Source organism: Aquila chrysaetos, chromosome 10 (genome assembly GCF_900496995.4).
Source record: "Aquila chrysaetos chrysaetos chromosome 10, bAquChr1.4, whole genome shotgun sequence".
Taxonomy (NCBI): domain Eukaryota; kingdom Metazoa; phylum Chordata; class Aves; order Accipitriformes; family Accipitridae; genus Aquila; species Aquila chrysaetos.
Genome location: NC_044013.1, coordinates 41870536 through 42315897, shown reverse-complemented (window position 1 = coordinate 42315897; position 445362 = coordinate 41870536). Strand labels below are relative to the sequence as shown.

Sequence of the window (445362 nt, the reverse complement as noted above, 5' to 3'; positions counted from 1 at the left end):
AGCAGACGGCTCCCTCGGCCGCCCCACGATCGCCCGGCGTGCCTGCTGGTGCTTCTTGCTGCCTCCAGCCCACGTTGCAGCCTCCGGTTCTTCCTCGGCATTCCTGTCCCCCGTGCGGGGGGGATGCTCGGGAGGGACGTCGGGGAAACCAGCCCTTCCTCAAGAGACGCGTGTTTTCCACTGGAAGGATGGTTTTGTTGGAGCAGGAAAGAAATGTTTGGCCGCCTTGTCAGGTCCGTAGCTCTAATTCTTCTACGGTGTTTCTGAATGTTAAAATACAACCTCTCCGCTACCAGGGCGGGCAACGTGGCTGCGCTTCTGTGGCGTAAACCAGCGTGTCGTATGCAGGTGCATGGCGAGGAACGGCAGCGTGAAGCACTGCAGGCGTCCAGTCCTGCCCCCAGACACTTGCTGAGGCCAGAAAAACAACCACAAATGAGCGAGGAAAGAGTCATAGTGGAGAAAAGTTAGTCTGGAGTTTGTTTGGGAGTTTTTTTCTACCTACCCTGTCCCCTTTACACGTCGCCCAGGTCCCGTTCCTTCCGCAGGAGACCACCAGCGTTTGGTGCCAGTATCAAGCAGGAAAATAGGGACCCCTCAGCTCCCAGGCAAAGCTGGAGTGAGCGAAACACGTCGCTCGGTGCTTGTCCCATTTTGGAGGCCCTGGGAGCGAGGGCAGAGCAGCAGATGGCACTCGAGCATAAGCTGAGCATCGCACCGCCGACAGCTGATCAGCAAGTTGGAATTATTTTTGCCTAAGCAGCGCAAGAGAAGCGTAGCTATTCAGGCTCTCAGTCCTTGAAGGAAGATGTATAATCTTGAGCCATAAGATGCATCTATAGGACCTTGATTTACATGCTTTGGATGTTCCTCTCTGCTCGCAGGTCTAGATCGTATCTCTGCTTGTGCAGATTTGTCCTTACACAGTGTCTGCACTTGAGATGATAAAGAAAAAGTGTTACTTTTCACTTGCAGAGACTGACCCCTAATTTTCTTGGATTTTTTTTTCCGTGATTGTGGCATGCCTTTCCGTACAGAGCTACCCCAGTGCACAGAAGCAAGATTTTTTTTTTTTTTTTTTAAATCAGATAATTTTTTTCCCCCTAGCCAAAATGAAGCAAGATCATTGTGCTCACACTGAAAAATGGACTTGTAGATGTGGATACTGAAAAATACAGCTCAGTGTGGTTTTTGCAAAGAGGCAACAGCCAGACAAATACAAATGAGTCAGGAAAAAATGTTCCTGTTGAGATGCTGCAAAGATAGTGCATAAAAGTGTTTTTTATTTTGTTTAATTAGCAATAAATTCAAACCTTATTTTCATATTTCCAAGCCCATTTGTATTTTAGAGACAGATCGCAACCTTAACATATATCATTCCTCTGACAGAGACAAAACCAGCACTTTCAGGAGCCTTTTGGTAGGCGAAGAATGCCATATATCACGACTGTAATCTTACTTGGTTTTTTAAGACCTGACAAAAATAATTCAAGCCTGTTCTCACCGCTGAGGGAGAAGGAAGTAAGGACTCACAGGGGCCAGGTTCTGCCTCTCCCGGTTTTCCTGAGGAGCCGGGGAGCAGCACCGTGAGCCAGGCAGGACTGCTGCCTGCCACGGGCAACGCTGCCTGCGAGTCAATTGGCACGGTGCTGCCCCAGGTAAGCAGAGGAAAAGTTGTCCTTAGAGACCCGTCGTCCAAATGAAGGCTCAGACCTTGCCGGTCTAAAGTCATGTGGAGCAAATGAAGTCAGCGGTGCTGCGCTGGCTTGTCCCGGCTGCTGCCTCAGCCCAGGATTTTAAATGCATGTTGCATATTGAACGTAACTGTGGTCATTTTTGTATTCGGAAGTATATCTTGGCACCTGATAAAAACAGTGCGATCCCAAGGCCCTCTCCTTTCCCTTTTCTTCCTCCTCCCGAAGGCAGCGAGCGCCACGTACGTCTGCCCGGACAGCCCTTGTGGGCTTTGCGTTAGCAGGCGCAGCGTGTGGCAAACGGGGGGATAAACCGTCTTGCAAAATAGGAGGTCTGGCCTTTGCGCAGATCTGAGTCAGACACTGGGAACCTGTGCCGATGTTCGTGCAGACACACATATTTGAGGGCTGCTCTTACCTCCTGTAGTGCTCTGAGCTGCGCCGCTCATCCTGAGTTTCTGGTTTTCCTCCCTTAAGTCGCCTTTGCTTAACGTCATCTCGATACCTGGTCTGTTGTGCTCCCAGTGATGCTTTTGAAGGCTCCAGGATGAGGGCTCACGGTGCGTGCTGGGCATGGCCGGGGGTGCTCCTGGTTGAAGAGCTTTGGCCCCTCTCGGTCTCGCAGGGGACGGTCCCCTTGGTGTCCCAGTGCTGTTGCTGTCACTACCCCGCAGGGCTGGCGGTTTGCAAGGGCAGCTGAGCTTTCAAGCACACGAGCCCCGACCCCAGATTCGGACGCTGCTCGTCCTCCTCTGGACCCTGGAGACTTGCCAGCGGCAGCTGAGACGGGACGAGACCCCCCCCGAGGTGCGCGGGGGCCCTGGCAGCCGCGGTCTGTGCCCGGCTCTGCTGCTCGCTCGGGTTTTGCCCTTGAGCAAGACGCCTGGGATGGGTTTGCCCAGGAACCGTGAGGAAGCACTGGTCCCCTTGTCTGCTGAACATCCCAGCCTCAGGCCCCCCCCACCCCTTGCTGAAAAAGGGGAGAGAAGACTACTTCTGTGCCCCCAGCTCTGTTGTGTGTGAGACCCATATAAATACATGGACTTGTGTTAGCAGCTTGACCTCTTGGGCAGTGTTCTTGCTCTGCGCTGAAGGGGTGCCGTCTTTCTTCCACTTGTCTGACTCCTGTGTAATAGAAGGGCTAAATGCTTATTACTTTTTTTGTAGCCTTTTCCAGTTACCAATCAAACGTGTCTGGTTTGGGGTTTTGTTTTGTTTCTTTGTTGCTGTGACTATGCAGGATGCTCTATCTCGCTGTAATTATGGTTCCATCATTGTCTTGGCATGAAAACATCTGCTGTCTGCCTGCGATCTCCACTTCTCCTATTTCTTTTGAGAATTTCATGGATCATGATGACCTTCTATTTTCCATAACATCTCATGCATCTCAGCGTACCCAGCTGTTTCTCTTGCGTTCCCCTGTCTCTCCATCTACCTCTTTTTTTCCGAACAGCATCTCCAACGCATTCAGAATTTCAGCTCATCTGCTTATCAAATCAATATCTCGCTTGCCATCTCCTCTGCGTCGCAACCACTGTAAACATAGCACCTTTGTACCTAACCGCCCGGGCTGTTTTCTCCTCTGAGCACGATTCATCTTCCAGCTCGCGTCTAACGTCTTTGTTCTTCTCATTTAACACTTTAAAGTTAATTTTCTCAGCCTTTTTATTTTGATTATGTCGTACTCTCTGGCTGTCTGGGTTTGAGGTCCGTCCGTGCCGCTGCTCCTCCCGAGCGGGCGGGCAGCGACGTGCCGCAGGATGGATGGAGGATGCTGCCATTCAAGGTGAAGTCGCTGCTGGAGACAAACTACAGCGAAGTTAGAGCACGGCGAGGAGAGGAGCTGTGCTGTGCACGGGGCCGGAGGGAGGCGGCTGGAACCGCTCAGCAGGGGCAGTGAAGGGGCTGGAGAAATAGGGGTTCGAGTACTGGTTTTGTGTGACCTTGTGTAAAGAGCGTGGGGTCCATGAGTGTGATGAACAGAGATACTTCAGTTTTTATTCCATTCTGGCACCTTTTATTACCAGGACTTCACCGGTATGCCTATTCTCTTAAAAAATATTAATAAAAAAATCAGTCCTCTCTCTGCTGCAGACAGACTAATAAAACTCTCAAGTATGACAGGACCTTAAATCTCTTTGCTTTGTTCCCCATCTGTAAAACATGCATCCCAGTTCTGCACCTCCCGCTCCCGTGTCTCACCTGCCTGCCGTGCTCCCGACGGCAGGACCCCCCATCCCGCTGCTCCTCCGTACCGCTCCTGGCACAGCGGCCACCCAGCCTGGCCCAGGGCGCTAGATGATGCTGTAGCAAAACTAATCCTGAGAATATTAAAGGCGTGTGTTTTTTCATTTATTTTATTCACCCTCAACCCATGTTCTTTATACATCTGAGCTAGGAACGTCCTATTCTTGAGAGGCTTTGCAGAATTTTGGCACCTGGACGGTGTGACTGAGAAAGTGCTCTTTATATGTTGACAGAGAAGAGGGGTGTTGGTAGAGAGCAGAAAGCAGGGTGGAGATTAATGAATCATGCAATAACTTCTTACACGAACAGAAATAATGCTGTGCATATATCATAGTTTTTTCCTCTTTCAGGAGTATAGCTGTTTATGCAGAGATGGCTTGCGTACTTTTTTATACAGATACGCATTATACGTGGGTGCTTGTATATAAGTAAGGCTGTAAAATCATAGATTAAGGGATCTGTTCATCCAAAAAGAGTTATGTGGCTGTCAGAGTGCATAATGACTACCTGATTCAGGAGGAAAAACGCTCCTACAAAGATGCAAAGCAATATGTTTGGTAAGGATTCAGCACTGTGCGTCCTTGCCCAGGCAAAGCTGCCAGAGGGTTACTGACGCTCTTGGAAAGTCCTGGCAAAACTGACCGGCTGCTCGTAGGAAGGTGTGCAATGGGAACAGTTTTATGATTTGAGGGTGGGATTTGGGTGCTCGACCCAAATGCCGAGAGGGCAGTTTAAGCAACCGCCCAAGGTCCTGCAGGAGTCTTTGCTCCTTCGTCTGATGCAAGACACTGGGTTAGGCACACCGCAGCAGGCACAGGTAGGACAAGTCCTACAAACCCCAAACTCGCTTGGGAGCCAGGTTACCTGCGCAGCATCACAACGCTTCATCATACCTTCGGTTTTGCTCTTGAACCAGCTAAACGGCTCCCGTGGGAGCGGACGCCGGCGCGGCAGGACGGCTGCGCTCGCTGGAATTACCCGTAAGCAGACGGAGCTGCAGCAGCCTTTGCGTGGAGGGATGCTGCGGTGCGGGTGGCACCGCCGGTCCTTCGGAGGCTCCGCGGGAGGTTGACATGAGCCAGCGTGTAACACGGGACGCCGGCCGGCTTGCTGGCAAACCCAGGTATCTTCCACGAAGAGAGTGCTGGAGCTGGTTTCTGCCCTCACCTCCTCCACGGCCGTCCTACCTGTTCCTTAGGCAAATCGCTTAGCCGCTCTCTGCCTCTGTTAAACGGGCGCGATGATAGCGGGCACCTTTTGCTGGTGCTTTTGTCTCTGTAAAGGGAAAAATGTTGTAGGAAAGCACGGCGGCAGCTGAGGTCCAAAACAGGGGCTCAGGTGCTGGATCGAGCATTGATCAGGAATGGGCCAAACCAAAGCAAAACAAATGGTAACCGAATAGGGAATAAACGTTACAGGAAATAATCTCCGTCACTTAATGTACTCTAGTGACTTTGAAATAATTGGCTGTTTCCTGGGCATATCCAGATGAGCTGAACAGTGTTCTCCCTGTTTCCTTTTGTATGCTTGTGATCTTTCAGAGACCCGATTGTCCACTTCTCCCTCCCCCTTTACCTCTTGGGTCCCCCCTCCCCCAAATTTCTACTGGAGTTTGTATTTTTCCCCCAACAATGTCTCTGAAGAATCACAAATGTGTAATATGTGTCCCAGTGCTTGTATTTTAATAGTGTGAAGCAAACCACATCAGCACAGGCAATTTCGCATTCAACACATTATTGCTATTTAAAGCGCAGAGGTATAAAAATGATTGGCAATCCAGCTCTCCCAGAAATCGCAGGCTGCTGCTGGCTGCCAGATTGTGATTTTTTAATATTGGCTGCTCTGTGCAGTCGTTCTCTCACCTTTGACTTGCAGATTTCCCGACGTCGAAATAGCAAAATCATTTTTGGTTGTAACAGGCACATCGCTTGCTGCTGAAAAGAAGTAATTATCATTAAATATATACATGTGTGTATATACACAGACACATCCATAGGTACAGGGCTGAGTGGCTGGTCAGTTTTTCCAGCTGAGCAACCTTCTGCATTTCCCTGGCTTTGCAAATACTTCTTACCTGAGCTTCTGGGTTTCGGAGGGGAGTGGGGGGTGGATGGGCAGGTGAGAGATTGTTTTGTCTCTCTGTTATTGTTACGGAAGAGGGAGGGCAAGCGGGCTTCATCCCGGAGATGGTGATGTATGAGGGCTTGTGATTTTCCTTTTCTCAGGGCTGTAATAGAGATCTCTCGCTGAGCCGAAAGGTGTTAGTTGTGTCAGTGCTGTTTACATAAATATGTTGCTCTGGGTTAATGTACAGTGTGATTAAAGATTAGACCTTCACGAATCTCTGTTTAAGGCAACCTTACCCTGCTTACATGTGGCAAAAAAAATAGCCGTTCTTACATGAAAGTAAGATTTCTGTCTTTACTGGAAATAATGGCTTTGGAGGTTTTTTATATATGCCATACAAAATCTAGTGAATACAACACAGGTGGGTAGTTTTTTTTTCCTGATGTTGCTTTCCGAGGCGACTACCCCATGCCCTGCCGCAGAGCGTCCTGCTCATCCTCACCTCCGCTCGAGGAGCTTTACAGGGAGAGAGAGCTGCTGCAGTCTGCTGGGGCAGATAACGGAGCTCGCGGGGCAGACCTCGTCCTTCCACGCCGCCCTCTTCCTCGCGCAGACCGACGGTAACACGGGGGGAGAGCCGGCTGCGGCGGGGTGGTCCGGGCTGGGACGCGGGCGATGCCGTGGGGAAGGCGGCAGCGTGCCTCTGGCTTTGCTGGGGTCAACGACGCGGAGCGGGAACGACAGGGCTTCTGCCTCCCTTTCCATCGCAGCAGGATCAATCCTCTGCTCTTCGCCGGGAAGATTCTCCTGAAGAGTGGTGTTGCTCCAGTCCCGGTGACTTTCCCGGGGTGCCTGCTGGGGGGGAGTCCCTGCGTCCCAGGAGCAGTTTTCTCGCTGCCCGGCGGGGATGTCTGCCGCCGGCAGAGCTGGAACGGAGCTAACTCACTTAGCACAGTGACATTAAACAGCGGCCTTTCTTTTTTCTAAAAATACCTTTTTCCTCTTGTCCCCCACAAGCGGCGGAGGAGACAGCGCGCCGAATCCGCCGGCTCCGGGGGGGGATTTACTCACCTGCTGCCAAAGCCCTGTGCCTGCCAGCGGCTCTCGGTTCCCAAACACCTCGCCGTCCCTCTCTGCGCTGGGCCATGCTTGCTGGAGCCCTTCGTGCTGCGGGTACCAGCGTTGGGACACGCAAATGGCTCCCACTTCTCACCCCGAGCTGCCTTCTCAGGGCTGGGCGAGCAATTCCCCGCTTGCCGCCGACCCGCCGCGTTGCGGTGCCGGTTGCTGTCTTAATGCTGGTTACGCTGGTCTCGTTAAACCAATTAATCGTTGGTGTGACCAGCGCTGTTGGGTGTGCGCTTTGACGCGCCGGCTGCGCTCAGGGCTCGTTTGCCGGGGACGGTGGAGCAGGCGGGGTGTGCGGCCGGGGCTCGGCGCCGAGGGCTGTGCCGGGGCCGCGGGGAGAGCCGCGAGCTCCGATCGGCTCCTGGGCTGCGAAGGGGCGATCCTGGAGAAATCTTGGTATCTTGCAAAGGTGCGGGGAGAGGAGCAAAGCCCTGGCAAAAGGCTGCCTTTGGAGGGGAGGGGAGGGTCAGCCAGGGAGAGCCGGTGGCAGCACTTTGTTACCATATTTACACTTCTATTGGCCCAACGTGAAGCATTTGGCTCTCCTCCACTTGCGGAAGGGATTAGCTACTTCATAACATCCAGACAAGATAATCTCTCCAATTTTGCCTGGAAGAAGTCCCTGACAAAGAGCTGCAAAGCTACAATAATGCCAGATGAAACAGTAATTGAGTTTGCCTTCTTATTACTTTCTCAGCTAAGTTTGTGTTGGTTTTAATTTGGGGTTTTTTTGTTGTTGTTGTTGATACAGAACAGCCAAATACTGTCCCTGTATTGATTCAAACCAGCAGCGTTATACCTATGGTAAACCACAGCGGTACAAGGAGGTGAGCAAAAAGGGGAGGGAGGAGTAACTGTAAAAAGTATTTTAAACTTCCATGCATTTTTAAAAAAGACGACTTTAAAAGAGAGAAGGCTTTGATAATTGTTACTGCCCATCACCTGCTCCTTCGAGTGACTTGTATTAACGGTGGGATTGTAATCATACTTGCGTCAAACGGATGCACAGGACTGTCACACGGGGATGCCGAAGAGGGAAGGGACGCACCGCGGTCCTCGTCCCGGTGCAGAAGCCCTTTGCTGCCCAGAGCCGCTCGGCTGCGTGGTGAGGGGTAGCCCCGGTGCAGGAAACTGGAGGAATAACGCTCAAGACAGGGAGGAAGGGAGTCGTCAAGGTAAAATGTGGCTTCCCTCATGTCTCTCAACATTTAAAAGGCAGCACCTGAAACAGAACTGAGGATTTCAGCCTCTAGACCACGGTTCCTCTCCTTCACATGGTATTTCCAGGACTTTTTTTCCAGCCCTGATGTGACAGTACAGTTAATCTGGATGGAAACTGCTCAGATATAAACTCATCATCCTGATCCACCATGTATTCAAAATATTTTGAAGGGTCCATTATGTATTAGATGGCTTTTTGTTTTATGTCAGGCTGGGTGCCATCCATCCCTGTGCCACTGTAACTCTGTGTGTGTATGGTATGCTCCGACCATGGGAAAATCAATGCAGAGAGAAATGGATTGGCACAGACATGCAAAATTCCTAGTCTTTTTCAGTCTCCAGTAACTCCCAGTGCTGGGCTGGAAATTCGGAGGAGGATGAGAAACTCTCAGGGGAAACACGGGATATTTGGACAGTTACAACCAGGGTTAAAAAACAAAGGCAGCTATCTGAAAGGGATAGGAGCAATAAGGCTTCAGGGCTTTCCCCCCTAAGGTAAGGAATTTTGTACCTCTATGGACGGCATTACTCCTGCTGAACTCCCCCCCCCCAGGACTGAGCTGTGCGGATCGGTGTCCTCATCTGCGGTGGCAGTTCCTGCATTTCCCTCTGGTTCTTCCCCCATGTGTGATGGGGGGCACCGTCTGCAATGGGTCTTAGAGATGCACTGTACTAAAATGAAAGCAAAATGGATTAAAAATCTAAGAACCTCGGAAACAACTCTCTCTCTCTAGCTTTTGGAGACATTTAGTCTGCTGGATTTATCCCTCTGGCCACCAAGGAGATGACTGAAATGCGGTAAGCCACCCCTCACTTTCATGGCAAAAAGCTTTGTGCGCTTTGCTGATCCGATAGCTACACTGATGAGCGATACACGCCGCAGGAGGAGTGCGTTTGAAGGGAAAGGTTCAGAAATTTGTCTCCAAAACAGTGTGATGGGCTGCTGTGACTAAACTTTCAGGTCGGATTTCTTCATCAGATTATATTTAAAGTAGTCTGCTGAGTAGCTTTGTTGTTGCCTGTTTACCCGGATGATGGTTTTATGAGAAATCCCACAGACACCTGGAAGCATGCGGAGAGCCCTCGGTGGTTGCAAAGCTTCCTCCGCGCAGGCGAGGAAGATGTTTCCAGCCAGAGTCACGCCGGGGTTTGCTCCCGAAGAGAGATCAGCAGCAAGAATGGGGGTCTGTCCCGTGCAGTTTGTGTTTATTTGGCGTCTTTCAAAGCAGATGCAGAACAGAGAGCAGCACTGCTGGGCTGTCGTCCCTGGACCAGCCCCACCACCGCTCGGCGCGAGCTCCAGCGACGTCTCTGCACCGGGGGAAGAGGAGCAAAGCCCTGCCAAGGGAGGAGGGATTGGGGTGATGCTCACCCTCCCCATCCGCAGTGTCCCCTCTGCCCGGGTCTGGGCTCTCCTGCCCGTGCTGCCCGCTTAGGGCTGCTCCGGAGCTGAGGCTGCGCAAGTGTCGTCGGTGGCTGGTGGGGAGCTCCCACGTCGGGGCAGACCTGCTGATGTGGAAGAGGTCAAAGTCAGACGTGACACCGGTCTCCCCCGTTCCTCTGTCCTAGACGCAGGGGCAGTCGCGAGCTTAAATGTCCCGCTGTATCCCAGCTCAAGTTGCTGGTTATTCCAGATAACAATGCTGGGAATCTTGAGAAAAAGCCTGCTGGCTTAAACATGGAAGCGGAGGCACGTGGGCTCAGACGATGCAAACTGAACTCCTCCTCGGCCCTTTGTGCGCAGCGTTTCCCACCAGCTAAGTACCACCGAAGGCTTTGAGATGATCCGTGGGAAACGCGGCCCAAGGAGTTTGGTGTCTGGGTGGGGAATCTGAGTATAAATTAACCCTCGGCTTGTAAGTTTTTCTAAATCTTGGCTTCAACCTACTTTTGGCAGCTGGGGGGAGTCTGAGGACGTTTGTGGGACTGCAATCCCTGCAATACTCGTTCTTTGGATAAACTGCAGACATAACTCATCTGGGCTGCCAGCACACACAATGTAAAAGGTGAAGAAACCTTAGGGGTGTTCCATTGGCTTCAGTTTGTTCCCAAAATCCTTTTCACCTTTTAAGTAGCATGGCACAGTAAAGCTTGTGGGGTATTCTCCAGGAATGGTTCTGCAGGCACCTGAAAACGGTACTGCCAGTTCCAGCTGCATACCCAAAAGGAAAGAAAACCAAGTTTCAAAATAAACAGCGCAAGTTTCCAGAAGTTTTCGAAAATAATAAATTAAAATGTACTGGCTGTCCTGAACATGTTCTTGCTGGTGGATGTTCGGGTGGTGAGAGGCTAACGTTATGTGACGAGTAATGCATCACTGGAGCAATGCTGCTCTGATGATGCATTACACTAATACATCATGAGAGCGACAGAGCTTTAATGATGTATTACTCCAAAATGGCCTCAGTCAGGAAGAACAAGTCCAGCAGACTCTGTCCACCCCAGCTAAGTATTGTGCAAATTTTCCAAGTTTTTTTCTTTTCCTTGAAAGAGCATCCTGATAAGAAATAGCGTGAAGAGTAGCTGCTGAGGATCCTGGTGGGCCTCTAGGCATGGTTCCAAAAGATGCGGAGATTTTGATTTGGAAAGGTGAAGCTGAAATGCTGTCAAGCACCAGCTAAGCAAATGTCACCTTCTGGAGTGCCGCCGCGCGTTTAGCCTCAGCCTCCTCAAGCAACCTTGCACCAGCTCTGCTGCAAACACGGATGCCTCGGGTCCGTGCACGGCTGGTGGCTCAGCCCAGCGAGCCCTGAACCCAGACAGCACCTGGTCCTGCAAAATCGGGCAGGCAATGTCGCATGCAGCAGATGTTTGCCAGTACCGTGTTATTCCACCAATATTTTAAGGATAACATAGGAAGCTGCCATCAATCTTGGCCTCCAAGCAAAACATGTCATCCTTATTTCCTTTCTCTGCTCGCTAATAGCCACGTATATTTTTAAAGGGATTGTCCTTTGGATTCTTTTTATTTGTTGTCTGTATCAAAGCTCTAAAGGTCACATTTTTCAAGTTCTTCCCTCAGAGCTTCAAAGACTATACATTTACTTTAAACAAAAAGAAAAGAAAAAACCCAGCAATTTTAGAAAACCACTCCACACCCAGGGACTCGGGAAAGCTCTAAATATCACCACCAAAGCTCGATGCTTCCAGCTCAGCTTAAGAGCAGTGTGATTTTGCTTAGCTATAACCAGTTTGTAAGCGTATTTACACTTATAAATTGCACATTTGTAGTTGTGCCTGTTCAAAAACAAGTTACCAAACCCAAGTGTTCAATCCCCAGTTCTTATTTCAGGCAGTTAAGTGTACAACTAACCCTGTGCCAGCCAGTTTTGAGCTACTTCAGAAAAGCTTGCACAGAAAATCCCGTGGCTGACCGGGGTTTGAATCACTTTTGCTTCAGTAAGTGCAGCTCTGCAGACCTGCCCTGAAGCTGATTCTTCAGCAACTTGGGCCGGGTCTGCGTGCTGCTGGGCTGGCGGGCAGGACGGACACGATTGGCATCAGGGGTAAATACACAGTCCTCTTTCGGTTGAATTGGTTAGGGTGTGCGTTCATCGTGCCCAGGCTGTGTTAAAAAAAAAAGTTGCACCCAATCTGGGACAACATCTGCCGAGGCACAGTCATGCGTATGCAGTGCTTTGAACTAACTTTAACTGGGCAGAGTGGATTTTGTACTGGTTTGGTTTTTTGAGGCATGGGGCTGTAGCGTTTCTGATCCAACACTGGGAGCTCTCAACCTGGCTCCCGCAATTGTAGATTAACTGATTTAAGAGGGGTTTTAGAAGTCTCCCTCTCCCGGGGTCCCGGCTCGCCCCAGCTCCAGGCTCTGCAGCCCACCTCATCACGCCGCAAGGCAAACCGCTGCGGGTGGGATGGAGGGACGTAATTTCAGGGCTGTCGCGTTCAGCCAGAACACACGGCAGGGCACCTACGCCAGTTTAATGTGGCTGCGTGCCACCTCCCGGAGGACACGCGATACCTGATGTGGCATTAAGTTAGAGGAGAGAGAGACGGTGCCCGACCCAGCCAAGAGCCTTCAGTATGAAATTAACGCATCAAAGTAATTTGAATAAGTATGAAGTGGCAGAGTGACTTTATTACAGGGTAGTGCTCCACATGTGATTGCAGCATTTCTTGATTTGGTATCTGGAGTCTGAAAACCAGGTTTGCTGTGTTGTCATCTGTGGCTCACACCGGCTTTTATACATGTTTAAGTGTGAATATTAAGCCGCCATGTGGCAGGTGGACCATGCAGGAAGAGAAATGAAGGACCCAAGATCTGGATCAGGCTCAAAAGGGCTGAGGGGAGCATTATTATAGATCTTGTCACACAAAATCTCTTTTGGAGCTTAGTTTCCTGACAAAGCCTGTTCAAATTATTTGCATCGCTTGAGCTTAATATCGATGAAAACTCCAGTTGAACTTTGGCCAAGAAGGGACGGGTATGTCAGGACCAGTTGCTTAATTATGTTTACATCTAAATTGCTGCAGTAGATCTTCACTTCCTCGAAAGTGATTTTCCTCAGCTCTTTAATTCCATAGCACAATATGAAAGACATGAATCTTCATGAAACTACTCTCTTAATGCAGCAGAGACTCCACAGTGTTTGCAGCCTTCGCTTTTTATCACAAGAAGTCCCGGGGGTGGTTCAAGGTAGGATCCTTGCCATCTCGGCTCAGCAATCACAGAAAGCCAAATAAATAAAGCAGGAAGTCGGCAAAGCCCTGATTCAGCAAAGGCACAAGCACAAGTTCAGCATTAACCTCTGCTTAAGATGATTTGGAAAAAAAAGAGTTAATCTCGTGGCTGCCCAAAAGTCAGACCAGGAATCCAGGACCTTGACAGTCAGAGCATCAGTGTTTTAAATCTAAGGGAAGAGGATGCTTAAGGACGAGCAATTTCTTAAATATGCGAAAAGAATGCTCCCTGGTATGAGGACATTTCTCGGTCATAACGCAAAGATTGTTTTTTGGTCCACGGCCAGACGTGGTGGTCTGGCATGATTTTGGCCAAGGCACTGATGCCCCGAGGGAGGGTGGCATTCGGGCAGCGGTCCGTGTGGATGGACGACGTCGTGGGGGGCCCAGCGACTCCTCCTCACTCGCATCCCCTCGCCGGGCTCCGGGCCGGGATGCTGGAGATCCCCGGGCACCACGGCGAAGGGCTGGAGAGCATCGTGGGCTGTCGGGACGGCAGCTCAGCCACGGGCTGCCAGCGCTCCCCTGCTCAGCAAGCCCTGCCATCGTCCACCCCCGGCACGAATGCGCTGACGAAGCCTCTCGGATGCGAGAAGGACCGCGCGTGATTGGTAAAGGTCAACGTGGATCAAAATACCCTCCCCGGTGAGGGGGTGCAGAGATCTGCCCGTTTCAGGTGCAGCGTTTTCACGGGGCGGCGGGTCGGAGCGGAGGATGCCCTTCTGCAGAGGTGGGTTTGCAGTTTAAACACGTGCGACGTCCCACGAGGAGGAAGCGTGATGCTCCCCGAGCCCGAAATCCGCTCGGTGCGGCGGTGCGCGGGGTTGGGCCGGCTGTCGGCGGGGCACGGCTCCCGTGAGCCCGGCGCAGCGGGCGAACTCCGGCTTCGTCTCTCCCGAGCTCTTCATGCTTATCTGATCTGCACCTCCGTAATGATGTGGTTAGAATTAAATTATGGTGGTTTAATGTAGTTACGGCTACATTTACCAGGCACATTTCTTCCTGGCATGCAATGCTGGAATTTAAGATACGGCCAGAGGCTGCATACGACTTCTTGTCTCCCAGGCTTGTTGCAGCCTTCCCACATGGTACGCCAGGCCCTGGCCAGAAAGGCAAACTTAGGAGTCCAATTCACATCTGCTGCTGGAAAGTCAGTGAATTACGTTAAAGGTAAATCCAGGCTGGGGGGACCAAGGAGCCTCGGTAACAGCCACTGCGTTCGGCGAGCGAGGCTCCTGCCTGCACAGTGCCGTGCCGTGCCGCTGTAACGGGGCCGACTGTAGCTGGGAATACAGCCCCTCGCATGGAGAGGCTCGCACAGTTGGGTCGGGGGCCTTTTTGTCCTTGCTTTTCAGCTGCAGGAAAATACCTTCAAAGGTGCGTGCACGAGCAGTTGATCTTCAGCCAATATACATTGCTAGTGTAACTATGACAATTTTATACCCATTGGAGATCTGTGCTGAGATAGTCTAAAGCTTCATGGAAACTTTCTTGCTCGCATCTCCTTTGATGTGAACTTAATGGTCATGGAATTTGCTGTATCAGCCATAAGAATTATTTGATTAACTGGAGAGAAGTAAATAAACTAGTTAACTCTCTAAAGTCTGGACAGGAAACACCAGAAATTGCTGGTTTTGCCATTTCCAGTGTGCCAGAGGTGCAGGAATGCCAAAGCTTCAACATGTGACCATTGGCCAGAGGAGCGTATGGCTCAGACGGTTAAAGGGACAAAATACTCCAGACGGAGAGTAGCGGCCACCGCAGTGCCTCTTGTCTGGGCGAGGGGACATGGCGGGACGTGTCCTGCCCGTGCTCCCGACAGCCAGGCAATTCTGAAAAATTCTTTGTTCTCACCATGAGGTCAGCCACTGAACGCAGATGCTTTGGGACGTAACTGCAGAGATGATCTGCAGAGCAATTAACCGTGCAGAATAAGTGGTTCCCGTTACCTTTTCCTTGGGCCTCATCACACGTGGTCTCCCACCCTTGAGCCTCGCCAGGTTGTGTGGTGCGTCCAGGTCTCGTAACGGGCTCCCCCGGATTGTCCCTGTTAGTGGGGATGAACGCACAGAATTGCGGGGATCCCCACCGCCTCCAGAGAGTGAGCTTTGCTTATCAACCTTTCAGGGTGTTTTCATCAATTTTGATCTGCCTGTTGGAAATTTATAGCGATGATGCCCTCTGGGGAGTGACTTGTTTTTCCTACCCCTGATGCAGCTTCAGACTTGTGAATTTTAAGTGCATATGCATACATAACTGTGTGTCTGTATTTATACAGATACTGCCAGTGCATGTTTTGCAGTAATTCTCCTTGGATGCTCTTGCTTTCTCCTGCAGTCAATTTTTTTGAATGACATGGAACTGATAATGAATGTGGTTTCAGTACCGAATGATCGGGCTGGCTCGTCTCATTCCATCTCTCCTGGTTTTGAGCAAGAATGTGAGGACTTGCTGTGTCTATTTTAGATTCCATCATGAAAGGAATAATTGAGATTGAGATTCGTAGTCACTCAATGCAGAAGGTCAGGGAATTAATGCTGTGTTACATCCAGACCATTCATTTACTGTGCCTCCTTTTTTTTTCCCTTTAACTGTCTGTAGGGGAAAACAAATGTGCCACAGAGAAGGTAACGCATCTTCAGCGCTGTGCACATTCCCAGCCTCTGATAATACACACTGTTTATCTTTATTTTGGGGGTGTTCCAGGGTAGTTTTATCATCATAATTGATTAGTGGCGACAGGGGAAAAAAAATCCAGGAGTAACAGAAAGAAATGATTCCAGTGAACCCATTGGCTCAGTTGTAGCATTGATCTACTTCTGGGAATTATTTATGGGAGAAGATTCATAGTTAATAATATTAGTTTGGACTTCAGGAACAGTTTGTCAGAGGATCTTAAAGGCCTCTGGTAACAATTAATCAGGTAGAAAGATAAGGTAAACAGCCTCGTTTTGGGAGAGGGAAGGAAACGGGATTCCTGGCATAACTCTAGCCACAAGTATTCGCGGCCCAAAAAGCGCGTCTCCCCGCAGCCCAACACCGGCAAGAGGCGGTGGCATTGCCCAGGCTCTGAGGTGCTTTCCTGGACCGGGGCCACAGAAGCAGCACGGGGATGTCCGGCTGCCGGCTGTTGCTTGCACCGGGGCTCGGCGCGGGCTGGACACCGGTGGCGGTGCCGGAGCCCCGTCCGGCGGCTGAGCCTCTGCCCGGCACGGCCAGGTACAGCGGAGCAAAGCGAGCGCCGGTCTGATGGAAGCTGCTGCCAAAACGTCCCGTCGCGAGGGGCGACGCAAGGGATAGCTCCGGTTGCTCAAATATTTCTCAGCACAGAAACGGGTGGCGGGATTGCCAGCTGCTATCAGCCAACGCGGTTGAGGAAAGGTCCTTGAAAAAAATCCTTAGCGAACCCCTCCTTCAGGTGAAGTAAAGGTGTCTGCAGGATGGGCACCTGAGCCAGATCAAGCGGGGAGAGCCGCGCAGGGACAAAACAAAACCTCTTCTTCCCCTGCCTCTTCTCCCCACTTTGTTTTTGTTTCTAACTTAATTGATCTGTATCCTGCAATCCTACCCACAGGAGAAATGACACATCTGAAAAAAGCAGGAGGATTTGTTTAAAGTGGTCTGGTTGGGTTTTTCGGTGTATATATATAGAATTGCCTGGAAGTAGTAAATAGAATTAAACACTAGTTCTGAAAAACAAGATTCTCAGGGCTGTCTGTTGATTTCAAAGCTGATGAAAACAAAGCAGGCTTTGAAATCTTTCCTCACAGAGCTTCCCCCCACCCTTATCATCTAAAAGATGGGCCTGATAATATTTGGGTTTTATTCTTCTTTTGAAACAGTTGAAAAATGCTGTTTTCTCAGTTAAGATGAAAATCCTGATGTTTTTAATAAGGTCAGTGTCATGTCTTCATTAGCAAGATGCTGAAACAACGCGATGCAGATCTGGAACTTCCACCGGGAGAAACTTCACTGTCTACCCAGAAAGTCTAGAGCCACATGGGCACGAGGTGTGAACCGGTATTGCCTCCCTAAAATTACTGGTTCTGGGGTAACCTGTTTCGGTTTAGGGACTGGCCGCCATGTTTTGAAGTAACTAACTCCCATATGTGCAGCCAAATTCAAGTGGCTTTTGTTAGTTTTTCCCTGGCAAGCTGCTGGAGCAGGGCCAGCGCCTGGTCGCGGGTACCTGCAAATCCTTTGGACGGGCAGCGTTCCGTGCTGTGTTTTGCAGTTTCGTTTCACGTGATTCAGCAGCTGGTAACAAAGAGAGGGACTGGCAACCTGGGAAGACGGGTAGAGCTCACCACTAGGAAAGGCAGGTGGATGTTAAAGGATGGGCAGCCTAAAATAAGCCAAAATAAAAAATATCTAACCCACTAAGTCTGTACTCTGTTGAAATTTTGCCTACAAATATCACAAGAAAGCTGCTGGGTGCTGTGCACTTGAAAGCCCATCCTCCGTTACGAATGCCGGGGGGGACGTAGAAAGCCTTCTCCCAGCTCTTTGGAGACGTGACCTGTATCTGGCCAACCCTCCCTGACCCCCCCCCCGACCAGTCTGAAACCACCCCCAAAGACGTCGCTTCCTTCCTCCGTGCCGTATCTTCTCCGAGACAGGGTTGGCAAAGCTTATCTCCCAGTGTGTTTCTGTAGCTTGCCGTAGACACTGGGGGTAACGCCAAAGGCAGAGATGCCTCAAGAAGACCAATTGTTTGCAATGACATATTCTGCATTTTAAATGATCTTTGATTTCCTGGCAGCTCCCCAGTGTATCGCCCCTCTGTAATGCTGTCTAAATAATGTTTGTCAGGTGAAGCCACATCTGGGTAACAGGCAGGCCAGCCCGCAGCGCACTGTTAGTCATCGGGGATTTCCGAAACCCACCGGCCGATCAATCTCAAGAACTTACTAAATGATAGATGGAATATAATATAGGTCATTATTTCTTCGCTATGCATGAAAATGAATTATTCAGTAAAGATTTAGATCCTTTTTATTATGACACTGAATTTATAGAGCATACAAAACATAAATGCAGATTTCTCCAGCACCAGATAGATGAACTCATTCTCCAGGCAGCGCGAGTTAGATGCAGCCATTCAGCATCACTGCACGGCATAGACAAGATGTCCAAACGGCTGGGGCACACGACTGCGACGTGGGCGATTAGGACCTACACCCAGCTGAGCTGCCAGCTTCCTTACTTGGCATAGTATTTCCAAAGGCCCCTAGCTGGTTCAGGAGCCCAAGATCTATTTATTTCAGGGATCAAGCTCTCAGGACCCACGCATCTTCAGTGAGATTTGGAGTCATATGTCGCTTAAGCCTTATAAACGCTTATCTTAACAAACTCTGCATCTCAGTCTCTGATCTGAAACAGAGTTGCCATATATCAAAAGGAAATCAGTGAGGCTAAAACCTGTAAATGAGAAGTAGGTGCTATATGAGCACATGGACAGATGTGGTCTGCCTGGATTCCGCTGTCTACAGAGCTACCGTCTAGAATTTGGGTTGGTTTGTATCGATAGCAGCAACTTTGCTTGTTATTGGAATAAATGCTCAAACTTTTAATTGTGCAGCTAGGGAGAATGTTACCACTGACCAGCAGTTACAGATGTCAGCTTCGCAGTTCATTAGCTACTTCTGAAAGTCTGCTGGGAGTTCAGATTTTTAGCATGAACATTAGAGGTCAGAGAGAAGGAGAGCAAAGGGCAAGCCTGCAAACTCTCCCTGGTATGGAGAAAAGGCTGGGGATTGGGGCTGGAACAGCACATTTGGAGGTGGGTGCTGTCTGCTGCCCAGGGAGCAGGACAGGGGGTCCTGGTTCGTCACCCGTGGGCTTCAGGCACTGAACGCACCCCCAGAGCGTCCCTGGTGAAGTGGGTATGGCTTTTGTTCACTGGAACACGGGGCAGTGAAGTGGTCAGTCCCTTTTGCAGGGCTACGCTGACCGCGGAGGGTTTGGGGACAGAAACACGGCAGTGCTGACCCCCCCCCCCCTCCCTCTCCATCTGCATCCAGGGCAGCAAAGCGGGGTGCCTGCCTCCTCTGTACTCGGACCGGACGGCAGGGAAACTTGTCTCCTCTGGACATAGCCCAAACTTTTTACTAATTTTACTAACTGCCTGGGCCAAATTCTGCCCTAGGTACCATTAGAATAATTTGCTCCGCAGAAAGCTGTGGTGTAATTACCAGTCACGGGTGTGTGCCGAGCGGGATGTAAGCGGAGGTGGCAGGTAGGGTAAACGCGCTCACTGGTTTTCGGTGACGTTGCAGAGGATCGCAGGCGGCTGGCCCGGGTGTGCTCTGCGGATGCAGTCGGGCAGCGGTTTGCATCGGGCCGTTTTCTAATGCTGCAGCATCTACCGCTGCCCTCCGGCACGCCGCGTTCTCGGGGAGCGGGCTCTGCTCTGGGGGCGGCAGAACTGGTTTCTGGGCACGAGGAGAGGTGCGAGGGCAGCCTCGAAGAGAGGGCAAAGCCCTGCACCCGCTCTCCTGGCTGCGCTGTCCCGGGCTTTCTCAAAATCAGTCATTAGTGGGATTTTCCTCCTGCAAACGCCATCGAATGGCCATTGCCAAAACGCCCGGAGTAAGGACCCCGGGGGGGTTCCAGCTTAACGTACATACATTAACTGCTCAGGTTTGTAAACCTGACCGAGGGCAAAAACAAACACGGTAATGGAAGGCTGGCTGAAAATGAGCTGAATTTGTAAATCTCAGCAGCGTGTGCAGGAGAAATAGCGAAAATGACTGAACAGATTGAAACCGGTCACCTGCCTGAACCCGGCCACAGCTCTGGGAAAGGCGGAAAAGAGAAAGTACCGATAAAGTCTTTCAAAAGCCATTCGACCTGTAATGTTCACTGATGCAAGGGATAACAGTGAAGATTTCATTTTAACATATAGAAATCCAAATTTTTTTTCTTGAGCTGTAATCGGGTCCGCTGAAGTTCCCTCTGTCCATCAGCAAAATCTGTCTTGCGCTTGTTCTTTCTGGAACCCCTTTAAAATTCTGCACCACGGTCAGAGACATTAAAGGGGTAATATAACCCCAGGAACCACACTCCTGACTAGTAATTTCCCGGTGATTATTACGAGAAATAGCTAAGATCTAAAGGAGGCTCAGAGGGGGGAGGAAAAGACCGCTCTTTAATCCCCCCATCCATGTATTTTGCACATCGGTGCCGCTCGCCCTGCTGGGGCAGGGCCGGGTCAGCTCCTGTCCCGGCCGGAGCAGCCGGGATGTTCCCTGCCCGCCCGGACAAGGAGCGCAGAGACCCGCGCGGGCACCTGCCATGCTGCTGAACCCGAATTCAGCACTTCTTGTCAAAACGAACCCAATAAAGGGAATTTTATCATATTTTTACAGCTGTCGGCATCAAAACATGAAGACGGCTGTTTCTCCGGTAGGCCTGACCCACCAGACCTGTGCACGTCCTCTAATTTACGCCTTGTTCATTAGTCACTGCTGGAAAGTACCTTCACACACTGCCCCCTCCCTAATAAAAAAAAATTATAATCCCTGAGCTTGAAATAGTTGGTGACCCCAAAACAGCTCTTGCAGGCATGGCCGCTGAGCCAGGAGGGCTTTGGTTAGGAGGCTCTCGGTCTCGGGCGAGCAGAGGTATTCGGAATCGTGGATGGTTCTGAAAATGTAGGGCAACACGGCTCAGTCCCGTCGGGCGGGCGGCCCGCGCTCCCGCTCAGCGCTTCTTAATTTAGGTGAAACTGATTGCTTTCACCTTATATAATTACGGCAATACTTGGCAGCCCCATCGCCGCTTCCGTCTGACGCTGCGAAGTGCGGTTCAGATGCCGAGTGTAAAATGTAGGAGCTGAGGGCAAACGCTGTCACTCGTGCTGGGCAGCGCCCGTCTGGGGCCGAAGGCTGCAGCAGCGCTGCCGGAGCCCCGGACGCGGGGGCACTGGGATGCAGGGGCACCGGGATGCGGGGGCACTGGGATGAGGGAGCCCGGGGACATGGCGGCACTGGGACGTGGGGGCACCGGGATGTGGGAGCACCGGGGTGTGGGAGCCCTGGGACGCGGGGGCACTGGGACGCGGGGGCACCGGGATGCAGGGGCACCGGGACGTGGGGGCACTGGGACGTGGGGGCACTGGGACGCGGGGGCACTGGGACGCGGGGGCACTGGGATGTGGGAGCCCTGGGATGCTGGGACACGGGGTAACTGGGCACCAGCCGCTCCCTTTGAGCAGCCCCAGCTGGCTGTAGGTTAAAGCCAGGGTGTCTGCAGGATCCGGGCTGTGCGCGGTGCCCACGCGAAGGGCAGAGCGGGTGCCGATGCCTAGGCTGGGTGACGGGATAAACGACACCTCCCGGTAATGCCCGAATTTTTCACCAGTCCCTAAAAGTGAGTTTGGTTTCCTCTGCCGGACACCCGCCTTCCCCTGCCCACGGACTCTTCCCAGACCCGGGAATTACTTATTTGACACCAGCCTGGCTTCGCCGAGGGGGAAGCAGGGCAGGGGGGGATGGCGCATTTCGCGCCACTTTGCCCTCGAGAGACGCCCCCCTCCGCCACCACCACCTCGGGGGTCTGCTCCGGCGTCGCGGACGGGCCCACGGACACGCGTGGTCGCCCGAGGCAGGCCTGCGGGGACGGACTGTCGGAGCCGTTATCGGAGCGGTGTGTTATCAGCCGGAGGATACCGGCTGCCGGGCGCGCGCGTGTTGCGTGTTGCGTGCGTGTGCGCGCGCGCCGGGCGGGCGCTGCTCGCCCGTGGGTGCTCGCTACCGTGGGGCGCGCGCGCGCTCCCGCCCGCCCGCCCGCCCGCGGCGGTGACGTCACGGCAGGGCCACGCGACGGCGGCGGGCCCCGCCCCGTGGCGCGGGGGCGGGCGGGAGGGAGGGGAGAGGGGAGGGGAAGGGGAGGCGGAGTGGAGCGGGGTTGGGGGGGGTGTGGGGGGGGGGGGGGAGAGGAGAGAGGCGGCGCGGGATGGAGGGAGGAGAGGATGGTGGCGGGGGGAGGGAGGGACGGCGCGGCGCTGAGCTAAGCCGATCCCACGTGTGACGGATCTGGCTGCTTCCCCAGCGCCTCTCCAGTGAGATCCTCCGGTAGCGGAGGGAGGAGGAGGAGGAGGAGGAGGAGGGGGGAAGGGAAGGGGAAAAGCAACCGGAGCGAACCGAACCGGAGCCGGAGCCGTAGCCCGGGGGGGGGGGGGGGCGGGTTGGGCGGGGGGGGGGGGTGTCCTCTCAGGGGCTCTCGCTCGGCGCGGCGCGGATCGCTGCGGGCTCCGCGCGGCCATGGAGGCGGACGGGAGCCAGGCTACCTCGGGGAGCCCCGGCGAGGCGCAGCACGACCCCGGGTAAGTCGGCGGGCGGCGGAGCGGCGAGGAGCGGGGCGGGGAGGTGGGGGGGGGGGGGCCGGCCGGTCGGCCGGCCCCCCCCCCCCCCCCCCCCACCTCCCGCCCCGCTCCTCGCCGCTCCGCTCCGCGCCCCTCCGCGCCGCCGTGAGGTGCCCCGTCAAAATGGCCGATCCCGCACCGGCGTTCAACTCCGCTCTCTTCTCTCCCTCCAGCAAGATGTTCATCGGCGGCCTCAGCTGGCAAACCTCACCAGGTAAGGACCGCCGCCCCCCCTCCCCGTCGCGGCTTCCACCCCCCCCCCCACCCCACCTCCCCACGCGTCCCGCCCCGCGTGGGCCGCGTCCCGCCGCGCCGGGGCCTGCCCGCGCCCCCCCCCTCCTCTTCACCCCCCCCCCTTCCCCTCCTCTGCCTCTCTGCTTCTCTCTCTCTCCGCAGACAGCCTTAGAGACTATTTTAGCAAATTCGGAGAAATTAGAGAGTGTATGGTCATGCGGGACCCCACCACCAAGCGCTCCAGGTAAAACCGCCGCCCACCCGAGTCGGGTTGACAAACTTCGCGAGTTGCCGCCGGGGCGGGTGGACCCCCGCACCCCCCCCCCCCCCCCCCCGGTCCTCAGATCCCCAAATCCCCATCCCACGCGTGTCCGGTGGGTCTCTTCGGGAGGTTTCTCCGCATCCCTCCAAGCCGGGAGGAGGAAACAAAGCGGCCGGTGGAGGCGGAGAGGTGCGGGGCCGGCCGGGTCGGGGCTGCCCGCCCTCGGAACCGGAGGCTTTGGGGAAGGAGATGGGGATGGGGGGGGGGGAGGAAACAGCGGTTTATTTTTATGACTTTTCTCTCCTTATCTCTAGTTCTCACCATCCATATCCCCCCCCCCTCCCCATCCCCTCGCTCTTTGTCTCTCGCAGAGGCTTCGGGTTCGTTACGTTCGCGGATCCGGCGAGTGTAGACAAAGTCCTGGCTCAGCCCCACCACGAGCTGGACTCCAAGACGGTAGGTCGTGCGTGGGGGGGTGTGGGGGGGCTGCCCGGCTGCCCTTCCTCTCGGTGACAGGCGACGTTACAGGGACCGTGCCCTCGCCCCGCGCTCGGCCGCAGCTGCCACTTCGGCTGGTTGTTTTTTTTTTTTTTTTTTTTTTTTTTTTTTTGCGGGGCGGTGTCAAGCTGTCATTGAACCGGGACTTTGCGTGGTTGGGTTTTTTCCTTTTTTCTGTGCTGCTTTTTTTGTTGTTTTGTTTTTTTTTCTTCTGGAGTCTGCCTCTTAACTTACAAAAAGCGGTAACTTTTTTTTTTTTTTTTAAATCCGATTTTACCCATACCGACCGATGGCTCCTCCCCCCCCAGCCTTACATTTTATCGAGCGGTGACATTGAAGAAATTGTAGAGTAAAATGCAACTTTTTTTGGGTGTTCTGCTGCAGAATGCTTTCGGCAGGGAACTTTCTACTTCTTTTGATTGATTGTTTATTTATTGGTGCGCGCGTTTCAAGGTGGGAGTGACTTACTGTCAAATCGTAAAAGCTGCTTCTAGTGTCATTTCCCAAAGTCATTTTTTGGAGAGATCCCCCTCACCTGTGATGTCAGGGCCCTTACAAAACGTATGCGTTAATTTATGGAAAGCTATGTGAGAGCTCAAGAGTAGATGTGGTAGAGAAGCACAAATCCTAATTATTTGTTGTTTCTCCAGAGCTTTTTCCTGCACTTAGTCTCCAGTGGATAACATAAGGAAAATGCGCTTGAGATTCAGCCGATCTATTTTTTTTTTTTTTTAATAAACATTACATTTGTTTTTTTGTTTTTAATAAAAAAATCCACACGTAAGTTTGCCCCTTGACCTGATACAGCATTTTCAGTATTGGGTCAAACAAAAGGTATCAAGCGTGTGTAGCTTTAGGCCCTGTTTTTTCTCCCTGCGATCAAGGCCATGCAAAAGGATGAAGTTTTGTGCCTCTTACTTAGTTGCAATTTTAAGCCTCAGCAAACCTGGAAGGGGAGCGGGGAAGGACACTGGTAGAGGTCATTATTGCTTTGGTACTGATCGGTCTGAAGGGGTTTGCGTTTTGGGAAGGGAAGGATCTTGTTGGTTTAACTGTCTGGCAGAGAGCTTCTGCTGGACGTACCGAATGTGTTCGTTGCTGTAACTGTCTTTTATAGTATGTATTCTGGATCTTAAAGGTTTTATTGTAACATGAGCATGGTGTTAGGAGGGATCCTGTCGCGGTGCTGGAACATCTTGTGTGTGCTTGTGTGTATGAGATTATAGTTAAATGAAGAATAGAAGAAGCAGTGAGCAAACATGAGCGTGGGTTTTTTTTTTTTTTAAATGTAATTTGTATGAAAACAAAAAGCCCAAAGCTCTCGTGGAAGCAGGTGGAATCTAGTGTTTTAATTCGACCTACAAATTCTGCTGGGCTTGTCTGAACACGTAGTCCATGCTTTCACATGCCTTAATAATTTGATTTTAGGTTTAATCAGATATGGTAAGATAACTGATTCAACTGTGCTCCTGAGATTAAACTCGCCAGACTTTTCATGTACAGCTGTATTCTCTATATGTTTTTCAAGATAAATTTAGATAAGAAGAACAAAGGCAAACAGTATCTTGAACGAGGGTTTAAAAAAAAAATAAATCATGGGAGGACACCCTGTCATATTTCTGACTATAATTAGGTCCTCCCCCAGCTTTTTTCCTGTATCACAGTCTAGTCCCTGCAATGTATTAATTTGCTCTTCTCTGGGGGAGGGGTGAAAAGCTTGACCAGGACAAATTTGCCTCAGTTTTGATTGTGTGATAATGATTGAATCAATCTAAATAAGAAATCGACCTTAGAACCAGTAACACAGCTTAAAAGTAAAACATAAAACTAGACAGGTTCCCTTTCAGCCATTTATTTGTAGACGTATTGTAGTAACTGTTCTTTAGTATAACATAGCATTTGACTCTGTTTCAACGTTCAGCACAGGAGGCAGATCGGTTGGGTATTGGCATGGAAACGTCGCTCTTGTTTACAGTTACGTTAAAAGCTTTGTTTAGGTAATGGCCATTCATATCAGAAATAGTATTATAGTCATTTCCTAGAGGACTTGTAGATACAGTAAGTAGAATTGTACCTAACTAACTAATTTTTTTTTTGGTAGAAGTTTGGTTTTTTTTTTTTTGGTTGTTGTTTAAATAGTTGACAGGGATATGCAAAAGGTATGGATTTGCCATGTTGATTGCTAGTGTTCATCTTCAAACGCTGATGGTGTTTATCCAAAAGGTTTTGTGAAGGAAAACTCAGTTATTTAAGAAGGGCTGTCGCTGTGGTGCAAAGAACTCCATGCTCTTTGAACTGACCTTCAAAAATGAATGTGTTGCTTTAGAGTTTAATGGCTCTTCCAACTTTTTACCAGTGGGACTCTGCAGTGATGTCCTTCTGATGGGACTGGTGTTCTTTGTTGAGAAAACTTTCACTTTTGAAGCAAATGTAGAAAAGGGCATATTTGCCTCCACCTTTGGGTATCGCAGTGGAAAATCCGTACCTGTTGTATTTCCCCAGTAGACAAATGCCTAGTCAGTGCTGAATATATTTGTAGATAATGTTAATCTCTATGAAAAGGTTAGCTTTCTAGATAAATAATTTTACTTTTTATGCTTTTTGAACAATAAAGTGGCATGTAATCGCTCATTTCTCAGGTATGTCCTAAAAAAGATACTACATTTGTATCTGCTGTAGACAAATCAGTTTATCAGTTGCACATCAAATGTTTGTGATATTTCCAATTTTGACAAATTAATTGAGTAAAACTGCTTTTTAGGAGAGGCCTGTGGTTATTTATCAGTGACAGGAATATCTGTCACCACAGGAATAACAACACTAAATGGAAACATCTCCATTCCCTAATCAGGGTTAGCTTGAGGGGGAAAAAACCCAACAAAAACCAAACCCAAACTATTAAAGAAGGCCTCTACTTCTAAATATGACTTAACACAATCAGGATTATTTTCGTCAGTTTGTTACATAGTCAAAGACGACACTGAAAGCAGTCGCAAGTTGCACAGTTAAGGTAGGATTTAGTCCTTTCAAACATCCTTTTCCAGACTCTTCATTTAGAACGTGTCTGCGTGCAGATGCCACTAAAAAACAGGTGAAATCAGCAGCACGTAGACATTTTATTGCAATCATTTTTAAAGATGACGATTTAATCTGGGTAGTTGTTTAAAAGGTATGATTTTTATTTACATCCAGCCATGCATCTGTGGTTGTATCTTTTTTTTTGTTTTTAAGTGATTTCTGAATGGTAGAGAAGAGTTGCTTTTTAAATACGACCCATGTGGAAGTTGTTTTTAAAATTGCAGAATTAGCATTTTGGAATTGCAGAGTGGACACGCTTTCTAATTTATGCAGCGCAGTGGGAGTCAATGCTGCATCTTAAAACAAGGGAGCATGGGGTAAAAAAAGATTTTTTTTTTTTTTTTTTTTTTTTTCCCTCTTCCTTTTTGCCTCTGTGGTGGCATGCTTCATTCAAGAATGCTTTAGGTAACTCCTTCATGGAAAATCTTTTTTAAGAAGTTGGTTTCTTCTGGTTTAAAATGCTTGTATGTTTCGTTTGTGTGTTACTCTACTCTCTTCCCACCCCTTCCCATAAATGCTCCTTCATAATCTTTCATTGCTCACATATATTCTTTGAGGGTGAGCAGACCAGATCAATTTGACATATTGTCATGAAGGATAATCTTGTAGTCCTTCTAATGTTTTAGTTTTAATAATTGAAACATGAATAATTTGACTTTGTTTTGCATTTCTTTTTTGTGTGGTGTTGCTAGTCAGTTGACAAAACAAAGCAGAAAAATAAAAGCAAAAGTAACCCCAAACGCAACTGAAGGAATGTGCAGGTGTCAAAAACAACAGGTTAAGATCTTGATCAGGAATGCTGGCTGTCTTTCTGTGCAACCTCCCGAGTATGCAGATAACGTTTAACACGCCGTTTTGGTTGTAGAGGCAGCAGCCAGAGACTAATACGGAGCTCCCTGAGCACCAGCGGAGATTGTTGCCCAGAAGATGATGTAGGAGGTGTACAGAAGAGATGTTTTCTTCCTCTCTTCCCGTCTCCCTCCCCCTGCCAACCCCCCCCGCCGCCCCGCCTCGACGAACCCAGACTGTGATCCATCAGTTCCAGAGTAGTTCTAGATGACCCAGTGTGCTGAATTATAAGCCTGAGAAATGAGGGATTAATAATTCAGTGATTTAAGAACAAAATAATATAAATTGACAACAAAAGCTATCTTGTTGATTTCCCCTTTCTTTTTCCTCAGATTGACCCTAAAGTTGCATTTCCCCGACGAGCACAGCCTAAGGTAAGTAGGAGGATCGATAATAGGATTTTAGGCACACAGAGAATCATTGTTGCCAGGCAGTTCAGGTTTCAAACAGGGAATTGGCAATGAAAGCTTTTAAAGCCGGAGTGCATGGCGTCTTAAGGGTATCAGCGTATGGCTGTGAAACTACAGGAGAGCTGCTTTGTGTGATATTACGTGTCTCCAGTTTAACCGTCTCCTTGCAGACTCCCGGTCAGTTGTGGCTGGCTGAAAAGCAGAGACTTCTCTAGTTCTAGTGAGAGATTGTTCCTGCATTACTTGCGTTTGTTATGCTATTTTACGCAATATGTTTTGCATGGTGTTTATGAAGAGCATTTGGATTAAGTGCAGACTTCAGGCTTGTTTTGAGCTGAGCTTTCAGTTCTGTGGTTGTGATGGATGGGAATATATCTCTGCCTTCATTGTTTGCAAATTTTCTTTTGTATAACTTCAGAGATGTGTTTGGAGACTAATAAGCATTGGATAGCAAGTTTCTGATGAAGCTCTGAACTCTTCAGGCCACGGGGTATTCTTTTGCAAGAACAGTGGAACAATGAGCTTTAAGTCTCTTAGCCGATCAGGCTGGCTGGAGAAGTGGCCTTCTTCTTCCAGGGCGCACTTGCTATCGTGCGGCCAGTTTCCACGTTGGGACAAAGACGGTGTAGTGACGTGCAGAGAAGCTTGTCTGCATGCTTACTATGAAATATCGCTGGGTGCCATTTCTTCTGGAGGAGTTGCTTATGGAATAGAGGTGGTCGTTGCTCTTTAGGCTGTGCCTAATGGAAACAACAGAACAGTTTCAAATCCAAATGTGCAGTCAGTTGTATTTGAATTTTTAAAGCCAGAGGCTGAAAGGAAACTTCTGTAATTGACTTTTTCTTTTTTTTAATTTGTTTTTGAGAGCCTGTTGGAAGAACTTAATTTAGCTGGTGTATACCACTTGTATACACTCTAATCATCTTGGGTTACTTCAGTATTCTGTTAAAAAATGGAAAGACAAGGCTGCAAAGTTGTGGATGCAAGTCAATACGGAGAAGTGGATTAAAGTTGGTGGCAGGAGACTACCTGAACAAGTTCAACCTAATGATCTTATTGTATATAGCTCCTCATGAAAGCAAGCAGTTTAATAGCATGTGGAACCATAAAGTTAAATATTGTACAAAACATGCATCTTGGAAAAACGATGTGTAATTTAAAAACCCTAGGCATATAACAGGAGACCTGCTAGTGATTTTTTTAAAACTAAAAAGAGAACAAAACCCAACAGCGTATTTGTGGAATTTTAAACCAAACTAATGTAGTCAAATGTTTAGAGGTTCTTCACTTCATAGGGCATATCTAATAACTAATTAGTGAATAAAGATGTGCCTGGTTTGCTTCTGTGCTAAGCAAAGAGTTTATAGTTTGTAGGGTTTGTGGCTTCTGGATTATGTTGTTGGACTAATGCTGTCTTGAAGATTAAATTTAAAGTTACCAGAATTTTGAAGGGTTTCATAATTTCATACTTCATCTAGTATGAAGATGATCTTGTGCTGTGACTGATGTTCCTTTCCCCCTTCCCAGTACCTTTTAAAGGCTTATTTATATTTTAAACTGTCTTCAATTACCAGTTATCTGTTTCTACAGTGTTATTTGTAAAAGTTTATAACGCTTACAATGGAGCTGTTAAGCTGTCTCATGTGATTTCTTCTATAACAATTAAAAAAACCAGGGCATGTCTTATGCCGAGGTTATTAGTGAGTTAAATTTTCGTGTTAAAGAATGCAAAATCAGGTCATTTTTACAAAGGGGATTTTGTTTTTCTCCATTTAGGTTTTGGGTTGGTTTTTTTGTTTGTGGGTTTGTTTGGTGGTGGTTTTTTTTTTTTTTTTCTTTTTTGGTAACAGACATCTTTCAAGTGTGGGGCAAATCCTGGAGCGTACGCTGGATTCCATTCTTAGCAGGAACTCGCTCTCTCTGGAGAGGTCAGCAGTGTCTGTTTCTGCATTTTACACACTTGTCCTTCCTAAAGTGTTGGGATTTCTACAGGGTACTTGAAAAAAATCTTAAGATTGAAAGGAGCCTCATTAGGAAATTGGAGAAAATCAGATGCAATAAAGAACAGATTTTTACATCAATTATGATGTAGTATTCTGGACAGCATTTCATAATCTGGACTTTTTGTTTTCTGTTTTTTAATTAGATACTGAATGAAGGTTTTGGACTTCAGTTGTTCATTTATCCCAGTTGAATAGCGAATGCTCAGCATTAAAATGTGACTGTACTTTAGTCTAATTAACTAGCTAATACTTGGGTCTGTGGAGATTAATGGCATTTAATGAAATGTCTCTGTCTCTCTCTAGGTGCAAGGGGAGATTTTGTCTTCTTTTTTTTTTTTTCTTCTCCCTGAGTAGTCTTCCTTCCCGGTATGTTTAGCAAAATGGGGCTTGGGCTTTTTTCTGTGATCTTCCTGGCAGTGACTGGGTGCTGACGTGGAAGCTGAGGTGGAAGCAAGGCTGCTGGTCCATTCCCCCTTCTTGTGCAGGCAGACCTTGTGGCAGCACTTTCCTTCATCCATCCCCTTCCTTCGGGAGCCCTTTTGACCTGCCTCAGCACGATTAACTCTTCAGTGGGCAGTGACTGTGCTGATTCTTGGGCTGCATTTGCCTCCTTTGCCAGATCACATGCTCGCTGTGGTCTGCAGGGTCATGCTCACTTATTTGTCCATGCACAATAATTTGTGCTTGTTCCTTCCCCCATTCTGATTCACTTTAATTGGCTAGTCTTCCCCTTTCAAACCATAGCCCAGTAAAATGCTTTCTTTCGAGCTTTTTAAACTGCATCTCCATGATTTGACACCTCTCTGGTGATGCAAATTGGTTACTGAGCAAGAAGTGGCAGGTTGTAACAGCAGAGCATTCTTCCCTGATTTTCTTAGAATGACCCTCGAAGAAAATCCTCAGTGATTGCCTCCAGTGGATTACGCCATGATGTGTAATCCTGCTCTCCTGAAGTCCAGGACGACTTGAAGCCATTGTTTTAGGAAACTTGCTGCAGGGGTTTAACTTGTTGAGGTTCTAGCGTATGGCTAACAGCGAGATGAAAAGAATATATGTATGCTTTCTCGCGGCTGCTGTTCCTTGATAAAAATCTCTTTCTTCCAAGTGCTGCAAGGCGCTCTGTAACAGGTGATCGTTTATAACTCTGCTGACTTAAAAATGCTTAAAAAGCAGCAGTGATGGGGGGGGGGGGGTAGTAGTTTTATACCCCCTTTTGAATACTGAAGACTACAATAATATAACTTTTTAATATACATAGCCTGTCAGTTCTGACATTACCTGCTATATTAGGTTGGAGAGACCTTATCAAATTTAGCATGTTCTTTACATGTTTTCAAATGTAAGCAATTTCCTCCCTCAACCCCTCCACCTTAGGGATTTGTTTAAAAAAAAAAAAACCCAACAAACCAAAACCATAACAAATCTGAAGAGCAAAAGGACAGCAGCCTCAGTCCATGAAGAAGCTCCTTGGCCATAAACATATCTTCGTGTGACTTAGTGGTATAGAAATTTCTATACCACTTTCTCATGCAAAGCCGCATATGAAACAGAGGCAGATAAAACTTCAGTCAAAGTTTATAGTTAGTGAGGCTACCCACTCAGTTGTATTTTGTGCTCAGGTTCCTCCAAGATGGGACCGAGGTGCCTGTTCTTCCCGGCACTTAGTACAGGGGCGTAATGCGTATGGTTGGGAATTGCTCCAGCAAGTCAACAAGCTGGAGCTACTTGTAGTAGCATTCGGTGGCATTCATTAGCATTGTGTATGTGACCTGCTGACTGTAGTCTGTATGCTTCCTCTTCAGTGGCTGTTAAATAAAAAGGGCAAGCCAACTACTACTCCTAGCTACTGGAGATGCTCCTGTAGCTCGCTGGCAGGGGCTGTGCACTGGGTGCTGGATGTCCAGCACCCTGTCTACTGATGACCCAGAGCAGAGGTAGTTGTTGTCAAGATTGCATGTCTTAAATCTGGGATCTAGTCTATGTGGGTTGGGTCCAGTATTCTGGTGACCATTTGGTCACAAAATAGCAAAAGGGCTTTATTTGGTGAGGGAAGCCTTTTATCTGATAATCAGATGGTGATGCTGAATACCAGTGTTTTTATTAGATGTATTTTATTCTAACCGAGGACAGTGCAGAACTGGTAACTGGTTCTGGCAGCTCTGTGCTCCAGTCAGTGTATCTGCAAGCTGTGGATACCTTGTCTGTGGACTAGCTGGTTTCCTGTCTGGCCGGGTGCATGGACTGTAAGAGGTGCGGTTGTGCACATCTGTTCCTCCTTCTTGTGCAAAAAACAGAGTGTCAACAACTCTCCTTTCATTTGAGTCACTGCTGGTTAAACCCATGTGAAGCTGGCTATTCCATAACAGCAAATGGAGGGCATGCCCTTTTGGAATAACACCCAGGCTAACCTGGGATATTTTTTTTAAAGCTAACCAGTGGATTTGGATGTCTGATTCCAATTAAGCTAACTGTGGGTGGGGTGTCTGTGTCCCTTGGCTGCCTGATAAGCATGAGCCAGAGTAACAGGGAGAGATTTTATTCCAAAGCAAATGATGGACCTTGAAAATCAAGAGTTCTGTTGTTTGTTTCCTCCCTTGCTTCTGCCTGTAAACTCCTCCAGGTTAGTCCCACTATTTCCCATCGTATTTTAAGTATTGCGTAGACTTTGAAGTCTTTTTCAAAAGAATGTGAACTGAACACACTAGCAGAACTCAGGATTCTTCCTTTCCTGCCACCCTTCCTTCCCCATGAGGCTGTGAAGAGCAGCAAGGTCAGATCTTTTCCCTATGACTTTTTTTTTTCTTTTTAAACTCCCCTTTATTTGCAGGTCTGGATGGAGTAAGAGAGGAAGTATTTCCTGTTCTTGGCATTGGGCATAGATGTGTACCTTAATAATACCACTGTATCTTCTGCATACAGAGTAATATGAAGTCCTTACCAGATGGTATGAGAGATTTCTTTTTATGGTCAATGGCCAGTGTTTGGGCATCTTGTTCAACGAACCTTGATGTAGATCCCTTGTCCAGGGTAAGCTGCTCCTAGAATTTGTCTCCCGCTGGCATTGAATGGTCAAATGGAAAAGTTGATGAGCCCAGGTCTTCTCAGGTAGTAGAGGGTCAGGGTTTTGAAAGCCATTATTCTTGGGCTCGGATTCCTGCTCTCCGCGATCTGTTCGAGGCAGAGCATGATTTCTGTTCTTGGATGCTGGCAGCCAGAGGAAAAAGGGGCTGTGGAAGGTGTTCTGTGGAGTGCAGTGAGTTTTTTGTCAGAAGCAAGAGCTGAGCTGGATTTTTGTAATTTTGTTGGTTTTGGAGATGTAAACGTTTATTTCTTCTCCCCAACCACTCAGGTAGCTTTCTCATGTTGTCCTTAATCCCCGAAGACTGTCTTGTACTTGTGTAAAATGTATGTATTTCCATTATCATTGCCTAAGGATGTCTTTCATGTTAAGAATAGTCCTAATGTACTTTCGTTCCCTCTGACTTAACTGCTAACTAAAAATTAAAATCGAATATCATCTAACTTGGGATTTTTTTTGTTTTTGTTTTTTTAAAGGGGTTTCTGCATTCCCTGTGCTTTTCTGTATTGTTGGATTATTTTTAATGGTGTCTAACAGATAACTTTTCTGCACCGAGACCTTGTTGCTTGGATATGCCAGAAAAGGGTCCGAAATGAGGGAGGTCAGGGAAATGGAAGGAGAGAGGCATGCTAACACCCTTGTGTGTTCCTCTCTGCTTCCAGATTGAGTACATCTCGTCTGCAAAGTGCTGAGCCTTTATCAGCCTGGGGGTAGGTCTACTAATGACTGATCTAAAACCATCAAATTCATTTATTTGTCACTGCCAGTGACAGGCCAGTTATTGCTAATGGATTCTTTTTTTAGCCTGTTGACTCTGGTGATAGTCTCATAAATGTTGTGAAATGCAAAGCATTAAGGGAACTTGTAACTTATTTTTAGAGGAGAACTACTGAAACAGGGTAACGTGGTGTGTGTAGATCAAGGTATATGTTATGTTGAGAAGGAAAAAGAACAACTCCTGTATTTCATTAAGCCATACGTAGATGTCTTTGCTGTTCCTAATAGTTATTTGACTTTTCAATTGTATTTTAGCGTTGTCTTTAAACACATTTTGGGTCATGCTATAAAGGGAGGAGAAGCTGTAAATAGAGCCAGTCATCTTAGGAAAAAATGGCTTGTTTCAGAAAATGGTTCATCTGCAGGGCCTGAATCTTCTCTGTCCCTATTGTGTGAAAGCACTTAAGCATATACTTAAGTTGGCGTAAGCATGTCGGTAAGTGCTTTGCTGAATCAGGATGGACTAAAAGCACATTATTAAATGCTTTGTTGAACTGTGAAGCCTGTAGCAGAAAAAGATTAAAAGATTACTTTGTGTATTTGACAGTACTTTGTATATGGTCAGTCCCATCACTTCTCTTTCAGAGATAGCCAGTTTCATCTCTCTCTCATTTCCCCCCCTCCACCAGAGGATCTCACTCACAAGAAAATATTAATCTGCTGTTTCCTCAAAAAAGTGATTGCAAGGTCAGTGTAGCATCTGACTTAAAAAAAAAAAAAAAAAAAAAAAAAAAAAAAAAAATCATTGTCTAAGCTTAATTTAGTCTCTAGCCATGCAATCACACGTTCTATTTGCCTTAGTCACTGGAATAATTCTGTAAACTATGTGAGTAGTGTTCAACATGGCTTAGGTTTCTAAGATATTATTGCTGTAGAAATTGTGGTTTGCTGAGTAATTTGAAAGTTAATGTGACTCTCTGTAGTCAGATCAGCATGCGGTATTAATAAGTTACTTCTAAACTTTGGCATTTTGCTGCTCTCCTGTTGAAAATATTTCCTTTATTTTTTGAGTACAGAGAAAATCTGAAGAATGTTAGGAAGTTTTTCTCCCCTGCTCAGTCATTCCTCATGCTGGGACATCTGCAGCTGGGTATATTGTTGTGACCGAGTAGGCTTAAATTAAGTATTAAGATTGTACTTTGGGAACTTGGTATTATAAGGAAGGACCCTACCCTGCTAAGACTTACGCAGTTCTACACGAGGAATAGTTTGAGAGACCTCAGCAAGCACAGTTAAATGCGGACAAGGCTTCTTAATATGTTGGTGAAGTGTAGGTGGCAAGAAGGGTGAAGGAAAAGAAGTATTGACAGCAGTAGAAAGCGTTGTTCCCTCTGCCCTTCTCTCCCCCCAGCAAAGACTTGCATTAATTTCCCATTGACTCTGATGTACAATAGGGAAGAGGTTTCAAGCTGACTGAAGGGGCAAAGGTCCAAGAAAACTACCGTAGCAAGAACTGATGCAGAGTGACAGTAATGAGGTGGCCTGGCAGGTGGGAGGGAAAATGGTGGGGTGGGGGAAAGAAACTAATATCTAGTGAATTAAGTAGTTCCCAGGGTTTGAAGTTAAGTCCTCTTGGTTTTATTTTCCTCTGTATGTGCCACACAACTGTGAGAGATGGCTGGAGCAAGGCCTCCTTGGCTGAGAATGTAGGCAGGGTCCTGGTGCAGCTCCAGTCCTCGTGGCTCGGGGCTGGGTCACTGGGAGTGCTGTTGTTGCCCAGAGGATATGAAATTCTTCTGTAGTGTCCCCAAACCTGCACTGTGCTGTTTTAATTTGTGTTTTAGTATTCCTGACTCTGAGCTCACCTTTATGTTGTTCTGTGGGTCAGTTTTGCATCAAAGAGAAGGTGAGGAGCACAAGGTGAAGAAGTGTTTTGAAAATATGATTTATTTAAAATAGGGACTGTGAAGTGCTGGCAAGACTTTCAGCTTCTTGAATGCTGGTGGAGACAGAATGCCTGCTAGATAGAGTCAGTTGAGGTTTTTATAACAATTGCTGAATAAACATTGTTCAGGAATCTTCCTAAAAGGTAATTTGGTGTGGTGTGTAAAGAGGTTGCAAGGAGGTGAGCATTTGTCCCAAGTATCTGTAAATCCCACTGGACTGAGAGGTATCGCTCAGGTCGGAGGCTTGGTTTGTGGCAATAGCTTGTCAGCTGGAAACCCTCAGCACTGGCTGAAGGTTTGCTGTGGGTTGCACTGCTGGAAAAAGGTGTTGCTGAAGGGGACACTGCTAGTGATTTTTCTGCAGTGCTTGCTGAAAGAGTGAAACTTCTGTATAATTTTCCATTTGGCCACATTATAAATCATTTATGTTCAGAGATGCCTCGGTGCTATTCCTTGCTCTGAGCCCGAGCTGCGCACAGAGCCTGATACATACACTGAGCATTTATCCTTTTGCCGAAGGTTTGCAAAGTGTTGTAAATGAGTATAAAGATGTTCATTTGCTGGTGAAATTCGTGTACTTCTGGTGGTGTATTTGGCTGACCTACAAAGCCTATAGCAGCGCTGTGTGCTCAGTGGATTGTGGAAGGGAACAGAAAACACTGAAGAGAAATCTGAAGTTAATGCTGAGATGTGAAATATGATAGGAATTTTCTGACACGTGGGGGTATCGCCCCACCTTTTGGTCCGGGGCTGCTACCGACCGTGGTGTGGGATGGTGTCATGCCGTTGCTCTCCGCCATGTCCTGAGGATCCCTGGGAGATCTCTCATGCGAGTCCCGATCGAGCCCCGCTGAGCCGACGACGGCGAAAGATGTCGGCTTCTTGCGGCTGGGGCTCCTTCTCCTCAAAATTCTCTAGTATAACGTGTCTGGGTTTTTTTTTTTTTTGATTGATGTATTTGTACTAGACAGCTCACCTACCTCCCCAGTTGCTTTCTGTAAGTCAATTCTCTAACTCCAGCCCTGAATGGGTGGCCTGCTGAATACGCAGCATACCTAACATTTGTACTCTACCCTGTTCAAATATTACTCGGTGAAAAAGCCCCTTGTAAAACCTGCTGTGATAGTGTCCCAGGACCACTGTTAGCTGGGTTTGGCCGCTGAGGAAGCACAGAGCTGCTGTCGGTAAGAGTTTGGTCTTTCTTGGCGTAGCGTGTGGGAACCCAAGTAAGGCCCTGATGGGTCTGGTACTGACGCTGCTGTTGAGCCTGGAGAGGCAAGAGTCGGTGGAAAAAAGGACAGCGGGGGATTATCCAAAGCACCTCCGTGTGGCAGAGAACACGGCTATTTCCTGACGGCCAGGTTCGGTACCACACGGTAAACGGCTGCCTCTGAAAGAGATGTTGGCAGCGTCCCTGGACGTTGGGAAGGAAGCGTGTGAAGCGAATCAGTATTGTACGCTGCCAGCTCTTTGTGCTACTTGTCTTTGAGGGGTTAAACCGAGGGTTTTTTTGTTTTTAACGACTTTTGATTGGAAAATTTATAGGGGAGGCCCTGACCGGAGTGCCGGCGCTTCGGTGCGCGGCGGAGGTTGTAACTGCCGAGTCCTGAGGTTCCCGCCGTACGCTGGCGTTTCCGAACAGTGGCGGTGAGGCGAGGCGTCGGGGAGGGGGAAGTGAGATAAGGACGCTAGGCCACAGCATGTGAAAGGTAGTTTGTGGTATGAATTATGGCTAATGCCGGTCACACGGTGGTTACAAACTAGCGTGGGGCCTGGGGGACAGTGCTTGTGTGCTGGGAGGCAGGGGGGAGACTGGCCATGGATTTAAATGGGCTCAGCGGCGCGTTGCGTTGCAGGGTCGGTCCTGGTGCCCTCAGTAACGAGAGGAGAGGAGGAAGCATGCTAAGCTGCAGGTGTCCTGGAGTCCCTTTGCCTCCAGATAAGCGTTGGCTCCTCTCTTCCCTGCAGAGCTGGGCGCTCAGCCATGCCGGACGCTCCTCCGCCCCCGTGGTCCAGCTCCTGGAAGCTGGCTTTCTCCTTTGTGCTGCAGGACCATACCCGTTTCTCTCTGTGTGGCCTGTCGTTCCTCCCTGTTGGAGCTTATAGGGATGGCTGCGGCGGTTCCTCCGTCTTATGCAGATGAGGAGTGTGTCCTGACGTGCTTCCACTGCGAAGCGAAGCGCTGGAGACGGGCTGCACTGTAATCGTGTGCCTCTGTTCCCCCTCTGCCTGCTGAGCGGGGATTTCCTGCCCTAGCTGGCCTGGGATCCTGGGGGTGGGTGGATGGTGGTGAAAAGCACCTGGAGAGAGTCTCCTGCCACAGTACCTTTGTGCTTTAAATTCCTGACTTACCTAATCCCGGGGACTGTGATCAAAGCAGCAGGTTATGCATGCGATGTGCCTGGCAATTTATGTATGAGGAGGGACTTGTGATCATCTTGTGTGATTTTTATTTTTTTTTTTTCCCCGTCTTTTTCATCTGGTCACATCCTCTGTGTCATTAATCTTCCAGATCAAATAAAATGATAGTTGAAAGTCCTCCATAGTTATGATTCCCCCAAAGTTTTGTGAGCATGGCTTTGATTTTGTTGCAGTTATTAGAAGTCAGTTTAGATTTCTGGACCTCTATTTTATAGGTATCTCCAGTGGATATTTTAGTAGGGGCATTTCTCTCTCAGTCAAGTAGGTGTATGCAATAGGAAAAGAACAAAATATAGACTAGAAAAAAATTAAAGCAATTTAGTTACCAGTCCGAAGGCTTTAATGCTAAAGAGCCATGAAGAAACTTTATTGGAACTATAATTGCAGACATAAGCAGTGATTATCTATCTTCATGCTTTTATAGTCCCCATCACTGTCATCTGAACACATGAAGCTGATGAGAGTGTGTGCCGAATGTTATTCAGCTGATGCTGTGTAATCCTGATCTCTTGCAATATGTGGAAAATAAAGTGTCAATTCATTTGAAAATGATGGGGAAAGAAAAAAAGGTGGGAGAGAACAAGTCTCCTTGCAGAAAACATAACCTTATTTCATCCAGCTTGCAGCTGAAGGAATGTGGTTGACAGGGTAAGCATCTTACATGGATGTGGTCAAAGGAAATTTTGCTGTTTCTTAATGTTCTTAGAGGTCTTCAGCAGGTGCAGTCCCTCATCTCTGGAGGGTGCCTCCCTTTGTTTCCTTGAAATGTTCTGAATTTCCTCCAGCTGAGAGAAGGACAACAGCACCTGTTTGTCTTGCATTCCTGAGAACTGGAGAGCATTGGATCAAGGTAGACAAATGGATGCTGCCAAGTGCTTCTTGGGGTGGAACAGAGATCAGAGAGCAAGTCCTGAATTGCTTGGCCTGATTATTGGTGCTGGTTATGCAGGTGAAAATGTGCTCTAGGCTGTAAAGAGGAAGAGGCAATTTGGTGGTTGTACGCAAGATTCTTTTCCTGCTGCTTGGCAGGCCTAAAGATCTGAAATTCTTAGATTAACTACCTGGTGGTTTTCGGTGAACTCGCTGGGCGCTTCAGAGGACTGCTTACATGACGTGGTGCTGCTCTGCAGATGGGGAGCTTGCACTGCTGGTACAAGCAAGTGACTAAATCTAACGTGGCATTCCTGAACTGTAATCTGGTGCCCATTTTGTAAAGAGGCTTTTATGTCTCCACTGCTCTAGGAAATGTTGAGTGAGAGACTTTCTGCTGCTTGGCAGCCAGAGTGGTAGAAGTGGTAGAAGTATATGCAGAGGTCTGGCACTTTGCATTGAGGTTAGTAATCCCAAGATAGGCACAGGCTTAGATGGTTTGAGTTTACTTGATCCAGGCCAGTGTTGCTAGGGTCTGGTTGCTGTCTTTTCTGCCCCTTGCAGTTAGTGTTTTTCAGGCAGGTGTATTCATTGCCTGAAGTCAATTTCTCATTCTCCTAGTTTTCATTGCAGTCACCTGCTCAGGGTGACGTGGGGAGTCAGTGGAAGAAATGAGACAGGAGCCAGAAGTCCTGTGACCTCCTAATAAACAATACACGAATGGTCCAGGGCTAAGGTTGGGCATTAAGAAGGTAACTGTTTTGTTGAGGATTTTTGGGTAGGGGAGGCACTTGTTGGGCAGAAAACTGGTTACATTTTTCTTTTTCCTTTTTTTTCTGAAATTTGGAGGCAAAACCCCAGCTATCTTGAAGGAGGAAAATAGGTGCAGAGGAATCCAAAACTCCTGAGACTGTTTTTATTTACTGTAGCACTGATTTAGAACCAGGTAAAAACCGCAGCTGACCATGTATGCTTTTAGTGGACTTTTCTGAATTTCTCAGTGGCGATAGTCTTTGCTTTCATTGAAGTTAGTAGGCGTTAACCACTAACTCCTGTTAGAGCAGGTCAAAGCAAAGCTCCTAAATTGCCTAAATCACTCAAGGCTATTTTAAAAACAAAACCAGAAAACTACTAGTAAAGTGCCTAGATACGTGAAGAAGTAGGTAATGCAGTTTTCAGAGATGTGTGCCTGCCCTCTTCTCTGTTTGAAGTCAAAATGACATAGTGATGTTTTGAAAGTTTCTGGTCTTCATCTTAGCGAGCTGCCAATGAAAAACTGGTTCTTGGAAAAGTTTTATTCAAAATGTAGTTGAAAGTCTGGGGGGCGTACGTTCCTGGAGACATCAGCATCCTACTTTCACAAAAGACTTATGTGCTGAAATGACTTAAACTAGTTTAAATCTGACCCTTATTCTCATCATATGGAGATGAGGTAAGTGATTGTCATCACCCTTGTTTTATGGATGTGGAAAACAGAAGCGCTGCTCACATGTTCTGTGATGCTGGAAACAGTGGGAATTGCTGGTGCCTTGGGAGAGAGTTATTCCAAACCCAATGCGGTGCTGGGGCTGCACCCGCTGTGCTGCATGTTTCCAGGTGTTGGTGAAGAGAGGAGACGTGGGGTTTGCGAAGCTGATGTCCCAGCTGTGCCACGGTCAGTGCTGTGTGAGTAACTCTGCGTTTTCTTCAGTCCCCACAAAGTGTCGAAGCTATGTGCGAAGGTTGCCTTAGTGTTGCATCATTGGAGATGGGTGTGAGTCAGTCATGAAAAGCCTCTGCAAAAGGCTTTTGTAGCTAATACTGGCTTATTAGAAACAGTTGTTGGGAATAGGCCTGGTTTCACTGGGCATTTGAAGCATCTTAAGAATGATGCTAGTGGTGCTCAAAGTCTGAGTGGGGCACAAGCAGGCGCGGGGGTAGGCTATAAAATGTTTTAAGATGGAGGGGTGAGTGCCTAGAAGAACAGACTGAATGCAGCACGCCCATCTGACATCTGCCTGGTGCTTCAAAACCTGTAGTCAGCTACTGTAGTATGGGGCAAGAAAGGGAAGCAAAGAATAGAGAGCTGCTCCCTGCCAGGGTTTGATTGATTTCTGGGGGAAGCTCTGTGTGTGTGTGTGTGCGTTTGCGTGTGTGAACACGCAGCAGCACAAAGCAGCGCTGAAGCCCAGGGCTCTATACACGAAGGTGTGCTGGTGAACTTGGGTGCCGAGGAGTTTTGCTGTCTGCGTGGTAAGGGGAGGCCGTGCGGGAGTCCGCTGGAGCCGGCGGGAGTCACTGCTCCGTGCTTCTCTCCGAGCAGTGCTTAACCTCTGTCTGCTTCCGTCGCTGTGAAATGCTGCTTTTACGGCCGTCGCCGCTGCTGTGGCTCTGAGCACGCTGCACGCACTCAGCAGCCCTCTGCCCGTGGAACAGTGCTGCCCTTCCGCACGCAGAGGACTTGCCTATATGGCACGTCTGTAGAGGAGGAAAAATTGCAGGCCGGGCTTCTGGGTCCCAAGCTGAATACCCTGAAGACCTTGCTGTCCTCCCTCGCTGCTGCAGGCTCCTCTGCCAGGCGTGCTGGAAGCTTTAATTCATGTGCTTTGGGATCCTCTGGCAGGCAGCGCTGTAGAAATGAGGAGTATCATTGTGTTTTATTGTGGCTTCTAAGAACGCAGTGTGTTTGTGCTTCGGGGAGCCCCAGGGGCTTTGTTTTTCACCAGGCCTGAGCTATTCTTCAGTAGAGCCTTCCCGGAGCGTGATCTAGTTCTGCCCATTAGGAGTGAGAGACGGGCCTGACTGATTTCTGCTCCCTGCTGCATAATAAATCTGATACTAAAATTAGTGCTGGTCTCCCTAGGCCATAATTCTTGCTGAGATTATAGAGAATTGTGTGTGCAGAGAGGAACTGTGGTTGTGCGTGTGTGCTTGGTTTTTTTTTTTTTTTTTAATAACCTTGAGTGTCCAATTTCCAGGTTTTTTACTTAACCCCCCCCATCTTTTTCCCCTCTTCCTCTCTTTTGGGAAGTGCTTAGCCTTTCTGTGTATTTTGGCTATTTAAGCCTCTGTCACTGCAGGCAGATGAGTTCCTTGGGAGCTCTTCTGAAGGTTTTGTAATTGAGTCTTTTACCACGGCGACAGGATATTATTAACCTTCAGTAAAGCAATTTATTTCATACTCCTTTGTGGGGATAAGCCTTTTTTCCCCCAGGAAAATATGTATGTGGAAAGGGTTTTATGTACAGGGGTAGCTGGACTTGCAGCAGTGATTATGATTTAAAAAAAAAATAATAATTTACATGAAAAATAGGCAGTTCTGTTTGCATCAGTTTAAAAGAAACCTTTGGTCCTGAATGACTCCCACCTCTGCCCCAGTGTTTTATTTTAAAGAACATACTTTTTGCCTATCAGTGGCTTTGAAAGGAGGTTGTATTTCATTTTAGAGCTCTGGATATTTAGCTCCCGTGAGCACTAAAACATTTTGTTTTCATCTTTGAGACGGCCTTAAAAATGAACTGAGAGCTGGAGGGAGGAGTTCCTTGCGGGGTCTCCCTCTTGGCTTGGCCTTTGCCCTGAAATCAAATGCAGACTAGTCCAGAAGTCGTTAAAGATTGGATAGCTCCTAGAATAGCAGTTTCCAGCGAACAAGCGGGAATGCTGGATAAGTGGCCAGCCTGGCTGAATAACTTGTATTTTCTATTGAGCATGGTGACAAAGGCACCGGTCTGGGATTCAGGGGATCTGGGCTGGTCTGTTACAGGCTGTCGTGTCATTGCATCTCCCTGTGCCTCAGTTTTTATTTTAAAAAGAGGATGAGAGTATTTCTTTTCCCATGTCTAGTTAGACTTTGCTTTTTATTTGAGTTGACTGTTAAACTTTAAAAAAAAAAATAAAAATCAGTGACATGCTTGTCCTGGTTTCTGTCTTACTTGAAAACTTTGCACAGTCACAAAGCCTGCTTTCTAAGGAGTTCACCATACCTTGCAGTATGAATATGTTCTTTTAGCAATTATATTAGATAAAGAAGTGGTATTATTGCCACATTATACAAGAAAGCTTGGATGAGAGTTGAAGTGCTTTGTCCAGAGCTTTACGTTTATTAACACATTTGGATCTCTTGGCGCCGTTTGTAGGCTTTAATTGCAGAGTCATCCGTTTTTCTACACTGTGCCTCTTTAGCATGCTAAACTGCTTCTGCCTTGCTATTGAAACGGGCATCCTAGAGAAAGTATTTTGGTCTGCGTGGCTTTTAGTGACCTTTGTTAGGGCTGTCCTCCAGGACCACGGTCTCCCAAGCTGATCCTTCTGCGTTCTACCACTTTCTAGTTTTCTGGATGTGTTCAGTTATTTTTATCTAAACTTTCTAGTGTTTCTGTCCCTTTTACATTAGATGGGCTTTTCCACAGGCTGTGTCAGAAAGCTGTTATTCAGACCTGAGGAGTGCTCACCTGCTTTTGCTTTGGGCGTGGGCTCCCTGTGGCAGGGGCTGCATGTCTGCTCTGCAGAGAGGGCACTGCCTGCTCGGTGGCCTGGGCTTCTAGCAGTGGTGGTGTGTGTCTGGCACGCTTCTAGGTGCCAGGAGGGAGGAAGGGCTGCTGGCCCGTTGCAGTGCCCGTGCTAGCCCTGCCATCTCCAGGGGTGGTATGACTGGAGGGCACTGGGCTCTGCTGGTGTCCCCGGTTCATGTGGGCTGAGGTTGTGCACCATGGGACAGAGTGGAGAGTAGGGCGGTGGCGGAAAGGATGGGTCCGAGCCTAGGGACGGCAGGCATACTGCTTTCTCTTGGGTGTCCTGCTGGGAGATAAACGTGTTTTCTTGGGAAAAACTGAAAGCGCTTTGTGCGTGCTGTCCTTCGGTGGTGGTGTGCGCAGGTTTGCGGAATGGACTTGCCCCTTTCTTTGAGGTTGTGGGTGTCTCTGTGTTTTGTTGGTAGCAGTGAACTGAGACTTTTAAAAACAAAGATAAATGCCGCGACCTTGCTTCTATACTGCAGTCTTCAAGCGCCATCAGTTCAGTGTGCTCCTACTGTATCTTCTGACTTGCCAAGTGCAGTGCAATCGTGCTACTGCTTCAGGGGAACAAAGGGGCTTCTCCAAAAGCACCTGTCCTGTTGATGCCCCTGTCGTGCCTGGCCTGTGCTCAGCCCCCTTGGGAAAGGGCACTTTCCCGTGCGGTCCTTCAACCTCTGCTAAAATTCAGGAGACATGTTACATGCAACAGAAGGTTTTTGTTATCCAAAGACTTTTTGGTCCCTCTGCATGCTGGTGGTGTAAAACTTTGCAGCTGGTAGATTTATTCTTAGGTCTTCAACCAGAGAATCTTTCTGTTTCAAAAATGCTTAAAGTACCTTTTTCCCCCCTCTTTTACTATAACTGTTGTTGTAAATGAGCCCCACAATCTGAAAAAAAAAAAATTTTTCTTTAAAGCTTCCCCACCAGAGATTTAATTAAAATATTGTGAAAGGCAGTCATTGAAAATGAGAAACCTTTTGAGTGGAAGGCACCCTGATTTTCCTCCGCGGAGCTTTTTGTCACCATAGAGATGAAAAGAGAAGCTCAAAATTGCACTTTCCCCTTGTGCGTTGCTACCAGGGGACGTGGCTGCAGGTAGCAGCTGTGCTAAAAGGGCCAGGGAGGACTGGGAAGGCATGGCTGGGGCTGCAGGCTTTAACTCTTTGCAGGGCATGAGTACTGGATCGGGATTTTCTTCGCTGGTGGAAGCGTTTCGTCTTAAGTTTATTATTCTGTTTTAATTTCCTGTACTTCAGGGCTGGAATTTATCTGGGCTTGCGAAGGGAAAGAACGAAGGCGCCTGTCCTTTTGTCTCGATAAAAGCATAACTAAGCAACTTTCTGCGCAGCATGGCCTGTTGGGTCTGCACCAGAGCTGTTCGGAGCGGTCTGTAAATCGTTGCATTGTTCTTGAGGTGTTTATGCAGAAAGCTGGTTAAGTAATGGGTGTTGAAATCTGACTCGGCCTTTTTAATTTTATCATGTTAGTGTATAAATCAGAACTTCTCTTGCTGTTCTGCAGCAGGGCTCAAGCTTGTCTGATTCTTACTTAAAATATCTAAATGTTGGGGCTTTTTTTGTTTGTTTTTATTTTAAAATAAATGGGTTAAAGTTTTTTTCCTTTTCTTCCAGTAACCCCTCAGGAAGCGTAGGGATTAGTAAACCAAAAATACACGCTGTGAGTGATAAAACTGCTCTGATACAGTTTCAAAGGCAGTCACACAAATTGAAGATTATTGGAGGGTACATGACACTGGGCAGTGTTATGCTTTTAATCATTTTAAAAACAAATTTTTCTCCCTAATTGTATTAAAAGAGAGTGAAGAGCAGGCTCAAGTGGATTCTTGGCATAAACATCTCAGACAAATGAAAGTAAAATGTATATTCAAGCTGTCTGCTGTTGTATATTTTACACCATACCTGTCTCTGTGCCTGATCTCAAATGGATGTAATGGTTTAATTTTAAGCTCTTTGAGCGAGACCTGTTGTGTTTAAACTTCCAGATAGAAAATGAACATAACCTGTGTAATGGCATTATTAATAGGGAGTATTACTAAATTGTAGTTTGCAAATTAATGGTTTAACTCTGAGATTACACAAGAACACAGCTGTATATTTAATGTTACAAGACAAAATTAGATCAAGTATTTAAAAACAGAAGGGTCTCATCCAAAACCAGCTGGGGACTTCCCAGGAACTTCACTAAGCTTCCTGTTCGACCTTTTCCATCCCGCAGTGCGGGTGTGGACCTGTAACACCAGCAAAGTTGCTTAGAAGTACATGTGCCCTCAGGAGTGGGCTGTTAACATCTGAGTACCCCAGATACCAATGTATTTGGAGCAAAATAATAAAGTTACTTGTTTCCATGGTGGTAGTAACTAGGGCCACCTACCTGATGGTTAGGTTCAGCTTGTGGTTATGTTCATCTTGTGCCTGACAGGCTGATCTAAGCAATGCTGTTGCACGTATGTATTTGAGTCCTTGCAAAATGATATAGTAATTTTTAAACGAGATAGTATTTGGGAGCTGGGTTTGGCTCTGATGCAATTTGCCCTTGTGCTTTCCTTGACTGTTGCTAATAAGAAGTGCTGGCCTAAATCAGTGTCTTGGAGAATCATCGATTCGCTAATTGCAGATAATCAAGTCCCTGCTCCCTGCTCATGCTGAGACCACTTTTGTTTTCTGCCATTCTGCCAGGATTCGGGCAGCATCTTCCAGCCTTTGACGTAACCAATAAAGTGGGTTTTGAGCTCGCATGTTGTTAATTCTCGGAGGTGACGAAGTTATCGGTATTCAGGCTTGATAAACAAGGAGCTATTATACCACTGACCTTTGCCGCCAAAACGAGATGCGAAGGTCAAGGCTTGGCGGTTGAGTTGGGGGAAAGGGAGGCGCTTGGAGAACTGCGGCAGCGCAGACTTTCGCAGCACTTGCCTCAAGTTAATGCAGTCCTAAGCAGTTGTCTGGCTGCGCCAGCCTGCGGAAATTATTCCGAACACATGTGGTAGTTGCTAATTATTTTATTTTTCTAAGATGTGCTTCTTTCTACTTCTGCTTTCAGTTAGGGAGGGTGTTTCTGTGTGCTGTGGATTTTGCAGATTATGCTTAAGATGAAGCAGGGGCTGATGAAAATGCCTGTGTCCTGCAGTTAGCTCAGTCAAGAGAGGTGAGGAGAGGAGGCTGCTGCTCTGCGGTGGCTTCTCCTAAGTGTCCTGTCTCATCGGCATGGCAGGTGGTGTGTGGGTGCTCTGCTCCGTGCTCTCTGCATGTGCGCTTCAGCAAAACACCCTGCGCACATTGGGCCTTTTTTTGTTCCCTAGCTGTATTGAGTCTCACCGAAGGATGTGGAAAGAGGGGCAAGGGTGATAATGGCTGGCAAGCTTTTCTGATGACTTTATGTAGAACAGCAGTTGATCCCAGACCATGCAAAGACAGGATGAAATAAGAGCCTTTCTGAGGAAGACCCCATTAGCTAGTGGGCATGCCTTCTTTTTGTAGGTGTTGGTCTTCTGGGTCATGGAGAGCAGGGCAAATCCTCTTAAACTCCCTTTGCTTTGCTTTGCTTTGCTTTGCAGGTGGAAGAACTGAGCATGTTGCCTTGGCTGAAGCGTTTTGCAAAAATAATGAGGGTTTTTCATTTTGCCCATCTGGATGGGAGCTGATGCTGTGTGCAGGGCAGTGCATGCCTCGGAGGTGGAGAAACAGGTTTGCGATTTCCAGTGCTTACTGCAGGGATTTACAAGCAGGATATAGTGTGTAAATGGCAGAGCAGAACCAACTTCAGCCCTGCACGTGTGTTCTTTGGTCGCTTGCTGCGTAAAACGTGTGTTAGCAGATCTTGCATCGGAGAAGGGAATAATGCGGCATGTGTTCGTGGTGCACAAAGAGGACGGCAGTTGCATGAGTCTGGGGAGTGCACAGGGACGCTGAGCGAGTGGTCCCCAGCCGGGGTCCCTGCTGGAGCCAGTTGTCAGCCACGCTGCCGCTTTAAAGCCAAACCAGAGGAACAGATGATCACTGGACAGCTTAGGTTACATAATCTCTTTTGGGTTTAATGTCAGGCCTCCCTGAGCCCCATCCAGTGCCAGCTTCCAATCTGGCTCGTAATACTCCTGAATGTCCTTTTAATTTTTCTCTTTATTAATAGTTCTCTTACTGTAGTGTGCTCTCTCCCTGGCTTTGTGTGGTATGCATGCCTTGGAGTTCATGCCGCTGCTCTCTGAGGTCTCCACCGCCCATGCTTCCTGCTCCTCCACCAGCCCGGGGCTTTTCACATGTGTTTTCTTTGCTAGTTCCAGAGATGTTTTTGAAAAATGTTGTGGGGAGGGAAGCAGGAGGGCTGACCAGGGACGGAGCTTGCACGATGAGTTGGCTGTTTTCATTCATGAATGAAGCTTGTGAGGCTGTGTGGGAGAATGGAGCCCCGGTTAGACAAGACCAGTGCAGTGGTGGTAAACTGATGAAGCCGATGGTGAAGGTGAGATAGGAGAGACCACAGCTGGCTGGCTCTGGCTCCACCTGGATGCAGTCCTGCTCTTTGCAACAGATCTATCAGCTGGACTGAATTTTTTCGAAATTTAGCTTGCTTATTTCTAAAAGGGCTGTTTTGTTCCTGTATTGAGTTTCTAACTTTTGGAAATAAAGTTCAGGCTCTTCACTGTTTTTTCTCTGATCACTTGGATGTAGTAAAGACCAGCAGTTCTGTGGAGACAGAGCAGCAGTGGTTTTGGATGCTAAAGGGTTGTGTGATTCAGGATGCCAGTGCTTTTTCCCTCATTCCTAACTCCATAAGTAGGTGCCTTTGCAGTTATTCTCCACTCCTGCTAGGATTGTCACTAATTTTTTGTATGTGTCCCGATGGCTGGCATTTTTCTGAAAGCCCTAGCACTGATTATGTCAATGTCAACCATTATTTTTATTTAAAAGAATAATATTATTTTAAAAATACATGCATACATATATCCATATGTTTGCAGAGGGGAGGAGGAACTGAGATGTTACTTCAGATTCAAGACTAGGAATCAATAGAAACTGCAGAATATGTGTGTTCAGAGCGGACTTGTGATTTAGCAGTAACCTCAAGCACTCAAAATACTTTTGCATTCACTGAGACAGCTTCTCTTACATTAGCTGTTGCATAACGTTCTCGTGTCAGTTAAAGCAGTTGAAAAATATTGCAGGGTAAGTATTTAATGCATTGTGAACATCAGTGCGTTGTAGTAGCTGTTTTAAAAAAAATAATAAAAACATGAAGAGCAGAGAGCAGTACACAGAGACTGGTTTCCACAAACACGTTGGTAGCATGCTGAACCAAGGTAGAGGATTCTGAGCTCTTGGTGTTTTTAATCTCCTGGGTCCTTGAGTATTTTTGCTACTTTTAAATGATGGCTTAGCTAGGAGGGAGGCAGGAGCTAGGTGAGGGGAAAAAAGGTAGGGAGACGGGCAGGACAGATATGTTTAGTTTCTTTTGCAAACACAAGCAAGTATTGCCCTTGCCACCTTGTACGCCAGTAGCTAGTACTTCCTAAACTCCGATTGTGAGTAAGTTACGAAGCAAAACCGAAAATGCCATCGTGATCTTGACTGTGAGCCAAATTGTGCAAAATCCAGTAGTGTGTCTCTATGTCTAAAAAACCCAAAATAAATCGCAAAGTGCTGGTAATACAGTCTGCTGCTGCTATTTGCTAAAGTGGTGGATTGCAGTCTATGCTCCCCAGGTGAGTAAGTCTCTAAATTGTATTTGGAGATGCTATATGGTATAGCTGGAGTACTACAGCATTATTTTGCTGTGTAACATGAAGGAGCAAGAATACAAGACTGTTGTTTTATTTTGTTTGTTTAATATATTTTTTAAATTTATGGGCTTAACATTTTGGGCTGTGTCATTTTGCTAGTAGATATGTGCAAATAGAAGTCATGACCGAGATGTGTGGGGAACGTTAATTTTATTTTGTATATAAATATATGTATGAACATACACACACATAATGGATGCCAGAATCTCTTACATATTTGTGTTTGTTCAAGTGTACAAGAAATGTGACTGACACCCCTGAAAAAGGGAGAGGGGAAAGCAAAATGAGTTATAGCTTTTGGTCCCTAAACTGCTATTTCTTACTGTATCCTGGAAGAGCCTTTGTACTAATGATGCTGAGCAATAAATAACACAGGGAAGATTAATAGCTGCCTATGGTAGCAAATTATAGTTGATTTATTGCACATAATATATACAGGTGCAGCTAATTTAATTAAACACAAGACCTTTTTAATGCTGTAAAGACATCCCTCTCTCAAAGCGAAACAGCACTGTGGTACTTCAGTAAGGCTTTAAGTGAAATAAGCGGCATTATAAGCAGAGCTCTCGTTGGTCCGATCAGCCTCTCATGTATTTGGGGGAGGGAGTATTTTTCCATAACCATTAATGCCACTTTAAGTCAACTTATGCTGTAACAAAGTCTAATTTAATATACTGATGCAAGTTATCCCATCTCTGCTTCGTCATGTAACAGCAGCTTCCATAAAACAGCATATGTAGCTTGTTATTTTCTTGGCTAACTCAAGGGTGCTGTGCAGGGGATGGCTTGACTTGCAGGGGAGGAGGGTTGGAGCTCTGATGGTACGGGATCTCACTCTGGGGATGTGAACAAATAACAGACAAGAAGTCATAGTTCCCTAGAGCCTCTCCACTTGCTAGGGGGTTGTCTTCTATTCATCCCTCATCTGAGACTGGAAAAGGGGACTGTTCGAAGAAACTCTTGTAGGAGAGCCCGCACATAGGTGTACACAGGCAGCGCTCTGGGCTAGCTTGTTTGTATGTTTGCTTTTTCTGCTTTTTTTTAAATCCCCTTCTGCTCCTTTTTTTCAAAGAAAAAAGTTGAAGTGGGTATCTCTGTGTGTGTATGTATGCATGAAAATACAACTTCAGCCTGGCTTTAAGCTGTTCCCTCTGTTCCCCGCTGTTGTAATTTTCACATGAGCAGGGGATGGTGAGCTTGCCCTGCAATGCAACCTTTCTCAGCTCATCATGATGCGGAGTTGAATGCTTTTCCCTGCATATAATGGGGAAGATGCTCTACGATACTTTGCCACCATTACTTGATTATTTGTGAAAGCGTAGAAGGCTCAAGTAGCTGATTGATTAATTTTTCTCTTTAAGTTTTTCTTCCCTCTGTTGCCTTCATTTGGAATATGTAATCAGTGAAGGAAAATGTATTAGGAATAGATGGGTATGCATATGAATGCTTAATTTTTTCTAATTCAGGCATTCATGTGGGCACATGTATCCTGATGCATGCTGTGCTAAACAAATCTCTTCCAGCACTTGCTGGAGACAGATGAGTGAGTTTGGTGTGTTTTTCTTCTTCAATACTATAGTTTCTCTGTTCTGAAGCAGTTGCTGTTCGAGCTACTCAGGGAGTATGAGGAGTGTCCATGGGCATGACTGGAGGGGGGTGTGTGTGCAAAGCTTGGTATCTCCTAGCACAAATCAAATATCTACTTGACCTTTCTATCCCTCACCAGTGGGAAGAAGTCCAGCAACTCTTTGTCGTAAATCTTTTCAGTCCGTTTGCTTTGGTCCAACACTTCAGTTACTCACAGTTAAGGCTTCCGGTTTTAGGTTTAAACAGATATTTGTTTAAAAGCTCCAGAGATACCTGTTTTGCAAATTGGCAAAATGTGCTATTTTGAATACTTTTCCAAAATAAATAGAATTCCTAAGCAAAAGGAAACAAAAACTATCTCCTATGTGTTTTCCAGGATGTGTCACAGAAAATTCCCCTAGTCTCGTATCTGGTGGTATTTGCGTGGTGCTTGCATGGGGAGAGATGTGTAAATGCAAATGGATTTTTTTTTTTATTATTTTAATAGGGTAGAAATTACGTATTTTCACATGGTTGTCATAACTTTAGCATCAGCTGATGACAGGTACCAAGTCCGACGGCCTGGTTATATGAAAGCAACGGCTTTGTCAGTTGATGTGGTGGTTCCATTGGAAAGAAAACTTCTGATTTCTTTTTTTTCTTTTTAAATTCTTTTTCTGTGTAGTCCTGTCTTTTTCTGTGCTTTCTTGATGAGGATCTCCATGCCTCAGTTTCTTATCTGTTTAATGGATAGAGTAACAATTAGTCTCACTTCTCAAGGATTCTGTTGTGAAGTGCTTTTGAGAAATCTGGGCTGAAATGTCACATTTGATAAGACTGCTTGAGAGCTTCCATAAAAACTACTTTTAATCCAAATTATGTTTGATGATAAAATATTGCAAAATGTATTGCTTCCCTCTGCCTTTTGCTTTTCTGTGTGCTCACTTTTTGTGTTAGGATGTGGAAGGGAGCTGAGAACTTGGAGCTAAAACTGGAGCATTTTTTGAAACCTGTACAGTTACTTTATACTAACTTTATGTTTTAATTTTCCATGGAAAAATTAACACTGTGTTCTAACTAGGTCCAGTATTTGCCCTTCTGTGCTGTACTAATTCTTCTTGTACTTGTAGTTCTGATTATGTTCCCTCAGCTGGTACTTCAGGAAACGTGTTCGTCTTTGAGCATGTCTGGTGACTCAGAGACGCGTCTCCTTAGCATCTGGTGAGCGTAATTGTCATTATTAATCTGCCCCATGCCAATCTGTCTTCGGAGTAGTGGTGGGAGGAAGGGAAGGTGTTGCATGACTGGGTATACATCCCTGTGCCTCGTTCTACGGAGAGATGTGACTTTAAGGTTAGCGAGAAGCCTGGGCTTGGCTGATGTTCTTCCACTTCCCATCACTGCCTCCAGTACCATCAGAAATTCGCAGTTAGTGCATGATGGACATTGTTGATTTGATGTTTTTAAATTGCGTTTAGGGCATGAATGTATGCAGAATAATTGAAATAAGAGTTTGAAGGGAAGCAGCTCCATGTGGGTGAAATACTGTAAGAGTTGTTTTTAATGTACGCTGCTACTCTTGCTGATTTGGACTGCAATGGGAAAATTTTGGTGTAAGCAGTTCCACATGCACACTGTCTCTTCAGAAACTGCGATGAGGTTTACCGGATCCCACTGGGTTTTCCTAAAAGCTGCTTAGTTTTTGTATAAGCCTGTCAGTGTCTCTTACAAAGCCACTGCATGCTGGTAAACGCACATATTATTGTGGCTCTGCTCAGTTACAAGCCAGCTTTCATGGCTCTAAAGGAAGAGTTAATTGCTAAAGTGGCTGGAATCAGTGTCCTGCCTGCGTTTGGACATTGCTAGCCAATGCGACCATATTCTAATTACGTAATGCTTCTATTTTCGATGTTGTGGGTGAGTGTGTTGTAAGTTAATATCTTGCTTTAGAGTTCAGAGTCAGAGATTCATTGGAACCAGATACAACTTGGCATTATCTCCAGAGCTTTGTGCATTTTCATTTTTAAACACAGTTGAATGAGATCTCCCACAATGAAGTCCATTCTTTTCTCTCTGGTTCACGTAAGGGTTCCACTTTCCTGTGCTCTAACCACAAGGTGGGCAATACGTTAATTTTAAAATTATCTTTTTCCTTAAGCCCAGACAGTCTCTTACAATGCCTGTTCTTACGGGAAGGCTTTAAACACTTTTTCCTGCTATCTTTAGTGCTGTAACTCTCACTTCCCAGTTCACATAATCACAGGCTTTTCCTTCATTCTCGTTGTTCATCAAACTTGACTGCCTGCTTAATGCCTTTTTCTTTTTTTTTTTTTTTTTTTTTTTTTTTTTTTTTTCCCCCCGCCATGGTGATTTTTGTCATTGCTTCCATAACAGCAATTTGTTGCCTTTGGCTTCATAATAAATTGGGGAAATTAATAGTGCATGATTGAGAGCATATACTTTAAAATAAGTTGAACTAGAAATAGATATTTTTTATTACTATTAAAAATATCTTTTTTGTCAGTCCTTTTGTTTTGAGCAAAGGGCACATTCTGCTTTAACAATTTTATCATATGTGTGCTATTGTAATTTACATAAATGAATTTTAAATACAGTTATAAGCTGTGGGAAGATGTTATTGTCTCTGCACAATGAATGTGGAGATTTATGCTGTGCATACATCTTGTGTTAGATTAACATTTGTTCCCTTGTCTCTGTTAGATAGTGTCGTGATGGAGTTTTGAAATCTTTACATAGGTACTTCTCAAGCTTGTTTAAAATAGCATTTTGAATTATTCTTCTTTCAGTCCATTCATTTCATTGTAAATATGCCTTTTTGATATTTGACTCAATTCTGATGACATTGACAGAAATAACAAAACTTCTGTTAGAAGTGAGATGGGAGCTGCTGTTAATGCCCTCCCACTCCCCAAATATAAAACAATTCCTGTTTTTGCCAAGGTTTGTGTGTGCGGAAGTCAAGTGCCTCAGCTACTCCAGTGAAGTCGGTCCAACCATGTGCTTAAACTTCTGTTGCTTTGATGGATTGGGACCTCCGTCACAGAAATTTTCTGCTGTGTTTGTCTGTCTTTTGTCCAAAGCCATCAGTGACAGAAGTTGGTTCAACTCCTGCCAGGATTATTGCAATTCTCGTCTATACTGCTTGTGACCTGAAATCAGAGAGGGTTTTCGCACAGGGAGGTGGAAGCCTTACCGTGGAAGGTGCTGGGTGTGCATACGCCTCTTTGGGGTGAAACCTCAAGGGCAATGCAGATATGCTCTGTATGTCCCAAGCGGAGGTGATGGCAGAGTTTTAAATGGAATTATAGCAGTTTGGAATGAGGATCCACTCTCTTCACACCCTTTCCAATCCTTGCTTTTCCTCCAAGGGGAAAACAACCTGCAGAAAGTCTGTTTGCAAATTCTGCAAATTCTTTTTCAAGACGAAGTGATGATCAAGTTAAGGTAGTGAAGCATACCATGAAAGAGAGGACTTCTTTTTGCTGAAGATCTGGGTTTGGACAGCATGACCACATGCACCAAAATGAGTAAGAGAACCTTTCCAAACACGTCTGGAGAGGAAAGCTAACGAACTGTAGCAAGGCTGCTTGCTGACTTGCCAAATACAAGCCTCTGGTAAATGCTCTTGTGGGGGCAGTTAGCATGCATGTTGGGGGGGGAGGAGAATAACAGTTTGACTTAAGGCTGGTGATTATGCTGTTGCAGTGGTTGAATTTCTTTCAACTGTAGTGGTGTTTTGAGTTCTGGGTACAATTACCAGCTCTGTTAGATGTCTCTTTATTTTCACAGCTTAAAAATGGCCGTTTGGGGCAGATCCACCTGAATAATGTGGCTTTCTTTCAAGGCTACCTATTGAATCCTGACTATCAAGAAATAGATTTTAATGCTTCCCTGTCAAGTAAGGGCCTGTTGCTGGGAGCTGGGCTGTGAGTGTGTGCATAGACGTGCAGAGGGGTGTGAAGGAAAGGTGCACACGCATTTTCTGTGCACCCCACAGAGGGATAGATTATTATTCTTAATTTATCATCTGCACAAGATTCCATCTGGATTATTTAAAGCAGACTTTGTTGGACAGCTGTTCAATTAATCTTAGTTTGTGTCAGAGCATCGTCTAGAGAAGGGGTGGCTTTCCAGCTGCGAGCAGCACAGGCGTGTGAACCTGGGCAGTGTCGTTTCATGTGCGTGGTGGTGGCCAGGCAGCTTTCCCGGCGGTGCATAGACCTGCTCTGCTGGGGTGCTGAGGTGCGGGGGATCTCGCTGTCCTTGTGTGCTACTGGAGCCCGTCCTGCACTGCCCGTTTTGCCACTCTGCAGGTGGGAGCATGGAAAGCAAGGTGACTCTCCCAAGGCTGCCATAGCTCACCAGCTGAGGGAGGGATCCTGAGTCCCGGTCAAATGTTCTCATCCTCTAGCCCACGATGTGGGTGTACTTAACTGCCAAAACTAGCGGCGGTGGTATTTTTTTAATGCTGCAGCTCTTGGTTTCCTGCCAGCTGGAGTCTTCCCATTGTGATTGAGAGCAATATACTTACCATAAACGTTTCCTCTTAAAATAAAAATTAAAGCAAGAAAAGCGAAAAAGCGTGGGGTTTTGCCGGAGGGCTCCGTGGAGCTGGCTGGCAGCCGGCTCCGTGCCGGTCACCTCCTTGAAGCCTTTCCCCTGGGAGCCGAGAGCCTGTGGTCTCCCGCGTGGGTTCGGGCAGCCTCCCTGACGCTGGCCACGCTCCTTGGGCCGTCACCAGTGGGGTGGGCAGCCAGGCTGGGCTGGTGGGGAGAAGGGGCCAGAGAGCCGGATCCGGCCCTGCCGCGGGGGCCAGCCGGCTCCTGCTCACAGATCGCGCCGGGCTCAGCGGGCACCGTGTCGCTCGCTCGCGCCAGCGCTGCTGTCACGGCTGGTGACGTAGGGATGGCTGGTCTGCCGAAGGGGGTGGGGGCTTTTTCTTTGTGCCTGCTTTGAGGATTTGTTTTTTCGGAGGGCGTGTGGCAGGGACACGCCGTGAGCAGTGCTCTGTTCTTCACAACCTGAATTTTCTTTGCAAGTTCCAGGGGGAAGTGCTGCCAGCTCTGCTTAGTGAGGGAGCAGTGCTATGCAAAGCCATGATTTTAGTTTTTTCAGCTGATTTGGAAGGATAGGGGACAAGGGAGAGGAAGACTATAGCTGGAAAAAGGAGAAAGCTATATAAATAATCCACGTATTTTTTGTTCTCGCTGTTACTCTGTTTAAAAAGGAGTTTACTTGTTACAGATCTGAGTAAGGACTGATTATCTGCAAAGTAAAATTTCTTCTAGGAGGTCTTGGAAATTGGAAAGGCTTGGTCTCATGGGATAGCGTGTTTTGGTTTTTTTTTTTTTTAATCTTTTTTTAGTCTTGACTGAACCAATTCTACTTCTAAAAATATATGTGAAAGTTTCAATGAGGTTTGTTGGGGCTTTTTTTGGTGGTGGTTTTTTTGTTGTTTTTTTTTTTTTTCTTCCATATTATCCAGTTGCTACAGTGAGATTTTTGCATGCTTTAAGCTTGCACTCTTGCTCTCTCTCTTTCCACTCCCGCTCTCAGTGTTGCCTTTCATGTCTGAGGAATGCCATAGTCTTGTTTTCTTACTTTTGGACTGTTATTAGCTTTTGTGGGAAAGGCATGAATGATGCTTATTGTTAGGTAAATAAAGATGCTGTGTGGTTTTCCATAGCAACATGCTCACCTGGAGGTGGTTTCAGACCTCTCTAAGGAGTCACCTATCGGGAGATGTCCTGCTATGCAAATGTGGTCAGGTTCTTCTGGTGTCCCTGTAGCCTGTCTGAAGTCACCTCAGCAGGGGAAATAATTAATTGGTGGTGCTTGAGCATTTTGTTTTAACTTCAGGTAGCTGTTACAATTTCAGAGGTTGGTGCTCTGTGACTCAGGGTGTCTGCTGCAACTCTTTATCTGGATAAGCCATTTGCTCATTGAGGACTATGAAGGAAGGCAGCTTTGACAAGAAGTTGCTAGGCCAGAGTTGCAGCCATTTACATATGACAGTGTTGATTAAGCTGCTGAAGAATAAGTGCCCTGGAACACAGGGATGTTGGTACACTGATGGTCCCTGCCTCGCCCTCCTGTAGTCATTACAAAAGCATGAGAAAAAAAAGTGTTTGAAGTCAGAAGCTTTATCTTATGAGACAATGATTGTGCCTGCCTTGCTGTAGAGGTACAGCACAGATTGGAAAGACAGAGTTGTGATTGTTGCTGAGGTGGACGCTGTGTGCAGGGCTGCTGTGAAGACTAGAATAATTGGAGGGGGTTGGATTAAAAGATGGTGGGTGCACATTTAGTGTCTGAAATTTCCAAAGCAACATGCAATCATTTAATCCTCCATTGGGAAATATCACTATCTGTTCCACAGATGTAGAAAACTAAGGCTCGGAAGCTGATAGATGGGTGACAGAGCCTGACGAGTCGGTGCTGAGGCCGTATTTAAATGAATGCTTCATCTTGAAAGCCAAGTTGTGTTAACTAGACTTCATCATGATCACTGACTTGAGCTAATCACAACTGTGGTAGGCCTACTGAAAACTGTTCAGGGGTCTCTTGTTTTCTTTTCAGATCTGTAACTGAATATGACAGCAGGACAATACTTTTAAAGTTAAATAATAGTCAAATTGAAACCAAAGACCTGCTCTCCCCTCAGAGAGGGACAGACTGGAAGTTCTGCTGCGGGAACTTGAGACCAGTGCTATGGCTGAGTTCAAACAAACCACCTTCTCTCCCTCCCCCTCATGTATAAATTCATGTTCTGTAACATTATTTGCTAAAAATTCAACGTATATAGTTGAAGCTGAAATGTACTAATCCACAGCGGAGAACGGGAAGAGTTTCTTGCGGACATGAATCAATGGGCATGGTATAGGTGCATAATATAAAACTTCAGTTGCCTTTTTGAAGCGATGAATTTTTGGTCAGAGCTGAAGGCAAAGAAGTAAGGGGTATATGATTCAGATGTCTTACTATGCTAATTAAGCATGCTATAGCCCTCTTCCCATTATCTCCTCTCAGAGAACTGCAGGAACAACAGCATACTTATCCAACACCTGATGTTTCAGTTCCCTTTTTCTTCTCTTTTTCTGTGTTCCTTTTCATGCTTTCATGGGGTCAAAAGACATTGAGATCCTTTGTGCACAGGAATCAGTGTAAAATCGGTCATGGAAACGAATGTTGAGTGCACTGGTTAGTAGGGTGGGAATCTGGAAGGAAGTTTTATCTCATTTACTCGTATTGCAGTAGTGGCGATGAGCTGCTGTTATGGACTCAGCACTGGAGGAGGAACACACACAGAACTGAAAGGTGGGCTCCTTTTCCAAAGACCTTTTGTTTTACTGACAGGATGGGAATAACTTGGGCATCCCCAGTTTGACCTTACTTTTCTGGCTGCTTGATAGCTGAGGGAATGGCTGAGCCTTGAAGTTGATGCAGAAATTCTGTTTTGCAGCCTATTTTGTCTTTGGTGTCTTTGAAGGTTCCAGCTGGTGTTTCTGGCTGGCCTCACCCATCCCTTGGGAGAAAACATTAGGTCATTCAGACTCCATTTGCAAGGGCACTGAGCAGGGTAGAAGGCAGCAGTTATTTTAAGCTTCTACTGACCAAAGCGGTGTTTTAGACAATAAAAAATACTTGTGTTCTGCTGCCCATTACCTTCAGTTGTCCAGACTCAAGATTTTATATCATCTGTATGCAAGTTACCATGCAAGAGGAAAAAATTGGACATGGGAGTATGTTTGTGCAATTCTGTATTTTTGGTAGGTATTTTTAAATCCTTGGGAAAACCTGGCTGTGACAACCATGTGAGGTAGTACAGTATATTGACATGCTTTGGTTGTGCTGAAACTTTGTGATAGTGAAAGAAGCATGTGGCATGCTCTCCCTCTCACACTGAATAGCTGCTGTAGTTTATTGTGTGTGTTAATCGTCATGTCTTTTGATTTTTTTCTTTCCTGTGTATAGCACCTCAGATTCTGGGAATTTCAGACTACTTTGCAAAGAAGACTTGACAATCAAAGATGAGCTTAAACAATAAAAAGCAGCTGTGGTCAGTGGCCAGCCTGCTGTACTGGGTATCTAACCTGTGCTCAGCTCCTTCCTTTGCAGAGTTAAGGCTTGTCATGTGTGCTCTCGGTGCCTCCAGTTCTTTCCTGTCTCTGTTTATCTTGTCTGCTCTCGTTTTGAGCTTTCTGGAGCAGGGAGTCTTGCTCTGTCTACGTGCAGTGCCTTAACAGAGTAGGGCCCTGATCTCCTCTGGACCTCTGTGGGTGCTGGCATAACATGAGTAGAATAACAGTGCTGATGAAAGTGTCCTTAAATGTCGTTTGACACGCATGCAACTCAAATTCCACTTACGCCAAAGGAAAATACTGTAGGCAATTTAATCCATAATGCAGGAAAATGGCAGGGAGTTTTAGAAATATTGCAGTAAAGAGCCGCTGGTTGCAGATGTATGGAAATGTTGGATTGAGAGAAGTTGTATGTAGTTTGCGTCACGTCTTTTTTGTTTGGTTGGTTTTTGTTTGTTTATTTGGGGGGTTTTGTTTAGGTCACCTGCTGATCTCATTTCAGGTTTAGCAGGATCTTGTTGATCCAGGAGTGGAAGTTAAGGATAGAGAAGGGAATGTTTGCAATTAGCTACTTACATGATAAACATATATATCATAGTGACTGATCTATCTATCATAATACGATTTCCATCACTTTGATATATTTGGGTGATATTGAGGGGAGAGGAAGCTTGCTTTCCCTGAAAAATGAATCTGAAGCGCATGTTAATGTTGTTTTCTGTCCTTCCAGTCTCCTCTCTGACAGAGTTTAAAGTTTGTGGGGCAAAGTAGCTTTAATGCCATCACTGTCATTCCTTTGCATCTTGAAATGTTGCTTGCAGCTGCCATCCTACAGATAAAAACTTGTTTCCTGAGCCAGCAGGACTGCTGTTGGAAAATATGATGCGTTCCCTTTTCCAGGCACTGAGAATTCCTCTTTCCCCGTGGGTGAGCTCCAAGGACGCTTTGGATACTCTGTGAGGCAGTGATTCTGGTTACGGGGCCCATGCTGCTTGCATTTGTGTAGTGCTCTTGGCGTGGCTATGTATTTCATGGAAGAGTTGTGTCTTGGGAAGAGTAGGGGCAAGTGCTTACTATTAAGAGCAATCTCCAGAAAAAGAGCACATACCAAGGCCCTCAGTGAGGGGGAAGATGCATTTTGACTTCATGAAGGAGTCCCCTGAAGTCACGCCGTATGTTGGTAATGTAAGGTAAGGGGACTTGCCTGGCTGCTGTCTGGGCTGGGGGTAGCTTGTAAGTCCCCCATTTCAGAGTTGCTAAAGGCTGCTGGCAGATTTTTTTTCAAGTGGCTGTGATTTTGGAAGCTCAACCTGTGAAGTTTCAAATGTGCCTTGATGTTCAGAAAGTTCAGAGATTCTGTGCTGTAACAGTCTGAACCCGAAGAGAGAATTTCATGTTTGGAGCATACAAAAACCCACAAACAAACAAAGTAGCAACTTCCAGACCTGCGAGCTTAGCTCGGCAGTGTTGGAGGGTGAGCTCTTGGGAGAAGGAAGGCCTGCATTGATGCTGAGATTTGCCGTTTTGTATGTATGATGTTAAACAAATAACTGCTCTTCTGCTTGCTGTTTTTTATGGCCTTTCCCTTGTTTAAGAATGGATGCTTGAACGACTTGTTTACAGATGTCCCAGCAAACCAGGATTTCAGAATATTTGCCAAAATATAAACATCAGTGACCTTGGGATTTGGAGCACTTACTCAAGGAGCCAGGAAGGACAAGGTCTCTGCTGAGATGTTGACTGTGACTGTGCATAGCAAAGTGTGCTGTAGGGAAGCGCTCTCAGAGCTCTTTGTAGCACAAGCATTAGGATCCTGCTGAACTTTTAAAGGCTGTTCTTTGATGCACAGGCTGTGCAGTCCAAAAGAGGAAGAGCTTGCTTCCTGGATCAGGAGGGGTATATTGTTAAACATGTTGCAGCATAAAGGTCATCTCTTATTAATGAAATTTGAAGAGAAGTTCTTACTGGATGGAATCTCTTGAGCTTCTTTTAATGAAATGTGAGGAGCAACTTTAGCACCTTCTTTAGATAGGATAGCTAGTGAAAATATGAAAGCTTGGTGGCAGGACCAGTGAGAACATATTTTAAGGCCTTAGTGCAAAGAGTCTCCTCTCTCTCATTCCTTCCCATCTTTAGCTACCTTAATAGTGTGTGATTGTACTCTTCTTGCTCCAACTTTGCACAGCACCAAAGTCTCAGCAACAGAGATTGTGCACTGCCAGAATATGACTTACTGCATGTGTTTGTTAATGAAGTGGAGATCCAAGTCTAACCAGCGTGAAATGGAAGAGATTGAAGTAAATCTTCCTACCTACCCCATAAAACTACTACTTTCTTTTCTGTCATGAAAACTTGGATGATGTTTCTCTTCTGTTGACTTTTACAAATTATGTCTCCATAAGCAGCAGTCTCCTCCTTTTCCATAGATAAGCCTTTGATCATTGGTTTCGCTTTGGCGCGAAGCGCCTCCGTTGCAGCAGGAGGGCGGCTGGCATGAAGAACTGATCGATACTGACTGGTTTTTTTTTTTTAAACACTTCTAGTTTCAAAGATTAAATATTGTACTAGACTTTACGATTTGAGGTCATTTTAACCTCCTACCTCTGGGCTAAGACAGCTCATCTGCCTCTCATTTTTCAGGCTTTGTTACGTATCTATTTGAAGCCATATGTAGAATAGTAAAAGCTTGTAGCTCTCTTATGGTAGCAGTTAAAAAAGGGAGGGAGCAATGTAAGTGCCACGGGCTGTTTGACAGCTAATACTCCCCCAGCTTCTGATCGGAATTCAAAGTAGGTTTACACCATTTGCCTTCCATCTTATTTTACTGCACTAGTGGTTAACCTCAGCAGGACACTCCCATATTATTATTATTTTCTTTCAGGAAAATTGCCCAAAGAAAATTAAGTTCAAGTCATATCAGGCAGATTTTTTTTTTTTTTTTTTTTTTTAGGCCCATAAGGGGAATTCCTTCTGAATGGGGCATTTGTGGGGAAGGAGGAGAGGCATAGGCCTTATTTAAAAGGGAAGTAAATCGGGAGTTCTCTCTCCTCCCACAGCCAGCCAAGACTGGGAAATGTGATGGTAAAAGAGGCTGATATTTACTCTCCTTTTCGTTTTGCACATCTTCTGATGACATTAGCCAGAGGAGATAGCTGAAGAATATTATTCTGGTGCTACTGAAGTGTGAGGTTAAGTTGTAAGCTGCCAGCCACCGAGGGTTCCCTGGCACTTAAAACTCAGGCCTTCTTTCATTTTACTTTTTCAGTAAAATAATCTGCCTACCTGAAATTCCTCCTTGTTATCTTTTCTTTCTTTGTTTCTGGTTGTTTGGTTTATCATTAAAGCAGTAGTTGTGTTTTGCTCTGGGGATGATTGTGTAGATCTGATCATGCTGCAGCTCATAAGTTTATTCACTTTGGAAAGCAACTTGGACCCTTTAGGACTAAAAGTGTGTGTGAATGAGTGGGATTTTCTGGTTTTGTGCATGTGTGTATACTTCACGTGTGTAAGTCTGTATATCTATTTTTGTACTTTTTTTAAGAAATGCATACATGATGGTTTCAAGCTTTTTTTTTAAGGGGCATTTTACAGAATGAGGTTGGTGTTGGGAGTATGATGCTGGTGTGTATGCCCTCTTTCTTTTCTGAGTGGTTTTTAGGATTCAGGTAGCAAGCTGTTGTGGATGAGTGTTACTAGCCAAACCTGGAATGCTGCACAGAGGTGCAGGTGGTTTGTATTGATACGTATTTCCATTACTCTTAAGCTGGATTCTGATTTCAGCGGTCAGGTTTCCATGTCCTGAATTGGTTTTGGTGATAGGAAATGCTTACTAGAAAAAGTGATTTGCCGTGCATTTCTCTTCCCCCTAAAAGAACATTGTCAAGAGTTGCAGGAGAAGATTAAACACTTAGTCTTGCTCTCCTAATCTGAAATGTTCTGTGAAAGCTTAATTTTAAAGAGTATGCTCCTGAACCAAATTTGCTGTTCTCCACTGGCAGTCAGTTTTGAAAGTGTATCTATAACATACACACAGGATGGTGAGGGGGAGTCAGTTTAACCTCTGCCAAGAGGAAAACACAACAGTTGGGAGAGGCACAATGTAATGATAAATATTTTATTGACATGTTCCAAACATATTGGATGTAAATTTACACACTATCTGAGATTTGTTAAGTTTCCTTGTGAATTTTTATGTTCCTGTAAATCCTGGTTCATTAATTGGCCGTAAAGTAACGAACATCTGAGCCAATCCTTTGGCAGCAAGGAAGCCTATGTTAGCTGTGATCGGTGATAATAACCCCCCTGTGAAGACAAACCCCAGCCACCCTCTGAGCAGCCCTGCTGTGTGCTCAGCTCACTCTTCTGCGCGCCTTGGGAGCTTCTGGCATGTGAGGAGGGAGTGCGTGAAAACCCGGTTGGCTTGGTTCCTCTCCGAAATGCAGGGGAGATAAAATCCACGTTTGCATAAATGAATGAAGGATGGGTCAATAGGTGTAGAGAATTGTTTTCTGTCTCTTAAAGGGGGGTAGCGGGGGTCTCCAAAGAAATTGGAAGTCACGTTTCCTGTGTAAACTTAATTTGAAAGATAATGAAACCTTTTAAACTAGTATCTTTAGGCACTGCCACCATCTTCATTCCGTTACCAGTTAGCCCTGATGTGGCTCCTGTTCCATAATTTGTGACAGGAATGGCTCTAGGTTTGTGGCAAGGCTCAGTTTTTCAGTAGCTGTGGAGAAACAAAACAGCCTGCAGCAGAAGCAGATGTTGATCCCTCTGCTCCATGTCCCCAGGTGTATGGGATTCTCATCCCCTGTGTCTCCCTCCCTAGGAACATAGCAGAAAACTTAGGGGCAGGAGGCGTTAAGAAAAAACTCACAAGGAGTGTCTGGTCGGCAAGGTGACCTTGGCTGGGCGGTTGGCTGGTAGAAACTGGTTGGCTGATTTCTGGGAAATCTCACCCTCTGACCACCAAGCCCTTGATAAAGACTGGAGACAGAATTGTCCTTCTGTGGTTCTAGAACCTCAGTGTTTGTACAAAGAGCAGAGTAGAAAAATTTTGATCGAGTCTGCAGCTTGCTGTGAATGTTGCACCTAAATGGGATTTTTATAGAGATGTGTCCTTCTGACTTTTATCAGCGTCCTCATAATTTGAAGGTTCTCCATTAGATGCGCAATAGAAGTTTTTACTCTCGCAACATTCTAAAAATGTTTTCTGCTACCTGTTCCTGGATGTTGGCTTTCTAATTGGTGATCATTAAAAATTAAAAATAAATCCAGTTTTGGATATACAATTTGGCTCCAAAAGTTTATACAGAATTTATTTCACTGCAGTTCTTCGAAAATTCCTTTGCTGGAGTATTTTGTGGCTTTTCTGAGTTTTAGTCTATCTAATTAGATTTCTGGGGCTCAGAGGACTTGGCTAACTCTGCAGTTTGGGCTCTGTCAGAGTGAGGTCTTTGATGCCATGAGGAATCCGGAGACAGTAATGATGTCTGTATTTCAGTAGTTAACTGCAGGGGTTTGCAAGAACAAGTGGTTCAGAAGCTGTGGCTTTCTATCTGAAGGTGGCCTGATTGTAGCTATGCTCTCCTAAGTTGGTTGTAACATTGGGGTGGTGGTGTGTGTGTTTGTGTTTGTTCGTTTCATAGACTTTCCGGGAGTCAAATCTTCCATTTGAATCCAAGGTTAAGGAAACAGCTCTTTAAAAATAAACAAAATAGGCTTATCTGCTTTAGTGAATCTCCTTTTTGGAGCCTCAAAATAACTGAGGCATTGCTAAATTTTTTTGAAAGATGCCTCTTTAGAAATTAAGAGCTTGGGCGTGTGAATAGATTACTGGCAGCAAGGAGGTGCCTTGAACCTGGTGCAGAACATCACCCGTTCTGTGGTATACATGTGCATGCCCATCACTGCTGCTGTTGCAGGGGTTGTTTAACCAACCCCGTCTGCAGCCACACCTTCTAAATACCAGATACACAAACTTCTGTCTCATCGCCTCAGGAGAGCACGACATGAAGGATTAAGGCTTCAGTAAGGCTTTCAAGAGGGTGCTTACAGGCTGGAACACCTGTTCTGGTTAAAATTTAGATGCTGATTTGTTAAATGTAAATTTTCTAATGTTTACTGAATTGTCACAGGAGGTAGGCAGGAAATCTGTATAAATGTGTCTCTTATCCTTCATTTAGTAGCATGTCATGCATTAGAGGTACCTAGCGATAACCCATTTGTTCATGTTGTACGTAGTTTACTCTGGAGCTTTTTTGAGCAAATGTTTTGGAGATTTCCCGTCTCCTGCACTCTTCTTGGTGACAGCAGCACTTGTCCTGCCAACTCACACTGCAGGACCCCAGTAGGACAGTCCTGTGCAAGCAGTTAGAATTGTCCTGCTGTCGTACTGCCATTTTCCTACTGGCTTAAGTGAAGTTTTAGGTGTGTGAATGTCCATGACAGTAATGGGAGAATAGACAATATTACTTTGGAAGATGTTCTTTTACCAGCTAATAACACTGACAGAAATGCTGTCAGAGTCCTGCGCTGTCGTCTTTTTACTTGCCTTTTTTTGGTTCATTTTTTTATTATTGCTTGTTAGATTAGATGTTGGATTAGAAGTTAGTGATTACAGTCTCCAGCTCTGTCTTTTGGAAGGAGGACTTTCTGGGTAATCACTGAAGAGAACAAAACAATTAAACTTTACAATAGCCATAGGAAACATTGCTTGAAGGAAACACAAGGCACCTATTATTATTTTTACCTACAACCTTGATTAGAAACACTATGCATCATACAGTGTCTTTCTCCTCTGTACCCACCTGGGATCTTATGTAGTCCTGTTGAGGATATGGGTTCATATGCTAACACCTAGGAATGTAGTTCACAGCTAGATCTATAGCTCACCAAAGAAAATTACTTTAAAAATTCTGTTGAGGAAGATAAAGGGAAAGATCAAAAGGAGCCAACCTTTTGTCGTCTCCTAACAAGCAAAACACTCCTCTCAAACGTTAGTTATGGAAATATCCCTTTTACAGAAAGAAGTGTAGTCCTCCCAGCGTTGTGTGTCTAATCTTCACTTGACCTGAACACAGGAAGTCTTTATATACGCATGGACTTTTTTTCCTCCTGCATGTGCTTTTATCTTGCCTTAGCTCACCTGGCTTGAGCCTGTCTAGTGCTATGTGCAAATGTGCCAGTGCAGATGTGATAGGACTTGAAGAGAGTTGCAAGATTAGCTGAGCAATGCTTTTTTTCTGTTATGCCATTTTAATCTTGGTTAAACCTCTTAGTCAGAGGGTGATTTCCATTTCATCTGGAGTTACGTTGGGCTTGCATGGCTCATTTCAAGCTATAGCTTGCCTCCTTAAACTTCTGATGTAACCGCTATTACTGCATTACCCCAATGGCTGTGAGGAGCCATACCTACTCCTGGGTATATAAATATTTTCTATTCTTTGCCTTCATTTGTCAGACGTTTGGGTTTGGTATGAGCACGAATGGAAAAGTTTATGCTTGTTTCAGGGGGAAGGCAACAAATGTTTATCTGAATGATCAAAGCAGAATTTATGGGGAAATACAATGGAAACTATTCCTGGCTGTTTAGAAGCTGATGTACAGGAGTAAGCCCAGAGGAAGAGAAATGAGCCTACTCGGTTCGCTTTTTCTTCTTAAGTCAGACTTCTCCTGGGCCTTTCCTGGTCCTGAACTGCAGTGTGTTTCCACTAAGCAAATGCTTTTTCTTTGCACGTGTCTAATATTTACTATGGACTTGTGATGTGCAATAAAGGGTGGTGAAAAGCAATGGCCCTACTTCTTGTGAAGTGCTACTTCAGCGGAGCCACAGAAAGTGACATTTTTATTCTAAGTTATTTTATCATCTAGTACTATTTTATTACTTTTCACTTTCCTCCTTACCTGACATGGCTGTTTGCCACTGCTGGCTCAAGGCCAGCGTGTGCTCCAGGGTCAGGTGGAAACTTGGCTTTCCTGCTCTCTCTGGGGCAGGCTGTGTCCAGTGCGATGGTTGTTCCACTGCATTCCAGGTTAATGAGCCTAAACTTGTATTCTCAGGCTTTCATTTTGCGTATCCTCCACATCTAAAGCTTGCTCTTCCTTGGATGAGGATAGCGTGCCTAGCCCACTTCACCAAGCTGTCGTCATTACAGCCAGGTTGCTTATCTTGTTAAGTTAACTCTAATGAAGTGTGACAGCCTGACGGGTTCAGGCACCGGCTACTGTAAGGGAGCTGGTTCTGTGGAAAGTAGGGGTTCAAGTATGTGCATTACATGGCTTTAGCAAATGTATTGCAACACTTTAAAATGTTACAACCAATCTAAGGGGCCTGACCTGAAGACAAAACTTGACATGGAATTGTAGCAAGCTTGCTGGTACAGCAAACCTGTAACTAAACCCGATTCTTTCAAATAGATGAATTGTATGCTGTGTTTTCCTCCTCTCATTGCATCAGGGAAGTGGTAGGTAGCTGGTAAGCGGATTCTGTGCAGCCTCACAAACAGCAGCAAGGTGCTTTGTAACCCTTTCCAGGCCAGACCTGTTTGGAATGACTTTTCATCTGCAAATGGTTATCTGTGCAAGACCTGGTGGCCTCATTCCTTGCCTTTGGCAGTCCGTGGCCTCTCCTTCAGAGGACAGTAATACCTCTTGACTTCTTGATTGAACTTGCTTATTCCTTAGGAAAACCGAGTGTGTGTGTGTAAGGCTCATTTTGTAACAAAACCCGTGAAGTGTCTTACTGCTGTTTGGTTTACTGTGAATTAGAATCCATTAACTTGAGCCAGCTTTCTTCTGTCTTGTTGATTGCTTGCCCTTGGGGCCAGAGGTGTGGGACCCTCTGCCACCAGAGTGGGCTTTAACTTATGTTTAACCTACGTTGATCTTTGTGGATATGCCAGCTACCTCTGTCTCTTTCTTGAATACTTTTTCTCCAAGATGTTAATTTTTTTCAACCTGTGGATACCAGATACACCCCTACTTGCCCTAGGCAGTAGCATTTAGGGAATACTTACTCTCTTATTCCTTGCAATGGCAGCTTCAGGCTGTTGCTGGACTGGCAAAGCCCTTCATTCTTTAGATGGAAATCAATGTAGTTAATATCATGCCAGCTAAAGCTATGCTGTTTTTTAGAGGACTGTGTGCTGGAAAATTAAAAAATTGTGGAGTTCAAACTTGTGGAGTTCAAAGGCTTCTGGTGCTTTCTTCAAATTCTCTATCCCCCTTCTTCATGCTGTTATGTTCAGAGATAGTCCTGTATAGCTTCTGAGGTCTTGCAGAACAGCATTCCTGTTGTTGTGGAGCTCGTGTAGACCATTCCCAGATGGACGTAACACTTACAAGATGCTAAATACATGAGGAGTGTTTTACAGAGTGGGAAAAATACTTAGTGATGTCTGATATTTAATGCCTTCATTGTCTTTTAATGACAACCATAGCAGGCATGTCAATGGGTAGCATCGCCTTTTGGTGTAGAAGGAGGCTGAGCTGGTGACTGAGAATTGGTAGAGGCAAGACCTGCCCTGTTTGCACCATCTGATTCTGCCAAGCGCTTTGTAGACCTACTGGTGTAGCAAGACTCTCTGCCACCCTCATCATGATCTCTTGAGTACAGCATCGTATAGCAGTCTGTTTTAGCCTGCTGAGCCAAAGGTTAGCTTGCAGCCTTTCCAAATCAATGATCGTACCATCTCGTTCCCTCCCACACTTAGCATTTTGAACAGCAGTGTCCAATTATGGCCAGGAGACGCTGCAAGAGCTTCACAGAAGGGTCATTATTTTGTCACCTAGGTGACAGTTTGTTACCCTGCCAGTTGTCTGGAGTGCAGCAAGCCACTTCACGTACAGCTGACATGGTTTAGACGCTTTTAGTGAACAAAATGGGTAGCTGTATTCTTAGTCCTTGTCTCCCAGAAAAATCAGTTTCCAACTGTTGCATCTGTGATGAGGCTGCTTTGAATTGGTGAATTTTGCAGCAGTTGTCTGCTTTGTCCCTTTTCTGCTTGAAAAAGTGACATGAAGAGGGTTGTCCTGACTTAGAAGCGCTTTTAAAAACATGAATCTTCAGAAGGCACTGGGAGATAGAAAGGTGCTGTTCCTGTTTCTCAGATAGGTAAACTGAGATGTGGCACTGTGACTTGTGCAAAACTGCCAGAGGCCATCGAGGGATCACCTCTTACACTAAAAGCAGGCTTCTGTGTTAATATAAACATATATTTATAATACCTCCCTTTAAGACAGTTCTCCAGACTGTCCACTGTGCATTTATACTGCAGGTCATGAATCTGAGCTCAGTGACTTCTCTTTGGAGATGACAAGTGTAGGTTCAGTTTTTAAATTCTTCTTTTAAGTTAGATTTTTATGATGCACCTTGGTAACTAATGCTGAAGTTTCTTCTCTGCCGTTAGCCAAGTACTAAACAACCATTCTTTGCTACTGGGGGAAGAAACTACATCTCTGCTGTGTGTCTCTTGCTCTTCTTCAGGGCTGGATTATGTGCATAACATTAAAGTCGTGTTGCACATAACATCATGTTAAGCATTTAACAACTCTCATTGCCACAGGTTGCATTTTAAAGGAATCCTCTGCTGTCTCCTCACAGGAGGAATGAGATTAAATTAAAACTCTGTTCCTTCCATTTTAAGCATGGGCTTAGGCAAGGCTGTGAGACTGGGTAAGACTTTGCCATGTCTGCTTTTCAAGAGATGCCGCTCATGCCAGCATTTAGAAAGTCTGCTAGAGTGCACCCATTCTCATGCTCTCTGCAGTGTGTGGGGGCAGAGCTCCCACTAAATGAAACCAGTGAAAGAGTAGCCACTGGGAGTAAAGCAAGCTGATAAAACTTGCCAGCTGACTTTTTTTAGTGGTCTACGCTCTGCCACCTCTTGAAGAGTTGTTTGTTAACGAAGGGAGTGCGCTATAATCCTTACAAGTCACTTAAAGCAGTGGAGGCAGTTAAAGATTAATTTTGCATGCAGTGACCTCTTTATTTTTAACTGCTTTGCCTCCTGCATCTTTAGAAATAACAAACAAATGCTCCAAACATACCAACCCCCTTGGAAGACAATGATTTCATTGTGGCTGTGAATATGACATACGTTACATAAATATTGGTGCTTATATGCCTGCTGATTCTTTGTCCTTGGATGCTGAGTCTTCCAGCCCCGCTGGTTGTGTTTTGTAAGAGCTTGGGAGGAAACACAATCAACAATTTAAGATGCTGATGTTACTGATTGGTCAAGACTGCTTTTCTAGCTTGGTCTGCTTAGCAAGGTGGGTATTTTTTTATTAACGTGATTGAACTGGTTTATCTGTTACTTCAGTTTAGCAGGCCACAGCTGTTGTTGCACTTTTATGCATTTGTCTTTGAGCTTTTAGATGTCTTTATGTTTGTTATTGCAGGATGCAAAAGAGCTTTACAAACACAGTTCAAGCCGTGTGTCATCTCTGGAAGAAAAGTAACAAAGCCTTATCCTTTTGAAGGCAGGGGGAGGTAGAGGAATGATGCACAGAGAAATCGTCCTTGTAACACACTTGTGAAATGTGTTGCATTATGCCCCTTCCTCCCACATGGCTTCTGTACATGGACAAGCAGCGTACTCCTACAGCGATGTAGTCATGCTGCTCTTTTAGCTCAAGTAATGGGGTATTGTGTTAAGGAGCTGCAAGTCCCAGTTTTCAAACCCTGCTGATGACTGGTGCTGGAGGTAGTTTTAATTTCCTGAAGACTACATATAACTCCAGTGGAGCTAAGAGTTGTTCTCTGCTTGTTTCTGTAGCTAGGCCACACTTCCTTGCAGAGAATGAAATCTAAATCTCTACATGATCTAACAGTTGTTTCCTAAAATATGAACAAAATCAAAGAATGAAGAATGTGTGTTGTTCAGAGCAGCTTGAGAAGCTGAAATATTGACTAAAGTAGCTGAGAGAAAAGAAAGTAGGGGGTTTTATGTTTTGTTTTGTTTTGTTTTGTTTCTAGATTGTTTAGTGTGTAAAATTAATCTTTGCTAGCAAAGCCTTTTAAATTAGGTCAAAGTAACTGTGTATATGTGCTCCTGTAATTGTAAGGTCACTACCCAGATACAGGCACCAGAGAGGATAATTTCTGGTACAGTATCTGACTCCTTGGATCAAAGATACTTTATAAAACTGAGATGCATGTGTAAGAGACAACTGAAGTGTAACCTGCATACAGAAGCTTGGGGGTGGGGGGAGAGCCTGGTAGACTTGTTTAACCTTTGAATGCCTCTTGGCTCAGTGGCCTTTGGATACTGCTACTTCATGGAAAAAGTTCTAAATATAGTACTCGTTTGTTGTTGAATAATGACATTAGGGGGTAGATGCTAGAGTTTCCAGCTCCTTGCAGGGCATAAGCAGTGCAGGAGTTATATACTGTAAATGAGACCATTAATGAGCATTCAGTCCAGTAATACTGCTGAACACTGACACAATTTACTTGTTGATTTATTTGGAGAATATTCTGTTGAAAGTCTGTTTGGCATAAAAAGCTCCCTAAGATGAAACCTGAGGTGCATTTTTGCCCTTGAGAGATGCTGCCTTTTCATTCCCTTTTTGCCTGGTATGTATCAGCTGCCAGGCATGGGACCTCATTGTCCATACCATACATCTACTTCTAAAGCTGAAGAGATGTTGAAGGTAAATAGAATGGGCAGGAAATGTTTTGTGGAAAGGGATCAACAAGATCATATTTCCCTAGAAGAGGGAGAGACAAAATCTAGGGAAACGTGAAGAAACTTGCCTGAGGTCACCCAGGAGGTCTGCGATGAAGCTGGGGTCTGAAAATCTTGTTTTTCAGAATCCAGTCATTTAACCAAGATGTCATCCTTTACTGGGAGTTCAAAAACTCTTTTGGTTTTAACCACCCAGTGAGTGAATCTGCTTCCTTTGTTGCTCTGTTTTCCCAGAGCTTTTACCTTAGAAGACCCTGCCATCTTGAGCAATTTCCCTGTATAATGCTTGCTTCATTGCTGTTTCATTTCACTAACTTTCACTTGAAAATCAGATGCTTCCCTATCTTTTCTTTTTACTTCCTTATACAGCTTTTCCCTGTTGCTGTAGCTCATTAAATTGTGCAGCTGTGTGTTATTTAACATCATAAAGCGTTTAGAGATATCATTCATATAAAAGGATACAAAATGAATGTGCATTGTAATTCTAGTCTCGAGGTAGCAAACTTCTATGTGGAGTTGTGACTTAACTTTTATGGCTTTGTAAAAGCTTTTACTTACTTTTTTTTATTTAGTGCTTTCCTGATCCTTAATGATTTGTGTGTAGGTAAATATATTTATAATGCAGTTATTAAGTAATCTGTATAATTATGTACATTAATATAGGTATGAAGTTGTATTGAAAATGTCAATTATTTTTCTTTCCATGAGTTCAGCAGCAGGCAACGTGCTGAACTGGATCGCTACATGCTGGCACAATTCCACCTGTATGCCCTGACCTGTGCTCAGAGGGTTCCTGTTCTGCTGAAAACTGATGCAAATAAAACCAAGCACCAAACCCATACCCTCCGGGGAGGCAGGTGTGCTAGTGCCAAGGGGCTAACCTCGGAGAAAGAGGAGAAGATGGCAAAGCTTTGTTTTTCAATTATTTGGTAATGAGAATCTTGCTGGAGTTTGGCAACACAGATTTGAAGCAGCCATGCCAGCTCTTATGTATTGTATTGTGTATTCATAACTCACGATTGAAACGTAGCTGGCTTTTTCTTTTTTCTTTTTTAAAGCAGGTTACTTAGCATTTGTGTGTCTAGGTTTTCTCTGCTGAGGCATGGAGGTCATGCATTTCCTCTCCAGGAACATGGAGAGACTCAATTGGTGTCAATCACTTACGAAGCCAGGGGTGATATGATCAGCTCTGTCTATATCTGATTTTCTGGATGTTTTTTTGTGTGTGCGCCGTTCATTGTTATGTGGGCTTTTTTGTTTGTTTGTTGTTTTTAAATTCAAATACTTATTTTGGGAACTAATTGCCAGTGTTTGTTTCTGTATTTTGGATCTGTGTCAAGGAGTTTGGTAGCTCTGCAAAGCCATTTCTGAGAGCAGGAGTGCTCATCTCGCGAGCCTCCAGGGAACACCAGGCATAGTGAGGCAGCGAGGGCTGCAGCTTACCCTTTTTCTGGGGAGCTGCAGCCTTGCTCCTGGCAGGGAGGCAAACCCTCTGCTGCCTTCAGTGGTGTTCAGGCCCTGGCGTGACGGGTGAACTTGGCCGTTTTGCTTCTTTTTAGGTACGCGTGTACAAGCTCGTGCACATTTTCAAGGGTAGTGGAAGCTGTCGATGTAGAAGTGTGTCCCACGGGGCACAGTGCTTTGCTCTTCTGGCACTGCTTTTGAACGTGTGTTTGCTTGTATTTCCATGAGAGCTGGTTTGTGGATCTTTTGCCTGACAGTGGAAACATCTTCAGCTGTGGTGTGTGGGAGATGGCTCTTCTCGACTTTGCTGTGTGCATGTGAAAGCTGTGTTGTCAGTTGTATGTCTTACAGAGTGAAAGTAGGATGCCTTTAGGAGTGTCCTCGTGTCTTGCAAAACATCTTAGTAATACCTTTTCACATACCCCCTTGAATAATCATTAAAAGCATTCTCCCCCCCCCCCCCCCCCCTTTTTTTTTTTTAAGTACCCTGGCCAAAGCAAATAGGATAAGGAATTAGAGCAAGCTGAGGCTGGTATAATATACTAAACCATGACTCTAACAGCAATTAACGCAAAGGAATGAACATTTTACAGTGCCCTGCAGTTATCCTTAGTTCTCAGTGGTAAACCGAAATAAGCCTGGTATCTGTGTACTCACTAGACTAACTGCCATTTTTATTACATTACATGGTTTATTGCCTTTTTTTTTTTTTTTTTTCCCCTTCCATTTTCAGGCTTCTCTCAGGCTACTTTCCTTCCTCCTTCATAGTGACCCCCAAAGAAGAATATTATAGTTAGTGCAGCTGATCTGTGACACAGTTGAGTTCTGGCAGTTGCACACGGTCTGTACAACTCAACGTTTGACTGTATTACTCTGCTGCCAGGATTGGAGATGGCTAAGAGAGCCTGTTCCCTTGGCAGGGGGGAAGGTGTGCTTTGCAGAGAAGTCACTGACTCAGAAGTGTCTTAAGTGCATGCCTTGCTTTAAGCTCAGGGTAGTTCTGTTAACTTTGTTGGAGCTGCTCATGTGCTTTGTCAGGTCTTCATCTCACTATGTCCCCAGTCTTTTCTCGACAAGGAAGTTGTCCCCCACTTGATATACTGTACAAATAGATCTGTTTATAGCAGCACACTGTGCCCTGTTCAGAAAGATAAGGTAGCTCTTTAATATTATTACATACATGTTCAGGTTTGGACTGGCGTAATAATTTTCATTAAGAAGCTGGCTTTCTTTGCACTTGTTAAGAAGTAAAAGCATTAATATCAGTTTAGGGTCTTTCCTGTTGAAAAGGTACTAGCTGTACCCTGTTGCTCTCCCACACTTTGTCTTGGACTCTAATTTGCAGTAAGTTTGGGGCAGAAACCATACGAATAACATGCTGGAGAGCTTGTTTTGGTTGTGGCAACCATGAAACAGATATGAGCATAGCTGTTAGTGCTTCCCAAGTCAAAGTTACCACATCTTGCCCCTAAGCTTTACCACTTGTTTGCGTGGAAAGGAGATGGGAGAGAGCCTGAGCTTTGGCAACTTGCTGCATGTGTATAATACTGGTGTATGAAGAACATCTGTGTGAAAACTTAAAGAAATATACTCTTCAGGCAAGAAAAAGAATGTGTAATGTAAGAAAACACTGTTACTTAATACATTTTTTGCTTGGAAGCTATAGTCAACACATGCTGTAATACTTCTCACTTGTGTGATACAGTAGCAGCATGACACTTCAGATTTATTACTTTTGGTTTCTCTTTAAAGAAATCCTGAATCTGGAATCAGAAGAATGCTTTTTTCTCTTAAGCTACAGAAAGGAAAATATTTCAAAATGACATAAATCAAAAATATATTAAAGGCCAACAAAACAGATGAAAACTCTTTTGGAAGATAGTCTATAATGTTTGGCAGAAGAGACTAATGTGCTGTGGTTTTTGGCTGAATTTATAAATGTGAAATACTCTAGGGTCCATCTCCTTGAAATGAGCTATTTTTATGTATTTCATCTATCTATATATATATTAAAACAGCAGCAGAGGTGACGCGTGTGTGTGTATATAATGTATGTATTAGCCTGTGTTATTTATGTTAAGTATATACGCTACATTATCGAAATTCAGTTACATTTTTATATAGAATATTTGATTACAAAATTATTTTTGTAATGCAAACACTCGCTAGGTATCTTGATCTTAGCCAACAAATTCTGTATCTTCTTGTTGACTACAGGGCTGGTATGTACATAATTTTTCATGTAGATTCATTTCTCAGATACATGTACCTGTAGATACACTTCATAACAAGTATGTTACTGTATGCGTGTGCTCAGCCTTTTTCTGATAAACTGCACCATCTAATATTTGGAAGGGTGCACCAGGGACTTGTGAGGAAAGCCAGGAGTTTTTGAGGCTTGCCTTGTGACTCGTAGCAGCCGGATGGAAGTAATCAGGCCAAGTGGATCAGAATGAGTTGGCTTTGTGTGTGTTTGCTCTTCAGTAAACTTTTTTATGACACGTTTCTTCCCCTTTTAATGCATTTTTAAATTTAGTTATGTGGTGGTGTTCTGTGTAACCAAGTCATACCACAAAGGACGTAGTGTGGGATAATCAGTTAAAGCCGCTACTTCCTCCTCTGATGCTTTGGCCTTCTGCCTCTGATTTCTAGGACGTTTCTGACATTTTAAGCAAGGGCAGTCACCCTCTAGACTATTCTAGTTTACTTTTAATCTAGGGAGGTTGTTTCAACTCAAAAATTTCTATAGCCCTTCCTCCTAGACTGGGAATCCGGTACGATCGCTGCCCCGTGATACATGCAAAATGGATACCCTTTTTCCCTTTCTCTCCCGAAATGGAGACTGTGAAGTTTTGCAGGGGAAGAGATTTGAATCCTCGTACCCTCGTTGCTTCAGTGATGCTGTCTGGCACAGTTTGCACTCCTAAACTCAACTGCGAACTTAGGGCTCAGGTCATCTTACAAAGATCTACAAATTTCCATTTTTAAAAATCTTATCTTTCCATATGGAAATGCTTGTGTGTCTGTGTATATAACAGTTCCTAAATTGTTATTGACACTGCTTAAAGTGTTTACAAAGAGAGGGTGACACTCCAAAACTATCAATTAGAAATGACTAGAGCAATGACAAAAGATGTGAAAACAGTTATCGGTTTGGTTTCCAAAATAAATCTTCAGGCTGACCCTCTGGGCATGGCTGTTGGGTTTGGAAGCGACAGCTCTGGAGAAGACGAAGCCTTCCATCTGCTGCCAGCAGAGGCTTTAAGGTATCAGCATTTCCGTGCAAACTCTGCTGGAGCCAACGAGTGTGGTAAATGAATGGACACCAAAATAGCAGAGATTTATCTTAAAACTGTTATGGTGGAACATAATCAGTGTGGTTTATACCAGCGAGGCCAGGTGCTATGTCAAGGAGGCAGCAGAGCGAAGGCTGTGATTGAGCCTACAGCCTGACCAAAAAGGACTCCCCTTTTCAGGGCTGTCAGTGCGGCATCTTCCATGATGCTCCAAGTTGTACAAAGCAATGCATTGTAAAGCTGGGCTCCAACTCTTTACATTTATTTTCCTTTCTGCTATAACTCTTTCCCTAGGTGTAATAATGCTCATAATGCTTCCGAGTTTTGCTGTTTGCAGTGGGGACGTGACAACTAAAAGCTACATGTAAACAGCTTTGTTGGCTACTTTTACTTTCCTTGCTTATATTGTACACCTTAAATGTGCTAGTTCTTTTGGCATAATGGCAAAATCGCTGCTTATGGGAACTGCCGTAGATAATACAAAAAGCTCTCTGAAAAGAGCTTTATCGGAGTACAAAGTACTTGGAATTGAAAGCCCCTAGAGGGTTGCTTTATTTTCCCCCTTCATTCAAACTTGTAGTGGTGCAGGATCGAGATACATCATGCCCTATTTTCAGCTGATTTGCATGTTAGAGAGAACGGAGTAATTGGTGTTTAACCAGAACAAAAGAGGATCTGTTCGCTAAAAGAAAAAGAATTCTTGAAGTAGACCCTAATACATATACTGCCTTTGTCTCTTCTCTCATTAAGAATTGAATAGGATGGCCTAGTAATTAGAATGTGGAAGGCATTGCTTTGGTGTTGATGCTTTTTGAGCTAATTGGTTTGAAAATTATATTTGATGTAGCTCTAAGGGATGTTGGCACAACACCTTCTTGGGACATGGACATCCTGTACTCCCATTTAACTGCAGAAATAGGCACTTTGAGGCAGGGATTTGTCTTTTTGTTTCTTTTTTTTTATTTATTAAACGCATATTTACCTTCTCAATTAAATACACAGGATGCATTGCCACATGTAAATAATTCTTCTCTCGCTCGTATGAAGACCTTGAAATGACCTTAGAAAGAGATTAGCCCCTCTTTTCCCAAACAAGTACTTAGTTCAGACCTTAGTAAAGCAGAGATTTGAGCTAAACTGGGTTTGGATTTCTGCCTTTCTGCATTTTTGGAAAGGTTTTGTTGTTGTTGCTTGTTTGGTTGGGGTTTTTTTGTTTTTGTTTTGACAAAAAGGTTAAAACAAACATAGTTTTTTGAGCAGGCTGGAATAAAAGACAGGTCTAGAAATGCGCAGGAGGCTTTCTTTGGTCAGTGTTTGTGCTCATCTTCCTCAGTCCCATCTCTGATGGTGAAGACATTAGGGACATGTTGATTGCCTCCGTAGATCCTTCCCTTGGATTCTGAAATGGGATTGCTTTAATCTGAAAACTTTGAAACTTCAGAAATGTTTTTTGGATCTCTTGAATTGCTGAGGGAGTCTTTGCTTTGGACAAGCCTACTAGATGGCCTTTTGATTTGTATCCCGTATGCATACAATGGATTTAGGGTGGGTGGAGGTACTGGGAAATTCAGAGAAGGAAGATGCATTTCTTAAACCGAGAGATAAACTTAACAGTAAAGATTCAGCTATACGGAATTTAAGTGTGTTTTATTTGATAATGCTATTATTTTGTGGTACAAATTGAAGTCGCACACCTGTTGTTGGTTCTCTGCAGAGCCATATACAATCATCTTAATAAAGTAGTATAATGTGGTAGAGTTGCTATTTTATGAGGATGAAGTGAACTTCTAAAATTTCCCCCAAGGTTTCAGTGATAAAAAGAACACTTTTTAAAATTACTTTAGGTTCTGGGGAGTATGTATTTAGGAGTGTATTTGTTATTTAAATGGATTCAGTCTTGAAATGAACAAAAGTTTCCTTTTCTTTACTTTTCAGGTATGTCTTTTCTTCCTTCTCGTGGTGGGTAGGCATGAGCATTTTCTCAGTGTTTTTGTCTGGCTGCTTACAGGTATATGTCAAGCCAATATTAAAGTTTTGATCCTGCTTTAAGATTTGTTTGTGTGTTTATTGTAGTACAACTTCAATGCCCTTTAGCATCTTAAGGCTTTATCTTTAGATACCATAGGTATCTAGATGTCTTAGATATCTTTAGATATCAGTAAGTGACACTAAAGTGTGCTGCAAGTCTTAAAATACTGCGTTAGGACTGATGGCCTTTGAGGCCTGACTGCATCTGTGTCCCAGTAAGGTCCATTGCAAGGCGTTGCTCAGAGTAATATTTTATTGGTGTCCCTTGGACCTCTGCCGCTCAGCGTTTCTGTCTGTCCGTATAGCTAGCCCCTGCTCGGGGATCAGTCTGGATGGGAGCTATCTATTAGTATAATTTTGCTAACACAGACACGGGAATGCTGGCTGCAAACCGCTTCTGCAGCACCAACCTCTTTCCTCCTCCATCTGTGCACATCAGTATGTCAGGCATCTGCCAGCTGGGCAGCAACAGATACTGAGGCTCGTTTGGGCTGAAGCGCTGTCAGTGTAAGATCCTTCCCAGCTCAATGTCTCCCTTATTGCTTGTTTAGTAAATCATTCACTTCTGGACCGTCAGCCACGGGCTTTTCAGGCTGCAGTCGAAGACTGATGGGTCTGGAGACATAGTTAGCTGTAGTCAGCTGTAGCGCACTTTCCACGCTGGGTGCAGGCAGTGGTGGTCCTGGGCCTTTGCCCCAGTTGTGTGCCCGATGTTCAGCATTCGGTACTAACGCAGGCAAGATGGAGTATTTTATTTAGCTGGGTTGTACATAAAAGCTCTTGTATTTTGCATTTATACAGTACATTGGTGGCTCAGTGTGGTTTGCTGTGCGGGCATCCCATTCCTTGTTGGCCGGTCTGGATATCCACAGTGGCACCCAAATCCTGCTCCTGGGGGCTGGGGCACCCAGCAACACCTGCAAGTGCACCCGGCTGAATTTTTTTCATAAATAGCATCTCCCTAAGATGAAGCTTGGAGAAGAAGGGTAGGAAGAGGAACTTGAAAATAAGTTGGAGGCCACAATGTTGATATTTTCTAAAACAAACTTCCATATTTTTTTTTCTTATGGTTCTCCTTATTTAAAAGTGGGCCTAAAAGACAAAAGGTTTAAAAGGGGTTAAACAAACTGAAAAAACCCACAGTGTATTTCCGTTCAGAGTTAAAACAAGATGTTGCAGATTGACTCAAAATGAAATTTTTCTTTTTTTTTTTTTCTTTCAAGTTTTGCCAACAAACTGAAAACATGTTTGTTTAATCATAGGCAAATTTATCCTCCTGTTTTTTTGGTTCTGTTTTGTTTTCAGTTTAGCCAGCAAATTGAAAAATGAAACTGTTTTGCCAGTGCTACTTCCAGTTAGGATTGCTCCAAGGAAGCCGTGTGAATCTGCCCCTTTTAGACTTTATCTAGGAACCATCAGAATTTGTTTGCTGATTAATACCTTGGAAATTATAAATTAACCATATGGAACTACTTCAATTTAAGTAACTTGTATGTTCTGATGATAGCTAATCCCCTTAAAACGTGTTTTTAATGACCAGTTTGTTTTCACCTGAGGTCATTAATGCTCTAAAAATGGCTGTTAACTGCACCAAAGACATTTTTTTTTTGCCCAAGGAGGAATGCCGCTGTGCACCATATTTAATGGTCTAATACGTTTTATTTCTGCCTTACCTTCCGGATATGCTGGCCTTTTTTAACGGTTGTGTTGGAAAAAACCTGTTTTATTTTCTGTCTGCTAATGACTGATCTTCCAGCCAGCTGGAGTGAGCAATGTGAAGTATGCAGTGCACTGAAGCAGTAGTATGAGCGTGTAATGGCTTTGGGCTCGGTGTGTGTGCCCAGCTGCGGAGGGAAGGGGTGTGCAGCCCCCCGCCTGCTCTTGCAGGTCTGCGATATTGTGAATCATAAAGTCATTAGGAATATTAAAACTTCAGACAATGGGCTGTGGTAATTCTCCTGTCTTCTTCTGCTTAATTTTTGTGCTAATTTATTGCTCCTCTATATTCCTACTTCTGTCACCTAAATGCAAATGCACTGGCAGCCTGCTTTATGGATAACACTTAAAAAATAATGGTGCAATAATGAATGGTGAATTGCAGTGGAGATCTTGCTGAAGTGCTTGCAATATCCGCATTAATTTCAAATGAATTAATTGTAGTTAATACTATTGTATTTAAAACTTGTCAGAAGCCATAACGATGATTAGGGTGTAAGTGTAAAATGTTATTTCAGAGCAGCATCAACATGTTTTAAAATAGCAATGTATGGTGTTAAAGTGTGTCTGACCTAATGGCCATCATCATCAGCTTTTGTGCTAAGCCAGTCTAGAATAGATGAATCAAAAGTATCTAATTGAGAAGAAGAGGGGCCACAAACCTATTCATTTTTTTTTCCCTGATCAAAACCAAACAGTTCTGTAGTTAAGAGCAGCAGCAGGGTGAAGGAGGGTTTTTTTCTGGCAGGGCTTTGCATCCTATTGATCTCTGGTGCTGGGCTTGCACACGCTGCAGCTAAACCTCATCTGTCACCAGTGGGTGGTTCCAGCACAGGGGAAAGTGGAAACAGACTGCATGTAGCAATGAAAGAAGCATTTCTTCAATATTTATTTCCAGTCCTTCAGAAGAAATTGATGCTATGGCAAATATATTTATTATTCAGTAGTTAATACTCTAAAGCAAAAACATCCCAGTGCCTTTCGCTTGAGTCCTTGTTGGTGATGCCTTGAGCATCTACAGCGGTTCTGTGAATTTCCCCCTTGGGAATGCATCTTTGCTGGAGAGGTAAATCGGGTGGTTGGTACCAGGTAAGCCAAGTCTTTGTGGGATGAACTGACACCGCACTGACTGAAATTACAAAGCGTGCAGCGCTGCTGGGCTTCTGGGGGGAGTTGCTGAGACTTCTTGCAGGCATATCGCACCACTCCTCCTGTGCCGCGCGAGAGGCTGAGATGTTCTTCGGCTCCCAGGAATGAGACAGAAAATTGCCTGTCTTGGTACAGGCTGGGAGCTGCGCGAAGGTGTTGAAAAGTTAACAGCACTTGGTGATTCACCCTGCAAAGTGGGTGAAAGTGGGACGTGGGCTCCGGTCTCTGCGCTTCCCACTACCCCCCTCCAGCGAGGCGGTGTGGCCCAGTTTGAGCACCTCGGGAACCGGAGGGAGAGCGCCTTACACATAAAGAAACCTGCAGTGACGCTGCAGGGAGGACGCACGGTGAAGGGGCTGATGCCGCTAGATCATCTTCCTGATTACCTTTTTAATAAGTTGTTGACGGTCGCAGCAGAAGTGCGAACCTCCTGCGCGTCAGCTCCTACCTCTGTGTCCCCGTCCCCCCCGCCAGCATCTGCTCTGCTGGCGTTGGCCCCCCTCCATAAGACCAGCCGTTGGTCCAATTGCATCTTCATTCCTGCTGCCCGCAGTGAAAGTTACAGCTGAAATCCTTCCCCAGGCATTTATTGGTGGGGGATCAGGGGTCCCTGAGGTTGGGCAGTTTAGGCAGTTAAGGTCAAAAAATAAGTCTTTTCTCTTAAAGTGAGGCAAGTGTGAATGGAATTTTATTTAGTGCTTCCCCTGGGGTAAGAGCTGTCAAAGGCTAGACCCAAGGACATGGTAGCACATGGGCAAAAGACTTCTGCTCTGCTGCAGCTTTGTGAAACCTGAAGAGTCAGAAGAGCAGGGAGACAGAGCGAGCTAACTCTGATGTTTCACAGCCACGATCTCATTCTGTGCTCCAGCCACGCCATCAGAGAGGCTCCCACAACTTCACACCTGGCTTAGAGAAACAGGCACGTAACTTCTTTCAGTTTAACCACTTGTATTTCTATTTTAGTTCTTAGTGTCTGGCTTTGAAGAGCACTACACCTGCAGTTTGTCTCCTGATAGTGGAAGGCACAGAATATAATCTAACAGATTAAGACAGCTGCATTTTGTTCATCTCAAGCATGAGTTCTGCTTGATGATTTGTAGATATCGTTTCCATCTGACACAAAGGCAGGGACTAATTCTGGCATGTGTGGGACTGATAAGATTTCAGGCCAGATCTCTTTCTTAAAAAAAAAAAAAAAAAAAAAGAAAGAAAAGAAAAACCCCTTGATGTGTTACATAGTTCAGTAATCAGTTTCCAGGTTCTTTAATTAGATCTGTGCTTTAGCTGATTTAGCTGCATGTCTCAGTACACAAATGATTTATAAAGGGGAAAAAAAAGTATGTTAATCTCCAGTGAGTGATACTCTGTGTTGAAGTTACTTTGCGCTGTTTGTATTAGATATGCTACAGTATTCAGTCTTTCCTTTAGCAAGGGATTTGACTTCATTTTTTAAAAGGAATGACGGAGCTTTACAGTTGTATTGTTAAAAGCTTTTTATTGATGTAGATTTGTATGTATGTTTACATTTATATGTAAATGTAATTATTTAGTGAAGATTAGCAGTCAATTGAGGCCCTATCTTTCTATTTTGTGTATTACTAGTCATTTGCAAATTCATTTTAGTGTAGGTCAAAAAGTATGGTTACCATTATATTTAATGCATGAAGTATTCCTGATTCACCATTTCCTTGGACAGCTCTTCTGCTGCAAATTTTATCTGATTTCTTTCAAAAGCAGCAGAGAGTTCATCATAGTCTCTCCTGTTCTTAATCCATCCCTACATGGTAGTTTGGTAGCCACTTCCTGATGAAAAAATCTGGGCTGTGGAACCTATTAAAAGCATAGATAACTCTCTGTTTAATCAATTAACTGGTAGTGGAGACATTTGGAATTAATTAGTGTGTCTGAGCTCTGAACATCCGTGTGGCATTGGTCTGCACCGCGTGGATTTATGGGGTCTGATTGCTGTTGTCTGGAGTTTCGTTGTGATCAAAGAGCAGAACTGAGCTTTTCTGTTTGCAGCACACCTTCAGTGTGTGTGTTTGTGCCATTTCCCTTCTGCGCTGAAAGGCCAAGCGACTGCTGGACTTGGTCCACACAGTGTTCCAGGAATGATCAGAACAATTCTGCTGCCTCCATCCTCCCTTCTCTGTAGTTAGAATAGAATTTGGGGCCTGAGGGTATCCTGGCTCCCTCTTGTAATTGCATCATTCCCTCTATTAACTGAAGAGAGCAGATTCTTTTTTTAATAAAAGCTTCCTCATATGCATTCTTGAGTGTTGTTTTAGTTTGCAACTACTCAAATTGGAATGCATCCAGACGCCAAGTCCTTATGTTTCCTTCATGTCCCCAAACTCTCTTATGGGTAATTTGCATTTCAGCACTGCTCAGTTGCACTTTGCTCAGTTTAAGGGAGGGAAGGTCCATGTGGTAGCGTATGCTGATTTACATATGTTGCTAGTACTAGCTAATTGAAACGTGGATGCTTTGCTTCCCTCAGGCAACCAAACCAGGATATTTTTGTTGTAATATCCTGTTGGTTTAAGGTGAGAGGTAAATCGGAGCTTGTTCTGCTTGATTTACAGCTGGAGTCTTGGTTTGAGGTTTGATGGTAAAGATCTGAGACGCTTGAAGCATGTGATCAAAAAATGGTGAGCTGAAGGGTATTACTTTAAGGGTGGTTGCAAAAACTTGGGAAAATAAACTTTGCGGTTCACTAACTGAAAATAGTAAAGGAAGGGAAGAATCAAGATTGGAGGGGGAAAGATATTGGGAGGGGAGATTAATAAATTCCAGTCTGCTGTTTCCCAGCTACCGGTTGGGAGACAGTGGAGTCCTGTCTAAACTTGGAGGATTTTTTTGTCATTTTTGCAGCTGAGCCGCACTGATGTGACTGCATCTTGCTGTGGGCCAGTGTGCATAAAAAAATGCATGCAAGCAGGGGAAATCACCGAGGCAGTGTCCAGGCAATACCAGTATAAAGCTTTTTTGCTTTGCACTGGTTTTGTACCTGCTGGAAGGTTCTTGGAATTTGTCAAATTGAGACCTGCCCAGATGAGCCAGCCCAGGTATGAGGTTTCCACTCCAGATTTGTCGTTGTGTTAGATGCAAATGTTTCCGAAGCCTCCCTCGAAAAAGTGTTCTCTGGTTACTTTTTGAATTTGGGCTCTCCCTTTCAGAGCTGGTGGGGTATCCTGGTTGCTGTTCTCCATGTGTTTTGTAGCTACAGTGTGGCCTAATGACAGAAAAGAACCTCATGCTGGAACAAAGCAAACCTCTAAACAATCCTAAAGTGGCTCTGGGTACTGCCCACAGCATCCTTCCCAAGCGCTCATGGTGGCTTTTACATGGCTGTGTTATAACTTTGGTAACAGCAAATACGCTGTTTGTGTTTTGAAACACTCTTAATTTGTGCTGTTAGGAAATGGACATAAAAATAAAATGGGACTGCAAAGAGATGTCAGATTAAATTTTGACTGTGCAGCTAGGGCTGCAGATGGTGACAGCGCAGAGCCGCGTGTTGGGTCCTTGTTAATGCTTCCCTCCCCGAGAGCTCTGGAGCGCTTCCCTTACCAAAACGCTTAGCTTGACAATGATGATGATTATTCTTATCGGTGCTGGTGAGTGAAAAGTTCCAGACAGGTGCTACGTGGAGGCTGACCCCTGTCTGCTCACAACACAAGGAGCAAGTTTCTTGCCCACAGTCCTTGTTGCATGTCAAAGCGGCAAGTTGAATGCAAGGCTCCGTGCAGCTATTACACAGTCAAAACTGCTGCTGTGGTGTGTCCAAAACCCAATGGCTTGGGTTAGGAGGGTGCTTGTGATGAGGTGAACATGTGCTTGATAACTGGATTGAGCTTTCCAGCTCATTTTAGGGTTTTGGTTTTGCATCTGTGTCTTGTTTGCTGAGTACGGAAGAGCCTTGACCAGGTCTGCTTTTAGCAGGGAGCACCTGCCTCCAAGAGGGGGAGAGCAGGCAAATACAGCAGAAAAGACTGTGCCATAGGAGCAGCGCATCGCTGATAATTGCCATGTTAGTCTCAACAAACAAACTGGATGCAATGCTGGCAGGATTTAAATACAGGATCCTCATAGCAGCAAAAAGGTTTCTGCGTGCTCTGACTCTTGAAGCTGATTTTAAAGAAAATGGGCATTTTTTTTAATCCTATTTTCCTTCCATTTTCACCCTCCTTTGATGAAAACACTTGAAACACCTTTTTAACTCTACGTTTTAAATGCTTTTTTATGGCCATGAAATATACCCTTGTGTGGTTTTCAAGTCTTTTTAATTTTTAAAAGCCCTCCTTATTGCTGCTGCATAAGGAGAAATTTTTAGATTATGGCGAGAAGCAAATGTGACATTCTGTTCCGTATTAAAAGTTAATTTAGGGCAGAACTGCAGACCAAGAAAAGTGTCTTTTCTCTTCCTATACCTCCTTGTAATGTAATTGACCCCTAATACCTCTGCAAGATCTGGCACTCAGGCTGTGGAAACTAACTGCTCAGGGGCACAGTGCTAACACAACTGAAGGAATTTGCCCAACCGGCATAAAACTTGCTATATTCAAGGATTTTAAAGCAGGCCTGTTAAAGCATGCTCTTGTCTAAAGCAAAGCTTGTGGTACCAGATTTGGGCAGCAAGTGAGATGATGTAGGTTACTTGGGAGGGCAGAGCAGAAAAGGTGTGCCGGCTGCTTTGCATGGGTCTAGAGGGGTGAGTTCGGCACCAGCCCAGAACGATTCAAAGCCTGTCCCTGGTTAGTCTTGATGTAAATGGGTACCTGGCCGTGAGGACGGGAAGAACCTCTAGGCTGCTGGCCCTGAATGCAAACCATGTTCTTTGTTACTGGGAGCTATAAAAAACTGCTATGCCCCAACTGTGCCAGTCCCCCTTGGCCACACGGGATGAGGTGTGATTTGAAAGGCATAACCTGTGCTGGTGCCAAGTCTTAGCCCTCAGTTGGTTTGTGTCCTCGTCTCTTACAGGAATACTTTGGTCTCATGCTGACTTTGGGCATAGCAGACTATTAAAATGACAAATTAATTCAGATTGTGGTCATGGAAACAAGATTTTTTCCCTAGGACAGCTCTTGTCACTGCTGAGATTGATAAAAGCCTTTGATACCATGAAGCTGGAGAGAAGAATAGGATTGTATAAACATAGAGGTAGGAGAGGTCCAGGATGGTCTTAGCCTTGTGGAAGAAAAAATACAGCTTTACCATATTCCTTGTGGTTCCCTTCCTCCCCTAGTAGCATTAACTGGAACCTCTCTCCAAGGTCTTTTTGCAAGCCCTGGGCCGAAGGAGTCACAGGCATCCTCCGTCACTCCGAGTGGTCCCTCCGTATTAGAGCTGAGCCTACAGAGGAGGCAATCGGGCTGCGTCCCTCAGCACTAAATTAGCTGTGTGGTCTTAATCAGAGGTAGCAACTGGAGGGTTGCTACTGAGACTTAATTATGCAATTGTAATTTTCTATAAAATGCATCATAAAACCTATTCATGCCTTATATTGGCTTGAAAGAGTTATTCCAGCCTCTCCAGTTGTAGAATACACGCTTTAGGAAATTGCCTAAATCTGTATTTTTCTTGGAGCAGTGCTAGTCAGCCCCACAGGTTGCTAATAAATATTTCATAACCTTCTATGAAGGATTATTAAAGTAATTTAAATATCTAAATGACTGGCTCTCCTTGGCCCAGGCAAAGCCCAGAAGCAGGCTTTGGTTCATTTCTGTGACCTCTCTTGGCGTGCCATTAGAATGCCCTAAATTGTAGACCCTACATAAACACTGACTTGATCTTTCTGGCTTTGAATTTTTTCTGCTGTCAAATCTGATTTTTTTTTTTTTTTTTTTTTTTTACATTAGTAGCTAAAATGTATTTTCATACTTCCACAACATCTACAGTGAAGGATTTAAAAATATCTAGCATGCATCAATTTAGCATGAACTCCTTCATCAGGGTTGAGGAAACGCTTTTCCCATTCTAACAGTCAGAAGGGTGGGAGGAGAAACTGGAGTTTCCACCTGCCTCAATTCTTGTGTTTTATCCCTCCCATTGATGCAACAAATAAGAAATTAGAAGGGGGAGAGAGGGAGGCTGACACAGCAATGGTAATAGCTGAGAAGATGGGCAAGCATACCATTACTTCCCTACAATTTTTTTTTTTTTGTTTTTCCCAGGGTGAACCTGCACCAATTAAATACACTTAAATCACGTTTTACCTCTGGAAGAGGCAGTGCCCCTGAGGGGTGCCTTACATTGCTGTACCATGGCAAGGCTGCCTAGGATGTCTGTAGGATTGAACCCCCTAGAGCAGAGCAGTTGCAGAAGTCATTTGTTTATTACAGTATTCAAGCACAGATCCAGAAATGAGTGCATTTTGTGATGAGCTGAGCGGTGATTGCTTGGGAGCTCTTGTCCTACGTGTTGGGTGAGGTACTTACTACTCAGCAAGGGTAGATCTGACAGCCTGGCTCCTCTTTATGGTGGGGTTACTCACAGCAGCAAGTCGTATGTTTGATGGTATTTGTAGGCTTTTAGGGCTCTTCATTCTGCTAAGTTGACATTATTGAAGTTCTATTTCCCAAACTGTGCTGTGGGTTAAAGAGAGAATGACAGCTTGATCTTTATTTGTGTGTGCAATATTTATGTATGTAAATTACTAGTATGTTTGCCTTTATCTCTGGATATAAATACAAGAGATGTATACAAATATAATGAGGAGGCACAGGAAGCTCGTTTTGTTTAAGCAAAACACAGCACATTAAGCCGTCATGCCCTGACACTTGTTTCATAGTGGAAAACAAAAAGGGAAGCATCTAGCTTTTGTTGGGAGACATGAAAGTTGCTTCTTCTTTACATATTGGGTATTATGGCTTTAGCATGCTAGAATCATTGGGGGTTTTATTATTATTATTTTTCATTTTGGTGAAGACTGAAAAAGACAAAGACTAAAAATAAAAACCCATAATTTTTGATATAACTGTGGAAACATGGTTAGTTCTAACACAGCAGGTGGCTAAGGGACTCAATCGGCAGAAACCAGCAGTGCTTTCAGTGCAATCAAAGTTAAGTGCAGAAATTTAATTAAATGGTAGCAAGGCTGGCAGAAACTTTGTAAAGCAGCAGTGCATTGTCAAATTCAACAATTATTTCAAGGAACACAATCCACAGATGGCGTCTAATTGATAAATTAAGGTTCTGGTGCCTGATTCTGCTTACATTTAAAGGTTCTCTTTTCTTAAACAAAACCTTAAAATTTTAAGGCTGCATCACTGTTCTGAAAACATAACAAGCTGCCCTGTGTTTTTTGGATTGAGAAATGCATGCTTTTCCTGTTAAAAGGAGAAGGTGTTTGTTTTATATTTTCCTTGTCCGTCTTTCATTCCAGAAAAGATGTGGTATGTTGTTGGTAGGGCATTTAATTGGAATCTTGGGTATTTAGAGCTCAGCTCCTGTGGACCTCCCTTATGTGCTGGGGCAGGTAGTCAAATAATCTCTCGCAGCTTTTAAAAGCTTTTCAGCTTGCCTGTCTATACCTTAAAGCTGTCTGTCGACTTTTGGACCTCATTATCAGCAAATGCAAATCCTTCAGAGCTTGAAATCCTGCTTTGTAAGCCCTTTCTAGCACTGGCTGGTCAACCTAGGGGACCAAGCCTGGAAGGACAGTGACTAACGTCTCATTGCCGTGGTTTTACATTTGCCCCTTTGCTTGTGTGTTGCTGAGAGCTCCCCACCGCTTTGTGTTGGTGTGAGGGAACCCAGAGCGCGTCTCCAGGGGTCCTGCAGCAGACCTGAGAAAAGCTTCCTGTGATATTCTGGACGCCTGTAGAGTTTAGTAAAACAAACAAACACACAGGCCCTGTTTTCCCCCCTTTTAAACTGAAGATATGTCATGGATATTTTGCCTCTGTGTGTTTTTGATTTCCATGTGTAAATACAGTTCACTTTCCAAGGTTTAGCATAGCACTTCAGAGAAGGGAGCAGAAAAGATTGAATCCAGCTCTTCAAATACACTTTGCATGTTGTCCTTTAATGCTGGAGAGGGTCTTTTCCTAAGCTAGTGGCACTTTCCCTCTCAAAGTAAGTGTTTTGAACAAGGATGGGAGTTGAGAGAGAAGGGGCATCAGACTACATAATAGATATATGTAGTATATATGCATATACATACCTGTATATGCAATACTCGTTTGTCCCTTGCTAAAAAAAGAAGAAAATTTTTGACCTTCCAATTTCATGCTTTCTTCTTTATTTAGGCAATTTTAGAAGATGGATGCAAGAGAGGAATGACCACTTCATTGTATATATTGTAAACCCAGGGCGCAGATTCCCTAGTTGCTCTTCTGAATGTGTTTCGTGTCTTTTTTGGCATTGCCCTTGTGGTAGTAAATTCTCCATTAGCCGGATTCTACGTGATAGAGCTGAACCCGTTCTGAGTGATGTATCTGAATCAGTGCTTCTTATTTTTGGTTACTAACAGTATACTTGAATTCAGTAACCTGACTGCTCCCTTCCCCCTTTCTCCCCTCCTGTGCCTAAATATATCCAACCAGTCAATCGGCACTGGCAGGCATCAATGGTATGGTTGTCAGACTGAGTTAGCTGTGGATAGCCTAAAGTACTGGCTTGTTTTTTGGGGGTTTGAAAATGTATTCAAATAGTGGCATCATAATTTGACTTGCAAATAAGTACAGTCTGGTAATGGGGCCCTTGTATAGAAAGAATGATGCAGCACTTTAGACAAATATCTCCTACCCATGAAGCCGATTAGAAATAATACAATACATGCTGATGTTTATGGCTACATGCTTAGTGAACAGAGACATTTTTGAATTTTTGTTAATGATGGATTTTGTAGTTTTTAATGGAACAAAGAAAAAACACTGGAAATTAAAGAAATGCTAATGCCTTCCTGGGAAACTTAGAAAACATTTGGTTTAGAGGCAAATCTGCTCTGGTCATCATTTTCTCTCTTAATTTTTTTCCCCTTATCTAGGCTTGTTGGCTGGTTGGTTGTTCAAGAGCAACACTTAAGTGAACACATTATCTTTGTTGCTGCTCCTTTCCAAACTGAAGGAACTGGCCTTTGCTGGTGACGGCATAGCTATTTCCACAGCAACCAGGCAGGATGTCACAAATTCAAAAGTGTGATTTTACATGCAGAACAGCAGCAGGAGCAGATGGATATTGGAAACAAAATCCCCACCCCCTCCCTTTGCCTTCTTATGCTTCTCTGAAAGAAATAAAAGCACTTCTCACAATGTCTTTCTGCATATCTTCCAGTATGTGGCATAACTTTCATGAATTGTTTCTGCTGTGCAGTTGAAAAGCAGCAAATGCTGGGGTGCAGCATGGTCACCATGTTTGTGGCCGCACTGCCTTGATGATGTTGGGGTGCTGGAACAAGGCATGGAGAGGAATGCTGTGCCTTTTTGTAACTTTGGGACTGCTGTAGGGAAAAAGAACTCACTTGGGAATTTGGGCTCAGATTTAGCCTGGAAATTGTTTCATTAACTTTGATAGTGGCCAAATCCTGAACTTCACAAAACAAACAAACCAACCAACCCTCACCGTAGGTATTTAGACACGTTTGGTAGCCATCTTGCATAGAAGTTTATCGTAACACCCACCCACCGTGTGGGCAAAAGCCTCAGGAACATATGCTCAGTCTGTCTTCTCAAAAAAGATAATATTGGAAACAGACTCAGAAAGGGTTTTGCTCTTAATAAAATTTGAGGTCAGGGCCTCTGGTTTGAGAAAACACAGAATTGGTTCAGTGTCCCAGTTGAAGACTTCTCTGGGCAGCTTGCAGAAGTCACTGTGGGATGGGCCCACACCAAATAAAGCTGGGGCGCAGGAGAAAACCAAACAAGTCATTCTTTGTGCTCCCTGTTGAAGCCTGTGAAATACAGGAGGAGTGAAGCCAGATGCCCACCGTTTGCTTATCACCAGGTTGTACGAGTCAGGTGGTGAGGAGCTGTAATAACGTGTTGGGACATCCTGTGCCGAAAGCCTTGCAAACTGTAAGGGGAGAGCGGTCTGTCTTTTGTGCAGAAGATTTGGTATTTCCCGGGAGTGATTGCCCCCACTTGCCTGTGGGCTAGCGCTGTGCGGGGGCTCCAGCGAGGGCAGGGGGATGCGCAGCCTGTTGGGGACCCGCATGGCACTAACCGGGTTTCCCGAGCCAAAGCCGCGGGTGGTGGGAAGCCACGGCTGGAGCTGCGGAGCACCTGCCGGGTGCACAGCCTTCTCATAGCTCCTGCGGCTGTCTCCTCGGTGGCGGACGCACCTATGTTCTGCCTCATTTTGTGCTGAAAGTTTGTTTCGGAAGTCACAGAAAAGGTCAGATCAGTTATAACAACATCAAACTAATAGGTGTGTGTACGGCTTGGTCCGAGAGACTTGAAGTGGTCTCCCAGTCTCTCTGAGTAATCTTATAATTTAACAAGTTTTCCCTCGTATCTAAGTTGCATCTGCTGTACCGCAGGTTCAGCTCGTGTTTTTCCATACCCTCAAACCCTGTGGACTTGGCGAATGGTTTGTGGTTGCTTTCTTTGTAAACATTTTCAGTCAGACTGGAAGACAGCTGACTTTGTCAAGCTTAAGGATTTCTCCTTACTGGTGACCAGTGGATAACAGATACCGCATTGCCAGTGTCACTTGGTGATCAGCAGATTCCTTCCCGAGTTGCACGACAGCACTAATGCGTCAGAGAAATACCTGCCTGGTGATGGAGTGAAGGCTGAGCACCGAGAGTGCAGCATCCGTCCCGTTGCTGACCCGTGAGTGCTGGTCCTTTGTCATGGCCACCACTGACCTTGCATTTCCTTCTCCTGTCGAAGTAACCTTGTCACTTCTTTATAAGCCTGATTGATCTTGTGGTACTGTAATACAAGTCATCAGGTTTCAGCAAGCATGCCAGACCCTTCCAAATGTCAAAGGGATGTGCCTCTGTGGACTTACCATTGAGGAGAAGCCAGGTAAACCTCCGTGATCTTCTGCCTGAGCTGATTCTTCTTGTTCCTGCAAAGCCTTGAGCAGACTCTTCCGTCAGACTTTCACTTATTAGAAAATATTTTGTGCTTGTGTATATTACAGCCACTGAAATCCTAATACAAGAAAGAAAAAAGACTTGGAAGAGTCCTGGAACCCAGATTACTTCCATAAACCTGGCCACGGGTCCTTGGAGGCTCCTTGTTGTTGTGGGAATTGTAGGCTCTGGTCTAGTGGGTTGAGGCACTCTGAAATTATGCTCAAGTTTAAAATTTCAAAGGAGTTAGGTGTCAAACTTGCACTGACTTGAATTTCAGTAGGAGCTGGGTGTCTATTTTTGTCTTGTAGCAGTAGGGTTGCAGACCAAGATCCCCTTGTATTTTTATTTTGTTATTTTACTTTGAAAACACCAGCTGTGATCCTCTATACTATTATTGGTGTGGATCACATGAAATTTTAATTAGCTTGGGTGAAGGGAAGTTCTGGTAATTGATTTAATATACAAATGCCCCTCTGCTTTCTTTGGTTTATGTGCCGGAAAGATTGTATTAGAAATTTTCTATTACAGGGAGATTTAAATGTGTTTTTAGGATTTTCTTGAAATCAAAAAGTTAAGTGCCTCTATTTAGATGAAAGGTACTATTGATATTTCACTACTTCAGATAAAAGTAGGATTTTTTTTTTTTTTTTTTCCTTAATGGAACCAGTCACTGGTGGTGGAATTTATGCAGTCGGAGGTGACTCAACAAATCCAAGTGCTCTTTGGTTCAGCCAGTCGCAAATCACAGTCCCCTTGCCATGAAAGTTGCAGCACATGTTTTATTAGAGTGGGATATAAAGCGTTTTCATCTTCTGCATGCAATAGGAATTGATAGATGTAGCATCCTGTTTGTGAAATGCAGCCTGACACTAATGTCGCAGTTGTTCCCCGCACCCGAGACCGAAGCAGGAGCACAGCTCTCCCGGTGATGTCTAGAGTGCCTGCTGAAAAGTGAACAAAGTAGGTATTAGTGCTGTCAATAATGTATCATCTGAGGTATATCCAGAATAATCGGACTGTGCTGGTGTCACTGTGGTCCTCTGTTGCTGGGTGGTTTTGCTGGTAGTTAACATATTTACCAGATTTTACGCTCAATGTCCCTAGAGGGGCAATGCACTGGGTAATAAAGCTAATCTTTGTGGTTTCTGGTAAGGTACTTTCACCATCAAATGTGGAAACTTTTGAAAGTCAGACCATTGTCAAAGGGCAAAATTGAACTGCTCTAGGAATGGACATTTCATAGCTGATACTAAAATGTAATAAAAAAACCCAGCACCAGTATTTCATATCTTTAAACCTGGAACTATTTTGTGTGTGTTGTAAAGGGCTACTGTAGCCAATGTACCTTGCTTTTTAAGAGGAGTTAGCTTTAACTATCTCCTTCATCTTTGGTGAGTTGCCCTCCTTCGGATGGTGCCCAACAAGTTGCTGCTCAGCTGTCGTCTGCGCGGAAGATCCCAAAGCTGAAATGCATTTAACCCGCAGCTGGTTGCAGAATTTAGTCATCCTCTTCCTTTTTTCCTTCTTCAAAATATTATGGGATTTTCTTTTATTGTTACTTTCCTACAAAGTTTCTTGTAAAGAATGACATTTTTTTCTTGGAAGAAAAGAAAACATCAAAAACCAAAAAAACCCCAAGCCCACAGGGCTTTGCCAGAAAGAAATTTGACCTGCTCTAGTCCATATCTTTCTATAAAGGGCCATTAATAAAGCTTCTTGTCTTCCAGAGTGCCCAGAAATTCCCTTTTGGGATTGGGAGATGTGTTGTCTTTGATGTTTTATGAGGTACAGCACTGGTCCTAGAGAGCTTTTTCACTTGGGAGATGCCCTGACAGATAATGTCAGAAGGACTTTGCTTTTTCAGGCTGGTGCTGTAGTCAGGGGGCTGCTCTCTTAAATCAGGACCTGTCAGATACAAGTTTCTATTTTAGGAAATTATCTTTTGCTTCCCCCCTCCCCTTTCCTGGTCCATCTAGTATTCATCTGCAGTCCCACTCCTTTTAGTGTCATTTCAGTCTTCCAGTTAATTGACTTGGGAGATCATGCTAATTTTTCTTGATTGGGGCTGCCACCTTTGCTTTCTCCTAATCTAGCATGCACATATTCTCTGTTCACCTGTCTCTTCAGTTCCTAAAAGTCTGTATGCATATTCCTTGTGCTTCAGAGAGAAAAACCCAGGCACGTGATAGCAGTTCCTGCAACAAGTGGTTGTGTCTCTGTGGACTGACTTTATCCTGAAGGCCAGATTTTATTTCTCAGTACAGACATTACTGTCAGCAGTAGGACTGTTCTGTTTGCCTGTTTGGAGCTTTTGGTCTTTCCTTCTACCTCTGTCCCTCATGCACTTAATTTCTGGTTTTCTTCTCTGCATTCTTTTCTTTTGTGCTTTTTAAAAAAACAATGAAAGATTAAAAAACCTTCCAAACTCTTCAGGTAACTCTATAAGAAATACGGTGACACTGATATTAATACCTGTTCTATCTGGGATAGGCTGTTAGTGCTAGAAATGATCTCTATTCTCCCCCAGTATTTTACAGATGAGCACTGAAAAGCGTCTTTATTCAGTTTGACTGTTGCTATTATGTGGCGAGGCATTCAATAAAAGTTGTGATTTATGAGATGTGTGTGGCCGTTGTTGTTTTTTGCTCTGTCATCTATCAGGGAGAGAAAAGCCAGGCCTGATAATTCTTGGCACATAGCTTTTTCAGTTAAGAATGTCAGCTGTCAGGCTGTCAAGAGAAGTTATTTCTCTGGTTTTTTTTTAAATAGGCAGAGATCCTGCTTCTTACTGTGCTACGTTGATAAGGGAGTGCTTTCTGTATTGCTGAAAAAGTGTGTCCCATGGTAAGGCCCTTAGTGTATGCCCACTTAAACTTCCAATGCTTTGTGTTTTCAATGTGTGACAGCACTTGATTGCTTAATATAAAAATGCATTCAGTTTCTTTTTTGTAGCTTTTATGTGGGTTTTTTTCCCCCCCTTTCTCTCTTACTGAATGGAATGGGTTTTTTTTTCCCTTCTCTGTGACTAGGTGTTTTAAAAGCACTCTTTTGGAGAATATGTGCACATTAGATAATCTGGTGTTGCATAAAAGCTCTTTCATATTTTGGGGGCTTCATGCATATATAAAGTAGACCTAATTGAAGACAGAGGCTGTTTGTCACAAATATGAATATAAGGATGGGGGATGGAGGGGAAGAATTATGCTAAATGCCAGGGTGCTGTTTTTTTTTTTCCTTCCTTATTAGTTATTTGCAAAAATGTATCAAAAAGTCATTTTGATGCAGTGTACAATAGTATCGCAAACTTGTGCTTTGCATCCTAAGTGCCTGGTTAGAGCACAGTTAGAAGCTGAAATCATTCCTCGATTAGTCCCTGGAGTCCTATATAAGTCTTTAACTCTCAGCATGTGGTCTGTGATTTAACAATGGATGAAGGATTGCTGAACTTGAGCTGAATATATAACCTGAAATTTTCAAACCTGCAACCCCTTTGCTTTCTCTTCTCCCCTTCTTCCTGGAGAAGATCCATCAAAATCTTGCCACAGCTGGCAGCGTATTTGCCTTCAGGGCAGAACTTTGGAGCTGGAAAGACTGGCAGCCCACGGTTCATAAAAATGGATGGCAAATCACTATCAAAAAGAGGCAAGAAAGGTGTCTGGCTGCCATGAAGTTCTTGGGTGTTGCATGAGGGCTGTAAGTTCTTTTGGAGAACAGGAGGGAATTGGTCCTGATGTACTGCTACCTTCATGTGGCTGTGGGTGCAGCTTGTGATCACCTCCTTATTTTGATGATGTTAGTCTTCATGTAAAAGGAAGACATTTCCCCTGTGTTAATTCAGTCTGGACAGCTCATTTACATACTTTATATTACTTTAAAGATACGAGGCTTCAGAGATGGGATGTAAACCTCTATGAAAGATTTTGTTGTTAACCTGTATGAACTATTTTGCTGTATGGCACCGTGTGTGTAGCTTATAGATGCTCAAGTGGTTCATAGGTTATTTCTTAGAAATATTGGAGTGGTCTTTAGCCCTGTGTCTGGCTATGCATGTCGAGGCACGGAGCTTCTAGTCTGATGTTAAAATTTCCAGTGTAGTTACAGACCTCGTGATTCCTTGGGAGGAACGAAATCTCCCACCACCCTGCAGATAGCCAGGCAGTGGCGTTCAGTTTGTGTGCAGTTTGATACTTCAAGCTGAGGTAGGTTTCTCCAGTGCCAACAGCACATCTGCCTCTTGACAGGTGACCTGCTGGCAAGGTTGTTGCTGTTTTCTTCCCAGTACCGTATCCTCTGAATATCTCTTCTCCTGCGGTATGATTTAAGCTCAAATTGCAGGAGCTAGCTCTAGAGGTCTTCAGCTCAATCCCCATGTATCAGGCAGGAGGCAGGTGTTAATGGCATTCAGATTTGGCTTGAGTCAAACTACCCAAGTGGCTGTTCATGGGAAGTTGTCCCAGCTTTTCACGTCCTGCCAGACCTGGAAATCCCGTCATCTCAGTGACTTGGCCTTTTTACGTGAGATTTTTGGCAGTGTTGTAATGATCTAGGTACTTTCAAGTCTGTAAGTGTATTGAGCTGTGATAGTCTTTGATACTGGCAGAGTTCTTATACTGGGGAAGATGAGGAAGGAGTGTATTTCCAGCCAAATGCTAATTTTCAGTAACATTATTATTATTATTAGAGACCTGTTGGTATTATAGATCAGGTAAGAATGAGTCCCTTCATCGTAGCAGGCGTTGCCCTGGGAGCCAGTAAGGCACCTATACAGCACAGCGCTGTGCTTCTGAGCCTTGGTGGGGAAGGAAGAAACCAGCAGCCCCTCTTCTTATCCTTCAGTAGGTAGGAGGCTAAGCTCGTGACCAAAATGCCACAATTCAGTGATTTCTTCGAGCTCTGCAGGTCTCGCAGCCCTAGGGAGAAAAAGAAATGACAGGACTGTCAACATGACAACAATTTTATTTTAATCTGCTATCTGAGCCAAATTTTCTGAGTGCTGGAGCAAGGGGAGCCTCGTGTTTGAGAAGAGAGGCACAGTGCAAAAATACCTGTGGTTTTGATGTCATGATTTGCAAGGAGTTCATTCTTGCTGGTCTTACCGGAGAGTGGGTGAACGCGTCTCTGAAGTGAGATGCCTGGGGTCGGGTGGGCTCAGAGCTGGAGGCGTTGCCTGGTGAGATGCTCATATCGTTTGCATGCTTGGCCGAGAGGGAGCAGAGAGTCTTTGTGAGCTCTGGCGTGGTTTGCTGGCTCTCTGCCTCCTGTCCCAGAGCCTCCACTTCCATGTCATGCATTTCTTTCCCCCAGATCCTCGCTTCGGACAGGGAGCTGTGATGGGGCCATCCTGAGGATCAATCGTACCATGGTTGCAACCTGATGAGTAGCACAGAGCTTGGCAGCGTGCCTTGCTGTGTCTGCTGGGGGGCTGAGGGTGAGCCCGAGCTTAGCTACATGTGCCTGATGTTGAGACAGGCTTAGTTCCCTCCCTCTTGCTTTTTTAAGTCCCCTGAGCCGCTGTGGCGGGTTGGCGTGCTGTAAGCCCAAGGCCGGTGGTGCGCAGTTCTGGTTATCCCAGCACAGCCCCACATAGGAGGTGAGAAATGAGCGTGAGAGTTGGCCTGTTCTGGCAGACAAAAGTCCGCCCAAACCCATCAAGGTCTTGCTTAGAGATGGTCTCGTTAAAGGCTGGGTGCTGAGTCACACTGTGTGTTCTGCCATCCAAATGCCAATGTATAAACACATCCGTTTTCGCAGAATCTCTTGCCAAGTACTCGGGTTTACAATGTTAACAGCTTTAAATAAATTCTTCCTGGAGATAACTGATTTATTAGGCTCCTACCCTTCTGAAGGCAAAGCTAGTCACAATTAACAAACAAAGCAGCATGAGGCAGTTATCATTCTGGGTAATAAATCTTTCAGTGTTGGGTACCACTTGCTAATGGGCTTTGAAAGTAAAACTATACGTCAGTCAAAGTATGCCTTCAGCCTGGGCAGGCAGCATGTGCGCAGACGATGTGCGTGCATGTAATGTAATAGCTATTAATGTGGCGCACTAATGATTTCCCAGGCATGTGTTGGAGGTGGATGATGGGTTTGCGTTTGGCAAGAGGCAGCTGTGCAGAGCAAGCCCTCGCAGCCGTGCCGAAGTCCTTACTTGCTCCGGTGCTGGTGTTTGCCGGTGCGCTGGCGGCGCGTTGGGCTGTGTTGCCCACAGTGGTTTCACGGTGTGTCTGCATGCCTTGGTCTTGGCAGGACTTGCAGGTGTAGAAAACAGTGATCTGTTTGCTTTAGTGGTGATAGTAGTAGAAGGGCAGTGGGTCATTGGTTTCCTTACTCTAATGAACAGAAGAAGTACGTTAGCTCTGGGGTTCAACGTGCTGTGGATAAATGAGCCATTTTGATTCTGCTGCCATTGTGCAACAACAACTACGTAAAGTTTGAGGATGATCAAGTTGTCCCTCATTTTTCTTTGGTTTTCCTTGGCAGCAGCTGGAGTTGGATCTACTTATTTACTCCTGGAGAAGGACTACTTTTTGCACCTAGTTCTTCAGAGGCTTTGTGCTGGAGTGTGCTGGCTGTGGGGTCCCTCTGTGTGGAGGAGGTCTGGGTCCTGCCGAGGTGGAGCAGCAGAAGCCACTGAACCTATGGGAATGAAAGCCCTTTGCAGGCAGAGTTTGCATTGGTGCCAGATGAGGCCGTTTAAGCACACTGGTGATACTGTGTTTGCCACCAGATGAGGTGTGGTTGGCACCTGAAAGCATGAGGAGTGTTGCAGGGTGGTCTTAGGAAAAAGTGTGTGTGACGGGTACTGGGAGAGCTGAAGCCTCGCTGTTACTCCCGGGTAGTTCGCACCACCAGCGCCCGGCCCTGCTGCGTGGGCTGGTGGTAATGACCTGCTTCGGAAGAGGAGCACTCTCTGAAAACGAGGTGGTTGCCATCTATTTAGTCTTCTGTCAGCTACGGAACGGTTTCTCGGTCGTGCTCTTGGGGGACTCGGAGCCTGGAAAAGAAAACAGCCGTGCACTGGGAGTGGAAGCAGGGTCTGCAGATACGCGCGCTTTCTCCTGTGCTCTCCGGGGCGTAGTGATTGCCGTTGGTCCTTACTGCTTTTGTTTTGTTTTTACTGGTAATCCTCCCCTACTCCGTTGCTACTTTTTCTCACACTTACCCCCTTTCCTGCTGCTGTGTCTTAATGCTAGCTCCTCTTTCAGCCTGGCATCCTTTTCTGGCTCTCAGTCTTGATGGTACACAGCTGAGAAATGAGCCCTCCAAGTTTGGGTCGGTAGTTATTGTTGTTCCCTGATGGCATCTTTGTTTGGATAAACAATTGGTCCGAGACCTGTTAGCATGGTTTCCAGCGTTGGGGAGATATTTCTTGCTGGGTTTGTAAAAATGATCTAAATGGATCCGACATCCTGGCTATAAAACATCTGTAACATTACACATTTAGTTATGTTACTAGAGACTTGAGTTCATTTTGATGGGTAGTATTTTATCTGCTACTTTTCCCCTTCTGAAAGCAAAGCTTTCTGTAGAGGAGGATTTATAGAAATATATTTCCAGCACAAAAAAAGTCATACACATTAAGATGTTGGAGTAAAGGAGAAATAATGTCTTTTTTTGGAGACCTTGGCTGATTTATCTCTTGCTTGGTAGTTTGGTATGACCTTCCTAGCTAGGAATAATATTTTTTTATTCTTCCTTTAATAACAATAATGTCAGTAACAATATCTTGCACTATTCCAGCATCTTCAAATCAGACTTTCAGCGGGTTAGACATTTAATGAGTGAAGCCTCACAGGCTCCATTGAGCTGTGGGGATATATTTTTGTTCTTCTTTTCATGGAAATCAAGGCACATGCACTCGATTGTGCAACGCACTCAACCTAATGAGGCTTCCACAAATGCTGTGAGTTAAAATGTATGCTTAAATGCTGAGCCCTGCAGTCTCCAGCTGAGTTTCTCCCAAGACTCTTTGATACATCAGCCCTATGGAGACTAGAATGACTTGCCCTGTGGTCAATAAGTGAGTAAACATCACACAAGGGAGACAAGCTCTTGTAGCTGTAAGGTGCTGCCTTCCTTTGGAAAAAGTATGAATGTTTTCTCTTGTCTTGCTTCCACTCTTCATTCTCGATGCTGCTCCTCGGGGGCCCTTTTATTCCTAGTCAAGGGTTATTTGATCTGCTTTAGAGCGACAACTATGTTGCTTTCATAATGGCTGGTGGGTTCCCTCCCTGGAAAGGGAAACATCTTTCTTTTGTGAGATGAAGGTGGGAGTATTGTAATTCTTGCAATTCACCAACCCATTTGTGTGGGGGAAGAGGATAAAAGAAAATGCGGCATTTCATAAAATTGTGAAAGCATTTCAACAGCTGTAATAGGCAACTGTGGACATTTTGCAAGATTTCAGTGGTCTCGCATCAGAGGAAAAGATCACCCTTGTGAAAAAGCCAAGCAGCGTGTTGCATAGACATTAGCTTGACTCAGCAGATGAAGTAAAACTTGCTCATCAGTAACTGATTGCCATGTGTATCTATATTATGTAGATGAAATTAATCAAGGCTAAGGGTTAAAGTTTTCCATTTGTTCTTTTCAGAGAAATCATCTCGAGTATGTTGGGAGGGAGGTAAATTGCTTTATACGTTTCTTTTCCCTTCCTCTGAATTTTTCTTGTTTTAGCAGAACATTATCTAGAATCTTAACAGAGAGCTCTCATCACTGATTTGACAGGGTTATCATGAAAAATTAGTTGATACTAACTTAGAAGTATTTAAATTATGTCATGCTTTCAGCACTGTAGAGGCAATAAACTTTTTTTTGGAGTGACCTCAGTGTTTGGAGTCGGAAGAATTTATAAACTCTTACAGAATATGTACTTTTCTTAGTCTCTAAATTGGACTGTGGTATTGGATTTTGTTAAACACCGTGTTAAACCTCCAAATACATTTCTTCCTTCTCCTTTTTGTAAGTGCGTGCTTAAAGAAAGGTTCATTGACAGCACCATAAAAGCTATTCTAGCTGCAGAACCACGTGCTATTGGGCATATTGACAGAGCGAGCTGCTTGCATGCTAAAAGGTATGGCTGGCTGAACAGTGTAACTGCCGGTGCGTGCTCTCCTAACTTTAGAGGTAAGCGTGGAGCAGCCAAAGAAGGAAAAGTCAGTGTTTGCCCATAGGGTGGGAGCATGTCCCCTGCAAATCGGTTGATGCCTTGCCCTGTGACAGTTTGTACAGCAGCAATGCCTACTGATGGAAGAGGCCTGTGCAGGAGCCGTATTTTGGCTCCTAGCTGACAGCCGTGTTGTGGCAATGTGACTTCATGGGCTTGGGCAACCCACCTGGTTGGTAGGCAGCAGCTCTTGGTTGAGTATGACTCTGCCTGAGCTTCCACGAGCCGCTTGGCTTGAGGTTGGCTGGTGGGAATGTCTCCCCTTGTGCCTGCAGCGCCCGGGAGTTGGTGACGCTTTGGGCAGCAACTGCAGCTGTATGCAAATACGGCAACAATCGAAGGTGCTTACTCAATTTTGCTTACTGCTTTTGCTCTTAACAGATTTATAGATTTTAATAGGGTTGATATCACTTATATCACAAAAATACCGTGAAGACTCTTGGATGAGGGTTTTGAGTCAATGGGAGCTGCAGGACCTGGAAAAATTAGGCCACTTAAGTGCCTCGGTATGGATTTTGGCATCCAACTCCAGGCACACAGCTTTTGAAGTTGTTGGCCTTTGTGACCAGCTGTCCTCTGGGGCAGGCCCTCAGCCGCTCTTAATTGTGGAAGCCCCACACAAATCTCTGCTTTCAGCAGATCTGCAACAGTGCAGCCTGTACGGGGGGGTAGCCTGCTCTTTGGTGGAAGAAAATGTCGCTCACTGCTATGTCCAGCCTCCATGCAGTGTCTGTCTTGCTGCATGCCCCTCCCAGCATTGGGAAAGCAGGGACGGCTGGTTGCCTTCTCCTTGTATTGTTCCAGATTAAAAAATTAGGACTTGGGGTATGTTTTGGGAAGCCGTTTAGGTTGGTTTCCCACTTTGATCCACTTTAGTCCACCCTGCTTCACCTGTAGAGCCTTAACTCCAAATCGACCTTGAACATGCCCTTGTAAACATGTTCTTTCACAATTTTATGTCCTGTTGGAGGACACAGATTTTCTGGCTGTATTTTGGATATGGCACATGATGTTTCTTTCGAGAAGATAGTATAATACAAACAAAGGAATTGATGAATGTTGTGATGGTCAGTTAATGCTGTGTTCCCATCAGATATTGCTGCCATGCCTTTGAATGTGAGGTCCCTGGGCAGAATGCACTCTCGGTCTCTCTCCCTCGGTGCCTGTGCAAGGTGAAGTTTTGCCAGTAGCCTGTAGATTTAGGAGCAGAGTCTTAATTGCTTCCCACTGGGACCTTTGTCCCTACATTACATGCGCGTTGCAAAAATCCCGCCCCTAGTACATAGTCACATTGGGCAGCGATCTCCATTTGTGGTCCTGAGATGTATTCTTTTAAAAATAATCATCTTCATTTAAACTTATTAATGCAGTTTTTAAGCACTGCTGAACAGTAATCAGGCAGGCATGTTAGGTAAGTTGTCTGCACTCAGCGAATGTTTAGAGTTACCTTCCTTACCGTACCGTGCATGAGAAGCTAAAGCAACTGGGGGGGATTTAAATAGATTTTCTCTCTGCTCCCCTCTTCCTGCCTCTGAACCTTGCTTCTGTGACCCATAAAAGAGTTAACTAGAGCGCAGTGGAAGGGAGCAGCCCTAAGGGATATGATATAACTGGTTATAGCGAGGCTGTGGGGCTATGATCTATTCCTGTTCTCTGGAGGGTGTGAAGTCTGGCTCTGGTGAATTTTACTGTATCTTTTGATACGAAGCTTGAAGCCAGATTTTGCTCGAAAAAATGCTGAGCTCTCACAGCTGGGGCTAATTTTCAGGAGATTGGATCTCCCATGAAGGGAGCTCTTCGTGGTGGTGCACATAAACACGTTGCTGTGCCTGGAGAGCAGGGGCTGGTTCGCAGGGTGCTGAGGGGAGGGTACGGGATGCTCCTGCCCAGACAGCAAGCCCTTCTGCTGGGGAGGGCCCCTTCCTGGGGGGATGGCTGTGGCCCATAAAGGGCTGCCTTGAATAAGGGGTATAATAATAAGTGAATAAGGGGCTGGTCCTCCCGGGGCAGGGGGAGGGCAAACGAGAGAGTTAAATTTGGTTGTAGTCAGGAGAATGACCAGGAAGGGCTCTGCTGGACCCAGGCCAAATTTGCTTGTGAAACTCCAAGGATGGCTTGGTGATTGCTGCCAATTCAATCTGTCATATAAAAATCACTTTGTGTGTTCTGCCTCCTGCCGATACCATAGTCATCGAGGGAGAAAAATAAAACACCAGCCAAAACCTGACCCTCCCAAAGTTAACAGCAAAACCAAAGACAGCCAAAAACCAGGAATACACCAGGGACTAAGTTAACAGTTTCATTTATGAATGGATTGGGAGAATACAACACATCTGTATTTTCCGCAGAAATCGAGGGAACTGATTTACCCCACTGGGAATCTCAGCCGCTTGCTTGGATTAAAGAGCTCTTTCATTCCTGCATACCTTTCTATAGCTTGAGTCGGTTCTCACAGGATGACACTAGCTTACACAGGGGTCAGGCACAAGGTATTTGCAGTGTTTAAGTCTTGCTGAAATCCTATTTTGAATACCTAAGCATGTTGTACGTGGCACATAAAGCCATGCTGCCTTTGCACAGGATTGTGTTCCTCTTACTGTGATGGAGCTTGAGAGTCTAATATTTGCTAGCTGATGGTACACAGTGCTCAGCAAAATGTCTCCATTGTTTGTCAACCGTGCCGTAGTGTTGGGGAAGGGGACGGTTCCTGGAGTGTTCTCTTATTTGGTGAATGCAGAAAGGTTGGCAGCTTTCAATAAATGTTGCCTTTTTCATCGTGGGCTTTGCATCATGTTTCGGTTTGTTTTTTAATAGCTTTTTGGAACTTGCTGTGAGGATCCCGGAGGCAAAAAAAAACCTGGAGAATTCTTGCTTATGGTTTGTGCTCTGCCAAAGAAGCCTAGCAATTTACTTAACAAGATCACTTCCCCTATTACATGAGTTATTGTTGTTTTTAATTAGAGATAATGCTGTAGTTTGAATGTACAACACAATGGGGGTATAAAATGCAGTTCAGCATATATACCAAAGATGATTTTTCCAATTATAAACCTATTTAGAAGGTGGATACGTTCGAAATGACGAAATGTCAAACTGCAGATTAGGTGAGCAAGCTGGAATACGCGTGCACCCACGCATATGTGCTATCGTACAAGAAAGAGGAAAGTGCTCTGGAAAACAGTTATATCTGCATAATTAGTTTAATCTGAAATTAATGCTAATTTCAGCAATTTGCGATGCAGATTCACTATTAGTACTCTAGTCCACTTCCACCACAATGAGAAGTTGAGGATGCAAAGCCTTAATGAATTCCACACAGACGTGCACCAGAGTTCATGCACCGGTTTCCAGGGTGTTCTTTGAGCCTCGTGTGTGTTGGTTTGCTTCAGCCTGGTTTGCTTCAGCGTCTCTCTCTGCCTCTTGCTTTTAGAGAGCAGCTGCACATTTAGAAAGCAAAGACGTTTCTAGCAAAGATGTGATGGCATGCAGATTATCCCGGCATTTCTGACTCTGCTGCCATCTACATTTGCCCAGGTCGTTTTTAACTGCACCTGCACCTTTGGATAACCCAGTTTCAAAGCACATGCATTTGTGCAACGAGACCTGCCAGTGGCACACTCGGTCTCCTCCCTGTGCTAATGGATGTAAGTGCTCATCCTCTCCAACCTCATCATCTGTGCCTCCTAAGCCAGGAGCTCTTCACTAAAGCTGGGAGGGGGAACAGCAAAAAAAGGCTGCATAAAGAACGGTAGGGAAGTGACACTTAAAACCATTACCCTAAAGTCAAATATGTAACTCCTGTGTTAAACATAGACTGGGCCTTGGCTCATCTGAAAAGAGCAGTGGATACTTGTTGCTTGAGATTTTGAAATTCTGGGAATTCTGCAAAAATATTTGATGAGCTTAAAATCCCCTTTATTCATTTTTAATAGTCATGATAATAAGACAGTTTCGGGGCGGGGCGGGGGAACACCAAGAAAGCAAAGAACAGAGTCGGTACCTGAGTATGCAAGGATATTAACGGATGCTGAACTGGAGGCTCTAACTTTGCAGAACTGCAGTTCCTTCGTTTTACCCGAGTCGGCTGGTTTTAGCTCACATACTGTATTGACATGTTTGAGTGGGACAGGATTTTTGTTTTCAGAGGCTGCATCTTCAGCCTGTTGTTTAGAGAAGATTTACCTGATATGCCCCAAACTGATCTAATTACAACCTTAACCTTGCAAAAAATGGCATAAAATCAGAAGACTTGTCTTGCTACTAAAGCAAGGTGGTTTTTCCCTGCTTCTGCATCACCTGAAGTGTTTGCTTAGTTTCAGAACACAAAGGTGAATGTATTTTTCAAAAGCCAAGCCAATAAAGAGATGGTAACCTTGAATGACTCTTCGCAGTAGTAGGCACATGTGTTTTGATTAACTGCAACACTAACACAGTATACAAACAAAGCAATTCTGCAGGTACTTACAATTAACGGACTTCATAACCAGCGTTAGATCTAACTCTCCCCTGTCAATTCCTTCTGCAGCGAGAGAGAGACACCTTCAGTATACAAAAGCTCCAAAAACATTTAATATCTACGTTTTGCAGAGCCCTGCAGTAGTGAGTGATAGATATATTATACTGCAAATTAAAAACAAAGACATGAAGCTGGAAGTATTGTGGTTTCTGAGTGACCTAGACCTCTTGGAGTCATTCATAAAACATGGATTTGTGATTGATTCACACAAATCACTTCCTATTACCCAAACACTGCCGTTTCCACCCCAGGCAAAGAGCAGATGGAGCTGCTGTCTGAGGGACCGAACCCAAAATCACTACAGGTGACTCCCTTTTGCTGTTTGTGGGAGTGCCCCCATTGTAAGCAACCTCTAGGAAGCAGATTCTAAATTTACTTGCAGGAAAAGATAAAGATCCTCAGTGACTGTCATTTGAGGGACTTCAGGCTGGGGACTCCTAGGTTTTGGGCTTTCTGTTATAATAATAAAAAAAAATTTATAATGTGGTTTTTCTTGGATAGATACAGAAATGTTTTTCTAAAATTGTAGATTTTTTTAATTTGTTTAGAGATATGCTGATTTATTCTCTGAGCCAAATGAGAAATTTTGATTTAAAAATACTCTAATTTTTAAAAGAGAAACTCTGCAGTTGGCTCAGTTCCTTGTGCCTCTGATCATTTGTCATCTTTAATGTTTACTAAACAGCACTAAGTGTACTTCATTAAATACTTTTTAACCCTTTGTTTTTCCTCCCTGAAACAAGCACAGATCTGGGGAGGTGATGGTGGAGAATATTGTATCAGATAGTAAGAACATCACTCACTGGGGTGAACCAGAAGCCCGTCGGTGTCGGTGCCCTGTCTCCTGCTGAGGGTACTTAGTGAGAAGTAAGGCGGTCTCCTCCTGTGCCCTCACAGCCGTTAGCAATGAGAGTTTTGGGCACTTTCTAGTTAATGTCAGTTTTCTCAGAACTCGTCTGTCAATGTGCCTGGTCCTGGCAATTTGATGTGCTTTAAAATCTTTTTTATTGGTGATTCAGTGGCTGATCTACACAGGTGTCCCTGGTGTAGTAAAATCCCTGAGTTAGTGAATACTTTTTTTTTTTAATGTCTTTTGAATGCTCTGTCATGTTTGGCTAACGTGTTTGCAAACCTTTGGCTGTTAGCTATTAGGCTAACAGTGTGCGCTCTGAGTCTCTGGGCTGTGGGTCCGGTGCAAAGCTCTGTTCTGCTGCCTGGCAGCCCCGTGCAGAGCAGGACCACAGTGCTCTGCGGTTTTTACCGTGGTGAAGCCTTGCCTCGTAACTCGTCTGCTTGGCTAATGAGAGAGGATTTGCAGGTTAGAGCAGGAGTTGGATGCTTCGTTTCCAGTTGGTCCGAGTCCCGCTGCAGTTATCTAATAATTGAAAACTGGTGAGGCTGTACCAGCACAGACAAGTCAGCTTGCGTACAGCAGTTTACCCGGCATTAATGTTTGAGAAAGAAATGGGGGCTTCCAGCAGAAACGGCAACTCTGATCTGCTGGGGCACCCCGGGCTGAACGCGAGCCGAGCGCGGTGCTGGCCCCGTCGCCGGCTGCGGGAAGCCCGTCGTGGCACCGTGGCGAGCGGGCTTCATTCGCTCGGCTCCGCTCTGCGCGCCCGGATCTTTACAGGGAAAAAGCTGGCTTCCAGACCTGCGCCGCTGTCGCGACCGCGGCTGCTGGTGGTCGTGGGGTCGTGTCAGACGGGGGAGGCGAGAAAGTGACTCCTGACCGAGCCCGTGGCCAGTCTGGGGGCACGTTGGTACCTCGTGCCGTGGGTGAAGGGAAAGCAACAAATTCCTCTGTTGAGGCACGTCAGCACAGGAGGAATTGCTAAGGCTACGCGTTACTTCTGTTCTTTTGCTGAGGGGAATACGTATAACAAAGCAATTGAACAGTCTCTTCAGGAAAATGTAGATTGTAAAAGCAGACTTAATTTTGTGCTTCACTTTTGTACCAAAGAGCTGATTTCTGAAACCATTTCCCAGCTCGCAACACATCTCTAGGCATTAAAATGTTGTGAATTTGCTTGTCATTACCAATATTTTCTTTGACTGAAGCTATTGAAACAAAGTAGTCTTTTTTTTCTTTAACCTTCAATCTTGCTTCTAAAAGAAGTAGCTCTCTTTTTCTTTCTTTTTTTCTTGGTCAAATATAAAAATGATGATAATTTCAAATATTGCTTTAGAATAATTGCTTTCCTCTCTCTTTTGTATGACAACAGAAGCTTGGCCTGATCTTAAATCAGATGCTGGCAGGCAGAGGGCTCTTGACAGCCCTGCAAAATCCTTTAGTTACAAGTCGGCTTTAGCCAATTCTTTATTTGTAAATGACAATTTTCTACAGAAAAATATATGCTTGGGCTTCAATTTCGGAGTCCTAGATTGCAGCCAGGAAAAAATAATTGAATTTTTACACTGTTTTTTTCCCCTCTTTTCTTCCTAACTTAAAAAAAAAAAAAAGTAGTGGAGCTCTGTAAAGCATGGTTAGGGGCCGATGGAGGGAAATATCTACCCTGGTTAATTTGAATGGCAGTGGAGACAGGAGTGATGTTTAATTTGTTCTGCACTGAGAGAATTTGGGGCTACTCCAAGCTTTTTGTTCGGCGTCTCAGTTCTGCGAAGGCTTTGCCCGCAGCCGCGCAGCATGGCTTGTCACCGTGGCTCTACTTGCGTAGCGAAGCCCGGCTGTGCCGATGCCAGTTTTGGGAGCACCGTCGCTCTCAGTGGGTCTGATGTGTGGGACGGGGTCCCGTGGCGTGGGGGGGAGCCCCTGGCGCGATGGGGGGGCCGTGCTGCCGCCGGAGTGTGGTGACCCTCCAGGCAGCCCCTAGAGAACGCGCTGGGCTGCACCTTGCGACCTTCAGTAGCTATCATAAAATGCATCTCGTCTTCAGTGGAAAAATAAAAAAAGTAGAGAAAAATCCAGGCTCTGCATTGAGCAGCTGCAGCAGTCGCGTCTCCGGCCGACTGCCCGGTGTTGTTCCCTTTGCATAGCTTCAGCGTTTGCTGGCCGTTATTTAACCAGGCGAGTCCTGGTTCTGGAGTTACGGGGCATTTTTTCCCTTCAGCCTCTGTAAGCTGGCTGCTTCAGCCAGTTTCATACAGAAAACAAACTCAGGCATTTTAATGCACAAATTTTATTAATGTGTTTGTTGGTTTCTTGAGTTAACATGCAGTGTTGACTTTAAAACATCTGTATGTGGTGGGGTAGGTTGCTAATTAGTTGCCTCCGATCGTAAGGGCATTGCCTGCTGTAAGCTGGGGCATTTCCCCTCTGTCCAAGCATACGGGGATGATGCCTGCCCCTTTGGAGCGTGCTGACAACGTTGTCCTGGATCTGCCTTGATTTAAGGTGGCCCACAAGGGTCAAGTGGTTTGGGATCGGCCCACCAAAGACACCAGCTTCCCCTGCCACCGTTGGGGTTTGCATCCCTGGGCTGGATCCTGCCCATCTTAAAGGATTATAGGTTATGGATAATGGGTTATCTGATAGTACGTTCTCTGTAGGGAGTCCAGCATCATCCCCTCACCTTGTATGGACCAAACTCGGGTGCATGTGGGTCAGCAAGAAGAGCTGGGTGCTCCGCTGGGGTCTTGGGGAATATGAAGGGGTTTCGGAAGGGCCTGATCCAGCCCCTGATGGACGGTAATACTGTGAGAATTTCAGCTGAAGCGTGGTTTGTGGCAGCTAGAGGACTGCATCGGTAGCACTTCTGTCTTTCGTCGTTTGATTATTTTTAAAGTAACTGTGCAAGTAAGTTCCTTTTAAACTGACCCATAGAAACTTAATGACACATCTCTTCTATTTGATGTAGTTACCTTTTGTCTGCCAAAGAGCATGCACTCTGTCCTTAGGAAAAAGGGGGGGGGGGGAAATGGCACATCTTTTTTGAGACAGTAGCTATAAGGATACGACACTTGGACTCCTTTTCCACTTATATTTGCATTGCGAAGCACAATAAAAATCATTTATTAAAAAAAAATATCCGGGGGCTAGAGTTGTTATTGAGTGCATTTACTCAGCCATTTCTCAAATAAAAACAAAACAAGACAAATCAAAAAAGAAGTATCTAATCAAATAGAATCTGAATTGCTTTTGTAAAGAAATATTCTCATTAACTGGGTTAGGGATGGCATCTGAAGAATATTTCTTTTTTCCACATATTGTTTGAAATAATCTGGTTAAACTGTATGCTTGTCTTGTAATTTCTTACAGATGGTCACAAGAACAAAGAAAATATTTGTAGGTGGATTATCGGCTAATACAGTAGTGGAAGATGTAAAGCAATACTTTGAACAGTTTGGCAAGGTAAGTTCCTGCCCAAGTGAGCACTACATATTTTGAATTCTTCCTTCCCCCCCCCCCCCCCCCCCCCTTTCTTTTTAAAGTGTGTTTTGAAAAACAAAAGTGCAATGAGGCCTATGCTCAAAGGAGGGCCACATTTTTTGCCTTTCAGTGTAATTTCTCAAAGCCTCTGGAATTTCTTTTCTGTTTGTTGCATGTGTATGTGTACATCATTGCCAACACTGTTTACTTTCATTAAGAAAAAAGAGTCATTGGGAGGTGAATTTGTGTATGTTCAGGAAGCATATGACCCTTAGCTGAATGATTACACAGTTGTCTTCTCTGTAAAAATCAGCCTTCTGTTTATCCCCGATTCCAGTGGCAAAAGGAGCAGATAGATGTATTTGAGAGTGCTCATTAAGTTGCGAAAATGCCTGAAGGAACCACGTGAACAACAGAGTAATATGGAAGTCACTAGAATATCCATTTAATTTCTTATTAAAAAATCCTTATGCAAGATCCTGTGGAAATATATATAGAATCCTGACATCATTTTAAAAAAAAACCAAAACCCAAACATGTTCATGCATAGAAGGAGACCTGAACCTTGCCAGAATAGTCTTTTCCATGATGGAACAGCTCAAACCCCACAGTCCAGGCTCTGGCTGGAGCTTAGTGCCACCAACTTCCATGGAGCTTCCTGGATCTCCAAGGCTTCTGGATGCTTGGTCAGGAGTCCGACGAGGTGAAGAGCTTGCAGAGCCGTCTGCTTTGAGAGCAGTTCATGGTACCACGTTCCATGGAGACTCCTGTCAGCCCCGCTATCCGTGGGGCTCCATACAGCTCGATTCCTGTCTTTTGGAGTGCGTCAATTGATGATTTAGATGCAAGATTGCATGAGGACACAGCAGGATCTCCCAAAGGAAAGCAGCTACCATTCCTTGTAGTTTAGTTTGTTTCTTTTATCTGCCCTGAAACGCCTTGGCCAGGCAGTATTTTGTTGAAGGCTGAGGAGGGGAGTTTATAAATTGTTCCTGTGCTGGATTGATAGTTGTTTTCCAAACCATTCATTTTATTTTCAATAATAATCTTCGATTCCGGCAGGATGTTTACAGCCTGCCGAGCCTTTTATTAAAGGATTACATGAGCTTTTGGATGTTTCTTCTGTAGTTACTTCTAATTGCAGAACTCTAACCTGTATTTTTGAAGTTAATAATAGTTTCAATATAAGTGCTTTGCATATTGTCTGGATGCTGTCTTAATATAGTCTTTTTAATTTCACCATCTGGTAGTTTCGTGCTTGCAACTTTACAGTCCCTGAGAATGCAGACAACTAGGCTGCGTTTTTCAGTAGTGACTAGTGATTCGGGACGCTTCAGTTCTGCTTTCATGCTCTGCCTTTCTTGAGATAGCTTAAAAGAGGTCTGGCTTTCTAAAGGCAGTTCTTTTGGAAAATCGAATACTTTTTCAAGTGTCTTAATTTTAAGACTAAAAAAATTAAGGCGCTGACAATAGTTGCACAGGTTGCGATCGAGGCTGGAACCCATTCCTCTGGCAGCAGAGCTGGGGTAGGTCCTGCTGAGGCTGTGTGGTCCAGTTGTTAAGAGCTCAGCTCCTGTAGGACTTGGGCTCACAGGGCTTGGTCCCTGTGATACCAGGTGGCCTTTTCCAGTTGCATCCCTGTTTCACACTTCCCTATTCTAGCTTGTGAAAAGGAGATGAGTTTGGTGAAGTCGGTGGCATTTTGGAGGAGAGGCTTCTTGGCTTTGTCACCGTGACTTGACCTTGTGTGCAGGCGTTCAGATTCTCTCTACTGCATTTTGCTGTTTATTAGCTGAGACAGTTTAGTTTGTGGGGTGTTTTGAGGTGGTTCTCCCCAAGGCTCTGGTTTTGAGAAGATGCAGAGCTCGTTAATGACCCTAGGAAATGGGGGCTTGTGGTCCAGCTAAATTAGATGACTCATTAATACGCTGCAGTGGTTGGGATGTTGCACTCAGAAATAATGACCCAGGATTGGCCCTGTGGGACCGTTCAGGAACTGCTTCTTTCTCCATTCTGCATCCCCACCTTTCCTTGACTTGCTCAGGTTGCAAGCTCTTTGTGGCAGGGACTGGTGATACCTCTGTGCACTGCTTAGCACACAATCCTCGTTCTCCAGTCAAGCCATTACAATGCAAACAATGCATCATGATCGATTGGCAAGGTTTGCATTTGCTTAGTGCTTTCCTAAAATAAAGAAAATTGCATTACATAATTAACATGTAGAGGAGCCGCCCATATTTGATAAGAGCATCTCAGGTGACTTGCTCTTTGAAATGCTGAGCTTACTTATTGGTGTGGAAAAAATTGCTTACCTACTGCTGTGATTCTTGAAATCCTGTTTGTACTTGCTGCAGAGAAGAGCTTTGCAACCAGGGGAGGTTGTTTTGGTAACTGGAAGTAGCTCTCAAAATACATGATGTTGTTAGAACAGCTACCAGCTTTGGGGCCAGGCGGACTCGCTCTTTTAACTGGAGTTGGCAGGAAAGGGCCTAAAGTGTTGAATTTGAAACTACGGCTTTTTGAAAAGTAAATGCCAGAACCTTTTTCTCCAATAAGAAGAAGAGTGCTTTAATAAATCCTCTTCGCTGACTTCACCAGTGAAAATGCCTGCCCGTTAGAGCACCAAAATACGTGGTAATGATAACTCCTGAGACTTTGATCGTGAAATTTCTGATAGCGATTATTTTTTCTTTCTGTAAAGCCCGGGATCTGCAGGAGTCCCAGCTTTCATTTTGCGAAGATGGGCAACCCTAGCTGCTGTAAGCTGCGGAGGAAGACTGGGAAAATTAACTGAGTGAAGCCAAAAGGCTTAACAGAACGAGCACGAAGCGGTGTAATCAACAGCCTTGTGATTGCTGAACGCTTAGAGCTGGTGATGCTGAACCCGCGCACGTCCAGTCGTGGTGGGGGTCTGGGTGCCGAGGAGGGGGCTGGCCCTGGTGGGACGCAGCCTGGCTCGGCTGGCGGTGCAGGCGGCAGGGAGCGCAGCCCAGCACCGCCAGTAAAGACGGTGTGGGCCCCAGTCCGGCAGCCCGTGGGAGGCGTATCTGGGCGAGAGAGTTTCGGGTTGAGGCTTCTCCTCCCAGTTGTTTCAGGGAACAGGATCCACAGGAGGACGTGAGGAGGCTAAGCCGGGAAGACAAAACTCCAAACTAAGCTGTAATGGTTTACAATCAGAAGGAAAAAAAAAAAAGCCATTGTCTTACTACCTAATCCTGATAGTCTAATGCAGTTGTTTCTGTGATCCTCTGTTATTTCAGTGAAAGATGTTTCAAACATTCTTGCGAACAAAATAAACTCACTGGCCATGTTAACCCATCCAGGGTCTGCAGTGTTGCCCTTGTGCTGACGTGTGAAAAGCTGGCTGTTAAGACCAAGTTTTAAAAGAATTTAAATGAGGAAGTGTTAGAAGTGAGGAGATCCAAAGGGAATCTCGGTGGGGCTGCGCTTTCCTCCCCTCTGGAGAGGCCACAAGTGCTGCCCTGAGCCGTCAGCAGGGCTGTGTCTGCGGATCCACCTGTTTTATGGCTTTCTGAAAGTGTAAGCAAAATGGTGCTGTTCGAGATCAGGACGTGCTGGAGCGTTTAAGGCTTCTGGTATCATTTAAAAAAGGAAAAAAAAAGCAACAGCCCCTTAAAGCCTCACCCAGAGGACTGTGACCAGCAGAAGAAAGCCCCCAAATGCTAAGGAATTGCACTTCTCTCAGGACGTGCATGTTCTGCACCTTTTAAGCTGCAAGCGGCTGATGATAAGGAACTTCTTAGGGTTCGCTTTTTACTAGGTAATGCTCCCTTTATAGAGCTCCTGTGAAAGTAGTGTAGTCCTTATTTTGCCACTTGCAATTATACTTCACATGGCGAACTGTGTAATTAGTTTGGAAGACTTATGCCTAGTCATTGGTTTATCCTAATCGGCTTTGGCTTTTCCCAACAACAAAGTGAGCTTATTTTCCTAAGCTGAAACAACTCTGCTCCCTTTGTTCCTCTCTTTTATTGTCTCATTCCTTTCATTCTGTTTTACTGCCAAAGTTTTGTTTCATTAGGCCTACAAGTCATTTCCAATCCAGTGGGCTGCTACAATAAGGCCTTTATAACTCAGCTGCCCTGGTTCCCATGTCCCTTCTGGTCTGGAGCCAGGACTTGCTGTTTGACATGGGATTTTAACCCTTTCGGTGCCCCAGCTGCTAGTCCCCCCCTTTGCATTGAGGCTGCCTTGGTGCAGTGCAAGCCAGGCTCGAGATGTGGGTTGGAGGGACCGCCCGACGAGCTTACGAATCCGAATGATTGCGTGTGGTCATTAATTGATACGTTCATGTGGTTGGGCTCCAGGTACACTTTTTGACCCAATTATCGAAACAGAATTCTGAGTAAAAATCTCCTTACTGAAATACTGTAATCAGTCTTGGTGGGAACAGTCCTTTGAATGAAAAGGCTACTGTGTCCTTCCAGCCCCTGTTTCCAGCACAATGGGAACAGAGTTATGTTAAAGGTATGTTTCAGTTGTCTTGAGCTATTAGATCAGCCCATATATGACTGTTCTTGTAGAATAAATCATGTTTTCTTGTGTGGGAGAGAATACATTTAAATTTATACTTTTTTGAAAAGAATGGTGATTTTTAAAGGATATGTGTGAAATAGTTTTGTGGACAAACAATATTTTTACATATTGTTATTTCAAACTGCTAGAAAAGCAGTGCTGGTGTTGGTGGCCCCAGCTGTTTTACTTCTAAAAATCTCGAAGCGGGAGCATTGGCTCTATGTTTTTTTCTTTCACTGCAATCCTAAAATGACTTTTGGGGAAGGGGGTTATGGCATTTGCTTTTTATTTTAAATTTGGAGATGAAATTGGAACAGAACAGCATGCATTAATTTTGTTTTCTGTTCTGGCTTGCCACGAGGTCCATCAGACAAATCGTAGGCATGTTTCAACTTTGCTTGGAATATGTTGTTTCCTCAAGAATGGCTTTTAAGATTTGGAAATTTTGAAACAAGGCAGGATTTCTGAATTACCTCTCTGGATCTGAAACGTTTTGTACAGTCACTTGTTATTTCCTGTGAGATGCAAAACAGACCGGTGGAATAATAATATCTAGCTTCTGATGTTGTTGGGGTTTTTTTGCTGTGAAACTGTTGAGCGTTTGAAAGCTTGTCATTTTCTCATCTCTTCCTTCTGTAGCCATGACTTACTGTCTAGTGGCAGTTCAGCAAGTGAGAGGGAGAGTAACTTCTCAAACCCTGTCTCTGCTCCAGGCACACCTTAGCAGAGCCTTAGTGCTTGCTGTCTTCCAAGAAAACCAAAGCTGAAAGCAGTGAGGCTGCTGACAGCAGAATGTGAGAATGAGAATTTCCTCCTTTGGTTGTACGGTGTCATGCATTATAACACGGATAGCAATGCAAATAATGACCAGTTTAATCTTTGAAAATATAACCTTTTGTAATAAAGTCCCTCTGCTTTCTCTGTGTAAGTGTGCCAGGAGGTGGGAGAGGGAAGGGGGTGTGATCCACACCGAGGACTTCAGCCTAATGGGGTGGTTTACATAACTTGCTTCCTACATGCTTTCCTCTCTGACAGCTGTGAAAATATAAATCAAGAAAACGTGAGAGAAAACTCCTCCTTGTTTGGCAAGGCTGTCTGAGTGTGAACGAGTTAATGCGCTGTTGCAGTATTAAGCACTCCAGTGGTTTACTTTTCCCTGAGACCTTGAGTATGGCCTCTGAAGATGTTATTACAATAGAGTTGTTAGCATGAGAAAAGGTGGTTTTCTCGCCATGGGTTCATTTTGGGCGGATTTGGAAGTCTGTGTGGAGCTGGGGCTAAGGCCAGAGTCAGGGGGTGCAAGGAATTTTCCTTGTATGAAAGTGAAAGCTTAGTTAATTTAGACTTGGCATACAGTTTGAATTGTATTGTTACATCTGTTGGACATTGATATGTAGATTTAATGGTCAATAGGATACATGGATGGTCTATTCTTAAAGTATTTGCTTTGCAGAAAAGTCATTTTTTAGTTTGACAAGTTGTTAGCCTTTCACATTTTTCAGCACTGTATTTCCAGATTCAATATTTGTGAATTGGTTACATTTTATGAAATGAAGGGACAGATTTGGACTCCTATTTACATTCTAGTCTGTAATAGCCAGAGTTCCCGAAGCATTGTAATATGCAGTAAGATAGAGAACGTGTTGGCATTTTTTTAACGGCTGCTAACCTCACTGTTCCCTTTCAAAGCAATTCTGAGCTCTAGACCTGGTGTGAAAGAGCTTGTAGCTCATTATATTCTTCTTTCTATCTAAGTTACCTGGATGTACCTTGGGAGAAGTTCTCAACTTGAATCATTGCACCCCCTTAAAACAGAACGAGCAATAGACAAATACATCATTGTTTGCAGGTTCTGATAAGTTTGGGACAATGAAAAGCACAGTTTGTGGGGGCTATTCTGTTACAGTAACATGGAACAGCACTCTGCCTTGTTCGCACTGCTGTCTCTGCCCTTTACTTGTGCTTTAAATTTGCAGTATTTTTTTATTTCCTTGTTTGAATGTTATGTCCATGGTTATTCTGAAGGATAATGAATGTTCCTTTAAATTTTTGCTTTGGCATGTGACAAAGGGATCTGCGATATAGTGGTCCCTCCCGGCCTAAAGCACTTTTTATTATTTCTTCTCCCTCACACGCGTGCTCTTTTCTTTTTTTTTTTCTTTTTTTCTTTTTAAACAAACTGAGAAACTTGATCGTTGCTTAAAAACAAGTCAGTGTTTTCATTCTGTCAATGAAAAGTTGTACAGAGGAAGTCAGTTTTTAGGTGGTCTGTAATAAGACGCATGCTTTGTGGAAGTGGTTTTGTTATAAATTAGATGTTGGTTTCTACCTGGATTTTGTGAAAAGAGGAAGTGTTAAGGCAGGATTTGTGGGCAAGAAGGCTGTATCAGAACTCAGCAGAAGATTGAAGTACAATTTTATTTCCTCTTCTACTCTGGTTAAATGAAATGGCAAGGAAGCTTTTGTGCTGTAGCACCATAACCCGTGTGAGATTAGGTAATTGTGGTGGAGAGTCGGGGCCCCGAGCATCTGTCTTCTGTTTCCCACTGTGCCACCCACTCGCTGTCTGACTTTGGGCAAGCTGTTTTATCTTGCCTTACGTTTCCTTGCCTCTCTTACTTAGTAAGCTCTGAAGGGCATGGGAGATGTAAATATGCCAACACTCATGTCACTCGCAGCCTTCATCGGTGTGGACTCGATGCAGACTGAAGAAATCACCCTGGTAGCGGTGTAAGCGGGCTAAGGCTGAGTTCGTGCTAATAGCACCTGAGCTGGTTCAGGTGTCTGTGCTCGGCAGCTGCTGCCGGGCAGGCGGTGCAGCTCTGCCGTACGTACAGCTTTGTTTAAAATGTATTTATTTCAAGACAACTCTGCTATATCCTTTGATTTTAATTCTTTTTTTTTTTTGGCATAAAGTTATGGCCCTATATTCTGTCTTTAGTAATAGTAGGGGAGCAGTGTTGACCCTGAGCTTGCAGAGTATGTCACACCGCTGGCAACCCAGGATCATACCAAGAGCCCAAATGAAATCAGTAATTAATCAGGGGCCACGTTTGGGGAGAAAAAAGTTGCAAGAAAATATTCATGTTTCCTCCTCCACTGTGTGTGTCAATGTTTGTTCGTAGTGTGTTTGTATCAGTTTTGCAACTGAGCCAAACCCATGAAAATGGCCTGTATCTTTTCTGAGACCCCAAGAAAGTCAATTTTGTTTTTCACCCGTGCTTTATTTTATACAAATGGAATGGGCTATATAAAATACCTAAAAAAAATTTAGTTAGTCACGTTTGGTAACATCTTTAAATTGTCCCTGGAGTGTTCTTGGATTCAGCCCCAGTGTGGATGAGTAGGGTTGTAGACGCAGAACTTCTCTGGAAGGAAACAGTTTGCTTTTGTTGTGCTGTGGTAGCATCTCAAAGCCCCTGTTTTGGAGCAGGGCCCATAGGGCTGGCTGCTATGCAGAAAAACAACAGCAAGGTGAACTCTGCCCCAGCAAGCTGCATCAAAAGCAAAAGATCGTGGTGTTAAACCACAGCAATAGCAGTCAGGTAAAATTTTCTGATAGATATTTCCAATATATGCTGTGAAATTGCATCAGATTCCACTTTGGCACTTGTCTTGAAGTGCAGCCTCCTGGACTCTCCAGGAAGTTATTTATAAACGCTCCTGACATCCATCAAAGTGATAACCTGCGTCCAGAACATTACTTCTGTTCTTTGAGTAGCTACAACTGAGGGTGCCAAAGCTTTGCCTTGAGAAAACTCATGTTTTAACATCGGTTCTCTAATGAAAAAATAGTAGCAGTTATTTAAAACGTTGTGTGGTGTAATTGAAGCTTGCACTATACTGCTCACAAATAGGGGGTAGGCTCATCAGCTAAAGTGAGCTAGTTAAAACATAATTGATTGGAGAGTAAGTGTTTGATCATTGTCATCGTACTACATAATAAATACACCAGCATTGAGTGATAGAATGTGAAATGTGAGGAGTTTTTAAATGCAGCTCTGAGTCTGGGCCCTTAAGAAAAGGGTTTTTAAAAGTATCCATGAGGAACTTCATATAAGTTGTTCCAAATGTGTAAAAAGAGCACACATTGCTGGAAGGAGGTGTAAGGACGTTTTTTCCACATGGAAATGAATGGCCATACTTGGTTACTCATCACCCGTTCAGCTGGCACTGCGCAGGGCACGGTGCTGGTGAGCAGAGGGGTGCCAGGCGTTCCCTCCGCTCCGTCCCCAGGAATCGGCGACCCCATGCCCAGCCCCGCGCCTGTGGAGCTCGCTGTGCTCCTGGGAATAAAGCCGTGTGCTCATCAGCCCACCTTTGAGCAGTTGTTCCAGCGTGTCTGCCTTTCACCCTGCTGTATAGTGTTAAGGAAATCCCTGGTTTGATCTGCAGCTGGATTTTTAAAAACTTATATTTTTCAGATGGAAAATTTGATTTTTAAAGTGGAGGGTTCTATGCAGAGCCTGGTAGTTCTGATTTTGTTTGTGTGCCTGTTCTTTTTATTTATTCCTATGATTTTCCATCAGGGTGCTAAAAAGCCGCAAGACTATTTTCAGTCAGTCCTAGAGGTGAAATAACCGAGCTTTGCTCACACGTGCAATATTGAGGTATGACCGGTTTAATTAAACTTATGCTAATTCTGCAGAGGTAGAATATGAAATTCATTTGACGACCATCTTACACATGTATGTCTCTCTTAGGAGAACTTAGTATTTTATTTTCTGGGGAAAAGTGTGCCTGAGCATATTTTGGTAGAAATGGAGTGGTAGTCAAGCATGGCACGTTGGTCAACATCAGTCCTGTCAATGATCATCCCGTACCGGGTAATATGTGCCAGCCCTGAGCGGGAGAGATGTGTGTAGTTGTACTCTGTGTGGTACAGTATATGTATTTATAAATATAACTTCAGAAATGGGGACAAGGGCAAAGTAGCTCAAATGAAGAGCCAATTAAGATAATCTAAGCAGAATGAGGATTAACTGCCTCTTAATCTGAAGGATACCTAAAATGCATGTGGCTAGTTTAGATCAAACAAACGTTTTTTCTTGTCAGGGACGTTCGCAAGGGGTTTGGGGTGAATAGGAATTAACAATAGTGTTTTCAACTTCTTGTCCAGGGCAAAATGTTGAAATAGTGATCCGGGCTCTTGACGGGTCCTGCTGGCAGAATATATCACAGAATATATTTCTTTGCTGTAATGTCATCACTGTGGAAGTTTGAAGAGGTAAAGAGTATGGGATATATTGTAAAGAAATGATTGCTCATATAAAAGGAGTTCACATTTTGCAGTTTTTCTTTTCACAGAAAGTTGAAAACACTAGCAAGTCTGTCAGAGAAGAAGCTGCTATGTGTTTTCTTTTTTAAGATGAGTTACAGTGCCCATCGAGACCTTTACTGCCGCTCCTAATACTGAGAAAGGCCAGTCTGAAACGAACCGGTAAGGCATATTCACATACCACCGACTGGTAGTGAAAGGGAAATTACATTTGCACCCCTGTTCCAGGACATTGATTTTAAATCTGAGCAAATACGAGTGTGTGCAGGATTCCACTTTAAGCATCTATTTATTTTAATGCTGGCATTACAAAGTGTTTTGGGTCCGTGTTGCCTGAAGGTGCTGGGCCGTAGGCTTGTTCTGGTGGTGTTTATTGGAAAAGAGGGTGTGCAGCAGACCCTGCTGTGGCGATGCTCCATTTCTGGGGAAGTTGCTGTGCGAGCGGTGACTTTTCGGGAGAAGGTCCCTCTGTTGACTCTATTACTCTGATGAGTGGTTTAGCGAGTTCAGATTGGTGCTATGTTAATTGTCAGGACTGGGAGGGTGGGAGCAGATTTCACCGGGGGCAATGGAAGAGATCCAATGAATTTCCACTCTGTTTCCCTGCTTGGCAAACCAGCACTTACTGTCACTTTGCATAAATAGGTTTATTTCAGAGGGTCAGCCATCACCACTCCCCCTCTTCCCCTCCCGGCCCACCCTCCCCTGAAGGATAGGAGGCCGACGAGCATTTAATTTCCCCAACAGCAGGTGCTTGTCATCCATCTGAAGATAGCTGCCAACATCTGGTGCAATTGCCTCAGCAAACGCAGTAACAAGGCGGCCTGCAGTTCAAACGCAGAGAGAGCATTGCCTCTTTAATGATAACAAGCTGTTGGCTTCCCCTCTGAGATGAATTCATCTCACAGATGTTTGTCTAGTTTTGGCAATCTTATCACTATAGCTTTGGTGATTATGCTCAACTGGAGACTATTACTATAAAAGAAGTTTGAACTTGTTCCATTTTTGCATTATTTATTTATTTATCCATTTATTTCTTTGCTTTCTGGATATAATTTGTATCAACAACTGTAATGTTGGTCCCATTACCCAAGTACCCTTACATTTTTTTATTGCATCTGCTGAACAGTAGCTCGCTACTTGACATTCACCACTGGCGAATGTCTTTCAGCCACGCTGACATTTTTAACATTCCCCATCAACAGCTTTGTGGTTTGAACCCTCTATTTAACACTACATTTTCTGGGATTACTTGGCGCTCACTCTGTCTGTTCTCCCTAATAACTGCAATATACTTAGTATTTCTGCAAAGCGCGGGTCGCCAAGAATATTCTGGATACTTGCGTTTGGACAGTAGCACTCTGGTGACCTTGGCAGGGGTTTGTAATGACAATGTACGACCATCTTCATTGTTATATCTTAAACATTTCCAGCCTCAGCATGATCGTACGAAACATGGAGACCTGCAGGCTGAAGACTTCAGTGCTTGTTTGCTATTGTTTGGTTTTCTAACATGCCTTTTTTTTGTTGTTGTTTTGTTTTTAAGGAGACATTTTCTCCTAAGCGTGAGGAATTTAATTCTGGTAAATAGGATTTATTTTTGGAAACATGCTTGTGAATAGGTGACTCATGCCTGAATGAAGATGTGTCACTGTTGGTGGGGACACCACGTATATAATTTCTTAGTCTATAAATAGATGTTAGTCCAAGTATTGGTGACATGGTGATGCTTTACACTGACTCATTAGCTGCAGAGTAGCTTCTGAGGAAAGTGTTCAGAGTGTCAGTCTCTCCTGCTGGAGCAATAATTTCTGCTGATGCTTAAGGAATAGACATCAGTAGCTTCGTAAAATACTGGGAGTACTTTAATTGGCACAACGGAAATCGGAATTCAAGCACATACCCATGCTGCTGTCATGGGGTATACTGGTATCGCTTCTCTCCATTGCAGAGGTGGAGAAACTGAGTTGGGGAGTTTGGGCGCTTGTCAAAGGCCAAGGGTATCACCTGCAGGGTCCTGAAATTAAGAAACTCACGTTTGGTCATTTCATGCGTACGCTCATTTCTGTCACTAAGGGAGATTTTAAGCTAAACGTTCAGGATTAGAGATCACTATGATTTTCAAATACTGCAAGTAACAGTTCCTTCTTCCCGTCACTGATGCTAAACTGGTTACATGTTGATGTTTGCTCAACGCCATTTACCCACCAACACTGCACGTATGGTTTAATGTCTGTCTTTTTTTCTGCTTCTGCTGTAGTTACAGTATTATTAAAAATCCATTAAATTTTAATGTACATCATAAAGTATGTGCTCCTGTGAGTGTGAGCACAGATAATTATTTCTGATGAATAAACCAAAAGGACAAGTATGTAAGAAGTTCATCCTGCAGCTTTCAATTTTCATTATATACATTTCCTGCAGGGGCAATCGTTGTGATGTTGCAGCTGGTTATTTCTGTGGCCTGGCTCTCCCTAGAGACAGATGATGACAATGCAAACTTGAACTAGCAGAAGTGCCAATGTTTTTGTGGGCATATTTGTAGGTAAATGGTTTACCAGGGGAGGTAACCCTCTGGAAGGTAGAGGATGTGAAGAGCACTGCAACGCAGCAGCAACTTTCTCAGAGTTTTTGTTCAGTGCTTATTGGCTTTGTGGAATCTTGGAAAGTAACCCAATTATTTCTCATTAAAATAACCCAGAAATCTAGCAACAAGCAAGGTGTCAATGCTAAAACACCACCAGGAAGCTAGGCAAGCTCTTCTTGGTTTCCAGGGCCTGAAGTAGGCAAGGGAATCATTAAAAATAATGCATTACAGTGTCCATAAAGTTTCATGCAGTATGTAATGGTCCATAGGGGCCTCACCTAGTTTTCCATATATGATACATACATAATGGCTACAGCTTCTCGTTAACTTTCCCATAACACTGAATATACTTCTCTTTAACACCCCCTTCAGGCTTCACGTTACTTGCCAAGCATTTCCTAATAAGCAGAAACTTAAATATTTATCGTGCTGGCCTCCCGTCCTCACCAGGCTAAAGAAGTTGTTGGCCTCTCTCCTGTCCATTTACTTTCCTGTTCCCGAATGCTCTGGACAAAACCCAGCTCTGGCAGAGTCCAGTCCTCTTGCTGAGAGGACTTTCCTAGGGTTCTCCTACTCTGGTTTTATTTCTTGTGTTTAAGAGCATGTCTGCACCCAGAGAATGAACCTTGGTGTAGCACATAAACTCTTGCAGGGACCTTGGTCTTAACAGCAGTTCATAGCCCTTAGCTATCCCAAACAAGAAAGCCCAGTTATTCCAGGAAGTCCTAGAGATCCCACCAAATCCTTTGTACCTGTGGCTGCTTTGCACTTGGAGGTTAGTGCTAAAACTGCTCAGGACTTGATGGATCCTCCATGGTGACTTGGTTGCTTTTTGCGCTGGAAAAACATCTTTCGGGGCTTTGCACTGCTGACAGTGAGAGTTTTAGCTGAGTTTAGACAAGTTAGTACCAAGGAAAGATGACGTTTTGAGCTGGTGTGGTCTGCCAGATGAGTCCAGGAGTAAAGAGGAGAAAGACAGAGTTATGGCTGTGCTGGGAACACAGTTTAGGAACTCAGCTTTGCGGACGTGCCACTGATTTGCTGTGTTATTTTGGTCTCATTCAGGTCCCCACCCAAAATCTGGGACTAATAGTGTGGCTGTCCTATTGCTGCCCTAACTGCAGGCTTTTCTGAGGGGGAGTGAGTGTGTCTGTGTGCAGCACCTTACCATGACCTTGATCAAAGTCATAGTGCTGCTGTGATACCAAATGATGACAAATAAATTCACCTTCATACAGTTTAGTCTAGCTGGCTTTGTTCCTTCATCCCTGATCCTCCCTGTGAAGGATTTTGTTTACTTTTCCTGAAATGGAAGAGGCCCTGTTACATAGTCCTGTTTCAAAAATAAACCTCTGAAAAGGAAAACAAAAGAGAAGGAACAAAAATCAGACGTTGTCTTATAATACAGAACAGATACTGATCTTGAGTTCAAGGCAACTTGAACCAGAGGTTTGTTTAAGCGTAACACAAATTCTACCATTTTTGGATGGTTTGAAACTCTCCTCTTCTCCCTCTGTACTTTCTGAAAACAATCAAAAAAGAGAACTGCAGTAAAATTCTAGAGGTAACATCTATTGATTTTTTTTTTCTTTTTTTTCCTTTTTTTTTTTCCCCTGCCATCCTCTTCAGTTAGATTTATGCTCTGAAGTTCTCAAAGTCAGTTAGGTGCTATGGAAAAGCTGTATGTCATTTGACCTTCTGACTGTATTTTGACTTTAAGAAAGGAAAAATACCTGGTAAGGACCAGGTTGCATCACCTCCAAGCCCAGCAACAGATTCTCGAACTAGGAGAAAGAAAAGGAGCGAAAAAGAGACAAGACTGACCCTTGCCTGCTGCCTAAGGGATCCGTAGAGCTGTAGTGGCCCACCCCATGGGGCTGGGGCTCCCTCCCCTGCGCGCTGTGCTCGTGCCCCTGCCAGCTCCACATGTTCCATTTTGGGTGTGCTGCTAAGGTCATTGAGCTTTTGTTGTATTTATTTACTTACTGGCCACTTGAAATGTCTTATTCCTGTTTGCACCTTGGAAAGCCTGCCTGTCAAAGTGGAAGCGAGCTCTCGGTAGTCGGCGACGTGGGAGTGAGCTGTGCTGGCTGTTTATGAAATCTAGATTCATTTACTTGATGGACTCTTTAGGCTGTGATGACTCCAGAGGAGCCCACCGTGTCAAAAGAAGAGAGCTGCAGAGATTAAATACCCAGCGATAGCGAAAGCAAGTGAATCAACATAAACGTTGCTCCGTCTTCGTGCTTTACCTCCCTGGAATGTGACCTTGTCTGTCGATGCTGCGGGGTCCCCAGTGCCAGCCGTGGCGGGTGTGCAGGGAAGAGCGTCCCACTGCTGCTGTGACCTTGTGTCGCTGCTCGCTGAAAGCTGCCTGTCCGCTTTCAGGGGAGAGAGAAGGGGGCTCAAGCGTTTCTTTTTCAAGCATTTCTTTTAGTGAAGAGTTCTGCTGCTTTTTGCTGCAGATTGACTGAGGATGTGTGTTGGATTTTTACTAGTAAAGCAAGAACGAGCAATTAGGATCATAGCTGAAGGAGAGACGTCCTCTCCTTTGCTGCTTTTTGTTTCAAAGCACGCTATGTAGCACATTTTACTTTCCTTTTGGTGAATCGGGGAGGCTAACGTTGCCTCACAAGGCTTCCTGGTGGCAGTGGCCAGAGTGTTAATTATAACCTCAACGTTTTCTTTGCTGAAAATGGAGCTCAAGAATACGCACGTGCGCGGCTATGACACTGCTGACTAACTGGGTCGTACGTGGGAGTGCTCGGCTCGCTGTAGTCAGTTTGGGTGGCTTCAGGCTCTCTTCCTCTGACACCACAGCTGCTGGCAGCTGGCCGATAAGGGGCGTGAGGCTTCGTGGCTTGGACTAGTTGGCAAACAAGCCTCTTGAGTGCCACTGACTTAAATACCTTAGTGGCATCAGCAGATGCATCTTTAGCAGTTTGCAGTTTGTGGTCGCGTTTCTGGAGTAAATAAGTAATAAACCTTCCCCACCCCCAAAATGGCTGAGGAGGATAAATGAAAACCTCTGTAATGCCGGAACTGTGCCTTGTTCATCAATAATTAGGATATGGGTTCCCGGTGGAAAGTAAGCTTTGTGCTTGGTTGATTCACAGGTCATACTTCCCATTCTTCCTGTTCTGTTGAAGTAGATAGGTTTATATACTATTCCTTGACCTAAAATTTTGCTCCGTAGAACATACAGAAGGTGCAATCTGAGATAATGCATCTTTTGGGACTGGAGGCTTGTTTTTGACCTCTATTTACATGATGTAAATCAAACTGGAGTAGAGTTGTGGAAATAGGACAGGCCAACTCTTGAATCAGGGGCTGTTCAGCCTTATCACGATAATAATGCTGTGCAAAAATGCTAATGCGTAGTACGGTTTTGCCATGGCCTTTGGTGATCAGGGAAGTGCTCTAAAAATAAAAGAATTGGAGGTAATTGATGATTTCAGCCAGATTGTTGGCGGATGTGAACTGGCAAAACTCGCCGAGATGAGAGGAGCCGTGCTGATTTACACCCACGGGGCGTGAATGAATGCAATCCAGACGCCAGCAGCCCTGTGGGCTGCGCTGGTTTACACGAGCTGCGAATTGGACACTTTATTTTGAACGGTGTGCGGCTCGGAAAAACATTCCCACTGAATGAAGGATCTGCCTGCGCTCTTCCATTCTTCTCTGTACTCTTGTGGCCTCCACAAGCAGGAGCTGGTAGCGAAGCATCGGTGTCAGCCCCCGCAGACATGGCAGCAGCCACACGTGGGGCCTCCCGAGCACGTGTGCTTGTTTGCTTACAGCCCAGGAAGAAATCCGTTCATTTGCTTATAGTGCTACTGAAATATTAATGCAGAACAAATCATCCGGTTTAAACCGAACATCAGACCGAGGAGAGAGAAATGGTGTGTGATGCTCTCCGTGGTTTGTAAGGGGAAATGTGCCTCCGCTGCGACTGAATCCTCCTGGCAGAGTGCCCTGTGTTGGGTGGGCAGAAGGATCTTTAGTAGCTGGGGCATCTAAGTGGTGAAAGGTTTGGTCCTTAACCCTTCCCTGGGTTCCTAGGAGCTAAGGTGAAATGGGAAAAGGAGCTTCATTCACTATTTTGTATCATTTGTGGCTGATTGGGAGGATATTTGGAAAATGTTAACTGCTCTTGGGACTTTTCAAACAGACTTTTTAAAGTAGTTATTTTTCCCAGATGGTAAATAGGAGACATCCTCAGCAGCCTGCTAGTAATAATAATACTTACATGGCACTTTACATTTTCAAAGTGCTGTCCAAGTAGCTGATCTGTCTTGTCTTTTGCAGCGATGTGTAGTTAAACTTGAAGGATATTGGCCTGAATTTGTAGCAGTTTATCAGCTGCATCTGTGGGTGAATTTACTTTTCTGCTGTTTCATGCTATGTGAGTAAACTGATTTCTCCTGTGTATCTTGACATTGATTCCAGTCTTTCATCTTGGTAGTGAAGATGATCTTTAGGCAGAACGGAGAAGAAAGATGTCTTTCTGCCTATTGCACTACAAAAAAGATGAGCACAGCTTTACAGAAAAAGGATGTTCTTTTTTTCAGCCTATATAACACATAAATGAACTTAGACCTTCTTAAAAGGAGCGTGCTTCTTTCCCATGGAATGACCTCCCTAACTCTTAGCCACACACTGGCTCAGTATGTGCTTCGCATACTCGGGTGCAGCTAATGGCAGTTAGTGTTTGGTGTTGCCTTCTAGTTGGGGTGAAACTCAGCCTTGTTCCCGCGGGACTTCTGGAGCTGCGAGATGGTTCGTTGCCTTAAACCCGCACTCTGTCAGCAAAACTGTTTTCCGTGTTTCCTTAGTTTGCGGACTGGGGCGAGGCAGGGACAGGCGGCATGCCACGAGTTGTCGAGGCAGTGGGGGCAGAGGCATTCACTGCAAATGACGGCCTGTGCCTTGTCGGTGGGGGACGGGGTGGGTCAGAAGAGGGTCCTTTCAGCCCCCAAGGAGCCGGGACGTCGTTGTGCCGTGCCCTGGTTGCCTGTTTCTGCGTGGCACGTGGACAGCCATTGCGGCTCTGCCGTGCATCTCTTATGTAATCTCTCCAAGGGTCGTCTTTACTTTAAAGGTATTTCCAAAGAACATTAGGTGCAGGCAGAGGGAACAGGTTTGCACACCTGCCTGCAATTAAGTAGTTTGTTTTTATGCTCCTTAATCTTTTATGACAGTCGCAAGGGCAGTCTGTGTAATGCGAACTTGTCGTTGAGCCAAGTGCATGATGCTCATGAATGAAATGCTCCGCACCCAGCCCTACTTCCCATTTTCTTAGCGTCTCCTGTGCTCCTGCTCCCTGCCTCTTGCAGGTGTGAGCCCAGGATGTCAAAACCGAGCAGTGCCGAGGGCTGGCATGGGCAAGAAATGGAGTGTGGAGGCACGGGTGCTAGGTGATGGCTTGTGGGAAGGGTGGAGGAAGGAGGAAAACATCCTTAATGAAAGGGGCCAGGGGAGAGAGAGCCAAGTTCCTAGAAAGAGAACCTTGCAAGGAATGCGCAGATGACATGAAAAAGTAATTAAAAGGAAAGCCCTAATGGGACGTTAGGGGGAGATGCAGCTGGAACTTGAATAAGCAAATGTAAAGAGGGAATTGAGTTTGTAAGCTTTCCTCTAAGGAACTGATGGGGAAAATACGGCAACAGCTTCTGTTGATGTAAATCAGCATCGAGTCCATTTCTGAAGAGCTCTAGCTTGTGAGTCTGGTTCATTTTATATTTGCTAGTCCTAAGAGGATGTGGCGTTTTGCAGAGGTGACATGAAGGACACTTGATTCCAAAGCAAAGGATATTGACTTCAAAAACCAAGTGAAACTGTTGGTAATGTAGTTTGCCTGGGGCAGATTGGTAGTTTGCTATAAGTAATATTAATTTAAGTGTATAATGCTTTAAATTATCTGGATAATTTAATCTATGTGATTTTAAAGAAATAATTTATCAGCTCCGATGGTGAATAAAAATAAAATAAAACAAATGAAACAAAACCCTTCAATTAATATTAGCACTTCTCTTTTACTCTGGAGAGTAATATGCAGCAGAGACATTTATTTTTAGCTGTGAAGAATTTGCATGTGTGTTTCCAGATGTATTCTTAGACTTTGTACTGCTTAAAATTCAGCTGCCACAGTATGTAGATCTGAATTTTCTTTTCCGTGGCGTTTTGTCTCTGCCACTGTGGATATCTTCCCCCCCGCCCGCTTCTTTTTTCTCTTTTTTTTTTTTTTTTTTTTCCCCCAGCAGAGGTGGTGGAGGGGGTGTGTGATGATTAAGGCAGCCGGTAAGTCTCTTAGTTTCCTCTGAACTTTACTCCCTCTGCGAGGAGTGACCTATTTAGATGAGGCCCTTTGATGCAGTTGGGGAGGTCAGGTGAGGTCAGAGCACTGGCCGTGCCAGAAATCCCACAGATGCAGGAAGCGAGGAACTTCTGGAGGATGCGGGTTGAACAGGCAGTTATTTCAGTATGTTCTTTCTCTGTGTGTGCATTTGTTCTCTTACTAAATTCCTGAAACAGAGAGGGCTGGATCCTCTGCAGTGCAGAGAACAGCTGTAATGCCTCTGCGTTTCGCAGGCGGGTGAAGAGTCCCCACAGACAGCAGTCAGAGGACGGAAAGGGCAGGGGGTGAGGACACCGCGGCAGACAGCAGCGCCGGAGCCGGATTCTCTCTGGCTCTGATACCCCGTTCGGTGGATCACTCAGCGCTTACGCAGATGCATACAAATTGCAACCCTGCCTCCCCAACTCCTCCTTCTCACACCCATCGGGTCTGTCTCCTTCCTTACAGCTTGTTATCTGAAGAAGGGGGCTACGCAGATGTGTTAAATCCTCCAGCCTTTTTAATTTCTCTAATTGTCATGTGGAAGAAAGGGAAGGAGGAAGAATGCTCCTCTCGGCTTGGTTGTCCCAAAGTAAAATCCCAGCTGAGCAGCTTAAAATAGATGGTCAGCTGGTTGTGAGGGCCGGAACTAGCCCGGAGAGCATGGCATCTGTCTCCCAGGAATGCTGCCTGGTCATCAGGCCGGATAAATTAGGACTAGTACTGGTCTGTCTTTGTGCGAGAGACAGACTGCACTGAGGATGGCGAGCTGCCCTAAACGTCAGTGTGGCAGGCTTGCTCCAGTCCTCTGACATCTGTCTGGGAATCGATAATTCGCTGATCGTGGACATCGCAGGTCTAAAACATTGATGTGCTAATGCTGTGGAGGTGCTGCTGCCTGCACTGCTGCCCTAGCAGCACTTCTTCCTCTTTGGTCTGCCCCAGGAATCTCTGACTCTGAGGCTACTTTTAATGGTACATCTAATAACTGATCCAGCTTAAAAAAGGGGGGAAAAAAAAAAAGATTATGCCTGTGATATCAGCACAATGACCAAGTCTGTATTTTACCTTCTGTGCCTCTCCTCCACACGCTGCCACCTCCCTCCCTCGGAGGCCGGGGGCTGGATCCAATGACAGCACTGCTTTTCCTCAGATGCAGCACAAAACAGATTTTTCTAGTGGCTGAATTTAATCACTTAGATGCAGAACACTGATAGACTGAATCAATTTAATTCCTATTGCTCATGACTGGGAGGGGAGAGAGGGGAGGAGGAAGGTCATAACAATTTAGCAAGCAACAACTTGGCTTAAAAACGTAACCAATATGGCAGTCTTTGGGGTTTTTTTGGCCAAGAAATATGGCAGCCTTAGGAAGTGGGAAACACTGGGCTCTGCAGGGTGGGGAGAGGTCGCTTACTGGTGTGAGTGTGAGGTCTGAAATGCTGGGGCTGCTACAGAGCTGTAGGATCACCTCCCGTCAGGAAATGAAGTTGATGCTACCCCTTCTTGGTTTTGAGGGAGCTGCTGGAAAAGGCGCCTTATCATTGGGCTGTAAACGTCTGAAATGGCACGTGGTATCTGAGTGTTTCGGTGTTGTGTATGTTTGCCTCAGAGCATCTCTGCCGAGGTGGCGAGTGCTGAGCTGCGGGGTTCTTGGATGGTGCCAGATCTCTTTGGGAGACTTCAGTTACCTGCTGCGGCACAGTCTTGCTCAAAGAATAGAAAGATTTAATTGGAAATGGAGCAGTCTGTGAGTCTTTCAAAATAAGGCCCCGCTTTTCCTAGTATCTGTTGCAATTATAGTGTACCCGTTTCATACGAAGCCCAAAACTAAGGGTTTGTTGGCAGCACTCTTGTAGTGCCTTTTCCAAGGGTGGTGGCTCTGCGGAGCATGGGCTGCGCGGCTGTCTGTCCAGCCCCACGCCTGGGATATGGCCTTTTCTGTGCCTGGTGCTTTTGGACACTATTGCAATTTCAGTGATCACAGGAGACTTAACTCCTGTGAAGAAGTCCCCAGGATTCATCCAGGTAAGATGTTGATGTTGGATTAATCTTTTACAAGCATCCCAGTCCTCCCGAGAGAAACCTTAGGTGCATCAGCCTGAGTGCCAGCCCCGGGTGGCATTTCAGAAGGATCTTTAACAATTTCTCACACAGCTCTTACCCAGGTGGGTGCTGTGGGGCGTGGGTGAGACTGTCATTTCTTCGGTGGGGGTTAATAACTCCGCAGTGATGCTGTGCCGTCCTTCGCAGGGAAACCGCCTCCCTCCCAGGGCCTCCCGAGGTGCCATCCAGCTGGAGCGGGCAAAGCAGCACAGCCCTCCATCCAACTGCTGCAGTCGCCCGGGGGCTGGCATTAGGAGCAGCCGTTGTTCTTAAGCGAGACACAGTAGTGAAGTAATAAAAGCAAACTTGGCCAGCTTGACGGCAAACTTGGTAGCCTGCCACAGCTATTGGCCCATACGCACAATGGTAAATAAAAGCTGTAGTTGAATTTCTTTCAAGTTTTATATAATATTCGTTACAATATGGAATGGAGGAGGGAATCCCTCTTACGAGTAGTTCTACCAAAAAATAAATCTGACCCTCTCTTTTATGAAGCAGGTGCGCAGCAGGGCAACGACGCTGTTACAGAGGGAGCTCTCGTGTTCGTTGCAGCCTCTCTGCTGCTGTGCGAGGCTGTCGTACCTCCAGAAATAGGCCCAGCACTGCCCTGTGCTGGGGCTTTTGCAGGCTGGTGTTCAGCGAAAAGCTTGCGGCTGAGGGGAGCCGCACAAGGACTTGGCATTAGTTACCAAAGGCAAAGCAAACTCGATATCCAGACAGTTAACGCAGAGGTGTTTGCCTGCCGGGTCTGCTCTGGTCCTGGAGCCTGGTACTGCATACACAGCTGAGCAAGGACGTAAACCATAGCAATGACAGTGGGAGCAGAATGGGAGGAAGTTTGACTGCCCTAAGTGATGGTCAACTTAAAAATAGACACGTCTATTTATAGCGTTGGCAGCAGACTGCTGTCCCCCCAGCGAGTGGTACAGCCTGTCTGCAGTTGCACCATATATATATATATATATTTATATATACACACACACATTTGTGGGCAAAGGCTGGGCAGAGAAGATGATGTGTGTGCTCAAACACATTCCTTTGCTGCAGGGGAGGCACGCTCCCTGCGGGACGGTGTGACACCGGGGGTGTTGCTCCATCGCTCTTCTCCCAGCCCCTCGCTTGTTCCTCTCGAGCACAAGCTCTTTGCAGTCAGTGACTTCTCCCTCGTCCAGCATCTCGGCAGCCGGCGCATCGCGCGTGCGGGTACCAGCGCGACCCTCCTGCCTGCCTCGGGGCCTGCGTGCACGGGGCGTGCTGCGGAGCACCTGCAACCTGAGGATGGCACGGAGGTTAGCCGCGCTGCCTCTCTAGTGTGAGCGATTTGGGTGTCTTTTTCCTTTATGCCCGTGTTTTGAAATGCCCGGCTAATGCGTGGGTGGCCTCGCGCCCTGTTGGTGCCGGCTAGGAAGGAGGTATAATGTAAATACCTGTTTAATTGCCACGTGTCGATCACAGATGAGTCCTCCAGTTTATGGACGGAGGCAACACCAGAGACCAGCGTTGGTTCAGTTGCCATTAACCAGCCTCGGAGAAGGAGGAGAGCGGGAACGGGGATTACATGCTGCGCAGAGAGGCCACGCAAATTACCACGCGTGCCCTTGCGGCCGCGTTTCTTTCCAGCGGGGCAGAGCCAAGTCTCTCCCTGAACTCCCGTTGTTTCCTTGTGGCCAGGAGGCGTTTGGCCTAGCAGCAGACCAGGACTGGGGGAAAATAAAAGCTGTCCGCAGCGGGTGACCTGGGCGTCAGCGCGAGCGCCCGTGTTAACGTGCCAGGGATTGCGAACTGTGCTCGTCTGCTGTAATAAAACCGTGGTTCTCCTCTCCTTTTCTTTGGCGGGGAAGCCAGATCGCCTCTTTGCTAGCACAGATACAGACCGGGGCAGAGATACCGATTCATTTCACGTACAGTCTGTTCTTAATTGTGAGGGGTTTTTTCCTCCCGTTTATTTTCAGCTTCTCGCTCCAAATTAAAGGGTATTTGGGAGACTTTATTCTTATGAGCTTTTGCATTCCTAAAAGAAAACCTGTGCCACTGCTTCTATTATAGACCCCCGTATATAAAAATATCTGCTCCTAGTTGAAACTTAATCTAATTAAATCTTAATTATGTGGGGTCCCAGGACAAGGTTGTGATTTTTTTATATATACATTTAAAAAAAAAAAAAAAAAGTGTGTCTAGGGACTGTTTCCTTTGAGATTGTCTGTCTAGGACTGAGGAATATTCTGTTCATTATCTGGATGTTTATAATCAGTTTAATTCTAGGACCTATCAGGCAGGGGTGATGGTTTTGGTTTTTATTTGTACAGTAACTTGCATACTCAGCTCTGACTTATAACTGGTACTTCTGCAATGGAAATAATTAGCAGAATAGTATAAGCTTTTGATAGATGGCACTTTCAGTTATAAAAGCTAGCACCCATGAGAATAGAAGTGTTTTTTAGGAGGAATTCAAATAGGGAGGATGATGCAGTACATGGGCTAAGCTTAAGTTTTCTTTCCTGTTGCAAAGTGGACAGGATGGGAGATTGTGTACAGAGAGGGCGGGAGAAGCTGTGTTCCTCCTGTATCAGAGGGTGAACTGTCGCTTTCACGGGACTGGTGTGTTTGCACCGGTGCAATACAGGTTTGCTTGCAAAGCACTCTAGCCTTTCCATCAAATGTTGACTCTCTGTCTAAATATGTTTTTTCCTAGAGGACCCTTTACCTAAATTAGACATGAAGTTTCAGTAACATTTTGTGAGGGAGCTTTTTGCACTTGAAATGAAACCAACTGGTTTTATTCCAAAGAGCATGTTGAGGGGAGATTAATGTCTTTCCATACACAATTCATATAAGGGCAGTTGTGGGTTCTTTTCGGGGTTTTTTTGGTTTGTTTTTTTTAATGGAAGAGTGATTTTATATTAATGTTTCAACTTTGGACTGCTAGTTCAGGTTTGAAAGTTGGGGCTGCTGTTTCACTCACTAGTATACACTTAAGGGTAGAATTTCTGCTTTAGTTTTCAATCTCTTGAGCTTTTGTCATTTTTTTTTATTACAACCTTATGTGTTATTTAAACACTTTTTTATTTAATCAGTTATTCTTTTAAGTGGGCTTAATTGTATAAAGATTATCACGCATAAGAGACATCTATAATTAGAAGGGGGGATTGGTGCTATTAGACAGTGTTTTAGTGAAGAAAATTATAGTGTTCATAAACTGTTTGGAGAATGGAGGCAGCATATATTAACATTCAACGAGTTTTATGTAATCCTAACAGAGGATTGACTCTTGCTCACTTGGGTGAGTTTGGGCTGCTCCAGTATTTCTTCTACAAGCTTAGTCCTCTGCTCTCTTCCTTCTCTTCCTCTGCCTTTACTCCTGGTACAGAAGTGGAAACAATTCTGTCTCTGCTTTATTGCAATGCCATGGGGCTGACTTGGAGACCTGAATGTTATGCAAGGTTTAGTCCATTAAATTAAATAGCAGGTGTGGTGCAATGCCGAATGCTCTGGAACTCAGCTCCTCGTCAGTGAAAAGCTTCCAAAATTCCCACTCTTGCTGCATTTTTGAAATCGACTAAAACATGCGAGCTCTGGTTTGGAGTTCTTGTTTATGGAAATAGTAAACGAAATCAAAATCGCTTTTCACTTTTCCTTGAAGGCAGGAATTACTTATATGGCAAACATTAATTGGCAGTTTTGTATCGGTTGGGCTTTAAAACCCTGTGCAGAGATTTGACTTTGGCTGCTCCACTGCCTCGTGCTCTCCTGCTCCTCTTGCTAAGTGCCCGGTGGCTGGTGGGGGACCTGCTGTCATTCAGATGGATGGACGTGCCCTTAGGACAGTCCAGATGATTTCCAGCTCAAAGGATTCGGCAGTGGGATGAACACAAGGTGGTTTAAAGCCTCCTGGGCTCTTTCCAGACTGAGTTCTGGGCCTGCTCTCTTGAAAAGAAAACGTCACCACTGGCCTTTTTTTCACTAGTGTCCTCCTGTTAACAGTGTGCATGTGCGAATGGACAAATAAACATACAAAGCTGTTGTGATATTCCATATGCAGGTAGGTAATTTATCAGGAAGAATTACTCTACACATCACTTGTGAGCTGCGATGAGCAGAAGATGGTGTGCGCCGCTGCTTGGCAGCCTGCCTGCAGTATGTGTATTGTTAGAATTTCTTCTTCCTCCGTCTCCTCCTCTTCCCCATTGAAATGACATGACACCAGGGGACCATTGATTTCTGCTCTCCACGTTGTTAATGAAAAATTCCTTGTTGGCTCCTAGTTCTCTAAATCCTTTGAGACAGCTGCAACAGTTTAGATACTTCAGGAGCAAACATGCCAGCCTGGGTGATGTATGACTTTCTGAACTTTCAAGGGACAAAAGGGTAGGCTTTTGTTGGCCATAAAACCTAAAGAGGCTCTTATCCATGTAATTATTACATTTTCTGTAGCCAGTCTGCTGAACATATTTTGGTAACTCAGTACACAGTTTCCATCTCATATGGCATATGAGATTTATCATGTTTCTTAATGCTTAATAATTTTATTTTGAAGTTTAGATCCAGCCAAATAAGAGCCATGAGTCTTGATGATGCTAAATAAAGCTTTCTCATACGTTTCCTAGAACTCCAAATGCGGTCCTCATTTTCTTCTCTGCTGCATATCTCTTTGCCAAGTTAAAGCCATTAATTTTGAGAGAAGGGAAGTATTATTTTAGATCACCTTGTAATGCTTTGTTACCACATTTTATGTTCCTGGACAGCACGGTAGTGGAACGCTCTCCATTTATGAAGTGCAGGGTACAGATGGCAACTCATTAAAACTTTAGTGATAATCACCCTTCCTATGGAATTACCACTTAAATCTGGTTAGTAGAGGAGGAGGAGTAGTGTCACAGAAACATGCTTCTTCTGGGTGATTTAAAAGCATATGGGATTGAGTGTTTTATGTGTGCCCCCTTGTCAGGAGTCCTCAGAGCAGATTGCCAGAATTGTTGAGCAGTTAGAGTTTAATGGAGGTACAGGAGCTTTTGCTCTTGATCCCTTTGACAGTTAAGCTGTCGTCTTCAAGTGCATTTTGAAAAAAAGTCTTTTAAATACGGCTTTTTTTGCGGAATAAATGGAGGCAAGAACAAGTATGTGAGGCAGCTGGTAAGGAGCTTTTTGGTCATTTCAAGGTTGGGAAGCGTTCTTTGGGGAGTAATGCATCATTGTTAGATGGCCTCAAAGAAAAAAAAGGTACTTGCTTGTTTGTCCTCACTTCTGCAGATGGTAAGAGGAATGGTCCCAAGGGCTCGCTGAGAGCTTGGAAGTGCCGGGGAGTTAGAAAAAATATTTGGATTCAAGTCTTAGCACTGTTACAGATTTTCTTTGGGAATTTGAGCAAGTCATTTACTTCTTCTCTGCCTCGGTTTCCCATCTGTAAAATCTGCTTGAAGCGTCACTGCCTTTATTGTAGCAAAGTATTGGAGGTATGTGCGTTAGAGATTATGAAGTATTTAAGTACGAGCAAGATTGAATATTAACTGTGGGTAGACAGAGTCTTGCAATGTATTTTGAGACTTAGAGGTGGTGAGTGTAACTGGTGAGGCCCTGATTCTCAGCGGCGGGTAGCAGTGTCTTCTCTTCCAGACAGCTGCATTCAGGCCCCATTACAGAGGGTTCAGAGTAGCATCTTGAATATAACAACAAATTTCAGCCTAGAGGTGTCTGAAAAGCTCCCCAAATAAATTGCTTTTGTTAAAAATGTCACTGTTCTCTTACAAAATAGTGTTTTAAAATGGATTTCAATGGTTTGGGATTTGCAAGCCTGGAATAGGTATTCGGGATTCCTAGGCAATGACATTTAGGCCTTTTTCTGGATAGTGTTTTTCTTTCTGTCACCTGAGCATCCTTTGTTATTTACATATTTGCTGAGAAGAGGGCTCTTCATCTCATGCTAAACTGCTTTGAGTCGGCAGATGGGACAAATGGTGCTTTCTGGCTCTCCCTGTTCTTTCCTGTCCTCTTTTTTAACAAGTGCAGTGCTCAGAAAAGCAGGGGTGAGAAGGCTGGGTGAGGTCAGCACACCTTTGCACAGCGCTATCACATTACAGCGTGGTTAGCAATTTGGCCCAATTTGAGGTAAACCAGCAAATTATCCCTTATAATAACCCAAACGATCTGCCTTGCCTGGGTAATGCAGGTACGTGAAGGGCGTGGACCTTTTTTTCCTGTTCCAAGGACTTGTGCTGAAGTGTCCCCGTGTCCCCTGTCTGCACAGCTCTGCAAAGCTGTGTTTTCATGAATTTCACTGGAGGGCAGCCAGCGGCTGAGCGGGCTGCGTTCGCTGCTTACCGCTCCTGCTGTTGGCTGCAGGTTTTTGCTGGCGTGTGTGGGGTGAGCCACCAGCCAAAATTTGGCTACTGTTTCCTCTGAGTCACATCTGTCTAGTCTTCCTAAAGCAAACAGAAAAGCTTCCCTGGTTTTGGTGCTGCAGAGCCAAGAGCTGTGTTCAAGTCTGCTCCCTGTTTCGCTCTAGCTGCTATGGTCAGACCTGTGCCTGGTAGCAGTGCTAGCCCAGAGCTTAAATTTTGCGTGCCAGGTAAGTGGTGGATGCTTGGGAGAAAAAAAAATTAAATGTTTCGAACAGTATCCTGCCTTCAATCAATTTGTATGTGGGAAAACCATGATGCAGGGTGGTACACAGCAAGATTTCTTAAATATGGACCTTCCTCCTCATTATAGCTATATTTGAAATGGTAATTGTCTATTTAGCGTACTTAAATGAATTCCTGCTTCTGTCCTTGCATCTAGCAGTCTGATGGTGGTTCAGTCTCCGCCCTGTACTCCACTGTCACTCAGCCAGTTGTTGGAGACTGGATTTAAGTGCCTTTAGGTGCTTTTTGCTTATCTTGTAGCTGCCTCATTCGTCAGCAGTCAGAGCTTCGCTGCAGCCTGAGCCCTTTCTCTGACAGCACTGACGCGACTGAGAGACAGCAGAGGTGACCAGGGCTGTACACCCTCGCTCTGGTATCGCTGCTGTAACGTACCCAGGTTTTGGAGAGGAGCTTTGGCCCCGTCCAGACCTCTCCTCTGGCCACTGTAGCACGGAGCAAGAGCAGGACATGGAGCTCTTGGGTCGGCGCTGCCCGCTGCGTGCGACGGAGGTGCTCCCCGTGCTGCTCTGGGATCAGCCTAATTGGCTTTGAGTTTAAACTTCAGCCTGTCTGCTTTGGATTTTCAAAAGGAGACTAATAACCTTTTTCTCTCAGTTCCTCTTTAACAGCTACTTGAGCTGTGGGTGACACTGAGTACATGTTTGCTGTTAGCTGTGGAGTCTGCACCAATTTCTGGCCTCTTGGGCAGCACCACTAAACCTGTGTCCCTCTGCAAATTGCAGAAGAGTTACGGTCTTGGGGGCAGTGACCTAGTGTGGGATGTGAAGTTGCACGCAGGTAGTTCGGTCTTTATCCTAGGCTTTTTTCCAGCACGTGGTGTCACTGAGGTTACACCTGGTGGTCTCTATAAAGATTTGAGCTCACAGTTTGACTTGCAGCAGACCCTCAGGTTAGGTTTGCTGGGCTGGACAGCCTTGTGCCTCGGGGCTGTACGTGTGCCGCCGTCTGCTCTCCTTGCCTGGGGTGTTTTACGTGAGTGGTCCCACTGTCTCTGAGAGAAATCCCTCTCTCCTGCAACTGCAGTCCATCAGCTCAACCTGTGCAGAGGAAGCACCATTGCTCCACTTGGTTGCTTCCTGGAAAATGGTTAACATTTCCAGACCAGTGACCGTCCTGTGGTGATGAAGACTGCAGAAGAGGAAGAGTATTCCCAGCAGCTGCTCTGTGGCCTGGTGGTTTCCATGTCAGGGAAGGAGAGGAATCTCCCTAAGAAGTCAACGAATGGGTCAGTGATCCAGGTGACAGCTTGTGTTTTGGTTTAGGGCAATGGCAAGAGCTGGAGATGGCTCTCAACAGTCACAGACCCAAAGGAGTCATGGGCTGAGCAGAGAGGAAATAACTGAGGCCCCTTTGCCACACCTGGGTAGAAAAAAGGGATTATAGTGGAGGAGAAAGTGGCCAAGAGTGATCAGAAGGGTTTCTGCAGGACACCTGCAATTTCTCATAACTATGGGAGATAAATAGAAGTAGCCAGTATTTTTTTTGGAAGTGCTTGAAAGTAACTGACCAATTCTGCTTCAACAAAATAATTTTTTCTGACTGTAGCTTCACCTCAGCTCCCCTCTGCCTACCCATACCTCACACAACCTCGCTCTTACGTTCAGCACCCTAAAATTTAAATGCATGTCATATATCTGTAAGTTCTTGAGGGACCCCGGGACTGTAAGTAGCACTGACGCGTGTTGTGTGCTCAGCATCGTATGAACTGTGATTCAAACCTAACTTTAGGTGAGGACACGGTGGGGACCTGATGGACAGGCTCATCCGATGTCTCAGAGAAGTATGGAGGTACAGAGGAGACCCGTGCACTCGCCCGGGGAGCAGTGCCTGCCTGCCCCTGCCCACCATCAGCAGCTCTCGGCTTGCAGGAGGATCTGAAACCGCAGCCCAGGAGTTGCGGGGCACTTTGGAGACACGTGTACGCTCCCCGCTTCTGCGGTTGTTGCGAGAAACCCAGGCAAAGCAGATGAATGCGGCGTTTTTTCTGCCTTGTATATTTGTATGCAGGACAGCGAAGAATAGAAGAATCCACCCTCCTGGAAGGATATCATCTTTTAAACAAGGCACATTTGAAAAAATACAATAAAATTTGCGTACATTTGTTCCAGTATAAACACACATGCTCATCAGTGGCAGATGTGGGTCTGAAGCAACACGCACGTGTGCAGCTAGGGCAGCATGATGAACGGAGCAGAGCTGCTGTTGTGTGCGCACGTTGGAAGTACTTAGTTCTGCTTTATTACCACCCCTACCCCCCCTCCAAAAAAAAAAAAAAGAAAAGAACATCTGCTAATGCATAGCTTAAAAAAAAAAAAAGCTGCAAAGGAAAGCCCACTCGCTTCACTGCAGCTGAACTCAGTGAAAAGTTCACAAAAGGGCATTGGAGCTACTCTGCGGTCAGGCTTTTGAGAGTGCTCTTGGTCACACCCTGATGTGTGTTTGTGGCACTGCACGTTTGGGTTTATATGCAGTTACAAATTGTATGTAATAATAGCAAATGCATATTAATTTTTAATAGAAATCTGTAACAGCTCATGATGCTGAAATATGGCGTCTCTGTTGACAATTGCTATTTTGGGTGGAAACAAACCCTAAGGCCTTTGCAGTGCTTCTGTGTGTTTATAAACAGTGCTGTCTGCAAAAGAGGAAATGTGTTTTTCAGCATCTCGATGCAGTAAGTAATTTTTCTCTCTGATTTAATGGAAAACTTCAAAGTTGGTTGTTTGGACTACTGATTGCAGCAGTTGTCTATTAAGTTCCCTTTTGGTCTTCTCATCTTTTAAATGCATTTCGCTACTAAGTGCACAGATACCGGGGAGTGGGAGTAATTGAAACAGAGAGCCCCCCCTGCTTTTTGTATGCTTGCTCCAGCAAAAGTTTTGCTGTGAAATAACAGTCTCAGAACGTATACAGGAACGCGCTCAGTATAGTTAGTACAAAGTTTTGTTCGATCATTCAGAAGGAAGTCCAGTTTACCTTTAATTGTTTTGTTTTGTGCATATTTCCAACAGATGCAGTTTGTTTTCTCATCGATTGCTGCCCTTGCTGGGAAGCCGCGCAGGCAGCGAGCGTTTGTGAGGAATGCGGCAGGCTGTTTGCTTACGTGTCCTAAGTCGGAGCAAGAGCTGTCTGCTTTCTCCCGACGCTTTCCCACATGGTTGGTCCTGAGCGCTAGCTTGCTTAATACTTGGCTGTTAATTGCTTTAGAAATCATCACTTTCAAGCTCTTGGTGGGGGATTTTTGGTTTTTATGTGGTTTGTTAGTGGGTAGCAAGAAGCTTTCATGTAATTGGAGTGCTTTGGTGCCAGGTGTTGGGTATTGCTTAGTGTTCCTGTTTGGTCTCGGGTACCTATACCTGCCTGTTTTAATCGCCTCCTGTGTTTGTAGCATCTTTTTCGGTGGTCCTTGCAGATTCAAAGGCATTTTTACCTCTCCCAGGAGCATGAAGAATCCTAACGGCTGTTGCTGTGGGCCTGTGGATGCATATCTCGTTCTTTTTCTGGTTACAGTAGTTTAAACCGAGAGCTAGTGAGGTCTGATGTGTGCTGGTGGGGACGTTTTGTGGGTGCAGCTGTTGGAGGAGGACAGGGGTGATGTGCTTTCAGCCACTGCAAGTGTATTGACCAAAGCCTAATAATGAAATGGATCTTTTTTAGACCAGATAATTTTTACTCGCCTTGGTACCCAGCAGCGCTCAGTGGGGCTGGGAAGGCTGGACTGCTGGGGGTGAGGATGGTAGGACACAGTGGGGAAGGGAACCTCTTTGTCAGACCCAGCAGCAAGGTAGAGTGAACAGTTTAAGGTGGCATCTCAAAACCCAGCGACTCCTCTGTAAGGTGTCTAAGCCCTCAGTGCGTGCAACAGAAGGGTCTTCTGATATAAAAGGAAAACATGTATAAATCTTTTTTTTAACATAGGCGAGCATTGGTGGTGGCTGGAGTTAGGCTGGCAGGCAGAGAAAGGGCTTGTGACCTGGCTGGCCAGGGCTGGAGCAGTCTCCATCAAGGAGCAGTCTCCATCAAGCCTTCTCATGTCGCTGTTCATTTGTCCGCAGGCGGCCATCGTAAACAGACACATGGCACGTTACTTACGCATTTGATAGTTACCTGTTCTTTTGCCCCTCTATCTTCTAGCTTTTACTTTGTTTCAATGATTTGTTCCCTTTGCCTGGAGATGAGAATTCCTCTTAGTTGTTTTTCTAGGAATTGTTTTCTCCGTCTTCCTGAAAGTCGGTCCAGAAACCGCTGGAGACCGATACCTCTAGAGAACTTGTGACTGTTTACCAGACACTTCAGTCGCTACAGCAGTTGTTGCAGGGAGTTCTTCAGTTTCTGCTGGGTCATCTGCACAAGCCCGGCTTTTATTTTTACCCTGACAAAATTCTGCGAGACTGTCCCCCAGTGCCGGGAACAGACGCCAATAGCCACGATGCTGCAGTGTTTCCCTGTGGAAGGGCTTGGATCTGGATACCACTGGCTCCTTGATTTTACTCCAGCTTTATTGGAGAGGAGGGCTAGCACATGAATACTGAATTTTTCATGGTGTCGTTGAAGGTGAAGTTTGCAAGTACCCCATATGCATGTAGCTGTGGCTGTCATTTATGAGACTATCAAGAGGGTTTGTTTTCCCAAATAACCCTCTGAATTATTCTGTGTAATTAACTCGTGAACTTATTTAAAATGATAACGGGGTAGGGAGGAGGAGAGGAACTGTTGTGGAGCTTAGTAAACCGATAGTATTGCATCACTTTTCCCCACTGATCACAAGGTCGTCTCCAACAGCTGTTCAGGCGTAATTAGCCAACCCAGACTTCATGGTCTGAACAATTGAAAAATTACAGGGGTCAATGACTCGGTGTCTTAAATTTTAATAAGTACATAAAAACAAAGTGCTGAGTTATTAAAAATTAATCCTGCTAAGCGGTTGTTTAGGCTTTTTGGAGATGCAAAGCCTGAGCATGTCCACTTGTCCACTGGGGCTGGAGAAGTGTGGGTGGTTATCTCTCTGGCCTGCGCTGCTCTCCAGCAACAGTTTAATGGGAATGTTAAGTTTGATTATTAATTTAATCAAGGTCATACTTTGTTTATGCAGAAGTAGAATGAACTGTGGCCCTCAGTAATCCTTTCTGTCCTCGCTAGCTCAGCCTTTGTAATTCCTATAAGCTGCTCATACGAGCAGAGTTGGGATATTCACACAGTCAAGTGGATATTGTGCAAGTGTTGATTATAGTGTGCGGCTCTGTCTCTTCCTAAGTACAGAAACGTTCTATTAACATGGAAGGTAAATCTGTCAGCATTAACATTATAAGCCTAATTTTTTTTTCCTCCCCTTTTGGGGCTTTGGATCCTGGTTATAAAACTTGGTTCAGAGCTTAAAGCATGGCAAGTGCGCTTTCTTCTCTTCGTGCATTCTTCAAAAAGCATTCAACCGTGGCATTTATACAAGAACAAATTTGGGAGCTTCTGGCTGCTCTGATTTTACAGCTTTGTGCGTGTGTGCCGTTCTGTGAAGCCATGAGAACTTGCTACAGAAGGCGGCGAACCCCTTCTCTGACCCACCTGGCATTGTTTTCAGAGGCAATTAAATATAAACGGCATGCAAAGTAAGGAGGATAGGTTGAGCCTGGAGGTGGGTTTTGGAATGAGATGTTTATTTCCTTAAGCTGTGTGCAGAAATTCATGAAGGAATCCAGTAAGAATATTGGCTTTTATTTAAACATAAAAGTATTGGGAAGATGCATGCTATTGGATTGCCCAAGGGATAGCTGGAAAAATTATGAGGTGCATTATACATATAATCTGAATTTTCAGAGAGCTGGAGATAGGATATTAGATCTTTTTCCTCCATCCTGGGCACAGGCCTGTGAGTTAGCCAAGGTCATTGCTGACCAGCTGTCCAGCCTGCATAACGTGACTTTTTTTATATAGCAGTTCTTAAACTTTCCTAAACAACAGCCCCAGTGAAAACTTTGGGGGCCTTTTGGCCAAACTCCCCCTCGGAGGAGGAGAGGGCTGGGGAGGACGACGTCCCGTGGCTGGGAGCCGAGGTTCACGATCCTGCTCTGCTCCCTCCCTCCCGGCGTGACCTTGAGCCGCCAACGTGCTGAAATCCACAGCCAGGAATATTAAGATTAAACTGATGCCGATTTTCGTTTTCTGTACTTCACTGGGCTGTAATTTACGGCTGTAACTCGCAGCTGAGCGGCGGCCGCGTGAGCGTGCTGGCAGCCCAGCGCGGGGGACGGCGGGGGTGAGGATGCTGCTCGCTCCTCTGTCACCCCTCATCCTCTGCAAAACGCGTCCCGCCGCACGGCAGGGTCATCGGCACGAGTGCCGGAGAGGTTGCAGGGTCCGTAGGTGCTCTGCGTTCAGGCCGGTTGATAAATAGGGCGTATAACCCGCCGGCATCAGGGTGCCTTCCCAGTGCAAGGAACCTGCAGAGAAAAACGTTCCTACTTTTGAGCAACACGGGGTGACAGCGGGGACGAGAGGTGGGTGCCTCTCCAGACGTCTTTCTCCACACGGCAAAGAAACCGTGGTGTTTTTCCCCAACCCTTTAGTAAGGACGAGAGAGCAGGAGACCGCGGGAGGTGGGGCGGGGGGGCTGTGGACCTTTCCCTCATCTGGCCGTCGTTAGCATACGGTCCTACGGGGTGATGCTGAGGGGTGATCGCATCCCTTCGGAGCTGGCTGGCGTGGACCTTCACCTTGTCCCCAGCATTACTGCTCCCCTCAGCCACCTGCACTGAGCTGCCTTAGTGACTGTCTCCCCTTTTGTAAGCAGCGAGGTGAAAGAATAGCAAGAGCCTTATTAAGATGTTTTTAGATAACATTTGCTCAGCTGCGAGCCGGCAAAAGATTTTTCAGAGTCTATTAGGCAGCCAGTGCTATTGAATCGTAAGGTTGATTTGAAAAATTGGCACCTAATGGTTTACAACTGGAATAAATTTCCGGAAATTGGACCGCGGAGAGAAACTTCTTTCTGTGTGTGTGTGTGCAGCGTGCTGGTGAGCCCGCGCCCCTGCGAGGGGCCGCTTCTCGCTTCAATCACCGCCCGGGATTTTTCCCTTCTAATTAGGGAACGCGAGGAGTTCAGATCAGCTTCTATTCATTTCTCTGTTTTGACAAAGCTGTTTGATGGGGAGAGGGTTGCTGGGGGGAGACTCTCCTCCTGGCTGGAGTCTCTTTCTCCCCTTCCCTCCTCCTGCCGCGTTTTGTAAAGGCCAAAGCCTGAGAATTCCTGAAAAATTAATGGGACCTCAATAGGTGCTTTGCATCCACTGCTCCCCCCTCTCCCGCACCCACCACGGGTCACCGCTGAAAAGTTTGCAGCATAATAGCTGCACAGCAGCTGCTCTTTTGTATGTAAATATGACCTAAAGCGGTGCGGAGAGCCCCTTGGCCACTGTCACCCCGGCAGCGTGGCTTCAGACCGACCTGCTTCGGGTCTCTGAGATGCTCCATCGAGATGCCGCAAATGTCACCGGCAGCTGTATCCCCATCCCGCTCTGTGGGTGCCACCGTCTCCTCCAGCACCGAACGTAATCACCGTGCTGCTAAATAATTTAAAGAGCTGCCTCAGAGGAGTTGGGGGTAGGGGAGAGGTCTCTGCCTTCAGAAAACATAAAGTCTCTCGTTTTAGTGTTTGAAATATTCAGAAGCATCCTAGAGGGCTCTGAACTCGTGTCTGCCTTTTTTCCATTATAGAGAAGTCCTGCGTGGTTTTCATTACTGTTATTATTATGCTATTTCCAGTTAGCCGGTGCTTGTTTCCCAGCCCGGCTTTAAAATGAAAGGTGCTGGGAAGGCTTCATTTTTAAGTTGGACCCGACTGTGTAAGTCTTTCTATTCGGTCTCCCAAGGTTTCTGACTGTACCTCTTCCACCGGGACAGAGAGACACTTGCTTCCCTGTCCAGGTTTGGTGCTTGGCTGAGAGTGCTTAAGTTAAATCTCTCTTTTCCTTGAAAACTTAAAAAGTTTCCTGTTTGCTGTAATTATTACTTGCTTCATCCAAAAAACCCCCAGAAGAACAGAAGCCCAAGCCCGAGTGCTAAGCCATGTTTACCATCTTGTGCCTCACACGTCTGGGATGGGACTATGTGGGCTATGGTCCTGCATCTCCTCGGCTTCCCAACCCTTGACCTTCTGGACTAGCAGTGAAGGTCAAAGGCCTTCCTTTTTCCCTAAGTAGGTTGGGGTTGGTTTTATTCCCTTTGTTAATATAACACCCCCCCAAAGGAAAAACACAAAATAAAGTGAGAAGTCTTCTCAATTTGGCAGTGTGTAAAGGCTTTTTAAAGCTAAACAAGAAAACCAATTATTTTTCTAACTGCTTTACTCCTTCAAATCTTTCACTGTAATGGAGATTTAGAATCCATCACTGTTTAGCTATTATTTCTGTGTAAACAGAGTCATGCCCTATTGCACCAAGCAAACAGTCAATTTTTTCCATTATACTTAGCTGCAAATAACAAGGGTACAGAATAGATGACCTGTTTTGGAGCATATTTTTCTCCACGCGTCGCTCTGCGTGCCCACGTCCCCAGAGGAGGGTGAGGAAGGGTTAAGGCATCGCCCGGGCTTTGCGTGGCCGTGCTCCTCCTGCAGGAGGGTGAGGGTGGTCCCCAGGGTGCTGCTGTCCTGCAGCCGGGGTGGCAGAACCTCCCCGGGCCACGCAGGGCTGTTCCTGCTGCCGCTGGTCAGGCAGGAGCAGCTGCGGCAGCCGGCAGGTCCGGATTCCGGGAAGGCAAACTTTGGGGAGTTAACGGCGGTGCTGGGTAATTACACCCACACTCCCCGAGCCCGAAGACGGCTCGGAGTGAGGAGCTGGACGTCCACGGGGAGCCGTCACCGCGGCTGGTTGTCTTCTGCCCTTGTCTCCGTTGGGCGGGAGCTGCTGCCGCATCCTGGTCGCTGGTCCGGGGTCAAAATGCTTTCGGATGCGGCGCAGGCAGGGGTGGGCAGGGTGCGCAAGGTGCAGGCGTCCCTTGGGAGGATTTCCCTGGCTGGCTGGGGAGCAGCTGGGACTCGGGAAGGTTATTTTTCGTTCTCGTGATAGTTGGCTGTGTCTGACTTTTATTTAAATGCAGGAGACTCTTGCAGGCGATGTGTGTGTTGTGTGAAAGCGTAGCGCGCAAATATGTAGCCAGCAGCTGTTTTTTAAAATTAAACAGACACTTGAGGTTAAAAATCCACAAGTTCAACGTTCACTTCCTTCTGTGCTATTAAGTTTGGATTACATCCAAAAACTCGATAATTTTATTTTATGTCATTGACTCTGTTTGTTTACATTTTGCATTTCATTCACATTTCACTGTTAGATTTTGCTTTCCAGCTCAGGCTTCACTACTGGGGAGTAGTGTTCGCATTGCAAGCTTTTGGGGGGGGGGGCAGTCCAAATCCCAAAACTTATTTTATTTTGTGAATATTTTTTTTAATGCATTTTAATGAAAGCAATATTTTTGGCAGCTCTGCGGGGCCGGGCAGTAACCGTCGGTGTCTGTGGTGCTCACTGTGTGCCAGTGGAGCGCTTGCTGGGCTGTGGGCAGGGTACTGGTGCAGGTGGCTCAGGTGACTCAAAGCTGCAGAGCATCCTTGTTGCAGAGGAGGATCCAGCCATCTCACAGGACCAGCTGGAAATGACAGTGAAGACTGAAATAGTGATCTGTGATAAATTAATGCAATAAAACACCATAAGGGACTCATTAAAAAAAAAATAGCTTTGGGGACTCATTAAAAAAAATAGCTTTAGGAGAAGTGTGTGAGGATGATTCGAGTATAAAGGGGTTTTTGGCTCTGCCAAATGCCCAGGTGTTTCTGGTAAAGAAAGGGAAGTGCTGATGCCTTTACACAAGACCTCAACTTGATCACCCATCATTAAGAGAAATGAATCCTAATTGGGATGTTACAGCAACGGACTATTAAGATGATTGAGGAAGAAGGGAGGAAGCTAGAAGAGTTGTTTAGTCTAGCAAAACAGAGTGGGGGTGATGCCTCTCCCTCCCTAGGTGTATCAGGGGTTACGCACCCTGCAGAGGATTATTTGACCGAGGAGCGGAGTCAACAAGAGAGCCAAAGGAAGTAAGATTGATAGATTTAGCCTGGAGGTTGAAATTAAGTTTCAAACTATTAGTAAGTGAAAGGAATAACATACTGTTGCTTAAGACAGTGAAGGACTGTAAGATACAGGATGTCCCTTCCAGCGCTGAGTTCCCATGACTTTTGCGCTTATATTTCATTCCTCTATTACAGTGTTTGACTTGCATGACTAAGAAAGGACTCTTTTTTTTTTTTTTTTTTCCTTCTCCTCTCTTTCCTTTAAAAATATTTTTTATATAGCCTGTTCCCAATTGAGGCTTTCATTTGAGAAACAAATGCTTCTGGTTAGCTTCTGTATGGAATATGTCCAGCTTTAAATCATTGCCATGAGCAAAATTCATTGACAGCAAAAAAAATAAAAACAAACATTCCCTGAGATGGGGCACTTTGTGGGCCAGTGGGAACTACTTTCTTTAAAGGAAAATAATATTTCTGTATATTTCTATATATATATAAAATAGATGTACATAGACACGCGCACATAGGCAGTCAATAACAGCCTTCGGGCTTGCCCGGAGCCGGCGGGCAGCCGAGGCTCTGAGCCGAGCTGCGGCACGCGTGGGGCCGTGGCCGTGGCCGTGGCCGTGGCCGTGCGCAGGGCACTCGCCTGCAGAGGTTGTGCAAAGCTCAGCTGGCTGCAGGGAACTGGGGAAGTACCTTTGGAAATGGGAAAATACGGGTTTGGTAACTGCGGTTCGCAGCTGTGGAAGGGGAGGAATGCCTGTCTCTCTTGATAGGCGGCTGCGAGCTGCTGTGACTGCACGGAGGGCCCCGACGGTCCCGTTCGTTCTGGTGCGGTTTGATCAGGGCAGCTGCGGAGCCGGCCGAGCTTCGAGGGACCGAGCGGTTCGGGGAAGCGGTTTTTGTTAGTTTTTTGGTGATGTGGGCTGGTGGGGTTTTTGTTTGTTTCTTCAACTGTCTTAGCTCAAGGGAGCACAGATCAAACTGGAATCTCATGGGTAGTTGTGTCCTTCTCACGCAAACCTGTTTTCCTCTTTTTTTTTTTCCTTTCGCTCCCTTTGGGCGTGGAAAGAGCTCGCTCCAGTTTCCCTTTCATGCTCCTCCCTCGGCATAACCAGGCAGCGCCTGCAACCACCGCTTTTGCTAAACAGCATCTTGTACCAGAGAAGGGGGAAGAACTTCTTATTTAACCCACCAGCCATTGTTTTCTGCTCTCACTGATCTTGAACAAAGCAGGTGCTCCAGGGGAAGAGACCCGCGCAAATCTGTCCCCTTGCAGCACCGCAGGCTGTGTGACGGCCCTGGAGAGAGGGTGCTGCCTCCCAGCCACGGCCAGGTGCGGAGGAGGTGATCCTGCGGGCAGGACTGGGATGTCCGAGGGGTGACAAGAAGTAAGGGAAGGCCGAGGAGAATCTCCTCTGGTTTGTGAATTGCAGATCTGCCAAAAGCTCAGCGCTGGACAGCTTGTCTCTGCCACTTCTCTCCTTCCTCCACCCTTTTTTTTTTTTAAATTCCAGGACAACATATTGAGGGGTTTGATTTGTTTTTGTTCTTGCTTTTGTTTTTCTAAAGCCATGAACATGTTTTAGACAAACATAATGAAACACTTTAAAAAAATAAAAGGAATGGAAATAACCTCATATGAAGTGGCAGAAAAAACCCACTATCAGCATCATCAGCTGTGCTCATGACAAGGCATACGCTATTTCAGTGTGTCAAAGACACTTAAATTTGCTTCATCTGAGAACCCCTGTGTGGAGGCAACACTGCAATGCATCCGCTTCTCGTGTTGTACAAAGAGGCTGTGATGATCTGGGTCTTGGGTTGTTTTAGTTTCTTCCAGGGTTGTTCTGGTTATGATTTTATGATTGTCTCAAATCTGCCAAGCTTTTGATACAGCATCTTAAACAGAGTTGTGTGAAAAGGAATAATTAAAAACCCAACCACCCCCCAAACCTCCCACCTCACCTTTGGTAGACTTTTTCCTTCACTAAATGATTGGAAGAATAGGGCTGTGGAGTGGAAGTTGCTTTGTCTTGCTTTGATTTCCAGTATATTAGCACCTCACCTGGTAGCAATGCTGGTTTTGGAAAACCTTGTTTGTCGGGAGATGTTTACGGGGTGGATTTTGGGCCCTTGAAAAGAGGATCATTTTCTGAACTGCCTGGAGAAGCAACTGTCTTTTATCATGGTTATTGTTTGAGAGTATTAATGAACTAAAAACCATCATGTCACAAGAATCTGTAGCGAGATGTTTATTTTTTTTTTTTAAAGGGAAGCAAAATTGTTTCTTTCCTTTTTTATTAAACAATAATATAGGTTCAGACTGTGTTCTGGTGAGTCTTTAATTGGCACAAAAGGGCAGTTTAGCTTCATCTTAAGGAAGAGTTGTCAAACAAGCTGGAATTGTTTGCCACTCAGAAACATATAGAGCTATATATGATTTGCATCCTCTTTTCAACCATTACATAGTGCAGCAAGTTACTTCATTGGCATGAAAAGAGCGTCTAATGAGGACACTTCTCCATCTCTGATGCAATCCCTGCAAGAAATAGACATCTTAACAGAAATCTAATTTCTGGGCTGGAGATGGCAGATTTAATACCCTGTGTGTTGTGTCTGCATTTAGGTGCCGGGCGAAGTAGCTGACTTTGGCAGGTAGGTGCTCCATGGAGCAAGGACATAATGAGCCAGACTGTAACGTGCTCCATATTAAATACAGCCCAGGCCTGTGGCATGTCATTCCCTTTCCCCATCCCCTGCATCTCTGAAGATTATAAACCCTCAGATCTTGTTTTGATCAGCATGGGGATGTTCTGGAGCATCTTGAATTGAATCAAAGCAGCAAGAAATTTATTTTTGCAAAGAAGCTTCTTAAATGAAAGAATTCCATTATGTAATTTTTTTTTTTTTTAAATCCATGCACTAATTCACAGTAATTCCTTTAAATTCTGCTGCTTATCTCTTGTATAACATAGTGTTTTGGACTATTACTGGACTATACTTCATGAAAATTGTTCTCTACTTCCTGAGTGTTTTCTGGGGTTCTTTTTCCTGGCTGGAGAGCTGATACCACCCTGTGCTGCAGACACTTGCATGGTTCAGTGGATGTTCAGGAAGGGTAAGTGTGGTGTTTGCATAGTAAAGGATGCATACAGGCAACCCTAGATTTACTGGTGGTGTGCAACTGACTGCTAGTGGCTGCAAAGCCTGGTGGGTCTGTGGATACTCGGCAGAGAGCCTCTGCTCTGCAGGCCTTGACACTGCTGGTCAGGAACAGGTCTTCTTTTAATGTGTGCGTTTGCTTTGTGTCTCTGCTTTGAAAATAGGCTGTGATCAACTACACAAGTCATTAAACTGGAACCCCTTTTTAAAATTCTATTTATTTGTCAAGAGAAAAGAGCACTAATAAGAAGTCTTGTGCTGCAGCAATAGGAGGTTTCCCCTCCAGGAATGGACTAAGCTCTGGGATGGGCAGAAGGAAGCTGTGAAATGGGCTGTCCTGTCCTGTCCTCCTCCCCAAAGAGAAGCGAGCGTACCAGGGAAGCTCTGCAGGCTGAACAGCACTGTCATGGGTGATAGTACAAATACCAACCTAGGCCTGTGGGTAATTGCACAAGTCTCACTCAGCCTGAAGCGTTCAGTGTAAATGCTGGCTAAAACCCTTCAGAAACCGAGGCGGCCTTCTCTGCCAAGTTGTTAATTTAACCTTTTGTTCTAATCCCTTTTGTTGCACTGATGATTTAGTAAAAGCCCAAGAAGAGGAGGGAGTGCTCTTGTTCTTTACAGGTCAGGACCGGCATTGCCACTGTTGCGTGGGAGGGAAAAGCTGAGGATGCTGGAGAGGAAAGGATGGTGGCAGAGTCGAGCGGGGACATGGCACGTCTGCGGAGGAGAGCACTGGGGAGGTGAAGAAGGGCTGTGGTTAAGTGGCCACTCCGTGACAGTCTGCTTTCCTCCACGTTGAATGGACGTGCTGGTACTTTTCAGAATAATTGCTGAGACTTCTTCGTTTTCCCAGGGATTTCTTTTCTGGTTTGGTCGGTGGAACGCAGGGCGTGCTGCAGGCCAGGCTACGGGAACCTAATTAGAGCAATGCTGTCAGCACGGGTCTGCGTTTGGGTAATTGGCACGGCGTAGATGTCGTGGGCAGCCCCTTCTGCAGCCTGCCTGGCCTTCTGCAAGCGTCGTGTGTTTCATTTGCAGTACGGCACTAGCCACCCCGTGTCCCTACGTGTGTCCTCCAGTGCGGCACTAAGCAGAGCGAAGGCTGGCAGTTAGCAGCTCCTGGAAGAAGCTATAAAACCTGAACAGTTGGCCATTTACTGCAAACAATGCACCAGCATGTCTTAACCTTTGGGTTAGCTGGTAACAGCAGAGTTCTGTCCTTTTGGTTTCATTGAAGTGCGCAGCAACCTTTTAACAGCAGAGGAGCTGCAGAGCGGCTCTTCCAGAGAGGGTGTCTGATGCCACTTATTGATTCGGGGGGAAGGGGGCACCCACTGTGAATTCAGCTTCTGCTGCTTTATAGCACAGAATTAAAACTTCCTGCCAGAAACGAAGGGCTCAATCTAAGCCCTCTCCGCCGCCACGCTCACGGCTTGCGTGTGTGTCCCCAGGCTTTGCTGTCCTCCTGGGACAGCCCCGTGCTGGGTGGGTGCTCCGTGGGCTGCGGGGCAGGGTCGTGGGGAAGGCTCCGTGGGGGAGCAGCACCTTAGTCCTGACCGCTGAGCCACGGCGCTTTCTGCTCCTGCTGTCTCCTGGTGAAAGCTGTATTAAACACTCACTGAAGTCAGCAGCCAAAAATACCCCCCCTTTAAAGGAGGCAGGTGTTTTAATACCAGTGGCTGAGAATTTTGCTTGAAAAACTTGAAGGGAAGTGATTTTGTGAAAGCTCTCGATGGTCGCGTTATGATGGTGGTACTCGGTGGGCTCTAGGCTTGTCAACGTGGGGCTTCTCTGGGTGATGGACCATCAGTGTGTCCTGCGTTGAGCGCAAACCATTAATTCAGATTTAAGCTGAACAGTGCGAGTGGGTAACGTTTGTTATTCCTACGTTGTTTTCTTAGAAAAGTAATTAAGCTAAGATCCATTTCATTTTATGGTCTTAGGAAGATGTGAAACCTTTCCTAAAGGAACTGCTTCTGTCCTGAATAACCATGGACCTTTCTGGGCAATGGTCAATGCCAGGGGGATCGGGGGCTGGTAGAGCTGGGCTGGGGGTATGGGGAGCACTGAGTGTTTTAGTGCCGGTCTCCCAGCTGTAAAACATCGAGGCGAGCTGCCAACATTGCAGGAGTATGGGGTAATGTGATTAATGTTCGTGAAGTGCTCAGAAGTGTCTGTGGCGAATGCTCTGGTCCCATTACACCACTGAATTCCTTCAACTGTTTTTTTTGCCGGCAGCGGGGTGTCTCTGACAGCCTGAGCCCGGGTTGCCGATGCCAGCAACAGTGCTGTGATGCCCGCCGCGCAATCCGGGGGGATTGGAGCGGAGTGAGGGGTTTTATTTGGATGGAGACAGCTTTTAGGTCTTGGGTTTCATTCTGTTGTTGTTATTGTTGCTTTCCAAATTCCCTTCCAATCCATCTGCTCTCCTGACATCCTTTTTATGTTGTTTGGAAGACAGGGAAGCAGTTGCATTGTGAGTGTGGTCAGGTCAAACTCCTCACTTTTATCTTTGCTCTCCTGTAGGTGATGGGTATTTGGGGAATAAAACGCTAAGAGCAGGGTTTAACAGGCCTTTGTTTGCTATTGTCCAGCTGTGCTTGAGACAGCAACAGAGATGGGGAACAATAAACAGTGAAAGGAAGTAGAGATTTTAAACAGAACTGTTTCTTTTCTTCCTATTCCGGTGTTCCTGGAATCTGACACATTTTGCTTTTTAGTCCCAACTCTATTAGTAAAAATAACGAGGTAAGGTGCATTCAGTACAGCACAGATTGTGATTTTGGCTGTTGCTTAATGTTTTTATGCATATATTTCCATCTCTGTGTTTGTGCGTTTATGGGGGGGTGGCTGTATGTATTGAAGGTGCTGAAAAAGAAGTTTGTTGCTTCTTGCGGCTGTGTGGGAAGCTGGACACCTTCCTGTCTGAGGCTTCTTTGAAAATCCTATCTCCAAGTCATGCAGCAAATGCCAAAGTCTTTACTTTTTTCTACTTGCCACTAGTTAAACCTGTGTTCAGACCCTGATGTGAAAGGTTTGCATGTTGATTTGATGTTATTTGTAAGGATATTTGCAAGAAGACTTCGCTGTCTCAGGTCACCATTTTGAATTTTTTCCCCCTAGTTTTTATCACTTTGTTTCTCCTATTTTTGTGGGCTGTTTTCTCAGTCCCTGCTCCGGCCCCTTTCTTTTCCCGTGGCAGGATGACTAATTTACACTGTTGATCAGAAAATGAAGGAACCTGGCAGAGAGCAGCGTTGTTTGGCCAGTTCTGTTATATGAGGCAGCTTTTAGTCTTGTACATATTGCACACTGAGGTAAATCTTTCCCACTTAAGCCATTCTCCACATGAGCTTCAGTTTCTTGTTTTGCTCCGCTGAGTGCTCCTGAGCATCCCCAGGCGTGAGGCAGCCGAGGGAGGCTGGGGATTGCAGCCGCTGGTTCTTGCCCCGTTTGCTCCATCTCGCATTAAAAAGCCCAGGGCTCCTGTGTAATAAAAGAAAATTCCCTCACTGTTTTTGGCCCCACCGGCCGTGCCGAACGGGAGGGCCGTGCTTTGGCTGCGCTGTGCTCTTCGGTACCGGGCACTTAGGACGAGTTTGAAGGAGGTGCAGGTGAGGCCAGGCTCTGAGGCGGGTGTGTTTGTCTCCCTCGTCCTCTCTGGGCTTCATACCCACCCCTCCTTGTGGGAAGTTATCTGAATCTCCCTTTGAAAATCTCCACCTACTTCAGAAACACTGTTTTTAATAGCCGCGCTGTTCTTAATTTTTAAACCCCGAGAGTAGCTCTCCGGTAGGAATAGAAACTGAAAAACAAAGCAATCAAAGGAAAGCTGTCCTACTCTCTGGGCATGTTTGGTTAGCGGCGTCTCAGGGGGATGGTGAATCTAGTTCTTTAAAACGATGCCTCTCCACGGTGTGAAAGGCTGGAAAGTTGCAGCCTGCAGCATCTCTCAAACTCATCTGTGGCCTGTAATGTATATCGAATGGAGATATCCGTTCTGCTGAGGAGCGTATAACAAAAATAATCTAACCTATTCCACCCAAATAAATAAGTCTGAAACTAAATCTCTCGTCGTACTGTCTTTATAAATATCTTTTAAATTGAGTATGAGTGACAAGATGCGGTTGAGTCACTAGAAGAGCATCTCTGATAGCATTGGAGAAGCCTTTTCAGATATATTTTATACCCCAATTGTCATTGCAGCCGTACGTACCCTAGCTGCCTGTGTTGCCCTTCACTGGCTGCAGGTTTTAAAATGACAATTGGTAGATTGAAGACGGTGATACTTCTGAATGCTGCTTGGCGTTTCCTTGATTGGGCCTGAATAGCCGGGAAGGGAAAAACGTCTCCCTGCAAGGGAGGGGAAGGGAAGGGTGCCGGCACCGCTCCCCGGGGTCCACCTCCCTGTGCCCCTCTTACAGGCAGCTGGGGGGGACCGGGGGGACCGACCCGCCGCGAACACGGGAACTGGCAAATCAGGCTGCACGTCCCTCGCCCTGGAGCGGGGAGTCTGTATGTGCTTATTAGATTTTCAAATGTTACTTAGCTTGATTGCAGCCTTTTTACAAAAGGAGTTAAGACGTGGATATAAAAGATAATAGAACTATAAATTGCAAGACAGGTTCTTATGAAATCAGTAAATTATCCATTTAACAGTTCTGTGTGTGCTAATTTCATGTTGCTATGGTATCTCAAAATGGAGGAGGGAGGTCAGTCTGCAAAACACGGGGCTCGCACAAAACGCGCGGATCTTTGTGGAAGACAGATAACGCATTGCACACAACCTTCAGCTGAATGATAAATTGCCTCTTTATCTAGCGTTGTCCAGGGAGATCCAAGGCAGACAACTGAAAGAGATGTTTCACACTAGCTAACGTTTTTTGGAATTAGACCAAAAATCACACATTTCAGTCTCGAAATCTGTTTAAGTATGCATTGTCTTAGTGGCATCTCTTCTCGGTCTGTCTCTGGAGATAGACAAATCACAACAGTCTGAAAGCTAACTTTTGGGGCTGCTTTCTTTCATGCTTATGTGTTACTGCTGTCTGCTATTTCTGGTGGCCTTCGAAAGCTACTTGTGGAAAATGGATTTTCTTCCAGCTACTGTTTTCAAGAAGGGGGTATTGTTTTCTCTTGGGTTTGGGGGTGTTTTGGAATAATGTATTAATGGACAGAAAAAAAATGCCGTGTTCCTGCCAATCCGTAGAAGTTTACCTATATTGCTTTATTACCCTCGGTGTGTACGGCAGCACTGGTGGCAATGGATCGCTTGTTCGGGGGGGGGCGGGATGGATGCTCGAGTGTCAGATGAAATTTTAGCCTTTCAAGCACATTAAACTTGCAGGCAAAACAGCAGGACTGTAGGGTTTGTAGGGTGGCAATAGGAAGGGATCTCTTCTAATGTTGGTTGTATCTTTTGCTTTGTGTTTGACAGCTGTTGCTGGAGGCATTTGCTGCAGGTAGATGCTCCTGTGGTCGGGGATAGCTCTTTTGTCTGTTTGCTTTTTGCAGAGCTGCTAGGGTCCATTCTCAGGGTTCTCTGTTTAATTCTCATATCGTCAGACACTTGCGTCTTCACTCCTAGGGCATTTCCGAGGCACTCGGACTGATTGTGCCTTTGTCCAGTGGCCGATAATGCTGTGCTCGGGCAGCCGAGCCACACCAGGAGAGGGCTGGCACCCCGTACAGGTGGGTGGAAGGGGCAAGTACGAAACTGGACTGTGATGTTTGCAAGGGCAAGGTCAAAAACTTTAAAATGTGACTGAGACTCAGTTTCATTGCAAAACCACCGGGTTTGGAAAGTGTGAGTCTTTGGAGCTATCTTGGGTACAGCAGCCAGGCAAGAGTTTTATAGTGTGATTGTGTCTTAACAAAAATATTGAGTGTTTCCTAGACAAATGAGACATAGGACAGAGCAAATCCACCAGGGTCATAAAATCCAATTATATTCAGTCAGAGAGACAGGACTCCAGACTGGCATCTTCCCTTTTCCTGCTGCCTCCGCACAACCTACAAGTTCCCAGGCATCTCTAAGCATGCTGAAGCAAATCTGGGAGACTTCAGTACAAATGACCAGAAGCCTGTAAGGTTGCATTACCCAGAGGGAAACAACAACTGTTCCACGACAGTGGTATCTTTTCCACTGTGCTTGGTTAATTGAGCCCACTGTGAATGTTCAGGAGCACGGGTAGCTATTCCCCCCCCCCCCCCCCCCCCCCCCAAGACACCAAATGTGGAAAATATCTGTGTGCAAATGGGGAAGTATTTGTGGTCTTTTGCACTGAATAGTCTTAAGTCTTCCTGCTGGCACACGTGCTAACTGCTGCTGCACTTCAGGTAAGAAGATAATGATCACATCATTAAGACACCACTAAAGCTGGCATTACTTGTTAGGTCAACATATCGATCTTGACATTACGCTGCAAGATTTTTTTTTTAGATAATGCCTGTCCATCCTGCCTCTTGCTCGAGGAGGAGGAAGGAAGAGGGAGAGAGGAAACACAAAACTAAAAGCAACTTGACACAGGTCTCTTCCCCAAAATAAAAGCACTTTGCTCCTTAAAAGATTTGTTCTGCTGCGAAGGCTCCTGCCTTGTTGCTGCTGATTGGATTACTGGCAGATTTCCTTTAAGTCGATAGAAATCCCAGGGGAGTTGCTGGGCTCTTGGGCGGATAATTTGGTCATTCTAAAAAAAGACTCTCCTTTAGCCTTTTGTATTTGGGTGCACAGTGCCTTCCCGGAGACAGATTCGGCCCCTCCAGCCCGCGGGTTGGAGGGATGCTGTACTGAACTGCCTTGGGGTTTGGCCCCTGTTCCCCTTGGAGACCCCACTCTGCTCCCTGGGCATGGCCAGCGGTGTGAATTAGCGCTCAGAGCTCCCCCGATTTGATAGTATCGGTTGGTTGGCATTTGTGGAGTGGAGCTGGTTTACACCCACCGCGGATCATGCCCGAAGAGCTGCAAGCGAGTGCCGTGTCTTGGCCAGTATCCTTTCAGGTGAAGCCTTGCGAGCCCCGGCGTGCTCTGGGGTCCTGCCGGACTCGGGGCGTCATCCCGCGTGGAGGTTTGTCTGCCGTGACGTCGGGCTTCGCGGCTGGTGCGCGAGCGCTGCAGGGGCTCCACGTCATGGGTGGCACAACCAGACAGGGTCTCCGCTTGCCATGGGCACCTATAGCACCTACAGGTTATTGACCATCCGCAGGTAAATGACCCGTCAGGTAGCTCCCTGAATAACCTGTCTGTCACTCTACAGCTTTCCTTTGCAGCTTGGTATACATTTGCATTGCACGTATATTCTGAGCATATTAGAAATCTTGGAAATACCCTTCCTGTCTTGCTGCAGAAAAAAAACACCTCTCACTTTTTAATAAATTTCTGCTTGTCTTGTTATCTCTTCTGTATTGAAGCTGTCCAAGCTAGTTTTTCTCATTTCACTGGGCTCTTTTTATAGCATGCCACTTAAAGGCATTTTGTAAAAATAGCAGTAATTTTGCTTTATATATGTGTGTGTGTTTTGTATCACTAAAGCTTTATTTGGTATTTTAATCTGAGCTTACTGACTGCACTTTTAAGGACTTTTAAATCAAAAGAGATAGTTCAAAAATGCATGATGTTTTTTAGTCTCTGACTTCCAGAGAAGCAGTGCTTACATCAATGCTGAGCTAGTTTAGTATCCCTCTCTAAATATATTTCATTAAGAATGGTCCATATGGTGTGTCAGGGAGAAGGGGAATGCAGAGCAGAACCTGTGTCTGCCAAAGAAAACTGTTTTGATCTAATGTTCAGCATAGTACAACTTTGAGAGAAAAAAATAAACATTGTCAGATGGGTGCTGCCAAATTTCACGATTTATCAAGAATTTCAGGCTGTTCAGTGATATTTTTTTTTTTTCTTCAGAATACTCCAGTTTCTGGAGTCTTGTGATTTACACAAGACTGTTCATTTTAATTTTTAAAACATGTTGTAGAATACAGCCTCAAAATATGGAACCAGGAAGCTCTAGCGTCAGCAGGTAAATAAAATCCTTGACTGTATTATATTTAAAATCTGGTGGCTTTTTAAGTGCATCTCCTGATTTGGAGATGGTGGGCTGTGGAACGTCAGAGTCCATGTGAAGCAGGAACCAGGAAAAAGGTAGCTTCTCTGGGGTATTAGGTATATTTTTTTTATTTTGATCATTTCCAACGTAAATCCACCTGACTTGTTCTCCTGTTTTCTTTGAGCTTCACTGCTTTTGCATGCTGCTTCTGATTTCCCAATAAAAGCAGTTAATGAGCTGTGTGGGTGCTGGCGGCAGGGACACACAGGGACATCTGTGTGCATAGGTGTGTGTGTGCTGGTGTTCCCCCGAGGGTCCTGTGGAAATACAGGAGGACAGTTGGTGTTTTGTGTTACTTTTGGCCAAACAAAATCAAATTGCTGCATCTCTGCAGCCCTTTGCATCTGCATTGATGCTCTGGACAGATGAAAGTTTGCTGTTGTCCTCAAAGCCTCAGTCCCATCTCCACACTTCCCATCCACCTTCAATGCTCATTTCTTTTAAGGTGGGACAAATTAAAATGTCAGAGTTTGAGAAATGAGCTGTTTTCCCTTCCACATACAGCCCTGCGTGAGCCCCAGCCCTTCCTGACCCTTCCTGCTTAATGGTGGTGGACACTGTGTCTTCAGGAGTAAACCCAAAATTTTCTCATGGTTTCCTTTAGTCTCATTTGAACTCATCATTAGTATTTTTTTTAACATATCCAGTGAAGTTTTCCAAGTTTGTCTAAGGTTAATTCACACCGATAAACAGAACCTTCTGTCACTAAAATGTACAGCATTTTATACCTTTTGGGCTTACTCTGGGAAATGTTTGGAAGATGCCACCTAATTAGAGTCTGGGGAGCTGAAGGAGCTGTTTTTGAATTTCTGACACTCGAGACAGATGTGGTTTTGATCCTTATGATCTCCCTGGGGACCCAATGTGTAGATCTAGAAAGTCTGCAAATCCCATCTCAAACAAGAGGAGGTCAGTGACAAATGGGAGGTGGGAGCGTGCCTGCAGAGCGGGGTGCAGGTGAGAAAGCTTCACTTCTGCTTTACTAAGGAAAGGTCTTGGAGAGCTGGCTGCCGAAAGAGGTGATCGGAGTTCTTCAGTAATTTTAAACTCTGACCCTCCTTGTTTAATTTGACCTTCGGAGCGATGAGACAGGCCTGACTCTTTAAATCAAACTGCTGTGTCTAGGACCGGGGAGTGCCAGCACCAAACCTGAGAAGATGGAGCCATTCGTAATAACTCTGTACATTGGTCCCTGAAATCAGCTTTTTTGCAATGATTTGCTGGAGAGACAGTCAATCCAGCATAACTTAAAAACTAATAGAAAATAATGTTTCATAGGTTTCAGTAATGCTAGGTTGGGAGAAGCTAACAGGGCTGTATCCCAACGGACAGCAGCTTTGGTTACTTTAACACGGTGTTTTGCAAAGCTCTGCAGAGCTCCTCACGTGGAGAGATGTAAAATCTCACTCAGGTTGTCAGTGAGCTTAACATAAAATATGGGGTCTATTTTTATGACGTTACAAAATGACCCTTTATGGTAGTTAAGTGTTCTAAGTCAGTAACAAGTAAATAACATATTTATTTCCATTACCCATATTCTCCTGGCATCAAAGTGCTGGGAAAGCCCTCAGGGGCTGACGGTGAGTGCACAGGAAGGAAAACGGTCACATTGCCTTGAGTTTTGGTAGCGTTCTGGCTAATCATTATAGAAGTTCCCCTAAAGAGTCTCCTAAGCTCTCACCAAACAGGACTGGAGGAAGGGAGTGACAAGGGGAGTTGTTGCTGAGTGTTACAGAAAAGGCCAAAGAAACAGGCACCTCTGGGACGAGGAAATACCGAGTCCTGCACGAGGTCTGTACGTCGGGGACAGTTTTACTTCTGGCCCCGATTTGTCTTCTGACCTGGAACAAGTCACTGCTTGTGTTTTCCTCCTCCCTACTTTTTTTGGTTCTGTCCGTTTTGGTTTTTTTCTTGCTGGGTTAGCTTTGAATTTACTGCATTGAAGCAGATTTTACAGGAATAAAATGGGGAAGGTTGCAGTAGAAAATGAGGAGAGTATGAGAATGAGTTGTAAGGGCCTGTGTCCTACAGCTGGAGCAGCAAGGTTAAAATCTGGCCACTTTTAGCCTGCTGTGGATTTAGCTGCGAGATCAGCACTGTAACCTTATGTAGGGAAGGGGTATAAATCTCGTTTCTTGAGGCACTTAAAACTGGGTTAGCAAAAGCATGAGCAAAACACAGTAGAGAACACTTTTGCCTCAGCCTCATGGGGGTGGGACAGATCCTTCTGCTTAAAAACATTTCCCAGCTTGCAGCCAGCACTTGAAAATGCACTATTACAAATTTGTGAATCTTTTCATTGCTTGTTTCCAGGTTATTTTTCTTTCTTCCCTTTTCTTTTCCTTTTTTTCCTTTGCCTATTTTAAGTGTTGGCTACAAAATGAATGCTCTGCTTACTACAGTCCTTTATCATGTAATGTTTTCAGCAGACACTCAAGAATTAAATATGCACAATTTCCATAATACTGATTATCCCTGTTTAAGTGCTATTTTAGAGGGTATTAATTTCTGTTGCAGTAACAGCCACAGCACTTAGCACCACCAGCCCAGTTTTCCGTCTGTGCCTGAGACTCTGGTTTGGTGCGAGCCAGGATTTGGCCTGAATTGCCCACCACCGGTTTTAGCCCCGCTGCTCGGAATGGTAATGCATTTCTGTGCTGCAGACAGCCAGGGACATCCAGGGCCAGGAGTTGGTGCTTGGTTTGAAGAAGGCTGCCTCTGTCACTTTTGATATCTTCTGGGTTTTGTATGCAGAAACACAAAGCACAATTAGAATACAGTTATATATCCTCATAGTTATTAAAGCTTGGATTAACATGACATAAAGTTTTGTCTGGGGAGCCTTTTGCTATGGCTCAGGGAACATTTTTGTGTGACAGTAATAGGCTACAGTTAATATACTTGAATGATACCAGAATCTGTGTAATAAGACAGAACAAAGGGGGTTTATTTGAAGCTGAATTACAAAGGTGGAATTATCATTGTGAACAACCCACTGAGATCGCAGCTTAATTATTGTATCTTGCATTATTTCAGCATAATAAAGTGTAGTCAGTGAAGCAAAGTTAAAAAAAATACATATACGCATCTCGGAAGGACATCTTGTCAGTCATGCGGGATTGATGTGTGGACCTGTCACCTTATTCTTAACAACAAAATCCTCTCTTTGCCCGTTTTTGCCGTTTGTTTGATTTACCGAGCCTGTTTGCCATGATTCAAGAGTCTCTTGTAACGTTTCTAGGAGAGATTCATCACTGGGACATAATCCATTCAAATAGCTTTTGGGCAAGAAATGAAAAGTGTTTGAAGCCAAGAGGTTTCAAACAAAACGTTCAAAGGCAGCTGTTGGGCCCTGTAGAGGAAGAGAAGGGAGGGCATTATTGTTCTCGAGGGCTTAGGGGAGAAAAAGGAGTGAAAAGGTGGGAGCTTCCTTTTGAATCCCGTTTTCCCGGCCGTGGGCAAGCAAGCGCATGCCGGTCTCTGCGGCGAGGTGTGATGCACAGCCTCCGCTCCCCGGCCCTTCCCTGGGATCGGTGTGCTGGGGGGGCCCTGGGGGCTCTGGGGAAGCGAGGAGAAAGGGCGCACGTCCCGTGCATTTGTGCGTGTGCCCACGCATGGGTACGAGGCAGGTGGAAATGGCAGCTTTGGAAAACTCTTGCAAATACGCGTTGTTTTGGGAAACATTTGCAAATACACGTTGTTTCGGTCAACAACCGAAAAAAATTGATGGCAAAAATAAGCCATCCTTTTTAAAAAAATAAATCAGACCAAAGCGTGAAAAGTAAGCAATGTGTTTTGCATTAAACCCAATACTATTACAGTAAACAGGGTGGCTTCTTTTGTGGGTAGAACAGGGGGGTTCGGTTAAGGTGTTTGGGTTATCTTTCTGGTTTTACCCCTGGTCAGTATGGTGAGGGGTTGAGGCAGCTTCACCTGAATGTGATCGGTCTCCCCGTGCCAGGGAAAGATGCAGTGCTTTAAGGAGGGGACTGCAGAGCACCTCGACGTCCCTTGGGAAAACATGCCACGAAAGTGCACCTTATTGCAACGATTACATCAGGTTTTTGTTGAGAGAGGATGGCATCTGTGGCCAGATGCTGTTTTAATGGCTGAAATTGTCTTTCCCTGATGACAGGGTGCTCCTGCTGAGCTTGTGCCTGTCTCTGCCTGTTCCTGACCCTGCCCGGACCCTGCCGGGGTGCCTGCCCGGCCGGGGAGACTTTGCTCGGTGGCTTTTTGGCCGTTCTCATGTGTAGGACATTATTGAACCATCTTGCATTTGTACTGAAAGTTAACTGTCTGCCTGTGCCTTGAATCCCCATTGTATGGATAATAAGGGTGGAGGAGGATCCTTTTTTTTAATTTTCATTTATAAACTGAAGAAAATTATTTCTTTTTCACAGAAATCATTTTGATGATTTAAGTAGCTGCAGGAGGTTGAATGGCTTCAACGTGGTTTTAAACAAAAAAACAAAGAAAAAAAAAAAAAAAAACCACTGCAGAAAACATTGTTTTTTCTGTAATAGGCTTTAAAAGAGTAGTAACGTAGTTCCAGAAATCTGGGTACGGTGATTATGCCTGTAATCCCCACGCTGTCCAGGGGTAATTAAAAATTGCAGCTGAACCTTGGTTTCAAATGACTGGGTGAGGCTCTGTCAAACTAATGAGAGCTTGCGTTGTTGACACGTGTAAAACTCAATTTACCCACCAATAACCGCAGTTCGTGGGCATTAAATCTCTCTCCAAACAATGTGACACTGGGGCACAGCGGGATGCGCTCGCGTTCGAGGGGCTCGGAGAGGGGCTGAGGTGTGAGAGGAGCTGTGCCGAGCCGCAGCCAGTGCCGCTAATTGCTTTCTTTTTAATATTGTATTCAGCCTTAATAGCCCGTTCTCCTGGTGGATTGCCTTTCCCAGCATTTATTACAGCATGCTTAGGAGCCAGACCGGAGAGTGGGAGGGGGTGGAGCTGAAGGGAATAAAATCAAGGTGGTACTTTAAAAATCCATCCCGACAGCCCAAACTAACGTTCCAGTCTGAGCTCCCTGATTGAGCTCAAATTAAAGGGGACCAGGCTGCAGCGAGCATCCCGAGGTCTTGAGTGATCAAAATGGCATTTCATGTCCAGTGCTCCTCATTTTGTAAAACCCTTGGGCCAGCAAGCAGGCTGGGTGGCGGGTTATCGAGGGGCGATGGGCGGCGGTGATTACCGCCAAGGGTTACTGCTAACGATGCTTTTTTGCGGTGAACAGACTTAAAAGACAACGTTCCCACAAACAGCTTTGGGCTTCTGTCTTGTCATCAAGACTTGCTGGCATATTTTAAAAGAGGTAAAGGAAGAGTCTAAACCCACGAACGACAGAAATCGGAGGTAGTGCTTCGTTGATGTTATTTCTCCTCTCTTGAAGGTGGGCGAAGTGCTGTAGTGCGAGTGATGCAGGGATGTGAACGGGGCTGTAAGTCCAAGGAAGTCTGCGCTGCCAGCTCCGGCTGTTTCAGTGCCGGGGCAGAGCTCTTGTCTTTTCAAGCAGATTGTGAAAATAAACCCAGGGACTTGTATTATCCTGTTTTTATCACTACTTTGTGACAATGGGAAAATAGCTTTTTGTTTCTGTGCATCGATGCCGTGAGCTGCTGGAGCAAGCAGCGTGTCTCTGTGCGTGTGCGAGGAGTGGTGGGGCTCTGATCCAACAGCCTTAAAAAAAAAAAAAAAAAAAAGTCATAAATCATCAGTGTAATGAGTGTCTGAGTACAGTTCTCTGAATCCCCACCTCGGCAGCAGCCTGCGCAGGAGTGAAGGACTTGGGAGCGAGCTGCGCTGGCAGAGCTGGCCTGGCTGCCTTCCTCTGTCTGCTGCGAAGCCCGGGGTTAGAGGGGGGACTTGGACCCCTGAGCTGGCAATTTGGCACCCTCCTTGAGTGCAGCAGCTTGCAATACTTGTTACAGGAAGAGTCTGGGTTGTGAGTGTTTTTTCCATAAATTAAAAAATCCCTAAATGTAGAGATATAAGCTATGTTTGATTTGGAGTGGAAGGACAAGGGAGGGGAGAGTTCTGTTTAGAAGAAATAGCCCTGGAAAAATATTCTTAAATATGCAAGTCAGTATATGAAAAGAACAATAAAAGGAAAAAGGATCTAGCAGGAAATAAAATGAAACTTTTTTTCATTACAGTCAGGGGAAACTTAGATGAGTTTTTCTTTGCTAATAAACTACACTGTTTCATTTTGCAGCTGAGCCTTTTGCTGAAGCTGACTGTGGCAATTGTTCATACTTCTTTTTTTTTTTTTTTTTCCTTAAACTCTGGGCAATAAAAAAGTCCTTCATGCATCAGGAAACATAGTAATGCAATACTTGTCTTATCTTCACACTTATTCAGCAGGTATTTACAAAAGGGCAGCAGGAAGCTCTTTAAACTCGATCCTGTTACTTTGCTCAGGATGTCTCTTAATCAGATCTGTTTACCTGTGTCCGTCCTACACTGGAATTGTACTGCAAAGGCGTCTGTTAAAAAAAAACCAACCCCTTGGTTTCTTGTGAATAGGGTTTTTCTCAATATACTCTATAACAGGCAGGGCTCTGAGCTAGTTTTTACTCTACGACTTAAGGGCACTGAATGAAAACCCATAGGTTATTACGGTCCATTTAGTGGGTAAGAAAGAGCTATGCTTTAAATGCTGTGTGTTTGTACTCTCAAATGTGATAGAGAGGTGTGTGATTAGGTTATTTCTCTGTAGGCTTTGTCACTGGGTGAACAGGAACTTCTTTTCTGCTCAGAGTAATGTGAATAACACAGGGATGCAGGGAATCGTGGTGTGCTGACCAGTGGGTCCCTTAGGTCTTGATTCCAGAAGGTGCTTAAAAGGAAAAGTGCAAATGTCATTGTTGCCTTCAGAAACCAGGTCTTGGAAGGACTTAATTGGACTTAACCGTGTGCTTGAAATTGAGCCACGCTTAATAGCAGTTCCCATTTACTAGAAGTTGTTCCCGAAATAGTAAATGAATGACTTGGAGTCCGATGTGTTGTACTTTGGTGTTCAGAGAGATAGTTTCTAATGCTCTTTCTGGCATGTGGCTTTTAATGGTCTCTTTGCATCTCGTTATTTGGCATGTTTGTTTGTAGCAAACAAACCAGCTGCTTGTGTTTTAGTGTTGCGTCAATAGGGAAAACGCTGGTTTTGGAAAGAAAAGACTTTACCCTGTGTGTAGCACACTTCATCCAAGGACCTGCAAGTGCTCCACAAATATTTGAAGCTCCTTCTCTGCTGAGAGAGGTTGTAGCCTTATTAGTTCTGGGTGTTGCTGGGTCCAGCTCCCATGTGGAGCCCCGGAGGAGGCTGGACCCTGCCCAAGCCCCGAGGGCCGGCGGGGAGCTGGAGGCAGCAGCCGCTGGCTGGGGCTGCCGGAGCCTGCTCTCTCGCTAGCATAAGCTCGCCGTCGCATGCCGCAGGCGAGAGCAGCTCCGGCAGTGGCCGACAGCCTCGATGCCCGGTGCCGGAGAGGCGGATTCAAGCTCCCAGGCTTCAGGGGGAGCAGGTGAAGGCTTCTGGCCGGGGGTGTTTGCTGCACGGTTTGTTGGTGGCCCAAAACAGTCCCTCGCATAATTTTGATGGGTTGTCACTGTGCACTTTAACACCTTTTTTTTTTTTTTTTTTTTTTTTCCAGGAAAGGCACTAATTCAGACATCCTCTGCCTGCCTGTATGGAGCGTCACGGCGAGGTGGTGGGATGGGTCGGGGGGGCTGCTGCGTGGCTCAAACAGGAGGGTGGCCCTCTCGGAGGGGTGCACGTCCAAGCCAGCTTGGGCTTTAGCTGGCTCCACAGCTGTAAAACCTGAGTTTCTTGTGTGGAAAATGCCGTGTGCCTTCCCGGCCTGGGAGCTGTGTCCTGTGGCTGCAGCAAAGCGAACAGAGATAGGCTGAGTTTGAACTGATGCTGTAATTACATTAAATGACAATGTCCCTCTTGCTGCAGCCCAGAAAGGAGGACAGATATTTAAATTTGTTGGCTTTTCAGGTGGTGGTATTGCTCAGTATGGCTAACGCCCATCAGGAGAGAGTGGGGGATACACGTCTGCTGTCCACGTGTGTGTCCATGCGTGGCCACGTGTGTTCACCAGGAACTTCCTCTCCTCGTGGAAGTGTCATGGTTCCCAAAATCTGCGCCGGCCAGGCCTAATGGGCAGCACCTCTTAAGTATTGTTTGGAAAAGAAAACAGATTGCAACTTTGCAGTGCTAATATGCAAACGAGCACTGTGAAGGGAGGAAGAATTATTTCTGCTGACGGCAGCTAATGTTCCGTGAAAGTAAAATCACAAACCGCCTTGCACCTGGCTTGCTGAAATGCTGAAGGAGCAATGTTCCTCCAGTGCCCCCGTGGTGGGATCGCCTCTGCGCTGCCGGCACGGAGGAGAGCAGCCCTTTCCCTGCCCTGCGGCACCTTTGGGGTCATTTAACTGGATGGGAGGACTCGGCCCGGGAGTCCTCTGATGGAGTAGAGAAGCCGAGATGAACTTTAGCGTTGTCGGCTCTTGTGGTTGTGCTGTGACTCTTGTGATATTTGATATGTTTAAGCTTCAGTTCGAGTCACGTGGAGTTCTCAGCATTTGCTTTCAAAAGAGCAAAAGTTCTCCTGCGTTTCAGCAGCTGAAGCTTAAACATGTAAACCCTAATGGCTCCCGTGTGAGCGCCAAAAAGAATATTTTAAAATTATTGTGAGTGCATTTAAAAAGTACGGTGTGCGTGTGTTTGTCTTATGGTTTTATCTGGTGGTAACTCCTTCAGGCAGCTAGTGAGGGGACAGGGCTGCAGCAGGACCGATGGAGCTTGGGTTCTTCATTCGTTTGTGGATCTTGCAAGAAAACACTTACCAAAAGTTACTTAGTTGTTGGGGAAATTTGTAGAAAATAGTGCATGATATGTGCATGTGTACAGGGAGACAGGATGTCTTGAATAAATAGATGGACAAGGATGCATGTGGGAGATAGATCTCCTGGTGCCAGCAGGGAACCGAAGGCAAAGATTTCCAGGATCGCGGTTGGCTCTGGCGCCACATACGGGTCACTTAAAAAGCCTGTAGCTTAATTTCCCTTCTAGTCCCACCCTCTTCCTTGTCTATTAGATGGGTAAAACACAAAGATGTTTTGAGGCAGGGTGAATTAAATGTTTGTAAGAGAGTTTGGAGGCTCTCCAGCAGATGTTTTGAACTAGATTCTGTTCTTGCCTCTCCAGCAAAGGGCGGCAGCGGGAGCTCCGTGATTTAACACTGGCTTCAGATTGAACGAGATCAGAATATGCTCCTTCTCTTGCTTTTTATGCGTACTGAAGTGTTCTTAGCTGTTGACATATATTTTAAAGTTACCAATCGCTCCCTGCCTCATACTGTAGCACGGACCAACTTTGATCACAGAAGAAATTTCTGTGGCACCAATTTCTGGCAGAAATGTAGATTGGAGTTTTATTGTAGCAGTGATGGAGGTGCTGTTCTGATTCACAAATACGTTTTGTTAACCAAATGCTACAGCTTTGTGTAAACATGTGTATCGTGTGGCATTAGATCAGTCTGCTTCCAGAAACAAGTATCGATGTCTGCTTTCTGTCCTTTGTTAGGTTAGCTTGTGCTTTTTTTTAAAGAAAGCGGCTTGTCTAGGATGGGGGATGTGACTGTGTGTGTGGCAGCAGACATCTGAAATGCTGGCGAGGAAAGAGGGGAGCAGCTCTGTCACAAGAGACGTGCCCCCAGGAGTGTGGGGTCCTCCAGCTGCTGTCCTTACCTCCTTGGGTTGTCCTTACCTCGAATCCCATCCGTGGGCAAAAACCCACCAGTGCAGGACTGGTTTAAGCTGGTGTGGCACATCCGCTGGGCTGAACGCCTGCAATGGCCTCTATGGGCACAGAGCCGGTTCACGGTGGTGCCGGCCACTGCGGGACCTGCTTGGCTGCAGGTGATCTAATACTGCAGCAAAGACGTGTTTGTCTCCCTGTCCAACAGGTAGTGGTGTGTCCCTGCCTCGCTGGGGTGTCCTGAGGTTAATTAACGTAAAAATGCTGTGGTGCTCAGATACTGCCCTTTGTGGCCAAGCCAGTGCGTGTGTTATGCTGGTGGATACAAAAAGGGTCATCATGGCAGCTCTTGCTTTACTTATATGGTATTTGTCATGTCTGCTGCCATCCAGAGATATTTCAGGCACGTAAGAGGTCCTGAACGGCAGCACTCTGGGACCTGCGCCTGTCCCCAGAGACCACCGAGGCCATGAGCGTTTGGGCACTGGGTAGTGCCACGTCTCTGCCCGTTCTCAGCAAAAGATGCTGCTCTTTGTGGTGAAATTTTGGGTGAGTTTGTGCAAATCTCCATCAATGCAGGGCTGTAAGTAGCACAGCATCTACCAAGTTGTTCTTAGCCCATCTTTTGTGGTTTGTGTGTGTTGCTAGTGACCACGTGGAGTCGAGTCTCAGGTTCTTGCTGCAGGGTGGTCGTGCGTACCCTCTGTACCCTTTATCCGTTGGGATCTCAGAGCACTGAACTGCAGCTGGATGTTTATTAGCTGCAGCACTGCTGGCCTGGGAGAAGGGCAGGAGGATCGGGGATGTCTCGCTGGCTCCTGCAAGCTCTCCGAGATGTGGTCTCGGTGTTGGCTCCTCTGACTCTCTTATTCCGTTTCAGAAATGCAGCGCTGGAACCTATTTTCCCGTCAAGCTAAGGAGACCCAGGAGACGGCTGCCTGTGCGCTGGCGGGCATAAATTGTTCTGGGCAATTAGACCTGGCTGCAGGACTTGATTGCGGAGATCAGATCCAGCCCAAGGCTTGCTTTGCTCTGGCGGAGGCAGGCTATTCTGTCTCTGTAAAAGCACAGCGAACATATACATGCCCTGCGGCCAAGGAGGGGGTAGCACTATGATGGTCTTGCTTGGCTCTCCGTGTCACTATTGTCTTCAGCTTGATTTCCATTGTGAAAGGTATCCCTGAAGTACTCGGTGTTACAGGTAACTGGGAGATGAGGGCCACCTCGTCAAGAGAGAGTAGCTGCCAGTGCCGGGATGAATGATGAGTTGTTAGTGCTGCCTCCTGGAGTGGTTTGTTCTGCATCCCTTTTTCTTGCAGGGACCCCTGTGCCTCTCTCTGGTGGTGGTCCTGGCTCACAGGTATATCGTACCTTTTGGAGAAACGTCCCTGGGAGTTTGTACAATGCCAACTATTCTCCTGGGTGGAGGTCGTTATCAACCCACGCTGACGTTACACCATCTTACTGGCCCTGGCCTTGCTTCTTTTCTTTCCTGTTTTCATTGCCTTCTCCGCTGCTGGTCCTATAGTGGCACAGCAGTCCCTAACGTTGAAGAAAGAACTGTCTTTTTTGTTTCCGAGTTGTTGGTTGGTTGGTTGGGGTTTGGATTTTTTGGTTTATTTTTTTGCAAGAACCTTGTCTTCCCAGTCGGTGGTGTTAGCTAGTGTCTGCTGGAACTCTGATGTGGACAAGGGAAGTTCTCAGCCAAGACAGCAGGTCAAAGGAAAACTCCAAGAGTCCTCATAGAGTTTATGACTTGATCTGAGCGTGGCAAAGAGCCTTGCTTTCATCAATACTTTGTATTATTAATGCCAGAGAAGGAATTCCTGAGAAATCATCTATGGCATCATTTTTAATTTGTCCTGCCGTGGAAAGCTGTTTTTTCTGGAGAGCATTAGCCATTCTTACATCCCCCTTGGTAGAGTAAGCATTGAGTAACGTGTTGGTGTTTTGCAGGAGCATTTTGAAGTCCAAGAGTAGCCACTATGCTTTTTGGCGAGCGTTTGGGATGCTCTTTGCCATGTCACGGCTGGTGAGCAAGCCCTGAGATTAACGTGATTGAATGACTGTTTTAATTTCAGCCCTGATGGAGCAAAATTAGTTACAATGATATGTGTGTGTTGAATAAAATTGTAGTTTTATTAGCTATAATTGCTGAAGAAGACTTTTTAAAGACTCGACTGCTGGGGGGAAAAATTGCTAGCACTGGAATTTGTTCTTGCACAGTATGGCATTGATTATTATCATGGTGCGTAATATGTCGGTCCTCGGTTGGTGAGTCGTCACTGCGAACCACTGGGAAGCGCTCAGCAAGGGACCTCACTGTGTGTCTCCAGCCCCCCCCGGGGAGCACTGCACAAATTGTGCCTGATCCGCAGAGGATACGAATCTCTCGCCGCGCGGCCGGGAGCCGGGGCTGCCTAGTGAAGCTGTAGCGGTTCGTGCTTTCAGCCCCGGAGGTCTCCGGTTTGCTGCCCGGCGCGTTGGCCAAGTCAGCAGCCGTCAGGGTCGAGCGCGGGAGCGGAGCCCTCGAGCGTGGTGGGCTGGTGGAACGGGGACCAGCCACGCTCCAGCTTGGGAGAACTGTGGTCCGGTGTGGTCGTCCGTGCGGGGACACGGGGCTGCAAACGCCACGGTCCGGCTGGCTGGGGCGAGGGGGGACCCAGGCTCGCAGCGAAGGCGCTTGGGCGATGGGCAAGGGTGCTGAGGGTGCCTTGGGACAGGGGAAGGAGCCGCGCTGGGAGCAGCGGGGCGTGCTTGATGGAAAGAGGGGAAAAGGTTAAAGTATTTGTTTCTTTGTTTAATTCCATTGTAATCAAACCCAGAGGCCTGGTGTGGGGGAACTATTTTTTTCTAACTGTCTGGCGTGCGATATGCATTTGTCTTAATTTATGTGGGGGGAGGTTGTAAATCTGCAGAAGCACGTTGCTGGTGCTTAGATTTCACATGCGCATTTAAAATAATAGCACCTGACAGTTTACTAGCAGCTAAGAGGTTTTTCTGCTTCAGAAAGCAAAATATTGGAGGAGTTGTGCAGTGTGTATAAATAATTTGAGGAATTAGACCAGAATATCCAGCACACTTTTCTTGGGAGAGCAGAAGAAGTGATAGACCTGTAGAGTTTATGAGTCGGGGACTGGAGCCGGGTAGAAACACAACCCAGCTGTGTGTAGCTGAATGTCATCCTTCCGTAATTTCTTTTCTCCTAGGACCCAGTCTGAATTGCCACAGTGTCTGATTACAGCGCGTTATTTCATTTGTCTGCCCTAATTCTTCTTTACCTTGAAGGGATGGAAAACGTAGTACCAAATCTGCTCGGGAGTGTTGGAAACAAACAGCCCCTCCGTTCCCGGGGGGGACACGTGGAGGGAATGCAGGAACATCTCGACCTGCTCTGGATGCGTCGGAAACTCAGGTTTTGGTTCAGGAAAATATTTCCTGGGCTGGATGAGGAGGAATGTGAGGCATAAAGACTGTTGTGTTTCCGTTCAGTATAGTTATGGTAGTTTGCCCATGGAGGTTTTACCCAATGAGTAAACTTGATTCAAATGGAAAAAAAAGAACATGGAGATGTGAAATAGTGGCTGTCGTTACTCCTGTGCATGCAGGCACCTTGTAAATGAACGTTGGCTTTACAAGCTGCACGTACGTGAACCACTTCTTGGGTTTGCCGGTCCGTGCAGACGTTGTGCGGTTGTAGAAATACAAGACTGGATGTGAAATTTTCCAGAAACCATCCTGGTTTGGTCATCTCAGCTTTCGGTGGCAGCACCGTGCTCCCATTTCTGGAGCACTGTCCTCCAGAAGCTTGCTGGATGGCTGCTGGTCTTTGCAGAGGACTCAGCCTGTTCCTTAAGGTGTGAGCGGCCCTGGGCTGGCGCCAGGTTTGATCATCTCTGGCTGCTCAGGACTGCCTCGTGGAAAGGAGAGGCGTTGAAAATCCTGAAGAGGAAAGTGGAAGGAATGAATGGAGAATATTGTGCGTTCTTGTGCCGGGCTAGATCAGTTGCATTAAATTCAGAGCCTTTCTGAGTACAATTAATAGTCATTTTATTTAGGTCACCCTGGTTTTGTTGCTTTAAATATATGCCTCCATTAAAGTGGAAGAAAATCAAATACATTTATCTCTGTGGAGCCTTTTGTGAACTGGTTGGGCATATTTTAAATAACCCTGGGAACTGTTAGGATTATTAAAGCCTTTGGCTCCTCCAGGTTTTTTTCTTTCTTCCTATTCTCCCCTATTCCTCCTTCCAGGCAGTGAGTAATGAAGTGGTATAGCCCTTCCTTTTCTCAGAGCCCCAAGTGGATTGAAAAAAAAAAAGTTAAATAAACTAAAGCCCATTAGTTAGGCTTTATATAAGAAACTGGGTCTAAATTGGATGTATATATGGGGTATGCTGGGACAGAGGACAAGTCTGTTGGGCTTAAGTGTCCGTTTGTAACTGGTATTATCTGGCAAGTCTTTTTTTCTTCTTTTTTTTATTTACCTTAAGTGCTAAGACTGTTCATTTTGTAATACACTCTCATTTGATGCCCAGAATTAGTTCAGATTAATCAGCTCCTTTAAGCCTCCATATTGAGCCATGCTCCATCTGAAAAGAGGTAAAAATTTGGGGGTTGCCAGCTGCTTTCTGAGTGTGCTGGGTGGGAGGTGGCTCTCTGCTTGGTGGCTCAGCATCTCACACTTGTGCTGGGGAAATGCAGCTCTTTGCTGGTGTGTTGTTTTTCGCCATGCCCGGAGAACATGCTTACAGGAGGCCACTTTCGTAGCTGGTAGCAGGGTTCAGCTGGCAGTGTGTGGTGGGTGATCAGCCAAGCCTTGCAGGGGCCAATTGCACTTCCAGTCCTGTCTCTAACCCTGGAGAAAACTTCCTTCTCTTTTGTAAGCAAGGTGCTAGTTGCATGTTCTGAGTTGAGACCTGGAAAACTTGCAGTTCAAGCATCTTTAAAATGCTGGGTGAGCAAGGGAGCCTCAGGTTGGAGGAGGGGGTTAACTTTTGGACATCACAGCTCCTGAATGTACTTGAGTTTCGTCTGTGGGTTGTTTTTTTGGTTTGTTTTTTTTTTTTTCCCTTCCCCTGAAATAGGGATCAATTTGCTTACTACAGGGTTTACTGCCGGTTACCTTGACTGTGTCCCTTATTTCTCCTTGATGAAAACTTGAACAAGCCACTTGTGTTTGATTCACAGAGAACCGTGAGAAACGGGCTGTGTGTGTGAGGCAGTGTGGTTTTCTCATTCTATTCAGCCCTTTGTATATTCAAATTCTTCTAGTTTCAGTTCTTGCTGTTCTGCCAGATTTCCATACCATTGATGGGTTTTCTGAATTAATAAGTTTCTTTCTCCCCCTCCCTCCCATACCCTCGCCACCTTTTTGCAACTGGTGAAAAGTTTTTCTAAGCGCGCTGCCCTCTCCATATTGATTTTCTTCTCTTGCTTGTCTAACCAGCTCTTAGATGTTTTATTTTGCAAAGCGTTAATAGAATTTTCCTTTTGCCATTGCACTTTATCTATTCAGGAGGTTTCAAGAAGTCTCATTGTGTCACCAGACTATGGAGGAAAGAGGCTATTCTTCTGTTACAATGGCTGCCCTAAAAAATAACGCAGGGTGGGGTAAACTCAGAAAGGGCAGAGACGGAGATAAAATGTTCTGACCTTAGGAAACAGAAAAGATAACCAATTAGACATTGTTGAAAGGGCACCAGCTGGCTTGAAGAACACCCCACTGATTATTTTTTCTTAGAGGCATGCTTGGTCCACGTCTGAAGCTGCAGAGCCGCTTCCCCCCTTGCAGGTTTTCAGATTTGAACTGGCAGGGCTGACCCTCTCGTAGGTAGCTGCGCGCCCGGTTCTGATCCCAGAAGTAGGTACCACTGCTCGGAGGGATGGAGCACCCACCTCCAGGGTACCTGCGCTCCTCAGGGTCCCAGCCAGCATGATGGAAAGCTCCTGGATTAGCCCATGCAGGCTGCGTTTGTTACTGCTAATAAGGATTTATTTGCATAAAAAAGATCTCTGCCAAGATCATCATTCCAGCAAAGCGGGGCCTTAGTACACATGGCACAAAACGTTGTTTGCCCAGAGGACGTGTATCTGGTGGGCGAGACAACGTGTCACGTTGTACAGGTGGGAGAGGCGACCAAAACGGCAGATCCCCCGTAGGACCAGGAACTGGACCCAGAGCCCCTCGCCCCCTCCAGTGCCGGGTCCCGTGCCAGGACCTGTCCCTCCTCTGGAGGAGCAGGACGAGGCTGTACGAGAGGTTCAAACCCACGCTGCTGCTGCTGCCGGCCACAGCTGAGCCCAAGAGAGGTTTTTGCACCCCACAGCTCAAGCTTCAGCCTGCTGCGAGACTTTGGGCTGAGACATGGCCATGCTAAAGTGAGGTTAGAGTTGCGTCATGTCTCTTCTCCCCCTAACAGCAATACAAGCAGCCTTTTTAAAGTCCCCAGTAACGTCCTTGCAGGAGGAGGTGTCATTTTGAAATGACGGCCCTTTCAGTGCGGATCCAGCCGGGAGAGCCTGTGCACAGCGGCAGCCTCCGGCTCGGGGGGACGGAGGACCTCCCTGGGCTGGTGGGATCTGTGCTGCGGTGCGTCCAAGACCTCTGGGCTCTGGTATGGGATTTGAGGCAGAGAGGTTACACTGGAAAAGTTGCATGTTAAAACTTCTGCAATGGCGATTGGCACGAGGACAAAAGGGTGGTCAGCACGCTCGCGTGGACCGAGGCGGAGGAAGCGGCGATGTTCTAGGAAACAGCATTAGGTGCGACATGTAATTTCTGGTTCCGGCGAGGCCAAGACCTGTGAGAATGAAAAATAAAGATTGCTGTGTAAACGTAACCCCAGAGCAGAGATAAGCGGTGGTGGCAGGGTGAACGGGAGCTCTGTCCTTATCTGCCTTCTGATATTACTCATACTTGTGAATTTTCTTCCTTGGAGTGAAGAAAGACAGCAGGACAAATGGCTCTGTGCTTAATGTGGTTTGGATTTTTCAGTACATCAGCATCTTTAGGTCTAATTCAAGATGGGTATCAAGGAGGCATGCTGTTCTCCTCCTCCTCAGGCCATTGCTAACATTTTGCAAACCATTTTGGCTGAAAAAGCTAAGAACAAGTTAACCAGAGACAGGTTTTTAGATGAGTTTAGGCATAGTGTAAGGTTTTGCTGCACTGTATTTTTTTGCTATATCCTGGAACATATTTTAGTCCCATAGTTAAGGAGGTTCAAGCTGTGTTTTTACCACCTTCCCAAAATACGTCTCTGCTCAGCCAAGACTGAGATTGTAATTCTGCACAGAAGTAGGCTGGATGTGTGTTCCCCCACATAAGAGGACTACAGTCAAACTGTATTCCCTGAACCATGAATTTTATCCAGACGGGAGCTTTCAAATCCTGCTGTAATTCCAGGATCACGTTGAGGCAACAAAAGCTGGCACAGCTACCGCAGGTGGTCCCACCTTCCCATAAGGTGCCACTTCTCTGCCCTCTGCAGCAGCCTGTCCCTTGCGTCAGCACAAGCGTTGGTTTAGCCATGCCGGGAAACTGATGTGGCTTAAAACTAACCTGGAAGAGAAAGTGTGGTTCATTTTAACCTGGAGCGGTTCCCCGGCTTGATCTGCTGCGCAAACATGTTGGCAGAAAGGAAGAGGTCAGCACAGAAGCTGACCCCCAACGGGCAGTTGGGGTGAAGGTAGACCCTTTGGTGGCACTGTGTAAGGTGAAGAGAGCATTGTAAATCACTTTTCCTAGAATAAATTATTTATAGAAAAGACAGAATATAAGAACATGGAACTATCATGGAACTAGCATAAAAATTACTGGGGAAAAAAACTTAAAAAAACCCCACCAAACAAGCAAAAAAACCCCACCCCAAAACTCACCCCCACAGACAACTAGTAGAGTCCTTTAAAGAATAAAAGCTTTTCTTTAAAGATCTTCTCCCTTCCCCCAATGTCTTCTGCAATTTAGCAGTGATACAGGTTTTCATCATCCCCTAGTTTACAACAGGGAATAGCAAGTCTGTAATTTCTTTCTAGAAAGATTGCCCAGGACACCGACCTGCCCCAGCTCTTGCAGCCTCTGAGCAACAGTTTAAAATGTGATAATGCTGGAAAATAAACCCCAGCACACCATCCTTCTAAAATAAGTGTAAAATTTTAGGTGTGGCTGCACAGATTAAATGGAGGTGGAATAAATCATGCAAATAGTAATGAAAGTTGAAAGCAATTTGGTTGCACTTCAATACGTTTCATCAGTCATCTCTCTTCTGAAGTGGAAATGCCAAGCCTGATGCGAATTAAACTTTCTCTCTCCTCCCTCTCCCCTCTTTCCTCTAGCTTTTCAAAAGGCCTTTTGAAAACCTTTCTTGGCTGACCAGATTTTACCCTGCTCCTACTTCTTGTAACCTCCTCATTCTCAGCCAAGACAGTGACTCTAATTTGGAAAAGTCATGGGCTTGATTTGCATCCGCAATTCCTCTCTTGGCCCTTCCTTATCTCCCTACAAAAGGGAAAAAGACTGAGAGGAGGCACAGCCAGGGACCGACGAGAGGTGGAAGAGCTCCTTAGCTATTTGGCTTTTTAGGGCAACAAAACTTCTAATGTTCCCTTTTCCGCTTTAGGATCAAATGTCAGCTAGGACGGGAGTTGAAAGCAGCAGATTTACAAAAGGAAGAGCTGACTCTGAGCAAAAGCAAGGAGATCTGATGCATCATTTGTACCCGAGCTGAGGCTGCTCCTGCCTTTGTCTCCCCTGCCCAGTTTGTCTCTTGTGTCTTTGCGAACCGTGCAGCCAGTGTGTTAAAGCATGCATCTCCCCGCTTCTGTCTTGCAGGTAGAGGACGCCATGCTTATGTTTGACAAGACGACCAACAGGCATAGAGGTAAGAGAGAACGGGAGCTCAGACATCACGTTTTGTGACAGCTTCTGCATGGTGAGCACAGCCAAAAATCAGCGTCAGCACGTTGACCCAGTGGCTAAATCCAGTGGTGCTAAATCAGCAGAGCCATTTGTGTTTGAGACGGCTCCCTCTGTCCTGCAGGTGTTGCAGAGGAAGGGCTGTTTGGCATGTAATGCTACATGTCACGTGGATTTTCTTATTAGAGATGACTTTTCTGGTCAGTCTAATGACTTATCTTTGGGAGGACCGTTCTCAGGCTCTGTGGCATCCCTGGAGACAGTCAAGCCCAGGGAGCTGGGTGTGGGGAGGCTGCAGGGAAGCAGAGGTTTTGTACCAAGGTGGCTAGCATTAAATTAAGCTGGGCATACGGCCAGTTAAGCTGAGACACCAGGAAATTAAGATGCTAAACCCCTCCACTGAGGTTTCAAGCGTTCTGGAGTTCTGAAGCTGAGGACTCCAATGATGGTAGCTCAGAATAAGCAGGATCTCCAGAAGAGGAATTTCCCTCCACATATTTCACAAGAGAGACAAGGTTTCATCACTACTTGTACAGTTCTGTGAAAATGAGCTGAGGATTATTTTCAGTGTTATGGCCGTTCCTTTCAGTGGAAATAAATGATGCTCCTCTGTCTCTCAGCGAGCAGCTCATGTTATCGCTGCAGCAGAGACGTCGAGCTCCAGGCAGAGAGCGGCCTGGCAGCCGCTCCGTTCAGCTGGGAGGGAGTAAATGTACCTGGGCTCTCACAGTTGCACCAGAAACTGCACTGGGGACAGGCTCCGAGACCCTCTTCCCTTCTCTCCGAACGAGATTGATTTTATGCCACCAGTCTCCCTGCTTTAACACGGCGTGTGCTTGGAGGCAGTGCAGGAAGCCAGCGCAGCTTGTGGCTTCTGCCCCCGTGCGACAGCGTGGACGTGTAGCCCCGAGGTTTGTCATTTGCCCTTCGCGCTACAGCCTCTTTGGGGGGGCTCTCTTGATCGGTACGGTTATTGTCTCAGCCACAAATGTGCCAGCTACTCGGGGCAGCGTATGTAGCCCGTTTGTTTAGGGAGGCTGCCAGAAGGTGTAAGGGAGCCTGTGCCCGGCCAGGCAGGGATGGGAGCCCTGGGACCAGGAGAGGGGAGCAGCCCAGAGTGCCTGGCCACCGCCGCCTCGTCTTCATCTCTGTAGCAGGGTCAGAAGACCGAACCTCCCAGCTCTGTCTGAATTATTCACTGCTCTGATATTTGCCTTAACAAGCAACTTAGTCCATGTGGATGGCAGGGTGAGTCAGGCAAACCTCCAGGATAGCATTCCCTCCCTCCAGCAGTTCCCTCCCAGGCACTGATCCCTCTCTGAAGTCAGAGATCATAGTACCCTGGAAAATTCAGCAGCAGTGAGCAAAAGACTTGCTTGGAAAGATAGGCTCTTCAGAGCCAGAGTAGGCATGCGAACAGCCAGTGCCCATCAGTTTTGTAACAGGAACCAAGCGTTCAAAACTCTTACATAGTTTGGAAGGTTCAACCCCTGACAACTTCCTTTTATATCCAGGGAGTTTTCCACCCTTCTCTTTGCAACCACCCTTAAACGGGCCATAAATACCCTTCTCCATTCAGGATCTTGGCACATTGTTTGTTGCATTTAAGAGCTGTGTTATGTGTTGCTTTTGTGCTGGGCACAAGGGCCCCACGTCCCCACTCTGAAGTGGTCTGCTGGCAGCTGAGCTCAAGGAGTACTGGGGGGCTCTGGTCCCAGCAAGGCACATACTCAGCAGATTTGGCCCCTATGAATGTGTTTCAGCGAGTCTCCTGCCTGCTTCTGTTTGTATTCCTTGTTTTCTTCTCTTAAACTCTTTCTTAACCTGGCAAGTTCACGCGGTGTGCGTCGGATAGGCTGGCAACGCATCCTGGCGTTCGTCTCCATGCCCTATCCTTTTGAGGCTTTTGCAGCCCGATTTGCAAGTCCCTGACCTGTGGTTTTGTGTCTCCACCTCGCAGAGCAGGTCTCCGCCATCCCTCTCCAAGGGCGCAGGAGGCTGGAGGCAGAGGGGACTCCACACGGACAGCTTGTCCTGGGGGACGTCAGAATGTCCTGCAGCCCATCGGCAGGGCTGGGTGGCCCCAGCAGCTGCCTCGTCCCCAGATAAGGGCTCTGCTCCAGAGACAGGGGGAGAAGGTCTGTGTTTGCTGAAATGTCCCAAATCCTGGAGTTTTGATCCCACTGAGGCTCTTGGCTGTGCCTGCGGTGAGCTCTGTTCCTGCCCACCAAACTCCCTGGTGGTCTCCTCAACAGCTTGAAGAGGCTCCACTGCCAGGGTAGGGAGGAGACTCTGCAGGGACAACAAAAATAGAGCAATGGTGTGTTAGTCCTTCCTTTGCTTCCTGCGAGCAAGACGCTCGTCTCTTCCCCGTGTACCTCAAGGTGATCCCTCCTTTGTCCCCGCCGGTGGCACTGTGCTGCTGTAAGCACTTTCCAAGGTGTGAGGGCACTGGGAAGCATTGGTGTTCGTGCTCTGCTACTGCTGAGCTCTGCTCTAACAGCTCTGGTTCGGCTTTTCTGTGCTCTTAGGGGAAGCTGGAATAGTGTGCTGGGGAGCCCTGCTCTCAGGTGTGAACCTGAGCGATAAGCCCCAGAGGATGGATTCCTCTTTAAAAAGCATCTTTCCTCTGTCTTATCTGGAGAAAACGTTCATAACTGCTGAACATTCATAACTGCTGAGGTTGAGGGCTGCAGATTTAAGGGGCACCTTAGCGGCCATGAAACCTGTTGGTTTTTTCCACAAAGTGCTTTTTCCCCACGATGTGCATTGGAAGACAAGAGGCAACAGGTCTTCCTTTTTTTCCCCAGGAATTCTGTGAATTTATTTCACTGGTTAATATTTTTTTTTCCAGCCTGTTTTTTCTACATGCAAGGTGTAAAATTTCTCTTCGCATTAGCATCCTTGGGTAAGCTCCTAGACAAGATGTAAGGGGGGAAGAACTAAGAGTCCAAAAGGACCAAAAGCAGACTGCAAATACCATTGGGTGGAGGTGATGTTACCCACATCTCCTGTACGCTCCACTGGCATCAGGCTCCGGACCCGGGTCTGTCCCCAGTTGCTTGTGCCGCCCAGGGGACAGGGTGGGCTGGAGCCCCCCTCCCCGCTCCTGGCAATACGGGACTTCTCTGGCAGTCGGGAGGGTCAGCTCTGTTTGCGAGGCTGTTTCCCAGGGAACAGGCTTACCCTTTTGCTGGGTGAAGGACAATGCTGGTTATTTGCCAGGATTAGCCAAAATTCCTGCGAGCGGGTGAGGTGCGGCCGGTGCCGAGGGGCTATGCTGCTGCGGCTGGAGCGGCTGCCAGGGAGGCATGAAAGTCTGAGCTCCGGGTCTTTACCTCTGCCAAGTACAGGTGGAAGGAAGAAACAAGTGTAAGAGGCAGAGTAAAGAGTCCTCTTCATCTTCACCCTTGAATTTATCCAGTCTTTTCTGACATTTTTCCTTCTCTGTACAGGTAGCTACCGCTAATCAGACTAATAAACTGGCTAGTGGGCTGTTGTGATGAAGAGAGTTCTGCTGCATCGATCGTTCATAAAATCACCCCAGATTTTACAAATTGTGACATTCTGATTGTGTTGGAAACATGTTTAAAATGCAGTAGCATGCAGCAACAGTGTTAATGGCAATTCTTAAAACCACTTGCGGGTTGCAATCTGTATCTTCAAATTAGCCAAGGGAAAGAGAAATGGCAGATAAAATATCCGTTGTGGTTTACTGTAGTTAGTCTATGCCTAAAATAATCAACGTAGGCGAGGGAAAGGAAAAGTATTAAAATTCACTCCCTACTGCTAGAAGGCAAGATAAGTTTCCTTGCAAGCAAATTGAGAATATTTGTTAACATAATTCTGGCACATATGTGTTACTCATGTGTGCGTATGCTGGTAGTGCGTAACTCCCCTGCACGCGCAGCACTGAACCAACATCAATGAGTTAGTGGAAATGCACAGATTTAACCAGACACAGCAAGAGGAATTTTCAAAGCCGCTCATCATTGAACAGTTTTATTAATACCTTGGGAAGGCTTGAAAACCCCACCCAAAATAAAACTTAATGCCTTGCCAATGGAGCACATAACATTTATAACATTAAAAATGTCATCAGGCTAACCATGTTGTTGCCTCTGCTGGTGTCTTTTTCTTTTTTATGTCCAGCTGTTCCTGGATGTTCTCTAAGGAAAATAAGACTCAGAGCTATTGCATTTCAGGCCTATCTGTCTAGCCATATTAAAGGCAGGCTTCAAAATCTGTGAGTATTTAGTTGAAGGAGCGGTTAATTTTTGGAGTATTGTAGGTAAAACAATCCCTAGCTTTACTGGGATGCAGTGTCTTCTTGCAAGGTTTCTCCTTCTGGCTTGGCCACTTACTTGTGATAGTGGGCGTGCAGTGAACTAGCACTTACAAGGCAAATATCTCTGGGTCAGCTTAGTTAAGATGCTGTTTCTTTTTGGAAAGGAAGTGTTGGAAATCCTCTCTTTCTGTAGCCTGCACTGTACTTTTGCACTTCTGTACAGGGAGCAAAACCACACACAAAAGTTCTCCAGGCACTCTGGAAGATTACTTTCATCACTTCGTCACTGCCTAAAATTTCATAGAGCTGAAAATTACTGGGTCAATCTTGAAAGGATTTAGTAATTGGGAAGAAAAAAAAAAGAGGGTGGTGTTATTTTGTTACCCTTGCAAGTGCAGATAAAATCTGGAGTTCAGCATTAGTTATTGATCTTTGGAGTTGGAGGGAGCCTGGCAAGATGATGATGTCCTTCTAACTTCATTATGGAAGGGAGCTCCAGAAAGCATACCAATTTACTGCCGAGCAAGTGGAGCAGCCGGAGCTGGAGGGGCAGCTGCCTTGCCCTTGGGGAGTGGGCTCAGCCCTTCCTGGGCAGTGTACATTTTGTGGAAGGGAAAATGCAGTGAAGTGGAACATCTCCTGATAAATTGGTTTGGCAACTCCCCTTTCTCCCCTTTTTTTCTGCAACAGTTAAGCATGAGGGTAGAGATGAGTCAAGAGAAGGCGGCATATTGGTTAGTTGTTGTAATGGGATGCTCTTGATTACAGCCTTAAATGCTCTCCACCAGTGTGTACTTGTTTCGTGCTTGCCTGTAGCCATCGACTGCTCCAGAAGCTGTCCACGGCGTGCATCATGACAGTCCCACGTCTTGAACTTGCAAAAAGACAAATAAAGATTTTGAGTGATTGAATCCCCCCAAGCTGTAATTGCCGATATTGAATGCAATGCTATATGTTTTTCAAAGCCATTCAGCGCTCAGAGTTGCTTTCATATCAATTAACTCTCTCGCATGGTTAGGAATGGCAGAGGGAAGCGACAGCATGGGATTTGGACTACTTTAATCTTAAAACTAAACAAAATTAAAGAAAGGCAGGCTGGCTGTGCGATACAAGCAATATTCTATGTGTTAGGGGTTAAAAAATCTCCAAAAGACAGGCATTGGTTGTGGCAGAGCTTTAAAATGACTTGATTTTTGCAGGGCTGAGCCGTCAGCCCAGCAGCTCCCTGGGGTGCTTTCCGACCAGGCTCTGCCGAGCCCCCGCAGCGCCCGGGGGCTGCCCACCCTCGAGCAGGGCACGCGGAGACTGCCGGCATCCTCGCGTGGCACCGCAGCAGCCTTCTCGCGGGGACACAGGAGCTCTGCAGCCGTGGGGAGAGCGGTGTGCCCGAGGTTTGGGTTTAATCTAAAACCGCAGAATTCAGACCGAAAAGATCTGAGCGCCTCGTGCCACCGGGACGGCACACAGGAGCGCGGGGTCTGCTGCGTCCTTCCCGCGGTCGCCGCGCTCAAGGAGGAACGTGAGGGTCGTGCTTCCTCTTTGCGCTATCCCTGCCTAGCAGATTTCAGTGCATAAAAGTAATTGTCCAGGTGGAAGCAGTTGGCGTAATGGTTGTATTTATTGGAAGAGACAGGAGTGATGTTGTTAGTGAGATACCGTCTGTGCCTCGGTGAAGGATGATGCTTTTCTTAGGAGAAAAATAGCCTTTTGTGTTCTGTCCGGCTGCCAAAACCTCAGTTTTGTAGTTGACCTCTGAAGTTATAATTGACATTTTTATAGATGAGATATAAATATAATTAAGAGTCGCTGCAATCATTTGTTTTTCACCATCTCCCTCAAGTAAGGCAAGATCATGTGCATTTAAAAATACATCCCCTGGCAGTTTTGAGTAGAGTATTTAAAATATATAGAAATGATTGCCTAATTTGGTCATTTTCAGCATAGCTTTTCTTGGCAGCAGTCTGGCGATAGTATCGAGGGTTTTGAGGACAGCTCGGAGGGAACCTTTCGTCTGCTCACGTAGTTTTGCTTTTAGAAGGATGGGGCTAAAGGGAGAGCTGCTGTTTGCCCAGGTTGGACCTGTAGGATTTTGGAAAAGCATCCACAAACACAGTGGTGGTATTTTTTTAGAGCATAAAGTGCTTTAAGGGCTTTGGATGAAAAGTGTGGCATAAGGTATAAATGGAGGCAGTATCATTGTTATTGCTTTCCTAGATGAGACACACTTTTATTCCCTTGTCAGTTGTATCACTTCATAAATGGCACTCCAGAGAGTGCAGTTGTTTTGAGGGAAGCGCTCGCTCGGCTCGGCCTCACCGCTCCTTACCTGGTGAAATTCATCCCAGGGACCTGGGGTTTGCAACACGGAGAGAGACTTTAACCCTTGGTGCATAGAGATGCAGAGTGTTTATCTTCTGCCAAAGGCACAGAGGATTGGAGGGAGGAGTAGCTGCAGACAGGGGGTTTTAGCAAATATTTGCTTCGAAACTTCACGAGGGCTGTGAAGATTCATTAGTTAATATTATTTACCATTTACAGACCTGTCAATGAAAGTGGTGATGGCTGAGCGGTAATACCGTCAGTCATACCTATCTATTTAGATTGCAGCTATGACATGTGCCATATTAATATTTTATATGTGTATGGTTTTAATATTACATCCTCACTTATAAATATTCATGTCATAAACCACATTAACGGCTGTGATGCTGAAGAGCAATATTCACACCTCTCTGCTTCACGTCGTGAGTTCACCTCCGTTCCGGGTGAAGCCAAGGTAGGAGTTGGGATGGCTGCGGCTGGTGAGACGGACCATGGGGAAGGGGCTCGTGGTTTCAGCCCCGCTCTCGGGGCCGGGTGGCCACGGCCCACCAATTTCCCATTTGGCATCAATTTAGCCCCCTTAGCCTCTGCATCGGGGGACCGTCAGCGTTAACCCCCCAGGGCCAGGGTGACAGCCGCTGCTGGGGTGGTGGCCTTTGCGTGGTGGCATGGCAGCGGCCCCAAGCTTGACAGGCTTGGTGCTGCTCCCTACTTCGGTGTTAATAAACACAAAACAAAAAGGAAAAGCTGCCAATTCTTGGATCCATCTCCCTTGTCTTTTAATTTCCTGGCCAGCGCGTATTGCTGCTGCATCAGGGCACCTTACGTGAAGTGTAAAAATAAATGCATTCAAGCCAGTATGAGCCCTGCATCCCAGTAGACTCTGTTTCAGAATAGCAAATAAGGCTCCTGGCCACGCTTTTCAAGGCGATTATTGAACGTCTCGGGTGGTTACAGTCATTCTGCCCCCAGCCTCATGCTGGATAACGCCACCTGAGGCTTGGAATAATTGCCCAGCTATGTACTGTCTGTCATACCTTATTGCTTAATTTTATACCAGTAATGAAAATTACATCCAGAGGAGGAGAAAGAGCGAACAGCTGCACTGGCCGGGACGCACCGAAGGAATAGATGTGTGCAAATGCTTACTCTAAAGAAGGGGAGAGGCTCGGCTTGCCAGTAGCACTCGGGAGATGGCTTGACATTTTTATTTTCTTGTTTAACAAACAAATGCAATAATAATAAGAAAAAAAATCCTGCCAACCTCCAGTAAAGATTGCAAACGCAGCCCAGCAATTAGTTTGGAAGTCTCCAGTTACATAATCAGACTTCAAGGTAAATATCAGCTTAAAAGTATATTGTACAGGACAGCAGGTTTGTAAAACTCATTTGTATCTTGTCCTCATAGCTAACGTGTAAACAAATTATTTAGTTCCCTCTCCCCAGAGGGAGAGCCCTACACAGCCAGACCTTTTTGACCTTCTTAATTTATCCAGCCTCCTTTCGATTAGCCCTAATCCAGGCAGTAACAAGAGGAGACGTTGGCTGAAAGGCTCAGCGCTGGGCGCTCTGCCTCCGCACCCTCTCTGACGCGGGAGGCGAGGTGAAGGCAGGCGTCCCTGATGGCCGGCGCTGGGTCACTGACAGCTCTGCAAAGTGGGTGTCAGGCACTAACAAATGCAGGAGGCAACGTCCTGCTCTCGTTCCCCTGATGGAAACGGCTGCAGGAAGGGAGGATCAGAGCCAGAGCATAAAACCTGCAGGAAGGAAGAGGCGTGCAGGAGGAAATTTAGCATTTTCTCTGGCACCTGTATACAGAAGATATTAAATAGCTTTTCAAATACCAGTTAAGCTTTCTGATATTACTGGGATGCAATAAATGATGGTTTTGCAGATCGTCAGAGGCTGATAGCCAGATGCCTAGGATGGGAAAGTAGAGAGGCAGAGAGATGGGAGATGGCAGTGTTGGTCCCGCAGAAGGTGTCTGTGTGGCGTCCAGGGCTAGACATAGGCAGGACCACAAGCAGAAAACTGGGCATTTCCTTCCCGTAGAACTGCGGTTAAGAGTCACTGTCTTAAAAAGAAAAATCTTCCCATTCACTTAGTACTGAACAGTATCAATAACTTAATGCAATTAGACTACAGTCGTATTGGAGAGTGCAAAGTAAATCAGTGGAATCTTTCCCATCTCTGACAGGTTCTTCAGGAAACGTAAAGCAAGAGTTGTGCAAATATTTAAGAACTTATTTAAAATTAGGGTAATGGTTCAGTTGTACTTGCAGAAAGTTGGTATGCGTGAGCTCTGCCAGGATCAGTGCTTGTGTTAGACAACGTAATCTTCCCAGCTGAAACTGTGTTGGGAAGACAGTGAGGTCATTTCAACACAACTTCAGTTTGCCATCTTTATTGTCACTGCTGAGCAGCCAGTTTGAGCGACAGATAAATTAACAAAAATCCTGATGATCTATGAATGGAAAGAAACCCTAAATGCCGTGAATAAGTTCTTGCTTATGAATCTACTCAGCTGATGAAACCAAAACCCTTTTGCTTCCCAGAAAGCAGGAGCGAAGTGATTAGCAGGTAGTGCTTCAAGTCTTGTGGGACTATTTGAAAATGTTAATTGAGGAAAGGCCAGAAACAGGAGGAGAACAAAATGCAACATTTACATAGACGGGCAGTCTTAATACAATGAGCAGAATTAAAATCAGCGTGGTGACCTTGAGAAAATAGGCAGCTACTCGCAGCATGCCCGTGCCCAAAAATGTGATATGAAAATATTGAGACACACCGTGCAGCTTTCACTCCCTGGTGTGTTGTTTTCTTCTCCCAGTGGATCGCTGAAAGCCGACTGGGCGAGTCCTCTCAAATAGGCATTGGGGGGGTGGGGTTTTTTGGTTGGTGTTTTTTTTTTTTTTATATCTGTGCTTTATATCTGCTGGTTTTGATAATAAAGCTTTTACTGAAGGAGGGCAGGACGTTCCCAGCAGCCTGAAGGGGCTGAGAGACCGTGAGCCAAGGCCGTTCGATGTCCCAGAAAAGGGGCTGGTTTGCCTCCCTGTGCCCAGTGCAGTCCCTGGAGTAAATCCCCTGGAGCTGCCACCTCGCTCACGCCTGGGACCCAGATGCTGCTGAAGCCTTTAATTTTACAAGGTCATTGTCATATGTAAAGCCTCCTGGTGATCCGTTTAAACAAAGAGATAACACGTCCCCTATCCCAAAAATCTCAAGATTCAGCAGAAATGCGGGTTACACAAATGATGCTGGTAGCGCAAGGGAAGGGTTTCACCCCTGAACCTCCTGTTCAAGCGGGCTCTGCCGCGGCATCTCTCCCTACTGTCCTCATCATCCCCGGCTGCGATTCTGCTTTTCTGGGCATTTATTTTTAAGTGTTGGTAATTCAGGTGGGGGATGCAGGTCCAAGCTGTAGGGCGCATCTGCGCAGGTGCATGAACGCGTGCTCCTGCCTTGCTGACCGGGGTCGGTGTGCTCGAATGTGTGGCCGACCCAGGCCCTGCTCTGTGCCTGGGGAGCAGAAATTGCTCCCGGGCTTGTTTTTGCAAGGCAGAAGCTTCGAGTCACTCTGCTGCTGAAGGAGGGCTTGGCAATGGGGTGTGTAAATGGAAACGTTTCTACCCTGCAATTAACGGTTTACAGCTCTTGCGTGGATACATTCCACCTAATCAATCCTCTTGTATTAGCAAATTAGAAGCTGTTAAAATTACTAGCTTAGATATGTGAAACGTGTGCTGCAGTAACGCCGTGTCTGGTCTCAGGGCAGGTCCCGCAGAGCCTTCCTCGCCTCCCGCTCCAGCTTTCGCCAGCCGACGGTTTACTCCTCTCCCCTCCTGCGCACCCTCGCCTGCCGACTGGTTTGACTGGGCAGGTAAGGGCAGGCGGCTGCCTCTGCCCCTTTGCTGTCTCGCTCCCTGGAGCTTTTGCAGCTCGATCCCCTGCACATCCATGATCCTCCTCTGCCTGATTTCGGCGTTGCGGCTCCAGCCCGGGGATCTCGGTGCCCCCGTGAGCCCGGCGTCCTGTGGGAGCCGTCTCACGTTCGCAGGGCTGGTCGGGCGTGTGGGAAGAGGCAGCCGTCAGTGCGGGCAGTGATTTTGCATGGGAAGCTGTCCAGGATTTCACAGATGAAAATATTCTCGCAAAATGGGCCAAGAAAGCCCGTTGCTTTTCTCTGGTTTCCCCCGATACAGCTCTGGTTTTCTGCTGTGCCGGAGCAAAGCTCTGCGGGTGTTTGGTGCTCCCAGAGAGCCCGCTGACCTCTGCGAGTGGGAGAAGGTACAAGTCATCGCAGTTCGCCGCAGCCCCAGCGTATCCGCCGGCTCTCCAGCCAGCGGGGAAGCCGTGTCCCTGCCCTGTGTCACCGTGGTGGTTTTCAGGGAGGGTTTGAGTCCTGCAGCTCCTTGCACAGAGCCCTGCAGCAGTCGGCAGCTCTTAGCTGAAGGCTCGGCTGCATCCGTGTATCCTGCATGTCAGGGGCTTTTCCACCAAAGAGCCAGAGAAAATTGGAAGCCCTGAACCGCAGTTAGAGCCAAGTTCCTGCCCTGGGAATTGAACAAATAGGAGCTGCAAGGGCAAACAGTTTGCTGCTGTAAATTGTCGTGTATCTGTTGGCTTTGATGAGCCCGTGGCAAATAGCTGCAAGCGAAGGGCAGAGAGCCCTGACTCGCACCGATGGTACGAGCTGACAGCGTTGTGCTTAGCTCCCATTTTGTTAGTAAGGACAGCACCGATCACTGGGCTGTACCTGAGCTTGGCTTTGCCCTTTGCTTTGCTGGCTCCTTCCCACTTCTTGGCCAAAAGGGCAAGGGCTGATTTCTGTAACTCTGCCTTCACCTTCCCACCGGCAGCAAGGGGAGAACAAAAGGTCTCTAAAAAGAGTGATTCTTCCACCGTTTCATCTTCCCCTTTTTTCCTCCCTTCAGCTGAGACCCTTTCAGCTCGCTTCCTCAAATATCTCGCGATCCAGAGTTTGTGGTGGTGGGCACAGCTCCCCAGGGCACGCGGGGCAATGCCGGGTGGGTTGAGTTGGACGGCACTCGCACAGGGTCCGTGCCATTTCGCATTGGTGCCCTCTTAGCTGCGCTCGATAGCGGTTTTCCCAAAACGTTAAGTTTTGACTGAAGATTTCTTTAATTAGGTTGATTAATATGTACGGGCAAGGAGTGATTTTGCTTATTCTGGATGTTTTTTGTATATCTAAGCTGAAGTAAGAACATCTGGCACTTTTTTCGCTGGATCCAATAGAATAAGTAAGTTGAAAAACAGCTTCTTTCAGAAAACTGCAGGTTAGCAGATTTGGGTTGTGGGTTTTTTTTCTTTTTAATTTGAGTGTTTTCTGGACCAGAAAGAGTACCTTCAACTAGTGTAATAATTCACAGGTTGTTCTCCATTTTAAAACACCTATCAATGCTAACAAATTCCTTAATTCTCCGCTTTGGAAGAAGACCAGGAGCGAACAGATACAATACTACTAACCCTACGCAGCCCTCCCTTGAGAGATTTCAAAGCTCTTTGCAGGCACGTAGTGAATTAAGCCTTGCGTTGTCCCAGCCAAGCCGGTAAGGTGCGGGGATCGGGGGCGCGGGGCGGTGAGCTGACTCGCCGGGTCTTTGACCAGGGCACCGTCTCTCCGTATCTGCTCTTAGTGGGACTGTCACTGGCCCCGGTGTAAGTCATTTGAGAGTTGTGTGGCTGGCTTCAGTTGGAGCTTCAGTTGGCTCTGGCGATGGAAACCACCCTCCTCGTCCATTGCTCGAGTCACACGTGAACACACGTGTTCCAACAGCACTCAAAATTAGGGCAGGATCCGAAGGGAGTAAGCAAGCCTGGCAAGAGAATACGCTTTGAGCATCGTTGTAGCAACAAATATTCCCCCGTCAGCTCACAGGAAGTTTGGATGAGCTAAAAATCACTCAAAGGTACTGGAGGCGGGTTTGGCTTTTGCGGATTTCTCTGTTTCTGCAAGCCCGTTTCCCTCCGTTTAGATCTCGGCTCTCGACGCCAGCCTGTCCCTGGAGCGGAGGGTTTGCGTCCCTGCTGCTGGCAAGCTCTGTCCTGCGTCCTGCGGGCACAAAGAAGTAAAAACATTTGTTTCCCTCCGGTCTCTGGAAGTTCCCTGCAACTGCAGGAAAACAAAAAACCAAATCAGATGACAAAAGTGTAGGATTTGTTTTCTTGCAAATGAGCAGCCCGTTCCCCCCCTCCCAGTGGTGCCACGTAGGTTTTCTCCTGGCCGTTTGGCTTGATTCCGCCGTGTCCCTCGTGGGGCAGGGGCACAGAGTGCTGGTCCTGTACCCAGCCCTGGGGTTCGGGAGGGTTCGGAAGCGGCACGAGGGTGGTGGGAGATGGAGGTGGGCTGATAACCTGCCTGGCTGCTCGGGGAAGGAGCAGCTGCGGAGGGAAGATGGGAGCAGCTGTGGGTATGAAATTAGTCATTCTATGAAGAAATGGATTTGATAAATAATAAAACAGTGGTATTAACAACAGATGCTTTCCAGGTCAGATGACTTTGATAAAAGCATCCAACAGCCGTGGGTAATGGTATGAAAAATATGTATCTATATTTATAGATCTATCTATATGAAAAGGCATATAAATAAGCACGTGTTTGTATATAGATATGTGTGTGTGTATGCTCACGTATAAATGTACCTGGCGTTTTATTTCTGTTTTAAAATGACAGCAGCGGCGGCGCTGCTCCTGTTCTTCGCAGGCTTTGAGACTTGCCGAGAAAACTTGAAGTCTGATCAATGTCTCCCGAATTTGGCGCGCTCCCTCCCCTCCTCTCCTCAGCACTGGCTCCATTTGTTTTTATATTCATCCCTTTTCATTTTGATAACTGTTGTGATTTGTAAAATACTATGCCTTATACAATGTTTCCTTTATGATGATTTAGTATGCTCTTCTTATCTTTCACCTTAAATCTTTGATAAGAGCATTTTAAAAATGAAATTGCTACCTGACACCGTCACACGCTCCTGGCTGACTGCCAGCGGGGACGGGCGCTGCCGAGGAGGAGAGAGGCGAGGAGAGAGGCTTCCAAAACCCTTCCCGAGCAGCGCGAAGAGCGCGGGAGCGGCGCTGGGTCGCAGGCGGGATGGAGGAGGCTGAGGAAGGGGAGGAAGCACGGTGGGACCGGACTCTGCCTCCTGCCGCCGGGCTCCTCTCCTCGCCAGCCCGGCCGTCGTCCTCGAACCCCGCCGGCCACGGCAGGGACCTCCCCGACCCGGTTGCGTTCGTCGTGGCGTGGCGAACGCCGTGCTTTTGCGTGGGTGGATATTTTAGCAGGGGTCCTAGCCGCGCCAACGGTCGCTGAACGTTTCCCTCTCTTTTCTCCCTGCTAAATTGCTTATTAGTCTAATTGACCGTCGTCGCCACCGCGCTGGAAGCAGAGGGAGCGCGTGGGGGAGAGGCAGGAGGGTGACTCGGCGGTGGGGTCCGGTTGTTTTCCCCTCAAAGCCGTAAAAGCGAACTTTGGGATTGTGGTGTTTTTATAGGGCGACCCAATGTTGCTTGCGAGTTTCCGGCACGTCCAAGTAATTGAAATGTTTTTGGATAACTGTTGGTTGTGCCTGCTGAATGTGATTTATCAGGGGAAGGCATCAGCAGTGGGAATATCAGTAAATAGAACTGTCTGACATGGCAGGTCATTTTTATTTTAATATAGTAGATTTAATGAACTCTTGTCTTTATAATTCATGGTACTTGCCAAATGCATCCATTTCCCCTCCATAATGACGTTAGTTACAGATCTGTCCTTCGTTAGAGGCTTTATTATGGCTGGCAAACTTAACTCTCTCCAAGTTGCAGTGATACGTTCCCAAAGTCCAAAGGGTTATCTAATAAACTGTTGCCTTTTACATTCAATACTATTAGAAATAAACGTAGCCAAAAATTTCCCTGAGTAGTTCATGCATTATTAATTATTATTATTATTATTGAATCTCTTGAAAGGTCATTTGCAAAGACCTGTGGTACGTGTTTGCCCCGCTTATTGGGGGCACATTTATCGGCTGTTACTGCCATGACACCTCTCCGGTAGTTTGTGCGTGTTCGAGTGTGTTTAGGTCAGAGCCGATAGCAGACCCCAAATCTGCTGTCAAGTGATTTAATAGCATTTGTGTCCAGCCTAACCCAATCTATCTCACCTCGCAGAGAAGAAAAAAAATAATCCTGCATCAAAATTACTGCTTTTGGAACTGTCTTGTCTCTTTTGAGTAGGAACTGGAGACAACTAGACAAGCTTCAATGAAAGCGAATAAAGAAACATTACTTTCTGAACACAATCTTCTGTTACCAGTCACTTTTCAACAGACATTCAATCAAAATGCTAATAGCGAAGGCAACAAGGGAGCGAGGTTATTGTAATACTAATTGATAGGCTGCAGGGATGGGTTTTGATAAGTGCTGTTGAAGATATATTTTTGAAATATGATTCTCTTTAATTACAATGATACTAATAAAAAATGAACAAATGATTTAATGATAGTTTTCTAGGTAATGGCTTGAAGATTTTTGTTCAAGTTATTTTGTAGGGGTTTTTTAAACCAGAAATTACGAAAATCACCTTAAAAATAAAGCCATAGTGGAAGGTAGTGACTTTATCTAGACTTGCATGGCTACTTTGCATCAAAATTAATACTGTCAAATCTGAAGTCTAGAATAAGAAATCCAGTCATTTATTTATACAATAGACTTTGCTGAAAGCCTGTAGTTGAAGCCACGTCGCATGTAGGAATGCATTTAATATCTAATGCTTACAATAATTAGGATCAATTATGCCAGCAAGGATTTTAAAATACATTTTGAGGGAGGGGAGGAATGGGCTGAGGGTTATTCACTAAGGTTTTAAAGAGCATCTGGGGTACCGGATCACGTTAATGGAGCTTATTGACATTCAGTGATGGGAAGCTCCAAACTAAGACCCGTTTTCCCGGTGGTGCAGCAGCTGATTTTCCGTGTTCTCTGATGGAAGGGAGAGCCGTGCCGATGGGGCTCCCCAGCCAGCGCCGGCCCCATCGGAGCCTCTCCCGCTCTCCGTGGGGCTGGCATCCTGCCTCCTCTGGCCCCTAGGAAACGGGAACACAAAGAGAAAGGGCAGCCTCTGTTTCAGCTAATTTTTGATGAATTAATTGATAACAAAACAAAGGAGGGTTTTTTTTTGGGGGGGGGGGTGGTGTTTGCTTTTGTTGATGCGGGTGGGGGCTCTTTCTGGGGCAGGGAAGGATGATCTCTCCTGCCTTTCAATTTGTCAAGCTCTCTCTCAAAGATCTGCCAGAGAAGAAAGGGTAATTAATAGGCTTGAAGTCATTTCCGATGTGTCAGTATTTCTGCCTTGCTTCCAAGTGATAATGTTCACTGGCTCGAGGCCTCCGGGGAGCCTTCCATCTTATTAACTTGTCTAGGAGGAACAGTGAGTGGGGACAGCTTGGGCCAGTGGGTGACATGAAATAAGGATTTGTGGTGTAGTGAGCTGTAAACACGGGGGCCGATTGAGTAAAAAGTGGAAAGGAGGGGAAAAAAAAAAAAGGAAGAAAAATGCATTAAAAAGGCCACTGGTCACAGGTACATATGATGGGGCGGCGGGGGGGGGTGCACTTTATTTAGGGCAGCCTGTACCCGACCCATAGAGCTGGACCTGCTGCCGTGCTGTGTCACCCACGGCCAACTCCGGCACGTGCCGAAGCCAGGTCCTGGTTCTGGTCGGGGAGAGGAGCCGGCAGTTGGGGCCAGCGCTGCCGCAGCTGGTTCTGTGTCAGACGGGTCGCGGCGTTATTTTATTTTAACCGGAGGTAAAAGCGGAGGTTTGGGGCTGTCTCGTGGTTTTGGTCTGTTGTCTCTGGTGCTGGCAGTCGGCCGCCTCCGTGCCTCGTGGGCTGGCACGGCTGCAGGCGGGGAGAAGAGCCCTCTCCAACGCCGGCACCTCCCGCCTCGGAGCAGCCAAGGGTTTGCAGAAGTCGCGTGTGATTTTTAGGATGCTTGACTTGAGGCGCGGAAAAGGGACCTGTTTTTCAGGAGGCCGAGGGCCGGGTCCTTCTCCTTCTCGCTTCAGTCTGTTTGCCAAGTTGCTTGGCAGTTTTCATAGCTTTTCTTAATTGCGTTTGAAAACTCAAGTGTTAAACTTAGGACGCTTATATGTGAAGACACCTTCATTCTCAGAAGAACCACAAGGATGAAGTAATCCGACATCCTGTGCAGAGCCTGAGAGGCTGGGACACGTACCGAGACTTGCACCGTACCAGGATGGAGATGTGCAGCAGAACAGGAGCGAAGTCCCCGCTGCTGCCCTGGGTGAGTGTGCAATGCTGCGCCTCGTGGCTGGCTTGCGGAGGGGAAAAAAGACCCTCTTGCTCCATGTATCTCAAAACCTGCTCTTTGGAGCTGAAGCTCTGCATCCTGGATTTCCATCCTCCTTGGTGCGTGTCATTTGGAGCTGAAGCTCTGCATCCTGGATTTCCATCCTCCTTGGTGCGTGTCGATTTTTTTTTTTTTTTTTTTTTTTTTTTTTTAATCCCGTTGTTCAGCACAAGACCAGCCTCCCGCTTCCTTCGCCTCTGTGCTGTGCCGCATGCGGGACGTCGCACGTCGCCTGCCCTGCCTGGGAAGGGAACGGGCAACTGCGCGGGCTGGGTTCGGAGGGGCACTGCCTCGTGCTGCTCCAGTTGTCCTTCAACAGCTTCAAGTCAACAGAAGCAATATTATTAGAGGAGCAGCTGTGTGAGTGTAGTTGGCAAAATAATTTTGGGGTTTTGCCCTAACTCCCCATTGTTTTATAGCTTCAAGCTCTTGCTTTGGAAGGGGATGCACAGGAGAGGAGAGATTTCTAGTCACTGCGTGTATTTGATAACTACACCTGTAATCACAGGACCGTGTCAACACAGGATTTTGTCTAATTGCTCTCCCCCCCATCCCGAGTCCTGGTGAGATTTTGTTAATTAGAATTAGAACACTTAAAAATAGAGATTATTTTTAGACTGTTTTCCCAATTATCCTGTATGATGTAGAAAGGAGGTTGGATGGGATCTCAGTTTTCCCAGGTGCAGGAAATTAACGCCCTGCCCAGTACAGGGCCTGACTCCCTCGAGGCATCCCCGTGTCCCAAACGGGTTTGTCCTTGCAGCAGAAGAGGTTCAGACCCTGTAGGGCAGCAGGCAGAGGGCTCGGCTGGGCAGTACCCGAGTGGGGTTAGCGCAGGACTGCAGGCTCTGTCAAGGCGAGAAATAAAGTGGTTATAGGTGGGTTCTGGTTTTTGGATGTGCTGAGTTGCCCGCTTGCCTTTGACTTCAGTCAAAGCTGCAAGAAACCCTGGGAAAGAGGGAGAGAGGGATGAGCGAGTCATATCCGTAAGTTCATCAGGGTAAAACAAGGAGGAGATGTCTTGGAGCGATGTTCTGTGCAGCTGAGCTGATGCGTCTTGCGCAGTGTTGAGCATCACTGCTGTTGGAGCTCTGACCTTCATGACAGATGTGGGCTTACGTAAGGGTGATGCTATATCTACATATTTAACCGTCTTTGCTTTTCTTGTTTTGTTTTTAAATTCTCCTTCATAGCAAAAGTGCACGAGTGGTTTCATTAGCTATTAAAGACAAGCACAATGGAGGCAGCGCTGGTCTCCACCGCGTACAAGCTGTTCCCTGGAGATTGTTCCCTTTTTTATTTTTTAAAGTAGCAAACCTTGGCGTTTTGGGTCACTGGGAAGGAACAGGATGTCTTTCACATATTGACAGGTTTTTTTCTTCTCTTTTCTTTTCTGATCTCACTCCTGTTTGTCAAGCTCACTTTTCATTTTCCAGAGAAATGATTATGACTAAACATCTCTGACAACCTCTTTGCAAAGTGTGAGAAGGCTACAATGAAAAAAAAAAAAAAGAGCCACCTCCAAGCTCTTCAATGATTAAGCTACTTAACTGGCAAGTTTTTCTCTTCTACTGCAGAGCGTATTTCTACACAATGGAGTTCCCCTTGCAAGCACTTATTAGGGAGGCACTAGTATAATCTAATTAAAATTTGTTTTAATATTCTGTGAAAATTAAAACTGAATCCTTCCTGTTAGAAAGAATGACCGTGCATGTATTAGTCCTCTATGTTTTGTTGTTGTTGTTAGCTTATTCAAATATTAACAGTGCCTGCATGCTCAAAATGATAGTTTGCGTCCATTAACAGAGCTTAATTCTCAAATTAAATGATGAACGATATATAGGAATAGGTGAAAGCTGGTTCCTGGGTATTTTTTTTTTTTTTTTTTTAATGCTAATGTTACTTCCTGGAGGTAAATAAGGGGAGGGGTTGCTCTGCAATATTATCACTGTGAAATTAAAATAAAGTCTCATTATTTGAGGATGGAATTTAGTGGCTGAAGGTTTACTCTTCATCTGAAGCTTCATTCTGAATTCTTCCAGCTAATTGCCTGCTGATTAGTTGAGAGACAGGCATTGCTAATGTTGGCCTTGAGCGTCACATTATCTCCTGCAAAGTCTTAGACTTGTAGCACCGAGTGGGAGACTTTGGTGGGGCGCGGGGTGTTGTTGCAAGCGGACAAGCGGACGGGGTTTTCCCCGACGCCCGTGTTCCCTGCACGGCTGGATTGGGAGCCCGGGGAGGATGATACGGCTGCGGGGACAGGACGGAGCTGCCCGGCAGAACAAGCCCCTCCATTTTCTTATTTTGCTGCCTGTCTCCTGAGCTGCTGCTGGTCCCAGCCCTGCTCGGTGCCGGCAGGAGCACACGTGCCCGATTTCGGGAGGCCTGCGCCGTGTGGAGCCGTTCTGCTCGCCGCGAGTAGGTGGCAGCAGCATTTGCACACCCTGGCTGCCTGTTTGTTTAATTCACTTTACATTTTTGCATTCATTTACAGCATTTTTTCTCTTTTTTTTCTGAGAGTTTTGAGTTCTTTCCAGTTAGAGGACCTAGATAGCCAGGGTAGATGTATTTGGTATGCGTGTGGAAATGAAGAAAGTACTGACCTCCAAGTAACAGGTAACAGCAACTTCCTTACATTTTCTGGTCAGACTTAATTCTTCTTTGGGGGAAAGTTTTCTGGGGAGAAAAAAAATATGGAACTTAAAGCTGCAATTTATTTAAAAAAAAAAAAAAAAAAAAAACAACAACCAAACCTTTTATTCTTGCACTGAAGGTGGAAAAATTAACAAAATGCCAAAAAAACCTCCATATATCTGAATGTTTTCCCCTCTTTCCCCAGCTGTCTTTCTGAACTTGGTTCGAAACATGCTGAAAATATCTCTGTTCCTGATCTATTGAAAGTTTCCATTATTGACTAGCAGAAAGGCTGCTTTTGTGTGTGTCTCGCTTGTGGGCAAAAGATAATTTTAAAAAGCACCATGTTTATCTGGAGAGAGCAGCGTAGTGAGGCAGGAGCCGCAGGCCAGCCGCGATGATGGATCGGAAACTTTCTCTGCACAGGGAGCAAAGACGGGAGGATCTGCCATGAAACGGGTTACAAAAAACCCCTCGGAGCAGGCGTGGGGCTTGGCGAAGCCCTCGGCCGATGCTGAAAGCGCTTTCACAACTCGGGCAGGGCAGCAGAACCCGGCGTGCCCCATCCCCTCGGGACCAGCGCTCTCCAGACCCCTGCTCCCTCCTCCTCCTCCTCCTCGGGGAGCCAGGCACTAATGAAGCTGTACCAGGCTGGAGGGACCCGTAAACAGTGCTCTGTAGCGATGGCAACTCGAGAAACAAGAGCCGTGCAGAGTATTTGGAAGGAGAGCCCTTATTATTGAGAGTTTAAAGGGAAGGTGCTTAAAAACGCAGAGAGGCTTGGCAGGGTAATTAGACTTGCTGCGCTCAGAGTAAACGTATGGCTTCATGGAGCATTACTGGCGTGTCTGGCCTCTCGCTAAGAAAATACAGAACCGCCGCACAAAGAGCACATCAAGCCCCGGGCTGGGATGGTGCTGACACAAGTGGGTTTTCTGCCACGAGCTCCTGGTTTACGCTCTTCCCTTATCAGCCCCCTGCGCTAGTGGTCTGCCTGCTGCCGTCAGCCGGTCTCCTAGTGTGTCTGTAGACTGTCCCTGCTGCTTTGGGGGGGAAATCTCAGTTTTTCTTGGCCAAAGATATGGTACGGATCAAAGCCTAAAACTTGCACCTGGGTCCGGGGGCAGGGAGGATCATTATGTACGGGTCTTGGGCTTAGTTTGCTGGGAGTTTGCTTCTGAGCTCAGCGTTGCTGGTGGTTTCCAAATTTTTTTTGTGGCCCACCTGCACATGTGCTGCGAGTTCCCGGTGGCTAAGTTTGGACATTTTTAAGTCAAAATGCAGCCAGTTAATGAGTTATTACGTGGTGGCTTGTGCCAAGTCCCTCGTGCCCTCATCCCTGCTGAGCTGCTTTCCTGCATCAGGCAGCCAAGAGGGAGCTCGCGTGAGGGTCTGGCTTCGGCTTTGCTGCTGGTTCGCTCGGTGCCCGTGGCAAACCTCCTCGCAGCTCCGTGCCTCAGTTTGCCCATCTGTGCTACGTGACCGGTAGCGACGCGCTCGCCTTTTGTCAACTGCCTGGAGCTCCTTAAAGGAATTTAACAGTGTGCAGGTGCCAGACAGTTAAATGAGGAGAAGCAATGTGGTGCTCAGGTGGAGGAGGCGATTTCCATCGAAAGCAAAGGACCATTGGCCTCTGCCTTTCATCTTCCAAAATGGCGCAGCGAAACGAGGGCTGGTGTGGAAATGAGGATGCCAGACTGACAGCCAAGAGACCGAAGACCTCTCTTCATCTTCCTCGCAGACCGAGTGCAGCCAGGCAGCGAGCTTCCAGCAACGTCCCGCCTTCGCCGCGACCTGCCCTCCCTGCGGAGGAGAGGGTAGCTCGGCTGCGAGGAATCCCTGTGCTTCCATTAGACAGCCTTCCTGCCCAGTCAGTCTCCAGCTCCTTTCCTCCGGCTTCTGGCGAGGTTGCCAATTACTTCCCTGCGTGGGATGTGCGTGACGCCCATTTAAAACCCAGCTTCGTGGTCTGTATTTTGCACCAGCTGCCAGCCAGCATTCGGATGGTAACTTGCTTCCGATTGCCATTGGATTCGGCTGGATTCGGGCTAACAATGATGACGGCGAAACATTCCCTTTTCTTGCAAGGGAGCATCAAGGGCTGGCAGGGAGTCCGTGCTGCCGGCCGTGCCGGGTCGGTGCATTCCTGCAGCCTCGCCGGGTGTTTGGATTGATGAGGCTGGGGGTGGCTCATGGGATTAGGTGGGGTCTGGCTGAACGGAGATAGCATCAGCTGGGCTTGGTAGATGTTGAAATAATCAAAACAATCAATAGCTTGCTTTTTTTTTTTTTTTTTTATACCGGTTCCCTTGGTCGCGCAGCTCATTGAAGGAGATGATTTTCGCAGGTTGCCTTGAGTGCGCCTGGCTGGAGCGGTAGCCGTGCAGAAACCTCCGTGGTGGCTGTGTTATTTCTGAGTCCTGTGCTCTCTGGCAAATGATGAAGTGTGCATCCTAGGATGGATGAAACATGGTGTCAGGCAGATGTCAGTCTTACCAGGCTGAAATGACAATGGCATCATGTAGTGGATCAAAACATTAAGTCTTTAAAACCATATGTTTGATGTGTCATATCACAAGAGCTTTGTATTCTTGGCGATAACAATCAGCAATGTGTTATCTGTGGTTTCTCGCTTGTATGTTTCTTACAAGCTGATGAACTTTGAGCTGGATGAGAATCAAGCGTGCTTCATTGTTAATGTCTTGATTGGGGCTGGAATAGCGTGTCTGGGGGTTGATACTGAGCAGCCGCTGTTCTGGGTGATGCTCAGCACCTCTGGTCCAGGTCCTCCCTCTAATGGTGGTGGGCACCAGGCGTTTCAGTGGTCCTGCCAGCCCTGCCCTTACTCCACAGCCAGGTAGCTGGTGTGGCCAACCCAAATAAATAAATAACGGTGAGCGTTGGTGTTTCAGAAGAGGGATGCTTCACTTCACTTGGCATTTTAATCTCTTCCAGAGCTAGGTTGGAATAAGCACTTTTTTGGTGTGTGGTGATTTATTTTGTTAAAAACTAAGGCATTATTCATAATTATGCAGTTTTATGAGAGTATACATAGCTGTATTCTTCCCGTGGTAGGCTGTGGGAGCTGGCATAATATTTAAATAAGAGCCCTGGGGAAAGGACACGCTTGCATTCAGAGCAGGGCTCGGTGCAGTTGCGGGCTCAGCCTATTGAACTAGCGTATAATTACCTCTATTCAGCACTGCCGCTCCAGTTATCAGCTGGCCGTCAGGGGGAAGGCCAGCGTTTTAAAATGACATAGATTGTTAGAGAACATCAAACTTTTTTAATACAGTTAATGATCCTCAGCTATAAATAGTCTGTTCCCATTGACTGGCAGTAAGGCTTTTGTACTGTGCCTCGCAGAGCTGCAAGGCTTTTCTTAGTTTGTTGGGTTTTCTTTTTTTCCCTCCGTATATACTGTAGGTCCTTTCATCCTGATTGCTTTACAAATACCACCCCTCCCTTTCTGGGTTGGAAGGTGAAGGTCCTGCAGAGCGGGAATTTGCCCAAGGTCACGTTGGGGGTTAGTGGATGAAGAAGGTGGGGGACGGGCAGCTCCATCCTCTGGTCATTTGAGACTCATCCTCCCCCAGGGACCAGGATGGGGATGCGGACGGGCTCCTCTGGGGCTCCCCAATTCTCCAGTGTTGCTGGATAGTCTTCTGGGAATGGCCAGCCTTTAAGTTGTTAGTAGGACAGGCAGCTTTTGTATGTGCCGTGCCCCAAAAGTTTACTTGTTATCTCTCAGGTTGAAATACAACTGTAGGTTCGTGGAGGAGGGTTTGGAGATGGGGCTTTCTGAGCTCAGTGGCTGCGTACCGCTGAGGCCAGAGCAGGAGCTGTGCTTTTCAGAGAGTTGGAGTTGGAAGTAATGAGGACTTGGTCCAAAGAAGCCCTTGTCCTGGCCATGCCCTGCTCTGACACAGTAGATCCTTGAGCAAGTGTAAATTTGCAGGGGGGAGTTGTCCGCGTGAAACCTGGCCGGTGCATTTCTCTGTGCTTGAGCTGTATCACGAGCAGTTACTATTCCCTGTGAGTGCACACAGATCCCTGTAGATTGCTTTACCCTTTACAAAATGTGATTTGAACTAGCCAAGAAGTCCGAGAGCAGCACTTAGAAGCTCCGAGTGCCGCAGATGCTCTGAGCCGGTTGCTGGAAATAGCATGTGAGACTCGGATGAGATGTCAGGCTGAGCTGTTGTGGTGGGTTTCTAGTCCTCAGCAGTGGTTGAATGTCCCAGCAAAATAACGCCAGCGAAAAAACCCTCAAACCCTGAACCGACTCCCCAACTTCCACAGTAGCGATTAAATGGCCGCATTTCCCATCACCCAGAAGTTGCGGTGAGATTCTGCCACAGCTTTGTTCTCGAGTGCCTGCAGACACAATAGGAAAAGGTCATCGCATAAACACCGCTTCTCCGAAGGCAATTTCTTTGTCTGTTTTGAAAGCCAGGAAGCAAAGGGTATTCTAATTTGAACCGCTCTGCCGGCGTGACAGTACCGGGAGTGCCTCCCACCGCACCTTTCTGGTTTCAGGCACATCTTCAGGTCAAGAGCCTTGCCCGTGCTGGAGAAGCACACTCGATCTGCGGGGTTTTGGCTGCTAATAGGTGGCATGTGTTTGCTCCCGCTGCGGGCGAGAATGGAGTCTGGTGGGCTGGGTATGAGCGCAGGCGGGGGGAAATGCAGCAGGCGGTAGCTCAAGGTCTGGGCCGGTAGCACCCAGGCTGTGAAAACACTTCAGGGAACGCTCTGGTGTGTATAATTAGTTCACCTTTTCCTTTGCCTGTGACTGCTGTTCGTGGCGCTTTTGTTTTTAGGCATAAAGATTTCAGCGTTTTCCCCAATGGTTTGAACAAAGGTTGAGCGCGTGGGGAAATCCATAAAACAATGTCACCAAAAATGCAAGGAGGAGAAGAAAGCTTTTAATAAAGTACTGCTGGGCGTATGCACCTGGGAACTGGGCTTGGATGAATTCGAACAGGAGGGAGGCTGCTGGAGAAGGTCACCTCTGAAGGTGGCAGATGAAAAAGCAGCATGGCCCGCTCTTCTCGGGGGAGCTTTGGCAGAAACCCATCAGTCCGTAGGTGTATGGTTGGCCCGTCCTCCGGCGTGTGATTCCCCGGCATCCCGGGGCTCAGCAGAGCAGCCGTCCCCAGGAAGGTGGTTGCGCTGGAATCGGGGCAGTGGGGAGCAAACTTCAAGGGAACCGTCCGCCACCGGGAATGACTTGGCTGTAGCTATGCTGAGCGGTTTGTCGTGTTGGTTAGAGGATGGCATTAAGGCACCCAGTGGTGACAAAAGCATGGTTATTTGAGGTCCGATGCTCAGCAAGGAAAGTACCTCTCCTTTGCCTCATCTGTCTGTGCACGGTCTCGAAAAGCAGCTGCAGAGGAAGGAAAGCATCCACTGTATCTGAGGAACGTTAGAAAGCATACTGAAATTGTAGACGTGATTATTAGCAAAGGGCTCTGGATTTTGTGCCTGCAATGTGCCTGTCTGAGTCTTGTTTTCCTTTTCCATTACCAGCAGATCCATTTTATAGAGCTGTTCGGCTCTGTGTGGTCCCTATTAAAAGTTTTCTTTCCCAGGGTGATTCTGCTCTTTTGTTGCATCTGGTTCTTGAACACTTTATACTGTCAAACAGCAAAACTGCTTTTGTTGATGCAGCAAAGAACAATGGGATCTCTCCAACAGTGCTCCCAAAATACGCTCTTGGCTTTTTTTTGTGCCTGGCTTCCAACAGTGGAAAAAATGATTAAGATATGTTAGGTTTACTCTGGTCACTTCAACAGGAGATTGGTAATATCAACAAACGATTCCAGTAAATGGATTAGCTCCTCTTCTCCAGCAAGGCTGAAGCGACGTGTACTTGCCCTGTCCATGCTGTTTCTGCGAGACAGCTGAAAAAGCAAAAGCATCCGCAATTTAATAGAGCGCAGATCAGGTTAGGCAAAGATGATGGCACTGGGCTTGTGTCAGGTCACTGGAGTGTGATTGCAAGCTGGTCAGACGTGCGTGGTCGCTGCTCATACAGTGCCTGCACCCGCCGTGGCCCGAAGCCTCACGCTCAGTTCCTCCAAGATGCAATTTCCCGTCCGTGCGGAGACGGGGAGCAGGGAAGACAGAAGAGGATGAGCAGAGACATAAAATCAGTTCTGCTCTGTGTGTGAATTGAGCTTTCCTTAGTGTCTCGGTACTGGCTTTGGGTTTTCCATGTGAACAGATGTCAGGGTAAGTGTGTCTGCCGTATAAAAAAATATATATGCTGTATTAAAAATTTGTAGATACGTATATTTTAATGGCCACTGTCAGCCTTTGCCCCCTGGAAATATGTAAAATTTGATGACTCCCGACTATCTGGAACTATTATTCTAAAAACAAAGCTGTTTGCCCTGTTTCAGACGAGGATTCTGGATGGATGCTGGGGCTGAGAGTGTCCGTGGTGTTGATGGGGAGATGCTGCGATGGCCACCAGCACGAGGTGGCTGGGATCCTGTGCTGCGTTCAATAACGCTAGCTAAGGGAACCTCCTTGCAAGACATTGTATATACCCTCCTCCAGCAGCAGGAAGGGCTGAGGAGTGGGTCCGGTGCATAGAGAGCTTGCAGAAATACCTGCCAGCCCAGCAGGGAGGGGGCAGAGAGCCTGAGCTCTTCTGAAGCCCCCTTTGGGGTGTGCGGGAAGGGTCCTGCGAGGCCGACAGGCAGCGGACCCCGGGGACGGCCGGGGGGCTGCTGGCCCGGGGAGGGTCGTCCCCACGGGGAGGTGGGAACAGGCGCTGGCGAAGGCATCGCATCCGCGAGTTTCGATGAGTATAAAGGCTCGCGCAGTGCGGGGCTCTGCCTCCGGTTAGGGGAGCCCGAGAGGAGGCTCAGGCGCGTGCGGCAGCAGATGCTTCCAGAAATGTCCTTTGGTTTGTAACGTTCTTAAAAAAAACAACAAAACAAAACCAACGAAAACCCCAAAACATGAGAGCGAAGTTGCGTTTAGGCTGCATTGACTTGGCAGAAGAGTACGTTTTCCAGCCTTGGGGAGCATACGGAGTTTTAATTCTGTGAGTGCATGTGCTATGTAATGTTTTTATTTATTTGTCAGTTCTTTTGGAGGGCCTTATTATGTGGTCTTTGTTTTCCTTCAGATGTAAGGTGCTTGTTACAGCCCTTTGCTCGCCTGCCTTCCACTTCTAAACAGTGCATTTCCACAGCAGGTTGCATCTGGCTTACTGGGAAAGAAAAGAGTCTATATACGGTGATTGAAGATTTCTTCTTTATATAGTGCCTTTAAAAAAAAAGTGTAGTGCCATTGAAATCAAAGTCCAGCTTTCTGCAATAAAGGGCCCAGCAAATTGACCACAGGGTCTTTCAGAGAAGTCTGTCTCCTTTTGATACAGACATTGCCAGGGAAAAAGAAAAGGGAAAAAAATAAGGTTGCCGGTGCTCGGAGAAGTAAACAGGTGAGCATTGTTCATGTGAGTCCTGAGGAGCAACCCTGCCTGCTTTGCAGACGCTGCTAATGCCGCCGATTCAATCGTATTTACGTGGTCTCGGCTCTCAACAGATTGTCACCCCACAGAGATGCCTGTGCTTTCGGCGCGGCAGAGTAATGAAACGTCACTCGGTGCGGTCGCTGACAGCCAGGGAGGAAAGCCACCCTCTGCACAGCTGCCTGGCACTTTCTTATACGTTAAAGGTGCCTTTGGGACAAGTCCCTATCAGTTAAATCTACAGGCGATTCTCAATTGTCAAGTAAAAGCTGACATGAATTTCTAAATGACGTTAATGTAATTGATGAGGGTTTCTCCCCCATATACCAACTCTAAATATATATGTAAGAAAGTGATTATCTTAATGTAATTCATCATTTGCTTGAAGTGCGTGCTAAACCTGAACCCGTTCGCTCTGATAAGCATTTATGTACTGAAGCAATTGATGTTATCTCTCTTTGCCTGTGGTCTTGAACAAAAAAGCAGACTTTGAGCGTATGTTAAAAAAGAGCGATTTCCCCCCTCTCCCCTATTTCTTCTGATCAGAGCTTTCCTGGGAACAGCACACCAGAGGGGTTTGAACTTTTTTGTTGTTCTTAACCTATGCACACAGGGGGAAAACTTGGGTATTTCAGCATTTGCAGGGATGTTTGAGGCTGTATTTTGGACCCCCTCAGCCAGACTGCAGCGTGCTGACCTCTCCTCGGTGGTGGGAGCTGGTGTCCAGGAACAGCTCAGCAAATACTTTGCTCTTTACATGTGTATCCAGAGGAACAAATGGTGCATATATTCAAAGCATCTGTCATAGTCAGACACTCTTTCTCACAGTAGTATATGTTGTTTGCTTAGGCAAATACTGATACGGTGCATGAGCAGCAGGGATGGAGTCCTGGCCAAGGATATTAATAATGTCCAAGAATGTTGTGCGCTGCCTGAAGCTATAGCCTGGAGGGGTCATACTGCACAGCTCAAAGGGATTCTTTTAACCTGAGGCTAAGCTTCTCATTTTTGCTGGTATTTCCCTTGACCCCAGTCAGTATTTACTTCAATTCCTTGAATAGTTTTTTTGTTGTTTGATGCCTAATTCTTTATTCTTTCGCATTATGATATGTAGAGTCAGCAGGGCAACGGAGAGTCCACGCTCTCCTTCCCAACCAGGGCTTGCAGCGCTTTGGGATGCAACCAGGGTGGGTAAAATATCCGTGCAGACTGCAGACTTGTAAGAAAGTGCACCGTCGAGTATTTCATCAGTTTTTGCACGCTGCAACATTTGACCTGGAGGTGAGATGCCACAGCTGTGAAAAACAGATTGATGGAGGTTGGGGACATTTTGCAGTGAGGGTCCCTCCGCGGAGGTGCAGTCTGTAGAAACGTGTCCTTGCCTGCTCGTTTACGTGAGCTTTGTGTTGGCGGTTCCCACGGCAGTTCGGAGGAGCGCCGAGCTGTTACAGGCTGTGATGGTGGGGCTGTACCAGTCTCACGCTGGCTCTCCTGTCCACCCCCCCCAGTGCAGGACCAGTGGGGAGGGGGACATCCATGCCGCAGCGCAGCTCTGCGTGGGGATCGCAGTGACAGCTGCCAGCAGCATCACCGAAGCCCGCTTTCGGAGCGTGCCCATGGTAAAGCGTGGCCTTTCGCTTTCCCATTTATCTTAGCTGGTGCTTGTGTGTTAATAAGAGGAAAGACGCCTGCGTGTTCACAGTAAAGTGTCCTTCGCTTTGCGTTACATCCTCTGTAGTTTCGGAAGGAGGACTTTATAACCTCCACTGGCAGCCGGTGAGCCCGGGGACAGCGTGTGTTTTGGGGGGGCACCCGCCTGGCACGGTGGGTCTGTCCCCCCCAGCCCTGAGCTGTCACGACGCTGCTGCAGTAACCAGGTAGGCAGGAGTCACCTTGAGCGCAGCTTCTCAACCGCTTGAAAAATTTCCCCCTGCGAAGTCAATTCTGTAGACACGTCATTTCTCTCGGGGCGCCTCTGGCAGCTGCTGCGCCCCTGAACTCTCCAGCGATGGTAATTAAATTTTGGAGGAAGGAACAAGGAGAAGGTTCTGGGTTTGGCTGGTGCGTTGGGAGAGGAGTAGTGGCGGTGGCAGGTTTTGGCTTTGTTCCTTTGCCATGGAGCTGCCTCGCGCTTCTCCTCCGCTTGCTGAAATCACGCAGAAATCCCTGTTTTTTGTCTGGAGGGACTGGTCGGCTCCAAGGACACGGGAACCGAGCAGGGTCTGCCAGGCTCGGCAGGCGCTGGCTTACCAGGGTGGTGGTGGACCGTGGCCCCTGGCCCCATCACCAAACCCGGGATGTATCCACACCGGGGGACACTGGTTTACCGGTGCCTTTGGGTGGCAGGTTATCTAGTCAAAGAGCCTGAAATGGGACCATTGCTGACAAGCGATGGGGGCAAGCTGGGGTTTTACCCCTCCCGGCCTCCCCACGAGGCACCGGCAAATGCCCCCATTGCAGGTGGGCACCCATCGTCCCCCCTCTGCCCAACCGTGGAGCAAGGGCCGGCATGGTGAGAAGGGCTCTCCTTGCCTGGGGCCATCCCAGGGACCCCAGGTACGTCTCCTCCACCTGCGCGAGCTCTGCCTCCAGCTCCGTTTCTCAGGGGTGAGGACGGGGGTGACAGCATCTTCCTCGCTCGGAGGCACGCTGAGGGTAGCAGGGCTCCGGTGTGTCCCGCTGGGAATGCGGGATAGGTAGGGGTGCAAAGCCCTTCGCAAGGTCACAGCAAGCCTTGGAGCACTGTGGATGCTCTGGTTTTCTCTTCTTTCACCACCAGCAGAGCTACTGCTGTACTGGCGTAGAAACCGTCCCATGCCTCGTGCTGTTACCAGTCTCTGTTTTTGCTGCATTTGCTAACCGCTTCCTCAAAATACAAAGGCACTTCACAGTTTTATGCTCTACTTTTGCAAAGTCGATAAATACTAAAAACTTCTGCTCCCGTGGTCAATCACAGTGATTTTTTGGAAGGGAGTGAGCTTTCCCGGGCTCTCTGTCACAGAAGAAACAACTCTGGGAAAGCATACTTCCATTTTTTTAATAATCTATTTCTATAATTGAAGGACTTCAGATTTCTTTTGTAAGAGCAAGCGCCTGCTTAAACATGGAGACAAATACAACCAATAATATGTACTTGAAATTTAATGCAAGCTAATTCATTTTGGCACAGTCCCAGATATGCTGATTAAATGGCCTGTGAAGTGCTACAATATCTTGATAATGTACATTCTACATTTGATTATATAATCAATTATGTTGCACCTAATAAAATTTAAAATTAGTGAAAAAGCTGTGAGCAGATTGTATCAGATGCAGAGTGGGTCTTGGACAGCTTTAAAGAAACTTCTGCAAGCGTACGCTGTGAAGGAGCGTGCGTGTGCGTATATGTATCTTCCAAATAGCGGTCTTTAGTAAACCGGAGACTCAGTAAAACGTTCCTGTTAATGTCGTGCCTTGATTTAAAATAAAATAAAGTGCCTACAGCTCCTGCTAGCCTAGCAGAAACTCGGGTGACCGTGCAGTCGGTGCACAGTACAGTTCGTGCACGAGTCTATCAGCCCCTGCCTCTCCCCTGACTCCTTTTGCCGGAGCCCGTTTCTCCCCGGCTTCTGGCGAGCGGCAGGCAGGGCTGGGCTCTTCCCGCACCGCGTGCTTCTTGCGTGGTTGGGGAGGAGAGGAAAATAGGGTGCAAAAAAAGTCTTCGTGCACAACTTCCCCCGTCGCTCCCTTGGTTCGCTGCCGGCAAATTTACTAAAGTTTTCTATCAAGAGATAACCCTGCACCGCATTTTTGAAACGGCTTAGATATTCTTGGCGTTAATTCTGCGGCGGCTTTAGAAGGGACGTTCTCCCCCTTGGCCAGACCCAGAGTTCAGCTCTGCATGTTGGGGTTTTCCTGCGCCCGTCAGCGGGAGCAACCTAACGGCGAGAGCATAGCCACCCTTCACCGGCTTGTCCCTGCTCAGGGAACCCGGGCGTCCGTCCCCGGCGAGGACAGCGCATCCCGGCCAGCTCCGGCAGCCTTTCGTACTCCATCATCTGCGACATCTCCGCTTGCTTCTGATTGCAGCTGCGAGCAGGGGTAGCCCCGGGATGCCGGCTCGCCCGCCCGGGGCGCCTGGTGATGATGCTCAGCGCGGCGGGGAGCTCCGGGCTGTCACCCCCGCCTCGGCCGTGCACCAGGGAGCAGCCAGGATCGTTTGGCAAGCGTTTCTCATTCCTTTCCGGGAAAGTTAGCGATTTCTGGGTGACTAGCTACAGCAGGTTAGGGAGAATTTGGCCTGGATTTTATGGCCCTCCGGTAAGAGAGGGTTGATGGGAAACAAATGCGTTATGGCCCCAGACAAGCTGTTGCTACATTTTTTGTTTCATTTTAAAGCAGCACTATCAACCAGTTGGAATATAGGCCTGGAGTATCGCGGGGAGTAATCTAATTAGTATGAAGTCAATTCACTAGTTCCTTTTGTATCTCGTGATTAAATAAGTGGGAAAATGGCTTGAAAATTAGGTGCTAGAACAACCCAATTACATTTCTGTAGCTTTTTGTATTCAATTTCATAAACAATTTTGCTCTTCGCTGGTTAATCAGTGAATGCCTTTTTCCAGTTTGAAAAGCACTTTTGAAATTATAATGCAATTAAATTGTGTGTGGATGTTCTGGCATAGCGAGTGTGAAAGCTGGGGGCCTGGCAGCCAGCCATGTTGTACCTTGACAGTAATGAGTTCCTGAGCTGGCAGCTTGCTGGTGTCATTCATAATATTGTCCACGCTGGGTTACTGTAAAACGCAGCCACCTCAACTCCTTTCCAGCCCGGGTCGCCAGGATCCGGGCGCCAGAGCCTCTCCCTCCCTCTGCACTGGGGACGATTCCTCGGCAGACCCACCGCGGCTGCGGGCGGCAGGGATCAGCCCGCAGGACCCCGCTCTGCGCTTGGCCGGCAGATCGAGATGTGTGCAAGCGCGCGGTGGGGTTGTTTGCAAAGTAGTAGAGTGGCTGCGTGCTTGCTTTGGGTTTTTTCTTTTCTTTTTTTTTTTTTCTCCTCCTTATGCGGCCTCTGTAGGGCTGAAGGAGTTGCCCTGGGGGGTGTAACTAGGGCAAGTAGGAAAATGTCCTCAATGTTTTGTCCTTCTCAGAGTCAGTGGTAGATCTGCCCTGGGCCTCGCTACCTGATAGCTCTTGGCTCGGGGAAGCGGTAGGTCCAGGGAGCTTGTCCCCACGTGAGCTCTCCCCAGGCTCCCACGCGGGCTCCGAAGCTGCTGTTTTTCTCACCAAAATCCATAAGGGCTGGGGTGTTGTTTAAGCCCCTCTCTTCACAGCCAAAATGCCGGTGGTCCACGCAGCACGGGAATCGCATGCAGCGCCAAGTGGCATCTCGTCGGATGCCAGCCGCAAACGATTTCCAAAGGCCACCAGCTCTTTGACGCCACCAGGCTGTGAAGACCACTACCTGCTACGTGCTTCTGCTGTACTGTGGCCCGTCTCGGAGTTTTTCAAAGCACGCTTTTTATTCTTGTGGGGTGTTTGTCTTGTATTCAGCCCGCTCGTGGTGAGTGGGAGCTAAATTCAGCCTCCTGGGGAGGGGCGACGGAGTCTGCGTGATCGCCACCTCCCGTGATTTACGGCTGAGCACCACAAGGGGAAAGGTAGAAAGCTGTGTTAAGAGAAAAAGAAATAATGTTAGAAATAATTACTTGCTTGGCAGGTTTTAACAAGTTCAGTAATGGTATTAGGTGCCCTTGGCTCAAGATAGTAACCTCCTCTTAAATGATCATTACCTGGCTAATAAAGACCTCAGAGCAGGTCATTACAGCTTAATTTAGACATAGCATCCTGTTTGGTTTGCACGGCATTGCCATCTTTCAAGTTGTTGAATCTATTGCCCGAGCGCCGTGGTTGGGAGTTGGGGTTTGCTTGGGCTTTTCCTCTTCCAGCAGCTTAACGAGGGACCGAGCGTTTGCTCGGTCTCGATGGCCCTTCAGCTCGGCTGCTCGCGGAGGTGGGGATGTGCCGGGCCGGGGAGAGGACGAGGGACTTCTCCAGCTTGTCGCTTCGGCTCTGCTTACGGCTCGTGGCTTTCCCGAGCATTGATTCGAGGGAGGGCAGGAAGAAGTGATGGGAACGGATGACCCCGTTCGGGAAAGCTCTTGAACACGTGTTTAATTTCACATCTTTTTCAAATCAGCGGGGTTTAAACGAAGGCTGTCGGGCTTTGCCCTGTTGATGCGTTGTTTCAGAGAAACTGTGGCTTTCAAAGTCTTTTAGGTAGTGCTCGCTCAGGCATCTCCTTCGTGTGGGGACCGTCCCCTGGCCACCCCAGGACACGCCAGGCGTGCGCACGTTTCCCTTCCCACCATCTCCCTCGGGAAGGGGAGCTGGTTTCGGAGACGAGCGACCGCGGGCAGGCAGGAAGGTGTGCGGGAGCGGGGGTCCAGCCTCGCGCCCGCCGAGCCGCCCCAGCCTCTGCTCCCTCACGGATGAGCCGTCATGCTTCCCTAACCCCATTAGCAGCAAGTTTCAAATGCAAGTAATTATAATAACCAACCCCCACCTGTTATTAATATTTTGAAGACATCTCTCTGATAAGCCCATCTTTTCAGCCAATTTCCTATTTCTACTGAAGGCAAAGCATCTTTCATCCCACTATTGTAAATCTGTTGTTAAAATGAAGAAAAGGAAATGGAAAAAAGGATCCCCCCAACAACAAAACCGTAACACCAGGCTCGGTGCTGCGCTGCCTTTGTCAGCCCTGGATAGAATTATGCATCATGAATAAAAACTGCTGTCAACATGCATTGGTTTCAAAACATTAGAGCATATGGTATGTGATTATCTGTATTGTCAAATGCAATAAAGTGAATTTGGATATAATAAAAAATGTAATATTTTAGAAATTTGGTAATAAACTGTGGAAGAATTGACAGGCAGAGAGTATTTGACGCCTGTAGGCAAACAGATAAAGATGGCAGGACTTTGCGCTGGGCAGGCAGCAGCTACTGCAGTCGCATTAGGAGCAGCTTGCTTTTCTGACGGGGGAGCCTAACCGGGTTAGCTGGACCCGGGGAGTGATGGCCCTCCGTCCCTGCCTTTGCTGCCGAGACCTGCCTTCTCGCGGCCGCTCGCTGCTGCTCCGCTTGTCCTCTGCCGCGTGGGGCTGGCGGGCAGGGGCAGGGGATGGGGACCGGGGTCCACCTCTGGCTCCCCGCGGGCAGGTCTGCGCCCTTCGGCCGCAGGAGAGGCGGCGAGTGGTGCGGGAGCGGTGATCTCCTTGGCTTGCCCCGTGGCACGGTGAGGGGCTGCGGGGCACTCGTTTGGGGGATGGAAATCAGCGTTCAGGTTTGTCGCTGGTGCTGCAGGTCTCGCTAACGAACAGACAGAAGCGTTCGCTTGAAGGACGAGGTTCCCATTCTGGTTGTAGACAGATTAATTGGATTTTAGGAGTGGTTGGGGTTTTCTTCTTTGATAGCAAAAAGAAATCTGTCAGGTTATGCCGTGCTTCCCCCACCCAGCTGCACTCCCATCGTTTTTGTACCATGGACTCGTTAGAGAGCTGGGAAGTCCATACCTGCACTGAAAGGAGCAGTGAAAAGCTGTGAGGAGCAAGGGTGGGTCTGCCCCCAAACACTAGAGGAGCTGGAGTTAAATACTGACGGAAAAGCAAACACTGCCTGAGATAACTTGCTCCTTCAGTATCTCATATTTCAGCCCGATGCTTTAATTCTCGAGCCGCTGACAAAAATGCACCCGTTGAGACATGATGTCTCCAACAGAGAGGACCTGAGTCGGGAGCAAACTTTGGGGCCTCCCGCGTAGAAAATTCAGATGCAAAAAATGCAGACGCAAGTGTATCACACGTACATGCAATTTTTCTTAGGTCATCGCTAATGCTTCTAAATGATCTGTGAATGCATTAATGGTTTCTGTTAATTAACAATGTGATAAAACTGGCATTTAGTAAGTTGCTGTGTAGCGTGCGTTTCAGTCATTATGTACTCAGCGCTTTGGTTTGATTTCAGAATGTTAATAGAATGAAATTTTAATGAAGATTTGTTGTTATGAAAAATTTATTACGAAAAGTTCAGGTACCGCTTACATTAGCACGGTCTGTGACACGTGGTGGGGTTCCCTTTCCGCAGCCGCGCAGCCCGGCACCGGTGCTCCCTGCGACCGCGAGGGCTTTGGCCAGAATTGGCATCCTGGCTCCGGCTGTGTGGCCGCTGCAAGGGGAGGCACGCGTGTCCCCCAGCCTGGAAATACTTGGTCAAAATGGGTCATTTGAGAGAGGGACAAGTCCCTGTACCCTTCATCCTCCCAACGGGGAAAATCGTTCCCCAAAACCAGTTTGGGTGGGTTTTCGCCTGTTCAGAGCGGCAGTCTGCTACGTGGCACAGCGGCTGCTCAGTCTAAGGTGCCCATTTTTTTTTTTTTTTCTTTTTGAGTGATGCTCCCTTTGTAAATGCCACGCAGTCGTGGGAGGACAGAGCAAGGAGCCTGAGCCTTGCAGCTTTCCAGAACAAAAGCAAAGGAGTATCTTGCTGGTGCCCTTTATCCAGCTGCGTGGCTGACCTCAGCTCTTTGCTCTCCTGCCGCGCTGGTATTGAAACGCTAGCACCTTGTATGGAGGTTTTTGATCTAAGGCAGTTGTCTGCTGATTTAATTTTGAGAATTTACTCTCATGTCATGGAGTATATATTGACACTTTAAACAGCAGTAATACCTGCCTGTGCCTGCCAGGAGAACCTGACTATTTTCCATACCCACCCAAGATGCACATAAACACTAAATGGATGTGCAGGCTAATCATCTGTCTTGATGAGCGTCATTCACAGAAGCACTGCTAGAGAGCCCACTTTACAGTTAAATGAGGGTAATATTTTCTATCCTAGACCATAGGTGTTAACCTTCTCTTTCCCCTTCCATCTCCTGGTGCATCCCTCTCCCGGTCTGCTTATCAGGAGGGTGAGGTGAGGTCTTGTTCTCCATGGAGCAGGAGGTACCTTCAGGTGGTACCTTCAGGTGTGGTCATCGCTCTTCCCTAACCTCCCTAACCTTACCGAAGGAGGCAAAATCTGAGCAGTGTGCGTCTCTGACTACGGCTGTGTTCTGTGAATCTGGAGAGAGTTACTTCTTTGGAAACCGAAACCTCTCCTTCCGTGTGTTTGCAGCACAGGAAATTGGAATAACAGGAAATAACAAGTTAGAATTGACAGCTTTTATCCTAGACGATCTTCAGCTTTAACGAGCTGAGTTGCAGTAAGTCAGATGAAGACTCTGAGGAAGGGACTAGAAAGTGGCAGGAGAAGAAACGTGGGACCTGGACCACAAGGAAGATTTAAGCAAGAAGGCGGTAAAGTCAGGGCGATGTTTTCAAGTCCTGGCTGTTGGGTTCTGGTGCTAACAAAAGAATGGCTTTTCCCAGAGGCAGGATTAAACCCACAGGTCCCCGTTCCCAGACTCTCAGGGTAATGACTTGAATTACCTTTGCAGACAGCAAGAAGTTAGAAACATCCGTGATTCACTGTCTGAGCAATTAAAATGTCCCAGCCCCTCCGCTCAGTTCATTCTGTTTGTCTGTAAAGATGAGATTCGGTGACAGCGATTGCAGGACTTGGTTTCATATCCCCCTTTCCGCCCCTCCCTTGCAGGTTTGCTATTATTATTATTATTATTATTATTATTATTATTTTTATAAGGTAGCTTGGCAGTCTGGGATGCGTGGTAGCTTACTAAGTAACTTTTTCCCCTCTGATTACAAGGGATGTGTGAATAAAGTAGAGCGGTATTGATTCACACCAATCTATGCATCGACTGTGTGGGAGCCACTTGCAATTCCCAGCAGCACCAGAAAGCTTTGCAACAGGGAGAAATATGACCAGGCAAGTTGAGAAAATAAATTAAACTAGTGTCAACTTTTCTTGTTTCTTCCTTCATTATTAATGGATGGAATGGGGCTCATTTATCAAGAAGAGGAAAAATTAATTGACACGGGCTTTAATGTTATTATGCCTGGCTTGTCTGGTCACATTTCTTCATTTTTAATTTTTTTTACTTTTTGAAAGGCATTTTATTACAGTTTACAAGACCAGCTGCCAAAACTATCGGTATAAACAAGAAAGCAGGTGCATAAATAATACCACAGCAGGACCGGACCTTTCTCTGTTTCAAAGCTTAAGTAACTTAAATACGGGGAGAAGAGAGGAGGCATGAAGCAAACACAAATGAGCAGATCAGGTACTGAGACCTAACACAAAAGGGGAATGCGGCCTGAACTCATATTTCCTCATTACGATGCCATGTGCTGCAGCGGGTGTCAGGCTGGATATTCCCATCCGTCAGCACAGCCGTTCGTCAGGCAGCGCCCGCCCCGGGGGCCGGTGGGACCGCAGGGACCCGGGGCCACGCTCGCACCGTGCCGGCTGGCTTGGGAGTCTGGAGCAGGACGGTGCCGTGGGAGCGTGTTACGTGCGTAAGACGAGACTGATCCTGCATTAACGAGAGCACCAGCAGGCGACCGTCGGGTTATTCTTGCCTAGCAGCAGGAGTGAGATTTAAGCAGAGCCCGCATCGCTTATTGGTATGATGTGGACCATGTAAATCTCTTCCCTTCTCCTCTCCGTGCTCTTGTCTCCTGCGCTTGGTCTTTGGGATTATTGTGCAGGCACAAAAGAGCCTCGGTGATTACTCACTTCCCAGAACCCTTTAAGGAGCTCTCCGGTGCTTTGGCGTGCTGTAAATGCAGTAAGAGGCAGTCCCAGCTGCAAAGACCCTACAGTCTAACCAGACAATACAGACACAGCTTGGGCGAAGAGGAGCGCTGCAGATGCAGATGAGATGAAGTGCCTTGCTCCTCATCCTCGGGTGGCCCCGAGACGGCCTGGGAGTTGAAACAGGCTCCTCCGAGCCTCCTTCCAGTGCCTTCACCCACCGGAGCATCTCTCCTTGGTGGCTGAAGAGCCTCTTCGCGGAGCAGCGGTGCCCGCGCGGTAGGCGGTGGTGTGCGTGCCTCCGGCGAAGGCGGTTTTGGCTCGGGTGCCGGGCTGCGAGCTGGCGATGGAGGTGCTGGCACCCCTGGCGCTGCCTTGGCCGTGGGGGACCCCGCTGCGGCAGGGGTCCCGGTCTGCCCGTGGGAGCCCTTCAGGGGCTAAGCCCAGTGTTCGTCTGGGTTTAACCTTTCTGGCGCGGGATGCAATCGCCTTGTTTTCCTTGTTTTAAAGCGTGCAGAGGCTTGAAAGAGCGAGACCTTTAACCCGGTAAGCTGCTTTCGTGTAGTTCTACTGACGGGTGACGTCCTCTGTGTGTGCAAACGCAGCTGCAATATATATCACTGTGCACGCAGATAAAACTCAGGCTGTGGAAAAGTTGCTGCCAACTAGCAAGAGAAAGTAGATATATTTCATAGCAATGGTGTCGTCAGCTCAGCTATATTTTACCGAGGTTGACATAAAACCTCTCAAGTGACGACAAAGGTGTGAAATATAGTTGGTTTGAGTGTGAAAAAAACAAAACACAGAACACAGGAGCACTGACGTTTGGTATCTTCCATAGGGCTTCTTAATATTATTTATGGCTTCTACCGATTTTTTAAAAATTATTTTTATCTTTTAATGGTTTCAGCCACTTTCTCTGAACAGTGTTTCTCTTATTTCTGGAATACCATGGCAGAAAGTGCTGCAGCTGAGCTCTGCTTTGCTGCACGGAGCCGTCCACCCACAGGCCTGGGCAGCTTTCTTGGCTGAACCAGGCTCTGGATCGAAGGAGGCTTTTCGGTGTAAGGAAGGTGTGTCGGAGGATGCGCCCTGTGCCGTCGGACGTCAAGCGTCTGGGCTGGCATCTGCAGGCTCATTGGAAAGGTTTCCAGGGGAACTTCGGCTTATTTGGATACTTGAGACTATCTTGTCTCGCGCTAAGAGAGGTATTGCGCCAGATTTTCCCTCCCCTGTGAATAATACGCTTGTATCTGGTTCCTAGCGAAAAAATCCCCTCTCGTGAGTCACTGTTAAAACAGCACCGTTCTGTCAGCCAGCTATCCCGAAAGGGATCTGGTCTGCAGCGGCACTGAGTACCTTCCACTGGTTTTACTTCAACTGAAGGCAGCTGCATCCCCTGGTGATTGACCCCCAAACATTTTAGCTTCTGATTAGCCGATGCAGATTCCTCCGTCTCCTTCCTTTGCCCAGACCGTTCCTGGTAATTAGCCGGAGCTCCGCACCCGTGCGGACGCCTGCCCTTTCCCCAAGCAGAGCAAACCCTCTCCCTTCCAGGCGCAGGCTTGCTCCCAGCCGCCGGGGCTCCGGGAGATCCTCACACATCGTTTCGGTGCCTGTCAGTGCCCATTAACCAGCAGATGAATAGAGTGAAATGACTCCTTTCTCTGAGCAGATGCTAAAGGAGGGTTTTTTCACCTGAAGGTCGTGAATACATGTCTCGGCTTCCTTTAGTAATCGCGCTTGGCTCGGAGCCTCTCGTTTGGGGGCATCTGTTTGCCTCTTACTTTATTTTTTCCCTCTTCTTTGTCTTTTCTTTTACAGAAAAGATTATTCAAATGAATATTCAGTTTTATTCATTTGAATAAAAAACCCAACCGTTTGACTCTGTTAAATGCTTATCTCTTAAATAGAGCTTGTTAGCTTCCAATAATAGCTTCATTCAGAAGGATGCGGTATAATTTCATTTTAAAATGTGTGCTCCTTGACAACCGGAATCCTATTTATGTCACCATTTTAAACAGCCTTCTTTGTTTTGTGTTAATCTTTTTCATACACTTTCCGAGAACCATTTTTTTGTTGACTCTTAGTACCTCTCAGAAGAAATAATTGTCTATTTAGTCCAGGAAGGTTTCTGAGAGTTTTGGTAATTTAAAAATGAGCATGTATTCATTATGCTAACTAATAAGGCATGCATGCTGTAATATTTTTGTGTGTGTGCAACTATTAAAAGTTGGAATCTGATATTCAAAAAGTGTAACAAAAAAAGGACCCATTACCCGTCACTTTTATGGAGTTTTTAATTCTGGAGCATATGATCTCTTGGGGATTGTTCCGTTAAGGAGCAACAGCTTCTCTTCAATAGCATCCTATGGATTTTAAGTGCCTGTATGTGGGGAGATTAAAATCCTCTGGCTGCTTCCCAATCAGTTAAAGATGTCGGTAACGGTAAAGGTAAAATATTGTGAGCCTTCAGCTACAGATCGAGCGCCCTGCGTGGGCTCTGGGCCTGAACCTGCGAGCCCCCTGCCACGGGAGCTGCCTGCCTTGCCCATCTGCCCGCTCCAGAGAGGAGGGAATAAAAGATGGTGTTGGGTTTTCTTACAGACCCAATCACGTCTGTTTTTTCTTGCCAAGCCAGCTAGACCGGCCTGTGCTAAGTGGCGTAGCTCTTCTAAAACCTGCAAATGAGTGTTGACACCTATGGATTGTTATTTTATTCTTGTTATAAAATCTGTAAATGCAGAAAGCTGGGTGGCTATCTGATTTAATCAGACAAATAATTTCTTGATAAACCTGTGTTTAAGCCATATGGAGTGGGATGAGAATGGGAAACTTGTTTCCGAGTCCAAATGTGTAATGACTGCAGTGGGCTTTCTCGCGGTGCTATGCATATTAAGGCTAATCTCTAAATTCCCTCTCTCTCCTCCATCCTGGCAGTGAGACCTGACAAAAGTTGAAAGAGAAATCCTCAACTGCAGTACTCACTAACGAGTTACTAATGATGAAGATGTTGCTGGTGCTCAAACAATTAATGACTTGTAGACCCGGACTGGCCGTCTCATTGCGCTGGGCAAAGCTAGTCCCCAGCGGTGCGCTGCTCCCAGCTCCGGTAATTGCCCAACGCAGCATGCTCCGGGATTCCTGGGATGCCGTATTCAGCCAGTTAACCACAAAAATTTTAGTTCTAACTACAGGTCTGTTTAAGGTAGATTTAAATGGAGTAATTTAGAAGGCAAATGAAAGACTTGAGTTAAGTAAAATACTTCAAGCTGCTACATGCTTTAAGTGCAAAGTAAAATAGTGTTCTGAGCATGGGGTTTGAGTCTGATGTGCTGTCGCATGATGTGTTATGCCTTGGAGGAGACCTAGAAACCATTTCTGGTGGTTTGTCCCCCAGTAAGAGGCTCCAAAGAGGGATGGGAGCATTCCCCATTGCTACATGTCCTGTGCATTCCCGAACAAGCCGTCTGGGAGCTGCTCAGACCTCACCTCAAAATGCACTTTACTGCTTCAAGTACTGTAGCCTGCAAAATGTATCTTGTACCTGTAGGTTGCCAAAACCCCGGTATAGTTTTAATATTTTCCGCTGCGCCCCATCAAAGCAAATCTAGCTTGTGTTTGAAACGATGAAGTATTGCTTTGGGATCCCAGCACAGAAACTGCCGGCTGCTGGGCGCTTGCTGGGAGCGCTGGGTCGGGCAGGGGGAGCAGGTCGGGGTGACACCACCACGGCATTCGCCGCTGCCGGAGGGGGACCAGCCTCGGCGCTGGAGGCTGCTGATTGCGGATGGGAAGTGTCAGTAGCAAAACGGGCTTGAGAGGAGGCTTCACCGCTGTATTCCCAAACAGCCGGGGGGCTGGGACGGACGGACACGCGGCCGGTGGCAGACGGGAGCTGGGTCCCGGAGTCAGCAAAGGCAAAACTGCTTTAATGCCGTGCGTGGCTGAGCAGAAGGATGCTCACTGCGCAAAACTATTCATGGAAAACAACACCGGGCAGCGCTGGTTTCCTCTCCCTCTTCCTTCCCCCGTCGCCCCAGCTGGGGATGCCCCGGCTCCGGCTCGTTTGGCTCAGAGCCTGGGGCGACGAAGACGTCGCGTGCCGTTCCACCAGCGCCGAGTCCAGCAGCGTTCAGTGCAGTTCGGGAGATGAAGTTCACCCTGTTGTTAATTTTTTAAGATTTCATTAGCTTAATCGGTGTCGATGTTGACTCATCAAGCCTTTGCCAGAAATGTAGCACATTAGATTGTTTTTTGTTTGTTAGCTTGATTTTTATTTTTTTTTAAGGAAGGAGCAGGGAACATGACTGTGTATAGCTGTGGTGGGCTGCCAGATTTCTTTAGCGTGGCCCCAGCAGAGCAAATACAGTGTACAGCTACAGGCAGGCAGCAGGCATCAAACGACCCTAAACCAGCCCAAATCCACGGCTCCTTTGAAGCAGCAGCAGAGAAGAGAGGAATGATTAGATCAGAGGCCTTAAACGTAATGGTTTCTGGGAGGCCTCAGGATGTCCTGATGAGGTATTAGAGGAAGTAATTCAGGAAGAAAGGGACAAATAACCACCTCCGGAGCCCGGCTGACCCGCGGGGCCGGCTGCATCCGCGTGGGACGGAGCTGCGGTGGCTGCGCCGCCGGCCCCGGCACGCAGCAGCGGGGATGTTTGCTGTTTGCTCAAAGTGAATGGAAACACAAGGTGCTGCTGCGTGTTTGGGGAAGCATTGGTATTTTTTTCCTCGCCGGGGGTGAATGAGGAATCATCTTCTGTCTTCCCGGATTTTTATTTTTTTGGGTCGTGTAATGAGTCAGCTCTAATGGAGAAGTCCCGTGGAATTAAACAAGAGATAAAATCAATATGGTTCCATAGAAATATAATTGGGTTTTGTAGAGATTGCTCTTAAAAACCTATAAGGTGTAAAAGAAAATACGGCCTTATTGTAGTTTCTGAGCCATCATGTAACTGGGGTGTAACTATCCATTAAATTCTGCAGGATGGATCAAAAAATCCATAAGGAGGTTTTAATTCTCCATTAAATCCTATGGAAGAGCTGGAACAGAACCGTATTAATTTTCCCCGAGACAACGCTTCTTCCCTCCATTAGTCTGTAATAAGTTCAGCAAGAGCTCCATAGACAGCAGGTGTATTTACACGTGCATATTTTTATGAAAGTTTTCCAAAGTCCCCGTGGCTAAGCGATGCTTTATTAAAATGAAATTGTTTAACTTCACTAATATTTGCCTCTCCCCCTCCCCTTTTTGTTTCCTTATTAAATAGGATTTGGCTTCGTAACTTTTGAAAATGAAGACGTGGTGGAAAAAGTCTGTGAAATTCATTTCCACGAAATCAATAATAAAATGGTAAGTTGTTTTTGTTCCGCAGCGCGTCGGTGGCAGCGAGCTCTCGCCCTTTGTCGCAGACGCGTGCGGTGCCCGGGTGGTGGCCCTTTGGGACAACCTTCTCGGTGAGGTTAATTGGGTGCCGGGCACAGCGTACCTGGGGCAGGCGTCGTGGGAACAGGAGCACGGCTTGCTTGGACCCTGCTCCTGTCCCCCTTCCAGCAGGACGGGTGTCTGTCCCCCCAGGAGCACAGGCGTTGTCTGCAGGCTCAGGCAGCCGCCCCGGAGCAGGTTTTGGTGTGGGAAGCCAAAGGGCTGACGATGGTGTGCATCGACCTGCTCAGCTTCTCGACCAGCCTTGGAGAAGCCCTCCTCCTCCCCGCCGGCTCTTGGGAAGAGCCGTGGCAGCCGCTGAACGGCTGCGTTGGGGCTTTTCAGGAGGGAAGTGGACTGGAATAGCCATTACAGACTGTGCTCCCAAAATAGCCGTTCTGGTCGAGCTCCCGAGACCTGATAACTGCTCTGACGTTGCTGCTGCCTGCTGGACCATGTCCCCCGGGAAGTCATGGCTCTCTGCCATCGAGCCGCAATCACTTTCCACCCAGGCCCTACCCAGGAGCCAGACCTGGGTGAAGTTTCTCCTAAATGACAGTCAAGTCTCAGGTTGCAGGTTGCCCTGTCAGTAAAGCCACTGAGCCAGATGAAAATGGGCATTTGTATTTCAATTGATGCAGTAACTTAGATATTTTCAACTAAAATATTCTTTCTCCCTTTGTCAAAACATCCTTTGCTTCTCAAATGTGTATTCAGATATGCATTGTATATTGGTCTGATACGTGTTCACAGACTTTAAATTCAATAATAGAGCTTTTAGTGTGGATAAGATCAAAGCAATCTCCTTGGCATATGCTGGAGGCCTGATTCAATATTTGACTTGCTAATTTTTCCCAGGGCACTGAAATAATATTCCTCATATTGTTCCTCACTGCAATATGCATCTGAAATAAAAGTAAGGGTCCCCTTGGCAAACTGAGCGGTGGGATGGCAGGGCAGGGCAGGGCTGGGGCAGTTCCCCTTGCCCTGCGGGAAGCCTCTCGTTCCATCTCAGATGGGTGCTGCAGGCTTTGCCTCTGCCCTGTCCAAGCATCTCGCCGCTTCCCAGCCGCCTCCTGCTTCTGGGGTCTCCTGCCTGCCACCAGCGATACCTCGCCTGAAATACGTGTGGGTTGGGAGGGAGGCTCGTTCCCCTGTATATAGTTACTAAATGCTGATTAATCTACACTAAATCTACACTAAAACAAAACAAAAAGAACGAACCCCATCCGCCCCCACTCCAGCATCCAAACGACAGACCCAGCAACAAATTAGAAACACTTGGAACATAAATTTAGGTAAGATTGTCAGTTGGGAGGGAAGAGCTACAGTGCCACACTCCAGGATTTTCCTACCGCTACATCTGGGTGGGTGCGTGTCATGTCATACTCCGTAGGTTTAGTTATTTCACACAAGAGGTTTTTCTCTGGAGCAGCTCAGCGCTGCCCAGTATTGCCCTGGTGAGGTGCTGGATGTAGGCTGGAAGGAGCGGCAGGGTGCTGGTGCATCCCGGCAAAGCCGGTGCCAGCAGCAGGGCAGAGCGCTTTGTTTGACGCTTCATAGTGGGATGTGCACTTGTGCGCTGTAAAAATCTTACCCAGGTGTTGGCAGACCCCTGCTAGGGGAGGAGTGGTGGGAGAGCTGTTGGGAGGATTTCTTCCCAGATGAAAGGCTGCACAGGAAGGTAACAGCAGTGCAGGGAACGTGGAGGATGGGACGGGGCGAAAACACTCGAGGAACATCACAAAGAGCAAAAGAAACAGTGTGGGCTGTTGGTGTTTTGTTATTGCGGATAATTAAAAGATATTCTTCCCGGCTCTCTGTGCCTGCCTGGGGCATGATCCGGGTGCCACGATGCTTTGAGCATTCTCTTCTTTTCACTCCTTCTACAGCACTAATTTTAAAAGCAGACTATGAGGGAGGAGATGAGACATGATCCTGTCTTGGGACTGACTCATCGTATTGCTGATGCGTCTGCAGATTAATTACGAAACCCATGGAGGGGCAGGAGAGCTTGTGCACGCGTGTGTGACAGTGAGCTGGTGCAGATGGCTGGAGGTGACACACAGCCGGCTGGGGGTCAGGGTTAGGTGCGGACATACTTTCCGCAGCACCCTCAGAGACTGACCGCTCCTGCTTCGTTTTTAAGATCTCCCCCTCTAGCGCTGAGCTGCGAAGGGGATGGGTTCTTGCATCCCCAGCTCGAGACGATGGGGTTTGCAGCTGCTCCGTGAGCTGGGACAGGGACACCCCATCCCTGTCCCCATCCCCGGGCTGCTCGGCTGGGGCATCCACGGCTCACCCTGAGCTCGCTCTTTCTGATCTCCTGAATGTTGTCATTTCCCAAGGCGTGGGGGCAAGCAAAGGGTAGCGGGGCTGCTGTTGTTCACGAGCCTATTTCTAGCCTCCCGTCTCCCTGGCAGGCTATTTTTAGCCCACCCATTCTGCTTCTGTTGCCATCCGTAAAGCTTAGAATGTCAAATGTAATATTAAACGAGCAGTGGGAAAGTGAAAAGAAAATGCCAGTGAGGTATTTAATAAATGAAACTTGGAATTTACGTGGGAGGCCAAAGATGCTCTCCAAACATTGCGGGGGGGGTCAAATAAAACCGAAACCCCAGAATATTGTTCCTTTGACATGAGCAGGCTGCTTTGCAAAGAGAAACCTGGTTTTCTAAGGGGGTGCAAAAGTAGCTGGAAAAGAAATGTGATGGAGTAATTTATTTTCCCTTAGATCCCACTGTGATAGAGTCATTCACATCACAGGTACGGTGGGACAAGTGCCGGCGAGCGGTGCGATGAGCTGAGCTTGGCCCGGGCGCTTTGCACTGAAGTCAGGATCTCAAGTCAGACTCTGGAGCAGCTGACAAAAATGTTAGGCTGTTTTAAAATGGGCTTTGACACTGCATAGCACATAACAGCGCTGTGGCTGTTTCTCTCTCTCATGGTGGGATTTTGTGGGTTTTGTGGGTTTTTTGTTGTGGGTTTTTTAATGTATCAGCACTCTTCAGGCTTCTCCTTGGACTGGCAGCCTTCGCTGTGTGGTGACATTTTAGATGTGTATATCACACACCACGTGCCTTTGGGTTTTCACCCAAATAGCTTGTAGTCTAAGGCACCTCCATCCCTGGAAAGACTAAATTGTGCACCATGTGCAGAAGGCAGGAGGGAACACGAGACCACGGGTGCCCGAGGTCCCTGCAGCAACGGGGAGCAGAGGAAACACGACGTGCAACAAACAAACCACCTCCAACCTTGCGCAGACGTTTTGGGAAGCCACTGGGTCCTTTGGCAGCTGGATGCCGTGGAACGCAGAGGTCAAGCCCTAGATGTGGTGTTGGGCCTCATGCATGATCCTGCTGCCTCTCCAGCTGGTGTCTTACTGGTGGTGGCAATGGGTTTGCTGGCTGTGTTGGGGGGGGTACATGTCGTGCTGCTCGGCTGTTTACAGGCATGACCCTGGGCTGCAGGCGTTTGGGGTGTTGTAGGTAGCTGGTTCTGGAGCAGATGTCTTGGGGGAGGCTTGACCAAATTGACCCTGCCATCTCTGCGTGCAAAGCATCTGGGTCGGGGAGCGGCTGTAGGGCTGAAAATGAGATGTGGCATTGGCTTGCCCAGAAGGCACGTCAGGGGACAAAGGGGAAAGTTATAGGACATGAGAGGTTTGCTTGTGGGCATGTGCTTGATCTGGATCCAGAAATCACCCTTCTCCCTTGTGAGCAAATGGTTTTAGTGGTGTAAGCACATTCTGATGCTTTTGTCCCCAGTCTGCAAAGCACACAAGCTCGTCACACCTTGCCATTCCCTCACCCCTCCCAGCCCTCCGTGGGGGCATTAACCCTCATTTTACACTCAAAGCAAATAACCAGAGAGTTAAGAAACAACCTCCAGTGGCCACAAATTAAATGTGGCAGCTCCAGTTCGAGGACCTTACTGCAATCCCGGGGAAGCTCTTTGGAGTTGGGGTTGTCCCTTCACTTGACGCATTTGTAGGACTTACCAAAAGCGAGCTGTCATCATGAACGGGGCATGCGGGCACCAAGGCTAAAAGCGTGCCTGCCCATGGGAGGTCTGGTTGTCAGCAGGTCACAGGAGAGCGTTGCCACTCCTGTAGGATCACTACCAGCTTGTAGAGCTGGAGCCTGACACATGGCGGGTTGTTGTGGGAGAGCGTGTCTGGGCACTGGTGCGAACTGTCGTGCGAAGAAGAGGCCGATGGTCATGGTGACAGGTTCTCTGCAGGGCGTTCATTGCAGTGAGGGTGATAGGACCCCGTGCAGGACGGTGCTGGGCAGGCAGGTACGCAAGGTGTCACCGGTGCTAGAAAGAGGCTGAAGGTGCGGTAGCTTTGTAGACCCCATCTGTCAGCTGAAGGACACTGCAGACCGCTTGCAGGTTGGATGCATTCCTATAGTGTTGTCTCCAGTGTGCTTTAAATGACATTGCTCGTGAGTTGTACAGTGACGCTGCCCTCGCCAGGGTCTCCAGGGGTGGCTGGGTTCTCCAAGACAAGAAGGAGTTGCCCAACGCTGGGTGTCAGCAGGTGTTTGGGGGGCAAACTGAATGGATGAATCCGCAGAAACTCTGGCAGACTCCTCTGCTCACCCGGAGCTGCCGACTTCTCCTCTTATGGTCTGAGGGCACGCCATCCCATTGCCCCACCCCACCTTTGTCAATGATCTAATGCATTTTTTAAATATGCCTATAACCTTTCTTCTGTTGCCTGGTGTAGCCCTGCCTTTGCAGCAGGACGGGGTGAATACAGATTTCTCTGTTAGAGGAGCGATAGTTTTGGCTTGCCATGGCATGAATGACATGGCGTCCCCAAGGTAATCGAATCTCAACTAACTGTGAATCGCACGTTGCTGGCAAGACAAAGTTGCCTTGTCTTTGGGTGGTAAAATGGGGGTTTGTGCATTGTGAATATGTGCGCATTCTGCTTTCCTCAAAATAGCCCTGGTTTCCCTGGAAAGCTGTTAGCCATGGGTTTTTTGAGACATCCTGGTGCTGAGAGCTGACAGCCTGTTTTGTTGCGCTGGGTATAAGAGGCTTTTCACTCCCCATCTCAGCCGTCCTGGGTTCTAGTGGCTTTGACTGCTCAGCTTGACCCAAGAGTACCCCAGTGTAATGTTAATTCTCCAAACTAGACTAAACAAAAATACTGAATTTTAGTTTCCCTGCCTTTTTTTTTTTTTTTTAGCCTTAGAGTTAAAACTTTCTTTGTTAGGCTGCTGAAAGTGAAGCACATCCCTTATACAGGGGAGGTGGAAAAAATCTGGAAATTATTAAGATGCACAGAAATACTGAACTGAAAGTTTGTGCAAGATCCAGATTTATGTACAAAGTAACCCGCATCGGGCGGGCTCTTGGGGGTGATTCGGTACAGAGCTGAGCACTGACTCGTAAATCCAGATATATTCCCTCTTGGAGAAGCCCCATTGCGCGTCCCGCTTTGCCAGCACATGTGTGACGTCCCTGCTGCCTCCAGGGTTTTACCCTCGCGGTAACCGTGGCTGCAGGGTGGTTACGGCCATCTCCATCCCGTTCCCCATGGAGGAGTGGGCTGGCTTCTTGCAGAAAAGCAGCCTGGCCCCCTTTTTTTCCACTTTTGCTGCCTCTGTCGGTGACGAGGCACCAGCCCAGCCCACCGCTGGTCCACTACCGTGGTGCTTCACCTCCTGTTGCTGCATTTTCCCCGTTTGCCGACAGGATGGGTGCGTGGGCAGCTTCTGCGGAGCACCTCGAGGCCTGACGTTGGTGAAGGGGGAGCGTAAAAACCTACCCGAGGCGTGCTGCTGGGGCCGGGATCGCACAGCCCCTTCCCGAGGGATGGCGGAGCAGGGCCGGGGCTCCTCATCCTGTATTTTGCATGTCATCCCTCCCAGGGGGAAAGAGTCTCTGCTGGATAACGGAGAATATTTTTGCCCTCAATATGGGGTATATTTGTTTACAAAGGCTTAGGAATTATTTTTCTTTCCTACTGGTGACTTTTTCTTCCCCTTTAAAACCCAGTTAAAACTTCTTTGCAGCTCACTGCCATTCCCTTTATATCCTCGTGTGCTGTGAAAATCATAAATTACGCTAGTCTTTCAGAGAGCAGCAGTAGGCTGTTTTGTGGTTGCAAAAGCTAATTACTGGGTTATTGTTTCTAACGGTGCTAATCCAAACTTCATTTTCCTGTTAATTGTCCGTCGAGCCAGGCTAGATTGTTTTTATCATCCTGACTGTTCGCAGCACCAGCGGCCACGAGGTGTAACCAATGCCACCGTGACATTTGGAGTGGTGGCGAACCTGAAAAACGCGGTTGCGAAATGAGATGACACACTTCTGGTGCTCACCCCCGGTCGTTTGGCTGGAGAAATTAGATTGGCATACTCCCGTTAAATGCCCCTCTGATTAAAAATAAGCGAAGGACAGTTTCAGAGGATATCGCGGAGCCGTTGTGCCGGCGTGCGGGGCGGCGGGGAGGGAGGCTGGTGCTGGCGCTCGGCGTTTCGAGCTCGCCGTGTCCCTGGGCGCTCGGGGCTGTTGATGGAGAGGGGAGGTAGCGGCAGGCTGCCGGCTTTGGGGCTTTCTGGGGGCACCGAGGTTTCGGGGGGGGCACACAGCCCAATTAGGCTGAAACCCACCATCAAGGCTCAGGCTTAAGCCTCCTTGGGAAGCTCTGAAAGCTTCCTCCCCACGGGGCAGCGATGGGGCTGGGCAGCGGGCGCAGGTAGCCTGCGCTGTCCTCGTCCCCAGCCCTGCTCTGACAGCGGCACCTCAGTGTGCGAGCACCTGCCTGACAGATCCACTGATGGGAAGTTTCCTGTTTCCTTTTCTTTCTCTTTTTGCCTTAATATCAGGGCCCAGGAACCCTGCGAGGCAGCGTGGGGCTCTCCATCACGCGCTCAGTGGCACACGTGCCTGCGGGAGTCTGTGGGCGTGCAGGGGTGTGCGTGGGCGTGCAGGGGTGTGTGTGGGTGTGCAGGGGTGTGTGTGGGTGTGCGTGGGTGTGTGTGGGCGTGCAGGGGTGTGCGTGGGCGTGCAGGGGTGTGCGTGGGTGTGCAGGGGACAGGGTGCGTGGAGGTCGGTGGCCCCGGCTGGAGGACACACGCCGGTCCTCGCCGCAGCTTTCCGTGGGATGTTTCTCTCCCAGACTTGCTGCCCCGACAGCACTGAAGAGGAGGCGGAGGGAATCGCTGGCCCCGTTGCGGCAGTGCCCGAGTTTTGGGGTGTCTGGACAGCGGGTCTCTTCAACACCTCTCTTGCTCCTGCTCCTGCTCGCCCATTTTCCCCATTTCCCTTGCGCAGGGCTGTCCGGGCTCTGCACGCACACCTCCCCGCTCCAGCTGTCCCCAGTCCCTCTCTGCCCTTCTCCCGTTGCCTCCTGCAAGGACTCAAATGCTTCTTGGCAGAAAAGTGGCAGAAGTTGAACTCCAGGAGACTTTTCACTCCAAACTTCACTGGTTTGGGGCAGCTTGTTTGCAAGAAGAGCATGTTTTGACAGCGCTGGCAGCGTCTGAGCATTGTAGCTTCGGGAAGTGTTGCAAGCAAGCAAAGTAAATACGGTCTGCGGAGGTTTGCAGCAGAAAGGGAGGAGTAGGTGGTTTTGTTTAAAATACTCCCATTACAGTCAGTTAACCTTTATGTTACCTAAATGAAAATTGTATAAACCTGAAATTTTCGCTGATCGGGTTGCCTAGGAACAGGCGGTTGGTTTTCATAAGACAATGAATACACAGTCACCGATCGGGCTATTAGGCACCGAGACGTTTAGCCCGCATTATCCTACATCCCCGGGTTTGCCTGGGGTGGCCGCCTGCTTTCGCGCGGGGCGCGCGCCCACCTCTGCCCGCTTGCGCGAGTGACGGAGGCGATGCGGGAGACGCGACCCTGCTTGGATCCGACCCTCTGCCACCAGCAGCCCCGTTCCCGAGCCCCTGCCCGCAGGCTGGCGGTGCCACGGCCGGGACAGGAGGGTCGAGGGCAGCGGGGCTGCCCGTGGCCGTGCCACCACGTCTGCCGGGAGCACGGCCCCAGCTTGCGGCATCCCCTGCTCCCGCTCCGGTCTGGCGGGGAGAGGGCTGGGGAAAGCGTAAATGTGCAAAGAGGATTGAGGAACTGGTTGAAGAACAAAGTTAGAGGCATAAAGCTCAAAACTATGGATTCAGCCCGAGACCCTTGGCCTTAGACCAGCGATTCTCATCCTGCAAACTGTACAGGTGGGGCAGACGACGGTCTAGGGCTTCCCCGTGCAGGGCTGCGCTGCGTGTCTGCACATTTTCCTGTTGCTCAGAGCATGGACTAAGGTGTAGAGCCACAGAAATGCGTTGGGATAACTCTGGTTAGCCCCAAACCAGCTTACCGGCGCGGCTGTAGGGCCAGTGCCGAGGGGAGTGCGGGGGCAGTCTGCTGGGGGAGGGGGGGCGAGTCGGCAATGCCGGAGCTAGAATATGTGGAAATGTGCTTTATTTGTCCCTTTTCCTATCCAAAAAGAGGCTGGGAACCAGCACCCGGCGGTGTGGCTGGGGGTCCTGGGCGTCCCACTGCCGGCCGGGCTGGCTCGGCACTTCTCACAAGGCGCCAGTGGAGACTCGCAATGTGGTTCAAGTGGCATTAAGCAACTTCAAAAGGCAGCAGGAGTAACTGGAAGTGAAAGAATGCAGATCGTTTATTAATAGGGTTTACAGAAATTTTCTGCTGGGTAGAAATATTGATTCTTTATTCCTATTTTAAAAGGAGCTTTTTGTAATGATCACTGAGAGTCATTTTCTGTTATCGATTGCAATAGAGCTGTGCTGGAGACCTCCCTCCATTCATTCCACGCCCGCGAGTACCATTGAGAGGGAACGCAGCACAGGTTTTCCTTTCAGGAACATGGCAACTTCTTAAATCAGCATTTCTGTCATCTTTCCAGTGGGGTTTTGCTATGTGTGTTTAAAGAGACATACACATTTGCTCTTTTAAATACGTTTACGCTGTTCTTAAAGTTCACCTTTGAGGGGGAGGCGGTATGGGGAGGCAAATGCTAAAAATAAAACTCCCCCCTGAAGTAGATCAGTTCTGCATTTGACATTTACATGGAATTCATTTGCATCTCATTTGTACATGTTTCTGCTCAATAGGTAGAATGTAAGAAAGCACAACCTAAAGAAGTGATGTTTCCACCAGGGACGAGAGGAAGGGCACGTGGATTACCGTATACCATGGACGCTTTTATGCTAGGGATGGGAATGTTGGGTAAGTGCCGTAGCCACCACACGTCCCCCGGAGCCAGCGGCTCCCGTGTTGTCTCCCTGATTTCTGAATGCTTAAGCTGTAGGGGTGAGCAAATCCCTGCACCTGTGTGGGTGCGAGTCTAAAACTTTAGCAGGGGTGGAGTGGGGAAAATAATCCTGTCTGTGGTAAATGATTAACTCCCCCCCCCCCTTCCTGGAATATAAAAATTTGCATTTAAATGGATGTTTTAAATAGCCTGTTTTACTTTTACTCGCAAAAATAGAATGATGAAAGATGCAGTGTGTTCATTCTGACTAAAAATGATCTCTCCCCTTTTTTAGAGGAATTGAGTCACACATTATTCCCCTTCTTTTAAAGGTATCTTTGACAGTTCAGCATAGATAATTGAAAATCTTGCCGTTTCTTAAATGGCATACAAGATGGAGAAAGCAGGGAGATGCGTAAGAGTGTAGGTCGCAACAATAATTACAAGTTTCAAGGAGATGGAACGGTATTTTAGTCCAGAGTATTGTGTCCAGAAAATACTAATTAAATGGGATAAATGATATTTAATGGCAAAATTCTATTTGTGCATGAGGTCTATTTAGTTATAATTGGTTCTCATTTGTTTCTGCCTAGATAGTTGTTCTTTCTATATAACGTGACAACCTCTCAATACTCTGTCCTCAGATTTACTAAGCCGAAATGCTGCTAACCCATTGCCAACGTGTTTTTGTAAAACCCCATATATTTTCAACTTTCTGCTCCCTTTGTATCGCTGGACTTTCCCTCGGTTGTCACCTGCTGTGTCCATAAAGCATGCATGAACAAGAGGGCATCTGGAGGTGTGCCCAGGCAGAAATGAGCCTTTCCCAGGCTAGCATCCCTGGTACGCAGCCTCTCCAGGATGCTCTGAATTTTCTGTCCTGGGTTTAGAAGGTCCCAGAAACTGAGCACAAAAACCAGCCTCGAAAGCTGGTGCTCGGTTGTCCTGAGCTCTGCCAAGCAGGTCCACAGGCTGTCTGAGATGCTGGAGGACCCCAAGGCTCCTGGAGTGGGCGTCAGGTCAGAGGACTCGGTTCCTATGAGCATCAGGCTGTTATGCTGAGATATCTGACTTGAGGCACCGCTTGATTTGATAGGGAAAACTTCCCTGCCATGTTTGCTTTATCTCTGAATTAATAGTACTTCTGTTCGTGTGGCTGGAACGATCCATTTCTGGGATGTGTAATTCGGTTATTTCAGTTGATCATCTATTTTTCTGTCCCCACGCTCCACCGCCGCCCTGCCCCATAGTGTTTGGAAATTACATTTTATGGTTAAAATATTTATCTTCTTCTAGTCGGTCTGTGATTTTGTTACCTGTATGTTCCCAATGTGCTTGAACATATGTACTCTATTTCTGTTGTTTCTCCTTCTTTTCCGCTTGTGGTGCCTGAGGTTTGGGGTGGTGGAGGTGGTGTGTGCCGCCTTGCTGGCCAGTCCCACCCAGCTGCTGGAGGAGAAAGCTCGGGTCACCCTGGGTAGGCAAAAAGACCCCGGGCAGTCTCACTCTTCTGCTCACCATGGGCAGAGTTGCCTCAACCCTTCTCCTCGCAGCCGGGCAAGGAGCGAACGGAGCCGGGGTCCACCCCAGTGACCTGAAGGGAAAATTCAGCCCTCGGGTGCGGCGCGAGTCATTCCCACTGGGGCTGCCTCTCTGGAAAAAGATCGTTTCAAGCCGCAAGAATTAAGGGAAGAAGCCCTCAGTGAGCAGATCTGCTTCTGCGCGGAGCAAGTGCCACGAGTGCCTGTTGGCAAATTCCCGTCCCGCTGCGGTGGGGTGGGTCGGGTCACCCCAACCGGCTCTGCTCCGGCCGGTCTCGCAATGTGCTCACATTAGATTTCAAATCAGGGTGACTTGCTCAGAATTGATGATTGATTCGTGTTGAAGGCCAGATGCTTCATTATCTGCTCTAGCTGGTTTTTTCATCTTCCAAGTTCCTGCTTGCTACAGTGGCACCGTGTTAAATAATTAAGTGCTAAACAAGGAAATGGCAACACACGAGAGCAAGGCTGTCTGGATGGCCATTATAAATCCCTGTTTTCAAAGGCTGCCTGTAAGAGTTGGCTTCAAGGGGCCTGATGGGCAGTGGCTCAGCGGGGAGCCCGAATCTCTCCTTCCCAAGCCCCCACAGCTGCTCGCTCACGGTGGGACCCCATCCCCGCAGCGAGAGGGGCATAATTAACCCATCAAACGATGAGGCGCACAAAGTAACGTACCGCCGGAGGCAGCGTCTGCAGTAGCCGAGCGTTTTGCTGAGATCCCAGGAGGCCGGTGTCTGCCCTACCCCGTTCCTGAAACTGAAACAGAGCGATTGGGGCTGCTCTGGAAGGATTTTTATACCTGTTTCCAGAAGCCCTTGTTCAAGGTCACCTTCTCCAGATGCTGTTCATGGGCAGAGGAGGGAATCAGAGGAACGAACGCACGAGACAACCTAAAGGAAAGAGTGGGGAGCGACTCCCTCCAAAGCTATTAAGGAAGTTGGTCTTTTTCATTAATCACAGCCTCCCCAAGGAGCCTGCAGCAGCCGGGGTCTAAAGGTGCGTAGGCAGCCGCTTCTGTGCTGATTTGGTTGATTGGAACAAAATTAAAGTGTTCTTCTGAAAGGATTTTTTGACTCTGAGAGCGCGGGCAGGCTGAGCCTTTTGCCAGGACTGCTTCTGGGCTGTCTCGGGCTCGGTCTGCTGATGGGACGCGCGCAGTCTCGCGGGAGATGGGGAACATTAATTAGCCACTCTGCATAAAGAGCGGGCTGGAGCGGTTTCAGTTCCAGTGATCTCTCTCTCCCTGGCAGCCCCGTGGATGCCGGTGAACAGGCACCGTGTCCCCCCAGCAGGCAACGCACACATCTGCAGCTGAGTGGGAGCAGTTCGGTGGCCGAGAAGCTTGCCGTGTGCCCAGAAGAAGCCTCACCTCTGTCACCTCGTCCTGGCGTGCAAACCAGGACCCCCGTCACCCAAGGGCGTGTGGGTGTCACTGCATTGCCCCACGGCTTTTTGCCTTCCATTCAGGTCTGTACCTGAAAACTCGAAAAAAAAAGAGAGAAAAGAAGAAAGCAACCGAGGAGCAACATTAATAGCAGGTTGTCTCTGTCTGCCCTCCCATCTGAAGCAGCTCTGTGCGTCTGGGATGTCGCGGCTGCCGTTGCGGTGATCCCGGCGGTGACACCCGGCTCTGGAGGGGACCGCTGCGCCGCTTGATCTGAGCTGCGGCCCCACAGCACTCGTTTCTTCTGGCAGTGGGCATCTTAGACTTGCTGGTGTTTCATATTAAAGTTGGGCTCTTTTTAACTTGCAAACTGCTCCAGAGACAGGAGCGCTTGGCCCGTAAAGCTTACACCCCCAGCCTGCCGAAATGATGTCTGATGTGAACACCAGATTTCGGAAGGTCTCTAACAGGCTGCTTATATCACTGCACAAGGCAGAGCGGGGCTCTGCATTACTGCACACGTTCAATCTAGGTAGGCTGAACTCATGCATAAAAGAAGCTTGTGCCCTTCAAAGAAAGTCATTCCTTTTTTCCATCAGACTCTGTTTAATAGAGTAGCAGCTGCCTCTGAGGCACGATTCGGGAAGGGGAGCCCTTCGTTAGCACAGGCTTCCCAGGAGGCTGGCACGACTTACCGGAACCCCCCCGGGCTCCCGCAGCAGCACCCGCTGTAGCCGTCGCTGATGAACGCAGCTGCGGCCGGCTTTCGCTTAGCTCTTTAATTCCCGTGAAGTAGGAGATAGGTCAACTTTGTTGGACCAAGGGAGAAACTTCTACAGCAGATGTGTTTCTTCTCCGTAGCTGCTTCCTAGGACGTGACCACCCGCTGTGTCTGTAGGAGATGATTTTTGGTTTGCATTCCCTCGTGCCACAGGTGCTTATGTCAAGGTCACAGCACATTTCATTTGAGAAAGACCCTGAACGTTTTTATTGCAGCATGGGGCTATGCTTTGGGAGAAGGACCGTGCCTTTCCTTGGAAAGGACCTGGCATTCCTTGCTCTGAGCAACATTGGGAGACAATAATTTTCTTGCATTTACTGGAGCATTTAAATTTTGCGAAGGTCCCCAGGCCCCAGTGAGCTCAGTGTTCCCACATATTAACCATGAGCTTTGTCCATCTCAGATCACCAAATAAAAAAATGAAAAGACATTTCCATTGCTGGATTCAATGGTTGTGGACACTTCCCTGCCCGGAGCAGAAAAGCCATTTCTCCATCTGGAGGTGCTGGTGGGACAGAGGGGAGTCGGGAGTCTGGCTGGAGTCTCCTGCCTTTCCAGTGACCTTAATGCGGGTGCCGTGGCAAGCTGCTCTGTCTCCAGGGCCGCAGATCCCCTGTGCAGAATGGAAGGTAGGGCAGTTTGCCCAGTCTCCCCTTTTGTAGAATGCATGCAAAGCTTGGACTTTACCGTGGGCCCACCAGGATGGGCTTTAGCACCAGGAATGCCGTGATGCCCTCAGGTCCACTGTGAGTAGAAAGGTCAGTGTTACCTGTTGGCGGCTGTTTTCATCCTGGAAGCAGAGCCTTTGCTTTCCCCCGGGAGACCGTCTCCGCACCGAGCGGTTGCTCGCACGCTGCGGCGGTAACGGACTCCGCGGCTGCATTGGGTGTTGCCTCCACCAAGAGCACGACAGCCGGTTGAACGTGACCGTTGGGTGGTCAGCGTGGTGCTTCCAGCAGCCACGGCTCTGACCTTCCATGCCAGCACTGCCCGGAGAGCATCCAGCGCAGGGCAGGATCTGGCCGGCTGCGAGACGGGGCTCTGCAAGGCTCCAGCACGTGGGCTGGGAGTTCACCCAGCCTGCACGGTGGGTGCGTCGGACCTGCTGCCGTTGATGTCAGAGACAGGAGCTGGATGGAAGCGGTGGTGTGAAAGCGGTGTTGGTTGTTGGTTGGAGTTCTGCTTCCATGGCCAGGAGGGTCTCGCTTCGGAAGAGGTAATCCAGGCAAAACTTGGATTTTTGGTTTAGCAACAAAGGATAATTAGAGAGATTGATCATTCCCAAGACTACTGAAGCAAATAAACTGTTCGGTGCCCAATGCAGGATGAGAATGGCATCTAATGGAAATGGTGGGTAGGTCAGCATGGCCATAATTTGGCTTGATGAAGCATCCACATGGGCATGGTGTTAATGCGCTATTGATATTCAGCCAGGCAATTTCCCCTGCGTGGATCGGGCTTTGACTCGTTAGAGCAGAGCTGGGCACTGCAGCAGTAAATGAAGAGGAAAATTGAAGTAATGCTGTATTATAAATTTATGATTTCATCTGCCTGACCTAGAGAGCGTTGAGCACTGGCGATGCAGGCGAGAGCCCCCCAGGCAGCTCCGGGTTTGCCCAAGGAGAGCGGGGCTGCTGCGGTGCCGCACGCTGCCCCGGGTTTGGAGGCGAATGCACCGGGGCAGGAGCATCCCCGGCCCCGCAGAGCATCCCAGGGCAGGCCAGCGGAAGAGATGGCATCCTGCGCTGCGCTGCCAGCTCCAAAAACACCGCGGGCACGCGGGCAGCTGCCACCCACCACCGTGCCGGTTCGGCCGGGGCCGCGGGGACCTCGCCTGCAGCCCCCGCTCCCCAGGGCAGACCTCAGGCGCTGCCCGGCACGTCGGTCCCCCGTGGCCCCAACAGTTGCGAGCTGACGGATCTGCTCCGGAGTCGCTCGAATCAGAATGAAACTTAATTTTTTCCACTTGGCAAGGAGAGGGGCTGCGGTCGGACGCTGCAGAACGATTTTTCATGGTGGAGCTCGCAGTGGTGTTAATGGCGCTACTTACTTAGCAAACAATCCATTTATCAATATTGTTGTTCTAAAAAAAAAGGAAAAGAGGTTTGTAAAGCTTAACTCTGAAAGATCTGATTTAATGACAGAGGTGATTAATTTCTAAAGGAATCCAGCTGTTGAGCTGTGAAATAAACACGCAAGGGCTAAGCGGTATGTACACATCGCTGAAAGCCGCAACGTGCTGTCCGGGGATCGCAGGGCTGCTTTCCCCTGGCACTGCTTAATCCCATAATCAAAATTCATCCAAGCATTTTTATCTTCCAGTTGTAGATTATGATTAATAGTACGTTATATGTATATATAAATCTAATCAGAAGTGGAGGGACTTGCTGCGGCAGAAAAAGAGCTGTACGATGTATGAGTACATTAAAGAATAAATAAAAGCAGAGATAGGAGACCCCCAGAAGAACCATTCAGCTGCTAAACGTGTTCTCAGGGTCCAGCCCAGCTGCTGCCGTCATCACTGCCAAGATTTCCACTGACTTCAGATGGAGTGAGAGCAAACTTTTCGTGATGGTTTCTTGGTCTGGAGAGGTCTTTCCTGGAGGCTGGAGGAGTCTGGGCTGATGCTGACAGTCAGCGGGAACGTTACACAGCATTTGTTGCACTGGAATTGCAAAGGGTAGTTCTGTTTTTAGGAAAACCGAGCAAGGAAATGCTGAGCATCGGAAGCGAGGTTACGGTTTTAGGAAATCTCCTTAGTGTACAGGATGGCTCATGGCATCAGTCGTAGCAAAGAGCCGCGGTGGGACCAGGGAGGACAGCTGTTTTGCGTAAGGGCTGGAAAGTTAAAACACAGGGGGGTGTCACAGTGCGTGACCCCTCGGCTGCTGCCAGCCCACGCGCGTTTAGGGACTGGTGTGACCTCCAGCACGTACGCAAACCTTCTGCTGCCTGGAGAGTGAAACCCCTCTGCCCTGGCCCGGTTGTCAGCGCTAACCGCCGGCGATGCTGGCGAGGCGTGCCCCGTGTAACGCGGTGAAACCCTTGGCCGAGCACCCGCGGGGCTGACCGCCGAGCGGTGGTACCTCCGTCCATCAAACGCCCGCGGGTGGACCCCCCGCACCCTCTGCCCTCTTGCCGACACTACCTTGCGCTCCCGGCCGCTGTGTTAGAGCGGGCAGAGTTGCCACTTAATGTATTTACTTAAGCACCTTTTTTAACAAAATGATCTCGAGTGGTATTTTTCTCATAATAAAATTTCAAACGCTGCCTGAGGTTGGATGCGTTTCTGCGCCTATCTCAGAAATTGCTTTAGGAAGTGGCTCTTAGAGCTGGGTCTTACTTTCCTGAAAAATTAAAAGCTCTTTGACTCTCTGGCTCATTGCTGTTGCTGCCTCTAACTCTTTGATGTGTTAACTGTTGTCCTTCACACTCCCGGGATAAAGAATTACTACTACCTTAATCTCCAACTGTCAATAGCTCTGAAGCAAAGTACATTCATTGTAAGCTCTCCAAATGTCAGAGCAAACCTGTGTTATGTGTTTAGCCTTAGCATTTGGCATTTACTCTTCCAGCTAACAAGTATGCACAGTCCTTGGACTTCAGATACCAAAGTGCATGTTAATTACCTGAGTGACAGGTCTTATGCACAAAGCCAGGCAGGGAAGTGAGCAGGAAAGCCGGCCGGCTCTAGATGTTTCTATTCAAGATAATAATGAAACCTTTCTGCAGTTTTGCATGAGCGGAATAAATCTTGGTTTTTTTAATACCTTCTGTAAAATCAAGTTTCACCCATCCTCCATGTAATTTTGCATTCTATTTAAAAACAAAAAACCTTTATTAATCTTCAAACTTCTCTTTCTCTCTCTCTCTCTCTCTCTTTTTTTTTTTTTAACATTTCTGTGATCAAGGTTACCCGAATTTTGTTGCAACGTATGGCCGAGGATATCCTGGATTTGCCCCAAGTTACAGCTATCAGTTCCCAGGTACGTACATTTCATTTGCAGATTTACTTTCCCCCCCCCCCTCTTTCCTTCTTTTTTTTTTTTTTTTTTTTTTCCTTTTTTTTAAATCCATAGCTGCAAGCTGAGACAGGCAAGTCTGCAGGGAGCATCTCACACAACAACAAATCTTTTTACTATTTTAAAACAGATATTTATATCTACATATTTTAAATACATTTTTACTAACGTGTAAATTGGTACTGGTTATTTGAAAACAAACTTCTTAAATTAAAACATGAAGCAACAGAGATCATTTAAGAGCTATTACCCTCCCTTTGATGGGTTTTTCCTTTCATATATATTATAGAGATATACACCGACACGCACACTCACACAGAGACTCGCACACACGTTCCCATACTATCCTGCGGTAAGTGTTTATTCATTACAAGTGCAGTCTTGGAATGAGAAGTCCAACCTTCCTGTGTTCTTTATCGATAGCTCCGGTGTCCTTCACAGAAATAGTTTCTAGCCGTGCGTTGATGGTTCGGTTCGGCTTCGGTTTGGTTCCCCCCCTTTGCTTGGCGGGGCAGCCAACCGCTGCTGCGGCGGGACCGGGTCGGGGCGGCCGCACCGCGCCGTGCCGTGCCACGGGCTGGCTGCACCGCGCCGTGCCGTGCCGCGGGCTGGCTGCGGGACACAGCGGCGATCACGGAAAGCCCTTTCCCGTTCCAGCACGTCCCGCAGGTGGGGCTGAAACCACCCAGGACAGCGAGGTTCCTTTCCTTTCGCCCCGGGCTTTCCAGGGCAGCACTAACAAGCGAAGCGACACTGCTGTGTTTATGGCTTACTAACAGCTGAAGCCCACCCGGCCACCGCGGCGAGGAGACCCCGGTGTGCCGGGCGTTAAATTCATGAGTGCGCTTGTCGCGGGGGTCACGGACGAGCGGTCCCACCGCCCGCTGCCGCTCAGCGGCTCAGAAATGGAGGGGTGGGAGCCGAGCTCCGCTCAGGGTAATTGAGAAAGAGGGCGAACCCCCCCGGTAGCGAGCGACGGCGGGCGCGGAAGGGGCAGCAGCTCCGCGGGGAGGGGGACCAGACAGAAAGAAGGTCCTTCAGGGCGGGTGAGGGTGTGGAGGGATGCTCGGCTCTACCTGCGGCACACTGGGGCGAAGATGCAGCCTTGTGTTCGGCTCTAGGTCATTAGGATGAAACATTGCATTGGAAGCATACGTATTATTAGCATCCGTAAGACGAACAATGTCCTTGGGACGGTAGTTTCTGTGCAGCCGGTTTTTGCAGGACTAATAACACCAAGGGAGACGGTGCTGTTAGGCGTTCTTTTTCAATTTCAATTCACAAATGCTAGGGCTGTACTTACAGCTCATCTGCCTCTTTCCCACCCGCGCTACACCCTCCCAAACGGAGCCGGGTCCGAAACAGCGAGGGTGTCAGGGCTGACGGCGGAGCTGCTGGGGCAGCGTGCCGGGCAGGGAGGGTCGGCAGCGGTGGGGGACGGGGCTGCTGGTGGTGACAAGGCTGCTGGAGCCGGTGGGCAGAGGTCCAGGCTGGCAGGGTTGCAGCCGTTAGTTGAATAGAAGGAGGAGGCTTTAGAAGGCGTTTGCATGTTGTCTCACACTTTCCTCCCAGGTCCTCACGATTCCTTGTACCAGCTGATTCGTACGAAGACATCTAAATGAGAGACGCCTTTGATAAGTTAAATGATGAAAATCGGCAGAGCTTAGATGACTCTAATTATAAACATGTCTAAAATGAACATGTCTGCCAGCTCACAGCAGAGGTGCCGTTTGACACTAGCCCTCATTATATATATTTTTATTAAGGGCCTGGTTTTTCAAAATGGGCCTTCCAGTTATTTGCTAGTTATTTTCAGTCTCTTGCAGAGATTGAATACGCAGAAGAAAATCCAAGTGGATTGTCACCACCGAAAAGCAGGTGAACCTGACTGCGGGCACCGGTTGTGCCTTTGGGAGCAGGGCAGCGAAGGGGAGATGCTCAGAGTCCTCCATTGCCTTGCTTGGATTTCCCTGCCCTAAAGCTCTGCCCGTGTTGTTTGCTCCACTCCCGCTCAGACGATTTATTCCTTAAGAGCAATCAGCACCGTTAATAGAGTTGGTAGGCGGTTTTTCTCAGATGACTTGGACTCCGGTCTCTAGAAACACGACCCGTCAGAGCGGCGCGGGGCGCGGGAGCCCTCCCTGCCGGCAGGCACGGTGCGAGGGGTTTGATGCCCGTGGGCAGGACGGGGTGTCCCTGTTCCTGGAGTCGGGCATTTGGAAGGAGGAGTGTTGGGGGCAGAGCACCCTGTACCACGGGAGCACAGCTCAGGGTACGAGAGAGCCTTTTGGAAGCGGGTCAGGATTCGAGGACGGGGATGTGCCAGCGTCCGCTGCTCGCTCCTGCCACGGGAACAGCGGTGGAAGTAAGTGCCCCTCGCAGGGTTGCGTCCTGCCGTGTCTCGGCTGCCTACGCGGCTCTCCCTGCTCTCCTTTCGCCCATCTCTGCTGGAGGGAGCCGTGTCCGGCGGCGCAGGGCTCGCTCCTCCTCCAGACACCCCTGGGAAGGAATCGAGTAGGCAGCCTGACCGACCTGCCGCGGGGAAAGACCTTTAGTGCCAGGGGACGAATGGTTCCAGCACGCAGTCCTCCTCCTCGAAAGAGCCCAAGCCCCCCAGCCCTTCCCTTCCCGTGTTTTGACGCTTGCAGAAGTGCCCGTGGGGCCCGTGGCACAACGGTGGCTTGGAGCGTGAGATAGGAGCACGTGCGAACCTGATGGAGAGAAATCTGAAATCTGCTTTTTTAATAAGTTGTCAATGCCCAAATGCTCAGGGTCACGATTTGAAAAGAAAAATACTTGGCCGTTGCTGCAGGAGCATCCCAGGCAGCGTGCCTGAGAGCTTCGTCTGCCTCCCGGCTCTGCGATACCTGAACAGCGGTGGTGTTGCAACCGCACCGATGTGTATGTATAAGTGTACACAGAAATACAATACGTACAAAGATACAGCTGTATTCCTATGGCTCGTTATAGAGGGGACCTGGCAGTGCTTTTTACTACAGTACAGTTGTGTCGTGAAACCTGTTCTCCTGCACTGGTGCCTGCGCTGCAGTAAACCAGCCTGGCAGGGCGTCCCGGCGGGTGTCATTGCAGAGCCGTGCTGTTAGCAGTCACCATCCCGCAGGGCTCTGCGCTGCGGTGCCTCGTCACCTGCCAGCGGGCGTTATTCCGGTTCCTCCTCCGGTTATGCTATTTACTTCTTTAATAAAAAAAAAAAAAAAAAAAAAATTGAATGCCCGTCTGAATTGAACTGTCCTGTTGGTATTTACTGTTGTCCAAGTGAAACGAGGCTACAAATGTCACGATTCACCTGTTTGCATTTCCATTTCTGTACTGGGGCGCGCCGGCTGCCGGAGCTGCTGGCAGGGTCCCCTGGACGGGCCCTCTCCCGCATCCTCCGCTGTTCCCTATCGGCACGGGGACGGCCCCTTGCTCCACAGGCGAGACACATGCAATCACTTTGGCAACTGCTCTATCTTCTCCCATCACGTTATTTTTTTCCTCTAGGCCTTTATAATTCAGTACGTAGCCTTTTTTTTTTTTTTTTTATTGCAATCACTCCCTTTCTGTGTCTTCTTTTTTTTTTTTTTTTTTTTTTTAATTTCTGGGACTTATCTTTTCAGTTTAATCTATTAATTTCTGTTCTTATTTCACTTTGCAGACTATTTGCCGATTTCACAAGACATAATTTTTATCAACTAGTTCTTAAAGATGCATAACAAATTAATCGGGGTTTACTACAGTGCTAATGAGAGAGAGAGAGAGAGACAGAAAAAGCCTGGGTGGTCCATGTTTAATATCAATGTCCACTGAAAAATTGCTGCTCTTACTGGCTGGTTTGATTGACTGGACTTTTTATTTTATTTTTATTTTTTTAAAGGCTCCATATCCTCACTGCTTTGAGTTTGCTTTTTATTTTTTTATTTTTTTTATTTTTTTTTTCCTCTGCTTTGTTATGAGTTTTTAATGCCCACTTGGAATGTAACTCACAAGGATTGGGGTTAGGGGCGTTATGAAGGCATGACTTCTCACAAACTTTTTAGAAATAATTTTATCAAGGAAGCAAAAATGATGATTGGGTCTCACAAGCAGCCCCAAAGAGAGATATTGGCGCTTTTTAACATAGAGTCGTTCATCAGTAGCACAAATCATAATTAGGGTGGAGCGAGACTAGCATCTCTTGTCGCTAGGATCATTAGCAACGCGGGGTTTATTATTTAATTATTCCAAACGAGTGCCCTGCGTCCGCACGTGTGACCCTGTGGCGCTGGCGGCTGCGGGCGTAGCAGACCCACGCGTGTTTTCTCCCGTTCCGTTCGCGTTGGGTTGGTGGCTCTTCCTAGGGCTGCCCTGGTCACGCGAGGGCCGTGGCCAGCAGCCGCCTAACGAAGGGCTGAGGCAGCTCTGCACCCCCCGCAGCAGTCCCTGCCCCAGCTCCCAGCCGCTCGCCGCCCCCTCGTCTCGCAGCCGGCGATGCTCTCGCGTACTCCGCGCAGCCGCTTCTGCTTCCAGACTTTGCTTGCAAATCATGGGCAAATTACTTAAATTTTGGCAAGAGGTTCGAGCTTTCCCCTGCTAGCTTATCGCGCCTCTTAATCTCCACCCAAATCGCAGAAGAGCTGCGAGCCTATGTGATAATGCCTCCATCCATTGGCTTTATTTTTAACAAGACCAGATTCTGGACTTCTGGGTAGAAAACGCACATCGTATTTAAATTCTGTTTTTCTTGAAGTGTTTCTGCCCATTTTATAAGTTTGTGAGAAGTAAATTGCATGCTTACAGTAGAACTGTAATGCATTTTAATGTTTGTTAATCCACTTGTTTAAAATGTCAGTGTCAAAGGCTCTACAATACACGGCTATGCTGTTCATTTCATTAAAGATGCTTGATGTAATAATTGGTTAGTTTTCTTTTTACTTTTCTGCAGGCAATAGCTTTTTTTAATCTGTATGGCTTCTTATTATTTTGTTTGGGTTTTTTTGCTATGAATTGCTTTGCTTTTGTGAACTTGTCTTAGTGTGCATGATTTGCAAACATTTCAGCTATTGTGAATTTTCTCATTTTTTGTAAATAGTCCATCTGTGCTTTTCTTTTTTTCTTTTTTATGACTTTTTTCCTGTAAGTAACTGAGGTAGAAAATAATAATAAATTGTTTACAACGGATATGCTGTGTTGCTGCTCTCTTAGCTTGCAGTTTTAATATTTCGGTTTGGACGCACCAAATAACCAGTACCAATGACAATTTAATAAAAGAATAAAACAACCATCACTCAAAGTGTGTGACCCAGTGTTTGAAGAATCTGGAGATGAACGGTTACATACGAGGTGTGTTTACAGCAAAAATTAAAACCAGAAAAGACAACAATGCACTTGTAATTGGGGAGAGAGGAGTGACTCCGTGTTAAAATTGCAGTATTCCCAGCAGTCTGATCTTCCACCACTGTGGTCAGTGCAGTCCGTGCCAGCGACCGAGGTGGGTTTAAGCATCAAACCCATAAGCGTATTAGAAAGCCTGGTTGCGAACTCTCCAGCACTAACGTGCAGGAATCTGTTTCTGCTGTTTGGAAATGGAAAGGCAAATCAGGTAACTCTTGTCGCTGTGAGGAGGTCCCTGGCTGGGATGGCAGCCGGTGTTCTTGGTGCAGACCCCGCGGTGGGACGGGTACCGCTGGCCGTGCCTGCAGGGCGGGGAGGTTGCCATCACTGTTTTTATCTCAGTTATACTTTATTCCATCTTTACCTGGATGTTTGGGGATTGTCAAAGTTACTTAGAAACCCTCAGCTCAGATATTTAATTTATTTTTTTTTAATTAAGGGCTTGTTTGCTTGTATGTTTGTTAAAGCTTATTAAAACCTTTGTATATGGGGAGAGGTGGGAAAAACAAATATTTTCACAAACTTTTCAGAGCTCGGGGAAATACACTTGCTTATTAATAATGGTACTCCACAGTCCGCCAAGCCCAGCCTTGGGTCACGCTCCTGCAGTGCCTGGTGCTGTGAAAATGCAACGCAAGATCAGTTCAAAGTCTAAACTGATGTTTTTCATTATTATGAGAGCATTGAAACCAACTGTCTGTTAATCTATAGAGCTTAATTTAGTTTCTTTCCTGATACCAGTCACAAACTGTTCACTTGTCAGCCATCGGTGCTGGGCAGGAAAGTATTCTTGTGTAAAAGTTATTTGTGATGCTTGCCTAGTAGGTCTAACAGTTATTTTCTGGGTGAGGAAGAGGAGCTGGTACCAAAGACAAGGGTAATTATTATAATAATGACATGCTTAAGGCTTCTTCTTCATAGTGTGAGAGAAGGAGGCGAGGTAAGGGAAGTTCCTGCATTTGTTATTTAGGACACCCAGAGATATTAGGAAGCTGCAAGTTACGTTGCTCTTGCAGGTCTCACTCCTGGTTAATAACTTCTTCAGGGGAGCTCAGTGGGAACAGGAGGAAAAGAATGTGTTTGTAGCTTCAACGTACTGCAGAGCTGACCATTTTGTCTGTAGCAAGGTGTGGTGGTACAAAGCGATGGCCATACTCAGGAGGTGCAGCTTTTTACCGTGTTGAGTGCCTTCTGGCAAGGTCTGGGAGATGGTACGTTCAGCTCACCAGAAGGAGCGTAAGCCAGATCCCCACAGAGGACTTAGCTGTAATTCTGCCAACTGAGATCAGCCAAGGTCTGGCTCCCAACATGACGTGCATGGTGCTTCAACGACCCCGAGTCATATTCCCATGTACACGAGCCCCCAGCTATCTACTCTGGTGATGTAAAGCGATTTTAAAGTGGAGATGCTGCCTACACATGGCTTCTTTACCAGCAGGGAGTAATAAAGTTAGTATTAATAAGAGTCAATTCTGTAAAACACTCTTTAAAGCACTGTTACACAAGTCTAAGACTTGTGTAACATTTAGTAATGGGAGCAAAGTTTGTCTGGTCATGATACTTTAATGATCAAACTTAACATTAAGAAAGAAGGAGAAATTGCTGGCAGCTGCAAAATAGGGTGAAGAAATACAAAACATATTTTAAATTGTCTATTCAGTTAGTTAAGCCTTGTAACAGTAAGAGATGCGGAACGAAGCTGGAAATGTTTTTCACTCCTTTGTCTAACCCTTTCTTAACTGCTTAAAATCTGCTCTAATCATCCCTGCGCTGCATGCTTTTTTTCACCTAAAACACATTACTGCATCTGCATGGCATAAAATGGTTTACAAAGTGCATTTGAAATCTGCTAGAACCACCTTAATTACCACTCTTCAAACATCTCCGTTTCAGCCTCCATCACTGAAAACAAAGACTATAGACTGGACCTGTCTTAAAATTAAGATTTTGGGTTTCTTTTGCTGGCAGAGGGCAGGCTGAAGAGGGACCCTTCACATTGCAGGTGCATCCCTGGAGTGAGGAGCAGCTGGAACTGCAGACAGCAAACTGAGAAATTAATATAGCAAAGCCCATAAATTTCCAGCCAGAAGGTACTCCTTCAAGTTCTGCTTAGATGACAGTAGCTTTTGTTTTGATGCAGGAAAAAATGGTATCTAGAGCTGTCGCCTGAGTCCAAGCAGAGCTTAAGCACCTTTGCCTCTTGGGCACATTTTTTCTGAGAAGAGTTGCATTTTTTTAATGTTGCAAAGAATGGCATAAAATTCCTTTTTCACCTCCCGTTTCCCGCACCCCTTAAAATAATCTCCTGGATATTAAATTTCAGGTGAGCTTTTCAAGAGATAAGCTGTTGATCTGAGCAGCTTCCACCAATTTCAATGGCAGCAGAGCGTAGCCGTTAAAAATGCTGCCTGTCCCCCTTTTCCTGCCCCGTCACCTCTGTGCAGGTGAGGCTGCTCTTAAGGTTTCCCCAAACAGCATGTCTGGCTAAGGACCAAAACTGCCCACATCCTTCATTAGGTTTTTCCCTACTGATACCTTGAATAACTGCTTGAGCAGTAAGAACATCTTGAACATTGAATTTAAATGCCGATTGTCCTATTCTCAACTGCTCACTGATCCATGCGTGGAGTTTGAGATGGGCTTTAAAACTTCAGGGTCATTGCCCTGAAAATGAGCGATCATAAAGGGACAGGGAGGAAAGAAAAGGAAAAAAAACCCCAAAGCTACCGGTCTCTCAGGAGCTCTTTGCGTTTCGGGGCGATACTGCAGCAACAGAGCTCCTGAGCGATCGGTTCTGCTGCGAGCAGGCCACAGCTGCAGCAGCTGGGAAGTGTAATGAGAATAATTATTCACAAGAGTAAAGAGGCATAACGCAAACACACATGTATGGAAGAAAACATGGATAACCCTATAGAAAGAAGAACGTGGTCTGGTAATGCCAGTTCTGCTGTCAGGAATTGTACGTGTCTGAGTTAGCCGGAGCACAACAGCTAGCCCGCTTATGCCTCTGTAGATACAATTTTTCAACTATAAAGCTGTTAAAAATTGGGAGCTGGGGGCTGCAAAGAACTTGAAGAGATTAGTCTCCTTAAAGCACAAAAACATTAAAATGCGACTGTTTTTCAATCACAGTTGGTAGTAGGATTTCAAGCTGATAATCAAGTAGCTTCCAAGTCCTCCTTTGCCCAGAAGCGGTAATATGTAGTCGCTGCAGTGATGCCCTGAAGGTTTCTGGGCTCAGCATCACAATCCTCTCCTCTGACTTGTTTTATAACGTGGATTATGAAATACCCAGTGGCAGTTCCTCCAGCGAGGCAGCGGGAACTTCTCCGTCTCTGCCAGCGATGGCTGTTGCGCTTGGTGAGCTGCGGTGTCTCTCTGAGACGGGCATTCACTCACGACTTCAACACACGTAGGTTGTGAAGAATTTCCTACCCTCTGATAACCTTGTCCTCTGATTAATTATCTTCCCTTTTACATAGTTGCCTCTTGTCTGCGTTGAATTTTTCCAGCTTCAGCCTCCAGACATGAGTTCTTTTTATGCCTTTGTTCATCATCAAGGATCTGTCTTTTAATAATACTTATCCAGATAGTTTAGATCATTCATAAAAATTTAAGCAAGTGGTTTAACCAAATAGCTCATTTCCTATACCATCGAAGCAACTGAAATGAGGCTTGAAGCAAATCAGTGCCACTTTGCTGAACTTTAAATATATGCCTTAATGTGGTTCCATCTAACCTGCCCTTGTTCATTCAGCAGCAGGTGACTGAAATTCAGAGTTTCTGTGCTGCGTGACAGCTTGGGTGCAGTGAATTCACAGGTATTCCCCTGCAGTGATAGTTTCATTTATACTTACCTTGTTTATTAAAAATCGATAGTAAATGTTTGGCTTTGGGCTTTAAAATGAGAAATGCTATCATCGGAGTGATCAACTTAGTATTAAACAGAATTACTTGCTTTTAGGAAGTGAGTTGGTCAAGATTCTCTTTCATCCACATCAGCTGCATTCACTTGAAGCTCGTAATTCTCTTGTGTTTCACCAGTTACTAAATTAGGGAGAATCCAAATTACATATTGAGTTCGAGTGTTGGATGGTGGGAGGTAGTAGTTTTCACAGGACACGTTTGAGAGGTATAGCGGATGCCTTCAAGCTGCCATAGGATAGGAATGGTTTTGAAGTAGAGTAAATAAACTAAATCAGCTACCAGCTTTTGCTTTTTGGTTTGGGTTTTTTTGAATAAATAGTTTTCTTAGAATAAACTATTTGCCTTTGAGAAGTTTCCCAGTTTTCTGTACAGTGAAGTAACTGCAAAAGGGTTATTACACTTGAAATGACACAGAATGATAATTTGGAGACAAACAAGGCTTTGTCTCACTGATGCATAAAGTAATTACTGGGCAAAAGTGCATCATTCTCATTTTAAAAACTGTGGCCTGAGAGTGGTAAACAGCTGAAAAATGGGTCGTTTACTGTACATAAAGTGGAAGTGCCAAATTTTAAATTAACTATATTTGGGTTTTATTGTTTTGTTGAAGCTCCAAAGCAGAAATATTTGTTCATAATAACATCCATCTGCAAACATGCATCCGGTGTGAAGCGCATTACGGGTGTCTGACGTTGAGAATTCTACAAAATCTTGCCACGCACCATACATTTTAAACAGCAGATGACTGTGCCTTGAATAACACAGTGGGCTGCTTAATGAGGTTTCCATTATGCATGATGTGCTGTATCTGAAGTTCGCTAATTTTCTGACCTGGTGAAATAGATTTTAATAAGCTTGATGTAACACAGCATATAAAGACAAAGGGAAACACTTAATAGGGCTGTCACAATAAAGGACTCTGAGCGGGCTTGGAGATGCTAAAAGTGTTAATAGAATTGATCAAAAGCTCAGGAAAGAAATTCTCCATTTCCATGGAGGTCTGCCCTGCACCTTGCTTGGTCCCTTCTGTTTGCTGTTGCATGGACGGTGCCATCCCGCTTCTTTAAAGACAAACCAGGGTCACTGGTGGGAAACACGAGACATTTCAAGCAGGGCTTGTAGCTGCCTCCGCGTTCGCCTCCTACAGACTTTGGGAGAGCTTCGGTAGAGTCTTCAATCAAATCCCAAAGAGTTAATTGCTACTCAACCGTGATACGAGTTGTGAATGCTTTGGTAGAATCCTGATCTTTCATCAATTTTAGATAAAATTTGATTTATCTGGATATATATTCTTCTCTAATTATTGAGCATTTAGTTGTTAATTTAAAACTTGGAATGGTAGCAGGTTTTTTTCTTTCTCATTCTTGTTTCCTTATAGAAAGGGAGGGGGAGTCTGAGACAGAGAGGCCTGAAAGATGAAGGTTTTAAACATAAAGGGATTGTTTTGGGATGGAGCTTTCCCTTGTGCGTGCTCACCATTAAAGACTACATTTTTGTCCAGTAAATTGGACCCACGCCTGCCTGCCTTCAAAAAAAAAAAGCTACCAGGCTCTTCTGCTTCATGGTTTTGAGTCTCTGATACTTTTGAAATGAAGCCTAAAGATCCTACAAAGAGGATAACACTGCCTAATGGAAAGAATAATGCAAGCGAGAACCCATTTGAAATGACAGCTGTGAGCCTCGCGAAGCTTTTCTGTGCTGATCAAAGCTGCTGGTAACGTTGTTTGAAAAGAGGATATCAGTTTCCCCCTCTCCTTTTCCCACTCAACCTGCAGATGATTTTATATTCCAGACTTCGCGCTTTTTTCCTGGGAGATCAAGTGAACCTCCTAAATGACCGGTGTTCAGATCAGCGCGCTGGGGAGCACCGTCGGCGTAAGAGGCAAAGTGGTTTGGGGGGGATATAGCATCAGAGCTCGATTCCCCCTTGTGCGTAGGGCCCTCCGAAAACGCCCCGTGCAGGGATGCAGTGACTTTGCGAGACTGAGCCGCAGTGTTCGGCTCTTCTGCCAACGTGTGCAAATACTCCAAACAATCCGTAAACAGAGAGGAAGGATTTTGCTTGCTAGGCACAGTTTTATGGTGGCTTTTATTGTATTCTCCATGCGTGTCCCATAATTTTGGATATTTTCCCAAGTTTGGTGCTGAAATCAGGTGATGATTTGAGCATCTCAGCTTCCGTTTTTATTCTTTTTTTAAATCCCTGTGCTTATTGCTAAAGTCTAAACATGACCTCGTGTGCCCTAAGGGCTTTAGCCATTAGAAGCAGAGAAAGTTCTTTGCATGATATTTTTTGATGTAAGAACTAATCTCATGATCTTTGTGACGTCTTTTTGGTTTGATTCCCATCGTCTGGCTGGCTGTAGAGGACAGGGTCTTGTGTCCTTGGGGGATGCAAGATATTTGGGGTGTTCAGGGGCTGGACAGAGCAGAGCAGGTCTGAAGGAGTCCATGAAAAGCCAGGGCTGCACACGAGGGAGTCCTGGCAGCACGCGTGGAGGAAGGGGGTGTAAACGGTTCTTGTGTTTTTCACTCACTCCTGGTTGCCTTGTAGCCAGCTTCAGGCTGGGGTGAAGGAGAGCTCAGCGCTTTGAGAAGGGAGTGATCCCACCGGGGTGGGAGAAGGAGCACGGCAGAGACCTGTGGAGGGAGCGTGCCCTTCGCTGGGAGCCCTTGAGCCCCTCGAGTCCCCCGTAAGGACTGGCCCTGCTCAGGCAGCGTAGCTCTCGCCAGATTTGTTCAGAAAGCCCCTGGAAGATCCGCTAAATCCTGGGCTCTCGGCGTTCTCTGCTCGGTAATGCCAAGCGCGAGACGGCGGGGCTGTGCTGCCTGCCCAAATCCAGCCCTGCTGCCCCTGGGCGTGCACCAGCCCTTGATCCCCCCCCCCTTCTCCCAAACTTATTTGTGCCTTGGAGAAGGCAGTTGCTTGCAGCGAGCCATTGACTAAATCTGTGACCTTAGGGCAAAGCATTTAAAACCAGATGTGTCCATCTTCCCTCGCACGAGCCTGCTTCAGTATTTAAAGTGAAACTATTGATGCAGGAAGCAGAAAAATTTATCTGTGAAAAATTGAACTCCAAATACTGGCTTTAGCTCGTTCAGAGCAATAAGAGAGCATGAAATTGATGTGAATCCTCAGGGCTTTCCTGGACAGTGTGCGAGCCCATTGCAAAACATTTATTGTAAAATATCTTCTAATTGCAATGCCTAAAGTGGGCACTTTTGTGCTTTTGAACAGCTTTGGTATCTTGTTTTCTCTAGGCAATTATAAGCAGCGGATACACAAAAGACAGGGATCGTTTCAGCAGGAATCGGAGTGCCTTAAACAAACACGATGAATGAATTGATCTCTCCCTCCACCCCTTTTGATTTTCCAGTTGACTTCAGCGAGCAGAGGGCTCGGAGGGAGCCGGGCAGTCGCCGGCTGCGCTCCCTGCCTGGCCAGCGGTGGGATCGTCGCTGGGGGTGGGATCCAGAGCGCGCTGCGGTCGACGTTCCCGCTGATTTCAAGGCGCTCTGGTCTGGGCGCCCATCCCTGGCACCCAGTTACCTCCAAGCCGCCTGTTAAAAAGGAACCGGGTGCATGCAAGCCCCTCGGCAGCTGGCTACAGGGTTCAGAGAGCCTGCTGATACCCCACAGCCCTCCGTGGCCCCGGGGGTCCCCCCACGCCCAGCAGTCCTGCATCCCCAAAGCCACTGCTCTGTCTCCCGGAGAAGCCTGCGCTTCCCAGGCGTTGCTAAGGGAAAACGGTGGAGCTGGCACGTCACACGCTGGGCTCTGTCGGCTAACGCTTCTCCTTGCCCCCTGCTCCGGCCCTCGGCGGTATCCCCGGTGCCCCGTGCCGGGGTCCCCATCAGTCGGAGCGGGACGGATCGCATCCACCTCTGCTGCTGCCTGGGGAACAGCACCCGGGAAGGTGCCGCTGGGGCTGGGCGGCTGCATTTCACCTTGTTTTAAACCCTGATGCCAGGGGAGGAGAACGTGTGCAGGCACACAGCCTCGCCAAAGCACCAGCGTGGTCTGGAGGACCAGCAAGAGGCTCCGTAGACAAGCAGGTTCCTTCTGGGGGCCTGGAAACCAGCGAAAGTGCCTGCTAACGCTTTCCTCTTTACTAAAGAGCTGCAGATACCTCAGCTCTCAGATTTTAATAAAACGGCCTGACAGCGCAGGCAGAAGGGTGGTAGAGGCAGAAGTTTCTTGCAGTACACAAAATAGGTTCGGTATTAATTGTACTGTTACTGTAGTGCTATTCGTTGAAGTCTTCACTGGTGTGGAAGTTTAGAAACAACGGGAGGGAATAATACAGTGTGACCAAAGTGCTTAAATAATGCTATAGGGTTGGTACAAGGGAAATTACAGAGATTAGTGGTGGATCTTGAGACCAGAACCTGCGAGAGCCCAGCTGCACCCTTGGCTATCTGCAAATGTCTTTCTCGAGTCATTTTGCTTCTTTGTGCCTCGCTTTATCCCATCTGTGACGTGGGGACAGCGTCAGCTGCCGATCACTGCTGAGAGGTGTAGGAGCAAACAACCACATAATTACAAAAGTAAGTTAGCCCAGTTGTGAGACGTCGCACGGCGTTAATGCGGTCAACAGTGTGGTGATGGGGAAATTTATTTTCAGCTGAACGAGCTGATTAATGCAGTGCCTGGCAAATGTAATTTCAGTGTGGGGGATTGATTACTTTCAGTACGTTGGATTGCTTTAGAGATCCTCCAGTGATGGAGCCAGCCTGTGAATCTGTATTGGTAAGCGGATTTTTGCCAATCTTGATAATCAGTCCCCGTTTCCGCCTCCCACTTCTGCAGCCGTAAGGGCCGCGCAGCCGTGCCGCTGCCGCTCCGCCTCTGCCCGGCCGGCCGGCCGCAGCGTTCCTGGGCAGAGCACGAGCAGCCGATCACACTTGAGTTGTTTGGAGTGCCATGTCGCGCAGATGCTTTTATCTCAGAATTGGGATAATAGCTTTCTTTGGGGGGTGGAGGGATTGATTTTTCACACATCTGTCCACTGGAATGCAATAACAGATCCTTTGTTCAGGCTCTTTCTGTGGAGTGCCTTCTCCACCCTTGTTATTTCATTCTTTTTTTGCATGGCAAAACTTTTTGTCCTGCATTTCAAATAGATACTGAGCGTCCCTGGCAGTTGAACAAGAGAAACAAACTTTCCAGCCCTGGTTTTTATGCTGTTTTCAGGGGATGCTTGGTGATTTGAAGGGTATTTGATTGGTTTTGGCAGAGGCCTTTTATTCCGTGGAAAATCCACAGCTCCTCTGATCGCTTACGGATGGTTTAGGGAGCCCCTGGAGCCTCCAAATGAGAGATTTGCTGGTGGCCAGCTGGTCCTGGAGGTGCCATGGGAACGCTGAGGACACTGCTCTTGGGACGTGCGCTGTGGTGGGCAGGGAATGGAGAAGGAGAGGCTGTAGGGACAGTGCCAGCTCTGCTCCTGCCTAACCCGCAGCGGGAGAGCTCGGGGCTTGGCCCAGGCCTGGCTCTGCATGAAAACAAAGCTCCAGAGCCTCAGCCCTTGTCCTGCAGACGCTTTCCCTGCTTTTTGGAGGTTGGTTTGACGCTTAACACCGAGGTCTTCTCACTCCAGCATATCACAGCTCCAGCGCTAAACATATGTCAGGCGACCCGACCAGGGTCGATGGCTCCATCACCAGCAAGAGGGAATTTAGCACTTTGGTATTTGGTTATAATATCCCCCCGTCTGGATGTGCTTCCTCCTGCATCCCACTCCACAGAGATTGTAGCGGTTCATCAACATAATAAAAACAAACAGCTTCACATTGGCATTAAGGAACAGGATTTGCTGTGCGGCGTGTGGGCTCTGCGCATGGGGAGCAGCAGCAGGCAGCAGCCTGGGGTAGCTGTGCATACATTTACCTATACTATTTTTTTTCCCCCAACAGCCCTATTACCATATTTAAATGCAAGTATGTCTTTTTTTAATTGATGTTTTAAGTAGCTTCAAGTCACTCTAGCCTAGTTGTTCTCTGCTCCTTTCTCCCTGGTAGATTACCTGTAGCTGAGACGATAGTGCTAGAGGTAGCGGGCTTGTAGTCTGCTGATTTCTCTGGGTCTCGCTCTCTCCATTCCTCTAGCTCGCTGTTCTCTTTTTCTGTTGCCTCAGTTGTTTTTCTGTGGTTCTTCAGCATTGCAAAGCAGCTGTGATCAAAGTCCTGGAGCCCGCTCAAGGGGCAGGTCCTGTGGTGGTGACTACCCCCGGGGTTGTCCTGTCGGGTGCCAGGAGCGGTCGGAGCTCCCCAGAGACCAGGAACCTCCGAGGGTTTTGTTGGCTTTGGAGCAAGAGGGCTTGGGGTTCTTGCTGATCGCCTGGACCTTGCCATTGCCCTCTTAAAATACACATATGTAAAGTCAGAGCCTCTGGCAGATCTTCTGAATATTAATTAAGTAAACTAAATCTGCAGTCTTGCTAGCAGCATTTCATTCATCTGTAAGGGCTCGGTCCCCCTGTAGCAGGGTGTATGTCTTAGAGCTCCTTGATCTGCGGCTGTTTTGCTTTCAAGAGCTTTTTTTCTTTCTTTCTTTCTTTTTTAAATTACATTCCGGTGAATTTTTTTTTTTTTGCTTGATCCCAGCAAATCTGTGATCTTGACATGAGGACCTCCTCATATTTTCCATTACTGCTTTGTCTGTAGATCAGCACGTTATTATCACTTGCAAATAAGCAAAGAAGAGAATCCCCTCGTTTTGCGAAGCGGTCTGACCCTAGCCGTTTGAGAGTACGGAGACGTAAGCCGAGCGCTGCAGGCTCTGCCGCCGGTCTGTCCGCCCCGGCACCTCGGCTTCCGCGGCGTGCCGTGACCGGGCGCGCCATCAGCGGCACGCGCCGTGACCTTCCTCTTCTGCCAAGGGGATTTGGGCCACCTCTGTGCCGGCAGAGACCACCAGCAGCGGGCACCCGGCGAGGGCTCGGCTCTTTCCAAAAACGGTGCCTGTCGACGGCACGGAGAGCCGGGACGGCGAGCTCTGGAAACGCCGTGCCCTCGGCGGCCGCCCCGCAGAGACTCGCGGTACCTGCTGGCTTCTTTCTTTACCCTTCTCCTTTTCTCCACGGCCAGGTTTTCCGGCAGCGGCTTATGGACCAGTAGCAGCGGCAGCCGTGGCGGCAGCAAGAGGATCAGGTAGGGGGGCCCGTGGAAGAGCAAACCCTCAGAGTGCAGGGTCAGGTAAAAGCTCTGTCGGTATTCTGTGTGGCTGCAGCTCTCCATCATTTCTCTGATTTTCCTCACGCTTATCCTGGGGACCTGAAAACAATCAAACAAAAAAAAAAAAAAATTACATAAAAAATAAGTAATCGATCCCAAACCAAACCCAAACTACAAGCAGAGGCCATGGGGCCTGGAGCACCTTGCAGGAGATTGGCGTAAGAACTGCCAAACCCAGGGTAGATACTCCGATTTGTTTCCTTATTTATTCCTTTATTATGTTGGTTTCTTTGTTTCTTCGTTTTAAATTCGAGGTCATAAAGGACACCCCAAAGAAATTAATTTGCGTTTCCGAAAAAAAGTTTTCGTTTCTCCCGGAAAGCGGGTGTCGGGTTGAGGCGGTGGTGGCAGCCCCGGGCACTCCCGCCGTGCCCGGAGCCGCTCTCGCCTCCGCCGCCGCAAACCGGTGCGAGGCTCGGGGTCGGCCTTCGCGGGTCGCCCCCCCGCGGCGAGGGGGGCCGCGTCCCCTCGGGGACGGCGCTTTCCGCCTCGCGCGGGGCCAACGCCGCCGCTGAAACGCGGCTGGCGGTTGGCCGGCCCTGCCCCGCTTCCAACCCCGCGGGCCTGCTTTCCGTGAGGAACGTCAAAAAGCTTTTCTTCCCGTTCCTTCCGAAAACTTTTTTTTTTTTTTTCTTTTTTCCCCTTAAGGGAAATAAGTAAATAAATCGTCGCCAATTGCCGTTACTGCCTTAGGTTTTAAATTCAGCTGAACACGTGAATTAAAGCTTCGCTCAGGGAATTCAAGCGTTCAGTACGGCCATCGGTGAGCTGGTGGCTCGGCAGCGCCCGCCGCCGCCGCCGCGGCTCCCCGGCCCGCCCGGATCAAGCCGGGACGGAGCCGCTGCCGGCCCCGCCGCCGCCTGCACGGCCCCCGCCGGCCGCCCACCCCCTCGCCGGGCCCGGCGCGGACGGCGGAGGTGCCGGAGCGGAGGACGCGGCGGCGGCGGCGGTCTGCCAGCTCGCTCATGGCACGGTCCTGAAGCGGGGGTTTCTCGGTGGCTTTTCTGGCAGTGCCGGTGGGTTAACCGGGCTCTTCCCGAAAAGACCCGACTGAACCGCTGCGTGAGGGGTTACGAGGAGGGCGCAGGCCCAGGCGTGTCTCAGGTGCGAGCCTGATGCCGTGGAGGCCAAAGAAAGACACCAGGAGAACTCCGTTCCATGCAAACTGGCACTGCTTGCAGGCTACAAAGGATTATCTGTACCAGTTTCATCTTGTGGCATGTAGAGAGCGCCTAAGGGGTGACTTGCCAGACTGGTTGTGGGGATTCCCCATCTCCCAGCTTTTCCTGCTGCCCCTTCGTGCAGGGGGGAAAACAAACCCAAAGAGAAAAAAAAAAAAAAAAAACAACCAAACAAAAAAAACCAAACAAAAATATTAATTTTGTATATGATTTCAGGAAAACAGACTTCATTGTTTCTGCCTCTTCCTCATGTTTTTGCCCTTCAGGTTTTGTTTTACGTGCAAACAGACCTGGTGAGTTGCCCCTTAGCAAGGCACAGAGGGTTTGGCTGGATTAACGTTGCTTCCCTGATTATTATTATTTTTTTTAATCGGAGTGCTTTTGGTGCCCATTACAACTGAACTGAGCATTGATCAATTCTGTGCCTGAAATTCATTTGTCTTTAATTTGAGTGTTTTTTGGTTTTTTCTTTTGTTGGGTTTTCTGTTTTGTTTTGTTTTTTCGTTTTTGTTTTTTATTTGAACTTGCAATACGAAACTAAATCTAACCCTAAATTAACAACACCCTTTCTGGCAAGTTTAAAGAGCAGTATGGTGTTTGGAAATGTCTTTCAAGCCTCAAAATTGCCTGTGTGCACAAAACTGGCAAAACCCCAAAACTGAATCAAAAGAGCCCCCCCTCCCCAGCCCTGAGCTCTCAAGGAGGAAGATGGGTTTGTCACCGGCCCGGCCCGACGGCCGCTCACATTTGCAGTGAAACGTGCTCTGGGAACAGTGGTGTTTTACGTAGAGTCATTTCCATCCAAAGACGGTTTTCGGAAGGGACATCCTGGGTTCGCCACTTCCATCCAGCAATGGTAGTGAATTGTATTCAGGAGCAGTAGAGTACGATCGATCTTGCGCTACAGTGTACGGGCCCGATTCATTACAAGAAAAATGGTTGGGGTTTGTTTTTTTTTTAATTCTTTTCTTTTCAGTTGGGTTTTTCTTTTTCCTTTGCAAATTCGCACAGCCCTCCTTCACGCGTGCCTAATCCAAAAGCACGGAGCACAACACAGTTGGCCCTTACTGGCCCCCCTTTCTGCCAGTAAACTGGAAAAGAGCTGGAAAACGCCCGGGCAGGCGCGTCCCACCGCCCCTCCGCTCGCTGGGGACTTCTCTGCCCAGAAGCTGCCGGAGACATCCCCATCACCGCTGCCCCTTCTGCAGCGCTCCGGCCCCACCAGCTCGCTCCAAATTGACCTCCTCCGCTCTCCAGCCCCATCCTGCCGGCTCTTCCCCACCGTCCTGGTCTCACTGCCGGCGCGGCGGCTCGGCAGCACCGGACCTCGGCCTGGGCACCGGTGCCGGCCGGTGGGGCTGAGCGCCCGCGGAGAGCGTCCGCCTCCAGGCGTGCGGCTTGGTCTTCCAAGGAAGCTGCAGTCCTTTCGCTCCAAGCCCCTGGGCTGCGGTGCGTGGGCGCTGACCACCTCGGTTTCTCCCCGGGGTGATGTTCCTCCTCTTGGGAAGCCTGCACGTTTGCTTAACGGCCAGCAAAGGGAGCCCACCCGGGGGGGCAATTACCTGCACGGGGGCAGCGCCCGGCCCCGGTTCTGCACTGCCTGGTCTTCCCTGCCCTCGCCCCTTCTTTTTCTATTGCAGCGTGTGAGGATGCAGTCACCAGTTTACCGTGCTAGATCAACAAGTTGTCTTCTCTGTCACGGCAGAAAGGGACATTTCCCCCTGCTCGTGCTCAGTGCCGCTCATAATTTCACGTCTAGCGTAGCCGGTCACGTGCCGGCAGGGTGAATGCAGCGATGCTTCTCTTTATAAATCACGTGCCCAGTCGACGTCCCAGTGACGAGGCGATAGCTGAGGTCCCTCGAGCAGACAGAGGGGTTTGGCCACATCCATTCAAACCGGGTGGGACTGTGCTGCCGAATCCCTCAGCTGGGTTTGACAACCTCATCCATTCTTGTATTTTTTTTAATGAATTGGGACCTGAGCCATGGAAAACGAGCAAACTTAAAAGCCTGAATGCTGCAAACTCCTCCTAGACAACTTCACTATCAATGTCACGTTTCTTTTGAATTCACCTGACATATTTTACGTGTAAAACATTTTTGTCGTGTAAATGCTTTTTTTAAAATACAATCATGGGGGGGGCACATTTTTATCTTGCATTTGACATGGGAGGGATTCATTTGGCAGGAGAGCGAGACAAGGAAAATTTGGCAGGAGAGGGTTTTCGTTCCTTCCTCTTTGGTTCATTGACAAGTCTGAGATTTTTCCAGTTCCCAACCTGTTGCCACCAACTGTTCCTCCCTGAGGACTGGAGACAAAACCCATAAGGCCATCCGTAACCCAGCCCGATTCCCGCTGCCCGGCACCGGGAGGAGCCGTGCGCGCCTGTCCCAGGTGAGCGGCGCGGGCTCCCACGGGCACGCTTTGCCCGCCGAGGTGGCCGGCGGCGGGACAGCGCGGTGGGACAGCGCGGTGCCGTGGCGCCGGGAGCTGCTCCCCCCACCCCGCCCCGGCCCCCGGCACATCTGGATTTTGGGCGCCAGTCCCGGCTTGCCAGTGCTGCCTTTGAGCCCTGCGCCCCGACAACCCCTTACTGTACTTTATACTTGCCAGCTATAACAAATCTCGTAACGTGAGCTACTGACCTTGATGGTGAGTGTGAGCAGTTATGTTTTGTTGTTTTCTCTCTTGCTTGGTTGGGGCTGCTGTGAGAGAGGGTGTCTCTGAGGCATACTTTCCGGCCTCTCTTACACTCGGACGTGCACACCTCCTCTCAAACACTCTTCTGAGCGCTCTCAGCGGGAAGGTTTGTCCACACCTATTAATCCTCTCTCAGTGTCCAGCTTCTTGTTAGTAGCAGCTGGTTGCATGTTTTTTGCTTGTTCGGACGAAACGGTTCAAGAAACGACTCATATCAACTCTTGAGAAATGTCTCTATTTTTTTGTACACTTTCTTTCTTTTGATGTTTTTATTAATTTCCCTTACTTAAAAAACAAAACACCTGTCGTCCCGTAAAACATTTCACATCTCCCCTTGCCTGTTCTTAGAGTGTATGTATCTGTGGGACTGAACTAAATGCATGCACTGTAGTAGTTGTACTGGTAGCAGTAGATGTAGTTGTAGAACATGCATTGTTGAGTTGATATTATAGGTATCATCAACGTGAACTAGCGTGGCAGTTAAAAGCATAGCCTTGGTCTGATTGAAAGCGTAGGGCTATCAATACAGCAGAGAGCTGCTAACGGCTTGGATCCATAGTACCGTATTTGTTAAATCCCATTATCTGGAAGTTTAAATTGAAGCCGGCTGTAGGCAACCTACTCCCTCTGTACAAGAACCCGCACATGCTGTTATGTTGATAGTAAATTTGCCATATTTTTTTTTTTCAAATTAACCCCCCTAGGAATTAAAATGCTGACTATAACTATATTCTCTTATTTTTATTTTGTATTAAAAAGAACTTAAGATATTTTTAAAATCATTTTACAATCATGGTTTCTTCATCAGCCTGTTACTCGTCCATATTAGCCCATAGAATCATTCGTTGGCAGTCGTAGACCAGATGTGCCAAACGCAAATCACTCCATTTGGGTTTCTAAATAATACCGTGTGCGTGAAGCAGCTTCCCGCAGACTATCCTGAGACACGAAGCAATTGTTTTTAGGTCATAAACCTTAAATCTTGTTATGCAACAGAGACTCTGAGCTAGCGGTGGGTCGTACTCATTGCCATGTCACCCAGCTTAAGGGAACATTTTTAAATGAAGATTTAACATTTCATAAATACCAGCATGAGGAGTTCGAGGCAAGTTCATCATCTTTGCCATTGAGCCAGCCAAGTGTCTTTGCTTCTTGTGCCCAGGTTTCTGTGCTCAACTTTTAAAATCCTTTCACAGAGGAAGCTGCAGTCAGTAGATTTAACAGATGGTAATTGAGATCCCGAATTAGGCTTTTGTTTATTTGTTTAGTTTGTTGCTTGTCAGAAAACATCCTGCTGGGAATAGAAAAGATACTGTATGGCATGGTCACACCTTCCCTCCTCCCCGCGCCCCCCGGCCGTCCCCGCAAACCAGATGTGCTGAGCTGGAGCATCTTCCTGCTCCGCCGGGGATAGTCAAGGCAGTCTTTAGTGCACTTACTCCAGCAAGCGCTTTCAAAGGAAATAAAATATCCAGAATGGGCTTTCAAAATGTAATTAAGGATTTGTATCCGCTCCTTACCTCTAATAGAACATAAAGTAAATCAAGCAAACAACCGCTTGGATGGGGCTGACGCAACGCAAGCCTGCGCAAGGCAATCCGAGCCACCCCTGTTACTTTCCTTATTGCTGCGGGGGAGCTGAAACGCTTGTGTGTCAAGGGGGAGAATAATTTCCCCCTTAGATCTCAGTCTGCCAGGGAGTCGGGGGGACCCACTGTTTAATGTGCCAAGCATATGATGAAGTGAGGAGTGTATCTAAAAGTCAGCAGAGCGACAAATTGCATGGGGTTTAGGAAGCCTTGTCTTACACTTAAAGAAGGTGCACTGAAAATTTAATCTTGTCATTAGGCACCCATAGTGTTAGCAAATTACGGCCATAAAAAGTGGGACGGGGGTTGGTCTGTGTGTGCGGAGGGAGAGGAGCCGCCACTGGCTCACAGAAATGGCGTAAGGAGGAGCGTTTCAAAGATCCAGCGATGAACCAATTTGGGATTTATACGGCCCATTGAGAGGACTCCCTTGTGGCACGGCGGCTCTGATGGAACTGCTCTCCCTCTTTTATTCTACTATATAAAAGTACATAAAGTTTAATCCGAGCTATGTAATCTCAAAAGCCAGAACCTAACAAGTGGACCACTTGGGAGCAGCAAGCGGGCTGAAATTTCTCACTCCGCTGGAACCGCCGGTAATTATGTGACAGAGCCTGGCGGCTGATGCATCGGAAAATTAATGGCTGCATCAGAGTTTATCTTTTGCTTATCTTCATAGCGGAGGCGGTCTGTGCTGGAGAGCATTGCAGGCGGCCCGGCAGGGAGGGTGAGGCGGAGGGACCCCGCACCCCGTGGGGCTTCGGCGAGGGGTGGACACAAAGACAAATGTCGCGTGTTAAACAGAAATAAGAGGAGCCGGGCTCCGCACGGAGCACCTGCCCGAGCGGTGAATACGCCGTGCGCCTCTGGTTAGTGTAGTGCAGCTCTAGAGGAGGCCACTCTGCTTTTCCGTGGGTGCTTTTGGCCTCAGTACTGGCAATATCCTCTTACTCTGTGAGTACTACAGTTACTTTCCTGACTACTACTTCAAATTTAAAAAAAAAATAAATAAAAGGGGAGTCATTTCTGTTTCAGTTCAGAAGTGCTGTGCTGGTCCAGGGTGGGAATCATGCAGGTCCCTTCCAGAACGCAGGCTACACGCAAAAACGGTTTGTCTTATTTTACTGTAGGATGCTACTTTTTGATTTATTTTGTCCGCGAGAGACTGAGCTCCCTGCAGTGCCCAGTAGAAAATTCAGTAGATCTAAAACAATCTGCTGCTGCTGCTGTTAGGCCTTGACCACAGCGGCGGTCGTTTTACAGGGCTCCTGGCTGAAGTCTATTGTGGTTAAAACACATCAGCTTTAATCAATAATTTTGTAATAGAAAATCTTGCGCGCTTGATAAATCATCTCCAGTGCAATTAGTGACCACCTCTGAAGTGCAGACTTAAGTACAGTGGAAGTTAATCTTTAACGAATTTAGGGGCTAACTTTTAATAGTCTTTTCAATCAGGAGAATTATTTTCAATGGGAAAACACTCCTCGGCAGAGCTCATCCCGGCGTCCCGGCTGCTGCTCTTGACCCACGGCAAGCGGTGACGGCGCGGACGCTGCCGCTGCCTCGCGTGGCGGCCAGGCTGGACGCCTGCGGGGACGGGCTCGCTGGTGCACGGGACCACAGCCACCCTCGCCGGGCAGCCGCGCTCCAGCCCCGCAAAACCCTGCAACGGCCCGTTATCCGTGTTGGGTTTCCTTTCGCCCGGCAGAAGTGGAGGAAAGGAGCTCTTGGCCGGTGTAATTAGACTGTGTTCCACACAAGAGGCAGACGAGTCGTTGTGAAGTTTGAAATGGGGCCTTCAGCCTGAGCTCTCCAGTGCAATGAGACACTTGAGCACGTCTCGCGCATTTTAATCGCTAAACGTGTAAAGGACTCGCTGGGCTGAGGTAACTTGCCTGTCTGGCAGCAGTCGCGGGCTGTTACCCATTAGTGGAACAACTACTAAATGGGACACGGCGCATGTTTTACTGACGTGCTGTTGTGAGTATTTTCATGCTGATTCTCTCCCCAAATGCTTTAAAAGTAAATACGTAATTACAGTTATTTTTTTCTCTCTCTCTCCTTTCTGAAATAGAAAACTGAAAAAGAAGCAGTGGAGTTTTTCCTTGCAGCAGATGTTAGCATGCATCTGGCTCTGGATTAGCTTGAGGAGCATGGTGGATTAGTAGTTGCCAGAGAATGCAAAATTGGTCTGCAGGTATATAAACTTGAGCTATTTAAAAATAATAAACTCGCACAGCTGGGTCTTTGTAAGGGTGTTTCCTGATAGGTAAAAGAAGAGACCAGAGACCAGAGCTTTGTGCCGTGAGGACTCCCAGGTGGCTGTGCCCAAATCCTCCCCGGCCGAGGGGCTGAGGTATTAGCGGCCGACAGCGGAGCCGGTGCCACCAGCTCTCCCCCAGGCGCCGCGTGGTGGGCAGCAGCTTCTCTCGGTGTTTCCTCATCGATGAGCTCAGGTTTTTTCCTTCAGGGGGGTGTTAGTACCAGCCGCACGTCCCTTGCTGGGACGTGGCCTGGGCACCTGGCTGGCCAGGCAGGTCTGCTCAGAGCGCCCAGCACCTCTCTCTGGGCAGGCACCTGGTGCGGATTCTCCCGCAGGAGAGGATCGTTGCACAGAAAGCACTGGGGTTTTGTGGGCTGGATTTCTCTTCCGTTACCTGGATAACCCCCCTGCGCTCCTGAGCATCCATCCAGCCTGCAGGGGTCCGTCGGCAGTGGGAAGATGCCCCCCGGGCAATGCCCTCCCGCTGCGGCGACTTAAAATATGCAGTGAAAGAAGGACCCGGTTTTGTTTTAATTTTCCTCCTGTATTGTCTGTTATTGTACAAAAGGCTTCAATTTAAAATTAACAGGAGTGATAGCCAGTTAATGTGGTACAGTGGGAGGCCGGAGTTTCTGTTGCTATGGCAATGGAGTTCGGCTCATTTGTTTTGTAGATGAGTAATTACTACGCAATTAGAGTAGGCTAAAAATAAAGGGGCCTTTTGTTCCCTGTTACTCATTAATATTAATAAAAGACCTGTCCGGGCTGTGGTAAACAATTAATGCAGATGCGGTTGCCCATGGTAAAAGTAGCAACAGCTTTCGTGTTACCCGGCGCGAGGTGAAAGCACTGCCGTCGCCTGTCTCAGCTCTTCCTTCATTTTAAATAGAAAAATTATTAGAGAGAAGTCAGCGTTAGCACAGCATCACAAGCTTTAGCCCTTATTTGCCAGTTGCATGGATGGTAATAAGTGTTAAAGCTTAATGTGCAGACACAGGCAGCAGGTACAGCGCTGGGGTCAGATGCTGCGAAACAGCAAGCATCCGCAGCCCTCCGAGTTGTGTGCGAAAGAGACACAATGGCAGCAGCTCCCTGATGCAGAAATCTCTTCATTTACCCCCCCCCCCCCCCCCGATCGCGGCGTTGCCCAAGGGAGGGCGCAGGGCCGTGCCGCTGCCGGTGCTCTCTCCGGTGAGCAGCACCGGCTGCGAGATGCTCGGCTGTAGAGCCAGGGCTTGAGCAAAGAGCCTGCCCGAAAACCGGAGCGCGTGAAAGTGCGAGCGTGGTGCTGCTGAAATGGCTCCGGTGCAGCACGTTACAAGCATCGAGCGCCAGAAAAGAGCGGAAGAAATCAGTCCCAAGCATTTGATGCGAAGTATGTAAACGTTAAAGCACACCAGATTTCAAATTAACTGCAAAACCAGTTAAACGGACAGAGAAACCTGTTAGGACGATGACTAAGGGGACGGAGTTTATTTACCTCTCTGTTTTATTTGCTTGTCTCAACGCAGCCGGTGAGCATTCCTTGCTGGCGGGGAGGGACAGCGGAGCAGCTCAGAGCCGGGCCACGGCCGGCACGGTGGGCATGGCGGGGCCGTGGGGCGGTCACCCCCTCGCCGTGGCCCCGGGGTGCTCAGCACCCCTGGAAAACGCCGTCAGTAAGGCAGAACCGCTCCGACGGGCAGCAAAGGCACCCGAGTGCCCCCGGCCCGAAACCCTCCAGTGCCGTGCTGGGGGGCGGGTTGCGGACAAATGGGAACCGCATCCCTCCCAAACTGTTTAACTAATGGAGGGAAACGTAGCACAGCCTTTGTAAGGTCGACATTTGTTTGTTGTTAAGGATCTAATTAGAAACATGAGAGGGAGCTGAATGGCTGCTTGCTCGGCTAATTAGCGACATGCACGAAGACCACTTTGAACTTCAAGGACACAAAGCTATTAGCGCTTACATCAAAAATGGATTAAACTTCTGTGCTTTTATAATGATTAAAGATGAGCCGCTCGAGAGGAAATCCTTTTGTAAGGCTGTGACAAGAGCTGGCTCCCTGATTGCAGCTTCTACAAGCGAAGCTTTGTGTGGCCTCCGTGTAGCACTCGGCCCAGCGCGAGAGTGACACCGCTAACTTGCAATATGGAAAATGTGATTAGGCAATAAATATTGATCGCTGGCAAAAAATTACAGCCAGGCTGGAAAGTGCATTTATTTGTCCTGCTACATAACTGCAGGACTTAGAAAAGCTGGGCTTGAATACGTTGAATTTTGTCTTTTCTTCTGCAAATCGGTGCACGTCAACAGCTTCCAGACGTGGCTGATGCTTCGGATGCGATAACCGCAGTATTTAGCAGAAGCAGGTGCTCTTGACGTGCCCGCAGCATGCACGAGAGGGACAGTGGTGGGTTTTTAAAACACCTGCACCAGTTGAATTTTTAGCTTGCCCACGCTTGTGGAAACCGCCCAGCTCTTGCTCTCTGCTCATCTAAAGTAGCTTAGCGGTTGCTTTTTGTGTCCATGCCACCTGCTCAGCATCTGTGCTGGTGCCGGAGCAGAAATCCCCGTGCTGCACCGCGGAGGGAGGGCGCTGGGGCCGCGGCAGGAACGGTCGCCACAAGATCCCGATGGCCGTTATCGCACCGATGTGTCCGGCTCGGTTCCTAACAGCTCGGACCGCGGCGAGGTGCGGGGTCTGGGGGGTGTGAATAATTGTCGGCAGCCCCGCGCAGGGGCTGGGTGCCGGCGGCGGCGAGGACGGGGCTGGGCAGCGCTCCCTCCCCGTGCTCCGCTCGCTTCCAGCGGTAATTGCTGAGCCGGGAACCTGCTCACCACCCACTGCTTTCTGTCGTTATCCTTGCGATATTTTGATGTGTGAAGCCGTTTCCGAAGGGGCTGCAGAGGCAGAACAACCTTTTAAAGTGTGACTGCAGATAGAAAATAATGTACAAATAGTACCTTGTTATGGCAGATAGCTGCTCTCAGTGTCTCTTGGCCTCATCACCACTTATTTTACTGATGAGCCCGACAGTTGTTTTATTTTATGTTTTTCCCAATATAGCTGCAGGGGAGGGACAACTGCTGCCACTAACCCGGGGCTGCCTGGCTGCTCCCCATTACAGACCTGCGTCAGGGGTGACAGGGAAGGCACAAAGCTCGCAGTTTGATTTTCCAGAGTCAGGACTGAACCGGCTGTCATAAGCAAAATATCTACAGCTTTTCATACTTGCAGAGGAGCTCTGTCTGCCACAGGCTTCTTACAGAGAGGTGTTTGCTTTTCAAGTCTGCTTGGGAAGAGCAGGAGCAAAGTGCTGCGCCTTGCAGGTCCCCGCGAGAGATGTACTAAATGGCACCTCTAATTGTAACGCTGGGTTTATTTGTTTTTCTGGTTTGTCTCCCACTTTCTGTTTCAGCTAGTTGGGAGCTGTTTGTACGTTGTTACTCTCCAGAATATCTGTGTGTTTCCAGCTCATTATTTCTGAGACATTTTTGAGTCTGAGCATTGATCTGAATTTGAGGTGTGCCACGTGTGGTCTCAGACATAAAATAACACTGTATGTCAAAGCACAGATACAAGAAAGCGATGCCTCCGATAGTTCAGCCTGACCACAAACGAACGTGTTTGTGCCTCTAGCTGGAGCTGCATGCGGTGATCGGTATAGAAACAAAAAAGAGTCTGAAAGTGAGCATTTAATTTTCAGTGCTATGCCTGCGTGCTCTTGCAGCCGGGATAGGCTACCGAGAACCAGCAGCACCGACGTCTTATTTCAGACTGGCATTAATTTGTACATCCAGTCTTGGGTAAATCACATCTTGGTTGTTAGCATCTCTGAAAAGCAGGGTACAAGCTCCCATTAGCTTCAGCCGTGAATGCACAAAGAATTAGCTTTGGCCAAGCTATCTGTAACATGGGTGCAGTGCTAGCTAATGATATTTAGAAGGCTCTAAGCACTAATGATGTAAGATTTGCATGAGGTGCTGAAGTCTTCCGGCAGTCCGTACCATGGCTGGTTATTTAAAGTATCAGCATCACACTGTGACTGCTGGTCTGTTAGTCATGCACGCTACAATTAGTGCTCACGCTTCAGGACACATGGGATCCCCAAGGAAGGGCGAGATCTTCCCTGCACCAGTCACCATGGTTTTACTGTAATGTCCTCTGCAGCGTTTGCGCTTGGGTTGTTGTAAAGGCAGTAGAGCAGGCTGGAATGCTTGGGTAAAGATGATATTCCTTCCGTGAAAATCTTCTCTTAAAATCCAGCAGTAACTCCCAAGTGACTCAAATTAAATGCCTCCAGACTGTGGTGTAGTTCCCCGTCCCAGCTTCGCAGCTCTGCTGAACCCGTCGTGGGCAGAGGGACGGGCTGCAGCGTGTGCAGATAAATACTTTCCGCTCGCTGCTGCCGACGGGACTGGGGTGCCCACTCTCCCATCGGCTCACGGCGCCGGGCGGCTGCCAAACGGCACCTCCCTGCCCTGTGCCCCCCAGCCCCTGCCTGTTTCCATCCCTGTCAGCAGCGTTCAGTGTTATTATATCATTTACTCCTTCGAGCTGGAAGATGATGTTTGCAGCATGTTATATGAATTTTTCATAAAGATAGAAAAACAGCCTAATCTTGTGAGCTTTGAGTCTTGGTAGTGGGTAATGGCTTTGATTTAAAGCATTTTGTCTTAATGATAGTTATATTGAAAATTTCCTGCTGCTTTCAAGCACGTGTAGTTATTATCATAAACATTGATGGTAGAAATGCCTGCCAAATTGTGCGTGGCTGTTTATGGTAGATGAGAGAGTCATCCAGAAATTAGAGCGCTGGATCAACAAGTTGTCGAGAAGCCTGTTTGCACAGAAAGCCACCCCGGGGCCGGTGGGACAAGGCAGGAGCGAGGAGAGCCTTGGAGGAAAGAATTGCTGGAGATGACCGGCACTGGGTGTGGAAAATACTCAGTGTGAGATTAAAAGCGAATTTCTGGCGAGGAGGAGCTGCTTTAGAAGAAGTCGAGGAGTACGGAGGGAGGGCAGTCCCGTGCCAGGCAGAGCATTTGGGTGCTCTGCCCCAGCCGTCGTGCTGGTGGCCGTGCAGTGGGAGCCCTTGCTGCCCGCCTGCACCCTGCCTCTTGCATTTGCTCCGCTTGAAAAAACTAACCCGTAACCTGATGCATAAAGCATGCATATTTACAGGGGGATATTTCATTCTTTTTCTTTATGCGTGTCGCTCTGTCCCCCATGTGGTGTTAGATAACGGGATCTGCTTTCTGGGGAGCACCTCCATCAAAAGGTGGCCTGTCTGTGGCTGGATTCTGCCTCCAGCTACACCAGAAGAGCCACTTTTCCGTGTGGATTGTCGCCCAGGGATAAGGAGCCCTCTCCAGGAAGGTGCAGGTGGCAGTCGAGTGCCATGAGCCGGGTCTCTGGGAGCGCTGGTTTAGTACTGACCAACACACACCTTGGGGCGAGCCCGTGCAGCCGTGGGGTCCCAGACGTGTCTCTGCGGGATGCAGGCAGGGGATGTGGGCGCCTGCGGATGGGGAGAAGCTGGGGCAGCTCCAGCCGGCTCCGTTCTGCTCTCAGCTGCTCTCTCAAGTGCAAAATGTATTACTGGCTGTGATAACAGGGCACTGTATCTCATCCTGAAGTATCCTGCCTCTTCTCAAAGAGGAAATCCCGCAAATCATGTGGTGGTTTCTTTCAAATTTGAGGGTTTTTTTGCCTGTGCACCATGGCTGGGAAGGCAGCCACAAGTTTCTCTAACGGTGTTTTGTACCATTCTTCACCTTTTTTTTTTTTTTTTTTTACTTTTGAGATATTCATATCTGTTATATGTTTAAAAAAAGCAAAACCATATTAGTAAACGGTGAAGAGACTGCTGTAGGAGTCAGTCCTCCCCCCACAATGGTGTTTAAGTCTTTGGGGTTTGGTGCTGTAGGAGAGGGAAAAGTGTTGTCACAGAAGGCTCGATGCGGGCTGGGGGGCAGCGATCCCCATGCAGTGCTTGTCTTACACCTCTGTACGTATTTCGCCTGGTTTGTTTCCTTTGCAATACAGTGTACTTTACTGGTGCTTAAAATCATTGCTTTGTCATCACGATTAATTTACTAGGCCCTAAGGGACTGACCATCAGCCCGGTACCATGCAAGTTCTTGTAGGGCAGTAATGTCAAAATCCTTACATTTCTTCTCCCTTTCCCTCCCTCTTTCCTGTCATCGTTCATGGCTGAATTGAGTTTATTTGGGTGGGATTCCAGCATCCAACTTGTTGTGCTTTCCCCAGCTGCCCTCTCCGCCCCCGCAGCGAGGCGTTTGGATCCTCGTTAGTGTAATACGCCGTTGGCTAAGGCAAATGTCATAATGAATCCTGACTTAGAAATTTCTCAAGAGTTCATCGAAAGAGAGTTTATCTTTCAATAGTGACCTTTCTTGTTGAACGCGGATTAATATATGAGCAGGGTCTGCATTAACATGGCAGTTTGCAGGAGAAGGCACTTGATAAGCGAGCTCCGTTCTTGCTCCCAGCAGAGCATTTTGTAGCCCCGAGCCTCCTGCCTCTGCGTGAACCTGGGCTGCCAGGTGCGTTTCAGGCTCCAGCTCTCGGCTCCTTGACATAAATCACGTGTTGTCTGAACGTTGCGTTGAGAAGCATCTTACACGCATGTTAAATGTGGATAAAGACGGCTCTGCTAAAGGACACCAGGATGAGTTAGTAATAAAATAGCCTTGCTCGTTGAAGCACTGTCTTGAGGTTATGGATGCTTTTTAAAAACTCTCTCCAAATTCGTATTTATTTTAGCAGAAAGACTTTCAGTAGCTTCTCCTTTGAGGAGATGCAGCTTGGGCAGGGGAGAGGGTGCAGTGAACGTGCATTGTTGCACCAAACACGTCCCCGAGATGAGACCCTGCATGCAGGTGTGTGCTGCAGCAGGGAAGTACAGCAAACCTTGGCTTTTGCTGTACCAAAACCTGACCACTGTAAATACTAATCGCTGGCAATGGTTTGTGGCAAGGCACCGAGTCTAAGGTCCTTTTATCCATTTCCAGCCTTGTCAGCAATGGCATTTCTCTGTCTCTTCCCATCACCTCTGGAAGATGGAGACAGTACCGATGTTTGTCGTGGCTCTCCCAGCCACCCCTTCAGACAAGGTCCAGCTCTTGCTGTGCCAGCCGTGCACAGCAGATCCCAACTCCACCATCACCAACACTTTGCATTTAAAAAAAAGCCTGTTCTGGGGCTGCTTTATGAAGCCACATTTGCTTCAACTTCTCATGCCCCATCTTGCTTTCCCTCATTGCTTTTCAGCGCTCCTCAAGCCACCGTGGCGCTGGGCAATATAGAGCCCGAGGCTCACCAAAACCTGTCCTGCTGGCCTGCAGGCAAACGTTCACTTACTGGTCAAAATTCACAGACTCAGAGCCTTTTCCGTAAGACAAACCGCAGCAAATTCAAAGTGAAGCAAACAAGACATTAAACTTCCTTGTTCCCATCACTGCCACATCTCTTGGCTTCTGTCTCTTGATCTCCATCGGCATAGGAAGGAGCTTCTGTAACCCAGAGAATGGGGGATCGTTGGGGCTGAAGAAGATAAAAGTTGGTTAGCTGTGACCTACAGACACATCTAATCTTTTCCGCATCTCTCCCGACCTTGATCTATCACAGGGCCTCCTGGTGACAACTTGGGATTGCAAATTATGCGTAGAGGAAACCCTTGAGTTGGAGGCACTTAGCCGCAGTCTCAGAGCTGTGAAAACGTCCGGTGCAGGATGGTTTCCTGTGCAGTTGGTTGGTAAATTGGACCTGAACCTTTCAGAGCATGTTGGAAATGGGTACTTTGACTGCCAGGACTTCTGAGTGCTGGCAGTCCTTGGAAGGGGAGGAGATGGCCCCGCTAACCCCAGGCAATGCTAAATCAGTCTGATGGGTCCTCCCGACAAACAAAAGTCAGGAGATACTTGGTCAGCTCGGCCAGCACCTCTGCTGGGACCAGGCAACAGGTCAGGCTTTGCTCCTGGTCTCCGTTGACCGGCATCAAGACATGGTCAGTGGTTCCTTCCCCTCTCCTGGGACAGCACAATCCCCTGGCAGTTTTTCAGCAATGTGCTTCCGAACTTCTGCCCTTAATTATTTCCCGTTCTGACTTCAGGATGCTGGTGGCCGGGGGAAAGTCTCAGATTCCTTCCAGCCTGCAAGGCATTAATCTTAATGCTCTGCGATTCCCGCAGCTCACAGCAGCCATGGCTCTTGGACAGGTTCTGCCTCCTCCAGCGACTGAGCTGACATCAGGAACTTTGTCATAAAGCTACATGTCTCCAAAGAGTCTTAAATTTTCTTTGGCGACTAAAACAGTATCTGGAGTCTGGAGGATTCGGGGGGGTTTTCTTTCATTTTAGTCTCAGATTATTCCAGGTTTGTGTAAAATAAATTTTTTTCCAGGTATTTCGTACCAGAATGCATCGCATTTTGCATGTTGGGAAGGTTGTTCAAGGTCCCTTTGCTGTTGTTTCAAAGCGATGGTAAAAGTGCCTCTGGCTCCAGGTGAGCTTATGTGCCGCTATTGTAAGAAGACAAGTATTTAGCAACTCACCATGGCCGAGTGAATCGTTAAAATGCGGCTTTCTGAGGAGTGCTTAGCCTCCTCGTAATTATGAGAGCTTTCCTCTTTCGTTTATTGGGTCTGGAGCAAAGCGTCAGCTCTGTAAAATCTTCCAGCCCTTTCTATACAGTTTTCCAGGCAACTGTTCAGCAGACAGCGTGGAGCGGTGCCGGGGCATCCCCAGCCTCCACGCGGCAGTTCCCGGGCGATGGACCGCCGGGCGTGCTTTTGGCATGGCCATTTTTCCGCAGGCAATCCTGCGAGCGGTGTGGAGTATTCAACCGATGTTCAGTAGATAGAAAATCACCTTTTTCTTACATTGCGTACCCGCAGTCAGAAGGGCTTTTGAATAACCAGTTGCCAGCGCTTTCTGCATGTATGAAAGCCGGTATTTCCAGTCTTCTTAGAGATGTAAACGGCTGGGGTGAGATGTCTGGGGGGACAGAGCCTCTCTGTCTGGCTCCTCAGTCTCCGTTTGCTGTTCTCTTTGCAAGGTTTCAGGGCACGGCAAAACATGTCCCCTTGTCACCCGCGCACGGCTCTGTGGTTGTTGACGACGCAGAACTCTCCCTGCGGGTCCCGCAGCGTACGTCTGTCTGTCCCGTTAGCCGCGGCATCGCCACGGCTCGTCGGCACGCGCCGCGTGCTGCTCCTCCCCGCGGTGGACGCGGCGGCCGGTGGCTTTGGGCATCGCGCGGGCAGTTGCTTGGGGCCGAGGCCGGTCTCTGCTCCCGGCCCCGAGGCGGTGGCGGTGCACCGGGCTCTCCCGGCGCTGCCGCGGGGCTTTGCAGGAATATTTTACTAACAGAATCCCCGCCACCACCCACCCCTTGCCTTGCCCGCGTCCTTCTGCCGTGCTCCTGCCTTTGCTCGGGCCGGCCAGCTGGGTTTTGTGTGTGACTTGGCAGTAAAACTCGCTTCCATTTTATTGAACCAGAAGGAAGAAAAGGGAAAAAAAAGTGCTAGCTTAAAGTAATAAAAGGCTTTTGAACATCTCAGCTGGATATTTTTCTTCATGAGTGAGAAGGCCAAATGTTATCTTGACATTTAATCTTTAATAATATAAAAAGGCGCTTCGTTTGCCAGTGAATTCCAGAATCTGTTTACTCTCTCATGCCTTATTTCTTTTAACTTGCTAGCTGAGATGTCCTACTTACTTTCCCCTGCTACCAGTTCAGAGCTGCATTAAATCATTTATTTTGTAAAATTCACTTTCCTGTCATTGCAGAGCCGACAGCTGCTGGGTTGGCTTTTTTTGACCGGCTAATTCATTCGTTTGAAAAATGGGGACCTCTCGGGATAGCGGTGCAGGGGGAAGGGGCCGGGGCGGGAGAGACGGCGGCCCAGCACCAGGTCCAGGCTGTGCGCACCGCAGCCCACGTAAGGTGCTGCCAAAGCCTTCCCTCGGGCTGCCCTTGCCGAGGGAGCAGGGCTTTCTCCCGGGCTGGTTTCCATCCCCGGTGAAACCCTGCCGTCGGTCAGCGCGGCTCTGACCCGCGGGCCGGCGGCCGAGGGTTGGCGCAGGCCGTCAAACACGATAAACCCTTCTTTAGCGCTTAACGAAGGTAACGTGGGCGGTCGCAGCCAGAGGAAAAGGCCGAAGGAATCTCGGCGCGGCCTCGAACGGGGAGGCGATGGGACGTGCCGCGGGTCGGGCGCCTGGTCGTGCCGATACCCGCGGCGCCCGGCCGGGTCTCCCGGGGAAGGCCGCGGTGTCCGTCACCGCCGCTGGACTCGTCCCGTCCCCGCGCCGGCGTGCGGCGGCGCGCTCGGCCCAAGTAAGCGGGAGGCTCGAGGCCAGCCGTTAGCCGCGGGCAGCGTGCGCCTCGGCGCTGCCGGTGCCTGCGCGCGGCGGGGAGGTGGGGAGGCGGCAGTAGGTGCGGGCGGGCACGTCGCCGCGTGCTCCCCGAGGACCTTGCAAGTGCCACTCAGGTGTAGCTCCAGCTTCCCGCAAGCCATTTCCATCCAGCTCCTCCCAGTCCGCTAACTTTTCTTTTGCATTGAAACTTCTTACTCATAAATTTTACATCCAAGAGCAGCCGTGAGAAATGCCAGAAGCCTGATCATCTAACATGCTTTAATATCTAAATTTATTCTTTAGTATCATTCTTATTTACATTGTCTTTCTGTCTCAAAAAAAAAAAAAAAAGGGGGGGGGAGGAAAAAAATAAAATTTTCTTTTACTTCCACATTAGGAGGTGAGTTGTCATACACCCTCTGGAATTCTTTTTTGCTTTTGATCTTTATTTATTTGTTTAATTTTGGTTGATGTCCCAAGCATGGTTTTGGAGACGAAGGTAAGTCTTCGCTCTCCAAATCAAAAGGAAAAAGATTCAATAAAACAACACTCTCCTTGGTCACATTAAAAAAAAAAAAATTCCAAACTGTTCCATTCCATACCATTTAAAGAAAAAAAAAAAAAAAATCACCTATTGAACTATTTCTACAGCTTACTGATTTAAAAGGGCGGGTTTTTTTCAAAAGTATCGAATGGATCCAAAAACGATTTTCCTAGACGCGATTGAAGTTATTTGCTGTCAACATTTTAATATCAATATTACCACAATGTGTAGTCTCAAACTAGTTCCTTTGTAGTTTGCATGGGATGTGAATGCTGTCTCGGCGTGCCCAGACCTAGAGAACTTGTTACTACTGCATGAGCATCAAGTCAGATGTTGAAAAATACCTATTATATTTTGTGATAATTTGGTGAAAATGAGCACCTCCAGTCTCTGGTTGCAGTAGTGTGTTGAATGATTGTTCTTTTTTTTTTATATATATCCATATATATATTTTTGGAGCTCTAAGCTTCGTAGTAGTACGGGCTGACTCTTATCCAGTACTTGCTCTCCTATCGCATGGCCTTGGTTAAGTGTTAGAAGTTGGGCCTAGGCTGTTTATTCTGGTGTTTGGCTTTGTAATAACGGTGCATGCCCGGCGTCTGGCCTCATACCCAGCTTTATTCTCTGCACACCAGTCTTGAATAGCTACAGTGCTCAACCGAATTTTGGCGCACCCGCTTCCCCGGCAGGCTCCAACCCAGCCCGACCCGGAGGCTTCCCCGGGGCCAACAGCCCAGGGCCCGTCGCGGACCTCTACGGCACAGCCAGCCAGGACTCCGGCGTGGGTAACTACATAAGCGCCGCCAGCCCGCAGCCGGGCTCCGGCTTCGGCCACGGGATCGCCGTAAGTACCGCCGGCGCCAGAGCCGCCGCCCCCGCTTCTGGGTCCGGGGGGGGGGGGTTTTGGGTTTTGTTTTTTTCGTTGGTTAATGACGTCGGAGCGGTGGTGGGGGGCGGGGGGGTTACGTTGGGGTTTTTTGGGGGTTGGTTTTTTTTTTTTTTTTTTTGGTTAACGATGACCTGACGGCGAGCGTAGCGCCTTGCTGCCGTAGCCTGCCGGAGCTGCGCCCGAGCCGCTGGAGCTGCCCGCGGGCTGCGCCGCTCCGGTTCCCAGCTCGGCTGGAAAGGCTTGTCTGGCGCCTTCCGCGGCCCAGACGTGACGCATCTCAAAAGGAAGTAATAATAAATAAATAATATTATTAATAATAATAATAATTTCTGTTATTATTTTATATAATAACGTAAAACTTAATAATGAGGGGCTCTAAAGTTCCTGCTTATCTGTACGGGCTTTATATCAGCCCAACCACCCGTCCCGGCTGATGCGCCCGTTTGCAGACGACGCACCGGTCCCGGCTCCTAAACGAGCAAAAAGCGGCTCGTTAATTCGGCCGGCAGGACCCCGGGGTTGCCCACAGCCACCCCGGCGAGGGGACGGCCGTCCCTGTGGCGGCAGCGTCCCCGCGGAGCTGGCACGGGCTGACCTCCTGGGTCGCTTCCAGCCATTGCCGACAGTCCTTAAAATCTGCAGGTTACGAGTAAGTCGCTACCGTTTAGTCGTCAAGTTGTTGGAAAAGTGCCTCTTTAATGCCGCGTGGGTCTGCAATCTCACTAATGACGGGCGATGGAGATTTGCTTAACAAAGCTGCATGCTGTTTTTTCGGATCGCGCTGTTTTACCTGTGTGTGTTAGCATGAATGCGGTTGGACCTCTTTGGTGGCTGTCAGTCTCCCGAACAGAAAAACTGCAACTGAAGTTGTTTCCCTTTTTGTAGTAAAACGATGAGATTTTTTTTCCTCTTGTACAACAAACATAGCAAAGTACAGAGGGCTCCCCCCAGATCCCTCAAACTGAGCGGAGAATTTCACTCTCTGACCGAATTGGATGAGTGAGGGGAGCAGGAGCGTAGTGCAGACAAAGTTCCTGAAATTGTATTATTTTTATTGCATAAGCAACCAGTACCCAAAAAGACAGAAAAACCCCTGCTGCTTCCCTTTGTGCCCTTGTGCTCAATTCCCGTCCCGGTCCTGCCCCTCCCGTGGTCACGCCGGGGACTTGACAATCCCTTCGGATCAATTCTAGTACTAAACGCAGAATATTATTACTCTGCTAAGAGCTACATCAATTTAAACTGCCATCTCTCACCACTTACAACACCTCTTATTTCCATTTTTCACCTAAAGAAGAAGACCTGTTTGTTCTTGAAAACTCGGGCACTTTGGCCTCAGCAACATCCCGATTTTTCAAGTAATAGGATACGAGGTACAAGGCTGGGTATCCGGATTTGTCTGCACTAACACTTCTCCAAAGAACGATTTTGTATCTGACTTGCAGATTGGCAGCCTCTTAATTTCCCCCAATAACTGCAAAGAATCCCGTAGCTTTTTTTACATATATATTTATTTAACACTCTCCATTTACTAACCCTGGTTTAAAAATAAAGAAGGGAAAACCCAAAGCTTATTCTTGCAACTGGGGGAATGAGAAGATTATGGTCTTGGAAAGGTAACCGTAGGGTTCAGCACACCGACTCAGTGGTGACCAGAACAGCTCTCGGAAATACCTATTCATGCTGGCAACACAGTCTTTCAAGTCCTTTGATAATTTCTTGCCAAAATTAATAATCATCTCTTCCCATGTATAGAGCACTGATGAACTTAACAATTGTACAATTTTAGGGACCTTTGATTGCAACGGCTTTTACAAATGGATACCATTGAAACGTTACACATGGTTGGTTGCCATCTCACTTGGAGGTATTACAGTATATACCATTTGTACTTTGTGCTAAACTACCATCTCCCCTATATTTACTTTAAGTGAACAATTTTTTATCTTCATTTCGTCTTTCCTTGGCCTTTAATCATTCCTTTCTGTGATTTATGTTATTCAAATCAATCTCATGGGTTGGAAACTGGAAGACAGATCGGGAGCTAAACCCCCCAAAAGTCACATTTTCATACTCAGGACACTTAGTGCAATAGTTTGGAGAGGCAAAAGCCCCACAGAAAAACCAGCAATCCCAGAAACCTGTGGGGAAGCAACCGAGGGCCAGCTGACAGCGTCCCGATGGGGATTATAGATCTGCTACCAATGCACTGGTCTAAAAATAGACGAGCCCCACCGCTTTATTACAGAGAAACCATCATTCTTAATTAAGTGCTGTACCAAATATTACAGCTAAAAGATAACATTGTAACTAGTAACCATAGAGCAATTATCAAGATTAAAAAAAAAATTAAACCTAAGCAAATTAAATTAAAGACATTACCTGAGTAATGCATCCTTGGATCACTGCCAGTTTCCTACCCTTTGAACTAAGCTCAAGTTAATTAAATGTTTAATTTTTGTTTTAAATTTTTTTGGCCCTTGGCTTATTCATCTTTGCAAACAAATATTCTTACACCGAGAATAGAGTAGATTAGAAAAGTCAGTCAATGAAAAACAGAACTTACCGCATTAAATGGCACAGGTTTACCTCTAGAGCTCTTAGTCCACGCAGACAAATGTAATGGATGTGACAGATTTTATTTCTCTGCCTTTTGCCCAGCACTACCTGATCAATGTCACATGTTTTACGTTCAAAATCAGTGTATGAAATTAGAATTGCAGTTAGTCAAGGGGCTGGGAACTGTGGAAAACGTTTGGAGGCTTTAAATTATACAAAAATAGATTTATACCTAAATGCTAGTGGATAAAGGGGTTTTCTATTTACTCTTCATCTACCCACATCCACCCAAGATTACCTGCAATCGTTCCGTCAATTAATTTGCTCCACCAAGTAGTATTTTTTATGGGAAAGAAAGAAGTGGCATAAGCACTCTCGCTTTAATCCCAGTTATTATTTTCACGTATCAGTGTATGTTCACGGATCAATTTGTCAGAATCCTTCATGTTTTCTGGGCCGTCAGCCTTTGTAATAACGAGGTGGTACACAAAGCTGGCTGGAGACCTAGGCAGAACATCATAATTCACGCTAATAACGCTGCAACGAAGACAGTGTTCATCAGATTAATGTATTGTAATCATTTTACAGTTACCACAACACATCAAACTGTAACCATCATTTACTGGCCAGTATTAAGACTCAAACCATTAATGACTTAAAAACAGAAAGTGCTTTTAATGTTGCTCATTACTAATTAAAATAGATTTTGAGAGGAGGAAATGAGCCTTATTATTAATTCCTCAAGGACCAGCGAGTTTGAAACTTTTATTGCGGCGGTGCATCCCGAGGCATCTGGTCCCTCGCCCTCCCCGGCTGCCCCCGCTCCTCGGGGCAGGCGATGAGGATGAGGATGAATTTGGCCGAGCTGCGGGTCCCCGGGGCAGGGACCGGCCGTTCCCGCAGACCCGCGGGGAGCTGGCGGGACCTCACCCTGGGCACGGCCGTTTGGGGATGGGTTTTGGAGGTCACCCCCAAAAAACGTGTGACCAGGGTGCGTTCCTCGCCGCAGCCAGCCCTGCGAGCGGCTGCCTGCAGAGCTCGTCCCCTAATATTTATTTCCTTCTCAACGTTAAGCACCGGCAGGAACAGAGCATTAGAAGCTGAAGCCTGCGTTATAAAATAAATCATCACCGCTGCAGTGTGCCCGTGTAAAAGTTGTTACCTTTCAAGTACTTCAGCTGTGCCTTTAGAAAAAACTCATTTTACCGACACCGTGTAAATTCCTGGCGTAACAGATGCCCGAGGAACGGTTTTTGTCCTTCCGATATATCAAGTCGCATTTTATTGTTCCTAAACCAGAGCAGCACACAGCTAACCCCAGCCTGCCTGGGAAGGCACTGCCTGCCTGAAGTCCGGGCTTAGCTGGACTCCACGGGGATGGAGCCGGAAAGTAGGAGCAGTAAATACGTTAAATACACCCTCCCACGGCGGCAGTCCCAGGAACGCCTCCGCATTTCAGCCGTTTCGCTCCGGATTCACCCTTGGTGTGGATCTGAGCGCGCCGCGGCTTTGCAAAGCGTTTGCAAACACTTGGGGGGTTTTGTTAGAGAAATCCCACTCGCCCTGCGTTAACTCTGACTCTCCTCCGTGTCCTGTGTCTGCCTTCTCCTCCCCGCAGAGTCTCTCTGGATGTCCGGGCAAGACGGGGCGAAGTTTCTGAACGGGCCCATGTTTGGGTGATCTCATCAGACTTTGAGCACTACATCATCACCGATAACGCAAACAAACTGGAGGTGGCACTCGACGGACTTAGGTTGTTTAAAATCTCTCTCATCATCTCATGAATCTGCTGTACTATAAAAACAACAGCTTTTAAAAGTATGTATATAAAATCCATTTCTTGTTCGTTTTATTTTCTTGATGGGTTCCCCCCCCCTCTTTTTAAACCTCTCCAAACCACATTTTTTCGTAGCATTTTGACATAGTCTCGTAGCCACGTAGTTCTAATTCTTTGTGTATCTAGCAAGAGCCTAACCATAGCGTAACTGTTTATATTAAGGGGTTTCTTTCGTTTTTTCTTTCCCACCTCCCCTCCTTCTCCCTTCTGTTTTACGTAGTCGTTGTTGCTTAAAGGATGCTGAGATGGTGACAGGAGTCTCAGCCGCTGGTGCCGGCTCTGCGGCCGCCGAGGGCGGCGGGGGGAGCAGAGCCGGCGGCGGGCACGGTTTCGGGGTGGCCTTGCAGGGCACGGGGGGCACGGGTGAGCAGCAGGTTCTCTAGCCCTTCTTTTCGTTTGTGGAGTCTTCGTTAACCTAATTCTATCTATTTTCGGCAATAAGGCAAGGACTACAAACTTTTTGTGCGTCCTTTTTCTATAAGTGCTTTTTTTTGTTGAAAGAGGTGATATAAGGTTTTTTGAAATTGTGAATTCTGAAAAAAAAAAAAAAAACTGTAAATACAATTCCATTAACTACATATAAACTATTAAGAAAGAGAAATACAAACCTATTTTTGTGATGGAGTCAGCCTAAGGCAGTTTCTCTATGAAAATGGAAGAAAAAAAAGAAAGTTTTAGACTTTTTGACCAACTGCCGGAGCTGGCCCGCGGGAGTTAGGAGATGCACACACTGTTCAGCTTGCTCCGTAGGCGTGGTAGACCTTCCAGCTCTCCTAGCGTCATACCAGCATCTTCGCTATCAGACGTGCACAGCTTACAAAGGAACAGTCTAGTGGTATTTTTTTAATTTAAAACCTGCTTTTCCCAAGACTGAAAAAGAAGCTACGATTTTTTCCTATTTAACGCATTTATGGTTCAAAGCACACCTTTTTTTTTTTTTTTTTTTTTAGTTGTTGTTTCAAACTAGATCAACTTGCTGTCCAGTCATTTCAGCTGCTCTGGGCACCCTGCGCAGCCCGGGCGGAGGCGAGGTCCCTCCTCCGCGCTCGCCTGCTGCAGGCAGAGCGGCTTTAAAGCTTGCATGGTTACCTTTTTTATCCATTACTTTCTGTATTAACAAATTAGGAAAGCAACTTCGGTTTGGTTTTTTTGTTTTGTTTTTTTTTTGGGAATACCTCAGTGCTACAAGTTTCACCCTAGAAGCAACGGAAGATTTTAATTTATTGTAGTTGTAAACAGAATTTTAAAAAAAAATAAAGTATAAAACATCATTGCACTGTGACTGGTAGGGGAAAAACTGACAGTTTCCTATTTGCACATGTTTAATATTTGGCTGTTATATATATGGTCCTCTGTTGGGGGAGGAAACTTATGAAGGATATTTTTTAATTTAATTTTTTTAATATTGGTAAATAGGCCTGCAACAGCAAACTAGAAGTACAACATGGTAGGTGGCATTAAGAACATACTGTAGTGTGGATATATTTCTTCTTTTTTTAACGTAATATTGACAAGTTTTATTAATATTTTTTTAAATTGTTACGTTTATAAATTTGGTACTTTAGGTACAGCCAGTATAAGACACTGAATGCGACATTTGTTAAAAAGAGCTGCTGCACTCCTATTTTTGTAAATTTTACTAACAAGTAGACTAATGTAGACATTCAATAGACAAGGTAGAGCAAGGCATCTTTAACAAAAACAAGGCACCATACTGCTAACCGAAAGGAGAAAACCTTGTTTTTCTTGTTTTTAAAAAGAATCATGCTTTTTATGTAATATTTTAGGTTTTTTTCTTATTTCAGAACAACCAGGTTTAAGCAAAATGCTGGACGCTTTTTAAATATTGAGACTTGATCAAGTAATAAAATAAATAAAACAATTCTTTAAAAAATAAAAACGAAAAAAAACAACAAACCAAATTCCCTGAAATTCAATGTACCGTCAGGGAATTTTTTATTGATATTTTGTCAATGTTGATGATGTACTGTACTACCAGTTGGTTTTCCTCTCCATTCCCTGTCACCTCATAGAATATTCTTTGTTGATCATTGTTGTATGTTAATAGTGTATAAAATGGCTATCTTGTAAGAGTGCTGTCCTGATGCTAGTGTAGTGAATTTTTCCCCCCCTCTTTCTCTCTTCCTCTTCTAGTACATATTGGTAGGTGTATCGTAATTAAGGTTAAAAATTTAGATGTAGTTATTCAGATTTAGGACCAGTAAGGATAGAACTTTCTCTTATTTAAGAAAAAAATGCTAATAATTTTGGGAAGGTTTTCCTTTTTTTTTTTTCTTTCCTCTTTTCTTTGGTTTTTTTCTCTTGTTTTTTTTTCTTTTGCTGATCTGATGCGGTTTCAACTAACCAAAGGTCTCACAATGTTAAAAATGCTGGCAAACTCCTAAGGCATTTGTAGATCCCCACCCTTGACTTTGAAAAGGGGATGTGCCATACTACCTTAAATGCTAATGCTAGATATGCAAAACTGGATTTTTTTAATTTATTTTTTAAAAGAGGGAGGCACGGTATATTAAAACGATTTTACTAAGAGAAAAAAAAAATATTTTTTTAAGAATGCTCAGAAGAAATTGCTAATCTGTGTGAATATGTTTTAGATGTTTATATACCTTTTGAGAAGTCCCAGTGGCCCATAGCACAAATGTCGTGGAATCCGATATGTTTTGATGTGGCTACCTAGACTAAGGTTCACGTTAGTCCCCCACTCATCTAGAAATCCATTTCGAAGGGGTTTTTTCTTTCCTTTGTTGGTTTGTTTGGGGGTTTTTTGTAAATTTTTCAGCACAAAGGTGCAGCTCCACCTTTGTTTTAGTCAAGCACAGCGAGTGAAGGATCCTTACGAGGGATATCGCCCTTTTCTTTCCAAGTATCTCGGACGGACCCGCTACCCCCGGAGTGACCAAAAAGAGAGAGATTTCCATCTAGTTGTGTGAAATGGGCACCCAAAGCACCTCCCCAGCGCGGGCAGCGCCGCGGGCAGGTTCGTCCCCTGCCCGGAGCGCCTGGCACCGCGCCGACCGTGCCGTGGGACGGGTGCACCCCGCGCCCGAGGGACATTTTGAGAGGAGCTGTAGCAAGCCACAAAGGCTCGGGTACCCTCCCCCCCTTCAAAATCATAAAGTCCTCTGTGATTGGCTTGATTAAAACGAAGCCTGATCTGTCCTTTTTATTTTTTTTTTTCTTCTACTTCATGAATGTTCATTTTAAGTTGAATTTGTAGCTTGGACTTTAAGGTAGCATGGCTCTCTTTGCTGTAAGTTTATTTTTTTTCCATTGTACAGCAGCGTACCGCTGGTGAATGTTACACATCTTGCTAGGCTAGTTAAACCATTGGGTAATTGTTGGTAATAACGACCTGAAAGGTGTTCGGATTTCTTTTCTTCCCTGCTCTGAAGCCTAGGATGCTGTTTTCATCTGTAGTGTGAATGAGGGCTAGCGACTCCAGCCACAGTTACCTTCTTGTTTCGTTTCTGCCATTCACTCAATGCAACATAATTGATAATAAAGCAATATAGTTTACTACATTTTTACTGAAGGCCAGCCATGGTTATGTATGATATTGCATATGAAACTGTTTACAAAAAAAAAAAAAACCAACACTAACTCATAGCTGTCTTTTATGCTATGGAAATGTCTCTTGGGTGGAATTTTCTGAATTATTTTTTTTAGTGGTTTGGTTTGTTTTTTTAAGCGAAATAGTTCAAACAGAAAACTGAAGTTAGTGTAAGGTGAAGAGACAGGATGCATCGAAGACACACCGGCAGATCCCGGTCTGCGCACAGACACTGTAGAGTTTCATACGTACAGAATCCAAGTCAAACCCATTGCCGTGTGCGAACACTACGTGAGGAGATTCTGTAAGCTAAGCAATACTTTAATACTGTAATAAAAATTACCAAAAAAAAAAAAAAAAAAAAAAGTAGTTTGAGAAAGTAAATCCTCGTGATCGGTTCTCGGTTCCCAAACAGTCCGACTGTGTTGTCTCGAGAGAGCTCCGTGTCCGAGCAGGGTGAAGCCCCGGCAGCCTGGGGGGAAGCAGGACTCGCCCGTGCGCCCGGCTCTCTGTTCTGTACATACTCGTAACACCACGCGTGGGCTCGTGTGTCGCGTCGACCGTCGTAGGTAGCAAATCCCCGTCATTCTCTGTTGTACGAGGTCTGAACTCCATCAGTACTAGGATGCAAGTCTAAGCATTTCAGGTGGTCATAAATGTACCTAAATAAACTATGGCACAGTGGCAGGCCTAGCCCTTCCTTTTATACTTTAGTATGAACTGATGAGAACTTTGGTAGTGACTTTTTTTTTATATATATACATATATATATGTATCTATATATATCAAGCATCTTTCAGGTCTCTGTGTATGGCTTTCTAAAGCCCTGTTGTAAAATACTATGTGGATGGGGGTCTCTCACATCACAGATGTGGAAAGTATAATTTTATATTTGTATTTTCAAATAAATAAGTTTGTGAAAGGTTTCCATCCTCTACTGTGGTCCAGAAATCAATGTGTTTGTCTGACGAAAAAATACAATAAACTGTTTTGAACAGATCCGTGGAGTCCCTTTCATTCGGGGGGGGGGGGGGTGAAACGTTTATTCCTGGGGAGGGGGGAGGCCAGTGCGCAGCCCCATCACCCATCGCCCCTCCTGCTCCCGGGTGGCGGGGCTGGACCGGCGCATCCCTGACCTCGTCCCTGTCCCCGTCCCCCCGCGCGGTGCTCCCAGTCCAGTCCCTCGTGCCGTGCGCTGCCAGGCACCTTTTTGGCATCGCATCCCTGCCCAGGGACCGCGTCCTTTCCCTGGAGAAAGCGTCGATAAGGGGGACGTGGCAGGATTGCTGTACGGCTGCTGCCAACCCCCCGCAGACGCGTCAAATTGTCGTAAAAATAACCCGGCACAGGAAACATGAGGTAAAGGACATCAGTGACAAGTGTCACCGTTTTTAATGGCTTTCACTCAACCCCATGTTCCGAACACGTGTCCGAGGGGTGCTCTGCAAGCCTTGCCAGAGGCGAAGAGCTTTACTCTGCAGCTTAGAGATATTTCTGTCTAGGTACCTATCAGTGTATCTATTTATCAATCTCAGTGTGTCTTACAGAGATACTTGGGGTGGAAAAAAAAAAAATCATACCTGCTTTGTCCTTCCCTTCCCTTTGGGGGACCGGCTTACCTTGCCTCAGAGAGGAGAGGGCAGCTGGCTGGGGGAAACGGAGCAGCATGCCTTCGGAGGGAAAACAACCACCAAATTTCCTGTAAACAGCAGCAAACCCATCCGTGTGCCTTCGGGGGGACGGCTGCAGGAGGAGGAGGAAGATGAGTCTGGAGGGTTTGTGTTGGTTTGCTCTACAGACCTGGTTTTCGGCCGTGCCAGCTGGCAAGGTGCCGCGGTGAAGGGCAGGAGGGTTTCCCAGCCTGGTTCCTCCTCGTCCCTCCCTAGATTTAAGGTTTCTGAGCAACTTTTACTACCTGGGAAGGCTGGACCCAGCCACCCCCTGGGCCGCCCAGCTCAGGGCCCTGCCGAGAGAGGAGAGCAAAAAACTCACCGGGAAAGAAGGAAAACCAGCCCCAACCTCCCCGTCGGGGGCTGAGCTCCGGGTCCCCGCGACAAAAGGCAGCCGAGCCGGGACGTGAGCTCGTCCTCTCCGCGGCGGCACAAATCCCATTCCCAGGAAGGGCGGCGGGTGGGAATATATTCCCAATCCAGTTAGATAAATTCCTCGGCCACACGCTCGCCGTTTATTTTTCTCATTGGGAGCGACATGCGTTGTCTGGCTTCCCACCCTCTTCGCAGCTCAGATATTTCACCAGAGGATATTTTACTTTGGCACTTGAAGTGGACCGGAGCCAGCTCCCCCCCCCCCCCCCCCCCCCCCCCCTTTTATATCTTAAACATTCACGTTATTTTGCCCAGGATGACACAAGTTCCCACCAGGAGGTCGGGATGTGGGTTTGGGCTGGGATGGAGGGAAGCGGTCCAGCCCCACCGGCACCCACCAACCTCTCAGCCCCCGCCACGGGCACTGCCTCCGGGTCCGGCCCCGCCGCGGGGTCCCGGTGGGGGGGACGGCAGCGGGGGGCTCAGCCGGGAACGTGCCGGTGAAGGTCATCGCGCGGCGGGATGCGGGGCGGGCTCCTCTCTGGAAAGCAGTCAACACATCAAGCCCTTAATGGGATTGATGATTAGTGGAGCACCGAGGGGAAAATTAGATTAGAAAAACAAATGAAAATAATTTCGGAAGTAGTGTTTATTCGGGGTGGAAGGAGCTTCCACTGCGAGGGCTGCAGGAAACGATTTGACTGCAATCCAGAAGAAAAGGAGCGCAGGTCTGGAGTACATTAGTGTGGTGGGAGGCCGGGAATAGCAGCCACTTAACCCTGTCATTCAGCAAACATTAGTGAATTATGAGTGTATTATATGTTGGGTTATGTGTTTTGTGAAAAGCCCGGAGGCCCGCTATATCTGCACTAAAATGTTAGCGGGGGTCTGTGTCAAAATGTAAATTTTTATACCGACTCCGGAATAAAAATAAGATTTTGTGTTCGCCTCCCAGCTACTGAAATCAAATTGCAGCCAAAATCAGAGTTGTAAAATAAGCAAAAATTTCCCTTCCCTGTCAAATTAGTGCCCCGATAAAGAAAACAAGGGATATAAATGTGATTTGCTTCCTTTCCCTCCTGTCATAAACATTTATGACCCAGCCGTAACGATGGGTTTCAGGAGGCAGCCGGGGCTCTTTGGGGTTTTGCAGTGGAACCCACGCGGCGGGTGCTGGGAAGCCCACGCCGCGGCACCCACGGCAGACGGACGAGCCCCCCGCATCCCTGCATCCCCATCTCCGTCCCGTGCCCCTGTGCCACGGGGGCACGGCTAAGCGGGACCCCGCTACAGAGGCGGCTGTCCTGGCTGTCCCGGGGACTCGGGCGATATTTCCCGGGTTTATTAACCTGCGGCGCAGACGCAAGCACCCTCCGGTTTCGGCAGAGCTGCGCGTCCCCCATCAGGCATCTCAAGGCTGCAGTTTGGCAGCAGAAACCAAGCCAGCATTTATTAATTACGAGCTTAAGCACTTCCTTTCATGGCTATTTACAAGGGCCTCCTAATTATTAATAAACAATAATAAAATAGAGGGGTTTTAAAGCTCATTTGTTCCGCAGAGTACTGATCCCTGTGGCAGGCACGAGCCTGGATGCCACCCGGTGCGCAGCCTGAGAGCGCCGAGCATGGAAACCCTGATTATAATGACACCGCACCCCCCCCCAAAAAAAAAAAAAAACAACCTTTATACTAGTCTGCATTCAATTATTTTAAATATCATAACACATGAACAATTACAGCAGGCTCCACATTTCGAGGGTGCCTGGCTGCGGTTTTCCATTGGTCATGAGGTGATGGCAGCTCCTGCGTATAGAGAGATACTTGTAATTCATTAGCTGTTTGCAAAGGGCACCGATACTTGACTTCATTTCTGAATCAGTCGAAGGCTGATTTCCCTGCTATTTACCTCCATGGCAGCGGCTGTAATTAGCGGCGGCGCAGGCTCCCACGGGCCAGGCTGGCGTCTGCCGCTCGCATCCGCTGCTCAGTAATTTCTTGTCTGCAGGGTGAACAAAGAAAATTAAAGTTTCTTTTTGGTATGAGTGAAAGAGCCCGGTCCTTGAAGCCCTTTTTCCCAGGGTGGGAGCGAGCGCAGGTCGCCAAACCCCACGCACCCGGCTTGACCTTACCAACATTAATAACTAAACCGCGACGGGGTCGGGGCTGGCGATGCTCGCGCGCGTTCCCATCCACTGCCGCTTTTCCTGCAGGAGCAGCTGGCGCGGCCCCACAGCCGCAGATCCTGGGGACCAGCCGAGGTCCCGGTGCGGAGCCGGTGACGGTGGCGGTGACGGTGTCCAGCCCGCACCCCGCTGATGCCATTGGGTGCTAATTGCCGTGACATATTGAGTGGCACTCGCCCGGGGAGCGGGGCGAGAGGAGCCTGCGCGCCGCTCCCGCTCCCTAATAATTACTGATTAAAAACTAGTTAAAAAGGCAATGAAGACTGAAACGTGCATTAACCGAATGACCCCCGTCTCGAGCCAGCCGCGGAGAGGCGGGAGCGATTACGAAATCATCACTCGCAGCATCTCCAAACACTTAACAGCGGCTTGAATTTCCCCGGGATTTATGGTGATGCTGGGAGGCTCGGCCGCACCGCGGCTCTCCCACCCACCATGCTCAGCCATGCCGGGGTATCATGGCAGGAACCGGGGGCCAGGGAGCCCGTCTGCTTTCAACCTGTGCCGTTAAACCCTTCACCGCGTTGTTTTCTAGGCAGGCAGGGGCACGGTGAGCGGTATTAATCGTTCACCTGGGCAGGAGCAGGCTGTGCATCCCGCTGCGTGCATCCTCGGGGGGGGGGGACTGCGCTCGTTACAGCTCAGAATTTCACCGCTAACCTACCCCCCCCCCAAAACCAGGGGCTGGGGTGCCTGTATGGGTACCGCCGGCTGATTCGGGGTGATCACCCCTGCCGCTGCTTCGGGGCACCTCGGGGCCTTGCTTCCCACCAGCGTTCAGTCTTTTAATTTCCACTAATTTGAAGCACAGCAGTGAGAGAGACCTAAAGAGCTCTCACATGGTAAGCGTGCAATCGGATGGAGTTTAAATAAACCCGGGGGGGGGGTGCACGGCCAAAGGAGGGCTCTGGTCCTCGCTGCTTCATGGGATGCACACGTGCTCCTGGAAATCCCCATGCCCAGGGCAGCGCTGCCCGGGCCCCCTCCTCCTGTCCCGGGGCAGGGAGGGAGGCGAAGCCCTGTAATGACAAACCAACTCGACCGTGCGTTTCAACGGGTAATAACAGCTTCGTCCCCAGCTCCAGGCTGCCACAGAACCGAGGTGGCGTTGGCCGGGGATTCAGGAGGACAAGCGAGGTGGGAAGGGCACTGCCACCTGCCCCTCAACGGGAAAATAAAGAGAGAGGCAGTTGCTGTTATTTCTTACACTGTAATTTTAAAAAGTCTACTGTGTGGTTTGGCAAATTGGACAAAATGAGCCTCCTTTCTTCTCCAGCTCATCCATCGGCACCTCGTGTGCAGCGGCCGTGCTAGCCACCCCAGCGCAGGGAAGAGCTGCTCCTGCAGCAGAGAACATGGCTGGGGGGGGCAAAGGGAGGGAGTCCTGCTTTCCAGAAAGAGTCTGAATTAAAATAGTTTTTCCTTCCTGACTACTGCACTTACAGTTCCTGACAGCTTTGAAAAGGGGCCCAGCTGAACGCATTATTTCATATTGATTTGGGGTTTTTCTTCCCTGTGCTGGCAGCTTTGCACCCAGGGTGTTTCCAAGTGTTGCCGCGAGAAAGGCCACGCTCGCCCTGCAAAGCCCCGCAGCAGGCTGCTCCGGAGCCCCCCCCTCTTCCCCATCTTCCCCGAGTGTCCCCGGAGCCGTGGCGGTGGGACCAGTGGCTTCTCCTACACCTCAGGTCCACCAGCTTTAATTCCTCCCACAGCAACCCAGCCTGCACGCCCGCCTCGCCGGGGCTGCACCGCGGCGATGCTCCTCCCCGGGCTCCCCCCGCTCCTTTGCACCCAACTTTTTCAAGCCCACTCGCCACAAAAGAAGACGTCTTCTGCTTGTACGTGCTTAAGCAGCTGCCTCTTTGACCGTGCCTTGGAGCAAGCGCGTTTGAATCAAAAAATATTTAGCGTACATCGCTCGCCCACCTCCCTCCAGAGCCAGGGGACACCCCAGCCCCATTTTGCAGAGATGCCCGTTGCACGGCCGGCCCCAGCGCTTTCCTCACCCCCCCATCCCTCCAGCACGACCCGGGCTGTCCCCCCGGACCAGCCGGGGCACCGGTGCCCCTTGCCCAGCCCTGTGACCCCCTTCTGCCTGCTGGCTCTGTCACCTCCTGCGTCCAAAGAGCTCCTAGCACTTGGGGACACGGATGCAACATAAACATTAGGAAGAATAATAAGCACAAAAAAGTACTTTTGCCTTTTTTAAGCCTGCGGTGCATTTGAGCCACTAATAAAACTGCTTAGGATTTATACAGGGCTTTGCATCTTCAAAGCAAGGCAGCATTTTGTTCCTCCTCAGCGCCTTTCATCCAAAGATCCAAAGCGCTTCCCACCATTCTTTCACCACCTTTTGATGGGTGGGGAATTCCTCCCTTTTATCTTGAAAGAGCGAGCCTGGTCGGGGCTGCGGGCTCCAAACCCTCCCAATCGCCTGCGGTGGAGCCGGAGCCACATGCCATCCCTGTCCCTGTCTCCCTCTGCCCCAACAGCGGCTGGATAACACAGCACCCCTGCAAAGGGTGCCTGAGCTGAGATGCTCAAGTGATGTGAGCACCCCAGAGGGATGCAGCACCCAGAGCCGGGCTCAGCATCACTGCCCAGACCCTGGGCTCGAGCTGCCGGTGACCCCCCCCCGCAGCACCGGGGGGCTCGGGGCACGGGTGGCCGCTGGGGCATTAATAACCCGACGCTGACAGCACACTCCGGTCCGAAGGGCACGCGTCCGAGCTGTCAATATTGATAGTCGTGACACTGTGTAAATGCAACCTCTCCGCTTTATGCCGCGCTGGCCCTATCGATCCGCGCGTGCGGCAGCGCCGGGAATATCCCAGGAGCGGGGACATTAGTAGGTCAGACAGAGGAAGGTCACCGAGGCAGCCCAGCCCCGGCAAGAACCGTAACCCTTTGCTGCACCAGCAGCCTGGAGCCCAACCGAGGGTCCTCCTGGCAGCTCGTGGTGAAAAGCCTGCCCTGCACATCCCCCGGTGCACTGCGGTTTGCATCAATCAAAATAAAACTAGGTCCCAAATGCAGCCCCTAGCGAGTGGGGAGAGGAAGGTATTCCACCCCGAGCCTTCGGAGACGGTGCTGAACAATACTCTGCCATTAGCAATCAGCATATCGGCGCGGCATCGCGGCCCGCTTCATAGAAAATCAAGAGGCAAAATAATTGAGTCAATAGTGATACGAAAGGATTGCTCCTTCAGCCCTATTCTTGTGCTAACAATTCTTTGGCAGGGCTGAAAATTCAAAAGCTCAGGGAATCAAAAAAGAATTGATTTGATTCAGAGCTTCAGCTCGGGCTGTATTTAACACATCATTTTTGCTTGCTCTACATATAATAGAAACTGTTTGAAGGCAGAAGAGCTGCCTTCTGCAGCGGAGAGACAGGGGAGAGCAGGAAGCATGGGGGCAGCAGAATATTCTCGATTTGCTGCTTTTTGAAGAGCGGCTGGACCCACGCCGTCCCCGCAGACAGCTGACGGACCCTCCCCAGCACTGACACCCTCGGGCTCCGAGCCCCCCAAGCGTCCCCCGGTGCCGGCATCTGCTGAGTCCAGCTGGGCCGGTGGGTAAAACGGGACCAGAGAAAATTAAGGGAAGCAAGTAGTGATGCGGATCGGTGCTCCGCGTCCTCTCTGCTTCACCGGAGCTGGTGCCGCTTCCATCCATCAGGCTCAAGGGCAGCCGCTGCGGTTTAAGGGCACAGGACGCGACGCCGGGGACGTTTCCCCTCGCGAGAAGGCAGAAGGCGCCTTTTGATCCGTCCCTTGCCCTGGCACTGGGTCACAAACACCTTCCCTCCGGCAACAAAGCGGCAACAACTAAAAAAGCACGATTCCTACCCAAACGGGTGGCGACGCATTTATTCCAGCGCAGGCTCGAGCTCCCCGGCAGGTCGGTGGGGGCTGCAGCACCGGTCCCCGTTTCCCGCTCCCTTCCCAAACCACCACCTCCCCTGATGGCAGCAGCCGTCACCCAGCACCGTGAAAAAGTGGCAAGGCTCGCGCAGGGCCAAAACAGGCTTCATTTAACACAAATGGAGGAGGCGCGTACCCCCACACCCGGACAAAGGAGTTGCAAAACACCTCTCTGCCCAGGAGGGATGGGATGGGATGGGATGGGATGGGATGGGATGGGATGGGATGGGATGGGTGCTGCCCGGGACCCTGCAGCATCCCCACGGGAGCGTGGCACGCTGCACATTGCTCCCCGGAAAAAACTTTCCAAGTTAAACTCTTTGCGCTGGGAAGTATCTCTGACAATTATCTACTTTTTGGCAAACACCCAAATATATCTTCTTGACGGCTGAGGTCTTTTTTGGAAGCCCTTCTTCCCCTGCTTTTTATCTATGAAAAGGGGCACAAAAAAAAATGTATGCTGCTCCTGCATCCCGCCTGCACCCTGGTTACAGCAAAGATGAACCAGCAAGTGTGCAGTTGCCCTGGATTCCAGAAAACGGGATGGCAATGACCACTTGGAGAGGCCCAGCAACAAGAACAGCCCCCGCAATCCCCTACCCAAGGCTGTGCATGCACAAAACACACGCATGCGTCTTGGAGAAGGCGTTAAAACATCAGCAACGCCAAGGCAGTTCGGAACGTCCAGTCTTAAGCACTTTCAGAAAAATCTAAAGTAACTGCAGAATAAAAACCAGTACCAAACGCCCCGGGCAGGGGAAGGGGCAAGCACTGAAACCATCCCAGCAAAGCACATTTCCCTGCTCACCACGTAGCACATAAAGGTCTTTAAATTCTCCGTGCAGGAGCCTCTGCCCCTTTAAGGCCGTTATACCCCTAATGCAGCCCGGCTGTGGCTGCTGACACAGCGGGGACACCCAAACCACCACCCAGGCAGCTGATTTGATGTGTTGACGAGCAAGTCATGTTGCTATAATAAGAAGTGTTTATTTGAATAATAAGGTCAGGGAGTTAAGTAGTTGGTATTCCACTCATATGAAGCAGTTTGCACAGTGTCACTAATAATTAAAGGGGTTTTTTGACTAATCTAGTTGCTATTCCTAAATATACTCTACTCTGTTCAAGAAACTCATCAAAGCAGCGAAGTGATCTTCGAGGTTATTAATCTCCTTTGCTCCACAGCTGGAGCAAATTTATTTGCTTGAATTAGCATGTAATAAACTTATAATAAAGCTGCCATATCCCTCGCTTTAGAGATATAGTTTGTGTAATGGGTAGTTAAATCTAGGTAATGTAGCAATAGTCTTTAGGCTCAGAGATCAGAGGCAAGAAAAAAAGAAGTGTATTGCTGTGTTATCCCCAATGCTGGGGTTGCAATGGGATTTCTTCCAGGTTGAGCTGCCAGGAAAAGTCAGCCGTGTTAGAGACTGCCAGAGGGAGAAGGGGGAAGAGTTTTCCCAGTGGGAATTCCTGGCTTTGGCACGGAGGCAGCATTGCTCCAGCCCCCATCTTCGGATGCCCCTGGGCACCTGCAGGAGAAGCTGCTGGACCCCAGCAGTGACCCCCAGAGAAACGGAGCTCAGTGACACCGCAAACCCAGCCGGGTGTCCCAGCATCCCGTTTAGTCTCCTCTCAACCAGAAAACCGGGAAGATTTGAGAGCTATTTAGCAACTCGCTCAATATTGCGAAGGAGGGATCCCCCGCAAACAGGCAGGTACCTTCCCCAGCCGCAAAAGGAGAATTAGCCCCCAAAAAGGCATCCTCAGGGCTGGCAGCGAGGGGCAAAGCCCTGGCCACAGCACCCGCCGTGCACAGACCTGCTGGAGCGGCAGCGGGTGCTCGGGTCGGCACCAAACCCGCTAACGCCAGCAGGACGCACGGAGATGGAATGTTTTGAATTGGGCTGAACTTGGCGCAGGGTGTCTAAGTAAGAGGAATTAATTTGCTTCGGTTCACTAAGTTGAGCCTTTATAGGTTGCAGTTTCCCTCAAACAATAAATCCTCTCGCTGCTTCTTCCTGCGTAACACTTGCTGCACGATCTTTCAATAATAAGAAATGGGCAGATGTAGACTAATGTGGGTAGATATCAAAGTTCAGCTGCACAGGGAAGGCTGGCCCCCACCTTTTCTCCTCAAAGGTTATTATTCACAGAGCCTGGGCAGTAAATAATTTTTCTCTCTCTCCATTTTAGCCCTTTTCCATTTTTGCTAGAGCTGTTTTGTGCTGGAGAAGGGCCTGGGCATTAGCCAGAGGTGTCAGAGGTGTTAGACAAGGTATTAAGGAGGTGTCAATTTTGAAATAGCTGGGATTACAGAAAAGTCTAAATAAGGTGTAAAATAAAACCAAAGGTGATAAAGTCGTTGATAAGAAAAGCTGGAGAAAAATAGGAGTGCAATTATTTTTCATCCTGGTTGTTCACTCTCACAGTGCATTATCTGTGGCTTTGCAAAGACTTAAGTAAGATTTTTTTCCGGTATATGGTATTCTCTCCCAGCAGTGCTGCGGCTCGCTGATGCTTGAACGGCAGCAGAGCAGCCGGCACCTCCGCACAAACCCACAGGCACCGCGCTGGAGCACTGCGTGCTGAGGAGATGCTAACGGGCTGCGGTTTCCCAGTAAGCCATACTGGGTTTTTGCAGGAGGCTGCCCGAACTGGGCTTGTCCTGGCTTTCTTACACAGCAATCCAGCCAGAAAAGCAGTGTCTGACAGTATATGAAATAAGGATGTGAAATTCCCACACCCACTTTGCCAAACCTCGGCTGCCCCATCTACACATTCATAGATTGTCTCAGGTTTGACATAAATACTCATTCCAGGCAGATTTCCCTGCTTTTCAGGTCTTAGAAAAGATCCCATCCAGATTAGCTGGCTGTGGTCCCACAGGGAGCAAAGCCCAGCATCTACCCAGTGATTTCAGGCCGTATTTTTGCACTCCATCATTTATTTTCCTGTACAAGGCTCCTGTGGATGATCAGTTGGAATTGCTGATGTTTCTCTTCACTCCTCCTAATTAACGAGTTTGAAATTCATAGCTTTTAAAATAATAAGCACTGGAGCATCTGTTCATTATATTCTCCAGGACGGATGCCCCTTCCCAAACACCATATGAGTTTCAAGAAGCACTGAATTCCCCTTCCCCCCAAAAATATCGGTGTTACCCTGGGGAAGGTCTCCAGCATTAACCCGAGGCGCTTTGTGCCTTTTGCCCTTCTCCATAGCTTGACGTTTCCCACTTGCTTCCCTGCAGCCTTTGGCTGGGTCGGCACCCACCCCTCCGCGGAGCGGGACACCGCCCACCCAAAAATAACGCTTATGAGCTTCTGCAGAGCCGCCGAGGCCAGGGAGGCACCAGGACCACGTCCCTCCTCCTGCCCCACCACGCGTCGGATGCAGGTTTCGCTCCTCTTCGCGAATCCCACGACAGCCTTCGGCTGGGCTGCTGCCCTCCCCGGAACAGCGTGTCCCATCGGAGCGATGGGAGCCTCCGTGCACATCCAACCCCGGCACCCAGGTAGACCCGGGCGAGGGGTCCCTCCCTGCCAGCGCACCCACGTCCAGCCCACGCACCCCACCGACTTTCTTCCCATGCAAAGCAGCCTCAACAGCCACCTCCTCTCCAAGCGCGCTACCGTCTTGCTGAAACACTCAGAAATCTCCCAGGCAGGGAATGCCGAGCATTCAACAGTTGGAAAAAACATGTATTTGTTATTAAAACTACCTCCAGTCGCACATTTCTTTGACTCATGCTTTTATGGCTCCGCTGACACCCTTTTCCACCCAGAACTTAAATATACCACCAGGACACTTAAATGTCTACTTGCAAGACCGCTGGCCCAGCCGCAGCAGAGGCTGGCCCACAGCCTGACCTGCCCTCCGCTTCATCACCCCTCAGCCTGAAATGGAAACGGTTCAGTGCATCTCAGGAAGGCTCAGCATCTTTGAAGCCAGAGGTTTATGTTCTTCAGAGAGAGAGGGACTGGGATGCAGAGCCGTGTTAAATGCTCGCCTTGCCCCAGGGCTCGGCCGCGGGGACGCTGGAAGGGCTTACCTGGTAAAGTGAAGGAAAGCATCTGCCATAAATATTGCCGCAGCAAAGCTCAGCCTTTGCCCAAGAAGATGCGAGGAAGTCAAACGATCCATCACTGAGGGGTTTTACCTTGGCTCTGCCCTCTGAAGGCCAACTGCAGGGCTGACCTTGCCGCTCCAGCGCTCTCCCAGTGTGGAGGACCCCCGTCCACTGGCAGCGATGGACCCACAGACCAAGCCTGCGGAGAAATGCACATTATTGCAGAAGGGAGGGGAAACATCTTAAGGAGCGACACGCTGAGCAACAGAAATTATTCAGTTACTGCATGTCAAAGGGCAATTATTTAGTTTCCATGTCAGCTCTGGCATCTGAAGTCCTCTCTTTATTAAGAGCGCTTGGCCCGCTGTAGTTTGGCTGCAGCAGCTCGTCCCTTTGGGGGTCCTTCAGACACCCTCGTTCGAGCGAGCTCAGGCGATACAGCCCCGCTTGCCCTTCCCAAAGTGCCTCCATCAAGGGTTGGTCATGTCCACCCCCAGCCCAGGGACCTGCCCGGCTCCTCGGGGACCGTGGCTGCGCTCACATCAGCCCTGGGTCAAGACACAGGTCTCGGAGCACCCGGTGGGTTTTGCATTGCGGTAACGGGGGATCCAGCACTTGGGGCTGAGCATCTCATCGTGGCGGAGCCATCCCAGCCCCGAGGAGCTCACCACCCAAGCAGAAGATGCTCAAGGACGGGTTTCGCCACACGCTGCCCGCCAACGGCCAACGAATTTGATTTTCGCGGCAGCTGGAAAAGGGAGGACTCGCAGCTCTCCCGCCTGCCACGGGCTTGCCGTTTGACCTCAGAAAGACCACCACCTCATCTTCGGTGTCCGAACCAAACCCCTTCATCCTCAGCCAGAGGACGGGCAGAGCCCTCGCCCCGCAGAGCCGCAGCGACCTGCTCCAAGGGGACATCCCTGACCTTACCGGGGAGCTGCCCCCTCCTCCAGCTGCCTCCCCGCCAGCCCCCTCCTCTGCCGGTCCTTATCCAGGGATCAAAGGGGCCGTGCTGGGGAGGACGCCTGGGCTTCGGAGGCTTTTGACCTTGGCAGGACACGTGCTGTCACGCGGTGGAGAGCACAGCCCTCGCCACCGGAGCCGCAGCCCGGTATTGTCTGGGCTGGGAAAATACAGGTATTTGAAGAGGAGGGTGTTGGCGAGGGCCGGTCTCTGCCTGGCTGTCAAACCCAGCTGTCACGGCGAAGGGACTCACCTTCTCCGGCAAGAACACATCAATCATCCTGACAGCCCTTAATCAGGCAGAAGGAGCTTGCTCAGAGGCTCGGCGGAGGATGGAGGGCGCGTGCTTCCCCCCCACCCTCCCCGAAGGCAGGCAGCAAATTGTGTAGGGAGAAAAAAAAAATAATGCAAGAAATGATTCCGGATGGCAAATCAACAAATTAGCCTTGATTACTATCCGGGTCTCAAAACCTTCTTTTTCTCATGCTCGTCAGCTGTATCTGTCGAACCATTTTGCTCCTGCAGCGTTTATTCCCGCGCCGGGCGGCTGGAGCTCGGTGCAGCATCCCATGGGGGGACCACCCCCAGGGTCCCAGGCAGGGGGTCCCCACAGTGCTCCCGTGGGACCCTCCTCCGGCAGCTGGAGGCTCAGCGGGGCCACCCACGAGGACGGAGGTGCCTTTTGAGGAACCAAAATGGTGCAGGAGGATGCAATGGTAGAGCTCCGCCAAGACTCCTCGACTCTGGGCTTTGAAACTAGCAGCCCTTTGTGCAAGATAAAAACCAAAATGAGGGGGTTTTTTTCAGTAAAAATGCAGAGGAATAGTTCTAGCGAGGGAAAAAAAAAAAAAAAGTTATTTAAAAACACGTTCATCTGCAATTCTTCCACTGCCTTGAAGTGTTATTAACTGATTGGGTTTCATCACATCTTACTTGGCTGCCGCGGAGGCTGATTGTCCCATATTTGCATTTCTCTTGGACAAGCAGCTCTGCCGAGCTCCCACGCTCCCGGCCCCCCCCGCACAGCGGGCAAGGGGCCGTGCTCCCCAGCCCGAGCCCCGCTCCTGCACTCTGCGCCCGGGGATGGCAGCGGGAGCTGAGCTCCGTCCTACCACAGCTAAGCCGCCAGGAATATTTCTATAAGGATTCCTAGGGTCTGTGGCCATCCGGGGGTGCCGTCGCCCAGGGCTCCCCCCTCGCTCGCAGCCCGGGAGCTGGGAAGCAGCAGCGTTTCAGACGTGAACTTTTTGGAGTTAATTTGTTTTGATTCTTTTAAATGGCACAAAACTGCCAGGCAGGCTGACATCAACAGTGAAGGCGTTTTAAAAAATGGATGAATACAACCAGTAGATGGATGTGCTGGTCAAGTACAACCCGGGCGAGATCAGGTACATGAGCTTAGCGTACCTTCCCTGGTTATAGTCTTCATTAATAACGTCTTTACTCTGAAACTATTTCCATCATCGCAGCTTTGCAATATATGCCACAACGCAGCGCACCGCATCCTGCTGCTATTTCAATCTTCTTACAGAGTAAGCAGCAAAATAAGTGAGATTAAAAACCAACAGAAACGAACAGCCTTCAATTTATTTGGGGGGGGGGGGGCAGTTATTAAAGCATATGTTACACACTAAGATCCCAGGCAGAGGAGAGGCAGGAGGGGAAGGGAGCGGGCTGCCATGGGAAGGCAGCAGAGGCACCGCCAGCCCCACGGGCACCCCAGCACCTCCCGGGACCCACCGGGTCTGGTGGGCTCACTGCATGGGGGCCATTAGAGGCGTGACATTAAATAACGTGAGCAACCTGAGGCAGGTGCCCGCTGGAGGGGCTGGAGACCCGTCGGTCTGATGGGACCATGCCGAGCGCAGGGAGGGGCTGCCGGGAGCATCCCAAACCTGAACCCCCCCGGCGCTGCACCCCCCGGCCCCGGCAGCTTCTGCTGCAGCCCCAGCTCCAGAGGAAACAAGATCAGACACGTAAAATAAATCTGTGCTTCGCTCCGCTCGTCCATCAAACCCCATCTCCTTTTCCATCTCCAGATCTACGGAGGGAAAGTATTTGTGCACGGAGAGCATAGGTGCCAGTCGGGCAGGGATGAAGCCCAGCCTCTTCCCAGCACGGTGCTCGGCCCCTCTTGCCACCCAGAGCCGTCACCACCACCTCTTACTGGGGAAACCTGAGTTTTATAGAGCGAGGGCAGCAGCGACGTGTTGCAAGTGCCGCTTATTGCGGGCAGCGCGTGCCCAAGGCAGCTCTTCAGCACTTCAGGGTGGTGTAAGCTCATTGAGATGTCACAGCTCTTCTCCCCGGCGTCCCCAGGGATGCCGCTTTCATTACCCAGCACTGGAAACTGTCTTGGCTTTTCAGACAAGAGGTGCTAGGAAAAAAAAAAACCACAAGTTACTATTAAAAAAGGCCGAGGAAGTGACTTGTTTGTCCAGGTCCGCATTAGCCAGGTCTCACGTGCGCCACGTGAACTGCTCCGTCGCGGCACACGTGTCCCCAGCCCGGCGGCGTGTGACCCGCCACGGGCTGGGGTTGTCACCTAGCGCGTCCCCGGTGCCCCCCACCCTCACACACACCACGCCGTGGAGGGAAGCGGCAATATTAAGTGGCTGATTTACATAGTAATCTGCAAGGGGAGAGATGTTCGGGGCCGCGGCTCAGCCTTAATCATAACACTTGTCATATTTGTGCTTCGATTTGAGGGGGGAGGAGAGGGGGAAATAAGTCCTTATTATTTTGCACATGCTATTTTGTAGGAAAGCGGGGACTTGCTGCAGCAAATTGGACCCAGCATCCACCAGCATGACCCCCACTGATGCCTGGATCCCAACAGCCCCCCCCCCGGCACCACTGCTGCCCGTGGCATTCAAGACCGACCCCATGGGGGGGGTCCCACCACCACCACCTCTGCAGTGGGGTTCTCATCCTTCTGCCTCTGCACCCCCCCCGGGCACCCCCAGCCCCCTGGGGCAGAGGGGCAGCGCAGCCTAGCCCGGGGTATGTAAGCAGCAAGGGGGGGCTGAGCAGAAAATTGCCAACGTTAAAGTTTTCAATAAAATGGCTGGTGTCATCGCACGGTCACAGGGACGGGCACCTGAGGTCGCACCCATGGGTGCCCCCGCTCTCCTCACCAACACCTCACTGATGCACCGTTTCAGCAATGCGTTTCCACTTTTTTTTTTTTTTTGAAACATAAAAACATTCATATTTATGAACAGTGCTGTCACTACCATAGGTTGTGCTCCTTTTCCATATATGACACAAGCTGTTTTCATTTAATTACACAAAATTGAGCAAAGTCGTAGTAGAATAGTTAAATAAAGGGGAGGAAGGGAAGTAATTTCTCCCCATCATATAAGCAATTGCAAGTTTCCTTCTCCTTGCAAGGGCTGCGGAGATGGGTTAAATTCAGGGCCAGATCCGTGGTCACCTCAAGGAAGGGAATAAATCTGCTCTCCACCCACCAGCACTGCCCGCCCCACACCAAAAGCCTGGGGTCACCCCTGGGCTCTGCGATGCTTAAGCTAAGAAACAATAAATTTAAAAGCTGCTGTTTTGCCTTTCTAACCGCAAGCCGCCCGGGTAAAGGGGCACAGAGTGGCTCGGCCATTGCGGGTGAAATCTGAATTTCAGGCAAAGCACCGCAGCTCCAGGAGCCGGTGCCTACGGCAGAGCCGGCACCGAGGCACACGGCACAGCACCGAGTCCTGGCTTCCCCTGAGCACCGGTGCAGGGCAAGCTCTCCTCCCAGGGACTCAGGACCAAACCTGAGGGACCCGGGAGGCGGTGGGTGCCTGCGGGTGCAGCCCAGGGACATCAGCAAGGCGGGAGCCACCACCTCGTCCTGCTTCTGGCCCTTAACGATCCGGGCTGTGCAGTTTCTTTTTCTCATTTAAGCCTGAATTGATTTTACGTAGACAAGCGCATGGGGAGCTCTGGCTGCATACGCGCCCCCGGCCGCTTTGGTTTCAGCGGAGCCATCCTTCACAGCTCCAGCCCATAAACCGGAGAGTCCCCGCACTCAATCCCATGGCCCAGGTGCTCTCGTGATTGCTGCATTTGCAACCTGAACCAGCGCAGATCAGCTATTTCAAACCTGTCAGCTCTTATTAATGTAGCTTGCAGCACGAGCAAACCAAGATAAAACAGCAATTTCATTAGTCTCTATGTGCGCGCGTATTGCGTGCATGCATAATGTCCCACCCCGGCCTCGTTGTGTTGGGAGATTAATAGATCACAGCGAGAATTTGGGGGTGGGGGAGAGAACCCAGCCTGGTTCCCAAGGGCTGGGACTGCAGCATCCCCGAGCAGGCAAGCGGCACAGCACCGGGGAGGCTCTGCAGAGCACCCGCGCCTGGTGTAGGTCGTGGAGTCTCACCCAGAGACAAGTATTAACCTCCCAAAATAGGCGTGCGTCGATGCCCGTGCTGCAGGGGTATGCGCAGGGGGATATCCCACCAGCCTGGAGCACGCCGGCATGGCCAGCACGTGCCGGGCATGCCGTGAGGCTCTGCTTCCCAAAATGGCTTTGGCTCTTGGACCCCGGTAAAAGGGCAAACCCCGAAAGGGAGCCGAGCTGCATCCCTGCCACCGCCAGCACCGGCTGCCTGAGCCCCATCAGCCCAGCCCAGCGCTGAACGAGCAAGAGGGGTGATTAATATTGAACATAAACAAACAAAAGAATTGAAAAGTCAACAGTTTAGGGGAAGAGAGGGCTGCAGCAGGCCCCGCAGTCCTAAGGATTATTTTAAATGTACGAAATGCCATCTCTCTAAATAATCAAACTCTACTGCTGTGACTCGGAAATTGCCACCTACGGCTAATGCTCCAATTTTAAATGCATCCTCAAGTCAATCTTTGTAAATTCCACATTAAATATTGATCAACCCCGGAGAGGGCTAATACCGCGTGTTTAGCATAGATGTGCCAAATTCAAACAGCAGCGGCTGAGCCTGAACGCTTGCCCGCATCCCATCCCAGGCCACGGTGACCGTCACGGCAATTGCTCCGCACCAGGGAAGTGCTGAGTGGGGACAGAGAGGGGTCTCGACGGCGCTTCGCAGCACAGGTGGGACCCCGGTCCTGGTCGAGCAGCTCTGCATTTAATTGGTTTTCATAGAATAATTACAATAGCAATAACAACAAGAAAAATACCATATTGGCGATGGAAAAGACAGGGATCATCACAGGCAAGCAGAGAAGAAATTACCGACGTGTTCATCACGCTGCCAACAAGAGCAGAAACCTCTCAGGCCAGCGACCGGGAGCACCCGCAGACCCCATCCCGATGGGAAGCCACCCTGCCCGGCGCTGAGCCGTGACCCCAGAGCAAGGTGCTGTAACCCAAGGGCAGGACCAGCAGCTTTGACATTGCTCCTGGTTTTTTCCTCTTGGGGTCGGGGCTGCGCGGGACCCCCAGGACCTTCCAGGGGGTATTTGCCGTGTGGAGACCAAGCGTCCCCTCCTGCCAACCCCCCCGCCGGGCGCTGGGGTTGTATCGCAGCGTTCCCACGCTCGGGACCACGCTGGCTCTGTTCTCCCAGACTGCATCCTTAAGGTCAGCACTGCATTAGAAGACCAGGGAAGGTTTCAGCCACCTCTGAAGGTAAGAGACTTTATTTCCCCTACATTTTTGAGAATTTTCTTACCTTCTTCGTAACCGGCACCCACAGCCACTGAAAATATCACCGCAATGGACATACAGACATTAATATCTGTGCACACACACAGACATTGTGTGCAAACATTAACAACTCAGTGAGCCCCGCCGTCGAGGCTGTCTTCACGGGCAACGAGAACATCAGAAAAGCTGCGCTGGACTGAACATGCGGCCTGTCCAGTCCAGAAGTGGGACTTACCGAGGACAAGCCAAATTCAGTGAGGGCAATGAAGAGACTTCCACTGATCCCAGCAGGCCAGAGATGACACCCATATAAAATTCCCCATCTCGTCCGAAGACTCTAGAAAGAGAACCAGTGTCATTTTTCCTTCCACTTCTTCAGATACCACCTATCACCGAGCCCACCATCAGGACCTGTGAACCTCGCTGGCTGGGTTGTTCTGGCAAAGGTTGCTGCGGCCCCACGCACAGCACCGGAGTGACAGCAGTGCCACCAAACAGCCCCATTTTCCTGCAGGTTACGTGGGGATGTTGCCAGCTCCATGAGGATGGATGACCACGATGCCATGTCTTGGTGATGCTTCATCCCACCAGGTTCCCAAATTCACATCGTAACTGAGGGGCTCACAAGGGTGAGGTCTGAGCCGCAACATTTCCAGTGACCCCATCGAGAAAGGGTTTAAGGAAAACACGGTTGTTGGGAAATGATCCCTTTTATTTCTGAATTCCCAAACATCACGCGTATATATGCCTGGGGTATTATGAAAATCGTACTTGAAACCCAGATTCAAACTCCATTTCCCAACCACTCATATAAAATTTTCATTACAGATTACTGCCCTGTAGTGGAACAGAGGGCAACTTTATTAGAAGATGCAGCACAGCAGCCTGGCAGCAGGAGAATGAGCCAGTCGACAGCTACAGATATTCCTCTGCGAGATACGGCAGAGTGTTGGAAATGAAACAGATTATATAAAAAAAGTAATTCAGAGCAATTTCTAGTAAAGAGTCAAAGAACCATATAATTCAACATTTATATAGACAAGGCTTCAAGGGAACTCTTAAAAAAAAAAAAAGGACTGGAGGTAATGGTAAGAAACTCTGGCTTGATTTTGTCCCCTTTTTTTTTTTATTTCTTGTTTAATCAGCCCTGCTGGTTGGTGCCATCCTTGGCCTCCAGCAGCACCCTGCAGGAAAGGTCCCAGCTCTCAGTGCCTGTTTGGCTGCTGCTGCCTCCCCTCCTCTTCCTCCCCCTCGCTCCCTACCTGACACTTCAGCCAGCCAGGCAGTAATGTCTTTGTGTACAAGCCAGGGAGGGGGCGTGATCTTCCCCAAATGTGCCCACATGCAATTTTCCTCTTCCTCATCTTCCCTCCCTCATTTATCGTGCTATAAAAAGAACAGAAGAAAAGACAATCCTTTTTCTCCGTGATTAATTAAGGCCAAAGCAGGACCCCGAGGCGCGGAGCAGCGGCGATACCTGTATCATTTCCAAGGTGCTGCAGCTGCGACAACGCGCTGCAGCCCCGTGACTTTCCCCGGCTGTCGTTTGTCATCGCCTGACACTGATAAAGAGCTTCTCCAGCTCTCTGTCTTTGCGAGGGAACATAACCATACCAAAGCTGCTTGGATCATCCTTTTGCAAACTATATCTGCCGCATTTTCTGGCCTAGTTTCCTTTGAGATCTCAAACTCTTGTTCTTTCCCTCCGTGAGCCCCTGCACCGGCATGCACCACCCCAGCCTGCGCCGGACCTCCGACGCTCCTCCAGCACCCAGGGCTTAAAAGCTCTTGGAAAATGGTAAGGGGTCACTCAGCTTCCGCATTGCTCAGCACGACAGATCTTTGCAAAACTCAGATTAACGTAGTCCATCAGCCGCGGACACGCTCCTGCATTTTGACTGCAGCATGCAGGATGCCTCTGGGGCACCCGCGCGCTCGCTGCCCGCGGTGGGATGCACGCTGCCCTCCGTACATCGTTGCCCACGGTGGGATGCACGCCGCTCTCCGTACATCGAGCGCGACTTCTACAAGCAAAAGTTCAAAAAGTCCACCGGTGTTGGAGGCTGGCGTGATGACCGCCGCCTGTGAGCTTCGCCTTCTCCGCGGCAGCGGAGAGAGCAGCAGTTTGACACAGAGTGGAAAACAAGTGGCCTGAGCAGAGCAGCTCTGCTGCCCTACCTTGGTGTTAGGGTGGGTGACACAGGGTGAAACCTCCTCGTAGCCCAGGAGAAGACGAGGTCTGCATACCGGCATTCAACCCAGGCACGGCACCCACCACGAGTGGCTCGGCCGGCAGCCCGGCAGATCACCGTTTACAGCAATTTGCGTTACGCAGGTTCCGGGCATCTCCGTCCAGCTCGCCTGGGTGACGTGGGATGCTGAAAGCTCCTGTGATGAGTCAGGAGCCGGCGGGGATTTCTGGTCAGGCAGCAAGGTTACACCACACGATCTGCTGGAAGAGTTACAGATGCTCTCTGGATAATATTAATAGTCCATAATTATTATTCATCTGCTTACACCAGGCTCAGACTGCCGAGGGGTCCCTGCCCACTTAACCTTGGGGTGATGGCTGTTCTGCTCCGGAGCCTACAGCCCCAGGTGGGTGGCTGAATGTTGGGGCTCCGTTCCCAGGTAGGAACATCCTTCCACTTCTTTTGGGCCTCAACACCTCAGTCTTTTAAATGGAATTAATAATGTTTCCATGTGCGATGAAGACTCATTCTCAGGCAGCATTCAACATGGGATAGAGCTCCCCGGGACACAGGGATGGAGGTCCTGCAAGCAGGCACGTGGAGCCACACCTGCTCGGGAGAGGTGGCCTTGTGAAAACAGCACCTAATTCTCAATATTCCCTCAAGTCACAGTGTTTGCTTAGTAGAAAAGCAAATACTCACGTCCCCTGAGATGCATCACAGGTATAGGAGCAAGTTTCTGCAGCCAGAACATGAGCAATGTCCTCACAGCCATCAGGAGAATCATCTCATGGCTTTCAAACAGAGCAAATTTCATCTGGAAGACCCAGGAAGAGAACAAGAAGGAATTGCAGCTTTTTTTTTTTTCTTTTTGTATAGGGATGCTTTTCCCTTTATGATGGCACTTTAACAAGAGCTTAATGAACAGCATTTTCTTGTTTTTGAGAGGCACAGACAGGCCGGATAAAGCTACCAATTCATTAGCATCCCATCATGAATGTAGCCTCCGTATTCCCCAGCCATATGGTCAGCACGATATGCTTCCAAAAAACAGGGACATCTACAAAGGCTTTATTACCATCAGCCATCACGTTAAAGTAGCCTGTGGTTATATGGAGATGGGGAACATCTTATTTCAGGATCTTTTGGGTGTGAAGGAACACAACATGGACTGGGAAGCAAGGTGACTTTGTAGGACGTGAGCATCCCTCTGACCGCAGACAGGATTTTAATCGGGGTCACCTCTCGGTCCTGAGCAAAATACAGTCTCCAGAGCGCATCCACATCTCCAGGAGCTACCTGCCCAGGTGGGAGACACAGCATCTGCTTCCATCTCTCTCCGGATAAATTCCCCCTATGACTAATCAAAATTCCCAGCGGGCTGAACCGTGTGTCCAGCAGTTAGCCATGCCTGAGCTGAAACCTCAGCCAGCCATGGAAAACCGAGAGGTTCTCCCCATTCCTACTACGTGCAGGCCCAGCAAACAGAAGCAGCATCTGCAGACAGCATTAGGTGGCCATAAATAGATGTTAAGTAACCATATGCAGCTGCTGAAAGCAGTAATCTGTAAAAGACACTCCTCGCTCTCACCAAGGCACAGCACCATGCCAACTCGCGTGAAAAAGCACCCAAAAACAGTGCAGCTAATAGTAGCATCACGAGATGATGGGAGACCGTGGAGGCTTTTACGGGCTTTCTTGGAGGAGCAAGGGAATTTGCTTTGATGCACGTGGACCAGCCCAAACAGCTGCTGACCCCACGTCCCTCTGCCCACGCACAGCCCGGGGACACTCGTCCTTGGAGACCCTTGGTGGCATCTCCCACCCCTCCTGCGACCAAGCCACCTCCTCTTCTCTCAGCACCATTGCCATCTGCCTCCGGGTTCCCAGCACCACGCGTGGGTTTTCTAACAAGCAAATAACTTCTTCCTTACTCTGGAGCTCCGTTTGCAATTCAGCGAGACACAGCAGGAGGGTCTGCGCTCCTCCTGCATTAGCCGACCTGTGTCAGCATTTTATTCTGCAGCCCTGTAGGTTTTTTAGTTGAAAAAAAAAAAAAAAATCAGAGGAGTTTTCAAAGCTTTAATGGCTTTGAAAACAACATGGAGAGTTCTCTTTACTGCAAGAGAGGTTAATGATCTCCCTCTGCTACAGAACTAAACTGGACATCATAATAAATAATCATAATAAGATATAAAGTATCACCTGGAGTTATTCAATACAGAGAACAGGTAGGAGTTATGATGCATTTCCATTATTCAGAGTAACTGCTAGGTGTGAAATTTTCAAAGTAAAGGTAGTCAATTAAAAAATGAAAAGCAAAACCCTGCAATTAAAATATAACTTAAACAGAAAGAGACTATACCTTGTCTTGCCTGGGAGGACGGAACGCTCGGGCTCCTGGCCGGACTGCAGCCCTGAGGCTGCAATGCGCACAGGTCCCTTCTCCTCTCCTCCCCGCAGCCCAAGCTGGAGCGCCAGCAGCGTGACGCCGTGCAGCCCTGCCACCAAAGCCCACCGCGGCTCTGCAGGACCCGTCTGCGTGGCTGCTCTGCACGGCCAGAGCCGAGCATCTCCTCAGCCCCAGCGTGGGCCGGCAGCTTCAGGTTGCTCCGAGCTTGACCTGCGGGCGGAGGAGCCGTGATGCCAGCCCACGGGTGCTCTGACAAAGCGCATCAGAGCAGCCCCAGCACCCAGGTCATGACGGAGCTCCCAGAAATGCTGATTTTCCGAGGTGCCTCACCTGGGATCTACCTGAGCACCTCTCGGAGGGGCTGATCTTCAGAGGGCAGCCAGGCGCTTGCAGACGTCTCCTCTCCCAGTGGTCCTCGCTCCAACTGCTCTTGGAGGTGCAACTACCTTGGCTACGTTTCCACACACAGGTTTTATTCAGGCGCATCCAAAAGGCCCTTTGCACTGGTGACCAGCAGGTTCGGAAGACGTCTTACAGGAGCATCCCTGACTGGGTTCACAGAGATCAGAAACGCATCGCTCGGGCTCCATAGCTACTCTGCCCCATCCCTATGCTAGATGTGAAAGCGCCTTTGCTGTTTGCAAAGCCTGGGGTGACACGGTGGGTACCTGGACTCCAGTGGAAAGCAGGGTTTGAGCGCACACAATAAAAACTCCATCAGAATCATCAACCGCAGCGCTGGGCAGTGACACGACATTACAAACCTCAGCACAAGTCAGGGGTGACAACCCAGCTGCCACCACCCTGCCCGCTGCACCGCGCGCACGGACCGGGAGGCAGGAGTCAATCTGTCACCGGTGGCAGGAGGTGCCCCCAGCGTGGTGTCGGCGAGGGGAGGGGGTCGGAGTTCATATCAAATGACATTAATCACCTTTCCCGCGGCTCTGCACGCGCTGGACAGTCCTATTAATCAGAGGCGTATCAGCCCTCCAGCCCAGTCGGGCCCCTTTGTGCGGGTCCTTTCCCATCACAGACAGATAAGATTATCAGTGACGAGCGAGACACCCATTGAGTAACACCCGACTCGAAGAATGGGATTTTTTTTTTTTTATTTATCCCCCTGTCTCAAAGATGAGCTGTTTCTTGTCTTGTCAAACCACATCCTTTTCTTTAAAGAACCAGCTTTAAGAATCCAATTTGTCAAGCTGGACAATCATTTGAGAATCCATAAAAAGCCTCGGTGACTTTATAAAAAAAAATAAATCAGAAGGTTTTAAATGGTAACTGAAAGGGATTTGATAATAGGTTGAGTGGCCTACATCAATTAATCTTCAGAGAGCCAGGGCTTTGTGAAGCTGAAGTGGCAGAGAAGTGTCAAAGGAAGGCTAGTTACTGGGCTTGAGGAGATGGAAGTTATCGATATTTCTCCTCTCCTTTTTCTCTCTTTTCTTCTTTCTCTGTCTCTTCAGAACATGGTAAGGCAATATGCCCTGTGACAGGGCACTGCAAAACTGAGAAGGGTTGGGTGTTCTAGCCAAGAAGGGTTGGGTGTTCTAGCCAAGAAGTGTTGGGTGGTCAAGCCAAGAAGGGGTAGGTGGTCAGGGCCACTCTTTCCTGGCGAGATTTTTTCTGTGGTCATTCCCCACGTCAGCCAACAAGGGCCAGCCCTGCTCTCCCACCGCGGTTTCGGCTCCCTCACCGTCACTGCCGGCGAGTGCCGGAGCTCTCCTCTGCCGCAGCCACAGGGACAACCCTTGGAAGGAGCCGCCAGCCGCTGCTGACATGGACACTTAAAGGCAGCCGGGGAGTCCCGAGGCACGTTATGAAACCTGAGGGGTCCAGTCGCCTCCATCACCAGCCGGGGCTCAGCTCCGTCTGAGGAGGGAGGAGAGAAGGGGAGAAAAAGATAAATAGCTTCAGTTCAACCCTGGAGCCTGCAAACCGACAGAAGGACCTCGGGGCTTGCAAAACAAAATGAAGAAGCTGGTAAATGAGGTATTTGGCTGAACAGATACAGTCCCCTGGAACAGCGATGGATTTCCTCACGCGCATAATGAAAGCGGACAGCCCCTATTGCTCTTCGCTTTCCAGCTACGCCGCCGCCCCGAGAAACGCACGGCCGAGGGACGGGGTGTAAAGATACTGAGCCCCAAGGAACACAATCAAGAATTAGAGAGACTTAGGGGACACGCAGATGAAAACAACAGACTGGAGAATTTTCAAAAAAAAAAAAAAAGACCTTGGGAAGAATCAAAACGCTGCATAAGGAAGGGCCACGCTGCCACTCTCCGGTACCGAGAACAGGCTGTGAGGAGCTCCAGATGGCTTTTTGTTTTAGTGCAATAAAAAATTTAATCTGACAGGCAAGTGTGGGCCTGGATAATAATAATAACACAAATACTTTCCTTAAAAAAAATGAAAGGAATCTAACAGCTCAAAGATATCTTCATTTGCTGCAAAGAAAAGAGACTATCTGTTACTTACTGCAGTTGGGAGCGTGTTCACGAGCTTTCAAATGGTATTTTGTTGCAGAAGTATAATGTAAGGACACTTTACCCGCTTTCCAGTCTGGGGAAATAGATCTGACTTGGAAATCGGCCAGAAGGGCTGTAAGTTAGGGCTCTGAAGTGAAGGTGATAACTTTGCCAATTAAATATGGATGTGATTTTTTTCCCTCTCCTTCCCCTGAATACTTTTGCACTGTCATTAGGTGATGATATAAAGACATAGGCCTCCTGGTGCAGCTTAATTGCTCATATATAGAAAAATGATGAGCTCTGTTGCACTGCACGAGTACTGCCTCGGCTACTTGCTGCCTTATTAATAGGCGATACCAACATGAGTTTAATTCTTCTGCCCAAGGAAAAACAGAAAGATAGCAAAACCCCCATTCAGCAAAGTACTTCAGCACTCGCTAAACTGCTTTGCTGAACAGCAATGGACTTAAGAGCAACCTTATATTTAATCACACAGTTAAAGTGTTTTGCTGAGCTGATGTTGGTGCACTGGAGACAGGATAGACTTCCTATTAAGTGGTCTTTTATTGCCATATCCTTATATTTTTCTTTTTTATTGATACACAGTGCAGATGATCCTGTGTTTTGCAATCTGCCGCTGAATGATTTCTAGTCCAGGTTGAAGCCTGGGCAAGCTAAGGACAAAAAAGGCCATTATTTTAATTAGCATGGACCTCAGCACTTCAGAAGGGGACAGCCCGCGGGGAGGGCCAGGAGCGGGGAGGGCTCTGGGCTGCCTTCCCCTGGGGATGGACGTGCCCCGGGGGAGCTCCAGGACGGACCCTCCAGGGCAGAGGAGAAGAGGAGACCTTCAGCGTGGGGGGGGGGGGTGACCAGGGACACCTTGCTCAGAGGAGAGCAGGAGGAAGCGTGCAGGCACAGAACAGGGTGAATTGGAAAGGTCAAAGCCCAGATGGCCAAAGGATGCTGCCCAGTTGTTGTTGTTGTTGTTGTTAATAATAATAATAATAATAATAGTAATAATAGTAATAGTAATAAATAATAATTCAACCTTCAGGAAAGCAGTGTTACTGCATGTTTTCAGTCTTCACTTCTTCAGCAGCCAATAGGTCACTCCTAAAAATCCACGTTTGTATCTGCTTTTTAACAGTCTCTCTAGGGGAAAGGTTTTAAAGGGATTGACCCTCCTCCAAAAAAATGGGGAAAGCCACCCTCCCATCTGCATGAAAAGCTGACGGGCACAAGCTTGGAAAGCCCGGCTGCAGGGGCAGGGGATTTGCATTTCCATCTGCCGGGGCTCTGAACACTGAGTTTCATTCCCAAATAAGCTGTGGTTAGCACGGGAGGGAGCGGAGCAGGGAGGGGAGGCTGTGACTAAATTGATGGCAACAGAAAAAGCAGGACATACAAATGGCTTGAGAAAAGGCGTGATGAGATGTGACTGCCCTGGGTCCTGGGACTGGAAAGAGCAAAATGGGAAAAGACCACCTGGATGAAGAGAAAGTGCTTCTGATTGCTCGGGGAAAAATGGAGTTAAAGATCATTGGAACGGACAAGGCAATCTGGCAGCAGCGCGGTGCTTTGATTGCTTCCAGTGCGATGGAGGGGCGCGGGCGGTGGGCTGCATCCCTCCCAAGGGCTGCCTGCTGCGGGGGCACGACGGAGCCGGTGACCGGCACAGGGCATCATCAAGGCTCCTGCCGCACCAATGTTTCGGGGGCGTGCGAGCACTGGCAGCCCCGGTTTTGCCAATTCCCCTTAGTCCTCTACAAACCAGAAAGCTCAGACCCAAGTTAGGCGCTGCGGGAGAGCCGGGGGCCGTCCTGCCCAGCCCCTGGCTCCGCGTGGGAAGCAGAAGTGAACTGAGCCGTTATAGGGAAGCACCCATTTAGGCATAACTCAAAGCCCGGGTTGGGATGGCCCCCCACATCTCCCGCGGTTCAAGGACCTTAACCCCCAGTGATGCTGCTGCACATCCCGGGAGTACGTGCGCTCTGGGCTTTGGATTCACACATCCAAAGATTTTTCTAAAGGTTATGCAAAGGTTACCACACAATTAACGTGTTGGATCAGCACGCTAGCTCTGTTTGCTTAATTTTCAAAGTCTGAAGGCTACCGGGCAGCTCAACAGCATGGCTTGAAAGGCTCCAGTTCCCCCTGTGCATTTGTACTGATACTTCAGTCCTAAACCGCATTCCAACACACAGGGTGATTGCAGCGATGAAGATAACAAGAAATAATGATGTATCCATTTCCTCTACCTTGGGCATTTTTAGGTTGTCTCATCGCAGAAATGAACCAATTTGAGCGTTTTGCATGACGACCTGTTGGACTCTCTCTGTGTGACAGGCAGATGGTCGGGTTGGTATTCACACAATACCTCTTACGTCGTTAGACAGGCTGGTACCCCAATGACTGCTCTATTTTAAATTCACAGATTGACCCAGCCTTCTCTAGCTAATCTGCCTGAAGCCCTCCAAACTCCTGCATTTCAACAGGGGAAGCAGAGCCTCAGGAAGATGGAGCACTGGGTTTGCTCTGGATTACTGAATAACTCAGCAGCACATTCAGGAGCCCAACCGCAGTCTCTAGCTGCAGGGTTAACATTATGTGCAGTACATGCAGAGATGGGCGGTTTCAAAATAGGCATAATATGTATTTTTTCAAAGGTCCCTACTCATGTTATTAATTATATGTCTCGGGTTACTAAACACAAGCAAATTAGGATGATTTCCTTCCCAGCATCGCAAGCCTGTGGTTTGCTGTTCCCTTTCACTCAGGAGTTTCATTAGCCTTTCTAGATGATGTCCCTGTCAGGCTTCCCAAGTACGAGCACGGTTTCCCAGCTCCCAGCATTTAAATCCACCCAATCCATTCTCATTGCAACTCAAAAAGTGCTTCACAAACTCCTTTACTTGTATTGCAATTTCACATTCCTAAATACTGGGCTTAATAGTAGTAGTAGCAGTGCTCCTAACGCTCCTTCAAAATTAAATGAGCCAGAAGAAAAAATATTCTGAAACGTTTTCACTTGGGTGTTTATATTTTGAAGGACATTTTAAAGTCAGAGGACATAACCTGCCTGCTGCTGATGTTCATGAGAATTTCATCATTTACTTGAACGAGGAAGAACAAGCAGGTGTTAGAGTGCAGCAAGGAAAGGAGGTGAAGCTTGATATGACATTAAGAAGATGCAACTTACTTACTTTCCCAATTACCCCAGATGTCCCATGGAGCAGGGCAGGCTGGCGGTCTTGGCTGTGCTTTTGGAGGTCCTGTGTTGAGAAAATAAAGAGCTGTTAGCAGCAGAAGATGGAGACCAAGTAACCTTGCTTATACCAAGAAACTACAAAAGCACGTACTTTTTTTAAAAGCTGCTGTTTGGGAGGGCCCAACCATAAAGCCACACGTGAAGTACCTCGAAAAGCAGCCGCGGCATTAAGGACACTCCCAAAATAAGGAACAAAAATGCCACCGGACCCATGGTGGGAAGGACACCGCAGGCACATGAAGCCAAACTGGATCTCAGCCTGGACACCAAACTTTTCTTCCCTCCCAGGAGGTGACACAGGAGAGTCCGGATTTCCTTTCAGCAAACTTCCAGGGGTTTCACAGGCTGTGGAAGCCACGTGAACAGAGTGGGACTGTGAGGCAGCAAAAGAAAAAAAAGGAGATGCTGAATAAAAGAGTTTGCAAACATCCAATGGTCAGCCCAGTATGAAGTCCAGACTGCGGTGTGCAGTGTCAGGAACACCTCTGCCTTCTCCAGCTCACCCAGGGGAATTCATACTCCTGTGAAAGCACCTCTTTCTTAGATATTACAGCTGCTTGGTGAAGGTTGGGTAGGTTTGGTTTCCTTCCAACACCACTTGCTAACACCTGAGAACTGGTGGGTGCTGGTGGATGTTGGGGGTCCACCCCTGCCCACGCCCCGAGCCCCCCGGGACCCCCTCATGCGCCCAGCCTGCCCCGCAGAGCCAGGAAGGAAAACAAACAGCGGCAGAAAGTGGAAAACTTTCTGTCTCTCTCCTGTTAATTATGATCTTATTTTGCACAGAGAACCTGTCATTCAGCCTCCTGTAATGGATAGTTTCTATTTCAATTCTCCCTCCACCCTATTATCTTTTATAAAATTCAGCCGGGCTGGGTGATGGATTGATAAGGGACGGTCCCGGCGGGAGCCGGCTCGCTCAGAATGGCTCTCACGCGCCCAACTTCTGTATCTTTTTAAATATTTCAGTTGTTTGAGATCTTTATTTCACATTTCGATTTCCTGTAGTACAGTAAATTTATCTTAGTCACCCAGTCAAGTTCTCTCCAAGCCCCTTATCTTCTCCTCCTCTGTACAACTGAAAGCACCTACATTATCTGTGCTGCCGATAAAGCTGGCTGTGGCAATCCACAGATCGCGCCGATTGGGCGGCACCCCAGCCGAAAGGAGACCTTGGAAGCCCCGTGCTCGTCACCAGCTGAAAGTTCATCGCTCAAACCCAGCACCGGCTCCTGCCAAGGTGCAATGCGTCTCCCGCTTGGCCGGAGGAGAAGCGCCCGGGGCTGCCTGCGGACCCGAGGGGTGGAGGGGGGCGAGGGCAGCTGCTCCCTGGGGCTGCAGTCCGAGGGATGCTGGTCCCCGTCCCAGGCAGGGCTGGAGAGGCCAAGCTACGTCCTCCTCCTCCTGCTGCTCATCGGCACCTGCCGCATCCCCGACCTCTGCTCGGGAACGGCTGCGATGCCTCGTTCCTCGTCCCGATTATTCCAACAGCAAATACTGGCCTCGGTTTCTAAGTGTATCATAAACCTGCACAACCACCTCCTGATTTTACTGTCTATTTGCATGACCCAAAACAACACCAAACTTTCCCTTGGGCTTGGGAGAACTGGATCTGGCCCTGGGAGGGGTTCCTGGGAGACCCCAGCCAGCCACCGGCTACAGAAACCGGCCGAGGCGTGCAGGGCCGGCCAAGCGGGTCTGGTTTTGGGGTGCTTGGGGGGGGGGGTCCGAGCACAGGGCTCTGAACACCGGGACGGCCTGGCAGCGCAGCACCACAGCACCGGGGTCCCTGCTCATGCCGGGAGGGGGGTCGGCATCCCCTCCCTCCCTGCAGCCGCAAGGCAAAGCCGGGCGGGGGCCGTTTGCGATGCCCTCGACATCTGGGCTGGTCCCGGCGGGGGGGGGGGGGTGCTGTGCCAGCCAGCAGCACTGCCGAGGGGCTGGCAGGCAGAGCTCACTAACACGGGGACGTATTTTCCTTCCCCCCCCCGCTCCAGACCACAGAAGTTGAAATATCTCACCAGCAAGGAGCAGGCAGAGCATCCTGCACTGCCGCGGGGAAAAAAACCCTAACAGCACCTTCGCCACCCCCGCGACAGGAGCTGGGAGCGACCAAACAATTAAAAATTAAAAAAAAAAAAAATTTTTTAAAAAAACCCAACAAACGGGTAAAACAAAGCCCCCCCCCCCCCAGCACCTCGCTGCTCCCAGCCCCGGCAGCGCCCGCCGTCCCGCCGGCAGCGCCGAGCCGCGGTCAGGCAGCTCCCCCTGGTGCCACCGCCGCGGCCCGGGGGGGTTCGCTCGGGATCTGCCCACCCCCGGGGGCTGGGGTACCCCCCGGGGGTTGAGGGGGGTACCCCCAGGCAGCTCCCCCTGGTGCCACCGCCGCGGCCCGGGGGGGTTCGCTCGGGATCTGCCCACCCCCGGGGGCTGGGGTACCCCCCGGGGGTTGAGGGGGGTACCCCCAGGCAGCTCCCCCTGGTGCCACCGCCGCGGCCCGGGGGGGTTCGCTCGGGATCTGCCCACCCCCGGGGGCTGGGGTACCCCCCGGGGGTTGAGGGGGGTACCCCCAGGCAGCTCCCCCTGGTGCCACCGCCGCGGCCCGGGGGGGTTCGCTCGGGATCTGTCGTGTCCCCCCCCCAGGGGGGCTTGGAGGGGGGGTACCCCCACACGGCGGGGAGAGGAGCTGGGGGAGGCTGGGGGCCGGCAAACCGCCTGGTAAAACCTCAGCGAGAGCCGTCAGAGGGATGAAGGCTTCTGTTCGCTCAGGTACAGGTATTGGCCCAGGTGAATGCTGCGGGGAGGTGCAAATTGATGAAGGTGATGAGGAAGGCAGGCAAATCTTGCCTGCCCGACTCCGAGCACCGAACCCACCGGTTTGGGACCATACTCATCCCCACTGCCAGGATCCAGGAGATCTAGGTGGTTTCCTTCCTGGGGAAGGACTTACGGCTCCCACCTTGGTGGTTAGAGCGAGACGAGGAGCGGGGGTCCCGTCCTCGCTGTGCCACGGTGGGCATCAGCAACCCGTGCAATAGCACCGGGCGTTTTATCCAGATTTAAAATAAAAGGATACTCACGCGTCCTCTTACAGCGGCACGGAGCTGCACGGGGCGAGACTGCAAAGAGCATGCTGGAACCCAACTGTGGTTGTAGAAAAAGAAACTTTCACCGTGTTTGTTGGACAGGGCTCTCCGCACACTTCAAGGAGGTGTTTGTTGCAGCGGGAAGACGCAGGTGGACTTCGCTTTCAGTCTGCTAGTGGCTTCCCAGCCCCAACACAGCAGAAATGTGGAGAAAAAAAATTGACCTCATCCTAATCAACTGATGCTAACTAATATTTAATAAGGGAAGAAACCTGCCCTGACTCCAAGCTAAGAGCCGTATCACCAAACTTCTGTCTCTCTGACTTGTTAGTCTCTGCCTTCGGACTGCGTAAGAAGGAACAGTTGATCTCGTGCTGGCCAGGGCTGCAGCGTGCCAAAGCCACCCCAGTAGAAGGTTAATGAAAGGGCTTCTGCCTCGCTTGCCCAAGGAACTGCAAGTCTTTCTTGATACTCACTTTTGCTAAGAAAAAAGCTTTTTGAAAAACAACCCTCTAATCTTGCAGGCAATGCAATGCACAACCTTTAATACTTGCAATAAAAGAGAAGCTGAGAGAAAGAGAGGAAGTCTGTATCCCAGCTCCTGCTCTAGATTTTGTTCAATGCTCGTCTCTCATAAAGGCACGCTTCTGCCCAGCCTGTCCACCAGCACGAGCTTTGGGGGTGACTTGAGTAAGTCCTCATGGACTCTTAGAATACAGGACCAGGACAAAAAACTCCTTGCACGCCAGCCAGCAGCCAAATGCAACTTTTAGGCAGGATACACTCAAACCAGCAGCCTAGAAGTGAGGTTCTCGCTAGCCTCTTCCAGCTCTTGGAGTGATTTTGTCCCCCGGGACTAAATGCAACAGCAGGGTGCCCAGTAAATATGTCTGCAGAGGGGTGATTCATCTGTAGGGGAAGCCATGGAAATTCCCAAACCCTCTTAAATATCTGCTTCCTGGCTCTGAGCAGTCAATAACTTGCCAACTGGGGAATGTATTTGTCTGCTCCCCTCCATATATTTTCTGCTTTTCATTATAATTTGCTAAATAATACATTACAATGAGTTATTTATCACACTTGGCAGCTTCGTGATCCCCCCCCTCCGTCTGGAGGAATTTCACCCATAAATCAGTGGCACAAATATCTGCTGGCATTGCCGCCGCACCGTGCGCCCAGCACCTGCCCCAGCCAGCTCCCAGGCTCTGCTAAGAGCCATCACCTGAATTAAACGTCATTTCTTTGCCCCGGGATGGCTGGCTCGCTCTCTGTTGCTCCTCTCCTTGTGGTCCTCCTCTGGACGCCAGCCAAGGGGTAAAAGGGGAATAGAAATAATAAAAGACACAAACCCAGCAGGCAAAGAAAGCGGAGGAGGAAGCTTTGCTGGGAGCTCCGTTTCTCCCGCTCCTATTGTTGGGACTATATTGGTGGGAGAAGCAAAAGTGGCACCAAGAGGTAAAAGAGAGTAAAACTCATTGAAAGAAGTGCTCTGGGGATGTTAAGGGATCCTGGGAGGAAGGCTGGATATTTCTGGCCCTCGAGCGTGGGGGTCCCCCAGGAGATCACACAGCACACTGGGGATTCGGAGGGTCACTTTCCCAGCGAGGCCAGGCGAGTCCGGAGCTGCCCTGGACAAGGCAGCATTGGCAGCATCGATGGCCAGGAGCCACCAGCCTGAGCTGACCCCTCGGTTAACATTGCACAGTTACCTGCTCATCTCATTTAACTCTGCTGTTAAATGGGGAAGGGCTGCTGTAACCCCTCTATCAGCCTTACATGCCGATATAGAGGCATGTCCCAAAAAACACGCTCCGTCCCGGCTCTCCGGGATCAGCCGTCGGGGAGCTGCCACCCAGGGGCTGCTCCTCCGCCCCTGCGCTAACCAGACAGGCAGCCCGCGCCAGCAGCTTCGGCCGTACAGACCTCTGCACCGCGGGACGGCACGGCGGCCACCGAGCACATCTCTGCACGAGCCAAAACTTCTGCTGACCTCCAGGCGCTGCCCGCGCCGCACCCAAATTGGTGACCCAGAGAGAACGGTCCCTGCAGAGACCTCCTCACCGTGCATGCCGTCAGACCCGACGTGCACCCGTCCTTTGCTTCGTTTTGCAGATGGCAACTATGGGAAGGGAGAGGCCAGCGCTGTGAGTAGGACACGAGCCTAATTGCTCCTGGTCATGCCAGGTAGCTGATAAATGGGCTGAGACCTGATTGTTATGTTGTAGTGCTGCAAAGCTCACAGGCGTTGGCACTCGTCTGCCAGGCACATACCAATGGAGAGACATCCTAGACACCTGTAAATATGTCCATACTTTAAGTAAGTGTTCCTAAAAAGGGAGGAGCAAAAGGGCTGCGGGCTTGCTCTTCTTCGTTTGATTTTCAAGCTGCAGGAGCTCCAGCCTGAGCGCCTTGGAAGCGCCCACTTCACAGGGTGGAGAAGCCACCAGGGAAAAATAGTCTGGGTGCTGTGGGCTGCACTTCAGGCTCCTGCTCCACGGCCCCGCAGCCCTGCCGCCCTCCGAGCGGGGCTGGTACACCGGCCGAACCTGGTGTCTGCCGGTGCCGCTCACCGTGTGCATGCGTGAGGAAGAGGAGTTGTATTTGCCAGGAGAGCGCATCCGGAGGAAGCATTCTGCTGGTGCGGGACTGCAGCTCCTGCGACAGCTCCCAGCCGTCCGTTCCAGTGAATCCGATCCCGTCCGTTAACGCCTTGAGCACTCGTCTTTGAACCCGCACCATCGGCTGGCAGGAGTCCCAGGAACGAGCGGAGGGAAGCCGGGATGGAGGATTTGAGGACGCGGCGGCGGATCCGGCCGGCACGGGGGCTGTGCCGGCGCCCAAGCCAGCGCGCGAGCAGGGTTGCCCATCCGCAGGGCAGGCAGCCGCGGTCCAGGAGATGGCTGGCACGATGGCAGGCGCGACGTGAAGGGACGGAGAGCCAGGGAGAGAGAAAAGTAACGCGGGGAATGGGAACGGGAACTTGGCGCCGAGGCTGAGCCAACGCAAATGAACTGGCTGGCCAGAAGCGGTGGGAGCATCGCTGCGGTGCCGCTCCAAGAGCCACGCTGGGCCAGGGAAACGCGGCCATTTCCAGAGGCAGGTACCGTCACCCGCCCTCCTGCGTGCGGGTCTCACCGAGCGGCTGCCGCAGCAAACACGGGACACTGGGCGAGGACCGCGCCTCGACAGCTTTTCGGCGCTGGGCTCCTGCGCCGGGTTGCGTAAGGGTTGCCGAGGGATCCACGGCGCGCAGGGAGCTGGTAGTTTTCCAGAGTGGGTGGCTGGGGAATTCCAGCCTGAGTCACGCAGCAAGAAAAAGGAATCAGTTTATTCAAATTAGCGTTGCTCCCTCCCCCAAACTTGTACCAGAGGAGGACTCTTCTTTCTCCCTCCACCCTGCAAAGCATGCGGCACCGACCATCTGCCCAGGTGCCCTCAGGACACAGCAAAGGATGCGTAAGTGCCTGCACACGTATCCCCTATAGCAAGAAGAGGAGCGAGCAGATGGGCGCTCCTAATCCCTCCTCCGAACTGACACCCAGCCCAGGGAAAAGGGGAAGTCTCACAGGCTCCGCTTACTTATTTACCAAGATCTCCTGATGCTCTTGGGAAACAGCAGCAGCGTTTTGGTAACGGGACAAGAGGTGCCATCAAAACACCATTTACGTTCTGGTAATGAGCATGGGCCCCGGTTCAGAGCTCAGCCCTGCTGCACCGAGCAGTGCCTAGGCAGCGCCTGGCAATTCTTGACCCATTATTATTATTATTATGAGCTCTTCTGATATAAAAAGGAAATGCAATTTGGGGATGGCGAGAGTGCATCTTCTATAATCAAATTTTTCCAGCTCAGCAGCAGTGGAACTGCCCTGTCAGGACACATTACCCTCTGCAGCAGCCGGGTTTTGCCCCCACCGCGCTCCCAGCCCCCTCAGCAGCCAGGCAAACCGGACTCGGACCCAAACTGTTCAAAACTGCTGCCGCAGAGCACCAGCAAACCTAGAGCACCCGCCTTCGCACCCTGATCTCACAAACAAGCACCGGAGAAGCGCCAGGCTGTCCCCTCGGCACCGGTGCATCCCGCAGCAGCGCGGGGATTTTTATCGGACAAAAGCTGCTCTTGTCTCCCCACCACCCAGAAAAAGGGAAGAAAGAAGAGACCAAGGTTTTAACTCAAATCATACATTCTCATGCCACTTTGCCACCCGAGAGGCTCAAAGTACTTTGGAAACCTTTCCTTTGAGGCGCTGCCTTTCCGGGCTATGCAGATCCCCGCAGAGAGGGCTGCGACCTGCTCTTGCGGAGCAGCAGCCCCGAGCCAGGGCTCCGGCCCCAGGGCTCCCTGCTCACCCCACGGACGGCCACGGCCCTTTGCAGGAGCCACGGCCCCCCCCCCCGTACCGGCTGTGCCCCATCCCCCCCCCCCGTACCCGCCCCGCGATGCTCACGCAGCATCGCTGCGGATTATCCCCTTGGCTGGCTCCAGCCCCGAAGGAGAGCGAGCCCCACACGCGGGGGGGGGGTTGCATGAACGCCCCGCGAGCAGAGATGCAGCTGGTGGGATGCGCATCCCCCCGCAAACCTCGGCTTCTGGTTACCACTTCCATCACTGGAGGAAAACCTGGTAAGTGGTCGGTGATGCGGGTGAGCGACAGCCGGACACCGTACGAACCTCCAGACCTCCTTTTCCCGGTGAAGGCGAGGTGAAGAGCTTGGCAAACGGCAGGTTTTCATTGCTGGGAAATGAGAGACGGCCGGTGCTCGGCTTCAGTCCCAGCAGGGACAGTGGGAGGGAAAAGTTACGATTCCTCAGGTTTAACCTTCCTTTTCAAGTCACTGCACCTTACCTTTGAAGCAAATTGCTTTGTAAATGCTGATTAATTTAACTTTACAACATCCATCTTAAACAAACAGTATGTTGGCTTACAGGTGGGGAAATCAAGGTGTGGAAGGGGAAAAAAAAGCAGAACCAGGAACAAAACCCTCTCTCTGTGTTTTAACTACAAAATCATCTTTCCTCATTAGCAGCTAATCAGAACTACCAGAGGGGAAGAGATTACAAACAGGGCGGAGAGGGGAGTAACTGAAAGAAATACAGACATCAAAACAGATTTTCATTTATTTACTCATTTATCACAGTGAGTCACAGGCTTCGAGTTCATTCGAGTCTGTGTTAGCCTTACAGGATTTTGGGATGCCGTCTCCAAAATCTAAAAAGTTAATAGGTCGCAGACGCCCACCATCTCAGGAAGGAGAAAATCTGCAGTTTTGGGTTAGTCTCGGGAAGTCTGATATTGCTTTGCCTGCTAGATTATAAGAAACAACTAATCTTCCCTCGCCAGCCTCCTAGTCTTTATGGGAACCCAGATACCTTATCTGAAACTTGCTTATTGAAAAGCACCCTAGCTGGCGTGGCAGGAGCTTGGGTGATGGTTTGCAGCGGCTCTCGGACCTGGGGAAGGGCAGGCGGGGAGCGGAGGTGGGTTTCGGCACCCACCCGTGCGGCAGCCAGCACAGGGTGCCCCGTGCCGTGCCGTGCCGTGCCAGCCAGCGGGAGCAAATCTGCCGGTGTGGGAGCAGTTTGGTGAAGGGCAACACAGGTGTCAAACATCAGATGTTTGTTCTTTATCTCGGCTGGGTCTGGGCTGAGCAGCTCCGGAATGAGAGGGTCCGGCTGGGCTCAGGGTGCCGGGGCAGGGCCCCCGCGTCCCTGCTGCTCCTCTGAACGTCTCTGTGCACGCTCCTACCCGCCTTCCTATATTTAGACACCAAAATAAACCACCAGCAGTTTGGGGGCTTTTTTCCCCGCTTTTTGCCCAAAAATGATTTGCAAGAAGCCGAGTGTTTTAGTTACCGCAGGCAGAGAATGTCTCATCTTCAAACTTCCCTTTCTCTCCTTATTTCATCCTGACTTTCCAGAAGTGAGGATACAGACAGGGTCCACGACTTACTCATTTGACCACAACCCACAGCCGCCGTGCCGGGCTGGCTCCGAGGTCTCCGGAGGGTACAAGCCTCCGTAACTCGCACCAGCCCTGGGATGCTCGAATGGGTCGCTACCTTCACAGCACGTTTCCTCCGGCATTTCCAGCCTCGCCCACAAGCCCACGCTGGGAAATGAGGAACATATTTTTAAATAAGAGGAGGAAATGGTGTCTTTGTGTCAGGCAAGTGGAAGAAATCCAGGACCAAGACACTGCAGAGCCCTTCCACTTCAGACAGCAGGTGCTCTCCAAGATGTGGTTATGGCAACAAAATAAATGATGGATAATTGCTTTTGTGACAACTTGCCAATTAAATTAGACTCAGCAGAATAACATAATGACAATTTGTTATGCTCTGGTGGGCACTAACACACCAATCATAATTAAATGCTATGACTGAAATAGAATGCTGCTGTACACAGGAATATATAACCCCAATTCCCTCCCAGTGAAACATTATAGGTTCAGACTTGATTTCAATTTCTGGAGGATAATAGCATTAGCACACATCAGAATGAGCTTGCAATATGCATACAGGCAGCAGCAGCACAGGGAGACAGACAGAGCCAAGGACAGCTGAGCTGCTGCGGCTCCTGGGGGACCCTCCCGAGCATCTCTGATGCTCCGGGTTTCAAAGCAGCAGGGGACATCCCGAATCACTGCCATGTCCCAGGAAGATTTCAAATCCCCGGCCGGGGGAGCAGGCAGGGGAGTGACTGGCCCCAAGGCAGCAGCCCCGCTGCCGGGGCGAGAGCTCGCCGGGACGGGGCCGCGGGGTTTTCTCGCGGCTGCGCCAACGCTGCACATCGCTCTCCGCCAGCAAAGCCCTCGTGCTCCTGAGCGGTCCCCTCGCAGCCCAGACCGAGCCATGGGACACGATACAGCCTGCCCTTCCTTGAATCATTATTAAAATGTTCATTAAAAGAAAATGTACGGCAGCACCCAACAGCGTGCTTGCCCTGCAGCCGGGGTCCCTCTGGGGCTCAGTCCTTCCAGCTGACCTGGCCATGAGCAAGCTGGTTAGCCAAACCGTCGGTGGCTCGCATCAACTGATCGAAAAACTGAACGAGGAGTGGGTCAGGTCCTGTAAGTACTTAAGATTTACTGGTAAAACAGCAGCCAGCTTCTTCACCCCGAGCTAGCGCTGAGCTCAACCTGCTGTTCTCATGGGGATGCTCCGATCCTCCCACTGTTCCTTCCTCCTGCCCTGCCCAGGGTTACTCTCCTGCATCTTATTCATCCCAGAACTGTTGGGTCGGGAATTACTATTACATGGGCATTTCTGGTGCTGCAGAAGCAAAAGGCTACAAAGAGCACCAATCCCAGTTCATTAAAAAAGCATTAATTTTAAAAACAAAACTAGGCAGATGGCAAGAACCGATGCTGCCAAGGTTTTGCAAATCCCCCCCCCCCCCGAAAGCAGAAGCCACCTGTGTGCCATCCCCTCTTCCAGCGTGGAAATTCAACACGCCACAACCTGCAGCGCTCCCCAGGCAGGCAGCATCTTGCTCTGGTGCCACATACATTTTCCTGACAAATGAGTGTAAAATGCCCGGCTTGTCTGCCTGGCCGCCCCAAACAGCCCTCGGGAACGGCAGCTGCAGAGCCTCATCGCATCGGGCTGCCCCTGGAAAGCAGCACCAAGCCCTGCTCCTTTAGGAGAGCCGGCAATTCACCCAAATAAAAGCTTTCTAAATTCATGTGATGCAGAGAAAGCTATTGCCTCGATTCAAGTGCCAGGCAATGAGACTGCCTCATCCCTGGGTTACAAAGGCCATCATACTCCTTGATAGAACTCAGCATATCTTTTATCAGGTGTTGTATAATAAGGCAAGTAAAAAACCACAATAAATTCAAGCTAAGATCCTAACAGATACAAATTTCTCGAATATTCCAAAGCTCAAAACGGGGCAGATTTGAAGACCAAATGCGTGCATGTGTGTGTGTGTGTGTGTGCAGGCAAGGGTGGGCAAAGGTAAATCACACATACTACAGTACTGCAACGCCAACATTTTTATATCTTACTTGGAGCCACATTTTTAAAATATTAAATGCTTTATTACCTGCCTTGATTAGGCTTGGCATTGGCAAGGTCAGATCACCTGGTTTTCCAGCAAAGCTGATGAATTATTTTGGCTGCTCCAGACATAAGACCTGATCCTATTAAATCCTTAGTTCCCCTACCCTCAACACGTAAGAGCAGATAATCTCCCCGCGCGTGACCGACAGCGTGGTCAGAGACGCGGTACCGCACAGTGACACGTGCCCGGCTCTGCCGCGCAGGCAACCTGCTGACGGGGTCGTGCATCGCTGCGGGGGGGGGGGGGGGGCCGGCTGCCTTCGGATTAAAGCAGTGCCCGAGCTCAGGGCCAAGCCCGAGAGCCCTCAACTGCGGGACCCGAGGCGTTCAGCTCCAGCGGGACCCATCCTGCCACACAAGCACTGACCCTGGTAAAGCACTGGTCTGAGTAACACACCGCTACATGAGATGCCGTTGCTCAGGGTCAGAAGCAGCCCTGAGTGATGGACCCCCCTGGAATTTCCAAACGGGCAGAGGGCAGGGGTTTCCCTTGCCAGCGCTTTGGACAAACACTGCGGCCGCAGCACAGCTGCTTTGCCGGTTTTTATTGCTGACGCTACTGGGCCAAGCGAACCCGGGCATCGGTGCCCGAGTGGGCTAATCACAAAAGCAGCAGACTTTGTAGGCAAGACTTCTAGACCCTACGATGAGACCCGCTAGAGAGCAGGCAGAGTTCTTTATCCTAAAATTTTCAGGTGAGGCCCACAATTTTAGGAATTGACCTTGGAAAACCTTCAGCCTGGCTTTCAGAGCTGTAGAAGGGGTGACGGACTGCTGGTGATTGTCTTGTCTTTTTGATGCCTCAAGGAGTAAGGGACCTTGTAACTGATACTTTGGCATTTATTGTCACTTAAAATAGCCTGGCAATCAGCGAGAGGAACCGCTATACTCACCACTCATCTTGCAGGAGGAAGGAGGTCAGCAATTTAGCCCAGAAAAGGTCATACGGCTGCTCCATAATGGGGTGTAGGATTGCGAGACAGCGAAAGCTTCGCTCCAAGTCATTAGCGAGCGTTACAATGGCAAGAGGACGGGGTTTGCCCGGGCGTAAGGAAACGACTTGACTGCACCAGCTGCCCTGCGAAGGCAAAGGGCAAGCGACGAGGTCGCATCCGCGTCCTTCGCCTACAAACCCCAGGAGCAGCCTTCGCCCGCCCCAGCACGGGCAGGATGGAAGGTCAGCGCTGGGTTTCACCGTACCCTGGGGCTCTCCCCCCGCCCCAGCTCCCTTGGCGTGCATCTTGTACCCCCTCCCTCCCGGCCGCGCATCCCGCCGGCTCCCAGGGGAAACGGAGATTTCTTTTCAAATATTTTCGGTGAAAACTCCCAACTTCTCCCCACGTTACCATCGCTCACGTTTTTCACGCTGCTTGGTGCCAGCTACCCGCTCACGGCCAGGCAGCGCAGGGTGGGAGCAAACACCCACCCCAGCGACACGGGAGGGTCCCCATCACCCCCCCTCCCCGTTCCTCCCGGGGCATGCCGCGGAGGGGGCTCGGGGCTGGAGGGGGCACCGGGAGCCCTCCCCACCCACCAAGCCAGTGGCGGAGCACGGCTCCCACCTAGCGGGGAGCCCCGCCACGGCCACAAGGGGGGCCGGGGGGGTCCCCGGTTCCTTCTCATCCGAGCTCCTCCCGCAAAGCAGGTGACCTTTTGCTGGCAGCTGGAGGGTAAATGCTTGATAAATAATAAATGGTTCACCCCCCCACCCACCCCACACCCCCCGCTCTTGCCCAGAACCTTTTAATTAAAGTAGTTGAGTTACTCTAAGGTCACAGTGATTGGCATTTCAATCCCAGCCCAGCAACTGCATCCATCAAACAAACGCTATCAAAAAAACACAGAACTCGGGTCTTAACTGTGTTTTCTCCTAATTGCACCAAACACTCGCGCTCACATCCTTCACCCAATAGGTTCCCCGTTACCCACCGGCCGTAACGAACCCGCCGCGCAGAAGAACGTCTGTAACTGCTTCTCCAGCCCGAGACACACTGCAGGACAGCTGGTCCAGCTCGGAGTACTCTGCCTGGGGGAGCCGCCCCAGTGACTTTTTCCAGCACAAAATAAAAAAGAAATTTAATTCCAACTTTCTTGTCTGCTCTGCACAGGAACTCACTCAGGGCGCACTGCAAGGCTGCTGCTCTGGTCTGTGTTCTAAATTTAATATGTTACTGCTCAATATGCTTCAGACAACTAAAGGCACAGCCAAGCTCAGTAAAGATGGAAGGATGAAGCTAGTTACAGCAGATAGAGGGAAAAGCTCTTTAAATAATGTTGGCAATTTTTTAGAGAGCGGACAACAAACAGGAAACCACTGAGCTGCAAATGAAGCGAGTGAGAAATCTCCCTTGTGTTACTGCATTGAACTTCATAGCACTTCTCCTTTTGAAGTACTTCCACTTGCAATTTTTGGCAAGCTAAGAGCATCATCGACAGTTAAAAATGCAAAACAGGATGCTCAAAATAAAATTTTTGCCTCTAAAAATCCACGAAAGGCAAAGACACAGAGCTGTTGGTCTCTCTTCCCTCGGGCTGGCAATAATCCTTTGGCCCAAGCAAGAAAACCAGGCGCAAGGAGGGAAATTCACATCCCAGCTGCCAGAAATTTCCTAAGGAGGGCAACTCGCCTTGGTCCTCAGCCAAACAGGAGTCTGCCGCAATTGAGGGAAACCCCCATCCAAAGGCTGGCTGCCAAGGAGCAAAGGGCTTGCAACGATTTACCCTCGGTACATGTCTCCTCTCCAGTGCCGTTTCAGACTGAATCTCATTTTAATGCACTTTTGTCATCTGTTTACATTAAAATTTCTCCTACCCTTGACCCAGCACAGTGGTTCCGAAACTCGGCTACTGAAGATGGGTGCGTCCATTACATTCCCCTCTCAGGGGCTGCTACGTATGGATTTTGTGATTCGGGCAGTAACTCCTGCTCCACGCGGAAGAACCTTGCTCGGGCAGGTGTACGTGCCACCAAGGTCAGCTCTGGAAACAGATCCTCCAGAGCTTACAGCTACAGCAGTGCTACGCAGAAGGGTTTTGCTCTTCATAATAAAATCTTGCACTCCTCTAGAATTACAGAGCAGAATTAGGAATAAAGTTTGACCTTCCAAGGATAACCGAGTAATTGTACTGTAATTACACTGCTACCAGGAAGTGAATCAAGCCACACAAAAACAACCCACAGGCATTTGTAAATCCTTGTTTTCACTGCCATACAACACAGATTCCTAACAGAGGTTTTTTGCATCACATACAGCAGCAGCATCACTAAATTGCGTTGCGGAGAATGAGTCTGGGAGGTAGGTACGAAACCAAAAGGAAATCCCTCCCTTTTCATTGTAGGGGACAGCCAGACAAGGAGGGAGAGATTTGTTTGACAGGATTTACACCTGTTCATTTGTGGTGGTGGTGGTACTTTGTTTTTTTTTTTAAAAAAGAAAAAAACAAACACAAAAGAAAAAAAAGGAAAAAAACCACAAAAACGAAAAAAAAGGAAAAAACCACACAAACGAAAAAAGGAAAAAAAAAAGTAATTGTTTTTCATATAGCCCAAAGCCAAAATCTTTAATAAAAAATAAGCTAGGCACTGGAGTTTGCAGGCATGGGAAGAATGACATTCTAATTGGCTCCAAATCCTAGTAAGATTGATTGTTATTTTCTTACGTTATTCTATGCCGAAGTTTCCATGACTATTTCTGCCACAGCACTCAACTTTCTCTTCAGCAAACAGCTGCAACATCGCATCTTTCACACTCCTGAGGTGACCAATTTCATTAAGTGTCACTAAAAAACTGCAAAGGTCCAAATTATCTGGTATTGTTACACTTTATCCTACTCTGAATTTAAGCAAATGATGGAATAGGAAGAGCATATTATTATGTTTAGATAAATAGCAACTGTCCTCAATTAACTATACAAAGATGACACTTCAGTCAGGTGTTACAATGCACCAGGCAAGCGGTATCTGCCATTACAACAGCAGGACTGTCACAAGGCCTGTACGGTCAAGTGCAGGAAGTTAAGAAACATCTTTCCTACCGCAAATAAGATACCTGAAGAGGCAGAACTTCCAATTTTTAAAGAAAATGTTTAATTTTCCACTTTTATACTCATATTTTCCAAGTCACAATTTGAGATAACATTCTTGAACCTCAAAAAAAAAATTATCTCCAATTTTACAAATGGGGAGATGGAAGAAAGCGTGCCACATGCACAATCACCGAAGGCACTAGACCTGGATAACTGAGGCATATTCCCCCTAAGAAAGTGTCTCTCAATCACCAGGCTGTGGAGGCAGAAACGCTGGCTCCTGAGCAGGTGACTGCCACAGCCAGGGCACATCCTGCTGCTGAGCATCACAGGACAACAGCACAGCTGTTAGGAGGGTAAGGGATTTTCCTTCTGCGTTTCTGCCAACTCTGGCGTCTGCTCCTCCTGATCTTTCTTCTTTCCCTGTATCTCCTCCAACACAGTTTGAAGCTGCAGGTGTAATACAGAACCCCTGGTTTCAACACCCTGATGATCCTCTTGCGCTACCTAAAGACAGATGATCACCAAAAAAAACAGGGTCATAAAAAGTTTCTGTCCCAGCATGACTGAAGACAGCAATAGAAAGCAACAGCCCCAGTTTGTATGCCCAGAAAAAGCCAATAGAAAAGTTCAAATTCATGCTTAAGATTATTGTGAAGGTACAGTACAGTACCAAGGTATCCCCAGGCCAAGAAATTTAAAATGAGACTGCTGACCTCAAGCTAAAAGATGAAAGTAAGTTAGTGATTTCATCTTTTCACTTGCTCATTGGACAGTGCACTTTAAGCAGCACCAATTTCTGTTCCTCTTCAGCCTCTTTTATTGGGGAAAGCACTACAGACGCTCACCCAGAGATCACTGGATGATGAGGAGAATGGAGAGCGTATTACAAAAGAGAATAATAAATGGACTTAGCTAACAGAGTTTAAAACTGCAGCTTTTATAAACAGCTCTTCTCCCTTCTTTTTGAGGGTGTTCAACTACAAGGACAGCACTCATAGAAAAAATGGTAATCAGTTAGTCATAAACAAGGTAAAAGATTTCTAACCATCACAGAGCAGCTGTATTCTGCTCTACCTGACGTGCTGTTCTAGAAGCATCTTCAGTTTGGTTTTTTACCCCATTTTATGTTAAGAGTTACATGACAATTGCCTGAAGTAACGAGGCACTAGACTCCACGTGCCCGGGAGCCATTTCCTCTCTTGTACGTCAGAGAAAACAGAAAACAGTAGCAGAACACTTTGGACAGGTCTTTTGGACAGTTATTTTCTTGCCAAAAACATAAGTAAACAACCCCCAGACAACCAACCTCTATTTCAATACCTTAAAAAAAACCCAAATTAAAAAAAAAAAACAACAAAACAAACCTCAACAACCCAAGCTGCAAGATTTATGCAAAAAATTCCAGCTCAGGATCAAGATTGAAGAACAAAAGCAAGAGTGCATTGGACTACTTAACTATTAAAAAGAGATGGAAAAATGTGTTCATTATCTTCAAGCCAGAAGAGGTTCTCATTTACCCCCTGCTACCTTATTGAGATAACATGTATACGGCAATACGTATTTCCAAATGGTTTACATAGACACACTGATGGATGATTTGAAAGCACTGAAGCCTTAAATCTCTCATCACCAGAACAAGTACTTCTCTTTTCTGTCCCACAAGAAGTACCTTAACCTTGGCCCGTCACGTTCACGACCAAGAGAAAAGTTTACTCTGCACGGCAAAGACGTTTTACTACAACCATCAGGCATGTGACTGTTTTGCTGAGAATTTAGTTCAGACTAACTCAACATTAAGGGCCTGGAAGTGAAGTTTTCTGAGTCCACTGGCCAAGTAACTCTGTGAATATTTCATACTTACTTTATCTGTTCCTCGTCTCTGTAAAATTATCCCACTGGCTAAAAGGGCTTTTCCTGTTTCTTCAAACAATTTTTCTTCTTCAATTTTTCCTTCTTCCTTCAGTTCGTTGAATTTCTCAACAAACCTAGATTTCAAGATTGTGTTTTTACTCTCACAAATAACGTTTTACTTCACTGACTTAAGAGGAGAAAGGGACAAGTTTCAGAAATGTTTCTAGTTTAATTACAAATAAATCTTACCTCTGGCAAGTAGATTTGTAGTTTGATTGCGACAGGTTGAAAGGTCTTGGACCACTGCCATAAACTTTGTAAAACTTCCTATTCAAAAAATAAGAGAGTTTCATTTTTCAAACCATCAAGAAGGGATATGTCTTGGAGCATATAAACAACATCAGAGTCAGTTAATCTAGGCTACAACAAAAAGCGTTCACGTAACTATTTCTCCGTTTTCTGTGAGCTATTATGTTATGCAGAGATATTCCTCCCAGAGTTTTTAAATTGTTTTAATACATTCTAGCTCACCTTCACCACCGCCGGGGAGCCAGAGGAGCACCGTAACTCCTTCACAGAGGGTCTAAGTTAGCCCATCCTGGCCACCCAAGGCGCCTGACAGGAGCTCTGCGTCCCGTCCGCCTTCTCTGTTGCCTTCCGCACCTCCGCCCGCGATTAATAAACACAGGGGAGATAACAGGCTAGAAACGGGTAAACGCGGTCTCTCTGCGATAGAAAGAGGCAGAGAAGACACTGCTGGAAATTCCAGTGTCAAGGGCAGCCGCATTCCCTCCGCAGGGCTAGCGACAAGGGGCAGAGGAAGGTCCGCGGGGAACGGCGGAGCGAACGGCGGAGCTCAGGCACCCCTCGGCGGCCGCCCAGGGGAGGGAAAGCGGTAACTCACGCTCTCACTTCGTCCTCCTGGTAGAAGATGGGGCGGACGACATCCTTCACCTTGCCGTAGCGCGGCCGCGGCAGCCGGTAGACGGGCTCCCTCAGCGGGGGGAAGGCAGCGTAGACGTCGAACCACAACGGCTTCTTGATCACCCCGATGCGGAGCAGGTTGCGGGTCCTGCCGGGAGAGAAGAGCGGCGAGGAGAGCTCAGGGGACAGCCGGCCCGGCCCGGCCTTACGCCTCCCTCCTCGCGGAACCCCGCGACTCCCGCTTCGCCCTCCCAAACCCCCGCGCCGGTCGGCAAGCAGGGAGACCCTCCGCACCGGCTGAACACGCTCCCTATCTTCTGCATGCGGTTCCCCGCCATGGCGGCGCCGGCGGCCGGGCCTCCCCTAGCAACGCCGCCACCCTAGCAACGCTCTGCCCTTCCGCCCGGAAGCGGAAACGCGCGTCCGCTCCGCCCCGCTCCGCTCCGCCGACCGGGCCGCTGCCAAGCGCCGAAGGAAGGCGGCGCCCAGGCAGCGCCAGCCGATGGCCGAGCAGGGGATCAGCCGAATCGTGTCCTCTGTGTGTGTGTGTGTCCCCTCAATTTAAAGGGCCAGCGCCGCCGTCCCCCACGGCCACCCACTGCCCGAACGCGAACACGCGGGGCCGCGGCCCGCCGCCTCGGTTGAGCACTGCAGCCTTCTCACCTCCCTCGCAGCCCGGCCGTGGCCCCCCGGGGGCTGGTCTCCCCTCCGGGGATGGCGGGGCCTGGTCTCTGCGGGTGGGATGGCCGCCCTCACCCACCTCAGCCCCAGTTCGGGAAGGAGCAGGAGTCCCGAGGCCCGTGGAAAGCCACGTCTCCTCAGGAGGCCTCTGCCGCCATGTCGTTCACCTGAGGGAGGCGAAGGGCCATGTCGTGCACCTGAGGGAGGCAAAGGCGGCAGCGGCGCGGGGAACCCCCGGCCTGGGCCTTGCCCCCACCGAGGGCTCGGGTCCGTCCCCAGCTGGGGAGGGGTCCGTGCCCGTGTCGGCTCCCCGCTGAGCACTGGGGAAGCCGGTATCCCAGCGTTAGGGGCACCAAACGCCAGGGGAGAGTCGGGGACTGGGGAGCACTGGGCTCGACCCCGACCCTCGCCTTCCACCCCAGCCCAGCCTTCGGACACGCTCGCACCGCCAGAAGCACTGAGCGTCCATCCTCTGCTTCCAAATAATACCCGCTCCTCCGGGCCAAAGCGCAGCTCCGGGGGTCTGGGGGGGGTTGGTGAGGGGGTACAGCAGCAGGGTTTGGGGTCGCAGCCCTCCGGGAGGTGCTGTGGACGGGCAAAAAAGGGCGGGCCATGTCCAAAAATACCAGAGTCCTCCTTAGCACCCACCCTGTGATAAAACGACACCAGCTGTGCTTCCCTAAAGCCCGCCCGGCCTTAGGGCTGTGAGCGGCGGCAACCAAGACGGCGGATAAACCCCGTCCCCGAAGGCAGCAGTTGTCACCCCGTTACGCTCGCCGAGCACGTGCGGACCCTGGCAGGGCGGCCTGGCTGCCATCTCCGGTTTCTGACGGAGCCGTTGGGGCTGCCTCGCTGCCGGCCTCGGCTGACGGGAGAGGACAGATGTCCCGGACGAGGGAGACGGTCCTAAGGAAAGAAGGAGCCGCCGTCGCCCACGCCGGCCGGTCCCACGAGGAGGGGACGCGTCGGAGACGGCCGTCGCACGCTGCGCCCACGCCTCCTCCGTGACGTTGTTTTTCTCCGTACGGCAGGAATGACGTCCCCAGGGGCTGGGGCTCCTCTTCTCCACCCGTGGCACTTCGCATCTGCCCTGTCTGCTGTCCCCCCCGAGCTGAGCACCGCTATGTCCCCATGGCAGCCAAGGAGCTTGGGGACCGGTGGTGACGTTGGGCTGCAAACCGTCACCAGCAGTGGGATGCGGGGAGGACCAGTCTCGCTCCGGTCGCCTTTTGGTGTTGGGTCTCACCTGGATGGAGAGCCAACGGTGGGATTTGCCACCGTGGTTTGCACAAGCCCTGTCTGGGGTTTGCACCGTGGCCTGATCCTGCCCTGGCCAGCCCCAGCACTGCTTGCTGGGCCCAGGAGGTGGCAGCAGACGGCGCCTGGCTGTCCAGCACAGAGCCCCAGTCTGTATTTTTTACCTTGATTAATAAAATCCAGGCTGTTTGCCCTGTGTAAACAGCTTTCCCCCAGTCAGCGTTTCCACCAGCCTGACTTGGGAGAAGTGTGCAGCAGCGAGCGATGCGTGGTCACTAGGTGCAGCCCTTAGCTTGGGAATGAGCTGATGGGGAAAAAAATACATCCCTCCTTCCATCTTCCAGCCTTGGGAAGGAAGGGGGCAGTAAATTTCCACCGCAGACTGAGAGCCAGCAGGTACTCGATGCCAGTCTAAAACACCTCTAGCATTCATCGTCATCTGACCGCAGTTTTGAGTCCTGGGCTTTTCTCAGCTGCTGGTTTTCTTAAAACACGGTTTTGAAAGAAAAACCCTTGCCCCTGTAGAGCAGAAGAATTCAAAAGGGAGTCGCTGGGACAGATCCAGGGCTGCATCTGAGCTGCTCAAAGGACTGGGCAGGCCCTGGTCTTTTCAGCTCTTTGAAAAAGCCCTGGCTCCCCCGCGGGCTCACGACAGCTTGCTTGGCTGCGGCGGGAAGGCAACATCCAGGGTTTCTCCAGCATTTCGATGCTTTTGACATTTAAGGCAAGAATGCCTTGACTTTTTCCAGCATCTTCGTTCACAGGGAAGGTTTCCAAGCCACACGTGAGACTGGGAAGCTCTACTCCTGCCAGCAACCGAAAGCTGCTCCCGGACAGCTGGCGCAGGGCAGGCAGACTCTGGCCCCATCCCTGCAAGCGAGGGGGATGCTCCACATGCCCCCCGGCTCTGCCGCTGCCACCCAAGGCTGCCCACGAAGTGAAATGCCCGCCGCCGGGGAAATAACCCTCCTCCTGCGAGTCACGGGCTGCCCACGGCAAGCAGAGGTGGAACCGTGGAGCCGTCCCCGGGGTTCACAGCCCGTCTGGCAAGACACCGCCTTGCTAAGGCTGCCCAGGGGGGCATTTCTCAAGGACAGCACAGACCGGACAGCCCAAAAGTCCTACTCTTCCCCAAACCGAAGGGCTTGACACCCAGGTTTTGGGTGCTGGCTGGGGACGCAGCAGGCCAGCTCCTGTAAGTGGGGCTTGACGGACCCCTGCCCTTCCCTCATACCTGGGACAGACCCCCCCCTCATCTCTGGGTCCATGTGCTGCTTTTTGAGCCTCCGAGGAGTTTCTCACTAAAAGTTTTCCTCCTCCAGCCTGTTGCAGGGAACACAAAAGGAAGGGGAAGCCAAGCCCAGCGCTGAGCAGGCAATTCCCTGCAGGAGTGATGCTGGGACCAGACCCTTCAGGAGCAATTCCACCAACGCCGTCCAGCTCCACGCTCTCCAACTTCACAGACCCGGCGATCCCGCCAGCTCGGCACAGTGCAGAAACATGCAGGGCTGGAGATGAATAACATGTATTTCAGAAATAATTCATTATAATAACGTATTTCCATTCCGCCAGGAGACACCGCGAAGGAGCCAGACTGCCTGCTTGACAGACGCGGAGGAGTTGCTGTGCGATAGCTGATGAAACAGTTTAAAGAAAACTCACACGCCCCGTCCCCAAGAGGCTTGTTATTTTCAGAATGAAGTGGTTAAGCCACAGCATTTTTCCTTTTCCGCTCTTGCCTGAAAGGCAGGTCGCCACACGTGTAGCCGGCCACGGGTGTGCCGGGAGCTTCCATAGGGACCCGCAGGCACGGCCCCCCCACTGCCAGCGTGGGATGGCAGTTCTGCTTCCCAGCTCGCTCGGTGCCAGGATGGTTTCCCCACTGCAGAGCCCACCCTCGGAGCCTCCGACCCGAGTGGAGCCCTTTGCCTTGGACCCCGGCTGAAACCCTGGCGTGGGGACGGCAGAGGGGAGCAGTGGGTGCCCCACGCACCCACCGTGCTTTGGGGTGGTTTTGCTTTGTCCGCTGAGGTGAAGCAGGGAGGAACGGGGACGGGGTGTCCCCAGAGCATCCTCAGCTGTGCCAGGGCTTTTCCCCAAATCCTGGGCTCTCGCTGCCGCTCGCTCGCCGCTCGCTCCCGGTGCTCTTCTCGCACTCTCCCACAACAGGCACCGGAGGGGACCTGCTCCCAAACCAAACATCCTGCCGGGTGGAAGCAGAAATTGCTCCTGGATGGAGACAGGAGCTCACCAGCGACAGGTCTCCCACAGCGCTCGCTTTCTTGAGAAAATTGTCGGATGCAAATTCAGCACCGATACGAGCAGAGAGGCAAAGAGCCAGGGCGGCTTTTGGGCATCTGCAGCCATGAGGGGCATAGCTAGAGCTGGGCTAGAGCTGGCATTTCCCTCCCCACCCCGATTTCTTTCTTTTTTCCCCTGTAAAGAAATGGGAGCAAAAAAGCAAAATACACCTGAGTGTTAAGAGTACGACGACTTTATTATATGAATTACTATTAAACATCTTTAAGAAAAAAATCACTTATGGAAATAAATTCTAAAATAGCAACACTCACAAACATCACAGATTGTTTTGCTTTGTTTTGTTCTTTTTAAACCATTTTGTATAGAAGTGATACAAACATCACTGAGAATTGTATATTTTCATGTAAGAAATGCATTTTGGCTTCCAAGCCGGTTTTAGTGGCCTTTCTACTTATTAGACCTGATTTTTTTTTTTAAAGGACACAAAAAACAATCACTCTTCATCCTCCATTAAAATGATGCTTTGTGCCTCCAAGATATTTTGAAATGGCTACAGCGTGACATCATTCAGAGAGGCTTTGCCTAGCCTAGGATATTTAAGGGCAAGTTGTTAGACCGTGTTTAGCAAAGACATCCCCAAGCCCCTGCGAAGCCCGCTCCCAACCCTGTGCGCTCACGGCTGCGGTGCCCGCTCTCGGCGCGGGACCCTTCACGGTTAGCGCGCGTTGCCGGACCCAACCAACACAAAACCTTTGCTGGCGGGGTAGACAGAGCCAGCGAGGCTTGGGGGGGGGGGTTCGCACCCACCGCATGCGGCGAGCGGAGGTTGCACGCTGACACCCGTCCCCTCCCCACGGCCCCTGCGCTCCAGCTCGCAGCCCCCCAGCTGCCCTTCCTCTCCCTGCTTTCTCGCAGGACGGCAGCCCTGCTCCCCTGCGCGGGCTCCGTCAGGTCCCGGGAAGCATCGCAGGGAGCAGAGCGATGCCGAAAGGCCTCGGGGACGTGCTCGGCCGGACCAGCCCGAAGCAAAAACAGAGGCAGCCTGCTGTCTCCGGGCTCCTCTCCACCAGCAAACTACGGCTGGGTTACAAAGACGACTCGGAGGCAACGTGTCAACTAACGTGCAGGCTGAGCAGATGGGAGAGGAGGAACGGCGACATTTACCACTAACGCCACTTAAAGCCAGCGGTTCCAGCAGGACTGACCTGTGACGTGATGCAAAACGTGGCTTGCCCAGCGCTAGACTGCCAAAGAGAGCTGAACGCGATCGTCCGCAGCCACGGCACAACGCAGCCCGTCCTCCAGCGAGGACGAGGAGCACGGCAAACCCTCCAGGGGCTCAGCAGCGGGAAGGCATGCTGCAAGCGCCCGGGCTTCGCTGCCTCTCCTCCCCACGCACCAGACCAGCCCTCCAGTAACAACCTCCTTGGCTGGGAGAAGCAGAATTTCCTTCCTGCAAGAGCCCGAGCTCCTGCCCGACTGCCTGTTTGGTGCTTCCTGCGTTCATGGAAACTTCGCTGAAAGTTAAGCCCTCGGTAGCTAAGAGGCGCTGGAACATTGACAAGCTGATCTGGTTCCAAGCTTGATTTTCTTCCAAATATGCAGAGAGCTGCTTTGGACTGGGAGGGAATAACAGCAGCCTCCTACGGACCCCAGAGCCAGCGGAGGGTAGGAAAGGAGCCCCTCCTCTCTCTCCACCAGTCTCGGGCTGGGAATAAAAGTCCCACCCAGGGACTAAAGGACCTTCTGTTCCCAGCGGCAAAGCCCCAGCTTCACACTTAGTCCCTCGCACCTGCAGCCCCACGCTTGCGCCCCGACCCCAGGCAGGGACACATGTCCCTCCAGGCACCCATCCTACCCCACATGGTGCAGAGCAGCCCGGTGCAAATCACGCCGTGCCTCTCCGGCACCTCCCTCCACCCGACAGGGAGCAGGGCAGGCTCGGAGCCTGCACACATCGAGGCAAAGCCAGCGTGGCTTGGGACGGCTCTAACCCGTCGGCCGGGCTGCCACGATGCTCCTCAATCCTTTCCTTCAAAAGAAAACGAGCAGACACCAAACCCGGGATCAGCTCGGCGGGCTGGGTCTTCTGCTGCCTTGATTTTAGGAGCCCAAAGCTCGCTGGCGTCTTGGGGTGCTTCCAGCCCGGCGCATCCCACCCTCGCCATCGGCACCCCGGGGCTTCGGCCAAGCCCCGGTGCTGCCGGCAGCGCTTCGGTTGTGCTAACGGGACATTACCCAGACCCTGCAGCCCCCGACACCCTGAAGCAGCCCAGGGACCAGGGAAAGGGCGAAACACACGGGTGCCCGCCGATGCCCGCCGCGGCTGCGAGGGCGACGGCAGCGGCGCTCAACAGGTGCACCGGCTGCGCCGCTCGCCGGGAAAGAAATCTTGGCGTCCGCTTCAAAGGCACGCAGGCTCCGGGCGGGTTTGAAAAGGAGCCTGTCGGGAGCCAGCGCCTGCAATGTGGGCTTTTGTTACCAAACCCCGCGGAGAGGCAGGGAAAACAGTTGCGTGTGTGTTTGATGGCTGGGGTTTCTGCGTCTGCCGCCTTCGCAGCTCCGATCTTGCAACATTTGTGCTGGTTCGCGGGAGCCAGAAAGTGAAACAGGCACGTCTATAGCCACCTCCTGCATTTAGCAGTAAACAGATTATGCCGATAAAGGAGAAGAAAATGTGCTGGCGGGAGCGATTTCTGACTTTACGCTCGTCACTCATTACTTACACAAGGAAGGAATTTGTTTACGTAATTATTTTTAGCCTGACAGCATCTCCGAAGGCTGCAATGATTCAAGCGTTGTCTGCCGGCCTCCCCGGCCCTCTGCCACGCTCCTCGGCGAAACGAGCTCCCAGGGCAAGGACGAGGAAGGGTGCTCTGCTCCTGCCACCAGGCCAGCCCCAGCCCCGCACCAAACCCGGCAGCACTCGCAAGCCCTTGTGCAAACTCTCCGTGCCGAAAATGCCTCCACCGGCCTCAGCTACAAACCCCCCAGCTCGGGCTTTGCATCTTACCTACGGCGGGGGGACACCTCTGGAGCCACCGAGCGCCCTGCCCGGCAGCCGGGACCACCACCGGCATGCTGCACCCGACGGGACGTGTCCTGCTTCGGCAGTGAGGGTTAAACTGATGCGAAATCCAGCCCTTGGTGCTGCCCCGTGGCGGCACAAAGCGTCCGTACTTCAAGGCAGTTTTAGCAATGCCGAAGGCAAAGGTTTAATTCAAAGTGAAACGCCTAGGAAAAGAAGGCCTTTCCTTTTTATAAACAATTTATATTATTTGACTATTACCTGATCTGAATCTCTGCTCATTACTCCTAGCAATAGTAGACAACAGCTGTTAGGTTCTCTTTCTCACGTGGTGGTCTTTTTCCTGTGTGCGCAGAGTAAAGTTACATCAGATTGCTACAGAGATATGTTCAGGAGTGCTCCGGCCAAGCAGATCCCACATGTGAATGCATCCTCGTTAGTACAACTGATTTTCATTCCTTCTGCGACGCCGCTCGGACCGAGAGAGCAGGCGGGACGCTGCTCCTCCCAAGTCTGAGCTCCTCTGGCTCCTCCAGAGCCGCTCACATCAGCTGCCGAACTTTTTTTTCCTTTTTTTTTTTCTCCTTTTTGGCTGATTTGCTAGATAGAAGTTGTTTTCAAACCACTGGTAAGAAAACATTGTGCCTCACTTCAATACTTGTACTTCAGAGGAGTACAACAGCAGAGGGGGAACAGCCAAAAAACTGGGTGGTTTGTTGGGTGTTTTTTTTTCCTTTTTCAGCCATCTTCTTATGAAGCCTTGTGCACGTTCTGTGCCAGCAATAAACCCCAGCGCTGGGACCTGGAGGGGAGGAGAACGGTGCATGCTCAGCCTCAGCCACATCGTGGCCACCGCCGTTATCGGCTGCAGCACCCACAGCTGCTAACGGGGCTTGTGCCCACCCAGACACGCTCCGGACCTGATCCAGAGCACCCAGCTCCCTCCTCCAGCCAGGACAGACGGACGGACAGGGCTGTTTGCACGCTCACTGGGAAGCATTTGTCCCCAGGTGCCTCTCACCGTTTACTGCCCTTCCTTCGGCGTCTCCTCCTCCTCCCGGAGCTGCTGCCTCCGCGCTTGGAAGTCTTCATCTGAAAGGCAGAGGCAGGCAGGGGCTGTCAGGAGCTGCAGCCGCTTCCACGCCGGGATGCCGGCCACCGTGCCACGGTCCCAGCTCCAGCGAGGTGCCCCAGCGGGGAGGCAGCCCGGCCCCTGCCCCAGGGCACGGATTTCCTCGCCCAGACAGATAATTCCCAGGGACTGGGACATGGGGACTCTCTGCCAGAATAGGCTTGAGAACACTGGAAGGAGGATTTGGCCCACGGGGCCATTTCTGCCATGCCATTTCACGCCACCTGAGCCAGACCCGGGGTGGTCCAGGCTGGCACAAAACACGCTGCCAAGACCCGCTGCTGTGCACATCTGGCTGACAACAGATTTGCCAGGACTGTGCCCCGACCCCAGGCTACGCATCCTGCAGGGCTGCACAGCCCAGCTGCGAGCCCCCGAGGCTCCCCAAAAGAGGAGATCCCGTCCCCCGTCCCCAGCAAGCGCACGCTCACAGGAGAGCCGCCTGGGACCAGGGGTGAGCCCGTAGCCCTGATGGGAGCCATCTCCAGCAGCGTGATGGCGTGGGGCAGGATGGGGCCAGTCACCGCGGGACCCCAGCTAGCCACGCTGAGTGCAGCGCACGCGGCGCAGCGTGGCGCGGCGTGCCATTTCTTACCGCATGAATGTCCTTCGACATCGTCGAGAAGATTTGCCGTGGAAGCCGCCGTTCCCAGCCTGCGCCTTCCGCTAAGGAAAACCAGTTGTGGGGCCAAGATGCGGCTGTGGTACCACAATCGCCCTTCCCAGCCCACGGCCCAGCCGCGAGAGGCAGCTGGGAGGCTCCGGCCAGACCGTGGCCTTGGGGAGTCCCCAGAAGCACCCAAACAAGACCACTCCGACAGCCCCGCACCCCTCGACAGCTCCCCAACCCCTTTTAGGATACACCTGGTGCTTCAACAAGTGTTTTCTTTTTGATTTCCTCATCTTCGTCTTCTCGGAGAAGGCTCTGGCGAGTTCAAACAGCTTCTTGCGCGTGGCTGGAAGGAAGCAGCCGGGTGAGGGTCTCGCCCCAAAACCCTTCCCAAAGCTGCCATGGGCGATGGGGAAGAGAGGGCCAGGGCCAGCGGTGCGAGAGCCACCTGCACCCCAATGCCCCACAGCGATATTCTGGGTTTGCCTGGAAACACCGGGGCCACGCAAGGCTGCCAGGCTCCGAGAGCCAGCTCCCGCGACCAACAGGGACATGCTGGTCCCTGGCGGGAGGTGCTGATGTTTTTACCCTTTCACTGGGATTTTCATGACCTTCCCTATATGTGACTGACCCGCATCTCCCCAGTGTCTCAGCTGGCTGCAGCCCGAGTCAAGCTGCCCAAAGACCTCAGTCTATTTTGCAACGGGAGAAGCGGGCTGTGACTTGCTAAGAGGAAAAGATTGGAAAAGGGAGAGTTACAGCAAACCCTTGGCTTGCTTTTCTAGGATTCACACAAACCCTGCCCAGAAATTCCTCTATTCCACACCACCACCTGCATCCTCGACTCATGCCACGACCCACACATGCACTGGGGACAGACGGACAGCGCAGAGCTGGGTCACCAAGACCCAGGTCTCCATCTCCCGTCTGTCATGCCGGCGCTCAGCCCCGGCGTGCGGCACAGGAGCTCCCTGCCACTGGTGAGGGCCAGGAGGAGACCACCGCAGGGCACGGATGCAACAGCCCAGGACTGTAAAATACAGATGGAAACTCAACCCCAAAAGCCACGCTGCTGGGGCTGAGTACCGTCTCAGCACAACGTGCCACCGCAGCGCGCGATGGCCTGCGCCCTGCGCGCCGATGTGCCAGCCCAGGGCGACTCCCAGGGTGATGGGGACGCGTGTGCCCGGCTGCCAAGGGAGGCGACAAGAAAACTCCACGCACACGTGCTGGCAGGCGTACGTGCACCGGCCGATGCGCACGCAGAGGCACGCACAACGCGGCGCGGACACGCTGCGCGAGTGGGGACCACCGCAGCGCTTGGGCGAGCGCCAAGCAATGCTGCCGGCTTTTCCCCCGCCTGCCCCGCTCCCAGCTTCCCTCCAGCCCTCGCAGGCATCCCGCTGCCAACACGGAGCCTGCGAACCGACTCACATTTTCCCATGTGTTTCAATTTGTCTCTGAATAAGGCATCGTCAGACACGGCACCGCCGGCCTCGCTGGTTACAGAGGGGGCTACGTCACCTGGAAGGCAAACATCTGGTCACCGGGAGTGCGTGCGCGGCGAGGGGAGGCTCAAGACAAATCGTTTCCATGACCCAATTCCAGTGCTAGCAAAGCGCAGCCCTGCCGCGAGCAGAGCTGAGCGAGAGCAGGCAGGATGAGGGCACTGGCACGCCAGGGCTGGCTCCGGATGAGGATCCTCTGTGGATATAACCCCCGAGACCGTGGGTGCACGGATGTCGGCTGCGGCACAGCCTCGGCCCCGCGGGGATGCTCACCTTGAGCCACCTGCGAGCAGACGTGGGGCGAGCGGCGGCTCAGCCCCACCACCAGCACCGCTGCAGAGCAGGAGGCCTCCCTCTGTGCTGCTCCAGGGACAGCAGCCCCAAATTACCGCCAGCACTAATTGCGCTCCGGGTATTAGATTGTGCCCGTGCTCAGTACCCGGGATGGCAGGGCCACCAGATGAGGAGTAGAAGTTCAGGCAGCCCAGCGACTCGGTCCGGTGGACCAGAGACCCCCACAGCCACGTCCTCGTGCCCACCTGGGCCCATGGCCCTTCCCCAGGTCTGAGTGCCCTCAAAGCACCGTGCGCCCAGCCGCTGCGTCTCGCACGCTCCCGCACGGGGCCATCGACAGACACCAGCTCTAATTCTGACCCCAGGCAGCTGCTCCGTGCTGGCCGAGGTTAATCAGGATTACCCGGGAACAGTCATTATGCCTCCCAGGCACAATCCTCCATGTGGGGAGGGCAGGGAGGGCAGCAGTGTCCGTCGCCATCACCAGCCAGCTCCTCTCCTGTGCTGGGGTGGTGGCAGGGAGGGATCGGCCGGTTTCCTCGCCCTGCAGCCGCTTCGGAGGGAGCTGGGCAGAGGGCTGGGAACACCGGAGCTGTGTGGCATCCCACTGCTGAGAGGCGATGCTCACACGCATCTTGAAAGTTACCTGATATTACGGAGGAGAAACCAAAGTCGTTGCTGACAGCAACACTGGTCGACTTGGATTTTTTTGACTCATATTTCAATCGATCTGAAAAACAAAAAGCCCGGCACCCAGCTCGATCAGACCCTCGAGGCAGCGCACGCGGCTCCGCTCCCCTCTCCCCTCATGGCCCCCACAGCTGTGGAGGGACAGGCTGATGGCAAGGGAGGGAGCTCGGGCTTCACGTCAGCACGGTGACCGCAACCACTTTGGTGGGAGCCCGCAACAGCAGGTGGGAGCGCTCCTCTCACCGCAGCAGAAGAACCACCCACCCGCTGCAAGCGTGCATGCGGCGAGCACACCGGTGGTTTTCCAGCCGCGGCGGCCGGGGGCAAGCCCTGCAGTGAAAAGTGTTGCCGGCACCCTGCAAACCACCAGCGAGACCTCCGAGGGAGACGGCCCCTTGGCCGGGGGGGCTCAGAGCTGGTGGCAGAGCGAGGGAGGGGAAGGGGTGCTCTTTGCTCAGCAGCAGAAAACCGCTGACGCCCTTGAGCCCTCCCCACGGCGCTTGGGTGAGCAGCCGGCTGCTGGCTTGCCGGGAAGGAGCATGGTGACAGGGAAGGAGCAATCATGGCAAAACTGCTCTCCAGTTCAGGCTCTGCCAGCACCTGGGGAGGGCACACAGAGCCAGGGAGGGCGCAGCGGCCGGGCTGGGCTCGGAGGGCATTTCCGAGGCTCCTTGCTGTGGATTTTGCTGGGGTTTGCCAGAGACACCGCTGAGAGGTGGGCAGGGGGAGGAGAGCCTCAGGGCAGGCGGCTCAGCACCAGGAGCAGGAGCCCGGGGAGCAGCCCCCTGCCCGGTGTCAGACCACCTGCCACCAGCCTGGCCGCATCCTGCGCTGGCTCTGCTTCGGCATGAGCCACGATGCCACGGGCAGGGCAACGCTGCCAGCAGCCAGTGCCGCGGGGGGGGCCATGCAGCCGAAAAGCGGAGGCAGAGGTTTCCGAAGGCACTTCTCACCTCTCTCCAGGGCGAGGAGGAAATCCCGGTTCCTCTGGAGCTCCTTCATGAACTCTTCGTTCTGCAGGAAGAGCGCGATCCGCTCGTCCTCCAGGTACTGCTTCCACCGCCGCTCCTGCTCCAGGGAGCCCTGACCCCGCGGGGCGAGCCCCCGCGGCACGGGCTGCCGGCAGCCGTGGGAGCCCTGGGCAGGAGGCAAACATGGCAGAGGTCGGCCGGTGGTCTCGGTGCCTGCGCCGGTGCGTGCAGGAGGTTTCCTGCAGCAACCCCTCAGGCTGAGCTCGGCCTTTTGCTCCTCCGTTACACCACTGACTGCTCCTCCCCAGCGGGGAGAGGGGTCCCTCCTTCCTAAATCCAGCACCCGACATCCCGGGGCACCGTCCCCCCTGGCTGGGCTGCGCTCGGGACGGTGCTGCTGCAAAGGGGACGAAGGGGGACAGGGCACCACCACCTCTGCCCAGCAGGAATGGGGATGGGGTAGGGATGGATATCCCACGCGGGAACGGGGACGTCTTGGTCTGGGCTCAGCGTGGCACGGGGAGGAACGGGTGCCTCAGGAAGAGCTCCTTTGCAGAGTGCAGACTTGCAAAGATTTTTAACTTTAAACCGTGGGGTTGAGCCAAGACAGGACCTGGTGGGGAGGCGAGGGAGAACGGTCTCAGCCAGCGTCGCTGCTTTTATTTCCCCCTGTCTAAAAAGCAGAGGCTGCAGTTTCCCGCTGATGAACGTCCCTGCGCAAGGCACCTCATGCTCTCCCCTGGCTCCCAATGCGGTTGCACGGGGGGAGCAGCAGAGCCACACTCTACAGCCGCAACCCCATCCTTGCCTACAATATTTATCTGATTTGTAGCTGCTCTCAGAGAGCCATAAAAAGCAAAAGCACACAATTACCGGGGAAAGAAAAGAGCAGCTGCTCCTCTCCTCCCCTCGAGCCCAAATGAATTGGCACGTTCCTATTCCCAGAAAGGTAATATAGCCCGCGAAGCTCAACTTCCAGGGCAATCATTTATGAAAACGTGGCAGGCTGCCTTCGGAGCCAAAAAGGGAGGGAGGAGCCGACGCACGGGGAAGGCAGGGTGCCTGCAGGCCCCCCCAGCCCCTCGCCGTGCCAGGAGGGCACTAGTCCCATTTGCGGGCTGGCTCCTGTGTTAGCAAAGGGGCCGAGGGACGTCCCGGGGATGTGGTGTGCCTGGAGCCAAGCTGGGTGCCCAGTACGGTCTGCGCTGGGGCTGCTCGTTCCCCACGGGGTGCTGCCCGCTGCCTGCCCCACTGTGGGCAGAAAGGCACCTGCAACCCCAAGCCCCGTGGCTCCGAAACCGACATGAAGAACATGGCAACTCTGATTTCCCAGGGGCAAATCCTCTGGTTTGCACTAGATTTTCCACCCAAGATCCACTGCACCAGCCCCCGAGCACCCTGGCAGTGCCGCTCTCCCCAAGAGTGTATGCTGGTCCTGCTGCTCCTCACCAGGGTAGCAGGTAAGATATTAAAATAACTTGAAATAGTAGGTGCTTATTGCAAGTGGCATGGCTGGCACTAACTGCTGGGCTAACGGCAGGAAAAACATTGAAGCCTTGCTGGAAGATTCCCCTTTCCCACCTTGTTCACTTCAGTCTCGCCTTGAACAGCAAGAAGTGCTCCAAGACTTTCAGTTTAGTCGGCACCCAGTACCCAGATACTCTCAGAGCACTGACTCTGCAAGCTCAGGGTGGCCGAGGACCGAGTTTGATGCTCCATGCCGCACCACGGAGCCGGGGCGCAGGCTGGAAGGGGCAGCAAGCCTCACCTGTGTGCCGGCGGTCTGCTGGGGCAGGATGCGGAGGAAGTCTTCGGGGAGGTTGCCCAGGAGCGGTGGGTTCCAGTTCCTGTAGCGCCCAGGCGCTGGAGCGCTGCCGGGTCCCGGCACGTCTGTCCTGCGGGGCAAACACAGACAGCACCTTTGGCAAGGGTGAAACCCCCCGACGTCTGCTGCAGCAGCAGGGCACAGGGCCCGGCACGGCAGCCCCCTGCCCGGCTCCACCGGTGGTCCTGGGAACCAAGAAACCGCAGCACGCCTCCCAAACCCATGGTGTTAGCGTTAGCTCTGGAGAGCGAAAGGCTTTCCTAGCCAGTCTGAAATCTCTGGGAGCTGCTTTTCAAGCCTTGCCCCGCAACCGCGCAGGCTGGATTTCCCTTCTCCTCCTCATTTTGCTCGGAGTCCCAGAAAACAGACCTGCGGGAGCCCTAGCACGGCAGGATCGTGCTTACGAAGCTGATGAACGTCTCTCACCAGATGTCACACCCAGCCTGCGCAGCCGGCAGCGCCTTCGTCCGAGGGGGCTGGCACGGAGGCGGCCAGGGCACCGGCGCTTGCTCTCCTGCAAGCCCCAAGGCTATGGCCAAGGCACTGCAGCCGGGGGAGAGCCCACAGCCCATGGGGCCGGACACCCCCAGGGGCTCAGCGACCCAGCAGCAGCAAATCGAACAGACCCGAGGTCTCCAGCGCCGAGAGCCATGACGCGTGGGGCCCCAGACGCCCAGCACCTGGTGTTTTCGAGCGGAGGCGAGCGCTCCCCACCCCCGGTAGCTGATTTTTGCCATTCCACACGCTGCCAGCGTGGCTTTCCGGGCCCCTCAGCTGTTCGCTTTTTAGGGCCTTGCAGGGATTTTTTAGCCAGCTGCGAGCTTCATTCATCTCCCTTGGCTTCGTCTCGCCTGACCCTAACGAACTGATGCCAGATGCCCCTTGCCAGGGCCGGCTAACACGCAGCAAGACCCCCCCCCCCAGGCGCCGGCACAGGGTGCTTTGCCGGCCACCGCGAGCAGAAGGCGCGGTGCAGCCGCGACGCGGGGCTGGGGGCTCACCTGGGCGGCGGGGTGGGCGGCGCACGGGGGTAGCGGCTGCCAAACTCCTGGCTCTCGTAGGCGGGAGGGGAGTAGACGGGAGGGGGCTCCTCATCCGAGCTGTCCGGCTCCAGGGTCCGCTCCAAGATCTGTGGGGTGAGAGGACGAGGTGAGGGCGAGCCGGAGAAACACTCCCCGCTTGCGCATGGCAGCAAAACGGGGACAGGACAGGCTGAACACTGCACAGAGGACGGGGGCAAACTCCCGGCACCAGTCCCCTGCACCGGGGGGGGGCTTTTGGTGGGGTTTGGAGGTGCTGCTCTCGAGGCACCGCATTTCAGGTGGGCGGATGAGCCCATCCCTGGGTGCACGCAGCCCTCGGGGACCCTTTGACAGCGGCAAAAGGGTCTCTGTTGGGTTTTGGGGTGGGAGGGAGGGAGAAGAGCGCTTTGGCTCGAGCCTCAAGCACCGTCCAAGACAAACCAGCCAGGCTGCACGCTCCAGATCAGCCAAATCGGGCACTCGAATCTCTGTCCGCCCGCAGCAGCCAAGTAGCACCATGCCCAGGCAGAAATGAGGCGGGATGAGACCGAGCTGCCCGCTCGTGATGAGCCAGCCGTGGCAGCCAGGAGTCCAGGCAGGGGACCCCCACCCATGGCCACGTGCCGGGGACCACCGTCGGGGGTTACCTCGGGGGGGATGCTGTCCTCCGAATCCGAGCTGTCGTCGCAGCCGCTGCTGTCCAGGTTCATCTGCAGGAGCTGGTCAATGGTGGCGTCCACGGCGCCGTTGTTGGCCCTCAAGACGCACTCGATGATGTCGTAGTCCATGTTGGGGAACATGGTCTTGAAGTCCTCCATGGCCTGGTTGAACTCCAGCCGGCGGACCTGCCTGGCGGGGCGGCTGTTGTTGAGCTCCTGGGCGGAGGAGCCGCCGCGCGAGCCGCCATTGCTGCTGCTCCGACGGAAGAGGCTCGTCATGGCGGGGCGGCTGGCGCGGGGGCACGGCGGCTGCGGTCCCGGCTGCGGCGTTGGCGGGCGCCCACCGCCCCTCCGTCACGGGGCGCTGCCCCGGCGGCTGGTGGGGAGCATGGGCGGGCGGCGGGGGTCCTGCTCCCCGCGGCCGGCGGCACCGCGCGTCAGCCCCCGGCACGCTGCAGCATCCTCCCACCTGCGGAGGGGAGAGGGGAGAAAGTCACCTGCGGGACAGAGCACCCGGAGACGCGGCAAGATCCCCCGGCTCAACGGCCGACGTTCGATTCGATTCGAGCCGTCTAACCGCGTCCTCGTGGGACCGTGCCGTCCCCGCGGCGCGGCTGGCATGCCGGAGCTTGGATGCGCCGTGCCAGGTGCTGTACAAACAAAACGCAAGGTAAGAAAAATGGCATTACTTCCACTGCCGAGGGCTCCCCAGATTTAACACTTCCAGGTCTGACATGTATTTATAAACACAGTAAAATCTCTCTTTAAATAAAAACGGAGTCGGCTCAGAGAGTTTCAGAGCGGGGGGCTAAAATACTCTGCAGTACGGCAAAGCGACCCTTGGGAAAAGCCACCAAATCCAAGATTAACATTCACTTTAAAACCGTAAACAGATTATACAGCTACCACTTCTCATTTGGAAATGCAGGGCCAAATTCAGTTCTGGATTAACTCCACTGTTGAAACAGAATTACCCCAGGAACACTTTTGATCCATAATATCATTTTCAAAGGCTTTTTCCTAAGCAGCAAGCAGAGAGTTCAAGATAACTGTCCCTAAAATGGTATTTAATTCAGAAGAACGTGCCAAGCACATTTCTTAGCGAAACAGGGTATAATCAGATTCAAAGCCATTAAGCGGAGCAGTCGCCTCTGAAGGTCACCCGGGCTCTCTCCTGCCCGTAGTGAGGCTGTGCACGACAGCCACGTCCCCAGTGCTCACCCAGCCTCGGCCGCTGCGCCGGCTCACAGCCCCGAGCTGCTCCAAGGGGCTTCCAGAGGCTGTTCAGAGCAAAACCCACTTGCAAAACGTGGGAAACTTGGCACGAACTCTGGGAGAAAGTTTATTTTGGCAATGCCGGTTAACCCTCAGGTTTTTGTCCCCAGGGACAGCCCTGCTCTGGCTCAGCACCCAGAGGAATCGCTGACGCATCCAGAGGATGGAGGGGATGATTCCCGCTCCGTGGGCACGCTCTGCTCTCCCTCCCTGGCTTTTTTGTCATCCTGGATGCATTTGCATTCAGATGCACCGACCCTGCCGCCGAGCCCCGCGAGCGAGCCTGAACGGCAGCGCTGTGCAAACGCCAGCACCGACCAGACCCTGCGCCTCGGCCCAGGGCAGTGGTCCCGGGGCTGAGTACGGTGCCACGGGTCCCTCCAGCCGGTGCCACCTTCCCCGTGGCATTCGCTCGCCCCGCAGGACAGGACCCGTGGAAAAGCAGCAGGAGGTTCACTGCCGGGCACAGGGGGCCGTTTCCAAACAGCACCGGGAGCCCCCAGTTCGCTCCACGCTCACTAACAAAAAGCATTTAACAGATCACTCAGCCAAGAACCGTCTCCATCCCTGCAGTTGCTCTCTGTCCCCAGGATCAGCTCCTGCTCGCCAGGAGCCAGGCACGGAACAGCGTTGTGCGAGTGGAGCAGGAACAATTCCGACAGCCCTGCCCGCCTCTATTCACTGAGGACAAATAAATCTGCTGGAGTCAATTAGTAAAATACTGCTGCTCGGTTCCTCCTCTGCTATCATGACTCATGCACAGCAAAAAGCTGGCATTGTTCACACCTCTGGTATTATACTTTAATTGCAATATTGCATGGCTGGTTTAGTCACATATTAAACTGAGTTATAACACATTCACAGGGTACACACGCTCCTTAAAAGATCTGGCTACTCCAAGAGGATGGGGAAAGAGCCTGGACATCAAGGGGAAAACAGCTTATATGGGATACACTGCAAACACACGCATGATCCGAATATGAAGATGAGAGCTTCTGCAGAGAACCATTAGCTCAGCAATGCCATGCTAGCCCATAAACCTCAAATAGTAAATTCAGCCCCCAAAATCAGAATATGTGGTTGGAAATCCCCAGATCTATTTAAAAATCCTAAGATCTCTAAAGTAACAAGAAGCACCTGTGGTTGGGGATCTTTGTCTCCCAGGGTCTGACCTTTGAGTGTATATTTAAGGTCTTCTCTGTAACCGCGAAGGCTGGGAAATCCCATTTACCAGAGCCAAAGCCCCCAGCCCACCACACACGCCAGGCACTGGCAATCCCCCTGCAATCCCTGGGCCGTGCCGGGGAGGGACCGGCTCCTCCTGATGCAAACGCCTCTGTTCTGGGGAAGGTGTTAGTCAACGCGACACCAGAGTCTGGGACAACTCATTGAAATCGCAGCCCACGCTGGATAGCGTGACTGAGCGCAGCGACGCGCCGAGTAACTGAAAGCTTCTGGTCAGAAGATGAACTAAATTAGGGATGGGGACAAGATACTTATACGCCAGAAAGGCTCTGCTGCACATCTGGCTTCAAACAACCCTGAGGGATCGCGCTGCTGAGACCTTCCCAGCCCCTGAGATACGCCCGGAGGCTGCGGGGCTTGCAGGAGGCTGCCGCGAAGGGTGCGAAGGGTGCGTTCGGCAAAACCGAGGTGCAGCCGGTGCCCCCGGCGCGGACCGGGGCTGCTCTGCACGCACAGCGCTGCGGGCAGAGCTGAAACACTGCAAATGCGGGCTTTTAAACCCATTTTTAAAAGTCCTGCTGCTAATCCAGAGAAATGCAAACCACTACAGCGGCATGAGTTAAAATCCAGAGAAAAGCAAGTCGTGACATCAGCACGAGTTAATTTAAAATGTAAGTTGTAGTTAAATAGTTAAAATAGTTGTATTTGCAGGATCCTCCCCAATTCCTGCTTGTCTGCATCAGCATCTTCAGGTGAGCCGTGGGGAGGGCAGCGGGAGCCCCAGCCACCAGTGCCGGGAAGGGGCTCGGCATGTCTCTGGCCCTTATTTTTGTGATGTCAGTGAGGGGCTGGGAAGACGCCAGGAAAAGCAAAATCCTTTGGATTTCCCAAAAAGGAAAGAAGAAAGCTGGTGTCCGACTGCCAGCCCAGGCGCGAGCACAGGCACGCTCAGGGCAGTTTGGTGCGGACTGGGCTTCTCTCCGCCTTGGCCCCCCGTTCACAAAATTAGGCTGCGATGACTCATTTAGCCGTTGCCCGACCAACTTTCTTCCTGCCTTAAAATAGTTCTTGCTCCGCTATCACACAGAAAAGACCCTGAATGCTGTTATTCATTCATCCAAACCCGGACGCAGGCATAATCCTTTGCCCTTCTGCTGCGCCCGTCACAGGAGGAGCTTAAAGGCTTCGCCAGCTCTGGGTGCGCGCGTCCCCGTCCCGCGGGTCGCAGCGAGGCGACAGCAGGGACCCCGACGGGGCCGGCGCTGCCCTCGTGCCCCCCACCAGCACGGGGTAAAACCTCCCGTCCCGGCAGGGTCGGCAGCCGCGGGGCACGGGCAGCGCCCGGTCCTGGCTCGCGCTGGGGACACGGCGGCAGCTCCCGGCTGAGCCGCCTCCGCAGCCGGTGGCCGCGGTTGTCCCGGCGCTGACCCGCGCCACGGAGAAAGTGCCAGGTGACGTCCCAGTGCCACACCGGGGGCCAGGCGCAAAGCCACCGCCGGCCCTTCTGCCGTGCCGCTGTAACATCAAACCCGCGGGAAACGTTGCCGTATTGCCACGTCCGCGCCGGCTTTTATCAGCTGCCACGGTGCCACGTCCGCACCGGCTCCGCGCTCCAGGATGGGGGCTAGCACAGAAAATGCCCACGCAGGTTTTGCCGTCGTCACCTAGCCAGGACAGCGCGGGATGCTCTCCCGCACACGTCCACGGCTGCTTTCTCACTGCACGCTGTGCTCAGGCACCAGCACGCCTTCGGGTTCAGCTCCTGCCGTTAGCTCACCACTTAAAAACATAAAATAAGACCGAACAAAAGCTGACCTTTGGGGAGGAGGCTCACCCCTGCAAGCCCATGGGTGCACCCTGCCTCTTCTCCTGCCGGAGCCACTAACGACTCGCACAATTCAGATCCATCCTTGCCTGAGCCAGAGCCAAGAACAAGACCTCGGCAGCCGCGGAAGAACCCTTAATTACGCTCGTCGGGAAGCAGAAAAGGCACGCACAGCCTGGGGGAGCACGTCCTGCTGTGCCAGCCAGCATCCCGCCTCTCCAAAGCTGGTTTCAACCCAGCCCTGGGAGCGGGTCTCGATACCTCGCAGAAATGGACTTTTCACATCGAGGGATGGCCCGAGAGGCTGCGGGCGCTTCGGGTCAGCTCCAGCCAGGAGCAAGCGCGATGCGAGTCGCGGAGGAGGCTGCCTGCAGTTCGACCGTCAGCCATCCGGGAACGGCGCAGAGGAGCAGGTGGATAATCCCAGGGTTTGGTCGAACTCATGATGTCATGCTGGAAACAACAGTTGCTCAGCTCTGTGAGGAACGCAGCCCGAACGGAGGAGCGAACAGCTGTAAAAGCACTGGGACTGATCACTCGCAGCCCTCGCAGCTCAGGGAAGAGCCTTGGCACCAAGTGCAAACACAAATATTCCCTTCCCCAGTGTCTGCTGCAGCTCAGACAACAGATGGGATTGCTCAAACATCGCTAAACCAGCCCAGCCCTTTTTCCCCTGCTATTGCCACGCTGCATTTGTAGATCATCCCTGCAAACACGCCAGAGCTGCGACGTCCAGTTTGCAGCCAGGATGGGGGTGACACCAGTAAGTGCTTGTTCCCCCCAGCCCAGTGCTCTGCCGAGGGCACCCATCGCTCGGTAGCGGCTGCAAGCCCAGGCCTGCAATGACTCGGCTGGGGGATGCGGAGCAGAAGCGCAGAAGGCACTTCCATGCACGGGATTATCCAGAGACAAGGGCTGCCAGCACCCCAGCTGCTGGAGGGAAGACTGTTGGAGGAAGTCTCAAAGCTAGGGACGTTAAACCAAAAATAACGGCTTCGGCCAGAGCAGATTTGCCGAGCTCTGCCTGCGGCCAGGCCCCTGCAAAGGGATTGCTCCATACAGGAACGAGAAGTCCAGGAACACGACTGCTCGGTGGCTGCAGGTGTGACTATAATAGGGTTGAAATTGGGATGAAAAGTAAATGATCGGGAAGAAAAATTACAGTAATGTCTACCAGCAAACTGAAAGGCAGAGCACATGCCGAGGACGTGCAGGATGGGGCCTTATCAGTCTCTCCAAAATCCCCTCCGTCATCTTTCCGTCTGCCTCAGAGGATGCATATGCACACCTCCCCCACCCGCAGCCTGGGAAAACTGCTTGCGAGCAAATCCTTTTTCGTGGAAACAAATAAGCACCTGACGATCCCCTTTAATACTTGTTCTACCATGTATTAGAGTGGCTGGGTTTAAGCCCTTTTCAAAATGAAAAGCAATCAGGGAGGAGAGCAGAAGTAAGCCCTGTGTGAGAACCTGTGCAGCACTTACCTCTCTCCAAAATGAAATTCCCCTCCCAGCTCCGAGAGTAGCGCTCAAAGCCGGAGGAGCAGCCGAGAGGGGACCAGGGAGAGCCATGGAGCGATTCTGGTCCCGACGTCCGGCATCGTCAGCGTTACCGCTCAAGCGCTCTCACCTGACGGTTTTATTGGGGAGCCCGCGGCCAGACCTGCACTCTGAAATGCACGATAACCACGTTCGAGAGAAAAAGCGGCGGCTACCGCTGCCTCGGGGCACCCGTTGCTCGCCCAGCCGCGGCCGGCCATGCCATCCTCCCGGAGAGATTTATGAGGGCCCTTTGTGAGCCGAGCAGATGTCGGCCCTCCGCAGCACCCAGCCGGCTCGTAAACCAACAACACCCAGCTAAAACTTGGGAGGCCGCTCTCAGCCAGGACGGGAAAGCCGGGCAGGGCTTCACCGGTAACCCCTCGTCCCACTGGAGCGGCACCCGAAGCACCCACCAGCGCCGGGATGCAGCAGGATCCTACAAGGGGGATGCCCAGCGCCGGGGGTCCCGGCGCTGCCGGCCACACCGGGATGCCCCCATCCCACTCCGCCAACTGCCCCTCGGCGTTGTGCCGCGCCAATCCCCGGCTTTCACACGTTTGCCGTGCCGGAATTACAGCCCCACCCCGCCCCAAACTAAGCCTATATTAATGAGGTAGCACTAGATCTTAATCAAAAAGTCGCCTGCCTTGCGAGGCTGCCTTGTACTGGTTTCATTGAAGGTAATTTGATCTTGGTAGGGCGACATTCCTAAAATAGTTGAGGGAATTCAAACATGAAATAAGGTTTCCAGGAAGGGATTAAAAAAAAATAGGTCAAGCAAGTGTGAGCGATTAAAGTAACCCAGCATCCCTTCGTATGGTTTAACTGCATCTCTCTTCAAATCTACCTTGTATCAACGTGTAATAAATTAGAATCAAGAGGTTGCCTAAAGCAGAGAGGCCGATAGAAGATTATTCCAAAAGGTGGCTGAACATCGGCGACCTTTCCTCCTCTGGCTTTCACCGCTGACATCAAAACACACATGCCCCAGCTGAAAAATCAGCTTAGAGCTTGTTTGAAATGGCTACAAGGAGCGAGCGCTGCCCGGTGCAAAGGCGCAGGCGACAGCAGCGTGGTCCGGCTGCCAGCGCTGCCTCTGTCCCACGGGAAAGCTCTGCGCCCGTCGCCGAACTCCATGCCTCAGTTTACCCATCCATTTCGAGCCTCGCAGGAGAGAAGCCCAGGCACCCCCGTGCCCGCTCACATTCCTCCGGCACCAGCCGCTGCCGTCATGCAAAGCCCTCGCACCATATGTCACACGAACCCATCTTTAACTGCTTATCCCTTCTCCTCCCTTTGTGCTCCCGGCTCGGCACAAAAGCGCCATGAAGCAGCAGGGAGTGAAAGAAAATAAAAATTCCTGCAGAGACAAAGGTGTGTGGCTCTCCCCGGGGCCGGACACAAGTCAGGGTGCACGGATGAGCCACGTCCAGGCAATTTTGGGGTTAGATTTGGTCAGTGAGCACCTAACGGGGAGCGAGGGAAAGCAAACCCAGGCTGGGGGCAGGGCCAGCCCCGCTCCCCAGCTAATTAGCGCGGCTGATTCACAAATGCTAATTTGCCATTTTAGGTCAAGGGTCAAAGAAATTAAAGGACGGGAGGGGAGAAAACAGAAAAAGAGCCTGAGCAGAGGCAGCCTCTTCCCCTCCAGCTCTTTGCGTAGCAAGGACATACTGGGAATGGACTGGAATGGACTGGGATTAGACTGGGCTTACCCTGCCCCAGCCCGGCGGCGCAAAGCACCTCTGCAGGATCCAGCCCTGGGCATCCCGCGAAGCCAGGCAGCCCGGCAGGGACGGGCAGTGCGGAGCAGGGCCAACGCAAGAGGTGGCACGGGCAAAGGCAGCACCGAGGTGCCGTCCAGCCACCAGCATCTCTAGCTGCTGCTCTCCTGCCGTCAGGGTTTAAGGGCCATCGGTTAACGTGCGAAGGAAAAAAAAACCCAACATATTGATTTGCCCGAGGCTTCGTGGAGAAACAAGACCTCACGAGTTTCTATGGAAACAAAATTAGTCGAGTAAAACTCTCACTGACTGCGCGGTGAATTATTTACCAGGACAGGCCCCTGGCCATTAGGGTCTGGTAAAAAGATTTAAAGGTGATCGCTGCGCAGGCTGCTGGCAACCCCTTCCCTCGGGGCACTAAACCACAGCCGAGGAGGAGGAAAGCCCCTGGGTTTCCACAGCATTTGCACAGTGAAACCCACCGGGGACGCTGGGTTTCGCCCGCGCAGGAAGGTCCTGCACGTCCGTCACCATGTCCGGAGCTTCAGGTGCCCCCGGGGAGAGGACGAGGGTGGCACGGGGGGACGACAGGGAGGTGCAGCAATGGGGAGATCGTGATGAGCAGACAGGAATAAGCTGGCATGAAAGAGGAGAACTGCAGGCGTCTGAAGCCGTCGCCTTCCTGTAGTTTTGCTTTTTTACGACAACTTGACCGTACCGACGAGCAGGCGTGCGAGCGCAGGGGCTCTGCCGGGCTGCTCATCAGCCGGCTCCTGTCCTGCCCTTCGGGAAGGCGAGCGGGTGCAGACATCCCGGCAGAGCTTCTCCAGGGAAGCTGAGGGAGCCCCGGGGCCATCCTGCAGGTTATTTTGGGTGCAAAGGTAAAGCAGGACACGTCTGCCCTCCCAAGCAGGACCCTTCGCTTCTCCCTCCTCTCCAGCCCCTTGCGACGTGGCACAGTAGCGATGCGTGGCATAAAGGCAGAGAAAAGGCTCCTGCCCGATACCTGCCTGCCACGCACCGGCCACGCCGCACGGTCGCCCATCCCTCGGCATCCAGGACGAGCCTGCGCTGCACCAAAGGCAGGAGTCGGCAGGAGCCGGTCGCAGCCCCGCTCGGCCCCCTGTGCCTCTCAGCATCGCTCTTACAAGTGGGGATCGCTGCGAGCCAAGACCGAGGGGAAGAAAGGGACTAATTAAGTTGCAAATGGAGGAGCTCTTTTTTTTTTTTTTATGAGTCACTAAGCCATATGGCTGATGCAAGCTATCCCGCGAAAGTGCCGAGCCGACAATTTGGGCGCTGCCGTATCCCCGTTGTCCTGGGACACGGCGTCACACTGTAATTGCGACGGTCTTTTGTCCTCCCTCGCGCCGGGTGACATTGCTCAGCAGAGGAGAACCTGCTTGAAACGCTATACCTCGCCAGGGACAGATATTTAATTAACGCCAATACGTCAGGGCCCTCCTGCCAGCCTCAAGAACAGGATCCTCCATCCCTGGCACAACGGGGCTCACGGGGGAGAGAAAAGCCCTCGAAAGCCAAAATACTGAGTTTGCTCCGTTTCTTCTGCTCCATCACAGCACATCACAGTTTTATACAGAAATTATACGGGATGCTAACCTGGATTTGAAGCCAGGCCAATGCTCAGATAAGCTCTGTCTCCTTTCAAGCTCAGCAGCAGAGTCTGTTCCCGCACCAGCACAGCCCTGTTTCTCGGCGGCAAGGGAAACCCAACTCTGCTCGCTGCCCCCTTCACCCACCGGCCACTTGCTGCGCCCAGCCACCAAACTAGGTCACGTTCTTCTTCAAAATCCCATCTCGCTTCTGTTTCCTTATTTTTAAGTTTGCTTAATTAATCCAAATACAACCCCATCGCCGTCCCATCCCAGTTGCTTTGCACTAGCCTGACCATGGCAATTCCCAGCCAGGGAGGTTAAAAGCCACAAAGATTTTATAAGCAACAGTTTAGGCTTCAGGAGCCCAGGAATCCTCCCCAAAGGCCGTTCCCCATCCCCAGTGCTGCCTTATGGCCCCGGCACATGCTTCCACGCAACCCATCCCCACCGGCCGGAGCTCTGGCCACCGTTCCCCGCCGCCCACGCTCAGCCCGGCTCCACGGGTGGCACGAGGGGGAGCACCGGCAGGGTCCTGCCGGCGAGATGTGCCCAGGCTCGTGGTCCCCCCGTTCCCCCCCATCCCCTCGCAGATGGCACCTGGAGGTGAAGGCAAGGCTGTGCCCGATGGAGGAGGGTGCCGGTGCAGCCCGCGGTACCTCCCCGTGCTCCCCGGAGCTCCCCGGCTGCTGCAAAGGTTGCACTCGTGTGTGTCCAACCGCTGCCTGAAAGTGTGGTGGCAAAGAAAAAAAACCCACTGCTATAACTGACTCCGTAACCGAGGCAAATATTAAAATCAGCTTTGAGCCTGAATGTCACTGTAACCCACCTAGCAGCGTGCCATGCTCCATTTTCTGGAGACAATCTGCCTATTTTCCCCCTGTTCAAGCCCTGCTTTCCTACGCCAAGGACAGCAGCAAGGCTCCACCGCCGGTGTGCTTGCGTGCCCGGCTGCGTGCGCCTTCCCTGGGGAAGCAAGAGAGGGCAGGGATCGACAAGCTGTCAGGCAGAAGGAAGAAATACCACTTCCAGGAGTCAGAGCTCATTTCCCAGCAATAAAAGCAGACTGGGGCTGAGGGAAAGCACCACTAATGGGGAGGCACATCCCGCACCACTTCAGCCGCCGATAGGAAAGGACCTAGGGACTGCAGCTTGGAAAAATAAAAGCTATCAACAAATGCTTGGTTTTAAGCAGTATAGCCCTAGATTGGGCTCAGATTGGCGCATAAAGGATCTGCTCTTCCCCACACGGATTATTGCTGTGGACGATGCCCTCCACGTGCCAACCTCATCTCCCCGGCTCCTAACTAGAGCTCCTCCAGGAGATAGGAAAAGAAAACATTATTGCTTCCTCCCAGGGAGGGGAATTGCTCAGATCAGCATCCTCCCTTAACTTCCCCCCCTCCCTTCCATCCTCTTTAGCCCCATTATCCCCACTCTACCCACACACACTCCTCTGGGGACCCAAGGAAGGGCCAGAGTATCCATTGCTCATAAATGCCACCTAGAAACGAAGACCTGAAGCGTTTGTGCTTCCTGGAGTTATTTGTGGGTGGATTTTATCTCCTGTTCTGTCTATTCTTGGGGCGCTTTGGCAAGGAGGGTCCGTACCGGCAAGCCACCAGCCCGCCTTCCCTCTGCCGGGCTCACATACCGCAGCTGTAGAGGATGCGAGAAAGACAGTTATCTCCCCACAACAAATCCCAGAAAATACAGGCAGAACCGCCAGCGATGGGGACATGCCAGAGCCCAGCCACACACAACCGTGGCAGGAGGGGACAGTTCCTGCAAGGCAGTTAGTTTGGGTTTTAAGACACTTGTTTGTTTGTTTGTCGCTGGGCAACCGAGAGGATGGAAAAAAATATCAATGTCATATTGTCACCTATGAGTCACCACTCGGCACGGGCTAAGATGCCCCGTTCCTCCCGCTTCCGAGCACGGGGCGGCCAGGGAAGAGCCCGAGGCACCCCAAAAGCAGCTCACCCCAGCTCTTGCTGCCTGCCCAGTCCTGCCCCGATGCCCTCCCCATCCCTGCAGCTGGGGACACCAGTGGCCTCGGGGACATTAGTGGCCCAGGGACAACTTTCCTGGCCCTGGAAGGCGTCAGAGGAATTTGCATTTATATTTGCATTTCCTAATTGCGCCTGCGGGTTTCCTGGGGCAGCGCCTGGCTTTGGTTTCCATGGCAGGTTTTGTGTGGACCCCGAGAACCGAGGGAGGCACAAAGGGGCCACAATGGACCTGCCACTCACTTGCATCAAAGGCGGCCGGCGGGGCGGGACGGGACGGGGGCACCACGGCCGGGGGCACCGCAGCCTGGCCCCCCCCCCCAGCGCTGCCAACACCGGGGCGGATGTGGGGACCCCCCCCGGGCAGGGGAAGAGGCCGGCCGGCGGCCGACACTCGCGGGACACTGGTGGTTTTGGCACTGCCAGAGCAGCGGTGGGGACACGACACCAGCGGGGCTGCTCCACGGAGGAGTGGTGCAAGAACCAGACCCAGCTGTCCCCCCCGTTCCCGTTTCCCGTTATTTTCGGATGGCTTTTCATCCACCTGGGGTGGGTTTCTTTCCTACTTCCCTACTCCATTTACAGACTGTCTCGCCGGCGAGGCTCCCTGCCCCGGCTCGCCTCGCACACCGCCGTACCCGCTCGGCTCCTGCACTGACCCCAGGGAACCGGCAGACCAGCCAAAAACGGGACCAAGGCCTGGGAAAACCTGGTCCCCGAACCATTGCTGCAAGCCCGGAGCTGCCGAGCAGAGGCGAGGCTCCAGCCAACGTCCCTCCACACCCCGGCCACAGCGATGCTGCCACCCTGGCCATGCCACGAGAGAGGGACCCATTACCGCCTCGCACGCCTGCGAGGTGCTCCGTGTTATTACTTCATTTTTCTGATTTTATAGTATACAATTATCATCATCATCGTTAACTCATGCCACCCAAAAGCTTCCCAGCTCTGACCACGAGTACCCCGCGATGCTGGCTGGAGAACGCACCCAGAGGGTTACGGCAGCAGCCCCCTCCCCACGCATCCCACCGCAGGATTTTACCCTCACGGCACAGACACTGGACACGAATGACCCTCCGGTTCCTCTCCCGGCCGTTCCCCCTCCGAATGCCACTGCCCGCAGCACGCAGCATCCCCATTATCTTCGCCCCCACACAGGGTGTTTGTGCAGGCAGATAAGTACCGAGCGCTCGCTATCGCGCTGGGGAGCCCTGCTCGCTCCCCGCGCGCTCTTATCAGCCCGGGGCGGAGGGGGACCACAGCGCCCACGCCACCGCAACGGCAAAGCCCGCTCAGCCATGCCACGGATCCGGTCAGGGGAAAAGGTTAGGTGTCGGTGTGCAGGTTAGACGCTGTTTTGTTAGGGATTTTTTAATTTGAAAGCTCTTTTTTAATAAATTGCTGAAAAAGTAAAAACTTTCCTGGGAACTTTGCGGCTGGGAAGAGGACGGGCGCCTTTCACCCGTCTTTGAAGGAAAGACTTTTGGCAATCAGAGGCTCTGGTACCAGGAAGGGTGTGCGGGCACCCGGGGATCGGCGCGTAAGGCTCTGCTGGCATCAGGCACATCCTCACCGCGACAGAGACAGGCACTGCCGGGGTGGTCAGACGTCATGGCAGGGAAGGCCACAGGAGCGGGGTGCGCAATGACGAGAAAGGCACGGCGAGCTGACGACGGGCTGGGTCTCCTCTGCCACGACGACCACCAAAAGTTCTCCTCTAGCCCCACCGCCGGCACCGGCCGATCTCCCCTCCCAGAGGTGCACAGCTGCCCTGGGGTCTTGCTGCCCCAACGCCGGGCTCCAGCCGGGCGCTTCCACAGGAAAACCTTCGTGAAAATCACAAAAAGCTTTGCAGGGGAGCAGATGCCGCTTCAGCCTGTGTTGCTAGAGACGAACGAGGAGGAGGAGGAGGCGAGGAGAGCCACAGCTTCCCCAGCTGCAGGGCAGCCCCGCCAGCAAAGCCCCAGTCGCAGCCTCAGAGGTCAGCCCGGGATGGTGGCTTTCCAGGATGTCCTTACCGTCCCCCATGTTTGCTGTCAGTGGTAGCAGCAGGAGGAGGCGTGAGGAGGAGGTGCGACTCCGCTGCTTTTTAAAAAGATAATAAAAAGGAGCCTTTCCAACCTGCCTGACAAGACAGACAGTGCATGAGAGCGCTGCTTTGAACGGTGACTTCCACAGGCGAGGCAGCTCTCAAACCCTTCTCCATCGCCGTTTGCCCGCAACCCATCGGTGGCAATTTCAGCGCTGGCCGGGAACTCCGGGTGAGGAGCAGCCTGGCGGGACGGTGCCCTCCATCCTTACGGGGAGATGCGTCTGGGCACCTTCCCGGAGATCCACAAAGAACCCGGAGCCCAGGAGGTGACCGCCAACTCCTCGGCACGCCAGGGCCCGGCCACGGTTCCTACGCCAAGCTGTGACCCACCCCGGCAAAGATGTCAAGGGGGGGGTTAAAGCGCATCGTTCCACAAACCAGGCGCAGAGGAAGGGGATGACGTCCCGCAGCGGGGAAGCCACCAAAACCCAAACCCTGCCCGCCGCACCCCACGCTCCGGAGGGATTACGCTCGGGGAACGGCGATGCTCCGGGGGCTGAGGGGGGACGGGGGCTGCTGCCGGCAACCCCGCCGCCGCCGCCGCCATCCCGCTCCCGGGACAGAGACGCTTCACCCCGTGCCCCCACCCACGCCTCCCTAAGGGCTGTCCCCACGCGGGACGCTCCCCGCGGGACCCTCCCGGTGCCCGGCGGCCGAAGGGATCCACCGGGACGTCGAAGAACCGGGAGAAACGGCGGCGCCAGGCCCACGAGCCGCGGCCCCGACCTCCCGGTCTCCCGGCCCGGCTCCGGGGGGGGGGGGGGGGGGGCGGCCAGGCAGCCGCAACAGGCTCGGCCCCGCATCGGGCACCGGGCCCGGCCGCCGGGCGTCCCCGGGCCGCTCCTCCCCGGCGGCCCCGGTGGAGGAAGCCGAACCGGCGGCGGCGGCGGCACCGGCACCTCCCGCCCCGCCGGGGTTCGGGGGCGGCCGCCGGCCCCGGCTCGGCCGGGGCGCAGCTCCGGGGCCGCTCCCCGCCGGGCCGCGGAGCTCCGGGCCGCGGCCCGCGCAGGCCGAGAGGCGCCGCCCGGCCCGGCCCGGCCCGGCCCGGCCCGGCGCACAAAGAGCCCCGTCCCGCCTCCCCCCCCCCCCCTCGCTTACCGGCGGTCGGCGCCGCGCTGCGGGGGCGGCAGGCAGGCACCAGTCAAGCCGGACCATGGAAAGGAGCCGGGACGGGAGACGTACGTGGCGGCGGGCGAACGGGCGGGGGCGGGGGCGGCCGCCGTGCCCGGCAGCTGGGGGCGGCGCGGCGGGGCCGGGGCCGGGGCCGGGGCCGGGGCCCGACCGGGGCGGCCGCTGGGAGCGGGGCCTAGCGGCGGCCGGGCTGAAAGGCAACGGGGTCGGGGGGCTCTCGGGTGCCCCCCCCCCCCCCCGCCGGGACCTGGGTGACACACACACACACGGTGCGGACGTGTCCCACCCGGGCCGGGGCATCTCTCCGCCTTTGGGGAAGCGTTTCGGCCCGGCTGGAGGTGTCGAGGGGACTGGCGTGGCCCGGTTCCCTCTGTCCCCACGGAGGCCTGACCCGCCGCCGCCCTGGGTCTGGCCGGCTCTGGGGGTGATTCAGCCCCTGACTGGGGCCTGGGGGGGCTCAGGATCCCCCACGACCCCCCCCCCAGGCTTCCCCAAACCCCCCCCACCTCCCCGGCTGTGGCTGTGGGGTCGGGCACCTCTGGCCAGCATGCCGAGGAGAGCTGCTTTCTGGGGCTGGTTTTTGGTCTCCTCCGCACCTTTTGAGCATCCCCGGCTCCTGGATTTCGGCCCACCAGCCCCGTGCACGCCTGGGGTAAGGAAGAGGACACGGCACTCCTGCCCCAAGGGCTGAACATGAGAGACGGATTATAACAAAGCATCACTTCGACCACAGATAGAAAGCAGCCGTCTCCGGTATCCAGCGCTACAGCGTCTGACAGCTTGCAGCCATACCACGTAACAGGACGGGAAGTGATCTCCTCTTACAAATTACAGGAGCCAATTTACACAGGGCAAACACTTCCCGTTTTGCAGAGACCAGAGCGAGACCGCAAACGGCAGCAGGTCAGGGCCTCCGCTTCCCTCGTAGCAATCCAAACCCTTCCGGACACGATGCGGGAGGAACGCCGCACCTCCGGGCACCTGCAGCCGGCCTCCCGCAGCACCCTGCCGCGGCCAGCAAGACCGGCTCGGAAGCACGTCTGTGGGTGCCGGACCCCGAGCGCGCGTTTGGGATGGTCCAAAATTCTCGCAGGACGGCCCTCCGTGCAGAGGTTTTTTCCCACTCAATCGTTTCATCCGTGTCTGGCAGCTAAGCGATCCTTAGCCTGGGTAAAAATCTGTAAGGCTTTGACAAGGAACACAGACATCAGTAAGAGTGAAAACATTAGAGGCAAACCTTCGGCTTTCAGCGCGTACAAGTACACGTGCCACAACATTTGCTTTCCCAAAGTTAAACGCAGATCAGCATCTCTTCTGTGACACAGCGCCTTGCAGTGAGCTTTGTTGACTGCAATCTCTTTTCCTAGTCCCGGCTTGTTTCGGGGGAAACAGGCGATTTTACGAAATTTCTCTACTGTCCTTTGATATGGGTCTTAGCTGCTAATGACGCTAGGAAGTAAAAAGAAATGGGAATAGAAATACACAGCTATGAAGAATTAAAATATCGAATTTAATTCAGCCAGTTCCAGCTAAATTGGCAGTTCCCTGAAAAACAAACCTTGCACAGAAAACACAGAACACAAATGTTTTCATCTTAACAGCTGGCGAGAACAACTAAGTGAAAAGGCGAACGGAGTACTTCTGCCTTCTCTGAAAAACAAAAGGTGCCATACGTTCTGAAAATGCCCCTTCTTTTTTTACTAAATGGGTTGATTTTGGAGGTAGCTATTGGAAAGGCTTTGCAAGGAAGGCAGAGGTCTGTACTCTGATACAAGCAGTAATTTCAGATGCCCACACTGAAATGTTTTACAAATGTCTCATTTTCAAAAAGCATTTATGCTTCCTTAAAGAAAAACCCAGACTTTTAAAAAAATGATTCAAATTAGCCCAGGAACCCGAAGAACCAAAAAAATCTATTATCATTTTTAAAAAATCGTAAGCCCGCCTTTCCCGGTGGTCTTTACTTGGGCTTCAGGGAGATGCAATGTACGACGAAATGATGCGACGTTAACGCTCTCGCCAGCCCATGATGAGGGAGCTAGCTGGACAGCCTGGCTCAGTTTCTCTTAGCACTGAAATACTTTTTCCAAACCAATACCAAAAAAGGTTTGTTTCTAGGTCAAGACCTCAGTACTAAATTTTAACCAGGGGCTGACAGTCAAATCTGAACACAGCTGTAAAATGGATTCGCAACAGAAGCTCAGGCATTCTTTTTCTAATTAGAAAACAGTCATTGAGCCTTGTGCGTTTAAAGGTGAAAGCTATTTTTGACATAAAAATTAGCACGTAGTTCCTCTGTCATCCTTCAGTTGCTGCTCTGGAAGCTGTGAGCGAATGATCCAAAGATAAGAAGTATAAACATGCTGAATTAAACAAATAGGTAGAAGGGGATCAAGTTTTAAGTTTTATTCTGCCTGACAATTAGGAGATGAAGAGATTTATTTTTACACTTGCTATTTATCCTGAAAAGCACCAGTAAAAAGGTCCACTTAAGCACTGAGACCGACCTCAAAGGCATTTAAAAACTTGAAGTGCTTTTAATAGCTGCCTTTTGAAAATACTGTTAAATCTATTTTTGAGATGGATAAACTAAGCCACCAATAGACCAAGGCAGGAGTTTTCAGAAGGACCCAGCAGTGAAAAACGGGAGTCCACTTCTCAACAACTCAGCTCCCATACGGGGACCCCAAAGATAAAAAAAAATAAATATCAGAGTACTGAATGCTTTTAAAAACCTGAGCATTCTTTAAGTCCAAATTTTCCTTCCTTCTTTCTTTGGTGGGAATCTAACCCTGACAGCCTTGAAAATTAACCCCAAGCAGTTTTCAAAATACAGCTCAGAGTGACTGTTTCTAAAATAAAAGTGAGCGGAGAGCGAGCAGAACTTGGAGGGCTTATCACCACCAGTAATGCCACCCTAATCCCTCGGCAACCCCAGCCCCTTTATGTAACCTGGGATTGCTGCAGCTCAAACAGCTTACTGGGTTTTTGGTGTTTTTCTTTAAACCTCTCGTGGACAAATGCATACACATTAAATACTTTTTTCTTCTGCCACTCTAAAGAAAAAGTTATTGTAAGAGGGGAAAAAAAATCTTTTATTTGTGAACAATGGCAAACAGAATTTAACTCATATGCCCAGAACACCACGTGTTTCTCTCTCTCATCCGTGATCTTGACTGAAATCTTCCCAATTTACAGCACTGAGGCATAACTCTCCAGTGGTAAGACATAAAAGGTCGAATCCCAAATTTCAACTCACCCCAAACACCCTCTGAAAGTGGTGGGGTCTTCCAGATAAAGAAAAAAACGTGCCCAAGGTAAACCATTTACACAATTTCCTGGCAGCGTGGGTGGCTGTGCCACAATACTTACTTCCCCGTGGCTTGCTTCCCCGCAGTGCCTCGCCAGCACAGAGCCAGGCACCCGGAGGCTCTCCTTGCCCGGAGGACGAGTTTTCGTGCCATTGATCTGACTGTTCTGACTTTCCACGGCACAAATCCTTCCAAGGCAAAATTCAACTTTCAAACTTTCAGTCGGTGCTAAGCCATTAACCTCATGCTGAACACTTATGGAAACTTAAGAAGAAAAAAATAAAACCCCTATTGAACTACTTGCAATCGGAGACCTGAATGGGCTCGATATAAAACCCACTCAAATCAACGGCAGCAGCAATAGGCTTCCCTGGATGTTGGACTAGATCCAGCTTAAAAGTTTCCATGAAATAAACTAGGCTAAGCGCATCAGCTGCATAGAAACTAACTCGGTGTAACAGGAGCATCTGTTCTTCACATCCACCATTTTCTTACAGTCTTAACTCCCCAGCGCTGCTATGACACAAGTTGCCATACAAATCACTCATCGCTGTCGTGCAACTATACATCGTCTCCTGACAGCAGCTGCCTGTACTTACTGCCTCGTTATACTGTGGATGAACTACCGATTATAAGGTAGCCTGCATGCCGTATAAACTACTTGAGCAGGTAGCTTTCCTTTGTCAAAAAACAGCTTAATGTACGTCCTATGATGGCATTACAAAGTGAAATTAACGTCTGTATTGAGACAGCTGAGGAGCACACCTTGGAACCATTTATACACAGTACAAAGCAAATGTTTACCCAAGTACAAATGAAACAGGTTGACAATTAGCTAATGTAGCTTTGTGGACATAAACCAGGTACATTCGAGCAGAACCAACATAAAATAAAAAGGAAACAGCCCTTTTCCTATCCCATGCTAAGAGCACCATGGTTAGTGGTTTGGGAAGCCTCTGTCACGTTGAAAAATTTCCTTGCCGGTGTTTAATGTGTTTATTCTACTGCTACTCTGCTGGGATAAAAATAACATCAGCAGGGCACGCTAGCTGTACGGAGGACCCACTGTCAATACTACAGTAATTGACAACATACAATTAAGTCTCACACCTGTTTATTGTAAGTAATTCATAAATAACCACTTCTAGTACACATTTTCATATTGGCTTTTAATGCTTTTGTTTTTTTTTAAGCTCAGGGACGCCCAAACTTCATCTAAGGGTCATCTCTGCAATTTACCCAGATCCAGAACGCTACACCTACTATGTGAAACTGGTGCAAACTGGTATCATTGCCACGGGTAACAGAGATGGCTTGGAAACTACACATCCCAACATGCAAGGCCCCACCAGCGCAGGCTGCTCTATGCTACGGGAGGAAGGAGTTTTGCTGGGGTGCATTCGCCTCACATGCCTCGTTTCGGCCGTATCAGCCTAAGTCATGCAGCTGCCTGCACGCAATGCTCTACACAGTGCAAAAACGAAGACCTCTACACATCTGGAGTAAGAACAGTGGTAACAAAGTCATAGCTACATATTCTTCTCTACATTTTTGTTTATTGAGACAAACTAATTAAAAGGCACAAACATAGGGCATATGTTTACATGGACATTATAACAAACATATACATTAAAAGTGTAGGAATGTGTTTCCTTTCTGCTAAACAGAAAGTTCCTAAGCTTTTATATATACAAAAGTTGTACAATTTGATGTCCTAAAGTACAAAAGATCATTTATAAAATTATTTTACACTAAGCTCTATTTTTTTTTTTGTTTTTGTTGTACTATGTAGTCCAAGCCCCTAGAACAGTTTCACGTAATGATACAGATACCTGTCACCTGAGCCAGCAGCCTGGCAATCACTGCTTGTACTGACACGGCAGGGTAGAAACGGAAGCAGTCCATTTTGACTAGTCAGTCCTGCTAGCACTCTGTGAAAATGCGCACACGCTAATCTCCATAGCTTTCAACTTCATTAAGATAAAAACATCTCAACTGTAATTTTATTTATTTTTTTTTTTAATGTAGAGTCTTGGGTTTAGGGTGGTTTTTTTTTAAACAAAGTTTTAAAAACGTGAATATGTGACATGATAGTCTAAAAAGTATATCTGTTTCCCTAGATTTTGCTTTCTACTTTATGTACAGATAAACAGGTTAAGAAATAAAAAGCACATGTAGCTTAAACATGTGTGACCATTTGTGGAGAAGTTCTGGGCTGGATAGTTCAAACCATCACCCCAGAACTCCCACAAATTGATAGAAATGTGTTAACACAATAGAAGAATAACGTAAAAATGATGATGTTTGCAAATATTTACAAAGTTGAACAGATTTGCACAACACTTGATTAAGAAATAGGGGAGAAATTAAAAGACGCTCTCTGCTTGTCCTGGAGGGGCATCCTACCTAGTTAGTGGTTAGAATAAAAACTGTATACAATTTAATATAAGACAAAACTTCTAGTGAACAACTAACACGTCTGTCCCCTGCTGTAACACCAGCAGGCTCTGATTGGGAGGCAGAGGGCATAAAAATCATACCCAGTGCCTCCAGAATCTTCCAGCTTAAAGCAATATTTCTTAAGTTTCAAAGCACTCCTTTTGCTCCTAGATAAGAGTCCCATAGGGGTCTGACTGTTGAGAGACCATGTTTACATACATTTCAACTCCTCTTCTGTCAGCCATGGCTGTTTCTCACCAAACAATAACAGTTTTTTTAAAAAAAATGTTGACTACAATGCTATATTCCCTTAGGGTAATATGTTGGGTAATATTTACATCTCCAAATATCAGGTCACAATCCCTATTATATGTTGAAGTTAGAATGATAAGTTATCATATGCTTTGCATATCAGAGCTGGTATCACCTTTCCCATAGGGAATGCTGCCTGAAATTATCATATTCCCAAAGGTAAAATGCATATTTTCTCCAAAATGCATTTTTTTTTTAAATGACAACATTGTAATGCATTTACTCATAAAAAAAAACATCAACACAGACAAAGATTCTACACTAGCTCAGAAACAGTGGACTTAACGACTGGCAAGTTAAAATTAGCCATCCACCCTGTTAAAAGATACAGTGGGGTCTTTGCTAGTGTTTAGATTAAAATAATTTTCTAAGTTATAATTTGGGGGATAAAACATAAAACTGTTTTTTAATTACTTTTTTTTTTTTTAAACTCTGGCAAATAAGTATCTGCTCTAATTCAGCATCAGTCAGCTAAAAGGTAAAACTTACTTTAAATGAAGTGCTCCAGTGAAACTCAAGTTTGAACCATATAAGCCAAATCAACAGGGGAAGATGCGACTATGGTCTCTGATGGTGCATGTTGCCCCAGTGTCTTAGTCTGAATTTATTATTAACTAAAAAAAAAACAAAAAAACAAAACAAAAAACCCAACAAAAAAAAAACCCAACCAAACAAAACCCAAAAAAGAACTGCTGGTAAGGATTCCATTTTAATCCTTTTTAATACTGTTTAGAAATTCTTTACCAGGGAGGAGACGTGGGCAAGGCCTGGGGCAGGAAAGGCATGCTCTCTACTGGTCTCATTGCTATATTTAACGGACCAGCTAACGTCATTGGTGTGGGGAGGTTCATGGGAGATGTTATAGTGACTGGATGCGCTATATTCACTGGAGCGGTTACTGGGGTAGGTAAATTGACTGGTGTGGTGAGCGTTAATGGAGATGTCATGGATAATGGACTTGTTATAGTTACAGGATGCCCTAGGTTCATCGGACTGGATATATTAACTGCACTTGATACATTTACTGGACTTCTCATGCTCATTGCAGCTGCCACTGTGACTGGGTTTGTGATAGTCCCAGAAGCCACAGAGGACGTTATATTGAATGGAGTAGTAAGAGTCACAGGCGTAGTAGCAGCAGTGGAGGTTTGGCACAAGTTAGCAGCTTCTAAAAATGAGACATAAAAAGACAAAAAGTTTTTAACACATAAAAAACCATGGACAAGATTTAAAAAAAAAAAAAAGAAAAACCAAAAACAAGAACCAAACAAGAACAGGTACAAATTCTGGAATAATTTTCTTTAGGAATTATTAGTAAGTTAAAACTGTTAACATTCTATAGCCTACAAGAAATACAAACTCTCATGCAGTTCATTTCAATTCAGTATTTTTTCCTGAGAAGTCAAGCGAGCTTGTCTTATAAAGAGGGTTTCGATGTTCATAAAAACAGTATCGTACAATCAAAAAAATCCTCCCAAGAGGAACATTATAAATAGAGGAGAGAGTGTACATACCGAATGGTACGTACTCTATAGCCTTCTCAAAGGTGAACTGACATTCTGTGAAGGTTTTAAAAAGTCATTATTAGGGACTGATAAGCAAAGCTCGTTTCAATATTTACCTGCTTATTTCAGTCTTAATTATTGCTACTAAATTGTTCCACTGGTCACAGTACTTCTACTTAGCGATTTTCAAGGCTACCCAGTCAGCACATCTTTCAACCCCCATTATCTCCTCAGCTTTCACATAAGCTACAGCTCCACACCAAGTTGTTTTGTTTTGTGGGGTTTTGGGTTGTTTTTTGGTGGTGGTTTTTTTTTTTTTTTTTTACTTTGTTTTGCAGTAAGCAGGAATTAAGTGCCGAACAAGGAAGACCCAGGAGGCCAGTGCCCGGCCCTGCTGCCGGTGGGCTCTAGCAGGGCTGGGCACTGGGGGAGCGGGCACCGGCGGTCCGGGACAGCGGAGGGATCACTAGGCATCCATCAGCACCACCTGCCGGCTACCCATACTAGAAGGCTCCAAAAACAGAAGCGGGGCGGTGGACGCGGGTAAAGGGAAGGGATGACTGCTAGAGAAACCGACAAAAATATATTCTAGATCAACGTTACGGCACTTCTAAGTCGTGTCTTATTCCACATTTGTAGGGTAGGACACCAAGCTCAGTCTACACCCACGTTTCAGGAGGTAAGCCAGGAGCAAAGAGTCCACTCTTGCCACTCGGGCAATACAAATGTACCAAGACAGAGTTAACTTTGAAAGCAACATTAGCCCCATTCAAGGGTTACTGTTGGTTCTTCAAAGTCCATATCTAGGAGGGGTGGAAAGGAAGGGAAAGAGTAAAAAAAAAAAAAAAAATTGTGAAAATAAATCGTATTAGATTAGAAAAATCCCATATATAGTGTTGTAAAGCCAACGCAACAGGTGGCACTAGCACAGGAGAACCAGCATGGAAAGAGTAGCGCATAGGCATGGCACTGACTGGTCTAGCTTCAACTTCCAAGCACAGCAGTATGCAAAGACACATCCCACCCCATGCCCCTTCCCCAATTAAGTTAAGCTAATATCACCAGTCTGACAACACTTCTACCCACCCACCTCCCTCACCCACCATTCTGTCCAAAACCACTGTTTCTGTTAAAGCATATTCAATAATCTCAGTAAGAAAGGAAGGGAAGAGAGAACAAGACATAGGAAGGAACAAGCAGAAAAAAAATTCTCAGAGATTTTCTAAATCTGACACCCATTTGCTTTATCTACTTAGTGGCCTGATGATATTTAACGTTTCTGTTATCACTACATTTTAACATGAATAAGCTATTTCTATACTGTCTGATCACAGAATGCAATTCAACTGCAGTAACAATCAAGGCGAAAGGAGCTAGCAGCCTAATACACAAATGACCTAGAAAAGAAAAAAAGATTGAAGAAACTGAAAAGAAGTTTAGGAGAAAAGAAAAAAATTAAGGTGAGGCAAAAACATTTATTACTAAAAACAGCTAGTGAAAAACAGTAAGTGGTCGCTAAGAATTTCTTCTAAAACATGTAATCCACGGGAGTCACGTGATAGGCATCAGAAATCAAACTGTAGTGAAAAGAATAAGCTAGCAGTAACGGGAGACTTTAAACTACTATACTCCTAATGACACTAAATTGAAGCAATCTGTTCTTTACAAAACTGACACATTGACCAACAACAGGAAGTTATTCAACTTCAATTACAGCGGCATAGGTGTATGTAAGCTGTGAGCTAGCAATAATGAAAAACACAATCACTTATTAGTTAATTTTCTAATGAAAAAAACCCAACAAGGATAGAAGAGTAAGTTCTATGAGTTCTAGAAAACTTTATGCAAAGACAGTTACGTGATGATAAAGCAAATGGAATAAATTGCAGGAGAAAAGATGAAAGGGACACAGAAAGCACCCACATGCAAACTGATGATGATGCAACGACAGAGGGTGTTATGTGTGTGTGTATATATACATATATATATATATATGCACACAAGTTAACAACTGGTAAATATGCATAAACACAGCTAAAAACCACATGCAAGCCAAAGAAAACAGTCTTGCCTTGAAGCAGACACAAACATCCCTTTGTAATTGATGACTGCTACGTACACATTCAAGCACAGAGACCAAAGGGAAGCACGTAATAAGGAGTTCATTTACAACAGCATAATTTTGGTCATGTTATCCCCCTGCTAGTTTTCAGCTATTACTTCTGAAATCGAGAATGACATTTTCACGTAAGACATCCTTTTCTGACATCTTAAACTCCCTATATAACTGCAACCTGCAGTATCTCATAAAACCAAGACTGTAAGTGTTGTTTTGTTTTACCTTTCTTCCTTGCTTTGACGGCCTCTTCCCATAATCTCAGGGTCTCTACCTGCTTTCCAGGCCAACTTGTTACATGTTGCTGCTGCTGCTGCTGTTGCTGCTGTTGTTGTTGTTGCTGCTGCTGTTGTTGTTGTTGTTGCTGCTGCTGTTGTTGCTGCTGTTGCTGCTGCTGTTGTTGCTGCTTCTGATTGCTGGTCTCTTCACTCATGCATGCTATGCCAATTAAGTAAGAACACAAATTCACCTTGGAAAGTTACTGTTTTCTGCTGAGATCACCAAGGCTTCTTCCATAAAGAGCGTGTGGAATCTCACAGGATTCCAAGAGCAAAAATCACAGAGGTGTTTAAAACCATATAATTAATTCTGTGCTTTATAAATCTACTTTTCCAAGAGCTAAAAACCAAAATGTAAGTCAGGAACATCTGCTTTCACTGCCAAAAATGAAATTCCTTTCTCATTATTTTGTTTGTGTTTTAGGAAGAATGAAATAAAAGGCTACAACGAGTCTCTAGAATTCAAGCTGGTTAGCTGATTCCGCTTTTTCTAAACCTCAGCTCCAGTTAAAAAAAAAAAAAAAAAAAAAAAAAAAAAAAAAAAAAAGCCTTTTTACTTTTTATTGCAAGTATAACTTAAAATTTTCAGTTTACATCACAGAACAGCATGTTACTACTCTCTGGCCACATTACAGCTCATCATTTCCACCTCTAACAACTGCTGTAAATGCCTCATGTGAACTGGCTTAGCACCACCAAACTGGCTTGGGAAGCCAGAGCTGTAACCCTATACCTTGAAAAATACTTTCACATCCAAATTTCATATTAAGCTCAACAATCGGGCATTTTAGACATTCCCGGTACCTTCCAATTATCCAGGAGTAACAGGAACTGAAAAGATGTTGTAAATTAATACTGTCTAAAAGGCTTTAAGGACAAAGTTTCCAAAGACATTCCTTACTTCTCCCTCTTGATTCTTCTGAAAACCCATTTTATATCACTAACCATGTGGGTTAACTTAAGTTACAGTTATTTTAATAGGGAAGATTTGAAAGTCAAGTCTTCGTTTGCTTACTAGGCACTCCCAGGTTCAGACTTCAGCACTTCCACAGAGTTTAAGACTAGAAGGAACTATTACAAACATCTCATTTGAACTCCTGCACAACACCAGTCAAATGCCATTAATGCCCCAAACATATCAGGGCTGGATTTAAATGCTTTTCTTGTAAGCTACTGCCAGCGGGAGGAATCATTGAGCCCCAGGGTCAAAGCTCAGAGAAAGCAGAGAGATCTTTCTCCTAATTTTAATGAGCTTTAGATGAGGCTTCAAACCTGAAACTTGGTAGATCTTAGCAGTTCTTAAATATTCTAAAATCTCCAGAATTATCTGCTGGACTTTTAGGCCTGACAGTTCAGGAAGTAGCATTGTACTCAGAAGATGAGAAAACTTGGGAACTCTTTTCTTCAAGAGATGGGTTATTCTCACAAACTGCAGGGCATTCCTAAGGGATAAGAGCACAGTCTAGCAGCAAACCAATTCCACATATGCCAATTCTTGAACTGAAGAAGATGCTGTTACCAAATATCTATTTTTAATAGGTGTGAATACCCAGACTGATGGGTATGGTTTTGCATTTTAACGTAATCAAAGGCAATTCCCTTTGCAAACACACTGTTATTAGAAATGTTTTTAAAACGTTCACCTACTTTTATTGATGCCTTGTTTACAGGTATTACAGTTGATACTTTGGCTCTGCCCGTGTGTCTTTAAGTGGCTGGTGATATATGCTGCACTCAGAAGTTTACCACAGATATTACACGATACCTTTCCTTCATGGCGCACCATGTGTGTCCGCAGTCTGTCTTTGGTGGCAAAGGCAGCAGTGCACGTCTATATGAAGGACAACAGTTACACTTGAATTGCAGACAGCATCATTACAGTATGAATTACATGCCCACTGTAAGCCTATTTTACCTTGTAGGTGCAAACAGTATCCTAAGTACACTGACAACCTTAAGTTTTACCTGTATTTATAGAGAAACCAAAATCAAACTACTAAACAGAGACTGAAAATGGAAATTGGCTTCAGAGACAATTACGACAAAAATCATACTCTATACTACTTGAACTTTCCTAGAATAGCAGGTTGCCCTACCTACCAAAGCAAGAGGTAGCTTATAAAAAAAGCCTAGAACAGGCAAAGTTGGTTTTTGATACAATTTTACTGTACAAATATGAACCTGATATCTTAAATTGCTCAATTACTTCTGTTCCCATCCAAATCAGAACAAGGAAATGAAACCTTTTTCTAATGCTATTCTTTTTACACAAGACTTTTATTTAATATGATGAGTCACTAAAACACAGGTTGGAACAAGCATGGATATGCCAAGCAAAACAGTTAATTGTTCAAGGGCAGTCAAGTTATTTCTCTTATACTCAGTCATCAACTTACGACAACTTGCTTTCAGCTTCCAGCAAAATAACAGATCCAGAATCAACTATTCCAACCCATTTTAAATGGATATACTGAGAAACATGTTTAATTTAAATATTCTGAGAAACACACTGCATGCATTACTCCAGTAATCAGCACTGAGCTGAGGACGCTGTTACAATCCCACTACTAAGTTAAGCGTATCATAAAACAGAGCACCTACGTTGTTCTCCAAGAAAGCAAAAAGCCTCTAATCTTCCTAAAAAAAGTAGCCACAACATCCTTTCAAACTGCCTCTATCTACACTTAACATCAGAACTACAGTGCTGCTGGTATGTAAGGCAGATTCGACTTTATTCCTAAACTTGCTTTTCAAAGAAAAGTCCAGGAGCAAATACAGTTCTGGAAAGATTATTCACCTGAGATTCTAACGATACAGTAAGGTATTGTTCTTAACAAATCATTTTAGCCCTTACTTGGCATTTGAAGGGTCTCTCTGTTGAGTGAACATGTTTAACGTGACAGCTTAAATGATCAGGCCTGCAAAAAAGAGAGGAACAGAAAAGAAAATGCATACTGTTACAAATACATAGTAATGATACCGTGGCTCGCGGTGCTGAACACTGCGCTGATGACCCCTTGCAGCCCACATCCCTCTGCACGGCAAGAATAAATACATTCCCCTTACCTACGCAGTGGCTTTCAGCTAGAGTAACACATAGTTACGCTGAGACCCAACCTGCAGTTTAAAACTTAACCGTGTTCTTCCACACCTGAAAATGGTATGTTTGGTTGTACCTTGTGTAAAGGTGACAGATCAACAGCTCTAAAGGTTGAAGTTTTCTCTGTTGCAAGCACAGATATAATAAATACAGCCAGCAGCAATGCAAGCTCCCCCACAATGCTCTGTCAGTACGCCTCAACCTTGCTACGAGACAAGGAGACAGTTTGCCTGCCATGCCCCATTCGGTCACTGACCTTTGCAAAGGCTGGTAAAGGGGCTCTGTGGTCACCACCAGTGACACAGACACGTGTCCTATGGGACCCGGATGAGGTCACGAAATCATTTCACAACGCTCTCATAAAAGAGCAACCGCTTTTGGCCACTGCCAATCTGGCTCAGACCGAGACCCACGCCCTAGAGGTAAACAAGGCTCTTTATCCCCTCACCAATCTTCTAAGATGTCTGGTTCTCCTAGCCCCTCGCTATGATAGCTTAACCCTTCTTGGTTATGAAAAGCCAATACTTGAGCTCGCCTGGGATTTTCTACATGGTACCTCGAGAAGCCTTTTCCACAAACACCACAGGTGTATGGTTTCGTGATGCCACCTTCGTGAGACCTCACGTGGTAGGTCATGCGATCCTTTCTCTTGAAGCGCTGATTGCAAATGGGACATTCAAAGGGTTTTTCATCTGAGTGCGACAGCTTGTGCCGGTTGAGGTGGTAGACGTCGCGGAACGCCTTCCCGCACATCTCGCACGCGTGGTTCTTCTTGACGGGCTTGCTGGGCTTCTTCACCGTCTGAGTCACTGCCATAGGCGTTGCGCCGGCACTACTGCTGGGGTTGGTGGCAGAGGAAGATGTAGTGACTGTGGACAGGATGCCTGCGATAGTTGAAACCAATGAACTTCGGCTGTTGTCACCAGCGATGGTCGAGATAAGGGGCACCATTGTGGTGGGAGTTTTCTTTGGCCGTGACACTAACTTTATCCCTGTGTGGCAGGACTCGTGACGCCTCAAATGGTAGCTGTCCCTGAAAGCTTTGCTGCAGTAAGTGCACACAAAGGAGGTTTTAGGTTTTTCCTTTTTAATCCCAACAATAGCATCCTTTAATGTTTCTGGTGCAGGCTGAGGTTTCTGCGTTATTGGTAAGGGCAGAATCGGCTTCTGATCGGGTGGCTCAACAGCAGAGCTCAGGAGAGGCAACAAACTGTTCTGTGCTGCCTGCTGTTGGTGATGTGAGGCTTCGTGTGCCTAAAACCAAACATTCACACTTAAATTCTATTGATGGGTGCTCACTCTGACGCGCTGAGAACATTTACAAACTACAGGAAAGCACATTCTAGACCAAAAGCCATTGAAGTAACAACTGGAAAAGGTTACATAATTTTGGTTTTGGACAGGATAAACCGCTTGCGCTTTAAACGCATTCGCTGTGCAGATTCTGTGGTAAGTGTAGGAAGGCACACATCATAACAATCAAATAATTATTAAGTTTCCGGAGGGCAACACTTCTTATGGAAAACAACTAGGTGCTTGTCAGATCTTTTACTAACACAGTGTTTGATCTTTACATAACAGATAACTTGTTTTGCTAACGATCATATCAGATGCCACCTTGGGACTATCTTTGGAGCATACGAATGTACTGATGGGAGCTGCAAAATAATGCCCCACCTTTAAGCCAAGCTTAGTGCATGTTGAGAATTCAACTGCAGCCACAGAGGGCCAGGATGCGATAAGGCATCTTATTTAAACAACGTGTTCGCATCGGTGTGTTAGCACTGAAACCAAAGCAACTTGCATCGAGAGCTGTCTAAAGCCACATTTCTACATTTAGCAGGTTCCCGCCGCATTTATATACTGACCACTGTGCTCTTCACGTCTGGAAAGTAGTAAGAATAGCAACACGTTCTTTTTCTCTTCATCAGCAGCTACTTTGCAATAGGAAGAGAAGCTAATCGATAAGCACTGGCAGACATCTAGAGATGCTGGAGAACACAGTTGGGGGGGGGGGTGTTGAAAAGAAGACCTAAAAGCTGCTTCCAAACTGCCAGTACCAACTGACTCTGAACTACAGAATCAGTGGGATAAGCTAAAGGGAAGAGGCAGAGCGGGGACATCATCCCCCCCCCCCCCCCCCAAAGTGTGCTGCACCAAGCACCGCTCAGCTGAGCTGCAGCCTGTGCTGCTACGGGCTGTTCTACACCATGCTTGTATTAGGCGCTGTTTATTCTAAGGCAGAAAACACTGTTATTAAAAGTCATCCAGTCAGACTGGGACAAAACCCTAGCAGATACAATTTTAAAGTGGTTTAGAAACCACACAGACCAATTCAGCCTAATGGAGCATTAAAATAAATCACTCTAGCACCTTAAGCCAGTTTAAGCGCATCTGTATTCAAGATGTGCCTCAGTCTCATCACACCAGTTTTAAATCAGTCTCGTTATTAGCGCAGCGTGCCAGGTCTGAAGCTGAGTTTGGGGAAACTTGCATTCCCATTAGATTGGTACAGCAGCCTCCCAGGACTTCTTCCCTACAGTTTCCTTCACAAAGGAATACGACTCAAGGCTGCAAGAGCTGAATAAAACGCTGTGCTGGCTCACGACCCCCAACCTGTCTACTTTTATGCCGGTTGAGGACGGACAGCGTTACGAAGCATGCTCAGGCTAATACTCTTCCTACGTGAATCCATTTCATCACGTCCTTTGGAGAAGTCAGTATTTCTAGAAGCTCACTTGGGGACTTTTTCTTAGTTGCATCCAAGCTCCAGCCGCTTTGCCTCTCCCAACCACAGCCTCTCCCGACTACAGCCACCTCGGTGCAACTCTTCCTCGGCTGCAGGGGAGCTCCCGCCTCCTCCTGCCACCGCACAAACCCTGCATCGCTTTAGCCACTCATTTTTCAGGAGCGCGATGCCGGTGATCTTTGGATAAAAGCCACCGGTGGATACAAACACTAACCCACGTGGGTATGAATACGTGCTCCCTAACACTGCAAGCCTATCTGACAGGAAAACAGTTCACGGGAGAAAGCCCGGATTCAGTATGATAACAGGAGACAAAACTTGCGGGAATGGTTAGGAGCCAGGCCATCCTGTCCGTTTTTATCTGCATTTTACGTCCCATCTGTGCCGAAGCTTGGGAGGCAACAGGTAGGCTGAGCATTACCACACTGCGCCTGGCCACAGCAGCCACCTCAAACAACAGCCTAAGGGGCTGGTTTGCAGAAGCGATTGCTGAAGAGTCGAACGCAGAACTCTCCTGGAGGCTACGCACGGCACAAGCTCCAGCACCTCCATTAAACTTTTGCCTGACTTCAGTGACAATTGTGGATTTTCAACCATTTATTTTCCGTGTTGTTAAAAAGCCATCGAGACATCTACATTGCATAAGAAGAATAGAGTATGTACAATACACATTGAAAGTACAATATTGAGCAAGTTGTGTACTTAAATACAATTTTAATTTTAAAAAATACTGAAATGTTTTACAGCCAACTTTAAATAAGCATTGAACAGTGTTGTTAAACTGCATCAGAAGACACTTAAGAGCACCTAAGGATAGCTCCAGAGATACAGTTTCAAAGGCAGAGCTAGCAGATCGGATAATAGAGAGCCCAAATCCTTTGGACAAGGTTCAAACTTATGCAGTTTATGGATATTTTTAAGCCTTAAAGAATCGTCAGCACTTCAAGGTAATGATGCACTTATTCCTACGAAACCGACAGAGACAGTGGACATAAAACAATGTATATTCATAAGGCTACAGGCTATGAAGCTGCTGCTTATGTAAGTCTGCTTATCTTGGTTCCCAGATAGCCAGTGTTATTAGCAGCGCTGTCTTTCTAACAACCCCTCTTTGCAACAAGCAGTATTCCTCAGTTTCCAAGGACTGCCTGTATTAAAGCCTTTTAAAAAAGGATCAGGCAGTATTTTTTTTTAACTCGCTGTTCAAGAAGGGAAGACAGCACCTGCTGCACGCCTCTCGCAAGTCATTTTTATTCAGGCACAGACCACGGTTTTACTTGACCTAGCATTAATGTCAAGTCAACATTTTTGCGATATTTCGATCGCCTGGGACAGGCTCTTGTGCAAAATACCCTCGTTCTAGCACTAATTTTTTTCTTTCCTGGGGGGGCAGTAAACAAAAAAGGCCTAATTCGTGACCTGGAGTGGTAGGATGTGGCACCGTGAACTTCCAATGCCAGAGGCTAAAATATTTTTGCGCTCCAGCCTTAATGTGAGAGCAACAAATTAGCATGAGTCATATCTTGAACACTCTGTTTGATGGATGATTCCTCCTCACATTAAAAGACACAACTTTCACTTTCTGAGCAGATAACTAAAAGTAGTTTTCAAAATATGCATTTCAGGGACTAGCAAGATCCAAACAAGAACTGCTTATTCAGTATCACAATTGTTTCTTTAAAGAGAGATACAATTCATTAAAATGCCACCTAAACACAATCAATCAAACAACTTTATTTGGAAAGAGCAATTTACAGTCACACATCCCATTGCTAGCGAGACTAAAAATTAAGACATTGAAACCTCCCCTAAAAACATTTTGCTAAAAATTACAACTTTACACACCGCGTATTAAACTGTCCCTTAGAAATCCTGTCACAGCTGAAATACACACTTGGTAAAACTTCCCCCACGAAGAACAAGCATGTATATTCAGTCACTTGCATTTGTTATTTAACTGACACTGGGGAGGGGGGCCGGGAGGGGCTTTTAAATCCACTTTTTGTTACTAGTTTTAACTTATCAGTTGGATCTTGGCTGACATGCTGTTGGTGAGAATGGGAAGAAGAAAAACTTAAGTCACATCAGGAATATCTTAACAGTGCTTTCTGCTGGGTGCATTAGGATGCTCGCACCCTATATCGTTGGTTTTAACAAAATGACTCAAGAAACAATATTCAGCATTTATTATGAGGTCTTAAAGCTTTATTATTTGGGGCAAAAAAAAAAAAAAAAAAAACGGAAAATTTCCACGTCACAGTTTTATGAAGATGCTTCCAAGTCGCACATAGCTAAGTCCTTTAGGAAAGTGAACTGCTGACTCCTTAATTAAAAGCAGCAAAGCCTACTCCTAAATCAAAGTGTGACATCGCTATTTCAAAATACAGTACCGTTCAAAAAAAATAAAGACGAGCAGCAAGAAGCTGGACACGTACTTGAAAGTATTACTTGGCATTTCTTACAGAGGTTGCTGCAATACCATACTGCCAGCCTATGAATAATTTCCCCTCAAAAACGCTCATTTGTGAGCCTGGGAGGCAGAAAAGCGATAAAACAGCCCCAACTCGGAGAGAGATGGCCCTAAACTAAGGAGATTAACTTCTTAGCGTGAAGTTTCCTACGTGCGAATCACAACTGCCCACTAGAGTGAGAAATAATTCACAAGACCTCAGCCAAACTCGATGGCATCACCCACATTCATCACGAAAAGGCGGAAAACCCAGTGCCCAGCTCCTGGTACCGGCTCCCCGGAACATTCCCGGCGTGTTTTTGGAGGCAGAGCACCCGAGCGAGTGACTCATCCCTCGGTACTTGCAAGGGAATAATTTTTCCTCTCTAAAGGAATGGTGCTCGCTCTTGGCGGATTTATTCATTCAACTCAGGTTTTCAAACTCGTGTCACGGGTTGGGTTTGGGTTTAATTCCGAGGAGGACAGTGAGTAAGCGAGTGACCGCCGCCGGGAATGTGCAAAGAGGATTATTTTACCTTGAGAAAGGTGATGTGCGGGGCTTTTTTTTTTTTTTTTTTTTTTTTTTTGGCTGCTGCTGCTGCAATTACACATTTTATGTTTCCACGCTCAAAAAGAGCAGGAGGCATCAGAAAACAATCCGGCGTGAAAGGGCTCGGCTCACAAAAGCCAGGGGAGGATTTTTTTTTTTTTTTTAGGGTTTTTTTTGGTACACTGGATTTTCTTCGGAATTACATAAACAGCGGTGTTTTTAAGTCGGTCTTTCGCAGACAGAAGGGGGGAAAATTGTGACTCAGTTGGCAAAGGGAGGGGTTGCACGCTCCACGGTCCCTATTCCTCCCTGTTACCGTTAGCATTTGGCCAGTTTTTACAAAAATCCGGCCCGCTCGCGTCCTATTTTAAAAGAAAACAAGCTCCCTCGTCACCCGGCCCCTGAGTCAGGCTGTTTAAAGAGGGATTAATTTATTCTCCCAGACACGGTGTTTGTTGCATCGGGGTTTTGTTAAGAGCCCGGTGAGAAGGTTGGGGTGGGTTTGGTTTTGGGGGTTTTTTGGGGTTTGTTTTGTTGGGTTTTTTTTTTCTTTTTGGCGGGGGGAAAGGGAGGAAGAGAAAAAACAAACAAACAAAACCCGAAGCTATTTCGGGTTTTTGTGGGGGGGAAAAGAAAAATCTAAAAAAAAAAAAAAAAAAAAATTTAAAATATAAACATTGGGGTTTTTTTGGTTTTTTTTTTTTAAAAAAAAAGGGGGGAAAAACATCGCGGGGCGGCGGCGGAGCGCCGTGCGCGATCAGCTCGGGGGAGGCGGGCGGGGAGAAAGTGCAGGAGAGGGAAAGGAGGGAAAGGAGCTGCCGGCGGGCGCGGGGCCGGGTCAGCCGCTGCCCCGGGCGGGCCGGGCCGGGCCGGGCCGGGCTGGGCCCCGCCGCGGGCCGGGCCGGGAGGAGAGGAGAGGCGGGCGGGAGGCCGGGCGGCGGCGCTGACTGACAGCCCCGGCCTAGCGGGGAGCCCGGCGGGCGGCCGCCCGCCCGCGGCCGCTGAGGGGAGGCGCGGGGGGGGGGGGGGGGGGGGGGGGGGGGGGGGGGGGGGGCGCGGGCAGCGCCGGCCGCCGCGGGGCCTCACCTGAAAGAGGAACGCGGTCCAGTTGGCCTCCATGGCGGGGGCGTCCCGGCCCTCGTCGGGCGGCGGCGGCGGCTCCGGCGGCGCGGTCCTCCCCCCCCTCCCTCCCCCGGGCCCCAGCTACATGGAGCCGACAACAAAGCGGCGGCGGCGGCGGCGGCTCAACATGGCAGCGCCGAGCGGCCGCTTCCGCTAACCTCCGGGCTGCACCACTGCGGCCCAGAGGGGGGGGGCGGCGGCGCGGCGGCCCGGCGGGGCGGCGCGGGCCCGGACCGCCGCGGCGCCGCCCCCGCCGCTCCCCTCGCCTCGGGGCGGGCGGCGGAACCGGGGCGGCGCGGCGGGGCGGCGGGGCAGGGCGGCGGGGCCGGGGCGGCGCGGCGGGCCGGCCGCCCCCCCCCCCCGCGGGGCTGGCAATGGGCCGGTCCCGGGCTGGGGAAAGCCGAGGCGAGCTGTGGCGAGAGAAGATGGAGGAGCGGGCGAGGTGTCCAGGGCCGCCGCCGCCGCCGCCTTCGCTACGCCCCGGCCCGGCCCGCGGGGGGCCGCCCGCGCCGCCCGCCCTCCCCTTCTCCCCTCCCCGCCCGCCCGCTCGCCGCCCCCGCCCGCCGCGCAGGGAGGGAACCGCGGGGGCGGCGGCAGCGGCGGGGGGCGGCTTCGCCCGCGGGTGCGGGCCGCCGGCGGCGGCGGGCGGAGGCCCCGCAAGTGCCGCCCCGCCCGCCCGCCGCCGGCGGCGGCAGCGCCGGGACCCGCGGGGGCGGGAGTGAAGGAGGAGGGGGGGGGGTGGGAGAGAGGGATGGCGGGGCCGCCCCGGGGGTCGCTGCCGCCTTCAAGCGGGCTGGCCCGGGGCTGCCGGGGCGCAAAGCCCTTCATCAGCACACCGGGGAGGCGTGGGCAGCGCCGTCCCCGCAGCCCGGTACTCACGGCGGCTTCCCGGTGGGCAGGGACGGGCTCCCCCCCGACCCCCCCACCACCCCAGGGCTGTGCAGCCCCTGGCCTGGCTCATACGGTTCTGGCGATTGCGGGGGGGGGGGGGGGGCTTCCACGGCCCCCCCCCCCCCCCCCCCGGCAGGCTGTCCTGCACCCCTGAAAGCTGCAAACTGACCGGGTTTGCTGGTATCTTAAGGCATCTGCAGCGCAGCACCTGAATGCAAATCAAAGCCACAAGCAATTAAGTATATACTTACCGTTAATTACGTGTTTACACACATCAAGCACATCCCTGACAGGCGGGCGGGGACGGGGCCCTGAGCTCCCCAGCAGTCTCGGGGGACAGGGGAGGATGCGGGGACACCGGGGGGGGGGCACCTGCACCACCGCCTCGTCTGGCGTTTCTTCGGGGAGCGCGGGACAAACGCCAGCGCGGCGGGTTAAGCGCTGCGACAGGACAGGTGTTTTAAAACCAGACCTCTGCTCACACAGAAGGGCCGTCTTCCCTCGGACTGGGGGAGATGAGAACAGGCTTACAGGACTTCTTTTTTTTTTTTTTTTTCCTCCCCCCCCCCCTTTCACCCCGGCTCTGTTCAATCCTCTTTGCTCAGGCCCAGATCCGCGCTGAGCCGTGCTGCGCATCTGAGGCCTCGGCCGCCGCGGTGCCCGCTTCACCGAAAACACCCGGCGGGTCGGGCGATTGAAGAAACGCAGCCGTGTCGCCGCTGGCTTCCGCGCAGCTTGACCTGAGTAAGCAGGGCTAAATACGGCTCACGTCAATGAAGTTTCCCATACTACTTCCTCCCTTATGGGAGAGCCGGTTGGTTTTTCTTGTCTCCTGTTACAGATAATGCAAAGGCCAGTCCCGAAGCCCCAGCTCAGTGTAATGCCGGTGCCGTGCTCCCGCGGTGGGGAGAAGGGACGGCGGAGGCCGAGCAGCCGTTGGCAGGGGACTCATCGGGGGTCCCATCCCACCGGCTCAGCTGCCGCTTTGTGCAATTTCGGGCGAGTCACCTGGCTCCTGCGGCGCTGGTCCTCGGCCCTCCCCGAGCGTTTCTTCACTTTCCAAGAGCATTGCAAAACAGTAGTTGTTCTGTTCAGAGTGACACTTGCGGTTGTTTCACGCCTCTCAGGCTATCTGCTAGCTTTTCTCCTTGAAACCCCAGTGCTGGAGCCGAGCGATTACGTCAAACTCTGTTTGCATTAAAAAAAAATGTTTCTCGGCCTTGTGACCCCAGAGGAAAGTTTGTGGATAGGTGCCCGGGGGTCTCGGCTGCCTGGAGTGGCCGGACCCACTGAGGGGTACCCGCGGCTCTGACAGTCCGTCTGCCTCAGGGAATTTGGAGCCTGCTTGTTTTTGATCACCCCTGACTGCACCACGGTAGACCTCTGTGCTGATGCAGCCAGCGGGCAGCGCTGGCAACATGCAAAATATCGCCCTTGCTCTGCAGAAGCTCTTAATTAAGAAACACAAACCAAAAAAAGGAGCCAAAGGGGTTTGCTAGTACACGTGCAACACGCGCTGTCAGCTCTGCCGGGATCGCGCCGGCCCAGCTCGCCCGTAGATGGTTTGGTTTGTTCTGCTCCGCAGAGATGTTCTTCCCAGCCGCGGCGCAGCCACCGGCAGAGCAGGGGCTGCGGGAGAGCCGAGAGAGAGGAGGAAACCCGCGTTTGTAGAGAGGGGGACACCACTGCCGCTCCTGGTTATTTTTCTCCCGGTCGGTCAGTTATTTTTGTTAACGCTTATTAATGAAGACTTGGGAGAAGTCTCTTTGTTAAGGGATCACACTCACTTCAATTAAAGGCTAAGAAAACTACCCAAGCGTATCACTGAGTCATCGAAGAAATCCTGATGAGCACGTAGGAGGCTAAACTCCATGTTCTTCTTGTTTTTACAACTAAAGAACCAAGAGGGGATACCGGAACAAAACCTAGAAGACTCAAAGCCTTCTTACTAAGTCGGAGGAGAGGGAAACAGAGCTGGAGCCCACTTTCCTCTTGACGGTGTCCAGCTGAGCCCTCCCAGCCCCTCTCGCACGCCTGACACGGGGCAGCAATTGCCGAGAGAAAAACTGCATTGGGAGCAAAGCGAGCCAAGGTGCTGCAGAGAATCCCCGGTGGGGGAGAAAGAGTTTGCAGGAGCTGTATTTATAAAGGGCAAGTCTATGCCAAACCTGACAAACTTTCCTTTACCCAGAATTATAACTGGAAATATAAAAAGCCACAGTGTTTGAAAACACATATTTACATTATATATGCCCCAAAGCAGAATAAACAAAGGTTAGATTTGTAAACTCTCCATCTTAATTAAAGTAGCACTGCTTTGGACAAACCCACACAACAGGTGGCTTGAAGTGTTGTGTTATTTAATTTATACCTTCCAGCTCCCTTCGTCATCGAGCTGGGACAGTGATAGCATCAGCAGCCACCCTGCTGCCGCTCTGGTACCCATGGCAAGCGTGCAAAGGGAATTTCTAGGGCACCGGGAACCATGCGGCCCATTTACCACTGTCCCGAGGCTGCTCTTTTCTGCCTTTTCAAACAAAAATCTCCCCTCCTTTCTTCCTCAGCACTTCCCACATCGTTGGGAAGGACCGGAATGCTGCTGGGGCTGCCGGGGTGTCCCCCGCCTCCAGCCCCTGTACCGAGACCGGTTTTGGGAAGCCTCCCGGGGACCGGGCTAGCACCGGGGCTGCCCCTCGGTGCCACAGCCGTGCTCTGCCCGCTGCCGGCACTGCCGAAACCCCCGCGCAGCCCCCGGCCGCCCACGTGCCCTCCTGCCACCCAGCACGCAGCTCCCCGGGGACGTCCGCCTCCAGAAGAAGCAATACCCACGGTTAATCTGTTGAACCCACCTCGCGGCACAACTCGTACAGAGAGGAGCTGTTTCCTCCACCGTGCTCAGCCACAAAATAGTTAATAAAGTGCCTGTTGGCACAGGTGCCATTAGCTGTGCTGCCTGCTCGGGAAGCCGGGCAGGGCAGGGGGATGCAGCTCCCCTCCGTGAACCCGGGAGCCCCAGAAGGACCATCTGAACTCTACCCATTTTATCCCATTAGCCTTGCAGAAGCTCCCTGTGCGTTAGGACCCGTAGTGGGACATGAGCAATAAAATCATAATTTGCTTTTCTGCTGTCTGCATCTCGCATGGTTGTAGAGCGGACGAGTTGGGCTGGGCGAGAGGCTGCCCCACGGCAGGCACATGCACCCATGCACCCTCCTCACCCAAGCCCTTCAAAGCGCTTTCCCCCAGCCCCTGCCTGCCTGCTGACACACCGTGCTCTGATTTTGCTCGGCGAGCGTGTGCTCGCATCACTAAGAATAGAAAATGTTGTCAAATATTTCAGCTTCAGAGGAACCCCTTTCTGTCTGTGCTCTGCTCCCCGAGGGACGCGGCGGGCTTTGAATTTCACAGCTCCATGGGGCTGAAGAGCCCTCGAGTGTGTAAATAAGCTGCAACAACATTACTGAGAATGTGCTCCCCGCAGGCAGTTTCCCTTCAGCTGCTTCCCAACTTTGTGTCTTCTCTGATTTCTCTCTTTGCAGTCTCGACTTCCCTCTCAAACTGATCAGGGAAGCTAAAAAGAGACAGTAAAATAAGTCAGCACAAGGAAGAAGCACAGGTTGAAGCAGAGCATGTGCCCGCTGCGAAGGCTCGGCCGCCGGCGGGACAGCCTCCCCGCCAGCACGGCCGTACCGTGCCGGCTCACGCCGCGGGACGGTTCAGCATCCTCCGAAGAGCATCCCATCGCATCCCTCTGCCCGGCACCCGCCGGACAAGCGCGTCCCTGACCTGCAGCAAAACGCGGGTGGAAGGTGCTGCGGGGACAGACAACCCATTTGCTACGCAGAGGGAAAGGGAAAGCTCTTGCCAGATGGCTGCCCACAGTCGTCGTCTCTGCTACCACGCGAGCCTGCTGCCACCCATCCCTCCCTCCATCCCGCGCCCTCGGGCAGCGGTGGGAGCGATGCCCTGCCTGCACCCTGCCAGGGCCACCATGCACCCCTGCCCCGGGGCTTAGCAGGAGCGCTGCTGCTGCTGCGGAGAGCGCCGTCGCCTTCTCATAATTAGCACATCTGAAAGATCGCTCCACTTTTCAAAAGAGGAAAATAGGATGCAGGAAATTACCAGCCGGCTCGGCTGAATCACCGCAGAAAGGCACTACGACAATCAATGGAGATGCAGCAAGAAGCTACTCAAAGGGAAGGAGCCTCGTTAGCAGGACTCAGCAGGGATGGCTGAAAGCTGCTCGACTCTCTGTTTTCATGTTTTTAGCACCAAACTTTGAGGTGCGCCGCTGCAGCAGCCATGTATGAGGTAGAGAGTGAAACTGGAAAAGCCAGCGTGATGCCCGTGGCTGTGCTCGTGGTGCTACAAGGGCCACACGCTGTCCCGGCTGCAGAGAGACCTCCGGGTCCGTACGGAGCCGGGTGGGAGCTCCCACCACGTACTTGCCGGCCCAGGGCTCCCCGAGAGCCGGGCGATGCCCGTGCCCCCCGCCAGGCAGGAAAAGCATTACAGCTACTCCGTGCTTTCAGGAGTTCCCTGGAGAAAGCATTCCCATGCCAAACAGCCCTGCAACGGTCGCTCCCCTCCGTGCAGTTCTCCCAAACTGTTCCCTCCCGGCTGCACCTCGTGCACCCCCTGTCCCCCCTTCGGCCACGCTGCCGCGCCTGCTATGGAAAACCCTTCCTGCCTTCCCTTGGGATTTCATCATCCTCCCTAAACTTTGTCATCCCCGTGAATCCGGCACCGTCCCCTCTCCCTGCGGTGCCGCGGCAGGCGGATTCCCGCTTTCCCGCAGCCTGAGCTTCGCTTTCCCCGGGGCACGCAGCATCGCCGGGGGCTGGTTCCCTTCCTCCACGGCTCCACCGCTTCCCTCGCAGCCCGGCGCACGGCACGGCACGGCGGGAGATGCTCGGTGCTTCCAGCCGGCACAGCCCACGGGACGGCGGCCAGCGAGCCGCGGCCGAGGAGGAGCAAGCACGGCTATGTTTAGCCCCGCCGCCGGCGGGCAGCGTGCCGGGAAAGTGGCGTTATCTCTTCCCACCTCCTTGTCCTCAGCTGCGACGGAGCTAATCTCTGCTTGGCACCTTGAGCGGCAGAGCTGCCCCGCACCGCGAGCACCCGGTGTCCTTTTGTTATTATTTTGGTTATCTCCGTCGCAACTTTTTTCCCACAAAGCGGCTGCGGAAGAGCAGGAGAGCTGCCCTCCCTGCCGCTCGCCGCGCTGGCCCTGGGGACGGGCGGCAGGCCGCCGTCTTTGCCGCCGTCCTCAGGCACGTGCAAAATTACTGCCCGTGCCCCAAAAGCAGGGCCGCCCGTCTCTGCTGCTGCCCACCGCGGGTGCACACGTGGGGTGGGGGACGCCGGCACACGGAGGGGTGCACAGAGCCGAGGTGCCGATGCCACCCCGTGCGGATCGCCCACGCTTAACATCAAATCCTCGGTTCTGCGCGTATATACGATTTATATACGATTTACACAGAGACGTGCAGATATACAGCATATATTTTCCATTTTGTACAAGGACGTTTCAGAGACCCGCTGGCAGGGGCTCACCGACCCCTGCCCGAGCGTCCGCCCCGCGCTGCCCTCGGCACTTTGCCTTTGAGCAACGCTGCTCTCCGGAAAAGCATCCACGGTTTGATTTGAAAACTTCACGAGACAGAGCGTGTACCAATTACTTAGCGGCTCGCTCCTCCGGTTAATCACCAGTGACCATTTTTAGTAATATTTCCTGCAGGGCCAAGGACTGCAGGGAAACATCCGCTCCTGCCTTGCTCCCCTTCCCACCATCTGCCCCGGCTCCTCCTGGGCGCGGGATGTACGGCAGCAGGCACATAAGGTCAGTGCATTTAGGGAAAAACACGGCCACTGAATTAGAGCAGCCGAGGCGGCGAGGAAATCCTAGCGCTAATCCCTGATCTTTCACTGACACACGGCAAAGCTCGGGCGAGCCGGCTGCCTCCCTCCTCCCCAGTCACAGCTGGAAAACGCGGATAATGCTGCATTACCTTCCCCGCAGGGCTGCTGCGATTAATAGCAGCAAAGAGCTCGGAAATCCTTCAGGGAAGGGAATGGGGATGGTGGGGATTAATACCCGGCTAGATGTCCGTGGTCCCCCAGGACCCACTCGCGCCTTTGCCAACGCCGTGCCCCATTTTCTTTATTCTTTGCTATTTACTTTTTTCTGGGACCTGGGTGTTGTTTAATCTCGTTTGGCAGCTATGGATTGTCTCCAAAATAATCAATGTTTGTGCATTCGTCTGCATCGTTCGGCTGATCCCACAGGGATGAGCCTCGGACAGAGCATCCCCGCTCCGGCGGGGCGGTGAGAAAGCGGGCGGCCGAGGCTCTCACCGGCCGAGGAACCAGCTCTGCACCGTATTTCCAAGGGGGTGAACAAAATCTTTGGCAATACCCGCTGACCGCTGCCGAATCGGGGTGCAGGCACCCGGGCAGCTCCGGCTCAAATGAATTTCGGTGCCACCAGGAAAAAGTCCCGCATCATTCCTGTGCCTTCCCTCCGGCCTGCAGCTTCTTAACGTGCACTGTAAAGATACACACGTGTGCGGGGATGGAGAGGGAACGTGGCCAAAGGAGGCAGAGTCAAATCCAACCCAGAGCTGCGCAGAGGAAGTTTTTCCCAAGTTTAAAACAGTATCAAAAATCACTAGAAAAATACAGACCTGCCCTTTGTCAGAAGGAAAAGACCCAGAGTTCAGTAAACTGCCAAGTTTTTCATTTTTAAATTTCCGCTGGCGTGCTGGAGGCAGCTGCTTTCTGCAGCCTCTCGGCATCCCAGCAAGTAAAACGCTCTGCACCATCCCTGCCGCGGGAGCCAGCCCAGCACCGGAGCCCCGGGTCCACGCTGGCAAATCTTCCCAGGTAGACATCCGCGTGGTCTAAGCTCGGCAGGATCCGTCACGTCATCAGCTACGCAGAGTGCAACCAAGTCATACGAGAAACGGGTATTTTTAAAAAAAAAATATTATACCCGAAGCGTGAATCGTTAGCTGACTCATAGAAATACAAAACTCACTTAAGGGATGAATTAGAGCTATTAGAATACAGAGGTAATTACTCATGCGAACAATGCCCTTCTCAACTCTTTAATGATTACACAAATTAGTGCATAAAATTATGTTAATAGCCCTACAACTGTTGCATATACACGCAGCCCTCCGGTTGGGAGGGGATGAGCGTCAGGCCGAGCCAGAACCCTCTCGCTGCCTGGGACGGGGCTGAGCGAGGGCCAGGCGAGGCTGCAGCCCGTCCCGCGGCTCTGCCGGGCTCCGTGCCCGTCGTCCCGCGGCTCTGCCGGGCTCCGTGCCCGTCGTCCCGCGGCTCTGCCGGAGCGCGACCAAGTGCTGCGAGGAGCAGACAGCGCGGGTGGGTACGTCAGGCTCTGCAGTCTGACTCACTCGCCTTCTCCAGGCGTGCGGGAGAGGGATTTTAGGGAACGTTTGTTACACAGGGAACTTCCCGGAATCCTGATTTTTTTTTCTAAAAATTCAGCTTTCTATTTGAAATAGCTTCAGGATAAACTGCTCTTCACTGTGCAGGTGCAGGGAGGATTATTTTGCACTCGGCATAGTGGACTCTTACCAAAGCTGTAGCTATTTTTAGCCAATCTAGAAATTACTATAATTTTGCTGTACAGCTAAAAACTATCTGCTGTTATCAGGAGTAAGAAATCTCGAGCCATGACTAACACGAACAGATCAATGAATGAGTCTGCTGTTCTAAAGCAGAAGTTTCTGTTCAAAAAAAAAACCAAAACAAACAACAAAAAAAAAACCCCAAACTGTGGTTTCGAGGAGAAACCACAAGTTTTCTAACCATTTCTATTTCAGCGCTAATGTTAGGTTTATTAAGTACTCCGCTATCAGTATGATGTGCAATTAAGGACGGATTCCCTCCCTCCCCGCTGCACCTCCCAAACTGTTTGCACAATGAAGGCAGTATCACGCTCTGCTGCCGACGGGCAGCTGCGCCGGCGAGGGCAGGACGGAGGGGCCACGCAGCCCCGGGGCAGACAATTGCCCTCAGTTGTACCAACAAAGCGGCACTATCGGAAGCTCAGGACCATCTGAAAAGGCAGAGTCCCCGTGCACGAATGGCGGAGAGCTGCTCCAGCGCTGGCGGGTTAAAAGCACGGTGGCACCGGGGAGGTAACGCCGCGGCAGCCAAGGGCGGCTACCCACCCGCTTCTGCGCATGCGATGGACAACAAAATTCATTAGGAGAGGGGGTTAAGTTTGGCTGGCCCCTCCGCTTTAACAACGGTGTTTCCATCTTCCAGTTACTACCCCTTTCCCTCTTCTTCGGAGCCAACGGACTCTTGAAAACGTTGAGTTTTGGGAAGAACACGTTCTTAAAAAAAAAAAGACGCTTGGTGCCTTGGTTTTGGTCTGTTAAAATCCTAGAAAATACATTCCCGGAACAAGCGCTGGCAGAACAGCCAACGTGGTCTGCCTGCCTGCCTGCCTTCCAGCAGAACCTGTTTCCACTAATGTATGTAAGACATTAAAATAAACTGAAGTTAGTTTTACCCAACGGCCACGGCGGGGTGAGCGGGTGACTCGGACGGTCCGTGCCTGGAAGCCCAACATTCCCCATGAGGGAAGTTAAGCCGGCACTGACTCAGGTTCATTTTCACCCTCAACCCGAGAAGCCGAAGGGGGAAATGGCGGCAACAGGGGTCCCCGGGCCAGGACTGGCAGGAGTGACTGCTCCCAACACCCGGCTAACTCCAACCCATCGCAGTAACAAAGTTAATGAACCCACAGAGACCCACTGCAATTAAAAACTGAGAGTACGTCAGAAGGCACAGATTCCTCCACTTAACTTTTCCTAGTGCTATCAAAACTTGTTTATAGTACGTTTCTGAGATACTAATGTAATTTGTCTCCTTGTAAAGTCCATTATGTCAGTCAGAGAACGTGATACTCGCCCTGAAGACGGTGAGCCACGCTGGCTGCTGCGGATCAGAACCAGAAATTGAAAAACAAGGCACTTGGGGGAAGCCTTGGTTCACCCAGTGAAGTGCGCTTTCCCGCTCCATCAACTGCACGTCTGGCTGTTAACAGTACGATGACAGGAAAGATTTTACAGGAAAAAAGGTCTAGAGGCATGAAACGCACCAGAGCTCAGCACCGCCAAGACTCTTACTACAGGATCTCAAAGCGCTTTACAAACGCCAGCGCTGAAGAGCGTCACGAGGCGCCCGCCGGCTGGTACACACGGGAGAACAAAGGGAACGGGCCGGCCGCAGCACGCGCGATGCTGGGGCAGATGCACAGCAGCAGGAACACGGACCGGCCGGTCGTCTGCTGTGGCGACCCGACCTCTCTCCCCTCGGTGTGCAAAGCCAAAACGAGAGAAAGAACTTCAGGACTGCTCCGTTGCCTTCCATTTTCCAAGTGAAACGAAAACGCAGCTTTTCTACTTAACAGGGAGGGTCAGCAGCCTTCTTGCAGAGGTACGATGCCCACCAGGTCTTCAAGAACTCAAGGTCGGGAGCTTTGCACCAAGGTGACACGCTCCACGAATCCCAACGCGGAGGCACGCTGGGGTTCCCACCGCCGCCTCGGCAGAGTTCAGTGCCCTCCCGCGCTCCCCCATGGGGAGGAACGGCCTCTCCGCGGGGTGATGTTTACTACGCTGAAAACCACTTTTGAGATAATCTCTGAAGCAAACAACCGTCAAGTATTTCCCACTCGCATAGTTCAGCTGCACACAACAGACCCGAGAGCTGAAGCATCATCGACCCTGCCTGTGCACATCCCTCACCTGCCAGCTCCAGGACCACGCTCGACATTTTTAAAGCCTTCCTGCGCCTCTAACGTTACAGCTCGTACAGGTACTTCCGTACCTTGAAATCACCTGAACCACCCCTTAAATTAGTGCTCCAGCATGTTAATTAGCTCCACATGAACTTGCGTAGAACCACTGGCTCTGCGTGGACTCTGTGGATCAGAACCCCGACTCTCGTATTTCAAAGAGGGGACTGTGACCCCTTCGTCTGCTGGGCTCCCAGCCTCCTTCGCTCTTCCTCCCCCACAAAGTTCACTTTCTTTCCAAACCCTACGCAGCCAGAGATCAAACCTCTCCAAATACCACTTCAGTTCAGTCAAACCAAACTCTTCAGGTTTCCTTTTGTGAAAGAAAACGTCTCGCTTCCCTGAGCACACTCATAACCTTTGCTTTAAAACTGCTCCCGTTCTACCTTTCTCGAACGCAGGCGGCAGAACTGATCAATGCGCAGAAGCGTTTGGGGTTTTTTGGGCCAAACCTCCCCTTGCTTCAACAGCACATACCAACGCGCCGTCAAGCACGCGCTGCCTGCTCCGCTCCCTCGTTTCCCACACCCCAACAAACGAACTTCTCCCTTCGCACCCCACCGTCGCGCTCCCGCAACTCACCCCGCTCATCCTTACAGCTCTTCTCTTCTTCCCACCTGGCATCGTCCCACGGCCACTCAAGCATCTAACTCTGTTCTGTGCATGACATAGCTTTCACCTCCCCCCCCAAATACGGTGCTTTGCTATCAGGATTTCATCATTTTTGGAAAAAAAGTACATCTCTCATACACACCTTTAGCAATATGGTATTCTGCAGGGGAACAACATTCTGTAACAAACCACCATCTCCGTCACCACACACAGCATCCTTCATGGTTTTACGCAGGCCAGCGTGCCACACTTAAAACCCAAATCTGCTAATCCTGCCCCAAACGCAAATCCCACCTTACAATAAAGCAATCTTCCTGCCCTGTTCCATACGGGATGCTGCAGTTCCCTGCCATACAGAAGCAGCCTACAGTCATCCATTTCTGAAAAGCAAAGTGTACATTATTTACGCAAGTACCTCGCTGTGGTGGGCTCTCCCTGGCTGGACACCAGGTGCCCACCGAAGCCGCTCTGCCACTCCCCTCCTCAGCTGGGCAGCGGAGAGAAAATATAACGAAAGGGTCGCGGGTCGAGATAAGGACAGGGAGAGATTACTCAGCAATTACCATCACGGGCAAAACAGACTTGACTTGGGTAAATTAGTTTCATTTATTACCAATCAAATCAGAGTAGGATAATGAGAAATAAAACCAAATCTTAAAATGCCTTCCTCCCACCCCTCCCTTCTTCCCACGCTTGACTCCCAAATTCTCTACCTCCTCCCCCCAGCAGCACAGAATGGGGGTTGGGATCAGTTCATCACACCTTGTCTCCGCCGCTCCTTCCTCCTCAGGGGGAGGACGCCTCACTCCTCCCGTGCTCCAGCGTGGGGTCCCTCCCACGGGAGACAGTCCTTCCCACAGGCTGCAGTCCTTCAGGCACCGACTGCTCCAGTGTGGGTCCCCCATGGAGGCAGGGGGGACAGCAAACCTGCTCCAGCGTGGGCTCCTCTCTCCAGGGGTCCGCAGGTCCTGCCAGGAGCCTGCTCCAGCGCGGGCTTCCCATGGGGTCACAGCCTCCTTCGGGCACCCACCTGCTCCGATGTGGGGTCCTCCCCGGGCTGCCGGTGGAGATCTGCTCCACCGTGGACCTCCATGGGCTGCAGGGGGACAGCCTGCCTCACCATGGTCTTCACCACGGGCTGCAGGGGAATCTCTGCTCTGGCACCTGGAGCATCTCCTCCACCTCCTTCTTCACTGACCTGGGGGTCTGCAGGGCTTTTTCTCTTACGTATTCTCACTCCTCTCTCCGGCTGCCATTTCTGTCTGTCCCAGCAAGTTTTTTTTCCTTCTTAAATATGTTATCACAGAGGTGCTACCACTATCGCTGATTGGCTCGGCCTTGGCCGGCAGCAGGTCTGTCTCGGAGCCGGCTGGCATTGGCTCTGTCGGACACGGGGGAAGCTTCTAGCAGCTTCTCACAGCAGCCACCCCTGTACCCCCCCACTATCAGAACCTTGCCACGCAAACCCAACACACCTACTTAAACATTAACCTGATCACCACCTGCTCTGCACTCCCGAGGACAGTCCTACGAGCCAGCAATTACGCTGTGCAGGAAGAAACACCCTTCTCCTCCGTGCTGACGCTTTGCTCTTTAATTCATTGTAAATTAAACACATTCAAAGATAACCACTGATTTTTCATCAGACAACCAAAGGAATATTCACGTACTTCCGATTAAGCTACGAGAATATTCAACCCCAGGAAGGTGCCGCGTTTCCAGCCAGGCCGCAAGCCGCGCTCGCCGCAGGGTTGCGATTACCCCGCGCCTACGCCAGCAGCAACGGCTCAGCCACCGCACTCGGTGCAATTACCTGCCGCTAATAACTGGGCTCCTCCGTAACCCGCATGGTTACTCGCCTCCAGCCCACCAGCGCTCAACGACTGCAGGCACCAGGAGGGTTTACACACACCCGTTCTACCCGAGGATTGCGGGGGGGAGCGCCGAGCCCGATTAATCTCACGTTTTCCCTTTGTGATCTCTTCAGAAGAGTTATTGTTACCAACATTAATATTAAAGCATCCTCTTTTAAGCAATGAGAATTCTTTCTTTTCCCCTTTTCACCTACTCGTATAATAAATTCCACCCATTTCCTAGGGAACTGATCCTTTATTCAGGAGAAGCTCAAACATCAACGCTTCCTGTGAAACACTACATCTCTGTTGAACACAAAAGCCTTTTGTCTGAAAACTTGCGATTTAACAATGCTACAGTGGCAAGCGAAGACTAAGACTCTTGGCAACAAATGATGACAACCATGCATGTTTTTTTTTAAAAATTTTATTTGTCAAAGAAAAAAGGCAATAGCCAATTGAAAACCTACTCAATCTTTAACTCCAATTTTTGTCTTTAAATTTAGAGAAATGACTTATTTACTTTTTTTTTTTTAAACAAACCCCCCTTTTTCCCCTTTAACATTTACCATCTACTCGTGCTGAATCCTTCCAAGGAGATTGCTCCAGCGTACCTCTCCAGGTCCTTGCTTTGCTCCTTTTACCAAAAAAATGAAAAACTCCATCGTGCATCTTAAGGGCTCCAATCGTCAAAAATAGGAAAAAAAAATCTTTGGAATAGCCAATTGAGTTGAATAAAAAAAATCCACACGAATGCGGTTTGGTTGGGGCAGGAATCCACTCCTATGTTCCTGGTAATTTGATCCCGCTCCATGAATCCTTGTAATTCAGCCTCCCTATCCTATCCACATTATGATTTGAATCCAATGATCCAGCTCCAAGGATTGGGATCCAGTGAGCCCTCTCCAATCCAAACCTTTATAACCAGCAAAACCAAAAAAGAGGAGGCAAAAAGTTAGATACTGTAATGAAAAAATAGGATTCTGGGGAATGATCAGTTATGTTTGCCATCAATTAATACAGATGTACATTAATAACTATCAATTCCCCAAAACAAACTTTTGAATGGTGATGCTCAGATAATTTTTAGAAATATTAATTACTACTTGGAGGAAACATTGTAATATTTACAATATGTCAACTGAAAATGCCAACATACTCATTGCTCGTACGGTGGTGTGCTACCGGTTTTGTGGTTGCAAAAAATGTTCATGAAACTGGAAAAGCTTACTGCTAAAGCTATCCACCTACTGTATGTCTGAACTATAGCTAGCACTCCCAGCTGGAAGGTAACAGAATTAACTAACCAGAGTTTTCAAACATATCGGTGAGTCAATTAGTCTGAGGGGGCAGGGCTGAGACTTAAGAAATTACTCCCAACTAGGTTTTCTATTTTTGCTTTCATTCTGATACTTAAAAAAATGAAATAGCAACGCTGTATCAGTCACACAGAGGACATGCAGATTTTAGCAGTATTGATATTATACTCTGATTTAAAGATACCCTTGATCTACTACAAGTGTACGAATACTACATAACATTAACACTTGTAACCAAATGCTGCATGACAAAGTAAACCAATACTCCCACCCCCGTCCCACTTTATTCCTTTAAAAAACTAGAATGAAATAGAGAATTACAAAAGCAAGTATTTAGCCACAATTGCCCCCCCACAAAAGTTTTAAAGAAAAGAGCAATTGTAGTCTGCGGTAACTAGAACATGCCTGAAGTGACACGTAGGTGCACATACTCAATTAACCTGTCTCTCAGTATAAGGTCAATACTGCCAAGTTCATCTGTGACAATAGCACTTGGAGTCATACCATTGCCTCCATTATTGATCTGATCCTCCTCAATCCTCCTTTTGACAATCCTAAAATGATTGACATGTGCTCCACAATCCTTTAATCCAAAGCATTCTTAATCCATCTCTTCAGATATGTCTACAGAAAGACACACGAAAAGGCAAGATAAAATATAAGATCCCCCAGAAGAGACAAGTTAGCCACAAACATCCCAACATCCCCAGCTCGTATAAACCATAGCTGAACACTGAGACATTTACACAGCAATACCACAGTTCGAAGAATGTTGGTATTTAACTAGAACTAAATTGAAACAATCCTGACTGACATCAATTAAAATACAATTTACCAAAGACATGAGGGGAATGTTGATGTTAAGGAGCAAATACTCACTAGGGATTTTACACAAGAATGCAATTCAACACTTCAGCCAATTTGAATAAAACAGTTTGAATTTAAAAAAAAAACGAAAGACTGTACTAAGTAAAGGAAAACTGTGTACAACATGGGGTTCTACAAAAAGATCAGAGCTAGTGATCATTTATGTACGAGATCGGGATCTGCTGTGGCGGGGAGAGTAGCGTGGAGATCCTCTGCTTCTTCTTGGGGAATAACTGCGGCTTCTGCTGTTGCTTCGACTACGGCTTCTGCTACGACTACGGCTGCGTGACCGAGATCTTCCATAGCTTGGACTTCTTGGGCCATCAACTTTAACACGGATGTAGGCAGTTTCTCCCTATTGAATAGACAGAACTTTCGATTGAAAAGTCTAGGCTTTAGGGCCATTTTTTTTAGGCATGCTGACAGACTGAAGATAGCGTTTACTACAGCACGGAAATAGACATCAAAGCTTTAAAGTCTATCTCCTGACAAACTGACCACAGACTTACTTAGCTGCTTCATATATAAACAATGAACACCACACGTTCCTTACCTTCAAATCCTACTGTTAAGCCCCTTGTATCCAATTCTGGCCAAAGAAAGTAAGTATGAAACCTACCTCATGAGATCTAAATTTAGTGTTATCCAGTTTTCGCACAGCGTAGGTCATATCTTCCTTCCGTACAAACTCCACGACACCAGTGCCATCTCGGAAAACATCAGCATAACATACATCACCTGCTTCACGCATGTGATCCTTTAAATCCTGCCAACTTCCACTTGGAGGCAGCCCTATATAAAAAGCAAGGCATCGCTTTAAAACCCCGCTGTATTCTTGCCTCCTGTAGTTCACAGCGTCAGCTTGCAGTAAACAAAAGAGGCTATTTAGCAAGCAGACGGGCTGCCTCGAGGAGCTGTTTGCATCCTACGGACAGCAATCCTCCCAGGCTACGCAAGGCGATGGCTTTTTAAGAAACTTGGAGATGCATCACCCCTCGCCGGGATGCTTGCCCACAGGACCCCGGGGGAGCGTTTGGATTAAGAAAAAAAAAAGAAAAACAAAAACAATGACTCACCCGAGACGATCACTCTGTACTCCGAGCGCCGGGACGGGGGGCCGTACCTGCCCCGGGGGGCTCCACCCCCTCCGCCACCTCCGCCGCCTCTACCGGTGCCCCGGCCGCTCCGAGGGAACTCCACGCGGAGGCGATACCCATCGTAATCGTAGCCGTCCCGCCCGTAGACGGCGTCCTCCGCGTCCCTGCGGGACGGGACGGGGCGGTGAGCGCGGCCGTCCGTCCGCCCGCTTCCCCCCCCCCAGCCCCCCCACGCCGCGCCCTGCCCACGCACCGCCTCCCCGCCTTTGTTCCCGCTTCCCGCCGGCCCCACCCCGCTGCCCGCCGCCCCCCCCCTCCCTCTCTCCCTCCCTCCCTCCCTCCCTTCCCCGGGCCCGCCACCCGCAACGGTGCGTGGGCCCGTTAGTGCGGCCTGAGGCGGGAGGGAGCCGGTGCTATACTGGGGGGGGGGGAGCAGTGGGAGGCAGCTCCCGGGCGGCTGCCCCCGCCTCAGGCCCGGGGCTTGGGGGGACGGGACACGCACACGGAGAGGATACAGGCCGCGGCGGGGCCCGAGCTCCCCCCCCGCCCACACACACTCCCCTCCCAGGGGAGCGCCCGCGGGTGGTGGGGTCTCACCTGGGGTCCTCAAACTCGACGAAGGCGAAAGGCGGGCCCCCGCGGCGGTTCTTGAGGTCGATGTCGCGGATGGCCCCGTACTTGTAGAAGACGTCCTCGATGTCCTTGGTGCGGATGTCGGGGGGCAGGTTCCCCACGTAGATGCGGCAGTCGTTGTTGCCGGCTGGGCCGCGGATCACGCCCCCTCCGGACATGGCAAGGTCAGCAATGGCTGCGGCGGTGGAGGGCCGGAGCGCGGAGAGCGGGCGGGCGAGCGGGCGCGGGGCCGAGACCGGGCAGACAGAGGAGCGCACACGCCGCCTCCCCCAACAACCGCTTACAAAATGGCGACCGCGGCTCCCCTCGCGGTCCTACTGCGCGCAGCGATTTCACCCCGGGACGCAGCACCGCCCGCGCTGGCGGCCAACGAGGCGGCGCCCGCGTCTCCCGCCGCGCCCTCGCTCCTCCCTCCTGCGCATGCGCGGCCTCGGAGGAAAGTAGTCCCTTCTTTCTCGCCCCTTGGCCGCGACCACCTGAGCAGCCGAACCCGTGACTGGCGGCGCAGCTCCCGGGTGCGAGGGTACGGCGAGCTCGGTTCTCCCTCGGAAAGGCCCCGCCGCCGGCGGAGGGAGGAAAGAACGCGATCCCCCGGCCGCGGTTTTGACGGCGGCGGGCCGTTTGGCGTCACATCCGGTGCGGCGTCCGCGCCAAGAAGACCCGGCCGGGGCAGGGGAGGGTGTATCCCACAATGCATCGCGGTGGCGGCGGGGGGGGGGGGAAGCTTGGCGCCAAGGCGCGGGGCGTGTCCCACAATGCACTGCGGCGGGCGGGCCGTGTGCAGCGGCTGTGGCGGCCGACGGGTGGGGTGGGATGGGATGGCGGCAGTGCCGGTCGCTCTACCGCTGCGGGCAGAAGGGCTGCGGCCCGGCGCTGGGCCGCTGTCACGGCTCTGTCACGTTGTGGTGTGCCCAGGGGGGAGCGGGGAAAAGGGCTCTGCCCGCTCCCCAGGCGGGCGGGAGGGTCGAGGGTAGGATGGAGGCGAGCTGGGACCGGCTCGGCCACGCTGATGTAAAATGGCTGCCCTGAGGGCACAGGGAGCTGAATTCAGGCCTAGGTCCACTGCTCGGCCATGCGAGCATCCTGCTTACGTATCCCCTTCAGCAGAGCATTAAAGTTAAGGTTAGGGCTGTTGAGTATTGGTTGTTTTTTTTTCCCCTAACGCTGTGCTGTCCCATTTCTGATTGCTGTGTTGTGGTTCTTGGGGGGGCTCTTGCATCAGACTGATCTCATGGTCTGCTCTGGAAGGACACTCAAATTTACTTCGCAAGGCAGAGCACGATGACTTTGGGCAGAACAAACCTTAAGAATGTACTTGACTTAATTTTCTGTCTTCGTAAGTTAATAAGAGGAACAAAAAAGCATTTGAGGCTGAGGCAAAGTCACATCTCAAGTGGACGTGTTTATGAAAACATCGTCTCCTGAGGGCTATGTGCTCCTGCAGAAGCGCATGCTTTATGGTGCGTCTTCAGAGGTTTAATGTAGAGTTACATGAGAAATGTGTACAAAAGAGGGCAGAAAAGGATTTCCTGGGGAAGAAGCAAGAAAGTGGCGTACAACCATGTTCAGAAATTATAATTTAAATAAAGTCAGTTTGAAACACCAGTGTAGTCGTCTAGTTTGTCACAAAACCCTAGAAGATGTGTTAAGGCAGTAAATGTAACTTCAGATGAACAAAGCGCTTTAGTGTGCCCCAAACCCTTGGAGCACAGCAGCTCTGCCCTGGCGCGTCCTGCCTCATCCTAACCCAACGCGACTCGTGCCTCGCTGCTTGGAGTTCAGGTCGCAAATTGCTTTTGAAGTGGGATTTTTTTCGTATGATCCACAAGATAGAACAGATGTGGGAGGGATACTTCTAAAAATGTTGGAAATAGTTGTACTTTTGCAATCTGAATCTCTCTCATTTATCCCTTGTTATCTTTTGTATCAGCACAAGCGAGTCCAAGTGGTGCCAGAAAGGTTAAGTCACTGTAACCACCATGATGGGGTTAAAGTATCTAAGTGTGTAGAAAACCCTTTAGGCTCCTGAGTTAATTAAGGGATTTTGAAAAATGTGTCATGCCTCTAGTAGAGTCTGTCATGCATACTTCATTTTTCATGTGTTAATTAAAAATGCATATTCCTCTAGAAAAACAGCAATCCCGGTGACTTACAGTTAGAAAAATATTTTCAGTATAACATCATAACATGTCTGACTGTTACAAATGCCTTTCATTTTTCTCTCATGTAGGTTAAAGTACAGTACCGTGCTCTGCTCCAGTGATTTTTAACATTGGTAATATCTATGTTAGATTGCTAGTGGTTTAAGTAAAGACTGCTATTAATCACTGAAAGATGTTATGAGAAAGCCAATCTTCAGAAGTGGTGGTTTGCAAAGTATAAACTACTGAGTATCTAGGGATTTTCTACATCTTTAAGAGAGTATGATGGTTTCACAAGTCTGTCTGTAGCGGAACACAAACTGGCGAGACGGCGACTGCAGTGCGTGCCCCTGTGGTTCCAGCGTTGATCTACATGACTTCAGTGCATGCTTTGGGGTAAATACGTTTTTGGAACCAGCACAATTTAACAAGCTAATTCAGTTATTTGCCAGCGCAGTAGAAATACTTGTTGCATATTGAAAAAAGGAAAAGAACAACTCCCCCCCCCCCCCCCCCCAAAAAACCCCAAATCTCAAAGACCCTGCATATGCTCTCCCCAGGTGTAGGGAAGGCTCCATCCTTTGCCAAGAAATGAGTCTTTATTTTCAAAAACTTATTAAACTGCTGAAAGTTATTCTTAAAGGCATCATAAAATAATGGTAAGTCTGCCTGGTTTGCGAAAACCCTATTGCATAATTTCTTTTGTGTGTTAATAATCCTCATAACTGCTTTAAATGATTGCCTTAATTACCTTAATGAAGTGTCTCTTTATAGAAATACTGAATGTTTTCTTCCTCATTACCTTTTTTTGCTCTGTGTTATCAGCAGAGTGCTTAAAACAGTTGGATAAGCTGCAGAACATTTATTTGCTTTGTCAGAGTCGCTTTTGGCTTTCTGGCAAAATGTATATGTGGAGAATCATTAAACATTAATTATGTAGAAAATAAATTATTGGGAAGGAAATGGCAAATAATCTTGCTAAAAAAAGAAGCCGACTACTGTAAAATGACAAGCTTTCGTTCTCAAAATGAGAGTAATGAAAAACAGGGCTTTCCAACTGGGAATACTGATGAATAACGCCAATGTTAACCGTGTAACCCAGTATGGGAAGTGTCTGAGCTTGCTGAACTTATCCAGGTGGAGATACGCTGCAGAGCGCTTTGTCACAGCCCCTCCTCAGTCTGCTTTAGGCCTCCTCGGGTAGAGAAAGAAAAAGAGCAACTTTGGTTTGGCCTTTTCCGGCATTTTCACAGCCTTCCTTCCTCTCCCCTTCATTCCCAGACCTCTTCCCATGGTGTTAAAATCCACTCTCGCTTTTTGCAGAGAACCATCCCGATGCCGCAGGTGGGTCTTCTTATGCAAGGTTACTAAAATGCTTTATAATGGGGTCACTGCTCATTTTTATTTATGACGAAGCAGAGGCATTGGAAGCAAGAGGTTTTCCCCAGAGGAGCTGGCAGGGTTAGGGGCAGAGCAGGGACCGCAGCCCGTGTCTGAGCTGGGTGGGTTGGGTTGCAGTTCTGCGTGCTGGCTTTCATCACCTCGACCACTCGCCTGGCTCTGTTAGCAAGAACCTGTTTTTCCTCATCTTTAGTACGGTACGATCCAGCTGGGATTAGTCTTGACTAATCTTACTGTGTTGCAAAATAACAGTTCATCAAAGCTCAGATTGTCTGGAAGAAAAGGGTCATTTTTAAAACAGTGTCTTAAGTTGTAACGTTTTTTTGGAGAGCTAAGCTTTGAATTGTCCAAACTCGCAGTTTCCCTCCCATAACAGTCGTTCTGCATATGCTGCTTGAGTGGTTTCTTTTGGCATTTCAACAGTAAGACGAAACTTTACAGATAGCGTCTTTGGAGCTTGAAATATAAAGCTGACATTTTGGGGGCCTTCGATTTTAAATAGTGCCTCAATGTTATCAAAGTTATTAATCTGCATGTAGAAAAAAGATGCAAAAGACAGTCTGATCTTTTTCAGAGAAACTCCAAGTACATTGATAAGACAAGGAAAGTGTGTGTAAATTTGAAAATATTTCCCATAAAAGTGGATGGTGGCAGAGCTTGTTTTATTTATGTAGATTTCTATGTAAGCAAAAAGACTTCACATGCACATGCTGTAGCATGCCTTGATGCAAACAAAAAACACAACACACTTTGACAGTGTGAGTTTTTCCTGAAAGGACACACGCAGGTAGAGTTTTAAAGCAGAAAAGCCACCCAGAAGAGTGGGCTGCATCAACTGGCATTTTCCATAGGTAACACCACCTGAACTCAAATCACGCCTGGAAGGCATTGTGAAATGCTCATTTTTAGAAATTCTGAGATGTTGCTCTTTTTTCTTCGTTAGAACAGCTACACCATTACAGCTGTTAAGCACAATGTGCTCAGCAGAGCCGTGATCGTACGGTGCCCCTGGAGCAGACTGCTGAGGTCTTCACGGGACCCTCCGGCGCAGCCTGGACCTGTTCCTGCAGCCGCAGCAGCGCAGGACCACGAGCCACCTCATCACCCTGGGCTGGTCTCCAGCAACCTGCCGGGCTGGCTGAAGGGCCACAAGGAAGCAGAATCTAGTTAAATAGTATGTGGTTATTTGTCTTGCTGGTAGCAATTAAATGTTAATTTAAAAAAAAAATTAAAAAAATCAGGGGTTTTGATGTGATTTCTGCTGTCTTGTTTTTATGTTACTCTGATTTTCAGTGCATGGTTTCAACTTTAATTCCCACGTGCCAGCGCACCATGTCTGGGGGCAGGGAGGGGGAGATGCAGCTGTTAGCACAGACTGAAAAGTTTAAATAAGCCCCCCAAACCTGTTTTAATTGATTTCTTTCCTTGGGAAAACATTTATGTTCATACAAGTCTCTGCAGGCTCCTTCTGCCCACTCCCCATTGCTCCCTGCCTCCTGCTGTCACTGAATATTGCAGCAGCCGCTTTCATTGCTCTTCCTTCTCCCTGCCTGGCGGCATCCTCCAAAGCCTGACATGGACAGAGGAAAATTAATGCAAACTGTTAATGAAAATAAACCTGCTAAGGTTTATTCCTGCTAAGGAATAAGTAAGCGAAAAGGAATGTATCCGTTTGGGTTGCTCATTTCAGAAAGATCCTCGTGGTTAGGCAGAGACTGGCCGGCGAGGGTTTCCCCTGCAACCGCTCCTTCGCTCCTTTTTGTTTTGCTATTTTTATTTCTCTGTGCATTTCCCGGAGTTGCCTCCTTTCCCCTCAACGTCTTCACACACCCCAGGCGCGCAGCATACGGCCGGCTGAGCTGTCTGTGTCAGGATCTGCCGAGGACGCTCTGCCATAGCACACGCCGGTGGCACAGCACCAGCGCCGGGAGCTCGCCGACCCTGCTCAGCACCTCCTTTCCCACCGCTTGTGCTTCGACTCAGAGCGAGCGATGCCGTCCTGGTACAGGGAACTGAAACAGTCAGTGGTGACAAAACAGGGGAGGTAACGTCAAGTGAGCCAGCCCTTGCAGTGAGAGTTATTTATTAAAGTTATTTATTAAACAGGCATCATTTTGTATGTGTCCATTAGAGGTATCGATAGCTTCTTTTTTGGTCTGTGGCATCTGCCACCTTCCCCACCAGGAAACAGCAGTGCCGTGGCACAGCCGTCAGCTGCCCTGCTACGGGCAGCGAGAGCTCTGCATTTAGACGTTGTGGTGGCCATGCCGCCGAGCCTCAGGAGCGTGGGTAGAGCTGAATCTTTTTGTTCTCCAGAAATAACCCCAATTTGCTAGGCCTCAGTGGTTTTTAAAAGGAGGTTTTCCATTAGCTTTCTATCAGAAAGCTGCTGGCAGTGCTGCTGATGTCCTCCCTCTGAAGAGACGACGGGATGCGGCCCCCATGGCATCAATGTGGATTTGCTGATTTTTTTGATACAAGGAAATAGAATGAGTGAGAAATGCATTTAAATTTGTTTCAAGCAGAATATTTTTAAATACAAATAAAGTTTTAGGAGCTGTTTCATTGACACGCGTAACTTTATGTAAACACTTGAGAAAGGCGAGGGATTGCAATAACCGTTGGAACACAAAAAGTCACGCAGACCAAGGTAAGAGTGACACCGAGCCTGTCTGAAATGAGCTCAATGAAAGGCAAACAAACGAGGAAAAATAAACTAGTTGTTTACAAAAGGCCCGGGGTGGGAGCAGTTGCCAAGTTCCTGAGCTGTTTGCCGAGCCCAGCGCCCCGGCTAAAAGGTACTGCGAAAAGGCCTGTTTCTGTTCCCACTGGAAATCCTGTTTCACAGCATTTTATTATCCAGACCTTCCCCGTTTAGGTAACCTAATACCCCTAGGTTCATACCCCAGTCATTCTTAAAGAAGGTGAAAGGTGCAAAATCAACTGCTTTGAAATGAGCAAGTTAAAATATGTAGTCAGAAATCAGGAGTGGAAACACCCAGGCCATCTCTGCTGGCAGTGGCTGTCCTTCGCTCTGCTGTGCGGTGCAAAGCAAAAAGGAGACAATTTTCATTTCTTATGTGGTATCGGACTTACTGGTACCACGATAGCCCAACTAAAATGTGAACTGCAAAGAAGAAACCTTATTTTTTTCTTTTTCCTAATACGCCTTTCGGGTTCAGTTGCTTGAGGATAGTAAATAAGAATAGCAGATCATTGTAATTTAGAGGCAGCAGCCAAGCATAAACATTGGAAATCATTTTGTTAGTTTCCCAGGAAGCATATGAACATTTTTATACTCTGAAGTACCACACATGAGAAAGAAAGGATCAAAGGAGCAGTGAGCTTCATGGGACACGGAGGTCTGGGAGAGCTGGGCTGGCAAGGGCTGGGAGCCGCAGCACCAGTAAAAGCTCCATGGGAACCAGTTAACTGTAAACCCAACACTTTGGATAATGTTGTGGTGTATCGGAGGACCTTACCGTGTGTTTCATTTGCCTTCCCATAACAGAGGTTTTCATTAGACGTGCACCACTTTGTGTTTAAAGAGACGCGGTGGGTGTTTTGCAATGGGAACTGGATTTGCTGAGTTTATCCTCTGCAGCGCTGCTGTGAACTGAGAAAGCAGCTGCGGGGAGGTGGGACACAACGGGGCGAAGCCTTTGCAGAGCAAACCAGTGAGAGACGTCGCGCTGAGCTCTTTCCTGCGCCAGCCCTCGTTTCTCCTCATACGGCAGGCCGGTTTCAAGCCCCGCAAGCATTAGCGTTGCCTTCGGGGGGGCTTTGCTGGCCCCCGGGGCTGCCACCACCTGCCATGGGTGTTCTCCACGGACATGATCCCAGGCACGAAGCACCGGCCGGGGTCTCCCGGCACCACCTCCCCTCGCTCCCTGTGCAGGGAGCTGCAGCTGGAATCTGCTTGCTGTTTGAAGCGGCGGTGATGGATCGCCGGGCTGCGCGCACACACGCACACGCTGCTCCAGGGTCCGTCAGATTTCCATTATGGCCCGTGTGGCTGCAGCTCGCTCTGCCCAGGGCCATCCCCTGCGAGGCTTTTTTGCTGTTAACAGCAGAGGAAAAAAGAACAATAAATGTGTGCTGCTGGTCCTAGGGGCAAACATAAAGCAGTGCCTCCATATACTTTTGTTTGCTTCAAGAGCATCAAAGACGTCAGTGAGTATTTTTTTTCCTCTAGGGCTTTTTTTTTGTTTATTATTCCCCTTTTTATTCCTCCGCATCCTCCTGGGGAGAGAGCAGCTTTGCTCCCTAACCGATTGCTTGCCTGTTTGGAGTTAAACACAAGCTGAGCGTTGTGATGGACTGGCGCCAAAGTGCCCCCTGAGCACCGGTGGGACTGGGCTGAACTGGGAATGCACCTTCCAGACCTGCGTTGGTGGTTTACACCGAGGGCACGGGTTTGGCTGCAGCTCTGGCAGCGGCACGGGAACCCGGGGAAACCTGCTGGCTTCTTGGTGCTCCACGGCAAAGACAGACGTGTTCGATGGTGGCTGACACACGGGCTTGTGTGGAGCCCAGCATGGAGGCAGAGCCACCTGAGGCCACCGAGGGCTGTTTCTGAGGACGCATGCCGTCTGTGCAGAGGTTTGCTCTCCTCCCACGGGTATTTGCTTGCTGTGAGACCTAAGCAGCTGTTACATTCCCTTAAAAAAACCACCACCTTTGCAAACTTTGGCAATGTATATTTTGTTCACTAGAAACCTCTACTCTTTCCTTGCCATGAAATGCATTCCTGACACCTCCCCGTATCGCCATGAACGACTAGCACTCCTCAGACCGGGGATGTGGCTGGACCCTGCCCAGTAATTTCCACTCTGGGGGGTGCTGGGCAAGGGACGGGGTGCGCTTACAGCCCCAGGCATGAGTTACACCTCGATAAATCAAGACTGGGCATGTTCTGCTGGGTGCAGGAGAGGAGCTGAGGGGAAACCCCAGCGCAGCAATGCCTGGCCATGCACCCCTGGCTCCGAGGCCAGCCTGTACCAGGCTGCTCTTGGGGGCTGTCCTGCTGCGAGGGGCTTCCCCGGGGCCCCGGTTGTGTGCTGGAAGGACACCGCGAGATTTCATAAGCAGTAAAATACCAAAAGCTGAGTCTTCTTCCTACCTCCGTACAACACACAGCCGGCACTGGAGCTCTGTGCTTTTTGGGTAGGTGCTGTGGCTATTTAAGGATATCTCCCCAACGTGGATCTATTGCAGTGGGTGATGTTCAGGTACTCAACCCTTCTTATGCAGGGCATCGCTGCCAGGAGGAAGAGGCACATCACTGCAGGAAAACAGGAATATTCCCTGCATCCCAACAGAAGAACCACCTTGCACTTAGGCTGGAGATGCAAGCAGGGTTTCAGCCGACTGTTTATAAATAAATCCCTCGTGCCTAGAGAAGGCACTGCCACTTTCTGTACCATCAGGCTTGTGGCAGGAGATGAGCCGAGTCCAAAGGGTGGTGGGATCAGAGCCGCTCCGGTTTAGCATCGCTTATTTTCCCGACTCGTGCTGAAGGTACCAGAGGGAGGTGGTTATGGGCTGTGCTCCGCTCTGTCTCCCTGGTCCTGCCCTCGTGCTGTTGCTGAGCCCTTGGGTCATTGCTGGCGAGAACCTTTTCCCCGCTTTATTTCCAGGGCAGATTAAGCAGTAGGCAGAGTAGCCTTAAGCATTCCTCTAATTAAAACAAAATCCCTTGTGGCCTCTTATATACAGAGAGATATTACAGACTTAAGGGATGTAGAAAATGTATATTTATTGATTGGATCAACTGTTGCAGCTCCTTCCATAGAGTCCAGTGAGAGCATTAATAGATGACTGACCAGGCTGGCGAGGAGGGCAGGGAAGGGGGGTTTGGCTGGTACTTTCCTTGATGCCAGCCCGCTGGGCTCCTGGCCCAGGCACCTGTGTCACAGCGAGCCCCTGAATATCTGCCTGGTATATAAAATATATACACTTATATACATAGCTACTTAGCTAGGCATGACCTCCAGCGCCCATCCGGGGAGCCCCTCATTTCTGGTCTTGCTTTGCCGGGCTGGTGCTGGCTCCGGCACGGGACGCACTGCCCGGTGCTGGGCTCCCACCACTGCCCGTTTGCCGGCTGTGAGTTTGCAGAGTTGCACCCACGGCGGGTTGTTTCTGACTGCTTTGCTTCCGAGTCCACTTGCAATGGCCGTTTTTTCGATTGCAGGAATGGAAGATCATTTCTGGTAAAGCCTTGGTAGTGATCGAGGGACATGCTTTTCAGTGAGAAACAACCACTCGAAAGCTTTTGCAGGCGGAGGTTTTCTGCTTACCAAGTTGCTCCACCGCAGTCTGAACCCCAAGAAATGTGAGTGTGTAGAGGAAATGTCTGCAGGCCTGGATTAAAATGGTGCTGGCAGATGATGCTGTAACTTCCACAACGTAAACATTACAGAAAAATAGTGTAAATACGGGGGATTCTATTTTTTTTCCTCATTTTTTTCCCTCACTCAGGCCAGGAACTGCTAGAGCTTAAATAAATCACTGCAGAAGTGAGACTGACCTAAATCATTTTACACAGTGGAGACCTTGTCTCCTGCTTTTGGAGCTTCTCATATTTATGCTGTGACAGAACAGAGTTTAAGTTGTCTGTATGGCAGTAGCTGCTTCCTACACCCTGGGGAGCTCGGGGGAAGGTGTGAGATTGGCTCGCGTGTGGCAGCAAGGCTGCTGGGGAGACAAAACCACCAGCTGACGGGTGCTGGGGGAACCAGCGGGTATTTTTGGTGCTGCACCGTCCGGTGCTTGGCGCTGGCGGGTTTCCCTGCCCTGTGCGGGGCTGCCGCTCTGCCAGGCTCTGCCTGTACCTGCACGAGCACCCAGTTGGGTCATGCATGAGTGCCTAATTAATTCATGCATAAGTGCCTAATCAGTGAATGCACAAGTGCCCGGTTAATTTACATTTGAGCACCCAAGGAGTTCATGCATCAGCACCCAATTAGTTCATGCATGAGTGCCTGGGAGGTGCATGAGTGCCCGACCAGTGCATGCATGAGCAACCGAAAAGATCCTGCATGAGTACCCAGGGAACCTGCACACAGATTCACAATTAGTTCACACACGAGTGCAGGATTAGTCCATGCATGAATGCCCAGTTAGTGCATGCATGAATGCCTAATTACTGTACACATGAGCCCCCAATTAGTGCATGCATGAGCACCCAAGTAGTTCACGCATGAGTGCCCAGTTATTTTGCATATGAACGCCCAATTAGCGTGTGCATGACTGCTCAATTATTTCATGCATGAGCACCAACTGATTTACACGTGATTTCCCAGTTGGTTCACCCCTGAGCGCCCAGCATGTTCCCGGAGCAGGGACAACCCTGGGGACTGCAGCCCGTGGCTGACCCGCAGAAGGGAAGGAAGGAGCACAGCAGGCGGAGGAAATGCAGACAGCGGCACGGAGACACGGCTGCTGTGGATGTGCTGCAGCGGTGCAGGAGGAAACCCCCACCCTGCAGCCAGCCCAAAGCAACCTGGCATGCCTTGGCACCCCGAGCTCATCTGAGGGCAGCGCAGTGCTCTGCTCAACCACAAAAAAACAACTCTGGCGAGTGCTGTGGCTCACAGGAGGGTGGGGTAGATGGTCACAACGGCCCTTCCAGCCTTAAAAATTTAGGAAGCCTTTGATGTGCAGGGCAGGGCCCCTTGCAGATAAACTACTACGTTGGGTTTAGGCCTTGTGCTGGAGCACCCAGCCCAAATAAGAGGCAGGACAGAAAAGAAAAAATGGAGAAACTCAAGGGAAAAAGTAAAATTAACACTTGTCCTTGACCTGGCCCTGCAAGCACACCGAGTCTGTGTCCCAAAACCCTCTGCCTCACGGTCAGACTGGGACCCCTGCAAAGCTCGCTGCAGGAGCAAAGCCGCAAGGCATGGTCACACAGCATGTGGCTTTGATATGACTTTTCCTTTGGTGTTCATGTTGTCTCTAAACCAGTCCTTCACTTTGGGAGAGATCGGATTAAAGGGAGTTCCCAGCTTGCAGTGCATCCAGCTGGTCTGGGAGCCTGGGCTGGGGTGCTGGGAGCAGCAAGCAGAGAGCTGGACGGCTCAGCCCGGCCAAGCTGCGTCACCCCTCATCCCTCCACATGCACAAAGGCAGTTGTTGTGTTCCTGTGCTAATATGACCCTGCTGAGATTCCAGAGAAGTATTTTTATTTATGGATCCTGCATGAACTGCACACCACAAGTCACCTGCAAAAACTTGCAGAGAGCAGATGACCTGAATACATATTAATAAGGCTCACAAGTCGTTTAGTATTAGTTTTTTCTATCACGCTTGCGGGATGGCAAGGAACGCACTACCTCGTGGAAAGCAATGTTTAGACAAAAAGCCATCTATAGCTTGTCACATTTTTAAGCCTGTTTGCCTTGGAGATAAGCCCAGGCTGCCCTGCCGTGGTGCCACGCTGCAGTTGCCTCTGCTCCAGGACAGACCCCGGGAAGACAAGGAGCGATAGCTCCCTGCACGTCGGAGCCACATAAGGGCCGTGTTGGCTTTGGGACCAGGGCATTGCATGGCCGGGGGCTGTGTTTGGGGGTTTCAGAGCCCCGGTGCATGATGCTGATGGGAAGTGTGTGGCCCAGTCCTGGGTGGTTCTTCTGATGAAGGAGCATTTCTCCCTGGGCAGAAACACCTTGATCCCCTACGCCTGCTACCCCGCTGCTCCCGGCAGCAATAACAGGTAGTGACCCCTTTCCTGGCTTGGGAACCTGGGGGACAGTCCTAGGTCTGCTATTCATGCACTCTGGTTTCACTCTGGACTGCAAGCCTTTGCAGTTCAGGCATGGGGACGAGGTGCTCAGAGCACCAGGCACAGAGAGAACCTGGTTCCCATTCCCCAGGGGATGTGAGAGAAACACATGGGAGACAGAAATGTGCCCAGACTGGATCTGTGCAGTGAAGAGGATGGCAGGTAGTGAAAACGCTTTATTGTCCCAAATTTGTGAACAATAAACTGGGGGACTTAGGGTCTGATATTGATGTTAATGGACTGCTTACGGTGATCAAACCCTCAGCATCAGCGGTGGCAGCTCCCCGCTGGAGTTTTATAGAGCATTTCCTTTTATAGGGCATTTTGTTTTTCCACGGGATTTATTCAGGTTCTATAGCAGGGATTCAGGGAGATAATAACGTACATTAACCAGGGCGCTGAAAACTGCTTCGCAAACAAGATTGATCAAAGCAGCCCAGGACTGATAGCAAACCCTCCGTAATGCAGTTTGCAAAACACTTGCCAAAACAATTGACTCCCGGTAAAAAATAACTCGTTGGGTAGCCTCAGGGGGGGCTGCAGCCGTTGAGGGACCCGGCTCCAGCAGCCGGAAAGCTGGTGGCTGGGGACTGCAGCAATGCAGGGGCCAGATCCGGCTCTCCGCCTCGCCCAAGGCAAGTGCCAGGCTTTGGTATTGAGACGTGAGCGCCCGGGAGGAACCGCCGGCCGGATCCTGCCCCAGGATGATGTGGGTACCAGGATGGCAGGTCATTGGGGTGCCTGGCTGTGTGTGGACCCAACCTCCCAGGCAGCGCTTGCCACGCCATGGGTGCCTCGCAGACGGGCTGTCACTTGCCGAGGAGAACAATGTGTTTTGCAAGGGGTCAGACCCTGCAAGGCTTTCCCCCCAGCTGAACACAGGGTTGAGCTGCTGGCAGTGCCTCCCTCTCATGCTTACATCTCATTTCTGTGCAGTTGCTTTGCAGCGCGTCTCTGCAAGGAGATCGGGAGCTGCTGGCTCGATGCATCAGCCACAGGAGGATGATTATCGGTGATTGCGATGTCATTAGATGAGGAAGAGTACCCGCAGCCGCGCCGGCTGTGATGTTTGTGCTCTGGCCGCAGCCGGCAGTGCCTGACAGAGAGGGTTTGTGTTGATACGATGAAGTGGCCAAATCCCCCTTCGCGTGGAGCAGCAGCTCTGCTCCGGGGGTGCCCGGGTGTCACCACCATGCCCACACACCCCGGGACATGCAGGGAGAGCAAGGAGGTGATTTAATAAAAGAAGGTGCTTTACTGCTGCTGTTGTTTTTATTGATGATTAGCAAAAGAATGCGACTGATGGTGGAGTCTGGAGAAGAGCAAGTAGGTGAGCAGAGGTGCAGGAGACACGTTGGAGGAGGAGAGAGGGAAGGAATTCCTGCAGGGAGAGGAGACGAAGGCGACATTTCTACAGTCGTCTGCTATGGACATGCGCCACAAAATACATCAGTGTGCCATGTCCATGGCGGGGCAGAGCAGAAGTAATGGGCTAAGTTGTAGCAAAGTGGATTTAGGTTAAATAAGAAGAAAAATCTCCTATGGGGGATGTTACTGCAGAGGTGCAGCATGGAAGCAGAGCTGGTGTGATGCTGCAGCCGCACTGCCAGCTCAGCTTTCGGTTCCCAGACCTCTGCATTTCTTATGGCAGACGTGCACAAAGTCTGCAATTTTTGGCTTAAAATCGCCTGGGCTTGGAAACGCGTCCCGTGGGGAAGCATGCGGCCATGGGGCAGGAGGAGCACAGCCTTAGATGGCAAACTGCTCCTCATCGCCAGGCCCTTTTCCTGTTAATCCCTGTGAAGTGCCTTATATAGTGCACTCGGAGGAATTTATAAATAAATGCTTTTTGTCACGATTCGGGAACGCACTCCCTCCATGGCATTTGAAGCACTTTCTTCCATCAAGGCCACGCTCCTTCATGTGCGAAGAGCAGCACTGAGCCTGCAGCGCCCGGTGGCGGCCACGGCCAGGGCTGTGCCGGGCAGGAGAGGGGGGCCCTCCATCTCCTCTTGCCGCTGACCGCTTTGGGGAAGGAGGCAGGACGTAACTGGGATGGGGTTACACTGGGATTACAGAAGCAGCCACCCACACTGGAGCCAGCTCTGTGGAGCCTGTCACCGTTTGGGTTCAGGGCCACCGTTTTATACCTCGTCCCTTTGCAGCTGGGTCCCCAGGGCAGCTCCCTCCTGCCCTGGACTGAAGGTGCCCGTGGGTGTCCCCGGGACAGGCAGGGCAGGAGGGAGGCAAGCGCTGCTTCTGCACCCGCTTGCACCGGGAAAATACCGGGAGGGCCAGAGCATGGGAGTCCTTGTGGGAAAGCCTGGGGCTCCCGTTGTGCAGGACAGACAGGACGAGCATCGCTCAGCAGTTGCCCCTAGCCTTAAAACCTGCCGAGCCCCCGTCATCTGCCCCTGCCTCAGCTCAGGATTAATAGTATAGTAAAGCCAGACTTCGCGGATGTCGCTCTTATCGCACACGAGGATTAAGCAGAAACTCATGGCAGCAGGAACAGAGATCTGACTTACAACCGCTCAGATCCCTCCCCACTAACGAAGCTCCTTCATTAGTAGGGGATGGTGTAGCAATACAGGCCAGGCAACCTGGCTCTGCCAAGGGTGGTGGCATCCCGACCTGCGGGCCTGGCTCACCCGCAGCAGCAGTGCTGCAAGGCTGGTTCGGTGTTTGCCGGATACCGGACCTCCTCCTCGGAGAAAAGCGGAGGGTTTCCTCTGCAGCTCAGTGCCAGGGAGGAAGGGAGCTGCCTTCTCCAGTGCAGTCAGGCTGGTCCCCATGCCTGCACTGGGGCCGTAGCTGGGCTCTGTGCCCGCGGCACTGCTGCCTTGATGCAAACCACGGCTCCGTTCTGGTCCAACAAGGGGAGAGCCGAGGCTCTGCGCCTCACGGTCTGGGATGCTCATAAAAAGGATCCACAAGACTCAGAGATCTGTTGCCTCAACAGATACTCGGCAGAGCTATAAATAGCCCAGCCAAGTGTCGTGCAGCGAACCTGAGCAGAGCCGGCTGCCCTCATGGCCAGGCATTCCCAGGAGCCTGGCACAGATGACCGGCTCTGCTGCTCTGCAGCACGGCCCCGGAGGAGCCTGCCCGCTCCAGCCGGACAAGCCTGGACCATGCTGCAGCCTATGGGGACGTGGGTCTGTACCATCCCCACTCCCAGGGCTCCCTGTGGGCTCCCCAGTCCTGGGCATCCTGCAGAACTCTGACCTCCTGCCTCTCCCAAGCAGGTCCTGCTGCCCATCATCTGCCCGGGCATGGCCTTTCCCCCTTCCTCAGCCCCGAGATCAGCACCTCCAGCCCCCGCCAGCCGTGTGGAGCCTCTGGAAACATCACCATAAAAAATATTTACTCCCGCTGCTGCGGAGATGGAAGCTCATAAAGGGCTGTAGCTAAGCCTGTTACTGCATTAGCACCGGCATCCAAAAGAGATGAAGGTAGGGTCCCAGCTGGGGGTGGCCTGTGGTGACGCAGAGCGTGTTGGTGGGTGCAGGGACAGGCACTGCCCGCTCCCCCTTCTTGCAGAGGGAGCAAGAAAAGCCAACCTGCAGAAGAAAGCAAGGAGAACACCGCTCCAGGGGTGCAAAGAGACCATCAGTTATTTCCCAGAGCGGTGCAGAGGGATCTCGATGCTAATAAGGCTGAGGCCTGAGGCTGTAATTTGACGGCCGCAGCCCAGCTCTCTGCTCTGGCCACATATTTATTTATTGACGCTTTGCTTCTTGGCCAGAGCAGCTTTTGGTGCAGCCCCAGAATGTCCGCAGCTCCTGTGTGTGTGGTGCCGGGCAGACAGCAGGCAACCTGCAGTCATTGCCTGGCCTTGAGCTCAGAGGGAAGGCTGATGCCCTCAAGTTATCTGTCTGAAGGCTGGAGGTCAGGTCCCATGCCACCAGCGGTGGTCTTACAAACTTAGTGCCGTACAGCCCTGCAGCATTAGTCCTCACTTGCTTTTCTGCTGCTCTCTGGCTTCTGCTCATCTTAAGGCTGACGCTCAGGTCTGGACCCATTTGGGAACAGTAAATATTTTATTTGCTGTTGGGAGTTTTGACCAGTATCTCAGAGGTTGCAAAGGTTACATCAGGAAATATCCACTTCATTAGCAAAAAGTATCGGCCCATTCCTGGGCTGCCTGCTCGTGAGGCAAAAGCACAGCCGTGGAGTGAACTCCAGCCTGTCCCCCGAGTGCTGTTATCAGCTGTAGGCTTGTCTTCCTTGAGCAATCAAATTAGATAGATTTCAGTACCCAGAGTGGTCTCCCTGGTTCTCAAGGCCACGCATGCAATTAAAACTGGTCTCGTTAAGAGCCAGCTCAGCACGGGCAGTGCTGTCTCCGTCTTGCCGCTGTTCATGCCAGGCAGCGCTGTGCAGGCACCACGGCGTGGGAACAGGGAGGGTGCAGGAACGGGGATGGCGCGGGAACGGGGACTTTTTTGTTTTACTGGGCTTTTCTTCAGGTGGCTTCTGCAAAAGGGCTTCTTGGCACCTCTGCTCAAGTGAAATGGAGCAACCAAAACGGGAGCTGGCTGGCAGCCAGCCTGGCAGACGGGCCCGCGGGGACAGCCGGGGGGGGGCAGGTGTATGCCTGGAGCACGTTTATCGAGGGCAGGAGCCCCGCATGGCAAAGCTAAGTGTCCGAAGCACCGGTGTCACAGCCATTTGCCAGGATCCCTCGCTGCTGGCACCAGCGCAGGACCCCACGAGACCTCACAGGCAGGTGCACGGGCAGCCGACAGATTACAAGTATGAGTCTCCTTTGCTGTTTCCCACCCTGAGGTCTGCACACAGCAGGCAGCATGGGGTTTGACTGCCAGCCCCCCACTGCAGGGCTGCCGGTGGTGGGGCTTAGCGGGTTCCCTGCCAAGGCACCGCAGCACTGGTTCAGCCCTTCGACCTGCTCCGACGGCACTGGTACCTGCCAAGTTACCCATGCTGAGCTTTACCACAGTTTTACTCCAGGGAGAGCAGACTAAGCCCCACACAACGCACAATGCAATTGCTCATGACTTGACAATCGATGCCCAGCTAGTTCCCGAGCAGTGATCCACCACCCCCTGCCAACTCCCCCCAGTTTATATACTGGGCATGACATCACATGGTATGGAATATCCCTTTGGCCAGTTTGGGTCAGCTGCCCAGGCTGTGTCCCCTCCCAATTTCTTGTGCCCCTCCAGCCTTGTTGCTAGCTGGGCATGAGAAGCTGAAAAATCCTTGACTTAGTATAAACACTACTTAGCAACAACTGAAAACATCAGTGTGTTATCAACATTCTTCACCTACTAAATCCAAAACATAACAGCTACTAGAAAGAAAATTAACTCTATCCCAGCCAAAACCAGGACAACCCGGCAGGACTCGCTGCGACACCCCCGGGGAAAAGCAGCGGGTCCTGCAGGCCATGAGGCTGGTGGTTTAGTGAAAGACGCTCCCACCTTTGCTGGGCATTCCCCAAGCTTTGCTGCCAGTATAAAAGCAGGAAAACCCCAAGAAATGAGGGAGCCCTCTTGGCGTGTTCAGGAGGGGGAAATCTGTCTGGCTTTGCAGGGCAAGGAGAGATGCTGAGTCTTGTGGGTGAAACCTAGCACCTGCCTGCAGTGGCCTGAAAACCTGGACATCTGGGGACAGTGGAGGAGGAGGAGGTTACATCGAGCTCCAGGAGACCTGGATCTGTTCCTAATGGGGCCACTAATGGCCTCAGGGACCTTTCACAGGTCACTCTCTCCTGCTCCTGCCTTAGTTTTCTCAGCTGTAAATATGAGAAGCTGCAGCAATGCCAGCCAGCTTGGGAGGGTCTCGCAAGGCTCAAGTGATCAATAACCATCACGTGTTGAAGATGTCAGGTGGAAGACGCCGTCGAGGTGCAAAGCTACAACTAATCACCGCTGACAGAACTGGTTTTTACTCTTAGGGTGAGCTGTCTTTCCAAGAACACTTTGCACATGGCGGTCCCTCGCCTGCAAGCAACTCTGTGGACACGAAGTCTCAGGGGACCACCAGGAATCTGCTGGCGGGGAGCCACACGCGAGACCCCGTTTTCCATGTACACAGCACTGCCCAAACGCAGCCGCTTTGGGTGGCCGCGGTGCTCCGTACCCAGCCACACCGCAGCCAAATCCTGCCACAAAGACGCCCTGGGATGTCTCAGGCTTGGGAATACGTAATCCCGATGCCACGGACCCTCTCCACCCCGCTGTAACGCTGCCCTGTTTTCAGTGCCCGGCTGCCCCACCATGCCACACAGCTGCCCCCTCAGAGGATCAGGCCCTCCCCAGGCAGTTACCCCCGAGGGGATCAGGTCTCCCCAAGACAGCGGGTCCCCCCCAGGGGTTCAGGGTGACCCCCGCGGGGATCTGGGTCCCCAAAGCAGAGGGGACCCCCCCAAAGGATCGGTGTCGTCCCCCCCCAGGCCCCGTCCCCTCACAGCACCGGGCGAACGCCCCCGCCCCCGCGAAGCACCGCCCCGCCCCGCCCCACCCCGCCCCGCGCCGCGCTCGCCCCGCGGCATTCTGGGATGAAACAGGATGTAGGCAGAACAGCGCGGGCGGACGGGCCGGGGCGGCGTGCCGCGCCGCGGCTCAGCCAATGGGGGCGCGGCGTGCCGTGCGGCGCAACCAATGGGGGAACGACGGGCCGCGCGCCGCAGCGGGCGGGGCGGTATTTGAGCGCGGCGCGGCGGCGAGGCGCAGAGCGCTCGGCGCGGCGCAGGGAACGGAGCGGAGCGGGAGCGGGCTGAGGCGAAGCGGTGTCCGGGCCTCCTCCTCTCACCTCCTCCTCGGTGCCGTGCCTCGCCCTCCCGGGGTGGCCCTGTCACTGTGAAGGTGAGCGACGCCCTCCGCCGGGGCGGCGGCGGCGGGGACCGCCTCGCCTGGCACCGCTCCTTCCGTGGGTGAGGTGGCGGCTGGGCCGCCCCGGGGAGGGGAGGGGAGGGGGTCGCGGTTATGGCCGGCCGGTGGGCGGGCGGACGGACGGACGGGCGGCTCCGGCCCGTGGTTAGCTCCCGGCGGCGCTCGGAGCTCGCCCCGCCCCGGTGGTCTGCCGCCGGTGCGTTGCCGGCCCCGCTCCGGGCAAGGTCACCGCTACCTCGGGCGCCCCCGGGACTCCCCCTCCCCGTGAAGGTCACGCAGGGCTGCGGCCTGCACATGCGCCCGGCTCCTGGGAGCCGCCCGGGAGCGTCTCCCCGGGCCCCCTTCTGCCGAGGTGGGGATGAGGCTGCGCAGCACCCCCTTCCCAGGGCCTTCTCACGCCGTGGTGGGTGCTGGGCTTGGGCGTCCTCCCCATCCTCGGGCTCCATACTGTCCTGGTGGGGAAGCGGTGGGTGCTGGGCTTGGGCCTCATCCCGCTCTTAGGGCCCCATCCTGCCTGGGGAGGGAAAGAGTGGGTGTGGGGGCTTGTGTCTCATCCCTGTCCCGAAGCTGCATCTTGTCCCGGTGAGGGAATGAGTGGGTCCTGAGCTTGAGCATCATTCCCCCTCCCAAAGCACTGTCCTGTCCTGCTGGGGGAGTGGCTGGGTGCTGGGCTCGGGCCTCATACTCTTTTCATGACCTCATCCTAACCTGGTGAGGGAAGGGTTGGGTGCTGGCTTGGGCCTAATCCCCCTCCCAAGGCCTCATCCTGCCTGGAGTGGCTGCTAGGGCTGTGGTCTTTGTCTTCCTCCCACAAGACCCCATCCTGACTTGGGCTGGGGAAGGGGTGGCTGCTGGAGCTGTACTATTATCCCTTCCTAGGCCCATCCTGCCCTGAGCTGGGTGCTGGGGCTTTGTGGTTTTCTTCAAGAGAGGGCCAGACTTGGGTAGCCAAGACCCTGAGGGCCAGCTGTGATCTTGTGACTTAGGGATAAGATGTGTACTGTGGTGCCACTGGGCTGCCTTGCTGGGAGGATGCCTCTGTAACCCCATGGGGGAATGAGCTGAGACTGGGGCCCTGCTCTGTGGTGTTCAGGTGGGTGGATGGGGTGACACTTGGAGCTGCTCTCTGCCCCATGGCGGGTGCAGGGGACCCTCTCCCCAGCAGCACAGCCAGCTGCCAGCCCCTGTCGTGGTTGGCCTGTGAAGGATGCTGTGCCCTGGAGCGGTGCGGTGCTGGGGAGGGCAGGCTGGCCAGCGCTTGCAGCTCTACTGAAAGATAATAGGTTTTTTTCTATGGCACTGTTGGCCCTCGGCAGCATGGGCCTGCACTGAGATGCTCCTTGCCTAAACAATGAGGAAGGAAGATGCTTTTTGCAGGTCACTCTGTGGCTGGTTATGTAATGGCAAATGCCCTCTGAACTCAGCGTGCAGTGGAGGTGTGCGAAGGCCTGATGTGTGCGAGAGCTTGCTTGCCCTCTTTCCATAAAGAGGCTTTCCTGGAGGAATGACCCACAAGTGAATTTCTGCTACTTCCCTTTTCCTGTGGGCTGGACCCCCAGAAGACTTTCCCAAGGGATTGCCAGATTCCTGGATGGTGAATCCAAATCTACAGGCGGTTGGTTGGGCTGTTCTGAGCCACGTCTTGTCCTGCCGGGGCTTCTGGGCCACAGGCTAACACCCACTGGCTTAAAGCACAGCACGGAGGGGAACAAACTGCCTGGAAGTGGCTTTTCCAGAGCTGTGGTAGGGGCGCGTGCTCTCTGTTGGCGTTTGAGCTCAGTTCCTGTCATTCCTCCTGATGCTATTAGTGCATGTTAATAGCAGTGCTCTATTAAACATTGTATCTAAAACGTATAAATTAAGGTTGCAATAGAAGTCTTCAACTGCAGGCAGAGTGAAGAATTGAAGTATTGTAATCATAGGGCTGCAATTATGTAACTGGATTCTCTTTCTCTCTGGGTAGCAGGCTCCTTTAATTGCTGTAACAAAGCTACTCCTTCAGTTTTCTGGGCCTGTTCCAGGAAGTGCTCATTGCAGCAGATTTTCTTCACTCCCCAGTAGAGCTAAAAATGTGTAGTTTCACTATTTCAAAACATGCTTGGTAGTATCACTCAAGACTTACAGCACTGTAAAACGATTTAGAAAACTTAATGGTGCTCTGCAGGCTTAATTGGAGGCACTCCTTGCCATTAAGAAGCTTATTTCCACAAAGTTTTAATATGCTCTGGTAAGAGCTGCTGCTGAGGTGAGCAGCTGTGGTCCTTCTCAGTGCAGACCTTCGCTTGACCGGTCCCCCAGATAACATGTGCCTCCTGACCAGGCCTCATGTGTGGCTTGGGAGCGAGGGGTCTGGTTCCTGGAGGGGTGTTGGAGTGTGCCAGCCAGCAGCAGGACTGTGTGGGGCTCCTTCCCCAGGGCATGTGTCACAGCCTTTGCTTGAAGAAAGGCTGCAGGGCTGGGATTGCCATATCCACGTTTTCTAGGATAATATGAACTACACTGGAAGATTCCCAATGCTGAATGCCTCCCTGGAAAGGCCATGGGAGATCTATGAGTAAATGGCTTCAGTGACTAGTACGAAGCACCTGAACTAACTTAGAGTGAAGGGGGCTACACACTCAGCTCCAGTATACTATTTTCTAGTTTCTTAAAGGTCATGGGCAGCACTAGCATGCTGGTTTCTAGCATCTGTGTTGTGGTTCACAGGGTGGGGTGTGGGGGGGGGTGGGTGGGTGGGAAGGAGGCTGCTTTGTCAGGCCCTAGCTGTGCTAGCTCTGTGGTGGGGCTTGCTTCCCCCTGCCCTTGTTTCTAGGCTGCAGCATGGTGTTAACCTGTTTCTGGCTTGTCAGACCGGCTTTGTCCCGTGGGAACAGCTGAAGTCTGGGTTTCAGTGGCAGAGCAGTGGTGAGGTGAGGGAATGATGATAGGCTGAATGTGGAACAACACTCCTTCCAGGCTAAACTAGTAGCAGTAACTGTAACTCCTGGCGTGGGGTAGAATAAAAGCACTGCTGCTGTTAACATGCTTCTTGAGCCTCCCAGCTGGAGACACAGGCAGTTTGGGATCTGTTGCTTGCAAGGCTCTGAACAGATGGTGCTCCAAACCACTGGTGCACCTGGAAGGCAAACTTGGCTGTAGCCTATTAATGTATAGGAGGGCTGTGGCTCTCTGCAGATCCTGTCTCCTCCCACACAGTAAGCTTTTTCTGCATGTGTTTAATGCAGGTGGTGATGTTGGACTATCTCTGATCTAACCTCTGTATAGTGCCAGTGCTCCAGCTATAAGGGGCGTCTTAGCCTGGGACTACTGTAGGCTACCCTGATAAACTCACCCTGGCCATAACAGGGTGTTTGTAGTATCGGCTTGTGACGCAGCCTGCCATAGAAAGGACAACCTCTGATGCACAGGAACCTTCTCCTTTCTTGGGAAGGGATTAAAGGAATCTATGTTCTGCCTTAGGTTCACGATGTCTGACAGAAAGGCTGTGATCAAGAATGCGGACATGTCCGAGGACATGCAGCAGGATGCTGTAGACTGTGCTACACAGGCAATGGAGAAGTACAACATAGAAAAGGACATTGCAGCATATATAAAGAAGGTAACTATGGGATGAGGGGGCTGCTCTGGCTGAGACTTCCTGAAGCTCTAAAGTACGTGTGCCTGTTGTGAGCCTGAGTGTCTGAGACTTCATACTTGCATGTTTGGAGGGAGAAGATGCTTTCTTCCTGGCTTCTTTACTGCTATTCCCAAGAGGATGGAGTGACTTCTCCAAGGTCAGAGGAGGGCCAAGGCAGAGCAGGGCCTGGTCTGTTGCTCTGGCAAGCTCTGAGCAAACAGTGTGAGTGCTGTCCCTCTGGATTTGCCAGCCTAGAAAAAGCTGGCTGCAGTCTCTGTTTAGGACTTGCTCAGCAGATGCTGCTGCTTGACTTGCACTACCAGTGCAGGGTGGGATTACTCTGTTTCACTCAAAGTGGGCAGCTGTGCATGTGCGGTTCTGTCTGCCATGTTCCTGGCTCTGGGGTGGGTGGTGTGGATGAGGATGGGGCCTTGTGCTGGCTGGCAAGGTTGTGAAAGGTGCTGTGTGTTGTGCTGTGAAAGCTGCCCTGGCTTGTGAAGAGATGTCTCCCCATTTGCAGGAGCCCATTAACTTAAGTCTCATGCTTTATGGCATCTGGGGAGCTGTCGTTCCCTCTGTAGCCACCTCTCTGAATGGTCAGGCAAAGTGCTTTTGAAGGAGGAAAGTGTGACTTCCTAGGCAATGCCGTCCTGGCACCTGGGCTAGCTTTTGGGCCTTGCTTGTAATCTAAGTGTGAATGTAAAGGATTCAAAGGTGTCTCCTAACTTCTCAGATCACTTTGAGGCAAGACTTATCTCAAAGTGCTTGGGGCAATGCAGCCTGTAAAGTGAGTGAGTGCAACAGAAGGCATCCAAAAAGAAGCTGGCCTTTATTTCCTGAGAGTGTGTTGGGAGGAGGGAAGCAATTTGATGCACCTTCATGCCCTGGCAAGAAAGCCTTTTCTGTACTTCAAAGGTTACCTGCAAAGAGCTCAAGCAGTGTTGCTGCTATCTGAGGACTAACACTTGCTTTAATCTTGAATGTTGAGTCTGTTCTTCTGGCTCTGTCTTGGGAGGGAAGGGTGTTCTTGGGAGTTGTGTATTAATTAGAGGGAGGAAAATGGTCTTTAACCCTATCTTAGCTGCTAAGTAGCAGAAGACTGACTATTAAGCCAGCATTCAGCTTGCTCACCTCTGACCTCCTAGGTCTCCATGTGCTGTCTGGCCTGTGAATTTGCCTGCTCATTTTCAATGCAGATTTTCTCCCCTTTATGTGAAGAATAGTCCCAAAGAGCAGAAGCTAGACTTCTTCCCTTTTTTAGGTGACCTTTAAGCTCAAATGCCTTGCTGGAGCAGACATGCCAAAAATATTTTTTTATTTTTTGTGAGTGGGTTTGGAATGGGAGAGGAGAAATATTCCCCTGAGCTAGCCTACACGCAGGGCTTGAATAGCACTGTACCAAGGAGAGCTCTTGTGTCTGCTCTTTCTGCCCAGGGCTGATGGGTACTCCAAGTCTCAGGAGATGATTTGCTTGTGTTGGATCCTTCAAGCAATCCAGCGCAGAGGTCTGGTTGTGTTGGTCACTATATTGCTTAATATAATAGTGTCTTGCATTGGGGAATCTAAAGATGCTGCAGGTGGGAGGAGAGGCGATAGTGTGTGAACAGAACCAGCTAAGAATTTGTGCTTAGAACTATTTTCATGTGGGCTTTCTTGGCCTTAATGCCTCTCTTCTCTTTCTTCAGGAATTTGACAAGAAATACAACCCAACTTGGCACTGCATTGTTGGCAGAAACTTTGGCAGCTATGTAACACATGAGACAAAGCACTTCATCTATTTTTACTTGGGTCAGGTTGCAATTCTTCTCTTCAAGTCTGGATAGGAAGTAGGAGCAAGTGAAATTTGGACTGTAATGCACTGATGGCTGAAGCCACGACTCCCTTTAACATGGCTATGCCGCTGCATGGACTGTATACTATATTTAATGTGTATATGTTGCAGTAAAAATCTACTTCTGTTTAGTTGCCTGGGAAGAAGGCGGCATTTTTTTGTTACTGCTTTTTTTGGTTGTATTGCACTAGGAAACCTGTAAATGCTTAAACAATGGCCTTTACATGGGAAGAAATAAAACTATTCCACAACAGCTCCCTCAGTGGTAACTCCTTCTTTGAGGCTGGGAAAACTTCTTTGGGCAGGCCAAAAGACCCTGACTTCCTTACTGAGTTTTATTAGACTGTTAATCTTGTAATGAGGAGCAAAGCCAGTGTGAGCCTCTGTACCCACCCTGCAGACTGTAGAGAGCTGGCTCTCCCAGTAACCTCAGTGCAGGTACTTAGACCTTCCCTGAAAGCTGGTGGGGTGGCTCTTGATTATGTGGCTTTCACACACAAGTTGAACTCCACCTTGGACTGTGATAAACAGACTTGCAGCTGGCACCCTTGGTGTTCTCTTTCAGTGCCCATCACTGTATTTTTGGCTCTGCTGAAACATTGACCTAGACTTGTAAGCAACTCAGCCTGGTCTAGAAGACTTCAACAAACATCCCCCTGAGCTGCTGCTTGCTGCAGAAAGCAGCATTCTGTGGCTGAAGTCTTTAGACCTTGATACTGAGATCTAAAGCCACGTGGTCCGTCCCCGAAATGGAGTAAGATATCAAATTGGTGACTACTGACAACAGCTGTATTTGGCATGTTCTTAGCCAGTTGTCTCAACACTGCCTTAACTTGATGCTCTCCTTAAAGCAAGCTAGTCATGTGGAAGACTTGTAAGTGGCCACTGTCTCCTTTTTTATTTTCTGTAGCTGATAAGCTATTTCTGGAGGACTGTCCTCCATGTTCTGATATCTGCTTTTGTTCTTAAAGCACAGTACCAAGAAGTTAAATTTACATGTGATGTTTGTGTGAAGGAAACTCATGTGACATCTGCTTCAAAGGCAGACAAATGTCTTGGTCTCCAATAGGTTCAGCAGTGATGTTGTCTTAGTATGTACTGACTCTTGGATTACACTGCAGGAAGTTCTTTTTATCTGGGTGTGGAGAAATGCTGTGTGATGGCAAGTAAATATCTGGTGCTTGTCATAAGGTCTATTTATTGGTTTGCTAACTAATGCATAGACAATATCACTGGGATGATGAGTCTGAGATGAATTTGGTGTTGGTAATAAGTCACTGCTGGGGGAGAAAGGGCAGAGTGAAGGGAGCTCTTCATTGTGAAATGACTTGATGACCCAGGTTGACTACTTCCTGAAGTAAAAGTCCTTCTTGTCTCTGTGCAAAATCCAAAGTATGCCTAATTTTGTAATATTGATAGAACAATGTTGTAACTAGAAAGAATGTAGCTGTCATAATTTCATGTCGATGGAAATGTCTGCACTGGGGTAATGTGCCTTGGACTGTCTGGGGCACTGTTGTGGTCTTGTCTATTCAGAACTCCACTCTGGATCTGAAAGGAGAATGTTTTGGGTTTGGGTTTTTTTTTTTTTTTTTTCCAAGCATGAGTCTAATGTGAACCTGTTCACGGTCTCTCGTGGAGCAAGATCTGTTCCCTTCATTACTGCAATGGCTCAAATACCATTTATTTTTTTTCAAACATTAAAGGTGAATTGACACATTTAAACAGCCTCTAGTTTCTTCTTCATTGCCAGCTGTTCCAAGCAAAAACTGCTCTTGTCCAGAGAGGTAAGCTGCGAGTTCTCTGCCCTGCAAGGTGCTGATGATGCGAAGAAGGCAGGTCTGCAGAGGGAGAAACTTGACCTGAAGAGCATATGTGGCCCATCTGTGCTGGTGCTGACCTCCAGCCTGGCTCAAATGCTGTGCCAGAAGGAGGGATTGAGGGGAGTGTGTCCTGCTGCAGCCCTGATGGGATGCTTCTGTGCCAAGTAACCTAGATTTGGAGGCCCTGGGGCTAACCTCTTAATGACTTCAGACAAACTCAGGGTGGTCTAGCAGCTGGGGTCCTGGCTCCTGTACACACTCAAAGGTGTCTCCCTGCTCTGCAGGAAAGTAGGTTTCCCATTCAGGCTTCCTCCCTGTGCTTGGTAAAAAGGCGAGATCTGAAACCCTTGCCAGTTGCCTGAAGCTGATGTGTGTTTAATGCCTCTTGCACTGCAGGGGCTCTGGACTTGCCCTTAGCCCACCCCCCTCAGCTTGCTATCTTGCTCCTGATGCAACCTAAATTTGGGGTTGTGGCCTCCCTGATATTTTGGAAAAGCTGTGGGCACTTACCAACTACAGTAGTGTAACAGCTACGCTGTGGAACAGTAACACCAGCATGAGAAACAAGGGGAAGTTGAGTTGCAGCAAACATGACTCATGCTAAGCAGCTATAAAATGAGCTGAACCCAAAACTCCTAAGTAAGCAGCAGCATGGCTGTTACACACAGGCAGTCTGCTGTAACCTACACCTGGCAGTACTGAAAAGCGGAGGTGGTTTCTACTTCAGGAGAAGCTGGGAGTGATGGTCCTCCCTCAGTTGTCCTAGACAGCCTTTTAGCTAGAAGTGTAGTTGCAGGGCTTCAGCTCCAGCCGTGCTGTGCTGGGGCTCTGCACTCCTGGCCTGGCTAGGTCTGGGTTAACGCTGCAGCTCCAAGAAAGCATTTGCAGCCTTGTGGGGCTGGGGTAGTTGAGCCCCCTTGGTGCACAGGGCTCTTACTCAAAGCAAGTGGCAGAGAAACTGGCTCCTGAATGCCAGCTGCAGCGCAGGAGGCTGCTAATCCAAACCTGAGGTGAAAAGATTTTCCAGCCTGAGTTCCATCTGTGGGAAAGCACCCCTTCCAGCCAGGTATCCAGTGGCTGTGGAGCTGGTATAAATTGGTCCCTGGCAGGATGTGGAGGCCCTGCCAGGGCTGGAGGGATGGTGTGCCCTGGAGCTGACGCAGGCAGGTAGGAGGTGTGTTTTGGTGCTTCCTTGGATGTGTCACTGCAGCGGGAGTCCTGCTTCAGGCCAAGGAAAAGAAGCTCTAACTCACACCTTTAGCAATTAGGCAGTGAAACTGAGCCCTGCTTACCTCCCCGTAACCCCTGCAATGGACACCGGTACTGTGCGTCCTCAGCCTTCCCCCTAAACCATCTTTTGCAGAGCACTGGGGGTCTGGAAGATACAAACTGCCTAAAGTTAAGCAGTGCCTCCCTCTACATGGCTGAGAGCAGGGTGAGGTTTTAACATGGAGCTTTCTGTCCCTGCTGCTTTCCCCTCCTGCTCCCCAGCAGCTGACATGGCTTTTGGCTTTGACTTTTTCCATTGCTGGGATCCACTTTGTCTCCAGTTTCCACCAGGCACAGGTGTCCTGCATGATGCCTCGGAGCGTTAACTGCCTCTGTGCTGGAGAGGCCAACTGTGTCCCTAGGATGGCTGCTCAGTTTCAACGGGGGCAGTAAGTTATTTGGAAACATCTGGATCTGGGGCACTGAGTGGAAGGTATGTATCTGGGGGAAACATCTGGAGAAAGAAACTGCTTCCAGATGTGTTTGGGCAACAACGCTATTTAAATGTAAACTCAATATAAGTTACTGTCCTGCCTTACAAGCATTCAGAAAACATCTGATTGCATGGGAGTCCAAGGCGCTGGCTGCTGCTTGCGGGTGGAGGTTTGGGTGCAGGACAGTGTCTGCAGATGTGCATCTGCATTCGCTGCAGGTAATGGTGCGGTTCGTGGTTGGGGAGAGTGTCACATTATTTTCTCTTGTACAAGCCAAGTTATTCAATTCCCCATGTTGAATATTTCTTCCAGATGTGGCCTTATAAAAGCAAAGCTTTGCGGCACTGAAGAGCAGACAGGCTGGTTTTTGGTAGCTGTGCTCCATGTGTGTAACTACTAGACATTATATAGGATTCATTCTTCTACAGAGGGAGCATGGTGTAAAGCCGCAGGAGAAGGTTTGTGACTCAGTTAGCAGGGAGAGCTAGCCTTGCTCCCTGCCTGCCTGGCACAATGTTCTTCCCCCTTCTCTGTGACCACCTGGGACTCCCGGAAGGGACAAAGTGACGGTGATGTCCTCCCCACCCTGGGCATCCTGCACAGAGACCGGGCATTGCACCCTGCTCCGGTGGGAGCACCCAAGCTGCAGGTCAGCGCTCTCCTTCCCTCCCATCCAGCAAAGCCAGCCTGCGGCACTGCCGTTGCAGTGTTAATCTTCCCCAAGCACGTGGAAGCAGAGCCTGTCACCGGTAAACCCGGTACCCGACAGACGTGTTCCTTCTCATAGTGCTTTTGTGGGAGATTGGAGATGAAGAGAGAAAACATGGAAATCATTTTTATCTCGCTTTCAGTCTCTGATGGGTAAATCCTTAGGAGGCCAGTGCCACGCACGCGGTGAAGGAAGCAGGACTGTGCCATCCCTGCCCACCCGAGGTTTCCCTGCTTTGTTCTATTTATTGAGCAACGATTCTAACACCCTTTCCCAGACTGTGACTCATAGCAGCACTGTCTGTGCACAAGCCATGCGTCTCGGAGCGCTTTATAGAGGAGCTGCAGGAGCCTTGCAGGAGCCAACTGTGTTTATTAAAAGATGATCAGATGTTTCCTCCCTTAAGGCAGTGTCTAGCTGAGGCTGAGTAATAACTCATTACCAACGAGGCAAATAACTGCTTATCATCAGGTCAGCGCCTTCACCAGCCCTTCTGTTAGCGACGGCAGGCGCCGTGCTTCTCCTGCCCCGAGCACTGGTGGTCTCGGCACCCAGCACAGGGGGGTGAGAAGGGAGCTGCCCTGCAGGACCCCGCTCCAGTCCCTGTCCCTTCTCCTGCTGGCAGCCGGAGCAGGGGCAGCCCCAGGCTCTGCTCCGCTGCTCAGCAGGGTTTGGCCCTGGGTTAAGCTGGAGGAACAGTTTTATCCAGCCCCGGTGTAGCTTGTTTCCTCCTGCCTGTGGAAGCAGGCTGCTGTAGTGGCCTCGCGGTCCACGTCTTTCTGTCCTAGTGCTGAGGACTCAGAGCAAATGCACCAGAGCTTGCTGTGGCCTGGTGGAAAAATCAATGGTGGGCCAGCAGAGGTGCCCTGGGAGCGCTGCCGGGGCCGTGGGTGAGGTGGGATGTCATGCTCCCCCAACGTCCCCATGTGCCCCTTGCTGCCCGGCGAGGCAGCGCTTGCTCACGGGCCTCTCTCGAGGGCTGGGCTGGAGGGAAGGCAGCGGAGAGCGGGGCCAACTCTCGTCCCCTTGCAGGACGTGGGGCCGGGACCCTCTCAGTCTTGGTCAGAGCCTTTCCTCAGACGCCATCCTCTGGCGCGGCCGCCGCGGTCCTTCCCTGCCAGATGCCATGGCATCTCTCCACGTCCTTTGTTCCCTCCCTTGCTTGCGCGTCTCCGTTGATTTATGGCCGTTGCGGGGCAGCCCGACTGCAGCTTAGCTGCTTGCCCAGACCCCGGTTGGGCTGCGTGCCCTCGCCTCCAGCCTGCCAGGCAGAGAGGCTTTTGGGGAGAGATCCAACCCCCCCATGCAGTAGGGCCCCCCTGCATTTAAACATGTGCACGGCCTTTTCTTTCACCTCCTTCCAGCCTGCGTGTGAATGAAGTGCTTTCAGGGGGAGGAGATTGCTGGGAGCCCCGCTCTCCCCATGCATTGGTTGCAGCCCATAAAAGCATCCGAGGAATTCGCCACAGCGGTCCCGGCGCGGGGTGAGCGCAGTGAAAGCCGCCCTTTGTTCCTGCAGCCCTGGCCACCGAGTCCCACGCAGGGACGGGGCTGGAATCTGCAGAGCTGGACATGTGCTCCCGCCGGCGCGTCGCCCTTAGCGGCCCTGCGCGGGTGCCACGCTGCACCGTGGCCATCGGGAAAGGGTTTTCCCACGTCTTACCCCAGGCAGGGTGAGCAGCCTGGGGTTGAGCGGCGTTAGGGGCTGCCGGGGCACGATGAAAGGATTTCCCCCGGGTTTACCAGCAGGGTTGAGCGCCTGGCGGTACACACGGCGTGACCCCAGCTTTAGCCCCGTGCTGCTTAAGCTGAGTCAGAGGAACGGAAATCCCTTCTTACACAGATATTTTTCCACTAAGTGTTCGATTACAGGTTTGGGGTTTAATCTCGCCCCCATCTCACGCAGTTCCCCGGCTGGCCGTGCCGCTCGCCTGCTGCTTGCCGGGCCCGCTCCGGCAGGAAAGGACGGAGGGCTGACACGGAGCCAGGACGTGCCTCCGCTGCAGCCTGCACACAGGCGGCTGGCACCCAGCCCAGAACATGGCTCTGGAAAAAAATAAATGCCTTTTTTGTTTTTGAGGAAAGCCCAGAATGCTTCGACAAGGACAAAACCTCTTCCTAAATCCAGTTTTAAAAGTCCTGTTTTCTCTAAGGGTTCAAAATAACCTGGCCAAAAGTGTCTGCTCCTCGGTGGCCCGTGGGTCAGTTTGGACGGGGTAAACCTGGACCCACATTGCAAAGGCTCCTTCTGAAACCATGGCTTGCAGGGGGACTGAGGGACAGCACCCATGCGGCCCCCTTCCAGCAGGGTCCCCACCCATGGGTGCTGGTGGTCCTGCTGGCAGGGGGTCCCTGGACCTTTTCTGTGTTGTAATTAGCAGAAGAAAACTATTGGGTGACTCAGCAAGCATCGGGTGCCAGGCCAAGGCTTTGTCACTGTCCTGCAGCAAGACTGACACGTGCAATTCAGGCAGAGCCTGGGCTGGCTAAAGATACTGCGTTACTTAAATATTTAATAGAAAATCATTAAGCAATTAAATCTGGCAGATCTCACATCATAGAAAAAGCAGGTTGAAGTCTGTGCAGTAAACAGGGCACCGCTTCCCGGTCGTTTGGGATGTCTTCTTGGAGTCTTAACTCCAATCCTTGCTTCAGAATAACTATAATTATCTCTTAATTGCCATTATTGTTTAACATTTTAGCATTTGCAAGTGCAAACTGTTACAGTTTTCCATGCAGATACAATCAGTAGCCAGGGTTCACAATGAAAGCAATTAAAATCCTGTGATTATTACAAGCCTGCATGTCTATACAACAGCTTCAATCTGCATAACTTGCCAAGATGTAGGCTAGAAACTCAGACAAATTTAGCATTTATTTAGTAACCCAGCAAAGCTACTACCTCTTGCTGCCTCCAATGATTTGCATCTACGGCACTTTTTGGAAGGACGCCAGTGTTGAGGGGAGGGGAAAGAAAGCATTTTCTAGAATACATCCCTGGAGAATATACAGCAAAGATAAAATTATGCACATGAATTATGCATATGAATTATGATTTCACTCCTATTTTTGTTGGGATTAGCTCATGTTTGGTGTGCATCCCTGGCAGGTTGCTGGCGGTTCGGCAGCTAGCAGAGCACTCTTTCCAACTCCCAGCAGGTCACTGCAGTTTCGGGTCCTGCGTTCCCCGCTCCGCCGGCAGCGGCCTCCCGTGGGCTTGCAGAGCTTCTTGGGGACCCAGCCCACCGGTAACGATGGCAGCCCCTGCTCCTTCACCCCTCTCCGTCTGGGCAAGTAGTTTTTCTGTGTTAATTTACGGCATCTCTTCTGAAAACATGCAACGGATGAAAACAGACTTAGGTGTAAAACTAAAAAAGCAAGTCTGCGCTATTTTGTATAGAGGGGGAGGCATTTGCAGGCTCCGCTGCCACCAGCCACACTTTCGCTTTTGTCCCCCGGGTCTCCACCACCTCCCAGGGAAGACGGACGTGGAAACATCCCAGGCTCTGCCAGCTCTGGGGAGATAAAGCCCGAGGAGAGGAGGAGCGCAAGGGGGAGGCAGTAGCAGCATTTCCCAAATCTCCACACCAGACTCAGCTGCAATCCCAGCACGCAGTCAATTAAAGCCATGTTAAATAAAGCCAGCAGTCCTTCCAGGAGAAACAGCTTGGGAATCCTGAGCCCTGTTTGCAGGAGGGCTGGTGACCCCAGCCCACGGGGGTTTCCACATGGAAAGGAGGCTTAATGGCCCTTGTTGCAGGGGAGAAATTACCCTAATTAGCTAAATGCACCCAGGGCAAGGAGCAGACTGGGCCTGAGCAAGTGGGGCTCAGGGAACCAGGTGGGGGGTCCAGGCTGGAGTAGGGCTCGGGGATGCTCCCCGGCCGGGTCCTTCCCTTGCTATCCCACACGCTCTGTCCCATCCCAACATCTCATCTCTGCTGCTGCCTTGGAGTAACATCCCTGACAACCCAGCAGTCGTTTGCAGGAGAAAATGAGATTAGGAAAGTATTTCAAGTATTTGTGTCTGTTATCCAGTGGCAAACAAGCCCGGAGCCAGCGCTGTTTGTCCCGTCAGCTGGCCAGCAGCTTGGGAAAACAGCCGGGAAGGCAGTGGGAGACACCTGGAGATAATGCTAGGTATCAGGGGCTGAATTTGCACATGCCTTTGGGGAATAGTAAATGTGTAGCATGGTGCAGGCAGGGGAATTCACTAAATCCCCCTCCCAGGAGTGGAGTACCTGTGTGTGCATGTTTGCAGGCACCTCTTTGGACCCCTCCCTGGGACAGCCCCTGCTCCTTCACCGATCTCCGGTCTGGGGCAAGTAGTTTTTCTGGTCCTCAGCCAGGCCACTCTCCCGCTCTCTGACCTGAGGAAGTCGCCTGAGAACCAGTGTTCTGGTTCATCCTTGGGAGGATGGCACAGCTCGTAACACTGGTGTGTAATGCACGGTGACGCTCCGCACAGTGCAGGCAAAACGCAGGCAACTTGTGCAGCCACATGGACTTCCCCGCGTGCACGAGCAGGTCAGAGGATTGGGGATTTTTCTAGGTTCAGGTGTTTTTCATCTGCTTCGAAATGCTGCTGATAGGAAGAGAAAAATCAGTAAAATTGGATGGTCCCAGGAAAGAGAACCAAAGGCAGGACTGATGGAAACAGCGGTGTCTGGGAAAGCCTGGGACTGAAACCCCCCAAAATTCCCAGCTGAGTTTTGGGCCAGTTACGCTCGCAGAGCAATAAGATTAAGATGCACTCTCTCCATTTTGCCTTTTACAGGAAGAGACACAGCTGACAAATCTGAAAGGCGAGGAGGAGGCAGGGAGAACCAGCAGCTGCTCCCAGGTCATCACTTTGTCAAAATCAGCAGGTATCTGCCGTGCCCTTGAGCTCTCTATTGTGGCTCCTGTTTAGTTTGGCTTCCCCATGGCAGCTGTCACCCTCCCTGCATTATCAAACCACCTGCCTGAATTTCAAGGAAGTCATCCATATATTCAACAGGAATATCAATTTCCAGGAGCTCTTGGTGGCCTTCAGATCAGAGCAGATAAACCAGGGATTTCTGCCGAGCTGTGCTCACGCCACCGGAGCTGGAATTTCTCTTGGCTGGGATGTCTGCTGGGGGGATGCAGGGAGGTGGGCTTTTGTTTAAGCTGTAACCAAACAGGGTTGGCAAAACGTCGGCGTTTGCCTGGCCTCAGCCCTGCTCCCTGGCACCCGGAGGAGCGTGGATCCCGCTGCGAGCGACAGCGAGGGGGCCAGCTTCCCCCGTGGTCTGTCCAGGGGCACGGCGCGGTGCTCGGCTGTCCTCCTGGGGCTGAGCCTGCATCCCAGCAGCATCACGGCTGGTGGGACCCAGCCCAGGAGAAACGAGCCCAAGCGATGCAGCCCAGGGAAGGACACTTTCTGCGCATCTTTTTAAGCCAAATGCGGCTCCTGAAATCAACAGAGGTGATTCCTTTGCAGCCTGGGGAACCATCCTGTCCACGTTCTTCCCTGGGACCTTCAAAGGAGCTGAGGAATCCAATTCCCACGAATTTGCTTTGAAAACACCAACCTAAAATTGTAATTATGGCATGCTGTATTACAGGGGAGGAAAGAACCCACCAGACTGTAACTACCTTGTTTTCCTAAGACATGAATTTTGATGATTTATTAAGACTTACATTTTTAACAATATTATGTTGGTTAATGTTGGAAGATGTTCCTAACATTAATGAAAATTTCATAGACTGACTGGGGAAGAAAGAGACCATTTTATGTCCCCTACCAGATGGCCCAAACCAGCTGCTCACTTTTTTCTCTGAACTGTGATTCTAATGACTTGTCTGTCCTTTGAAGTCTGCTTCTGAGCTGCTGAACCAGATGTATTTGCATGATAGTAGCAGAGCATGTTTAACAGTTGTGGACTTGTGCTATTTTCCCTCATGGCCACTGCTGGATACTGCGATGTTTGCTCTCGCTTGGGGGTTTTGAGGGGTGAGTAAATGCGAAGGCTTACCAGGCGCTGGTAAAATGTGTCTTGGTGTAACATCACTGGCTTCAGTGGAGTTCTTCCCTAAACCCACAGCATCTCTACCCAGCTCTCGGCTTTATAAACCCATGCAGTGGTGTCAGTCTGCTTTCAGTCACAGATTTATTAGGGCCTTACAAAAGCAGGGGCTGCTGTCAAAATGCACATTTCAGCACCATTTTAAAAACAGAGGACAAGAAGAAAGGAAGAGCCTTAAATACATATTAAGAAGTGTTAAAAATAATAAATCACAAAATAAAATGGTGACAAAAGGAACAAACCCAAAAAAGGTCCCCGAGTGGGGGTTTGGTAGAAATTTATGCCAAGCAGAGCAGTTGGGAAGACAGCGCTGACGTTCCTGGCTTTGAAATTTCAAACCCAGTGGAGCTCCGCCTGAGTCCATCCCCAGATGCTGCAAACCCCTGCAGAGTGACAGAGCGGCAGCGGGTGTTGGCCGAGACCCCGGCTCCGACACGGCCACCACGTCGAACCCACTGACGCTGCGGGCCCGCAAAAGGCTTTCCAGGACGGAGCGACGTGCCGGGAGGTGCTGCCGCAGGGTGGGTGCTGGGGGTCTCCCCACTCTCCATCCCAAGCTGGGTCCCGGAGCTGGCCGGCGCGGTGGCAGGGTTCAAACCAGCCCGCAGGCAGCGGCTGCGTTACACGGCACCCGGCTGCGCACGGGAGGGTGTGACTCCCAGGCAGCGCTTACCCACGCGCTCGGTGAGCTTTCACACCAAAACCATGCGTGCGTTTCTTCCGACAGTGACGATGACCCTCGCACAGAGTCTCTGCCGGGGCGAAGGTGGCCACGTGCTCTTCTTTTCTACGCTGCCTCCCAGAGCACTTACAAGATATCAAGCAGCTGCCCTCCCCAGACCGATGGCTGGGCTGGGAGGGCAAAGAGCTCTCTAAAATCATCCTTGCACAATATTAATAGCTGGTACTGCTTGAGGCTGTCCCTGCTATTTGTTTCACTATGCCTGCCTCAGAGGCCTGTTAGGGACTTGTGGGGAACAACTAATAAAGAATAAATGGAACGATAAAGGTAAGAAGCAGAGCAATTAGCCATTACCAGACAGCCCAGGGCAAAGAAGAAAGCCAAGGCGATGGTGCTGGTGGCACAGCATGTACTTTTCTTACTCAAGGTGCTCAGTCTGATAAGGAAATGAAAGGAAGGTAAAGCGAGGTAAACCGCCGGTAAGACTGTCTCTCGAGTGAGGTACCAGTCCTTGGCTTCGCCTGGTTGTGACACGGAAGGAGAGGACACCGTGCCCTGACCCTGCAGCCCTCCCGCTCCTTTCTGGGTGATGCGTATCTCCGTATTGGCAGCCGTCCCTGTGCAGCAGGGCAGTAACGCTTGGCTCGTCCCTGTTCGAGTGTATTTCCCCATCAACTGGGGCCTTTTGGTCCTTGGCTTCTCTCCTGGGATCCTATTCACAAGGAAACGCCGGGAGACCGTCGGTTAATTTGACGTTACCCATCAGCAATAAATTAATTCCAGGTGAGGTGCAGATCATACCTGGAGTAACGTCCTTAAGGCGAGCAGGTTTCTCTTCCCAACCGCCAGCCCCCTGCGTCCCCAGTGCTGCAATCTGTCATGTCCCATGCCTGTGCCTAAGCCGGGTACAGACAGATCTGGGACGGGGCAATAGGGGTGGGACAGGAGCAACCGAGAAACACCAAGTGCCCACGATGGTGAAAATCTACAGTCCCCCCCCACCCCAAAACCGCTCCCCCGGGGAAGCACGGCACGTGGCTGTGCAGCAAGGCCAGGCCTAGGGCTTCTGCCCCGGGGGCCAGGGACCCTCGGGCTGCAGGCGGGATGGCTCCGGGCGTTGTGGTCACAAACACGGACGGGCAGTGCCACCTACCGCGGCACCGCTCCCGCCCCGGGATGTGCCCAGAACCACCCGGGGCCCCGCGGGACGAGACCCGGGGCCGCGGTCGCTTCCCTGGGGGAAGGCGTTCGCGCTTCTCCCGCCGCCCTGCGGTCATGAATTCTCCTTCCTTCCCGGGCTAAGCGCCGTGTGAGCGCGGCAGGGCTGTGAGGGTGGCACGGCTGCGAGTGTGTCACGGCTGTGAGCATGTCATGGCTATGAGGCTGGCAGGGCTGCAAGCGTGTCATGGCTGTGAGTATGTCACGGCTGCAAGCGTGTCACGGCCATGAGCGTGTCACGGCTGCAAGCACGTTATCGCTGCGAGTGTGTCACAGCTGTGAGCAGGTCACGGCTGTGAGCATGTCATGGCCGTGAGTGTGTCATGGCTGCGAGCGTGTCATAGCTGTGAGTGTGTCATGGCTGCAAGCGTGTCATGGCCATGAGCGTGTCATGGCTGCGAGCGTGTCATAGCTGTGAGTGTGTCATGGCTGCAAGCGTGTCATGGCCATGAGCGTGTCATGGCTGCAAGCATGTCACGGCTGTGAGCGTGGCAGGGCTGCAAGCGTTGCACTGTTGTGAGCGTGGCATGGCTGCAAGTGTGTCACGGCTGTGAGGGTGTCACGGCTACAAGTGTGGCAGGGCTGCAAGTGTGTCATAGCTGTGAGTGTGTCATGGCTGTGAGTGTGTCATGACTGTGAGCATGTCACAGCTGTGAGTGTGTCACGGCTGTGAGGGTGGCACAGTTGTGAGGGTGTCACAGCTGTGAGCGTGGCAGGGCGGCAAGCGTGTCATGGCTGTGAGCGTGTCACGGCCGCAAGCGTGTCACGGCTGTGAGTGTGTCATGGCTGCAAGCCTGTCACGGCTGCGAGTGTGTCATGACTGTGAGCATGTCATGGCTGTGAGTGTGTCACGGCTGTGAGGGTGGCACAGTTGTGAGGGTGTCACGGCTGTGAGGGTGTCACGGCTGCAAGTGTGGCAGGGCTGCAAGCGTGTCATGGCTGTGAGCGTGTCATGGCTGCAAGTCTGTCACGGCTGCGAGTGTGTCATGACTGTGAGCATGTCATGGCTGTGAGTGTGTCACGGCCGCGAGTGTGTCACGGCCGCGAGCGTGGCACAGTTGTGACCATGTCACGGCCACGAGTGTGTCACGGCGGCGGGCCCTGTGCCTGCTGGACGCCCCCCCGGGCCCGCAGCCCCTGCCCGTGCGGCCTGCTGCTCCCCGCGCACCCGCCAGGCCGGCCCTGCCCTGACCCCCAGCCTGCCGCGACCCCCGGGGCTCCCCCTTCGCTTATTCCGAGCCTCCTTCGAGGAGAAAACCGGGCCCCTGGGGAACGCGCCGGCCGGGACCCCCCCCCGCCCCGCTCCCTCCGCCGGACCCCGGCGCCCCCCGCCCCGCCCGGCCGCCGTAGCCGCCCCCCGCCCCGGAAGTGCTCCCCGTTGCCATAGCGCCGCTGCCGGGAAGGCGGAAGATGGCGGCCGTGGCGGTGGAGGAGCCGGAGCCGTGCGGTTCTTTCCGCCGTTACCTAGCGCGGCTGGGCGCCCTGCGACCTCAGCCTGGCGCCGAGCGGCCCGACGGTGGCCGCCGTACCGAGCTCCACCTGCTTTTCGACCAGCTCATCTCGGAGAGCTGCGGGCCGGCGCCGGCGGCCGGGCCCAGCCCCCAGGTACCGGGGAACCGGGGCCGGGACCGGGGCCGGGGGGCGCCGGGTGGTCCCGCCGCCCTCACTGGCGGGCACACACCCGTGGGGACGTGCGCACTCGGGGCGGAGGGGGGAGAGAAAGCGCTCACACGCGAGGGTGCACGTCACGCGGGGGTGCACGTCACGGGAGGGTGCACGTCACGGGAGGGTACACGTCACGCGGGTGCGCGCGCCCTGCCCTGGTGTGAGCGCACGCTTCGGCGAGGCTCTCGCCCACCTGCGTGGGTGCTGGTGTGGGGGGCACACACGTGCGCGTGCCCCTCAAAGGTGGGCGCGCAGGCCCACGGGTGTGCGCGGGCTCGCGTGGAGGCGGCCGCGGCCATCTTACCCTGTGCCTCCACGGAGCAGCTCACGTACCACCCCACGGCACCCCACGGGACGGCTCGCCGAAGGCCGTGGGTTTTCCTGCACGTCTTCCGCTCTCCTCCCCACGACCACGTTCTCTCTCTGTCCTGCCTTCGCCCACCCCCGGTTCCCTTCCCCACTTTTTTGGGCGACTCGTGAGCTCTGCTGCCGTGTGCCGAAACCCTGCCAGGTTGGCATGTGTGGCCTGCGAGCGCTGGTGGAGGTGGTGGGTGATGCCAGCGGGTGGGACTGTAGGCACAGGGACTTGGCAATTTTCACAGTCTACTGTTCAAACAATTGAAAATTTTAAGTCCTAAAGTGAGCCCTTGAAAGCTGAATGCTGTAGTTTTGCAATATTGATACTGCTTCATTGGGAACACACTGTACTTCATTATTGTGCTGTAAACAGTGCTGACTTACCAATTCGTCTTCATTTTATTTCCAGAGTAGGCTTACTTTGCGCTTTGGAATTAATTGATTTTTTTGGACAGTGCTCCTTTTTTCCTCCTCCTGTTCCTTGACCTAACCTCATTTTTTCAATTTTGCCATTATTATTGGCTTTGATTTTGCTCCAGTGTTTAAGTGGTATTGTTTGAGCAGCACTCCTGCAATTTGAATCTGTGTCAGCATATCCCTGCGTCGGGATGAAGGCCTGTAGATAGCTGAGGGGAAGCTCACTAGTTGGAGTTTCATTAGTTTCGTTACATTATCAGTGTGCATTGTATTGATGTTACTGGTACCCACACAGAGATTTGGTTGTGTGATCAAAGTCTTAGCTGACGATGTGGTTTCCACCCTAGCTTTGTAGTCTCTAAATAATAAACTGAGGCTTTCTCTTCCAGGATGTTTGTGCTCTGCTTGCCCAGGCCTGTCAGCTGGTTCACCTTGATCAGGAACATCTCGTCAGCAAAGTTTGTCAGCTTATCCATCACTTGCTTAACAGGTTTCAGGTATGAAAAGTTTGGTCTTGTCCCTCCTTTCCCTGTGTGCTGGCTCCCTGGTGCCCCACTAAGCCGGGGAGGCCTTCTGTCTTTTTACGGGGCTATGGAGCCAACCTTCATGCAGACTTTCTCGGATTTTCACTGTATTGCTTATTTATTCTTAGCTGAGGTTCTGATCTGTGGCTCTTGCACGGTTCTTCCTGTAAAAACGGCTCTTGGTCAGAAGTGATATGCCATCGGAAATACTCTTGGTTATAGGACACCTGGGTTGATTTATCCATTTCTTAAGTGTTAGCTGATTCTGCGACGGTGTGCAATTTTAACAGCCAGATCACTCGAGTCTGTAACCAATATATCTGTGTATCTTGACTCCAGCAGTACATGATGATGTTTTCTTGACCACAGTCCTTTTCTGTTACAACAGGTGATGGTCGATGAACAGAACTTGAATTTTCTTCTCTCCTACTGCATCTCTGCTCTTAAGCAGTGCAGCTCTTGGACACATGTTGAAATTCTGCAAGCCTTAGCAGCTCTTGTTTACAATAATGGACCTAAATGTCAGAAAGTGAGTTTACAAGCTGAGAGGAAGTAACCGCAAAAATATTTGCACCCTTTTGCTGTTTCTGCTTTCTCTCACACCCTCCCCCCGCCCCTCCCGCCCCAAAGAAAGAATAAGAAGGTATCATGTTCTCAAATTGCCTTACCTTTCATGCTAAGATTAGATCCCATTTAAATAATGACTGATATTTATGGAAAAGTTGAATTTCAGGTGTGATAGGTGCGTATACTAATAATCAAGAAATAACAAGGCTCTTCCTGTGCCAAATACCTCTATATCTGCAGGCTGCAGCTGTAGGGACTGGCTTGAGCCAAAGGTACACTATTAAAGAAGGACACCAGACTTAGTCTGCAGACTAACCACCCTGGTATGCCTGTGTATCAGGCAGGAAGAACGCGGGGAGCTTCAAGTTGCACATTACTCAGCAGGCTCCATTGAGGATCCTGAAATTTATCCTGTAACCCGATCAGATCTTTAGTGTGCGGTGGGCTCAAAGCCATTTCAAAGTGGAGACTATCAGGTATCAATCCTGAGGTTTGTACGAAGCTCCTTGTTGCTGCAGTGTGACTGATAGTGTTTGATATGTTGAATTCTCCTGCTGTCGCCAGCTCTTGGCAGCTTGCAGAGCGGTTTCTGCTGTCGGGCTAAAGCACAGGGTGGTGATGCTAGCAGTTTTGGAGCTGCCAGCTTGCGTGGGTTTGTAGCCTATGTAACTGTAGCAGTTTGGTACAGCCGTTGTTACTAACCTAGCTTTATATTTGGGAAGAAAGCACAAACTGGGACTCAGTCTGAACTATGCTCACGCTCGATGCTTTCTTAATACAAAATAAGAGAACTTTGGAAATTAATATTTTCATGTCTTTTTTTATAAACATAATCTTGTCTATGGAATCTGAAATTGCAGCTGACAAATTTTTTTTTGTAGCATAGATATGTTTAGCTGCCAAGCAGAGGAACCAGGAGGCTGAGGGAAGAGCACTGACCCCTAATGACTTTTGGTGGTTTATTTTAGTATCTCCCGGATTTGCTGGGCAAGACTGGGCTCTTGGTGCAGTTCAGTGATTCTGCTCAGCCAGACGTGGAACTCAGGAGGGCAGCAGTACGCAGCATGGCAAACCTGTGTCTCAGGTGCGTACAAGCCTCTTCAGATGGTGGAGTGGATGCTTTAGAAGATGCACATCTGACAGCGTGGACAGCTGGTCTGCTCTGTTTGTGCTAGGAACAGCAAATTCAGGACCAGTAAGGTGTATATGCATGAATTTGAAATGTCAGACTTTAGCGTCCAAGATATTGTTTCATCTGTGGATAAAACTGTAAACGCTTAGTCTTCCAGAAATAATGTTACAGAGGTTAGTTTAGGGAAGAAAAGAAAAAGTGTTGTGCTGTCTGGTCCCTGCAGTGATTCTTTGGGTTAATTTTGTATAAGAAATGGTCAGCTGCAAGTTTTTGTAGTGATTGTCAGTTATTCTTCTGCAATTCATCCATTTTTCCATTCCACATGTAAATATGCTGATGCCACAGCAACATCAAATCTTCATTAGCTGCCCTATGGGAAGAATTTTGACCCAGACTGTGGGCAAGCAAGCAATTAATAAAAGCAATAGATACTTGGACTTGCTGCAAAGAGTTTTTTGGTTAATAGTTCCCCTGAACAGAGGGCTTGTTTTTTATAAAAAACAAACAAACAAAAAACCCAAACACAAAAGCTTGGAATTTCAGCATTTATAGATTAAGTAGTTCTTCAGACTTCATGTAAATAAATACAACATCTGTCAGTTTGGCTCATGATGATTTTTCTATGTGGTGAGTTGGGATTGTTTAGTCTGGAGAAGAGAAGGCTCAGTGAGGATCTTACCAATATGTATAAATACATGATGGCAGGGAATGAGAAAGACAGAGCCAGACTGTTCTCAAACACCAAATGGTACTTAAGGTAGCAAAGATGAAGTGATGCAGTTGCCCTCTCTCTTCATGCAGTGAGTCAAGTAGATATTAAAATGTTTCAGCACATTAATGTTGCCCAGACTTCATGGAAACTAGGGAAATGGCAAAAGTCATTCTAGGCCCTTTTCAATGCCAGATTTTGCCTAAAAAGCATTTATAAGCATGATGGCTTATTAAGCTATGCTTGGAGAGTCATTGTAATTGAGAAGGTGGCCACAGAAGCAGAGTAGGTGTAAGGCACACTATGATTGTACTAGCTCTTTGTGCAGGTTTCCTTTTGTTCTTTATAGTGGTAGAGCTGATCCCTTTCAAAGAGCCATCCATCCATCTGGAGCTGTGCTCTTCAGTCTAGCAGAGGGCTTGGATCCGAGTTTGTGTAACTTTATAAAGCTGTGGGACAGACTGTAATCCAACCATTTGTCTCCTGCTTTAATTCTAGTGTGCCTGGACAGCCATACTTGGATGAGTCCTACAGAAGTGTCTGTTTTCAAACTTTTCTAAGTGTTCTGCAGTCTTCAAAAACCTCTGATGTAGATGACATCACTTTTTGCATGGTAAGTGTGAGTCTAATTGTCTAGAATACTCTAATCAGGAAATTGTGCTGCTGGAATATTGGAATTTGCAATATATGAAATTTGGAATATTGTCAACTGAGATTTTGCTTAAATAGTCTAATTTTTTTTTTTTAATAAACATAAGTAACTGTCCCAGTAATCATGTTGAGCAATACCGTAATTGCCTAGAAGGTCACTTGAAAGATGTGAACCTTCAGTGTTTTGGGAAAGAGAAGCAAGTAATTCTGTGTTTTGGTTTTCAGTTACTGCAAAATGCACTGAAAGGTATCCAGTCGCTTCTCAATGGTGGGAAGATGAAACTAATGCAAACTGACCAAATTGGATCTCTTCTTGCAGTATTAAAGGTAAATACTTAAATCCACCTTGAGAAAGAGGCAGACACTGGAAGGTACATGTTCCAGATGCTTGTTAAGTGTGAGACGGTAGGAGAAGATGAGAAAGAGGGAGCAGAGAAGCCTGAGCGTGGGGGTAAATGTAGTGTGAGATATAAAGAAAAAGACATTGAGTTTCTCTCACAGCATCTTAACTGCACTTCCCACAAAAGAATGTGAGAGAAAGATGGGAGGCTTGTTTTTTTGGACCTACTTAAAATCCTAGTTGTAGTTGAATTTCAGATGTTGCGTAGCTGTTACATAGCATGGGGAGAGGCAAGACCTGGGGGAAGGATCATAAGCCCAACTGAAAATTGATGAACACCTGAGTAAATATACAGTAAATCTTTGTGCATCAAAAAGGGAAAGAATGCTAACGTTTCTGTTACTGTTCTAGAAATGTATGTTTCACGGACTGCCAGGATTGAGCATAGAAATGCCCACAGCCTTGTACCCGGCTCCATTACCTCAGTATGATAAAAGGTCGCCCATCAAACAGGAACAATCAGAACCGGCCACCTTTAAGCAGACGGGGGTAATCTGAAATGATACTGATTCTACCGCATGCTCATTGTGCACATGTTTGTTGCCGTTGTATGTTACCTGACATGACATTAGTGGCTGACAGGCTCTTTTTGCTCTGACTGTGTGATACATGTCACATTCTTTGCTTTAAAGGTATTGATTATAAATCTCTGCACTGAGTAAAATTGCTTTGTAAACTCAGATGACGAGAACAAATGGCTCTGCAGAGATTGGTTTTCCTGAGTTAAGCTGTGTGCATCAGTTATTCATCTATAGCCAAGAATTCTTGGCCTGCAGACACGGGATTGGTGCGTGCAGACTAGCCAAAGCTTTTTATTTTATAAGTTACGTTTTCTCTCCTAATGCTTGTGCAATTGTTTGACTCTTTCTTAGGGAAGTCAAGTTCATCTAGAGACTGATTTTCTCCCCCCTCCCCCATCTGTTCTGCTTAATCCTTCTACAGGTTATTTTTTAACCCTGTAAACATTATGGATTACCAATTATCTGAAAGACATTAGAGAGAATAAAGTTGTGTAGTCATGTTGACTTGTTTCTTTTTAGATGTTAAATAACCTACTGTAAATCTAAAGGAACTACAGAAGTATTTACTGTTCCTCTTCTTTAATCACTTTTGTGTGAAATATAATGTTTAAGTAAAAGTTTTCTTGGAAATCTTTTGCTTTACTGATGAAGAGGCCAAAGCTTAGTTTTTGAGGCTATTCGGATATAAACTGCTTGCTTACGCTAAGGTCTTACTACACTGATGTTACTGTTGCTACTAATGAGCAGAGTTTGCAAACTCAGATACTAAAGAAGTGATTGTTTCTGTATGTACAGTATTGCACATACATATAATTGCACTTACGTGCAATACTGTTGCATCAGAAGATGCAAAATAGCTGTGATAACTCTTGGTTAAACTAAATCTCACCTAAAAACTCATTTAGAAACTTCTATAATTTGATGTTGATGTACTATACAACGGGCATGATTTATTATATTAAACTCTGCTTTTATTCTGGATTAGCAATTAGTTTTATTTTCAGATGAGACCTTTTTCGCTTAGATTTACAACTGTAAAATGTTTGCACATCTTTCTAGATATTATTTCAAAAGATTAAAAAAAAAAATATCATTTTTTGTCTTAAACAGAACCGAAGAAAAAAGTCCAAAGGGAAACAAAAGAAGGGAGAGTTTGGGGAAGAAGGAAAAGAAGATTTGGGTGATGCAGGAAATGAATCAGTCCTTGGAGCAGACATGCTGAAATTACACTTGGGAGATGTGCAGAACAGTCCTTGTTCAGATCCTCGTACTCGTGCATCAGATGTTGCACATGTGCCTGCTGGAAAGGATCACTTGTCTTCACATTATACTAGTTGGAAAAGAATCAGCAGCAGTGAGTCGGAATATTCTGATGCTGAAGGTGGAATACAGAGCAAAATGAGGTGATTGTTGTTCATGTAAACATAAAGCGTGGTAGCGGAGTGTACTGTTCATAAGAATTTAAGCTTGTGTATCATGTTAAAGCATACCTTTTGTTCCTGTAGATCGGGCACAAATTTTACATGTGTGCAGACTCTTACGCTTCCACAGGATCCTAATGCTTTGTTCTTAATCAAAACTGTTGAGGAAATCACTTTCCCTTTTGATTTATGTGGTGATACAAGAAAATTGGAAGGCAGTAACTCGTATTGGTTTGAAAGTAAATTTGTTCTTTCTTTTCCTGTTCTTAGTCTAAAAAATTTTGTGTCACAGCTAGCTACTAATATAAGTGAGAGAGGTTAAGTTCATTACTTTTCACTGCTGCTATTTCATTAATCTTTTTGTTTGTTTTTAAGATCTTATCAAGCCAATGTTCGTCAAGGGGCTCTAGCCTGTTTCCTCTCTGCTATAAAATCAATAGAAAAAAGAGTTCTTTATGGCTACTGGTCAGCATTTGTTCCTGATGCACCTGGTATTGGCAGCCCTCAGTCAGTGTCCTTGATGACTATTGCTTTAAAGGACCCTTCTCCAAAGGTGAGGCAGTTCTGAGTAGAAAAAGCATTGTATTTTTCCCATAGTAATCTTAAGCATAGTAATCTTCAGTAAGTACTTTGGCTACTGTGTCTGTGTTGCTTGGTCACTGTACCGCCAGAAATAAAAGAGGATATATTGGTTAAGGAAACAAAGGGTTGGTTGTATACTGCTTAAAGTTATGAGAAAAGATAGTTGGAGTTGAATTTTCTCTTGCTGGAGAAAGAGACTTTCATAAATTTTAAAATTCGCCATCAGCTCAAAGGAGGTGTTAAAAGTGGGTAACAGAAATGTTTTATCATTTCAGACCCGTGCCTGTGCTCTTCAAGTTCTCTCAGCCATCCTGGAAGGTTCTAAGCAGTTTCTTTCTGTTGCTGAAGACGCTAATGATCACAAGAGAGCTTTTACTCCCTTCTCTGTAACTATTGCTTCTAGCATCCGGGAGCTGCACCGCTGCCTGCTGCTAGCCCTGGTGGCAGAATCCTCTTCTCAAACACTGACACAAATAGTCAAGGTAACTGTACTGTAAATGTTTCAAATGCTGCCCAAGAGATGATAATTGGTCTCTAGATTAAGTCTTAGAGATTGCACAGAAATTATTGTAGCTGTTGAGGACAAAGGTGGTGATGGGAAATGGACTGTTGTCATCTCACAAGGCTTCATTGACTGAGTCTTCCTACAGAGTTCTAGGGCTTCTTTTCCCTTCAGGAAAATTCTCTTGTTCCTGTATTTCTTTTGTGTAGTCTTTTTGGAGCTGAATGAACCTATAAAATGATTCTGAAGACTCACATTGGCTTTAAAACTGGAATCCAAATTGGCAAAAAGAAGCTTTCCATGGGCAATTGAAATTCCTTGGTCTTTATGCCAGGTCACAGTAGTTAAATACTTGTTCTTAGGAGCCAAGTTTTGGAGCAGATAATTGGGGCATTTGTTTTCAGGTGCCCTCCGATAATTAGCTGTCTAAATGACCTAAATTGCAAATGTAAAAACAAATCTTTTGGAGGCCACGCTGACATTTTAACCACCACTCCATGTATGTTTTTTTTATGTGTTTCAGTGCCTTGCAAATTTGGTTTCAAATGTACCTTACAGCCGTTTAAAACCTGGGTTGCTGACAAGAGTTTGGAACCAGATAAAGCCATACATTTGTCATAAAGGTTTGCATTCTGTTTGGCTGGAGCCTCTTTGTATGTGTTACATCGTAATTCAGCATTGGTTATTTACAAGATAGTTGTGGATTCGCCCCCCCTCCCCACCCCTGTGCTTCATGAATACATAAACATGTGTATTGCAGTTGAATTATATGTTATGATCTGTCTTCTCTGGCAACTGCTGAATAAGGATGCTGATGTGTCAGTGAGATGCTAACGGACTGGCTTTGTCTTCCCCCACCCTGTTCTTTCTTGCAGATGTTAATGTTCGAGTTTCTAGTCTCACATTATTAGGGGCTATAGTATCTGTCCAAGCACCTTTACCAGAGGTGCAGTTACTTTTGCAACAGCCCAGTTCTTCAGGGCTAAATAATAGTGGTAGCGCAACCCCTCACCGTTTTAATTCTTCTGAGCAGTGGAGAAAAGCACTCCCCTCAGAAGGGGAGCCTCCAGATAATCCAGCAGGATGCACATCTTCTGAACCATGCTGGCTTCTCCGTCTCTGTGTTTCCATCATTGTTCTGCCCAGAGAGGATTCCTGTTCTGACAGCGATGCCAACTTTCCATCCTTTTCCAGCGTTTATGAACCGTGTCCCCTTCGACTAGAATCCTTACAGGTGGGGATGAACAGCTAGCTTGTAAAATGAACAGCTTGGTACAATATCAAATAGCCTCATGTCAGCCAAGCCTCAGTCGTGGGCTGCCTTTGCTTCTAGCTCTTTCAGTGAGATTTAGGCCAACGCATTTGCTACTGCAGGATGTCTGAGCTGCTGTGACTGAAAGAGCAGTAACATTTTGATTCCGCACCTGTGGCCACAGCATAACTGTCCCATAGTAAACCTGTTGCAGCAAGGTCATCTGCCTGTGATTTTTGTTACCTTCGTTATTTTTAAATATTACTTGGTTGTGTGTACTGGCATCTGGTGAAGGCTGCGAGTCTTCCCCATGCAAACTCCTCCATACAGAATTTAAAGTTTTGCTAAAAAACTGTGGGGAAGAACCTTGCAGTCAAAGAACAGTCTGCAAGGAGCTATGGAGTGATGCTGGTATAACTAGAGGAGTACCTGTGAATGTTGAGAATTGGCCTTGTTTTTCTTCATGTAACCACAGAAAATAGTAAGATTTTGTAATGTGCATCCGAAGGAGTCTCACTCTTTTTCTGGAACAATGAATGTTTGTTAAATCCAGCTTCACAGAATGCAGCAGCAGTATTACAGGAGATACAGAATGTGTTGCTCTTATAGGCACTCTCGCTTAGTTTTTTAGCTACAGGAGACCTCACAGTAAATAATTCATCATGTTGCTACCTGATAGTGCTTTTGTGGCCCTTTTTTGAACAAGATAGTGGAATAGGGAGGTTTTTAATTAGCTGTAGTATTCTAGAAGTTGTGCTGCAAGGCGTATCTGTTACATCAAGTTTAGTATATGGACCCAGTGTTAATTAGCCCGTTAACATCCTCTCTGTGTGCATTTGGGGTATTTTGGTTTAATAGAAGGAAAAAATGCTGAATGGAATCTCTTTGTGTTTAGGTGTTGGCTCTTCTTGTAAAAGGTTATTTCCCTATGGCTCAGAGCTATTTCCTAGAACTTGGAGAAGTGGCTTGCAGATGCATGGAAGAAATGGATCCATCCATTCAGCTTCATGGAGCCAAAGTAAGAGCATGGGGAAACATCAACATTGTTTTATGAAGTCAATTTTATCTATTAGTGTGCTTTGCAAATACAGCTGGGTAGTGATGAATATTCAGAGCATCTATGTGTGTGTGTGATGTAGCACACCGTAAAGGAGCTCTTTGGGAAATGCAGTAGCCTGACACTTTGAGAAATGTACCTTCTGCTTCCAGTCTTGAAATCTTAGCAGAATTTTGTTGCTCTGCTGAGTCACCAGGAAGCTTGGGATATGCAAGGACTATAACACTGGCTCTTCCCTGATTTAGCATCAGCTGATGCAGGAACTGTAGTCTGTCACCCAAAGGAAAGCTCAGGGAGATTTCCTCTTTGCATGGCAATTTGTTGCGCTGTTCTAGCTGGAGGCTTTATGTAAGAAAGGCATTTCCTCTAATTTCTGAACTAGCAGGGATAGAA

At 49.1% G+C, this 445362-nt stretch overlaps 8 protein-coding genes and 3 long non-coding RNA genes across 59 annotated transcripts in view; 4 read left to right on the top strand and 7 right to left on the bottom strand.

Annotated features, from left to right (window-relative positions):
* The first annotated feature begins 22236 nt into the window (after positions 1-22236).
* On the top strand, positions 22237-282895 carry MSI2 (musashi RNA binding protein 2). 34 transcript variants are annotated; one of them, XR_003925470.2, is made up of 17 exons: positions 22238-22383; positions 22596-22636; positions 22819-22900; positions 23290-23374; positions 25343-25390; positions 27676-27717; positions 110026-110118; positions 177560-177608; positions 220727-220809; positions 229989-230103; positions 237746-237820; positions 253073-253096; positions 254246-254308; positions 258290-258381; positions 273730-273884; positions 275719-275796; positions 278107-282895. XR_003925470.2 is itself a non-coding variant. In XM_030028684.2 (17 exons), the coding sequence occupies exons 1-16, from the start codon at positions 22322-22324 to the stop codon at positions 275758-275760; spliced, it is 1086 nt and encodes a 361-aa protein (XP_029884544.1). In that variant the 5' UTR covers positions 22239-22321; the 3' UTR covers positions 275761-275796; positions 278107-282895. The 34 variants fall into 34 exon arrangements, 30 of the variants coding, with proteins under 30 accessions (XP_029884539.1, XP_029884540.1, XP_029884534.1 ...); XR_003925469.2 differs by having other exon boundaries at positions 258284-258381; XR_003925468.2 differs by having other exon boundaries at positions 254246-254353.
* Positions 282896-285630: 2735 nt separating this feature from the next.
* Positions 285631-326045, bottom strand: LOC115347370. The gene is made up of 11 exons (XM_030028706.2): positions 324138-326045; positions 323102-323286; positions 320096-320254; positions 318727-318880; positions 311209-311434; positions 310997-311065; positions 307013-307188; positions 300944-301045; positions 294207-294315; positions 285848-285940; positions 285631-285744 (listed from the first exon to the last, which is right to left on the bottom strand). The coding sequence occupies exons 5-11, from the start codon at positions 311297-311299 to the stop codon at positions 285725-285727; spliced, it is 660 nt and encodes a 219-aa protein (XP_029884566.1). The 5' UTR covers positions 311300-311434; positions 318727-318880; positions 320096-320254; positions 323102-323286; positions 324138-326045; the 3' UTR covers positions 285631-285724.
* Positions 326046-326272: 227 nt separating this feature from the next.
* MRPS23 (mitochondrial ribosomal protein S23) lies at positions 326273-329467 on the bottom strand. Its single transcript, XM_030028708.1, has 5 exons — positions 329307-329467; positions 328993-329160; positions 328338-328415; positions 328099-328222; positions 326273-326741 (listed from the first exon to the last, which is right to left on the bottom strand). Exons 1-5 carry the CDS (start codon positions 329348-329350, stop codon positions 326583-326585), a joined length of 573 nt encoding a protein of 190 aa, XP_029884568.1. The 5' UTR covers positions 329351-329467; the 3' UTR covers positions 326273-326582.
* Positions 329468-336402: 6935 nt separating this feature from the next.
* CUEDC1 (CUE domain containing 1) lies at positions 336403-359425 on the bottom strand. Of its 4 annotated transcripts, XM_041126457.1 has the most exons (12): positions 357166-358524; positions 350721-350905; positions 344940-345420; positions 344272-344399; positions 343214-343340; positions 341428-341611; positions 340431-340514; positions 339417-339506; positions 338235-338328; positions 337968-338026; positions 337262-337332; positions 336403-337042 (listed from the first exon to the last, which is right to left on the bottom strand). In XM_041126457.1, the coding sequence occupies exons 3-11, from the start codon at positions 345228-345230 to the stop codon at positions 337265-337267; spliced, it is 1125 nt and encodes a 374-aa protein (XP_040982391.1). In that variant the 5' UTR covers positions 345231-345420; positions 350721-350905; positions 357166-358524; the 3' UTR covers positions 336403-337042; positions 337262-337264. The 4 variants fall into 4 exon arrangements, with proteins under 4 accessions (XP_040982391.1, XP_029883961.1, XP_029883963.1 ...); XM_030028101.1 differs by lacking the exons at positions 350721-350905; positions 357166-358524 and adding an exon at positions 359314-359425; XM_030028103.2 differs by lacking the exon at positions 350721-350905.
* A 4771-nt stretch (positions 359426-364196) lies between these two features.
* On the bottom strand, positions 364197-379472 carry VEZF1 (vascular endothelial zinc finger 1). 8 transcript variants are annotated; one of them, XM_030028093.2, is made up of 7 exons: positions 379242-379464; positions 372856-373661; positions 372162-372225; positions 370955-371138; positions 369255-369473; positions 366923-366967; positions 364197-366576 (listed from the first exon to the last, which is right to left on the bottom strand). In XM_030028093.2, exons 1-7 carry the CDS (start codon positions 379272-379274, stop codon positions 366149-366151), a joined length of 1779 nt encoding a protein of 592 aa, XP_029883953.1. In that variant the 5' UTR covers positions 379275-379464; the 3' UTR covers positions 364197-366148. The 8 variants fall into 8 exon arrangements, with proteins under 8 accessions (XP_029883953.1, XP_029883954.1, XP_029883956.1 ...); XM_030028094.2 differs by having other exon boundaries at positions 369255-369467; positions 379242-379458; XM_030028096.2 differs by having other exon boundaries at positions 372964-373661; positions 379242-379455.
* A 3533-nt stretch (positions 379473-383005) lies between these two features.
* LOC121233570 lies at positions 383006-385155 on the bottom strand. Its single transcript, XR_005933293.1, has 2 exons — positions 383859-385155; positions 383006-383739 (listed from the first exon to the last, which is right to left on the bottom strand). It is a non-coding gene; the product is annotated as an uncharacterized LOC121233570 (long non-coding RNA).
* Positions 385156-392710: 7555 nt separating this feature from the next.
* SRSF1 (serine and arginine rich splicing factor 1) lies at positions 392711-397007 on the bottom strand. Of its 3 annotated transcripts, XR_003925375.2 has the most exons (6): positions 396355-397007; positions 395737-395921; positions 395280-395452; positions 394829-395015; positions 394298-394417; positions 392711-393390 (listed from the first exon to the last, which is right to left on the bottom strand). XR_003925375.2 is itself a non-coding variant. In XM_030028105.2 (5 exons), the coding sequence occupies exons 1-5, from the start codon at positions 396546-396548 to the stop codon at positions 394395-394397; spliced, it is 762 nt and encodes a 253-aa protein (XP_029883965.1). In that variant the 5' UTR covers positions 396549-397007; the 3' UTR covers positions 392711-394394. The 3 variants fall into 3 exon arrangements, 1 of the variants encoding a protein (XP_029883965.1); XM_030028105.2 differs by having other exon boundaries at positions 392711-394417; XR_005933396.1 differs by having other exon boundaries at positions 394298-395452; positions 396355-397006.
* Positions 397008-397185: 178 nt separating this feature from the next.
* On the top strand, positions 397186-401182 carry LOC115347112. Of its 3 annotated transcripts, none has more exons than XR_003925377.2 (3): positions 397186-398927; positions 399813-399875; positions 400876-401182. It is a non-coding gene; the product is annotated as an uncharacterized LOC115347112 (long non-coding RNA). The 3 variants fall into 3 exon arrangements; XR_003925378.2 differs by lacking the exon at positions 397186-398927 and adding an exon at positions 398934-399190; XR_005933395.1 differs by lacking the exon at positions 397186-398927 and having other exon boundaries at positions 399198-399875.
* Positions 401183-415417: 14235 nt separating this feature from the next.
* DYNLL2 (dynein light chain LC8-type 2) lies at positions 415418-422752 on the top strand. 2 transcript variants are annotated; one of them, XM_030028267.2, is made up of 3 exons: positions 415418-415553; positions 419040-419178; positions 420882-422752. In XM_030028267.2, exons 2-3 carry the CDS (start codon positions 419047-419049, stop codon positions 421017-421019), a joined length of 270 nt encoding a protein of 89 aa, XP_029884127.1. In that variant the 5' UTR covers positions 415418-415553; positions 419040-419046; the 3' UTR covers positions 421020-422752. The 2 variants fall into 2 exon arrangements, with proteins under 2 accessions (XP_029884127.1, XP_029884126.1); XM_030028266.2 differs by lacking the exon at positions 415418-415553 and having other exon boundaries at positions 419021-419178.
* An 8627-nt stretch (positions 422753-431379) lies between these two features.
* LOC115347181 lies at positions 431380-433596 on the bottom strand. Its single transcript, XR_003925402.2, has 2 exons — positions 432796-433596; positions 431380-432706 (listed from the first exon to the last, which is right to left on the bottom strand). It is a non-coding gene; the product is annotated as an uncharacterized LOC115347181 (long non-coding RNA).
* Positions 433597-434582: 986 nt separating this feature from the next.
* The window catches only part of HEATR6 (HEAT repeat containing 6), a 17495-nt gene continuing 6715 nt past the window's right edge, over positions 434583-445362 (top strand). The window contains 13 exon segments of the mRNA XM_030029026.2: positions 434583-434817; positions 436041-436148; positions 436564-436704; positions 437711-437826; positions 439082-439196; positions 439460-439561; positions 439986-440123; positions 441266-441558; positions 441952-442129; positions 442434-442640; positions 443184-443283; positions 443536-443894; positions 444808-444930. Of these exon segments, the coding sequence (XP_029884886.1) occupies positions 434623-434817; positions 436041-436148; positions 436564-436704; positions 437711-437826; positions 439082-439196; positions 439460-439561; positions 439986-440123; positions 441266-441558; positions 441952-442129; positions 442434-442640; positions 443184-443283; positions 443536-443894; positions 444808-444930 (2175 nt within the window). The 5' untranslated portion in view covers positions 434583-434622.

Bases quoted from the DNA above. Each gene is read 5' to 3' on its own strand.
- MSI2 (XM_030028675.2), top strand. From the start codon at position 22,322: ATGGAGGCGGACGGGAGCCAGGCTACCTCGGGGAGCCCCGGCGAGGCG. The intron at 22,637-22,818 runs GTAAGGACCGCC...CTCTCTCCGCAG, and splicing joins CAGCTGGCAAACCTCACCAG to ACAGCCTTAGAGACTATTTT. The intron at 110,119-177,559 runs GTAAGTTCCTGC...TCTGTCTTGCAG, and splicing joins ACTTTGAACAGTTTGGCAAG to GTAGAGGACGCCATGCTTAT.
- LOC115347370 (XM_030028706.2), bottom strand. From the start codon at position 311,299: ATGTGCCTGCGGTGTCCTTCCCACCATGGGTCCGGTGGCATTTTTGTT. The intron at 301,046-307,012 runs GTGAGGGAGCCG...TTCTCTTTCTAG, and splicing joins GGCACTCGCCGGCAGTGACG to AGTCTTCGGACGAGATGGGG. The intron at 285,941-294,206 runs GTAAAACCCCTC...TTCACCCTGCAG, and splicing joins CTTCAGAGGGCAGAGCCAAG to ACAAGAAATTACTGAGCAGC.
- MRPS23 (XM_030028708.1), bottom strand. From the start codon at position 329,350: ATGGCGGGGAACCGCATGCAGAAGATAGGGAGCGTGTTCAGCCG. The intron at 328,416-328,992 runs GTGAGTTACCGC...TTTTTTGAATAG, and splicing joins CAGGAGGACGAAGTGAGAGC to GAAGTTTTACAAAGTTTATG. The intron at 326,742-328,098 runs GTAAGTATGAAA...ATCTGTCTTTAG, and splicing joins AGAGACGAGGAACAGATAAA to GTAGCGCAAGAGGATCATCA.
- CUEDC1 (XM_030028101.1), bottom strand. From the start codon at position 345,230: ATGACGAGCCTCTTCCGTCGGAGCAGCAGCAATGGCGGCTCGCGCGGC. The intron at 339,507-340,430 runs GTAACTTTCAAG...TTTGCCTTCCAG, and splicing joins TTTCTCCTCCGTAATATCAG to GTGACGTAGCCCCCTCTGTA. The intron at 338,027-338,234 runs GTATCCTAAAAG...CGGAAGGCGCAG, and splicing joins CACTTGTTGAAGCACCAGGT to GCTGGGAACGGCGGCTTCCA.
- VEZF1 (XM_030028093.2), bottom strand. From the start codon at position 379,274: ATGGAGGCCAACTGGACCGCGTTCCTCTTTCAG. The intron at 372,226-372,855 runs GTGAGGGGATAA...TCTTTTTTGCAG, and splicing joins CCAGACATCTTAGAAGATTG to GCCTGATCATTTAAGCTGTC. The intron at 366,968-369,254 runs GTAAAACAAAAC...AAACCTTCACAG, and splicing joins CGTCAAAGCAAGGAAGAAAG to AATGTCAGTTCACCTTTGAG.
- SRSF1 (XM_030028105.2), bottom strand. From the start codon at position 396,548: ATGTCCGGAGGGGGCGTGATCCGCGGCCCAGCCGGCAACAACGACTGC. The intron at 395,922-396,354 runs GTGAGACCCCAC...CCCGTCCCGCAG, and splicing joins GTCGAGTTTGAGGACCCCAG to GGACGCGGAGGACGCCGTCT. The intron at 394,418-394,828 runs GTACATAAATGA...GTCTTTCTGTAG, and splicing joins CCACAGCAGATCCCGATCTC to ACATATCTGAAGAGATGGAT.
- DYNLL2 (XM_030028266.2), top strand. From the start codon at position 419,026: ATGTTCTGCCTTAGGTTCACGATGTCTGACAGAAAGGCTGTGATCAAG. The intron at 419,179-420,881 runs GTAACTATGGGA...CTCTTTCTTCAG, and splicing joins TTGCAGCATATATAAAGAAG to GAATTTGACAAGAAATACAA.